Source organism: Salmo salar, chromosome 10, assembly GCF_965601325.2.
Source record: "Salmo salar chromosome 10, fSalSal1, whole genome shotgun sequence".
Taxonomy (NCBI): Eukaryota; Metazoa; Chordata; class Actinopteri; order Salmoniformes; family Salmonidae; genus Salmo; species Salmo salar.
The window spans coordinates 70,636,808-71,213,523 of NC_138300.1; the positions used below are offsets into that span (position 1 = coordinate 70,636,808).

At 41.2% G+C, this 576,716-nt stretch overlaps 1 protein-coding gene and 1 non-coding gene across 3 annotated transcripts; one reads left to right on the forward strand and one right to left on the reverse strand.

The window, feature by feature from the left end:
* Positions 1-56,000: 56,000 nt before the first annotated feature.
* lingo1a (leucine rich repeat and Ig domain containing 1a) lies at positions 56,001-379,927 on the reverse strand. 2 transcript variants are annotated; one of them, XM_014124063.3, is made up of 3 exons: positions 379,604-379,927; positions 195,246-195,384; positions 56,001-61,282 (listed from the first exon to the last, which is right to left on the reverse strand). In XM_014124063.3, exon 3 carries the CDS (start codon positions 61,268-61,270, stop codon positions 59,423-59,425), a length of 1,848 nt encoding a protein of 615 aa, XP_013979538.1. In that variant the 5' UTR covers positions 61,271-61,282; positions 195,246-195,384; positions 379,604-379,927; the 3' UTR covers positions 56,001-59,422. The 2 variants fall into 2 exon arrangements, with proteins under 2 accessions (XP_013979538.1, XP_013979537.1); XM_014124062.3 differs by lacking the exons at positions 195,246-195,384; positions 379,604-379,927 and adding an exon at positions 117,849-118,326.
* A 178,890-nt stretch (positions 379,928-558,817) lies between these two features.
* trnat-ugu (transfer RNA threonine (anticodon UGU)) lies at positions 558,818-558,895 on the forward strand. The gene has a single exon. It is a non-coding gene; the product is annotated as a tRNA-Thr (tRNA).
* Positions 558,896-576,716: the final 17,821 nt, after the last annotated feature.

Sequence of the window (576,716 nt, forward strand, 5' to 3'; positions counted from 1 at the left end):
GTGTTGGTTTTGCGCCAGACATAGCGTTTTCCCTGATGGCCAAAAAGCTCAATTTTAGTCTCATCTGACCAAAGTACCTTCTTCCATATGTTTGGGGAGTCTCCCACATGCCATTTGGCAAGCACCAAACATGTTTACTTATTTTTTTTCTGGCCACTCTTCCATAATGCCCAGCTCTGTGGAGTGTACAGCTTAAAGTGGTCCTACGGACAGATACTCCAATCTCCGCTGTGGAGCTTTGCAGTTTATCTTTGGTCTCTTTGTTGCCTCTCTGATTAATGCCCTCCTTGCCTGGGCCATGTGTTTTGGTGGGTGGCCCTCTCTTGGCAGGTTTGTTGTGGTGCCATATTCTTACCATTTTTTAATAATGGATTTATTGGTGCTCCGTGGGATGTTCAAAGTTTCTGATATTTTTTATAACCCAACCCTGATCTGTACTTCTCTACAACTTTGTCACTGACCTGTTTAGAGAGCTCCTTGGTCTTCATGGTGCTGCTTGCTTGGTGGTGCCCCTTGCTTAGTGGTGTTGCAGATTCTGGGACCTTTCAGAACATGTGACAGATCATGTGACACTTAAATAAAGTCCACCTGTATGCAATCTAACTAATTATGTGACTTCAGAAGGTAATTGGTTGTACCAGATCTTATTTATGGGCTTCATAGCAAAGGTACATATGCACACACCACTTTTCCACTTTTTATTTTTAATAATTTTACGAAAACAAGTAATTTTTTTCATTTCACTTCACCAATTTGGACTATTTTGTGTATGTCCATTACATGAAATCCAAATAAAAATAAATTTAAATTACAGGTTGTAATGTAACAAAATAGGATTAACGCCAAGGGGGGTGAATACTTTTGCAAGGCACTGTATCTAAAGTTTTTATGTTTAAGGAAAACAACAAGGAAGGTAAAGCCATCGCCAGCAAGAAAATGTTTAAATTCTTGCGCAAATATATGCTTACTTGATCTGGGCAAACATGAGGGATGTTCAATGGGTTCTCCTGGACGAGAGAAGTTTATTTGGCTCAGTAAAGTCTCAAGCATAAATTGTCCGCAACACTGAAATTGACTACTTCCATGTGAATTAATGAGGAGGCGGAACACACCTCAATTCAAACTATTGTTAGAAAATACAACTTGTTAGAAAATAATTTGAAATTGACAAGTTGAAACATAGCCTATAGATAATTAGCAGGCAGCGCGTGTTAACTGTCCTGTTGCGTAATAATCACATTTTGGAACAGTGAGTGCATTCTGACATCACGTGCATAAAACAACTCACGCTGGGGTGACCGTTAGAGATATTTGGAACTCACATGTGAAAAGGTTAAGAAGGCACACCTGTTAATTGAAATGCATTCCAGTTGACTACCTCATGAAGCTGGTTGAGAGATTGCCAAGAGGGTGCAAAGCTGTCATCAAGGCAAAGGGTGATTCCAAAAGATTGGAAAGCAGCTGCTGTCATCCCCCTCTTCAAAGGAGGGGACACTCTTGACCCAAACTGCTACAGACCTATATCTATCCTACACTGCCTTTCTAAGGTCTTCGAAAGCGAAGTCGGCAAACAAATCACCGACCATTTCGAATCCCACCGCACCTTCTCCGCTATGCAGTCTGGTTTCGGAGCTCGTCATGGGTGCACCTCAGCCACGCTCAAGGTCATAAACGATATGGTAACCGCCATCGATAAGAAATAATACTGTGCTGCTGTATTCATTGACATGGCCAAGGCTTTCGACTCTGTCAATCACCACATCCTCATCGGCAGACTCAATAGCCTTGGTTTCTCAAATGATTGCCTCGCCTGGTTCACCAACTACTTCTCTGATAGAGTTCAATGTGTCAAATCAGATGGCCTGTTGTCCGGGCCTCTGGTAGTCTCTATGGAGGTGCCACAGGGTTCAATTCTTGGGCCAACTCTTTTCTCTGTATACATCAATGATGTCGCTCTTGCTGCTGGTGAGTCTCTGATCCACCTCTACGCAGACGACACCATTCTGTATACTTCTGGCCCTTCTTTGGACACTGTGTTAACAACCCTCCAGACGAGCTTCAATGCCATACAACTCTCCTTCGTGGCCTCCAACTGCTCTTAAATACAAGTAAAACTAAATAGAAGCTCTTCAACCGATCGCTGCCCGCACCTGCCCGCCCGTCCAGCATCACTACTCTGGACGGTTCTTACTTAGAATATGTGGACAACAACAAATACCTAGGTGTCTGGTTAGACTGTAAGCTCTCCTTCCAGACTCACATCAAACATCTCCAATCCAAAGTTAAATCTAGAATTGGCTTCCTATTTTGCAAAAAAAGCATCCTTCACTCATGCTGCCAAACATACCCTCATAAAACTGACCATCCTACCGATCCTCGACTTCGGCGATGTCATTTACAAAATAGCCTCCAAAACCCTACTCAATAAACTGGATGCAGTCTATCACAGTGCCATCCGTTTTGTCACCAAAGCCCCATATACTACCCACCACTGCGACCTGTACACTCTCGTTGGCTGGCCCTCGCTTCATACTCGTCGCCAAACCCACTGGCTCCAGGTCATCTACAAGACCCTGCTAGGGAAAGTCCCCCCTTATCTCAGCTCACTGGTCACCGTAGCAGCACCCACCTGTAGCACGCGCTCCATCAGGTATATCTCTCTAGTCACCCCCAAAGCCAAATCCTCCTTTGGCCGTCTCTCCTTCCAGTTCTCTGCTGCCAATGACTGGAACAAATTACAAAAATCTCTGAAACTGGAAACACTTATCTCCCTCACTAGATTTAAGCACCAACTGTCAGAGCAGCTCACAGATCACTGCACCTGTACATAGCCCATCTATAATTTAGCCCAAACAACTACCTCTTCCCCTACTGTATTTATTTATTTCTTTATTTTGCTCCTTGGCACCCCATTATTTATATTTCTACTTTGTACTTTCTTCCACTACAAATCTACCATTCCAGTGTTTTACTTGCTATATTGTATTTACTTTGCCACCCTTATCTCACCTCATTTGCTCACATTGTATATAGACTTATTTTTCTATTGTATTATTGACTGTATGTTTGTTTTACTCCATGTGTAACTCTGTGTTGTTGTATGTGTCGAACTGCTTTGCTTTATCTTGGCCAGGTTGCAATTGTAAATGAGAACTTGTTCTCAACTTGCCTACCTGGTTAAATAAAGGTGAAATACATTTTTTTTAAATTGAAGAATCTCAAATATAAAATATATTTTGATTTGTTTAACACTTTTTTGTTAGTACATGATTCCATATGTGTTATGTCATAGTTTTGATGTCTTCACTACTTTTCTACAATGTAGAAAACAGTCAAAATAAATAAAAACCTTTGAATGAGTAGGTTTTCCAAAACTTTTGACCAGTAGTGTATTTACATTTTCCAAATGTAGCAAAGAAAACAATTGCTTAGGACAGAGCCGAAGAATCCTACCGTTGACATGTTATCGGTTAGACTTTTCTTGAATAGATTTAACAAAGATTAATATTCAAAGCCTTCAAATTCAACTCCCCATTTCAGTCTCATAGCAATAACTACAGTGGGGGGAAAAAGTATTTGATCCCCTGCTGATTTTGTATGTTTATCCACTGACAAAGAAAGGATCAGTCTATAATTTTAATGGTAGGTTTAATTGAACACTGAGAGACAGAATAACAACACAAATATCCAGAAAAATGCATGTCAAAAATGTTATAAATTGATTTGCATTTTAATGAGGGAAATAAGTATTTGACCCCCTCTCAATCAGAAAGATTTCTGGCTCCCAGGTGTCTTTTATACAGGTAATGATCTGAGATTAGGAGCACACTCTTAAAGGGAGTGCTCCTAACCGCAGCTTGTTACCTGTAAAAAAGACACCTGTCCACAGAAGCAATCAGATTCCAAACTCTCCACCATGGCCAAGACCAAAGAGCTCTCCAAGGATGTCAGGGACAAGATTGTAGACCTACACAAGGCTGGAATGGGCTACAAGACCATCACCAAGCAGCTTGGTGAGAAGGTGACAACATTTGGCGCGATTATTCGCAAATGGAAGAAACACAAAAGAACTGTCAATATCCCTCGGCCTGGGGCTCCATGCAAGATCTCACCTCGTGGAGTTGGAATGATCATGAGAACGGTGAGGAATCAGCCCAGAACTACACGGGAGGACCTTGTCAATGATCTCAAGGAAGCTGGGACCATAGTCACCAAGAAAACAATTGGTAACACATTACGCCGTGAAGGACTGAAATCCTGCAGCGCCCGCAAGGTCCCCCTGCTCAAGAATACATATACATGCACATCTGAAGTTTGCCAATGATGAACATCTGAATGACTCAGAGGACAACTGGTGAAAGTGTTGTGGTCAGATGAGACAAAATGGAGCTCTTTGACATCAACTCAACTCGCCGTGTTTGGAGGAGGAGGAATGCTGCCCATGACCCCAAGAACACCATCTCCACCGTCAAACATGGAGGTGGAAACATTATGCTTTGGGGGTGTTTTTCTGCTAAAGGGACAGGACAACTTCACCGCATCAATGGGACGATGGACGGGGCCATGTACCGTCAAATCTTGGGTGAGAACCTCCTTCCCTCAGCCAGGGCATTGAAAATGGGTCGTGGATGGGTATTCCAGCATGACAATGACCCAAAACACACAGCCAAGGCAACAAAGGAGTGTCTCAAGAAGAAGCACGATAAGGTCCTGGAGTGGCCTAGCCAGTCTCCAGACCTTAATCCCATAGAAAATCTGTGGAGTGAGCTGAAGGTTCGAGTTGCCAAACGTCAGCCTCAAAACCTTAATGACTTGGAGAAGATCTGCAAAGAGGAGTGGGACAAAATCCGTCCTGAGATATGTGCAAACATGGTGGCCAACTACAAAAAACGTCTGACCTCTGTGATTGCCAACATGGGTTTTGCCACCAAGTACTAAGTCATGTTTTGCAGAGGGGTCAAATACTTATTTCCCTCATTAAAATGCAAATCATTTTATAACATTTTTGATATGCGTTTTTCTGGATTTTTTTGTTGTTATTCTGTCTCTCACTGTTCAAATAAACCTACTATTAAAATTATAGACTGATCATTTCTTTGTAAGTGGGCAAACGTACAAAATCAGTAGGGGATCAAATACTTTTTTCCCCCACTGTATTTAAGTGAGTTAAAGGTACTAACACAGGGTGGCAAAGCTAGCTATCATTTCCCCCTTATTCACCAATGTAGCTAGCTACCTAGCTAAGCCCCTGTCAATGTCAACACTTTTTCCAACACAATCAGTAAATGTCACATAATCATCCTAAATAACATTTAGTTATAATAGTGAGGTAACGATAGCTAAGACCTACTTTTGCACATTATAATACTTTTTCTTCTTTGAGGTTTATTGGCAGACTACAACCTATTACGTGTTTTGCCACCACAGTGGCAATACAGTGTAGTGAACGACAGAAAAGAAATCCATTGCAGGAAAGGGGGGGAAAAAACAACATCATACAAAATAGATAGATAAAAAAACATCCCACTCCTTCCGTCACAGTCCAATTCAAATCACATCCCTACACACTTAGGGGCCTGTGATGCTGAACATTCTTCAACAGGATTTCTTGTAAGGCCTTGACTGTAAAATCCCAAACAGCGTTCAGCTGCACTCACAATGATGCCAATTTTCTCAAATTTCTTCTCTGTTTGTGCTGTGCAGTTGATGACCATATAAATAAATGACAGAGTCCACCTTTTTCACATGCATTATATGAAGACGTTATTTAATCATATTACAACCAACTAGTCTCTGATGTTACTACCAGGTAAATAAGTATTTTCATGACAAAATCAAAATGTCATAGGAAAGACATGTTTTAATTATCTGGTCAGATACAACCAGGTAAAAATACATATTATTCTGGTTGCTAAGGATACATAAAATGTTTTTAGAAAAACCTGTATACAACATGATGATGTCATAAAAGATGTCATAACATCATTTCAAACATTTTTGCATTTTGGGATGGGGCTTGTTGATATTGTATCTTGAAAAGCTTAGAAATGTTGCACATAAGAAAAGTTGGCAACTGATCTCCAAAGTCCTGTCTGTTTCAGACAGATTTTCTACTGATGAAATCTGGTCATTACTACTGGGGCTATGCTGGCTAGCTTTCAAATGTGCCCCCACTCTTTCCGTTGATTAAGTTTCCTTCCGCAAAAAGCTCTTGGAATATATTAATTTCATTGTTATTGTGATGGCAATCATCCAGCTCAGCAGCAAACTATTTTCACTTTAAAATTACTTTTCTGTTCTCTGCTTCATTTGGTATGACTATATTAGTGACAGGGCAGGGTTTCTCAAAGTGAGTTTATATGATTGACTGAACAGGCATATTGTCAAGGCTTTCACTCCAAGGTGAGGGACTATGTTTCCTTTTCAAATGCCTTAAAATGGTAACAAAGACCCTGTGGAAGTGAATATTGACAAATTGATTTAACGTATTTGTGAGGGAAATGTAATCAGTGGCTTCCATCGATGTCAGGTATAAATTATATGCTCTGGGATGAGCTGGAAATGCATTGATGGTCCAGATCTGTAAAAAAAAATGCATCATGTACCATTCTCTCCCCTTTCTCTTAGAGACAGTAACACATTATATGTGCTAGGAACTGATTTAGAATTCAGCTGAAGTGACATTTTGTCAGTCATCTTACCCATAACATGGTTCTTTGGAACAAATGAAAATGTATGCTGAAAAGCTGAAATACTGTTCATAACAAAAACAACAACAACAAAAAATACATTGATTTATTCGAGGCCCACATCCACCAACATCAGAATTGGTACTGCCAATTCCTGTATTTCTTAATAAAACCCATCTTTTTGAATGTGTGCATTGGAAGCACTTTCAACCAATTCCATCCCATATTTTAATATCAGGCTGAATGGGTTGAAAATGTCCTTTTGTCCTTACAGGTCAATACATTTCCTGGCAGGCCATGAGGAATTTCATCACATTTACACAGTGATGGCTTCCAAAGATTTTCAACTAGGATCCACTACACTAATCCCACATGGATGTTCTGTCTAATGGACTCAATAAGTCCAATGGAGTGAGAATAGAGTTTCCTACGAGGTGTAAGGTATTTTACTATTATTTGACTAGTATTTTAAAATGATCTGTTAATGGAAAGCAGTATGTTAATAATGTTGAAGAAAGACCACTTGACAAGGAGCCTCTGGAGAGTTTTCTGGGGAGAGCGCAACACTGGTAGGGCAGTCGAGGCGCTCCCACCTATGCTCCTTGCTCTAGCTGCTGTTATTGAAGGAACCATCAAGTCTGGAACCAACAGAACCCTGAACAGCTTCTTTACCCCTACCTATAAAGTATGTACATATCTACCTCAATTACCTCGTACCCCTGCACATCGACTCAGTAGCGTACCCCATGTATACTGTACAGCCAAGTTACTCATTACTCGTTACTCATTGTGTATTTATTTCTCGTGTTATTACTTTTCTATTATTTCACTCCTTTCTTTCTCTCTTCATTGTTGGGAAGGGCCCCTAAGTAAGCATTTCACTGTTAATCTACACGTTGTTTATGAAGCGTTTGATAAACAACATTAGATTTGATTAATTGATACAATAATACTCTCCAGTGCACAAATGAATAAAGCCATTCAACTGAACTATATTCTGTAAGACATACAGTATACACTAATCACTTGGCTAGACTGTAAGTACAGTGGCTAGACTGTAATTACTATAAACATGAAAGTACAAACCTACTATAAAGACGAAAGTACACTGTTTTTCACGTTGGCTTGTGACATCATTTTGTGATATTTATACAAATATTTCACTGTTAGCAGTGGACAAGTGAATATATGTGTTCAAATCAAAATGTATTAGGGTTAGGGTTAGGGTGCGCCGAATACAGGTGTAGACCTTACGGTGAAATGCTTACTTACGAGCCCATAACCAACAATGCAGTTTCCAAAAAATATGAGTAAGAATAAAAGTAACAAGTAATTAAAGAGAAGCAGTAAAATAAAAATAGCGAGACTATACACAGGGGTGGTACCGGTACAGAGTCAATGTGCATGGGCACCGGTTAGTTGAGGTAATATGTACATGTAGGTAGAGTTATTAAAGTGACTATGCATAGATTACAACAAATTAAATTAATTGAAATTGTATGTCACATGCGCCGAATACAACAGATGTAGACCTTACAGTGAAATGCTTAATTACAAGCCCTTAACCAACGATGCAGTTTTTTAAGAAAATACCCAAAAAATTAAAATTAAGAAAAAAGAGATAACAAAAGCAAATAATTAAAGACCAGCAGTGAATAACAATAGCGGGGCTATATACAGGGGGTACTGGTACAGAGTAAAGGTGTCAATGTGCGGGGGAACCGGTGTCAAGGTAATTGAGATAATTATGTACATGCAGGTAGGGTTGTTAAAGTGGCTATGCATAGATAATAACAGAGAGCAGTGTAGTAGCAGGTAGCAGTGTGTGTGTGTGTGTGGGGGGGGGGGGGGGGGGGGGGTTCAAATGGTCTGGGTATTTTGATTAGCTGTTCAGGAGTCTTATGGCTTGGGGGTAGAAGCAGTTTAGAAGCCTCTTGGACCTAGACTTGGTGCTCCGGTACTGCTTGCCGTGCGGTAGCAGAGAGAACAGTCTGTGACTAGGGTGGCTGAAGTCTTTGACAATTTTTAGGGCCTTCCTCTGACACCGCCTGGTGTAGAGGTCCTGGATGGCAGGAAGCTTGGCCCCGGTGATGTACTGGGCCGTACGCACTACCCTCTGTAGTGCTTTGTGGTTGGAGGCCGAGCAGTTGCCTACCAGGCAGTGATGCAACCAGTCAGGATGCTCTCGATGGTGCAGCTGTAGAAACTTTTGAGGATCTGAGGAACCATTCCAAATATTTTCAGTCTCCTGAGGGGGAATAGGATTTGTCGTGCTCTCTTCATGACTGTCTTGGTGTGCTTGGACCATGTTAGTTTGTTGGTGATGTGGACACCAAGGAACTTGAAGCTCTCAACCTGCTCCCCTACAGCCCCGTCAATGAGAATGAGGGCGTGCTCGGTCCTCCTTTTCCTGTAGGCCACAATCATCTTCTTTGTCTTGATCACGTTGAGGGAGACGTTGTTGTCCTGGCACCACACGGCAAGGTCTCTGACCTCCTCCCTACACGCTGTCTCATCGTTGTTGGTGATCAGGCCTACCACTGTTGTGTCATCGGCAAACTAAATGATGGTGTTAGTCGTGCCTGGCCGTGCAGTCATGAGTGAACAGGGAGTACAGGAGGGGACTGAGCATGCACCCCTGAGGGGCCCCTGTGTTGAGGATCAGCGTGGTGGATGTGTTGTTACCTAACCTTACGACCTCGGTGCGGCCCGTCAGGAACTCCAGGATCCAGTTGCAGAGGGAGGTGTTTAGTCCCAGGGTCCTCAGCTTATTGATGAGCTTTGAGGGCACTCTGGTGTTGAATGTTGAGCTATAGTCAATGAATAGCATTCTCCCTTAGGTGTTGCTTTGTCCAGGTGGGAAAGGGCAGTGTGGAGTGTAATAGAGATTGCATCATTTGTGGATCTGTTAGGGTGGTATGCAAATTGGAGTGGGTCTAGGGTTTCTGGGATAATGCATTCTGTAAGATGTACCATCTGTAAAGTACTTTTACAGTGGCTAGACAAACTAGAAACATGAAACATGCTTTTATATTTTCAGGTGGGTTTGTCTAGCATTTTGGGAAAACATTTTACTGTTAGCTCAGGCACCAAAGCATAATCAGCTTTCTCTCATGTTTGCAATGACATCATTGCAGTGTAATGTGACCAGCATTTAGAGTGGATCTGCAACCCTTGTTCAGTAATGCGATTAGTGTTGCAATGTTTTAATGTAACACTAAGCCTTTATTGGGGAGCCTTTATTGCTTTCTAAAACAATTTATTGCATATCATTGTGACGTTCGTCCTCTCCATGGTTTAAGGGCGACGAAGTTCATCTGAGAGCTCATTCAATCCCGTGCAGACTCAGAGGATGGGAGACATTGGTATTCAGCTGACTGTGTCTGCCATATCTGGGCCTCACTTCCAAGAGCCTTTGCAGCATTAAGTTAACTTTTAGATCCTACTGCAGGTGCATTGCTAGCATTCAAGTTGTTTCCCCAAAAATATTGTTGCACTGAACTGAAACGTACTCACTTTACTAACTCGCTCTCTCTCTCTGTGAATGCTGATGTGCCTGAAGCAAAATATGCATTATAATTATGCCTACTTTGTCAAGGGTTTTATAACTCTGCAATAAGTCATGAATTAACTCAATACTGAAATATGCAGTATTGTCCTTCCCTTATACACCCACTAGCTTAATGTATTGTTTTCCCTGTAACAGTGACATGGAAGTACAGTATTGTACCTGATGCCTGCATTTCCAGTACATTTTCACTCTCAGACCTGAGAGTGGCACAAGATCAAGGGATCAAGTGTCATTCTGTAAAAATGTGACCTGCATGGCCATAATCCCAGCAGGCTTGCAATTTGAGCATTGACAGATCTGGGATACCTTTGAAAGGTGGTTTACCAAATACAGCATGTGGTCCTCAGCTGAAGCGAGGCTGCGTAAGCACTGAGCCGGAACCATGGGTATGGAGGTGGGAGCCCCAGGACCTGAGGCCCCCTCCCTGGACGAAAGTAGGCCACAGGAAAAGAGGCCAACACCTGACTTGCCTGTGGCTACCTGCCAAGCCGACTGCATAGGACTTCACTCTACACGGGGAAAGGAGTGGTGAAACACATACACACGCTGTACACACACACCGTACAAACACAAACACTAAATCAAGTGTTATTCCCATGTGGATATAGGCAGATAAGAACGCAGGCACACACAAACATGCTTGTGTTTAATAGCGGGAACCGGGCTACCGAGATTTACAGAGATTTCCCGACCACACCCACTCCCGTTTCCCGGGATAAATAACTGCGAGAAAATGGTAAATTATAATGAATTATTGCTATGAACAGCATAACGTGAAATTAAACTGTTAAATGATATGCAACGTCTAAATCTGGCTCCTTTACGACCTTCTCTGCTCTGCTATCTGCATGATAGCAGATAGACCGCTGCACCACTCGGGAGCTAAGGCACTTAATCTCAGTGCAAGAGGCATCATTACAGTCTCTGGATTGGATCCAGGCTGTATCACATCCGGCCGTGATTGGGAGTCCCATAGGGCGGCACACAATTGGCCCAGCGTCATCTGGGTTTGGCCAGGGTAATCCGCCATTGTAAATAAGAATTTGTTCTTAACTGACTTAACTGACTAGTTAAATAAAGGTTAAATAAAATAAATATAAAAAATAAAAGATCAATCATCAATCAAAGCGCTCCATTTTAGTATGGAGCACAGTATCATATCATTAATAGGTAACTTTTTTTCTTGTGACAGGTACATTTGCTGCAGTGTATGTCTAATTTACACATCTCCATATTGGCTTTCGGGGGCCATCATAACTTTTTTCGTAAAGAAGATTTGCTGCCTCAGTTCTAAAACAGCCTATCACACGAAAATGTATGCTTTAATTGAGTGAGCACTGTCTCTTTCTATCTTCATAAATTCCATTCAAATTGCATCCAAAGTAGATCATCCTGTTTTGAAGATTGATATACTCATTGGCCAGTTTATTAGGTATACCACCCCATTCACAAAAATGGATCACTACTACCAACAGTGAGTCACGTGGCCGTGGCTTGTTATATAAAGCAGGCAGACATGTATGGGCAAAACGAGTGTCCTTAGAGACTTAGTGCATTATATGATAAGAGAGGTCGAAGGAGAATGGCAAGAATCGTGCAAGCTAACAGTCAGGCCACAAACAGACAAATAACGGCACACATTGGCATCTCAGAATGACCAACGTATCTACTCTTGGTACGGATGGGCTATTGCAGCAGACAACAGCATCGGGTTTCACTCCTATCAGCTAAAAACAAGAAAAAGCGGCTCCAGTGAGCACGCGCTCACCAACACTGGACAATTAAGGAGTGGAAAAATATTGCCTGGAACTTGACAGCCATTTCAGTTTAATTGAGTGGCCTGCGCATTCCCCAGAACTCAACCCAATAGAGAATCTTTGGGATGAGATGATACGGGCTGTTAGCGGCAACTGTGTGATGCCATCGCTACAGCATGGACCAACATCCCTGTGGAATATTTCCAACACCTTGTAGAATGCCATGAAGAATACAGGCTGTTCTGGAGTCAAAGGGAGTCTGACCAGTATGAGATGGGTGTACCTAATAAACTGACAGGTGTGTGTATGTATGTATGTATGTATGTATGTATGTATGTATGTATGTATGTATGTATGTATGTACAGTCGTGGCCAAAAGTTTTGAGAATGACACAAATATTAATTTCCACAAAGTTTGCTGCTTCAGTGTCTTTAGATATTTTTGTCAGATGTTACTATGGAATACTGAAGTATAATTACAAGGATTTCATAAGTGTCAAAGGCTTTTATTGACAAATACATGACAATAATGCAAAGAGTCAAAATATGCAGTGTTGACTCTTCTTTTTCAAGACCTGCAATCCGCCCTGGCATGCTGTCAATTAACTTCTGGGCCACATCCTGACTGAGGGCAGCCCATTCTTGCATAATCAATGCTTGGAGTTTGTCAGAATGTGTGGGTTTTTGTTTGTCCACCCACCTCTTGAGGATTGACCACAAGTTCTCAATGGGATTAAGGTCTGGGGAGTTTCCTGGCCATGGACCCAAAATATCGATGTTTTGTTCTCAGAGCCACTTAGTTATCACTTTTGCATTATGGCAAGGTGCTCCATCATGCTGGAAAAGGCATTGTTTGTCACCAAACTGTTCCTGGATGGTTGGGAGAAGTTGCTTTCGGAGGATGTGTTGGTACCATTCTTTATTCATGTCTGTGTTCTTAGGCAAAATTATGAGTGAGCCCACTCCCTTGGCTGAGAAGCAACCCCACATATGAATGGTCTCAGGATGATTTACTGTTGGCAGGACACAGGACTGATGGTAGCGCTCACGTTGTCTTCTCCGGACAAGCTTTTTACCGGATGCCCCAAACAATCGGAAAGGGGATTCATCAGAGAAAATGACTTTACCCCAGTCCTCAGCAGTCCTATCCCTGTACCTTTTGCAGAATATCAGTCTGTCCCTGATGTTTTTCCTGGAGAGAAGTGACTTCTTTGCTGCCCTTCTTGACACCAGGCCATCCTCCAAAAGTCTTCGCCTCACTGTGCGTGCAGATGCAGTCACACCTGCCTGCGGCCATTCCTGAGCAAGCTCTGTACTGGTGGTGCCCCGATCGCACAGCTGAATCAACTTTAGGAGACAGTCCTGGCACTTGCTGGACTTTCTTGAGCGCCCTGAAACCTTCTTCACAACAATTGAACCGCTCTCCTTGAAGTTCTTGATGATCCGATAAATGGTTGATTTATGTGCAATCTTACTGGCAGCAATATCCTTGCCTGTGAAGCCCTTTTTGTGCAAAGAAATTATGACGGCACATGTTTCCTTGCAGGTAACCATGGTTGACAGAGGAAGAACAATGATTCCAAGCACCACCGTCCTTTTGAAGGTTCCAGTTTGTTATTCGAACTCAATCAGCATGACAGAGTGATCTCCAGCTTTGTCCTCGTCAACACTCTCACCTGTGTTAACGAGAGAATCACTGACGTCAGCTGGTGCTTTTGTGGCAGGGCTGAAATGCAGTGGAAATGTTTTTGGGGGATTCAGTTCATTTGCCTGGCAAAGAGGGACTTTGCAAATATTTGCAATTCATCTGATCACTCTTCATAACATTCTGGAGTATATGCAAATTGCCATCATACAAACTGAGGCAGCGGACTTTGTGAAAATTAATATTTGTGTCATTCTCAAAACCTTTGGCCACGACTGTACATCAATGATGTCGCTCTTGCTGATGGTGATTCTCTGATACACCTCTACGCAGACGACACCATTCTGTACACTTCTGGCCCTTCCTTGGACACTGTGTTAACCTCTCTAGGGTCGGCGGGACGAAATCGTCCCACCAACATAACAGCCAGTGGAATCCTGTGGCGCGTTATTCAAATACCTTAGAAATGCTATTACTTCAATTTCTCAAACATATGACTAGTTTACACCATTTTAAAGACAAGACTCTCGTTAATCTAACCACACTGTCCGATTTCAAAAAGGCTTTACAACGAAAGCAAAACATTAGATTATGTCAGCAGAGTACCCAGCCAGAAATAATCAGACACCCATTATCAAGCTAGCATATAATGTCACAAAAACCCAGAAGACAGCTAAATGCAGCACTAACCTTTGATGATCTTCATCAGATGACACACCTAGGACATTATGTTATACAATACATGCATGTTTTGTTCAATCAAGTTCATATTTATATCAAAAACCAGCTTTTTCATTAGCATGTGACGTTCAGAACTAGCATACCCCTGCAAACTTCCGGTGAATTTACGAAAAATTTACTAAATTACTCACGATAAACTTTCACAAAAAGCATAACAATTATTTTAAGAATTATAGATACAGAACTCCTCTATGCACTCGATATGTCGGATTTTAAAATAGCTTTTCGGTGAAAGCACATTTTGCAATATTCTCAGTAGATAGCCCGGCATCACAGGGCTAGCTATTTAGACACCCAGCAAGTTTAGCACTCACCAAAGTCAGATTTACTATAAGAAAAATGTTATTACCTTTGGTGTTCTTCGTCAGAATGCACTCCCAGGACTTCTACTTCAATAACAAATGTTGGTTTGGTCCCAAATAATCCATTGTTATATCCAAATAGCGGCGTTTTGTTTGTGCGTTCAAGACACTATCCGAATGGTAAAGAAGGGTGACGAGCACGGCGCATTTCGTGACAAAACATTTCTAAATATTCCATTACCGTACTTCGAAGCATGTCAACCGCTGTTTAAAATAAATTTTTATGCCATTTTTCTCGTAAAAAAGCGATAATATTCCGACCGGGAATCTGCGTTTAGGTAAAAAGACGAAAGAAAATAAAGCACGGGGTCAACTCGTGCACGCGCCTAAGCCCATTGTCCTCTGATCGGCCACTTGCCAAACGCGCAAATGTGTTTCAGCCTGGGGCTGCCTCGATATCATTTAGCTTTTTCCCGGGCTCTGAGAGCCTATGGGAGCCGTAGGAAGTGTCACGTTACTGCAAAGATCCTCAGTCTTCAATAAACAGAGACAAGAAGAACAAGATCTTGTCAGAGAGGGCACTTCCTGTAAGGAATCTTCTCAGGTTTTTGCCTGCCATATGAGTTCTGTTATAGTCACAGACACCATTCAAACAGTTTTAGAAACTTTAGGGTGTTTTCTATCCAAAGCCAATAATTATATGCATATTCTAGTTACTGGGCAGGAGTAGTAACCAGATTAAATTGGGTACGTTTTTTATCCGGCCGCGTCAATACTGCCCCCTACCCCCAACAGGTTAACTAACCTCCAGATGAGCTTCAATGCCATACAACTCTCCTTCCGTGGCCTCCAACTGGTCTTAAATGCATGTAAAACTAAATGCATGCTCTTCAACCGATCGCTGCCCGCACCTGCCCGTTCCCCATACTGCATTTATTTATTTATCTTGCTCCTTTGCACCCCAGTATCTCTACTTGCACATTCATCTTTTGCACATCTATCACTCCAGTGTTAAGGCTAGGGGGCAGTATTTTGACATCCGGATGAAAAGCATGCCCAAAATAAACTGCCTGTTCGTCAGGCCCAGAAGCTAGGATATGCATATAATTGGTCGATTTGGATAGAAAACACTGAAAAGTTTCTAAAACTGTTAACCTGTTATGGATAGGGGGCAGTATTTTCACGGCCGGATAAAAAAACGTACCGATTTAATCTGTTTATTACTCCTGCCCAGAAACTAGAATATGCATATAATTGTTTGATTTGGATAGATAACACCCCAAAGTTTCTAAAAATGTTTGAATGCTGTCTGTGAGTATAACAGAACTCATATGTCAGGCCAAAACCTGAGAAGATTCCAAACAGGAAGTGCCCCCTCTGACCATTTCTTGGCCTTCTTTAGCCTCTTTATTGAAAACAGAGAATCTCTGCTGTAACGTGACACTTTCTAAGGCTCCCATAGGCTCTCAGAAGGCGCCAGAACGTTGAATGATGACTCTGCAGGCCCTGGCTGAAAAACAGTAGCGCATTTGGATAGTGGTCGATCTGAGAACAATGAGACGGGTGTGCGCATGCACGTGAAGAGTCCATTTTACATTTTCAGTCTTTGAACGAAAACGATGTCTCCCGGTCGGAATATTATCGCTATTTTACGAGACGAATCGCATAAAAATGTATTTTAAACAGCGTTTGACATGCTTCGAAGTACGGTAATGGAATATTTAGAATTTTTTTGTCACGATATGCGCCGGAGCGTCACCCTTCGTTACCCTTCGGATAGTGTCTTGAACGCACGAACAAAACGCCGCTGTTTGGATATAACTATTGATTATTTGGAACCAAACCAACATTTGTTGTTGAAGTAGAAGTCCTGGGAGTGCATTCTGATGAAGAACAGCAAAGGTAATCCAATTTTTCTTATAGTAAATCTGAGTTTGGTGAGTACCAAACTTGGTGGGTGTCAAAATAGCTAGCCTGTGATGGCCGGGCTATCTACTCAGAATATTGCAAAATGTGCTTTCACCGAAAAGCTATTTTAAAATCGGACACCGCGATTGCATAAAGGAGTTCTGTATCTATAATTCTTAAAATAATTGTTGTGTTTTTTGTGAATGTTTATCATGAGTAATTTAGAAAATTCCCCTGGAAGTGTTCGGTGGGAATGCTAGTTCTGAACTTCACATGCTAATGTAAAAAGCTGGTTTTTGATATAAATATGAACTTGATTGAACAAAACATGCATGTATTGTATAACATAATGTCCTAGGAGTCTCATCTGATGAAGATCATCAAAGGTTAGTGCTGCATTTAGCCGTGGTTTTGGTTTTTGTGACATTATATGCTAGCTTGAAAAATGGGTGTCTGATTATTTCTGGCTGGGTACTCTCCTGACATAATCTAATGTTTTGCTTTCGTTGTAAAGCCTTTTTGAAATCGGACAGTGTGGTTAGATAAAGGAGAGTCTTGTCTTTAAAATGGTGTAAAATAGTCATGTTTGAAAAATGGAAGTTTGGGGATTTTCGAGGAGTTTGTATTTCGCGCCACGCCCTATCGTTGGATATTGGAGCGGTGTTCCGCTAGCGGAACGTCACGCACCAATCCCTTTAGCGGGATCAATTTGACAACATCCAGTGAAATTGCAGAGTGACATATTCAAACTACAGAAATATCAATATTCAACATTCAAGAAAATATAAGTCTAATACATCAAAATAAAGCTTATCTTCTTGTTAATCCAGCCGCTGTGTCAGATTTCAAAAAGGCTGTACGGTGAAAGCAGACCATGCGATAATCTGAGGACAGCGCCCCACATACAAACACATGAAAATTAATTTTCAACCAGGCAGGTGCAACACAAAATGCCTTACCTTTGAAGATCTTCTTCGTTTTGCAATCCCCAATTTCTCCGTGACACAATGAATTGTAGTTTTGTTTAATAAATTCCTTCTTTATATCCCCAAAATGTCAATTTATTTGTCATGTTTGATTCAGAAATACACCGGTTCCAAGTCGCCCAACATGACTATAAAGTATCTAATAAGTTACCTGTAAACCTGGTCCAAACATTTCAAACAACGTTCCTAATCCAACCTCAGGTATCCTAAAATGTAATTAATCGATAAAATTTAAGATGGGATAAACTGTTTCTAATACCGAATAAAAACAACGTGAAGCGCGCTCCAGTTCTCGTGCACCGTGCTCCAGTTCACGTGCACCAAAATAGTAGGAACCTTCAGAGTGACACATGGAATGAATAGCACTACTTCTTCATGTCTCAAAAGAAAAATATCGACCAACTTCTAAAGACTGTTGACATCTAGTGGAAGACATAGGAATTGCAACCAGGTTCCTAATAATAATAAGGGTATCCCACAGAAAACGATTGGGAAATCCAAGACCTCAATTTTTTTCCCCTGGATGGATTGTCCTCGGGGTTTCGCCTTCCAAATCAGTTCTGTTATACTCACAGACATTCTTTTAATTGCTAAATTGTAATTACTTCGCCACCATGGCCTATTTATTGCCTTACCTCCCTTATCTTACCTCATTTGCACACACTGTATAGACTTTTTCTACTGTATTATTGACTGTACATTTGTTTATCCCATGTGTAACTCTGTTTTGTAGTTTTTTGTCGCACTGCTTTGCTTTATCTTTGCCAGGTCACAGTTGTAAATGAGAACTTGTTCTCAGCTGGCCTACCTGGTTAAATAAAGGTGAAATAAAAAAAATACAAACATGCTGAGCACTTGTTTTCTGCTTTTCTTTCACTCTGTCATCCAACTCACCCCAAACCATCTCAATTGGGCTGAGGTCAGGTTATTGTGGAAGCCAGGTCATCTGATGCAGCACTCCATCATTCTCCTCCTTGGTCAAATACCCCTTACACAGCCTGGAGGTGTGTTGGTTCATTGTCCTGTCCCACTAAGTGCAAAACAGATGGGATGGCGTATCACTGCAGAATGCTGTGGTAGCCATGCTGGTTAAGTGTCATAGACAGTGCACCATTTAAGCACCCCACACCATCACACATCCTCCTCCATGCTTCACGGTGGGAACCACACATACAGAAATCATCCATTCACGTACTCTCACAAAGACACAGCGGTTGGAATCAGAAATCTCCAATTTGGACTCATCAGACCAAAGGACAAATTTCCACCCGTCTAATGTCCATTCCTCATGTTTCTTGGACCAAGCAAGTCTCTTATTTTTATTGGTGTCCTTTACTAGTGGTTTCTTTGCAGCAATTCAACCATGAAGGCCTGATTCACTCAGTCTCCTCTGAACAGTTCATGTTGAGATGTGTCTGTTACTTGAACTCTGTGAAGCACTTATTTGGGCTGCAATTTCTGAGGCTCGTCAATCTTATGACCTTATCCTCTGCAGCAGAGGTATCTCTGGGTCTTCCTTTTCTGTGGCAGTGCTCATGAGGGCCAGTTTCATCATAGCGCTTGATGGTTTTCGCGACTGCACTTGATTAAACTTTCAAAGTTATTGACATTTTCTGGATTGACTTATCTTCATGCCTTAAAGTGATGATGGACTGTCGTTTCTCTTTGCTTATTTGAGTTGTTCTTGCCAAATAGGGTTATCTTCTGTATACCACCCCTACCTTGTCACAACACAACTGATTGGCTCAAATGAATTAAGAAGGAAATTCCACAAATTAACCTGTTAGGGCTAGGGGGCAGTATTTACACCCGATTTAATCTGGTTACCACTCCAACCCAGTAACTAGAATATGCATATACTTATTACATATGGATAGAAAACACCCTAAAGTTTCTAAAACTGTTTGAATGGTGTCTGTGAGTATAACAGAACTCATTTGGCAGGCAAAAAACTGAGAAGGTTTCATGCAGGAAGTGGCCTGTCTGACAAGGTGTCGTTCTTCTTGTCTCTGTTTATTGAAGAGTGAGGATCTTAGCTGTCCCGTGACACTTCCTATGGCTGCCATAGGGTCTCAGAAGGCGGTAAAAAGCTGAATCGTGGCTTTGCAGGCTCTGGCTGAAAAAAAGTAGCGCGTTTGGGTAGTGGCTGGTTACAGTACTGTGAGACTGAGGCTCGTGCCCGCGTCGACCGAAAGCTTTGTTTACTTTCCTCTGTTTAGCTAAATGGACATTCCCGGTCGGAATATTATCGCTTTTTTACGAGAAAAATGGCATAAAAATGGATTTTAAACAGCGGTTGACATGCTTCGAAGTACGGTAATGGAATATTTAGATTTTTTTTGTCACGAATTGCGCCATTTACCCTGATTTACCATTTCAGATAGTGTCTGGGACGCACGAACAAAACGCCGCTATTCGGATATAACGATGGATTATTTTGGACCAAACCAACATTTGTTATTGAAGTAGCAGTCCTGGGAGTGCATTCTGTCGAAGACAACAAAAGGTAATCAAACTTTTATAATAGTAAATGTGATATTGGTGAGTGCTAAACTTGTCGGGTGTCTAAATAGCTAGCCCGTGATGCCTGGGCTATGTACTTAGAATATTGCAAAATGTGCTTTCACCAAAAAGCTATTTTAAAATCGGACATATCGAGTGCATAGAGGAGTTCTGTATCTATAATTCTTAAAATAATTGTTATGCTTTTTGTGAACGTTTATCGTGAGTAATTTAGTAAATTGTTAGCGAATTCCCCGGAAGTTTGCGGGGAATTTGCTAGTTCTGAACGTCACATGCTAATGTAAAAAGCTGTTTTTTGATATAAATATGAACTTGATTGAACAAAACATGCATGTATTGTATAACATAATGTCCTAGGGTTGTCATCTGATGAAGATCATCAAAGGTTAGTGCTGCATTTAGCTGTCTTCTGGGTTTTTGTGACATTATATGCTAGCTTGAAAAATGGGTGTCTGATTATTTCTGGCTTGGTACTCTGCTGACATAATCTAATGTTTTGCTTTCGTTGTAAAGCCTTTTTGAAATCGGACAGTGTGGTTAGATTAACGAGAGTCTTGTCTTTAACCTGTTAGGGCTAGGGGGCAGTATTTGCACGGCTGGATAAAAAAAATGTACCCGATTTAATCTGGTTACTAATCCTACCCAGTAACTAGAATATGCATATACTTATTATATATGGATAGAAAACACTCTAAAGTTTCTAAAACTGTTTGAATGGTGTCTGTGAGTATAACAGAACTCATTTGGCAGGCAAAACCCTGAGACATTTTCTGACAGGAAGTGGATACCTGATGTGTTGTATTACCTTTAAACCTATGCCATTGAAAAACACAGGGGCTGAGGAATATTTTGGCACTTCCTATTGCTTCCACTAGATGTCACCAGCCTTTACAAAGTGTTTTGAGTCTTCTGGAGGGAGATCTGACCGAACAAGAGCCATGGAACGATGATGGCCCATTAGACACCTGGCGCGCGAGTTCATGTTGGGTACCCTCGTTCCAATACGTTATAAAAGAGAAAGCATTCGTCCACCTTGAATATTATTCATGTTCTGGTTAAAAAAGGCCCCATTGGGTGAATAAACTTGGTTTGAGTTTTGACTATTTGTCAGGTAGGTTCTGACAAACAGAGTGGTAAACTATCAGTGCTTAGGGTCATTGTCCTGTCTGAGGTCCTGAGCGCTCTGGAGCAGGTTTTCTTCAAGGATCTCTCTGTACTTTGCTCTGTTCATCTTTGCCTTGATCCTGACTAGTCTCCCAGTCCCCAATGCTGCCAGCACCATGCTTCACCGTAGGGATGATGCCAGGTTTCCTCCAGACGTGATGCTTGGCATTCAGGCCAAAGAGTTCAATCTTGGTTTCATCAGACCAGAGAATCTTGTTGTTTAACAACGTTCAAATGATAAACTGATAAACTTGGAGAATTCTAAACTTGGATAAGTTAACCTCTATGGGCTAGGTGGGACGCTAGCGTGCCACCCGTGGTGCACTCCATCAACAGCAGGTGCATTTCAAGAGCGGCAAATTTGAATCCAAATAAATGTCAAAATTCAAATTTTTCAAACATACAACTATTTTACACCCTTTGAAAGATAAACATCTCCTTAATCTAACCACGTTTTACGATTTCAAAAAGGTTTTACGGCGAAAGCATAAATTTAGAGTATGTTAGGACAGTACATTTACAAGAGTTTTGTGTATGTTTTGTCAATTCAAAGACAGGGTCACCAAAACCATAAAACCAGCTAAAATGATGCACTAACCTTTTACAATCTCCATCAGATGACACTCCTAGGACATTATGTTAGACAATGCATGCATTTTTTGTTCTATCAAGTTCATATTTATATCCAAAAACAGCGTTTTACTATGGCATTGATGTTGAGGAAATCGTTTCCCTCCAATAACCGGCAGTCAAGTCAGCGTCACAAATTAAATAATTAAAATTAGAAAACATTGGTAAAATATTATATTGTCATTTAAAGAATTATAGATTTACATCTCTTGAACGCAATCAACTTGCCAGATTTAAAAATAACCTTACTGGGAAATCACACTTTGCAATAATCTGAGCACTGCGCCCAGAAAAATACGCGTTGCGATACAGACTAGACGTCATGTTGGGGAGATCTAAAATCGAAAATACTATGTAAATAATCCATTACCTTTGATTCTCTTCATCAGATGTCACTTCCAGGTATCACAGGTCCATAACGAATGTAGTTTTGTTCAAAAAAGCTCATCATTTATGTCCAAAAATCTCCGTCTTGTTAGCACATGATCTAAGCCAGCCGGACTTCTCGTCATGAACGAGGGGAAAAAATATATTTCCGTTCGTTCAAACATGTCAAACGTTGTATAGCATAAATCATTAGGGCCTTTTTTAACCAGAACATGAATAATATTCAAGGTGGACGAATGCATACTCTTTTATAACGTATTGGAACGAGGGTACCCAACATGAACTCGCGCGCCAGGTGTCTAATGGGCCATCATCGTTCCATGGCTCTTGTTCGGTCAGATCTCCCTCCAGAAGACTCAAAACACTTTGTAAAGGCTGGTGACATCTAGTGGAAGCAATAGGAAGTGCCAAAATATTCCTCAGCCCCTGTGTTTTTCAATGGGATAGGTTTAAAGGTAATACAACACATCAGGTATCCACTTCCTGTCAGAAAATGTCTCAGGGTTTTGCTTGCCAAATGAGTTCTGTTATACTCACAGACACCATTCAAACAGTTTTAGAAAATGTAGGGTGTTTTCTATCCATATGTAATAAGTATATGCATATTCTAGTTACTGGGTAGGAGTGGTAACCAGATTAAATCGGGTATGTTTTTTTATCCAGCCGTGTCAATACTGCCCCCTAGCCCTAACAGGTTAACACAACGTGTCATTGGAAAACAGGAGTGATGGTTGCTGATAATGGGCCTCTGTACGCCTATGTAGATTTTCCATTTAAAAATCAGCAGTTTCCAGCTAAAATAGTCATTTACAACATTAACAATGTCTACACTGTATTTCTGATCAATTTGATGTTATCTTAATGGACAAAAAAAGTGATTTTCTTTCAAAAACAAGGTCATTTCTAAGTGACCCTAAACTTTTGAACGGTAGTGTAGTTATCACTGAAACCTACTGCTTCATATAGTTAAAGACAACCAGTTATAAATAGCCTAGCCAGTTAGCCAGCTAGCTAGACACTGGTAGCTACAAACAGTAACATTTTCCACCATTCTAGCCAGTCAACAAGAGATTCTATGCAGCTACAAAAATACACAACATAGAGTGATTTCATGTTTTGAAACGTGTTTTAGTTGGCTAGACAGACCGTATGAGGTTCTTTAATATGCATTTTTCATGATAGCTAGCTAGCTTCATTAGTTTGGAAAGCATGCTATGACACAGAAAAACTGTTGGCTAGCCTAGCAAACGGAGACACAGACCCAATCCACTTTCAAAATAGGCTTCTCACTCTAGACAATATCAACATTGTCTCTTACCTTTCGACAGAAGATTACTTTTATGGATGTCCAACACTGGATGAGGCAACACTGTTTTGATATCTCAATCTAGTTTTCTCTGACATCATAACTATTATTAGCATCCTAGTTACATTTATGGCACTATTATGGCTAGAGTAACCTTCCTCAATGGCTGGCTAGCTTGAGTGAGTGAGTGAGTGAGTGATTGAGTGAGTGAGTGAGAGCGAGCTACAATCATGTGATCATTAATGTCAACTTGTTTTTACATTACATTGTTGTTTTTAGCTGTTTAGATTAGCCAATGTATTTTGGATGATATCAGTGTATTTGTAACGAGTTCAGACAATGCGATAAAATAAAAAAAGAGCACTACAATTACAAAAGGTTTGCTGATTTACTCTGACAGTCCTACTTTGGAGTGAAGGGATATGAACATGATGCAAATTCAATAGATGGATTCCTGATGCTCATACCACTAGATAATGCATTGCATTTATGATAGAGTTACTGTATATGCCTCCTATATAATATGCATCAGAAGTAGAGTCATTACTGACCACCATTCAAATGCATTTTTGTTGAAGTGGTTATCCCTCCTTATCATGTACCCTGTATCAAGGAACAATCAGCAGCGAATGTTATTTTATTTATTTATCCTTTATTTAACAAGCTGAGTCCCATTGAGATATTAAAGGTGCTATTCATAGAACTTCTTGGAATTGTTCCCCTATGTGGAAGCTAGGTTGCATTCAACGTTAGGTTGCATTCAAAACAAATCTCCCCTCCCCCTCCCCCACATCCCATTTCCCCGTAACATGGTGGTGACTGGTGCTTGAGCCTTTTACTTTCGGTTGTGGTTAAAACAGCTTTGGAACCGCTTTAAAAATATGATTTTTTGTTATTGAAAAGATATTTCACAGCAATTTAGATGGTATGATGATTCCCTACACGATTCGGTGCTTGTTTTCTTACATAAACTGAAATTGAGCAACAGTGTAGAATTTTAGCAACCAGGAAATGACAGAGTGATTTCTACATTGGCCTTTTGCCCCAGTTTCCACTACATAACACAGCCACATAGTCAAAACAGCTTTCCCATTTTGACAACAGAAGCCAGCCCGGCAGGAGAAATCAATAGGAAAATATTACAGAAAATCACAACAAGTAATGCTATAAAACAATATAATTCCTCTATTACCGCAATATATTATGGACATTTTCTGAAATTACATTGCAAAAATTATATGTGTAGCACCTTTAATCTCTTTTTCAAGGGAGCCCTAATCATGACAGCAGTAGCAGTAGCAGTAGACCATACAAACGTATTACTTGTTCCATTAATAAATATTGTCACAGGGAATAATAATATTGTCAGGTGATGACAGTGGGGGATGTTACGGTAATGAATGCTTATTCGTCTAGTAGGAATTCATTAGCTGGTTTCCTGAAAATAATAATAATAAAAATGGAAAGAGACTTTTCAAATATTCCATGTAATTGTGAAGTGAAATTAAATGTAGTTCTATGCATGGGGACCTGCTGTACTAGTGACTTGGTAATGATTCTATCTAAAATCATCATCACTCATTCACACTGCCAATGAGTCCATGAGACACATTTCAGTGGTTTATTTGTGTATTACTGTGTGAGAGACAACTGAGGCATCTCAAGTGCCTTCTCTCTGCAGATAGTAATTTGAATAGAACTAGGATTTTCTCACCCCAGTCTCTCTTTTCAACTCCTTTTTAAATAATTGAAAGCCTTGCAAAGCTGGGCAATTCCGCTCTATTAAATAAGAGGGAATTCTTCGCACTGAGTTCCTACAGAGCAATTGTTGGAAAAGCCAAAACAGCTTAGAGTTGTAATAACTGTATAAGGGTGGTGTCGTACTATTGTATTGTTCATTTCTGGGGGTTTGCAGAAAGAGTCTTCTTAGAGGCATTGAACTAGTTTGATTTGCACACTGCACACTATTTAACAGCAAGGGATTTGGGCTCAAAGTATAAGGCCTCTGATCACAGTCCCTTTTGCGATGTTAAGACTTGCCTTGCTGCTTCCATTTCATCATCCACATTTTAAAGCATGATTAGATTTTTAGAAGTGCTATGAAATTATTTATTCTTCAGAAAATGACTGACAGCTTCTGGTCCTTTTTTCATGTTTCCTTAGGTGAGCGAAGAAAACACATATGATGATTGTGGCGTGTCTGGTCATAAGGGGTTTACATGTTCATGAATATTTTAGGTAGCAAGCTAGTAATTAACTCAATATTTTCAGTCGATCTATTGCTTTTTCTTCTTCGACAAAAGGGCCAAATACAGATTAACCGAGGTGCTTGGGGGAGCAGGATTTAACAAGTTTTAAATGAAATGGTGGAACATACTGAACATGTGTTCAATGCTGCTGATTCATAAGAATGTGTGAAGAAAGCTGATTCACAAAACATGCTGTTGATGTAGCTGGGCTGTGTGTAGCATCCATTGAGGAGATAACAGTTAAGGGTGCATGGTAATTCATTTAAATTACTGTGATTCATCTGTTCCACTCAGCAGTTGGCTTCTTGGCCTTGTGGTTTTAGTCAGGGCTTGTAAAGCTTACAGGAACTCTAAAAAGCCTGGACTGGGGGTGAGCTACACTGCACAGAGTTTTGTACAACTTCTCCTTTGAAAACAGCCTATGTGGCATCAAACATTGCATACAAAGTGTAAAGATGCTCATTTTGTTCATAAAGCCTTGTCCAAAACTGAGATTTGCAAGATGATATGAAAAAGGATATGTCACGAATGAAAGGTATGTCAGAGGCTTGGATTACGGATTACTTACATGCCCACTTTTGCCAAATGATGCCCAATTACCCAGAAACAACACGTTGTGGTCCGCCCCCACCTGCCATGTGGACAATGTTGTCATGTCTGCATAAGGGTGCAACGCCCTGGCCATAGAGAGGGTTTTTTGTTCTCTATTTTTGGTTAGACCAGGGTGTGACATGGGTGGGCGTAATAGGTTTCTTTTTCTATGTTGGTAGTTTTCTTTGTTTCAGCTGTGTATGGCTCTCAATCAGGAACAGGTGTAGATCGTTGTTGCTGATTGAGAGTCATACATAGGCAGCCTGTTTTTCCTTTGGGGTTTGTGGGTGAATGTTTTCTGTCTAGGTTTATTAATCCTGACAGGACTGTTTGGCTGTCATTCCTTGTCGTGGTTTCTTTTTGTATAGTGTTCATTCTTTTATTAAAATCCTTAATATGAACACATCCTCCGCTGCACCTTGGTCTCAATCTGACGACGGCCATTACAGCATGCACATTTTACTTTGGAAATAGGAGTGAAAATGTGTTTCCAAAAAGTTGGTGCAAACTTCCAATCTTTTCAACAATATTGCCAGATGTCCAGGAATGGATTACATCTGTCACGTTCACTTCTATGACTGGTGTTGGTGAGTACGTTAGCTAAGTAGATAGGTTAACCTGTTAGGGCTAGGGGGCAGTATTGACACGGCTGGATAAAAAACATACCCGATTTAATCTGGTTACCACTCCTACCCAGTAACTAGAATATGCATATACTTATTACATATGGATAGAAAACACCCTAAAGTTTCTAAAACTGTTTGAATGGTGTCTGTGAGTATAACAGAACTCAAATGGCAGGTCAAAACCTGAGAGATTCCTTTACAGGAAGTGGCCTGTCTGACCATTTCTTGAACTTCTTTTCCATCTCTATCTTTTACTAAGGATCTCTGCTCTAACGTGACACTTCCCACGTCTTCCATAGGCTCTCAGAGCCCGGGAAAAAACAGAATGTCGTCATTCCAGCCCCAGGCTGAAACACATTATCGCCTTTCTCAAGTGGCCGATCAAGGGACTGTGGGCTTATGCGCGTGACCCGACCGCCCCCGCCTTTGTGATTTTTTTCCTCTGTTTGCCGAAAAGGAGATTCCCTGTCGGAATATTATCGCTTTTCTACAAGAAAAATGGTGTAAAAATTGATTTTAAACAGCGGTTGACATGCTTCGAAGTACGGTAATGGAATATTTAGAATTTTATTGTCACGAATTGCGCCATGCGCGCGACACTTCTTTACCATTTCGGATAGTGTCTGGAACGCACGAACAAAACGCCGCTATTCGGATATAACGATGGATTATTTTGGACCAAACCAACATTTGTTATTGAAGTAGCAGTCCTGGGAGTGCATTCTGACGAAGACAACAAAAGGTAATCAAACTTTTATAATAGTAAATGTGATATTGGTGAGTGCTAAACTTGCCGGGTGTCTAAATAGCGAGCCCGTGATGCCTGGGCTATGTACTTAGAATATTGCAAAATGTGCTTTCACCAAAAAGCTATTTTAAAATCGGACATATCGAGTGCATAGAGGAGGTCTGTATCTATAATTCTTAAAATAATTGTTCTGCTTTTTGTGAACGTTTATCGTGAGTAATTTAGTAAAATGTTAGCGAATTCCCCGGAAGTTTGCTAGTTCTAGTATGCTAGTTCTGAACGTCACATGCTAATGTAAAAAGCTGGTTTTTTATATAAATATGAACTTGATTGAACAAAACATGCATGTATTGTATAACATAATGTCCTAGGGTTGTCATCTGATGAAGATCATCAAAGGTGAGTGCTGCATTTAGCTGTCTTCTGGGTTTTGGTGACATTATATGCTGGCTTGAAAAATGGGTGTCTGATTATTTCTGGCTTGGTACTCTGCTGACATAATCTAATGTTTTGCTTTCGTTGTAAAGCCTTTTTGAAATTCGGACAGTGTGGTTAGATTAACGAGAGTCTTGTCTTTAAATAGCTGTAAAATAGTCATATGTTTGAGAAATTGAAGTAATAGGATTTTTAAGGTTTTGAAAATCGCGCCACAGGCTTCAAGTGGCTGTTACGTAGGTGGGACGAATTCATCCCGCCTAGCCCATAGAGGTTAAAGCATTTCATGGCTATAGATTTGAGTGCTATGGGGTGATAGTCATTTAGGCAGATTACCTTGGCACGGGGGACTATGGATTACAGGCCACATCTGCACTGAGCTAAACACCCACATTCAACCTCTCCCCTAAAACAACTCTCGTTTGGCTACAGTCATGGCCGCCAGAATTTCATAATGAGCAATATGAAGAACGAGGCCAAATCAGAAAGTTCAGCCCTACTTTAACTACACTGAGTAAGATATAATCATAAAATATGTATTTAGTTATGCACTGTCATCTTGATCATCAAACCATACTGACAATAAGATACCTTGAACTTTACCAACAAAAGACAGTCCTCTGGAAAGTTGCCCAGACAGGCAAACAGAAAATATTGGGTAGAAGCCGGACAAAACAATGAAAAATGAAACGCACACTCACATGCAGAAAGAAATGTTGGAACAATGCTGACAAATGAAGTGGCCTTGCAGTGCTGTTTTCATCCAATCACATAATATCTCTCCCATCGTCTCTGCCTCAGCTGCACCATCTAATTTCCCCAGCCTGGTGTCCTTGAGGCAAGTAGACTGAAGCCAAATAATTTTAAGGGTGGTTCTACTTCAAGGTGAAACAATCGAGCACTCAATTATTTTGGCATGACATATCCAGGCCTTAGATAAAGCAACGAGAAATAGAACAGAATGGTGGGAGGGGTGAGCCTCTATGTGCCCAATAGACAGCCTCGTATTTACCTTGATAATAACTGTCCCAATCACAACAGTAATGCATCTTGTGAGGTTAAAACAAACATAGGGGCTAGTAATATGCCCATGAGCAAGGCCTCCATTTTAGCGAGTCGCAAATAAGGAGGTTTTAATGACAGACAGATGCATACTTTTGGCTGTCACATTTTTCGAATTTCTTTTCATTGGGAGTTTTAAATAAATGAACAGGCTAGATTGCATTGCCCAGAGAGAGACAGAGGCTATGGCATGTCCCAGCCAAAATGGGCCTTGGCAGATAGACTTTTTGGACCGAAACCCAGAGCTAGCCTTGATCATCTTTGACTCGGCCAAAAGAAAGAACAAAAGCAGACAAAAGCAGGCAGACAAAAGCAGGCAGTCAAAAGTGAAAAGCGAGAGGAGAGGATGCTCTGTTATGAGTTTTCTGTTTTTGTTTATGGACTATACAGAGCTTAACCTCTTGGGGCTAGGTGGGACGCTAGCGTGCCACCCGTGGTGCACTCCATCAACAGCAGGTGCATTTCAAGAGCGGCAAATTTGAATCCAAATAAATGTCAAAATTCAAATTTTTCAAAAATACAACTATTTTACACCATTTGAAAGATAAACATCTCCTTAATCTAACCACGTTTTACGATTTCAAAAAGGTTTTACGGCGAAAGCATAAATTTAGAGTATGTTAGGACAGTACATTTACAAGAGTTGTGTGTAATGTTTTGTCAAGTCAAAGACAGGGTCACCAAAACCATAAAACCAGCTAAAATGATGCACTAACCTTTTACAATCTCCATCAGATGACACTCCTAGGACATTATGTTAGACAATGCATGCATTTTTAGTTCTATCAAGTTCATATTTATATCCAAAAACAGCGTTTTACTATGGCATTGATGTTGAGGAAATCGTTTCCCTCCAATAACCGGCAGTCAAGTCAGCGTAACAAATTAAATAATTAAAATTAGAAAACATTGGTAAAATATTATATTGTCATTTAAAGAATTATAGATTTACATCTCTTGAACGCAATCAACTTGCCAGATTTAAAAATAACCTTACTGGGAAATCACACTTTGCAATAATCTGAGCACTGCGCCCAGAAAAATACGCGTTGCGATACAGACTAGACGTCATGTTGGGGAGATCTAAAATCGAAAATACTATGTAAATAATCCATTACCTTTGATTCTCTTCATCAGATGTCACTTCCAGGTATCACAGGTCCATAACGAATGTAGTTTTGTTCAAAAAAGCTCATCATTTATGTCCAAAAATCTCCGTCTCGTTAGCACATGATGTAAGCCAGCCGGACTTCTCGTCATGAACGAGGGGAAAAAATATATTTCCGTTCGTTCAAACATGTCAAACGTTGTATAGCATAAATCATTAGGGCCTTTTTTAACCAGAACATGAATAATATTCAAGGTGGACGAATGCATACTCTTTTATAACGTATTGGAACGAGGGTACCCAACATGAACTAGCGCGCCAGGTGTCTAATGGGACATCATCGTTCCATGGCTCTTGTTCGGTCAGATCTCCCTCCAGAAGACTCAAAACACTTTGTAAAGGCTGGTGCCATCTAGTGGAAGCAATAGGAAGTGCCAAAATATTCCTAAACCCCTGTGTTTTTCAATGGGATAGGTTTAAAGTCAATACAACACATCAGGTATCCACTTCCTGTCAGAAAATGTCTCAGGGTTTTGCCTGCCAAATGAGTTCTGTTATACTCACAGACACCATTCAAACAGTTTTGGAAACTTTAGAGTGTTTTCTATCCATATATAATAAGTATATGCATATTCTAGTTACTGGGTAGGATTAGTAACCAGATTAACCTGTTGGGTCTAGGGGGCAGCATTTGCACGTCTGGATAAAAAAAATGTACCCGATTTAATCTGGTTACTAATCCTACCCAGTAACTAGAATATGCATATACTTATTATATATGGATAGAAAACACTCTAAAGTTTCCAAAACTGTTTGAATGGTGTCTGTGAGTATAACAGAACTCATTTGGCAGGCAAAACCCTGAGACATTTTCTGACAGGAAGTGGATACCTGATGTGTTGTATTGACTTTAAACCTATGCCATTGAAAAACACAGGGGTTTAGGAATATTTTGGCACTTCCTATTGCTTCCACTAGATGTCACCAGCCTTTACAAAGTGTTTTGAGTCTTCTGGAGGGAGATCTGACCGAACAAGAGCCATGGAACGGTGATGTCCCATTAGACACCTGGTGCGCTAGTTCATGTTGGGTACCCTCGTTCCAATACGTTATAAAAGAGTATGCATTCGTCCACCTTGAATATTATTCATGTTCTGGTTAAAAAAGGCCCTAATGATTTATGCTATACAACGTTTGACATGTTTGAACGAACGGAAATATATTTTTTCCCCTCGTTCATGACGAGAAGTCCGGCTGGCTTACATCATGTGCTAACGAGACGGAGATTTTTGGACATAAATGATGAGCTTTTTTGAACAAAACTACATTCGTTATGGACCTGTGATACCTGGAAGTGACATCTGATGAAGAGAATCAAAGGTAATGGATTATTTACATAGTATTTTCGATTTTAGATCTCCCCAACATGACGTCTAGTCTGTATCGCAACGCGTATTTTTCTGGGCGCAGTGCTCAGATTATTGCAAAGTGTGATTTCCCAGTAAGGTTATTTTTAAATCTGGCAAGTTGATTGCGTTCAAGAGATGTAAATCTATAATTCTTTAAATGACAATATAATATTTTACCAATGTTTTCTAATTTTAATTATTTAATTTGTGACGCTGACTTGACTGCCGGTTATTGGAGGGAAACGATTTCCTCAACATCAATGCCATAGTAAAACGCTGTTTTTGGATGTAAATATGAACTTGATAGAACTAAAAATGCATGCATTGTCTAACATAATGTCCTAGGAGTGTCATCTGATGGAGATTGTAAAAGGTTAGTGCATCATTTTAGCTGGTTTTATGGTTTTGGTGACCCTGTCTTTGACTTGACAAAACATTACACACAACTCTTGTAAATGTACTGTCCTAACATACTCTAAATTTATGCTTTCGCCGTAAAACCTTTTTGAAATCGTAAAACGTGGTTAGATTAAGGAGATGTTTATCTTTCAAATGGTGTAACATAGTTGTATTTTTGAAAAATTTGAATTTTGACATTTATTTGGATTCAAATTTGCCGCTCTTGAAATGCACCTGCTGTTGATGGAGTGCACCACGGGTGGCACGCTAGCGTCCCACCTAGCCCCAAGAGGTTAAATCGGGTACATTTTTTTTATCCAGACGTGCAAATGCTGCCCCCTAGACCCAACAGGTTAAGGTCATTTCAAATCCGGAGTGTGAGTCTCCCTAGGGAGCTGCACCAGACATAAACCCCTGGACCCAGAAAGATGAAAAGTTTCGTAAAGACAGGAGTGCGAACGTTCACCTCTCTGCTAAACTGATTCAAAATACATTAGAATATTTAGTTGTAGATATAAATAGGGCACCCACCATGGAGTGACTCCCTCCACTGATCACATGATGATTAGATTTGGAGAGGGGATATTTAAAGGCAATGCATAGGGGAATGATGCTATTTGGAGTCTCTCTGGGAGCCTAATTTAGCCATATTTACTTAATAGAAAAATGGCTGCTTAGCTTTCTATTTACAGTGCCTTAATTAAAATAAGTTGATAATTAATTTGAGCATATACTATAGTATCCAGTGTCGAACCATGGCTATTGGACCTAGGCCTAGGCCAAGAAAATCCATCCACCTGACAGGCGTGGCATATCAAGAAGCTGATTAACCTCTTACATCTAGACGTTCCGCTAGCGGAACACCTGCTCCAATATCCAATGATAGGCGTGGCGCGAATGACAAATTCCTCAAAAATACAAAAACTTCAATTTTTCAAACATATGACTATTTCACAGCATTTTAAAGACAAGACTCTCCTTTATCTAACCACACTGTCCGATTTCAAAAAGGCTTTACAGCGAAAGCAAAACATTAGATTATGTCAGCAGAGTACCAAGCCAGCAATAATCAGACACCCATTTTTCAAGCTAGCATATAACGTCACAAAAACCCAGAAGACAGCTAAATGCAGCACTAACCTTTGATCTTCATCAGATGACACACCTAGGACATTATGTTATACAATACATGCATGTTTTGTTCAATCAAGTTCATATTTATATCAAAAAACAGCTTTTTACATTAGCATGTGACGTTCAGAACTAGCATACCCCCCGCAAACTTCCGGAGGAATTTGCTAACAATTTACTAAATTACTCACGATAAACGTTCACAAAAAGCATAACAATTATTTTAAGAATTATAGATACAGAACTCCTCTATGCACTCGATATGTCCGATTTTAAAATAGCTTTTTGGTGAAAGCACATTTTGCAATATTCTAAGTACATAGCCCAGGCATCACGGGCTAGCTATTTAGACACCCGGCAAGTTTAGCACTCACCAATATCAGATTTACTATTATAAAAGTTTGATTACCTTTTGTTGTCTTCGTCAGAATGCACTCCCAGGACTGCCACTTCAATAACAAATGTTGGGTTGGTCCAAAATAATCCATCGTTATATCCGAATAGCGACGTTTTGTTCGTGCGTCCCAGACACTATCCGAATGGTAAAGAAGGGTCGCGCGCATGGCGCAATTCGTGGCAAAAAAATCTAAATATTCCATTACCGTACTTCGAAGCATGTCAACCGCTGTTTAAAATCCATTTTTATGCCATTTTTCTCGTAGAAAAGCGATAATATTCCGACCGGGAATCTCCTTTTCGGCAAACAGAGGAAAAAATCACAAAGACGGGGGCGGCCAGGTCACGCGCCTAAGCCCACAGTCCCTTGATCGGCCACTTGAGAAAGGCGATAATGTGTTTCAGCCTGGGGCTGGGATGACGACATTCTGTTTTTTCCCGGGCTCTGAGCGCCCATGGAAGACGTAGGAAGTGTCACGTTAGAGCAGAGATCCTTTGTAAAAGATAGAGATGGCAAAGAAGTTCCAGAAATGGTCAGACAGGCTACTTCCTGTAAAGGAATCTCTCAGGTTTTGACCTGCCATTTGAGTTCTGTTATACTCACAGACACCATTCAAACAGTTTTAGAAACTTTAGGGTGTTTTCTATCCATATATAATAAGTATATGCATATTCTAGTTACTGGGTAGGATTAGTAACCAGATTAAATCGGGTACGTTTTTTATCCAGCCGTGAAAATACTGCCCCCTAGCCATAAGAGGTTAAACAGCATGATCATTACACAGGCCACTCTCTAAAATGTGCAGTTTTGTCACACAACACAATGCCACAGATGTCTCAAGTTTTGAGGGAGTGTGCAACCTGCATGCAGACTGCGGGAATGTCCAACAGAGCTGTTGCCATAGATTTGAAGGTTCATTTCTCTAACATAAGTTGCCTACAATGTCGTTTTAGAGAATTTGGCAGTATATCCAACTGGCCTCACAACCGCAGGCCACGTTTCACCACGCCAGCCCAGGACCTCCACATCTGGCTTCTTCACCTGCAGGATCGTCTGAGGCGGAGAGGCGGGTGCTGAGGAGTATATATATCTGTAATAAAGCACTTTGTTTGGAAAAACTCATTCTGATTGGCTGGATCTGTCTCCCTAGTGGATGAGCCTGGCTCCCAAGTGGGTGGGCCTATGCCCTCTGACACCCACTCATGGCTGCGTCCCCACTCAGTCATGTGAAATCCATAGATTGGGGCCTAATGAATTTACTTACATTTACATTTAAGTCATTTAGCAGACGCACTTATCCAGAACGACTTACAAATTGGATCGACTGATTTACTTCTATGAGCTGTATTTTTTAAATTGTTGCATGTTGCATTTATTTTTGTTCAGAATAGATAGCACCTTCTAAGAGTGTAGGCTAAGTGTTTCCAAATTGAAATGTACAACTATTACTTCCCATTGCAAACATCGTTATCACGTTCTGCACACAAAGTAACCAGTGATCTAAAGATTAAATGCAACAATGTTTCACATGCATAACGCATTATTTTATTATAGATAGTGTGGCAAAGAAGGGGGTCGAGTGATAAATGACAGATATGTGAGGGCAGAACTAATAAACGGGCTCTGCCCGATCACTAAAATGGCCACCCCGATCAGAACTACAGATCACAAAATTCCCAGAAGCAAGGGGAACCCTCAGAAGGTGGAGCCGACCCACAGATAAAAGGTCAAGAAAAACCAGGAAGAGAGAGAGGGCGGGAAGGATCTATGAACCATAGAGAAAGAGACAATCTACATTGGCTGGATTTACCGTGTACGAGCTGGACTGTTTTGGACTTACCTGTTGGCGTTTAGACCTGGACCTACCGAGAACCAGATTTGTGTACCGAACCCTGCTATCCTTGACCTTACCTGCGGCCTGGGTGGACCAGGACAGCGAAACAAACACACAGGTACTGTCATGTTCGAAATAACTTTCATTCTGGGCTGACTGGTGACAGTTTCCCACTTAATTTGTGACAAACGCTCCTAACTTTGAAGAGGTTTGCCACACGTGGTGGAGAGTGTGTGCACTGGATTAACCATACCGCAGGTTAGGTAGAAAAAATAAGATTTTTTTTTAAAAAAAGTTTAGTTAGCACTCCAAAGGGGAGTCAGGTTTTTTTTTTTTTTTTTGGCTTTGTTTGGTTAGGACAGTTTTTTTCAGGAAAATTAGTATGGAGGGAGCCATACAGGCCCTGTTACAAGCGGCGGCCGCCCAACAAGAGGCAACTAGAGCTCAACAAATAGCTCATCAGGATGCAATGCGAATGTATCAGGACACGTTACAGGTCCAGCACCGCACCAACCAGCTGCTCAGAGAAGAGCAAGAGAGAAACACCCGGGAGTTAACCTGTTAGGGCTAGGGGGCAGCATTTGCACGTCTGGATAAAAAAATGTACCCGATTTAATCTGGTTACTAATCCTACCCAGTAACTAGAATATGCATATACTTATTATATATGGATAGAAAACACTCTAAAGTTTCTAAAACTGTTTGAATGGTGTCTGTGAGTATAACAGAACTCATTTGGCAGGCAAAACCCTGAGACATTTTCTGACAGGAAGTGGATACCTGATGTGTTGTATTGACTTTAAACCTATCCCATTGAAAAACACAGGGGCTGAGGAATATTTTGGCACTTCCTATTGCTTCCACTAGATGTCACCAGCCTTTACAAAGTGTTTTGAGTCTTCTGGAGGGAGATCTGACCGAACAAGAGCCATGGAACGATGATGTCCCATTAGACACCTGGCGCGCGAGTTCATGTTGGGTACCCTCGTTCCAATACGTTATAAAAGAGTATGCATTCGTCCACCTTGAATATTATTCATGTTCTGGTTAAAAAAGGCCCTAATGATTTATGCTATACAACGTTTGACATGTTTGAACGAACGGAAATATATTTTTTCCCCTCGTTCATGACGAGAAGTCCGGCTGGCTTAGATCATGTGCTAACAAGACGGAGATTTTTGGACATAAATGATGAGCTTTTTTGAACAAAACTACATTCGTTATGGACCTGTGATACCTGGAAGTGACATCTGATGAAGAGAATCAAAGGTAATGGATTATTTACATAGTATTTTCGATTTTAGATCTCCCCAATATGACGTCTAGTCTGTATCGCAACGCGTATTTTTCTGGGCGCAGTGCTCAGATTATTGCAAAGTGTGATTTCCCAGTAAGGTTATTTTTAAATCTGGCAAGTTGATTGCGTTCAAGAGATGTAAATCTATAATTCTTTAAATGACAATATAATATTTTACCAATGTTTTCTAATTTTTATTATTTAATTTGTGACGCTGACTTGACTGCCGGTTATTGGAGGGAAACGATTTCCTCAACATCAATGCCATAGTAAAACGCTGTTTTTGGATATAAATATGAACTTGATAGAACTAAAAATGCATGCATTGTCTAACATAATGTCCTAGGAGTGTCATCTGATGGAGATTGTAAAAGGTTAGTGCATCATTTTAGCTGGTTTTATGGTTTTGGTGACCCTGTCTTTGACTTGACAAAACATTACACACAACTCTTGTAAATGTACTGTCCTAACATACTCTAAATTTATGCTTTCGCCGTAAAACCTTTTTGAAATCGTAAAACGTGGTTAGATTAAGGAGATGTTTATCTTTCAAATGGTGTAAAATAGTTGTATTTTTGAAAAATTTGAATTTTGACATTTATTTGGATTCAAATTTGCCGCTCTTGAAATGCACCTGCTGTTGATGGAGTGCACCACGGGTGGCACGCTAGCGTCCCACCTAGCCCATAGAGGTTAAGAGAAGGCCTAAAGGGGCTAGCGGACCAAATTGGGGCTCAGTTACCAGCTGCAAATACCCAAAGGTGGGCCAATCATTTTCTTCAAAAAATGACAGCGCAGGATGATGTGGAAGCATATCTTACCACCTTCGAAAGGATGGCAGAGAGGGAGAAGTGGCCGAAAGAAGAATGGGCAGGGCTTCTGGCACCATACCTGGCAGGGGACGCTCAAAAAGCTTATTTTGACCTGGAGTTGAAGGATGCACAGGATTACGATAAACTCAAGGGAGAGATGCTGACTAGACTGGGAGTGACCGATACCGTGAGGGCACACCGCTTCCACCAGTGGTCCTACAGACCGGGACAACCCCCCCGAACACAGATGTTCGACTTGATTCACCTGGCACGGAAATGGTTGCGACCGGAGACCCGTTCGTCCGCCGAGGTCGTCGAGACCATCGTACTCAACCAGTTTCAGCGAGGTCTACCCCAAGAAGTGCGACGATGGGTTGGCCAGAACGAGGTACTTTCCGCCGACCATCTCGTGGGCCTGGTTGAACGGTATTGTACGGCAGGAACAGCTGAGCAGGCGCAGGAGGAAAGATTCCCATTCCCCAGGCCTGGGCGAACCAGCGGACAGGGTAAGACTGTCCCAACAGGTGGAGGGGGAGGAGAGCAGCGTGGGGCCATGAGGAAAGAATCAGAATCGGGCCGAGACACTAAGGGAAAAAACGGAAACAGGGACTGGGGGTCGAGGAGGTCTCCCCCCCGGAACCCTATTATCTGTTACAATTGTAATCGCCCGGGACATATTGCAGCCTACTGCCCTATTAAAGAAGAGCCAATGCAATGTTACCTCGGTGAAAAAGAAGATGAGATATGGTATGCATGTCCCGTGGTAACCACTGTACTTGAAAGATCAAGAAACAAACATATGTGCAGGGTGAAGGTTGAAGGGAAGGAGGTTGAAGCACTATTGGATTCTGGCAGTATGCTAACCCTGGTCGTTGCAAACCTAGTGCCGACGCATAAACTGGATACAAGTCAGGATATCAGTATTACGTGCATTCATGGGGATACCCGTCTGTACCCCACAGCATTAGTGAGCATACAAACAGAGGACGGTCTGCTGGATTATGAGGTCGGCGTGGTCCCAAAGATGCCATATGATGTAATATTGGGTAGATACTTTGCAAAGTTAGGTCAAAAGAACGGCATATTTGAGAAGCCAACAACCCTGACCAAGCAGGAAGAAGCATGGGGCCTTCAACCAAGGCCAAGAAAAGAGGTCTCCCAGGGGCCAACCTCACAGGTACTAGTAGATGAGGATGAAGTGGCAAACCTCGTTGATAATGAACAGCCCAGTACTAGTGGGGCTGGGGTCGATCTGAATCCAGAGGACGACTATCTAGAACCAGCAGACCTGGCAGGGTCCATGACTAATTTTGGGATGGCCCAACACCAGGATCCAACCCTGCAGCAAGCCAGAGCAGACGTGCAGGTCATAGATGGTACTCCCATAAATGATAGGATGATGCCTAATAGTTTTCCCCACTTCATCATGAAAAATGGTTTGGTGTACAGAGTCTCAAAAATAGGGGTTGATGTGGTGGAACAGTTGTTGGTCCCCACCCGGTACAGGAAGACAGTACTGGATCTAACTCATGGGCACATTCTGGGTGGACACCTTGGTATCGATAAAACCCGAGACCGGATTGTAAGGAGGTTTTACTGGCCAGGAATTCAGGCTGAAGTGGCTCGGCATTGTGGAGAGTGCCCGGAGTGCCAGGTAGCAGCTCCCCGACCAGCGTTTAGAAGCCTGTTAGTGCCACTCCCCATAATCGAAACGCCATTTGAGAGGATAGCGATGGACATAGTGGGCCCACTACCCAAATCTGCCAGAGGGCACCAATACATTCTGGTCATTCTAGATTATGCCACTCGCTACCCAGAAGCCATTCTTTGGCTTCCAAAAATATCGCCAAGGAACTAGTGCTATTGTTCACCAGGGTTGGGGTCCCAAAGGAGATCCTTACTGACCAGGGGACCCCCTTTATGTCCCGCCTTATGGCGGACCTTTGTAAATTGTGGCAGGTGAAACAGTTGAGGACATCGGTTTACCATCCACAGACAGACGGGCTGGTTGAGAGATTCAACCGGACCCTGAAGTCAATGCTCAGGAAGGTAATCGACAAGGATGGGAAAAACTGGGATTGCATGTTGCCATATCTGATGTTTGCCATTAGAGAGGTTCCTCAAGCCTCGCTGGAGTTTTCTCCCTTCGAGCTGGTATATGGGAGGCACCCCCGGGGAATCTTAGACATCGCCCGGGAAACCTGGGAACACCAATCCACCCCGTATACTAGTGTCATAGAGCACGTCACGGCAATGCAAAACAGGATAGCCACAGTCATGCCCATCGTCAGAGAGCACATGCGACAAGCACAAGAGCACCAGCGGCACACTTATAACCGGCAGGCTACCCTGAGGGAATTTCAACCGGGAGATAAGGTGTTAGTGCTGATCCCCACGGTAGAGTGCAAACTACTAGCCACATGGAAAGGACCATATGAAGTACTGGAGAGAATAGGATAAGTTAATTATCGGATCCGACAGCCAGGTCGACGGCCCCAGGAACAGATCTATCACATAAACCTGTTAAAAGCATGGAGAGAGAGAGAAACACTAATGGTCACGTACCCCACACACACTCAGGAGACAGCTGAAGTAAATATTTCACCTACTTTGTCCCCAGCACAAGTACAGGAAGTAAAGACCCTGATCCAGAAAAACGGAGATGTGTTTTCAGAAGTACCCGTCCGAACTGAGGTTACAGGTCATGATATCGTTTCCCTACCAAGGAGAAAAGTGAGCATGAGGCCATATCGGGTACCCTAGGCTCGACAGGCAGCGATTAGAGCAGAGACGGAGAAAATGTTGACAGCTGGAGTGATCGAAGAGTCACATAATGAGTGGTCTAGCCCAATTGTGATGGTCTCCAAGCCCGATGGGTCTTTGCGGTTCTGTAACGACTTTCGGAAGGTAAATGAAATCTCCAAGTTTGATGCCTACACCATGCCCAGAGTAGACGAACTACTGGAGAAAATTGGTAAAGCTCGGTACATTACGACCCTGGACCTGACAAAAGGGTACTGGCAAATTCCTCTGACCCCCAGGGCCAAAGAAAAGACAGCCTTTGCAACCCCTGACGGTTTGTTTCAATACACCGTCATGCCATTCGGCCTACACGGGGCCCCAGCCACCTTTCAACGGCTCATGGACAAGGTCCTAAAACCGCACCAAACATACGCCGCAGCTTATTTGGATGACGTGGGGATCTACAGCCCAGATTGGGAATCCCACTTACCCTGGGTACAGGCGGTGTTAGACACCCTTAGAAAGGCAGGGCTCACGGCGAACCCTGCCAAGTGTTATGTGGGGTTAGAGGAAACGGAGTATCTGGGATACACAGTGGGAAGAGGATTAATCAAACCCCAACGTAAGAAGGTGGAAGCAATTAGAGAATGGCCGAAACCAGTAAATAAGAAGCAGGTTCGAGCCTTCCTAGGGCTGACCGGGTACTACCGGAAGTTCATCCCAAGTTATGCCACAGTGGCCGCCCCACTCACCGACATGACTAGAGCCAGAGGGCCAAACATGGTCAAGTGGGATGAAAGGGCCACCAAAGCATTTAGGACATTACAGGAGGCCCTCTGCTGTAATCCAGTGCTGGTGGTACCAGACTTTGAGAGAGAGTTTGTGGTTCAGACGGATGCTTCAGACGTCAGCTTGGGAGAAGTGCTGTCCCAAGAGGTAGAAGGGGTGGAACACCCCATCCTGTTTTTAAGCAGGAAGCTGGAACCACGGGAAACCAACTACTCAGTTGTTGAGAAAGAGGCGCTGGCAGTAAAGTGGGCTCTGGAAAGCCTGAAATACTATCTGCTGGGGCGCCACTTCACCCTCATCAGTGACCATGCACCACTCACCTGGATGCATAGGGCTAAAGAGAAGAACGCTCGGGTGATGTGGTGGTTTTTGAGTCTCCAACCGTTTCACTTTGACTTGAAACACAGAGCAGGAAAGGAAATGGGAAATGTGGATGGGTTATCCCGCATGCACGCATATTTTGCTGCGGTAGCCCGACCTAGGGGGTCGGATCTAGGGGGGGAGATGTGTGGCAAAGAAGGGGGTCGAGTGATAAATGGCAGATGTGAGGGCAGAACTAATAAACGGGCTCTGCCCGATCACTAAAATGGCCACCCCGATCAGAACTACAGATCACAAAATGGCCAACTGCCAAAACTACAATTCCCAGAAGCAAGGGGAACCCTCAGAAGGTGGAGCCGACCCACAGATAAAAGGTCAAGAAAAACCAGGAAGAGAGAGAGAGGGCGGGAAGGATCTATGAACCATAGAGAAAGAGACAATCTACATTGGCTGGATTTACCGTGTACGAGCTGGACTGTTTTGGACTTACCTGTTGGCGTTTAGACCTGGACCTACCGAGAACCAGATTTGTGTACCGAACCCTGCTATCCTTGACCTTACCTGCGGCCTGGGTGGACCAGGACAGCGAAACAAACACACAGGTACTGTCATGTTCGAAATAACTTTCATTCTGGGCTGACTTTGGTGACAGTTTCCCACTTAATTTGTGACAAAAGCTCCTAACTTTGAAGAGGTTTGCCACAATAGCTAACAACAGCAAGCGAGCTGCCATAAAAAAACTGTTCCACTCACCAGATGATCGTTTGAAACTTAACTTGAAAGTTAATCTTGAATAGTGCGAAGCTAAGAAATTACCATCAACATCCTCTTCAATAACACCTGCTACTGCAGCCACTGCCGCAACCTAGCCTACAACAAAAATGAGCTAGTATAAACTGTTGGAAAACTACTGCTCGCTATTGCCCAGTGACCTGTCGTCTTTTGAGAAGGTGGAAGTTTCCATACATTTTTGTAAAAATGTGATTGGTTGACTCCACCGTCACTCCAAAATTCTGCTCTAATACAGTTGAATGTAAGATGCCTTCTACCAGAGAGGAAGAAGCGAAGCGACATGGATAACTGTTTTTTTTTTCCACTCACCAGGCGAGGAGGTTTTGTATGGAGGTCAATGAGAGTGTGAATTTGTCTAACAATGAATTTAATGGCTTATTTGCTTGTGTTCTTTTTTAATCAAATATAAGATTCATAATGATTAGGTTGTTATACGAGTGTACATTCCAACACAAACTGAAGAGACTGAATCAGAATGACATTGAAAAGAAGAATATAATCCAAAATATAATTTAAATATTATTGAAAAGATAAATTATATATTTTTAAACTGAACAATGATTTTATAAATCATTGGGCCTTCTCTGAAGGGATAGAAAGCCTTGACGGTTCTCCACTGATAGTATCCACACTTTAACAACCAAAATAATAATGGTCACTTTTGTAAAGACTATAAAAAAAGAGAATGCTTTACATTTTTAACATTACTTTTCTTGGCATGCACATAGTAATTGGGGGTGAAAAAAACAGAAGAAGCAATTTCCATCTGGAAAGTGTCCAAAGAACATACCATTGGGGTTGGGTCAGGGAGTTAATTGGGGTCCAGGATATACATTGAGCTCCACAAGTATTGGGACAGTGACACATTTATCAGTGACACATTTATCATACCCCAAAGACATGCTAACCTCTCACCACTACAATAACACAGGAGGTTAGCATTTTGTGAGGGTATGATATTTATGCCTCTGTATCTTTCTCACTCATCATTATTCACGATTCATTCAGGATTATCCGTAATCATGGCAGCATCCACATTAATGTAATAGTGTGTTCATTATATTCTTATTTACATTAAAATAGACTCCAAAATGACATAAAACATTATTTATCATAAACTATTGGGCACAAAATAATCTATGAATATGGGACCAAATACTTAATTTGACTACTTTAATACACATAAGTTAATTTGGTCCCCTATAATAGGGGGCTATGTACAAAATTGCTGTAATTTCAAATTAAAGCTGACAGTCTGCACTTTAACTTCATAGTCATTGTATAATTTCAAATCCAGTGCTGGAGTACAGAACCAAAACAACAAAAAATGTGTCCCTGTCCAAATACTTTTGGACCTCACTTTATATCAGTAAAACAATGCCCCTGCAACATTATTTAACAGGTACTTACCACACAGCTCTTGCCATGCCTGTATGGCAGATAGCCAGCTCTAACCTCTCCACAGTAAGGGTCATAGATTTCAGTGGGTACAGCCAATCGTCTATAGTTTTCCAGTTTCCATGATCTTGTCATTAATGTATTTCAGCTACTACAACAGTAAAGTACTTCAGGCCTATTATGTGTACTCACTGTGTTAGTCATAGTTTATTTGATTAATGGGAGTCCTCTGCTCTATGTTTTTAAATGTAAAAGCAATTACATTCGCTGCAAGTCTAAAATAAGTGATATCAAACCCTAAACTGTTTGAGCCCATAAGATTCCTATAATCATCTTATTCCCTCTTGCTCTCATTTTGTCGAGTGCTGCTCATGTGTAGTGAATGTGATATCTCAGGGCATTGAGATGCAATTATCATATTTTCACATGATATAATTGACTATTGGAATCTGTGGTAAATATGTAGTGATAATGTAGAACTTGGATTATATTGTGGTATGCTAAATGGCACTGAAATGCTAAAAAGCAACTATTACTTAGAATTACATAAATGACTATGACTTACATGCATCTCAAATCTCATAATGTCCTTGAGATGGAGGTGATTATTTATATAGATCTAAAGTAAACATTTCAGATCTACAGTAAACATACTCAATGCATTCTCAAGCTGGAGTATCCCATACTCATTTTGGATGAAGAGGAACTGCACCTCCCAACCTTCAGGCTATTCTCAAACCCTACAACCCAAGTACTCTGTTCTGCCACCTCTGGTCTCTTGGCCCTGCTCAGCCCAGTCCAAGCTCTTCTCTGTCCTGGCACCCCAATCTTCCAAAAACATCTTAAAACCTACCTCTTCAAAGAGTATCTTAAATAATCTGAAAGCTACTTTATTGAGGAAAAATGAACTTACTATGGCTGTGATACAGTTTGTAGTTTACCCACCTAGCTATCTTAAGATGAATGCAATAACTGTAAGCCACTCTGGATAAGAGCTGCTAAATTACTAAAATGAAATGTAAATGTAAGAGCCCGACAGTACCGTCTATTTGACATGTTAGTTATTTTTTTTTAAATCTGGGTCAAAACAATGGGACTCAATAGGTAGGATCAATAGCTAGTTTAGTTGAATAAACTGATTTAATGTAAAGTAACAGTATTTTGAAGCACTGTTTTCAAAACTGGCTGTAAATACAGTAAATTACAGAATGTTATGATGACAGTAGCCTCTACCATGCCTTTACCTCACATTTTGTATGAAAGCCTGTGGAAGTTCTTGTCAGAAAAAGACTAAAAGAAGGTGGAGGGTATCCAAGCTGTCCTCCCCTTCCAACAATTGGAAAAGGCACATTCAAATAGAGGTAGAAATTTGAAACCAAAAGCCAATAATTTTCAATGGTCCCCACATGGGATAGTGTCATTACAACCAAATTATATAAAACATTTAATAAAAACAGTTTCTGAAATATCAATTAAAAAAATTATAGAATGTTAGAAATGCAAGCACCATAAATGAGGTTACTCTGAATAATTTGCGCTTTTGAAGATGGATGGAAGGGGTGGTTGTTTCTTAACTGTCTACTTACAGCCAATCATCCAGCAGCCTCTGGAAATCAGCACTCCACTCATACCTACTTTTCCAATATAAACTTCCAAAGGCTCTTGAGAACAACTTGAGGGAGGCCTGGAAGCCGAGGCTATGATGACAGCAATGTGAGGTAACATGTAAGTGGTTCAAAGGTGAGTGATATACACTGCTCAAAAAAATAAAGGGAACACTAAAATAACACATCCTAGATCTGAATGAATGAAATAATCTTATTAACCTGTTAGGGCTAGGGGGCAGTATTTGCACGGCTGGATAAAAAAATGTACCCGATTTAATCTGGTTACTAATCCTACCCAGTAACTAGAATATGCATATACTTATTATATATGGATAGAAAACACTCTAAAGTTTCTAAAACTGTTTGAATGGTGTCTGTGAGTATAACAGAACTCATTTGGCAGGCAAAACCCTGAGACATTTTCTGACAGGAAGTGGATACCTGATGTGTTGTATTACCTTTAAACCTATGCCATTGAAAAACACAGGGGCTGAGGAATATTTTGGCACTTCCTATTGCTTCCACTAGATGTCACCAGCCTTTACAAAGTGTTTTGAGTCTTCTGGAGGGAGATCTGACCGAACAAGAGCCATGGAACGATGATGGCCCATTAGACACCTGGCGCGCGAGTTCATGTTGGGTACCCTCGTTCCAATACGTTATAAAAGAGAATGCATTCGTCCACCTTGAATATTATTCATGTTCTGGTTAAAAAAGGCCCTAATGATTTATGCTATACAACGTTTGACATGTTTGAACGAACGTAAATATATTTTTTCCCCTCGTTCATGACGAGAAGTCCGGCTGGCTTAGATCATGTGCTAACAAGACAGAGATTTTTGGACATAAATGATGAGCTTTTTTGAACAAAACTACATTCGTTATGGACCTGTGATACCTGGAAGTGACATCTGATGAAGAGAATCAAAGGTAATGGATTATTTACATAGTATTTTCGATTTTAGATCTCCCCAACATGACGTCTAGTCTGTATCGCAACGCGTATTTTTCTGGGCGCAGTGCTCAGATTATTGCAAAGTGTGATTTTCCCAGGAAGGTTATTTTTAAATCTGGCAAGTTGATTGCGTTCAAGAGATGTAAATCTATAATTCTTTAAATGACAATATAATATTTTACCAATGTTTTCTAATTTTAATTATTTAATTTGTGGTGCTGACTTGACTGCCGGTTATTGGAGGGAAACGATTTCCTCAACATCAATGCCATAGTAAAACGCTGTTTTTGGATATAAATATGAACTTGATAGAACTAAAAATGCATGCATTGTCTAACATAATGTCCTAGGAGTGTCATCTGATGGAGATTGTAAAAGGTTAGTGCATCATTTTAGCTGGTTTTATGGTTTTGGTGACCCTGTCTTTGAATTGACAAAACATTACACACAACTCTTGTAAATGTACTGTCCTAACATACTCTAAATTTATGCTTTCGCCGTAAAACCTTTTTGAAATCGTAAAACGTGGTTGGATTAAGGAGATGTTTATCTTTCAAAGGGTGTAAAATAGTTGTATGTTTGAAAAATTTGAATTTTGACATTTATTTGGATTCAAATTTGCAGCTCTTGAAATGCACCTGCTGTTGATGGAGTGCCGCTTGCGTCCCACCTAGCCCATAGAGGTTAAATACTTTTTTCTTTACATAGTTGAATGTGCTGACAACAAAATCACACAAAAATAATCAATGGAAATCCAATTTATCAACCCATGGAGGTCTGGATTTGGAGTCACACTCAAAATTAAAGTGGAAAGCCACACTACAGGCTGATCCAACTTTGATGTAATGTCCTTAAAACAAGTCAAAATGAGGCTCCACGTGCCTGTATGACCTCCCTACAACGCCTGGGCATGCTCCTGATGAGGTGGTGGATGGTCTCCTGAGGGATCTCCTCCCAGACCTGGACTAAAGCATCCGCCAACTCCTGGACAGTCTGTGGTGCAACATGGCGTTGGTGGATGGAGCGAGACATGATGTCCCAGATGTGCTCAATTGGATTCAGGTCTGGGGAACGGGCGGGCCAGTCCATAGCATCAATGCCTTCCTCTTGCAGGAACTGCTGACACACTCCAGCCACATGAGGTCTAGCATTGTCTTGCATTAGGAGGAACCCAGGGCCAACCGCACAAGCATATGGTCTCACAAGGGGTCTGAGGATCTCATCTCGGTACCTAATGGCAGTCAGGCTACCTCTGGCGAGCACATGGAGGGCTGTGCGGCCCCCCAAAGAAATGCCACCCCACACCATGACTGACCCACCGCCAAACCGGTCATGCTGGAGGATGTTGCAGGCAGCAGAATGTTCTCCACGGCGTCTCCAGACTGTCACATCTGTCACATGTGCTCAGTGTGAACCTGCTTCCATCTGTGAAGAGCACAGGGCGCCAGTGGCGAATTTGCCAATCTTGGTGTTCTCTGGCAAATGCCAAACGTCCTGCACGGTGTTGGGCTGTAAGCCCAACCCCCACCTGTAGACGTCGGGCCCTCATACCACCCTCATGGAGTCTGTTTCTGACCGTTTGAGCAGACACATGCACATTTGTGGCCTGCTGGAGGTCATTTTGCAGGGCTCTGGCAGTGCTCCTCCTGCTCCTCCTTGCACAAAGGCGGAGGTAGCGGACCTGCTGCTAGGTTGTTGCCCTCTTACGGCCTCCTCCACGTCTCCTGATGTACTGGCCTGTCTCCTGGTAGCGCCTCCATGCTCTGGACACTACGCTGACAGACACAGCAAACCTTCTTGCCACAGCTCGCATTGATGTGCCATCCTGGATGAGCTGCACTACCTGAGCCACTTGTGTGGGTTGTAGACTCCGTCTCATGCTACCACTAGAGTGAAAGCACCGCCAGCATTCAAAAGTGACCAAAACATCAGCCAGGAAGCATAGGAACTGAGAAGTGGTCTGTGGTTACCACCTGCAGAACCACTCCTTTATTGGGGGTGTCTTGCTAATTGCCTATAATTTCCACCTGTTGTCTATTCCATTTGCACAACAGCATGTGAAATTTATTGTCAATCAGTGTTGCTTCCTAAGTGGACAGTTTGATTTCACAGAAGTGTGATTGACTTGGAGTTACATTGTGTTGTTTAAGTGTTCCCTTTATTTTTTGGAGCAGTATATAATGGAGAAACTTCATGGCTGTGGATGCAGATTTGTATGTGTGGCACCGTGAGAGGCATGGGCATAGGTGTTGTGGAAAGACTCCCAGTGCAGCACCATGGACAGAGCCAACACCTCAACACAGTAGACAGGTGCGCTCATTTCAGCATCATGGACAGCGGAACTCAGTTCAGCCCTGTGGAAGGCTGCGCAACCTTCAGACCCAGGACAGCCGAAGACAGTGCCACAGCTCTGCTCACCCAACACACATGTGCAGGATTACTAATCAGCACACCTGCAAGGCATTCCCTGATCAATTGACTGGCACAAAAGGGCAGGCTGGAGCTCACTCAAGTGCAGCAGTTAGGACGGCACAATGTGCTTACCCTCCCGCTTACACTGTTTCGTGCGCCTTCCACAGAATCCTCAAAAGGAGTTACAGACTCTTTAACCACCCTCGTGCGTGAATGACTTGTGGACTAGAACGCCAGAGACACTAGACGCTAAAGTAAAAGCATCTGAAACTACAACGTTTACTCATTGCCACTTGTGTAGTAGGGCACAACCCACTGTTCCTGACAGTATGAAAAATAAAGCTATAAATGTCAGCCATGTGAAATTGAATCTTCACAGATACATATGGCCACATGGGATTGTTGATATGGTAATGCTATGTGGAGCCACGGCAAACCTGCCGTGAGTTGAAGATTCTACATATACAGTTGAAGTCGGAAGTTTACATACACATTAGTCAAATACATTTCAACTCAGTTTATCACAAATCCTGATATTTAATCCTAGTAAAAATTCTGTCTTAAGTCATTTAGGATCACCACTTTATTTTAAGAATGTGAAATGTCAGAATAATAGTTGAGAGTGATTTATTTCAGCTTTTATTTATTTCATCACATTCCCAGTGGGTCAGAAGTTTACATACACTCAATTAGTATTTGGTAGCATTACCTTTACATTGTTTAACTTGGGTCAAACGTTTCGGGTAGCCTTCCACAAGCTTCCCACAATAAGTTGGGTGAATTTTGGCCCATTCCTCCTGACAGAGCTGGTGTAACTGAGTCAGGTTTATAGGCCTCCTTGCTCGCACAAGCTTTTTCAGTTCTGCCCACAAATTTCTATAGGATTGAGGTCAGGGCTTTGTGATGGCCACTCCAATACCTTGACTTTGTTGTCCTTAAGCCATTTTGCCACAACTTTGGAAGTATGCTTGGGGTCATTGTCCATTTGGAAGACCCATTTGCTTACCAAGCTTTAACTTCCTGACTGATGTCTTGAGATGTTGCTTCAATATATCCACATCATTTTCCTTCCTCACGATGCACTTCTATTTTTTGATGTGCACCAGTCCCTCCTGCAGCAAAGCACCCCCGCAACATGATGCTGCCACCCCCGTGCTTCATGGTTGGGATGGTGTTCTTCGGCTTGCAAGCGTCCCCCTTTTTCCTCCAAACATAACGATGGTCATTATGGCCAAACAGTTCTATTTTTGTTTCATCAAACCAGAGGACATTTCTACAAAAAGTATGATTTTTGTCCCCATGTGCAGTTGCAAACCATAGTCTGGCTTTTTTATGGTGGTTTTGGAGCAGTGGCTTCTTCCTTGTTGAGCGACCTTTCAGGTTATTTCAATATAGGACTCGTTTTACTGTGGATATAGATACTTTTGTACCATCTTCACAAGGTCAGTTGCTGTTGTTCTGGGATTGATTTGCACTTTTCGCACCAAAGTACGTTCATCTCTAGGAGACAGAATGCGTCTCCTTCCTGAGCAGTATGACAGCTGCGTGGTCCCATGGTGTTTATACTTGCGTACTCTTGTTTGTACAGATGAATGTGGTACCTTCAGGCGTTTGGAAATTGCTGGACCAGACTTGTGGAGGTCTAACATTATTTTTCTGAGATCTTGGCTGATTTCTTTTGTTTTTCCCATGATGTCAAGCAAAGAGGCGCTGAGTTTGAAGGTAGGCCTTGAAATACATCCACAGGTACACCTCCAATTGACTCATTATGTCAATTAGCCTATCAGAAGCTTCTAAAGCCATGACATCATTATCTGGAATTTTCCAAGCTGTTTAAAGGCATAGTCTACTTACTGTATGTTAACTTCTGAGCCACTGGAATTGTGATACAATGAATTATAAGTGAAATAATCTGTCTGTAAACAATTGTTGGAAAAATTACTTGTGTCATGCACGAAGTAGATGTCCTAACCGACTTGCCAAAACTATTGTTTGTTAACAAGAAATTTGTGGAGTGGTTGAAAAACAAGTTTTAATGACTCCAACCTAAGTGTATGTAAACTTCCGACTTCAACTGTACATATGAATCTGATGACATGCTTTTATCTATCTAAACATTGTGTTACTCTGGGATACTGTAACCAGAGGTAAATTCCTATTTTCTGCTCTGTTTTTACTGTATATCACTAGTTGGTCTAGTTCATTGAGACAATTGTAGGAAAATCACAAATATATTTTATCGCTTACAAGTTTGTGTTTCAGAGTTATCCTTTGGTTCAAAAGGGTAATCCGGATTGTGTGCTTTCATCAAGAAAAACAAGTGTAGAAGGGTAGCAATATAATAGCCATTTCTAACATTAAAACGGTACAATCTGCAATATTTACTGCCATTCAATAGTAATTTAAATTAATGCATTGATTCTTGAACATTACCCTGAAAATATGCCTCACACACTTAGTATAACTCTTCATTTTGAAAATTTCTCCAGCCTTATCCTGCATAGACCTCATAGCAAACAAGGTCCAGGGCTGCCATTTGATGTAAAACAAATGCAGGATTGTGGCTTTAATGTCTAATTTTCTTAATATTCCATGGTCCTTGATCTATTAGTGATGGAGGATGATTAACATTGAAGGGGGCAGGAAGCATAGCAAGGATTATGCTTCCCTCTAAACAGGAAATTAGCTAGCTTTAAAGCATCTGAATATCCCTGCTACAGTATAGCTAATTGGCTATAATGAGGAGTAGAAAGCAAACCAATGATAACCCCCTTGGTAATCTACATCTGCCAGATCTGAATGTCCTTTTCTTACATTTTTAGTGGTAGTTGGCGTTATGCCGTGTTTAGTTAGAAATAAATAAATTCTTTAAATTTTAAATCATGATAGGACTATTATCTGTTTAAAAACTCCATAGATTGTTTAATACAACATACCATATTTTCAACAATTTAACATCAAGAAAAAAACTTACATAAAAAAAAAATCTGCATATTACCTTTATTGCACAGAACAATTTTAATAGATTTTTTTTTCATTGATTTTTAAATATATTTTCATAAAAAGTTGGCTGGGACTACATGTTCAACATAGTCCTGGGTCAAAATAAAAAAAGGAACAAGAAAAAGAAATGAGGTTTCCATGAATCTCTGACTCGACCGGGACCAAAAGGCTAAGTACAGTTGCCACACTTTGAACAAAGCGAGCATTCATAATCAGCCAGGGAGGGAACCATGGTTTTCAGCAAAACGGATTACTCCAAAGCTGCTTGCTTTCAGACCACTCCATGGGTGAAACCATCTGTGTCGATGCACCATCTGCATATTCAGTCCATACTTCCAACCCATTACTGTGTGTCGTTGTCTGGAATGTCATCCATCATCAATACCATAGCCTTTACCCTGAACATATCCGCAAAGCCCAGCTGTCCACAGTGCGTAGTTGAAAAGATAGGGGCATTCATTACACATATTGTATATCCAGGAGGATCAGCAGGAACTTACTTTTTTTTCTTTCTTTACATCCTTTTTTGGGATATCATATAGTAAAATAAACCTGCAAAGGAATTTTTGTATGGGGGTGTGGTTGCGGAGGGTAGAGAAATTCAAACAATGATATTTCTGACAACCAAAGCTCCCAAACATGGGATTAAGTGTTATACAGGTTGCTGAGCACATTAGTCACAAAGTAGAGCATCCCAATTTTTATTCTCCATAAAAATGTTAAGCACAACATAAGCCCATTATGTAAGACTCTTTAGAGTGCACTGTAACATAATTCAAAAGACAACAGATAAACAGATACCAAGGTATTCATGCAATAATATGCAATGGAATATACCATCAGTTGCTGTCATATAGAGTGTAATCAACAGTAGCATCCAAACATTTTTACCTGGATTATCTTCTGAACAGAGAGAAGTGTGTGTGTGTATAATGTGTCATTTCTGTTATTTATGTCATTGTTCATTGTTTGCGTAAAGACTGTTTATATAACACTACATTTTCGATTAGGTTGATTTTAGCTAATGTCATCTTGGTGAGCAACTCATATAGATTTGGTCTTGTGTTTTAGGTTTATTGTCCTGCTGAAAGGTGAACTAGTTTCTAAGTGTCTGTTAGAAAGCAGACGGAACCAGGTTTGTGCCTGTGCTTAGCTACATTCCTTTTCTTTTTATCCTGGAAAAACTTTGCAGTCTTTTCTGATGACAAGCATACCCATATTATGATGCAGCCACCCCCATGCTTGGAAATATTGTGAATGGTACGCAGTGATTCAGGACAAAAATTGAATTCCTGTGCCACATTTGTTGCAGTATTTTGCAGTAGTGCCTTGTTGCAAACAGGATGGATGTTTTGGAATATTGTTTTATTCTGTACAGACGTTGTTCTTTTCACTCTGTCATTTAGGTTAGTATTTTGAAGTAACCACAATGTTGTTGATCCATCCTCAGGTTTGTCATATCACAGCCATTAAACTCTGTTACTGTTTTAAAATCACCATTGGCCTCGGTGAAATCCCTGAGCGGTTTTCTTTCTCTCTGGCAACTCAGTTCGGAAGGAATTCTGTATCTTTGTAGTGCCTAGGTGTATTCATACACCATCCAAAACCTAATTAACAGCTTCACCATGCTCAAACGGATATTCAGTGTCTGCTTCTTTATTTTTACCAATCGGTTCCGTTCCTTTGTCAGGCATTGGAAAACTTCCCTGGTCTTTGTGGTTAAATCTATGCTTGAAATTCACTGCTCGACTAAGGGACCTTACAGATAATTGTATGTGTGGGGTACAGAGATGGGATAGTTATTAACAAATCATGTTAACCACTATTATTGCACACAGAGTGAGTGCATGCAATTTATTATGTGATTTGTTAAGCAAATGTTTACTCCTGAACTTATTTAGACTCGCCATAAAAGGGGTTGAATACCTTTTTCAATTTTAAATAATTTGTATTTGACATTGTGGTATGTGTAGATCAGTGACCATTTTATATTCAGGCTGTCACAACAAAATGTGGAAAAAGTCAAGGGGTGTGAATGCACTGTATATTATCATTATATTTGACAAAATATGATAAAATAATTCAATGTTTATGACCAATAAACATTGTGCCACAGTGTCTAGCACAAGAAATGGATTAATTAATTAATACATTCAGAGGGGTTTTGAGAAGAATCATGTTCGAACCAAAAGCCGCTACAGAGCAATGACTCAGCTAACCTTATATACAATAAAACGACCTATTTGAAACTCCCTTGTTAAATTAAGTTGCTATTTTACATGTGTAGTAATGCTTTAATTACTCTACTAACAACATCAGTAACATGTTAAAGTAATTGTAAGAAGTTGTCTTTGCTTTGTAAATGCATAGTAATGGAATTGTGCATTGTTTGTTATGACACAAATAGTAGACTAAGAAACAGTAACTCAAATACTATACCATTACAATGCAATTACTAAATAATTATGTAACATTGTTACTCCACTAAAAACAATGTTTACTAGAGGAATTACATTGCGCTCAACAGGTATAAAAACAACTTAATGTAAAGAATACAGTCGTAGTCAAAAGTTGAGAATGACACAAATATTAATTTTCACAAAGTCTGCTGCCTCAGTTTGTATGATGGAAATTTGCATATACTCAAGAATGTTATGAAGAGTGATCAGATGAATTGCAATTATTTGCAAAGTCCCTCTTTGCCATGCAAATGAACTGAATCCCCAAACATTTCCACTGTATTTCAGCGCTGCCACAAAAGGACCAGCTGACATCATGTCAGTGATTCTCTCATTAACACAGGTGTGAGTGTTGACGAGGACAAGGCTGGAGATCACTCTGTCATGCTGATTGAGTTTGAATAACAGACTGGAAGCTTCAAAAGGAGGGTGGTGCTTGGAATCATTGGTCTTCCTCTGTCAACCATGGTTACCTGCAAGGAAACACGTTCCGTCATCATTGCTTTGCACAAAAAGGGCTTCACAGGCAAGAATATTGCTGCCAGTAAGATTGCGCCTAAATCAACCATTTATCGGATCATCAAGAACTTCAAGGAGAGCGGTTCAATTGTTGCGAAGGAGGCTTCATTCAGGGTGCCCAAGAAAGTCCAGCAAGCGCCAGGACTGTCTCCTAAAGTTGATTCAGCTGCGGGATAGGGGCACCACCAGTACAGAGCTTGCTCAGGAATGGCAGCAGGCAGGTGTGAGTGCATCTGCACGCACAGTGAGGCAAAGACTTTTGGAGGATGGCCTGGTGTCCAGAAGGGCAGCAAAGAAGCCACTTCTCTCCAGGAAAAACATCAGGGACAGACTGATATTCTGCAAAAGGAACAGGACTGCTGAGGACTGGGGAAAAGTCATTTTCTCTGATGAATCCCCTTTCCGATTGTTTGGGGCATCCGGAAAAAAGCTTGTCCGAAGAAGACAAGGTGAGCGCTACCCTCAGTCCTGTGTCCTGCCAACAGTAAAGCATTCTGAGACCATTCCTGTGTGGGGTTGCTTCTCGCCATAATGCAAAAGTGATAGCTAAGTGGCTTGGGGAACAAAACATCGATATTTTGTGTCCATGGCCAGGAAACTCCCCAGACCTTAATCCCATTGAGAACTTGTGGTCAATCCTCAATAGGTGGGTGGACAAACAAAAACCCAAACATTCTGACAAACTCCAAGCATTGATTATGCAAGAATGGGCTGCCATCAGTCAGGATGGGGCCCAGAAGTTGATTGACAGCATCCCAGGGCAGATTGCAGAGGTCTTGAAAAAGAAGGGTCAACACTGCAAATACTGACTCTGCATCAACTTCATGTATTTGTCAATAAAAGCCTTTGACACTTATGAAATGCTTGTAACTATACTTCAGTATTCCATAGTAACATCTGACAAAAATATCTGAAGACACTGAAGAAGCAAACTTTGTGGAAATTAATATTTGTGTCATTCTCAACTTTTGGCCACGACTGTAGTGAATGATATGGATGAGATACAGAACACACACATACATGTATGTATGTATGTATGTATGTATGTATGTATGTATACATACATACACATAATTATATATGTATGTATGTATATGTATGCATGTATGTATATATGTATATGTTCTGTGTGTTTGTAATATATATATATATATATATATATATATATATATATATATATATATATATATATATATATATATATATATATATATATATATATATATATATATATATATATATATATATATATATACACACACACACACACACACACACACACACACACACACACACACACACACATCAAAGGTTTGGACACACCTACTCATTCAAGGGTTTTCTTGATTTTACTATTTTCTACATTGTAGAATATTAGTGAAGACAAACTATGAAATAACACATATGGAATCACGTAGTAACCAGAAAAAGTGTTAAACAAATTAAAATGTATTTTATATTTGAGATTCTTCAAAGTAGCCACCCTTTGCCTTGAAGACACCTTTGCACACTCTTGGCATTCTCTCAACCAGCTTCATGAGGTAGTCACCTGGAATGCATTTCAATTAACAGGTGTGCCTTGTTAACCTGTTATGGCTTGGGGGCAGTATTTTCACGGCCGGATAAAAAACGTACCCGATATAATCTGATTTATTACTCCTGCCCAGAAACTAGAATATGCATATAATTATTAGCTTTGGATAGAAAACACTCCAAAGTTTCTAAAACTGTTTGAATGGTGTCTGTGAGTATAACAGAACTCATTTGGCAGGCCAAAACCTGAGAAGATTCTGTACAGGAAGTACCCTGTCTGACAATTTCTTGGCCTTCTTGATTATCTCTATCCATTACAGGGGATCTCTGCTGTTACGTGACATTTCCTACGGCTCCCATGGGCTCTCAGAAGGCGGCAAAAAGCTGAATCGTGGCTTTGCAGGCTCTGGGTGAAAAAAAGTAGCGCGTTTGGATAGTGGCTGGTCACAGTACTGTGAGACTCAGGCTCGTGCACGAGTGGACTCCATGTTTTATCTTTGAACGAAAACCACCGCTCCCGGTCGGAATTTTATCGCTTTTTTTACGAGAAAAATGGCATAAAAATTGATTTTAAACAGCGGTTGACATGCTTCGAAGTACGGTAATGGAATATTTCTTGATGGAATATTTCTTAATGGATAGTGTCTTGAACGCACGAATAAAACGCCGCTATTTGGATATAACAATGGATTATTTTGAACCAAACCAACATTTGTTATTGAAGTAGCAGTCCTGGGAGTGCATTCTGACGAAGAACACCAAAGGTAATCAAACTTTTATAATAGTAAATCTGACTTTGGTGAAGGCTAAACTTGCTGGGTGTCTAAATAGCTAGCCCGTGATGCCGGGCTATGTACTCAGAATATTGCAAAATGTGCTTTCACCGAAAAGCTATTTTAAAATCGGACACCTCGATTGCACAATGGAGTTATGTATCTATAATTCTTAAAATAATTATGTTTTTTGTGAACGTTTATCGTGAGTAATTTAGTAAATTCACCGGAAGTGTTCGGTGGGAATGCTAGTATAACATGCTAATGTAAAAAGCTGGTTTTTGATATAAATATGAACTTGATTGAACATAACATGCATGTATTGTATAACATAATGTCCTAGGGTTGTCATCTGATGAAGATCATCAAAGGTTAGTGCTGCATTTAGCTGTGGTTTTGTTTTTTGTGACATTATATGCTAGCTTGAAAAATGGGTGTCTGATTATTTCTGGCTGGGTACTCTGCTGACATAATCTAATGTTTTGCTTTCGCTGTAAAGCCTTTTTGAAATCGGACAGTGTGGTTAGATAAAGAGAGTCTTGTCTTTAAAATGCTGTGAAATAGTTATATGTTTGAAAAATGGAAGTTTTTGTATTTTTGAGGAATTTGTCATTCGCGCCACGTCTATCATTGGATATTGGAGCAGGTGTTCCGCTAGCGGAACGTCTAGATGTAAGAGGTTAATTTGTGGAATTTCTTTCCTTCTTAATGCGTTTGAGCCAAACTGTTTTGTTGTGAAAAGGTAGGGGTGGTATACAGAATATAGCCCTATTAGGTAAAAGACCAAGTCTATATTATGATAAGAACAGCTCAAATAAGAAAAGAGACACAACAGTCCATCATTACTTTAAAACATGAAGGTCAGTCAACCTGGAAAAGGTCAAGAACTTTGGCTCTCATGAGGACCGCCACAGGAAAGGAAGACCCAGAGTTACCTCTGCTGCAGAGGATAACTTCATTAGAGTTACCAGCCTCAGAAATTGCAGCCCAAATAAATGCTTCAGAGTTCAAGTAACAGACACATCTCAACATCAACTGTTCAGAAGAGATGGCGAGAATCAGGCCTTCATGGTCGAATTGCTGCAAAGAAACCACTACTAAAGGACACCAATAATAAGAAGAGACACGCTTGAGCCAAGAAACACGAGCAATGGACATTAGACCTGTGGAAATCTGTCCTTTGATCCGATGAGTCCAAATTGGACATTTTTGGTTCCAACCGCCGCGTCTTTGTGAGACGCAGAGTAGGTGAACGGATGATCTCTGCATGTGTGGTTACCAACGTGAAGCATGGAGGAGGTGTGATGGTATGGGGGTGCTTTGCTGGTGACACTGTCAGTGATTTATTTAGAATTCAAGGCACACTTACCCAGCATGGCTACCACAGCATTCTGCAGTGATGTGCCATCCCGTCCGGTTTGTGCTTTGTGGGACTATCATTTGTTTTTTAACAGGACAATGACCCAAAACACTTCCAGGCTGTGTAAGGACTATTTGACCAAGAAGGAGAGTGATGGAATGCTGCATCAAGATGACCTGGTCTCCACAATCACCCAACCTTAACCCAATTGAGATGGTTTGGGATGAGTTGTACAGCAGAGTGAAGGAAAAGCAGCCAACAAGTGCTCAGCATATGTGGGAACTCTTCAAGACTGTTGGAAAAGTATTCCAGGTGACGCTGGTTGAGAGAATGCCAAGAGTGTGGTATGCTGTCAATAAGGCAAAGGGTGGCTACTTTGAAGAATCTAAAATATATTTTGATTTGTTTAACACTTTTTTGGTTACTACATGATTCCATATATGTTATTTAATAGTTTATGTCTTCACTGTTATTCTACAATGTAGAAAATAGTAAGAATAAAGAAAGACCCTTGAATGAGTAGGCGTGTCCAAACTTTTGACTGGTACTGTATATTCTGACTGACAAAGTACCAGAAGAGATTGTTTAAATGTGCTCATCAACCCATACAATCTACTCTTATCATTTTGGTAAACAAATATTTCAATTTCTGTAAAAAATCTATAAACTAAGAACACAGGCAAAGGGACAGTGAAGGCAGGTTATTACGAACATAGAGAAGGGTTCATCTCTTTTTTTCTATAATTTCTTTCCAATATAAATCCACAAGAATATGAATCGCACACAACAAAATTTGCTTTCGAACAAACGTACCTAAAGGCCTTGCAGAAATTGCCAATGCTGTGGAGCGTCTGCTTTGCTATCATCCCCCTCATATACTCAACATATTACGAAAGCAAGGATCTTCTCTCTCCATCTCCAACAGTTAAGTCAGGGAAAACAGATTACTTTATGATTACATCCCAGGATCCACAGATTTGTAAGGGAGGATTTGACGTTTTTTCTTTTTTTTACAATTTCAAGTTAAGAGTCTGTTTGCTCCCTGGGTCCCGTTAAATCATTTTCATGTTAAACTTGCGAGGGGCGTCTGCATTGCTGCTGCTCATCCCAGCGTCTGACTTGCGTGGCACATACTCAATCTCTATGTTGTGCTTTGTGGCCCCTTTACCTCTACTCCACAGAAAGAGTAGCACCAGACAAAACAGGACGACACCAAGGAAAGATATGAAACCCATGGTGGTGGCGATGATTAAGGTCTTTATGTCAAAGGGGAAAGGGACGTTGGTTCGCGTCCCATTGGCACCATTCTCATTGGGCTGGTTGGAGATGAAGGCAAAGGTCTTGTTGGGTTGGTGAGGCCAGTCTGGTGAGTAGCTATGGACATGCAGGTGGGCGAGAGATGTGTCGTTGCCACCGGCGTTGCTGGCTATACACACATACGTGCCATTATCCTGAATCTGTGCGTAGCGCACCTCAAGGGTGCCATCGGGGAATACTGTGAGCCGCCCGATGGTTTTGGTCGTGATGAACTGCTTCTGGGGTGAGAGCCACATGATGACTGGGGCGGGATCACCGTCCGCCTGGCATACAAAATGAACAGTAGTTCCCTCGTCCACAAATTTCTGCTGCGCCTTGCGGTCCCGGATCCTGGACTTGCGACACGTGAAGTAGTTGGGCTGCAGGACGTCCGGGAAATCTTTAAACTCTTTTCCCTGTACGAACTCGGGTGAAGCGCAGGTGGGTTGCTGCCGGTTGAAGTTGAGCCTCCAGCGTCTCCGGAACACCCACAGCAGCCGGCAGTCACATGCCAAGGGGTTATCGTAAAGCGCCAGAGTCTCCAGGTTGCCTACCGAGTGGAACGCAGACTCCTCCAAGGTGCTCAAGGCATTGCCAGACACATTGAATATCTTCAGATAGTTTAGGCCTCGGAACGAGTAGGGTTCGATCATAGCCAGCCTGCCCCCAACCAGGTGAAACTCCTGGAGCCTCAGAAGGTCATGGAGCTTATTCCCCTCAATGGTGTGGATGGGGTTATAGGACAGATTCAGAAACCGTAGGTAGACCAAGTGCCGGAGAGCCACGTATGGGATAGAGGTCAGGTTGCCATTGGTGATGGTCAGCGAGGTGAGGTTCAGTCCATAGAGGCAATTGGAGGTCATGGTGTCCAGGTAGGGCCAGTTGGCTATCTCCAGCACTTTCAGCCGGTACAGTCTTTTGAAGGAGTAATCCTTAATAACGTAGATGTTGAGGTGGCGCAGCCTGAGAAAGATCAAACTGTGGAGGTGGGTGAAGGCCTCGGTGGGCACCGAGGTCAGGTTGCACTTCTCCAAAGTCAGCTGCTCCAGGCTGCTGAGACCATGGAAGGCCCGGTGGGAGATGAACACCAAGTCATTGTCGCCCACCTCCATGGAGCGCAGGTTGTACAGGTCTTGGAACATATAGTCCAGCAGGATGACTATCTTGTTCTCACTGATGTCCAACTGGGTGAGGTTGCTGAGGCCCGTGAACACACCCAGCTGGATGAGTTTGAGCTTGTTGCTGCGCAGCCCCAATGTCCGGAGGCCGTACAGGTTGTTGAAGGCGCCGGGCTCGATGGCCGAGATAGTGTTTTCGTTGAGCTCCAGCTCCTCCAGGTTGGGGTAGGCTGCGAACTCGTCCATGTTGATGGTCTTGATGCGGTTCTTGCTGAGGTCCAGTAGCCGCGTTTCTGTGGGGATGCCCTCAGGGACGGACATAAGCTTCTTGCGGTGGCATATGACCGAGCGCTCCTGGGCATTGCACTCGCAGCGGGACGGGCAGCCTGTGGTGGAACCGGACAGTACGGTGCCCAGCATCAGAATCAGAATGGGCTGCCAGCAAGCCACCAGGTAGCTGTGCCCACTCGCTTCCCTGGCCCCCATCCTATCGGTTACCTATGGAGACACAAGAGAGACAGAGAGGACATGTCAGAAAAACTATCGCTGATTAGATACACTAAATAAAACAGGGCTATTTCCTTATCATTAAAATCGTTGAAAAGTGAGATCACTTTTGTATTGTATTTTGAAGCCACATTCTGCAGTTTTGCTGCATATAAAATGGTTTGAAGTGTGGGAAAAGGAGTGTCCTATGAAAACAACATATTATACTGTTTGTTCTCTTTTGAAAAATAGTAACTACTATTCTCTGCCAGGCATTTTGACGCCAACAATAAAAAGCAATAAAACGTAAAGCGATGCCATCCTCATGTGACACAATTTGAAATTGAGTGTAAAAGATTTGCTGCAATATTAATGGCACAAAGGAAATAGGAATGGGGGTGAGGGGTTACTAGGAATAAGTTATGTATTTGCATAATGGAGAAAACTGACATATTTGAATTCTGCAATGCTCACTACTCTACACAGAGCTTCAAAGGCATTTCAGATGCAGGAGGCTCCTGTGAACTGATGGAACAGTGTTCGCTGAAGGATTCACATGCAATGGTTACATCAGCACCATATTAGACTCATGTATGATCCATAAGAGGAAATGTTGAGCTCGGACAGATAGATGTATCACAAAGAATTTGAATCAATTCCTGGCATTCGGGTGTGACGCTGCCTGGTTATGTATTGTGTGTACGCCGTATACCCACTTATTTTTCAGTGGGCATTGCGTATACTCACTACTTAAATCTCCACTGCCGTTTCAATTAATAAGACTGATGGAACAGATCAGAATGTTTAGCTTAAAATGTTGATAAACTATTCATTCTTCACATTTTAGGTGGGGCAATGTACCTTTGCGTGAATGTTCTAAAATGAAATTTGCAGGAAAAAGCGTTCTAAAATGTGCATGGACAGAGATGGAAATATCCATTGGAAATGTATTAAGGGCGGGTTTAAATATGCAACAATTATCATGGGTTGCTAATATGACCAAGATAATGCCTTTGCCTAATAGACAATGAAAGAAAATCAATAGAACAGGATAAAGCATATGCGTAAGTCTTCATAAAAAATAATTGCCTTCACATTTCTGTTGTGGGATTTTGGCTATAGGCTACTTTCAAGTAAGTTGAGACATGCCTCATAATATGAAGTAAAATGTCCTGGTTTCAAACAATTATTTTATTTATTTTTATTTGAACCTTTATTTAACTAGGGCAAGTCAGTTAAGAACAAATTCTTTCTTACAATGACGGCCTAGGAACAGTGGGTTAACTGCCTTGTTCAGGGGCAGAATGACAGATTTTTACCTTGTCTGCTCGGGGATTCGTTTTAGCATCCTTTCGGTTACTGGCCCAACGCTTTAACTACTAGGCTACCTGCTGCCCCCTGCCACCCTAATTAAGGAATAGATAAAATATTTCAACGCTAATGAAAGGCCTAACCATCTTCTGGTGGATGGAAAGGCTTTCCCAAAAACATTCTCTATTAAATGTTAACTAGAGTAGCCACAAAGTAGGCTATGCCTACCTGTCAGAATGATATCATGATAATTTGCATCAATCCAGTAGCCATTTCCTTTGCAAAATCCAACTTATGTGCTACAGAAACACTGCTAAGCAAACAGTGCTAGGTGCCTGCACACTTGAATTAAAGGGTAACTACACTCAAATCAACATTTCTTAGATGTCCCAGACATCAAAACAAATGTTTTTTCTGTATGACTTTGAGAGTGAAAACCTGAAACAATTGGGAAAAATATGAAACCTGTGAATTTTGTACATTTATCTGTTTCAATGGTAGGTCTACTATTAGCCTACTTTCACAGTACAGCTTGGGTTGACCTGACTGTGAAAGACCAATACGGGATTTATAATTTTAGGTCGTTCAGAGTGTATGTCACTGTTTCTCATATAATTTTTCACACAGGGCGTCTTTCCTTCGTCGGGCGGGGCGTTTGGATTTTTTTGGGGGGGGAAATTCTTCAGGCACCATTACACCACTGTGTGTGTGTGTGTGTGTCGATGTTGGTGTGTGTGGCTTGCATGCATGCATAGCACCTTGCTCAAGATCAATCAGTCATTGCGAGCTCCCTAATATTAAGTTATGGCATTTCAAAAGGGGCCAGGTGCAGCTTGAATTAACCAATTTTGAGAAGGTAATCTAATACATGCTGTTTCAGAGACACGTATGCTGAGCACATCTTTAGAGTGTAACATTAGCATAAAATATAAAAAAAATTCTTCTTCACCCTGTATTTCCAGCGTGAATGTGCTGTGTGAGTTAAAACAGAGTGGGGAGTGGGTCAGCAGTAGCAGGTAGCAATCAAAGACAAATGGTGTCAAGTCTGATGTAGGTGCTATGGCTAACATTCAGCTGGAGCAAACTTTTACAATACAATATAGACCATGCAGAGCCAGGGCGGTGGCTTCAGAAAGATGGATACTGGTCTTAACCTGTTAGGGCTAGGGGGCAGTATTGACACAGCCGGATAAAAAACGTACCCGATTTAATCTGGTTACTACTCCTGCCCAGTAACTAGAATATGCATATAATTATTGGCTTTGGATAGAAAACACCCTAAAGTTTCTAAAACTGTTTGAATGGTGTCTGTGAGTATAACAGAACTCAAATGGCAGGCCAAAACCTGAGAAGATTCCATGCAGGAAGTGGCCTGTCTGACAAGGTGTGTTTTATCTTGGCTCTTTTTATTGAAGACTGAGGATCTTTGCAATAACGTGACACTTCCTACGGCTCCCATAGGCTCTCAGAGCCCGGGAAAAAGCTGAAGGATATCGAGGCAGGCTCTGGCTGAAACGCTTTATCGCTTTTGGCAAGTGGCCGCTCAGAGTACTATGGGCTTAGGCGTGTGCCCGAGTCGACCGAATGCTTTCTTTTCTTTTGTCTGTTTACCTAAACGCAGATTCCCGGTCGGAATATTATTGCTTTTTTATGAAAAAAATGGCATAAAAATTGATTTTAAACAGCGGTTGACATGCTTCGAAGTACGGTAATGGAATATTTAGAAATCTTTTGTCACGAATTGCGCCATGCTCGTAACCCTTATTTACCCTTTCGGATAGTGTCTTGAACGCACGAACAAAACGCCGCTGTTTGGATATAACGATGAATTATTTTGGACCAAACCAACATTTGTTATTGAAGTAGAAGTCCTGGGAGTGCATTCTGACGAAGACAGCAAAGGTAATAAAAATGTTCTTATAGTAAATCTGACTTTGATGAGTGCTAAACTTGCTGGGTGTCTAAATAGCTAGCCCTGTGATGCCGGGCTATCTACTGAGAATATTGCAAAATGTGCTTTCACCGAAAAGCTATTTTAAAATCGGACATATCGAGTGCATAGAGGAGTTCTGTATCTATAATTCTTAAAATTATTGTTATGCTTTTTGTGAACGTTTATCGTGAGTAATTTAGTAAATTCACCTGCAGTGTTCGGTCGGAATGCTAGTCACATGCTAATGTAAAAAGCTGTTTTTTGATATAAATATGAACTTGATTGAACAAAACATGCATGTATTGTATAACATAATGTCCTAGGGTTGTCATCTGATGAAGATCATCAAAGTTTAGTGCTACATTTAGCTGTGGTTTGGGTTTATGTGACATTATATGTTAGCTTGAAAAATGGGTGTCTGATTATTTCTGGCTGGGTACTCTGCTGACATAATCTAATGTTTTGCTTTCGTTGTAAAGCCTTTTTGAAATCGGACAGTGTGGTTAGATTAACGAGAGTCTTATCTTTAAAATGGTGTAAAATAGTCATATGTTTGAAAAATTGAAGGTTTTGCATTTCTAAGATATTTGAATAACGCGCCACGGGATTACACTGGCTGTTGAGTAGGTGGGACGCAAGCGTCCCACCTAGCCCATAGAGGTTAAAATCGTAAAAACAAACAATATTTAATTTCCATCTAAACCGTCAGTGTTTTCCCCCTCCACTAACCCCGATCCCACCCCTAAATTGGGTTCATATCCAAATCCCAACCCTAACCTCTCCATACACTGATACGTTATACTCTTTCCCTTCCTTGAGCCCCCTCTCTCTTTACTCATGGTTTTGTTTAGTGTGATTTTTTTATTTATTTGGGTCCTTGAAAAGCACAATATAAGTCCCTTTTATTTATATTATTATTACTAACAATGTAATTAATAATTGATTCTATAATTATATTTTCGATTTTTATATAAAGAGCCATAGTGGCATTGCAATTACTTGTGTATTTATTGAAAAAGTTGGATTAAAGGCCCAGTGCAGTCATAAAATGGGATTTTTCTGTGTTTTGTATGTATTTCCACACTATGAGGTTGGATTAATACTGTGAAATTGTGAAAATGACAATAATACCCTTTTAGCGTAAGAGCTGTTTGAAAAGACCGCCTGAAATTTTTCCTGTTGTTTTGGTGAGATGGAGTTTTGGCCTGCCTGGTGACATCACCAGATGGTACATTAGTTAATAAACCAATAAGAAAGAGTTCCAAACCTATCTGCCAATAACAGCTAGTTTTCAGTTTCCCCCTCCCAATTTAGACCACTCTCAGCTTGCTTGAGAAATTGGCCTTTGGTAAGAATCTATTTGACCATTTTAATTGAAAACAATCACAGTAAGGTACTTAATTGTTGCCCAGAAATGATTTGATATTGATACAAATAGCTGCTTTAGATCTTTAAACAAAAGGGGACATAATTCATGATAGTCTCTCAGAAATTCTTCCCAAAACCATAAGTTTCAGCCTTATAGTCTAACAATATACAGTATAATTCTGTATAACAAATATTTTTCAATTGTAAGTATGCAGAGACCTGTAACACTATTTGGCGTATTGTTTGGTTTGTACACCCTATTTTTCAGGATGTGGAGCAGAACCCTCAAATGTCCTTAATAATCTTGTAATCTGGCCTTGCACACAAGTCAAGCAATACACAACAATCGATCTTAAATAAAATGTCACAAATTAAGACCCTAAAAATCTACTTTCACCTCCATTCTCTGTGTTTTGTGTCTCAATAGCAGCCATTAGCAACTATCAGTTAACCTTATAATTGGTTCTGGGTGGCACATATCAAACTTGCATGAACACTGATGACAAAAACATTTCTCATGTCTAACCTGTTAGGGCCTACGGGGCAGTATTTGCACGGCTGGATAAAAAAATGTACCCGATTTTAATCTGGTTACTAATCCTACCCAGTAACTAGAATATGCATATACTTATTATATATGGATAGAAAACCCCCTAAAGTTTCTAAAACTGTTTGAATGGTGTCTGTGAGTATAACAGAACTCATTTGGCAGGCAAAACCCTGAGACATTTTCTGACAGGAAGTGGATACCTGATGTGTTGTATTACCTTTAAACCTATGCCATTGAAAAACACAGGGGCTGAGGAATATTTTGGCACTTCCTATTGCTTCCACTAGATGTCACCAGCCTTTACAAAGTGTTTTGAGTCTTCTGGAGGGAGATCTGACCGAACAAGAGCCATGGAACAATGATGGCCCATTAGACACCTGGCGTGCGAGTTCATGTTGGGTACCCTCGTTCCAATACGTTATAAAAGAGAATGCATTCGTCCACCTTGAATATTATTCATGTTCTGGTTAAAAAAGGCCCTAATGATTTATGCTATACAACGTTTGACATGTTTGAACGAACGTAAATATATTTTTTCCCCTCGTTCATGAAGTGAAGTCCGGCGGGCTTAGATCATGTGCTAACAAGACGGAGATTTTTGGACATAAATGATGAGCTTTTTTGAACAAAACTACATTCGTTATGGACCTGTGATACCTGGAAGTGACATCTGATGAAGAGAATCAAAGGTAATGGATTATTTACATAGTATTTTCGATTTTAGATCTCCCCAACATGACGGCTAGTCTGTATCGCACCGCGTATTTTTCTGGGCGCAGTGCTCAGATTAATGCAAAGTGTGATTTCCCAGTAAGGTTATTTTTAAATCTGGCAAGTTGATTGCGTTCAAGAGATGTAAATCTATAATTCTTTAAATGACAATATATTTTACCAATGTTTTCTAATTTTAATTATTTAATTTGTGGTGCTGACTTGACTGCCGGTTATTGGAGGGAAACGATTTCCTCAACATCAATGCCATAGTAAAACGCTGTTTTTGGATATAAATATGAACTTGATAGAACTAAAAATGCATGCATTGTCTAACATAATGTCCTAGGAGTGTCATCTGATGGAGATTGTAAAAGGTTAGTGCATCATTTTAGCTGGTTTTATGGTTTTGGTGACCCTGTCTTTGAATTGACAAAACATTACACACAACTCTTGTAAATGTACTGTCCTAACATACTCTAAATTTATGCTTTCGCCGTAAAACCTTTTTGAAATCGTAAAACGTGGTTAGATTAAGGAGATGTTTATCTTTCAAAGGGTGTAAAATAGTTGTATGTTTGAAAAATTTGAATTTTGACATTTATTTGGATTCAAATTTGCCACTCTTGAAATGCACCTGCTGTTGATGGAGTGCACCACGGGTGGCACGCTTGCGTCCCACCTAGCCCATAGAGGCTAAGTCATTGTTAGAAAAAAATGTGGTCCAATTTGGATGTTAAGGGTACTATATTTATTGTATTTTATGAGTCCTATAAATTAAAATGGCAAATTTGGGTGCAATCAATTAGCTTAATTTCTCAGATCAAGTTATATTTCAACAAAATAATGTTGCAGGAATGGTTCTGTTTCTAACAGAAATTATTTCAAAACAATCAGATGATGGGTGTCAATCCTCTTTCTTGTGCTTTTTTAGTACAGGAAAAGATAACAATTCAGAGAGGAATGGGGGAAGATTGTAAGAGTTCATGTCTGTGACAGAGATGCCTATGTAGTTGATTGTGCATAGCCCTATCAAATTTGTGACTGTCTGAAGAGCCACAATGACAGCTGAAAGAGGCACACGTTCTTCTATAGGCTATACTGTAGGGGTTTCCTGTAGAGTTTATTAACTGAAATTGGGTCGCGTGTTCAGTGTCAATATTGCGTGTGCTTTGAATTATGGAGACTTTGTGTGAAGTAAATACACTAAGCTAAAGGCTTTCATGCGACAACCTGATGGATAATGTCTTATTTCAATTTTTTTATATTGTTATGGTAGACAATTAAATTGTGACATAACTACCATTGTCAATAATTATTTCTTGCAAAGCCCCAAACTGACATTAGAGGGGTTTATGTTGTTTTTCCTCACTCTCAATTTAATTTGATTCTTCTCGGGGGTCAAGGGTCAGACGGATATTTTTTAAATATTTGAACCTTTATTTAACTCCACAAGTCAGTTAAGAACAATTCTTATTTATCATGATGGCCTAGGAACAGTGGGTTAACTGCCTTGTTCAAAAAAAGTTTATAGGGACCATCTCTGCGGGATAGTGAATTGGGGTCAACGAGTCTGAGTTGAAGAACTGCCCATATGTCCCAGAGCAGACATTACGGCCTCCGAAGTAACTGCATCATTTTCCTGTTTGTATTACTTAAAAGGTGCACTATGCAGAAATCGCTCCGACATTGCCTGGTTGCTAAAATTCTAATAGTTTGCCTAATTTCAGTTTGTAACATAACAAGCAAGTATAGTATAGAGAATCATTGTACCATCTAAACCGCTGTGGTATATATTTTCCATAACCAAAAATATGGTATTTTCATCTCTTTGAAAATGGTGTACAAAACCCGAAAGTATAAGACTCAAAACCAAAACTTAACAGGAAGCATAGATATAGCGCGCATAGAAAATGTCTACCACTTCTTAGACTTGCTTTCAATGAGAATGACATGTCTATATCTCACATTTCTTGAATTTGGTCAGGTCGCCCAAAAATATATATATTGCAGCTTTAACCTAAATTGATCCAAGTTAAAGCTGTTTGATGAGGGAGCCATACAGGATGGATGTACATGAGGCTTAAGCAGCTGGTGGAACACCTGACAGGGGAGAGGAAGTGCAGCTGCCAATCCTTATTTTCCACTCCACCTTTTTGCCTTTGCTGTGTGTGCCTATTACACATTGGATATCGCTCTCTGAGATGCTATTATGTCCCACTCCTTCCTCATTGACACCAAAACCTAATCAAGGAAGTGCTCAACTGTAATCCCTTGCTGGTAAAGCTACATGACTGCAACATTCGGAGTCTAGGACCACAGTAGGGTATTAGGATGGTAATGACTAATGGTAATGAGTACAGGCAGTCCTTCAACACAAAACTGGGGTCAAAATCCTGATGAAATAATACCAGTCTGATTATTTCATTCTAGCACCTGATTTTCCGAGGCTCATATGAAACAGACAAAAAGCTCCATTGTATCGATGCAGCAAAAAACATTCCCTATTTCATTTCGTTCAAATGAAATGAAAGCAGTTTCACATCTTTTTCAAGACTGTTTTAACCTCTATGGGCTAGGTGGGACGCTAGCGTGCCACCCGTGGTGCACTCCATCAACAGCAGGTGCATTTCAAGAGCGGCAAATTTGAATCCAAATAAATGTCAAAATTCAAATTTTTCAAACATACAACTATTTTACACCCTTTGAAAGATAAACATCTCCTTAATCTAACCACGTTTTACGATTTCAAAAAGGTTTTACGGCGAAAGCATAAATTTAGAGTATGTTAGGACAGTACATTTACAAGAGTTGTGTGTAATGTTTTGTGAAGTCAAAGACAGGGTCACCAAAACCATAAAACCAGCTAAAATGATGCACTAACCTTTTACAATCTCCATCAGATGACACTCCTAGGACATTATGTTAGACAATGCATGCATTTTTAGTTCTATCAAGTTCATATTTATATCCAAAAACAGCGTTTTACTATGGCATTGATGTTGAGGAAATCGTTTCCCTCCAATAACCGGCAGTCAAGTCAGCGTCACAAATTAAATAATTAAAATTAGAAAACATTGGTAAAATATTATATTGTCATTTAAAGAATTATAGATTTACATCTCTTGAACGCAATCAACTTGCCAGATTTAAAAATAACCTTACTGGGAAATCACACTTTGCAATAATCTGAGCACTGCGCCCAGAAAAATACGCGTTGCGATACAGACTAGACGTCATGTTGGGGAGATCTAAAATCGAAAATACTATGTAAATAATCCATTACCTTTGATTCTCTTCATCAGATGTCACTTCCAGGTATCACAGGTCCATAACGAATGTAGTTTTGTTCAAAAAAGCTCATCATTTATGTCCAAAAATCTCCGTCTTGTTAGCACATGATCTAAGCCAGCCGGACTTCTCGTCATGAACGAGGGGAAAAAATATATTTACGTTCGTTCAAACATGTCAAACGTTGTATAGCATAAATCATTAGGGCCTTTTTTAACCAGAACATGAATAATATTCAAGGTGGACGAATGCATACTCTTTTATAACGTATTGGAACGAGGGTACCCAACATGAACTTGCGCGCCAGGTGTCTAATGGGACATCATCGTTCCATGGCTCTTGTTCGGTCAGATCTCCCTCCAGAAGACTCAAAACACTTTGTAAAGGCTGGTGACATCTAGTGGAAGCAATAGGAAGTGCCAAAATATTCCTCAGCCCCTGTGTTTTTCAATGGGATAGGTGTAAAGGTAATACAACACATCAGGTATCCACTTCCTGTCAGAAAATGTCTCAGGGTTTTGCCTGCCAAATGAGTTCTGTTATACTCACAGACACCATTCAAACAGTTTTAGAAACTTTAGAGTGTTTTCTATCCATATATAATAAGTATATGCATATTCTAGTTACTGGGTAGGATTAGTAACCAGATTAAATCGGGTACATTTTTTTTATCCAGACGTGCAAATGCTGCCCCCTAGCCCTAACAGGTTAAATAAGGACATGTAGGCAGCTGATGCTCCATTGCAATTATATAAGAAGACAGATAAAGGGAAAGATGCAGAGGACATGGCTATATGAAATGCTAGCCATGTTTGAACATTTATGGCTCCATTTTGTTAACAATCCTGTGTTATCTGTCCCTTGCAGGCATGGCAATCCGAATGCAATTCCTCACTCCAATCAACTCGCCATTGAAGAAATACATTAATTTCAGCAGTAGTGAGAAGAGACCTTATTGGACCAAGACCAATGATAATATCAATGAACGGCTAGATGAACGTGTCAGTGACAGCAAACTGGAGAGCTGTGGAAATGCTGCATGAGATCATGCACAGAGGGTGTGGCTCATGCTATGTGCAAATGACAAGTTCTAGACAAGTGTCACTTGTCGTGATTATATTCCCTGTTTGCAAGATAATTATAGAGGACTGAGATTCTTATTCCAAAACACCAGGAATGGGTGATTGGCAGCTTCATAATTATGATCACAATACATTATTGGCATAAGCAAAAAAAAGACTAATGATGCTGTGCTGTCGCACAGACATATCACAGGTAAACAATGAATGTACATTCCATACAATTACAGAACTTATTCACCTTTAGTGACCATAGCCTGAAATTATGTCAATATCATGTAAAAGCTAACAGAAAATAAAGGTTCTCATTAAATGTTCTCATTTTTGGGGAAATGAAAGTCTCGGATTTACCATCTACAAATTGACCCAAAGAATTCTCTGCTTGTTGATTCTTAGAACAATCAGAAAAATATATAGAAATGCTCATATTTGAAGACAGTGTGGTAATATACTCTATACACACAGAGTTGAAGTCAGAAGTTTACATACACTTAGGTTGGAGTCATTAAAACTAGTTTTTCAACCACTCCACACATTTCTTGTTAACAAACTATAGTTTTGGCAAGTCGGTTAGGACATCTACTTTGTGCATGACACAAGTAATTTTTCCAACAATTGTTTACAGACAGATTATTTCACTTATTCACTGTATCACAATTCAGTGGGTCAGAAGTTTACATACAAAGTTGACTGTGCCTTAAACAGCTTGAAAAATTCCCGAAAATTATGTCAGGGCTTTAGAAGCTTCTGATAGGCTAATTGACATAATTTGAGTCAATTGGAGGTGTACTTGTGGATGTATTTCAAGGCCTACCTTCAAACTCAGTGCCTCTTTGCTTGATATCATGGGAAAATCAAAAGAAATCAGCCGAGACCTCAGAAAAAAAAGTGTAGACCTCCACAAGTCTGGTTCATCCTTGGGAGCAATTTCCAAACACCTGAAGGTACCACGTTCATCTGTACAAACAAGAGTACGCAAATATGACCACTGAGCCGTCATACCGCTCAGGAATAAGATGCATTCTGTCTCCTAGAGATGAACGTACTTTGGTGCAAAAGTGCAAATCAATCCCAGAACAACAGCAAAGGACCTTGTGAAGTTGCTGGAGGAAACAGGTAAAAATGTATTTATTTATTTAACCAGGAAGGGCTCATTGAGATTTAAAATCTATTTTTCAAGAGCGTCCTGGCCAAGATAGGCAGCACCAAGTCATTACAAAAATTACAGACAAACAACATGAAAAACTACAAGTAATCTAGTAAAAACCATAGAATTCACAAGAGTATAACAAAATCAAAAACAGCAAATTAAAAACATTGACAGGTCAGGGAATCAGTCTCAAGATCATTCATCAGTGATTTAAAAATACCAATCGGGACAAGTTCTTCCAGTTTAAAAGTATTTTGTAAAGCGTTCCAAGACGATGGCGCAGAGTACATAAAAGCCCTTTTACCAAATTTAGTTCGGACATTTGGAACAGTTAGCAGGATAAAGTCCAGCGAACGAAGAGAGTACCCACCACATTTCTGAACAATAAAAATGCCCAAATAAAAAAGGTAGTAAACCCAAAATGGCTTTGTAAATAAAAGTATACCAGAGACTGAGCCTACGATTGACTAGAGAAGGCCAGCCAACCCTGGTATACAAAGTGCAGTGGTGCGTAAGGGTTTTGCAGTTTAAAATAAATCTCAAAGTATCTATATCCACAGTAAAACGAGTCCTATATCAACATAACCTGAAAGGCCGCTCAGCAAGGAAGAAGCCACTGCTCCAAAACCACCATAAAAAAGCCAGACTACGGTTTGCTACTGCGCATTTGGACAAAGATCGTACTTTTTGGAGAAATGTCCTCTGGTCTGATGAAACAAAAATAGAACTGTTTGGCCATAATGACCATCGTTATGTTTGGAGGAAAAAGGGGGAGGCTTGCAAGCCGAAGAACACCATCCCAACCGTGAAGCACAGGGGTGGCAGCATCATGTTGTGGGGGTGCTTTGCTGCAGGAGGGACAAGTGCACTTCACAAAATAGATGGCATCATGAAGCAGGAAAATTATGTGGATATATTGAAGTAACATCTCAAGATATCAGTCAGGAAGGTAAAGCTTGGTAAGCAAATGGGTCTTCCAAATGGACAATGACCCCAAGCAGACTTTCAAAGTTGTGGCAAAATGGTGTAAGTCAAGGTATTGGAGTGGCCATCACAAAGCCCTTATCTCAATCCTATAGAAAATGTGTGGGCAGAACTGAAAAAGCGTGTGCGAGCAAGGAGGCCTACAAACCTGACTCAGTTACACCAGCTCTGTCAGGAGGAATGGGCCAAAATTCACCCAACTTATTGTGGGAAGCTTGTGGAAGGCTACCCGAAACGTTTGACCCAAGTTAAACAATTTAAAGGTAATGCTACCAAATACTAATTGAGTGTATGTAAACTTCTGACCCACTGGGAATGTGATGAAAGAAATAAAAGCTGAAATAAATCATTCTCTCTACTATTATTCTGACATTTCACATTCTTAAAATAAAGTGGTGATCCTAACTGACCTAAGACAGGGAATTTTTACTAGGATTAAATGTCAGGAATTGTGAAAAACTGAGTTGAAATGTATTTGGCTAAGGTGTATGTAAACTTCCAACTTCAACTGTATATATGATAAGTGTCAAAACAAGATGGACAATTATTATCACAGTAGCACCATTGTACAGTACAAATGATCCACCACAACCAGCACATCCACAAAGACGAGCAGAGGGGCTGCTGGGTGTTTAGCTGGTATTCTACCTGTCACATTATATCAGTGCCAAACCAATCCCTCTTAACTACTCTGGTTAAATACCCGTGAGCCTGAGGAAAATCCTTCTGATGCTGCTGACAGTGTCTGTCCCACAAAGTGTTAAAAGAAAGCTCTAAGCCAACGCCAAGACAAACTTCTCACTCAGCTCCCAGTCTAATCCTGAGAGCCCCCCTCCACTCCTCTCCTGTTTATTAGTATTCTATTTTCATGACTTTGCTAGTCTACAACCATCTGCAATATGTAGAGTGGGATCCGAAATTGACACCCTTTGGATAGTCTGTAGCGCATCTACAGATGGACTATCAGTACAATTTCAATTATCTATCTACTAACCTTAGCCCTAGCAAAAACCTTAACCCTTAACCATAAAATTAACCCTTTTTTTTAAACCTAACCCTAGCAAGCAGTTGCTTATCAACAGATGGTCATAATATCAACAAATCTGTAGAGCATCTAGAATTTAAGTCCGGAGACAGATGGCCATTGCAAAATTTTTTATTTTTGTGGCCATTTAACCATTTCTTTGTGGATTTTGATGTGTGCTTGGGTTATTGCCTTGCTGGAAGATACACTTGCAGCCAAGTTTCAGCCTCCTGGCAGACGCAACAAGGTTTTTGGCTAAAATGTCCTGGTAGTGGGTAAAGTTCATGATGCCGTTGACCTTAACAAGGGCCCCTGGACCAGTGGAAGTAAAATAGCTCCATAACATCAAAGATCCACCACCGTATTTTATAGTAGGTATGTGGTTATTTTCTGCTCATGCATTCTCATGTCATCTGTCCAAAGCACTGGTTCCAATCATATCTGTTTAGCAAATGAATGTTTTGTATTTGCTCCCTAAATAGGATTGATACAGTTACATATCGGGATATTATTTTTGGTGATATATCATATATCATTGACAATATTATCGCAATTTTGTTGCGCTAGTTGGCTGAACCTGCACCAAAGCTCCAGTATTTTTCCTTCATAGCTTGTTCTCCATTAAATAGGGAGTCAATTTGTTTTAAGCACTTATATTTCCATGACTGATCAAAACTTGTTCTCATGGCTTTCTCTTGTCCCTCTGCAGCAGACATATGGTGAGCAATATGTTTGGAAAATCAGATTCAGTACTGAATCGCAATACATATCGAATCGTGAGAATTGCACAACATATTGTATCGCCACCTAAGTATCGTGATAATATCGTATCGTGAGGTCCCTGGCAATTACCAGCCCTAGCATGTTTCTCTCTTTCTGTCTTTCTCTCGGAGGACCTGAGCCCTAGGACCATGCCTCAGGACTACCTGGTATGATGACTCCTTGCTGTCCCCAGTCCACCTGGCCGTGCTGCTGCTCCAGTTTCAACTGTTCTGCCTGCGGCTATGGAACCCTGACCTGTTCACCGGACGTGCTTGTTGCACCCTCGACAACTACTATGATTATTATTATTTGACCATGCTGGTCATTTATGAACATTTTAACATCTTGACCATGTTCTGTTATAATATCCACCCTGCACAGCCAGAAGAGGCCTGGCCACCCCTCATAGCCTGGTTCCTCTCTAGGTTTCTTCCTAGGTTTTTGGCCTTTCTAGGGAGTTTTTCCTAGGGAGTTTTTCCTAGCCACCGTGCTTCTTTCACATGCATTGCTTGCTGTTTGGGGTTTTAGGCTGGGTTTCTGTACAGCACTTTGAGATATCAGCTGATGTACGAAGGGCTATATAAATACATTTGATTTGATTTTGATTTGATTTGATCATGTAAAAACAATTGGGCAATGTTTATATGATGCCTTTTCAAAACAGTCCCATCTTTACCTCATTTCGGCCTTCTATATTGCCATTGATTTGGCGGCAACTGAGCAAGAGACATTCAACTTTGACCCTGTTGTTGCGGCCGTTGTCATGGTTACCTGCAGCAAGCCGCGTTGATCAAGTTCTAAGTTACTCCGAAAGGACAGAATGCAATGCACTGCTTTAATTTCTTCACATTCCTACCAGTAAGTTAGCAGTTTGCCATACTTAACTACCTTGTAATGTGTCTACAGTTAATCTCAAAACACTGTCAGATGTTTTGGTAATTTATATGAGATGGCTATAGCCAAGTTAGCTAACAAGCTAGCACTAAATTGTCTTGGGTGGTAAACCGTATTCTGGGCTTGGAAATAGCCATGGGATGGTTTTTTAATACTGTCAAAACTATTTCTTCAAAGTTTTTTGATAAAAAGTAGAAACAAATATTCAAAAATGTTAAGTAAATACCTGCACTGAAATTGTGCAATATGTTAGGAGATAAATAAGATTGCGTTCTTTATTAAACCTGTCACATAATTGTTTGTTTACAAGCACACGATGATGAGCCTTGTAAGTCACTCACTGTTGTGCAGCACGCGGCAGGTGACCTAGCTAGAGTACGGAATTCACAACTAAAATGTTCGCCAACTAGATATCTTATCACTATTAAGTTAACGGTCTAAATGCTCTGCAGTTGTGCATTTGGTTAGCTATCTAGCTATGGTTAGCTTCTTCCAAAATTAAGTTTTGCTTGCCGGTAAAAGCAGAGAATCCCCTACTGGATCAATAACCTTGCTTTGTAGTATTTGTTTTGTGCGTGCAGCAAACTGAGTAGCATTTTTTAGTTACCTGTATAACTTCATGAGCTGGGATGTCTGTCCTGAAAATAGTTTAGGTCACAGACTGTATAAAATGTGCTCATTAGCTCATTCTCTATGGGATTTTCATGTACATGTACTTGTTAGCATTGCTAACCTTTGGGCAACAAAGTCTCAGTGGGGTTTGAAAATAGCGCCCCTTGTGTTCAGTGCCAGTATTAAGGTATGACTATCTGGATAACGCCCAAGCCTAGCACTAAACCAAAACGTTCTCTAGAAAGTTGCTTTTAATTGCCTGGTTTGCTAGGCTTGGGCGTTATCCTAAATACGTTTTTTTAAACAGATGTTTTATTTGTTGCAAAAAATAGAGCAGATAACGTTATTATTTGGACCAGGTTTCGGCATGCAGACAGATGTTTTAAAAAAATACTTTTTCATATAGACAACGTTTGATGTCGGAGAACAATAGAATGTTCATGATGTAATGTGTGACAAAAGATGAAAGGGGACAATTGTACTGAGGGGTTGGCAGGACATTTAAACATAATACCGCATGACCGTGTCGGCTGGTGGGAAAAAAAAGTTAAAGCTTTGTTGCCGGCAATACCTTTCAGACAAAGAAAAGTCTGCAAAAAGTTGCCGGCATGTAAAAGCTGACGGCAAAACCTTTTGGTTTGAAAGGTGTATAAGTCCCACATTTCCTCACCTATCCTCACTTCTCTGACAGAATCTGAAGGCAAAGGTGACCCCCTCTGTCATTGTGATGCTCAGCCAAGTGGTAGGACACCTCTGGCTGCCCTTGATATGGCAAGGTTTAGATTTGAGTTGACGCCAGACAGATGGGTCGCAAAGCTTTAATCCTGCAGAAAGAAGCCATCCCATGCAACAAGGTGCAGAATTCCAACAGCGGCCAGCTGTTCTCCACCGACTCAGACTGTCGACACACACGTACTGAACCCAAACTCCAGCAGGGTCGGAGACTCACCACCTCCACCTTACTGAGGCCCAACAATGCTGAAAACTTTCTGTTTTTATGCATAGACATGCAAGTATTTTGAATTGAGTGAACAGATGTTTCGCAGAAGACCGGCAAAATGTTTCACTTCTTTGCTAGAAGCTTTTGGAGCTTTGAGAATAACAAGTGTATCCCAATTGCTTAGTAGGATAAAAATGTATAAAAACACACTGTGGCTCTGTGTTTTTGCCATGATGCATCTCACTAAGCACAGAGTTCGGATGCTGACCTGAAATGCCTTAGTATACAGTGCAATCGGAAAGTATTCAGACCCCTTGACTTTTTCCACATTTTGTTACGTTACAGCCTTATTCTAAAATTGATTAAATTGTTTTTTCCCCTCAATCTACACACAATATCCTATAATGACAAAGAAAAACTAATTTCATATTTAAAAAAAAAATGAAATATCACATTTACATAAGTATTCAGACTCTTTACAAAGTACTTTGTTGAAGCACCTGTGGCAGCGATTACAGCCGCAAGTCTTCTTGGCTTTGACACTACAAGCTTAACACACCTGTATTTGGGGAGTTTCTCCCATTCTTCTCTGCAGATCCTCTCAGGCTCTGTCAGGTTGGATGGACAGCTATTTTGAGGTCCCTCCAGAGATGTTTGATCAGATTCCGGGCCACTAAAGGACATTCAGAAACTTGTCCCGAAGCCACACCTATTTTGTCTTGGCTGTGTGCTTAGGGTCATTGTCCTGTTGGAAGGTGAACATTCGCCGCAGTCTGAGGTCCTGAGCGCTCTAGAGGAGGTTTTCATCAAGGATCTCGTTCTACTTTGCTCTGTTCATCTGTCATGTGCCTTTTACTGAGGAGTGGCTTCCATCTGGCCACCTCTACCATAAAGATTCAGAATTTTCCCGGAAATTTTCCATGGGAAGTTAAGCCCGGGAATCTGGGTAATTATGCTTAAATTCATAAAAAAAAGTTAGCTTATAACAGTGAACATATTTTGTGGGATACAATTAAGGCAATTCTAGGTCTTGTGGCATATTTTGGTTAAACTAGCTGAGTCTCAAGATCTTGCACACTAATGAGATGCTATTGAGCCCACACTACTACACTGTCTGTCTGAGCCAAGGACTACATGCTTTCTGGTAAGTTTTGATTACAATACTGGGTGGGGTGAATATATTTTATATGACATACATGTTTTTTTGGTTAACTAGTAAATAGTAGCCTACAGCAAAATGTGTTTAAATAATTTCTAACTTGTTCACAATTTCTGTTAGTTAGTTTTTGCTACCATGTGGGTTTTAGCTCGCTTGAGCCTGCTAACTGAGGAGTGTTACAGTAAGGGAAAAAAGTATTTGATCCCCTGCTGATTTTGTATGTTTGCCTACTGACAAAGAAATGGTCAGTCTATAATTTTAATGGTAGGTTTATTTGAACAGTGAGAGACAGAATAACAACAAAAAATCCAGAAAAACGCATGTCAAAAATGTTAGAAAATGATTTGCATTTTAATGAGGGAAATAAGTATTTGACCCCTCTGCAAAACATGACTTAGTACTTGGTGGCAAAACCCTTGTTGGCAATCACAGAGGTCAGACGTTTCTTGTAGTTGGCCACCAGGTTTGCACACATATCCGGAGGGATTTTGTCCCACTCCTCTTTGCAGATCTTTTCCAAGTCATGAAGGTTTCGAGGCTGACGTTTGGCAACTCGAACCTTCAGCTCCCTCCACAGATTTTCTATGGGATTAAGGTCTGGAGACTGGCTAGGCCACTCCAGGACCTTAATGTGCTTCTTCTTGAGCCACTCCTTTGGGTCATTGTCATGCTGGAATACCCATCCACGACCCATTTTCAATGCCCTGGCTGAGGGAAGGAGGTTCTCACCCAAGATTTGACGGTACATGGCCCCGTCCATCGTCCCTTTGATGCGGTGAAGTTGTCCTGTCCCCTTAGCAGAAAAACACCCCCAGAGCATAATGTTTCCACCTCCATGTTTGACGGTGGGGATGGTGTTCTTGGGGTCATAGGCAGCGTTCCTCCTCCTCCAAACACGGCGAGTTGAGTTGATGCCAAAGAGCTCCATTTTGGTCTCATCTGACCACAACACTTTCACCCAGTTGTCCTCTGAATCATTTAGATGTTTATTGGCAAACTTCAGACGGGCATGTATATGTGCATTCTTGAGCAGGGGGACCTTGCGGGCGCTGCCAGATTTCAGTCCTTCACGGCGTAGTGTGTTACCAATTGTTTTCTTGGTGACTATGGTCCCAGCTGCCTTGAGATCATTGACAAGATCCTCCCATGTAGTTCTGGGCTGATTCCTCACCTTTCTCATGATCATTGCAACTCCACGAGGTGAGATCTTGCATGGAGCCCCAGGCCGCTGGAGATTGACAGTTCTTTTGTGTTTCTTCCATTTGCGAATAATCGCACCAACTGTTGTCACCTTTTCACCAAGCTGCTTGGCGATGGTCTTGTAGCCCATTCCAGCCTTGTGTAGGTCTACAATCTTGTCCCTGACATCCTTGGAGAGCTCTTTGGTCTTGGCCATGGTGGAGAGTTTGGAAGCTGATTGATTGATTGATTGCTTCTGTGGACAGGTGTCTTTTATACAGGTAACAAGCTGAGATTAGGAGCACTCCCTTTAAGAGTGTGCTCCTAATCTCAGCTCGTTACCTGAATAAAAGACACCTGGGAGCCAGAAATCTTTCTGAATGAGAGGGGGTCAAATACTTATTCCTTCATTAAAATGCAAATCAATTTATAACATTTTTGACATGCGTTTTTCTGGATTTTTTTCTTGTTATTCTGTCTCTCACAGTTCAAATAAACCTACCATTAAAAATATAGACTGATCATTTCTTTGTCAGTGGGCAAACGTACAAAATCAGCAGGGGATCAAATACTTTTTTCCCCTCACTGTAATTTACCTGATTCCATACATGTTTCATTTAAAACATTTATCTTACAAAGGAGTTGTTTAATCTAACTGCTTAACTATTTATCTGTACATGGAATTGTATTTCAAAATGTAGTTTTTTACTCATTTGTTTCTAATCTTTACAGGAAAATGCACACATCAGATAGTGCCCGTTATCTCAGCTCACTGGTCACCATAGCAGCACCCACTTGTAGCATGCGCTCCAGCTGGTATATTTCACTGGTCATCCCCAAATCCTCCTTTGGCTGCCTTTCCTTTCATTTCTCTGCTACCAATGACTGGAACGAATTGCAAAAATCACTGAAGCTGGAGTCTTATATCTCCCTCTCTAACTTTAAGCATCAGCTGTCAGAGCAGCTTACCGATCATTGCAGCTGTACACAACCCATCTGTAAATAGCCCACCCAACTACCTCATCCCCATATTGTTATTTATTTTTTGCTCCTTTGCACCCCAATCTCTCTACTTGCACATTCATCTTCTGCACATCTATCACTACAGTGATTAATTGCTAAATTGTAATTATTTTGCCACTATGGCCTATTTATTGCCTTACCTCCCTAATCTTGCTACATTTGCACACACTGTATATAGACTTCTCTATTGTGTTATTGACTGTACATTTGTTTATCCCATGTGTAACTGTGTTGTTGTACTGATTTGCTTTATCTTGGCCAGGTTGCAGTTGTAAATGAGAACTTGTTCTCAACTGGTCTACCTGGTTAAATAAAGGTGAAATAAAAATATAAAAATCCTGTCTGATGTTCAGACTCTGCTTGCAGATGTAAGAGAAGAAATATGTACTGCCCTGCCCACTTCACTGTTGCTCCGAGCAGAGGAAACCGCAGTTCTGAAATACATCAAAAAGCGTGAAGTCTTCTGCCTGAAGCCCATAGACGCCACAGCGTACATGTTGGACCCCAAGTATGCTGGCAAGAGCATCCTGTCTGGTGCAGAGATCAACAAGGCCTATGGTGTTATCACTACTGTGTCTCGCCACCTAGGCCTGGATGAGCGCAAGGTTCTTGACAGTCTGGCGAAGTACACTTCCAAGCAAGGGCTTTGGGATGGAGATGCAATATGGCAGTCGTGCCAACATATCTCATCATCCACCTGGTAGAAGGGACATTGTGGATCTGAGGCTCTTTCCCGTTGCCTCCATCATCCTCCAAATCCCACCAACATCAGCCGCCTCAGAGCACAACTGGTCCTTGTTTGGGAACACACACACCAAAGCACGCAACATGCTGACCAATAAAAGGGTTGAAAGATTTGAGGCTTTTTGAGCCTGACAACGAACCATCCTCAACAAGGTTGGAAAGTGACATTGAAGATAAGACCTCAGAGACTGATGTTCAAGAGATGGACATTGAGGAGGTCCAGGGAGAAGACATGGAAGCCTGACAAGAAGACAACCAAAGCTTTAGTTTCTAGACTATCATTTTACAGATGCATGTTAAAAACAATTTTTGGGGGGGAGATATGATGGATCACTGGGGATCATTCAATATTCCCTTTATTTTGTTGTTCAGTGAAATCATCCCATGTGAAGAGTCAAATAATTATATTAAAGTTCAATTCATAACTAAATTGTTTTTTAAATTTATTTTGGAAGGATTTAATCATTTGCAAGTATGTCTACTTATGTTTCTGACTAAATTTGATATGGTAAATAAACTCAGCAAAAAAAGAAAAGTCCTCTCACTGTCAACTGCGTTTATTTTCAGCAAACTTAACATGTGTTAATATTTGTATGAACATAACAAGATTAAACAACTGAGACACAAACTGAACAAGTTCCACAGATGTGATGAACAGAAATAGAATAATGTGTCCCTGAACAAAGGGGGGGGGGGTCAAAATCTAAAGTAACAGTCAGTATCTGGTGTGGCCACCAGCTGCATTAACCTCTTTGGGCTGGGGGGCAGTATTTTCACTTTCGGATGAAAATCGTGCCCAGAGTAAACTGCCTGCTACTCAGGCCCAGAAGCTAGAATATGCATATAATTAGATTCGGATTCGGATAGAAAACACTATAAAGTTTCCAAAACTGTTAAAATAATGTCTATGAGTATAACAGAACTCATATGGCAGGCAAAAACCTGAGAAAAATACAACCAGGAAGTGGGAAATCTGAGGTGTGTAGTTTTTCAAGTGATTGCCTATCCAATATACAGTGTCTGTGGGGTCAGATTGCACTTCCTAAGGCTTCCACTAGATGTCAACAGTCTTTAGAACGTTGTTTCAGGCTTCTATTGTGGGGAGCGAATAAGAGCTGTTTGAACCAGTGGTCTGGCTGAAAGCCTTTAGTTTAGTCACACGCGCCGCTGTGAGCACGAGCTCCGTTCCCTTTCATTTCTAAAGACAAAGGAATTGTCCGGTTGGAATATTATTGAAGATTTATGCAAAAAACATCCGAAAGATTGATTCTATACATTGTTTGACAAGTTTCTACAAACTGTAACGGAACTTTTTTTTACTTTTCGTCCCGTGCCTTGTGCATTTGGAATAGTGAACTAAACGTGTGAACAAAAAGGAGGTATTTGGACATAAAGATTAACTTTATCGAACAAAACAAACATTTATTGTGGAACTGGGATTCCTGGGAGTGCATTCCGATGAAGATCATCAAATGTAAGTGAATATTTATAATGCTATTTCTGACTTTTACTGACTCCGCATCATGATGGGGATCTGTATGGCTTGTTTTGGTGGCTGAGCGCTGTACTCAGATTATTGCATGGTGTGCTTTCACCGTAAAGCTTTTTGAAATCTGACACAGCGGTTGCATTAAGGAGAAGTTTATTTTTAATTCTATGCATAACACTTGTATCTTTCATCAACGTTTATGATGACTATTTCTGTAAATTGACATGGCTCTCTGCAAAAATCACCGGATGTTTTGGAAGCAAAACATTACTGAACATAACGCGCCAATGTAAACTGAGATATTTGGATATAAATATGAACTTTATCGAACAAAACATACATGTATTGTGTAACAGGAAGTCCTATGAGTGCCATCTGATGAAGATCATCAAAGGTTAGTGATTCATTTTATCTCTATTTCTGCTTTTTGTGACTCCTCTCTTTGGCTGGAAAATGGCTGTATGTTTTTTTGGTGACTAGGCGCTGACCTAACATAATCGCATGGTATGCTTTCACCTAAAAGCCTTTTTGAAATCGGACACTGTGGTTGGATTAAAAAGAAGTTTCTTTAAAATGGTGTATAATACTTGTATGTTTGAGGAATTTTAATTACGAGATTTCTGTTGTTTGAATTTGGCAAACGGGATTTGATCCCTAAAAATTAAGTACTGCAGTGCATCTCCTCCTCATGGACTGCACCAGATTTGCCAGTTCTTGCTGTGAGATGTTACCCCACTCTTCCATCAAGGCACCTGCAAGTTCCCGGACATTTCTGGGGGGAATGGCCCTAGGCCTAGCCCTCACCCATCCAACAGGTCCCAGACGTGCTCAATGGGTTTGAGATCCGGGCTCTTCGCTGGCCATGGCAGAATACTGACATTCCTCTCTTGCAGGAAATCACGCACAGAACGAGCAGTATGGCTGGTGGCATTGTCATGCTGGACTGTCATGTCAGGGTGAGCCTGCAGGAAGGGTACCACATGAGGGAGGAGGATGTCTTCCCTGTAACACACAGAGTAGAGATTGCCTGCAATGACAACAAACTCAGTCCGATGATGCTGTGACACACCGCCCAAGACCATGACAGACCCTCCACCTCCAAATCGATCCCGCTCCAGAATACAGGCCACGGTGTAAAGCTCATTCCTTCGACGATAAACGTGAATCGTACCATCACCCCTGGTGACACAAAACCATGACTCGTCAGTGAAGAGCACATTTTGCCTGTCCTGTCTGGTCCAGCGATGGTGGGTTTGTGCCCATAGGCGACTTTGTTGCCAGTGATGTCTGATGAGGACCTGCCTTACAACAGGTCTACAAGCCCTCAGTCCAGCCTCTCTCAGCCTATTGCGGACAGTCTGAGCACTGATGGAGGGATTGTGTGTTCCTGGTGTAACTCGGGCAGATGTTGTTGCCATCCTGTACCTGTCCCACAGGTGTGATGTTTGGATGTACCGATCCTGTGCAGGTGATGTTACACGTGGTCTGCCACTTCGAGGACGATCAGCTGTCCATCCTGTCTCCCTGTAGTGCTGTCAATAGGCGTCTCACATTGCAATTTATTGCCCTGGCCACATCTGCAGTCCTCATGCCGCCTTGCAGCATGCCTAAGCCATGTTATGCAGATGAGTAGGGACCCTGGGCATCTTTCCTTTGGTGTTTTTCAGAGTCAGTAGAAAGGCCTCTTTAGTGTCCTATGTTTTCATAACTGTGACCTTAATTGCCTACCGTCTGTAAGCTGTTAGTGTCTTAACAACCGTTCCACAGGTGCATGTTCATTCATTGTTTATGGTTCATTGAACAAGCATGGGAAACAGTGTTTAAACCCTTTACAATGAACCCTTTGGATTTTTACGAATTATCTTTGAAAGACAGGGTCCTGAAAAAGTGACGCTTCTTTTTTTGCTGAGTTTATATCCAATGCAAAAAACATCTACATTTAAATGGTATTAATATTAATTTGCATATATTTCCATTAATTCCCATATATTCCCATTAATTCCCACGGAAAGTACCCACCTCTGAATATTCCCCAAAAATTGCAACCCTAGTGGTTCCAAACTTATTCCATTTAAGAATGATGGAGGACACTTGGGGAACTTCAAAGCTGCAGAAATGTTTTGGTTTCCATTAGGCTTGGTTTTTCCAATACCGTCAAAACCTTTGAAACTATTTCTTTGAAGTTTTTAATAAAATGTTAATATTGGTAGCTACCTTATAAGTAAACATCTGCAGTCAACTTGTGCAATTCGTTAGGAGATAAAGCAGATCACAGCCACGTGTTTGTTTGTAAATAGCACAACGGTGTATTGACAGGGGTTGCGTTTTATATTGAAAGTCAAGAGTGTTTTTTGCTTCAATGAAGTTATCTGGGGTGTGCAACAACAGATTTCCTTCACAAAAAATATATTAGTTCAACACATGTGGCAGGAAAATACAGTAGCTTCATTTTCATAAGATGACTACAGAAGTACAATGCTATTTGTTTGGGAACCACACAAGTTAATGAGCTTACAATGAAAAAGCAAGGTATTTTTTGCAAAAACGATGCATGGTCATTATATTTCTAATGTTTTTCATAGAAAGAATGTAGCCAGCTACATTTGCTAATGTTTTGCTTAAAGTTAATCTTGCATTTTACCAGAGAAAAGTAAGCTACACCAGAAAGTACCAGAGAAAAGTAACAACATATCAGGCAAGAGCAATGTCTGCTGATAGAATGACCGTGTGAATTCACATCCAGGTGGAGAAGTGTAACTGAAGCAGAAAATTAGTCTGATGCCGAGCAGATACTACAAAATAAGCATTTGAGATCTGCGTTTTAAACGCAGCAAGATATATCTTACGTGCTGTATTATTTTTTTCTCCTTGAAAAATGCAGAATTCTGCGTTAACGCGACCCATAAGTTTAACTTGCTAGTTATTTACTAAATAACCGGCTGAATTAATAAGGAGATGAGGCATCATATAGTGTTATCTTTCTGCCGTGTTTGAGAAATCTGTACAGCACCCCCTGCTATCTTGATTTCCTTGTTTTTTCTCTCCTCTCCGTTCTCGGCCCATCTGATCCTCTCTCCATCTTCAATGAGCAGACAAGGCAGGCCTGTTGCCCTAGCGACTCCAGACTCAAAACAGACACAAGTGTACACATGCTGCTCCAGAGCCAACACTGTTCTTCCTTCAGACAAGCATGCCTCAAAACTTTGTTCATTTGCACAATGTCTCTCGTTCACATTCGCTTGCAAAGGTCCAAAATAACAAAAAATTACATTCAGTAGCTCCTTCAATACATACAGTGACTTCGGAAAGTATTCAAACCCATTGACTTTATCCACATTTTGTTACGTTACATTGTTATTCTAAAAATGATTTTTTTTAAATGATCCTCAGCAATCTACACACAATTCCTCATAATGACAAAGGAAAAACAGGTTTGTAGAAATGTTTACAAAGCTATAAAAAGAACTGCAATACATTATTTACATAAGTATTCAGACCCTTTGCTATAAGACTCAAAATTGAGCTCAGGTACATTCTGTTTCCATTTATGATCCTTGAGATGTTTCTACAACTTGGAGTCCACCTGTGGTAAATTAAATTGATAGGACATAATTTGGAAAGGCACACACCTGTCTATATAAAGGTCCCAATGTTGACAGCGCATGTCAGAGCAAAAACAAAGCCATGAGGTTGAAGGAATTGTCCATAGAGCTCTGAGACAGGATTGTGTCGAGGTACAGATGTGGGGAAGGGTACTAAAACATTTCTGCAGTATTGAATGTCCCCAAGAACACAGTGGCCTTGATCATTCTTAAAATGGAAGAAGTTTGGAACCACCTAGACTCTTCGTAGACCTGGCTGCCCGGCCAAACGGAGCAATCGGGGGAGAAGGGCCTTGGTCAGGGAGGTGACCAAGAACACAATGGTCACTCTGACAAAGCTCTAGAGTTCCTCTGTGGAGATGGGAGAATCTTCCAGAAGAACAACCATTTCTGCAGCACTCCACCAATCAGGCCTTTATGGTAGAGTGGCTAGATGGAAGCCACTCCTCAGTAAAAGGCACATGACAGCCCACTTGGAGTTTGCCAAAAGGGACTCACACCATGAGAAACAAGATGATCTGGTCTGATGAAACCAAGATTGAACTATTTGGCCTGAATGCCAAGCGTCATTTCTACAATGAAGCATGGTGTTGGCTGCATCATGCTGTGGGGATGTTTTTCAGCGGCAGGGACTAGGAGACTAGTCAGGATCGAGGCAAAGATAAACAGAGCAAAGTACAGAGAGATCCTTGATGAAAACCTGCTCAAGAGCGCTCAAGACCTCAGACTGGGCCGAAGGTTCACATTCCAACAGAACAACGACCCTAAGCACACAGCCAAGACAACACAGGAGTGGCTTCGGGACAAGGCGCTGAATGTCGAGTGGCCCAGCCAGAGCCCGGACTTGAACCCGATCAAACATCTGTGAAAAGACTTGAAAATAGCTGTGCAGCGACGATCCCCATTCAACCAGACAGAGCTTGAGAGGATCTGCAGAGAAGAATGGGAGAAACTCCCCAAACACACGTATGCCAAGCTTGTAGCGTTATACCAAAGAAGACTTGAGGCTGTAATCGCTGCCAAAAGGTGCTTCAACTAAGTACTGTGAAGGGTCTGAATACTTTCGTAAATATAATATTTCCTTTTTTTTATGGGATATTGTGTGTAGATTGAGGGGAAAAAAACAATTTAATCAACTTTAGAATAAGGCTGTAACATAACACAATATGGAAAAGTCAAGGGGTCTCAACACTTTCCGAAGGCACTGTATGTATAACTTCATGAACTGGATTACCTGTCTTTGCAATTTGTTTATATTCGTTTGCGCTTGTTAGCATATTCAGCTTGCAGTTTACATTGAAATTCGCTATTATTTGTGCAATTCTTTTTTTGCATTCTGATAGTAGACGGCCAATGGGCTTTTTACAATTTTGGGGTGCCTCCTTGTGTACTAAACTGTTAATACTGTAAATCCCGGGATGAGAGAAAGACGATATGGAAGTCTGGATACCGCCCAACCCTAATTTACATCACAGAGTAGTCCACAAAGTAGTCTAACTAGACCCGTCACCTCAAAGGACTTTGTCTGCTGTCTCCCCAGTAGAGCAACATTAGCACTCCAAATGGGTGATGAAGCCAGTGCACAGTTAGGATCTGTTTACGTTTTATGATCATACCTTTTCTAGATTATAGCAGAAAGTTATATTATATTACTCCCAAGCCCTCAAGTCCTAATTAACACATCATTTCTCAGATAGTGGAGGGTTTGTTCCTACTGAAGAGGTAGGGTCTCTATGCTCACGATTCCCTCATTAGGTCTGAAGTAGCTCATTATCCTCCTTCCCAAACTCTTTGAATGAATCAGAATTAGCCACGAATTGTTATGGTGCATCGTTTTCAAAGGCGAAGCAGCAGAGTATGTCGAGGCATTAAGGGCTATCACCCCAAAAAACGTGTGCTCCTCTTTTGATATCACACTCCAGTGTTCCAATCAAAACATTAATTGACCAAAAAACGGGGGTGAACGCAAATCAATTAAATGTGGCATCTGCCCTACATTGAAGTTTCAATGTTGATAGGGAATGAGGAAACGCGATGACCAGAATAACTTGATTACAGATGAAAGATTGAAGTCCTGCTGAGCCACTGAGCTGTGGGGACTGACTATTCCAGTTACTTTAGTCTCATAAAATGTTTTCCAGGCGGGAGGTCTGGTTTTCACACAAAAACACACAACCTTGGAAATACAACTCAGCTCAGTTCAGTGTTTGTACAATAAGGACAGGCCACATTCCCCACCGAGAACCAACTTATTTTAGGGTGGAACAATCTCCCTAGACTTATAGTCGCAAACCTCCCCACACTCTGTCAGTTCTCCTGCCTCCCCAGGAGCAGGTGACCTTCATAGCTCCTTAGTGCCACTTGCTTCTAAACTGGCGAAAATGAAAACTGCGCAGCCATGGATAAAGAAAATAGGTAATTGATTCAAAGGTCACCTTGTCTCATATTTCACACACCAACGCCACTGCTTATTTAACAGGGAGGATTCAGAGTGGTAACAAGGCCCCCAAGGTGCTCAACAGAATTCTGTTTTAAAACGTGGGGGCCACAAAGTCTTGGCCATGTGGTTAGTCATTCCATTCACACTTGCAGTAAGCAGGCATAGTATGACCTTTTTCTCAGTGACTACCCACACAACAAAGTCCAGGCATTGGGCGCATTACAGAACCAACCAAGCAAAATGACAGTTAGTTATGGCACTCCTGTTACAACAGGGCTTGAACAACAACAGTTTTTTGTCTTACAGGAATGACATACACTACATGACCAAAAGTATCTGGACACCTGCTCGTCGAACATATCATGTCAAAATCATGGACATTAATATGGAGTTGGTCCCCCCTTTTCTGCTATAACAGCCTCCACTCTTCAGGGAAGGCTTTCCAATAGAGGTTGGAACATTGCTGCGGGGACATGCTTCCATTCAGCCACAAGAGCATTAGTGAGGTCGGGTACTGATTTTGGGCAATTAGGCCTGACTCTCAGCGTTCCAATTCATCCCAAAGGTGTTCAATGGGATTGAGGTCAGGGCTCTGTGCAGGCCAGACAATTTCTTCCACACTGATCTCAACAAACTATTTCTGTATGGACCACGCTTTGTGCACGGGGGCATTGTCATGCTGAAAAGGGCATTCCCCAAACTGTCAAAATGTCATTGTATGCTGTAACTTTAAGATTTCCCTTCACTGGAACTAAGGGGCCTAGCCCGTACCATGAAAAACAGCCCCAGACCATTATTCCTCCTCCGCCAAACTTTATAGTTATACACCACTCCAGCACTGACCGGGGCAATGCTAGAACGGCAGAAATAAATACAGTTGAAGTCGGAAGTTTACATACACTTAGGTTGGAGTCATTAAAACTTGTTTTTCAACCACTCCACAAATTTCTTGTTAACAAACTATAGTTTTGGCAAGTCGGTTAGGACATCTACTTTGTGCATGACACAAGTAATTTTTCCAAACATTTTTTACAGACAGATTATTTCACTTATAATTCACTGTATCACAATTCTAGTTGGTCAGAAGTTTACATGCACTAAGTTGACTGTGCCTTTAAACAGCTTGGAAAATTCCAGAAAACTATGTCATGGCTTTAGAAGCTTCCGAAAGGCTAATTGACATTATTTGAGTCAATTGGAGGTGTACCTGTGGATGTATTTCAAGGCCTACCTTCAAACTCAGTGCCTCTTTGCTTGATATCATGGAAAAATCTAAAGAAATCAGCCGAGACCTCAGAAAAATAATTGTAGACCTCCACAAGTCTGGTTCATCCTTGGGAGCAATTTCCAAACACCTGAAGGTACCACGTTCATCTATACAAACAATAGTACGCAAGTAAAAACACCATGGGACCACGCAGCCATCACACCGCTCAGGAAGGAGACACGTTCTGTCTCCTAGAGATGAATGTACTTTGTGGCTAAAAGTGCAAATCAATCCCAGAACAGCAGCAAATGACCTTGTGAAGATGTTGGAGGAAATAGGTACAAAAGTATCTATATCCACAGTAAAATGAGTCCTATATCGACATAACCTGAAAGGCCGCTCAGCAAGGAAGAAGCCACTGCTCCAAAACTGACATAAAAAAGCCAGACTACGGTTTGCAACTGCACATGGGGACAAAGATTGTACTTTTTGGAGAAATGTCCTCTGGTCTGATGAAACAAAAATAGAACTGTTTGGCAATAATGACCATTGTTATGTTTGGAGGAAAAAGGGGGAAGATTGCAAGCCAAAGAACACCATCCCAACCGTGAAGCACGGGTCTTCCAAATGGACAATGACCCCAAGCAGACTTCCAAAGTTGTGGCAAAATGGCTTAAGGACAACAAAGTCAAGGTATTGGAGTGGCCATCACAAAGCCCTGACCTCAACCCTATAGAAAATGTGTGGGCAGAACTGAAAAAGTGTGTGCGAGCAAGGAGACCTTCAAACCTGACTCAGTTACACCAGCTCTGTCAGTAGGAATGGGCCAAAATTCACCCAACTTATTGTGGGAAGCTACCCAAAACGTTTGACCCAAGTGAAACAATTTAAAGGCAATGCTACCAAATACTAATTGAGTGTATGTCAACTTCTGACCCACTGGGAATGCGATGAAAGAAATAAAAGCTGAAATAAATCATTCTCTCTACTATTATTCTGACATTTCACATTCTTAAAATAAAGTGGTGATCCTAACTGACCTAAGACAGATCATTTTTACTAGGATTAAATCTGCAGGAGCCATGAAGTTACGCTGCCATTACGGCGCAATGCTGACCAAAGCATACAGTGAGGTCCTAAATTATTCACACCCTTGATAAAGATGAGCAAAAATGACTGTATAAAATAAATAATTCAAATACTGAGCTTTATTGTATGCTAAAAAATTTGCTAAGAGACAAATATTTTGTTTTACAAGTAATAGATTGTTTTCTCAAAAAGGTAAATTGTCAAAATGATTGACATCCCTTTTTTCAATAACTCACGATAAAAGAACTGAGCCTTTTTCCTAAAAATGTTTTATGAGTGGGGAGGGATCTTATACCATTCCTCCATGCAGAATCCTTCCATATCCTTAATATCCTTCGTCTGTGCTTATGGACTACCCTTTTCAATTCAACCACAGGTTTTGGGCAATATTGACTTTAATCACGGCTGGAATTTAAAGTCTTCCTCCCACTGCAGCAGAAAAATGTCCCAATCGCTTTGCTGGCCTGCAGCTCACAAAGACACATTTAGGAAATTAGCTGTAATTCGTGGGGGGGAGGAGTGACCCTGTGCTAGAATATGGCACTGTACCTCCAGGCTCCTAGTAGAGGCTATATCCCCACTGGATATAGCCTAATGAATTTATTTCAATTGAGTGATTTCCTTATATGAACTGTAACTCAGTAAAATCTTTGAAATTGTTGCATGTTGCGTTTATATTTTTGTTCAGTATAGTTGATTTGATTAAAACACATATGATGTGTCTATATATGGAAAAAAACACATAAAACAATTTGACCAATCAATTGGTCGATAGAACAGATTACTGTTTTTAGTCTGGGAAAGCCCTAGTGACTAATAAACTGGATATACACATTTTATGGTCTAGAGTCCTAAAATTCAAATCTGGACATTGAAGCCAGTTTTTTTCATTATTTCCCTCTAATCAGGGACTGACTTAGACCTGGGACACCAGGTGGGTACAATTATATATCAGGTAGAACCAGCAGTAGTCTAGATCTCGTAGGGTAAGATTAGAATACCCCTGGGCTAAAGAATTCAGATTACAGGCCAGTCTTTGTGGAACAGTTAACGGCCTTGCAATAATTTGATCAGCATTTAAGGCCTTCCTCCCACGGCCATAATACTACTTTATCAAACTCTGCCATTGGCTATCAATAGTTCTGGGGTACAACTCACAGGAAATGCACTCAAAAGAGAGCTAGGCTTTATATTTGAAGAGGCAAGTTATTTACCAACAGTAATACTTTTTAAAAGGAAATACTTTCAGAAGGTTTACCCCAACTTTGTGAGATATTAATCTTAAATGAAGAGTTTCCAAGGGACTCCAACTTCGTCCTCACCTTCAAACAAGTCTACAAACAGTGAAAGATTCAAGAGATGCAATTTCATCTCAGCGCGATCCATAAAGGAGGAAGGAGGAAAAATGCAGTTCTTTTTCAAAAACAGTTCTTGATTTAGGGCCCTTAAATGCCCACACTCTTGAATGATATATAAATAAATAAAACTGCCTCAGCAGTCACTTCTGTTTACTCATTAATAATTTATCTTCGCAAATGCCAATGCAGTGACTTGAGAAAATAATTTATCATAAGTGCTTTACCAAAAAACGGCAGCAAATTTTTTTTTAAACGCACATGAACCAACACATTAACACACGGTGGGGGAAAAAAAGCGTTGTTGAGCCACAACCCAGAATTAGCTTACCTCCCCGCAGTACTAGCAAAGTCAAAGGGCTTCATAAACCACCCACATAATCATAAACAGGTTGCCAGAATATAATATCGAGCTAGGGAAAGGTCTGCCTCTTAAGTCTCCATTTAAAAGGCTTTGCTATGCTAGGTTTTAACGGGTGTCGAGCCCATCCTGTTGACTTTGGCCCACTACAAAGAGAGAGAACTCAGGACAACAGGCTGTTTAAAATTCAGGGACTGATGTCTCTGCCTAGCCGGTGAGTCAGTGTCCACACAGCAACTACATTCTTAGAAAAACAGTGCTACGTATCTAGAACCTAAAAGGGTTCTTCGGCCATCCCCATAGGAGAACCCTTTGAAGAACCCTTTTGGGTTACATGTAGAACCCCTTTCACAGAGGGTTCCTAATGAAACCAAAAAGGGTTCTACCTGAAACCAAAAAGGGTTCTACCTGAAACCAAAAAGGGTTATGCTATGAGGACAGCCGAAGAACCCTTTTGAGTGTAGAATGAATCACCTGATTAAAAATGCTTCAAAACATGGCCATTTGGCAAGGCATCTGAAAAACAGGCTACGGTCTAGTGGGTTATGGATTATATGGGTTAAAAGGTGAATTCAGACCTACCGGGGGTGTGATGTGAATGGTGAGATATTATGGAGTGAAATTCTTGACATTATCAGTTCACTGGTTGAAAATAACATTGGAAATTCTTAACTTAAAAACAGTTTGCCTATAAAACAAATACCAGTACTTTCAAATGCATGCCTAAAACATCTCAAACCCACATTTTGGGTTGTTGACTACCTAGACTGCTTTGAAGGGTTCAAAACACACATCATCAATAGTATCACCTTCCTAGTACACACACAGGGTTTGACTATCTACAAAACACACTAAACTTCAACTTCCATATAAGCCATGCATTGACATTCATGGAATATATGCACAAATACCAAGGTACACAAGCCTATATCTCAAGGATTTGGCCGGACTGCAGGAGGTCCATATTTCTCAATTTCCCGATCAGGTCTTTTCTCATTGCAAAAAAGAACAAACAAGGCCAGCAGGCCAGAGAGACTCCATCTTGGAGATAGCAGAGCCTAATCCCAGTCCTTGGAGAGAACGCATAGAAAGATGAAGCCTTAATTAGTCAGATAAAAACCACCTCAATGGCGATATTGATACTGACTTGGAAATGGAAACTAAGCAGAATGAAGACTGGGCTGAGGCTTGGCTGAGGGGTGGATGGTGGATAAAAAAGTAGTGATTGCAAAAGAAGCTGTCTACCCTTGACTCTGGTGTAGGCCCCCCCTCGAGCAATCCCCACCTTCTCCAGTTCTACCTAAGAGGCTTATGGGAACGAATTCAGACCTTCACATAATCAAAGATTATATGGGAAGAAACCAACAAACAATTTCAAAGCGTTTAAAAGTGGGGAGCTCATGGGAATTATGTGTAATTAAAATACTAAATTACTTGTCTAAGCTGTCCTCCCATCCTTGTTTTCACTGCCTTTGTTTTCCTGCTATTGTGTGGGCTTAGGTCGTGAAGAAGATGCCGAATGGAAGAAACCAAATCTTGGCAGCTTCTGCTAATCCTAGGAGTTCATGAGGAGACAGAATACTCCTGGCAGGGAAATCTATTTCAAACGTTATGGCTAGATCAATGACAAGGTGACCCTGTGTGAATACACAATGACAACGCCTTGTCTTTTAACGCCGCAAACCCTTTGTCAACACTTGTGAGCCTCAACAAGGAAATAAAAAATAAAAAAAACAATCACATGAGGCCTCTTCTCAGCTCTCACTCACCCCAAAAAAAACATCTCCATGGCAATTTCAAAGCAATGAAAGATCTGACACTGTATTTCAGGTGGCTCATACACATGTGTATTTACAGATCTCTTTGTGTTGGGAAATCTAATTAGGTCCCAAAAATATTTCATATCAAAACAAATTAAAAACCTATCTGCGTGTTGAGATCTGTGATGCATTCTGCCACTCAGCCACTAATTTATGAGAATGACTTGTCTCTTGCTTTTGTTTCCTGTGAAATGAAAGTGTCTTCTATGAGAGGATTCCTTTATAAGCCAAGCACACACTCGCTGTTTGAGATGTGCTATCAAATACACCCTTTGGAAGGGCATCTTGTCTCCTTGTCAGAATCGTATCAATATGAAGCACTGTATTTGAACTGTGAGCTATAGCCAAGCTAGGCCCTGAGTGTGGTCTTTCTCCTATACCATTACATAGGTGGAGCACCTTTTCTCCATTCCTAGATATTGAACCGTAATATACCATGGAAATACATCATCTGTTGATATCAAACCATTTTGGAGACACCTTTAGAGATGCTTATCTCCATTGTGTAGTGTTAGTTTCCACATTGGTAGCGAATATGACATGGGACTTTTATACAGTAGTTCCTTACTTAAATTAGTTTCAATTGACTATCCAACATGTAAAAATATTAAACTCGGGAAAATACTAAAATAGCAGGTTTCTTGACAAGGCAGATTCCTGAACGCATGCCTAGGATTGCCCCAAGGCATGAGACTTCAATTTGTCCACAGAGCCAATACTCGAGGCTGGCCGAGCAGCCAAGGTGAATGGCACTGACTGCCGGCACTCCTTATTAAAAACATATCAGGAGACAGCTCCATGAACTGCAAAGAATCTGAATTATTTATTTTACATTTGCATATCTACCAAATGCTCAGGCTGGGGGAAACTGCATAGTGGAGGGAAATTAATTCCAAGGCTCCTTTTTAGGCATAGCCTAACACCGGCATCACCAATTTACCAAGCCCATTACTTGTCATCTTAAGTAAAAATTGAATGCATATAGGGAGTCCTATTACAGTTCAGTACAAGGCACACCGGAGAAAAGTAATTTCTGCACTTTAGACTATTAATGTCTTCCTGAATTTATTTCCCTTTCTTTCATTCCAGCTTCCCTTCCGTGATCAGTCACACCTGCCGGTCATCCCTAATGAGATAGAGTTGAGTTCACTTTGGCCCCCCTTCTTGCACCTTGGGGCCGCCAAAACCTGTTCTTTCCCCCTCCCAGTCCCACAGGTACCCAACTACTTTGCACTTCTGTTGGGGCATGCTGAGCTTTACAGACCGACAAGGTCAAATGGCATTTCATTTTCTCGTCTTTGATCATCCCTTTTACTCTTTCATCAATCTTGCCACTCTCCTCTATCTCTCCCGTTAAACTCGGTGTGCTCATCCTATTAACATTACATAATGCGATGGGCAGCAGGCGAGGGAAAATCCATCACTAAAGCCAATGCATAGAACATCTGCATGGACGGGTACAGTTGAAGTCAGAAGTTTACATACACTTAGGTTGGAGTCATTAAAACTCGGTTTTCAACCACTACACACATTTCTTGTTAACTTCACTGGGGTAGGGGTCAGCATTCAGAATTTTGGATGAAAAGCGTGCCCAAATTAAACTGCCTGCTACTCAGACCCAGATGCTAGTATATGCATATAAATTGGTAGATTTGGATAGAAAACACTCTAAAGCTTCCAAAACTGTTAAACTAATGTCTGTGAGTATAACAGAACTGATAGTGCAGGCGAAAACCTGAGGAAAATCCATCCAGGAAGTACTATTATTTTGAAAGGCTGTTTTTCCATTGAAAGCCTATCCACCATACAAAGACTTAGGACCCAGTTCACGATCTCTATGGCTTCTTCTACATGTGGCCAGTCTTTAGGCATTGTTTCAGGCTTTTACTATGAAAAATTAGGGCGATACAGCACTTTCAATGAGTGGACAGTGGACATTTCCAGACACGAGTCCAGAGCGTGATCGGGAACGCGCCTTTCTTGTTTCTCCATTTCTATTGACGACGCTTTTGTCCGGTTGAAATATTATTGATTATTTATGACAAAAACAACCTGAGGATTGATTTTAAACATCGTTTGACATGTTTCTACGAACTTTTACTGTACTTTTTGACTTTTCGTCTGGATGTTGAGAGTGCGCTTTGTGCCTTTGGATTACTGAACTAAACGCACCAACAAAACTGAGGTTTTTGGACATAAAGAGGGACATTATCGAACAAAACAAACATTTATTGTGTAACATGGAGTCCTGGGAGTGCCACCAAATGAAGATCATCAAAGGTAAGTGATTAATTTTAACGCTATTTCTGACTTTTGTGACACCTCTCCTTGGTTGGAAAATGGCGGTATGGTTTTCTGTGGCTAGGCACTGACCTAACATAATAGCATGGGGTGCTTTCGCCGTAAAGCTTTTTTGAAATCTGACACAGCGGCTGGATTAACAAGACGTTTATCTTTAATCCTGTGTATAAAACTTGTATCTTTCATCAATGTTTATGATGAGTATTTCTGTAATTTGATGTGGCTCTCTGAAATTTCACCAGATGTTTGTTTGAGACAATGATTACTGAACATAACGTGCTAATTTCAACTGAGGTTTTTGGACATAAAGAGGGACTTTATCGAACAAAACAAACATTTATTGTGTAACATGAAGTCCTGTGAGTGCCATCTGATGAAGATCAAAGGTTAGTGATTAATTTAATCGCTATTTCTGACTTTTGTGAGCCCTCTCCTTGGCTTGAAAATGGCTGTATGGTTTTCTGTGACTAGGCCGCCATTGAAAATAAGAATTTGTTCTTATAAAAAACAGCTTGGAAAATTCCAGAAAAATATGTCATGGCTTTAGAAGCTTTTTTGATAGGCCAATTGATATCATCTGAGTCAATTTGAGGTATTTAAAGGCCTACCTTCAAACTCAGTACCTCTGCTTAACATCATGGAAAATCAAAAGAAATCAGCCAAGACCACAGAAAAGTTTTAGACCTCCACAAGTCTGGTTCATCCTTGGGAGCAATTTCCAAATGTCTGAAGGTATCACGTTCATCTATACAAACAATAGCACGCAAGTATAAACACCATGGGACCACGCAGCTGTCATACAGCTCAGGAATGTGCAAATCAAGTGCAAATCAATCCCAGAACAACAGCAAAGGACTTTGTGAAGATGCTGGAGGAAACAGGTACAAAAGTATCTATATCCACAGTAAAAACAAGTCCTATATCGACCTAACCTGAAAGGCCGCTCAGTAAAGAAGCCACTGCTCCAAAACCGCCATCAAAAAGCCAGACTACGATTTCCAACTGCACATGGGGACAAAGATCGTACTTTTCATGAGGGATTGGTGCACTTCACAAAATAAATGGCATCACGAGGAAGGAAAATAATGTGGATATATTGAAACAACATCTCAAGACATCCGTCAGGAAGTTATAGCTTGGTCGCAAATGGGTCTTCCAAGCATACTTCCAAAGTTGTGGCAAAATGCGTTAAGGACAACAAAGTCAAGGTATTGGAGTGGCCATCACAAAGCCCTGACCTCAATCCCATAGAAAATTTGCGGGAAGAACTGAAAAAGGTTTTTTTTTTTATTAGGATAAAATGTCAGGATTTCTGAAAAACTGATTTTAAATGTATTTGGCTAAGGTGTATTTACACTTCCAACTTCAACTGTATATGGGCAGCTACAAAGTCAGTGTCTCTATGTTTTTAACCTCGAGGTTTAACAGTTCTCAATGTATATACACTACCATTCAAAAGTTTGGGGTCACAAAGAAAATTACTTTTTTTGCCCATTAAAATAACATAAAATTTATCAGAAATACAGTGTAGACATTGTTAATCTTGTAAATGACTATTGTAACTGGAAACAGCTGATTTGTAAATGAAATATCTACATAGGCGTACAGAGGCCCATTATCAGCAACCATCACTCCTGTGTTCCAATGGCACGTTGTGCTAGCTACTCCAAGTTTATCATTTTAAAAGGCTAATTGATCATTAGAAAACCCTTTTGCAATTATCTTAGCACAGCTGAAAACTAGTGCTGATTAAAGAAGCAATAAAGCTGGCCTTTAGACTAGTTGAGAATCTGGAGCATCAGCATTTGTGGGTTCGATTACAGGCTCAAAATGGCCAGAAACAAAGGAACTTTCTTCTGAAACTCGTCAGTCCATTCTTGTTCTGAGAAATGAAGGCTATTCCATACGAGAAATTGCCAAGAAACTGAAGATCTCGTACAACGCTGTGTACTACTCCCTTCATAGAACAGCGCAAACAGGCTCTAACCAGAATAGAAAGAGGAGTGGGAGGCCCCGGTGCACAACTGAGCAAGAGGACAAGTACATTAGAGTGTCTAGTTTGAGAAACAAACGCCTCACAATTCCTCAACTGGCAGCTTCATTAAATAATACCTGCAAAACACCAGTCTCAACGTCAACAGTGAAGAGGCGACTCCGGGATGCTGGCCTTCTAGGCAGAGTTGAAAAGAAAAAGCCATATCTCAGACTGGTCAATAAAAATAAAAGATTAAGATGGGCAAACACTGGACAGAGGAAGATTGTAAAAAAGTGTTATGGACAGATTAATCTTAGATTGAGGTGTTGATCACAAAGAACAACAGAGAAGCAGAAAAAATGAAAAGATGCAAGAGGAGTGCTTGACGCCATCTGTCAAGCATGGTGGAGGCAATGTGATGGTCTGGGGGTGCTTTGGTGGTGGTAAAGTGGGAGATTTGTACAGGGTAAAAGGGATCTTGAAGAAGGAAGGCTATCACTCAATTTTACAACGCAATGCCATATCCTGTGAATGGCGCTTAATTGGAGCCAATTTCCTGCTACAACAGGACAATGATCCAAAGCACAGCTCCAAACTATGCAAGAACTATTTAGGGAAGAAGCAGTCAGCTGTCTACAATGGAGTGGCCAGCACAGTCACCGGATCTCAACCCTATTGAGCTGTTGTGGGAGCAGCTTGACCGTATGGTTCGTAAGAAGTGCCCATCAAGCCAATCCAACTTGTAGGAGGTGCTTCAGGAAGCATGGGGTGAAATCTCTTCAGATTACCTCAACAAATTGACAACTATTTTGGAACATGGCAAAAGCCCTATTCAGACGGGATTCGTTTTTACTGAGGTCAGGTAATGTAATTAAATGTATGAGCACAAAACAGCACATCTGTAATTTGTATCCCGTCAAATCTGCTAGGTCAGTAATTTTCACATTGTGGTAGTGTAATAATTCCAGCCCGAATAACCTACTTTTTTTGTCAACCTCCCAGGTCTTGTGATAATTCTTATGCCGTGTGAATCGACATCCCTGTGTTTTGAGGGATATTACTGTTTAAAAGGTGCTAAACGCAGTTTTTGTTAGAACATGGGAACAAATGGATGCTTAAAACATAACCGACGCTCTATAGTAATACAAGTCCCATACGAATAGGTCTTTAGACGACACATTATGGGCTATTACTCATTTGCTGGAAAACAGAGATTAGCAGTCAGTTTCAATTACCTAAAAGAAGATGGAAACAATTATGATATCCCTCATGCTCTTTAGGAATATTGGATGTTGGCGTATCAAATGTATCATTACTCAATGAATTAAATTATTTCCTCAAATGTTATTACATTCATACAATTAGCTATTAAGAGAATTTGGGTGGAGAGTGGCAGAGAATTTTTCTTCTATGGTGCATTCAAGAGTTGAATTGCAGGAGGTCTTATAGTTTAGAAACTCAGAGAGCAATAACACTTGACTGCAGTAAGTCAAATTAAAACAAGCATGAACCAACCATCTGCCCATCTCCTCTCTGCCGACTGGCATTACACCAACCTCTCCAAAAATCAAATATTGAACGCTCTTTTCTTTTTTGACATAAAAATTGTTCTGCAAGGGCTCTTAATTTCGAAGGAAGAACTGTTGTTTTCATGATTTCCTTCATCGAAAATGGTAGATACCCCTATAGACTTCAGGCTCTGGACACTCTTGCATCCTACCTGGCTAGGCCGTTCCTACCAGGTGACGTGGAGAAGATCTGTGGACTGCACCATGTACTCTCACTACTGGTGTCCCCCAGGGCTCGGTTCTATGCCCTCTCCTCTTCTCTCTACACACCAAGTCACTTGGCTCTGTCATATCCTCACATGGTCTCTCCTATCACTGCTATGCATCTGACACGCAACTACTTTTCTCCTTCCCCCTTTATGACACACAGGTGGTGACACGCATCTCTGTATGCCTGGCAGATATCTCAACTTGGATGTCAGCCCACCACCTCAAGCTCAACAAGACGGAGCTGCTCTTCCTCCCAGGGAAGGCCTGCTCGCTCAAAGACCTCTCCATCACAGTTGACAACTCCGCAGTCGCCCTCCCAGAGTGCAAAGAACCTTGGACAACACCTTGTTGTTCTTTGCAAACATCACAGCAGTGAGTCGCTCCTGCAGGTTCATGCTCTACAACATCCGTAGAGTATGACCCTACCTCACACAGGAAGCGGCGCAGGTTCTAATCCAGTCACTTGTCCACTCCCGTCTGAAAAAAAACAGCACTCTGACGCTACTTTGAGGAAAAATGTACTATCATGCCTGTGATATGTGATTGTCCCACCTAGCTATCTTAAGATGAATGCACTAAGTCGCTCTGGATAAGAGCGTCTGCAAAATGACTAAAATATATGTAAAACTTATTTCCACTTTACTGACTGTCTCCCCTCTTGGCTTCTCACCATTAAATAACATGAAACCCAACAATCTCAACACCATGATGCACTGGCATTTAGTCCCATAGGGGCATGCCTCTCTGTTCTGTGAGTTGTCACAGATTATACAGTGCATTCGGAAAGTATTCAGACCCCTTGACTTTTTCAACATGTTGTTACGTTACAGCCTTATTCTAAACTGGTTTAAATTGATTCTTTAAACACACAATACCCTATAATGACGAAGTAAAAACAGGTTTGTTGAAATTTTAGCAAATTAATACTGAAATATCACATTTACGCAAGTATTCAAACCATTTACTCAGTACTTTGTTGAAGCACCTTTGGTAGCGATTACAGCCTCGAGTCTTCTTGGGTATGGCACACCTGCACTTGGGGAGTTTCTCCCATTCCTTTCTGCAGATCCTCTCAAGCTCTGTCAGGTTGGATGGACAACTATTTTCAGGTCTCTCCAGAGATGTTCAAGCGGGCTCAAGTCTGGGTCACTCAAGGACATTCAGAGACTTGTCCCGAAGCAACTCCTGCATTGTCTTGTCTGTGTGCTTAGTGTCGTTGTCATGTTGGAAGGTGAACCTTCACCCCAGTCTGAGGTCTTGAGTGCTCTGGAGCAGGTTTTCATCAAGGATCTCTCTGTACTTTTCTCTGTTCATCTTGGCCTCAACCCTGACTAGTCTCCCAGTCCCTGCTGCTGAAAAACATGCCCACAGCATGATGCTGCTACCACCATGCTTCACCATAGGAATGGTGCCAGGTTTCCTCCAGACGTGACGCTTGGCATTCAGGCCAAATAGTTCAATCTTGGTTTCATCAGACCAGAGAATGTTGTTTCTTATGGTCTTTAGGTGCCTTTTGACAAACTCCAAGCGGGCTGTCATGTGTCTTTTACTGAGGAGCGGCTTCCGTCTGGCAACTCTACCAAGGCCCTTCTCCCCTGATTGCTCCGTTTGGCTGAGCAGCCAGCTCTAGGAAGAGTCTTGGTGGTTTCAAACTTCTTCCATTTAAGAATATGGAGGCCACTGTGTTCTTAGGGACCTTCAATGCTGCAGACACTTTTTGGTACCCTTCCCCAGATTTGTTTCTCAACACAATCCTGTCTCGGAGCTCTACGTACAATTCCTTCAACATCATAGCTTGGTTTTTGCTCTGACATGCACTGTCAACTGTGGGACCTTATATAGACAGGTGTGTGCCTTTCCAAATCATGTCCAATCAATTTAATGTATCACAGGTGGACTCCAATCAAGTTTTAGAAACATATCAAGGTTGCACAATGGAAACAGGATGCACCTGAGCTCAATTTCAAGTCTCATTGCAAAGAGTCTGAATATTTCAAAACCTGTTTTCGCTTTGTCATTATGGGGTATTGTGAGCAGATAAAATAACATGCACCTTTATTTAACTAGACAAGTCAGTTAAGAACACATTCTTATTTAAAATGACGGACTACCCCGGCCAAACCCGGACGACGCTGGGCCAATTGTACCCCGCCCTATGGGACTCGCCATCACAGCTGGATGTGACACAGCCTGGATTCGAACCAGGGACTGTAGTGACGCCTCTTGCACTGAGAAGCAGTGCCTTAAACCGCTGTGCCGCACGGGAGCTCAGATTAAATTAAACAATCTATTTCCTCATCAATTTTAGAATAAGTCTGTAACGTAACAAAATGTGGAAAAAGGGAAGGGGTCTGAATACTTTCCGAATGCACTGTACATGCCCACTAGATATCTCCTCATGGGAGCATGCCTCCCGACTGGTCGATAAACTGAAATCTGACCTCTTGTTTCCTCCTGCACTTTCCCCTCCATCGATAGCTTTATCACTCTGTTTTGAAACCCTCTCCATCTCTTCCACCATCTACCTTCCTCTCAATCCCTTCCTCTCTCCTTCCTTCTCTTTCTGACTGACCCTTATTAGAAGCCTGGTAAGAAAGCACAGGTTGTTTCTCTTGTTTAAGACATTTGCAAAAACAGATGTTTCTTAGAGAACACACACAACTGCTTTTCTTGACTTGCTCATTCCACAAAGCCACAGACTCATGAAAGGCTATGAACACTATTCTAATTCAGCTCTTTTAGAGTACTAAAATCAAGATATTCCTTTGTTCCACTGGAAAAGGCCACATTATTGCAGACCATGAATACACTGGCTGTGCCTGTTGACAGACCGATTAAAAGCAACCACATTGATCCAGTGAATTGAAGAGACAATGGGCTTGAAACACATTAAAATATTAGAATTATCTGAGAAGCTGTAATTCGAGCATCAGGGAGGGCCCATTTCCATGCAGCGGCGGTGGTTGAATGCAGAGAGCACGTCTTTAATGAATTCTAATGTGATTAACTGACATTAATGTCTCTCTGAGTCGGGGCAACAAAAAAAGGGGCCTCTGTTAGACGTCTGGATCTTATTGAAAATGTGTTCACTTTAAAAAGATAGGCACACATTAAAACGTTAGATCTGGTTAAAAATGTATTGGCTTTGAGAGTATGCATTAAGAGCCTGTGGATCTTTTTTTATATCCAGCAAAAGCTTTTCCATCAATCCAAAGCTGGTAACCAAAAGGCCTGCATCAATGTCGCTTTTGTAGGATAAAAAAAAATCTTTGCTTTGACAATACTGTGAAATGTTCTTAGTGACTGAATAAAAAATAAAAAATATTTTCACAGCCATTATTTCTGGGATTCAGTACACAACTCTAGCCCTTATCCCCTACTTATTATCATTGAAAAATGCATGTCACACTGGAGTGTTGTTCTAGTAGTAACCATTGAAAACTCACTTATGCCTATGATCCAGGTGTAAAACAGATGCAAAGTACAGTTTATCTCAAACAGAAATGGGCCACTAAAACCCTAAACTGTCGAAACTTAATGAATAATGAACCCTGTCACAGCTCCATAATATATACTGCTGAGTATACAAAACATTAAGAACACCTGTTCTTTCCATGACAAACTGACCAGGTGAATCACATTTTATTTGTCAAATGCGCCGAATACAACAGGTGTAGACCTTACTGTGAAATGCTTACTTACAAGCCCTTACCAAACATTGCAGTTCAAGAAATAGAGTTAAGAAAATATTAACTAAATAAACTAAGATAAAAAATGTAAAGTAACACAATTACGAGGTTAATATACAGGGGGTACCGGTACTGAGTCAACGTGTGGGGGTACAGGTTAGTCGATATAATTTGCACATGTAGGTAGGGGTAAAGTGAAAATGCATAGATAATAAACTGTGAGTAACAGCAGTGTAAAAACAAAGGGGTGGAGGAGTGGGGGTCAATGTAAATAGTCCGGGTGACCATTTGATAAATTGCTCAGCAGTCTTATGGTTTGGGAATCCAAGTGATAGCTCCTTACTGATGTCACTTGTTAAATCCACTTCAAATCATTGTATATGAAAGGGAGGATACAGGTTAAATAATACATTTTAAGCCTTGAAACAATTGAGACAAGGATTGCGTATGTGTGCCATTCAGAGAGTGAATGGTCAAGACAAGTGCCTTTGAAAGGGGTATGGTAGTAGGTGCCAGGCACACTGGTTTGTAATGCAATGCTGCTGGGTCTTTCACGCACATTTCAAGAATGGTCCACCACAGAAAGGTCATCCAGCCAACTTGACCCAACTGTGGGAAGCATTGGAGTCAACATGGACCATCATCCCTGTGGAACACTTTCAACACCTTCCATGACCCCTAATGAATTGAGGCTGTTCTGAGGGAAAAAGGGGAGGGTACTACTACATATTAGAACGGTGTTCCTAATGTTTGGTAAACTCAGTGTATATCAACATGGCCGCCATAGAAAATAAACAAACCCAAATTACAGAACTGCATTTGGGTGCTGCTTACCTCAGCTACTTCTATTCTTTTACCCAGGTGGTGCTAGCTGATGCTGGTTGTCTCTGCTCTCACAGCGAGGCAGGAAACCCTACGGCGACCCCACGCTGGGCTGTTAACCGCCCATCTTAATGTAATTTACAGCTCCCCCCATTTGGCGAGTGACACGCATGTCCATCATCACATCCTTCCAATGATGGGTGTCGCAGTTTAATTTGTTCCCGGCAACGCCGGCGCCGGCCGAGGCACTGATTGCCCCCTGTGCACTGAATACTGATTTCCCCCCACGGAGGGCCACAGTAAGCGCAATCACACCTCCAAAACCCTTGACCCAAGACCTCGCCCAACACCACCACAACAGCCTTTTACAATAATGCATCCTCCTGTGTGCTACAAGTGCTGTATGACAGGCTGTTATTCCTACCACCGACCGAGATGACAGAGTGAACGTCAATGATGCATTTTACATGGCACAGGACGTGGAGGATGTTGGGTGTGCACAGGCAGCTGCTTCCCACAGTTGTGTCAAGTTGGCTGGATGTCCTTTGTGTGGTGGACCATTCTTGAAATGTGTGTGAAAGACCCAGCAGCAATGCAGTTCTTGACACACACAAACCGATGCGCCTGGCATCCATACCCCGCTCAAAGGCACTTAAATATTTTGTCTAGCCCATTCACCCTCTGAACGGCACACATACACAAAAAAAGCATGAAAATGTATGCACTCACTACTGTAAATCGCTCTGGATAAGAGTGTCTGCTAAATGACTAAAATGTCAAATGTAAATGTCATGGAAAGAGCGTAATGTTTTGTACACTCAGTGTATATCAAGTATTTTCTAATCCAATGTGAGTGAACGCTCTCTACAGCTCCCTATTTACGCAACAGGGAGAAAAAAGTTGAGCTTGGAAAGAAGTTGCTTGCTTTAATCCTAATGGCAGAATAAATGAGGCAAGGAACAGCTTCTGGAAATATCACTGTTGAAGTGAACGTCAGGCATCCAATTCTGGTGCCATTTTAAGACACGCAGCTATTGTTTTCTGTTACCTCAGGGTTCACAATGTGTATGGGCAGTAACTCTGAACTTCACAAATGCCCACTGGCATTTCTCAAGGATCCAATCAGTCAGTGCATGGTCCATTTCAATTATCATTTGGTTCTTACAGACCTGCTTCTCTCCTTTGGTCCTTATGGACAACTCTCAGGGTTTAACACAGATGATTAAACTGGGTATGTCATTTCCAATTCATCACATAATACATGGGGATTGTACCACATGGGGATTGAGCGGTGAACTGCAGTTGTGATCGATTACAACACTGACATATAAACTGCATTACTATGTTGTTAAAGTAGAAGTCCAAGGTTTGGTTTATTTTTTCAATTCACCAACATAATGTGCCTCCGGTTTAATAAAATGGAGAGTAATGGTAAATATCATAAGTGTAAGACATTTGGAGTGTACAAATGGTATGTCCATGAATAGATAACAGTTAGTGGCCAACAAAGCCTCAGATTGCAACCTACCACCATTGTCTTGTAATACCCTCATGATCACCCATAAAGTATGTCCTGTCCTTTATGCAAGATGTAACCCTTTTCTCCGGTCTTAAAACTGTCCTTTCATTTTAAGGCACCTAGGCAAATCAAATAGAGATAATAGTGATTCAACATGGCTCTTACCACTGAAGTGGAACATTTTATTTAAAGATTAGTACTTGTTCTATTTAGCGGCTGTTCTATTTTTGCCAGTCTCAATGACAATATAACTGATTTGTTCTGAAAGTGGTTATGTACGAGCCATACGGGAGTAACCTTCTGAAAAGCTGCAACACACACAGTCATTATGCCAGAGCTTTTAGATCCACAATATGGTCTCCAAATGTGAATATGGCAACATGTACTCCATATGACCAACTGTGACAGCAGAGATATGTAGTGTAGGCCTTTGTTTAGTGGATCTGGGTCTTGTTTCCTCGATCTCGGACGAACCCCCAAAATCTGTTACGGGTCTCAGGCTAAGGTTCCATATACAGATTTAGAAACTATTATCCCATATGCAGATATAGAAACTATTATCCCATCCCATTTACAGATTTTAAAACAATTATCTGTAAATGGGGCCTCAGCCCAAGGCCCGTAAAACCTCCATAGCGTTAAGTAAAAACCTGATTTACAAAAAAGTGCAATAAATCCCATTTCAACTGCATTGTTTGCATCCGAGTTGTTTCCCAAAAAAACACTGTTGCAACTAGTGCTGAGCGATTAACTGAAATGTCAGCTATTTTCGGTTGTTAAATAACTAATTGACCAATGTCGGTTCAAGTATTTGAATTCCATTTTGTTCTGTTTTTTTTCTGTTAGCACGATGTGCAGTTTCTGTAGAGATAAATCAGATCAAGCCTAAACTGTGCAATTTAGTTGGGACTTGTAGTTTCCAACAAGCCAATATTCTACATAGTTTAGCGCAGAACCTTTGGGGTAATTTGGTAATTAACTACAATGACCGTAATCTAATGCGCAACATGGAGACTGAGAGAACACTCAATCGAGAGGGATAAAAAGCAGTTGCATCCAGGAGCGAAAATCTGATATCAACTTTGGGGGGGAAAATTACATTACATTTTCTCAAGAGCAATTCCTGAGGGGGACACCAAAAGTAGTGCTGTAACACATAGCCTACATTGTAATATGGTAAATGTATATTGAGGAACCAAAGAAATAAGGTGTTTGCCGTACTCCTAACTACCGGTACCCAAAACTACACAACTACTCACAACAGCAATACCATTGCCTTTAACAAATCTTAGTTCAGTCACCAGTTTAAGTTGAGAGTGGGGGTATCCATGGCATTTTCCAATTATGTTCCTATTTTACAAGTAAAAAAAATTGAGAACCTTTCATAATGTTGCCAAACAAAGACTCAACAAACTTACCTGAGACTCCGTCTCTGCCAGTCTGTCCCTGCATATCTGTCCCTGCATATCTGTCCCCAACTCTGCTGTCTGTGTGCCATCTGTTGCCTGCTCTGCCTAATGACATCATTGTGAAACATTACCATTAGAATTTCATTTATTTCTTATGAACATTTTATCAACTAGTCTTTGAGATATTAGGCTACTAGGGTTCTTACTTTGCGTTTTGGTGTACTGAAAAATACTCTGATGTCCGTCTTTTATTTTTCTGCCATTTTTCTACCTGGCTGGCTGGCTACACACACACACAGTGTGTAGGTTATTTACAGTAGGAGATGGGCTTCTATCATCTTATCTTTTATCATTCTATTTGGGCTTCGATCTAAAAGGTAGCTAGCAAATGTGAAACGGATTAAAATGACAAGAGTTGACAGCTGTATGAGTTCACCATTTACACAACATATGCTGCAACCTTTTGTAATTTTAATAGTTTGTTTCATATTGGCTGGCTTCCAACAATAGCTGAATTTGCAAAGCAAGCGAGCACCAATTCCGTTTCAGTGGTGTTTGCTATAATCTTTGCTACCCGGGTTAAATAAAATAAATAAATAAAAGTTCCCTTGCGACAATTTAGCTTTTGCAACGAGACCATTAAATATATTTAAGACAATGGTAGAAGAGAGTGTAGTTCTGTTCAGTTTGGACTTCAGTTTATCGCTAACCTTATCACAGGGACTTTGAAGCACTAACTTCCATCATCTGCATGCTGATCTCGGAATAAATTGATGATAGCAAAGATTCCATCTTTGACGAGGCCACATAAATGGAATAGGTGCTAGCTAGCTTAATAGTTAATATTTGCGCGCTAGCTCTGCATATTCAGCTAGTGTGTGTGCGCGATTGACTGGATTAACCTCACGTCAGTTACGTTCATTGAGTGCCTTTCAGACAGTAGACACGACCCCTCTGTTACCTTGCCAGTGGATCAAACCATTGTGAGGAAAAGGGTGGGGGGGGGGTCGCAATCTTTTGAAACTTAAAAACGCGCTATTAAGTGTCTATAATCAGCACAATTGCTTTCATTGCGTATTATTAATATTATTTAAATTACATAGTTATGTTTCAGTGATATATTGGGGGGGACAAATCATATTTTTCCCAGGATGGGGGGGTCGTGTCCCCCCCGTCCCCCCCGGGATTTCCGCCCCTGGTTGCATCGCAAGTCTAAAAATATATTCTCTAAGTGACTGATAGTTTGAAATAAAGTCATCAAATAAAACTAATATTTTATTTAAGTAAAGCCATGTGAATAAATGGTTAATAACAGATAAAGAACTTTACCTGGGTATGGGGTAAATTGAGCATACACTCTGATGAATTCTGGCTAAACTTGGAATATTGTTAATTATCAGGTATCCTATTGAAATATTGAGCGCTATAGTCTATGGTATACACCAGAGGTTAATGGTTATCTGTAGGAGGAATATATATGGTGGAGGCAATTAAGCTGGGAATGTATTGAGTAAAGGAAGGGCAAGTAAAGGAAGGGCAAGGATGTTTGACCCTAGTTAAACAATTTAAAGGCAATGCTACCAAATACTAATTGAGTGTATGTAAACTTATACATTTCACATTCTTAAAATAAAGTGGTGATACTAACTGACCTAAGACAGGGCATTTTGACTAGGATTAAATGTCAGGTATTGTCCCTCCTGCAGCAAAGCACCCCCACAACATGATGCTGCTACCTTCGTAATTCCCGGTTGGGCTGGTGTTCTTCGGCTTGAAAGCCTCCCCCTTTTTCCTCCAAACATAACGATGGTCATGATGGCCAAACAGTTCAGTTTTTGTTTCATCAGACCAGAGCACATTTCTCCAAAAAGTATGATCTTTGTCCCCTCCATTTGACTCAAATGATGTCAATTAGCCTATCAGAAGCTTCTAAAGCCATGACATCATTTTATGGAATTTTCCATGCTGTTTAAAGGCACAGTCAACTTAGTGTATATAAACTTCTGGCCCACTGGAATTGTGATACAGTGAATTATAAGTGAAATAATCTGTCTGTAAACAACTTGCCAAAACTTTAGTTTGTTAACAAGAAATTTGTGGAGTGGTTGAAAAACGAGTTTTAATGACTCCAACCTAAGTGTATGTAAACTTCCGACTTCAACTGTACATGTCTAAACAAAAGACTCCACTATGCAACTAACCATTTCACTGTACCGTTTACACCTTCTGTATCCTGTGCATGTGACAAATAAATGTTGCTTTGATATAGTATGTGTTTACCAGAGATGGTAATGTGAAAAACAACATGACCTGCATGCACCAAAGTCAAATTAGGATATAACGTTATGCCAACGAGACAGTGTCCAAGTTCTAACATTCTCCGGTAGAATGCCCTGCTTTTATTTCATCACACTCACAACCGTAAGCTATTTTCTGTAATCTTGCAAATAAGGATCTTGTTGTGAGTTTATTTTCCTGGAATAATGAATACAAACTAAGACCTTGTCAGCTATATGATATGGTCATTACTTTGTCAGAACGACAGCGACTAGTTGTCACAGTGAAATCATGAACATTCTATCTACAGACATGTCGATAGTCATAGTATAAACTAGCTTTAAGTCTTAATCTTTGGTTGTTTAGTACACTACCATACTCACTCTGTTTAGCACATGCCTCATATGTGAATCCTAAAATAGATGGGTGGGGCTAAGGCTTAAGATGGTGTGAACAATGCTGAGCTCTCCAGTAGGTGAAGCAAAACATTAAAGGGACATTTTCTCAAAAGTGGGTTTACAAGATGATGAAAGCAGAATTACTTTCCCATTGTTCCTCAACTGTAGTATATTATATACCATTTTCTACCACTGAGTCTCTACTTTTATCCTATGTAACAAAGACCATTTCAAATCTTGCTACATAAGATCGAATCGAGCCGGTCGGTCACAAATTGCAATACTACTATGCATATTGGGCCCAATTCCGACTTAGGAAAAGTGTGATTTCCTACGCACTTCTGAGTAGGTGGTATTCAGACTTACCTTAAGAAGGTGCGTAACGGGCTTTGCAGGTGTGGTTCCCTTGAACATGCTGAATAGATTAAATTAAACCGCTGAAAACCATACCACTTGCTGGCCAACAGATTTTCTTGTGGAGTTTTCATTAAATAGGCTTTTCAGTACATTTATCTTAAGCCATCCCTTTAAATATAGTGGACCTTTAATTAGAATGTTGGCGACAGACTAGATTACATCGAGAGAACGGATTCATGTATTAGGCATCAATGAAAGAAAGCCTTCTAAATATATGCATATTCGTCTCCGTTTAAACACCAAGTGGTAGCTTTAAAAATACTCAGATCTTGTAGATTATTCAGGCAGATTTTAGTGTTAGGAAAGTATGTATGAATAAAAAATAACAGGTTTGGAGAGCCTTTATGCACTAAATATATTGATGAATAAAAATGGTGGTTTGATTCATTCTGAAAATTGCCACATTCAGTTCTTTAACCCATGGTAGTGTTGGAAGATTAGTGTACACAGAATTATGATAGGGATAATAGTGTACAATAGTAGGCTATACCCTGATCTATTGCCTGCACTAACCATGGAACTGTGTGATGACGAAGGGTTCAAACTCTTAATGTTTGGTCTGCGTTCCATAATGTTTTAATTAGCCTACATGTCTTTTTTATATTATCACTTGTTACTAATAATCCTTAGCAACAACCACATGGCTGTGATGCCGTTTACAGAGGAAGTGAATGAAGGTAAACAAAACAACGGAATGATAATGTAGGCTATACCAACTGAAGGGAACTAACAGTAAATTGGCAGTTGAATATGTTATTATGCTTACTGACGGTCGACACTGATAGTGGCTAATATTTAACATGATAGAAATAGGAAACAGACAAAGGTAGCCCATACTGAAGACATTAGAGAGTGCCCATCCCTGCAAGTTAAAAGGCAGTACAAATTAAATTCTGCATAATGGAATAGCATTTCATAAACTTTTCTGTGGGAAGGTTGATATACTTCAGTTTGCTGCCGTATGACTGTTTTACATTTGTCGGCAGCGATTATAAGGTAAAATGTATCTAAAACAAGTGTAATTTATATTTACAATTCCCTTATCCAAACAGATGACTAATTTACCTAGCTCTTATCAATAGCTCTTATCACGTTGACTAGTAAATTACAGTGCAAGGAGACTGGTGTGACTTCTATCTAAAAAAAATTAAGTAGATGCTTTTCCCAGTAGGTTCGCTAGACCTTATTCATGGTTTCCTTGCGCGTAAAGGTGGTGGAATTAAGTCAAGGTCAGAATAGTATCTGTAGACACACCTCCACCACACTTTAATTTATTAGATCTCCACCCAAAACGGAATCAGGGCCATTATGCATAAAACTGACCAAATGTAATCATTATTGTTATGGGGTATGGTGGCAACTTACCCCATTGCCATTGGCTCAACTTACCACAAGGCAAACATTTTCACTATATTAGCCCACACTGCTATAAGGACGCAATTTCATGCTAGGTTTACGACCGTATATTGTAGCTTACACCAACTGATGTCCAAAGCAATCTCCTTTTTGTTTAGATACAAGAATCATGAAACCTATAACACAAATTCACTTGACTTTGTGAAAATCTGTTTTTTGGACCTAAATATTTAGTCAAGATACATTTTGTGTATGGTTTCCTATACACACTGGGTGGCTCAACAAAGCAATTTGGCTCAACTTACCCCATTCTCCCCTACATGAAGCACACAGTATTAACATTGTACGTTAGTTACGACGCCTCATAAACACCATCAAATGTGAAGGGGGAGAACTAGGCTTTGGCTGTTTTACATGTCACTGAGTTTTATCTCAGGGCCATGGAAGGAAACAATAAATGTCATCATACAGAGGTTCAACCCTGACTGAGCAGAGAGAAGAGGAGAGAGGGATAAGGCAAAGTAAAACAACTGTTCCCCAAGTGACACATTTGAAGACAAACCATCCACATCAAGCTGCTCGGGAGGATTTCACACCAGAAGGAGAAATGCAGCTCACTGCTGGAGTCCACAACTGAGGCAACATGAAACACTGCAACACAGCATCTTAACAAACACTGCCACCACCACTCCAGCAGACCTTGAAAAATTGCATATGGCTGTCCTGAAATGAATCACACGGAGGAGACTGCTGCTGCTAAGATTCAAAGGAGGACTACCAAGGACAAACACGGAGGAACAGAGGAGTTTGGAAACCAAATAAAAAAGACACCTCCCACTAACAAACTCAGTGCCAGCCTCGAACTGTCCTTTTAACAATGCATTTGCCTTGAGGCATTACACTGACAACATTGAGGTAGCATCGGGTGAAAAGGGCCAAGTAAACAACTTAATTGGTCTCCCCTATGTCAACTGAAAATAATGTGCTATGTCATCACAGAAATTACCAAATGACAGCCTCACAACAGGGACTAATAAACACCTTGTCAACACAGCAGGTGTCAGCGTTACACCAAGGATGAGTGTCTCTCAGCGACACTGGAACACATCATAAGCCAATATTAGACTCACTGGCACTGCTGGTCATTAGGTGGAACTAAGTACTGCACTGTAGGTTGTCAAGCCTTCAGTCATGTTGTCTTATTTACACGCTACACTTATTTCCCAACCTTGAGGTTATGTGGCGTAGGTAAGTACTTCAGGTTGTACTGTCTGGTTTTTCGTTTTTTCCAAACCTCAAAACGTGGCTCTGTACTAGACACAGGTTACATATTGAATTGCAACCAGTCAAAATGCGAAATCTGATGAAGGTGATTATAATGCAGCAATAATCCCCTCTTGATGTTGGGATTATGTATGGTTTACTGCATGTATGACATGGGAATATCGGACTGTATTTGATCAAATAAAGACATTAATGTAACCATCAAATATGTCAAAACCTAATGGTATTAAGTGTAAGCTTTGCATTTGTCACAACAAATATACTATAAGGAAAATTCCTTTATTGCCGGTTGCTAAGTGCCTACCCATGTATATCTCAATATACTGTACAGTATATATGGGTAGGCATTAAGCAACCAGTAATATATTATAACATCTGCTTTGGGGTTGGGTTGCCCCAGTATCTGTACATTAGAGATGTCGACAATGAGTATGACGTGTCTCCTCTCTAACGCCCAGGAAGCTCTGATTCAAACTCCCATTAGACAGCTCTGCAAGCATTATGTTGTCAAAATAAGTTTGTTACTCACCAAAGATGGAGTTTCACTGAGCAACTACCTTCATTTACTCCCATTACGTCCGGTGTGTACTTCCTTATGATATAAAAATATTTCTACCTTTTTTGGAAGTACATACCGGCCATAACGGGAGTAAAAGAAGATAGTTGGGTGCTCAGCGAAACTACGCATGGTGAGTAACAAACATATTTTGACATTATAATGCTTGCAGAGCTGTTTAATGGGAGTTTGAATCGGAGCTTCCTGGGCATTAAGGCTTGCACACTTCGCACCTAATGTGAATCTAGAGTTGGTCTGCCAATCGTTCAGCGGCCTGTGTTTTACGTACCACCCGCTGTTGATCGTTGCGCACTCGGTTCTCAAATTACGTTCAAACGTGCTAAGTACTCTCCGACAGCAAATGCTATCGGTGTGTCTGAGCCCTTATTGAGGAGAAATGTCATACTCATCGTCGACATCTAACGCACAGACACTGGGGCATTTAATCTGCATCTGTCTATCCTTCATCAGGGGTGAAAAGGTGAACGCCATTGACAGGCAGTGCAACAGCGAGGTTGCCAAGCTTTAATTTGTTTAATGAAGGCGGGGTGATTGGATAAAGCGGATAACACTTAGCCTACTATCAGCTGCGGTTAGCAGCAGCCCCCTTGATTTAATGCCCAGATAGGCATACAACCAAAAGCTCTTACGGAACAAACAACAACAATATTGGTGAAAACAATGAGAATATACACTGCCACACCCTTGCAGATGTTAAACTGTCTCCAACATCTCCAGAGTTCAAGCATCCATCATCTACATGGCTTGTGTTTCACAGATAGCAGGGATGCTGCTTTATTATCCGAGATGACATCTACAGTGAAGCTGCTATCCCCGTTTCTCTCCTCCCTTAGGCTATTTATAACCCAAAATACATCAGTTTATGAATGTCAGAAGGGCACCAGCATCGCACAGTCTTATGATATAATATTTATATGATGTATAGTTATGACAATAGGAAACTGGTATTTGTTTAAAAAAAAGGGGACCAGACATTGGAATCCAGGTAGGCTACAACAAAGGAACAATGTAGCATTATGCTCAAGTTAAATATGCAAGATATGGTCTTGGATAAAAACACATTTTAGTTGCATACTTGATCAACTAACATTATGGCAACCAGCATTGAGACAAATTTTGGATGCACATGTCATTATTCCAACCAAATCAACAACATAAGAACAATGAGTGGTTGTTATGCTGCTCATGTAGTGAGAGCCATCTGCCTCTTTTCAAATACTCTTTTCCCTATAAATAAAATATGACTGATCACAAAGCTCACTCCTGCGTCACAGTGTGACTAAGTTGTATCCATACATTTTCACGGGCATAGGCGAGAAACCTTTTATGATACTGAATATACTCATCCTTCACCATCCTCACTGATAACACATACGCCACACAGAAAGATCACACACACACATACACTATCATGGCACACACAAGAACACACACACAGAGAGAGAAGAGAAAGAGAGATGGAGGGAGGGAGAGAGAAATACATGTCCTGAATCACCAACTGGTACCCCTTTTTCAGTAGTCTATCTAGAGAGTATAGTCTTAATGATCTCAATCATACCTACAAGTACACCAGATTAATTAGAAAAGGTTACTACACTCGAATTAGCACATTAATGGTTTGGTAATTCACCTGAAGAGGATGTGAATATCTCTATTATTTATAGCCTACTGCCTACTCAAATTCCTTATTATTGTCAGGGAAACTTACAACATTCAGCTTTCAGTCTCTATAAATCAGGTACATAATAAATATTGTATTGGAACATTATTAAAGGCAATTTAATTAATCATAGTCAGGTGTACGTTTTCACAATGACCACACATTTTAATGCATTGTGGTAATAAGAAAACGGAGGCATTTACGCATCTAAATTGTTTGAAATACATTCTGTATTTGGATACCGATTTGGATAGGCTACAATACATATTTCGAAACCCACGCACCAGTCTAGCAAACGGGAGCCCGCCCTGCTCTGTCTCCCCTTGCACCGTCTGAAACACGACTTTTGGCCGCCACTGAGTAATGGTTACATGCACGCAATAATAGGATAATTGTGAATAGTAATTTAACAGTTCGATTTAAACATGTACATGCTTTGCAAGAATAACGATTTCTCGAAAAAAACAGTTTACATGCACACATCTGAAATCAGACTACCTGATGGGACTTTGATACATGCAGAAAATCGCCAATCAAAATAAACGTTCTACCACAGCGACCATGTTATTTTTGTGAAAAATAATTGTTCGGACGTATAAAGTTTGTATGTGAAAACTATTTCTAAGATGCATACTTTCCATTTTTTCCGAACTCACTTCACTGGGGCAAAAGAAAGAGGCTCGCGCTGCTCTTGCTAGCACATGCGCAAATCAAATACAGCACTGAAACGTAACGTTACAGGTCTTAATAATTCGAAAGATTGCTCAGAAACCAAGGTGTTTTAATTGGTATATGCTTGCTTCAAATATGACTTTACGCTGATTAAGATAAACAGAGTAGGTGTTTACATGACTAATGCCATACTCGGCCTACTGCAATAATCTCTTTAATATCGAGTTATTTAATATGCATGTAAACGTACTCATTATTGACATCAATTGAACATTAATACAAATGTTATCCATTTCGAGTGTCCTTTCCAAATTGATCAGGTTGGTACCACCGCAATAGCAGCGGGCGAGTCTAAAGGGATACTCACCTACTACTGCTGTTTCCAAACATCCTTACGCATATCTCCCAACGGCAACTCCCTGTCAAGAAAAAGGCAAATTGAGACCCACTATCTCGAGTCCATTGCTTTGAAAGACACGATTTTTAAAAAACACGGTTCCCCAAGATTCCGATACCGCCTGTGACTTAATAGAAATGGATAGTCCGGAGGAACTGCCCTGTTCTTCTGTCTACGGACGACGCACTGGTTCCTCTCTCCGCCAGCTCGCTATCCCTCGGTCGGAAAGGGGCTCCCAATGCGCCTTCTATCGTCCACTAGGAAAAGGAGGCGAGTGAAGTGAGCAACTCCCACGCATTCGTTCCTAAGAACACCGTTCTCTCTCCCTGAGGCAGTCTGCACGGCCAGACTCGAGATGGATATTGTGTGACTGTCGTCTGTAGCTGCAGTTCGCTTTCTTGTCCTCAGAGTTGAGGGAGGGACAATGCTGATGCATGCACCTTGTTCGGACCACAGTATATGTAGATCTAGGGTTCTCACGCATGTTTGACGCATATTAATTTGCACGTGATTTAGCCTATTCATCCCACACACACACTTATTTTAGAGCGACCAGAGTGATGCATCGATTTGATGATTAAACACAAAACTCCCCACTTAGTAATGCAGTTTTCATTAAATGGGATTATAAAGACATAGCCTATAGGGCCATTCATTCATCTCAGTGGGTATGCACTCCAAGTAAACCCAATGGTCTTTAATAAACCTTCATCACTTGAAGACTGAGGGATGATACTAGTCCATGAACCTGAATGTAGTGTATCTGATTTAAATAATGTTAAGATAATTAAGTCTTTAACATATAGGTTTCAAAAAAATAGCACCATAGCCTGTGCCTTTTCTGTGAAGAAAGCAGTACTTATTTTGAAGACCTGGTGGCACTGTCTGCCTCAAATAATCCACACACTGACTCCTCAACATTTACAGGGATTTTGGAAATGCCATGACACATGCTCTCAGATAATGTTGAGGACGACGATATAATGGCTCATTGGTCTCTGCAATTGAAATAAATGTTATGTATCTATATATTGATCAACGTATACCTTACCATTCCACTTAATGCAATTAAGTACCTTTGCTTTTTCAGATAATACTGAAAAAGCCTAACAACATTGCCTCACCCACACTTTGTGACTTATATTCATGTTGAGAGTGCGCTACCATTTTGGATGTATCTAATGTACTTGTCTCATGGTGTTAAAATACTTTTCCTCCCCTCCGTGTGTCCCCCAGCCTCTTGCGTGCAGCTTTTGCCACCAAGGCATCCCAGCTACATGTGATTGTCATCAGCATCAGTTCACGCATGGGCAAGAGGCCCTGGCTTTGAGGACAAGGTGTTTTTTGAGGCATTGGCCTGAGTGTTTAACCACTCTGTGGGGAAACATGCCTCAGCTTTCCAGAGCAATACATTGACTGGACTTAATTGCAACTTCAAATCGCCAGCTCTCCCAGCTATATGGGAATTGAAAATCAGTGAGGGGGACAGAAACAGTCAACTTTAGCATGAGGGAAGAGAGTTTGTGAATGGTTCAAGTGAAATGTAAAGCCAGTTCTATGATTTCTTTCCTGTCTTCCTCAATATAATGTATTTTCTTTCTTTCTTTCTTCGCAGACACATAGGGCAGAACCAAAGCAGGCTAAATGTTTTTTAGTTTTTTCTAAACTTTGACCCCTTTTTTTTCTCCCTAATTTCAAATCAAATATTATTAGTCACATGCGCCGAATACCATAGGTGTAGACCTTACAGTGAAATGCTTACTTACGAGCCCCTAACCAACAATGCAGTTTAAAAAAATACAGATAAAAGTAACAAGTAATTAAAGAGCAGTAGCAAAACAACAATAGCGAGACTATATACAGGGGTGTACCAGTACAGAGTCAATGTGTGGGGGCACCGGTTAGTTGAGGTAATATGTACGTGTAGGTAGAGTTATTAAAGTGACTATGCATAGATGACAACAACATACAGTAGCAGCAGAATAAAAGAGGGGGAGGGGGGCAATGCAAGCAGTCTGGGTAGCCATTTGACTAGTGTCACGACTTCCGCCGAAGTTGGTACCTCTCCTTGTTCGGGCAGCGTTCGGCGGTCGACGTCACTGACCTTCTAGCCATCGCCGATCCAATTTTCATTGGTTTTGTCTTGTCTTCCATCATACCTGGTTCCAATTCCATCAATTACATGTTGTGTATTTAACCCTCTGTTCCCCCCCATGTCCTTGTCCATAATTGTTTGTTGTAGTGCTTGTGCACGGTATGCTGGTATATACCGGGTTTTGTTTGACCCATTTATTTTATTGTTCTGTTGACGGTGGTTTATGGTTATTAAACACAACCGTTGTAAATCAGTTTCCGCTCTCCTGCGCCTGACTTCTCTGCCGCCAGTAGCATCGCATTATATCTAGATGTTCAGGAGTCTTATGGCTTGGGGGTAGAAGCTATTTAGAAGACTCTTGGACCTAGACTTGGTGCTCCGGTATCACTTGCCGTGTGGTAGCAGAGAGAACAGTCTATGACTAGGGTGGCTGGAGTCTTTGACAATTTTTAGAGCCTTCCTAACTCCACCTGATATAGAGGTCCTGGATGGCAGTACGCTTGGCCCCAGTGATGTACTGGGCCGTTCGCACTACCCTCTGTAGTGTCTTGCAGTCAGAGGCCGAGCAGTTGCTATACCAGGCAATGATGCAACCAGTCAGGATGCTCTCGATGGTGCAGCTGTAGAACCTTGTGAGGACCCATGCCAAATCTTTTCAGTCTCCTGAGGGTTAATAGGTTTTGAAGTGCCCTCTTCACAACTGTCTTGGTGTGCTTGGACCATGCTAGTTTGTTGGTGATGTGGACACCAAGGAACGTGAAGCTCTCAAACTGCTCCACTGCAGCCCCGTCGATGAGAATGTGGGCTTGCTCAGGTGGGAAAGGGCAGTGTGGAGTGCAATAGAGATTGCATCATCTGTGGATCTTTTAGGGCGGTATGCAAATTGGAGTGGGTCTAGGGTTTCTGTGATAATGGTGTTGATGTGAGCCATGACCAGCCTTTCAAAGCACTTCATGGCTTCAGTCGTGAGTGCTACGGTTCGGTAGTCATTTAGGCAGCTTACCTTAGTGTTCTTGGGCACAGGCACTATGGTGGTCTGCTTAAAACATGTTGGTATTACAGACTCGGACAGGGAGAGGTTGAAAATGTCAGTGAAGACACTTGCCAGTTGGTCAGCGCATGCTCACAGTACACGTCCTAGTAATCCATCTGGCCCTGCTGCCTTGTGAATGTTGACCTGTTTAAAGGTCTTACGTCGGCTGCGGAGAACGTGATCACAAAGTCTTCCGGAACAGCTGATGCTCTCATGCATGTTTCAGTGTTATTTGCCTCAAAGCGAGCATAGAAGTAGTTTAGCTCGTCTGGCGTAGGCTCGTGTCACATGGCAGCTCTTGGCTGTGCTTCCCTTTGTAGTCTGTAATGGTTTACAAGCCCTGCCACATCCGACGAACGTCAGAGCCGGTGTAGTACGATTCGATCTTAGTCCTGAATTGATGCTTTGCCTGTTTGATGGTTTGTCGGAGGGCATGGTGTAATTTCTTATAAGCTTCTGGGTTAGAGTCCCGCTCCTTGAAAGCGGCAGCTCTAGCCTTTAGCTCAGTGCAGCTGTTGCCTGTAATCCATGGCTTCTGGTTGGGGTATGGACGTACAGTCAATGTGGGGATGACATTAATGCAGTTATTGATGAAGCCAATGATTGATGTGGCGTACTCATCAATGCCATCGGAGGAATCCCAGAACATATTCCAGTCTGTGCTAGCAAAACAGTCCTGTAGCTTAGCATCTGCTTCATCTGACCACTTTTTTATTGATCTAGTCACTGGTGCTTCCTGCTTTAATTTTAGCTTGTAAGCAGGAATCAGGAGGATAGAATTATGGTCAGATTTGCCAAATGGAGGGCAAGGGAGAGCTTTGTATACGTCTTTGTGTGTGGAGTAAAGGTGGTCCAGAGTTTTTATGCTGATAGAAATTTGGTAAAACGGATTTAAGTTTCCCTGCATTAAAGTCCCCGGCAACTAGGAGCGCCGCCTCTGGGTGAGCGTTTTCTTGTTTGCTTATGGCAGAATACTCATTAGCTCATTCATTGCTGTCTTAGTGCCAGCCTCTGACTGTGGTGGTATGTAAACAGCTACGAAAAATACAGATGAAAACTCTCTAGGTAGATAGTGTGGTCTACAGCTTATCATGATATGCTCTACCCCAGGCGAGCAATAGCTCGAGACTTCCTTAGATATCGTGCACCAGTTGTTATTTACAAAAATACATAGTCCGCCGCCCCTTGTCTTACCAGACGCTGCTGTTCTATCCTGCCGGTGCAGCGTATAACCAGTAAGCTGTTACGTCCTGACCAATATATGTTGTTATTTTCTATGGTAGAGTGGTCAGGGCGTGACAGGGGGTGTTTTTTGTGTTTGTTCTACATTTACATTTACATTTAAGTCATTTAGCAGACGCTCTTATCCAGAGCGACTTACAAATTGGTGCATTCACCTTATGATATCCAGTGGAAAAACCACTTTACAATCGTGCATCTAAATCTTTTAAAGGGGGGGGGGGGTTAGAAGGATTACTTTATCCTATCCTAGGTATTCCTTAAAGAAGTGGGGTTTCAGGTGTCTCCGGAAGGTGGTGATTGACTCCGCTGTCCTGGCGTCGTGAGGGAGCTTGTTCCACCATTGGGTGCCAGAGCAGCGAACAGTTTTGACTGGGCTGAGCGGGAACTGTGCTTCCTCAGAGGTAGGGGGGCCAGCAGGCCAGAGGTGGATGAACGCAGTGCCCTTGTTTGGGTGTAGGGCCTGATCAGAGCCTGAAGGTATGGAGGTGCCGTTCCCTTCACAGCTCCGTAGGCAATCACCATGGTCTTGTAGCGGATGCGAGCTTCAACTGGAAGCCAGTGGAGAGAGCGGAGGAGCGGGGTGACGTGAGAGAACTTGGGAAGGTTGAACACCAGACGGGCTGCGGCGTTCTGGATGAGTTGTAGGGGTTTAATGGCACAGGCAGGGAGCCCAGCCAACAGCGAGTTGCAGTAATCCAGACGGGAGATGACAAGTGCCTGGATTAGGACCTGCGCCGCTTCCTGTGTGAGGCAGGGTCGTACTCTGCGAATGTTGTAGAGCATGAACCTACAGGATCGGGTCACCGCCTTGATGTTAGTGGAGAACGACAGGGTGTTGTCCAGGATCACGCCAAGGTTCTTAGCACTCTGGGAGGAGGACACAAGGGAGTTGTCAACCGTGATGGTGAGATCATGGAACGGGCAGTCCTTCCCCGGGAGGAAGAGCAGCTCCGTCTTGCCGAGGTTCAGGTTCTATGTTCTCTATTTCTATGTTAGATTTGTAGTTTGGGGTTTATTTGGTTGAACTTCAATTGGAGGCAGCTGTTCCTCATTGCCTCTATTTGGAGGTCATATTTAGTAGGGGTGTTTCTCATGTTGTTTTGTGGGTAGTTGTTTCCTGTTTAGTGTATGTTCACCTGGCGGAACTGTTATCGGTCATTTTGTTGTTTTTGGTTCTAAGTGTCTTCATAATAATAAAAGGGAATATGAGCACTTTACACGCCGCGCCTTGGTCCCCTTTAGACGACCCACGTTACACAAGCTGTATATTGATAGTGTCGTCGTTCAGCCACGACTCCGTGAAGCATAGGATATTACAGTTTTGAATGTGAGATTTTTACTCGAGGTCATTGCAACTTGTTTGACATTTTGAAAAGCACTGCATGTGCCACAGTATGTCACCAATCAACACAATAGCACACTCAATTCATGCAAATATGTACAAAAAAATATTTCAGCAGATTGTGTGCGTTTTTGTGAGTTTTTTTGTGTGGCTTAATTTGTGTAAAAAGACACATATTTTTGTGCGTCTTAATTCATAGGAAAAGAGACTGTCATAGGCGTCGTAAGGATTGGACCAAGACGCAGCAGGTAAAGTGCTCATCTTCTTAATTTATTAGAAATAACACTTAAACAAAAGAAACAAACGACGAAACAGTCCCATAAGGTGCACAGACTATACAGGAAATAACCACCCACAAAACACAAGTGAAACAAACCTCAACTAAATATGGCCTCCAATTAGAGGAAACGACAACCAGCTGCCTCTAATTGGAGGTCCTACCAAAAACCCAACATAGAAATAGAAAACTAGATTTAAACATAGAAATAGAAAACATAGAACCTAAACCAAAAACACCGAAACACACAAAACAAACACCCCCTGCCATGCCCTGACCAAACTACAATGACAAATTACCCCTTTTACTGGTCAGGACGTGACAGAGACATTTTTGTGAGACTTTATTCATAGGAAAATACATTTTTGGGGGGCAAACTTCGGAACAATCTTTTGAAATGTATTAGAGCAATATATGATGGGCCTTTCTTTTGTGTCCCACGTTTATTTATATATATAAAAAAAACGTGTTAACCAACACAATGTTGTTAATCAACCTTGTTGTCAGCGAAATAATTATAATATAATAGCCTTATGTTTATTTATTTTTTTATTAATGCCAATACTATTTTCTATGCTTGTTTTCACTTAAACAACTTCTTATGGGCAGGTGGGACGGTAGCGTCCCACCTGGCCAACATCCGGTGAAATTGCAGAGCGCGAAATTCAGAAATACCAAATTCAAATATTTAACATTCTTGAAAATATATGTGTTATACATCAAAATAAAGCTTAACTTCTTGTTAATGACCTCAAATGTATTTTCCGCTGTGTCAGATTTCAAAAAGGCTTTACGGCGAAAGCAAACCATGCGATTATCTGAGGACAGCGCCCCGCATACAAACACATGAAAATCATATTTCAACCAGGCAGGTGCGCCACAAAAGTCAGAAATAGCGATATAATTAATGCCTTACCTTTGAAGATCTTCTTCTGTTGGCACTCCAAAATGTCCCAGAAACATCACAAATGGTCCTTTTGTTCGATAATGTCCTTCTTTATGTCCCAAAAATGTCAATTTATTTGGCGCGTTTGATTCAGAAATACACCGATTTCAACTCGCCCAACATGCCTACAAAGTATCTAATATCACCCAGCCGGCCCGCGGTCCGGAGCCTTCGGCGATGATCCGCGGTCCGGTGACACAATAGTGGAGGGATCAGCTGGCGAAGCAGGGGCTACGCCCCGAACCGAAGCCGCCTCCTATGCTGGCGGATAAGCAGGATGTGAGGGTTCTTCGTCCCGCACCAGAACCGCCTCAGATGCAGGAGGATCCGCGGGATGTGAAGGTTCTTCGTCCTGCACCAGAGCCGCCACCGACATTAGACACCCACCTTAACCCTCCCTGATTTTTTTGTTTGTTTAAGGTTGTGCGTTCGGAGTCCGCACCTTTGGGGGAGGCTACTGTCACGTCCTGACAATAGAAAGCTTTTATTTTCTATGGTAGACTAGGTCAGGGCATGACATTGGGTTTTGTCTAGTTTATTTATTTCTATGTTGGTTCTAGTTTCTTTTTTCTATGTTGGGGGTTTTGTCTAGTTTCTGTATTTCTACGTGGGGTTCTAGTTTCTGTATTTCTTTGTTGGGTTTTTTGGGTGGGGGATGATCTCCAATTAGAGTCATCGTTGTCTCTAATTCGGGATCATATTTCAGTTGTTGTTTTTCCCACTAGGTGTTGTGGGAGATTATTTTGAGTTCTTAAATGTTGCACCTCTTCGTCACGGTTTGTTGTTTTGTTTATTAGTTTATTTGTATGTCTTGCATAGTTTCACAGTTTAAATAAAATGTGGAACGATACACACGCTGCGCTTTGGTCCCATTCTTCAGACAGTCGTGACACACACACAAACACACACACAAACAGCCAAATCTTGACTTTTGTGTTAATTATTTTTTATAAATATTTGTATCTAGTTGTCATGTGTTCATTATCTTTAACTTGTTAAATGTTTGTAGTATGCATTTTTCAGTAATGATTGACATGGTTAAATAGTCATAAATCTCTGCTTGATTTAGGTATTGGTATATTTGGCATTTTTACACATATTCTGTTTTTCCACTGAAGAAAGCAATAATTAATCAGGACATTACCTGTTATAAAACAAAAATTGTTCTCCGTAAATAAATGGTGAGAAATGCTCAGTCTGAAGCCAAGAATAGTGGTATTGCAGAGTTTGAAATGAATTTAATATCTTAATTAACCCTAAGTTATGTTCAATGTCAGCAGCAATTTCCAGTGAGAAATGCTCAGTCTGAAGCCAATAGACTATGGGTTTCACATCCCTATAATAATGATACAAGTTATATCAGCATAAAAATTGTTTATTTACAACCTATGGGGTATAATATGTAGGGAATAGTGGTATAGGAGACTCTGAAATTAATTAAATACCCTAAACCTAAGCTATGTTCAATGTCAGCAGCAGTAGGAGAGTGACATATACGGTGCCTTCGGAAAGTATTCAGACCCCTTGACTTTTTCCACATTTTGTTAGGTTACAGCCTTATTCTAAAATGCATTAATATTAGTTTTTTTCCCACATCAATCTACACACCGTACCCCATAATGACCAAGCAAAAACATGTTTGTAGAAAATGTTGCTAATTTATTTAAAGAAATAATACATATATATATATATATATATATATATAACATATACATCACATTTACATAAGTATTTAGACCCTTTACTCATTCTTCTCTGCAGATCCTCTCAACTCTGTCAGGTTGGATGGAGAGCGTTGCTGCACAGCTATTTTCAGGTCTCTCCAAAGATGTTCAATCGGGTTCAAGTCCGGGCTCTGGCTGGGCCACTCATGGTCATTCAGAGACTTGTCCCGAAGTCATGAGGAAACATAATGCACATCACTTGCCAAACTCCAAGCGGGCTGTCATGTGCCTTTTACTGAGGAGTAGCTGAGTTTGGCAGGGCAGCCAGCTCTAGGAAGAGTCTTGGTGGTTCCAAACTTGTTCCATTTAAGAATGATGGAAGCCACTGTGTTCTTAGGGACCTTCAATGCTGCAGAAATGTTTTCGTACCCTTCCCCAGATCTGTGCCTCGACACAATCCTGTCTCAGAGCTCTACCGACAATTCCTTTGACCTCATGGCTTGGTTTTGTCTCTGACATGCACTGCCAACTGTGGGACCTTATTTAGACAGGTGTGTGCCTTTCCAAATCATGTCCAAACAATTTAATTTACCACAGGTGGACTCCAATCAAGTTGTAGAAACATCTCACGGATGATCAATGGAAAAATGATGACCCTGAGCTAAATGTGTAGTCTCATAGCAAGGCGTCTGAATACTTATTTAAATAAGGTATTTCTGTTTTTTATGTTTAATACATTTGAAAAAATTGTTTTGTCATTATGGGGTATTATGTGTAGATTGCTGAGGAAATTGTTTTATTTAATACATTTTAGAATAAGGCTGTAACATAACAAAAAAAAGGAAAAAGTCAACGGGTCTGAATACTTTGCAAAGGCACTGTAACCCCTAACTTCAGTTCAGTCTTCGGCAATAAGAACCAAGAGGGGCCTAGCTTCGTCCTTCATGACTGGGAAAGGCCTCGATTCTTGGCCGTAGAAAATCCTACATCCATCTCATTAGATCATAACAGGATGGATCAACAGTGATTCATATTACTAGTGTGCCTCCTAAAAAAGGCTAGTTGTGTTTTGCTGCATAACACACTTACATTATTTGTCTACCCATATGATTTGGATCATTGTCAGGTTATTTGATATATACGCTTCAGGAACAGAAGAACACCATGGTTGTCTAACACTTTAAATGTGTAGAATGTGTTTGCTTTGGGTCCACAATGGTAAGTTAACTAATGTAAATTAGACAGTCATAGAGGATTTTCTTCTGAATAACTGGTCAGAGCATAGCACTTTCCATTGGGCTTCAGGTAACTTGATCACACCAGTTGAGACTACTTCTTTCCTTCACGCCCATTGTTGCTTATATCACTAGATATATCAATGTAATTACACCCAACACATTGTTGAAAAACAGAATGCTTCCCACCACTAGATCACATAACTAAACGTGAGCTGGATGTGATCCCAACGCTGCCACCAGTGTAGCGGAAGAAAGTGAAAGCTGCAACAGGGACTCTAACCAGGGCTCATACGTGGCAAAGTGAGCTCTAATGGCCATTACCATGAAAGCCTAATAGTCCTCTGGGCAGTGGCAGTAGGTCCTACAATGCTGGCATATGTCTTGTTACAATAGCCTAAGTATATAACATGATATACCCGACCATAATAATCATCATGAAACGGCCTTGGAAGTGCCATAATTGTAAGCCAACATAATTCATTATTTTATATTAACCTGTTTAACTGCATTGATATGGCTTAATTTATCAAATCAAATCAAATTGTATTGGTGACACCCATATTTAGCAGATGTTATTGCGGGTGTAGGGAAATGCTTGTGTTCCTAGCTCCAACAGTGCAGTAGTATCTAACAACGTACAACAATACACACAAATATAGAAGTAAAAGAATGGAATTAAGAAATATATAAATATTAGGATGAGCAATGTCAGAATGGCATTGACTAAAATACAGTAGAATACAGTACATACATATCAAATTAGTAAAGCAGTATGTAAACATTATTAAAGTGACCCGTGATTCCATTTTTATGTACATAGGTCAGCAGCCTCTAAAGTGCAGGGTTGAGTAACCGGGTGGTAGCCAGCTAGTGATGGCTATTTAACAGTCTGATGGCTTTGAGATAGAAGCTGAGATAGAAGCTCAGTCTCTCGGTCCCACCTTCGATGCACCTGTACTGACCTCACCTTCTGGATGACAGCGTGATAAACAGGCCGTGTTTCAGGTGGTTGATGTCCTTGATGATCATAATCCAGACTCGTTAAAGCTACAAATACCATGCAGTTGCACCTGGGATTTTTTTTGCAGGTATTCTGTTTTCCCACATTTATTGATTAATTAATTTCCCATCATGAAAATGTATCCCCATTCCCCAATTAAATACCTTCATCAATACCACAAAAAAACAGACAAATACACCTTTTTACTGCAATCTGGCAACCCTCATGAAATCCGACCAGTATCCCAAAGTATTAAGCGAAAACAAGCATAGAAAACAACATTGGCATTAATCAAAAATGTTAAATAAACATAACCTGGTTGATTAACGATATTGGGCTGTTAACATGTTTTTTTTTTATATAAATAAATGTTGGACAAAAAAAAAGGCACTGCAGAACACAACGTAAAATAAAATGCACAAGTTTGCCCCACAATCATATTTTCCTATGAATGAAGTTGCACACAAATGTGTGCCATTTCCTATGAATTAAGTTGCACAAATGTGTGTATTTTCACATGAATTAAGCTACCCAAAAACGCACTAAATCTGCTGAAAAACTTTTGTACATATTTGCACGAATTGAGTGTGAGATTGTGTTGCACCCATTGTCAGTGCAAAAGAGATCATACTTTTCAGTGTATCCCATAACCACTTGAGCCTCAGTAAAGTGTTTGAGGCCACCATATCAAACTGTAATTTCTGATATATACTGTATGTCTATGGCATGAACCCTGCTGTAGCACGAAGAGTGCCAAGAGCACAGATCGTGTCCGAATTTACAGTATGTGAAATTTCAAAAATGGAGTTTGCTTTAATAATACTGTATTAATAATAATAATAAAAACAATCCAACACATAGAACAGAGACAATAAACAAATCTATATCCAGAGGAAATTAGAACAGAATTAACAGAGGTCCTTGAAAGCTTTTCTGAACAGCACGGTCTTGAGCTGTTCCTTAAACATGGAAAGAAACTCTTTAGCCCTAATAGTGTCTGAAAGTGTGTTCCACAGCCACGGATGTTATACTCATTTCGGCTTTTCATGTAGTAGAATTCGCAGCACACTTTCGGGGAAGATAATCGTCTTTCCAGGCTCATGTGTGTTTGACAGCAGCTGAAAGAGAAACTCAGCTGATAATGAGATATGTCCTGTACCCAAATAACAAATGGCGGGAATCAACACAATTGCAAATTAGATTAGCAATTCTCAGGATGGGTGAGCCTAGTACGATGATATTTGTTGCTTAATGAATTTGTTTTTACTAAAGAGTACATTCTAAGTAGTACACAGTATGTCGTTTTATTAAGTAGTAGGCAAGACAGATTTTATGCAGGTCAGAACTTCAGGTTTGACCTAATAGTATACAAGAGAGGGCACCCTATCTTACAAGCCTTTTTTTGCTGTCCCAAAAATAGCTTCCTGGTCCCCACTCGAGTAGGTGATTGTGACCCACACAATTTAGCCTTGTCTGAGACTGTTGGTGACTCTGGGTGAAAATTCAAGGTATCTGGGGAGATCATGGTATCGCTAGATGTAGAGTGTGGATCTCCCTATGACAGCTCCCTATCCACCAACAATGTTTTAATTGTAGGTGCTGCTTGATCACCTCTGTAACAAATAAAGGCATCCCACTAAGCTTGTGGCATAGCAGAAAGTCCCACAAGCCTAAAAACATTGCATCTACCATATTGAATGTCTTGGAGATAATGTTGTATTTACAAGCTGTATCTAATATACACTGCTCAAAAAAATAAAGGGAACACTTAAACAACACAATGTAATTCCAAGTCAATCACACTTCTGTGAAATCAAACTGTCCACTTAGGAAGCAACACTCATTGACAATAAATGTCATATGCTGTTGTGCAAATGGAATAGACAACAGGTGGAAATTATAGGCAATTAGCAAGACACCCCCAATAAAGGAGTGGTTCTGCAGGTGGTGACCACAGACCACTTCTCAGTTCCTATGCTTCCTGGCTGATATTTTGGTCATTTTTGAATGTTGGCGGTGCTTTCACTCTAGTGGTAGCATGAGACGGAGTCTACAACCTACACAAGTGGCTCAGGTAGTGCAGCTCATCCAGGATGGCACATCAATGCGAGCTGTGGCAAGAAGGTTTGCTGTGTCTGTCAGCGTAGTGTCCAGAGCATGGAGGCGCTACCAGGAGACAGGCCAGCACATCAGGAGATGTGGAGGAGGCCGTAGAAGGGCAACAACCCAGCAGCAGGACCGCTACCTCCGCCTTTGTGCAAGGAGGAGCAGGAGGAGCACTGCCAGAGCCCTGCAAAATGACCTCCAGCAGGCCACAAATGTGCATGTGTCTGCTCAAACGGTCAGAAACAGACTCCATGAGGGTGGTATAAGGGCCCGACATCCACAGGTTGGGGTTGTGCTTACAGCCCAACACCGTGCAGGACGTTTGGCATTTGCCAGAGAACACCAAGATTGGCAAATTCGCCACTGGCGCACTGTGCTCTTCACAGATGAAAGCAGGTTCACACCTGCAACATCCTCCAGCATGACCGGTTTGGCGGTGGGTCAGTCATGGTGTGGGGTGGCATTTCTTTGGGGGGCCGCACAGCCCTCCATGTGCTCGCCAGGGGTAGCCTGACTGCCATTAGGTACCGAGATGAGATCCTCAGACCCCTTGTGAGACCATATGCTGGTGCGGTTGGCCCTGGGTTCCTCCTAATACAAGACAATGCTAGACCTCAGGTGGCTGGAGTGTGTCAGCAGTTCCTGCAAGAGGAAGGCATTGATGCAATGGACTGGCCTGCCCGTTTCCCAGACCTGAATCCAATTGAGCACATCTGGGATATCATGTCTCGCTCCATCCACCAACGCCACGTTGCACCACAGACTGTCCAGGAGTTGGCAGATGCTTTAGTCCAGGTCTGGGAGGAGATCCCTCAGGAGACCATCCGCCACCTCATCAGGAGCATGCCCAGGCATTGTAAGGAGGTCATACAGGCACGTGGAGGCCACACACACTACTGAGCCTCATTTTGACTTGTTTTAAGGACATTCCATCAAAGTTGGATCAGCCTGTAGTGTGGATTTCCACTTTAATTTTGAGTGTGACTCCAAATCCAGACCTCCATGGGTTGATAAATTGGATTTCCATTGATTATTTTTGTGTGATTTTGTTGTCAGCACATTCAACTATGTAAAGAAAAAAGTATTTAATAAGATTATTTCATTCATTCAGATCTAGGATGTGTTATTTTAGTGTTCCCTTTATTTTTTGAGCTTTGTATATATATATATATATATATATATATATATATATATATACTGTATATGCAGTATCAGTGAAAAGTTTGGACACACCTACTCATTCAAGAGTTTTTCTTTACTTTGTAACGTCTGCTTCCAACTCACTCTCAAATTCGTAGATCCCCTGAACGCAGCTCACTTTCCAGTCCACTTTCCCGCTCACACTCTCAAACACATAGATACCCTGAACGCAGCTCACGCTCCAGATCCCAATCACCCAAATTCTGATCACCTGTTCACACACACCTGTATGTCATTATCAAACACTATTTAGTTCAGTTCTTTGCACCCCATCATTGTGAGGTATTGTTTGTTTTGTGACACACTTTTAGTCAGAATGCTGGGTTTCCCGTAATTTTAATCCTCCTGTGTATAATAGTTTTTGCTTGCCTCACTAACGATGCTTTTTGCCTATTCCCTGCCTGTACTTTAGCCTATCGGATTTCCTGTTATCAACTTATTGCCTGATCTCCCGGACAACGTTAATAGCCTTTTCCCTGCCTGTACTGTTGCCTTTTTGGACCCCCTGTAAATGACCTTCTGCCTGCCCCTGGACCATTCTACCTAGTTCCTCCTTTGGTCCTTTACAATTAAACATCTCTTGTGTCCTGAACTTGAAACCAGCTCTCTGTCTCCCATCGTGTTCATTACATTTATGTACTGTTTTCGACATTGTAGAATAATAGTGAAGACATCAAAACTATGAAATAACACATATGGAATCATTTAGTAACCAAAAAAGTGTTAACCTCTCTAGGGAAGGTGGGACGATTTCGTCCCACCTACGTAACAGCCAGTGGAATCCTGTGGCGCATTATTCAAATACCTTAGAAATGCTATTACTTCAATTTCTCAAACATATAACTATTTTACACCATTTTAAAGACAAGACTCTCGTTAATCTAACCACACTGTCCGATTTCAAAAAGGCTTTACAACGAAAGCAAAACATTAGATTATGTCAGCAGAGTACCCAGCCAGAAATAATCAGACACCCATTTTTCAGGCTAGCATATAATGTCACATAAACCCAAACCACAGCTAAATGCAGCACTAACCTTTGATGATCTTCATCAGATGACACACCTAGGACATTATGTTACACAATACATGCATGTTTTGTTCAATCAAGTTCATATTTATATCAAAAACCAGCTTTTTACATTAGCATGTGACGTTCAGAACTAGCATACCCCCCGCAAACTTCCGGGGAATTTACTAACAATTTACTAAATTACTCACGATAAACGTTCACAATAAGCATAACAATTATTTTAAGAATTATAGATACAGAACTCCTCTATGCACTCGATATGTCCGATTTTAAAATAGTTTTTTGGTGAAAGCACATTTTGCAATATTCTAAGTACATAGCCCAGCCATCACAGGCTAGCTATTTAGACACCCGGCAAGTTTAGCCTTCACCAAAATCAGATTTACTATTATAAAAGTTAGATTACCTTTTGTTGTCTTCGTCAGAATGCACTCCCAGGACTGCTACTTCAATAACAAATGTTGGTTTGGTCCCAAATAATCCATCGTTATATCCGAATAGCGGCGTTTTGTTTGTGCGTTCCAGAAACTATCCGAAATGGTAAATCAGGGTCGTGCGCATGGCGCAATTCGTGACAAAAATGTCAAAATATTCCATTACCGTACTTCGAAGCATGTCAACCGCTGTTTAAAATAATTTTTTATGCAATTTATCTCGTAAAAAAGCGATAATATTACGACCGGGAATCTCCTTTTCGGCAAACAGAGGAAAAATCACAAAGACGGGGGCGGCCAGGGCACGCGCCTAAGCCCACAGTCCCTTGATCGGCCACTTGAGAAAGGCGATAATGTGTTTCAGCCTGGGGCTGGGATGACAACATTCAGGTTTTTCCCGGGCTCTGAGCGCCCATGGAAGACGTAGGAAGTGTCACGTTAGAGCAGAGATCCTTTGTAAAAGATAGAGATGGCAAAGAAGTTCAAGAAATGGTCAGACAGGCCACTTCCTGTAAAGGAATCTCTCAGGTTTTGACCTGCCATTTGAGTTCTGTTATACTCACAGTCACCATTCAAATAGTTTTAGAAACTTTAGAGTGTTTTCTATCCAAAGCCAATAATTATATGCATATTCTAGTTACTGGGCAGGAGTAGTAACCAGATTAAATCGGGTACGTTTTTTATCCAGCCGTGAAAATACTGCCCCCTAGCCATAACAGGATTAGATCATACACATAATGTTAGCTAGCTAACAGTACACTTGAAATGAAACCACTTTCTGTCAAAATTAGAAATGTGTAATAGAGAAAATGTAGATAGCTAGAATATCTTACCAGTATACATCATGGTTATATGCATCTCCTGTCTGGTTGCCCTTAGTTTGACCATGTAATCCAGACTGGAGTTTTCTCCATCGCCTTAGCTATTATACTCAAACTCCACTGATATCAAAACTCAGTCCTCCAGAAAGTGGAGAGCAAACACATAACGTTAGCTAGCGAGCCAGCCAGCTAACGTTAGCTCGCTAACAATACACTTTAACTTGACATTAGGTTTATGCAGTTTTACTACACGATAAATAAAATAAAAAGCTGCATTTGACACGATTACCTAGACATATTGACAGGCTCCAATAGACAGACACGTGCTATATGGCAGACCAATCCAAACTCATCTTTCGGCATGTCCAGCCCACTCATTATCTCAGCCAATCATGGCTAGTGAGAAGGTTGCTCACGTTTTCTGTGGCTAAACCAACTAGGCTTGTAATTTAACAATTGTATCGTATTTACAGATGGCATACATGTTTGATATTAAGGAACATTAATGTTCGAGAAGGCATTTCTTCCAAAATACACATTTTGATAAACTATTTATTTATGTTCAAACAGCTCTCCTGTGAAGTTGTGACTTGCGACATACGCCTAGTTTCCTGAATCGGGTCACATATTAACAAGTCACACCTGTTAATTGAAATGCATTATATGAGACTATCTCATGAAGCTGGTTTAGAGAATGCCAAGAGTGTCAAGGTGCATTATGATCATGCAACGTTTACAGATGCAGGCCAGTAGCATTATTTTCTTTATTAGAGAGGGTCAGATGCAGCATTTCCTGTTCATTGGAGAGCTAGTCATTTGTTCTTCCTTTCCATCCACCACCAATCTTGACAGATGTGTTACTGGAAAAAGGGTCTATTATGATACGAGGCCAGACCCCCAGACCCCTAAAGGAATCTAGCTCATGGCCTCTGAAACAATGTCCTCTTTTATTTATTTTTTCCACCGGTGAGGCACAATTCATTGCTGGGCGGCCAAAGGCTGTCATCTCATCGCACAGACAATAGCCCTGTGACATGAGGGCTCCTCGTAAAATATGTTGTAGGCTCCTGCGCTCTGCAGCACACATCTAATCTGGCCCAAAATCAAATCTCATCCCTTTATTTTTTCAGGTGGTAGTGATCATGAGGGCTGGGCTAGGCTGCAGTAGGGTGCAGCAACGCCCGAAGTATAATCACTATTTCAGAAGGCTTTGGAGGTTGGGAAAAACAAACCTGTATAAAAAGCCCTGAAGGGCATAGGGATTTCAATCACTTTAAAGCCTCCTGCGGCACCGTTGCTTTAGTAAATTGTGGACGGTCAAATCCCAGCTATATCCTTTGAGTGATTGCACACAATGAGTGGTCGATGCTGTTTTGCACTGGTTTCCTATTCATTACAAATACAGTGAGCTCCAAAAGTATGGGGACAGTGACACTTTTTTGTTGTTGTTTTGGCTCTGTACTCCTACACTTTGGATTTGAAATTATACAATGATTATGTTAAAGTGCAGACTGTCATCTTTAATTTGAAGGTATTTTCATCCATATCGGGTTAACCGTTTAGAAATTACAGCACTTTTTTGTACATAATCCCCCCATTTTAGGGGAACAAAAGTATTGCAACAAATTCACTTATATGTGTATTAAAGTAGTCAAAAGTTAAGTATTTGGTCCCAAGCTAGTGACTCTACAAATTTGTTGGAAGCATTCACTGTTTGTTTTGGTTCTGTTTCAGATTATTTCTTGAATAATGAATTAGGAGAAAATTACAGAATAAATATCATACCACCCCCCAAAAAATCATAACCTCCCCTGTTATTGTAATAGTGAGAGGTTAGCATGTCTTGGGGGTATGATACTTGTGGGTTTGTTACTTTCTCACTCATCATTATTCATGATTCATTCAGGACTATCTGTAATCATGTTAACATCCACATTAATGTAGAAGTGGTTAAAACATATTCAAAACAGTTGCTTAACAAGTCATATAATACGTTACATGGACTCACTGTGTGCAATATTAGTGTTTAACATGATTTTTGAATGACTACCTCATCTCTGTACCCCACACCAGTGGCGGCTGGTCGGAGGAGCTATAGGAGGATGGCCTTATTTTAATGGCTCGAATGGAATACATGGAAAATTATCAAACATATGGACACCGCTTTTGACTCTGTTTCAATATTAAATTCCAGCCATTACAATGAGCCCGTCCCCCTATAGCTCCTCCCACCAGCATCCACTGCCCCACACATACAGTTATCTGTAAGGTCCTTCGGTCGAGCAGTGAATTTCAAACACAGATTCAACCACAAAGACCTGGGAGGTTTTCCAAAGCCTCGCAAAGAAGCGTACCTATTGGTACATGGGTAAAAAACTAAAAACAGTCTTTGAATATCCCTTTGAACATGAAGTTATTAATTACACTTTGGATAATGTATCAATACACCCAGACATAGGTGTACGTCCTAACTCAGTTGCCGGAGAGGAAGGAAAACGCTCAGGGATTTCACCATGAGGCCAATGGTGATTTTAAAACAGTTACAGAGTTTAATGGCTGTGATAGGATAAAACTGAGGATGGTTGATCAACATTGCAGTTACTCCACAATACTAACCTAAATGACAGAGTGAAAAGAAGGAAGCCTATACAGAATACAAATATTTAAAATCCTGCATTCTGTCTGCAACAAGGCACTAAAGTAAAACTGCAAAAAATGTGGCAAAGAAATTAACTTTATGTCCTGAATACAAAGCATTAGGTTTGGGACAAATCCAACACAACACAACACATCACTGAGTCTGACTCTTCATATTTTCAAGCATGGTGGTGGCTGCATCATATTATGGGTATTATTGTCATCGGCAAGGACTAGGGAGTTTTATTGGATAAAAATAAACAGAATAGAGCTAAGCACAGGCAAAATCCTAGAGGAAAACCTGATTCAGTCTGCTTTCCAACAGACATTGGGAGACAAATTTACCTTTCAGCAGGACAATAACCTAAAACACAAGGCCGAATATAGACTGGAGTTGCTTACCAAGACGGCATTGACTGTTCTTGAGTGGCCTAGTTACAGTTTTGACTTAAATCGGCTTGAGAATCTATGGAAAGGCTTGAAAATGGCTGTCTAGAAATGATCAACAACCAATAATGCTGAGTGATAAGTACTTTTATTGGTCGATACGGTTTCGGTTTGATTATAAAACAAATTATCACTGTTTTCGATTTTGGTTTCAGTAATTTTTTAAAACATTAAAAGCATTATGAAATAATGACATGAAAAATATTTTTGCTTTTTAATAGTCAAAACATTGAAAATATTCCATTGTCTCTGTCAGGTCCACATTGCGTAGACATCAATAGAAAAATAGGAGATTACATTTTTTGCATTTGTCTATATTACTTTGTTTTTATTTGATGACTTTATTATTTTAAAGTCATCATCTCATCTCTGCTCAGGCATTAGCAGCCAAAAAGCCAGACAACATTATCTCTGTAGTCCCCATACTGTTCTGTCATTAGTCATCCTATTTAGCTAAGCTAGCTGCAGAGCTGTCTGACAAAATTATTTTACTAGTTCATCAAAGAAGATAAGGCATACTTTCACAAACTCTATTCCTCTCTCTTGTTGTTGTGTTGTGTACATTCCTCTCTCATGCAGTCTATGCGGTCTGTGTGTATCTAACCTAATGTAGCAGGCTTGAAAGTCAATCCATCTCTGCCTGAGATGGAAAAAACAGGCGCAATGGATTATGGTCATTGTAGTAATTGTTTGTTTCTGCGCTGAACTAGGTTGAATATTTGTTGAATGAAAACTTCATTCAGACCAGCATCCCACATAGTTACTGAGTTAATTTTACTCGTGACTAATTTGATTTCTCACTAGAGAAACGGGACATTGGGAACACAAAAAAACAAACTAAATGGAATTCAAGTAATTTAACCGACGAAAGTGTTTCATCTTGGCTCTTTTTATTGAAGACTCAGGATCTGTGCAATAACGTGACACTTCCTACGTCTTCCATAGTGTCTCAGAGCCCGGGAAAACGTTGAACGATATCGAGGGCAGGCTCTGGCTGAAACACTTTATCGCTTTTGGCAAGTGGCCACTCAGAGTACTATGGGCTTAGGCGCGTTCCCGCTTCGACCGAATGCTTTGTTTTCTTTTGTCTGTTTACCTAAACGCAGATTCCCGGTCGGAATATTATCGCTTTTTTACGAGAAAAATGGCATAAAAATGGATTTTAAACAGCGGTTGACATGCTTCGAAGTACGGTAATGGAATATTTAGACATTTTTTGTCACGAATTGCGCCATGCTCGTGACCCTTATTTACACTTCGGATAGTGTCTTGAACGCACGAACAAAACGCCGCTATTTGGATATAACGATGGATTATTTTGGACCAAACCAACATTTGTTATTGAAGTAGCAGTCCTGGGAGTGCATTCTGATGAAGAACATCAAAGGTAATCAAACTTTCGTAATAGTAAATCGGAGTTTGGTCAGGGCTAAACTTGGTAGGTGTCTAAATAGCTAGCCGTGATGGCTGGGCTATGTACTCAGAATATTGCAAAATGTGCTTTCACCGAAAGGCTATTTTAAAATCGGACACCTCGATTGCACAAAGGAGTTCTGTATCTATAATTCTTAAAATAATTGTTATGTTTTTTGTGAACGTTTATCGTGAGTAATTTAGTAAATTCACCGGAGGTTTGCGGGGGGTATGCTAGTTCTGAACGTCACATGCTAATGTAAAAAGCTGGTTTTTGATATAAATATGAACTTGATTGAACAAAACATGCATGTATTGTATAACATAATGTCCTAGGTGTGTCATCTGATGAAGATCATCAAAGGTTAGTGCTGCATTTAGCTGTCTTCTGGGTTTTTGTGACATTATATGCTAGCTTGAAAAATGGGTGTCTGATTATTTCTGGCTGGGTACTCTGCTGACATAATCTAATGTTTTGCTTTCGTTGTAAAGCCTTTTTGAAATCGGACAGTGTGGTTAGATTAACGAGAGTCTTGTCTTTAAATAGCTGTAAAATAGTCATATGTTTGAGAAATTGAAGTAATAGCATTTCAAAGGTTTTGAAAATCGCGCCACAGGATTCAACTGGCTGTTACGTAGGTGGGACGAATTCGTCCCGCCTAGCACAGAGAGGTTAAATCGGGTACGTTTTTTATCCAGCCGTGTCAATACTGCCCCCTAGCCCTAACAGGTTAATATTAACAATTGATATGCTAATCCTTTGCACATGAACGCTCACTCATTTGGGAACAATTGCAATCAATATATATTTACGTTCAGTGTGTCGTCGGGATCCTTGTTGCAGCGTCGTTCTGTTGGAGAGTTTTGTCCGCGTTCTCTCTCTCTCTCGGTTAGAATGGATCTTTCAAAGCAAAATTCATTAATGTCGTTATAGAATGGATGTTTCGTCGGTCTTCGCGTTCAATGATATAATTTCTAGCTGCAGACTATTAATTAATATCAAAGACTTGTTCTTATTCTGTCGGTATCAAAAGTCTAAAAGTTAACCACGTGGTATAGTTCACTTTCAGTAGAGTACTTGGATGGTCAAACCTATTGGCCAACTCGCAATGGAGTGGAGGCCTGGTCTGTTAGACTAGTAAGTCAGGGTGGGTTTTATAGTGAACATAGAACAGGCTTGTCAAATGAAGCCTTGTCCTGTCTGTGTCCCTTGGGGCGTGCCGATGACTGAGTTAAGCTTGGTACAGAAATACAATTCTATCACATTAACATCAGTACATAGCATCTAAATGTATTACAAATAGCTTTATCCTTATTAACCTGTTAGGGGTAGGGGGCAGTATTGACACGGCTGGATAAAAAACATACCCGATTTAATCTGGTTACTACTCCTGCCCAGTAACTAGAATATGCATATAATTATTGGCTTTGGATAGAAAACACCCTAAAGTTTCTAAAACTGTTTGAATGGTGTCTGTGAGTATAACAGAACTCATATGGCAGGCCAAAACCTGAGAAGATTCCATGCAGGAAGTGGCCTGTCTGACAATTTCTTGCCCTTCTTGATTATCTCTATCCATTACAGAGGATCTCTGCTGTTACTTGACACTTCCTACAGCTCCCATGGGCTCTCAGAAGGCGGCGAAAAGCTGAATCGTGGCTTTGCAGGCTCTGGTTGAAAAAAAGTAGCGCGTTTGGGTAGTGGCTGGTTACAGTACTGTGAGACTCAGGCTCGTGCCCGCGTCGACAGAATGCTTTGTTTTCTTTTGTCTGTTTACCTAAACGCAGATTCCCGGTCGGAATATTATCGCTTTTTTACGAGAAAAATGGCATAAAAATGGATTTTAAACAGCGGTTGACATGCTTCGAAGTACGGTAATGGAATATTTAGACATTTTTTGTCACGAATTGCGCCATGCTCGTGACCCTTATTTACACTTCGGATAGTGTCTTGAACGCACGAACAAAACGCCGCTATTTGGATATAACGATGGATTATTTTGGACCAAACCAACATTTGTTATTGAAGTAGCAGTCCTGGGAGTGCATTCTGATGAAGAACATCAAAGGTAATCAAACTTTCGTAATAGTAAATCGGAGTTTGGTCAGGGCTAAACTTGGTAGGTGTCTAAATAGCTAGCCGTGATGGCTGGGCTATGTACTCAGAATATTGCAAAATGTGCTTTCACCGAAAAGCTATTTTAAAATCGGACACCTCGATTGCACAAAGGAGTTCTGTATCTATAATTCTTAAAATAATTGTTATGTTTTTTGTGAACGTTTATCGTGAGTAATTTAGTAAATTCACCGGAGGTTTGCGGGGGGTATGCTAGTTCTGAACGTCACATGCTAATGTAAAAAGCTGGTTTTTGATATAAATATGAACTTGATTGAACAAAACATGCATGTATTGTATAACATAATGTCCTAGGTGTGTCATCTGATGAAGATCATCAAAGGTTAGTGCTGCATTTAGCTGTCTTCTGGGTTTTTGTGACATTATATGCTAGCTTGAAAAATGGGTGTCTGATTATTTCTGGCTGGGTACTCTGCTGACATAATCTCATGTTTTGCTTTCGTTGTAAAGCCTTTTTGAAATCGGACAGTGTGGTTAGTTTAACGAGAGTCTTGTCTTTAAAATGGTGTAAAATAGTCATATGTTTGAGAAATTGAAGTAATAGCACTTCTAAGGTATTTGAAAATCGCGCCACGGGATTACACTGGCTGTTGCGTAGGTGGGACGATTTCGTCCCGCCTAGCCCAGAGAGGTTAATACATTCTATACAACCATGTGGATGCAAGTCCCATCGCTGAGGCTATTATATAAACAGTTTTATTGTAATATGGCTATATTGTCTCTTCTGAGTATCACAAAATTGTACCAAGCGGACCAGTTCGTAGCTGGATTCTTCACCAGTCTTCCATACCTTCTCCAGAACACAAATGTCGCTTGGCTCCCCAATTCTGTGAGTTGGAAGAATTTCCTGTGTCTCTCTATGGGCCATGTGGCAAGAGATTCTCCTCTTAGAGTTTTACAACCCTTTCACACAGGGCCTGGGTGGGGGGAGGTAGGTTGGGGGATGGTGCAAGGGGGGAGGGGGTCAACTGTCCTCCCTGTACTCAAAGAGGCCAACGTCATGACAATGTACTGTACTGAACTCTACTGTGCTGTGCTTTGCTGTGCTCTACTGTGTTGTACTGTGATGTCTAAACTTGTGAAACTTAGATGTCTACGATTGTTTCAGATTTGGTCTGGTCCAGACGAACCAAATGTGGTATTTTTTGGGGGCGGAGCTCATTACAATAATAGCCAGTTTATAGAATAGTACCGAAATATGCAAAAGAAGGATATTGCATATTTTGACCTTTGTGTACCTATTCAGGACATATCACCATGAAGATAATTATATTCATATCCATAATTATGTATTTCTGTATAGTACAGATAAGGGATCCATAATGTAATTCTGTTCACGTAATTCCGTTACCTGATGTAAATCCACTTCACGTACTGTAGTTAGATAACCAAAATAAATGTTTTCAAACTCAAGGTGCTATGTCATAGCTGACACTTCATTGTTTCTGCAGACATCTTTGAATCTTCATTCGGTGCAGATTTAGAAAATCTGAGGGAGATTTTACCGCAATTCTGTTACCAAACTTTGCATCTGCACAGTTCTTTCAGTAAATGTGTTTTGGTGAAATTTTCTGTGTAAATTGTTCAAAGTAGTCCTTGTGCATAGAGAGTTGTATAGTTTGTTAAACTTTTTAATCAATGGTTTTTGTTTGGCATACATTTTAAACAAAAAAATCTGAGTCAAAGCGTAATTCAGCTACCATGGAATTGCCCAGAATGAACATCAAATAGCAGATATTGTACTTACATATTGCACTTGAGGTTACAGGAGATATTGCACTTACATGAGGTTATAGAAAAAGAGTGATAGCTATCAAAATATTGAGGCATACACCTTCAAATTACTACCACTAAGAGACATTCTCCCCCCAGATGGTACCAATCGACCCCCTGGCTCATAGACTGTTAGGACAAATATCCACAATTGAAAGAGATAGGCATCACAAAAGTATTATCTATTATACATACAATTTCCAGCATTAAAGGCAGTTGTACCAAAAAGCTGGCTTGCATGGCATCCCCCAGGGCACTATACTATCCCACCCTGTTTGGGAAACGCTGCCCAAACCTAGAAAGTGAGCCTTGGCCCTTTAACAAAAACCAAACAAAAGCCTGCCCTTGACCGGTGAACTTTCCATGCCCTCTCTAAAACACTAACATGGAAGCAAAAAATATGATATAAAAATATGAGCCAAGGGAGTGGAATAACTGTGTTTATGTAACAGCTATAACAAGGAGCCATATAATGTCATTCGGATGAGGAGATTATACCGGGCTGTATCCCTAACATGGCTGGGGTCAGACGGGGTCAGGGTTAAGATGATGCCATGCAAAAGGCTGAGAAAACAAATAAGAAGAGAAGGGGAGAGAAGTGAATCAAAACTAGCTGGGAGGTGAATAACAATGACATGGACTAGATTGGTGGGACACAGTCACAGGCGCAGTCTCTGCAAGAACAAAAGATAGGACAAATTGCAAGTATGCTTCTAAATACACTAAACAAACATACACAAGACACATAAACCAATAAACAATTGCTAGCGTGGTTATCTCATCTGCCAAATTTAGACACTGGTGAGGTCATTGGTTGTACAGGAGAGCCTTGACTTGTGTATTATATGGTGTATCGGCAAATCCGTGACTGAAAAGACTTAAAAAGAAGAAATACCAATGGAGTGCAGTATCATTTCCAAATCTGAAATAAAAAGAAGATGGGGGGCCATCTCAAATTTATAAAAATAGAGAGAGGATGGTCTTACCCTGCACCAAGTCTCCTTGAGGTTTGAGGCCATTGCACACAAACTTAAAACTTAACTGTGTCTTTCAAACTATTTCACACCTTATAAAGGAACCGTTTTGGCCCATTATGTCAGCACATACACTTAAACATAAACCAAACTATACTGACAAGACCTGCATGTTATAAAGTTGAATGACTCAATCAATATGTTTCACCTCAGAAACCCACAGAAAGCTTAGAGGGTGCATACATTGCACTGGTAACTGATAGTATTTGTTATCGGAGAGAAGATGAATGCGGCATCCATTCCACAGGATTAGGTGTCTGAAGGTAAACAAAGTACAGGCCTAGCGCACAGAATATCATTTAACCTCCACACCCCATTACCCCACCATTCCCCCAACATCACCCCCACCCTCCCTCCCATAGACCGGATAACACCAGGGAGGCTAAGACATAAATAACACTGACTCTGGCTACACAACACTGTCTCCACGGAATCTCGTTATTTCAGTGCAGTTGTCGGGCAGATTATTGGCCAGAGAAATGTTATGTCAGATCTCAATTGCAAAGCTTTATTTGTTCCCGGGTAATGACAATTTCTCAACATGTGGCTTCCAGCGAAACAAGGGACCCTCTTGGGAGGGGGGAGTGCGATCATTACCCACAATTACCCCCTGTAGAACAACATCAAAATCCAATGTGAAATGGTTGTCATGTCTGCTAGCGATTGACAGAAAGGTCAAAGGGGATTTTCTGCTTCTCTAATCCGTTAATTAGCCCATGCCGAAATGAACGGAGATAAGAGGCTGAATGTAGCATATCCTTGAACAATGGCTGAAGGTTTTACTTCCATCTTCTATCCATTTCCAGCTTCCTAATTTCCTCCTTTTCAATAGACCCATCTTAATACGCTTCCGAAAAAGCCTGTGAAAGCTTTACAGGGAGATCCAAATGGATGAGCATGACACAAGGGGAAGGTGCATCAATAAAGCATTAATGCTGGGCTATAACTGTGTGCTACCTAAACCTCCCTGACTAGTCATTACACTCTTAGAAAAAAGGTGCCATCTAGAACGTAAAGGGTTTTTTCGGCTGACCCCATAGGAGAACCCTTTGAAGAATCCTTTCTGGTTCCAGGTAGAACCCTTTCTACAGAAGGTTTTACAAGGAACCCAAAAAGGATTCTACCTGGAACCAAAAATGATTCTACCTGGAACCAAAAAGGGTTCTCCTATGGCAACAGCCGAAGAACCCTTTTGGAACCCTTTTTCCTAAGAGTGTATAGGACCTGCCAATGGGTAGTTAAACACTAAACTGTCACGCCCTGACCTGAGAGAGACATGTTATTTCTCTATTTTGTTAGGTTAGGGTGTGGGGTGGGCATTCTATGTGTTGTATTTTTTTGTTTTGGCTGAGTATGGTTTCCAATCAGAGGCAGCTGTCTATCATTGTCTCTGATTGGGAATCATACTTAGGCAGCCCTTTTTCCCTCCTTCTGTGTGGGATCTTGTTTTTGTACAGCTCAGTTAGCCTGCAGAACATGACATTCGTTTTCCGTTGTTTATTGTTTTGTTTTAGTGTTCTGAGTTAAACAAAGAAATATCATGAGCACTTCCCACGCTGCGCTTTAGTCTACTCCTTTCAACGAAGTTCGCCACAGAAGATCCCACCACAATATGACCAAGCGGCGTGGTATGGACCAGTGGACTTTTGAGGAGATTAGGAGGAGTATATCCTGGACTTTGGAAATAGTGGCAGGAGACAAGAACCTGCCAGGGAAGCAGGCGGAAGCAGCGAAGGAGGGACAGCTACGAAGTCAGGAAGGAAGGCCACAGAAACCCCAATCATTTTTTTGGGGGGGGGGCACATGGAGCAGTCGGCGGAGCCGAGGAGGGAACCAGAGCCAATCCAGGAGAAGAGAGATAAGGGAGAGTTGTTGAGTTGGTGGAGGATGCACGGATTCTTCCCAAAGGAATGTGTTATCAGTTTGGTGCCACCTGAGTCAGCTCCCCGTACTCGCCCTGAGGTGCGTGTTACCAGTCTGGCGCCACCTGTACCTGCTCCACGCACCCGGCCTCCAGTGAGTCTCTCCAGTCCGGTGTGTCCTGTTCCTGCTCTCTGTACTCGCCCTGAGGTGCATGTTACCAGTCTGGCGCCACCTGTGCCAGCCCCACGCATCAGGCCTCCGGCGACAGTTCCCAGTCCAGAGCTTCCGGTGACAGTTCCTAGTCCAGAGCTTCCGGCGACAGTTCCCAGTCCAGAGCTTCTGGCGACAGTCCCCAGTTCGGTGAGACCTGTTCCGGCTCCACGTAAGAAGCCTCCAGTGATGATCCATGGTCCGAAGCCTCCAATGATGATCCATGGCACGAAGCCTCCAGTGATGATCCATGGCCCGGAGCCTGTAGTGATGATCCATGGCACGAAGCCTGTAGGGATGATCCAAGGCCCGGAGCCTGTAAGGATAATCCATGGCACGAAGCCTCCAGTGATAATCCATGGCCCGGAGCCTCCAGTGATGATCCATGGCACAAAGCCTCCAGTGGTGATCCATGGCGCGGAGCCTGCAGTGATGACCCATGGCATGGAGCCTGCAACGACGGCCTACAGTCCGGAATCTCATGAGACGGCCTACAGTCCGGAACCTCCTGAGACGGCCTACAGTCCGGAACCTCCTAAGAGGGCCCACAGTCCGGAGCCTGCGGTCCGGAGTCTCCGGCGGCGGCCTGCAGTCGGGAGCCTCCGGCGGCGGTGGCCTGCGGTCCGGAGCCTCCAGCGGCGGCGGCCTGCTGTCCGGAGCCTCCGGCGATGATCTACGATCCGGTTCCTCCGACGACGATCCACGGTCCGGTGGCACAAAAGCAGAGGGATCAGTGGGCGGAGCTGTCACCATGTGTAGATGCCCACCCGGACCCTCCCTTATAGGTTCAGGTTTGCGGCTGGGAGTCCGCACCTTTGGGGGGGAGGGGGGTACTGTCACGCCCTGACCTGAGAGAGACGTTTTATTTCTCTATTTTTTTGGGGTCAGGGTGTTGGGTGGGCATTCTATGTGTTGTATTTCTTTGTTTCGGCTGAGTATGGTTTCCAATCAGAGGCAGCTGTCTATTGTTCTGCAGCCCTTTTCCCTCCTGTGTGGGATCTTGTTTTGTACAGCTCAGTTAGCCTTCAGAACGTGACGTTCGTTTTCCGTTGTTTATTGTTTTGTTTTAGTGTTCTGAGTTAACCTCTCTGGGCTAGGCGGGACGAATTCGTCGCACCTACGCAACAGCCAGTTGAATCCTGTGGCGCGATTTTCAAATACCTTAGAAATCCTATTACTTCAATTTCTCAAACATATGACTATTTTACAGCTATTTAAAGACAAGACTCTCTTTAATCTAACCACACTGTCCGATTTCAAAAAGGCTTTACAACGAAAGCAAAACATTAGATTATGTCAGCAGAGTACCAAGCCAGAAATAATCAGACACCCATTTTTCAAGCTAGCATATAATGTCACAAAAACCCAGAAGACAGCTAAATGCAGCACTCACCTTTGATGATCTTCATCAGATGACAACCCTAGGACATTATGTTATACAATACATGCATGTTTTGTTCAATCAAGTTCATATTATATCAAAAACCAGCTTTTTACATTAGCATGTGACGTTCAGAACTAGCATACCCCCCGCAAACTTCCGGGGAATTCGCTAATATTTTACTAAATTACTCACGATAAACGTTCACAAAAAGCATAACAATTATTTTAAGAATTATAGATATAGACCTCCTCTATGCACTCGATATGTCCGATTTTAACCTGTTAGGGCTAGGGGGCAGCATTTGCACGTCTGGATAAAAAAATTTTACCCGATTTAATCTGGTCACTAATCCTACCCAGTAACTAGAATATGCATATACTTATTATATATGGATAGAAAACACTCTAAAGTTTCTAAAACTGTTTGAATGGTGTCTGTGAGTATAACAGAACTCATTTGGCAGGCAAAACCCTGAGACATTTTCTGACAGGAAGTGGATACCTGATGTGTTGTATTGACTTTAAACCTATCCCATTGAAAAACACAGGGGCTGAGGAATATTTTGGCACTTCCTATTGCTTCCACTAGATGTCACCAGCCTTTACAAAGTGTTTTGAGTCTTCTGGAGGGAGATCTGACCGAACAAGAGCCATGGAACGATGATGTCCCATTAGACACCTGGCGCGCAAGTTCATGTTGGGTACCCTCGTTCCAATACGTTATAAAAGAGTATGCATTCGTCCACCTTGAATATTATTCATGTTCTGGTTAAAAAAGGCCCTAATGATTTATGCTATACAACGTTTCACATGTTTGAACGAACGGAAATATATTTTTTCCCCTCGTTCATGACGAGAAGTCCGGCTGGCTTAGATCATGTGCTAACAAGACGGAGATTTTTGGACATAAATGATGAGCTTTTTTGAACAAAACTACATTCGTTATGGACCTGTGATACCTGGAAGTGACATCTGATGAAGAGAATCAAAGGTAATGGATTATTTACATAGTATTTTCGATTTTAGATCTCCCCAACATGACGTCTAGTCTGTATCGCAACGCGTATTTTTCTGGGCGCAGTGCTCAGATTATTGCAAAGTGTGATTTCCCAGTAAGGTTATTTTTAAATCTGGCAAGTTGATTGCGTTCAAGAGATGTAAATCTATAATTCTTTAAATGACAATATAATATTTTACCAATGTTTTCTAATTTTAATTATTTAATTTGTGACGCTGACTTGACTGCCGGTTATTGGAGGGAAACGATTTCCTCAACATCAATGCTATAGTAAAACGCTGTTTTTGGATATAAATATGAACTTGATAGAACTAAAAATGCATGCATTGTCTAACATAATGTCCTAGGAGTGTCATCTGATGGAGATTGTAAAAGGTTAGTGCATCATTTTAGCTGGTTTTATGGTTTTGGTGACCCTGTCTTTGACTTGACAAAACATTACACACAACTCTTGTAAATGTACTGTCCTAACATACTCTAAATTTATGCTTTCGCCGTAAAACCTTTTTGAAATCGTAAAACGTGGTTAGATTAAGGAGATGTTTATCTTTCAAAGGGTGTAAAATAGTTGTATGTTTGAAAAATTTGAATTTTGACATTTATTTGGATTCAAATTTGCCGCTCTTGAAATGCACCTGCTGTTGATGGAGTGCACCACGGGTGGCACGCTAGCGTCCCACCTAGCCCATAGAGGTTAAAATAGCTTTTTGGTGAAAGCACATTTTGCAATATTCTAAGTACATAGCCCAGGCATCACGGGCTAGCTATTTAGACACCCGGCAAGTTTAGCACTCACCATCATCATATTTACTATTATAAAAGTTTGATTACCTTTTGTTGTCTTCGTCAGAATGCACTCCCAGGACTGCTACTTCAATAACAAATGTTGGTTTGGTCCAAAATAATCCATCGTTATATCCGAATAGCGGCGTTTTGTTCGTGCGTTCCAGACACTATCCGAAATGGTAAAGAAGGGTCGTGCGCATGGCGCAATTCGTGACAAAAAAAATCTAAATATTCCATTAACGTAGCATGTCACCGCTGTTTAAAATCAATTTTTACGCCATTTTTCTCGTAGAAAAGCGATAATATTCCGACAGGGAATCTCCTTTTCGGCAAACAGAGGAAAAAATCACAAAGGCGGGGGCGGTCGGGTCACGCGCCTAAGCCCAGAGTCCCTTGATCGGCCACTTGAGAAAGGCGATAATGTGTTTCAGCCTGGGGCTGGGATGACGACATTCTGTTTTTTCCCGGGCTCTGAGCGCCTATGGACGACGTAGGAAGTGTCACGTTAGAGCAGAGATCCTTAGTAAAAGATAGAGATGGAAAAGAAGTTCAAGAAATGGTCAGACAGGCCACTTCCTGTAAAGGAATCTCTCAGGTTTTGACCTGCCATTTGAGTTCTGTTATACTCACAGACACCATTCAAACAGTTTTAGAAACTTTAGGGTGTTTTCTATCCATATGTAATAAGTATATGCATATTCTAGTTACTGGGTAGGAGTGGTAACCAGATTTAATCGGGTATGTTTTTTTATCCAGCCGTGTCAATACTGCCCCCTAGCCCTAACAGGTTAAAATAGCTTTTCGGTGAAAGCCCATTTTGCAATATTCTCAGTAGATAACACAGCCATCACGGCTAGCCATTTAGACACCCACCAAGTTTAGCCCTGACCAAAGTCAGATTTACTATTACAAAAGTTTGATTACCTTTGTTGTCTTCGTCAGAATGCACTCCCAGGACTTCTACTTCAATAACAAATGTTGGTTTGGTTCAAAATAATCCATCGTTATATCCAAATAGCGGCGTTTTGTTCGTGCGTTCCAGACACTATCCGAAATGGTAAATCAGGGTTACGAGCATGGCGCAATTCGTGACAAAAAATGTCTAAATATTCCATTACCGTACTTCGAAGCATGTCAACCGTTGTTTAAAATCCATTTTTATGCCATTTTTCTCATAAAAAAGCGATAATATTCCGACCGAGAATCTCCGTTTAGGTAAACAGAGGAAAGAAAACAAAGCATTCGGTCGATGCGGGCACGAGCGTGAGTCTCACAGTACTGTAACCAGCCACTACCCAAACGCGCTACTTTTTTTCAGCCAGAGCCTGCAAAGCCACGATTCAGCTTTTTGCCGCCTTCTGAGAGCCTATGGCAGCCGTAGGAAGTGTCACGTAACAGCAGAGATCCTTTGTAATGGATAGAGATGGCAAGCAGGCCAAGAAATGGTCAGACAGGGTACTTCCTGTACAGAATCTTCTCAGGTTTTGACCTGCCATTTGAGTTCTGTTATACTCACAGACACCATTCAAACAGTTTTAGAAACTTTGGAGTGTTTTCTATCCAAAGCCAATAATTATATGCATATTCTAGTTACTGGGCAGGAGTAGTAACCAGATTAAATCGGGTACGTTTTTTATCCAGCCGTGTCAATACTGCCCCCTAGCCCTAACAGGTTAAATAAAGAAATATCATGAGCACTTACCACGCTGCGCTTTCGTCTACTCCTTTCGACGACGGTCGTCACGTAAACAAACCCACTGGTAATCCTGAAAACCTCCCTGGGAGTAAAGTACCATCATGGAAAACAGCATCTTCTCTAAGTCTGTACACAGTTGTGTGATTCAGAAATAAACCCTAGCCTCTGTACCCAAATGCATTTAATTTCATGTAGATCTGAAATAATTAGATACAAGCATATTATAGTTGCTCCATCTTGCCTTCTGATAAGTATATTCAGCCATATGTCTTATCGTATTTAATCCTTTTAAATCTACATAAGTAACCGCAAACGTGTAGAAAATTATGTAATTAACAGCCAATATTTACTTTTTTATTTGGGGGTATGGGAGTAAATTGAAAAACATTCTAACAGTATTTCTGATTGACTTTTCAACTCACCATCACATACTTTTAATAGGGAGCTATGACAGTCAATTGCAAATGATCTCACATCCACTAATGAGATGGGTGTGCTTGATGCATGTAGTGTCGGAGCTTCTCAAAGTCAGGGGACGTGGTCAACAGTGCGCCCCTCATCTCTGCTGGATCGATATTTAGTTTTAATGCAGACGAAAGCACTGAATTCAGCTTCACACAGATATGAGCTGGCAAAGGGTAGACTACCATGAGTTTTATGGTACTTTCAAGACAACTGGTAACAAATTCTGACTTTTGTAATGAATACTCAGGGAGAAAAACGTGTAGATTCACGCGCAGAGCGCGGCAGGTGTTAATTTCACCTTCGCAGAAGGCAGGAATCATGGTCACAGGTAGGCAATGGTCATAGAGGTAAAATCTATGAAGAAAAATGAAAGACAGGGCTACGTTCAAAAACACAACGAAACGGAACACAAGGTTGACTAAGAAAATAAATACAGAACCTTACAACTTTAGTGATCTTTAGGTCGGAAAGTCGGAGCTCTAGAAAGAGGACTCTGCATTAATGCTCAGAGGGAGATGGCAGGGTATTCCCTTATCCAGGAACCAAAGCTCCTTAGTGACCCGTGAATGCGTTGTCTGCAGCATTCGTTCACATGATAGCTTGACCAGCTATTCGATTTCACTTACTGGCATGTCAACTGATCCAGGATCACAGTCAAATGGATTGGGAAGTAGATCCCAAAGTGCTCTTCCAAGCATTGGAGGTGAGCAGTCATCACTCGTGTGAGATACTTACTGATGCTGTTCTCTGTTATTTTCTTTTCATTACACAGAAAGTCAACCAAGTCTGTTTTGGAGTGAAATAGAACATTGTCATGCAATGATTCTATATCTCCAAATATTTTTGAGAACAGGCGTGTGCACAGTGGATGTGGTTTGATGTAGTTTACAATTGAATTTACCTGCTGCGGTATAAGGTATCGCCGAGTTCTGTGCTCAGCTCTTTTGCCGCCAGTTGTTCTTGTGTATCATACAATGCATACATAAGGCAGAGGGAGACACATTCATAACTAGAGTGCAGAGGCCTGCCCGTCGCCCTGCCATAGATGGAGCCCCATCTGTGAAAAGCCCCCCATTCGATCACATATGGAATCTGTTTTTCGTCAATATAGCCACGCAACACACTGAACATCCCCTATGCCGTTTCATGTGGGGTCGTGACCCTTAGTTTGGGAACCGCTGGCTTAGGGGGTGCCTAGGGGTTGTTTCTGTAGAGGGCCGAAGGTCTTCATAAAAGAGGAAGGGTGTCAACACTAAGCCTACTCTGTTGATTGTTTTATGGCTTCATACGGTATGAAATCATTACTGATCCGTGACATACAGTAAGAATCAAAAGTTTGGACACACCTACTCATTCAAGGGTTTTTATTTATTTTTTACAATTTTCTACATTGTAGAATAATAGTGAAGACATAAACTATGAAATAACACATATGGAATCATGTAGTAACCAAATAATTGTTAAACATATCAAAACATATTCAGATCAAATTGGATTGGTCACATACATGTGTTAGCAGACGTTACTGCAGGTGTAGCGAAATATTTGTACATATTATAGATTCTTCAAAGTAGCCACCCTTTGCCTTGATGACAGCTTTGCACACTCTTGGCATTCTCTCAACAAGCTTCATGAAGAATGCTTTTCCAACAGTCTTGAAGGAATTCCCATATATGCTGAGCACTTTTTGGCTGCTTTTCCTTCACTCTGGACGGTTCTGACTTAGAATATGTGGACAACTACAAATACCTAGGTGTCTGGTTAGACTGTAAACTCTCCTTCCAGACTCACATTAATTACATCTAGACGTTCCGCTAGCGGAACACCGCTCCAATACCCAATGATGGGCGTGGTGCGAAATACAAACTCCTCTAAAATCCGAAAACTTCAATTTTTCAAACATATGACTATTTTACAGCATTTTAAAGACAAGACTCTCGTTAATCTAACCACACTGTCCGATTTCAAAAAGGCTTTACAACGAAAGCAAAACATTAGATTATGTCAGCAGAGTACCCAGCCAGAAATAATCAGACACCCATTTTACAAGCTAGCATATAATGTCACATAAACCCAAACCACAGCTAAATGCAGCACTAACCTTTGATGATCTTCATCAGATGACAACCCTAGGACATTATGTTATACAATACATGCATGTTTTGTTCAATCAAGTTCATATTTATATCAAAAACCAGCTTTTTTACATTAGCATGTGACGTTCAGAACTAGCAAACCTCCGGTGAATTTACTAAATTACTCACGATAAACGTTCACAAAAAACATAACAATTATTTTAAGAATTATAGATACAGAACTCCTCTATGCACTCGATATGTCCGATTTTAAAATAGCTTTTCGGTGAAAGCACATTTTGCAATATTCTCAGTAGATAGCCCAGCCATCACGGCTAGCCGTTTAGACACCGACCAAGTTTAGCCCTGACCAAACTCCGATTTACTATTACAAAAGTTTGATTACCTTTGTTGTCTTCGTCAGAATGCACTCCCAGGACTGCTACTTCAATAACAAATGTTGGTTTGGTCCAAAATAATCCATCGTTATATCCAAATAGCGGCGTTTTGTTCGTGCGTTCAAGACACTATCCGAAGTGTTAATAAGGGTCACGAGCATGGTGCAATTCGTGACAAAAGATTTCTAAATATTCCATTACCGTACTTCGAAGCATGTCAACCGCTGTTTAAAATCCATTTTTATGCCATTTTTCTCGTAAAAAAGCGTTAATATTCCGACCGGGAATCTGCGTTTAGGTAAACAGAGGAAAGAAAACAAAGCATTTGGTCGACGCGGGCACGCGCCTGAGTCTCACAGTACTGTAACCAGCCACTACCCAAACGCGCTACTTTTTTTTCAACCAGAGCCTGCAAAGCCACGATTCAGCTTTTTGCCGCCTTCTGAGAGCCTATGGCAGCCGTAGGAAGTGTCACGTTATAGCAGAGCTCCTCAGTCTTCAATAAACAGAGGCAAGAAGAACGACACCTTGTCAGACAGGCCACTTCCTGCATGAAATCTTCTCAGGTTTTGGCCTGCCAAATGAGTTCTGTTATACTCACAGACACCATTCAAACAGTTTTAGAAACTTTGGAGTGTTTTCTATCCAAAGCTAATAATTATATGCATATTCTAGTTTCTGGGCAGGAGTAATAATCAGATTAAATCGGGTACGTTTTTTATCCGGCTGTGAAAATACTGCCCCCTAGCCATAACAGGTTAAGCATCTCCAATTCAAAATTAAAACTAGAATCAGCTTCCTATTTCACAAAAAAGAATCCTTCACTCATGCTGCCAACATACCCTCGTAAAGCTGACCATCCTACCGATCCTCGATTTCGGCGATGTCATTTACAAAATACCCTCCAACACTCTACTCAACAAATTGGATGAAATCTATCACAGTGCCATCCGTTTTGTCACCAAAGCCCCGTATACTACTACACACAATGGCGACCTGTACGCTCTCGTTGGCTGGCCCTCGCTTCATACTCGTCGCCAAACCCACTGGCTCCAGGTCATCTACAAGTCTTTGCAAGGTAAAGCCCCGCCTTATCTCAGCTCACTGGTCACCATAGCAGCACCCATCCGTAGCACGCGCTCCAGCAGGTATAGTTCACTGGTCACCCCAAAGCCAATTCCTCCTTTGGCTGCCTTTCCTTCCAGTTCTCTGCTGCCAATGACTGGAATGAACTGCAAAAATCACTGAAGCTGGAGACTCATATCTCCCTCACTAACTTTAAGCACCAGCTGCCAGAGCAGCTCACAGATCACTGCACCTGTACATAGCCAATCTGTAAATAGCCCATCCAACTACCCCATCCCCATACTGTATTTATCTTGCTCCTTTGCACCCCAGCATCTCTACTTGCACATTCATCTTCTGCACATCTATCACTCCAGTGTTTAATTGCTATATTGTAATTACTTCACCACCATGGCCTATTTATTGCCTTTACCTCCCTTATCTTACCTCATTTGCACACAATGTATATAGACTTTTTTCTACTGTATTATTGACTGCATGTTTGTTTTTTCAATGTGTAACTCTGTGTTGTTGTATGTGTCGAACTGCTTTGCTTTATCTTGGCCAGGTCGCAGTTGTAAATGAGAACTTGTTCTCAACTAGCCTACCTGGTTAAATAAAGGTGAAATAAAAAAAACTCTGCAGTCCAACTCATCCCAAACCATCTCAATTGGGTTGAGGTTCGGGTGATTGTGGAGGCCAGCTCTTCCGATGCAGCACTCCAACACTCTCCTTGGTCAAAAAGCCCTTACACAGCCTGGAGGTGTGTTTTGGGTCATTGTCCTGTTGAAACAAATGATAGTCCCACTAAGTGCAAACCAGATGGGATGGCGTATCGTTGCAGAATGCTGTGGTAGCCATGCTGGTTAAGTGTGCCTTGAATTCTAAATAAATCACAGACAGTGTCAACAGCAAAGCACCCCTACACCATCACACCTCCTCCATGCTTCAAGGTAGGAACCACACATGCAGAGATCATCCGTTCACCTCCTCTGGATCTCACAAAGACATGGCGTTTGGAACCAAACATCTCAAATTTAGACGAATCAGATCAAAGGACAGATTTCCACTGTTCTAATGTCCATTGCTCATGTTTCTTGGCCCAAGCAAGTCTCTTATTATTATTGGTGTCCTTTAGTAATGGTTTCTTTGCAACAATTCAACCATGAATCCCTGATTCACACAGTATCCTCTGAACAGTTGATGTTGAGATGTGTCTGTTACTTGAACTCTGTGAAGCATTTATTTGGGCTGCAGTCTGAGGTGTAGTTAACTCTAATCAACGTATCCTCTGCAGCAGAGGTAACTCTTCCTTTCCTGTGGCGGTCCTCATGAGAGTTAGTTTCATCATAGCGCTTGATGGTTTTTGCGACTGCACTTGAACAAAACTTTCAAAGATCTTGAAATGTTCCTGATTGACTGACCGTCATGTCTTAAAGTAATGATGAACTGTCGTTTCTCTTTGCTTATTTGAGCAGTTCTTGACATAATTTGGACTTGGTCTTTTACAAAATTGGGCTATCTTTTGTATACCACCCCTACCTGTCACGACAGAACTGATTGGCTCAAATGCATTAAAAAGGAAAGAAATTACACAAATTAACAAGGCACACCTGATCATTGAAATGCATTGCAGGTGACTTGCTCATGAAGCTGGGTGAGAGAATGCCAAGAGTGCGCAAAGCTGTCATCAAGGAAAAGGGTGGCTACTTTGAAGAATCTCAAATATAAAATATATTTGATTTGGTTAACACTTTTTTAGTTAAAACATGTTTCCATAAGTGTTCTTGATGTCTTCACTATTATTCTACAATGTAGAAAATATTAAAACATAAAGAAAAACCATGGAATGAGTAGGTGTGTCCAACCTTTCGACTGCTACTGTATATCATTCTCAAAGTGTGATTTTTCAAAGAATGTAAGCTACATTATGGGTATAGCTTTGTGGGATGTGGTGAAGGATTCCTTGCTATTAAGGAAAGGTTTGACAGCACAGATTGTCAAATATTAAAGCATGTCACCAGGAATTAAAAGTACTTGAGGTATTTTAAGAGAAGTTCTCGCTTCCAAAGGCCAATATTAAAATGCATATGACTTTTTTCCTTTGTTGCACAGACTGGTGTACTGAAATTCTTGTTGAGAATTGGACTTGACGCACAAGGGGGAAATTGTGATTGGCTTATGCTCATAGACGTACATTCAGAGAGGAAGTTGAGGAAATAGAAAGTGAGAAATTGGTGCCTCTTAAGAATGTCATAGCACCAGTACCATGACTACCGTGTTATGTACAGTGAAGTATTCTCTCTTGAAAAGATACAATAATAAGACATTAGATTAGCTCAGCCCTCCTCAAGGCAAAGCCTTTGGCGTGTTACAATGTCAAAGTAGGTTCAACCAGAACCCAACCAACCAAAACAAATCCTGCTGGATCATTGGAATGATATGAAAACCATGTTATCCATACATTTCTATATTCAACTACATATTACTGCACTGTGTAAAATCATGTCTTCCAGCAAACATAATCCATTAATTACATTATTGATTATGTTTTCACCTTGTCCTTCCACAGCTTTCTCCTCAAAACATCCTTTTTATATCCCTTACTCTTTCATATCTCTGACTCAGGGCCTCCCGGCAAAGATATTCTTTTTTGTTTAATTCTGTTGAAAGGACAGAGGCATTGAGACATTTTTCCATTTCATGACCACACTCTGTATACAGGCCTTTCTTTCTACACCAGTCAACGAGAGAGGGATGAATCCGAGCATGGGCCTTGCATCAGAGAAGAGGGTGTCGACGCCAGTGAGAGGCTCTGTGTGACTGTGGAAGACAGAGTGAGACTTGTACAGTGGGCATCGCTGGATTCGCCCAACACGGAGCTCAGGGCTTTCAAAGGGCAGCCGGTTGGCTGACTCAGCCACTGCCGGTGTCCGCCCGACACCAAAGCCAATAATCTCTTGCTGCTCATAGCTGTACACAAATGCTGGGAGAGCAAAGGAAAGGGAGGGGTGTCTCTAGTTGATTTTTAATATGTGCCAGGTGGGAACTGACGACAGACTGCCGATAAATGCGATAACACCCATAGGATAAGGAGTATCTCCACACGAAACAGGTTGGAATTGTATATTTTTTACCACCCCAATTATAATCGATTTCATCCCAATCACACGTAATTGCATATAAACCTCACTAAACGTAATCAATCAGCCTTTTACAGTTGGTTTTCCAGCATAAAAACACAATTTACTGTAGCCACGCTGTCCCCCTAGAATGTCCTTCTGTTTCCAAGCACACACATCCTGTAATGGCAGTTTGGTAACACTTTACATTCCTCTTAAGGCTAGGGGGCTGTGCTTGGAAGTTCGGATGAATGACGTGCCCAAAGCAAACTTCCTGTTACTCAGACCCAGAAACTAGGATATGCATATAATTAGCATTGGATAGAAAACACTCTGAAGTTTCTAAAACTGTTAAAATAATGTCTGTGAGTATAACAGAACTGATATGGCAGGCAAAAACCAGAGGTAAATCCATCCGGAAAATTTGTTTTTGAGGTCACAGGCCATTTCAATGCTAGCCTATTAGAAAAACAAATAGATAGGACCCCGATTGCACTTCCTATGGCTTCCACTTGATGGCAACAGTCTTTAGAAAGGGTTTCAGGCTTGTTTTTTGAAAAACGAACAAGTAGTTTATCCAAGGTGTCCCTCATTAGAAAAGTAGTCTTGTTGCGTGTGAATGAGGTGCGCGCTCTTCGTTATTTATCTTCCCTATTGAACATACTATTCTCGTCTTATATTGTATAATTTATTTAGATATTAGAGTACCTAAGGATTAATTAGAAACATCATTTGACTTGTTTGGACAAATTTTACCGGTAACTTTTTGGATTCGTTTGTATGCATGTTGAACGAGTAGATTACTGAAATCAATGGCGCCAACTAAACTGACTTTTTTGGATATAAAGGAGGACTTTATTTGAACAAAACGACCATTCATTGTGTAGCTGGGACCATTGGGATTGCAAACAGAGGAAGATCTTCAAATTTAAGTGATTTATTTTATCACTATTTGGGATTTTGTGACACCTGTGATGTTATGAAAAAATATTTTAATGTGGGGCGCTGTCCTCAGATAATCGCATGGCATGCTTTCGCCGTAAAGCCTTTTTGAAATCTGACAACACGGTTGGATTAACAAGAAGTTAAGCTTTTAAACGATGTATTTTCATGAATGTTTAATAATACGATTTTTGTATTTTGAATTTTGCGCTCTGCAATTTCACCGGATGTTGTCGTAGTGGCACGCTAGCGGGACACCGATCCCAAAGAGGTTTTAAGGGTTAGGGTACCTTAAAGGCCCAACATAGCTGTTTTTAAATCAATATCAAATAATTTCTGAGGAACAATTAAGTACCTTACTGTAATAGATTTCCATTCAAATGGGCAAAAATTGCTTTTTAGCATCAGAAAATGTATCTAGCAAGAATTTAGCTAGGACTGTCTGAGAGTGGTCTGAGTGGGGAGGGGGAAACTGAAAATTAGCTTTCTTATTGGTTTATTAACCGTAACTTACGCCCACGCAAACCTGCTGATTAGAAGGTCCTGTGTAGATTGTATTTTCAACAAGCAACCTTCAGGAAATAACACTGATCAAACCATTATTATTATTATTTTCATCAGCTGTTGTACAATATGATACAAAACGGGCCTTTAATGTAAGGTGATTGACAATTCTGTTTGTGTATCTCGAAGCAAAATCTAAATGGAGGTATAGTGGATCACAGTGTGCTATACTTCATGGCATATTTGACTTCCAGTGAATCCCTCTGGCTGTCACAAGCAGGTACCGACAGTAAATCAAGGACGAGATGGGGTGGTTGTGAGCTGCTGGAAATAATATTATAGCCTGTTAGATTGGGTGTAGGTGGTAACTGTTCTTAAGCACAGATCCAGGAGCTGATTTAAGTGTATAGCTCCTGTTGGGTAAGGTTAAGGGTGAGGGTATGAAGATCCTAGATCTAAAGTCTACCTGGAGCCCTCTGTTGATGTAAATGGGATTTCCCAGCATGTTTTTAGAATGATGCCTGAACCTACAGTTAACTGCCAAAATAATGGAAACACTTGAGTAAATGAGGGATACAAAGTATATTGAAAGCAGATGCTTCCACATAGGTGTGGTTCCTGAGTTAATTAAGTAATTAACATCCCAATGGTACAGGCAGTTATTTGTCCATTATTTTGGCTACCATGGCTATGCCCCCATGGGATGGCAATGCCCCAATCCACAGGGCACGAGTGGTCACTGAATGGTTTGATGAGCATGACAATTATTTAAACCATATGCCATGGCCATCTCAGTCACCAGATCTCAAACCAATTGAACACTTATGGGAGATTCTGGAGAGGTGCCTGACAGTGTTTTGCACCACCATCAACAAAACACCAAATTATGGAATTTATTGTGGAAGAATATTTTGTACAGTGCTGATATGTGACTGTGCTTGAAAGATTCTGGTGTCGCATGCCTCCAATAGTTCCAGACACTTGTAAAATCTTCATTGTGTATGTCTTCACACCCCAGAGCTAGTACTTGGTGGAAGTACCTTTGGCAACCAATACAGCTGTGAATCAATTAGAATAAGAGTATACCAACTTTGCACATATATCCATTGTTGCACATATATCCATTGTTTTGCCAAAATTGCTCAAGCTCAGTAAATTTGACAGGGAGTCATTGATGGACAGCAATATTCAAACCTTGTCTCAGATTTTCAAGCAGAATTAAATCAGGACTGAGACTGGACCTTTCAGGAAAACTCAACACCTATTGGAAAGTAATTCTAGTGTGTCTTTAGCACTAAAATGTGTGTAATTGTCCCACTGAAAAATACAACTCTATCCCAGGTTTAAGTATTCAGAAGACTGAGGCAGGGTTTCCTCTAACATTTTATCTGGGCAATGATCTTTTTCTTATTTTTTTGAAAATGTAGAGTAGGTTGTGTAGATCGGTAGAGAAAAGAATCTGCAAGGGGCGTGTAGACTTTTACTACGCCTGTATAGCCATTGATTCTTGAAGAATATAACTTAGAAATGCCTCATGAGCTTAGTTCAACTGTCTAACCCCATCAGAACCCCAAATATAAGCTTGTTTAACTGCTTTGTTTGTAAATAATGGAATTGTAAACAAACACTGTATAGCTTCAAAACATTGTTAAAACTATCATTTTGATCTCATGGATGGTCAGTCCTTGCATCCATAGCACCGTCTATGAATTTGAGAGTGGTTACATTTCTCCAGCCCCTTCCCTAAGCTGTTTACCCAAAAAGCTGGCGGGGTGACCACTTTGTTGTTGTTTGAACTGCAGATTGCAGGTTGGAATGATAATGTAGGCTATACCAACTGAAGGGATAGAAGTTTAGTTGGTAATTGTTTACTTCCAATTTTGAGTGTTTACTGTATGATTCATATGCCATAATACTAATCATTCCCTTTCTCATTAAAAGCATTTCAGTAAAAGAAAAACATCAGCCCCACTACTTGGAGACAATTAAAATGAGTTGCTAAAGAACACACCTGTCTGGTGTTTCTCAGCCAAGACACAGACAAGCACAGGTACATACTGTACAGGAAAGATGTAGCTTGCAATAGCTAATAAAGTTGGTAAGGTATACAAAGCTATGTTTCTGTCATTATAACTTGCTAGCTAGCTACCCCAGTCAGCCAGTTGAAACTACCTAGCATCAGTATTAGTTTCTCTTTATGTGTCTGTTTAAGTTGTGGATAGAACATCTGTTGTTGCATTTCACAAAATAGCTGCAGCATGTGTCATTATGGTGGATTGCAACTTAAACCAGGTACACTGTCAAATTGTGTTTTCCTTTTACCAACCGCTGGATTATATTTTTCCTCCATTTAGAGCTAAATACATTTGATGAAATGGTGACACAGCCACTTCTTTGCTTTCCAAACCAGACAAGTCTTTGTGGAATATGTCCCAGGGTGTGTCTGTGAAAATACAAACACCAAAGCAAACAGACCATGTCTAACCTGTTATGTAACGCTTGACTGGCATTGAGGCAGTACAGGAACATTGGAAAGAGTAGAAATGGAGGGGTAATAGAATAGTGGAAGTAGAAATAGTGTTGTTTTCTTCGCTTCCATGTCATGTTATTATGCTTTAGCCAGTGGTAGAAAAAGTACTCAATTGTCATACTTGATTATTAAAAGCAAAGATACACTACATGACCAAAAGTATGTGGACATCTGCACGTCGAACATCTCAATCCAAAATCATGGGCATTGATAGGGAGTTGGTCTCCCCTTTGCTGCTATAACAGTCTCCACTCTTGTTGGAGAAAGTCTTCCACGAGATGTTGATGCGGGGACTTACTTCCATTCAGCCACAAGCGTTAGTGAGGTCGGGCACTGATGTTGGGCAATTAGGCCTGGCAGTCGCAGTCGTTGTTCCAATTGATCCCAAAGGTAGTCGATGGGGTTGAGGTCAGGGCTCTGTGCAGACCAGTCAAATTTTTCGACACCGATCTTGACAAACCATTTCTGTATGGACCTCTCTTTGTGCACGGGGACATTGTCATGCTGAAACAGGAAAGGGCCTTACCCAAACTGTTACTGCAAAATTGGAAGCACAGAATTGTCTAGAATGTCATTGTCTGCTGTAGTGTTAAGATCTTCCACTGGAACTAAGGGGCCTAGCTTGAACCATGAAAAACAGCCCTGGGCCCTTAAACCTTACAGTTGGCACTATGCATTGAGGCAGGTAGCCTTCTCCTGGCATCTGCCAAACCCAGATTTGTCCGTCGGACTGCCAGATGGTGAAGTGTGATTCATCACTCCAGAAAATGTGTTTCCACTGCTCCAGAGTCCAATGGTGGCGAGCTTAACACCACTCCAGCCGATGCTTGGCATTGCGCATGGTGATCTTAGGCTTGTGTGCGGCTGCTTAGTCATGAAAACCCATTTTATGAAGCTCCCGAAGAACAGCTATTTTGCTGATGCTGCTTCTAGAGGCAGTTTGGAACTCGGTAGTGAGTGTTGCAACCGAGGATAGACCATTTTTACAAGCGACGCGCTTCATCACTCGGCGGTCCCGTTCTGTGAGCTTGTGTGGCCCTACCACTTAGTGGCTGACCCATTGTTGGTCCTAGACGTTTCCACTTCACAATAACAGCACTTACAGTTGACTGGGGCAGCTTTAGTAGGACAGACATTTGAAAAACTGAATTGTTGGTGGTGCCACATTGAAAGTCACTGAGCTCTTCAGTAAGGCCATTCTACTGCCAATGTTTGTCTATGGAGATTGCATGGCTGTGTGCTCAATTTTATACACCTTTCAGCAACGGGTGTGGCTGAAATAGCCGAACCTACTAATTTGAAGGGGTGTCCATACTTTCCTATATATATTGTACCTTAATAGAAAATGACTCAAGTAAAAATCACCCAGTAAAATACTACTTGAGTAAAAGTACATTGTTTACATTTAGCAGACACTCTTATCCATAGCGTCACAGGAGCAATTAGGGTTAAGTGCTTTGCTCAAGGGCACATCAACAGATTTTTCACATACTCGGCTCGGAAATTTGAATCAGCAACCTTTTAAATTACTGGCCTATCGCTCTTAACCACTATGCTAGCCGCCTTAAGTATCTGATTTAAAATGTACTTAAGTGAAGTGGTGGGAAATGTACCCACTTGTCATACTTGACTAAAAGTAAATTCTATACATCAATTTCCTTATATTAAGCTCAGAGATAATTTACAAATGCAGTATTTGTGTTTAGTAAATTCGCCAGATCAGAGGCTGTATGGATGACAACGTGTTATATTGATAGGTGAGTGTATTGGACCATATTGCTGTCCTGCCTGACTGAACATTCAAAATGTAATGAATACTTTTGGGTGTCAAGGAAAAAGTAAAAAGTACATATTTTCTTTAGGAATTTGTTGGAGTAAAAGTCAAAGTAAAAGTCCAAAATAAAAATAGTAAAGTATAGATACCCCTAAAAATACTTCAGTAGTTCTTCAACTTACTTTACACAACTGGCTTTGTGTTAAAGTTTTTGTCGTTGCAAACAGTGTATATCATCGAAAGTTGAAACTAGAACATTATGTGTGCAAAGTGGTGCTTTGACATAAAGGAGCCAAATAGCTCAATTGAATCCAACATGGAGATAAACACTACATTATTCTAAGTCAATAAATGTTGTGTTTTTTTCAGGCACTTGGAAAAGCAATGTATAATTGATGTCGAAGGTGTCCCAATGTTCACTGCACATATTTTTCAAGAAATGGTGACAGTTTGTATTGTCTAAAGTTTTGGAATGCTCTATAGGGTATGTCAATAGTACTACAATCCAATTGTTATTTGCCTTCTATTACAGGGTTGTATGCTCACAAAGGAAATATTTTTTGGGGGTCGAAAACTTGTGCAGTTGAAAACTTTTTCTTCGTGAGGTAGTTGTCACAGGATCTGACTTTACACCCCAAATGGAGTTCCAATTAACGCTTCAAATTTAAGGTCAAGGATCGTCCCTATAATCTATAGCATTAATATCGTCACCCTAGAACATTTTGTGGCAGGCTCCTTGGTCTCTGTGCTCCGAGAACCTGTATGCAATGTAATCACATTGATGCCTCTCGTTCTGGAAATCATTCATTCCCCCTTGCGCCTCCTCAATGATCCTTTTTACAGATCATTAAAGCGCCCTTGCCGAAACCTCAGTCTGGGACACATCATCTCCAGCCTTCTCCCAACATCAGAAAGCAATCCTTCACATGCCAAGACAAACAACACCCAACAAATCGTGTCTCAATGCGCAGTAAAATGATTCACTCTCAATCAATGCTATTTTCTTTGGATGCTACACATTTGTTTTTGTCACCAGGCATGTTCGCAGGTAATTTGTCAAATACCTTCTTTATGCATACTTTGGGCTGGGTTATTAGATTGGTTTTCTCTCTATGAAAATCGGAATGGAGCAGTATAGGGCTATCGACAAAGGATTGGAGCATGATGGAAAATCACCCATTAGTATTTGGTTGAAAACCTATTGAAGCCTACCCTATTTAGAGTTGTCATGTGAAGAGCACAACCTGCCTACCCCACCTTCTCGACAAGTCAGTCCTAGCTCCATTGTACACCCGTTGCTCGTGAATTATTCCAGAGACCATCGTCTCGTGGCTTGACAGGCAGCAGGCATTGTTCTTGGTGGTGGATGGTCCGCCCACTGAGCCATGTGAAGCCATTACTGGGACCCCCCCTCCCCTTGTCCCATCAGGCCCGGCTCTGCTGCTCTCTCCGCCTCTCCATGCCTCTCTGCGGCTCAGCTCACTGTAACCTATCACGCTCCATCAACACAAAAGCCAGGGTAATTGGCGGGATCCATTAAAGGTCTGCTTACCGTCACACTTGCACACTCCATCTCTGGCCCTTTTTTTACACTGTGTGGTTGCCAACATGATGAAGGGCCTCACCTGCACTCCAGCAATCCAACCACCGCTCTGGCTACTGATAATGGATGGCCTACGTATGAAGTTCCATTTCATAAAGAGGGATTTATTTCAAAGATGAAACTCTAAATTGCTTCAGTTGCCACAATGAGGGGCATGGGGGTTGGAGGGTTTGGGGGGTTTAGGACGTTTGAGTGATGGGTATTAATTTGGGTGTTATGCACGTGGAGCTGCAGGCTATTGTTTGATGTCAATCTAATTCAGTCAAATCGTCTGTCAACTTGTCACACAAGCATATTGCGGTTGCTTTCGGCTAAACTTTTAAGTAGCTTTCCACTGCACAGACAATCAAGTATGTGGCAGGTGTATAGAACAGTTTAAAGTACAATGTGGTAAGACTATAATTAAAACGTTATGCACATACTAGTTTGAGGTTCAGGTTAGCTAACCTGATATCTAATAGTTATGTTTAGTGTGGTGACAATTGGGTGTAATCATTGTTTTTTTCATCAGTTACATTTTTGTTTTTCGCATTTATGTGTAAGGGTGGGTTTCCCTCTCTCTGGGGAAAATGTGATCTGCAATCTCTCTCCCCCCCCCCTCTCCCTGGCTATCTTTTTCATGACCTTGCAGTAATATCACAGAGATCAGTGTCCCGTCTCTCTCCTCTTCCTCCTCCTGACCAACCTCTGCCACCCTGCCAACCTGACCTGTCAAGAGCTGCTAAGCAGAGGGAATAACCAATAGTTGGGAGTGGCCTAAGTCTCCCCCTTTATAAATTATTAAATGTCACTGTGAGTGTGTGCTCATGTGTTTGTGTATTCGTTTGTGCGTGTGTAGGTGTCAGTATGGATGACTTGTCTGTGTGTGGGAGGTTCATTTACATTTACTCCAGCCTTACCTTTCCAAAGGCATAGTATTGAAGAATAACTCAAAAGAGCAACACAAAACAACAGAAGATATTACATTTTTCTAAAAATAAACTTTGTAAATGCAAAATCTTTTCCACGCATTACGATTGTCTGAGAAATGAGCAAATGTATTTTCCGTAAAAACTTCGGCGTCCCGACAACAGGACAGTTGTAAGTCATGCAGCACGTTATGTCAGGATCGCAGATTTTAGATAAACAACAAATGTAGGTACATGTAAGTGTCTTATATTGGCTGAAAGCTTAAATTCTTGTTAACCTCTATGGGCTAGGTGGGACGCAAGCCTCCCACCCGTGGTGCACTCAATCCACAGCAGGTGCATTTCAAGAGCCGCAAATTTGAATCCAAATAAATGTCAAAATTCAAATTTTTCAAACATACAACTATTTTACACCCTTTGAAAGATAAACATCTCCTTAATCTAACCACGTTTTACGATTTCAAAAAGGTTTTACGGCGAAAGCATAAATTTAGAGTATGTTAGGACAGTACATTTACAAGAGTTGTGTGTAATGTTGTGCCAATTCAAAGACAGGCGTCACCAAAACCATAAAATCAGTTAAAATTATGCACTAACCTTTTACAATCTCCAACAGATGACACTCCTAGGACATTGTGTTAGACAATGCATGCATTTTTAGTTCTATCAAGTTCATATTTATATCCAAAAACAGCGTTTTACTGTGGCGTTGATGTTCAGGAAATCGTTTCCCTCCAATAACCGGCATTCAAGTCAGCACCACAAATTAAATAATTAAAATTAGAAAACATTGGTAAAATATTATATTGTCATTTAAAGAATTATATATTTACATCTCTTGAACGCAATCAACTTGCCAGATTTAAAAATAACCTTACTGGGAAATCACACTTTGCAATAATCTGAGCACTGCGCCCAGAAAAATACGCGTTGCGATACAGACTAGCCGCCATGTTGGGGAGATCTAAAATCGAAAATACTATGTAAATAATCCATTACCTTTGATTCTCTTCATCAGATGTCACTTCCAGGTATCACAGGTCCATAACGAATGTATTTTTGTTCAAAAAAGCTCATCATTTATGTCCAAAAATCTCCGTCTTGTTAGCACATGATCTAAGCCCGCCGGACTTCACTTCATGAACGAGGGGAAAAAATATATTTACGTTCGTTCAAACATGTCAAACGTTGTATAGCATAAATCATTAGGGCCTTTTTTAACCAGAACATGAATAATATTCAAGGTGGACGAATGCATTCTCTTTTATAACGTATTGGAACGAGGGTACCCAACATGAACTCGCGCGCCAGGTGTCTAATGGGCCATCATCGTTCCATGGCTCTTGTTTGGTCAGATCTCCCTCCAGAAGACTCAAAACACTTTGTAAAGGCTGGTGACATCTAGTGGAAGCAATAGGAAGTGCCAAAATATTCCTCAGCCCCTGTGTTTTTCAATGGCATAGGTTTAAAGGTAATACAACACATCAGGTATCCACTTCCTGTCAGAATCTGTCTCAGGGTTTTGCCTGCCAAATGAGTTCTGTTATACTCAGACACCATTCAAACAGTTTTAGAAACTTTAGGGTGTTTTCTATCCATATATAATAAGTATATGCATATTCTAGTTACTGGGTAGGATTAGTAATCAGATTAAATCGGGTACATTTTTTTATCCAGCCGTGCAAATACTGCCCCCTAGCCCTAACAGGTTAACCTGTTAGGGCTAGGGGGCAGTATTTACACGGCCGGATAAAAAACGTACCCGATTTAATCTGGTTATTACTACTGCCCAGAAACTAGAATATGCATATAATTATTGGCTTTGGATAGAAAACACCCTAAAGTTTCTAAAAGTGTTTGAATGGTGTCTGTGAGTATAACAGAACTCATATGGCAGGCAAAAACCTGAGAAGATTCTGTACAGGAAGTGCCCTCTCTGACCATTCCTTGGGCTTCTTGACTCTTTTTATTGAAAATTTGGGATCTTTGCTGTAACGTGACACTTCCTACGGCTCCCATAGGCTCTCAGAACCCGGGAAAAAGCTGAATGATGACGAGGCAGCCCCTGGCTGAAAAACATTAGTGCCTTTGGTAAGTGGTCTATCAGAGGACAATGAGACTGAGGCGCGTGCACGAGGCGTTTTTATTGTTTTTATTTTCTCTCTCTTTGTACTAAAACACAGATTCCCGGTCGGAATATTATCGCTTTTTTACGAGAAAAATGGCATAAAAATTGATTTTAAACAGCGGTTGACATGCTTCGAAGTACGGGAATGGAATATTTAGATTTTTTTTGTCACGAAACACGTCGGGCGCGTCACCCTTCTTTACACTTCGGATAGTGTCTTGAACGCACGAACAAAACAGAGGATATTTGAACATAACTATGGATTATTTTGAACCAAACCAACATTTGTTATTGAAGTAGAAGTCCTGGGAATGCATTCTGACGAAGAACAACAAAGGTAATAACATTTTTCTTATAGTAAATCTGACTTTGGTGAGGGCTAAACTTGGTGGGTGTCTAAATAGCTAGCCCTGTGATGCCGGGCTATCTGCTTAGAATATTGCAAAATGTGCTTTCGCCGAAAAGCTATTTTAAAATTGGACATAGCGAGTGCATAGAGGAGGTCTGTATCTATAATTCTTAAAATAATTGTTATGTTTTTTGTGAACGTTTATCATGAGTAATTTAGTAAATTCACCGGAAGTTTGCGGGGGGTATGCTAGTTCTGAACGTCACATGCTAATGTAGAAAGCTGTTTTTTGATATAAATATGAACTTGATTGAACAAAACATGCATGTATTGTATAACATAATGTCCTAGGCGTGTCATCTGATGAAGATCATCAAAGGTTAGTGCTGCATTTAGCTGTGGTTTGGGTTTATGTGACATTATATGCTAGCTTGAAAAATGGGTGTCTGATTATTTCTGGCTGAGTACTCTGCTGACATAATCTAATGTTTTGCTTTCGTTGTAAAGCCTTTTTGAAATCGGACAGTGTGGTTAGATTAACGAGAGTCTTGTCTTTAAAATGGTGTAAAATAGTCATATGTTTGAGAAATTGAAGTAATAGCATTTCTAAGGTATTTGAATAACGCGCCACAGGATTCCACTGGCTGTTACGTAGGTGGGACGATTTCGTCCCACCTTCCCTAGAGAGGTTAATATAACTGCACTGTCCAATTTACAGTAGGTATTACTGCAAAAAAATGCCATGCTATTGTTTGAGGAGAGCTCCTAACAACAAAACTGTTTTTTCACCGCGATTGGTTTGATAAATTCACCTCTGAAGGTGAAATGTGTACTTACATTCTGAAATCTTACTCTGATTTATCATCCAAAGGGTCCCAGAGATAACATGAAGTGTTGTTTTGTTAGATAAAATCCTTTTTCATATCCTAAAAGCATGCATGATCGATTTTGTATTTCCACTCGTTCAATTTGCAAAGAAAGGAATCTGTGAAAATCTCACCCTAAATGTTGTTTCAAATGAGTCAAATCACATTTGTATCTATTCCTCAGAGATCCTAGAAGGTAACAAGACTTCACTATTTTGTTAGGGGTGTAGTATATCCTATAGTACACCGTATTTGGTCAGAGAGCAACGCCTTCATGGCACGCCGATGACGCCATCACTTGAACGACTGTATCTTTATCAAATAAGCACCAATCGGGGTCAAACAAAGCTAGCTAGATAGCCTATGAGCTGGGCTTGTATATGTCGTAAAATGTAGCTTCTAACCTTGTACGACAGCATGTCTTTTCATTTTGGACAAATATTATAAGGATATTCAGAGTTATGATGTTATGAAAACTGGTTGTTTTGCAAATGTTGAACTTATAATATGGCTATTAATACTTGGAAAGCTAAATCAAAGTCCAAGTATACAGATTTGACGATATTCTTGCAGAAAAACGGAATATGAATGCGAATGTCTCCTTCACGTTTTGCCCAAATGTACCTGGGGACTTCACACTAAAGTCATACTTGAAGTTATCCATCTGAAACTTTGTACATAGACTGCTGCCATCTTGTGGACACTATTGGAATTACAACCAGAGTGATGCTATAACAGTGACCTTTCTCTGGCAATTCAGAAATGGTTGTAAAAAACACGGGTGGGTTTTTTTTTTTTCTACCAAAATAACTGTGTTATATTCTCCTACATTCAATTCACATTTCCACAAACTTTAAAGTGTTTCCTTTCAAACGGTACCAAGAATATGCATATCCTTGCTTCAGGGCCTTAGCTACAGGCAGTTAGATTTTGGCATGTCATTTAGGCGAATATTGAATATCCCCTAAGAATAAACTTAAATACATATTTTTTTTAAATTGTCACATCAGATGTAAACCATTATCATGAAATATAGAACACACTGAGCATTTTGTGTTCTTTTTAAATCTGAAATGGATTATTAATCTACAGGGAATGGTAACAAAGGTTACTGACTAAAAGTGCTGGATTATGCATGAATTGTCATAATGTGTCCCTGCATTTTTGGAATATTCACAGATTTACAGAATTTATGTGTAAAAAAAAAAAGGACACCAGTGTTGCATTCAATTTACAGAATTAACCTCCACCAAGGTAAATTCCGAATTTCATGTTAGGCTCTGCCATACTTTTCATTACAGAAGCCCCCCAAAGGTGATATAATTAAGCAAAGTGGAGGCCTGTTCAACCATTAATCCCTCTGTAAATCTTATCCAATTCCAAGGGATGATTAAAATGCCTAGGTAATCCTTTCTAAATATATTGACTTGTGGCAAAATATACTATTTAAAGGTCTGATTGTAAATTCATACAATCACCTTATAAGTGAATAAGACTCCCAAGAGAAACAAGTAGCTGGAGTGGAGAGAAGATTTAGAACATAGGAATTCAGCTTCTGAATTTCAGGCTATTTTTTACATTACTGCTTAAATCTTCAGATCTATCATCAAGCCAGTTACCATAGCATCAGACTTCTGTTTGGAATGTAGGGTCTCTATTATTTAAACCATTACATTGATCAGGAAAGATACATGCCTCATTTTCAGCTATAGCATACCGAACTAATGAATTTAAATGAGATCAATATGGCATGAACAAACAGTTTAACAAATGGAGCATTCATCTCATTACTTCTCAGTCGAAGGGCTCGGGCAGTACGAAGGCAGTTTACGAAATGCATTTAGATGTTAAAAGAAAAAGGGGTGTGATAAAAAAGACGACAGAGTAATGTGTTGGAGGGTTCTTTCGACAGGCTAAAGAAAAACAATATCCTATTACTTATTACTGACAGAGAGTGGGGTGGAGAACACTTAAATCAATGTAAATAGATTTAGCTTGTGTAATAAAAGCCTGAATTTACTGCATATTCGGAGCCACCTGTGTCTTCTCAACAGCCACATTAGAACATATGCGGCAGTGGCGTAAAGGTACTCAAGATATTTGTCTTCTAAGCAGCTACATTTCTTATTTCAGGTCAAGTCTAGGGATAGAGCCAGTGGTAAATAGGTTCTCAGTGATGGTATAATTTCAATTCGGTGCACCTGTATCAAAATAAGTGTCAAGGGAAAGCAGCTGTTTTATGGGCTCTGACCAACTTTGCTATTTTGTGTGTTGTTTTGCGCTGATCTAAACTTTTTTGTACACAATGTTTCCACCATGACCCAAAAGAGCTTCTGGACATTGTTAGGATGAAGATTTCTACTTCAACGTGTCAGAGACGCAGGACATGCCGCTCACCCCTGGAACAGGCCGAAAAATAAAAAGGCAGCGTAAGAGAGGGCGAAGTGTGGGCACCCTGACAAAACTAGGTCGGTGAGTACATAAACCACCTCTACCCTCCATCTCAATGGAGAACAAACTGGACGAGCTACGTTTGAGACTATCCAATCAACAGGACCTGAAGAACTGTAATATACTATGTTTCTCGGAGTTGTGGTTGAACAAGGACATGGGTAATAATATACATACATCTAGCAGATTTTTCTATGCACCGGCAGACAGAACGGCAGCGTCAGGTCAGCTCGGCGGGGGTGTGTCTCTTTGTTAACAACAGCTGGTGCTAGAAAATTAAGGAAGTCTTGAGGTTCTGCTCGCCTGAGCTAGAATACCTCATGATAAGCTGTAGACCATACTATTTACCAAGATATTTTTCATTTATATTTTTTGTAGCTGTCTATTTATCACCACAAACTGATGTTGGCATGAAGACCTCATTCAATGAGCTGAACAGGGCCATAAGCAAACAAGAAAATGCTCATCCAGAAACAGCGCTCCTAGTGGCCGGTGATTTCAATGTAAATTTATACACGTTAACATCAGCGCAGGCTCTGAGTACGCGTCCTGGTAATCCGTCTGAACGTTAATATGTATAAATTTAAATTTAAATCACCGGCCACTAGGAGCGCTGTTTCTGGATGAGCATTTTCTTGTTTGCTTATGACCCTGTTCAGCTCGTTGAGTGAGGTCTGCCGATGCATACAAAAATCTGCTAGATGTACATATATTATCCATGTCCTTGTTCAGCCACAACTCCGAGAAACATAGTATTTTACAGTTCTTCAGGTCCTGTTGATTGGATAGTCTCGAAGGTAGCTCGTCCAGCTGGCAAGTGTCTTCACTTACATTTTCAAACTCTCCCTGACCCAGTCTGTCATACCTACATGTTTTAAGCAGACCATCATAGTCCCTGTGCCCAAGAATGGCAAGGTACCCTGTTAAAATGACTATCGCCCCGTGGCACTCACATATGTTGCAATGAAATGCTTCAAAAGGCTGGTCATGGCTCACAGCAACACCATCATCCCAAACACCCTGGACCCACTCCGATTCGCATACCATCCCAACAGATCCACAGATGACACTCTCTATTGCACTCCACACTGACCTTTCCGACTTTGACAAGAGGAACACCTATGTGAGAATACTGTTCAATGACTACAGCTCAGCGTTCAACACCATAGTGTTCTCCAAGCTCATCACTAAGCTAAGGACCCTAGGACTGAAAATGTCCCTCTGCAACTAGATCCTGGACTTCCTGATGGGCCCCCCCAGGTGGTGAGGGTAGGCAACAACACAACCGCCACACTGACCCTCAACACGGGGGCCCCTCAGTGGTAAGTGCTTAGTCCCCTCCTGTACTCTCTCTTCCCCCACGACTGTGTGGCCACGCACAACGGTGGTAGGTCTGTTCACCGATGATGAGACAGCCTATAGGGAGTAGGTCAGAGACCTAGCAGTGTGTTGCCAGGGCAACAACCTCTCCCTCAACATCAGCAATACAAAGGAGCTGATCGTGGACTACAGGAAACAGAGGGCAGAGCACACCCCCCATTCACATCGATGGGGCTGTAGTGAGAGCTTCAAGTTCCTTTGTGTCCACATCACAAAATATCTATTATGGTCCAGACGCACCAACACAGTCATGAAGAGGGCATGACACCCCCAAAAGATTTGGCATGGGCCAAACTCAGATTCAACCACAAAGACCAGGGAGGTTTTCCAAAACCTTGCAAAAAAGGGCACCTATGGTAGATGGGTAAAAAAATAAATAAGCAGACATTGGATATCCCTTTGAGCATGATGAAGTTATTAATTACACTTTGGATGGTGTATCAATACACCCAGTCACCACAAAGAGAGGCGTCCTTCCTAACTCAGTTGACAGAGAGAAAGGAAACTGCTCAGGGATTTAACCACGACCCTAAAACAGTTACAGAGTTTAATGGCTATGATAGGAGAAAACTGAGGATGAATCAACAACAACGTAGTTACTCCACAATACAAACCTAAATTACAGAGTGTAAAGAAGGTAGCTTGTACAGAACACAAATATTCAATACATGCATCCTGTTCACAATAAGGCATTAAAGTAAAACTGCCAAAAATGTGGCAAAGAAATAAACTTTAGGTCCTGAATACATTTGGGGAAAATGTTTGGGGCAAATTCAACACAACACATCACTGACTACCACTTTTCATATTGTCAAGCATGGTGGTGACTGAATCATGTTATGGGTATGCTCATCATCGGCGAGGACTAGGGAGTTTTTTAGGATGAACAAAAACTGAATACAGCTAAGCACAGGCAAAATTCTACAGGAAAATCTGGTTCAGTCTGCTTTCCAACCGACACTGGGAGACAAATTCACCTTTCAGCAAGAAAATAACCTAAAACACAAGGTCAAATATACACAGGAGTTGCTTACTAAGATTACATTGACTTTTCCTGAGTGGCCTAAGTTACAGTTTTGACATAAATCATCCGGAAAATCTATGGCAAGACTTGAAAATGGCTGTCTAGCAATGACCAACACAACAAAGAGCTTAAAGAATTTTAAAAAGAATACTGTGCAAACATTGTACAATCCGGGAGTGCAAAGCTCTTAGAACTATCCGAGAAAGACTCACAGCTGTAATCGCTGTCAAACGTGATTCTAACATGTATTAACCCAGGGGGTTAAATACTTACGTATGTAATGAAGATATATTAGTGATATACACTGCTCAAAAAAATAAAGGGAACACTAAAATAACACATCCTAGATCTGAATGAATTAAATAATCTTATTAAATACTTTTTTCTTTACATAGTTGAATGTGCTGACAACAAAATCACACAAAAAATAATCAATGGAAATCCAATTTATCAACCCATGGAGGTCTGGATTTGGAGTCACACTCAAAATTAAAGTGGAAAACCACACTACAGTCTGATCCAACTTTGATGTAATGTCCTTAAAACAAGTCAAAATGAGGCTCAGTAGTGTGTGTGGCCTCCACGTGCCTGTATGACCTCCCTACAACGCCTGGGCATGCTCCTGATGAGGTGGCGTATGGTCTCCTGAGGGATCTCCTCCCAAACCTGGACTAAAGCATCCGCCAACTCCTGGACAGTCTGTGGTGCAACGTGGCGTTGGTGGATGGAGCGAGACATGATGTCCCAGATGTGCTCAATTGGATTCAGGTCTGGGGAACGGGCGGGCCAATCCATAGCATCAATGCCTTCCTCTTGCAGGAACTGCTGACACACTCCAGCCACATGAGGTCTAGCATTGTCTTGCATTAGGAGGAACCCAGGGCCAACCGCACCAGCATATGGTCTCACAAGGGGTCTGAGGATCTCATCTCGGTACCTAATGGCAGTCAGGCTACCTCTGGCGAGCACATGGAGGGCTGTGCGGCCACCCAAAGAAATGCCACCCCACACCATGACTGACCCACCGCCTAACCGGTCATGCTGGAGGATGTTGCAGGTGTGAACCTGCTTTCATCTGTGAAGAGCAAAGGGCTCCAGTGGCGAATTTGCCAATCCCTCATACCACCCTCATGGAGTCTGTTTCTGACCGTTTGAGCAGACACATGCACATTTGTGGCCTGCTGGAGGTCATTTTGCAGGGCTCTGGCAGTGCTCCTCCTGCTCTTCCTTGCACAAAGGCGGAGGTAGCGGTCCTGCTGCTGGGTTGTTGCCCTCCTACGGCCTCCTCCACGTCTCCTGATGTACTGGCCTGTCTCCTGGTAGCGCCTCCATGCTCTGGACACTACGCTGACAGACACAGCAAACCTTCTTGCCACAGCTCGCATTGATGTGCCATCCTGGGTGAGCTGCACTACCTGAGCCACTTGTGTGGGTTGTAGACTCCGTCTCATGCTACCACTAGAGTGAAAGCACCGCCAGCATTCAAAAGTGACCAAAACATCAGCCAGGAAGCATAGGAACTGAGAAGTGGTCTGTGGTCACCACCTGCAGAACCACTCCTTTATTGGGGGTGTCTTGCTAATTGCCTATAATTTCGACATGTTGTCTATTCCATTTGCACAACAGCATGTGAAATTTATTGTCAATCAGTGTTGCTTCCTAAGTGGACAGTTTGATTTCACAGAAGTGTGATTGACTTGGAGTTACATTGTGTTGTTTAAGTGTTCCCTTTATAATTTTGATTATAAAGGGAACACTTAACCTGTTATGGCTAAGGGGCAGTATTTTCACGGCTGGATAAAAAACGTACCCGATTTAATCTGGTTACTACTCCTGCCCAGTAACTAGAATATGCATATAATTATTGGCTTTGGATAGAAAACACTCCAAAGTTTCTAAAACTGTTTGAATGGTGTCTGTGAGTATAACAGAACTCAAATGGCAGGTCAAAACCTGAGAGATTCCTTTACAGGAAGTGGCCTGTCTGACCATTTATTGTCTTTCTTTGACATCTCATTCTATTACAAAGGATCTCTGCGGTAACGTGACACTTCCCACGGCTCCAATAGGCTCTCAGAGCCCGGGAAAAACCTGAATGTCGTCATTCCAGCCCCAGGCTGAAACACATTATCGCCTTTGTCAAGTGGCCGATCAAGGGACTGTGGGCTTAGGCGCATGCACTGGCCGCCCCCGTCTTTGTGTTTTTTCCTCTGTTTGCCGAAAAGGAGATTCCCGGTCGGAATATTATCGCTTTTTTACGAGAAAAATGGCATAAAAATGGATTTTAAACAGCGGTTGACATGCTTCGAAGTACGGTAATGGAATATTTAGATTTTTTTTGTCATGAATTGCGCCATGCGCACGACCCTGATTTACCATTTCGGATAGTGTCTGGGACGCACGAACAAAACGCCGCTATTCGGATATAACGATGGATTATTTTGGACCAAACCAACATTTGTTATTGAAGTAGCAGTCCTGGGAGTGCATTCTGACGAAGACAACAAAAGGTAATCAAACTTTTATAATAGTAAACCTGATATTGGTGAGTGCTAAACTTGCCGGGTGTCTAAATAGCTAGCCCGTGATGCCTGGGCTATGTACTTAGAATATTGCAAAATGTGCTTTCACCAAAAAGCTATTTTAAAATCGGACATATCGAGTGCATAGAGGAGTTCTGTATCTATAATTCTTAAAATAATTGTTATGCTTTTTGTGAACGTTTATCGTGAGTAATTTAGTAAATTCTTAGTGAATTCGCCAGAAGTTTGCGGGGGGTATGCTAGTTCTGAACGTCACATGCTAATGTAAAAAGCTGTTTTTTGATATAAATATGAACTTGATTGAATAAAAACATGCATGTATTGTATAACATAATGTCCTAGGGTTGTCATCTGATGAAGATCATCAAAGGTTAGTGCTGCATTTAGCTGTCTTCTGGGTTTTTGTGACATTATATGCTAGCTTGAAAAATGGGTGTCTGATTATTTCTGGCTTGGTACTCTGCTGACATAATCTAATGTTTTGCTTTCGTTGTAAAGCCTTTTTGAAATCGGACAGTGTGGTTAGATAAAGGAGAGTCTTATCTTTAAAATGCTGTGAAAGTCATATGTTTGAAAAATAGAAGTTTTTGTATTTTTGAGGAATTTGTAATTCGCGCCACGCCTATCATTGGATATTGGAGCAGGTGTTCCGCTAGCGGAACGTCTAGATCTAAGAGGATATATATATATATATATATATATATATATATATATATATATATATATATTTTTTGCAAATGTTGAAATGTTTTTTCCACTTTCACATTAGAGTATTTTGTGTAGATCGTTGACAAATCAGGGGTGTGTATACTTTCTGAAAACACTGTAAATGTACATGTCTACCTCAATTACCTCGTGCCCCTGCACATTGACTCGGTTCTGGTACCCTGTGTATATAGCCAAGTTATTATTACTCATTGTGTATTCATTATTACTTTTATTATTATGTATTTTATCTTTCTATTTTATTTACAGTATCAGTCAAAAATGTGGACACACCTACTCATTCCAGGGGTTTTCTTTATTTTTACTGTTTTCTACATTGTAGAATAATAGTGAAGACATCAACTATTAAATCTCACATATCAACATATACTGTATATTTGAGATTCTTCAACGTAGCCACCCTTTGCCTTGATGACAGCTCTGCACACTCTTGGCATTCTCTCAACCAGCTTCAACTGGAAAGCTTTTCTAACAGTCTTGAAGGAGTTCCCACATATATGCTTAGCACTTGTTGGCTGCTTTTCCTTCACTCTGCAGTCCAACTCATCCCAAACCATCTCAATTGGAGGCCAGGTCATCTCTGCAGAATGCTGTGGTAGCCATGCTGGTGAAGTGTGCCTTGAATTTTAAATAAATCACAGACAGTGTCACCAGCAAAGCACCCCACACCATCAGACCTCCTCCTCCATGCTTCACGGTGGGAACAACACAGGCTGGAGATCATCCATTCACCTACTCTGCATCTCACAAAGACATTGTAGTTGGAACCAAAAATCTCAAATGTGGACTCATCGGACCAAAGGACATTGCTCATGTTTCTTGGCCCAAACAAGTCTCTTTCTTATTGGTATCCTTTAGTAGTGTTTTTTTTTTGCAGCAATTCGACCATGACGGCCTGATTCACGCTGTCTCCTATGAACAGTTGATGTTGAGATGTGTCTGTATCTTGAACTCTGTGAAGCATTTATTTGGGCTGCAATTTATGAGGTGCAGTTAACCCTAATGAACGTATCCTCTGCAGCAGGAGTAACTCTGGGTCTTCCCTTCCTGTGGCGGTCCTCATGAGAGCAACTTTCAACATAGTGCTTGATGGTTTTTGCGACTGCACTTGAAGAAACGTTCAGTTCTTGAAATTTTCCGTATTGACTGACCTTCATGTCTTCAAGTAATGATAGACTGTCATATCGCAGTGCCTATTTCAGCTTTTCTTGCCATAATGTGGACTTGGTCTTTTACCAAATAGGGTTATCTTCCGTTAATCAACGTTACCTTGTCACAACACAACTGGTTGGCTCAAACGCATTAAGAAGGAAAGACATTCCACAAAGGAACATTTAACAAGGCACACCTGTTAATTGAAATGCATTCCAGGTGACTACCTCATGAAGCTGGTTGAGAGAATGCCAAGAGTGTGCAAAGCTGTCAAGGCAAATGGTGGCTACTTTGAGGAATCTCAAATAAAAAATATATTTTGATTGGTTACTACATGATTCCATATGTGTTATTTCATAGTTTTGATGTCTTCACTATTATTCCGCAATGTAGAAAATAGTAAAAATAAAGAAAAACCTTTGAATGAGTAGGTATGTCCAAACTTTTGACTGCTACTGTATATATATTTTTTCTCTGCATTGTTAGGATTGGCCCATTAGTAAACATTTCACTGCTAGTCTATACCTGTTGTTTACGAAGCATGTGACAAATAACAATTTATTGTATTTGAGATCAGCAGCCAAGTTAAAGCCACTACTTTCCCAATGCAGGGTCCTGACTCCTGTGTTAAAATTGCCTAAATGTCATTTCGAAAGGTTTGGTGCTGTGGTGACCTTCACACTGCCACAACGGCCTGACCACACCATAGAGATAACACTAAAAACCTTACAGGGGGGGATTTATTGGTCTCTAAGTGCAGTGTAGTTTCTCGTGTAATACACAATCTCAAAAAAATATCATCAGACATTGTTTGAATAGAAAAGCTTTGAGAACTCTATTTGACCCATGTAGCGTATTGAGGGCTCCCTGAACCAACAAATTGATCACTTTTTGACCCCCAATTATACCTGCCATCATTCTATTTTCATTTGTTTTCATAGAAATTGCATGTCAGCTGATTTAATCTAATATTTTATGGTACCTAATTATCCCATTATGACATACCTTCCCCACACAATGTAGGCTCATTTGTGTTGTTTCAAACTGAATCACATTAGTTTCATTAGCGGCATTATGGAATATACTTGGTTCTTGGACTGCTCAGTATGCTGGTTCTCATTCCAGCCAATAATAAAGGTGTTCAATTAACTGAACACTGAACTTCGTAGGTGTGACTCTCAGTAAATTAGTGTCAATGGGAGGTCTCTATACTACCTGTGCTAGATTAGGGGGGTCCTTCGAAAATGAAATTAGATATCGGCCCTAGACCTGGACTTCTCTGCTGTATGGTGGTTGGGTTGTGTGGGCTACAGCACTGGGCTCAAACTAGCATACTTCAAACTCCAGAAAAACCCTGGACATCTGCACTAGCTAGCACACCTCCTGCTGAGTGTCACTGTCTGACAGTGGCAGAATAGAGAGCTCACATTCATTTCCTGCTCTGACAGTGCACACTAGAGGGCCCACAAAGAAACAATAGTCTTCCTATAGCTAGCTAGCGCAGCAGCGCCCATGGACCAGACTGCCAAGTTCCAAATGTCACTCAAGGTTAAAGGCATGCCACCTTACACAAGACACACATGCCACCGCTGCCTTCGTCTGCCGTGTCGAGAAGATCCTCAGGTGCCATTTGTGCACGCTTGTTCTCTGTGTGTGCGGAGGCTTATCGCAAAGCCCTGCCCTCCAAATCCCCTCATCTTCAGCATGGAAATATGCCCCCATCCAAGGCAAAGCTGACCTTGGATTCTCGCTTTGCGCCGTGAAGCGAAGATTAGAGGAAATCTTCCTCAGACACACATTTAGCTCCAAGAGATGTGTGCCTATTTAGCCCTAGATTTGTTTTAATATAGCAGAAACAAGTAATTTAGACACGTGAGTGGAGAAGTGGAGGCTGCTCAGAAGAGTAAAACATTAAAAGTGAAACTTTTTCGATAAGTCTATACTAAATATATTCACGTCAGCAAATAACTGATTAAAACATACTGTTTCGCAAAGAAGGTTTACAGTAGCCTCAACAGCACCCTCTAGGGTAGCACCATGGTGTAGCTGGATGACAGCTATTTTCCATCCTCCTCCGGGTACATTGACTTCAACACAAAACCTAGGAGGCTCATGGTTTCACCCCCTTCCATAAACGTACACAGTTATTATGATGACTCCCGGAGGACATCCTCCAACCTATCAGAGCTGTTGCAGTATGAACTGACATGTTGTACATCCAATAAAATGATCAGAGAATGAATCTAGTACTGAAATCATAAGCTAAATCTACCTACAGTAGCAATGCAGTGCATAAAGTGGGGTGAGTAGGTGACAAAGGGAGAGAAAGACAATAGTCATTTTTGAAAAAAATTAAGGAGAAGCGGCAGAGCGAGAAAGAAGGATATTCTGTTTCACTTACTTAGCTAATGCAGCTAATTTAGCCTACTCAACTACTTGACTCAATCCGAGAATAATTATATGTATGTTAGCTAGCTAAGGCTATCCAACACCACAACTCTTCCAAGTCAAGGTAAGCTTTCGGTTGTATTAATTTATTGCCACTGGGGCAATCTGGTGTAATTGCTAAACTGCTTGCTGTACACTGTACTGTGTGATTGTACACATGAATTAGATTGTGTGGTGTAATAACAAATTAGTTCTACTATGTTGACTATAACGTTAACATGGTGACATTGATGTAGGCAGTGTAGCGGTTAGCATTAGCAGTTATGGAGAGGTTTTTGTGCCTGGTAACAGACAGCTGTTGTGTTGTGCACCACAAGCGAAAGGAAAAGATGAGGAGGAGAGTGCGTAGATGCGAGAAGGAATTATACAATGAGCAAAGTGACAATTATGTATGTGGTGCTATGGAATTGAACTGTGTGTGCGGGTGATCAGGGGTGTATTCATTCCGACGATTCTGTTGCAAAGCGTTTCTTAAACAGAAGCAAACGAAACGGGAGGGACCTACCTCAATTTGTCCAATAGAAACTTGTTTGAGTTGCAAAACAAAACCTTTTGCAACTGTTAGGACTAATGATTACACCCTAGATCAGCTAGATGCAGGTAAGAGTGTGCAAGGTGGTATTGAATGTGTCACTGACTGTCACCTTGATTAGTAAAGAATTCTCCACCTGTTGGTTGTAGCAACCTCATGATGGGTATAGGGCAAGTTGGAGTATCATGATGTAGCCTAAACCTTTTCACTGTTACACTGAGCTGGGTGAATGGAATATGAATGACAGTCAACCAATATGCTGTAATAGAAATAAGTCCACGCTCATGAAAAAAAAACATCCTTCCTAATCTTAAACAGCACCGACCGCCACTGGAGTGGAGATACATGTGTCCTCTAACACATGGCCATTGACACCAGCTTCATCATCTTTTACTTGTTGTGCTAAAAACAGGTCAAGAACAAGTTGGTAATGTAAAAGTTGGGGAAAGTTTTTGTTTTGGGAAAAAATACTTTCCAAAGTCAAACTAAACCCCCAGACCCTTTGATCCCAGCCACTGTTCACAATGCTATGATCAATTAAACAGAAACTTTATGCAGTCATTCAGAAATAGGATGGTTAACAGCCTGTGAGGTTAGAAATGAAAATCATACACCATGAACAGTAACATAATGTCACAGAGAATGTTTCCAAAACGAGTGGAGATATCATTGCTAGACCTGTAGGATCATTAACATTAAACGATCCGAGTCATACAAATATGAAAACAAATTTTGGAAAACAAGAGTGCTTCTTTTGATCGACACTTCTTTATTGAAATAGCACTCTTTTTTTATCTTCCTAGCTCTCAAGCTTTTAACACTTTTTCAACATTAAATAATGGGTAACAATAACAGCCCTACAACCTCCAACTGGAGTACAAAACACATACTGTAATTTGGCACTGTAGTATATTACAGTTTACCCATAGAGACGTGTTGAGAGTGCCGTGGATATACCACACGGGAAAGCAAAGGAGGGCTTTTTTCATAGTTACAATAGTGTGAATTGACAATGACATCACCATGGTAAGCAGTAGAGTGTACACAAAGAAAGTTATATTTTATATAACTTGTGTGCTCAATTATCTCAAATGCTATATACTTTGCTAACATTCAAAAGCATCCCACTGGGCACACAGAAAAATTTCAATGTGGATAATTAGGCAATATCAATGAGATTACAACCAATATTCACCCACTCAAAAAGACAGCCAAAAGTTAGTTTAATTTTCAATGTGTTATCACTATGCTTTCAACCATATAAAAGTACAATCAAATTCCAATGGAAAAACAAAGTCTGATTTTGGGTTTTGGTCACCCAAATTTCTCTCACTGCGTTTTTAACCATTTAAAAGTACAAAAAGTCCAAATGGGAGTACAATGTCAGGTATCTTGTATTTATACAACAATTGAATGTGATATCACTGATTAATCTAATAGCACAACCAAATGACCTGGATTGCCGTTGAGATTACACTAAAAGTACATAGTGCAATTGAGCAATGCTGTTCAAGATTCTGAGCAGATTATTACAGAAATGGTGAAGATCTCCAAAGATCCACAAACTTTTCTTGCTATCTTGAACATGCATGCTTTCTATGATTACATAAGAAGACATTTATTGTTACAGTAGGCTAACCTCAAAATGTTGCCATGGATGCGTTACTCATTTAAGCTTGAATAAATGCTGTTACATTAGTTTGTAAGATAGCTTTAACTTTAGGCTATTTACTGTATTAGAAAAATAATATTGAATTGTGTTTGGTTGACAACACAGGATAGTTTCATCTGAGCCACTGGCTTAATCCTATTTAACTTTTATTTTTGGTTTAGTTGGAGACGTGAATCCAACATGTTAATGTCACTCTCCCGCTCTCCCTCTCTGGTCCTTGAGGTTGCCAGGCTGTCCTTCATTACGCACACCTGTCACCATCATTACACGCAGCAGTGCTCATTGGACTCACCTGGACTCCTTCCCTTTGTTGATTGCCCCGTCTAACTGTCTGCTCCCCGTTTGTTCCCTGTGTCTGCATTAATGTCGTTATATGTTCATGTTCAGACGCTGTCTTATACGAACATTCCATTCCTGCTAAACAATGGATATGTAGCATTTTGCAAAAAATATGTACATTTTAACACACATCTAAAATCTATTAATAAAAAAAACCTGAAAACAGTAATATTTTACACACACATGGAGGTACCCATTAGAACTTATTTCTAGTGAAAAACACTAATGTAAAACATTTGTGGATACAGCGTTTTGGAAATAAACTCTTCATGTACAGTGCCGTGAAAAAGTATTTGCCACCTTTCAGATTTTCTCTATTTATGAATATTTTTTACACTGAATCTTATCAGATCTTCAACCAAAACCTAAAATTAGACAAAGGGAACTTGAGTTCACAAATAACCAAAAAATATATATACTTATTTAATTAACAAAGTTATGCAACATTGTTCCCTAACACTCAGTAACTGGTTCTGCCACCTTTAGCTGCAATGACTGCAACCAAATACTTCCTGTAGTTGTTAATCAGTCTCTCACATCGCTGTGGAGGAATTTTGGCCGACTCTTGCATGCAGAACTGCTTTAACTCAGCGACATTTGTGGGTTTTCAAGCATGAACTGCTTATTTCAAGTCCTGTCACTACATCTCAATTGGGATTAGGTACTGACTTTGACTAGGCCAATTGCAAAAATTCTAATTTGTTGCTTTTTGACCATTTTCATGTAGACTTGATTGTGTGTTTTGGATCATTGTCTTACTGCATTAGCCAGCTGCGCTTCAGCTTCAGCTTCAGCTCACAGAGGAATGGCCTGACATTCTCCTGTAGAATTCTCGATGCGCCTGGCACCTACTACCATACCCTGTTCAAAGGCATTTCAATCTTTTGTCTTGCACTTTCTCACTGAAGTGCATTACCCCTCAGTAGGAGTCAATGTTCAGGCAGGAATCATTGGACTGTGGCTTCACATTATATTTCAATTTACACTACTGTTAAAAAGTTTGGGGTCACTTAGAATTGTTCTTGTTTTTGTTTTTGTCCATTAAAATAACATCAAATTGATCAGAAATACAATGTAGACATTGTTAATGTAAATAACTATTGTAGCCGGAAACGGCTGATTTTTAATGGAACATCTACATAGGCGTACAGAGGCCCATTATCAGCAACCATCACACCTGTGTTCCAATGGCAAGTTGTGTTAGGTAATCCAATTTTATCATTTTAAAAGGCTAATTGATCATTAGAACACCCTTTTGCAATTATGTTAGCACAGCTGATACTGGCCTTCTTTAGACTAGTTGAGTATCTGGAGCATCAGCATTTGTGGATTCGATTACAGGTTCAAAATGTCCAGAAACAAAGACCTTTCTTCTGAAACTTGTCAGTCTATTATTGTTCTGAGAAATGAAGGCTATTCCATGCGAGAAATTGCCAAGAAACTGAAGATCTCATACAACGCTGTGTACTACTCCCTTCACAGAACAGCGCAAACTGGCTCTAACCAGAATAGAAAGAGGTGTGAGAGGCCCCGGTGCACATCTGAGCAAGAGGACAAGTACATTAGAGTGTCTAGTTTGAGAAACAGACGCACCACAGGTCCTCAACTGGCAGCTTCATTAAATAGTACCCACAAAACACCAGTCTCAACGTCAACAGCGACTCCAGGATGCTGGCCTTCTAGGCAGAGTTCCTCTGTCCAGTGTCTGTGTTCTTTTGCCCATCTTAATCTTTTCTTTTTATTGGCCAGTCCTGGCTTTTTCTTTGCAACTCTGCCTAGAAGGCCAGCATCCCGGAGTCGCCTCTTCACTGTTGACGTTTTCTAGCCATTTTGAGCCTGTAATTGAACCCACAAATGCTGATGCTCCAGATACTCAGCTACTTTAAAAAAGGCCAGTTTTATTTCTTCTTTAATCAGGACAACAGTTTTCAGCTGTGCTAACATAATTGCAAAAGGGTTTTCTAACGATCAATTAGCCTTTTAAAATGATAAACTTGGATTAGCTAACACAACGTGCCATTGGAACACAGGAGTGATGGCTGCTGATAATGGGCCTCTGTACAGCTATGTAGATATTCCATTTAAAAAATCAACCATTTTCAGCTACAATAGTAATTTACAACATTAGCAATGTCTACACTGTATTTCTGATCAATTTGATTATATTTTAATAACACATTTTTCTAAATTTTCTTTCAAAAACAAGGACATTTCTAAGTGACCCCAAACTTTTGCACTGTAGTGTACCTCTTTATTTTGGTTGATGGCTTGACATTGAAGCAATGATGTTGATTGAAAAATACCCTTTTACTATCAACATTGGAATAAAGTCTAATCAAACATAACATTTTACTTAATTTCAACCACAAAACACTAGTAACAACTTCATAATATTGAGTATCCCCCCATCCACAGGGATGATGGCCCATGTTGGCTCCAATGCTTCCCACAGTTGTGTCAAGTTGGCTGGATGTCCTTTGGGTGGTAGACCATTCTTGATACAAACGGGAAACTGTTGAGCATGAACAATCCAGGAGCGTTGCAGTTCTTGACACAAACCGGTGCGCCTGGCACCTACTACCATACCTCATTCAAAGGCACTTAAATAGTTGGTCTTGCCCATTCACCCTCTGAATGGCACACATACACAATCCTTGTCTCAATTGTCTCAAGGCTTTCTTTAACCTGTCTCTTCCCCTTTATCTACACTGATTGAAGTGGATTTAACAAGTTACGTCAATAAAGGATCATAGCTTTGACCTGGATTCACCTAGGCAGTCTAGGTCATGGAAAGAGCAGGTGTTCTTAATGCTTTGTATATTCAGTATAGGAAGAAGGTTGAAAATTACACATGAAAACAACACAATTTCAATGTATACATAGTTCTGATGACTATGTTGAAATTAGATTGATGTAACAGCCTGTTAATCAGGTTAAGTCAGGTATTTAAGTTAAAGTTTTACCCTAATTTGAATGTTTACAACGCTGGTTAAAATTAGATGAAAGTTTGATTCATTTTTTCAAATCCATTGTATTTTCCACGTTGATTCAACATCACAATTACGTTGATTCAACCAGTGTGTGCCAGTGGGTCGTTAGGGTAGATAGGTTTTCTCTTCTCAAACAATCGGGGTATTATGCTGGCTTTTTCATTCAAGGCTTTTTGGTATCTTGGTTCTTTGGCCTAATTACGTCTATAGAAATTAGAGTGGGTTTGAAAAAAACTGCAGTGATAAGGTTATAAAGGAAGAATACTTCAGCAATAAGCCCAATGGACCATTACTATCTTGCAACAGACACCACTTTGAACCGTTAAGCTTGTGTCATTTCTAAAAACCCTCTCCGCGCCGGCTTTCGTGTCAATTGCATCCAAAACGGCCAATTTCCTGTGTAACTTGGTGTTTTCACATTTTCATCATCCCTGCCAGAGCTATCCGGAGGCACTTTGGCCATCACTCATCACTGTTGCGTTGAGAGGCAGCCAATGTGCAGTAAAACTGATGGACGGCATTCCGCATGACTAAAGACAAATGACACTCCCAATCTTCTATGCAGGTTTTTTTACATTACATTTCTTTCTCTTACCACAAGAGGGTAGGGAAATAGAGAAATGTCCATGTTTGTATCACTTCCAATTCAATCGACCACTTTGAACATAACATTTCAGTCAGTGGCAGATGCAGTGAGAAAAAACTCTCTGTCTGCTCCGTTGTTACAATACAGTTCATAGTCTATATTCCGTTTCATATTGGACCTTCTCCTAGAATCAGTTATTGAGTCCATATATTTGCATAATTACAGTATTGCTATATTATAGGCTCTACTGGGAGGAGAAAACACTGTGTTCTGAAGCCTCTGCAGTCTGTCTTATGGCTTGACCTTTGCACTATGGACATTTTGCCTTGTATAAAACTGCACATTCAGTACAGTCTCAAAGAGATGAATGCTAAGTAGCAGGTATGTAATAGAGTGAAATGCCTCAATGTGAACATATAGCTAATGACCATTGTAGATGCTCAGTTATAGCTTCTAAAATCCCCGTTCAGACCACAGAGAGCTAAACATGTAGTTACATTTGATTTGTAAAACCTAGAAGTACTACTTATTTCTCTGAGAGTGAGGCGGATATACTGTACAGTACATTCGGAAAGTATTCAGAGCCCTTGACTTTTTCCACATTTTGTTGCCTTCTTCTAAAACTGATTAAATGTTTTTTTTTCCCTCAATCTACACACAATATCCAAAAATGAAAAAGCTAAATGATGTTTTTAGAAATGTTAGCAAATGTTTGCAAAAAACTGAAATATCACATTAACATGCTGTAAGTATTTAGACCATTTACTACCATTTAGTACTTTGTTGAAGCACTTTTGGCAGCGATTACTGCATCGATTCTTCTTGGGTATGACGCTACATGGTTGGCACCCCTGTACTTGGGGAGTTTCTCCCATTCTTCTCTGCAGATCCTTTCAAGCTCTGTCAGGTTGGATGGGGAGCATCACAGTACAGCTATTTTCAGGTCTCTCCAGAGATGTTAGATCGGGTTCAGGGCTCTGGCTGGGCCACTCAAGGACACTCAGAGACTTGTCCCTAAGCTACTCCTGCGTTTTCTTGGCTGAGTGCTTAGAGTCATTGTCCTGTTGGAAGGTAAACCTTCACCCCAGTCTGAGTTCCCGAGCGCTCTAGAGAAGATTTTCATCTTACTGTTCATCGTCCCTTGTTCCTGACCAGTCTCCCAGTGGCTGCCGCTGACAAACATCCCCACAGCATAATGTTGCCACCACCATGCATCACCGTAGGGATGGTACGAGGTTTCCTCCAGATGTGACACTTGGCATTCAGGCCAAATAGTTCAATCTTTGTCTCATCAGACCAGAAAATCTTGTGTTCTCATGATCTGAGTCCTTTAGGTGCCTTTTGGCAAACTCCAAGCGTGCTGTCATGTGCATTTTACTAAGGAGTAGCTTCTGTCTGGCCATTCTACCATAAAGACCTGATTGGTGGAGTGCTGCAGAGATGGCTGCCTTCTGGAAGGTTCTCACATCTCCACAGTGGAACTCTGGAGCTCTGTCCGAGTGACAATCGGGTTCTTGGTCACCTCCCTGACCAAGGCCCTTCTTTCACATCTGGACCGGCAGCCATCTCTAGGAAGAGTCTAGGTGGTTACAAAATTCTTCAAACTAAGAATGATGGAGGCCATTGTGTTCTTGGGGACTTTCAATGCTGCAGAAATGTTTTGGTACTTTACCCCAGATCTGTTCCTCGACGTAATCCAGAGCACTACGGACAATTCCTTCAACCTCATGGCTTGGTTATTGCACTGACTGTCATGGTCGTCGCTAGAAATGGAGGACCAAAACGCAGCAGGTATGTGTATACTCATCTTCTTTATTTACCAGAAAAGAAGGAAAAACCAAACAAACACGTATACAAAAATAAACAAAACGATGAACGACAAAATGACAGCCTTGAAGGCACCACAGCAATCCAAGAACAATCTCCCACAACAGACAAAACACAAACACACCCTCATATATGGGACTCTCAATCAAAGGCAAATAGACAACACCTGCCTTCAATTGAGAGTCCCAACCCCAATGAACCCAAACATAGAAGCAGACACACTAGACTCAACATAGAATTACATAAACATAGATCATAAACCAAAACCCGGAAATACTAAATCAAACGCCCTCTTACCAACACACCACCCTGAACCACATAAAACAAATACCCTCTGCCACGTCCTGACCAAACTACAATAACAATTAACCCTTATACTGGCCAGGACGTGACAGTACCCCCCCCTTAAAGGTGCTAACCCCGGAAGCACCTTAAAAAACCAAAACCAACAACAACAAAAAACACAACCCCAAACAACAAAACAAAAATTTCCCCTCTACTAAAAGGGAGGGAAGGGAGGGTGGCTGCCGTCAACGACGGCACTGTGCTACACCCCCCCTCCCCAACCCACCTATATCAGGAGGTGGCTCCGGTTCTGGCCGTTCCAGGCTGTCGGGGCGGTTTGGCAGCTCGGGGCAGTCTGGGCAGTCTGGCAGCTCGGGGCAGTCTGGGCAGTCTGGCAGCTCGGGGCAGTCTGGGCAGTCTGGCAGCTCGGGGCAGTCTGGGCAGTCTGGCAGCTCGGGACAGTCTGGGTAGTCTGGCATCTCGGGACAGTCTGGGCAGTCTGGCAGCTCGAGACAGTCTGGGCAGACTGGCCACTCTGGCAGTTCAGGGCAGACTGGCCACTCCGGCAGTTCAGGGCAGTCTGGCCACTCCGGCAGTTCAGGGCAGTCTGGCCACTCCGGCAGTTCCGGGCAGTCTGGCCACTCCGGCAGTTCAGGGCAGTCTGGCCACTCCGGCAGTTCAGGGCAGTCTGGCCACTCCGGCAGTTCAGGGCAGTCTGGCCACTCCGGCAGTTCAGGGCAGTCTGACCACTCCAGCAGTTCAGGGCAGTCTGGCCACTCCGGCAGTTCAGGCGACTGTTGACTGGCGGGCAGCTCTGGTGACTGTTGACTGGCGGGCAGCTCTGGTGACTGTTGACTGGCGGGCAGCTCTGGTGACTGTTGACTGGCGAGGCTGGGTTTACGCACTTGAAGCCTGGTACGTGGTGCTGGTACTGGGAGTACCAGATTGTGAACACGCACCTCCAGGCTAGTGCGGGGAGCGGGAACAGGACGAGTCGGACTGGGTTGACGCACTTCCGGGTCCGCATGAGAGACAGGAGTTGGAAACCCAGGGCTATGGAGGCGCACAGTCGGTCTTGATCTTACCTCCTGCACAACCCGTCTTGGCTGGATGGAACTAGTAGCCCTGTACGAGCGGGGTGCTTGTACAGGGCAGACTGGGCTGTGCAGGGGCCTGATGGTAGCCGTGCGTAGAGTGGGAGTTGGGTAGCCTGGTCCTCGGAGGCGTACCGGCGACCAGATGCGCTGCGCAGGCATCCTCCTACCAGGCTGGATGCCCGCTCTAGCACGGCACCTGCGAGGGGCTGGAATAACGCGCACCGGACTGTGCGTGCGTATGGGTGAGATAGTGCGCTCCTCAGCGAAACATGGTGCTCTCCACCTCATACGCTCCTCCATATAACCACGGGTAGCTGGCTTCCGGCTCTTCCTAGGCCTAGCCAAACTACCCGTGTGCCCCCCCAAAAACATTTATTGGGGGTGCCTCTCGTGCTTCTCCCTCAGCGCGTCCAAGGCCTCGTACCTCCGCCTCTCTGCCTTGGCTGCCTCAATTTCCCACTGCGGGCGGCGATAATCCCCAGCCTGGTGCCAAGGTCCAGCCCCATCTAGAACTTCCTCCCAGGTCCATCTCTCCCGCCAGTCCAACTCGAAGTCCCCTTTCTTCTTCTGCTTGGTCCTTAGTTGGTGGGAGATTCTGTCACGGTCGTCGCTAGAAATGGAGGACCAAAACGCAGCAGGTATGTGTATACTCATCTTCTTTATTTACCGGAAAAGAAGGAAAAACCAAACAAACACGTATACAAAAATAAACAAAACGATGAACGACAAAATGACAGCCTTGAAGGCACCACAGCAATCCAAGAACAATCTCCCACAACAGACAAAACACAAACACACCCTCATATATGGGACTCTCAATCAAAGGCAAATAGACAACACCTGCCTTCAATTGAGAATCCCAACCCCAATGAACCCAAACATAGAAACAGACACACTAGACTCAACATAGAATTACATAAACATAGATCATAAACCAAAACCCGGAAATACTAAATCAAACGCCCTCTTACCAACACACCACCCTGAACCACATAAAACAAATACCCTCTGCCACGTCCTGACCAAACTACAATAACAATTAACCCTTATACTGGCCAGGACGTGACACTGACATGCACTGTCAACTGTGGGACCTTATCCTGTTGGGGCTAGGGGGCAGTATTTTCACGGCCGGATAAAAAAACGCACCCGATTTAAACTGGTTACTACTCTTGCCCAGAAACGAGAATATGCATATAATTAGTAGATGTGGATAGAAAACACTCTAACGTTTCTAAAACTGTTTGAATGGTGTCTGTGAGTATAACAGAACTCATATGGCAGGCCAAAACCTGAGAAGATTCCATACAGGAAGCAACCTCTCTGACAATTTGTTGTCCTTCTGTTGTATCTCTATCAAAAATACAGCATCTGTGCTGTAACATGACACTTTCTAAGGCTTCCATTGGCTCTCTAACGCCGCCAGAAAGTGGAATGGGGTGTCTGCTGTCTCTGGGCAAAGTATAGCAGCTCTGTTTGTGAGTGGTCAGCCTGGGGATAGTGAGACTGAGATTCGCATTCACGAGACTTCTCAATTTTTTTTCCTTCAGCCTTTGAATGAATACAACGTTATCCGGTTGGAATATTATCGCTATTTTACGAGAAAAATAGCATAAAAATGGATTTTAAACAGCGTTTGACATGCTTCTAAGTACGGTAATGGAATATTTTGAATTTTTTTGTCACGAAATGCGCTCACGCGTTACCCTTCGGATAGTGACCTGAACGCACGAACAAAACGGAGGTATTTGGATATAACTATGGATTATTTGGAACCAAAACAACATTTGTTGTTGAAGTAGAAGTCCTGGGAGTGCATTCTGATGAAGAACACCAAAGGTAATCCAATTTTTCTAATAGTAATTCTGATTTTAGTGAGCCCCAAACTTGGTGGGTGTCAAATTAGCTAGCCTGAAATGGCCGAGCTATGTACTCAGAATATTGCAAAATGGGCTTTCGCCGAAAAGCTATTTTAAAATCTGACATAGCGTTTGCATAAAGGAGTTCTGTATCTATAATTCTTAAAATAATTGTTATGTATTTTGTCAACGTTTATCATGAGTAATTTAGTAAATTCACCGGAAGTTTTCGGTGGGTATGCTAGTTCTGAACATCACATGCTAATGTAAAAAACAGTTTTTTGATATAAATATGAACTTGATTGAACAAAACATGCATGTATTGTATAACATAATGTCCTAGGAGTGCCACCTGATGAAGATCATCAAAGGTTAGTGCTGCATTTAGCTGTGGTTTTGGTTTTTGTGACATATATGCTTGCTTTGAAAATGGCTGTGTGATTATTTTTGGCAGGGTACTCTCCTGACATAATCTAATGTTTTGCTTTCGCTGTAAAGCCTTTTTGAAATCGGACAATGTGGTTAGATTAACGAGAGTCTTGTCTTTAAAATGGTGTAAAATAGTCATATGTTTGAGAACGCAAACATCCCACCTAGCCCATAGAAGTTATATAGACAGGTGTGTGCCTTTCCAAATTATATCCAATCAATTTAATTTACCACAGGTGGACTCCAATCAAGTTGTAGATGCTCAATGGAATCAGGATGCACCTGAGCTCAATTGCATGTCTCATTGCAAAGGGTCCGAATATGTAAATAAGGTATATCAGTTTTTAATTTTGAATACATTTGCACAAAATTAAAAAAAACAGTTTTTGTATTGTCGTTATGGGTTATTGTATGTAGATTGTGGAAAAAATATAATGTAATCAATTTTAGAATAACGTAACGAAATGTGGAAAAAGGGAATTGTTCTGAATACTTTCCGAATGTACTGTATAGCATTTCGCAAAAAAACACTGAAATGAGACCGTCAAGTAATAGAATTAAAAAAAATACATGTCTGTCATTGAACAACACCATGCCATGATTAGACACCAATCTTTTTCATAAGTTCTTACATAAATAAAAGCTAATTGACCAACATTTCTGAAAAGGCATATATTGTGTTTTGAAATTACACTCTTCACATTGTTCTGAAGATTATGCTAAAATTAGATTGATGTAACAACCTGTTAATCGGGTTAAGTCAATGTATTTAAGTTGAAGTTTTACCCTAATTTCAATTTTTACAATGCTGGTTGAAATTATATGAAATCAGAACTGGTTGATGACTTTTTTTCAAATCAAATGTATTTTCCATGTTGATTCCACGTCACAATAAGTTGACAAATTCACATTAAAACAGTGTTAATTCAACTAGTGTGTGCCCAGTGGGAAGATAAATAGCAATGACGTCTAAGAAATTGTCAAATATGAGCGTATACAGATGCGGTCCACCACAGCTTGTACAAACAGAGAGAATGTGTTCATTACCTTCTAATAAGGTGTGTGAAAACAATGGATCAGAATGTGTATTAGAAATGTTTTTATCACACAGACAAGATGCAATGGATCACCAGGTAATGATGCTCACATGTTATCAAGTGGGCTCCCAGACAGATGAGTGTGTGTAGTGGAATGATAGAGCTGGCAGTGGTGATGATGAGGCCTCCACCATGGGTGAGTGGGCTTGGACACATTACTGAGGTCAGCAGTAACATCTGTCCCCGCTATTGACAACCATTTAAATTACAACCTCATACAGTTCTCACACACAGAGTGAGAAATGAGTCTGAACGGATGTGTTTTGTACAGATGTTTTAATTGCTATTCTGTATCTTTACCTAGGTGACATCCCAGGAGCACAAATACTTCCTGCAGTTTAACTTCATAAACAAAGGCAGTGTGCGCACAAGCATGTGTAAAATAACTGAATTAATATTAAATTCATGCACTGTTGAAAAGCTTTGTTGGGTCTAATGCTTTTCAAATTGCCAATTTGCCATTATGCTTAAAAGGAGTGAATTGTGGTGCTGGAAATTATTTCCTTATTGACAAGCCATTAATCAAGCTCTGTGCTGGATATCAGCCAGAAAACCCTTAAAGACAGATGTGCCAAGACACAGCATTGTTGTGTATACATGTACACAGGTTTGTAGAGCATCATCACCACACCAACACATATTGACCCATTTTGAAATGAGATATGACGCATCAGAACTTGTCTATGAGAGGAAAAAACTATGTTTTAAGATTAAAAACAGCAACTACCCAGGGGGTTTGCAGTGGAGTGTTGAATTAGTCCATCTGAAGCAGGGCTGGGTCAGGAATTCAGCCAATAATATCTCTGCTCATGGGACAAGTGCCAAATAATCTTTAATGTCCACAGTTAGTCAAGACCTTCTAGCTTGTCCGCCAAGAGACAAAACCCTTAGCGGGACAATGAGTAGCCCCTACTGGCCCTCCAATACCAATGCTACACACCTATAAGCCAACTCCATGCAGCCCTGCTTAGCTTTCATGGGCCAGTTAGCAGATGGGTACAGGGTGGTATTCCTGCATACAGCCATATGGTGACACTATAATCTAGTTATATCTATTTTGATTGAGGAAGGGTAATATATTCACCCCAGACGTATCATCCATTTCATAACGTTTGACAAAAGAGATCTATCAGGTAAGAAGAATAAACTTCTCTGAAACGTAATCCATTTGGCTTTCAAACATATAGGATTGATACACATGCAGGTGAAAACAATCTGCAGTTTTAAATCACAAAACATAGCTTTATCATAACAGATGTATTGGTATAGGTAAACAGGCATATACTTACAGGGTTTACCATAAGATAAAGCTTTATAATCTTAAGCTTTATCATATCAACTGTATATGTATAGGTAAAATTCCATATACTTACAGGCAGTAAATGTTGGCCTGTTGATTCCAACTGGGACCTTATCACTGCGAGGAGGGCAGAAGGCTGCTGGTGTGAGGTTGGCTCTGTCTCCCCTTAAACCACATTCCCTCGCTGCATCCCTGCTCAACAGACCATCCACCTGCAACAGAAAACAACCCATTACAAAAACCTCAGTACAGGCTGGTGTATTGATGGCAAGACAGAAAGTGAAATACGAGTTATCGAAAGAACACATACTCTGATACCCAGGAAAGGTGTATAAGTGGATATTACACATTTTAAGGTTGTCCATCATGAAAGATGTATACATAATTCAACAGATAATTAAATATACAGTATTTGCATCCACTGGTCCATAGTACACAAACTGGTTATTGCCAGTCTAGTTACAACTCATATCTTTGTTGGTTATCATTGTGTTATATTTCATGAATATTTAATCATATTGTTAACACAATGATACATTGGGAGACTGTCAGAATACCTTCACTGAGCCATTACAACAGAGTTGTTCGTGAGACAATTCCTCAACACTTGAAATTCCTGTTCTTTATTGTCAAATTTTACCCTGAAAAAAACAGCAGACAACATTTGCGTAGATAATCAACTATTCCCTATGAAACATCAGGCAATGTTGTTATGCCAACAGAGGTAGCAACACACGAGCGGTAATGGCTCCGTGGTTGCCAATGCTGATCAGTAAAATTTCAATACACAAACATCTTTTCAAATACAAGAAAAAAAGTCTACCATGTCACACAAATCCACCGATTATCATACATTCTCATGATTAAGTCAGTTTTTGTGAAGGCACACATTCATAATTTCAGCTCTGCCCCTATACCTCACAGTTGTACATCATGCCAATAATGACTACCTTCTGTTTTATTTTCCTCTATGTAGGAGGGAGGTGATCAGATTCGGGAAATGTCAGAGATATGTCGAAGTTTTGGAGATCAGAGAAACCACAGTTAATTTGTCCTTTCAGACGGAAAAGGGAAATGAAGAAATGCTCACCAAAACCCCTGATGAACCCTATTGTAATGACTTAGTCATTGATGTTTTATTAAAGTATTTCATACTTCATACTGCGGAGTAAAATTTTTGCACCGGGAGAGTTCAACCAATGATGTCATTGGATGATTGAGCCTGCTGTCTGATAAAACAATGAATGAGGTTGTGTTTTCTAGCAATTGTTGTGGGCTTTGTGTTTTGCCGATTGTACAATCATGCTAGCAGCGAGAAGATATGGTTGTCTCAACGATGTTCCTATCTGCCAGGACATTGCTTTTTATAGTGGAGATCAAGTTCATAAATTGCCTGGCTGGGCTGATGACACAGTGGATTGCGCAGTTAGATGGAACAAAGTAAATACGCATTTTAACATCATAGATTTAGCCGGTGGTAATTTGTGGAATAGAGACCGGCTGAAATGTGATTTTAACCAATAAGCATTCAGGGTTAGACCCAACCGTTGTATAATTAAGCAATAAGGCACGAGGCGGTGTGGTATATGGCCAACATACCACGGCTAAGGGCGGTTCTTAAGCATGACTCAACGTGGCGCACCGGATGCAGACCTTAGCTGTGGTATATTGGCCATATACCACACCGCCTCTTGCCTTATTGCTTAATTATACAATGAATACTCTGGGAGAAAAAGGTGTAGATTCACGCGCAGTGCGTGGCAGATGTTTATTAAGCTTTTGCAGAAGGCAGGAATCGTGGTCACAGGCAGGCAGGCAGGCAGGCAGGCAGGCAATCAAAACCAAAACCTCACAACCATCCGAACAGAAATAACTCAACTAAATAGGGAGCTGATAAGACCAGGTGAGAAATGAACACAGGTGAAATCAATGAACAATAATAAAAGACAGGGCTACGTTCCAGAAAACAAAGAAACAGGGCTACGTTCAAGAACATATGACAATAATCATGGCCTCTAAACCGTCAAGCTGCATACTGGACCCTATTCCAACTAAACTACTGAAAGAGCTGCTTCCTGTGCTTGGCCCTCCTATGTTGAACACAATAAACAGCTCTCTATCAAGCAGATGTGTACCAAACTCACTAAAAGTGGCAGCAATAAAGCCTCTCTTGAAAAAGCCAAATCTTGACCCAGAAAATATAAAAAACTATCGGTCTATATCGAATCTTCCATTCCTCTCAAAAAAAGCTGTTGCGCAGAAACTCACTGCCTTCCTGAAGACAATGTGTACGAAACACTTCAGTCTGGTTTTAGACCCCATCATAGCACTGAGACTGCACTTGTGAAGGTGGTAAATTAACTTTTAATGGTGTCAGACCGAGGCTCTGCATCTGTCCTCGTGCTCCTAGATCTTAGTGCTGCTTTTGATACCATCAATCACCACATTCTTTTGGAGAGATTGGAAACCCAAATTGGTCTACACGGACAAGTTCTGGCCTGGTTTAGATCTTATCTGTTGGAAAGATATCAGTTTGTCTCTGTGAATGGTTTGTCTTCTGACAAATCAACTGTAAATGTCGGTGTTCCTCAAGGTTCCATTTTAGGACCACTATTGTTTTCACTATATATTTTACCTCTTGTGGATGTCATTCGAAAACATAATTTTACATTTCAATGCTATGCGGATGACACACAGCTGTACATTTCAATGAAACATGGTGAAGCCCCAAAATTGCCCTAGCTAGAAGCCTGTGTTTCAGACATAAGGAAGTGGATGGCTGCAAACTTTCTACTTTTAAACTCAGACAAAACAGAGATGCTTGTTCTAGGTCCCAAGAAACAAAGAGATCTTCTGTTGAATCTGACAATTAATCTTGATGGTTGTACAGTCGTCTCAAATAAAACTGTGAAGGACCTCGGCGTTACTCTGGACCCTGATCTCTCTTTTGAAGAACATATCAAGACTGTTTCAAGGACAGCTTTTTTCAATCTACGTAACATTGCAAAAATCAGAAACTTTCTGTCCAAAAATGATGCAGAAAAATTAATCCATACTTTTGTTACTTCTAGGTTGGAGTACTGCAATGCTCTACTTTCCGGCTACCCGGATAAAGTACTAAATAAACTTCAGTTAGTACTAAATACGGCTGCTAGAATCCTGACGAGAACCAAATGATTTGATCATATTACTCCAGTGCTAGCCTCCCTATACTGGCTTCCTGTTAAGGCAAGGGCTGATTTCAAGGTCTTACTGCTAACCTACAAAGCATTACATGGGCTTGCTCCTACCTATCTTTCCGATTTGGTCCTGCCGTCCATACCTACACGTACGCTACGGTCACAAGACGCAGGCCTCCTAATTGTCCCTAGAATTTCTAAGCAAACAGCTGGTGGCAGGGCTTTCTCCTATAGAGCTCCATTTTTATGGAATGGTCTGCCTACCCATGTGAGAGATGCAGACTCGGTCTCAACCTTTAAGTCTTTACTGAAGACTCATCTCTTCAGTAGGTCCTATGATTGAGTGTAGTCTGGCCCAGGAGTGTGAAGGTGAACGGAAAGGCTCTGGAGCAACGAACCGCCCTTGCTGTCTCTGCCTGGCTGGTTCCCCTCTCTCCACTGGGATTCTCTGCCTCAAACCCTATTACAGGGGCTGAGTGTCACGGTTGTCGTATGGATTGGACCAAAACGCAGCGGGAATATGTATATTCATCTTCTTTTTATTTTGAAAAGGAGAAACAACTAAATACGTATACGAAAAAGAACAAAACGAAACAGTCCTGTCAGGTGCAACAAACACTAAAAAAGGAACAACTACCCACAAAATCCCACAGAAAAACACCCTTCTTAAATAGGACCTTCAATTAGAAGCAATTAGGAGCAGCTGCTTCCAATTGAAGGTCAACCCAACAAACACCACGTAGAAATAGACATACTAGAACTAACAGTACTAAACTAACAAGAACATAGCCCAACAAACCCCAAAACACTCTAAACAAACACACCCCTGCAACGTCCTGACCAAACTACAATAACAAATAACCCCGTATACTGGTCAGGATGTGACAGTACCCCCCCCAAAGGTGCACCTTAAACAAAAAATAAACACAAAACAAATATTTAAAAAATGAAATTAAAATAAACCCCAAAACAAAAATAATCATAAATAAAGGGAGGGAACGGAGGGTGGCCACCGTCACCGACGGTTCTTGTGCTACACCCCCCCCCCCCCCAACCTCCTACTACGGAGGAGGCTCAGACTCCGGCCTTACTCCCCAACCTAACCTGTCCACCCCCGCTAACTGTTTATTATATTTTACCCTTCCCGAAGTCTCTGGACTAAGGCACATCGCTGAAGACCTCGGGCTGATGCGTGCCGCTGGAGACCTCGGGCTGATGCGCGTCGCTGGAGACCTCGGGCTGATGCGCGTCGCTGGAGACCTCGGGCTGATGCTCGTCGCTAGAGACCTCGGGCTGGAGGGCGACTCTGGGAGCTCCGGACTGGAGGGCGACTCTGGGAGCTCTGGACTGGAGGGCGACTCTGTCGGTTCTGGACTGGAGGGCGTCTCTGTCGGTTCCGGACTGTGGGCTGTCTCTGTCGGTTCCGGACTGTGGGCCGTCTCTGTCGGTTCCGGACTGTGGGCCGTCTCTGTCGGTTCCGGACTGTGGGCCGTCTCTGTTGGTTCCGGACTGTGGGCCGTCTCTGCTGGCTCCGGACTGTGGGCCATCTCTAGACGGGGTACTGTCGCCGGAAGCTCTGGACGGGGCACTGTTGCCGGACACTATGTACGGGGCACTGTCGCCGGACACTCTGGATGAGGCACTGTTGCCGGACACTCCGGACGAGGCACTGTTGCCGGACACTCTGGATGAGGCACTGTTGCCGGACACTCTGAACAGGGCACTGTTGCCAGAAGCTCTGGATGGGGACTGCGCACTGAAGGCCTGATGCGTGGGGCTGGCTTAGGAAGCGCCAGACTAGGGACACGCACCACAGGGCTAGTGCGAGGAGCAGGAGCAGGACGAGCTGGACTGGGCTGACACACTGGAGGCCTGGTGCGTGGGGCTGGTACTGGAGGTACCAGACTGGAGACACGCACCCCAAGGCTAGTGCGAGGAGTGGGAACAGGACGTACTAGACTGGGCTGATGCACTGGAGGCCTGGTGCGTGGTGCTGGCTTTGGAGGCGCCAGACTAGAGACACGCACCTCAGGGCTAGTGCGAGGAGCAGGAACTGGATACACCGGACCATGAGTAGGCACTGGAGGTCTGGAGCGCACCTTCTGCACAACCCGTCCTGGCTGGATGGTAATAGTAGCCCTGCATGAGTGGAGTGCTGGCACAGGGCGAACTGGGCTGTGCAGAGGCCTGATGGCTGCGTAGAGCAGGCGTAGGGTAGCCTGGGCCTAGGAGGCGCACTGGTGGCCAGATGTGCTGCGCAGGCATCCTCCTCCCAGGCTGGATGCCCACTCTAGCACAGCACTTGCGAGGGGCTGGGATCGCTCGCACTGGACTGAGAGTGCACATGGGCGAGATCGTGCGCACTTCCGCATATACCGGCGCTCTCCACTCCACACGCTCCCCATAATAAGCACGGGGAGTTGGCTTAGGGCTCACCCTTGGCCCAGCCAAACTACCCGTGTGCCCCCCAAAAACAACTCTTGGGGGTGCCTCTCAGACTTCCTCCATGGTCCTTCTCCCGCTAGTATTTGCTCCCAAGTCCAAAACTCCTTATAGCTCTTCTCCTGGTGCTGCTCCTTCCTCCGCTGCTTGGTCCGTTTGTGGTGGGTAGTTCTGTCATGGTTGTCGTATGGATTGGACCAAAACGCAGCGGGAATATGTATACTCATCTTCTTTTTATTTTGAAGGAGAAACAAGTAAATACGTATACAAAAAATAACAATATGAAACAGTCCTGTCAGGTGCAACAAACACTAAAAAAGGAACAACTACCCACAAAATCCCACAGAAAACCCCCCCTTTTAAATAGGACCTTCAATTAGAAGCAACTAGGAGCAGCTGCTTCCAATTGAAGGTCAACCCAACAAACACCACATAGAAACAGACATACTAGAACTAACATAGAACTAAACTAACAAGAACATAGCCAAACAAACCCCAAAACACTCTAAACAACCACACCCCTGCCACGTCCTGACCAAACTACAATAACAAAAAACCCCTTATACTGGTCAGGACGTGACACTGAGTCACTGGCTTATTGGTGTTCTTCCATGCCGTCCCTAGAAGGGGTGTGTCACTTGAGTGGGTTGAGTCACTGACGTGGTCTTGGCACCCCCCCTTGGGTTGTGCCGTGGCGGAGATCTTTGTGGGCTATACTCGGCCTTGTCTCAGGATGGTAAGTTGGTGGTTGAAGGTATCCCTCTAGTGGTGTGGGGGCTGTGCTTTGGCAAAGTGGGTGGGGTTATATCCTTCCTGTTTGGCCCTGTCCGGGGGTATCATCGGATGGGGCCACAGTATCTCCTGATCCCTCCTGTCTCAGCCTACAGTATTTATGCTGCAGTAGTTTATGTGTCAGGGGGCTAGGGTCAGTCTGTTATATCTAGAGTATTTCTCCTGTCTTATCCGGTGTCCTGTGTGAATTTAAGTATGCTCTCTCTAATTCTCTCTTTCTCTCGTTCTCTCTTTCTTTCCTTCTTTCTCTCTCTCTGAGGACCTGAGCCCTAGGACCATGCCTCAGGACTACCTGGCATGATGACTCCTTGCTGTCCCCAGTCCACCTGGCCGTGCTGCTGCTCCAGTTTCAACTGTTCCGCCTGTGGCTATGGAACCCTGACCTGTTCACCGGACGTGCTACCTATCCCAGACCTGCTGTTTTCAACTCTCTAGAGACAGCAGGAGCGGTAGAGATACTCTCAATGATCGGCTATGAAAAGCCAACTTACATTTACTCTTGAGGTGCTGACTTGTTGCACCCTCGACAACTACTGTGATTATTATTATTTGACCATGCTGGTCATTTATGAACATTTGAACATCTTGGTCATGTTCTGTTATAATCTCCACCCGGCACAGCCAGAAGAGGACTGGCCACCCTTCATAGCCTGGTTCCTCTCTAGGTTTCTTCCTAGGTTTTGGCCTTTCTAGGGAGTTTTTCCTAGCCACCGTGCTGTACAGAAACCCAGCCTAAAACCCCAACCAGCACCTGCATTGCTTGCTGTTTGGGGTTTTAGGCTGGGTTTCTGTACAGCACTTTGAGATATCAGCTGATGTAAGAAGGGCTATATAAATACATTTGATTTGATTTGATTTTATATACCACGGCTGTCAGCCAATCAGCATTCAGCGCTCGAATCACCCAATTTGTAACGGCAAATGAACACATTTCTAGCAGCAAATATAGCCTTGGTATTAGTGGGATAATCAACCCTGGGTTCTATGCATTCTTTGAAAATAATGCAACTCCATTGAATGCATTGCCCCCTCGATGATTATCCCTTACTTAATCTGATCCTCTTGAACATGTTTAGATTCTAATGGTAAGTGGGTAATTACACATATGTAGTTTAGTTACATAAATTTGATGTGCCTTAAGAAAGTATTCACAACCCTTTACTGAATTTAAAATTGATAAAATATAGATTTTCTTTAGTCACTGGCTTACACACAATACCCCATAAGGTCAAAGTGGACTTATATTCAGATTTTTTTGTACAAATTCAGAAAAAATGAAAAGCTGAAATGTCTTTAGTCAATTAGTATTCAAGGCCTTTGTTATGGCAAGCCTAAACAGGTTCAGGAGTAAGATTTTGCTTATCAAGTCTCATAATAAGTTGAAATAATAGTGTTTAATATAATTTTTGAATGACTACCTCATCTCCGTACCCCACACATACAATTATCTGTTAATAAGGTCCCATGAGGCCAATGGTGACTTTAAAACAGTTACAGAGTTTAATGGCTCTGATAGGAGAAAACTGAGGATGGAACATGTAGTTACACCATAATGTTAACCTAATTGACAGAGTGAACAGAAGGAAGCATGTACAGAATAAAAATATTCCAAAACATGCATCTTGTTTGCAAGGCACTAAAGTAATGATGCAAAAAATGTGGCAAAGCAATTCACTTTTTGTCCTGAATACAAAGCGTTATTTTAAGGGCAAATCCAATACAACACATTACTGAGTACCACTCTCCATCGCCAACACTCAAACCTCCATCAAGGGTGGGCCTCGTAAGTTGGTAGACGCATCTGAGGTGGGCGTGGGGGCAGTTTGTCACAAAGACAGGGTAACCCATTGACATTGTTTCCTTGTGCTTTTTTTCTCTAAGAAACTGTCCTCCGCAGAGAGGAATTAACGAGAGAGGAATTTCAAGCATACTGGTGGCTCCATCATGGTTCAGTCTGCTTTCCATCAGACACTGGGAGACAAATTTACATTTTAACAGGACAATAACCTAAAACACAAGGTCACATCCACACTGGAGTTTTTTACCAAAAAGACGGTGAATGTTCCTGATTGGCCGAGTTACAGTTTTCACTCAACCCTGCTGAACACAAGTACTCAGACAGCAAAAAAGTGCTGCTGTCGACAGTCTGGGCGGTCAAGGACTTCACCAGTTATGTCGGCGGACAAAAGGTGATCATAGAAACATGTCACCAATTGGTGACTTTCCTGAAAAGCCAACGAATCCGTGAGGGTGCTGTACACAACAGCAAGATAGCGGCTTGGCTAATGACGCTGCAGAACCATGATGTGGTAGTCAACTACGCAAAAGCAGAAAACCTGCCTTTGGGCGGGGCTTTAGTGGTGTGTTGACACTGACTTCGCACCACCCCATGTAACATAGCTCCACTGTTGCCTTTGAACCATCACAACTTTGAAGAGAACGTGTGTCTTGGCATGACGATGGCATTTGTGGATGGCTGTTCTTACTGTCATCTAGACCACTTGCAAGCTGGTGTGGGATTGGTAAGGCACAACGATATTCCGTGCAAACCGCTTCAATTTCAGCTAGGCAACAAGACCAGCCAGTTGCTGATCACACAACAAATGACAGTGAAACACAACTTGTCAGAACTGGCAATCTGCATCGACTCAAACTATGCCAGACTCACCTTCTTATGCCACTTTCCGTTTTTGGAAACAAAAGCACATGACTACTTCGAGTGGCAAAGTGAAAAACAAAGAGCTCATTCAAGCCTGCGATGACCTCATAACCAAACACGACATACAGGTGTATTAGAAGAAAGTCAAGGGACATTCCAAATCACCTGGTCGTGACAAACTTGTCAACGACCATGCCAACAGCATGGTGAAATCTGATGCAATTCACAGCACCGAGGCGCCCATGGTATCTGCGGTAGCCATGTAGCACTGTGGAAAACATCTTCGCAAGAACATAATGTGTGTAACGTTCGTCGCCTGGTGACGAGGAAGCGGACCAAAACGCAGCTGGGAGCGAACACATGTTTATTCAACACACTGGAATTAAACATGTACACAAAAATCAAGAAAAATGCAGATACGTTACGTGCTCAAACAAAGAGACAACACCCCACCAACAGCGTGGGGAAGACAGCAACTTAAATGTGATCCCAATCAGAGACAATTAGCGACAGCTGTCTCTGATTGGGAATCGACAGAACCCAACATAGAAATAACCCACCTAGAGCCTACACAAGGCTAAAACGTAAACCAAACACAAACCAATGAAAAATACCTAACATGACACACCCTGACCCAATATACCCGAGTTCACCTGGTCAGGGCGTGACAGAACCCCCCCCCCAACGGTGCGTACTCCCGGCGCACCAAACTTAAGTCTATTAGGGGGGGGGGGACCCGGGTGGGCGCCTCACCCTCGGTGGAGGCTCTGGCCCCGGGCGTGTTCTCTCCCCCGCCTTCACCTTCACCCTACCCCTCTGGCCCGGACTGGACCACTGTGGAGCGGCATGCTCAGGCTCCGGAGCGGAGCCGTCGACCGGAACAGGATTGGGGACACGCACCACTAACCTGGTGCGGGGAGCAGGGACGGGCCGGACAGGACTGGGGACACGCACCACTGACTTGGTGCGGGGAGCAGGGACGGGCCGGACAGGACTGGGGACACGCACCACTGACTTGGTGCGGGGAGCAGGGACGGGCCGGACAGGACTGGGGACACGCACCACTGACTTGGTGCGGGGAGCAGGAACGGGCCGGGCCGGACTGGGGACACGCACCACCAACCTGGTGCGGGGAACAGGGACGGGCCGGACAGGACTGGGGACACGCACCACTAACCAGGTGCGGGGAGCAGGGACGGGCCGGACAGGACTGGGGACACGCACCACTAACCTGGTGCGGGGAGCAGGAACGGGCCGGACAGGACTGGGGACACGCACCACTAACCTGGTGCGGGGAGCAGGAACGGGCCGGACAGGACTGGGGACACGCACCACTGACTTGGTGCGGGGAGCAGGGACGGGCCGGACAGGACTGGGGACACGCACCACTGACTTGGTGCGGGGAGCAGGGACGGGCCGGACAGGACTGGGGACACGCACCACTGACTTGGTGCGGGGAGCAGGAACGGGCCGGGCCAGACTGGGGACACTTACCACCAACCTGGTGCGGGGAACAGGGACGGGCCGGACAGGACTGGGGACACGCACCACTAACCTGGTGCGGGGAGCAGGGACGGGCCGGACAGGACTGGGGACACGCACCACTAACCTGGTGCGGGGAGCAGGAACGGGCCGGACAGGACTGGGGACACGCACCACTAACCTGGTGCGGGGAGCAGGAACGGGCCGGACAGGACTGGGGACACGCACCACTGACTTGGTGCGGGGAGCAGGGACGGGCCGGACAGGACTGGGGACACGCACCACTAACCTGGTGCGGGGAGCAGGGACGGGCCGGACAGGACTGGGGACACGCACCACTAACCTGGTGCGGGGAGCAGGAACGGGCCGGACAGGACTGGGGACACGCACCACTGACTTGGTGCGGGGAGCAGGGACGGGCCGGACAGGACTGGGGACACGCACCACCAACCTGGTGCGGGGAGCAGGGACGGGCCAGACAGGACTGTGAACACGTACTGGTGACCTGAAGCGTGGAGCCGGTTTAGCCACTCGTCCTGGCTGGATGCCCATCCTAGCACGGCATGTGCTGGGCATGTCCACCGGACGCACCGGGCTGTGCGGGCGCACTGGCGACACAGCGCGCAACTCCGCATACCATGGCTTGGTGTGGGAAGCAGGGACGGGCCGGGCAGGACTGTGGACACGCACCACTAGCCTGGTGCGGGGAGCAGGGACGGGCCAGACAGGACTGTGAACACGTACTGGTGACCTGAAGCGTGGAGCCGGTTTAGCCACTCGTCCTGGCTGGATGCCCATCCTAGCACGGCATGTGCTGGGCATGTCCACCGGACGCACCGGGCTGTGCGGGCGCACTGGCGACACAGCGCGCAACTCCGCATACCATGGTTCCTCCTCCAGATCTTCCCTCTGCAGGTCCTCAATCAACTGCCTCATCATCTTCGTCTCTTCCTCCGCCGTCATCCCCCACGAGAGCAGTGGTCTGGGCTCTTCCTCTGCCCTTCCGGACCACCCCATTAGCCCCCCCAAAACATTTTCTTGGGGGTGTTTTCCGGGCCTCCTCGACCGCCGCCTGCGACTCCGTCTACCGGCTGGCTTTACCTCCTCGACCTGGGAATCCTTCCGCCAGGGTCCTTTCCCCGACATTATCTCCTCCCAGGTCCAGAACTCCTTCCCCTCGCGAGCCCATCTCTCGCGCTCCTTTTCCTCCCGCTGCTTGGTCCTGGTTTGGTGGGGTGTTCTGTAACGTTCGTCGCCTGGTGACGAGGAAGCGGACCAAAACGCAGCTGGGAGTGAACACATGTTTATTCAACACACTGGAATTAAACATGTACACAAAAATCAAGAAAAATGCAGATACGTTACGTGCTCAAACAAAGAGACAACACCCCACCAACAGCGTGGGGAAAACAGCAAATTAAATGTGATCCCAATCAGAGACAATTAGCGACAGCTGTCTCTGATTGGGAATCGACAGAACCCAACATAGAAATAACCCACCTAGAGCCTACACAAGGCTAAAACGTAAACCAAACACAAACCAATGAAAAATACCTAACATGACACACCCTGACCCGATATACCCGAGTTCACCTGGTCAGGGCGTGACAATGTGTTGATAACTCATTCATTCCTGAGTGGTGACCTAGTAGCAATGCAACACCAAGATGTGTCCCTCGCCATTTTGATGGCTTTCTTGTCTGATCCTGTCAATCACCCAGTGTCTGATCTGGCTTTAGTAGGCTCACACGACGCGTTCTCTGTATGCAACTAAACAGCAGCTCCCACTTGTAGATGACCTACTAGTTTACGCTTCAGAAACCAACGCAACACAAAGGTAGGTGGTTCCTAAAACACAGTTCCTCAAACTCCCACTGGTACTGATGGCAGTCAGAGCCACACGCAATAGGTCTATGGGAATAACACCATTTGAGATGATGACGGGCCGGCAAATGACACTTCCCCTGCATCTCCTGTACCAACCAAGAGAAGTCACCGCAGCCACCGATACGTGACAGACTTGCAAACCCACCTCCAGACTACCTTTGCGTTCGCTCAAGGAAAGTTGGAAAGAAGTGCAGAAGGTGACAAGACCCATTACGACAAAAACAAAAAGATCTCATACCAGGTGTTCGAGGTCAGGGATAAGGTCTGGTACTACATATATGCCAAACCCATGGGCTTCGCGACAAAGTTCCTGCCCCACTGGACGGGGCCACACGAGATTGTGGTGAAGCTGTCAGCTGTACTTTATCAAATCAGAATCAGCAAAGGTCGACAAAACATCATATTCAAGTGGGTCCAGAGGAACAAATCAAGTTGTACACTACCCCCATGGGAATAGAAGGGGTGCAAGAAAGCACCGAATAGATGGAAACCTAGCTAAGTTAGAGGTACTAATAAAATTCTTAAGTATCCTCAGCTGATCCCTTCCAGGAGATCAATATGTCGCAGATCAATACGTTTCTTCTCTTCCCAGCCACAAGATATACGTTCATTATCAATGTTGATATTTGTCACATCTTCTCCTGCTCCTCCCCTCCGGCATACTAACCACCGGTCCTGGGATTCATCATTACGCACACCTGGCACTCATCATATCGCGCACCTGTTATCTCATTACGATTCACACCTGGACTTCATTACCTTCATCATTTCCTCCACTTTCTATGAGAGGAGAGGAGGAGCTAGATTCTTATGAGGGGTTCATGGCTCTGTTTAACCTCTCTGGGCTAGGTGGGACGTTAGCGTCCCACTCTATTCAACAGCCAGTGGAATCACATGCCGCGAAATACAAATACCTCAAAAATGCTATAACTTCAATTTCTCAAACATATGACTATTTTACACCATTTGAAAGATAAGACTCTCGTTAATCCAACCACGTTGTCCGATTTCAAAAAGGCTTTACAGCAAAAGGAGAGGAGAGTACCCTGTCAAAAATAATCACAGCCATTTTCAAAGCAAGCATGTATGTCACAAAATCCCAAACCACAGCTAAATGCAGCACTAACCTTTGATGATCTTCATCAGATAACACTCCTAGGACATTGTGTTATACAATACATGCATGTTTTGTTCAATTAAGTTCATATTTATATCAAAAACCAGCTTTTTACATTAGCATGTGATGTTCAGAACTAGCATACCCACCAAAAACTTCCAGTGAATTTACTAAATTACTCATGATAAACGTTGACAAAATACATAACAATTATTTTAAGAATTATAGATATAGAACTCCTTTATGTAAATGCTATGTCAGATTTTAAAATAGCTTTTCGGCGAAAGCACATTTTGCAATATTCTGAGTACATAGCGCAGCCATCACAGGCTAGCTATTCAGACACCCACCAATGTCGGGGCAACCTAAACTCAGAATTACTATTAGAAAAATTGGATTACCTTTGCTGTTCTTCGTCAGAATGCACTCCCAGGACTTCTACTTCAATAACAAATGTTTTGGTTCCAAATAATCCATAGTTATATCCAAATACCTCCGTTTTGTTTGTGCGTTCAGGTCACTATCTGAAGGGTAACGCGCGAGCGCATTTCGTGACAAAAAAATTCTAAATATTCCATTACCGTGCTTAGAAGCATATCAAATGTTGTTTAAAATACATTTTTATGCTATTTTTCTCGTAAAATAGCCATAATATTCCAACCGGATAACGTTGTATTCATTCAAAGAGTGAAAGAAAAACATGGCGAGTTCTCGTGAACGCGCAGCTCCAGTCACACTGTCCCCAGGCTGACCACTTACAAACTCTGCTCCTATACTTTGCCCAGAGACAGCAGACACCCCATTCTACTTTCTGGCGGCTTTAGAGAGACAATGGAAGCCTTTTAAAGTGTCGCATTACAGCACAGATGCTGTAATGTTGATAGAGATGCAACAGAAGGACAACAAATTGTCAGACAGGGCACTTCCTGTATGGAATCTTCTCAGGTTTTTGCCTGCCATATGAGTTCTGTTATACTCACAGACACCATTCAAACAGTTTTAGAAACTTTAGGGTGTTTTCTATCCAAAGCTAATTATATGCCTATTTTAGTTTCTGGGCAGTAGTAATAACCAGATTAAATCGGGTACGTTTTTTATCCGGCCGTGCAAATACTGCCCCCTACCCCCAACAGTTTAACGTGCAAATACTGCCCCCTACCCCCAACAGGTTAACCCCCAACAGGTTAACAGCTTCTACCCCCAAGCCATAAGACTACTGAACAGCTAATGAAAGGCCTACCCAGACTATTTGCATTTTTACGCTGCTGCTACTCTCCGTTTATTATCTATGCAGAGTCACTTTACCTCTACCTACAGTACTTGTACATATTAATCAATTACCTCAACTAATCTGTTCCACCGCACATTGATTCTTTACCAGTACCCCCTGCATATAAACTCACTACTGTTATTTTATTATTGCTCTTTAACTTGTTTAGGATAGGGGGCAGCATTCGGAATTTTGGATGAAAAGCGTGCCCAAAGTAAACTGCCTGGTACTCAGGCCCAGAATCTAGGATATGCATATAATTGGTAGATTTGGATAGAACACTCTAAATGTTCTAAAACTGTTAAAATAATGTCTGTGAGTATAACAGAACTTATTTGGCAAGCGAAAACCCGAGGACAAACCATCCAGGATTTTTTATTTTGGGGTGACAGTGTTTTCAATGGGTATTCTATGTGGATCTACATTTCTAAGGCACTTGCTTGCAGTTCCTATCGCTTCCACTGGATGTCAACAGTCTTTAGAAATTGGTTGATGTTTTTCTTTTGAGTAATGAAGAAGTATGGCTGTTCAGATCGTGGGTCGAGTCTAGTGTACTGTTGTGGTTGGGGCGCGAGACCTGAAAGCTCGCTCCACTTTGTTTTCGTCCGGTATTGAACACAGTTGATCCCGTCTTAAATTGTATTGATTATTTACGTAAAAAAATACCTAAAGTTGTATTAGGAAAGTTGTTTGAAATGTTTGGATCAAGATTTTAGGTAACTTATTCGATATTTTGTAGTCATGTTGCGCGAGTTGGAACCGGTGTTTTTCTGAATAAAACGCGCCAAATAAATGGACATTTTGGAGATATAACGAGGGAATTTATCGAACAAAAGGACCATTTATAATGGTTATGGGACATATTGAAGTGCCAACAAAAGAATTTCTTCAAAGGTAAGGCATGAATTATATCGTTATTTCTGAGTTTGTGTCGTGCCTGGCGGGTTGAATTATGATTGTCATGTGTTTGTTTGATGGGGTGCTGTCCTCAGATAATAGCATGGTTTGCTTTCGCCGTAAAGCCTTTTTGAAATCTGACATAGCGGCTGGATTAACAAGAAGTTAAGCTTTCTTTTGATGTTACACATATTTTTGTGAATGTTGAATATTGATATTTCTGTAGTTTGAATTTGGCGCCCTGCAATTTCACTGGATGTTGTCAAATCTATTGGCGTGTTAAGGGATCACTAAGAGGTTAAAACTTTTTTTCAACCACTCCACAAATTTTACAGATAAATTGTTTCACTTATAATTAATTGTATCACAAATCCAGTGGTTAAAAATTTTACATACTGCAAACTAAATTGACTGTGCCTTTAAATAGCTTGGAAAATTGTAGAAAATGATGTCATGCCTTTAGAAGCTTCTGATAGGCTAATTGACATCATTTGAGTAATTGGAGGTGTACCTGTGGATGTATTTCAAGGCCTACCTTCAAACTCAGTGCCTCTTTGCTTGACATCATAGGAACATCAAAAGAAATCAGCCAAGACCACAGAAAAAAATTGTAGACCTCCACAAGTAGTGTTCATCCCTGGGAGCAATTTCCAAATGCCTGAAAGTACCACGTTCATCTGTACAAACAATAGTATGCAAGTATAAACACCATGGGACCACGCAGCCGTCATACTGCTCAGGAAGGAGACACGTTCTGTCTCCTAGTGATGAACGTACTTTGGTGCGAAAAGTCTTTATCAATCCCAGAACAACAGCAAAGGACCTTGTGATATATATATATCGACATAACCTGAAAGGGCGCTCAACAAGGAAGAAGCCACTGCTCCAAAATTGCCATAAAAAAGCCAGACTAAGGTTTGCAACTGCACATGGTGACAAAGATCATACTTTTTGGAGAAATGTCCTGTGGTCTGATGAAACAAAAATAGAACTGTTTGGCCATAATGACCATCGTTATGTTTGGATGAAAAAGGGGGAGGCTTGCAAGCCGAAGAACACCATCCCAACCGTGAAGCACGGGGGTGGCAGCATCATGTTGTGCGGGTGCTTTGCAGCAGGAGGGACAGGTGCACTTCACAAAATAGATGGCATCATGACGAAGGACAATTATGTGGATATATTGAAGGAACATCTCAAGACATCAGTCAGGAAGTTAAAGCTTGGTAAGCAAATGGGTCTTCCAAATATACAATGACCCCAAGCATACTTCCATATTTGTGGCAAAATGGCTTAAGGACAACAAAGTCAAGGTATTGGAGTGGCCATCACAAAGCCCTGACCTCATTCCTATAGAAAATGTGTGGGCAGAGCTGAAAAAGCGTGTGCGAGCAAGGAGGCCTTCAAACCTGACTCAGTTACACCAGCTCTGTTAGGAGGAATGGGTCAAAATTCACCCAACTTATTGTGGGAGGCTTGTGGAAGGCTACCTGAAACATTTGACCCAAGTGAAATACTTTAAAGGCAATGCTACCAAATACTAGTTGAGTGTATGTAAACTTCTGACCCGCTGGGAATGTGATGAAAGAAATAAAAGCTGAAATAAATAATTCTCTCTAGTTTTATTCTGACATTTCACATTCTTAAAATAAAGTGGTGATCCTAACTGACCTCAGACAGGGAATTTTTACTGGGATTAAATGTCAGCAATTGTGAAAAACTGAGTTAAATGTATTGGCCAAGGTGTATGTAAACTTCCGACTTCAATTGCAAGTGTGATATTTCATTAAAAAAATATATTTGTCTTCATGTGGTATTGTGTGTAGATTAATGAGGATAAAAAACTATTGAATACATTTTTGAATAAGGCTTTAACGTAACAAAATGTGGAGAAAGTCAAGGGATCTGAATACTTTCCGAATGCATTGTATGTAAATTAGATATTTCTGTATTTCATTTTAAATACATTTTTCCAAAAAATGAAAAACATGTTTTCACTTTGTCATCTTGAGGTATTGTGTGTAGATGGGTAAAATCAACCTAATCCATGTTGAATTCAGGCTGTTGCACAACAAGATGTGTGTCACACCCTGACCTGAGAGAGACGGTTTATTTCTCTATTTTGTTAGGTCAGGGTGTGGGGTGGGCATTCTATGTTTTCTATTTCTTGGTTTTGGGCAGAGTATGGTTCTAATCAGAGGCAGCTGTCTATCGTTGTCTCTGGTTAGGAATCATACTTAGGCAGCCTTTTCCCACCTGTGTTGGTGGGTAGTTGTTTTCTGTTTAGTTTTCTGTACCTGACAGAACTGTTGGCTTGTTTTCGTTTTGTTATTTTGTTCGAGTGTTTCATAGTGAAATAAAATCATGAACACTCACCACGCTGCGCTTTGGTCCCCTCTCTACGACAGCCGTTACAATGTGTAATAAGTCAAGAATACTTTTTGAAGGCACTGTATGTCTTGTTGAATTAAGTGTGTTCCTTTGATAAACATGACTGCATCCCTGAATGAACCACCATCTCATAATAAGCTGAAATCCGTTTTGGCAGCAGATGGTTGGGATGTCAATATTTGGAGAGTTTGACCCATAAGAACTAAAGCAAGAGCCCTACAAAAGTTTCCTACTATAGAATTTGCAGCTGGGACTAATTGGCTATGATGTCACATCTTATTTCAGTCAACACAAAATCAGCAAAGCCAAGCTGACAAACCCACAGTTTGGAAAGGACTGTAGGAATGCCTTAGCAAATAGCAAATGCCCTCAATCTGAATGCTACATACATACATACATACACGCTGCATTGCTGAGTGGGTGACTACATGGAAATCAAAAGGGGAATATTTTTGCTTTGATTTTGTTGCAGGAGAAAAGGAAGCCTTTCAAATGGATCCAAAGCAAAATATTCACATCTGCGGTGTGCTTTATGTGGTTGAGGTACTGGCAGAAATGGGGAGATTATGTTCTGCCCAAACAAGACATCTCACCTTTCATCTCCCTCATTACTGGCAAAATCAATTTGAATACATATTTATGTATTTATGTTGCAGATTGTTTGCAAGCAGCTGTGATGTGTTAATGTTGGGTTTATTGATGATAAACTATCTTGGCCAGAGTTGGATCAGGAACAAAAAGACTGAAAAGCCCAATCATATGTGTAAAATGTGTGTTCACACAAATCTTGGACTGTGACCTGAACACACAAACATGTTAACTGAGATGCTATGAAGTTATCAATTAATTTAAACATATTCAGTCGGCCGTAGAGCATTACAAACTGTAAATAATACAACAATAAGGCAAGAGAGGAGCTGCGAGATGCTGTAACCAAACGAGATGAGGCTGTACACACCAAAAACAGGCCTTTTTAGCTTTCATACATATATTGACATATCAACATCACCTCCTCCAAAACCATCCCCCATCCTCCAAAATAACGAAATCCTCTCATAGTGGCTGTTGAGACTGTGTGCATGACTGGAGTAATTAATAAACGAGTCAATGCTAAGAGTGATGAATTATATATTGATTGAGAGATCCTTGATGTGGATTTATGAAGCATTAGAGCTGGTAATTGTCCGATGCACTCAGTCACTGTGTGTAATTACACACTAGCTTACACTTTTCCTTTTGACTGACTGACTCCTATTAGCAGCTCTCTTGATGCTGCCTCTCCAGAGCTGGCTGTTGCTTGGACTGAATTGTCTTTTTTATATATCTGATTGACTTACACGCCCCTCCATATAGCCTACAAGAATACAAAAATAGTTCCTGAAAGCCCACCCTTGAGATAAATCACTATATCGTCAGTATATGGAATTATAGGTATGGCTACAAATGCCAGGAAACATTAGTAGCAATACATTCATTTGACATACATGGCCTTTCATGTATGTAAAATTCCTGATATTTTGGAGCTTTTCAATATAATTTTTGTCATTGCTTTACTGATGAAAGCTTTAATTACTTACAGTTTCAAATAATTCTAAGGCTTGTCATAAAGTTCAAGTAATAACAGTAATCTTGGTGTGCACCTTTCCTATTATCATCTATTGATAATGATCTATTACCATGATCAAGTATCATTATCATGGTCTATTATCATTTATCAGTCTGTCTGTAATTATTCCTGCACCACTGTCACATTGACAGGACCACTGAGGATTCTCTCTCCAGTCACGTGTAGAAATGTGTCTAATCCTGACCACTTCGGAGGGTAGAATTGATGGAGGATTGGTGGCACATTTAGGATTATTCTGACAATGTAAGGAAAAGATGAGTAAACAACTGGGATGGAGTGGGGTGGGTTGGGTGGACAGTTCTTCAGACACCCACCCTCAGGAGAGGTGTCAGTGGAGAGAAGTGGAGGAGAGACAATGCCATATCTGGTCATTGTGAAAAGTGACAGCACCAAGGAAGTGCAAAGGAGAGGAATTGTGGTGAGGGAGGGGGGATAATGGGAGGGTGATATATGCCCAAAGTCCTCGCAAGGGGAAAAAATAAACAAAATGGAAAGCCAAATTCGATTGACGATAGGGGTCCAGTGCAAAGACACTACCAGCATGCCTGGGAACAGAAAGCAATTTCAAGGGCAAGAAGAGACGATAAGAAACAAACTATAACTGTATGCATAAGTGAATTACAGAATAAACAGAAACGACCCCCAAAACGTTTTTCTTCTTGGTCGCTCGTGTTCGCGTGCATGTTACAAATTGTTTCCCTTAGCATGAGTCTTTGACACCAATAGCTGAGGACTTTTTCTCCAGCGCCTGTTGCAAGATTAGGCTATCTCCTTGTGCACATGGATGACTGACTCCTTAGGGCCAGTTGCATCCTTGTTGCCCCTCTCTCGATCCCAAGGCCAAAAACATTTATATTTTCAACAGGATTAGCTACCCCATAAGCCACCTGACAGGCAACCGAATTAGCCACACCGTTCATGCCCCTGGCACCCCACCGAACATATCATCTCCTCAATGACTAACAGGGAAAATTGTAAGTCGACCTTATGCCAGTCTTTGTCAGTGGCACGTGGCATGTTTATTTCACTTTTATACACAGTAGCCAACTCTATTATCCTGGACCCACCCACCATTTGTCAATTTAACAATCAAGAATGTCTTCAAAAAACGACCCTGGGATACTCACAGGTGCTATATCTGATCTATGATAACCAGAAAATTGATTATGGTGTAAATGTCAGTCAAATCAGTTGCCAAGCCTTTCAGGATTTCAGATAGAAATCCATTACTGACCCTTACAGCATCCAATAAGTCATGTCCCAAAGTTGGTAGCCCAACATAATGATTTATTCAATATGCATGCTAAGGTTTGACCAATATATTCCAAAAACGCTTACTCACTCCAGCTTATGTCTCTGCTATATGTTTACTCTGAAAACATTGTTATTGTGTTGGTTAACGATTTCAAATTCCATTGCTATAGCAGTTCTCTCTTATCTCTTACCTCATGCCGCCATATTACACCACTACTTTCCCTAAATCTAACCCTAGTAATCCTTCGCCAAGAATTCTTCAAACCAAGAATTTGAAGCAATAACTGAAACATTGACAGCCGTTTTTATACAGGAATACTCTCAAATAAGTACAGCATGATTTTCAGGCTTTTAGTTTTAACCACTGATTTTCTGCCATTCATATTGATGTATTTAGGTATGCTGGAATCTTTGTCCATTAGGTCAAATCAATCATGTAAAAGGACTGGGGGGTATTTAATTATCCTATGTGATAACGCAATGACTTCGTATGCACTGGTTGTTAATTTAATGTGTAGCGTTAAAATTGACATCATCTGTCAGATGACAGTGGTGAATACTGAGGCCGTGTCACCTGTGGGAAGACAGTGAGGGATATCTCCCATGTAGTCATTCTCACACTTTTGCTAAATACAACTTTAATAGAAGATTACATTTATTTTGCTAAAAAGTAGTAAGTAACCCTTCCGAGTAAGCCTTGGACAAGTATGCCTTGTCTGAGCCAGAACGATAGTAAGTGCTTCATCTTAGTGAATATATGCTTTTATTTATCCTTTAAGGCTACAGTCATGTAGCTATACATCCTTACCTTTTATCTAGGGACTGTTAACTTCCTGAGAAACCAGGTATGTGCACTCTGCATCAAATCAGTAACAATGATCAATGTTGGTGCACTGAATGTTCTAAACCTGGTCCTCCAGGTATACTGTATACGAGAGTCTTCTGCATTAACTACCTTAGGGCTCATTTTGTATTGATGCCATTCTAGTCCGGACAATAACACTTGTGGCTTTGATGGCCTTCCCCCTTGACATCCCCATTAATTAATAAATAGCATGGAGGAGTGGCTGCAGCTGGCAAAAACACCATCCCAGCCCTACACCACAGCTCAGTCAACCCCAGTGAGCTCCTCAATGCAACTCTCAATCCCTGATGCCCTCTGTTGACGTGCAAAGCAATTAAGTGGTCCCCCAAACCTCAATTTTCTGTGGTTTAAGAGACTTATTTACCACACTCTTCCTCAAAGAAGACAGTTCAAAACTAACTCTAATGACTTCATTTGAGGCTACAAAACAATCTTGGTAATTAAGGGGGCCTCATCAGGCCTGGGAGACAGACAGGCATAAATATGTGGCTTAGCAGCGACGCTCAAAGCCCTGCCACTGAATTAGTTACATTTCTAATCAGAGACGAGCAGTTTTAATGGAACTAGAGGAAGACGGCTGGGGACCCAGGCAGATCCACTTTAATTAAAGGAGCAACAATTAATCAATTACTCATTTGTTAGGTGCAAAGGCAGTTAATCAGAATTTGCCAAATGTATTCTAAATTGTTGTGTGTTATTTGTTTGAAATATACACTTTCTGTTTTGGGGGCCTTTTCAAGCTGTCACAGCTACAGCACAGGGCTCATATGAAACCACATAAATAAGCAAATAAATAAATAAACAACTTTTTCGTATTTGAAATAGCGGATGGTTAATCACAAGTCAAAGCGCATGCTCTTCTGGCAGACTTGCCTTTTTAATGTACTGTACAATTTGCATGGGTAGTGATCCACAGAACAGTTTACATTATTCCATGCCAATTTCCAGATCATCCATCATGCATTTGCTTCACACTGTCATATTAATCTTCAACCTGTAATTATAATACCATTAAGATGCTACGTATCCCGGAAAATAGGGCCTAAATGATTCCATGAATCAATTTCCAATCAAAGTTCCGCAAATAGCACCAGGTTGTAGTCGGTGAGAGAAGTGTCAGACATAGACAAAGCCTGCATGACTTCTTACAGGCTGAAACTGGCAAAAAGTATCAAGGATCCTTTCCAAGGGTATATTCGTTTTACACAGCGTAAATGTGCTGAGTGAACCCACAGAGATGATATATATAAATGCTTAAACTATAAAACTGCAACTATGTTGACATGCAAAATTATTTGGACCATCAACAGGGGTCTCCCAAATGTGACTTGCAAATTCAATCAGCCAGTGTTCAGTCAAACTGAACATCTCAATGATTTATTAATTCAACTAGGCCCCAAATGCTAAAGCAGATAACATTTTCTCAAATGTTACAAGAAGCTTTTAAAGTTTATCAGATAATTTGGTCTGCCTCCAAGAAGTGGGTTTTGCATTGACTGTGTCTAATTCCATGGAATCCTCCAATTTAAACAATGTAATGTCAAATTGAGATTGTTTATGAATGTATAATGAATGTAAAAGTTAATGACTCAGTATTTCAGACAACTTTATAATGACGTGCTGTTGCTGACATAATACAGACAGTGATAAGAGTATGTGGGCCAGAAGCAGAAACCACTTTATTTCAGTAATATCTAAATATATATCTGTCTCTTATTTAAAAAGGGATAATTTAGCCCTCACTTATGGTAATTGCAGTTTGTCTGGTGTATTCCCTTAATATCTACTAAATAAATCCAATGAATGGATTTTAGAGTAAGGATATGGAAGCGTCAGACTAAAATGACTATCAACATTTTGGGACAGTTTCCCAGACAGAGATTTGAGATTCTCCATTTTAAGCTTGCTTTTTAGGGCATGACAAGACTTAATCTGTGTCCGAGAAACTGCTCCTATATGACCAAAGTTGACCGCAGGACTAAAGTGCAACATGGTAGAATTACAAATATATTCACAAGAACTCAGCAATGGGTGAACAAACAGTGTTGTATATGATTTCGTATTTCATAAATACATGTAATTTATGTATGAGTCAAGGAGATACTGGGTTACATTTATTGTTTTCTAATGGTAAATAACATATTAACTTAAAGTTGGACGTCTGTTTGCAATATTACAGCAACAAAGACTCCAACAACAAACTTTTCCCCCCCTTGAACATCATTGCATGCGCGATAGTACAGCAGAGTATGTACTATAAAAAAAATACCACGATGCTGAATGCATCTCTGCTCCATTTCATAAACAGAACAATAGCAAATGCACCTGGTGGCGCTGTTTCACCTTATGTGGATCACATCTTTAAACTGAAAATTATCACAATTCAGCAGGAATTATTTACTATCTGTCTATTTTCCCTGCCAATTTGCAGAAGTCCTCACAAGGATAGCAAAAAAAAGGAACATTTGGACAAGTGGGGACAATTCGCCAGTCCGCACAAGGAAAAAGGCTGTTTTAGGCTAAAGGGTTAGGTTTAGGGTTAGGATTAGAATTAGAGTTAGGGTTAGGGGTTAAGGTTAAGTTTAAGGTTAGGGAACATAGGATTTTGAATGGGAATCAATTGTTTGGTTTGGTTTGGTCCACAAGGATTGTGTGAGAATGCCTCTGAGTTCGTGTTTCATGACTCATGCTAACTGTCAAAGCCTGCAAGATGTGCATCCATTTCCATGCATCTGCTTGACGCAGGTTTACTGCCTTGCTTGCTCTCCTTCTCAGAACGCCTGTTAATCATGCTCAATGCTGCACTGCTCAATGGGAAAACAGAGGTAGGGCAGAAGGCCCAATTGCACCTTGCTATTTTGACTTTATGGAGAGGCCAAACCACTGAATCCACAGAGGTTTTCACCTTGACTCCTACCCATTTAAGGCCAAAACAGGCCAGTTTCTGCTGACTGGGTCTTATAACGGCTAACCCTCCATCACTGACACAATCTTCCTCCCAGCATCTATTATTTTTCTCCACCAATGAAAACCAAGTCATTTATGGAAGGAGAAAGAACACTGCTCTGTCTCTGTAAACAAAAAATAACATGGCAGTGCCGTTTCGGGCAGTGCCGTTTCGGGCCACCCCATGATACATTCATTTTCATTTTCCCACATTGACTAGTATGAAAGTATTTATGCTAGCTGGCATTGGCCAGGGCCATATTCACTGTAAGGTGCTAGAGGCATAATAGTTAGTCAAAATTATATCCCAGGGATGTTAAATGCACAAATGGAATGAAAATCAGTCCAAGAATAATAGGAAAACAGGCAAGTTCTTCTAGAGCGCCAGATGGTGTGAAATGACAAGATTTACTGCATGACTAAGAAAAAAAATTGCTGGCAAAAGGAATGAAGCTTATTTCTTAAGCATAAACAAAATAAAGTGCAATGGAATGACATTTTTAAGTCCTGAGATTAATGGGCAATGCAAATTGTGATACAGCAAGACTTACTGTGCCTGGCTTGATCTCAGAAATATAGATGAGTCTGAATAATTTTTATGGTGAGGCACATACTTCTGTACAGACTTTCGGTGCTTTCTCCAAACATTTCACAATGGCTAGCAGAATCTGCTGATACTCTGATCACAGGCCTTGAGAGCTAATTTATGCCTATTAATAACTGTCACAATTTATCCAACTTACAAAATATGTCTGGTGATGAATACATGTTATTATCTTGTTCATGCATACGATACAGATGTTTGCTGACATAACAACATTGCACATGATCAGCAGGAAGTCTTTGATCATAAATCATACTTAGTTCCCTGCCTTAAGGACAAACTGTTTGGTCTTGTTCTCTAAACTGTTCTGTTCAGTCTTGATATTGTACCCTATGCCACCTCACATTACCAGATGCCCAATTTTCTGAACACTTACTATGCATAAAACAGTTGCAACCGTAACAAAATCACGGACAATGTACACAGTTTCCGTCATCCCTGTACCTATATGAGAACAACCGTGGAGAATACTCTGTAGTCTCAATTGCTTTATCTGTGATTTGCAACTGATGAACTACCAGGAGGATCTTCGGCTTCTCACGTATGGATCAACTGACAGAGAGAAAGGCCCTGATCCATTTCTCTCCCAGAGAGATAAGCACTGTCCATCAGCTTGACTGACATACTGTATCTAAGAGAGCAGGTATAATTTAGCAGTCATTGTAGTGGGCTGGACTTGATAGGACTAGATAAACTTTCTCATCCATCCGTTGGACAGATTTCAAATGTAAACTATACACATGGGAGGGAAAAGCTGCGCTGATATACTCATCAGATATCTACAACATAGATCAAAATGCCATATTCTTGCAATGTGTTCTTACTGAACCCTCTTTTCTACCCAAACTTTCAAGCTACATAAGGAGAAGCCTGGAAATTGAGGCTAGTATAAAACCAAACTAAATCCCATAAGCAGTCTCTATTTGTATGAGTAAGGTATAAGGAAACTAAATACGACAGTATTCCACTGCTCTTGAGCGCCCTCAATCAGCATTCCACACTTCCCACTTGGCTCCCTCAACTTCACTCAGACAAAGGAAAATTTCATCCTGGGGGAATCAGGGTCTGGGCTTTGCGCGCTGAACAATACACCCTATGACGACAACTGGTGTATTGGGTCGGGGGGGGGGGGCATATGCTGTGTGGCATATTGTGAAGCCTTTGTTATATTGATCGCACTATACGTTTGTGTGCATGTAGATATGGTTATCCTTGTTCGATAGAGCCATTGGACGTCTTTCAGCATTGTTCCTATCGGCAGATTTATTGATAAATGTACAAAGTGACACATTTTTTCAGACTCTTAAAGACTACAACTCGGTGTGGGGCAGTGCCTCCTGCTCTTGTGACTCGATTGTAAAATGTTTTCTCTTTTTAGTCATAGATATGGCGAACTAAACAGAAAGCAACTAACTAGCCACCTAAACCAGCAACCTAAAGCTAGGTTTACCAGTAAATGTTAGAACATGACTGGAGTTGGCTAGTTAGCCTGGTTCCTGCAACCTTGCTATGCGCCAAACCTCACGTTTGTAACTTTTAGTAAATGTGTAACATTAGCTCTCAAAAACTAGGAAGCTTTCTGCCTTTTTTCTTACAGTATTCAGTGGTAAGCTTCGCCCACGACTGGCTCATGTGAACTACAATCCCGAGGCTGTGTTTTAATGTTTAGAAACCTCAATAATTATCACTTGCAATACAGCTTTCAAATCATATGGCCCTTATCTTTCATCATCGAGAAATAATCCTTCAAATATAAAAGATGCATTTACTGTTGAATTTTTGCACTGTTCCATACAGCTATGGTTGCCTCCATCCAACGAAACTACACTTCCGCTAACCTTCCAGTGTTATGCTGTAACAACGATATATTACTGTGTGGGAACACTAAACCTAACATGTGAAGGTGTGTATCAATTTAACCCTCAGTTTTTTAAAGAAGTATTTTTCATTGATATGAAAGATAAGGTCGGGCCTCCCGAGTGGCGCAGCAGTCTAAGGCACTGCATCGCAGTACTTGAGGCGTCACTACAGACCCGGGTTCGATCCTAGGCTTTGTCACAGCCAGCCGTGACTGGGAGACCCATGAGGCAGTGCACAATTGGCCCAGAGTCGTCCGGGTTAGGGAAGGTTTGGCCGGCCAGGATTTATTTGTCCCATCAGTCTCTAGCGACTCCTTGTGGCGGGCAAGGTACCTGCAAGCTGAATTCGGGCGCCAGCTGGACGGTGTTTCCTCCGCCACGTTGGTGCAGCTGGCTTTCTGATTAAGCGAGCAGTGTGTCAAGAAGCAGTGGGGCTTGGCAGGATCATGTTTCGGAGGACGCATGGCTCTCGACCTTCACCTCTACCGAGTCCTTAGGGGAGTTGCAGCAATTGAATATCACAAAAATTGGGGAGAAAATAAACAATAAAATAAAAAAAGATAAGGTCCTTATGCTTCCAAAAACGTATCACAACCGATGCGAGTTAATGTTCAGACTGAGCGTCGAGGCTATTGACAACCCCCCCCCCCCCCAGGTACAAAAGACGCCTTCGTCCAATGACTCTTATGTGTAATGTAATGAAATGGATAGTCATGATCAAGGCCTAGCGTAACATCAACCAATGTAAACCTAAATAATTTTACTAGCTAGCTATGTAACATAATTAACGAAGGTTGACATATTGCTTGTGATTATGACAGTAGAAGCATTTAAATATCACAAAATTATAGGCAAGATAAAGTTAAGATTCCAAACAGATGTAAATAAAAATGACTCTATCCAGCAAGCTAGCTAGCTAGCTACATAACAGTGAGGAGAAGCAATGATGCAAACATTTACTGCTGTAAATCTCTGACAAATATGCATGATAGACATGCATGATAGACATGGCTGTAGTTAGGTACTGTCTGCCTACCTAGGTACATTTGTACTGCCTGGTCACTGTGCAAAAGTTGAGGGCTAATTTATTTATTTTCAGGCTAGATATTGTTCTAAATAATCTCTGTGCCTGTGCACATGTATATATGTTCAACTAGCCTACCCTAATGTTGTTATAATGGCACAGTTCCACTGTAGTTCAAACTGTAGAATAAAGTATAATTTATTATATTTTTTGTCTTACAGACAATACTGTGTCGTGTAGTGCCTGGGATTCTTCATGGAGTGGATTCTAGATGTGGAGGACATAATTCCTTTGTCTGGGTGTTTAATTGGAGCAGAACTGTATCCCGTGAACTGTATCCCTCTAGATGGATTTTACATTATGCTAGATTTCAAGCAGTAGATGACTCGAGGAGCTGAATGGCAGTTTGATCATGACAACATCCCTCCCATAAATTTCTGATCAACAGATATCTTCACTTTACACCTCAGCCACACACACACACACACACACACACACACACACACACACACACACACACACACACACACACACACACACACACACACACACACACACACACACACACACACACACAACAGAGCAGCTAAATCACACTGCTGTGCAGGTATTCCCTGAACTTTACTACATTGTATTTTCTTACTGTATGTGTCTTTTTGAACGGCAATTTCACCATGACCACCTCTCCCATAAACTGCTGATCACCAGTTCTCTTCACTTTACAGCACATGAAACACACTCAGACACTCTGAACTGTACTTCACTGTACATACTGTATTTTTGTCTGTGTTACTTTTACAGGATAACATTAAAATTCAATCAAATGTTATTGGTCGCATACACATATTTTAGCAGATGTTATTGTGGATGTAGCGAAATGCTTGTGCTCCTAGCTCAGTTAAGTAATATCTAATAATACACAGCAATACCTGCACATCTAAAAAGTAAAAGAATGGAATTAAGAAAAATATACACAGTAACACTCAAACGTTTGGACACACCTACTCATTCAATGGATTTTCTTTATTTTTACTATTTTCTACATTGTAGAATAATAGTGAAGGCATCAGAACTATGAAATAACACATATAGAATCATGTAGCAACTAAAAAAGTTTTAAACAAATCAAAACATATTGTATATTTTTGATTCTTCAAAGTAGCCACCATTTGCCTTGATGACAGCTTTGCACACTCTTGGCATTCTCTTAACCAGCTTCATGAGGTAGTCACCTGAAATTAATTTCAATTAACAGGTGTGCCTGTTGAAAGTTAATTTGTGTTTGAGCCAATCAGTTGTGTTGTGACAAGGTAGGGGTGGAATACAGAAGATAGTCTTATTTAGTAAAAGACCAAGTCCATATTATGGCAAGAACAGCTCAAATAAGCAAAGAGAAATGACAGAATAGTACAAATAAAGAAAAACCCTGGAATGAGTAGGTGTGTCCAAACTTTGACAGGCACTATATTTACACTCCGGACTCTGACATTGCTGGTCCTAATATTTCTATTACATTGATCATCCTAATATTTCTATATTTAAAATAAATATTAGGATGAGCAATGTCGGGATCCAGATTATAACTATAAATGTATCTACAGTGTCCTCCCTGCATTGTTGCAACCCTATGTAAATATGAACAAAAAAGGGTTTAATAAAATGTCATTGTTGTTCATCAGCTTGATTTTACACTCAAAATATAATGTGAATCTAACCTTTAACCATTTGTATCACGGTTATAGGCACCTCTACAAATGTGTATGAACAAAATGTAATTGATGTATATTCCGATTTAAGATTTTACTTTTGAAAGTACATTTGAGTCTTTTCGGAACTCTTAAACAGTCATCCATGACTTCCTGTTTCACTGAGGTATAAATATGAGGTGACATACAGGCTAAACGCCCTTAGTCATCAATCAACATGGAAAAGGCTATAGAATACACAAATGAAATGAGACAAAATGTTGTTGACCTTCACAAATCAGACAATGGCTATAAAAAGATAGCTACACGCCTGAAAATACCCATCTCCACTATTAATGCAAAAATTAAGAAATGTAAAACAACTGGAGCTGTGATGAACCTGCCTGGAAGAGGACACACGTTTATTTTGCCCCCACGCACAGTGGGAAGGATGGTTCAGGTGGAAAAAAATCTCCAAGGATCACAGTTGGAGAATTGCAGATGATGGTTACATCTTGGGGTCACCAAGTCTCCAAAACTAGAAGGGTTGCCAGAAGAAAGCCCCTGCTGTCACGAAACCACAAACATAAGCACCTGGAGTTTGCTTAAAATGTCATTGGAACTTTGATTGCAACTAGGTTCTATGGTCTGATGAAACTAAAATATAGCTTTTGGCAACAAAAACCCAAGGTGGTTTTGGTGTAAAAAGAGCCGTAACCTAATCCCCACTGTGAAGTATGGTGGTGGATCTGTGATGTTGTGGGGCTGTTTTACTTCCAAAGGCCCTGTAAAACTTGTTAGGATACATGGCATCATGGACTCCATCAAGTACCAGGAGATTTTAGGCCAAAACCTGTCTGCCTCTGCCAGGTGGCTAACACTGGGTCATCGTTGGATCTTCCAACAGGACATCGATCCAAAGCATACCTCCAAATCCATAAGAAAATGGTTCACTGACCATAGAATCAAGCTTTTGCAATGGCCATCCCAGTCCCCTGACCCATCCCATTGAAAACCTGTGGGGTGAGATGAAAAGGATAGTCCACATGCGAGGACCAAGGACTCTGAAGGATCTGGAGAGTTTCTGTATAAAGGAATGGTCTCAAATCCCTTCCTATGTGTTCTCCCACCTCATCGAACATTATTGGCAAAGGGAGGGTGCACAAAGTACTAAATTCAGGGGTGCCAATAATTGTGAAATATTGACTTCTTGATGACAATATATATTTGTTTTACAATTTGAACTAAATTAAAGCTTAGATTCATATGATATTTTGAGAGTAAGATCAAGCTAATAGTCACAATTACTTTTTTCACAGCCTTTTTTGTTCATATTTACCTAGGGTGCCGATAATTCAGGAGGGCACTGTATATATGATGGATGTATATACATTATGGACAGTGTATGGATAGTATAGTAGTAGTAATAGTAGTAGTATATCTGAAGAATACATAGGATAGAATAGTATATGTAGAGCAATAGTTCAATAGGATAGGCCTTGACTACAATACAGTATACAGTGCATTCAAAAAGTATTCAGACCCCTTGACTTTTTTCTAATTTTGTTACGCTACAGCCTTCTTCTAAAATGTAGTAAATTGTTATTTTTCCTCATCAATCTACACACAATACCCCATAATGACAAAGCAAAACAGAGTTTTAGATTTTTATGCCAAAAAAAGGAATATTTTAAATATGACATTTACATAACTATTCAGACCTTTTACTCAGTAATTTGTTGAACCACCTTTGACAGCGATTACAGCCTTGAGTTTTATTGAGTATGACACTACAAGCTTGGCACACCTGTATTCGGGGAGTTATTCCCATTCTTCTCTGCAGATCCTATTGAAAACTGTTAGGTTGGATGGGGAACGTCGCTGCACAGCTATTTTCAGGTCTCTCCAGAGATGTTTGATCAGGTTCAAGTTCAGGCTCTGACTGGGACACTCAAAGACATTCAGAGACTGGTAGTGAAGCCACTCCTGCTTTGTCTTGGCTGTATGCTTAGGGTCGTTGTCCTGTTGGATGGTGAACCTTCATCCAGAGCGCTCTGGAGCAGGTTTTCATCAAGGATTTCTCTGTACTTTGCTCTGTTCATATTTTGCTTGATCCTGACTAGTCTTACAGTCCCTGCTGCGGAAAAACATCCCCACATCATGATGCTGTCACCACCATGCTTCACCCTAGGGATTGTGGCAGGTTTCCTTCACACGTGACACTTGGAATTCAGGCCAAAGAGTTCAATCTTGTTTTCATCAGACCAGGTGATACAGCCGATATGATGCTCTCAATGGTGCATCTGCAAAAGTTTGTGAGGGTCTTAGGGACCAAGCTGAATTTCTTCAGCCTCCTGAGGTTGAAGAGGTGCTTGTCTTCACCAAGCTTTTCACCTTCACCACTGCGGCCCCATCAATGTGGATGGGGGCGTGCTACCTCTGCTGTCTCCTGAAGTCCACGATCAGCTCAATATTTTTGTTGACATTGAGGGAGATGTTATTTTCCTGGTACCACTCTGCCAGGGTCCTCACCTCCTCCCTGTAGGCTGTCTCATTGTTATTGGTAATCAGGCCTACCACTGTTGTATCATCTGCAAACTTGATGGTTGATTGGATACATGTGTGGCCACGCAGTCATAGGTGAACAGGGAGTACAGGAGGGGGCTGAGCACGCACCCTTGTGGGGCCCCTATGTTGAGGATCAGCGTAGTGGAGGTGTTGTTGCCTTCCTTCACCACCAGTGGGCGGCCCGTCAGAAAGTCCAGGACCCAGTTGCACAGGACGGGGTTCAGACCCAGGGCCCAAGCTTAATGATGAGGTTGGAGGGTACTATGGTGTTGAAGGCTGAGCTGTAGTCAATGAACAGCATTCTTACATAGGTATTCCTCTTGTCCAGATGGGATAAGGCAGTGTGCAGTGCGATGGCGATTGCGTTATCCGTGGATCTATTGGGGCGGTATTCAAATTGCAGTGGGTCTAGGTTGTCGGTAAGGTGGAGGTGATATGATCCTTAGCTAGCCTCTCAAAGCACTTCATGATGAATGAATTGAGTGCTATGAGGCGATAGCCATTTAGTTCAGTTACCTTCAATTCCTTGGGTACAGGAACAATGGTGTTAATATTGAAGGAAGAGGGGACAGCGGACTGGGATAGGGAGAGATTGAATATATCCTTAAACACCCCAGCCAGCTGGTCTGCGCATGCTCTTAGGATGCGGCTAGGGATGCCATCTGGGCCGGCATCCTTGCGAGGGTTAACACGCTTAAATGTCTGACTCACTTCGTCCATGGAAAATCGGACAGTGTGGTTAGATTAACGAGAGTCTTGTCTTTAAAATGGTATAAAATAGTCATATGTTTGAGAAATTTAAGTAATAGCATTTCTAAGGTATTTGAAAATCGCGCCACGGGATTACACTGGCTGTTGCGTAGTTCGGACGATTTCGTCCCGCCTAGCCCAGAGAGGTTAAAGACAAGACTCTCGTTAATCTAACCACACTGTCCGATTTCAAAAAGGCTTTACAACGAAAGCAAAACATTAGATTATGTCAGCAGAGTACCCAGCCAGAAATAATCAGACACCCATTTTTCAAGCTAGCATATAATGTCACATAAACCCAAACCACAGCTAAATGCAGCACTAACCTTTGATGATCTTCATCAGATGACAATCTTAGGACATTATGTTATACAATACATGCATGTTTTGTTCAATCAAGTTCATATTTATATCAAAAAACTGCTTTTTACATTAGCATGCGACGTTCAGAACTAGCATACCCCCCGCAAACTTCCGGTGAATTTACTAAATTACTCACGATAAACGTTCACAAAAAACATAACAATTATTTTAAGAATTATAGATACAGAACTCCTCTATGCACTCGCTATGTCCGATTTTAAAATAGCTTTTTGGTGAAAGCACATTTTGCAATATTCTAAGTAGATAGCCCGGCATCACAGGGCTAGCTATTTAGACACCCACCAAGTTTAGCCCTCACCATAGTCAGATTTACTATAAGAAAATTGTTATTACCTTTGCTGTTCTTCGTCAGAATGCACTCCCAGGACTTCTACTTCAATAACAAATGTTGGTTTGATTCAAAATAATCCATAGTTATATCCAAATAGCGGCGTTTTGTTCGTGCGTTCAAGACACTATCCAAAAGGGTAAAGAAGGGTGACGCCCCCTAGCCCTAACAGGATAATATCTTACCTATCATACGAGTATCCTTTTCTGACTCCAATAGGATTCCCTCAAGATTGCTCTAATGTACAAAACATTTCAAATCGAAATTTCATGATGTGCATGATGTGCAACTTTTAAATTGCATGTATTTGAAAATATCTACATTGGTTAGTTCAAAAATGCGTTTTAATTCTGTCATGAAATACATTATTTTATTTCATAGTATATGGCAGTATTTTCACGGCTGGATAAAAAACGTACCCGATTTAATCTGGTTACTACTCCTGCCCAGTAACTAGAATATGCATATAATTATTGGCTTTGGATAGAAAACACCCTAAAGTTTCTAAAACTGTTTGAATGGTGTCTGTGAGTATAACAGAACTCATATTGCAGGCAAAAACCTGAGAAGATTTCATGCAGGAAGTGGCCTGTCTGACAAGGTGTCGTTCTTCTTGTCTCTGTTTATTGAAGAGTGAGGATCTTAGCTGTCCCGTGACACTTCCTACGGCTGCCATAGGGTCTCAGAAGGCGGTAAAAAGCTGAATCGTGGCTTTGCAGGCTCTGGCTGAAAAAAAGTAGCGCGTTTGGGTAGTGGCTGGTTACAGTACTGTGAGACTCAGGCTCGTGCCCGCGTCGACCGAAAGCTTTGTTTACTTTCCTCTGTTTAGCTAAATGGACATTCCCGGTCAGAATATTATCGCTTTTTTACGAGAAAAATTGCATAAAAATGGATTTTAAACAGCGGTTGACATACTTCGAAGTACGGTAATGGAATATTTAGATTTTTTTTGTCACGAATTGCGCCATGCACACGACCCTTATTTACCATTTCAGATAGTGTCTGGAACGCACGAACAAAATGCCGCAATTTGGATATAACGATGGATTATTTTGGACCAAACCAACATTTGTTATTGAAGTAGCAGTCATGGGAGTGCATTCTGACGAAGACAACAAAAGGTAATCAAACTTTTATAATAGTAAATCTGATTATGGTGAGTGCTAAACTTGCCGGGTGTCTAAATAGCTAGCCCTGTGATGCAGGCCATGTACTTAGAATATTGCAAAATGTGCTTTCACCAAAAAGCTATTTTAAAATCGGACATATCAAGTGCATAGAGGAGTTCTGTATCTATAATTCTTAAAATAATTGTTATGCTTTTTGTGAACGTTTATCGTGAGTAATTTAGTAAATTGTTAGCAAATTCCTCCGGAAGTTTGCGGGGGGTATGCTAGTTCTGAACGTCACATGCTAATGTAAAAAGCTGTTTTTTGATATAAATATGAACTTGATTGAACAAAACATGCATGTATTGTATAACATAATGTCCTAGGTGTGTCATCTGATGAAGATCAAAGGTTTGTGCTGCATTTAGCTGTCTTCTGGGTTTTTGTGACATTATATGCTAGCTTGAAAAATGGGTGTCTGATTATTTCTGGCTTGGTACTCTGCTGACATAATCTAATGTTTTGCTTTCGCTGTAAAGCCTTTTTGAAATCGGACAGTGTGGTTAGATATAGGAGAGTCTTGTCTTTAAAATGCTGTGAAATAGTCATATGTCTGAAAAAATGAAGTTTTTGTATTTTTGAGGAATTTGTAATTCGCGCCACGCCTATCATTGGATATTGGAGCAGGTGTTCCGCTAGCGGAACGTCTAGATGTAAGAGTTAATGTACTTCTTGTTCAGCCACTCCTTTGTTGGCTTGGCTGTGTGTTTTGGGTCATTGTCATGCTGGAATTCCCATTCACAACCCATTTTCAATGCCCTGGCTGAGGGAAAGAGGTTCTCACCCAAGATTTGATGGTACATGGCCCTGTCCATCGTCCCTTTGATGCGGTGAAGTTGTCCTGTCCCCTTAGCAGAAAAACATCCCCAAAGCATAATGTTTCCACCTCCATGTTTGACGGTGGGGATGGTGTTCTTGGGGTTATAGGCAGCATTCCTCCTCGTCCAAAAACGGCGAGTTGAGTTGTCTTCTGAATCATTCAGATGTTCATTGGCAAACTTCAGACGGGCATGTATATGTGCTTTCTTGAGCAGGGGGACCTTGCGGGCGCTGCAAAAGTTCAGTCCTTCACGGCGTAGTGTGTTACCAATTGTTTTCTTGATGACTATGGTCCTAGCTGCCTTGAGATCATTGACAAGATCCTCCCGTGTAGTTCTGGCCTGATTCCTCACCGTTCTCCTGATCATTGCAACTCCACGAGGTGAGATCTTGCATGGAGCCCCAGGCCGAGGGAGATTGACAGTTCTTTTGTGTTTCTTCCATTTGCGAATAATCGCACCAACTGTTGTCACCTTCTCACCAAGCTGCTTGGCGATGGTCTTGTAGCCCATTCCAGCCTTGTGTAGGTCTACAATCTTGTCCCTGACATCCTTGGAGAGCTCTTTGGTCTTGGCCATGGTGGAGAGCTTGGAATCTGATTGCTTCTGTGGACAGGTGTCTTTTATACAGGTAACAAGCTGAGATTAGGAGCACTCCCTTTAAACACTCTTGGCTTTAGGGGGCAGTATTTCACTGCTGGATGAAAAACGTACCCAATTTAAACAGGTTACTACTCTTGCCCAGAAAATAGAATATGCATATTGTTAGTAGATTTGGATGGAAAACACTCTGAAGTTTCTAATACTGTTTGAATGGTGTCTGTGAGTATAACAGAACTCATATGGCAGGCAAAAACCTGAGAAAAATGTAACCAGGAAGTGTGAGAAATGAGAAATGTAGTTCTTCTTTTGAATCCCTTGAGAAACTGTAGTTTCTCAAGGGATTTTTTTTTGGCTTCCCTGTGGCTCAGTTGGTAGAGCATGGTGTTTGCAACGCCAGCATGGTGTTTGCAACGCCAGGGTTGTGGGTTCGGTTCCCACGAGGAGCCAGTACCAAAAAAAAATGCATGAAATGAAATGTATGCCATCACTACTGTAAGTCACTCTGGATAAGAGCATCTGCTAATTGACTAAAATGTAAAAATCTAAAATGTACAGTGACATAGGGTTTACGTTGCACCTCTTAACCCTTTCACGCGTGAGTTCCAAATATCTCTAACGTTCGCCCCAGCGTGAGTTTTTTTATGCACGTGATGTTCGAACGTTCTCTCCATTCCAGGATGTGATTGTTACATAAACAACAACACTGAATGGCTCAGAGTGGGAGTGAGAGGTTACCGTGATTGACTGCCTAAACGCGCAATTTGTATCAATAAATCACTATCAGAAAATGTTTTGTGTGGTATTATTGATATATTTACTATTTTATTTATGTTTTTCAATTACCCGTGATAAATCATGCGTTCCGATTTTTGCATAAATTGTAAAGGGCGCATAGTATGTGTGTAAAATAATGTTTTGAAGGCTGTACTGATTATGATGAGCTAAGCTAATTCCAGCTGTTTGTTGACATACAATGCATTCTGGATTTCACTTGATCGTCTGTCGGACCAAAGATGCTATAACAAAATGAGGTGAGTAAGGGTTCACTCATTTTTTGAGAACTTCAGGAAGTGAATGTGGGAAGTGAATGATGGTAGACCACACCCCTTCAACAACTCATCTTGTCTTCTCTTATTATCTTCGGTTTCTGTGAGGTAAAAAAGCATGCCTGCGTGCTGAAACTAATCGTCGGATTACTTTCGATTTCTAGAAAGTGTTTTACTCAATTATTTTGATCAACGGTGAGCTCACCCGTGATGTGATTAATTGTACATAGTAATTGCTATTAGCTAATTCATAGTGTAGTTTATGTCAGCCGAGAGTTAGAAAATATGACCGCTTGTGTTGCGTCAATCTTTCCTCAGCGCTAGGACAAATGTAGCCTATATTTTTCCGGTTAGGATGATTGTGTTATGCTATAGATACTTCTGTGAATATCTGAACATTGCATCCAAAAATAAACTGCTCACATTCTGGACATAACTTTGTAAGGACTGTGTTTGTGTAAAGTTTCTGAAAAAAGTGTGGCCAGCTCAAATGTTGTTTGTTGTGTCATTCGAAACTGGCCGTTCTAAATGAGAGTTCTAAATGAGTGTTCTAATCACACGGGGTGTGATCGTACGCTTCAGGGACCAGTGAAGAACGATCACACCCCGTGTGGTGGTACGTGTGAAAGGGTTAAGGCTTCCATTGGCTGTCAACAATCTTTAGAAACTGGTTTCATCCGTCTCCTGTTACCGGGCAGAAAATTGTGACTCAGTCAATCAGTGGCCAGTCTGAGGACAGGTGTCTCGTGACGCGCATGTACGCGAGTTCGCTGTTCGTTATTTTTCTTCTGGGATGATTACCTATTGTCCGGTTGGAAAATTATCGCAATTTTACGTTAAAAAATACCCTAAAGATTGATTGTAAACATCGTTTGACATGTTTCTACAAACGGTAATGGAACTTTCGAACTTTTCGTCTATGGATTTGCGCCCATGCCTCATGGCATTGTAATAGTGTTCTGATGGGCCAACAAAACGGAGATATTTGGACATAAATGATGGACTTTGCAGAACAGATGAACATTTCTTGTGGAAGTGGGAGCCCTTCCGAGTGCATTCCGCCGAAGATCAGCAAAGGTAAGAAAATATTTTGAACATATTTTAGAGATTTGTCGACGCAGTGGTTGTAGGCTAACTGTATAGCTTAGCATTGAAGGCTAAGTTCTGTACTCAGAAAATTGAACAATGCGCTTTCTCCGTAAAGTTATTTTGAAATCTGACAAAGTGGTTGCATAAAGGAGTAGATTATATATAATTGTTTAAATAATTGTTATAAATTTTGTCAACGTTTATGATGAGTATTTCTGTAAATTGATATGCCCATTCACCGAGAGTTATGGGGAGAAAACATTTTCTGAACGTCACGTGCCAATGTAAAATGGGGTTTTTGGATATAAATATGAACTTGATCGAACAAAAAATGCATGTATTGTCTAACATGATGTCCTACGAGTGTCATCTGATGAAGATTGTCAAAGGTTAGTGCTTAATTTTAGCTGTATATCTGGTTTTGTGACGGCTATCCGTGCTAGGAAAATGACTGTTTTTTTTGTTTGTTGCTAAGGTGCTATCCTAAAATAATCTAATGTTTTGCTTTCACCGTAAAGCCTTTTTGAAATCGGACAATGTGGTTGGATTAACGAGAAGATTATCTTTAAAATGCCGTATAATACTTGAATTTTAATTTTTAGATTTTTGTGTTTTGAATTTTGCGCCGTGCTATCTCACTGGTTGTTGTCCAACCAATCCCGTTAACGGGATTTTATCTCGAAGGGGTCCTCAAGAGGTTTTAAGAGTGTGCTCCTAATCTCAGGTCGTTACCTGTATAAAAGACACCTGGGAGCCAGAAATCTTTCTGATTGAGAGGGGGTCAAATACTTATTTCCCCCATTAAAATGCAAATGAATTTATAACATTTTTTTTCTGGATTTTTTGGTTGTTATTCTGTCTCTCACTGTTCAAATAAACCTACCATTAAAATTATAGACTGATCATTAATTTGGCAGTGGGCAAACGTACAAAATCAGCAGGGGATCAAACACTTTTTTCCCTCTCTGTATGGAGGGGGTCCAAATGTTGACTGAACGCCATGGCCGGGCATTGGACAGTTTGCTGGAACAATTCCATGGGTTGTCTTGGAGGCAGCCTACCACAGTGGTAACCCCACAGCCCCTCAGTAAACCAATTGTTAGCAGTGCCCTCTCATCGGCCACTCCACCTTCGCGGGAGCCCCGTTTACCCCCTCAGAACACTTCAATAGAGAGTCGAGCATCTGTCAGGCGTTTCTAGCTCAGTGTGCCCTCAGCTTCAGCCCTCCTCCTTCCCCTCAGAATGCTCCAAGATAGCCTACCTCATCACGCCGATGTCTGGGATGGCTCTTACCTGGGCTACTGCTGTATGGGAACAGCAGCCTGGCCATATGTGTTAGTCTGGAGGGGTTTGTGGGAGAGGTGAAAGTTTTTTTACGCCCCGTTCTCCGGGAGAGAAGCTGCCCGGTAGCTAATCCAGTTTTTGCAGGACTCCTGCAGTGTGGCTGACTATCTGGTAGATTTCCACATGTTGGCTGCGGAGAGAGACTTTGTGGCAACTGTTTGGGGAAAGCCCTTTCCTGTTTCAGCATGCCCCATACACAAAGTGAGGTCTATACAGAAATGGTTTGTCGAGATCGGTGTGGAAGAACTTGACTGGCCTGCACAGAGCCCTGACCTCAACCCCATTGAACACCTTTGGGATGAAATGGAACGCCGACTGCGAGCCATGCCTAAGCCTTCCCAGCAGAGTGGAGGCTTTTATACCAGCAAAGGGGGGACCAACTCCATATTAATGCCCATGATTTTGAAATGAGATGTTCAACGATACTGTTGGTCATGTAGTGTATATTTAAGTGATAAGGAGTTCGAAGCCGGTGTTTGGAGGATATACAAGATATAGTACCAACACAAATCTAGGGTTGCTGTCCAAGCCAGCTGGTCGTTTGTTCTATCGGTTCATTTGCTAGAGACGCAAACCAGTCATTCAGTCTTTTTGTTCTGTATCTATCGATGCGACCCAGTCGTTTGTTCTAAATGTTCCATTGCCATATGGGCTGGTAACATTCTTATCCCTTACTTGCTAGCTAGTCAACTACAGGTAAATTACAGTCACATCAAAAATAACAAAGTAGCTGCATTTCCATTTGTTTAAGCTATTTCCTATTTGGACACAACCATAACAATGAGCTAATGAGGCGTGATTTCGCCTGGCATAGAAAATGTGCTCATATGTCACGACACTGTTGTTCAAAGGAGCTAGCCAACAACAAAGCTAACACATATGCAAGCTGATTCATGATTTCTGGAGCATCAGCATTTGTGGGTTCGATTACAGGCTCAAAATGGCTTAGATGGCTAGCATCTTCACTGTTGACGTTGAGACTGGTGTTTCGCAGTTACTATTTAATGAAGCTGCCAGTTGAGGACTTATGAGGCGTTTGTTTCTCAAACTAGACACTCCAATGTACTTGTCCTCTTGCTCAGTTGTGCACCGGGGCCTCCCACTCCTCTTTCTATCATGGTTAGAGCTTGTTTGCACTGTTCTGTGAAGGGAGTAGTATGCAGCTTTCTACGAGATCTTCAGTTTCTTGGCATTTTCTCGCATGGAATAGCCTTCATTTCTCAGAACAAGAATAGACTGATGAGTTTCAGAAGAAAGTTCTTTGTTTCTTGCCATTTTTAGCCTGTAATCGAACCCACAGCTGCTGATGCTCCAGTTAATCAACTAGTCTAAAGAAGGCCAGTCTTTAATCAGCACAACAGTTTTCAGCTGTGCTAACATAATTGCAAAAGGGTTTTCTCATGATCAATTAGCCTTTTAAAATTATAAACTTGGATTAACTAACACAATGTGCTATTGGAACACAGGAGTGATGGGCCTATGTAGATATTTTATAAAAAAAATCTGATGTTTCCAGCTACAATAGTAATTTACAACATTAGCAATGTCTACACTGTATTTCTGAACAAATCTACACCCCCTTTTCTTTCAAAAACAAGGACATTTCTACAACTTTTTAATGGTAGTGTAGGTAGGGGTAAAGTGACTATGCGTAGATAATAAACAACGAGTAGCAGCAGTGTAAAAACAAAGTGTGTGTGTGTGGGGGGGGGGGGGGTGTCAATGTAAATAGTCCATGTGGTCATTTAATTAATTGTTTAGCAGTCTTATGGCTTGAGGGTAGAAGCCTCTTTGAGCTAGGGGCAGTATTTTCACGTCCGGATGAAAAGCGTGCCCAAAGTAAATTGCTTGTTACTCAGGCCCAGAAGCTAGGATATGCATATGCATGGTAGTATTGGATAGAAAACACACTAAAGTTTTAAAACTGTTAAAATAATGTCTGTGAGTATAACAGAACTGATTTGGCAGGCGAAATCCCGAGCACAATCCATCCAGGGAAATTGAATTTGAGGTCATTGTGTTTTCTAATGGTTTTCTATGGGAAACCTAATTTATTAGGGCCCAGATTGCAGATCCGATGGCTTCCACTAGACATCAATAGTCTTTAGAAATTGTTCGATGTTTTTCTTTTAAGAAATGAAGAAGAAGTCCTATTCTTTCCATGTGTCACTCAGATAGATTCAAGTCTTTTGGTGAGCGTGAACAGGAGCGCGCTCCTCGTTATTTTTCTCCGGTTTTGGAAACAGCTTATCCTGTCTTAAATTTTTGCGATTCTTTACATTTTAGGGTATCTGAGGTTGGATAAGAGACGTTGTTTGAAATGTTTGGACCAAGTTTACAGGTAACTTATTAGATACTTTGTAGTCATGTTGGGTGAGTTGGAACCGGTGTATTTCTAAATCAAACGCGCCAAATAAATTGACATTTTGGGGATATAACAAAGGAATTTATCGAACAAAACGATCATTCATTGTGTCACTGAGACATTTGGGATTGCAAAAAGATGAAGATCTTCAAAGGTAAGGCATGTATTATATCGTTATTTCTGACTTTTGTGTCGCACCTGCCTTTTTGAAATCTGACACAGCGGCTGGATTAAAAAGAAGTTAAGCTTTATTGTGATGTATTACACTTGTATTTATATGAATGTTAAATATTTATATTTCTGTAGTTTGAATTTGGTGCGCTGCAATTTCCCAGGATGTTGTCAAATCTATTGGGATTCAAGTGGGATTCGAGCTTAAGGGATCCTTAAGAGTTTAATTAAGGAGCCTTTTGGACCTAGACTTGGCGCTCCGATACCGCTTGCTGTGCGGTAGCAGATAGAACAGTCTATGACTTGGGTGACTGGAGTCTTTGACAATTTTTGGGGCCTTCCTGAGACACCTCCTAGTTATATTGGTCATGGATGGCAGTGATGCAACCGGTCAGCTGTAGAACGTTTTGAGGGTCTGGGGAACCATGCCAAATCCTTTCAGTCTCCTGAGGGTGAAAAGGTGTCGTGCCCTCTTCACGACTCTCTTGGTGTATTTCGACCATGATAGTTTGTTGGGGATGTGGACACCAAGGAACTTGAAACTCTTCGACCCGCTCCACTACAGCCCCGTCGATGTTAATGGGGGCATGTCTGCAGCATGATCTATTTTTCTCCATGTACATGTGACAGACAATTTGTTGAGGCGCGTATCAATGTTGCTGTAGAGTTAACTGTGGCCTGCAAGTAAATCAAACAACTTAAATTAACGAGTCACTCAGAAAAACAAATGAATCTTGAGTCAGTAAAAAGGGTTGTTCAAAAAGAATAAATCGTTCTGGAACTGCACATCACTAATACAGACCTGAGGGCCAATCTGGAAACAAGGTGGAAAGAGCACTAGAGAGAAATGGGCGGATGGATAGTTTATCTGTCCCTAGAGCCACCTGAGCTTAATCACTATCATTATTTGGGGAGAAAAAAAGTGGCCTATGGACTTTTTCAGTTCAATACATCACAAGTAAATAAACTAGAATGCAAAAAGAGAGAGATGTGGAGAGAGAGATGTGGTGAGAAAGAAAGAGATGTTTAGAGACATAGGAAGAGAGAGACAGAGAGAGAGAGGGAAACAAAAGAGCAGCTTCACACTTTTCCTTGATACAGCATTGGGCATTTTGCCAAAACATCCACTGTCTGATTTTCCACTGCTCAAAGAGTCTGTATTTATTTTGCCCAAGACCAGCAAGGAATCATAAGGTGGCTTGTACACCTGAGTAATAACAGACCTCGTCTCATTGTTTTGTTGATCGGTAAGTAAGTAAGCGTGAGGCACTTCTCAGAACTGCCAAGCCCCCGCAGGTGGCCTTTTGCCTTTTGGTAGGCTGTCATTGTAAATAAGAATTTGTTCTTAACTGACTTGCCTAGTTAAATAAACGTTAAATAAAACAAATTGTTGAACAAAAGCCTAGCACATTGCAATGGGGAGAAACCAGGCAGCTTGACTGACAAAATCTTGACAATAAGTGTTTTCAAAAAGGAAGATTCCAGGTCCAGTATTTTTTCAGTGGTAAATCAAAAGTGATTGCACAGGGTCGAACCAGAAAGAAAATGCTTGAAGAAAGGATACTCACAATGATTCACACCTCAAAGACTGGGAGAAAATCGAGGCTACAGAAGCTTTTGCATTCACCTTTATGTCCTTCAAAAAAGCTTGTGCGCTAGCCCAAGCCGAGATGCCACTGGGAAGTAATTGCAAATTCTGCACAGAACCCAAGCTTCCATTCATCAGAAGCTGAGAGGTAGAGACACTCACTGCTTTTTTGTGGAGATAGAGGATTAATAGTTTGTACGGTGCTAAGTAATGATGAATTCTTGCATCTGTACAAGCTAGCCATTTTCCTATGGTATGACTCATACAGAATATTCCACCTTGGCACACCACGCCATTTCAACATTGAAATGTGGGTAATATTTGGTTGAAACGTTGGTCAATGAGGTTTCAACCTTGATTCACCCACTCAAAAAGACGGCCAGAAGTTTGCTGAATTCACAATGTGTTATCACTATGCTTTCATCCATCTTTTAGATGCATAACCAAATTTGATATGATTTGAATGGAAAAACAATGTCAGCACTGTGTTTCATCTAATACCACAACCAAATGACCTGGATTGACCTACTTAAGCAATAAGGCCCGAGGGGGTGTGGTATATGGCCAATATTCCACAGTTAAGGGCTGTTCTTGGGCACGACGCAAAGCAGAGCTGCCTTATTGCTATTATTAACTGGTTACCACTTTTGTATAAAGAAAAAAACTGAAATATTTTATTAAAATTTGGCAAATTAAGTGATATATCAATAAGTATGCACATATCAAGTCCCAAAAAAATCTGGAGACTGGATGTCAGCCTAAATATTTTGGTTAAATTTTGTTAAGACACTCCAGGACCGGACTTACACATAGAAAATGAAAAAAATATACATCCAAAATTGGCTATCTGTAAAATACTAAAAGGTACGTAAAATGCATTTTGAGGGAATTTTTCGAAAGAAAATGTGATCTAAAATAAAAATTGGACAACATATCAACATTTTCCTATGTATAAGTCTGGAGAATATATATAAGGATAATCACACATTTTGTGAATGCAGATGCTTCTGAGGCTGAGAAAAATGAGTTGGTGTGTGGTAAGAGTCTGACTTTCAGGAAATGGCAGTTAGACAAGGAAACTGAATTTAGACTACTTGACGACAAACACCTACAGTGCCTTCAGAAAGTACCCTTTTAAGGAGCTACAAATTTGTATTCTGAGAATGTTGTGGTAATATTTGACAAACTTAAATACTGTCTAACATTTTCTAAATGTTCTTGAAATGTTCTGAGGACCTCCAAGACAAGGTAACATGTATATTGCATGAACATCAATGGAATATTATGTTAAACCAAAAATGTTATGAATGTCATAAAAACTGACTTATTTGGAAATTGTGGAACATTGTGGGAATGTTCTATACAACCTATGTGAATATCACAATAACATTTTTGCAACATCCCAGACAACTCTCATAACTTCATTAAATGAAACTAGAAACTAGACCCTCTGGGATAGGGTCTAGTTTCCAGAATTTCCGCCTGACTGACGTGCCCAAAGTAAACTGCCTGTTACTCAGGCCCAGAAGCCAGAATATGCATATAATTGGATAGCATTGGATAGAAAACACTTTGACATTTATAAAACTGTTAAAATAATGTCTGAGACTATAACAGAAATGATATGGCAGGCGAAAATCAGAAGAAAATCCAACCTGAATTTTCTTTTGTTGAGTTCCAAGGCTCTTATGATGGGAACCTATTATTTCTACGTAAATCTGTCTTCCAGATTGCAATTCCTATGGCTTCCACTAGATATCAACAGTCTTTATTCAAGGTTTCAGGCTTGTTGTGACGATCGTCGTCAAAAGGAGTAGACCAAAGCGCAGTGTGGTAAGTGATCATGATATTTCTTTATTTAACTCAGAACACTAAAACAAAACAATAAACAACGGAAAACGAACGTCATGTTCTGCAGGCTAACTGAGCTGTACAAAAACAAGATCCCACAACTGAAAGTGGGGAAAAAGGGCTGCCTAAGTATGATTCCAAATCAGAGACAATGACAGACAGTGGCCTCTGATTGGAAACCATAATAGGCCAATAAAGAAAAAGACAACATAGAAATATAACACAGACTGCCCACCCCACACCCTGACCTAACAAAATAGAGAAATAAAACTTCTCTCTCAGGTCAGGGCGTGCCACTTTTTTTTGGAAAAACGAACAAGTATTTGGAGTTTTGGTGAGAAGAGCACCGGAACGATATCAGTCTTTCGGCTCACGAGGGAGAGGGCGCGTGCTTACTAATTTTCCTTTCCTATTGACATACTACTGTCCATATGAAATATTATAGTTTATTTACATTTTAGAGTACCTGAGGATTAAGTAGAAATGTCATTTGACTTGTTTGGACAAAGTTTAGAGGTAGCTTTTTGGACTCCTTTGTGTGCATGTTGAATGAGTGGATTACGGAAATCGATGGCGCCAACTAAACTGACTTTTTGGGATATAATGAACGACCCTTGGGATTGCAAACAGAGGAAGATCTTCAAAAGTAAGTGATATATTTAATCGCCATTTGTGATTTTATGAAACCTGTGCTGGTTGAAAAATATGTTGATGTGGGGCGCCGTCCTCAGACAATCACATGGCATGCTTTCGCCGTAAAGCCTTTTTGAAATCGGACAACGCAGTTAGATTAACAAGAATTTAAGCTTTTAAATGATATAAGATACTTGTATGTTCATGAATGTTTAATATTACGATTATTTTTTGAATTGGTCTCCCTCAAATTTCATTGGATTTTGTTGGCTGGTGTCCCGGTAGCCAATAAGGGATGCCTATCCCTAAGGAACAAAGACCAGGTGTTCTGTCAATATTCTTGCAAAACCAAAGGAATGTTTTGTGCACCCTGATAGAAACATTATCTGAATTTCAGCACGTCCCCACAATGTTCCCACAACCGAAATAAACATTATGCAAACCTTTAAAGAACAGACAAAATGTGTTCTGTGAACATTCTTGTAACATCAGGTGAATGTTTTTTACACCCTAAAAGAAACATTGTACAATCATCCGCACAACTGGACAGTTTTAGTGTTTTGTTCTCACCAGACTGTTCCCACAACCTATTGAAACATTCTGGGACAGATTAAATGTGTTCTAGGAATATTCTTGCAACATCAGGCAAACGTTTTACACAAACATTTTATAATCATCAGCACGACAGGACTGTTCTTGTGTTATGAGAACATATGCCATGTCACGTCCTGACCAGCAGATGGAGCTGTTGTTGTAGTTTTGGGGTCAGGACGTGGCAGTCTTGTGTGTGTGATTGTTCTGTGTTGGTCTTGTGACTCCTGATCAGGAACAGCTGGGGATCGTTGTTCCTGATTGGGAGTCATATATGTAGGAGTATGTTTGTCACTTGGTTTTGTGGGTAGTTGTTTTTGCACTGCGTGTTGTGTGCCTGCAAAACTGTTCCTGTCTTATATATTGTTTGAATTGTTAAGTGGATGCTCTACTCCTTTATTTTAATTAAAGATGAGTATTCACATACCTGCTGCGCCTTGGTCCATTTTTACAGAAGACAGCCGATACAGAACTACCCACCACCAAAGGACCAAGCAGCGGAGAAGAGGACAGAGGCAAGTGAGGGAGGAATGTTGGAGGCAGCCCCAAGAATTTTTTAGGGGGGGGCACAAGGGCTATTTGGCGGGGCGAGATTACAGCCCCAGGCCAGCTCCCCGTACCCTTGTAGGGCAGACTGGACAGGTCCCGTGCTTTGGGGTTGGGGCTGTGGTGAGGCCTGGAATTTTCAGGCCGGTAGGCAAGGTACCAGCGCCCCGCATGTGCCAGGGCGAAGTAGGCATCGAGCCGGAAGGGGTGATGCCAACCCTGCGCTCAAGACCGCCAGTGCGCCCTTTCGGTCCGGTGTTTCCCGCCAGACGCACTAGCATGGAGGTGCGTGTCTCCAGGCTGGCACGTCCTATACCAGCCCCACGCATCAGGAGTCTAGTGTGTCAACCCAGCCTCGCCAGTCAACAGTCACCAGAGCTGCCCGCCAGTCAACAGTCGTCAGTGCTGCCCGCCAGTCAACCATCACCAGAGCTGCCCGCCAGTCAACAGTCGTCAGAGCTGCCCGCCAGTCAACAGTCGTCAGAGCTGCCCGCCAGTCAACAGTCGTCAGAGCTGCCCGCCAGTCAACAGTCGTCAGAGCTGCCCGCCAGTCAACAGTCGTCAGAGCTGCCCGCCAGTCAACAGTCGTCAGAGCTGCCCGCCAGTCAACAGTCGTCAGAGCTGCCCGCCAGTCAACAGTCGCCAGAGAGGTCAGACTGCCCTGAACTGCCGGAGTGGCCGGACTGCGCTGAACTGCCGGAGTGGCCGGACTGCGCTGAACTGCCGGAGTGGCCGGACTGCGCTGAACTGCCGGAGTGGCCGGACTGCGCTGAACTGCCGGAGTGGCCGGACTGCCCTGAACTGCCGGAGTGGCCGGACTGCCCTGAACTGCCGGAGTGGCCGGACTGCCCTGAACTGCCGGAGTGGCCGGACTGCCCTGAACTGCCGGAGTGGCCGGACTGCCCTGAACTGCCGGAGTGGCCGGACTGCCCTGAACTGCCGGAGTGGCCGGACTGCCCTGATCTGCCAGAGTGGCCCGCATGCCTTCCGGCCCAGCCCGAGTGGCCCGCATGCCTTCCGGCCCAGCCCGAGTGGCCCGCATGCCTTCCGGCCCAGCCCGAGTGGCCCGCATGCCTTCCGGCCCAGCCCGAGTGGCCCGCATGCCTTCCGGCCCAGCCCGAGTGGCCCGCATGCCTTCCGGCCCAGCCCGAGTGGCCCGCATGCCTTCCGGCCCAGCCCGAGTGGCCCGCATGCCTTCCGGCCCAGCCCGAGTGGCCCGCATGCCTTCCGGCCCAGCCCGAGGGGCCCTCCTGCTCTCCGGCCCAGCCCGAGGGGCCCTCCTGCTCTCCGGCCCGGCCCGAGGGGCCCTCCTGCTCCCCGGCCCGGCCCGAGGGGCCCTCCTGCTCCCCGGCCCGGCCCGAGGGGCCCTCCTGCTCCCCGGCCCGGCCCGAGGGGCCCTCCTGCCCCCCGGCCCAGCCCGAGGGGCCCTCCTGCCCCCCGGCCCAGCCCGAGGGGCCCTCCTGTCCTCCGGCCCGGCTCGAGGGGTCCGTCTGCCTGGCGCAGCTATCGGCTCCACCGAAGTGGGCGACGCCGAGGGTGGAGCAGGGTCCACGTCCTGCACCGGAGCCACCTCCAGGATAGGTGGGTTGGGGAGGGAGGGTGTAGCACAGTGCCGTCGTTGACGGCAGCCACCCTCCCTTCCCTCCCTTATTGTTTAGGGGTTATTGTTTATGGGTTTTGTTGGGGATTTTGTTTGTTGGTGTTTTTTCGTTGTTAGGTGCATTCCGGGGTCTGCACCTTGAGGGGGGGGGTACTGTCACGTCCTGACCAGCAGATGGAGCTGTTGTTGTAGTTTTGGGGTCAGGACGTGGCAGTCTTGTGTGTGTGATTGTTCTGTGTTGGTCTTGTGACTCCTGATCAGGAACAGCTGGGGATCGTTGTTCCTGATTGGGAGTCATATATGTAGGAGTATGTTTGTCACTTGGTTTTGTGGGTAGTTGTTTTTGCACTGCGTGTTGTGTGCCTGCAAAACTGTTCCTGTCTTATATATTGTTTGAATTGTTAAGTGGATGCTCTACTCCTTTATTTTAATTAAAGATGAGTATTCACATACCTGCTGCGCCTTGGTCCATTTTTACAGAAGACAGCCGATACATGCCACGACCTAACAAATGTTCTGTGAACTTTCACAGAATCAATTTTGGTTTTCTGGGTACAATTTTATAAAAAAGGTGCTATCTAGAACCTAAAAGGGTTCCTTGGCTGTCACCATTGGAGAACCTATTGAAAAAAACATTTTTTGTTCCAGGTAGAACCCTTTCAGTTCCAGGTAGAACCTTTTTGGGTTCCACGTTGGACCCTTTTCACAGAGGGTTCTACATGGAATCCAAATGCTTCTCCCTGGAACCAAAAAGTGTTCTCCTATGGGGACAGCCGAAGAATCCTTTTGGAACCTTTTTTTCTAAAAGTGCAGTGGTTGAGTGAGGAAGGAGCGTGCGGCTTCCGATTGAGTCATATATGAAGGTGACATTATAGTGTACAAAGTTTGATTAATTGATTTTCAATCCAATATGGAGGCCATTAACATACAGCTGAGTCAACAACATATCAATAGTGTTGTTTTCTCTAATAGTGTGATGTAATAAATCAATCTCATATATTGACTAATAAATAAAATATTATAATAGGGGGCTCCCGAATGGCGCAGTGTTCTAAGGCACTGCATCTCAGTGGTAGAGGCTTTTGTGATAATGTACTGTGTGTATCAGATCCAGAGAGTCAACAAAATCAGTGGAGGAAGCAACTTTCTCCTTTGATCTATAATAACAATAGTCTTGAACTAAGACAAGGTAAAAATCTGCTCATTATCACACACTCCCTTCTCAGTAAACCCAGAATTGCCTTTCTATAAGAACACGGAAGGAACCATCATAAAACTGCAATGGATACCCTGTCAGCTACGTAAAGAAAAACTACAGATCCTAAAACTATAAATCCCCTTCAAATGAATGGTAGGTAGAGTACCATTTAATTGTAATGATAACATGACTTATGCACTTCAACCAGCAGACGACCACCAGACCTATCAGACATGTCACAGACCAAACATGACAGGTACTAGACTGCACACACTTCAATTAGCCACAGGCAAATTGCAGACGTCAACTAGACAGAGCTCAAAATAGCATAGTGGGAACCTGGACACAGATGACTCCATCAATATTTTGTGTGATTTAGTTTACTGGGGAGCGATGAATAAATAACTATTGCATGGCCCAGTTCTTTTTCCATTGATCAAGTTCCCACTCTCAGTTTGAGTCAAAACAATTAATTTGCAATTAATTTGCACAATACAGAAGCCTTATAATGTTCGCCCCTCCTGTAGCCCATATGTTCTACAGTCACAAACCTTTACTTTTATCAGGAGTTGACATAGAACTCCTTCTATAGTACTTAGCACACACATGACACTCAAAAGCAACCATATAAATATTATATTTACATAGAAATAGAAGACACAGAAGTACCAGAATTAAAAATTATGTGCAAAGACATTTTAATTCCAGATACACGTCAAGAGAATGGAGTGTTAGAGGAAACCTACTGTCTTAATGACTTAGCCACTTAGCTGTCATTACAGGTTACAACCTGCTTATTGTGTGAAGACTGTTTGTTTTCCTTGCTTATGCCAAAGGCAGATTATATTTTGTTTTGACAAGTTTGTCTTTTCCATTAGCTTGTTCTGAATAATAACAGTCTCTTAGAGCTATATGCTAAACATTAATATAAAGCTACCCTTTCCCACAATAGTACATTTTTGGACATATTCAATGTTCTTAGCTCTGTCTGTTGTTGTTGTTTTCAACTGTCATCTGCTGAAATGAAAAGAATGTCAGCAGAAGAAAAAGTGAGAGAGAGGGAGAGAGAGCGAGGGGAAAGTAAAAAGTGAGAGAGAAAGTAAGAGAGAGAGAAAGAGATTGCATCCCTATACCCCTCTCTTCCTCTCCCATTCTCAAACCACCAGGGAGACCTTGTAGGGAGGGAAAAGGGATATTTTTAGCAGATCTCACAATTCCTCCTGTAAATAATTACCCTAGTTGTTGCAAAGCTGCCTGCTCATAGGATTGGCCGTGTAATGCGGTGCTACATCACACTTCAAAAGCAGAAGCAGGGAAAAGAGAGGACTTACGTCATAGTGAGATCTGCAGTAGGCCCCTTGGTGATACGAGGTTTTGTATCCTTACACCACATCATCATGAAGCAAAGGCTTTTGACACTCAAGAAGGCAGGGATGGAGGGGATGTAATAAGAAACGTGACTGGGCCCATTTTATGTATAGTGTGTCAGAATTCCATTTATCCTTGAAGACTATGTCCTCCTGGTGTGAATAATGGAAACCTAGAGTAGGTTGTTAGAGCACTCAGTAATCACAGTTGTGCCGGTTGGATTGTGGCCCGGAAGTGTCTTTCCTTTCTTCATTCAAATTCCTTGAAAAACTGGCCTATAATACATATATACTGTTGAAGTCGGAAGTTGACATACACCTTAGCCAAATACAGTAATCTTAGCTTTTCACAATTCCTGACATTAAATCATAGTAAAAGTTCCCTGTCTTAGGCCAATTAGGATCACCACTTTATTTTAAGAATGTGAAATGTCAGAATAATAGTAGAGAGAATGATTTATTTCAGCTTTTATTTCTTTCACCACATTCCCAGTGGGTCAGAAGTTTATATATGTAATATTCATATGTGTAAACATACTGAGTTATAATTGGATGCATTTTACCGCCGTATCATACTGTGCTATGATTGGTTAAGACCACCCAGAGGGTAAGGTCATGGTCAGTTGATCATGGTTGGTGATAAGTGAACATGCCAGTTGTAGCTAGCTAATAAAGAGCTACGTTAAGAAATATCCTGTAGTACTGCATTTTATCATTTTGTACAAAGCTTGCAAAACAAGACAACATACACTCAATTAGTATTTGGTAGCATTGCCTTTAAATTGTTTCACTTGGGTCAAACAAGCTTCTCACAATAAGTTGGATGAATTTTGGCCCATTCCTCCTAACAGAGCTGTTGTAACTGAGTCAGGTTGGTAGGCCTCCTTGCTCACACACGCTTTTCAGTTCTGCCCACAAATGTCCTATAGGATTGTAGTCAGGGCTTTGTGATGGCCACTCCAATACCTTGACTTTGTTGTCCTTAAGCCATTTTGCCACAACTTTGGAAGTATGCTTGGGGTCATTGTCCATTTGGAAGACCCATTTGCGACCAAGCTTTAACTTCCTGGCTGATGTCTTGAGATGTTGCTTCAATATATCCACACAACTATCCTGCCTCATGATGCAATCTATTTTGTGAAGTGCACCGGTCCCTCCTGCAGCAAAGCACCCCCACAACATGATGCTGCCACCCCCGTGCTTCACGGTTGGGATGGTGTTCTTCGGCTTGCAAGCCTCCCCCTTTTTCCTCCAAACATAATGATGGTCATTATGGCCAAACAGTTCTATTTTTGTTTCATCAGACCAGAGGACATTTCTCCAAAAAGTACAATCTTTGTCCCCATGTGCAGTTGCAAACCGTAGTCTGGCTTTTGGATGGCAGTTTTGGAGAAGTGGCTTCTTCCTTGCTGAGCGGCCTTTCAGTTTATGTCAATATAGGACTCCTTTAACTGTGGATATATATACTTTTGTACCTGTTTCCTCCAGCATCTTCACAAGGTCCTTTGCTGTTGTTCTGGGATTGACTTGCCCTTTTTGCACCAAAGTATGTTCATCTCTAGGAGACAGAACACGTCTTCTTCCTGAGCGGTATCACAGCTGCATGGTCCCATGGTGTTTATACTTGCATACTATTGTTTGTACAGATGTATCTGGTACCTTCAGGCATTAAGAAATTGCTCCCAAGGATGAACCAGGCATGGAGGTCTACAATTTTTTTTATGAGGTCTTGGTTGATTTCTTTTGATTTTCCCATGATGTCAAGCAAAGAGGCACTGAGTTTGAAGGTAGGCCTTGAAATACATCCACAAGTACACCTCCAATTGACTCAAATGATGTCAACTAGCCTATCAGATGCTTCTAAATGCCTGACATAATTATCTGGAATTTTCCAAGCTTTTTAAGCACAGGGAAATTAGTGTATGTAAACTTCTGACCTAATGGAATTGTGAAACAGTTAATTATAAGTGAAATAATCTGTTTGTAAACAATTGTTGGAAATATTACTTGTTTCATGCACAAAGTAGATGTCTTAACCGACTTGCCAAAACTATAGTTTGTTAACAAGAAATTTGTGGAGTGGTTGAAAAACTAGTTTTAATGACTCCAACCTAAATGTATGTAAACTTCCGACTTCAACTGTACATATATAATACATAACTGCTATACGGGCGTTAATACATTTCTATTTCAATTGAAACTGGATCAAGCATCAAGAGCACATTAATTAAAAAATCTGACCTTACAGAGTTTGGGCCACAATGATACCATGTTAGATTTTAGACAGCTACTGGGGCTGCGAATTACAAGGGACCTCACAATACAATATTATCATTATATTTAGGTGCCGATATTATATGCATTACGATTCAATACTGTGATTTTATTGTGATGTAATGTTCCAAACATATTGCTCACTATATGTCTGATGCAGAGGGACAAGAGAGAGCCATGAGAACAAGTTTTGATCAGTCATGGAAGTAAAAATGCTTAAAATAAATTGACTCCTTATTTAAAATAGAATATGGGGAACGAGCTATGAAGGAAAATACTTATTGGTGCAGGTACAGCCAATTAGAACAAAAGCAATGTTGCGTTACTGTCAAAAATATACAATATATCGTGAAAAATAATATCTCTATGTAACTGTAGCAATTTTTCCCCATTACTAACAGCTACCCTAACCATAAGAAAAATAAGGTCCCAGATTGCAATTTTCTAAGCGCAACCAACCTTGAGTCTTATAGACATTTTTTGAACATGCCTTGTCTTATCACCAGGTGAATGCTAATGGCAAGGAGAAGTAACCTAATCAACATTTTAAAATGAATACATTTGGCAGATAGTTCTCATTATTTTGACCTCATTATAATTGGAAGAGGAAGTGTAATTAGCCACCACTAATTATGGTCAGTTTTAAATCAGTTTTGTCCAAAACAGATTTGCGAGAAAGGGTATGAAGGGTACCGTAACAGTTTAAATTCGGTTGGGTTTATTTCAATCCTGCCCACATCTGGTAGCACCCAAGTAATCATCCATTTGGTGAGCAACTGCAAGTAACCTGATCATAATAATCATGGTCAATTTTGTTTCACATTCGCTATCCCTATGGGGCTCGTTAGGGACCATCAGTAAATTACACAGTGTGCTGTACATGGGACAATATTTTAAAATGTTAATAGCTCCAAATCTCAATGACTTAAAAACCTCAAACCAACTACTAATTGTACTAATTCACATACAAATACTGAAAGCATTTAATGAGACAAATAAAAAATGTGCAACATTACATTTATTCCTAATTTATATTGTGTAATTTATTGACGGTCCCTAACTAGTCCCAGAGCTGGGCTATCCAGTGTCAAACCAACTTTGCCACGGTCCCACTCCAGTCAAGGCTGAAGCTAATTGGTGAAAGAAGTTGGCTGGCACTAGCTCGCCTGGGTGACTTCAAGACACAAGACCTGGTTAGACTGTTTCAAGTTATCTAGAAGGGCGAATGACTGTGACTGTGTATTCTTTTGGCAGAGTAAATGTACAAAAGCTTGCCACCTGTGAACACAGACACAAGAGACACCCTCATTAACAAACTCTCGATTGGCTTCAGTCATGGCCGCTGCCTTTCTTAATGACCAAGCCGAAAAACTAGGCCAAATCAGGAAGTTAAGTCCCCCTTCAATGTATGTTAATGACTAAAGAAAAGTATGCTTCCTGAGAGAAACCTAAGCTGTGTTGGAAAACCCATAGTAACATACTGCATACTACATACTTAATGAGAATATTCTACATATATATACTAATAGTTAATTTTAGTATACCATAAACGGAACAGTATCCTTTCAGTTGAGCAAACTAGCTCTTTGCCGCTCTACCGGAAGTTGATGCTGTTGCTATGCAACCTCATGCTAGCTAGTTAGCATAACAAATTACAAGTTAGACATTTTACTACTTCGGGTTTGTTCTTAAATTCACAGTGTTGTCAGATTGTTCATTTGTAAATTCAGAGCGTTTCGCTCTCGGAGCGCACACTGGACGCTCAGGCTGAGGAGTAGGGTTGATTTGAGCGCTCTAACCTTACAACCGCAGTCAAGAACCCAAGCTAACATTGGCTAGCTTGCTAGCTACTTCCAGACAGAAATGAGAGTGACCACTCTGACCATTTTACTCGCCCTAGCAGAGCTGGTTAGGCAGTTTTCATGTTATCCAGAGCGTTGGTGTCTAACTGTTTTGCTGGCAACAATTGAATTACGCTTTTTTGAACATTTAACTGACACCGGCCATATTCAACCAGTGTTGAGCGCTTGTAAATTCATTATTCTACGCTCTGGCACACTCAGATGACAGTGCTTTGAAATTGGAGTAGATAGCCAGAGCGAATTTACGAAAACACCCGAATGTCCATTGAGAACACACAACGACTATAGCATTTAGCTAAGCTAAGAATGACAGAAATAATTGTCACACCTGCTCCCGCTCTTCCCCCCTGGCGCTCGAGGGCGCCAGGCTGCCCTGCATCACGCACTCCTGCCTTCATCTATTACGCACACACGTTCATATTTTGGCGAATTTAGTATGACATCCGGGAACTTTTGGCATAGTAACTATATCCATACTATGACCAATAAGCATACTATATACTCAATTCACATCACAAATATTACAGTTAGTGTGGGTAGTATGAGTATTCAAACACAGCTCTACTCTCACAGGCAATTCTGACTTTGAAAGTCGTCGAATTAAAGGGTTGGCGATGGAGGGAGTTTGTTGTCTATGAACTCTGTCAACAGGATTCCAATAGTACATTCAAACAGGCCTGCCAGTCATGGGGCAGACTATTAGGAGTTTAGGAAGCAGAAGACTTAGACAATGATGGTTCATAACATTCAATGGGATGCTGCCATTGCACATTATATTACTGTGACTAAATGATTGTAAGAAATCAATATAAAACAAAAACATGAGGGTTATTCAGCTGTCCCCATAGGATAACCCTTTTTGGTTCCAGGTAGAACCCTTTTTGGTTCCAGGTAGAACTATTTTGGGTTCCATGTAGAACCCTCTGTGGAAATGGTTCTACATGGAACCAAAAATGGGTTTTCAAAGGATTCTCCTATGGGGACAGCCGAAGAACCCTTATTGGTTCTAGATAACACTCAATAACACACACTCACACTGACACTCCAACACACACACATGCCATTTGGTCACACATTACACACACACATATTCACACGGACTCTATACACACATACAAACTAAGATACAATCATCATATACCCTGCTGCTACTCTGTTAATCATATATCCTGATGCCTAGTCACCTTACTTACAGTGCCTTCGGAAAGTGTTCAAACCCCTTGACTTTTTCCACATTTTGTTACGTTACAGCCTTATTCAACAATGTATTAGATAGTTTTTTCCCCTCATCAATCTACACACAATACCTCATAATGACAAAGCCAAAACAGATTTTTATGAATTTTTGCTAATTTATGAATAAAAACTGAATTATCAAATTTACATAAGTATTTAGACCCTTTACTCAGTACTTTGTTGAAGCACCTTTGGCAGTGATTACAGTCTTCTTGGTTATTTTTATTTATTATTTTTTATTTTTTATGACGCTATAAGCTTGGAACACCTGTATTTGGGGAGTTTCTCCTATTCTTCTCTGCAGATCCTCTCACGTTCTGTCAGGTTGGATGGGGAGCGTGGCTGCACAGCTATTTTCAGGTCTCTCCAGAGATGTTCGATCAGGTTCAAGTCCGGGCTCTGGCTGGCCCACTCACGGACATTCAACGACTCGTTCCGAAGCCACTCCTGCGTTGTCTTGGCTGTGTGCTTAGGGTCGTTGTCCTGTTGAAAGGTGAATGTTCGTGCCAGTCTGAGGTCCTGGGCACTATGGAGTACGTTTTCATCAAGGATCTCTTTGTACTTTGCTCCGTTAATCTTTGCCTCGATCCTAACTAGTCTCACAGTCCCTTACATTGAAAAACATTCCCACATTCCCATGATGCTGCCACCACCATGCTTCACTGTAGGGATAGTGCTAGGTTTCCTCCAGACTTCACACTTGGCATTCAGGCCAAAGGGTTCAATTTTGGTTTCATCACACCAGAGAATCTTGTTTCTCATGGTCTGAGAGTCTTTAGTTGCCTTTGGGCAAACTCCAAGCGGGCTGTCATGTGCCTTTTACTGTGGAGTGGCTTCTGTCTGGCCACTCTACCATAAAGGCCTAATTGGTGGAGTGCTGCAGAGATGGTTGTCCTTCTGGAAGGTTCTCCCATCTCCACAGAGGAACTCTAGAGCTCTGTCAGCGTGACCATCGGCTTCTTGGTCACCTCCCTGACCAAGGCCCTTCTCCCCGATTGTTCAGTTTGGCCGGGTGGCCAGCACTAGGAAGAGCCTTGGTGGTTCCAAACTTCTTTAAGTAAAACATGATGGAGGCCACTGTGTTCGTGGGGACTTCAGTGTTGCAGAAATGTTTTGGTACCCTTCCTCAATCTGTGCCTCGACACAATCGTGTCTCGGAGGTCTACGGACAATTCCTTCAACCTCATGGCTTGGTTTTTGCTCTGACATGCATTGTCAACTGTGTGACCTTATATAGACTGGTGTGTGCCTTTCCAAATCATGTCCAATCAAGTGAATTTACCACAGGTGGACCAATCAAGTTGTAGAAACGTCACAAGGATTATCAATGGAAACAGGATGCACCTGAGCTCAATTTCGAGTCTCATAGCAAAGGGTCTGAATACTTATGTAAATAAGGTATTTCCGTATTTTTATTTCTAAAAACGTGTTTTCGCTTTCTCATTATGGGGTATTGTGTGTATATTGTTGAGGGAATTGATTTATTTAATCCATTATAGAATAACGCAACAAAATGTGAAAAAAGTCAAGGGGTGTGAATACTTTCCCAAGGCACTCTATCTAATCCTACCATCTAATCCTATCTCTGCACATTGTAAATATGGTATTGGCACAGACGCTGGATTTAGCTAACTTACTTTCTAGTGTTCTTCTTGTCTGTATTTTTCGTGTGTTTTTGTTTTACTTGAATTTTTTAATTGTTTTATATTACTACTGATATTGATTGCTGCATTGTTGGGAAAGAGCAAGAAAGGCATTTCACTGTACTTGTGCATGTGCCATTAAAATTATGAAATTTAAACGTTTCATTTCACACTCTTGAGAATTAAAACTCTGAATAGAACATCAGACTCCAACTATTGTAATTCACCAGTAGCGATCGGGATTTTTTGGGTAAATTACCATACAAGCTTAGTCCGTAGCTTTTGACCATTTCAAAGCACTGACATATACACTAAATTTCAAAACACACTTCATAATATATGTCAGAGATTTTACTGTACGTCATGCATAACATATCGGTAATAAATTATGTCATGATTATGTAGGCTTTGCTGTATGCACTTACATTTAAATTCAGATTGGTCTATAAATAACTTACAACCATGAACTGAAGGACACTGTTTCAATGTCTGACGAAAAGCATCCTTCAATGAGCCTGCTTCTATTCACTGCCAACTACTTGTCCAGTAGAATTTGCTTCGCTGTCTATCGTAACGGCCTGCCAATCAACATGTGCCCTGTCACTAACCATCTTGGGTGATTCATTTATGTTTGAAGTTACATAATATGTTATGCTTCTATCACTTCCATGATGACAGCACTCAGTTACAGTACAGTAGCAGAACAGCAACTGGAGAAGTATGTGATCCAACAACTCAATGTCTACAGAAATATTGCCTGACCTCCAACTAACAATCTCTATTTTTAGATTGAAAGAAAAATGCTTTCCAGACAGTTTGTCAGCTGTAGGCCTAGATAGAATATCACACTGATGCGTTCTTGTAAAAACATACGTTTCATGTTTGTATGGTAGTTAATGTACATGCGATAGGTACTATATTTGTAGAAGTATGTTATCTGTGATTACAGTATCAAGGCAAAGAGTGCAATGTCTAATTAAAACTTCGTCAGGCTAGGGTCTATTTTTCTCCACTTCCTGTCTGACTGATGTGCCCAAAGTAAACTGCCTGTTACTCAGGTCCATAAGCCAGGATATGCATATAATTGGTACCATTGGAGGGAAAACACTTTGAAGTTTGTAGAAATGTTAAAATAATGTATGGGACTATAACGCAATTGATATGGAAGGAGAAAATCCAAAGAAAAACCAACCAGAAGCTTTTTTTTTGAGAGCCAATGCTCTTACAATGGAAAGCTATGGGGCATACGCAATTCCAGCTCCCAGATTGCAATTCCTATGGCTTCCACTAGATGTCAAAAGTCTTTGTTCAAGGTTTCAGGCTTGTTTCTTCCCAAACGAGGAAGAATTTTGAGTTTTTGTACTGGGAGTCCGAGTTGGAAATCAGTCTGTGCACGTGCGATGAAGAGGACGCGCGATGAAGAGGATGCGCACATGCTTATTTTGCTTTTCTATTGAACATACCCCTTTTCCAAATAAAATATTATAGTTTAATTACATTTTAGGATTAAATAGAATAGAGGATTAACCTGTTATGGCAGGGGGCAGTATTTTCACGGCCGGATAAAAAACGTACCCGATTTAATCTGATTATTACTCCTGCCCAGAAACTAGAATATGCATATAATTATTGGCTTTGGATAGAAAACACCCTAAAGTTTCTAAAACTGTTTGAATGGTGTCTGTGAGTATAACAGAACTCATATGGCAGGCAAAAACCTGAGAAGATTCCATACAGGAAGTGACCTGTCTGACAAGTTCTTGTTCATCTTGGCTCTTTTTATTGAAGACTGAGGATCTTTGCTGTAACGTGACACTTCCTACGGCTCCCATAGGCTCTCAGAACCCGGGAAAAAGCTGAATGATATCGAGGCAGCCTCTGGCTGAAACACATTATCGCCTTTGGTAAGTGGCCGATCAGAGGACAATGGGCACGAGTCGACCCCATGCTTTATTTTCTTTCGTCTTTTTACCTAAACGCAGATTCCCGGTCGGAATATTATCGCTTTTTTACGAGAAAAATTGCATAAAAATAGATTTTAAACAGCGGTTGACATGCTTCGAAGTACGGGAATGGAATATTTAGATTTTTTTTGTCACGAAATACGTCGTGCTCGTCACCCTTCTTTACCATTCGGATAGTGTCTTGAACGCACGAACAAAACGCCGCTATTTGGATATAACAATGGATTATTTGGGACCAAACCAACATTTGTTATTGAAGTAGAAGTCCTGGGAGTGCATTCTGACGAAGAACAGCAAAGGTAATAACATTTTTCTTATAGTAAATCTGACTTTGGTGAGTGCTAAACTTGCTGGGTGTCTAAATAGCTAGCCCTGTGATGCCGGGCTATCTACTGAGAATATTGCAAAATGTGCTTTCACCGAAAAGCTATTTTAAAATCGGACATAGCGAGTGCATAGAGGAGTTCTGTATCTATAATTCTTAAAATAATTGTTATGTTTTTTGTGAACGTTTATCGTGAGTAATTTAGTAAATTCACCGGAGGTTTGCGGGGGGTATGCTAGTTCTGAACGTCACATGCTAATGTAAAAAGCTGGTTTTTGATATAAATATGAACTTGATTGAACAAAACATGCATGTATTGTATAACATAATGTCCTAGGGTTGTCATCTGATGAAGATCATCAAAGGTGAGTGCTGCATTTAGCTGTCTTCTGGGTTTTGGTGACATTATATGCTGGCTTGAAAAATGGGTGTCTGATTATTTCTGGCTTGGTACTCTGCTGACATAATCTAATGTTTTGCTTTCGTTGTAAAGCCTTTTTGAAATCGGACAGTGTGGTTAGATTAACGAGAGTCTTGTCTTTAAATGGCTGTAAAATAGTCATATGTTTGAGAAATTGAAGTAGGCTGGCAGTGGCTGTTACGTAGGTGGGACGCAAGCGTCCCACCTAGCCCATAGAGGTTAAATAGCTGTAAAATAGTAATATGTTTGAGAAATTGAAGTAATAGCATTTCAAAGGTTTTGAAAATCGCGCCACAGGATTCAACTGGCTGTTACGTAGGTGGGACGAATTCGTCCCGCCTAGCCCAGAGAGGTTAACACTTTTTTGGTTACAACATGATTCCATATGTGCTATTTCACAGTTTTTATGTCTTCACTAGTATTATACAATGTAGAAAATAGTAAAATAAAGAAAAACCCTTGAATGAGTATGTGAGTTAAAGTGAATATGCATAGATAATAAACAGAGAGTAGCAGTAGTGTAAAAGAGAGAGGTTGGTGGGGTTGCCATTTCATTAGCTGTTCAGGAGTCTTATGGCTTGGGGGTAGAAGCCTTTTGGACCTAGACTTGGCGCTCCGGTACCGCTTGCCATGTGGTAGCAGAGAAAACAGTCTATGAAGAGAGTGGCTGGAGTCTTTGACAATTTTTAGGGCCTTCCTCTGACACCGCCTGTTATAGAGGCCCTGGATGGCAGGAAGCTTGGCCCCAGTGATGTACTGGGCCGTAACCATTACCCTTGCGCAATGCACTACCCCAACTTGGTGGAATGGTTCATTATTTTCAAGGGATAAATTGTTTGTATGACAGGGTTTAACTTAAAATGAAGGACAGACATAAATGCATCAATAATCACATGAATATAAATAATTATCTTCAGAAATGACTTTGTCAAAGGAGCAAAAAAGTTAGGCCTTTTCAATTGTGTTGAAACTAGGATTTTTTTATAGATTAATTGGGTTTAAATCTTTCTAGAAGTGACATTAGCAATCCTTCACTCATATCAAAAATCAGATTTATTGAAATCTGCATGTGGTTTATATTAAAGTGCACTTCATTTAATATAACAACCATTTAAAATTCAATATTGGTGCAGAATTTCTTCATAAAATATCAAAATACCATTTAGTGGGACGACCCAGCCTTATGCTGACAGCCACAAATGAACAAGGACCATTATAGTTAAGGTGCTTTCAGCAGGGCAGCAAAATAGGAATGCAAATGTCTATCTTTATTACTTCAAAATCTACCTGTCTGCTTCTAAACCAAATGTACTTAGTGATCTTGATTTTCAGTGTGAATTCAGACCGTGAAAGCGGGGCCTCACGATCCTTCTGACTTTTTGGGGTTTAAGCAGGAGGTGTCAGAAAAGTTACCACAGGGATAACTGGCTTGTGGCGGCCAAGCGTTCATAGCAACGTCGCTTTTTGATCCTTCGATGTCAGCTCTTCCTATCATTGTGAAGCAGAATTGTGAAGCAGAATTCACCAAGCGTTGGATTGTTCACCCACTAATAGGGAACGTGAGCTGTGTTTAGACCGTTGTGAGACAGGTTAGTTTTACCCCACTGATGATGTGTTGTCATGCTGGCATACTGGCATACAGCTCAGGGTAGGGTAAACACACAACCCTTGGCATAATTTGAGCAGTTTCATACGACTTCAACAGTGAATCAAAAGATGAACTAGAGGGGAGGTGTTTTATCGTCTTAGTCTGCCTTGTACAGTATAGGGGATGAGTCATTCTGAGATGTTTTTGGATGTATTTTGAACTTTGAGTTGAGTAACATCCCTGAAAAGAGAGGACTGACATATTACTGTATATACTATCCATAGGTGGTATACTATAGGCCTATGCTCCTCATCTTACCAATATTAATTTGGGGTGGCAGGTAGCCTAGTGGTTAGAGCATTTGGCTACTAACTGAAAGGTTGCTGGCTCAACTCCCGGACCTGACATGGTAAGAATTGGTTGTTCTGCCCCTGAACAAGGCTGTTAACCCACTGTTTCCTGGTAGGCTGTCATTGTAAATAAGAATTTGTTCTTAACTGACTGAAAGGTAAAAATAATGTAGATATATTCAAAGCCCTAGATAACACACAATCCTGACATAGTGGTACATTGAACAGTTCTGTATTACATCTACAAGACAAAAAAGTAGTGCAGACTAGAAGCTGGTGCACACTCCTTTTTTTTACATTTGGATCACTAAGCCTTTGAATGAATACCTCTGAGGCTCAACTCTATTGTAGCAAGATGAATGGATGAAGCCTGGGGCGAGGAGGGTACCCGCACAACCACACCACTGGACATAATGTGGCATCCCTTTAGTGAACTCTGACAATCCCCACAAAACCGTCCTATTTTCATTAAGCTAAACTACATGTGACCCAGTGGCACTGCTTGGCATCGTTGCCGGCGCTTTCTATTTTCAGTCTCTGTGTTCAGCTGGAGAAGACAAGGGAGGCATTGGCTGTCATTCCTACAGGAAGTGCCCCAGTGCTCCATGTGCAAGAAAATGGGCCTGTTGTGAGTTATATCACCAGCATGCTCTACCTACCCTGAGGCCCAATTTACCCAGTTCTTACCCAACTTCCGCCCAGTTTCCCTCTCATTCACAAAGCCAAGTGGATTGAAGATTAGCGATTGATGTCAGCCTATATCGGGCAGTTTACTCCAAATGTAGGACCATTTCTCCCTCAAAGAGAGAAATACTATCTTCTTGTTTTTTTTGTGTCCGAGACAGATGTCACCAGATAGGCAGTATGAGAGTGAGCAATCAGCATGTTGCCTGTCTGATGCTTTAAAAGCAAAAATGACCTGAGCACAACACATCATCTCAATCATTACATTCTACTATACATAGTGGCAGGCTTTAAATACTGAATTGTTACAAAAGGCCATAGTCAATGTCTAACAACTTGAGCTTTTTAGCCTCTAAATATTATGCTACGGCTAAAATGAGGTGCTCTAGCCTTATCAGACTCCAGCCTTATGGAAGAATGCAGACTCCATAAGAGCTATAATCTTCACTTCAATGGAAAGGATCAGTGTCCCATGTGTGCTTTCCTTCTAGTCATGTCAAGTGGAGAAACTTGGACAACGCAAAGTACCAGTTTTCATCAGCAACAAATTCACAAGATGTGTAGGTCTAAAACAAAATGACAGATGTGGGTTGGCAAAACTAAACATAAAAGTAGCTGGTGTCCTACATTCTAAATCTGGTAAAGGTACTAGTACCCTACATCTACACTAACATTCTCTTTGCCAAAGATGGCATCAAAAATTGATGTTGCCTTTACTATTTAAGAATTTCTCCTCAATGGAGTACTATAATGTCTGATACAGCTAGTTACATTATACACAGGGCATAGCTATACCTCATCAAGTCCATCCACTTAGGAGTAGAGAGAAGTGGCCTAACTAACTAATTGGATGTTTGTCGGGATTACTCATTTTCTTTTAAACAGGTTTCTGTGGAATGGGTAAATGTCACTATAGTGTGCAGGGTATTCCTGTAATCAGATTCTAGGCATGCCATGCTTGGCTGTACACATAAATTGTGTGAGTCCAAGTGCTTTAATTCAATTAAAGATCCATATTAACCTCCAACCTGCAAGAACAAACTTCATCAAGGCTGAATTAGTTTCAAATTATCGGGGGAATTGAAAGTGAAAAAATATAATATAAAGTGAGGTGTCTTGACTCTTTTTCTGCCTTCTTTGCAGTTTGGAAGGGATTGGTGTTCAATTGAGGCACTGCAATCTAATCTTGATTAGTGTGTTCTCTTTCAATACGGTATTTGCTGTGAGTCATGCATCCAAACTGATATTATATTAATTAATTGAAATGTGTTCCAGGTGACTACCTCATGAAGCTGGTTGAAAGAATGCCAAGATTGTGCAAAGCTGTCATCAAAGCAAAGGGTGGCTTTTTGAAGAATCTGAAAGAAAAAATATAGTGTGATATGTTTGACACTTTTTTGGTTACTTCATGATTCCATATGTGTTATTTCATAGTTTTGATGTCTTCACTGTTATTCTACAATGTAGAAAATAGTAAAAATAAAGAAAAACCTTTGAATGAGTAGGTGTTCTAAAACATTTGACCGGTAGTGTACATATTACCTTAATTACTTCAACTAACCGGTGCCCCCGCACATTGATTGACTCTGTACTGGTACTGGTACATAGCGTCACTACTGCTATTTTACTGCTGCTATATAATTATTTGTACTTTTATTTCTTATTCTTTACTTATCAATTTGTTACTAACACTTATTTTTCTTACAACTGCATTGTTGGTTAAGGGCTTGTAAGTAAGCATTTCCCTGTAAGATGACTACCTCATACCTGTTGTATTCGGTGCATGTGACAAATAAAATTTGATTGGATTTATCTCAAACATGGGTTTAAACAATTAATAGGAAGCTGCATAAGTGTCCATACAGGGTTGACAGACAGTCGTAAAAGTGCGGATAAAATTATCTTAATTCATAGCATTGTAATGCCTGAGATGGGAAAGTGTTAAACATATCCTCCATGCAATTGAATGTTGAATGAAGAAATTAACTTTAAAATATATCTTCTAAGTTTGCATGTCCAAAAGACACCCATTTCGTGGAACGACACAGCTAGCATTAGTCACGAGGACTGTCAGATATATCCCTCTGTTTGTGTACCTCTATTTGAGGCTTTAGTCACACTGGCATTGTACCTGCCACAGCACTTTGCACAGCATACATATGACATGTCTCCTCCCAGACAGATCGAGCTCAGATCAGATGACTTAGAGATCGCAAGGTGTCTCGATGCCAGATGATTCAGGGCGATTCAACTAGGGAGACTATAATCCACAGTGATAGAAAGAGAGAGAGCTTTTCTTTTCACAACATCGTCTCACTGTAAGAACATGCAAATCATGAGAGAGGGAGGCAGAGGGAGAGATGGCAAAACATCTGAAGCTATGTGAAATCCTTACTGTGCCTCCTCCCCCTCACTCTCATTATCACCATGTTCTACCCAGCCACTTTCAAAGTGTAAGTTGCAGACAAGAAGGCATTGTTATTGTCAGGTTGTTTCCCTTTTTGTAAGCCTCAATTGACAGAGAATATATGGGGAGCCTTGCAAAACACTTAATAAGTGACCTAGAATAAAAATGTGCATCAATTTGACATATTTACAATGTGACATATTTCATTCAACTTTGAATTCTTCCCTAATAAGGTAAATAAGCTTAACAAGTACATGGAAAAAGTTAAACTCTGCATGATTTTGATCAAATGGCGTCCATAATGACTTTGTCAGACATACGCCACTAGACTGACAAATACAATGTGATATGTCTGATGCTATGAGAATGCTGAAGCAGAATATTAATAAGGCATAGAATATTCACAGCTTGTTGTTTCCTGGGAGAAGACAAAGGGCTGTTTACAGTTATGAAACAAGTAATTTCCATAAAATCAATTAAGGTAGGCCAGTTAAATCTTCGGAATATGTTAGTGTGCATGTGGCTGATCAGTCTTATGGCCTTGTGGATCAAATAATATTCCTCTAAAACCACAAGGTGTCAAAAATGTATTGTGCTCTCGGTTAAACCTCATTTGCCTCTAAATCGACTGCTTTGTTGTCCTCTGAAAAATGGATGTAAGTGTTTAAGGGCTAAGTCACATCTAATTGATATTATTTCCACATGAAGCTCTTTCTCAGCTCAATGACAATGATGACTAATAATAATTCCATAGAAGAAGTGCCTTCTGAAATCTTATTAATTCATAAAACAAGGAGCACAAGTCCTCCGCTCAAGTAAATCCATTGTCTATCTACAACATTTTTCAATTAGGTTGATAAAAAGGTAACAGAAAAAATCCATTAAAAGCAAGTTGGGAGTTAATCCTAAATCCTAGATGATATCACTTAATTTCCATGCCTATTAAACATGTATGCTTTTAAATCTGTCTGTGACATTGCTGCGAGGAATCTTTACTCAAACCTACATGGGTATCATATTATCTTTGATGGGTTTGTGGTGACCCTTGTTAATTTCCCCTTCGGTCACAAGATAGTGAATTTGTTGACGGTGGAATTCAAATAGTGTGTGTGTGTGTGTGTGTGTGTGTGTGGTGTGTGTGTGTGTGTGTGTGTGTGTGTGTGTGTGTGTGTGTGTGTGTGTGCATGCATGCTTATACTCAGATGCACTTGTTTTAGTGTTGAATAACTGATGTCTAAGGAATCTTGTAGTCCCAACTTCATTTTTCTGACTGAAGGAAATTGATGTACGCAATCTAGCCTGACCTTTGCTTGCTACACAGGAATGACTGTGTCAACAGCATGATATACAGGACTGCATCCAATTTGCTCGTCATAAGGATGCCTGCAGGACACTCAGACACACTCATTATACTGCATGCTATTGATTTTCGACACATCTCAGAACGCATCAGGCATTCATGATTCAGTGGAGTAACGAGTGCTGCATCAACATATTCTCTCTCCCCGACTCGCACAATTAGTTAATGTCCTTGAGGTTAAGGTAGGCACATCACCAACAGCTCAAAGCTGTCACTGACCTAGATTTACAGTAAACAATGTCAGCTATAGGAACAGGCAGTTCCGATCGGTTCCAATCCAAGTGCCAATGCCGTTTAGTAAACTCCAGGCGGAGCTTTGGCCATATGACACGGAAATAGAGCTCTTCGGCCACACACACTATTTGAAATTGTGTTTTTTACATTGGATAAAAGTACTCAGAGCTATAAAAAAATTGATATCATACTGTACAGTTGATGAACAATGGGAAAGTAATTCTGCTTTGAAAGTTGATAAACTTTTAACCCCACTTTTTAGAAATTGGCCCTTGAATGTTTTGGTACACGTATTGGTCCAAAATAGCATAACTGATGTGTTTTAACACCAATAAACCCATCTGTATGTATTTAGTATATGTCAATACAGCAAAACAGGCAACTTAAAGCAACTTTTAAACAATGTTTTGGTTTGTTTATATCTTGTTAGCTAGCTAGTTAAGTTAGTTGTCTAGCTAGCCAGTTCAAATAAAGACCACATCATATTGCTGACAACGTCTTAACTTTAGCTCATTTGTAGTCATTATTACAGGAAAATAAACTCACAACAAGATCATTATTTACAAGTTCATGTCAAGCTAATTACAGAAAATAGCTTACGGTTGTGAGTGTGACAAAATAAAAGCATGGCATTCTACCAGATAATTTTTTTACTTGGACACTGTCTCGTTGACCTAACGTTATACTTTGGTGCAGGTCATGTTGTTCTTCTCATTAGTGTCTCGACAGCTAGCTAAACATGAACCATAATCCCAACTCATAACATTACTACCCTTCATGAATCTGCAGGTAGCTAACCAACTAGATGCAATGTTAGGTAGCTAGCTAACATTAGCCTATAACTAGCTATGGCTCTGAATGTCTCTGAGATACGATTATTCCTACACAGATCATACACGTAACGTTAGCTCGCGAGCCAGCCAGCTAATGTTAGCTAGTTAGCGATCAGTACGCTTTAACATTCTGACAAAATTATAAATATATAATATCTGAAAATGTAGCTAGCTAGACTCTCTCACACGTATACATGGATGAACACTTCTCCCTCTCTGTCACAGATGCCATGGTTGCCCTTAGATTAAAGATGACTCCCATCACATATTTGCAATCAAACTCCAGAATCTTCTCCATCTACATAGCTATCATACTCTGCTTCCACCAGGCATTCCACTGATTTCAAATCTCTGTCGTCCAGAAAGTAGAGAGCAACACTTTTGCCATTATTCATGATGTCTTTCAAAAAAGCCTCATTAGATAAGATTACACATACTGAGCAGCCCTTTGTTACAGACAGAAGTGTGCTACATGGCAGACCAATCTGAACTTATCGCTCGGCATGTCCAGCCCATCCATTATATCAGCCAATCATGGCTAGTGGGAAGGTTCCTGACTTTTTCCATGGCTAAACCAACTTGGCGGGTAATTTAACAATTGTATTCATATTTACAGATGGCACATGAAAGTTCACATGATCCAGAATGCATTTCTGCCAAAAAACGCATTTTGATAAAAAAAAAATGTTTACGTTCAAATGCCTCTCCTGTGAAGTAGTGAAGTGCGACATATATCTAGTTTCTTGAAAAAAGTCACATATGCAGAAAATACATCATCCCTACTGTAAAATATGGTGGTGGATCTTTGATGTTATGGGACCATTTTGCTTCCACTGGTCTTGGGGAAGTTAAGGTCAACGTTATCATGAACTTTAACATGTACCAGGACATTTTATCCAAAAACCTGGTTGCCTGCCTGGAGGCTGATACTTGGCCACAAGTGGATCTTCCAGAAAGACCAAGCACATATCAACATTTTCCGCAAAGATAGAACTGCCAAAGGGGGTGGAGTTAGCCTGCAGAGTTCTGTCATGCTATCCAGGTCTGTGCCCAAACAGTTCGAGCTTCTACTTTTAAAAATCCACCTTTCCAGAAATAAGTCTCTCACTGTTGCCGCTTGTTATAGACCCCCTCAGCCCCCAGCTGTGCCCTGGACACCATATGTGAATTAATTACCCCCCATTTATCTTCAGAGTTTATACTGTTAGGTGACCTAAAAAGGGATATGCTTAACACCCCGGCCGTTCTACAATCTAAGATAGATGCCCTCAATCTCACACAAATTATCAAGGAACCTACCAGGTACAACCTTAAATCCGTAAACACGGGGTCCCTCATAGATATAATCCTGACCAACCTGCCCTCTAAATACACCTCTGCTGTCTTCAACCAGGATCTCAGCGATCACTGCCTCATTGTCTGCGTCCGTAATGGGTCTGCGGTCAAACGATCACCCCACATCACTGTCAAACGCTCCCTAAAACACTTCAGCGAGCAGGCCTTTCTAATCGACCTGGCCTGGGTATCCTGGAAGGATATTGACCTCATTCCGTCAGTAGAGGATGCCTGGTTATTCTTTAAAAGTGCTTTCCTCACCATCTTAAATAAGCATGCCCCATTCAAATAATGTAGAACTAAGAACAGGTATAGCCCCCTGGTTCACTCCAGACTTGACTGCCCTTGACCAGCACAAAAACATCCTGTGGCGTACTGCATTAGCATCGAATAGCCCACACGATATGCAACCTTTCATGGAAGTTAGGAACCAATATACACAGGCAGTTAGGAAAGCAAAGGCTAGATTTTTCAAACAGAAATTTGCATCCTGTAGCAGAAACTCCAAAAAGTTATTGGACACTGTAAAGTCCATGGAGAATAAGAGCACCTCCTCCCAGCTGCCCACTGCACTGAGGCTAGGAAACACTGTCACCACCGATACATATACGATAATCGAGAATTTCAATAAGCATTTTTCTATGGCTGGCCATGCTTTCCACCTGGCTACCCCTACCCCGGTCAACAGCTCTGTACCCCCCACAGCAACTTGCCCAAGCCTCCCCCATTTCTCCTTTACCCAAACCCAGATAGCTGATGTTCTGTAAGAGCTGCAAAATCTGGACCCCTACAAATCAGCTGGGCTAGACAATCTGGCCCCTCACTTTCTAAAATTATCCACCGAAATTGTTGCAACCCCAATTACTAGCCTGTTCAACCTCTCTTTCGTATCGTTTGAGATCCCTAAAGATTGGTAAGCTGCCGCGGTTCATCCCCCTCTTCAAAGGGAGAGACACTAGACCCAAACTGTTACAGACCTATATCTATCCTACCCTGCCTTTCTAAAGTCTTCGAAAGCCAAGTTAACAAACAGAACACCGACCATTTCGAATCCCACCATACCTTTTCCGCTATGCAATCTGGTTTCTGAGCAGGTCATGGGTGCACCTCAGCCACGCTCAAGGTCCTAAACAATATCATAACCGCCATCGATAAAAGACAGTACTGTACAGCCGTCGTCATCGACCTGGCCAAGGCTTTCGAATCTGTCAATCAACGCATTCTTATCGGCAGACTCAACAGCCTTGGTTTCTCAAATGACTGCCTCGCCTGGTTCACCAACTACTTCTCAGACAGAGTTCAGTGTGTCAAATCAGAGGGCCTGTTGTCCGGATCTCTGGCAGTCTCTATGGGGGTGCCACAGGGTTCAATTCTCTGGCCGACTCTTTTCTCTGGATACATCAATGATGTCGCTCTTGCTAATGGTGATCCTCTGATCCACATCTATGCAGACGACACTTTTTGTATTTTTTTGTATTCTTTGGACACTGTGTCAGCAAACCTCCAGACGAGCTTCAACACCATACAATACTCCTTCCGTGGCCTCCAACTGCTCTTAAATGCAAGTAAAACTAAATGCATGCTTTTCAAATGATCACTGCCCGCACCTGCGGATGTAGTCAATCACAGTGGATGTAGTCTATCACAGTGCCATACGTTTTGTCACCAAAGCCCCGTATACTACCCACCACTGCAACCTGTATGCTCTCATTGGCTGGCCCTCACTTCATATTTGTCACCAAACCCACTGGCTCCAGGTCATCTATAAGTCTTTGCTAGGTAAAGCACCTCCTTATCTCAGCTCACTGGTCACCATAGCAGCACCCACCCATAGCACGTGCTCCAGCACGTATATTTCACTGGTCAACCCCAAAGCCAACTCATCCTTTGGCTGCCTTTCCATCCAGTTCTCTGCTGCCAATGACTGGAACGAATTGCAAAAATCACTGAAGCTGGATTCTTATATCTCCCTCACAAACTTTAAGCATCAGCTGTCAGAGCAGCTTACCGATCATTGCAGCTGTACACAGCCCATCTGTAAATAGCCCACCGATCTACCTCATCCCCATATTGTTATTTATTTTTTGCTCCTTTGCACCCCAGCATCTCTACTTGCACATTCATCTTCTGCACATCTATCACTCCAGTGTATAATTGCTAAATTGTAATTATTTCGCAACTATGGCCTATTTATTGCCTTACCTCCCTAATGTTACTACATTTGCACACACTGTATACAGATTTTTTTATTGTGTTATTGACTGTATGTTTGTTTATCCCATGTGTAAATCTGTGTTGTTGTGTCGTACCTCTTTGCTTTATCTTGGCCAGGTTGCAGTTGTAAATGAGAACTTGTTCTCAACTGGCCTACCTGGTCAAATAAAGGTGAAATAAAAAAAGAATTTAAAAAATCAACAAAGAAATTGTAAATTCACCATAAAATCAACATTTTGCAATGGCCATATCAGTCCAGAAGAAGGATATCAAAGATCTGGAAAGATTCTGTATGGAGGAATGGTCTAAGATCCCTCCCAATGTGTTCTCCAATCTCATAAAACATTTTACAAAATGGCTCAGTGTCATTATCCTCAAAAGGGGAGGGTGCTGGAGTATTGCAAACAGGGGCTCCAATAATTTTGACCCCTACCTTTTTTAGATGACTTTAATAAACAAAATGCATTTTTCTGAGAAATTGTATTAGTATTAAAAAATATATTTAATCAATGTTGAATTCAGGCTGTAACACAACAAAATGTGGAATAACTCAAAGGGTATGAATACTTTATGAAGGCACTGTATATATACAGTACCTAGTCAACACACAGATGTTGCTGCCTTATAATTACATCTAAAAAGGGATTGAATTGGATTTTATCCCTAAAGATCTACACAACCTACTCCACATTTTCAAAGTAAAAGAAAGTTAAAGAACATTTTCCAAATTAAGAAAAAAATATATATAAGATGTCTTGGTTGCGTATGTCTTCACACCCCAGAGTTAATACTATGTGGAAGCACCATAATTTTCAATAAGATTCCACCAACTTTGCAAAACTCTTAGGGCAACACATATCCATTATTTTTGTCAAAATTGCTCAAGCTCAGTAAATTTATGGTAAATAAATGGCAGACAAAGGTGCTTCCAACAAGTATTAACTCTCGGGGTGTGAAGACATCCGCAATCAAGACATCATCATTTTTTTTTTTTTTTATCAGTTTGGAAAATGTTCTATTGCTCTTTCACTTTGAAAATGTGGAGTAGGGTTGTGTAGGGCTGTAGGGATAAAATCTAATTGAATACTTTCACTAGGTCTAAACTGGCACCCTATTATTGTCCACTACTCTTGACCATGGCCCATACTGTAGTAGTGTACCATATAATGAATAGTGTACTATTTGGGACATAACAAATATTAAAATACAATACTGACCTGATGCTACAGCCTATATGGAAAATATTGCACAAATCATTTTATCAAGGATGGGAATGCGGAGAAAAGATTTACGTTTTTTTTGTCATGGTTTCCTCTTTCTTCCACATGAAGTAATTACCACTTGCTGTGCAAAAATACAGCTTCAGAACTTTGGTGGTGTTAGCCTCTATTTGCACGTGTGATTCACGGAGACTTTTCAGATAATTTGTAGACAGAAAAAAATCACAAAGTGTGTGGGTAGAAAATCGTGCTAGACTGTGCAAGCTTCATTATTAACTTGTTAATAAACTCATCCAATGATGTGTGAACATCTATAATTTTAACTAAGTCTAAACTCTGTAAGTCAAAGCAAAAATTATTTAGAGTTCAAAAGGTCATTTAGATGTTCTTGAAGTTTGACCACTAAGACATCACAAGTCCCAGAGCCACTAAGGGTAGCATCTGAAATGCTGAAGATACAAGAGAGTGTACTCTCCTCAGCAGACTCTCAGTACATCATTGTGTAATGACAAAAACACATGCCCCAGTTCCAAAACAAGAACCCTGTTGTATGTTTAGTGGTGTAACCCTTTGGAACAGAATCACATTTTGGGAGGAAGGTGCTATTGGCGAAAGGGTCTACTTCAGAGTTCAACTTTGAGTATCTTCTTTCTAGAGCATTTTCATTAGCGCAGTTAGAGACTTCACAGCCAAAAGTATGTCCTTCTTCCCTGTCAAGTTGCCATGGAAACAAGAGGTGCAAAGGGGAACATGGGAAGTTACATTATATTTTCCCAATGTACGAGGCAGGAGGGATACTCAAGGTATCAGGTTGAGTGATTGCAAAAATTCAGAAAACTGAATGAACAATTCATGACAGTTTATCTGTGCTGAAAATAACTGTAGAGTACGTCACTTTAACAATCATAATATGCTGCAATTCTGATCATTTGTTATGCAGCTGATGATCATCAGTAAGTACTGCCCATTATGTTTAACAATACTACTCCATGTAAACATGCATGGGATTGATTGATAAACATGATTACTCCAAAGTCAAATAAGAGTGAGATAATATTTGTACAGTAGGCACACAATATTATCTCACTCTTATTTGACTTTGGAGTAATGCTGTTTATCAGTCAATGTTTAAGTGGAGTAGTATTGCATGTTTAAGTGGAGTAGTATTGTTAAACATGCCATGTAGAGGCTGTCATTTTGTCTTCATACTTTTTCATAACGACGTCGACGACAATAGAATGTGCACAATGTCACTACGACAATTGTCTACAGACTGTTAACCAGCCTTTACGGTCAACCCCGTTACAGTCAACCCTGTTACTTTATTTGATGCTTAAAACCTGTTGGGGCTAGGGGGCAGTATTTTCACGGCCGGATAAAAAACGTACCCGATTTAAACTGGTTACTACTCTTGCCCAGAAACGAGAATATGCATATAATTAGTAGATTTGGATAGAAAATACTCTAAAGTTTCTAAAACCTTTTGAATGGTGTCTGTGAGTATAACAGAACTCATATGGCAGGCCAAAACCTGAGAAGATTCCATACAGGAAGTGCCCTGTCAGACAATTTGTTGTCCTTCTGTTGCATCTCTATCGAAAATACGGCATCTGTGCTGTAACGTGACATTTTCTAAGGCTTCCATTGGCTCTCTAAAGCCGCCAGAGAGTGGAATGGGGTGTCTGCTGTCTCTGGGCAAAGAACAGCAGCAGAGTTTGTGAGTGGTCAGCCTGGGGACAGTGAGACTGAGATGCGCGTTCACGAGACTACTTCATTTTTTTCTTTCAGCCTTTGAATGAATACAACGTTGCCCGGTTGGAATATTATCGCTATTTTACGAGAAAAATAACATAAAAATTGATTTTAAACAGCATTTGACATGATTCTAATTATGGTAATGGAATATTTTGAATTTTTTTGTCACGAAAAACGCTCGCGCGTCACCCTTCGGATAGTGACCTGAACGCATGAACAAAACGGAGCTATTTGAATATAACTATGGATTATTTGGAACCAAAACAACATTTGTTGTTGAAGTAGAAGTCCTGGGAGTGCATTCTGACAAAGAACAGCAAAGGTAATCCAATTTTTCGAATAGTCATTCTGAGTTTAGTGAGCCCCAAACTTGGTGGGTGTCAAATTAGCTAGCCGTGATGGCCGAGCTATGTACTCAGGATATTGCAAAATGTGCTTTCGCCGAAAAGCTATTTTAGAATCTTACACCGCGATTGCATAAAGGAGTTCTGTATCTATAATTCTTAAAATAATTATTTTTTATTTTGTCAATGTTTATCATGAGTAATTTAGTAAATTCACCGGAAGTTTTTGGTGGGTATGCTAGTTCTGAACATCACATGCTAATGTAAAAAGCTGGTTTTTGATATAAATATGAACTTGATTGAACAAAACATGCATGTATTGTATAACATAATATCCTAGGAGTGTCATGTGATGAAGATCATCAAAGGTTAGTGCTGCATTTAGCTGTGGTTTTGGTTTTTGTGACATATATACTTGCTTTGAAAATGGCTGTGTGATTATTTTTGGCAGGGTACTCTCCTGACATAATCTAATGTTTTGCTTTCGCTGTAAAGCCTTTTTGAAATCAGACAATGTGGTTAGATTAACGAGAGTCTTGTCTTTAAAATGGTGTAAAATAGTCATATGTTTGAGAAATTGATGTTACAGCATTTTTTAGGTATTTTTATTTAGCGCCACACGATTCCACTGGCTGTTGACTAGGGTGGGATGCAAACGTCCCACCTAGCCCATAGAAGTTAATAGGCCTGATCACTGACAACGATGAGACAGCCTATAGGGAGGATGTCAGAGACCTGGCAGTGCGGTGCCAGGACAACAACCTCTCCCTCAACGTTAACAAGACAAAGGCGATGATCGTGGACTACAGGAAAAAGAGGACCGAGCACACCCCCCATTCACATCTACAGGGCTGTAGTGGAGTAGGTGGAGAGTTTCAAGTTCTTTGGTGTACACATCACCAACAAACTATCATGGTCCAAACACACCAAGACAGTCGTTAAGAGGGCACGACAACACCTTTTCCCCCTCAGGAGACTGAAAAGATTAGGCATGGTTTTACATACAGCTGCACTATCGAGAGCATCCTGACTGGTTGCCATGCATCTGACCATAAGGTGCTACAGAGGGTAGTGCATATGGCCCAGTACATCCCTGGGGCCAAGTTTCCTGCCATCCAGGACCTATATACTAGGGGGTGTCAGAGGAAAGCCCAAAAAATTGTCAGAGACTCCAGTCACCCAAGTCATAGACTGTTTTTTCCGCTACCGCACAACACGTGCTTCCAGAGCGCCAAGTCTAGGACCAAAAGGCTCCTTAACAGCTTCTACCCCTAAGCCATAAAACTGGTGTATTATGGCTTGGGGGTAGAAGCTGTTAAGACTGGTGTGTTGTTATCTCTGCTATTGATTAAATAAGGTACATAGTTTAAAGAGATTTACCGGAATGATGATTGTGGAATACCACTGAAAATACTTGTCATTTGATGAAAAAAACACTTAAAAGCCCAGGTCTGTGCATATCCCTATAGATGAGGAAACAAATAGAAGAGCTTCACTTTGCCATGAGTGGCGGGCAAGGAGCTTGTGTAGGTCTCTGGTGAGAACAATTTTCACTCTCACTTAATAGAAACTCAAACACCACAACCCACTCATATCACAACAACATTTATCCATCTTCTATGGAAACATCTTTCATGCAGGATCTCACCAAGGGTCAATTTGACAGAAAATGAGGAGTGTTTTTTCCCTTCTAAAGAAGACCAACGTTTGGCGAATCTGTCAGTGCCTTCGCTTTAACAAAGACATCAGCCCACATGATGTGCAGTATTTCTTTGCTCAAACCTTGCACAACTCAGTATCCCCACCTGTCACGCTGGAGATCAAGGTTCAATTTCCCAATGGGGAGGAAAATCTTCAGGGGCGGGGAGACTGTGTGCATTCAACCCCACTTTGCTAGCAAGAAACACACATTTCCATTCCACATGAGGCACTTGCCTTCCTTCTTTTGAAATTGTTAAGTGAGGCAGCAATTCTAAATAATAATTTTGGTGCATCAGGAAACACTTTTATTCTGAGTGAAGAAAGCTGTAATAGTAAGTCTTCCCATTCAAGAGACAATAAGATCCAACATGCCTAGGGATAGATTCAATCACTGATAATGTTAACCCGTGAATACCGACAACTGCATAGCAGTTTTATTGATGTACCCCACGATGAAATCTCATACAGCACGGTGCCGATTTTTAGGAAATATGGGTGAATAATGCGTCTTGCCATAGAGATTTAGAAAATTACATTAATTGGTCTAAGGCGGGAGCTATAGTAATGAACTTACATTTGTTAGTCACATGCGTTTCCTCAATTGTCCTAAGGGGGGATGGGGTGCTGCATCATTCATGGAGAACGACATTGCCTTGTTTTTATTTAGGTGATGTCAAGGTGTAACCGCGTTGGAACTGTCAAATCAGCAAGCGGCTATCTGCATTATACCTATCGTGGACATTGTCATTGGAAGCATTAGTAATAATCCTATGCAGCCTCGTTACAAATTTGAACACTGGAACGTGTGTTGTAATCTATACCTTGATTATGCTGATATACACTGAGTATACAAAACATTAAGAACACTTGCTTTCTCTATGACAAAGACTGACTAGGTGAATCCAGGTGAAAGCTATGATCCCTTATTTATGTCACTTTATAAATCCACTTCAATCAGTGTATATGAAGGGGAGGAGACAGTTTAAAGATGGATTTTAAGTCTTGAGACAACTAAGACATGGATTGCATATGTGTACCATTCAGAGGGTGAATGGGCAAGACAAAAGATTAAAGTGCCTTTGAACGGGGTATAGTAGTAGATGCGAGGCTCACCGGTTTGTGTCAGAAACTGCAACACTGCTGGGTTTTTCATGTTCAACTGTTCCCCATGTGTATCATTAATGGTCCACCACCATAAGGACATCCAGCCAACTTGACACAACTGTGGGAAGCATTGGAGTCAACATGGCCAGCATCCCTGTGGAATGCTTTTGACACGTTGTAGAGTCCATGCCCCAATGAATTGAGGCTTTCCTGAGTGCAAAAGGGGGTGGGGGGGGGGGTGCAACTCAATATTAGGAAGGTGTTCCTAATGTTTGATATACTCAGTGTAATTCTTTATTATTTTGTTTAATTATTTTCAATTTGAGTGTCACTATTTCTATATGGCCTACACTTTCTCGCTCTGAACTTCCAACAAGAGCAGCCGCTCACTGATTTGACAGCTCCAAAGCAGTTACACCTCCGGCATCGCCTTAACAAACACAATTAAACTGCTATGCAGTTGTCAATTATCACTGGTTAGTGCTGAAATAGATTGAATCTAGACCTTAGTCTTCAATATTGCAGATAGTTGTCTCTACAGTAATGCAATGTCTCTTTCATGATCATGTCAAACGTCAATTACTATGGAAACGCTGGGATGTGTTTTTCAATGATGTTCAAGGTATAAATTGATGCAACTATGATGGTGATACAAAATGGATTACAATTATCATACTGAATTTTAAGACTATAGGCACTACATGTTACACACACACAGACACTCAACCATGCAAATTGGAGGGGTTATTATTAATTTGGACATCACACATTATAGTCTTATTCTCATACAGATATCGTACACACTCTCACTAAATCACATCCAATATCATACACATCAACTTACTCAGATTTACTACACACATAATATCTTGTCTCAATTTTCTAACATCTGTGGCATTGGCTCACAGGCAAACAGGCAAAGGAATAAAACAAATATTGCTAGAACCCATTTCTTGAATTCTAAATATCAGACATTTAAAAGCTCTAGTTTTGACCGTCATAATACCTCTGATGGCAGTAACTTTACATGCACTAATTATGGTCAATTTAGACTGAGAATAGTATATAGTTATGATGAGGGGTGAAATAAGTGTAGTCAGTTATAATTAACGGTTTAGCAGATTATAAAAAAGAAGATCAGTCTTTACATGGCTAAAAGAGAAGAAATATAATATATACTGTTTACAGGAACCTCACTCTACATACTTAGATGAAGTTGCGTGGAAAAAGGAATGGGGTGGTGAAAAAACTTTCTGTCATGGACAAAGGAACTCAAAGGGTGTGATTGTGCATATAGTCTGAATGTGCAAATAGTCAGGAATGATTCGCAAGGAAGGTGGATCCTTTTGATTATGAAAGTAGACGAAAAGAGATTTAGCTCATTAATCTATATGGTCCAAATCAGGATGATCCATTCCTCTTCGAAAACATTTATGCAAATTTATTGAACTTACAGTCAACAAATGATCTAATCATTATGGTAGGAGACTATAACACACTGTTAAGCACCTCAATGGACCGTAAAGGGAATCACTCTACCAACTATCATCACCGTGCGCTTAAGGAAATCACAAATATTATGGACACATTAGAAATAGTGGATATTTGGAGACTTAAAAACCCTGACCTAGTGAGATATACATGGAGGAGACTTAATCATGCCAGTCATCTTGACTACTTTCTTGTCTCTTTCTCTCTTGCATCAAAGGTTAAAAATGTTTTAATAGGAGACAGAATGCGATCAGATCATCATCTAATTGGCATTCACATAACTCTTATAGATTTTCCACGTGGAAGATCATCGAAGGTTAGTGCTGCATTTAGCTGTGGTTTTGGTTTTTGTGACATATATGCTTGCTTTGAAAATGGCTGTGTGATTATTTTTGGCAGGGTACTCTCCTGACATAATCTAATGTTTTGCTTTCGCTGTAAAGCTTTTTTGAAATCAGACAATGTGGTTAGATTAAAATGGTGTAAAATAGTCATATGTTTGAGAAATTGAAGTTATAGCATTTTTAAGGTATTTGTATTTTGCGCCACGCGATTCCACTGGCTGTTGACTAGGGTGGGACGCAAACGTCCCACCTAGCCCATAGAAGTTAAACAAGGGTGTCCGCTGTCACCATATCTATTCGTTATGGCCATCGAAATGCTAGCTATTAAAAGCAGATCCAATAACATTAGAGGATTAGAAATCCAAGTCATAAAAACAGAGGTGTCCATGTATGCCGATGACTCAAGTTTTATATTACGTCTGCAAGCTAGATCCTTGCAATGTCTCATTGAAGAGCTGGATAACTTTTCTGTACTCTCTGGACTAAAACCTAATTATGATAAGTGTACAATATTACGTACTGGATCTTTAAAAATTAAACTTTTACATTATCCTGCAGTTTACCTATAAAATGGGCTGAAGGTGAAGTAGACATACTCGGTATTCATATCACGAAATATATAAATAAGCTCTCCACATTGAATTTCAATAGAAAACTTGTAAAAATAGACAAGATCCTGCAACCATGGAGAGGTAAATACCTGTCTATTTATGGAAAAATTGCACTGATTAACTCCTTAGTCATATCTCAGTTTACTCACTTACTTATGGCGCTGCCTACTCCTGATGATTCGTTTTTCAAATCATATGAGCAATTTCTTTTCGCTTTATCTGGGACACTAAACCAGACAAAATAAATCGTGCCTATTTATATAATGAATATGAATTGGGTGGGTTGAGATTGTTAAATATAAAAGCACTAAACCTCTCTCTAAAAGCTTCACTCATTCAAAAGTTTAATTTGAACCCTAAATGGTTCTCAAGTAGATCACTCATCTATTATTTAAAAATTGCCTTTTTGCCTTTGTGCAGATTGCCATGTCTCATTTTCGATTAATTGAAAATGATTGTTTTTTCAATGTATCTCTCTTTTTCAAACAAGCATTGCAGAGCTGGTTACAATTTCAATTTCATCTCCCTGAAAAGATAGAACAAATATTACAACAAATATTATGGCTGAACTCAAATGTGCTGGTTGATAAAATACCTGTATTAATGGGAAAGATGTTTGAAAAGGGTATTTTGTTCTTAACCTGTTATGGCTAGGGGGCAGTATTTTCACGGCTGGATAAAAAACGTACCCGATTTAATCTGGTTACTACTCCTGCCCAGTAACTAGAATATGCATATAATTATTGGCTTTGGATAGAAAACACTCCAAAGTTTCTAAAACTGTTTGAATGGTGTCTGTGAGTATAACAGAACTCAAATGGCAGGTCAAAACCTGAGAGATTCCTTTACAGGAAGTGGCCTGTCTGACCATTTCTTGAACTTCTTTGCCACCTCTATCTTTTACAAAGGATCTCTGCTCTAACGTGACACTTCCTACGTCTTCCATGGGCGCTCAGAGCCCGGGAAAAACCTGAACATCGTCATCCCAGCCCCAGGCTGAAACACATTATCGCCTTTCTCAAGTGGCCGATCAAGGGACTGTGGGCTTAGGCACGCCCCCGTCTTTGTGATTTTTCCTCTGTTTGCTGAAAAGGAGATTCCCAGTCGGAATATTATCGCTTTTTTACGAGATAAATTGCATAAAAATTGATTTTAAACAGCGGTTGACATGCTTCGAAGTACGGTAATGGAATATTTAGAAATTGTTTGTCACGAATTGCGCCATGCGCGCGACCCTGATTTACCATTTCGGATAGTGTCTGGGACGCACGAACAAAACGCCGCTATTCGGATATAACGATGGATTATTTTGGACCAAACCAACATTTGTTATTGAAGTAGCAGTCCTGGGAGTGCATTCTGACGAAGACAACAAAAGGTAATCAAACTTTTATAATAGTAAATCTGATTTTGGTGAAGACTAAACTTGCCGGGTGTCTAAATAGCTAGCCCGTGATGGCTGGGCTATGTACTTAGAATATTGCAAAATGTGCTTTCACCAAAAAGCTATTTTAAAATCGGACATATCGAGTGCATAGAGGAGTTCTGTATCTATAATTCTTAAAATAATTGTTATGCTTTTTGTGAATGTTTATCGTGAGTAATTTAGTAAATTGTTAGCAAATTCCCCGGAAGTTTGCGGGGGGTATGCTAGTTCTGAACGTCACATGCTAATGTAAAAAGCTTTTTTTTATATAAATATGAACTTGATTGAACAAAACATGCATGTATTGTATAACATAATGTCCTAGTTGTGTCATCTGATGAAGATCATCAAAGGTTAGTGCTGCATTTAGCTGTCTTCTGGGTTTTTGTGACATTATATGCTAGCTTGAAAAATGGGTGTCTGATTATTTCTGGCTTGGTACTCTGCTGACATAATCTAATGTTTTGCTTTTGCTGTAAAGCCTTTTTGAAATTGGACAGTGTGGTTAGATAAAGGAGAGTCTTGTCTTTAAAATGCTGTGAAATAGTCATATGTTTGAAAAATTGAAGTTTTTGTATTTTTGAGGAATTTGTAATTCGCGCCACGCCTATCATTGGATATTGGAGCAGGTGTTCCGCTAGCGGAACGTCTAGATGTAAGAGGTTCAATTATATTGTAAATTGGAATGGTAGTTATGTCCTTGCTCAATCCAAGAGTACAACCAATTTATTACAGCATTACCCCAATAATGGAGGAGGCAGGTGGCAGCGGGAGGAGGTAAACTAGTCTGTCTGCCCAATATAAAGGATCAAAACTGGCAGAGGAATAAATATCGCATAAATAGGAAAGTATACCGGTTTCATTTAAGGACCAGGATGTTAACAACTGTGCCATACAGATTGCAAAATAGCTGGGAAAATATTTTTGATGTACCTATTCCATGGTACAGAGTTGATATATAAAACAACGCAAGATTCAAGATTTTGTGCTCAGCTAAAGTTATTTTATAGATTTCTTGCCACCAACAATATGTTGAATATTTGGGGCATAAAATCATCAAAGCTCTGCAGATTTTGTTGTGAGGATACAGAATCAATAGACCATTTATTTTGGTATTGCCCTCAGGTAGCCTGTTTCTGGTCTCAGGTTCAGGAATGGCTGAAAATGCATAGCATTGATCTAAAATTGACCCTAAAAATAATACTGTTAGGAGATCTGGAGAGACCAGGTCAGTCAATGACTAATATACTAATACTCTTAGTAAAAGTATTTATCTTCAACTCGCAATCTGTGGATTCTATTTGATTAGATCGATTGAAATTGTTCGTTAAACATCACAGCATAGTTGAAAGATGTGTTGCATAGAAACCCGAAGTTGGTGGCCAGCAGAGATAGATTGGATGGGCTGAGGGAAGCTGAGGATTGGTATCTGGAATTGGAGACAAGTGGGAGTGGAGTTGCTTTGTGTAGATAGAATGATTGTCAAAGATAAAAGTAAAAAAAATAAATAAAGAAGTCTAAATAAAACATAAGAAAAAATACATTTGAATGACACTGAGGGGCAGTGTTTTTATAGCTAATGCCGGTTTGCCTGAGGCTAACACCGTGCAGGTGTTTGTACACATGCATATACACACACTCTCATTCAAATACACACATACACAGACACAAACATATGTAAATAGTGCCAGACATGCACTCAAACATATACAGTTGGCCTTGATGTTATGATTTTAGTTGTCCTTGATGTCCTTAGTTTTTTTTTGCATTGTTGTTTTCTGTTTTCTTTTGTCTTTTTCTTTTTGCTCATGATTTCATTTTCTTGGTTGTGGGGGTGAGGAATGGAATTAATTCGATTTTTTATTATTTTCTTTTCTTTTTTCGTTTTTTTCTTGGGGGGGTGACTGTGGGAGGGGTCTCCGATGGTTGAGGGACAGCTATGGGGAACTGTGGGGGAAATCTTGGAGGGTTGGCGTCCCTGTTTCTTTTGGCTTTGTGGGAGATCTGTCGACATGCCCTTGAGCAGGGCGTTGACCTTGGATGCTTCTGTGTGTCACTCTGAATGGGAGTCTGTTGGATGACTGGTGTGGTGTAGTAGTTGAGCGGCTTCACTGCAAGTATATTGTATGTTTTGGATATTTAATTAAAAAAAATAAGAAAATAAACAATAAACCTGCCATGCAGTTGTCAATTTCACTGGTTAGCACTGAAATTGATTGAATCTAGACCTTAGTCTTCAATATTGAAGATAGTCGATTTCCGCACTGAAAGAGTTCAAACTATATTGGCACTTTGTTTTATGACCTGTTTGTGACCATAGCCTTAACATGTTTTTGGGAAACCAGGCTAAGTTTTTCATTAGAACCTTTGTTGGAGCATCGTTTCCTAAAACCATTGTTACTAAAGTTCCACTTGAAAAGGCTTGTTATTTAACAACTGCCTCAGACTAATGGTAGAACAGCTAAGTGCGTCGTTAGATACTTTTTTTGCCCACTTTATACACATTAGATCTCCGATAGACACAATATCATGATGTTTATCTGTATTTTTTTGCCATATTTGTAGACATGATAATATCTCATAGGAGCTGATCCGTCGTCAGTAATGTGGAATAATGTTAAGGTAAGATTTGAAAGGGAGAATGTTGATCCGAGAGCAGCGCTGTCTTTCTTTCGATTCTATCATTATCGACAATTGCCTCATCGACCTACTTAGTGAACGTTTTATCTGCGTGGTGTTTTGGTAAATGCATGTTTCATCTTCGGCCGTTGTAGGAAAGATGCACCATTCGAACACTCGTAAGCTTAAGTTCCATCGCTATTGGAAAACTGGGCCCTGTTTCGTACTAACAGCAACTGAGATGTCATCCTAGTTGTTGGGTTCATAATGGAATTAGTCAGTCATGACGTCTATGGGATTTATTCTTCTGACAACCCTGACTACTATCAGAGTTGTTTGTAAAATAGAAATAACACATTGCTCTCTCCAGCCAAATTAAGCTATGCACTCTGTAAATGCCCCTCAGTGGTAAATAATTGATAACCTGTTCTTGTTCGACACGTCTCCCTGCGCCTGCTCTTGTTCGACACTTCTCCCTCTGCCTGCCTTTGTCTTTAGTTAATAGGCTGTAGACCCAGTAATCCAGAGGGGAGTGTCAATGATGGCTGGATGGCCACCGTTTTTCAAGCTCCGACCCAACTTTGCAATTTTTTGATTATTTTGTTGTTTATTTTTATTATATTTTCACAAAATGTATCCGCTATTATTTCTTATAACCGATAAGAACTCTTGATCAGATCAGCAGTTACTTACCCCAATTCCGGCTTCTACTTTGACTCATCTGCCCTGGGCTAGCCAAGAGGAAACGCTAGCACTACAGAGGCAAGAAAGGGGGGATCCTGGTGAGATTAAGGCAAAGGGAAAACCGGCCAGCTCTTCTCTCCATTCTACTGGCTAATGTACAGTCACTTGATAATAAGATGACCTACGATCGCGGATTTGCTACCAATGGGGACTCTCGGAACTGCAATATCTTTGCTTTCAGAAACATGGATACCCCGCACGGCTATCCAACTCAATGGATTCTCCATTTACCGCGCAGACAGGACAGTGGAGTCGGGGGAAATCGGGGGGGGGGGGGGGGTTGCTGCTTCATCAACTCCAACTGGTGTGCTAATTTGGCATCACCAAAACACGTGATGCCCAACTTCCATCAACATGTCCCCAATGCCACTAGGGGCGATAAAGTCCTAGACCACTGCTATTGTACGCACAAGCAAGCCTACAAGGCACTCCCTAATCCACCATTTGGCAAATAAGATCATAACTCCGTACTCTTGCTTCCTGTTTACAAGCAGAAGCTGAAATAGGAAGTACCCACGATTTGCTCCATTGAGAAATGGTCACCAGAATCAGAGGTAAAGCTACAGAACTGCTTTGCTAGCGCTGATTGGAACTTTTTGAGACTCCGCCTATAACATTGACGAGCTATCCACCTCAGTCACAAGCTTCATTAGAAAATGCAATGGTGACATTGTACCCACGGTGAGGTTCGCTTCTTCCCCAATCAAAAGCCCTGGATTAACACAGAGGTTGGCGCAAAACTAAAGAACAGGGCTACTGCACAGAGAGCTATTGTAGACAACCCTAACACTATGGCCAAAGACAGAAATAAGTACAAGATGACCCGCTATGACCTCTGCAGAGTCATCAAACGAGCAGAAGGACAATATAGGAATAAAGTGGAATCATAATATACAGGCTCTGACGCCCACCACGTGCTACAATCCATTATCGATTACAAAGGAAGACCCAAACGTGACCTGCCCATCAATGCCTCTTTACCAGACAAACTCAATACATTTTTGCACGCTTTGATCTCACTCTCCGAGGCCGACGTGAGAAGGGTCTTTAATCAGGTCAACATCCGCAAGGCCCTGGCGGTATTCCAGTATTCCATTCTCAAAACATGAGCAGAACAGCTGGCAGGCATATTCACAGTCATTTTCAACCTCTCCTTGTCCCAGTCTGTAATCCCCACATGTTTTAACCTCTTGACGTTACCCTACGATAGGGGGCGCCACAGCGCATTTTGGAAAAAATTCGTGCCCATTTTCAACGGCCTACTAATCAGACTCAGAAGCTAGGATATGCATATAATTAATACTTGTGGATAGAAAACACCCTAAAGTTTCTAAAACTGTTTGAATGGTGTCTGTGAGTATAACACAACTCATATGGCAGTCAAAACCCCGAGACCGATTGAAGCAGGAAGTGGAATTCTGAATTGTGGACTCAACTTCACGTCGTTGCCTATTATTCACACCGTGAGATATCATTCATTGAGCACTTCCTTTTGCTTCCACAAGATGTCGCCAGTCTTTACAAAGTGTTTTGAGCCTTCTACTGTCGAAACTCAGTGAATGAAACGCGTTGGAAATTGGTCACAGGGGGAGGGCCATCACCATTATGACGCCGGCGGCCCTGTCTACCCCCACCTTTGGAAACGGTTTGAAACACAATGCAATCATCCCCCTCGAATCTTATTGGCTCTCTTGTTGAAACAGGCCCTGAAGATTTATGTTATACAACGTTTGACATGTTTGAACGAACCTAAATGGGAAAAAAATGTTTTATTTAGAAATGGCTGTGGCGCGCCCGGGAGAGTATTTGGATACACCATTCAGACGCGCTAACAACAGCAAGCTAATGGAACATAAAGGATGGACTTTTTAGACCGAAAATACATCTGTTGTGGACCTAGGATTCATGGAAGTGCTTTCTGATGAAGACAACTAAAGGTAAGGGATTATTGACAATATTATACAACATTAGATGTGATATGCGATTGTTCCAAGATGGCGCCGAGCTGTATTTACTAGCTCATTTTCTGAGTATCGCATCCCCTTTTATCGCTAAGTGTGATTACCCAGTAAAGTTATTTTTAAATCTGGTATGACAGGTGCTTTCAAGAGATATTCATCTATAAATCTTAGAATGACAATATTACATTTTAAACATGTTTTCGAATAGTAATTCAGTAAATTGTAGCTCTGTTTCCCCGGATTGCATTTGACGGGAAAATAGTTAGTCAACGTCAGACGCCGATGTAAAATGCTGTTTTCATATATAAATATGAACTTTATTGAACAAAAGAATGCATGCATTGTGTAACATGATGTCCTAGGTGTGTCATCTGATGAAGTTTGTAAAAGGTTAGTGCTGCATTTAGCTGTTTTTTGGTTATTTGTGATGCATGTGGTTGGTCGGAAAATGGCTATGTTGCTGCTTTTACGATGGACTCCTCTAACATAATCTAATGATTTGCTTTTCCTGTAAAACCTTTTTGAAATCGGACGACGTGGGTCGATTCAGGAGAGGTGTATCTATAAAACGATATGAGACAGTCCTATATTTGAAAAAATATATATATTAAATTTCGTTATGCTAATGTCGCTAGGAGTTTTCCCTGGATTTTGATCCCGCTGACGTGACGAGACGCTGAAGAGGTTTTAAGATGACCACAATCATTCCTTTTCCTGAAAACTCTTAAGGCATCATGCCACAATGACTACCACCCTGTAGCACTCACTTCTGTAATCATGAAGTGCTTTGAGAGACTAGTTATGGCACATATTAACTCCACCATCCCAGCCACCCGAGACCCACTCCAATTTGCATACTGTCCCAACAGATTCATAGACGACGCAATCTCAATTGCTCTCCACACTGCCCTCACCCACCTATATGAGAGGAATACCTATGTGAGAATGCTGTTCATTGACCACAGCTCAGCGTTCAACACCATTGTCCCCTCCAAACTCATCACCAAACTTAGGACTCTGGGTCTGAACACCTCCCTCTGCAACTGGATCCTGGACTTACTGACGGGCCGACCCCAGTTGGTGAGGGTAGGCAACATCCCCTCTGCCATGCTGACCCTTAACAAAGGTGCCCCACAAGGGTGTGTGCTTAGTCCCCTCCTGTACTCCCTGTTCACCCACGACTGTGTGGCCATGCACAACTCTAACACCATTATCAAGTTTTCTGATGACATGACGGTGGTAGGCCTGATCCCAGGCGACGATGAGCCAGCCTACAGGGAGGAGGTCAGTGACCTGGCAGTGTGGTGCGGGAGCAACAACCTCTCCCTCAATGTCAGCAAGAACAAGGAGCTGATTGTGGACTACAGGAAATGGGGGCGAGCACTTAGACGGGCAGCAGTGGAGCAGATAGACAGCCAAATCACTAAAGACTTAAAATGGCCCAAACACACGCATAGTCTTAAAGAAGGCGCGACAGTGCCTCTTCCCCGCCAGGAGGTAGAAAAAGTTTGGCATGGGCAGTCAAATCATGAAAAGATTCTTCAGCTGTATCACTGAGAGCATTGACTGTCTACATCACTGCTTAGTATGGTAATAGAACTGCCCTGGATCACATGGTACTACAGAGGGTACATCACTGGGGCTGAGCTCCCTGCCATCCAGGACCTCTATATCATGCGGTGTGAAAAGATAGCCTGGAAATCATCAAAGACTCCAAACCACCCAAGCCATAAACTATTGTCTCTAATGCCGCACGGCAAGAGGTACAGGTGCATCAAGTCTGACACCAACGGGCTCTTGAAAGCCTTATATGCCCAAGCAAAATGACTGATAATAGCTAACAAAATAGCTACACGGGCTATCTGAGTTTACCCTGTATCTTTATTGACCTTTTATTTCAATATTTGCACTGTATCCATGCTCACTCAAAGGGCCCAACACACTCACACACAACACAAACAAACACTCACTCCATAATTTGCTCACTCACACATAATATGAACATACATTTACTACACACCCGCACACCCACTCACATACAATCTTACTGTTGCAAGAAAAAGTTTGTGAACCCTTTGGAATTACCTGGATTTCTGCATTGATTACTCATAAAATCTGGTCTGATCTTCATCTAAGTCACAATAATAGACAAACACAATCTGACTAAACTAATAACACACAAACAGTTGTACTTTTCACATTTCTGTTCAAGACATTGAGTAATGATTCACAGTGCAGGCTGGAAAAAGTAAGTGAACCTCTGTTAACGACTTCTCCAAAAGCTATTTGGAGTCAGGTGTTTCAATTAATGAGATGAGATTGGAGGTGTGCGTTGCACAGGTGCCCTGCCCTATAAAGGGAAACAAAGCCTGGTTACTGACAAATACTGTATGTTCTTCTCCAGAAAGTTTGGTTAGTGTGAACCATGCCTCAATCCCAACAAATTTCACAGGACCTTAGAAGACACATTATAGAGATGCACGTAGCTGTAAAAGGTTACAAAAGAATTGCAAAGACCTTGGTGTTCATCAATCCATGGTAAGACAAATGGTCTACAAATGGTGACGATTCAGGACTGTTGCTACTCTCCCTAGGAGTGGGCGTCTTGTGAATATCACTCCAAGAGCACAAACTGCAATCCTGAAAGAGGTGAGAAAGAACCCAAAGGTAACAGCAAAAGACCTCCAGAAAATTCAAAAGTGTATCAAGACAATTTACAGGAGAATGTCAGGGCAGTGGTCCATGACTTCAAGCTTAATAGAGGTTCAGTCCATGACTTCAAGCTTAAGAGAGGTTGGGTGATGCAACAAGACAATGACCCAAAGCACACAAGTAAATCAGATGGCTGAAAAGGAAGAAGATTTGTGTTTTGGAATTGCCAAGTCAGATTCCTGACATTAAACCAATTGAGATACTGTGGCATGACCTGAAGAGGGCTGTGCAATCAAGACAACCCAGAAATATTGATGAACTGAAACAGAGTTGTAGGGAGGAATGGTTCAAAATTCCTCCTCAACATTGTGCAAGTCTTATAAGCAGCTACAGGAAATGTTTGGTGGAGGTTGTTGCTGCTAAAGGAGGATTCTACAAGTTAATTAATTGTATACTTTTTTCAGCCTGCACTGAGCTATTACTCAATGTCTTCAAAAAAATAATCGAAAAGTACAACTGTTTGTGTTATTAGTCTAGTCAGATTGTGTTTGTCTATTATTGTGACTTAGACGAAGATCAGACCACATTTTTTGAGTAATCAAGTGCAGAAATCCAGGTAATTCCAAAAGGTTCACAAACTTTTTCTTGCAACTGTATATCCTGTTGCGTAGTCCCCATTACCCCTATACATGTAACTATGGTATTACATCTGACTTTTTAAATATTTCCTGTATATAGTATGCTTACTTAGTTTGTGTATTTCATATTTCCTATTCTTATTTCTTGTGTGTTTTTTTCTAGTAATAAATTGTTATTGATTATTGCATTGTTAGGTTTTGAGTTTGCAAGAAAGACATTTCACTGTACTTGTCCATGTGACATTAAAACTTGGAACTTGGATCCCATTAAGCACCTTACATAATACCTTTTTTCAGCTAAAAACAGAAATGTGACTTACAATTTTTATGCTAACCTCGGTACCCATAATATTGAATGCACAATCTAGCTGGCTTGATCCTAGCTGGCTTGATTTACTTTTAGGGGAAGAAGTGGCTTGGTCTGAACCACTGGAAACACACATGATTCAGCCCCTCCCTGAACCACTAGCAGTGCTGGGGGGGGGGGGCAATTTTGGACCCCCTTGTGGCCCCCCTAAATGTGGAGTATGAAAGAATCTTTACATAACACATTTTTGCTATCGTTCTTTTTTTACATCTTCTTAGACAGTGGCAACTCGGAACACTAATTTAACCCACACATTTTCTAGAGGGACGGCTTTAGGCGGAACACAACAGTATCTTACCACAGGCAAAACGATATGATAACAATAACGTCTAATGTAACTGGCCCCTCTAACAGTACAACTGCCCCAGCTTGGCCCCCCAGTTGAAATGGTCTAGTACTACTGCCCTGAACAGAACCACTACGATCTTTAAAACGAATGCCTCTACTTTAAAGCACCACCAACAGAAAATTATGATTTGACAAATCCACTAAATAGATATGCTACTTCCTAACCAGATCCTGGTAAAGATTGTGCACAGGATATGGTTAATGGGGATGATCTTTGAAGGGATCTGTCATGTCCTGACCATAGAAAGCTTTTATTTTCTATGGTAGAGTAGGTCAGGGCGTGACAGGGGGTTTTGTCTAGTTTAAATTTTCTATGTTGTGTGGTTCTAGTTTCTGTATTTCTATGTTGTTGTTTTTTGGGATGATCTCCAATTAGAGGCAGCTGGTCATCGTTGTCTCTAATTGGGGATTATACACTGCTCAAAAAAATAAAGGGAACACTTAAACAACACAACCTAGATCTGAATGAAAGAAATAATCTTATTAAATACTTTTTTCTTTACATAGTTGAATGTGCTGACAACAAAATCACACAAAATTAATCAATGGAAATCCAATTTATCAACCCATGGAGGTCTGGATTTGGAGTCACACTCAAAATTTAAGTGGAAAACCACACTACAGGCTGATCCAACTTTGATGTAATGTCCTTAAAACAAGTCAAAATGAGGCTCAGTAGTGTGTGTGGCCTCCACGTGCCTGTATGACCTCCCTACAACACCTGGGTGTGCTCCTGATGAGGTGGTGGATGGTCTCCTGAGGGATCTCCTCCCAGACCTGGACTAAAGCATCCGCCAACTCCTGGACAGTCTGTGGTGCAACGTGACGTTGGTGGATGGAGCGAGACATGATGTCCCAGATGTGCTCAATTGGATTCAGGTCTGGGGAATGGGCGGGCCAGTCCATAGCATCAATGCCTTCCTCTTGCAGGAACTGCTGACACACTCCAGCCACATGAGGTCTAGCATGGTCTTGCATTAGGAGGAACCCAGGGCCAACCGCACCAGCATATGGTCTCACAAGGGGTCTGAGGATCTCATCTCGGTACCTAATGGCAGTCAGGCTACCTCTGGTGAGCATATGGAGGGCTGTGCGGCCCCCCCAAAGAAATGCCACCCCACACCATGACTGACCCACAGCCAAACCGGTCATGCTGGAGGATGTTGCAGGCAGCAGAACATTCTCCACGGCGTCTCCAGACTCTGTCACGTCTGTCACATGTGCTCAGTGTGAACTTGCTTTATCTGTGAAGAGCACAGGGTGCCAGTGGCGAATTTGCCAATCTTGGTGTTCTCTGGCAAATGCCAAACGTCCTGCACGGTGTTGGGCTGTAAGCACAACCCCCACCTGTGGACGTCGGGCCCTCATACCACCCTCATGGAGTCTGTTTCTGACCGTTTGAGCAGACACATGCACATTTGTGGCCTGCTGGAGGTCATTTTGCAGGGCTCTGGCAGTGCTTCTCCTGCTCCTCCTTGCACAAAGGCGGAGGTAGCGGTCCTGCTGCTGGGTTGTTGCCCTCCTACGGCCTCCTCCACGTCTCCTGATGTACTGGCCTGTCTCCTGGTAGCGCCTCCATGCTCTGGACACTACGCTGACAGACACAGCAAACCTTCTTGCCACAGCTCGCATTGATGTGCCATCCTGGATGAGCTGCACTACCTGAGCCACTTGTGTGGGTTGTAGACTCCGTCTCATGCTACCACTAGAGTGAAAGCACCGCCAGCATTCAAAAGTGACCAAAACATCAGCCAGGAAGCATAGGAACTGAGAAGTGGTCTGTGGTCACCACCTGCACAACCACTCCTTTATTGGGGGTGTCTTGCTAATTGCCTATAATTTCCACCTGTTGTCTATTCCATTTGCACAACAGCATGTGACATGTATTGTCAATCAGTGTTGCTTCCTAAGTGGACAGTTTGATTTCACAGAAGTGTGATTGACTTGGAGTTACATTGTGTTGTTTAAGTGTTCCCTTTATTTTTTTGAGCAGTGTATTTAAATTGTTGTTTTTCCCACTAGGGTTTGTGGGAGATTATTTTGAGGAAGTGTATGTTTCACCTCTTCGTCACGGTTTGTTATTTTGTTTAGTAGTTTATTTGTATGTCTTGCATAGTTTCACAGTTATAATAAAATGTGGAACGATACACACGCTGCGCCTTGGTCTCCTTTGTACGACAACCGTGACAGGATCCTTCATGTTGGTAAGGTTCGATTTGATTCCTTATTATGATAAGAATATTGCAAGAAAGGCATTTCACTCTACTGGTGCACGTGACAATACAACTTGAATACTGGGGAAAGGATTCTGAATTTTGTTCATAATCCTTCAGGATTACATGCTCCATTGGCAACCTTTTTAAAAGGGTATACACTGACTTTAGATGAGGGCGTGGGTATTTTCAAACTAAGGGGAATAGCTTGATAATACAACAGCACTAGTATGTTGTAAACATGTTTATTTCCAAGATTAGCATGTTCAAATTGTTTGCCTTGATTAAGATGGCACTGCAATGATATTGCTAGACCCACTCAATCCCTCACCTTGGTGTACCTCTGGTCACATCAGTATGGCTTCAATCAGCTTCACAAAATGCTCTTCTCTCTCCTGCTCTGTGGACATTAAAGGCCACTGTGGTTTAGCATTAAAACCGTTCATTTGCACCCATTTGTCTTAAGTCTACTTGAATACAATGTTGGCTTTGATAAACATTACCCTTCACATTCAGGAGAACCATTTAAGACAGTTAAATGAATTGCAACTACTCTTTGGTTTGATCCCTGGCAATTTTGCTGTGTGAACATTGGTTAACAATTAATTCTCTGTAAATGTCACCTGTACTTCTGTGTCATTGAATTTTTTCAGAGCAATGAACCCAGGTTCAAAGTCACTATTAAGTCACACATCCAACTTGGCACTAGAGCTGGAAAAGGGAACAGAAAAAGGTAATATCCCTTTCAGGGATGGTTATTTGTTCATACTAAATAGTAGCCCGTTTATAGGCATTTATAATGCTAATTTCCTACAAAGAGATAATATTGCAGTTTTATAGCTAATCTCAAGCTATTCTACGCATGTTGCCATGATGGTAAGAGAAAATGTTGCTGTTTTAAAGCTAATTTCCTGCAATTCTACACATACTTCTATGGGGCAGAGAGGAAAATGTGTAGTTTTACAGCTAACCTCAAGCTTTTCTACACATTTTGCAGTGAGGCTGTCACGCCCTGACCATAGAGAGCCCTTGTTTCTCTATGGTGTAGTAGGTCAGGGTGTGACTAGGGGGTAGTCTAGATTAATATTTCTATATTGTGTTCTAGTTTATATTTTCTATGTTGGTGTTTTGTATGATTCCCAATTAGAGGCTTGTAATCGTTGTCTCTAATTGGGGATCATATTTAAGTAGCTAATTTTCCCACCTGTGTTTGTGGGATATTGTTTTGTGTTTGTGCACCACGTAGTTGTGTTTAGTTGTTCGTTTATTTGATTTATTTGTTTATGCTTGAAGTTTCACTTTGGAATAAAGATGTGGAACTCTACACACGCTGCGCCTTGGTCCCGTTCTTACGACAACCGTGACAGAGGCTGAGAAAATTGAGTTAAGGAAAATGTCCTGCTGTTCTACACATTTTGCCATGAGGCTGAGAAAACATTTAGCAGTTTTACAGCTAATTTCCTGTAATTCTAAACATTTTTGCCAATGCTATTGGGGAGGGGGAGCCGACCTCCAGGCAACCTCGAATGGGCCCCCTCGCCTTGTGGGGCTGCAGGGGGTATGCTAGTGCTTCTAGCACTGCACCAAATACCCTAGATTCAGACTCTTAATTATACTTACACCCCTGAATATTTTAGCCACTTCCATGCCAGTCAAAAGAACTTCAGCCTTTTATCCTTTCTCCACCAACTTTTGGATAATGGGTACTTGGGGTGTTAACAACACTCAGTGGAAACTAAAAATCCTGACTGGCAAAGCTCCACCTCCCTTTATTGTCACCCCCCCCCCCCCCCCCCCCCCACTTGCTGATGATATGAATAACATGTGATTATGTCTCTAGAGATACCTACCTTAAAATAAAGGTCATATGTGTCAAATTACTATTGGTGGAATTAGGTGTTTTTGGTTGGGATCAAAATTATCCCAAAGGACTTCAATTCTAAAAGTCAATATTGATAAAGAAACACTAAACAACTATTTAGATTTGTTAAGAAGTTAATTGACTGAGTCATGAACATTTTGAAGAATTGAATAAACCAACTTAAAAAATGACCCCAGTCGGTAGTATGAGGGTTAGCCCCAAAATGTTTCCACCATCAAAGTAAAGCCCTAGTTACTTTGTTGAACTCTCTTATTAACATGGTGACACTATTGCATTTTAAATAATTTTTAAATAGTAGTAAAATCATAGTGTAATGGCAGATGAGCTGGTTCTACTCTTTTTGGCGATTTTGTGGTGGAAAGCTGAGTGGGTCGAACAAACACGTCAACCCTGTTACCCATAGATAGTCAGACTAGAAATGTTTTAACAATATATTTATTTTTGGTGAAGCTTGCATTCAATCAAGCTTCCATTCCCCGTCACAAAGGGATTTATGGCTGATTTAAGATGAAATCGTCAACACTTATGGTCAACCCTGTTTATTTATTTTACACGTAATAGGCACTTACTATAGACACTTACCCACTTTGGTAACGCCATACAAAAAAAGTTAAATTTGTAACGGGTTTATAATGGGGTTATAACTGTTATTTACTAATTTGTAAATGCATTATAAATGATTATCGCATCAGTCTAAATAGTCCAATAACTGGTCAGTGTTTGCCAAATAATGAGCCAAGTTTTACCTCCAGTTATTAACCATTTATAAATTCACTTACAAATTCCCTTACAAATGGTAATAAGATGAACCCCTATGAAGATTGGCGCCAGAGGGGATGCTGCCGTTTTATGGGCTCCTAACCAATTCTTCTATTTTGTGTTTTTTTTCGCATTGTTTGTAACTTCTTTTGTACATAATGTTGATGCTACCATCTCTTATGACCGAATCGAGCTTCTGGATATCAGAACAGCGATTACTCAACTCGAACTGGACAAAGTTTTTTTCTTTAACCTCTTACATCTAGACGTTCCGCTAGCGGAACACCTGCTCCAATACTCAATGATAGGCGTGGCGCGAATTACAAATTCCTCAAAAATACAAAAACTTCAATTTTTCAAACACATGACTATTTCACAGCATTTTAAAGACAAGACTCTCCTTTATCTAACCACACTGTCCGATTTCAAAAAGGCTTTACAGCGAAAGCAAAACATTAGATTATGTCAGCAGAGTACCAAGCCAGAAATAATCAGACACCCATTTTTCAAGCTAGCATATAATGTCACAAAAACCCAGAAGACAGCTAAATGCAGCACTAACCTTTGATGATCTTCATCAGATGACACACCTAGGACATTATGTTATACAATACATGCATGTTTTGTTCAATCAAGTTCATATTTATATCAAAAAACAGCTCTTTACATTAGCATGTGACGTTCAGAACTAGCATACCCCCCGCAAACTTCCGGGGAATTTGCTAACAATTTACTAAATTACTCACGATAAACGTTCACAAAAAGCATAACAATTATTTTAAGAATTATAGATACAGAACTCCTCTATGCACTCGATATGTCCGATTTTAAAATAGCTTTTTGGTGAAAGCACATTTTGCAATATTCTAAGTACATAGCCCAGCCATCACGGGCTAGCTATTTAGACACCCGGCAAGTTTAGCACTCACCAAAATCAGATTTACTATTACAAAAGTTTGATTACCTTTTGTTGTCTTCGTCAGAATGCACTCCCAGGACTGCTACTTCAATAACAAATGTTGGTTTGGTCCAAAATAATCCATCGTTATATCCGAATAGCGGCGTTTTGTTCGTGCGTCCCAGACACTATCCAAAATGGTAAATCAGGGTCGCGCACATGGCGCAATTCGTGACAGAAAAAAATCAAAATATTCCATTACCGTACTTAAAAGCATGTCAACCGCTGTTTAAAATCCATTTTTTAAGCCATTTTTCTCGTAAAAAAGCGATAATATTCCGACCGGGAATGTCCATGTAGCTAAACAGAGGAAAGAAAACAAAGCTTTCGGTCGACGCGGGCACGAGCCTGAGTCTCACAGTACTGTAACCAGCCACTACCCAAACGCGCTACTTTTTTTCAGCCAGAGCCTGCAAAGCCACGATTCAGCGTTTTTCTGCCTTCTGAGAGCCTATGGCAGCCGTAGGAAGTGTCACGGGACAGCTAAGATCCTCACTCTTCAATAAACAGAGACAAGAAGAACGACACCTTGTCAGACAGGCCACTTCCTGCATGAAATCTTCTCAGGTTTTTGCCTGCCATATGAGTTCTGTTATACTCACAGACACCATTCAAACAGTTTTAGAAACTTTAGGGTGTTTTCTATCCAAAGCCACATCCCTACTCCTGATTTCTGCTTACAAGCAAAAACTAAAGTAGCTACGCTACAGGACTGTTTTGCTAGCACAGACTGGAATATGCTCTGGTATTCATCCAATGGCATTGAGGAGTATACCACTTCAGTTTACGGCTTCATCAGTAAGTGCATTGACGACATTGTCGCCAGAGTGACCGTATGTACATATCCAAACCAGAAGCCATGAATTACAGGCAACATCCGCACCAAGCTAAAGGCTAGAGCTGCCACTTTTAAGGAGCAGGAAACTAATCTGGACGCTTATAAGAAATCCCACTAGGCCCTCAGACGAACCATCAAACAGGCAAAGCGTCGGACATGGTAGGGCTTGCAAACTATTACGGACTACAAAGGGAAACCCAGCTGTGAGCTGCCCAGTGACGCGAGCCTACGAGATGAGTTAAATGCTTTTTATGCTCGATTCGAGGCAAGCAACACTGAAGCATGCATGAGAGCACCAGCTGTTCCAGACGACTGTGTGATCATGGTCTCCGTAGCCGATGTCAGCAAGCCCTTTAAACAGGTCAACATTCACAAGGCCGCGGGCCAGATGGATAACCAGGACGTGTACTCAGAGCATACACGGACCAACTGGCAAGTGTCTTCACTGACATTTCCAACCTCTCCCTGACCAAGTCTGCAATACCGACATGTTTCAAGCAGACCACCATAGTCCTTGTGCCCAAGAAAGCAAAGGTAACCTGCCTAAATGACTACCGCCCCATAGCACTCACGTCAGTAGCCATGAAGTGCATTGAAAAGCTGGTCATGGCTCACATCAACACCATTCCGGAAACCCTCGACCTACTCCAATTTGCATACCGTCCCAACAGATCCACAGATGATGCAATCTCAATCGCACTCCACACTGCCCTGTCCCACCTGAACAAAAGGAACACCTATGTGAGATTGTTGTTCATTGACTACAGCTCTGCATTCAACACCATAGTGCCCTCAAAGCTCATCAATAAGCTAAGGACCCTGGGACTAAACACCTCCCTCTACAACTGGATCCTGGACTTCCTGACAGGCCGCCCCCAGGTAGTAAGGGTAGGCAACAACACATCTGCCATGCTGATCCTCAACACGGGGGCCCATCAGGGGTGCGTTCTTAGACCCCTCCTGTACTCCCTGTTCACCCACAACTGCGTGGCCAAGGTCAACTCTAACACCATCATTAAGTTTGCTGATGAAACAACGGTGGTAGGCGTGATCACCGACAACAATGAGACAGCCTATAGGGAGGAGGTCAGAGACCTGTCAGTGTGGTGCAAGGACAACAACCTCTGCCTCAACATGAGCAAGACAAAAGAGATAATCGTGGACTACAGGAAAAGGAGGGCCGAACACGCCCCATTCACATCGATGGGGATGTAATGGAGCAGGTCGAGACTTTCAAGTTCCTTGGTGTCCACATCACCAACAAACTATCATGCTCCAAACACACCAAGAAAGTTGAAAAGGGCACGACAATTAATTTTCCCCCTCAGGAAACTGAAAAGATTTGGTATGGGTCCCCAGATCCTCAAAAGGTTCTACAGCTGTACCAGCGAGAGCATACTGACCTGTTGCATCTCTGCCTGGTATGGCAACTGCTCGGCATCCGACCGTAGGGCATTCCAGAGGGTAGTGCGTACGGCCCAGTACATCAATGGAGCCAAGCTTCCTGCCATCCAGGACCTATATACTAGGCGGTGTCAGAGGAAGGCCCAAAAAATTGTCAGACTCCAGTCACGCAGGTCAAAGACTGTTCTCTCTGCTACCGCATGGCAAGCGGTACTGGAGCGCCAAGTCTAGGTCTAAAAGGCTAACATCTTCTATCCGAAGCCATGCTGAAAAATTCATCAAATGGCCACCCAGACTATTTGCATTGACCCCCCACCCTTTGTTTTTACACTGCTGCTACTCACTGTTTATTATCTGTGTATAGTCACTTTACCCCTACCTACATCTGCAAATTACCTCAACTACCCTGTGCCCCTGCACATTGACTCGGTACCGGTACCCCCTGTATATACCATCATTATTGTTATTTTGTGTTATTTTTTTATTTCCTTTTTACTTTAGTTTATTTAGTAAATATTTACTTAACTCTATCTTTTAACACCATTGTTGCTTAACCTGTTGGGTCTAGGGGGCAGCATTTGCACGTCTGGATAAAAAAAATTTACCCGATTTAATCTGGTTACTAATCCTACCCAGTAACTAGAATATGCATATACTTATTATATATGGATAGAAAACACTCTAAAGTTTCCAAAACTGTTTGAATGGTGTCTGTGAGTATAACAGAACTCATTTGGCAGGCAAAACCCTGAGACATTTTCTGACAGGAAGTGGATACCTGATGTGTTGTATTGACTTTAAACCTATCCCATTGAAAAACACAGGGGTTTAGGAATATTTTGGCACTTCCTATTGCTTCCACTAGATGTCACCAGCCTTTACAAAGTGTTTTGAGTCTTCTGGAGGGAGATCTGACCGAACAAGAGCCATGGAATGGTGATGTCCCATTAGACACCTGGCGCGCTAGTTCATGTTGGGTACCCTCGTTCCAATACGTTATAAAAGAGTATGCATTCGTCCACCTTGAATATTATTCATGTTCTGGTTAAAAAAGGCCCTAATGATTTATGCTATACAACGTTTGACATGTTTGAACGAACGGAAATATATTTTTTCCCCTCGTTCATGACGAGAAGTCCGGCTGGCTTACATCATGTGCTAACGAGACGGAGATTTTTGGACATAAATGATGAGCTTTTTTGAACAAAACTACATTCGTTATGGACCTGTGATACCTGGAAGTGACATCTGATGAAGAGAATCAAAGGTAATGGATTATTTACATAGTATTTTCGATTTTAGATCTCCCCAACATGACGTCTAGTCTGTATCGCAACGCGTATTTTTCTGGGCGCAGTGCTCAGATTATTGCAAAGTGTGATTTCCCAGTAAGGTTATTTTTAAATCTGGCAAGTTGATTGCGTTCAAGAGATGTAAATCTATAATTCTTTAAATGACAATATAATATTTTACCAATGTTTTCTAATTTTAATTATTTAATTTCTGACGCTGACTTGACTGCCGGTTATTGGAGGGAAACGATTTCCTCAACATCAATGCCATAGTAAAACGCTGTTTTTGGATATAAATATGAACTTGATAGAACTAAAAATGCATGCATTGTCTAACATAATGTCCTAGGAGTGTCATCTGATGGAGATTGTAAAAGGTTAGTGCATCATTTTAGCTGGTTTTATGATTTTGGTGACCCTGTCTTTGACTTGACAAAACATTACACACAACTCTTGTAAATGTACTGTCCTAACATACTCTAAATTGATGCTTTCGCCGTAAAACCTTTTTGAAATCGTAAAACGTGGTTAGATTAAGGAGATGTTTATCTTTCAAATGGTGTAACATAGTTGTATTTTTGAAAAATTTGAATTTTGACATTTATTTGGATTCAAATTTGCCGCTCTTGAAATGCACCTGCTGTTGATGGAGTGCACCACGGGTGGCACGCTAGCATCCCACCTAGCCCCAAGAGGTTAAGGGCTTGAAAAGAAACATTTCTCGGTAAGGTTGTTGTATTGGGCACATGTGAGAAATACAATTTGATTTATTTTCAATAGTTACACAGTTGAACAATAGTTAATTTCTCACTTTTGGGTGTGATGCATTGTTGCGCTGTCCCAGGAACAGAGGAGTTTTGTTTTTGTTTTCATGATGTCTCTTGAACGACCTTTGAAACCCTTATGCCCTGGCCAAATTTACATCCAGGACATTAGTCAATCATCATTGCCCCTTACCTGGTTAGCACACTTAACACTTCTCTGTGAGAATCCAAGTATGGTGATTGCTCTGGTGTGAAATGGTAACCTTAATACCTTTGGTTGGTAAAACAGTGGAGGACGTATCCTCTCGCAACATTGAATGTTTTGGTCCATTCATTGACTTAACATGTTAAAAAAGTTTTGAATGTTCTCTCATGTATATAGTGATGAGTACCCAATTAGGCTTGGGTGGTAGACTGGTGTATACCCTATAACGGGGTATTTAGAAATAGCCAGGGGTTGGTTTTTCAATACAATCAATACTGTTTGTCACGACTTCCGCCGAAGTCTACTCCTCTCCTTGTTCGGGCGGCGTTCGATGTCATCGGCTTTCTAGCAATCGCTGCTCCATTTTTCATTTATCCATTTGTATTGTCTTGTTTTACATTTCCCAATCACACTGCATGTATTTATTTCTCTGTTCCACCTCATGTTGTCATGGCTGTTCAAAGGATCGGACCAAAATGCAGCGTGTTCGTAGTTCCACATATTTTATTGCCGTGAAACAAAATGCAAACACTAAATACTTGAATACACAAAACAACAAACCGTGACGCAGAGAGAACACACTACTTAAGAATTAATCACCCACAAAAACAGGTGGGTCAAACATCAACTTAAATATGACCTCCAATTAGAGACAACGACAACCGGCTGCCTCTAATTGGAGATCATACCAAACAAAACCAACATAGAAATACCAAACTAGAAACTGAACATAGAAATACAAAACATAGACAAACACCCCCTGTCACACCCTGTCCTACTCTACCATAGATAATAACAACTTACTATGGTCAGGACGTGACACATGTCTTTGTGATATTGTTTGTGTGTTTTGCAATGCGCCAGGCTGGCATTTGTTATTTTCACGAAGCTTGTTTGAATTGTTAAATATTTATGTTTTGTGACTGTTTTTGCATGCTTTACACTTTGCCTTGTTGGCTGGAGGTTTTTGACGCAGCTGCGTCCGTCTGTTATCTTTCTCCTGCCGAAATAAAGTGTGCGCCTGTTCAAAATTCTCTGCTCTCCTGCACCTGACTTCACCACAACGTTTTTCTATACATTTTAATATTTGTATCTACTTTTTATGTAAATAACTGCAGTCAACTGGTGCAATATGTTAGAAGATAAAGCAGATTACATTCTTCATTTAACCTGTCACATTATTTTACATTATGAAGCTTACCGTAGTTACCCAGAACAGGTGCACCAGTCATGTGTTTGTTTGTAAATAGCACAACTGGAGATAGCAGGAGCATGTGAGTCCAGCTGTGTATTGACAGTTTTATATTGAAAGTAAACCATTTTTTTTTTTGCTTCAATGGAGAGATCACGGATGTGCAACTATAGTTTTCCTTCACAGAAAATACATTCCTGCAACAATTTCATCAGAAAATAGCTTCATTTTCATCAGATGACAAGAGAAATGCAACACTATTTGGCTGGAAGCCACACAAATAGGCTAAATGAGCTTACAATGAAAACGCAAGGTCTTTTTGCTAAAACTATGCGTAGCCATCATATTTCTGTTTATAATATAAAGAATGTAGAAGGCTACATAATGAGGGCTACATAATGTTTTTCTTAAAGTTAAACTTGCATTTTACTGGAGAAAAGTAGGCTGGCTACACTGAAAAAGTACTGGAGAAAAGTAGCTTCATATCAGTCAGAGCATTGTCTGCTAATAGAATGTCCATTAGTGAATTCTAAGTTTAACTAGATAGTGATCTAAGTACGTGACTGAATTAGTAAGGTGACGGGGTATCATATTGTGTTGGCTTTCTGCCGTGTTTGAGAAGTCAAAGCCCTTTGGATGAGTTATCTGTACAGCTGCCACTTCTATCTAGATTTCCTTGAGTGTTTTCTGCTCTCTGTTCTTGGCCTGTCTGTTCCTCCCCCATCTTCGCAGAGCAGGCAGGCCCATTGCCTTATCAACTCCAGACTCCACACTGACACAGTGTGCTGTTCCAGAGCCAGTTTTGTTCATTTGCACAATGTCTCTCATTCACAGTTGCTTGTAAATGTCCAAACTCACCAGAAATGACATTCGGTATCTCCTACCTATATATGTATAACTTTATGAGCTGGGCTACCGCTTTGCAAAAAAAAATATATGTTTTGTTTGCGCTCGTTAACTAAATATGCTAACAGCTTCCATGAAAATTCGCTATTACTTGTGCTAATTTTGTTAGCATTCTGGTAATAGACGCACTTTGGCCATTTTTGCTGTTTTTTTGGGCACTCCCATGTGTACTAAGCCAGAAATACCTTAAATCCCAGGATAAGAGAAGGACAGTATGACGATTTGAAAATCTGGATACCGCCAAACCCAATACTGCCTATCAGTATGTCTAAGCTCAGAGTGAACTCTCAAATCACCTATAAACAATTTACCTACATATATAACTGCTAAAAGTATACCTTATTTTAAAGTGACAAACATATAAACATTTATAACTGAGTCATTAACATTTACAACTGCAATAAAAACAACTTCTTTTAAAGTGACAGACCGGTAAACATTTATAACTGAGTTATCAACATTTATAACTGCTAAAATTATACTTTATTTTAGTGACAATCCACTGACCATTAAACATGCAGAAATTGTTCAATTATTTCCTGGTTGCAGAAATTTTTATAATTCCCCTCACTTCAGTTTATTTGACAAAACAAGCAGTCAATGTGTAGAGAATCATTGTACTATCTAAAAACATTGCATTTTCATCTGTTTGAAGCAGGTGTACAAAACTGAAGGTAAAAGACACAAAAAATGAAACTTATGAATGGGAAGCATAGAAATAGCACACGTAAAACTGATCTACCACTTCTTAGAGTTGCTTTCAATGAGAGTAACATATGTATTACCTTAACTAAAAGTAAGTGGAAACCTTCTGGAAATGTATTCATGTTAAATTACAAACATAACAGTATATAATCTCCTCAAACATGTAATACATAATAAGAAAACATTTGTATTTAATAGAATAATACATTAGAAAAACTATTTTAATTGCAGCGACTCAAATCTGTAGCCTGTCATTGGTATAGTGAATAGACTAGCTAATTCAGAGAAAGTATTTTTAACATTACAAGTTAGAATAGAAATTAATAACAGATTAACTATTTAAAATACAACATAGGGTCTCATGATCCCCTTCTGTGGCTTCATCAATTTCTTTCTTGTTATGCATTTTCCCATCCTGGAGTCTGAGATGTTATGGGAATGTGTGGGAGAGAAGAGGAATTTATGACAATTTAACATAGACAATAGCTACATTACTCTACTGTCATCATTATTTCTACCATTTAGGCATAGCTAGTTATGTTATCCACTGCTAGCTAACAATAAGAATAATAGCTAGAGTTTAACATTACAAACTAGCTACCACAGATTAAATGGGTTAGCTAGTTATCAACATTTTTGCTAATAAACTAGCTAGCTAGTAAGTTAGTCTCAAAATTGGAACCACTCATGCTAGTGGGCTGACAAAAGATGTTAGCTAACTAGCTAACTTACCAGATACCTAGCTAGAGACTGTACCAGAATTAAAAGGTTAGATAACTAGCTAGCGTGCTAATCCAAAAAGATAGCTAAACAAATTGTATGTCGATGTTAGCTAGCTAGCGTTTGCTAGCTAGCGAAGCTATCTCGCTAGCCAGCCAGCAAACGTGATCTACTTAGCTAGTTACCTATATCATGCCAAAGATTATCTTGTGTACAAAATTGACTAGATTGTCTATATTGAGGTGTTGAGGTGTTTCCTGTTTCCGGTCACAACTTGCAGACTTGTTTACGCTGCTGTGCGTTTTTGTTGCCGATCTTACTTTGATACCTGACGGTTTTTTACTTTTTCATTACCGTATATTTTTACTTTTTCCCTCACTCAACTTTTTTCATTCAACTTTTTCACCCCGGAGGTTTTATCTGGACATGGTTCGTCAGGACTTCAAACAGCCGAAGCTAAGTAACATTAACATGATGCCTTCTAATTGCAGTCGTTGTACTTATAATATACAGGAGAACGATCGCCTTACGGCAAGGATAGCTGTGCTGCAAGCCCAGCTTCAGACGCGATCGTTAGGCAAGGGTAATTTCAGTGTAGGAAAGGATGAAACAGCGTCTGTGCCACCAGTAAGTACAGATAGTAACGTTAGTATAAACCCCCTCGCACGGTCCCCGCAGCCGGACATCTTTCTCATGGCTTCTGGAGGGAAACGCTGTAGGAATGCTCAACCGGTGTCGCTTATTCAGCCGACAGAAACTTTCAACCGGTTCTCCCCATTAAGCGAGTCGGAGTCGGAGGCCGAGACTTCTCTGGTCTCTACTCCTCCCGTTGTGGGGTCTGAGACGCTGACGGCTCCCACCATTAGCTCTGACAAATTGAAAACCCTAGTCATTGGCGACTCCATTACCCGCAGTATTAGACTTAAAACTAATCATACAGCGATCATACACTGTTTACCAGGGGGCAGGGCTACCGACGTTAAGGCTAATCTAAAGACGGTGCTGGCTAAAGCTAAAACTGGCGAGTGTAGAGAGTATAGAGATATTGTTATCCACGTCGGCACCAACGATGTTAGGATGAAACAGTCAGAGGTCACCAAGCGCAACATAGCTTCAGCGTGTAAATCAGCTAGAAAGATGTGTCGGCATCGATAAATTGTCTCTGGCCCCCGCCCAGTTAGGGGGAGTGATGAGCTCTACAGCAGAGTCTCACAACTCAATCGCTGGTTGAAAACTGTTTTCTGCCCCTCCCAAAAGATAGAATTTGTAGATAATTGGCCCTCTTTCTGGGACTCACCCACAAACAGGACCAAGCCTGGCCTGTTGAGGAGTGACGGACTCCATCCTAGCTGGAGGGGTGCTCTCATCTTATCTACGAACATAGACAGGGCTCTAACTCCTCTAGCTCCACAATGAAATAGGGTGCAGGCCAGGCAGCAGGCTGTTAGCCAGCCTGCCAGCTTAGTGGAGTCTGCCACTAGCACAGTCAGCATAGTCAGCTCAGCTTTCCCCATTGAGACCGTGTCTGTGCCTCGATCTAGGTTGGGCAAAATTAAAAATGGCGGTGTTCGCTTTAGCAATCTCACTAGTATAAAGACCTCCTCCATTCCTGCCATTATTGAAAGAGATTGTGATACCTCACATCTCAAAATTGGGTTACTTAATGTTAGATCCCTCACTTCCAAGGCAGTTATAGTCAATGAACTAATCACTGATAATAATCTTGATGTGATTGGCCTGACTGAAACATGGCTTAAGCCTTATGAATTTACTGTGTTAAATGAGGCCTCACCCCCTGGTTACATTAGTGACCATACCCCCCGTGCATCCGGCAAAGGCGGAGGTGTTGCTAACATTTACGATAGCAAATTTCAATTTACAAAAAAAAAAACAACAATGACGTTTTCGTCTTTTGAGCTTCTAGTCATGAAATCTATGCAGCCTACTCACTCACTTTTTATAGCTACTGTTTATAGGCCTCCTGGGCCATATGCAGTGTTCCTCACTGAGTTCCCTGAATTCCTATCGGATCTTGTAGTCATAGCAGATAATATTCAAATTTTTGGTGACTTTAACATTCACATGGAAATGTCCACAGACCCACTCCAAAAGGCTTTCGGAGCCATCATCGACTCAGTGGGTTTTGTCCAACATGTTTCTGGACCTACTCACTGCCACAGTCATACTCTGGACCTAGTTTTGTCCCATGGAATAAATGTTGTGGATCTAAATTTTTTCCTCATAATCCTGGAATATCGGACCACCATTTTATTACGTTTGCAATTGCAACAAATAATCTGCTCAGACCCCAACCAAGGAGCATTAAAAGTCGTGCTATAAATTCTCAGACAACCCAAAGATTCCTTGATGCCCTTCCAGACTGCCTCTGCCTACCCAAGGACGTCAGAGGACAAAAATCAGTTAACCACCTAACCGAGGAACTCAATTTAACCTTGCGCAATACCCTAGATGCAGTTGCACCCCTAAAAACTAAAAACATCTGTCATAAGAAACTAGCTCCCTGGTATACAGAAAATACACGAGCTCTGAAGCAAGCTTCCAGAAAATTGGAACGGAAATGGCGCCACACCAAACTGGAAGTCTTCCGACTAGCTTGGAAAGACAGTACCGTGCAGTATCGAAGAGCCCTTACTGCTGCTCGATCATCCTATTTTTCCAACTTAATTGAGGAAAATAAGAACAATCCGAAATTTCTTTTTGATACTGTCGCAAAGCTAACTAAAAAGCAGCCTTCGCAAATGGAGGATGGCTTTCACTTCAGCAATAATAAATTTATGAACTTCTTTGAGGAAAAGATCATGATCATTAGAAAGCAAATTACAGACTCCTCTTTAAATCTGGGTATTCCTCCAAAGCTCCATTGTCCTGAGTCTGCACAACTCTGCCAGGACCTAGGATCAAGGGAGATACTAAAGTGTTTTAGTACTTTATCTCTTGACACAATGATGAAAATAATCATGGCCTCCAAACCCTCAAGCTGCATACTGGACCCTATTCCAACTAAACTACTGAAAGAGCTGCTTCCTGTGCTTGGCCCTCCTATGTTGAACATAATAAACGGCTCTCTATCCACCGGATGTGTACCAAGCTCACTAAAAGTGGCAGTAATAAAGCCTCTCTTGAAAAAGCCGAATCTTGATCCAGAAATTATAAAAAACTATCGGCCTATATCGAATCTTCCATTCCTCTCAAAAATTTTAGAAAAAGCTGTTGCACAGCAACTCACTGCCTTCCTGAAGACAAACAATGTATACGAAACGCTTCAGTCTGGTTTTAGACCCCATCATAGCACTGAGACTGCACTTGTGAAGGTGGTAAATTACCTTTTAATGACGTCAGACCGAGGCTCTGCATCTGTCCTCGTGCTCCTAGATCTTAGTGCCGCTTTTGATACCATCGATCACCACATTCTTTTGGAGAGATTGGAAACCCAAATTGGTCTACATGGACAAGTTCTGGCCTGGTTTAGATCTTATCTGTCGGAAAGATATCAGTTTGTCTCTGTGAATGGTTTGTCCTCTGACAAATCAATTGTAAATTTCGGTGTTCCTCAAGGTTCCGTTTTAGGACCACTATTGTTTTCACTATATATTTTACCTCTTGGGGATGTCATTCGAAAACATAATGTTAAATTTCACTGCTATGCGGACGACACACATCTGTACATTTCAATGAAACATGGTGAAGCCCCAAAATTGCCCTCGCTAGAAGCCTGTGTTTCAGACATAAAGAAGTGGATGGCTGCAAACTTTCTACTTTTAAACTCGGACAAAACAGAGATGCTTGTTCTAGGTCCCAAGAAACAAAGAGATCTTCTGTTGAATCTGACAATTAATCTGGATGGTTGTACAGTCGTCTCAAATAAAACTGTGAAGGACCTCGGCGTTACTCTGGACCCTGATCTCTCTTTTGAAGAACATATCAAGACTGTTTCAAGAACAGCTTTTTTACATCTACGTAACATTGCAAAAATCAGAAATTTTCTGTCCAAAAATGACGCAGAAAAATGAATCCATGCTTTTGTTACTTCTAGGCTGGACTACTGCAATGCTCTACTTTCCGGCTACCCGGATAAAGCACTAAATAAACTTCAGTTAGTGCTAAATACGGCTGCTAGAATCCTGACTAGAACCAAAAAATTTGATCATATTACTCCAGTGCTAGCCTCCCTTTACTGGCTTTCTCTTAAGGCAAGGGCTGATTTCAAGGTTTTACTGCTAAACCTATGCCATTGAAAAACACAGGGGCTGAGTAATATTTTGGCACTTCCTATTGCTTCCACTAGATGTCACCAGCCTTTACAAAGTGTTTTGAGTCTTTTACTGTGAGATCTGACCGAACAAGAGCCATGGAACGGTGATGGCCGATTAGACTCTGGCGCGCGAGTTCATGTTGGGTACCCTCGTTCCAATACGTTATAAAAGAGAATGCATTCGTCCACCTTGAATATTATTCATGTTCTGGTTAAAAAAGGCCCTAATGATTTATGCTATACAACGTTTGACATGTTTGAACGAACGTAAATATATTTTTTCCCCTCGTTCATGAAGTGAAGTCCGGCGGGCTTAGATCATGTGCTAACAAGACGGAGATTTTTGGACATAAATGATGAGCTTTTTTGAACAAAACTACATTCGTTATGGACCTGTGATACCTGGAAGTGACATCTGATGAAGAGAATCAAAGGTAATGGATTATTTACATAGTATTTTCGATTTTAGATCTCCCCAACATGGCGGCTAGTCTGTATCGCAACGCGTATTTTTCTGGGCGCAGTGCTCAGATTATTGCAAAGTGTGATTTCCCAGTAAGGTTATTTTTAAATCTGGCAAGTTGATTGCGTTCAAGAGATGTAAATCTATAATTCTTTAAATGACAATATCATATTTTACCAATGTTTTCTAATTTTAATTATTTAATTTGTGGTGCTGACTTGACTGCCGGTTATTGGAGGGAAACGATTTCCTCAACATCAATGCCATAGTAAAACGCTGTTTTTGGATATAAATATGAACTTGATAGAACTAAAAATGCATGCATTGTCTAACATAATGTCCTAGGAGTGTCATCTGATGGAGATTGTAAAAGGTTAGTGCATCATTTTAGCTGGTTTTATGGTTTTGGTGACCCTGTCTTTGACTTGACAAAACATTACACACAACTCTTGTAAATGTACTGTCCTAACATACTCTAAATTGATGCTTTCGCCGTAAAACCTTTTTGAAATCGTAAAACGTGGTTAGATTAAGGAGATGTTTATCTTTCAAAGGGTGTAAAATAGTTGTATGTTTGAAAAATTTGAATTTTGACATTTATTTGGATTCAAATTTGCCGCTCTTGAAATGCACCTGCTGTTGATGGAGTGCACCACGGGTGGCACGCTAGCGTCCCACCTAGCCCATAGAGGTTAATGACGTCAGACCGAGGCTCTGCGTCTGTCCTTGTGCTCCTAGATCTTAGTGCTGCTTTTGATACCATCGATCACCACATTCTTTTGGAGAGATTGGAAACCCAAATTGGTCTACATGGACAAGTTCTGGCCTGGTTTAGGTCTTATCTCTCGGAAAGATATCAGTTTGTCTCTGTGAATGGTTTGTCCTCTGACAAATCAACTGTAAATTTTGGTGTTCCTCAAGGTTCCGTTTTAGGACCACTATTGTTTTCACTATATATTTTATCTCTTGGGGATGTCATTCGAAAACATAATGTTAAATTTCACTGCTATGCGGATGACACACAGCTGTACATTTCAATGAAACATGGTGAAGCCCCAAAATTGCCCTCGCTAGAAGCCTGTGTCTCAGACAAGGATGTGGATGGCTGCAAACTTTCTACTCTTAAACTCGGACAAAACAGAGATGCTTGTTCTAGGTCCCAAGAAACAAAGAGATCTTCTGTTGAATCTGACAATTAATCTGGATGGTTGTACAGTCGTCTCAAATTAAACTGTGAAGGACCTCGGCGTTACTCTGGACTCTGATCTTTCTTTTGAAGAACATATCAAGACTGTTTCAAGGACAGCTTTTTTCCAAAGGCATGGATTAATTTTTCTGCGTCATTTTTGGACAGAAAGTTTCTGATTTTTGCAATGTTACGCAAGCGTCCCACCTAGACCATAGAGGCTAACCTACAAAGCATTACATGGGCTTGCTCCTACCTATCTTTCCGATTTGGTCCTGCCGTACATACCTACACGTACGCTACGGTCACAAGACGCAGGCCTCCTAATTGTCCCTAGAATTTCTAAGCAAACGGCTGGAGGTAGGGCTTTCTCCTATAGAGCTCCATTTTTATGGAATGGTCTGCCTACCAATGTGAGAGACGCAGACTCAGTCTCAACCTTTAAGTCTTTACTGAAGACTTATCTCTTCAGTAGGTCCTATGATTAAGTATAGTCTGGCCCAGGAGTGTGAAGGTGAACGGAAAGGCTGGAGCAACGAACCGCCCTTGCTGTCTCTGCCTTGCCGGTTCCCCTCTTTCCACTGGGATTCTCTGCCTCTAACCCTTTTACAGGGGCTGAGTCACTGGCCTACTGGTGTTCTTCCATGCCGTCCATGGGAGGGGTGCGTCACTTGAGTGGGTTGAGTCACTGACGTGGTCTTCCTGTCTGGGTTGGCGCCCCCCCTTGGGCTGTGCTGTGGCGGAGATCGTTGTGGGCTATACTCGGCCTTGTCTTAGGACGGTAAGTTGGTGGTTGGAGACATCCCTCTAGTGGTGTGGGGGCTGTGCTTTGGCAAAGTGGGTGGGGTTATATCCTGCCTGTTTGGCCCTGTCCGGGGGTATCATCGGATGGGGCCACAGTGTCTTCTGATCCCTCCTGTCTCAGCCTCCAGTATTTATGCTGCAGTAGTTTATGTGTCGGGGGGCTAGGGTCAGTCTGTTACATCTGGAGTATTTCTCTTGTCTTATCCGGTGTCCTGTGTGTATTTAAATATGCTCTCTCTAATTCTCTCTTTCTGTCTTTCTCTCGGAGGACCTGAGCCCTAGGACCATGCCTCAGGACTACCTGGTATGATGACTCCTTGCTGTCCCCAGTCCACCTGGCCGTGCTGCTGCTCCAGTTTCAACTGTTCTGCCTGCGGCTATGGAACCCTGACCTGTTCACCGGACGTGCTTGTTGCACCCTCGACAACTACTATGATTATTATTATTTGACCATGCTGGTCATTTCTGAACATTTTAACATTTTAACATTTTGACCATGTTCTGTTATAATATCCACCCTGCACAGCCAGAAGAGGACTGGCCACCCCTCATAGCCTGGTTCCTCTCTAGGTTTCTTCCTAGGTTTTTGGCCTTTCTAGGGAGTTTTTCCTAGGGAGTTTTTCCTAGCCACCGTGCTTCTTTCACATGCTTTGCTTGCTGTTTGGGGTTTTAGGCTGGGTTTCTGTACAGCACTTTGAGAATATCAGCTGATGTACGAAGGGCTATATAAAAATAAATTTGATTTGATTTGATATTCAAAAATATGTTTTTGGTTTACCTAATGCTAGCTAGCTAGGTAGGACAGAGGTGTTAGCTATCTACTTAGCTAGCAGAGCATCATGCAACATTTTCCAGCAGAAATTCTGTATTCAAAGTTCAAAAGAATTGCATAGAAAATTGACCCTTTCTCCTCTGTCAACATTTTTATCTTGTGAACAATGTATCGTTTGCACAATTTATTCTGTATGGCCTTTGCACACTTCTCATAGCCACGTACATCATGATTATTCATGATGCACTGTCACATGTCATTGTCAACAGAACATGCTGTGCATGTTCCAGTTCGTCTTTATTTCAAATGCTTTTCACAGATCGGCAGATCTCACAAATTTGGGGGAATTTTTCAGAAACCAGCTAACCTCACCAATAATATGGCTTAAGATCTTGATAACTTAATTCCTGAAATAAATGTACCAATGCGTCATCAGGGTTTCAAACGTGGGGCAAGACACATCATGGGAGTTGACCATTGGCTGAAAATCAAACATTTCTGTTCCTGGGACAGAGCAACTGTGCATCACACCCAGAAGTTAGAAATAGCTATTGTTTAACTGTGCAACTATTCAAAATAAGGTTGCATGATGATGCATAAGGGTTCAATATTATACACATTTGTAAGTGCATTAATTAAAGGTTAATAGGTGGAGGTAAATAGTGTCTCACTATTTGGCAAGCACTGACTGGCAATCACACTATTTTGATCAATTTGTTATAACCCATTTTTTCATGGTTAATACATTTACAAATTATTAAATAACCATTAATAACGTAATACGAAACCATTTATAAACCCTTTAGAAATGGAACCTTAATGTAAAGTGTTACCAACCTGTTTTCATTTAAAATCTCTTGATGGGAAAACATGTTTTTATTAGGTTGAACAAGTGCTCTTCTTGACAGATTGTTAAAATCAAAATTGTTTCACTACCCAAAAGGGACTCATTTCGTGGAATGACCCATCTAGTATAATTCGCTGCACACTACTGAGGAAGAGAATAGTATTTTCACAACCATATGTGTTTGACATCAGCTGATAATCAGAATAGGGGCGCACTCTACAAAAATCAACAAATGGGGGGGCTTGTACAAAAGTGTCACGTCCTGACCATAGAAAGCTTTTCTTTTTCTATGGTAGAGTAGGTCAGGGCGTGACAGAGTTTTGTCTAGTTTATTTATGTCTGTTGGTTCTATTTTTTTTTTCTATGTTGGTCTTTGTCTAGTTTATGTATTTCTATGTGGGGTTCTAGTTTTTGTATTTCTATGTTGTTTTCGTAGTGTATGTCGTATGTAGATGTATGTACTCTGTATGTACTCTGACCTACACTACATAGATGTATGTACCCTGACCTACACTATGATGACCAGCTGCCTCTAATTGGAGATCATCCCTAAATGGGGATCGTATTTAAGTTGTTGTTTTTCCCACTAGGTTTTGTGGGAGATTATTTTGAGTAAGCGTATGTTGCACCTCTTCGTAACGGTTTGTTGTTTTGTTCATTAGTTTATTTGTATGTCTTGCATAGTTTCACAGTTATAATAAAATGTGGAACGATACACACGCTGCGCTTTGGTCCCATTCTTCAGACAGCCGTGACAACAAGCCTGATTGTATAATAGATGATGCTTTCTCAGAATGGATTAGTAGTAATTTGATATTAGTTGCTTACTGTATACATTTGTATTAATCAGTACGTTCTAAATAATATTTAGTACGATTTGTACACAGTGTGTAGTTAAATAAGTAATAGGACTTTCGATGGGCTTTCAGATTCCTCATTTCTAGGGCTGTGGCGGTCACACAATTTTGTCAGCCGGTGATTGTCAAGCAAATAACTGTCGGTCTCACGGTAATTGACGATAAATAAAATAAACACATTTGGCATCTCCTGGCTTCCACACATCAGTGGCCTACAAGCCACTGAAGTAGACCATTGGAACGTCTACATTTTAAAACATCTAATAAATACATGTAATATAGCCTTCACCTTCACAATAAGTCCATTACTTATTTTAGACAGGTCTAAAAAGCATGATATGAAGGAACTGTAATCTATTTCAGAAGAACAGAATAGCATACTCTGAGTTGTCCTTATGTTAACCTGTTAGGGCTAGGGGGCAGCATTGACACGGCTGGATAAAAAACATACCCGATTTAATCTGGTTACCACTCCTACTCAGTAACTAGAATATGCATATACTTATTACATATGGATAGAAAACACCCTAAATTTTCTAAAACTGTTTGAATGGTGTCTGTGAGTATAACAGAACTCAAATGGCAGGTCAAAACCTGAGAGATTCCTTTACAGGAAGTGGCCTGTCTGACCATTTCTGGAACTTCTTTGCCATCTCTATCATTTACTAAGGATCTCTGCTCTAACGTGACACTTCCCACGTCGTCCATAGGCTCTCATAGCCCGGGAAAAAAGAGAATGTCGTCATTCCAGCCCCAGGCTGAAACACATTATCGCCTTTCTCAAGTGGCCCATCAAGAGACACTAGCTTATGCGCGTGACCCCGACCGCCCCCGCCTTTGGGATTTTTTCCTCTGTTTGCCGAAAAGGAGATTCCCTGTCGGAATTTTACCGCTTTTCTACGAGAAAAATGACGTAAAAATTGATTTTAAACAGCGGTTGACATGCTTCGACGTACGGCAATTGAATACTTTGAATTTTATTGTCAGGAATTGCGCCAAGCGCGAGACACTTCTTTACTATTTCGGATAGTGTCTGGAACGCACGAACAAAACGCCGCTATTCGGATATAACGATGGATTATTTTGGACCAAACCAACATTTGTTATTGAAGTAGACGTCCTGGGTGTGCATTCTGACGAAGACAACAAAAGGTAATGACATTTTTATAATAGTAAATATGATTATGGTGAGTGCTAAACTTGCCGGATGTCTAAATAGCGAGCCCGTGATGCCTGGGCTATATACTTAGAATATTGCAAAATGTGCTTTCACCAAAAAGCTATTTTAAAATCGGACATATCGAGTGCATAGAGGAGGTCTGTATCTATAATTCTTAAAATAATTGTTATGCTTTTTGTGAACGTTTATCGTGAGTAATTTAGTAAAATGTTAGCGAATTCCCCGTAAGTTTGCGGGGGGTATGCTAGTTCTGAACGTCACATGCTAATGTAAAAAGCTGGTTTTTGATATAAATATGAACTTGATTGAACAAAACATGCATGTATTGTATAACATAATGTCCTAGGGTTGTCATCTGATGAAGATCATCAAAGGTGAGTGCTGCATTTAGCTGTCTTCTGGGTTTTGGTGACATTATATGCTGGCTTGAAAAATGGGTGTCTGATTATTTCTGGCTTGGTACTCTGCTGACATAATCTAATGTTTTGCTTTCGTTGTAAAGCCTTTTTGAAATCGGACAGTGTGGTTAGATTAACGAGAGTCTTATCTTTAAATGGCTGTAAAATAGTCATATGTTTGAGAAATTGAAGTAATAGGATTTTGAAGATTTTGAAAATCGCGCCACAGGCTGGCAGTGGATGTTACGTAGGTGGGACGAATTCGTCCCGCCGGTCCCATAGAGGTTAACAGTCGTTTGGCATACCTGATCGGGCTATGCCAAACGGCTGTGGGCTAAATTAGTTAATTTAGCAGGCAAGATTTGCTTGTTTTATAGTATGAAGAATACAATTAAACAAAGCTGAATAAATTATAAATATTTTCTACAAACAAATGCGTCTATTCTGTGTTGAGCGGTTATCAAAGAAATAGGTACTCCTATTTGCTTAATTTAGAAATATTAATGTAACTTTAGTTGTTATACAAACACGGCAATATGTTGAGATTTTTAATAGATTGTAAGGCTCCATGAAACGACGCTAATGATGATTTGAAAAAAGTCGCTTGAAAGGCATGAGCTCTGCTGTGCTTTGTTCAGCCTGTACACACTTATCAGTCTCTCATTCACAATTTGACAAGCACTTGATAATGCCTCAAAATTTTCCGGCGGCATCCCCTTTGTGTGGCCGTAATACACCTTAAAGTTCATGCCTTTTGCGGCCAGTGGCCGTTGTGCACTTGGCCCGGAGTGCTACGTTGTGCCCTTCTCCCTAAGTACTGCGCTCTGAAGCACTTCTCACTCTCATGGCAGACACATCGGGGATGCAACTGCGCAGGTCTTATCCAATTCTGAGGTGAATATCGAAGATATTGGAAGAACAGTCCACATTTCCTTTTCATCAGCCAACAAGATGAGTAAGGCTAGTGCTTTTTCTGTTAGTTAGGCCATGTCAATCTACTATCCCCATAGTAAAAAAGTTGACCTATTCTGTGCAAGAAATACATTTTCCAAACATAGTCTGGGACAGTTGTGGGATGCGATAGATCCCAAATTAATACAACCAATAGCATCCATTAACAACAAAAAATGTACTCGGTGTGGCTGACGCAACAGATCAGAACGTTTAGCTTTAAATGTTGATAAACTATTAGGCTATTTCTTCACATTATAATTGTAGAAATGCACACATGGCAGTAGGCTATAAGCACGAATGTTCCATTAGTGGGGAAATACCATGATCAAAAGCATTGGTGGAAAAAGTACTCAATTGTCATACTTGAGTAAAAGTAAAGATAACTTAATAGAAAATGACTCAAGTGAAAGTCACCCAGTAAAATACTATTTGATTAAAAGTCTAAAGTATTTGTTTTTTAATATACTTAAGTATCAAAAGTAAATGGAATTGCTAAAATGTACTTAAGTATCAAAAGTAAAAATTAAAGTATAAATAATGTCAAATTCCTTATTTTAAGCAAACCAGACGGCACAATTATTTTTATTGACGGATAGCCAGGGGCACACTCCAACACTCAGACATAATTTACAAGCAAAGCATTTGTGTTTAGTTAGTCTGCCAGATCAGAGGCAGTAGGGATAACCAGGGATGTTCTCTTGATAGGTGTGTGAATTGGACCATTTTCCTGTCAAAACGTAACAAGTACTTTTGGGTGTCAGGGAGAATGTATGGAGTGAAAAGTACATTATTTTCTTTAAGAATGTAGTGAAGTAAAAGTTGGCAAAAATATAAATAGTAAAGTACAGATACCTAAAAAAACTTCTTAAGTAGTACTTTAAAGTATTTTAACTTAAGTACTTTACACCACTGATCAAAAGTGACCGAACATGCGATAATGCATGTATTTCTTTTATAATAAAAGTGCATTTTTATGGTGAAAAATATCTTACACAAACTTGAAACTCTCGTTCTGGTTATGTAGTTAGGCTCTACACCCCCCTCAACACAATTTTTTAAGTTATTTGGCCACAAACCTTATTAAAACATATAGACCTATGGGCTAGGCTACATGAGGTGCGCGACTATGATTCGAAAAAATTCAGAAGTTATAGGCTAATACGATCAACCATCAGACTATTCTTGATTTAATCTTGTCTGTATATATACTAAATAACGTGTTAAATTTGATTTACAATTTACCATTATCATGCAGCTGTCTCAGAACAGGGGCAGTGGGGAAAAATACATGTAATCTATGCATTTGAATAGCAAATGGAGGACGCTTTTCCCGTGGTTCGTTTTCATGCCAGCCAGGTAGGCTATACTCCTGTTGTAAAGATAAGCAATGTACTTAATTTTAGGAAATTTGATAAATAAATATAGTAAGCCTAGCCTATAGAAAGCTGATGGGATTCACCTCTTTTTAATAGAGGGCATCACTCTGTTTTCTCTCACAAATGCATAGCCTGTCTTCCCTGTGGCTCAGTTGGTAGAGCATGGCGTTTGCAACGCCAGCATGGTGTGTGCAATGCCAGGGTTGTGGGATCGATTCCCACGGGGGGCCAGTACAAAAAGAAAATGCATGAAATTAAATGTATGCATTCACTACTGTAAGTTGCCCTGGATAAGAGTGTCTGCTAAATGACTAAAATGTAAATGTCTATAGAAATGTTGCACAAGATGAGCTCATGGGCTATCATGAAGTGTTTGATTAGATTTTCGATAACATTTGCATTGATGTCAGAGTGATTAGAGGGACAATAGCGTGCTGAGTACCAAGCAGTTAGCAAGTTTGTTAGGCTACTAATGACCATCAGCAGCATCAGAGCTTGGAGAAACATACTTTCCATGACTAAATAGTCATGTGGAATTTGAAAGCCTTCTGACTCGTCACTGCAGATGTGGCGGTAATACGGTCACCGCAACAGCCCTACCATTTACCATGTTTTTTTACCTTTTCACATGTACCAACAAACGGGTGTGATCATTCTACAGTGGTCCTTGGAGCGTACGCAACAGTCAGCATTTGAGCTAGCCTGTGTTTTTTCACAGAAACATTTTGCACAAACACAGTCCTTGCAAAGTTATGTCCTGAATGTGACAAGTTTATTTCTGGATGCAATGTTCAGACATTCACAGAAGTATGAACAGCATACACAATCATCCAAACCGGAAAATGTAAGCTACGTTACTCCTAGCGGTAACTGAGGAAATATTGACGTAACACAAGCGGTCATTAGATAACTCCCGGCTGACAGAAACCACAACATGAATTAGCTAATACCAATTACTATTTATAATTAATCATATTACGGGTGAACTCAATATTGATCAAAATAATTGAGGAGAACACTTTCTGGAAATAATCCAATGATGGGTAGTTTGTTTGCGCCACCATGTTTGTTATTCACATCCAAAGATAATAAGAGGAGACAAGGTGAGTTTGTTCTGTTTGCAGTATGCGTGTTGAAGGGGGTGTGTCATCTAAGATCATTAATTTCCAGAAGTTTACCTGAAATCTGAACCATTCTTTCACCTCATTATAACATCTTTGGTGTGACAGACAACAAACATGGCGCCAAACATAGCTGGCAAATAGCTTAGCATTAGCTCATTACAATCAGTACAACCTTCAAAAAAGTATTTTACACACATCATAGGTCTCCATTACAATCTTTGTGTAGCCATTTGGTGAAAGTGCATAGCTGTATTCATTTATATCCACTAGATGGCACTGTCCCATTAAGAGATGCATAAATGAGGTGCACAAGCGGTTATGGGATTGCGCATGTGCAGCGTGTGAGAGTGAGAACGAGAGCAAGCAATTACACTGGCGAGCTGTTGAAATCCATCATGGGTCCAAAGTTACTTCACGTGAGTAAATAATACTTTTTTTTTATCTTACTCTTGTACTGGAATATCATATTTTGCACATTCTGCAATGTATAAAAGTTTGTTTTGTAATATTTATGCCTTTTGATGCTTTCAGATTGACATGAGGATGTTAGCTTCTTGCTAGCTGAATATCAGTGCTCTCAGAACCACGTTATGGAGTTGATGTAAAAAATTATTTGAAGCGTGAGTAATTGTCAGATTTACATTTTGTTTCGCATAACGCTTCAGTGTGTTGTATTTTGTTTCATTTTTGAATTGTAACTTATCTGTTGATATGACATTTCTCCCAGTGATGTATGGGTGAGATGAGGATCTGCTGTTCCATGTGGGGTTAGGGTATCACATGGACAGTGTTTGTAAATATTGATGTTGTTTTATGAAAAACTGTATTTTAGTTTTTCATGCAGTGTAATTTTGTTTACAGACATCTTGTACCCAGATATTTGAAATTTTAGAAAGTCCATTCTAACTGTGAACATTGTGGTCTCTGTATTTTCTTGTGTTTTTCTATGGAAAGCAGAGCCACTAACCATTTATGTATTTCACTTTATGTATTGTACTCAGATTGTTTTTATGCACTTCACTAACATATTTATTTCACTTGATTGTGATTTAGACTTAACTTTACTTTATGGGGACTTTATCCTATTTTAAATGTAAGCTTTGACAGAATAAACAACCCCAAATAAGTTTGTTCTGTGCTGGGTTTACTTTTGCCAGGCTACATATGCAATAATCGGAATGCATTATTTGTCACCAGTACTTGAAAACATGTGAATAAAACTGTAAATACATACATACATGCATACATATACACATGCTACAGTAGAAACAACAACACAATATACAGAAAGTAAGGCACTTACTTTGATAGGAACGCACACATGTCCAAAGTTATTATTTGTAAGGAAAACAAGAAGGCAATGCGAGCACTATCCAGAGAATTTGCCAATTCGTGCAAGATATGTCTGCATTCTTGAGCTGAGGAAACATTGAAGTGTGTGGGCTCTCCTCTAAGAGAGAAGTTTGTCCGGCTCAGTAAAGCCTCAAACATAAATTGTTTGCAACGCTGAAAGGGGATACTTCTATGTGAATTAATGAGGTGGAACACACCTCAATTTAAACTGTTGTTAGAAAATACAACTTGTTAGAAAATAATTTGAAATTGACAAGTTCAAACATAGCCTATAGATAATTAACAGGCAGCACGTGTTATCTGTCCTGTTGCGTAACAATCACATTTTGGAACAGTGAATGCATTCTGACATCACGTGCATAAAACTCACGCTGTGGTGTCCGTTAGAGATATTTGGAACTCACATATGAAAAAGGTTAAATACAGAACTAGGCTTAATCTGGATGCAGGAAACCAGCCCTGAGTTATACACAGATGTTTTGACCAAATGGTCTTCCTCAGGTCATGACGTAAGCAGACATTACCGTTTATCTATAGTTATACTGATGTCTGAGCATTTTCCATCACTCTCATGGTGTGAAGATTACATTTTTTGTCAGGTGGCGAGAACTCTCTTAGCCTTGACGTTAATTCTGTTATGGATACCACTTGCAATTTAATGAGATATGTGGGTGTTGGAAGGTAGACTAATTTGAATAATTGGGAACTGGTAGATTTGATTCTCCCAAATTACTGTAGTAGACATTGAAATGAAATATATGTTATGACAATAAGGTTATAAAGACCCACAAGCATTGCACCCTGCAATATAACTGTTGATTAAATCACAGAATACGAGTTTCCAACATTAAGTTCCAAGGAGGAAGTGACTTAAAAGTTAGGGAACATAAACGTAACCACATGTAATTGGATTTGCATTAGTATACACATCAAAAGTCCCAATGCAGTTACACCTCACTTTTCTATTTTTCTAGTTATTACATAAAACTAATCAGAATTCCGAAGATTGCTAAAGTCATGTCTTAAAATGTTTTTCTGAGATGTGATTTAATATGGAGGACACAGCAAGCCACCCTATTCCCTACATAAGGGACGATGGCATTTCCCGTATGATTGATGAGGATCTCCATATTGCAAATGTACGGTCCCTTACTAGACGTCTGCGAATGTTTTTAAAATAGGCCGATGGCCTCAGGCCGTGCCCCAGGGCCAGATCTTCCGGGAAGTTATCAAATGAATTCTCTCGGACATTTGGTTTCCATTTTATAAAATGTTAACATTTTGGTAATTTTTCCACTGTTGCGGAATATTCCACCAGATGGCGGCTGGCTGCTTATTGCAAATGGACAAAACATCACCAAAGTGACATGGCCATTTGTCCTAAACGGAAAATATTTCGACAACAAAACTCAGTGAGCACAGGTTTGGCCAAGTGGGCTTTTTGCCCAGAAATAAGATGGCGTCGATGCCTCAATGCTTTTTGAGTTAACCTGTTAGGGCTAGGGGGCAGTATTTGCACGGCTGGATAAAAAAAATGTACTCGATTTAATCTGGTTACTAATCGTACCCAGTAACTAGAATATGCATATACTTATTATATATGGATAGAAAACACTCTAAAGTTTCTAAAACTGTTTGAATGGTGTCTGTGAGTATAACAGAACTCATTTGGCAGGCAAAACCCTGAGACATTTTCTGACAGGAAGTGGATACCTGATGTGTTGTATTACCTTTAAACCTATGCCATTGAAAAACACAGGGGCTGAGGAATATTTTGGCACTTCCTATTGCTTCCACTAGATGTCACCAGCCTTTACAAAGTGTTTTGAGTCTTCTGGAGGGAGATCTGACCGAACAAGAGCCATGGAACGATGATGGCCCATTAGACACCTGGCGCGCGAGTTCATGTTGGGTACCCTCGTTCCAATACGTTATAAAAGAGAATGCATTCGTCCACCTTGAATATTATTCATGTTCTGGTTAAAAAAGGCCCTAATGATTTATGCTATACAACGTTTGACATGTTTGAACGAACGTAAATATATTTTTTCCCCTCGTTCATGAAGTGAAGTCCGGCGGGCTTAGATCATGTGCTAACAAGACGGAGATTTTTGGACATAAATGATGAGCTTTTTTGAACAAAACTACATTCGTTATGGACCTGTGATACCTGGAAGTGACATCTGATGAAGAGAAACAAAGGTAATGGATTATTTACATAGTATTTTCGATTTTAGATCTCCCCAACATGGCGGCTAGTCTGTATCGCAACGCGTATTTTTCTGGGCGCAGTGCTCAGATTATTGCAAAGTGTGATTTCCCAGTAAGGTTATTTTTAAATCTGGCAAGTTGATTGCGTTCAAGAGATGTAAATCTATAATTCTTTAAATGACAATATAATATTTTACCAATGTTTTCTAATTTTAATTATTTAATTTGTGGTGCTGACTTGACTGCCGGTTATTGGAGGGAAACGATTTCCTCAACATCAATGCCATAGTAAAACGCTGTTTTTGGATATAAATATGAACTTGATAGAACTAAAAATGCATGCATTGTCTAACATAATGTCCTAGGAGTGTCATCTGATGGAGACTGTAAAAGGTTAGTGCATCATTTTAGCTGGTTTTATGGTTTTTGTGACCCTGTCTTTGAATTGACAAAACATTACACACAGCTATTGTCAATGTACTCTCCTAACATAATCTAACTTTATGCTTTCGCCGTAAAACCTTTTTGAAATCGGACAACGTGGTTAGATTAAGAAGATGTTTATCTTTCAAAGGGTGTAAGATAGTTGTATGTTTGAAAAATTTGAATTTTGACATTTATTTGGTTTCAAATTTGCCGCTCTTGAAATGCACCTGCTGTTGATGGAGTGCACCACGGGGGGGACGCTAGCGTCCCACCTAGCCCATAGAGGTTAATATATATTCTTTTCAAAATTGTTTTCAAATTATATCGTTTTATAGATACACCTCTCCTGAATCGAACCACGTTGTTCAATTTCAAAAAGGCTTTACAGCAAAAGCAAAACATTAGATTATGTTAGAGGAGTATATCGTAAAAGTAGCCACATAGCCATTTTCCGACCAACTACATGCATCACAAATAACCAAAAAACAGCTAAATGCAGCACTAACCTTTGACAATCTTCATCAGATGACACACCTAGGACATCATGTTACACAATACATGCATTCTTTTGTTCGATAAAGTTAATATTTATATATAAAAACAGCATTTTACATCGGCGCGTAACGTTGACTATTTTCCCTCAAATGCATCTGGTGAAACAGCGCTACAATTTACTAAATTACTATTTGAAAACATTTTTAAAATGTAATATTGTCATTCTAAGATTTATAGATGAATATCTCTTGAAAGCACCTGTAATGCCAGATTAAAAAATAACTTTACTGGGTAATCACACTTTGCGATAAAAGGAGATGCGATACTCAGAACAATAGGCTAGCAATACAGGTCAGCGCCATCTTGGAACAATCGCATATCAAATCTAGTCTTGTATACTATTGTCAATAATCCCTTACCTTTGTTTATCTTCATCCTTAGGCACTTCCAGGAATCCCAGGTCCACAACAAATGTATTTTCGTTTGAAAAAGTTCATCCTTTATGTTCCAATAGCTTGTTCTTGTTAGCGCGTTCTGAAAGCTGCACCAAAAGTTCCGACGTGCGCGGGGCTACTCTTTCAAAAAAATGCATTTTTTTCTTATTTAGGTTCGTTCAAACATGTCAATCGTTGTATAACATAAATCTTTAGGGCCTTTTTCAACCAGAGCTCCAATAAGATTCAAGGGGGACGATTGCATTGTCTTTATAAACGTTTCGAAAGGGGAGGGTAGCCAGGGGCGCCGGCGTCATAATGGTGATGGCCCTCCTCATGTGACCACGTTCCACAGCATCTCATTCAGTCAGTTTTCACAGTAGGAGACTCAAATCACTTTGTAAAGACTGGGGACATCTAGTGGAAGCAATAGGAAGTGCCCAATGAACCATTGCTCACGGTGTGATTTATAGGCAACGAGATGAAGTTGAGTCCGCAATTCAGAATTCCACTTCCTGTTTCGATCTGTCTCGGGGTTTTGACTGCCATATGAGTTCTGTTATACTCACAGACACCATTCAAACAGTTTTGGAAACTTTAGGGTGTTTTCTATTCACAAGTATTAATTCTATGCATATCCTAGCTTCTGAGTTTGAGTAGTAGGCCGTTTAAAATGTGCACAAATTTTTTTCAAAAAGCGCTGTAGCGCCTCCTATCCTAGGTGACCGTCAAGAGGTTAAGTCAATAGTGCACGGTGAGTTATGTGGCTGTGGAAGGTTCTCAGGCCGAGAAACAGCCTCACACATTTGAAATGACTTCAATTAATTTTGACCATCGTGAAAATGACAACATTTAGTCCCAGAGTCATAAGACTAGGTGCATTGAAACCGCCTCGGCCCATAGAGATGGACCCTAAAGTTTCTGTCCGATTGCTCTTTCAGGGACCCCGTAGCAACGGCCGGAAAAATATAATTTTCAGCACTAATTAAGGTTGCTGCTCGGGGTCCGAATGACCTATCGAGCCAAAACTCGGGATTTGGGGTCGCCTCAGCTAGACCAACACATAATGTCCGAACTGGACCCGCAGCTAGAATGTAACTACGTGTTTTACATTTTTATTATTGTTTAACTTCTCTAGGGCCAGTGGGACGAAATCGTCCCACCTTAGTAACAGCCAGTGGAATCCTGTGGCGCGTTATTCAAATACCTTAGAAATGCTATTACTTCAATTTCTCAAACATATGACTATTTTACACCATTTTAAAGAAAAGACTTTCGTTAATCTAACCACACTGTCCGATTTCAAAAAGGCTTTACAACGAAAGCAAAACATTAGATTATGTCAGCAGAGTAACCAGCCAGAAATAATCAGACACCCATTTTTCAAGCTAGCATATAATGTCACATAAACCCAAACCACAGCTAAATGCAGCACTAACCTTTGATGATCTTCATCAGATGACAACCCTAGGACATTATGTTATACAATACATGCATGTTTTGTTCAATGAAGTTCATATTTATATCAAAAACCAGCTTTTTACATTAGCATGTGACGTTCAGAACTAGCATACCCCCCGCAAACTTCCGGTGAATTTACTAAATTACTCACGATAAACGTTCACAAAAAACATAACAATTATTTTAAGAATTATAGATACAGAACTCCTCTATGCACTCGCTATGTCCGATTTTAAAATAGCTTTTCGGTGAAAGCACATTTTGCAATTTTCTAAGTAGATAGCCCGGCATCACAGGGCTAGCTATTTACACACCCACCAAGTTTAGCACTCACCAGAGTCAGATTTACTATAAGAAAAATGTTATTACCTTTGCTGTTCTTTGTCAGAATGCACTCCCAGGACTTCTACTTCAATAACAAATGTTGGTTTGGTCCCAAATAATCCATTGTTATATCCAAATAGCGGCGTTTTGTTCGTGCGTTCAAGACACTATCCGAATGGTAAAGAAGGGTGACGAGCATGACGCATTTCGTGACAAAAAAATTCTAAATATTCCATTACCGTACTTCGAAGCATGTCAACCGCTGTTTAAAATCAATTTTTATGCAATTTTTCTCGTAAAAAAGCGATAATATTCCGACCGGGAATCTGCGTTTAGGTAAAAAGACGAAAGAAAATAAAGCATGGGGTCGACTCGTGCACGCGCCTAAGCCCATTGTCCTCTGATCGGCCACTTACCAAAGGCGATAATGTGTTTCAGCCAGATGCTGCCTCGATATCATTCAGCTTTTTCCCGGGTTCTGAGAGCCTATGGGAGCCGTAGGAAGTGTCACGTTACAGCAAAGATCCTCAGTCTTCAATAAAAGAGCCAAGATGAACAAGAACTTGTCAGACAGGTCACTTCCTGTATGGAATCATCTCAGGTTTTTGCCTGCCATATGAGTTCTGTTATACTCACAGACACCATTCAAACAGTTTTAGAAACTTTAGTGTGTTTTCTATCCAAAGCCAATAATTATATGCATATTCTAGTTTCTGGGCAGGAGTAATAATCAGATTAAATCGGGTACGTTTTTTATCCGGCCGTGAAAATACTGCCCCCTAGCCATAACAGGTTAAACAGAGCCAAGAAGCCCAAGGAATGGTCAGAGAGGGTACTTCCTGTTTGGAATGTTCTCAGGTTTTTGCCTGCCATATGAGTTCTGTTATACTCACAGACACCATTCAAACAGTTTTAGAAACTTTAGGGTGTTTTCTATCCAAAGCCAATAATGATATGCATATTCTAGTTTCTGGGCAGTAGTAATAACCAGATTAAATCGGGTACGTTTTTTATCCGGCCGTGTAAATACTGCCCCCTAGCCCTAACAGGTTAACCTCTATGGGCTAGGTGGGACGCTAGCGTGCCACCCGTGGTGCACTCCATCAACAGCAGGTGCATTTCAAGAGCGGCAAATTTGAATCCAAATAAATGTCAAAATTCAAATTTTTCAAACATACAACTAGTTTACACCCTTTGAAAGATAAACATCTCCTTAATCTAACCACGTTTTACGATTTCAAAAAGGTTTTACGGCGAAAGCATAAATTTAGAGTATGTTAGGACAGTACATTTACAAGAGTTGTGTGTAATGTTTTGTCAAGTCAAAGACAGGGTCACCAAAACCATAAAACCAGCTAAAATGATGCACTAACCTTTTACAATCTCCATCAGATGACACTCCTAGGACATTATGTTAGACAATGCATGCATTTTTAGTTCTATCAAGTTCATATTTATATCCAAAAACAGCGTTTTACTATGGCATTGATGTTGAGGAAATCGTTTCCCTCCAATAACCGGCAGTCAAGTCAGCGTCACAAATTAAATAATTAAAATTAGAAAACATTGGTAAAATATTATATTGTCATTTAAAGAATTATAGATTTACATCTCTTGAACGCAATCAACTTGCCAGATTTAAAAATAACCTTACTGGGAAATCACACTTTGCAATAATCTGAGCACTGCGCCCAGAAAAATACGCGTTGCGATACAGACTAGACGTCATGTTGGGGAGATCTAAAATCGAAAATACTATGTAAATAATCCATTACCTTTGATTCTCTTCATCAGATGTCACTTCCAGGTATCACAGGTCCATAACGAATGTAGTTTTGTTCAAAAAAGCTCATCATTTATGTCCAAAAATCTCCGTCTTGTTAGCACATGATCTAAGCCAGCCGGACTTCTCGTCATGAACGAGGGGAAAAAATATATTTACGTTCGTTCAAACATGTCAAACGTTGTATAGCATAAATCATTAGGGCCTTTTTTAACCAGAACATGAATAATATTCAAGGTGGACGAATGCATACTCTTTTATAACGTATTGGAACGAGGGTACCCAACATGAACTCGCGCGCCAGGTGTCTAATGGGACATCATCGTTCCATGGCTCTTGTTCGGTCAGATCTCCCTCCAGAAGACTCAAAACACTTTGTAAAGGCTGGTGACATCTAGTGGAAGCAATAGGAAGTGCCAAAATATTCCTCAGCCCCTGTCTTTTTCAATGGGATAGGTTTAAAGGTAATACAACACATGAGGTATCCACTTCCTGTCAGAAAATGTCTCAGGGTTTTGCCTGCCAAATGAGTTCTGTTATACTCACAGACACCATTCAAACAGTTTTAGAAACTTTAGAGTGTTTTCTATCCATATATAATAAGTATATGCATATTCTAGTTACTGGGTAGGATTAGTAACCAGATTAAATCGGGTACATTTTTTTATCCAGACGTGCAAATGCTGCCCCCTAGCCCTAACAGGTTAAACAGAAAGCGCTATCAATTTTGGGCCTGCTCTGAAAAATGTGATAGTGGCTTCTAAACGAGTTGGACAAACTGGGTTTGGTGTCAGTTTGGTGTCAGAATGATATCTTATTGACTGATGGACGTTGACTTGCTGGCTGACTTTTGTCCATTTCCAATAAGTTTAAACAATGATGAACCATCACCAAAATGACAGACTGAAATCAACACTAAAAGTGTTGGAAAATGGCGTCATGGTAATCATCGTTTCTCCCAACAGATGTCCAAGAAAAAACTCACACACACACACAACTAGGATGGAGTGACACAGTGTAGGCCTTAAAGACACACAGAGCCTGAAATGGCATCACCATAATCTCTAGGCCGTGCCGAGTTCAACACGACACCCCGCTTGACCGTAGCTCACTTGGTCTGACCGCAGCGACCGTGTAAAAAAGTAGTCCCAAAATGAATCCTGTCCTAAATTTCAGGTGCTTTTGGGTGACAGCGGCAGAACAGTTAGGCTTTGAAGCACAATTCAACCAGAGGAACGTTCCTAAGGTCCTCCCGATCTGTGCAAACCTAATCATGACCGTGTGGCATTAACCCAGTGAAAACAGGTTGTTTTCATCTAACAGTTTGCAATGACATCTCTCCCCATAGGAATACATTGCCTGCTGCCCTAACTTCAACCTGAAGCCTATGTGGGTTGTGAATGCCATATCAAACTGTCTTTGATGACAATCCATCAGCCTACTATGAGGACTACCTCTGCTGATTCTGAGCAACCGGAAGTGGTTAAATTCACGCTAAAAGTTGTTTTGATATACCCATCCTGCAGTTTGTAAAAAACACTGCATTCAACCCTCGGTAATCAGTCAGTTCTTAACGTAAAGACTCAAAACTCAGGATTCTGTAAAAGCCTACCCCAAGGAGGATATGTGTTCACTTTCAGCTTCCTGTGCCAACCGGAAGTGCCTTAAATTGGGGTCATAGGGGCTGTTTTGAAGGCTTAACCTGTTGGGGATAGGGGGCAGTATTTGCACGGCCGGATAAAAAACATACCCGATTTAATCTGGTTATTACTACTGCCCAGAAACTAGAATATGCATATAATTGTTTGATTTGGATAGAAAACACCCTAAGGTTTCTAAAACTGTTTGAATGGTGTCTGTGAGTATAACAGAACTCATATGGCAGGCAAAAACCTGAGAAGATTCTGTACAGGAAGTGCCCTCTCTGACCATTTCTTGGCCTTCTACACTCTCTTTATTGAAAACAAAGGATCTCTGCTGTAACGTGACACTTTAGGCTCTCAGAAGGCGCCAGAACATTGAATGATGACTCTGCTGTCCCAGGCTGAAAAACAGTAGCGCATTTGGTAAGTGGTCGATCTGAGAACAATGAGACAGGGGCGCGCTTGCACGTGAAGAGTCCACTTTAGATTTTGAGTCTTTGAACGGAAAGGACGTCTCCCGGTCGGAATATTATCGCTTTTTTACGAGAAAAATCGCATAAAAATTGATTTTAAACAGCGTTTGACATGCTTCGAAGTAGGGTAATGGAATATTTCGATTTTTTTTGTCACGATATGCGTCCGCGCGTCACCGTTCGGATAGTGTCTTGAACGCAAGAACAAAACAGAGGATATTTGATCATAACTATGGATTATTTTGAACCAAAGCAACATTTGTGGATGAAGTAGAAGTCCTGGGAGTGCATTTACATTTACATTAACATTTAAGTCATTTAGCAGACGCTCTTATCCAGAGCGATTTACAAATTGGTGCATTCACCTTATGATATCCAGTGGAACAACCACTTTACAATAGTGCATCTAAATCTTTTAAGGGGGGGGGGGGGTTAGAAGGATTACTTTATCCTATCCTAGGTATTCCTTAAAGAGGTGGGGTTTCAGATGTCTCCGGAAGGTGGTGATTGACTCCGCTGTCCTGGCGTCGTGAGGGAGCTTGTTCCACCATTGGGGTGCCAGAGCAGCGAACAGTTTTGACTGGGCTGAGCGGGAACTGTGCTTCTTCAGAGGTAGGGGGGCCAGCAGGCCAGAGGTGGATGAACGCAGTGCCCTTGTTTGGGTGTAGGGCCTGATCAGAGCCTGAAGGTATGGAGGTGCCGTTCCCTTCACAGCTCCATAGGCAATCACCATGGTCTTGTAGCGGATGCGAGCTTCAACTGGAAGCCAGTGGAGAGAGCGGAGGAGCGGGGTGACGTGAGAGAACTTGGGAAGGTTGAACACCAGACGGGCTGCGGCGTTCTGGATGAGTTGTAGGGGTTTAATGGCACAGGCAGGGAGCCCAGCCAACAGCGAGTTGCAGTAATCCAGACAGGAGATGACAAGTGCCTGGATTAGGACCTGTGCCGCTTCCTGTGTGAGGCAGGGTCGTACTCTGCGAATGTTGTAGAGCATGAACCTACAGGATCGGGTCACCGCCTTGATGTTAGTGGAGAACGACAGGGTGTTGTCCAGGATCACGCCAAGGTTCTGAGCACTCTGGGAGGAGGACACAAGGGAGTTGTCAACCGTGATGGCGAGATCATGGAACGGGCAGTCCTTCCCCGGGAGGAAGAGCAGCTCCGTCTTGCCGAGGTTCAGCTTGAGGTGGTGATCCATCATCCACACTGATATGTCTGACAGACATGCAGAGATGCGATTCGCCGCCTGGTTATCAGAAGGGGAAAGGAGAAGATTAATTGTGTGTCGTCTGCATAGCAATGATAGGAGAGACCATGTGAGGATATGACAGAGCCAAGTGACTTGGTGTATAGCGAGAATAGGAGAGGGCCTAGAACAGAGCCCTGGGGGACACCAGTGGTGAGAGCGCATGGTGCGGAGACAGATTCTCGCCACGCCACCTGGTAGGAGCGACCTGTCAGGTAGGACGCAATCCAAGCGTGGGCCGCGCCGGAGATGCCCAACTCGGAGAGGGTGGAGAGGAGGATCTGATGGTTCACAGTATCAAAGGCAGCAGATAGGTCTAGAAGGATGAGAGCAGAGGAGAGAGAGTTAGCTTTAGCAGTGCGGAGAGCCTCCGTGACACAGAGAAGAGCAGTCTCAGTTGAATGCCCAGTCTTGAAACCTGACTGATTAGGATCAAGAAGGTCATTCTGAGAGAGATAGCAGGAGAGCTGGCCAAGGACGGCACGTTCAAGAGTTTTGGAGAGAAAAGAAAGAAGGGATACTGGTCTGTAGTTGTTGACATGGGAGGGATCGAGTGTAGGTTTTTTCAGAAGGGGTGCAACTCTCGCTCTCTTGAAGACGGAAGGGACGTAGCCAGCGGTCAAGGATGAGTTGATGAACGAGGTGAGGAAGGGGAGAAGGTCTCCGGAAATGGTCTGGAGAAGAGAGGAGGGGATAGGGTCAAGTGGGCAGGTTGTTGGGCGGCCGGCCGTCACAAGACGCAAGATTTCATCTGGAGAGAGAGGGGAGAAAGAGGTCAAAGCACAGGGTAGGGCAGTGTGAGCAGGACCAGCGGTGTCGTTTGACTTAGCAAACGAGGATCGGATATCGTCAACCTTCTTTTCAAAATGGTTGACGAAGTCATCCGCAGAGAGGGAGGAGGGGGGGGAGGGGGAGGAGGATTCAGGAGGGAGGAGAAGGTAGCAAAGAGCTTCCTAGGGTTAGAGGCAGATGCTTGGAATTTAGAGTGGTAGAAAGTGGCTTTAGCAGCAGAGACACTAGAGGAGAATGTAGAGAGGAGGGAGTGAAAGGATGCCAGGTCCGCAGGGAGGCGAGTTTTCCTCCATTTCCGCTCGGCTGCCCGGAGCCCTGTTCTGTGAGCTCGTAGTGAGTCGTCGAGCCACGGAGCAGGAGGGGAGGACCGAGCCGGCCTGGAGGATAGGGGACAGAGAAAATCAAAGGATGCAGAAAGGGAGGAGAGGAGGGTTGAGGAGGCAGAATCAGGAGATAGGTTGGAGAAGGTTTGAGCAGAGGGAAGAGATGATAGGATGGAAGAGGAGAGAGTAGCGGGAGAGAGAGAGCGAAGGTTGGGACGGCGCAATACCATCCGAGTAGGGGCAGAGTGAGAAGTGTTGGATGAGAGCAAGAGGGAAAAGGATACAAGGTAGTGGTCGGAGATTTGGAGGGGAGTTGCAATGAGATTAGTGGAAGAACAGCATCTAGTAAAGATGAGGTCAAGCATATTGCCTGCCTTGTGAGTAGGGGGGGAGGTGAGAGGGTGAGGTCAAAAGAGGAGAGGAGTGGAAAGAAGGAGGCAGAGAGGAATGAGTCAAAGGTAGACGTGGGGAGGTTAAAGTCACCCAGAACTGTGAGAGGTGAGCCATCCTCAGGAAAGGAACTTATCGAGGCGTCAAGCTCATTGATGAACTCTCCAAGGGAACCTGGAGGGCGATAAATGATAAGGATGTTAAGCTTGAAAGGGCTGGTAACTGTGACAGCATGGAATTCAAATGAGGAGATAGACAGATGGGTCAGGGGAGAAAGAGAGAATGTCCACTTGGGAGAGATGAGGATTCCAGTGCCACCACCCCGCTGGCTCGAGGCTCTAGGGTTATGCGAGAACACGTGGGCAGACGAAGAGAGAGCAGTAGGAGTAGCAGTGTTATCTGTGGTAATCCATGTTTCCGTCAGTGCCAGGAAGTCTAGGGACTGGAGGGTTGCATAGGCTGAGATGAACTCAGCCTTGTTGGCTGCAGACCGGCAGTTCCAGAGGCTGCCGGAGACCTGGAACTCCACGTGGGTCGTGCGCGCTGGGACCACCAGGTTAGAGTGGCAGCGGCCATGCGGTGTGAAGCGTTTGTATGGCCTGTGCCGAGAGGAGAGAACAGGGATAGACAGACACATAGTTGACAAGCTACAGAAGTGTTGTTTCTTGTATTATTGTCTCTTGTGTCTTTAGAGAACTATTTCAGGCAATAATGTGTTTCAGCCTGGGGCTGGGATGACGACATTCTGTTTTTTCCCGGGCTCTGAGCGCCCATGGAAGACGTAGGAAGTGTCACGTTAGAGCAGAGATCCTTTGTAAAAGATAGAGATGGCAAAGAAGTTCAAGAAATGGTCAGACAGGCCACTTCCTGTAAAGGAATCTCTCAGGTTTTGACCTGCCATTTGAGTTCTGTTATACTCACAGACACCATTCAAACAGTTTTAGAAACTTTGGAGTGTTTTCTATCCAAAGCCAATAATTATATGCATATTCTAGTTACTGGGCAGGAGTAGTAACCAGATTAAATCGGGTACGTTTCTTATTCAGCCGTGAAAATACTCCCACCTAGCCCATAGAGGTTAAAGACAAGACTCTCGTTAATCTAACCACACTGTCCGATTTCAAAAAGGCTTTACAACGAAAGCAAAACATTAGATTATGTCAGCAGAGTACCCAGCCAGAAATAATCAAACACCCATTTTTCAAGCTAGCATATAATGTCAGAAAAACCAAAACCACAGCTAAATGCAGCACTAACCTTTGATGATCTTCATCAGATGACACTCCTAGGACATTATGTTATACAACACATGCATGTTTTGTTCAATCAAGTTCATATTTATATCAAAAAACTGCTTTTTACATTAGCATGTGACGTTCAGAACTAGCATACCCCCCGCAAACTTCCGGCGAATTCACTAACAATTTACTAAATTACTCACGATAAACGTTCACAAAAAGCATAACAATTATTTTAAGAATTATAGATACAGAACTCCTCTATGCACTCGATATGTCCGATTTTAAAATAGCTTTTTGGTGAAAGCACATTTTGCAATATTCTAAGTACATTGCCCAGCCATCACGGGCTAGCTATTTAGACACCCGGCAAGTTTAGCACTCACCAATATCAGATTTACTATTATAAAAGTTTGATTACCTTTTGTTGTCTTCGTCAGAATGCACTCCCAGGACTGCTACTTCAATAACAAATGTTGGTTTGGTCCAAAATAATCCATCGTTATATCCGAATAGCGGCGTTTTGTTCGTGCGTCCCAGACACTATCCGAAATGGTAAAGAAGGGTCGTGCGCATGGCGCAATTCGTGACAAAAAAATTCTAAATATTCCATTACCATACTTCGAAGCATGTCAACCGCTGTTTAAAATCAAATTTTACGCCATTTTTCTCGTAGAAAAGCGATAATATTCCGACAGGGAATCTCCTTTTTGGCAAACAGAGGAAAAAATCACAAAGGCGGGGGCGGTCGGGTCATGCGCCTAAGCCCAGAGTCCCTTGATCGGCCACTTGAGAAAGGCGATAATGTGTTTCAGCCTGGGGCTGGGATGACGACATTCTGTTTTTTCCCGGGCTCTGAGCGCCTATGGACGACGTAGGAAGTGTCACGTTAGAGCAGAGATCCTTAGTAAAAGATAGAGATGGAAAAGAAGTTCAAGAAATGGTCAGACAGGCCACTTCCTGTAAAGGAATCTCTCAGGTTTTGACCTGCCATTTGAGTTCTGTTATACTCACAGACACCATTCAAACAGTTTTAGAAACTTTAGGGTGTTTTCTATCCATATGTAATAAGTATATGCATATTCTAGTTACTGGGTAGGAGTGGTAACCAGATTAAATCGGGTATGTTTTTTATCCAGCCGTGTCAATACTGCCCCCTAGCCCTAACAGGTTAAGGTGATGTTTATCTTTCAAAGGGTGTAAGATAGTTGTATGTTTGAAAATTTTGAATTTTGACATTTATTTGGTTTCAGATTTGCCGCTCTTGAAATGCACCTGCTGTTGATGGAGTGCACCACGGGTGGCACGCTAGCGTCCCACATAGCCCCAAGAGTTTAAGAGATCGTTTTTTAAATTTCTTTCGAATTATTTTTCAATAATACATTTATAACCATATCTTTGTCTTATTTTATTGAACTTGTCCATAAGGCCTACGTTTTGTCCATTTGCAATATAGGAAGTCAAAAGTCAGTGAACGATGGCCAAATGGCATAAGAAATGTCCAAACGCCATACATAAGTATCGAAAGAGCCAAATCAGAATGTTGTGTCAATTTGCCATATATGATCATAGGAAGTCGGTTTATGAACCCAAAAGTCAGTGAACTATGGCCAAATAGCATAAGAAATGTCCAAATGCCATACATAAGTATTGAAAGTGCCAAATCAGGATGTTATGTCCATTTGCCATATATGATAATAGGAAATCGGTTTCCAAAACCAAAAGTCAGTGAACCATGTCCAAATGGCATAAGAAATGTCCAAATGGCATTTATACTGACCAAATGATATATATAATTATGTTAAGCACTGAATCAACCTAGAAGGTCTATTTGTCATGTTTGATGAGAGAGAAGTGGGACTCTGTGTTACTGGGACTCTGTGTTACCGGGATTTTTTTGAAAAACGTCCAAAAAATCCCGGTAACACAGAGTCCCGGGAAACCAATCTGTACAATATTCATTAACCCCTGGTCCAGCGAAAAATCCTATCGCCATAAGCATAACGAAATGTAATATATATTTTTTTTTCAAAAATAGGACTATGTTATATAGTTATATAGATACACCTCTCCTGAATCGAACCACGTTGTCCAATTTCAAAAAGGCTTTACAGCAAAAGCAAAACATTAGATTATGTTAGAGGAGTATATCGTAAAAGTAGCCACATAGCCATTTTCCGACCAACCACATGCATCACAAATAACCAAAAAACAGCTAAATGCAGCACTAACCTTTGACAACCTTCATCAGATGACACTCCTAGGACATCATGTTACACAATACATGCATTCTTTTGTTCGATAAAGTTCATATTTATATATAAAAACAGCATTTTACATCGGCGCGTAACGTTGACTATTTTCCCTCAAATGCATCCGGTGAAACAGCGCTACAATTTACTAAATTACTATTCGAAAACATTTTTAAAATGTAATATTGTCATTCTAAGATTTATAGATGAATATCTCTTGAAAGCACCTGTAATGCCAGATTTAAAAATAACTTTCCTGGGTAATCACACTTTGCGATAAAAGGGGATGCGATACTCAGAAAAATAGGCTACCGTTACAGGTCAGCGCCATCTTGGAACAATCACATATCAAATCTACTCTTGTATACTATTGTCAATAATCCCTTACCTTTGATTATCTTCCTCAGAAAGCACTTCCAGGAATCCCAGGTCCACAACAAATTTATTTTCGTTAATCCTTTACGTACCAATAGCTTCTTCTTGTTAGCGCGTTTTGAAGGCTGCTCCAAAACTTCCGTCGGCTGCGGGACTACTCTTTCAATAAAATGCATTTTCTTTTAAATTTAGGTTCGTTCAAACATGTCAAACATTGTATAACATAAATCTTTAGGGCCTTTTTCAACCAGAGCTCCAATAAGATTCAAGGGGGACGTTTGCATTGTCTTTCAAAACGTTTCGAAAGGGGAGGGTAGCCAGGGGTGCCGGCATCATAATGGTGATGGCCCTCCTCATGTGACCACTTTCCACAGCGTCTCATTCAGTCAGTTTTCACAGTAGGAGACTCAAACCACTTTATAAAGACTGGGGTCATCTAGTGGAAGCAATAGGAAGTGCTCAATGAACCATTGCTGATGGTGTGATTAATAGGCAAAGTGATGAAGTTGAGTCCGCAATTCAGAATTCCACATCCTGTTACGATCGGTTCTCGGGTTTTTGACTGCCATATGAGTTCTGTTATACTCACAGACACCATTCAAACAGTTTTAGAAACTTTAACCTCTCTGGGCTAGGCGGGACGAATACGTCCCACCTACGCAACAGCCAGTGTAATCCAGTGGCGCGATTTTCAAATACCTTAAAAATCCTATTACTTCAATTTCTCAAACATATGACTATTTTACAGCTATTTAAAGACAAGACTCTCGTTAATCTAACCACACTGTCCGATTTCAAAAAGGCTTTACAACGAAAGCAAAACATTAGATTATGTCAGCAGAGTACCCAGCCAGAAATAATCAGACACCCATTTTTCAAGCTAGCATATAATGTCACAAAAACCCAGAAGACAGCTAAATGCAGCACTAACCTTTGATGATCTTCATCAGATGACAACCCTAGGACATTATGTTATACAATACATGCATGTTTTGTTCAATCAAGTTCATATTTATATAAAAAAACAGCTTTTTACATTAGCATGTGACATTCAGAACTAGCATACCCCACGCAAACTTCCGGGGAATTTACGAACAATTTACTAAATTACTCACGATAAACGTTCACAAAAAGCATAACAATTATTTTAAGAATTATAGATACAGAACTCCTCTATGCACTCGATATGTCCGATTTTAAAATAGCTTTTTGGTGAAAGCACATTTTGCAATATTCTAAGTACATTGCCCAGCCATCACGGGCTAGCTATTTAGACACCCGGCAAGTTTAGCCTTCACCAAAATCAGATTTACTATAACAAAAATGTTATTACCTTTGTTGTCTTCGTCAGAATGCACTCCCAGGACTGCTACTTCAATAACAAATGTTGGTTTGGTCCCAAATAATCCATCGTTATATCCAAATAGCGGCGTTTTGTTCGTGCGTTCCAGAAACTATCCGAAATGGTAAATCAGGGTCGCGCGCATGGCGCATTTCGTGACAAAAAATGTCTAAATATTCCATTACCGTACTTCGAAGCATGTCAACCACTGTTTAAAATCCATTTTTATGCAATTTATCTCGTAAAAAAGCGATAATATTCCGACCGGGAATCTCCTTTTCGGCAAACAGAGGAAAAATCACAAAGACGGGGGCGGCCAGGGCACGCGCCTAAGCCCACAGTCCCTTGATCGGCCACTTGAGAAAGGCGATAATGTGTTTCAGCCTGGGGCTGGGATGACGACATTCAGGTTTTTCCCGGGCTCTGAGCGCCCATGGAAGACGTAGGAAGTGTCACGTTAGAGCAGAGATCCTTTGTAAAAGATAGAGATGGCAAAGAAGTTCAAGAAATGGTCAGACAGGCCACTTCCTGTAAAGGAATCTCTCAGGTTTTGACCTGCCATTTGAGTTCTGTTATACTCACAGACACCATTCAAACAGTTTTAGAAACTTTGGAGTGTTTTCTATCCAAAGCCAATAATTATATGCATATTCTAGTTACTGGGCAGGAGTAGTAACCAGATTAAATCGGGTACGTTTTTTATCCAGCCGTGAAAATACAGGTTAAAGGTGTTTTCTATCCATAAGTATTAATTATATGCATATCCTAGCTTCTGAGTTTGAGTAGGAGGCCGTTTAAAATGGGAATGAATTTTTTTCAAAAATCGCTGTATCGCCCCCTATCCTAGGCGACCGTCAAGAGGTTAAATACTTTATGAGAAGTAGCCATTATTTACTATTTTACACCTAGGATTACTATACATTACTCTAACCCATTGTATAAGAGATTCTCCAAAATTGAAATATTCCAAGTATTTATTTATAAATTCCAGTCGTACTTTATCTAAAGCCTTTTCAAAGTCAGCTATGAATACCAGGCCTGATTTCCCAGATTTTTTATAGTGTTCTATTGTTTCTAGTACCTGTCTTATATCGTCTCCAATGTATCGTCCATGTAAAAAACCTGTCTGATTAGGATGAATAATATCCACCAACACCTTTTTTTAATTCTATGCGCTATGCAAAAATTCTAGCAAAATTCATCACATGTCCTTGTTCGGGCGGCGTTCGGAGGCCGACGTCACCAACCTTCTAGCCATCGCCGATCCACTTTTCATTTTCCATTGGTTTTGTCTTGACTTCCATCACACCTGGTTCCAATTCCATCAATTACATGTTGTGTATTTAACCCTCTGTTCCCCCCATGTCCTTGTCCGTAATTGTTTGTTGTAGTGCTTGTGCACGGTATGCTGGTATTTACCGGGTTTTGTTTGACCCATTTATTGTATTGTTCCGTTGACGGTGGTTTATGGTTATTAAACACAACCATTGTAAATCAGTTTCCGCTCTCCTGCGCCTGACTTCTCTGCCGCCAGTAGCATCGCATTACATCACAAGACTGAAATGTAAGGGGCCTCCAATTTTTTCATGGACTGGATCTTTATATTTACCACTTGGGTCCTGTTTCAGTAATATTGAAATCAGACCTTTTTGTTGAGTATCTGATAATCTACCATTTTTATAGGAGAGATTAAAACATGCCAATAACGGTCTTCTGAGTACATCCAAAAAGCTTCGGTATACCTCAACTGGTATGCCATACAGCCCTGGAGTTTTCCCGGATTTAAAGTATTGCATCATGAAGTTCATCCTCTGTAATTTGGCTTTCACATTAGTCTTTCTGTCAAGCTGTACATTTTACATTATTAACAGAAAAGAAATCCATACAAATAACTCTGGTTAATGGAAGTGGAGGAGATTGAAATGAAAACATATGCTTAATAAAGTACTTTCCTTCCTCTTATGAAATATAATTTGGTGAAAATGGGTGACTCTGTCATTTATAACAAGTTTCAGTAAATTATTTTTGGTAGCATTTCTATGTTGAATAAATATTTCATCCAGTTCGCTTTATTTTTCAAATAATATATTACACTTGATCTTTCTTGAATAAGTTCTTCCATTTTTAGTTTTTCTTCAACTTATTCTGTGCCTCTATGGTACAGTTTTTATTGCCATCTATCTGTACTGTTAGTCCTATTTCCTTTGTTAATATGGACTCTTTTGACCTAAATTGCTTTTGTTTTAGAGATGAGTATTAAATTGCATGGCCTCTAAAGGCACATTTAAAAGTTTCCTGTATAATAAGGGGATCTGCTTTATCTATTATATTATTTGATAATTGGTTACATGGTGTTATAAAAGAATGTTAGCTATTTGAGGTTATCTTAGCCAGCAAGCTAACGTTAGCTATTTAACCAACTAGCTATTAGCCTACCCAGAATATCCAACAACAGGAGACCAGCTAGAACACAACTAAACACAACCTCGGATCAAAAGCAAAGAGAGAGCAGAGACTTACATGTTGATGGTTGGGGCCCATCCAATGATACAACTTTAAATGAGGGAAATCCAATGGCTAAAGCTATAGTGAGAAAAATCCAAAATACATATATTCCAGATGTCAGTCAAATAGCACGCTAGTACTAAGTCAAGGTGGAAAACATTACAAAACTCCAATAGCCTACTTTACAAAAAAGGAGAACAGACAAGGTACTACACAATGAGTGCAAGATATGATTTTATATTTTGTTTTGCGCACATGCCAAGAAGGCACTAGATCCTGCCATACTAACGGGTTCCCACTAGCCACAAAGTCAGTGAAGAGCATGAGGATGCTAACGTTAGCCAGCTTGAGCTAGCTAACAAGCATACAAACTCGGTAACACAGAGTAGATTTTCCATATGACGTCGAGAAACAGTGCATTGTGGGTAAGTTAATAAGTATGTAATAAACCAAAAACATAACTATGTTTGTAGTTACAGGTAAACAGAACGTGACAGCAACTAAGTTACTAAGTCTGACCACATTGTGTTACATTGGTGAGTAAAATGAATGTTTCCTACCCTTTCATGAAGCAATCTGCAGTTGCTACATACATTTTTGGACTGATATATCAATGATATATCCCCATTTGATTTCATTTATGAATGCCTCATGAGCTTAGTTCCACTGTCGTACCCCATTCGAACCCAAAACATAAGCATGTTTTACTCCAATGTTTGTAAAACATTGTGCATGTAATCAAGCATTAAAAAATGCTTAAAACTACGATTTGAATATATTGGATTGTCAGTTATTGCGTTCATAGCGCTGTCTATGAATTTTACAGTGGTTATATTACTCCTGGCCCATTCCTCAGCTTTTTACCAAAACAGGAAGGGTGATGCTTTATCATTGCTTCAACTGCAGATTGCCACTTTAATGTAACAGTCTTACCCTTTTCTCTATTGGGCATAGTTGGGCTGCTGTTCACCTTCAACCCGTCAGTGTGATTTACCAACCTTCCAACCTGCACTGACATTGACCTTTGTATTCTAAACAAGATATTGGGAATATACATTTTGGCGCTGTCGGGCATAATATATTTGTACAGCATTTACCTTCAGTGATGTCTGGTGAAAGGTCTTCATGTGAAAACGAGAAACAATGTGCAGTTTTGAAAAACCACCATTCATGTAAACCTATTTGCATAAATATCCACACTTCCAGATAATTAGTCAAATAACCTTGAATCTGCCAGCAGAATGAGGTGTCACTAATTATCTGTGTGCAGTAAATGCTTAAACCTTCAGACCGAGTCCGGAGAACTGCCACAGGCAAAGAAATATGTCTCTGGATTTTACACAAGCACAGTATTTTTCGGGTAACAGCCATATGTGAATGGCTGGGAGTAGCTTGACCAAATGGTGGCGAGAGCGCTACAATTACAGGTCTGATCCGGACACATACTGTATGCTGTTCCTTACAGCAAGGCATTTAATAAATTCCTTAAGAGTATTGAGAGAGATGTTTTTTTGCATAGTCTGCGTCTCAATCCACCACATCAGCATCAGCCTTCTGCATCTGGGGTGGAAAGTGGCAGAGCTTCAGCGCTGTTTGTCAGACCAGGAGGCATATAAAAAATCTCACAAAAACATCTGTTGTGTCCGAACTATGGTGTTCTCTGTTTTGCTGTATGTCCCCCACAGGCCCCACTGGACTCATCTGAAGCCGGTACCGCTGATGTGCCAACTTCTGTCTGTAGCGTCCAATACGTTTGGGCTATAAACTACTATGACCCTAATATGGAAAGGGGAGATTATCACGAACACGATAGCGTTCTCCATTTTGCCTCCAAGTGTCACAGGACTCGTCTGAAGGTCATCTGGTACCAGTTAAAACATTTTTCTGGAAGTATGGAGGTAGTTTTGAGCAAACAAAAAAAGGGGTTCAATTTGTTTCCAAAAAAAACAGAATTATTTCCTGACCTTATATCTCCTAGATATGGGACAGAAACTTAAAAACCTTAGTCCTTATGGTGTATTTTTTGACTGTCTTATTTGCCAAGGCTTAGACTATGCTTGAGTTTGCCTCCACTCCACAACGCCAATATATTGAGCATCTGTGAAAATACTAGAACTTGACCAAGTGGCTTGGTCTGAGAACCATCAAAAGTGTTCTTGATGTTGATGTAAACAAGTTATAAATGAGGCAAGTCTTCTGAAACACAGAGGAAGTGCATGCATTCCCTGCAGTGAGCACACCAAGATTAAATAACGTTCAAAAGAAAATCACAATGAATATTTCAACATGAATTAACTTATTTACACGGATATGACTACCCTTTCGGTGAAATGAAAAAACATCCTGCCCTGTGGATGACATGGGGTGTTAGAAACTAACCTTGACTTTTCTCATTCATGAGTTCCAGCCTATTTCTGAAGGCATGGTTCATCTTGCCATGCTGTGATGTTTGTCTACCTTTGGTCTTGTCTTCTACTTAGCTGGATCTCGAGCTTGACATTTACAGTAAAATGAGATGTTGCATGTCTGTATTGGTGAAACTTCTTTGGATCAAGGAAATTGGTACATTTTGCATGAACATATTTTTCGGTATGATTTGATATGCTTAGTGTTATATCACTTTTCATTTAATTGTATAGATTTTTTTATTAACTATTTATTTATTCATCCCTCCCATAACTGAAAACCATTTAAAATGTGCAATCTCATGTTTCTTCCCAAAAGGCAAAATCCCAAGATCATTGAAAGACCTTTAGTTTGCTCTTGCTACTCCAGGCAAATACCTCTGACTCTGAAATTTGAAGTGTAACTACTCATGTAAGTTCATGACATGTAACTAAGGCAGAACCGAGGGAGTACTGTTGTGTTTGTCTATGACTGATTAGTTAGCTACAACAAGTTTTGTTGTTCTGTTGGTGGACACCTCAACCCCCGGGGCTAGCTAACCTGTTAGGTAACTAAATCTTGGCTCTGGACCTTCCGAGCAAGTTACTGTATACCAGTCTCTCTCTCCCTTCTTCGGACACTGCTAGCGAGCTACGCTGCTCTGCGCCACATTGGTAGAAGACAGAAGTAGATATTGAGAATGATTTTAACCTGCATTTATGTTGTTGGTTTAGTTATTTTAACCTGCAACTGATATTGTCAGGAGTTTAATTTTCACTCACTGGTTTCCGGATCCAATTAAATAATCCAAGTAAAAAATGAAAGGTGTATTCTATGGTTTTTTGGATCTCAGTCTTTGTGATTAATTACTCTGGCATTTAATTAATATTAAACGGTGATACAAATTAGAAAACTGCTCTTGAACTGTGGGCTTTAGTTGATTAATATCCACCGATCCAGCAGGTTTTCCTCTTCTAAAGGTGAGGGTTTTGTCAAGGCAAAGTATCTGAAAGGTGCTCCCTGTATAATCTCAAATGCTTCACAGTCAGCAAAAGTGGCCACTTCCTGAACAGTGGACCCCCTGTATAAACAATAGTGTGGTCATGATTTCCAATTGTCACGACTTCCGCTGAAGTCGGCTCCTCTCCTTGTTCGGGCGGCGTTCGGTGATCGACGTCACCAGCTTTCTAGCCATCACCGCTCCATTTTTCATATGTCCATTTGTTTTGTCTTGTTCCATACACACCTGGTTTTCATTCCCTAATCACACTGCATGTATTTAGTCCTCTATTCCCCTCCATGTCTTTGTGTGAAATTGTATTTATGCTATGTGGGTATTGTTACGCGCCATACTTTTTGTCTATTGTTCCGTGTTTGGGCACATTTATGTTCTTTTGTGCTTTCTTTGGGCCGGAATACAAGTGTGCATGTTCACTACACTCTGCTCTCCTGCACCTGACTTCACCTCCAATACACACCCTTAACACCAATGAGGTCGTCTTGGATGCACATACAATTTCTTGTTGAAACAAATTATGAAAGCAGACTGCAGAGTGTGGGGAGTAAGGCTAATACTCTCCCATTAAGACAGACTACACAGCTACTACTCCCAAAGGGCATACTGTAGGTGTTATATACTGTTTATCATAAAATCATGCAGACTTGGGTTCAAATACTATATATTGTATTTTAATTACTATAAAATACATTTGAAGTTAGTATGTTTTCTTTGAAAATACAAGTCATTGATTATTGGAATGTATTTGGAAATACACTTGGAAAGCATTGTCAAATACACGTGTAATACTGAAATGCATTTAGAAACAGATTTTAGAAAAGAGTTTAAAATAATGTTTATCAAAAAATATATAAAACATTTTCAAATACTTGGAATAGCCACATTATTTTAAAATACTCAAATACACAGAAAATAAGTATTTAAATATGTACAGTATATGAACCTAAGTCTGTAGCCATGATTAGTATAACCAGTGTTGCCAACTTGGTGACTTTGTCACAATTTAGGGAATTTATGGAACCCGTGCTGCACAGGAAAAGGCTTCTCTAGACGATGTAGTCTTGTAAGTATAGGTATACAGTGCATTTGGAAAGTATTCAGACCATTTTACTTTTTCCACATTCTGTTAGGTTACAGCCTTACTCTAAAATTGATTAAATCGTTTTTTCCCTCATCAATCTACACACAATACCCCATAATGACAAAGCAAAAACAGTTTTTTTGAAATGTTTGCAAACGTATACTTTTTTTGTTGTTGTTGTTCAAGCACCTTTGGAAGCGATTACAGCCTCAAATCTTCTTGGGTATGACGCTACAAGCTTGGCACACCAGTGTTTGTGGAGTTTCTACCATTCTTCTCTGCAGATCCTTTCAAGCTCTGTCAGGTTGGATGGGGAGAGTCGCTGCACAGCTATTTTCAGGATTCTCCAGAGATGTTCAATCAGGTTCAAGTCCGGGCTCTGGCTGGGCCGCTCAAGGACATTTAGAGACTTGTCCCAAAGCCACACAGCATTGTCTTAGCTGTGTGCTTAGGGTCATTGTCCTGTTGTAAGTTGAACATTCACTCCAGTCTGAGGTCCTGAGCGCTCTAGAGCAGGTTTTCATCAAGGATCTCTCTTTAATTTGCTCCATCTTTCCCTCGATCCTGACTAGTCTACCAGTACCTGCCGCTGAAAAACATCCCCATAGCATGATGCTGCCACCACCATGCTTCACCGTAGGGATGGTGCCAGGTTTCCTCCAGACGTGATGCTGGGTTTCATAAGACCAGAGAACGTTGTTTCTCATGGTCAGAGTCCTTTAGGTGTCTTTTGGCAAACTCCAAGTGGGCTGTCATGTGCCTTTTACTGAGGAGTGGCTTCCGTCTGGCCACTCTACCATAAAGGCCTGATTGGTGAAGTGCTGCATAGATGGTTGTCCTTCTGGAAGGTTCTCCCATCTCCACAGAAGAGCTCTGTCCGAGTGACCACCGGGTTCTTGGTCACCTCCCTGACCAAGGCCCTTCTCCACCGATTGCTCAGTTTGGCCGAGGATGCCAGTTTGAGGAAGAGTCTTGGTGGTTCCAAACTTCTTCCATTTAAGAATTAGAGAGGCCACTGTGTTCTTGGGAACCTTCAATGCTGCAGATTTTTTTTGGTACCCTTCGACCTCATGGCTTGGTTTTTGCTCTGACAATTGTGGGACCTTACAGTGGGGGAAAAAAGTATTTGATCTCCTGCTGATTTTGTACGTTTGCCCACTGATAAAGAAAGGATCAGTCTATAATTTTAATGGTAGGTTTATTTGAACAGTGAGAGACAGAATAACAAAAAAATATATCCTGAAAAACGCATGTCAAAAATGTTATAAATTGATTCATAATAATTTAATTCACCACAGGTGGACTCCAATCAAGTTTTAGAAACATCTCAAGGATGATCAATGGAAACAGGATGCACCTGAGCTCAATTTCGAGTCTCATAGCAAAAGGTCTGAATACTTATGTAAATAAGGTATTTCTGTTTTGCAAAAATTTCTAAAAAACATGTTTTCACTTTGTCATTATGGGGTATTATGTGTAGAATGGTGAGGGAAAACAATTAATTTAATCCATTTGAGATTAAGTCTGTAACATAACAAAATGTACAAAAAGCCAAGGGGTTTGAATACTTTCCAAATGCACTGTAAATAGCTAAACATTGTTTAGACTGGTACAATGCCATCAGGTTAGTAGAATAAACAAATATTTGTTACAGGACAGTTTAAGAAAGTGTCTTATATCTGGAAAGCTTATAAGTACTTCAATATACAACCCAAAATTGGATTTAACCAAATATTTAAAGACTTCTCTTACTGGTTTCTTACTCTCCTCTCAATTATAATAAGCTTTCAAAGTAGATGAAAAACATCCTGTTTTGTCAAAGTGGTAAGTGGAAAATGTAACTGCCATAAATAATTCACTTGGAAATAGAAGGACAACAGCCATTGCGTTTATGGGAATGCCATGTATTGAAGTAAACCCTACTAATGCATCACTTGGCATGAACGCGATAGTATTTTCAAGACATTGATTTGTATTAGGGGAATTCCACGATAACAGACATTGAGCTGAGACTCAGATTTGTTTTTGTATGCCAAACAAAACCCATTGTTTCCATTGTTTAACAAACCGGCCTCTACATGCAACAGCGAGCGCTGTTACCTTCAAGTAGGTTCTGGTTTTACTAGGGTTTTTTGGACAAGGATAGAGAAAGGGCATAAGCATCTGCCTCTGATTCCAAAAGTTACAAGTTCGACTCTAGTGATAAAAAGTTGTTTTTGCGATTTTTGTTTTAAGCCTATGGGAGAACCTTCCAGAAGGACAACTTTTTTTTAAGCCTATCCCAAACCTTACCTTACCTTAACCATTCGGAGTTGCCTAAACATAAGATTTTGGAGTTAATACGTAAAATTAACCCTAACCTCTTGGGATATAAAAAAGGACTTTATCGAACAAAACGACCATTCATTGTGTAGCTGGGACCCTTGGGATTGCAAACAGAGGAAGATCTTCAAAAGTATGTGATTTATTTTATCACTATTTGTTATTTTGTGATGCCTGTGCTGTTTTGGAAAATATGCTAATGTGAGGCGCTGTCCTCAGACAATCAAATGCTATGCTTTCGCCGTAAAGCCTTTTTGGAATCTGACAACGCAGTTTGATTACCAAGATTCTAAGCTAAAGAATCATGTATGACACTTGTATTTTCATGAACGTTTAATTTTACGATTTTGTATTTTGAATTTGGCGCGCTCCGATTTCACCGGATGTTGTCGAATTTGATCCCGCTAGTGGGATCTCCGCACTAAGTGTATGTTGTGTAGTAAGGTGTTAGCTGTTGTCATTGTCAAATATTGTAAGAGCTTTCATTGTCTGCTTACACTACCATTCCGTTCAAAAGTTTGGGGTCACTTAGGAATGTCCATGTTTTTGAAAGAAAAGTCAATTTTTTGTCCATTAAAATAACATAAAATTAATAAGAAATACAGTGTAGACATTGTTAATGTTGTAAATGACTATTGTAGCTGGAAACGGCAGATAAAAAAAAAAATAGAATATCTACATAGGCGTACAGAGGCCCATTATCAGCAACCATCACTCCTGTGTTCCAATGGCACGTTGTGTTAGCTAATCCAAGTTTATCATTTAAAAGGCTAATTTATCATTAGAAAACCCTTTCGCATTTTTTGTTAGCACAGCTGAAAACTGTTGTTCTGATTAAATAAAACTGGCCTTCTTTAGACTAGTTGAGTATCTGGAGCAACAGCATTTGTGGGTTTGATTACAGGCTCAAAATGGCCAGAAGCAAAGACTTTCTTCTGAAACTCGTCAGTCTATTCTTTTTCTGAGAAATGAAGGTTATTACATGCGAGAAATTGCCAAGAAACTGAAAATCTCGTACAACGCCGTGTACTACTCCCTTCACAGAACAGCTCAAACTGCCTCTAACCAGAATAGAAAGAGGAGTGGGAGGCCCCGGTGCACAACTGAGCAAGAGCACAAGTACATTAGTGTCTAGTTTGAGAAACAGACCCCTCACAAGTCCTCAACTGGCAGCTTCATTAAATAGTACCTGCAAAACACCAGTCTCATCAACAGTGAAGAGGTGACTCCGGGATGCTGGGCTTCTAGCAGAGTTGCAAAGAAAAAGCCATATCTCAGACTTAAAAGATTAAGATGGGAAAAAGTACACAGACACTTGACAGAGGAACTCAGCTTAGAAGGTCAGCATCCTGGAGTCACCTCTTCACAAGCTTAAATTCTTGTTAATCTAACTGCACTGTCCAAATTACAGTAGCTATTACAGTGAAAGTATATCATTCTATTGTTTGAGGAGAGTGCACAGTTATGAACTTGAAAATGTATTAATTAACAAATTAGGCACCTTTGGGCAGTCTTCATACAACATTTTGAACAGAAATTCAATGGCTCATTGGATCAGTGTAAAACTTTGCACATGCACTGCCGTCATCTAGTGGCCAAAATCTAAATTGCACCTGGGCTGGAATAATACATTATGGCCTTTCTCTTACATTTGAAAGATGATAGTACAAAAAAATACAAAAGAACGCATGTTTTTTTCTATTTATTATCTTTTACCAGATCTAATGTTATATTCTCCTACTGTCACGTCCTGACCAGCAGAGGGAGTAGTTGTTTAGTATTTTGGTCAGGACGTGGCAGAGGGATGTTTGTTTTGTATGGTGGGGGTTTTGTGTGTGTTGTAGAGGGGTGTTTGATTTATGTGTTCCTGGGTTTTGGGTGTATGTTCTAGGTTAGTATGTTCTAGGTTGTATTTCTGCATTCTGTCTAGTTTAGGTTTTCTATGTTTAGGTTTGGGTGCTGGACTCTCAATTGAAGGCAGGTGTTTCTCGTTGCCTCTGATTGAGAGTCCTATATATGGGTAATTGTTTGGTGTAGTGTTTGTGGGAGATTGTTTCTTGTTTTGCATGTGTGAGCCTGACAAGACTGTTTTGTTGTTTGTGAGTTCTTCGTTTTTTTGTTATTTTGGTGTTCACTTTATTTTGAAATAAATATCAAGATGAGCATCCACATTCCTGCTGCGTTTTGGTCCTCTATCCCCGACGACAACCGTTACACCTACATTCATTTCATATTTCCACAAACTTCAAAGTGGTTCCATTCAAATGGAATCAAGAATATGCATATCCTTGCTTCAGGTCCTGAGCTACAGGCAGTTCGATTTGGGTATGTAATTTTAGGCGAAAATTGAAAAAAAGGGGCGGACCCTTAAGAGTTAAGCAACTCAGCCATACCAGCTATGTTTTTTTAAAAGGTAGTAAATGATGCTGAATGGACTGTTTCACTGCCATTCAAGGCTCTGTCGATAGCCAGGTGTAGCAGTGGTAAGGATTCACTCCATTGTGCTGAAAATACATTTCTTCTGTTGGAACAGCTTTATCTAGGCCCTAAAATTTGTGGGCACCGTTTGTCACCGCAATTAATGTATTGTTTCGTGTTGTTTTGTGTTTTGTACTGGTTTTGCTGGTATGCATCTAAAACTGTTTTTTTTGAGTTTGCCCCACTAAGATAGAATTTTTTTGAATTTCATTATGGGTTCTTGATCGGTACCAGTTGTGTAGAGTAATAAGTACAAATACTTTGTTACTGTACTGAACCTTTTCACGTGTGAGTTCGAAATATCTCTAACAGAGTTTTTTTATGCTTGTGATGTCAGAATGCAATCAATGTTCTAAAATTTGATTGTTACACAGCAGGACAGTTAATCTGAGCTGCCCTCAAACCAAGACACCTGCTGCCAGCTAATTATCTATAGGCTATATTTCATCTTGTCAATTTGAAATAATTTTTCTAACAACATTTTGAATTGAGAGGTGTTCCACCTCATTAATTCACATAGAAGTAGCTCATTTCGATGTTGCAGACAATGTACAGTACCAGTCAAAGGTTTGGACACGCCTACTCATATTTAAAAAATGTTCTACATCGTAGAATAATAGTGAAGACATCAAAACTATGAAAAAACACATATGGAATCATGTGGTAACCAAAAAAGTGTTAAACAAATCTAAATATATTTTATATTTGAGATTCTTCAAAGTAGCCACCCTTTGCCTTGATGACAGCTTTGCAAACACTTGACATTCTCTCAATCAGCTACATGAGGTAGTCACCTGGAATGCATTTCAGTTAACTTTTTATGGATGGGGGCAGTATTTTCACGGCCGGATAAAAAACGTACCCGATTTAATCTGATTATTACTCCTGCCCAGAAACTAGAATATGCTAGTGGTCGATCTGAGAACAATGAGATTGGGGGAGCGTGCACGAGACCACTCCATGTTTTTATTTTTTTCGTCTTTGAACAAAAACAGGGTTTCCCAGTCGGAATATTATCGCTTTTTTTACGAGAAAAATCGCATAAAATGTATTTTAAACAGTGTTTGACATGCTTCGAAGTACGGTAATGGAATATTTTCTTTACCCTTCGGATAGTGTCTTGAACACACGAACAAAACACCGCTATTTGGAGATAACTATGGATTATTTGGAACCAAACCAACATTTGTTATTGAAGTAGAAGTCCTAGGAGCGCATTCTGACGAAGAACAGCAAAGGTAATCCAATTTTTCTTATAGTAAATCTGAGTTTGGTGAGTACCAAACTTGGTGGGTGTCAAAATAGCTAGCCATGATGGCCAGGCTATCTACTCAGAATTTTGCAAAATGTGCTTTCACCGAAAAGCTATTTTAAAATCGGACATAGCGATTGCATAAAGGAGTTCTGTATCTATAATTCTTAAAATAATTGTTATGTTTTTTGTGAACGTTTATCGTGAGTAATTTAGTAAATTCACCGGAAGTGTTCGGTGGGAATGCTAGTTCTGAACGTCACATGCTAATGTAAAAAGCTGGTTTTTGATATAAATATGAACTTGATTGAACAAAACATGCATGTATTGTATAACATAATGTCCTAGGAGTGTCATCTGATGAAGATCATCAAATGTTAGTGCTGCATTTAGCTGTGGTTTTGCTTTTTGTGACATTATATGCTAGCTTGAAAAATGGGTGTCTGATTATTTCTGGCTGGGTACTCTGCTGACATAATCTAATGTTTTGCTTTCGCTGTAAAGCCTTTTTGAAATCGGACAGTCTGGTTAGATAAAGGAGAGTCTTGTCTTTAAAATGGTGTAAAATAGTCATATGTTTGAAAAATTGAAGTTTTGGGATTTTTGAGGAATTTGTAATTCGCGCCACGCCTATCATTGGATATTGGAGCAGGTGTTCTGCTAGCGGAATGTCTAGATGTAAGAGGTTAAAAGGTGTGCCTTGTTAAACGTTCATTTGTGGAATCTCCTTCTTAATGCATTTGAGTCAATCAGTTGTTGTGTCAAGGTAGGGGTGGTATAGAGAATATAGTCCTATTTGGTTAAAGACCAAGCCTATAATATGGCAAGAACAGCTCAAATAAGCAAAGAAAAACAACAGTCCATCATTACTTTAAAACATGAACGTCAGTCAATCAGGAAAACTTCAAGAACTTTTAAAGTTTCTTCAAGTGCAGTCACAAAAACCCTCAAGCGCTGTGATGAAACTGGCTCTCATGAGGACCGCCGCAGGAAAGGAAGACCCAGAGTTACCTCTGCTGCAAAGGATCAGTTCATTAGAGTTACCAGCCTCAGAAATTGCAGCCCAAATAAATGCTTCACAGAGTTCAAGTAACAGACAGCTCTCAACATCAACTGTTCAGAAGAGATGGCGTGAATCAGGCCTTCATGGTCGAGTTGCTGCAAAGAAACCACTACTAAAGGACACCAATAATAAGAAGAGACACGCTTGAGCCAAGAAACACGAGCAATGGACATTAGACCGGTGGAAATCTGTCCTTTGATCCGATGAATCCAAATTAGAGATTTTTGGTTGCAACCGCCATGTCTTTGTGAGACGCAGAGTAGGTGAACGGATGATCTCCACATGTGTGGTTCCCACTGTGAAGCATGGAGGAGGTGTGATGGTATGGGGGTGCTTTGCTGGTGACACTGTCAGTGATTTATTTAGAATTCAAGGCACACTTAATCAGCATGGCTACCACAGCATTCTGCAGTGATACGCCATCCCATCTGTTCTGTGCTTTGTGGGACTATCATTTGTTTTTCAACAGGACAATGATCCAAAACAATTCCAGGCTGTGTAAGGGCTATTTGACCAAGAAGGAGAGTGAATGAATGCTGCATCAGATGACCTGGTCGCCACAATCACCTAACTAAAACCCACTTAAGATGGTTTGGGATGAGTTGTACCTCAGAGTGAAGGAAAAGCAGTCAACAAATGCTCAGCATATGTGGGAACTCCTTCAAGACTGTTGGAAAAGTATTCCAGGTGACGCAGGTTGAGAGAATGCAAAGATTGTGATACACTGTCATTATGGAAAAGGGTGGCTACTTTGAAGAATCTAAAGTCTAAAATAGATTTTAATTTAAACTTTTAAATTGGTCATTAACCACATTGTTGTTTCTGATTATCGCTTTTGTATCTGTATCTTTATCTAAATTATAACTGGTTTAGTATGTATTCGTTTTTTTAGAGCTGCAAGATATTTGCCAGGTTTATTTGCCATGAATTAGTATGCTTTATTTGAGTTTAACCTGTAGTTGTTGTCTCTTTTCAGAAGTAAAAGATCAAATTCCTGCTTCAGAAAAGTTCAGAAGCATTATTTTCTTCTTTACCTTGTAAAGATTTTTTATGGGCTTTTTCTAAAATAATCGTACATTTTTCTTTAATTGTAATTTCTACATCAGATTTAACTTTTGCCGAGCATGAGATTATCATTTCCCTAAAGTATGCCTTAAAGGCATCCCAAATTATGTCTACATTGGTAAAAAAAAAATACAAATAATAATTGAACCTTTATTTAACTAAGCAAGTCAGTTAAGGACAAATTCTTATTTACAATGACGGCCTACCAGGGAACAGTGGGTTAACTGCCTTGGTCAGGAGTAGAATGACAGGGGATTCGATCCAGCAACCTTTCAGTTACTGGCCCAACGCTCTAACCACGAGGCTACCTGCTGCCCCAAAATGGTAATTGTTTGCGCATTTAATACATTTCAGGTACAGAAGATGCACTCTGTTCATTCTCCAAATGATGTCGCTAAATGTATTTTCTTTTGGTGTAATTAACCTCTAGACTGTGTGACGACATACAGATCTACATAAAAACAACCCTGGACTGCCTCTCTTCCATAAACACCCTCACCAGCTGTCTGGATGACATCAAGGTGTGGATGTCAAATGACTTCTCTAGGGCCAGTGGGACGATTGCGTCCCACCTACTCAACAGCCAGTTGAATCCTGTGGCGCGTTATTCAAATACCTTAGAAATGCTATTACTTCAATTTTTCAAAAATATGACTATTTTACACCATTTTAAAGATAAGACTCTCGTTAATCTAACCACACTGTCCGATTTCAAAAAGGCTTTACAACGAAAGCAAAACATTAGATTATGTCAGCAGAGTACCCAGCCAGAAATAATCAGACAGCCATTTTTCAAGCTAGCATATAATGTCACATAAACCCAAACCACAGCTAAATGTAGCACTAACCTTTGATGATCTTCATCAGATGACAACCCTAGGACATTATGTTATACAATACATGCATGTTTTGTTCAATTAAGTTCATATTTATATCAAAAACCAGCTTTTTACATTAGCATGTGACTAGCATTCCCACCGAACTCTGCCGGTGAATTTACTAAATTACTCACGATAAACGTTCACAAAAAGCATAACAATTATTTTAAGAATTATAGATACAGAACTCCTCTATGCACTCGATATGTCCGATTTTAAAATAGCTTTTCGGTGAAAGCACATTTTGCAATATTCTCAGTAGATAGCCCGGCATCACAGGGCTAGCTATTTAGACACCCAGCAAGTTTAGCACTCATCAAAGTCAGATTTACTATAAGAAAAATGTTATTACCTTTGTTGTCTTCGTCAGAATGCACTCCCAGGACTTCTACTTCAATAACAAATGTTGGTTTGGTCCAAAATAATCCATCGTTATATCCAAATAGAGGCGTTTTGTTCGTGCGTTCAAGACACTATCCTAAAGGGTAAATAAGGGTGGCGAGCATGGCGCAATTCGTGACAAAAAAAATCTAAATATTCCATTACCGTACTTCGAAGCATGTCAACCGCTGTTTAAAATCAATTTTTATGCAATTTTTCTCATAAAAAAGCGATAATATTCCGACCGGGAATCTGCGTTTAGGTAAACAGACAAAGGAAAAGAAAGCATTCGATCGACGCGGGCACGCGCCTAAGCCCATAGTACTCTGAGTGGCCACTTGCCAAAAGCGATAAAGTGTTTCAGCCAGAGCCTGCCCCGATATCGTTCAGCTTTTTCCCGGGCTCTGAGAGCCTATGGAAGCCGTAGGAAGTGTCACGTTATTGCACAGATCCTGAGTCTTCAATAAAAAGAGCCAAGATGAAACACTACTTCTCAGACAGGCCACTTCCTGCATGAAATCTTCTCAGGTTTTTGCCTGCCATATGAGTTCTGTTATACTCACAGACACCATTCAAACAGTTTTAGAAACTTTAGGGTGTTTTCTATCCAAAGCCAATAATTATATGCATATTCTAGTTACTGGGCAGGAGTAGTAACCAGATTAAATCGGGTACGTTTTTTATCCGGCTGTGTCAATACTGCCCCCTAGCCCTAACAGGTTAAACATGATACCGAAGACTGATCCGACATCCCTATATCATACATTTTTGAATCCAGTAAATTGTTGAGTGCATTTTAGGAAAAGAAATGTCATCAATTATTGAATAGCTTTTCTTACTTTGAGAAAAAAAGGGATAGTCTTTTGTATTTGGGAATAGTAATCTCCAGCTGTCCTGTAAATTATTTGTAGAGATTACATTTTTCAGCCTCCTTGGAGGCTCACTAAATTGTCCTTTGTTATTACTACGTCTGTCAGTATGATTTAAGCTAAAATGATAGTTCTATCTGGACTTGATCTAATAAATCTTGAATTCTATCTAAAAACACACCTCGGTAAACACACTTTTTCCCGCCCCCACCCACCCGCCCTCCCACACACATTCACATTCACCCTCCTCACTCTCCTATTCATATGCACAGACACATCCACCCACTCACAACCTCTCGCCCCTCCACACACACACCCCTAGAACAATTATTGACATTTATTGACTGAGTACATTATATACTTCCTCTTTTCAAATCAAATCGAAATCAAATACATTTTTATTAGTCAGATGCACCGAATACAATAGGTGTAGACCTTACTCTGAAATGCTTACTTACGAGCACCTAACCAACAATGCAGTTTAAAAAAAATACGGATAAGAATAAGAGAACTGAAACAAGTAATTAAAGAGCAGCAGTAAAATTACAATAGGGAGACTATATACAGGGGGGTACCGATGCAGAGTCAATGTGTTGGGGTACCGGTTAGTTGAGGTAGTATGTACATGTAGGTAGTTATTAAAGTGACTATGCATAGATGACAACAGAGATTAGCAGTGGTGTAAGGGGGGGGGGGGGGCACTGCAAATTGTCTGGGTAGCCATTTGAATAGATGTTCAGGAGACTTATGGCTTGTGGGTGGAAGCTGTTAAGAAGCCTCTTGGACCTAGACTTGGCATTCCGGTACCGCTTGCCATGTGGTAGCAGAGAGAACAGTCTATGACTAGGGTGGCTGGAGTCTTTGAACATTTTTAGTGCCTTCCTCTGACACCGCCTGGTATAGAGGTCCTGGATGGCAGGAAGCTTGGGCCCAGTGATGTACTGGGCCATTCGCACTACCGTCTGTAGTGCCTTGTGGTCAGAGGCCGAGCAATTGCCATACCAGGAAATGATGCAACCAGTCAGGATGCTGTCGATGGTGCAGCTGTAGAACCTTTTGAGGATCTGAGGACCCATGCCAAATCTTTTCAGTCTCCTGAGGGTGAATAGGTTTTGTCGTGCCCTCTTCACGACTGTCTTTGTGTGCTTGGACCATGTTAGTTTGAAAATTATCCTTTCAAACATTAATACACGTCACATATCGGTTTGCAAACAATGTCAAATATATATTGTAGCCTGAAATGGCTTGGTAGCTAGTTATGGGGTTGGGAGATTGGGAACTTTTCTAGCTGCCTAGCTAAAGCAAGTTAATAAAATTGCTAGGTGGTTAGTATTACAGAGACACAACACAACTGTTTTATTTATTCATCATGATCAAATTCATTTACAATCATACCATCTGCAAGTCCTGCCCCTCATCGGCAGCTGAAATCAAATCTGTGTGTGTCACTCAACATTCTCTCTCCTTTGAGTTAATAAAGCCGCAAACAGTCTCTTTTTTGTTTTCTTGAGTAAGGGAGCTCCAAAATGCAGGTGTTTCAGTCTAGCTCAGTGCTATCTGTGGTGGTGGGGAAAGCCAGCAGAAAATACAGAGCTTTGCGCCGTGATTGGCTCAGACGTCGAAAATTGTAGCCCCTTGGGTGGTGCCATAGAGTTACATTAGAAGTGCCCATCCAAGAAGGCTTAAGGTCATTGGCCACAGATAAAATGTCAAATCACATATTTAAAGTAGCTTTGATTGGAATTATCAGGTCAACATCGTACTTTCAAAATCTTAGCTAGCAGTCGTCATTATGAATCAAGTTGACAATCTATTGGCAAATCCTTTTCAATTCTTGTCATATGAAGAGAAATAATGAATAGAAATTATATATAAAACGTTTCGGTGCTCATCGGCCATTGGACATAAACATTACAAGTTGGAAATCGCAAATTCAACAATGAGTGGTTTGGAAGGAGTCATTGTCTAACTGTGAGTTCAAGACAACTGGGAACTGGGAAAATACGTTTTGAACTTTCATCCAACCCGGAATTGTAAATCGGGAACTCGAGCCTCTTTCCAGAGCTATGACTTGAAGATCACTGACATCAAAATTATTCAAGCTTTTTTTCTTGAAAGCACCATAAATCCAGAGAATGACAGAAGTTTAATGACAAAATTTTCCCACAAAGGACCACCACGCTGCCTTCCTGTTCAACTGAGCACAGCACTACAAGGTGAGTCCAAATGACAGAGAATGACAAAAGTTTAATGACAAAATTTGCCCACGAAGGACCACCACTCTACCTTCCTTTTCAACTGAGCACAGCACTACAAGGTGAGTCCAAAAATGTATTGTATGCTGCTGCATAAATGACGTAATATGCCTGGGAGATATTTATACTGTAGCTAAAAAAGTTATACTAAGTGTATGTTGTGTAGTAAGCTCTTTGTAGCCCATGTGCCTCACCGTAATAATTTGGTCTATTTTCACCTCTTAATTTCACCTACTGTTCTAACCTGGTGGTGCACATGTAGCCTATAACCTGTTTTTGAGAAATGTAATCATCTAATATTGTAAGAGCTTTCATTGTCTGCTTATTTGCCCCCTTTATTTATACTATGGTTCTGACTTGGTGTACAGGGAGAACACTGTAAGAATGGCCTATGTTCTGAATAATGTTGCTGTACATTACAAAGTGCTGAGCAAATAGTTATATTGACTACGTCCATCCTATTTCACTCATTGTCTTAATCGAAATTACGGAATTCCTCTTATCAGCTTGTCGTCCCCTTATGCCATAGTTTGTAAATCTCGATTGTCAGTAGAAACTGCATTTGTTTAAGCATATCAGCTGTTTTTTTAAAAGGCAGTAAATGAGGTTGATTGAACTGTTTCACTTCCAGACAAGGCTCTGCTGATAGCCAGGTGTAGCAGTGGTAAGGGACTATGCTGTTGGGACGGCTTTATGTAGGCCCTAACAGTTTGTGGTCACTGTTTGTCACCGTTATAGTGCAATTAATATATTGTTTAGTGTTCTGTTGTGTAGTGGCTTTGCTGGCATGCATCCCTCATATAATTTGTTTTTGCCCCACCACGATTTACATGCTAAAATCGCCACTGCCTACATTTATACTTTTATGATCCTATAGGGAGGAGAACCTAGTGGAGAACATCAAATGAGGGTTCCTTGTCTCCTTGCGTTCCTTGTATTTTTCTGAAAACCCATTGGATTAAAGGTCGGAGAGGAGGGACCTCTCAACAGCTCATCTAATGGGTTTAGAGAAGGAGGCAAGAAGAAACAATGAGTCAAGTAAATACAACTGATATTCTTCCAAGAAGTTGATTTGGGATTCAGAGGATAGACAATATTTCTTTGCTTTGTAATAACCTGTTCTTTGTCAATAGCAGAATCTCAATTGCATTTCCTTGATATCTTGTGTCCTCCCGCCTCGCCAAATCCTCAAAACCTATTGGAGGATGCAAGGAATCAAGGAAATGCAATTGAGATTCTCCCAGTGAACATTAGCTATGTTCATATTGCACAGATTCAATAGGAGAAGCGTGTCACCATGATATTTTATTCTGCACATATAGGCCAACCACTGCCAAGTTGATTTTGTGGCTTATACTGTATATGGGGCAATGTAACAGTGCAGGTCAGGGTTGGAGTCAATTCCATTTCGATTCAGTCAATTCAGGAAGTAAACTGAAAGTCCAATTCCAATTAAACAAATTCTCATGTGACAATGAGGAAAATGTACTTTCTTTATTGACTGAATTTAAAAGGAATTGACCCCAAACCAGTTGGCGTTGCTACAGTAAACTGTACTCTTTATAAGTGTGAACCTTTGCACGGTGTGTTTTTTAAATGTGAATTTTTGCACTCGACACTTGTTAAAGAAACACTGTTTACATCTTTGATATGTTCTTATTGTTACTGAAACAATACATTGATGTTATTCATGCATAGAAGCATGTCTTTGAAGTCATGACATTTAAAAAATATATATTGTTTCCTAAAACAGTTTTAAGACCATGTTGTGCCTTCTCTCCATTATGCATGTGTTTATGTCATTTTTTATGAAATTACTGTATATTGAGTTGCATCAACTTAATTTTTTAAAGTGTGTTGAGTTGTTGCAACGTAATAGGATTAGTGCATTCGGTTTCATAAAATCATTTGAGTAGCACATTTTTGTTTTTAAGTCAGCTTAACTCTTTTGTCTGTAAGTCAACTTCACTCAAAAGGGTTGTGTAACAGTAACATTGTACTGTATATTTAAGTAAAATCGACAAGGTAATTTAAGTATGCTTCACTCAATTATTCAAGTAAAGTCAACATTATTTAAGTTCGCTTCACTCAATAGCATTGTTACATTTATGTTGTTTAAAAAAGTGTGGTTAAAACCTGTTGTGGCTAGGGGGCAGTATTTGCACAGCTGGATAAAAAACGTACTCGATTTAAATTGGTTACTACTCTTGCCAAGAAATGAGACTATGCATATAATTAGTAGATTTGGATATAAAACACTCTAAAGTTTCTAAAACTGTTTGAATGGTGTCTGTGAGTATAACAGAACTCATATGGCAGGCCAAAAACTGGGAAGATTCCATACAGGAAGTGCCCTGTCTGACAATTTGTTGCCCTTCAGTTGCATCTCTATCAAAAATACAGCATCTCTGCTGTAACCTGACATTTTCTAAGGCTTCCATTGGCTCTCAAAAGGCGCCAGAAAGTTTAATGGGGTGTCTGCTGTCTCTGGGCGAAGGACAGCAGGAGAATTTGTGAGTGGTCAGCCTGGAAACAGTGACACTGGAGATGCGCATTCATGAGAATTCAAATTTTTTTTCTTTCAGCCTTTGAATGAATACAACGTCGCCCGGTTGGAATATTATCGCTATTTTACGAGAAAAATTGCATAAAAATTGATTTTAAACAGCGTTTGACATGCTTCGAAGTACGGTAATGGAATATTTTGAATTTTTTTGTCACGAAATGTGCTCGCGAGTCACCCTTCGGATAGTGACCTGAACACACGAACAAAACGGAGGTATTTGGATATAACTATGGATTATTTGGAACCAAAACAACATTTGTTGTTTAAGTAGAAGTCCTGGCAGTGCATTCTGACGAAGAACAGGAAAGGTAATCCAATTTTTCTAATAGTAATTCTGAGTTTGGTGAGGGCCAAACTTGGTGGGTGTCAAAATAGCTAGCCGTGATGGCCGGGCTATGTACTCAGAATATTGCAAAATGTGCTTTCGCCGAAAGCTATTTTAAAATCTGACACCGCGATTGCATAAAGGAGTTCTGTATCTATAATTCTTTAAATAATTGTTATGTATTTTGTGAATGTTAATCGTGAGTAATTTAGTAAATTCACCGGATGTTTGCGGTGGGTATGCTAGTTCTGAACATCACATGCTAATGTAAAAAGCTGTTTTTTTATATGAATATGAACTTGATTGAACAAAACATGCATGTATTGAATAACATAATGTCCTAGGAGTGTCATCTGATGAAGATCATCAAAGGTTAGTGCTGCATTTAGCTGTGGTTTTGGTTTTTGTGACATATATGCTTGCTTTGAAAATTGCTGTGTGATTATTTTTGGCAGGGTACTCTCCTGACATAATCTAATGTTTTGCTTTCGCTGTAAAGCCTTTTTGAAATCGGACATTGTGGTTAGATTATCGAGAGTCTTGTCTTTTAATATGGTGTAAAATAGTCATATGTTTGAGAAATTGAAGTAATAGCATTTCTAAGGTATTTGAATAACGCGCCACGGGATTCCACTGGCTGTTACGTAGGTGGGACGAAATCGTCCCACTGGCCCTAGAGAAGTCATTTGACATCCACACCTTGATGTCATCCAGACAGCTGGTGAGGGTGTTTATGGAAGAGAGGCAGTCCGGTGTTGTTTTTATGTAGATCTGTGTGTCGTCAATGTAGCAGTGGAATTTATGTCAGGTTTCCTGATTAGACCAATGGGGAGCATGTAGATAATGAATAGGATGGGGTCTAACAGGGATGGCAGAGGTGATCATGGTGGGTTCTGACTTGGCATTTCCTATGGCAACCTATTTTGTGCGGTTGGAAAGGAATAATGGTGAACCATCTGTCGAGACCTATGTATTCCTTCAATCGACCCAGGAGGATGCTGTGGTCAACCGTGTCGAAGGTGACACTGAGGTCAAGGAGGATGTTCAAAGTCCACTGTCAGCTGATGTGAGGAGGTCATTTACCACTCTGCCGAGGGCTGTTTCTGTACTGGGGTGTAGGGCACAGCTTGTGGCCTTCAGTTTTGAGATAGTGGCAACATCTCAGCAGGTGAGGTCAGAGTGAAGCAGCTCATGGAAGGTCCAGATAGGTGTGGGGGGTAGCTGGCGAGGGGTGAGGGGGGCAGATATGTCACACAGTGTTTTGTTCCATGTGACAGAAATGGAAGTAGGTACATTCCGTTTGATTTCAATAACTTTTTGGCCGCACCCCTTTTGATTTGAATAATCATGTAACATAAACATGTCATACATATTTCCCATGGTGGAACTGGTCAGAAAGTGACTTTTTGGACCTGAAATATTGACCCATTTTGCATACCCCACCCTACAATGAGACATCCCAGTTTTTCTCATTGGAAAAGATAAACGGTTGAGCTTGATATCATTGAAAAGCTTTCAAACAGTGTTGTCAAACTATTTTATAATTTCTTGATTTTTAGATTTTTTTACCTTTAATGTCAAAATATCTTAATGTGTAAACTTATTTTTCACATTTGTTATAGCGTAGACCCTATTTTACATAATCTGAGCTGTTTGTGTTGTGCCCGCCATCGGTTGAGACAAAGCATACTCTTGAATGCAGGGTGGGTGTAATTTCAATCATATAATTAGAATTCATAGAATGGACATATCCCTTCAGATCATAGTAATTTAGCTGGCACATCATTGACATTTTTATCAAATTTACATTTTTACTTTCAATATCTACCACAAAGATGGCCACCGGTCCACCCACAGTCAAATGTCAACTTAAATGGGACTTTATATTCCATTATACAGTGTCTTGCAAAAGTATTGGCATTTTTCCTATTTTGCTGCATTACAACCTGTAATTGAAATGAATTTCTATTTGGATTTCATGTATTGGACTTAAACAAAATAGTCCAAATTGGTGAAATGAAAAAGAACGGAAAAGTGGTGTGTGCATATGTATTAACCCCCTTTGCTATGAAGCCCCAAAATAGATCTGGTGCAACCAATTACCTTCAGAAGTCACATAATTAGTTAAATAAAGTCCACCTGTGTGCAATTTAAGTGTCAAACAATCTGTCACATGATCTCAGTACATATAAACCTGTTCTGAAAGGCCCTAGAGTCTGCAACACCGCTAAGCAAGGTCCATCACCAAGCAAGCGGCACCATGAAAAACAAGGAGCTCTCCAAACAGGTCAGGGACAAAGTTGTGGAGAAGTACATATCAGGGTTGGGTTATAAAAAAATATCCGAAACTTTGAACATCCCACGGAGCAAAATTAAATCCATTATTAAAAAATGGAAAGAATAAGGTATCACAACAAACCTGCCAAGAGAGGGCCTCCCACCAAAACTCATGGACTAGGCAAGGAGGGCATTAATCAGAGAGGCAACAAAGAGACCAAAGATAACCCTGAAGGAGTTGCAAAGCTCCACAGCGGAGATTGAAGTATCTGTCCATAGGACCACTTTAAGCCATACACTCCACAGAGCAGGGCTTTATGGAAGAGTGGCCAGAAAAAAGCCATTGCTTAAAGAAAAAAATAAGCAATCACGTTTGGTGTTTGACAAGAGGCGTGTGGAAGACTCCCCAAACATATGGAAGAAGGTACTCTGGTCAGATGAGAGTAAAATTGAGCTTTTTGGCCATCAAGGTAAATGCTATGTCTGGCGCAAACCAAGCACCTCTCATCACCCCGAGAACACCATCCCATGAGAACACCATCCTATGAACACCATCCCCCGAGAACACCAGGGACTGGGAAACTGCTCAGAATTGAAGGAATGATGGATGGACAATGACCCTAAACATACTTATAAAGCAACACTTGAGTGGTTAAAGGGGACACATTTAAATTTCTTGGAATGGCCTAGTCAAAGCCCAGACCTCAATCCAATTGAGAATCTGTGATATGACTTAAAGATTGCTGTACACCAGCGGAACCCATCCAATTTGAAGGAGCTGGAGCAGTTTTGTCTTGAAGAATGAGCAAAAATCCCAGTGGCTAGATGTGCCATACTTATAGAGACATACACATACCCCAAGAGACTTGCAGCTGTAATTCTTTAAAAAAGATGGCTCTAACAACTTCGACATTGAGAGGGTAAATAGTTATGCACGCTCAGGTTTTCAGTTTTTTAATGTTATTTCTTGTTTGTTTCACAAGAAAAATATTTTGCATCTTCCAAGTGTTAGGCATGTTGTGTAAATCAAATGATAAAACCCCCCCCAAAATAAATTTTAATTCCAGGTTGTAAGGCAACAAATAGGAAAAATGCCAAGGCGGTGAATACTTTCCCAAGCCACTGTATACGATATAAAACTCAACTGTTTATCTTTTCCAGTGATGAAGACATGGATGTCTCATGGTAGGGTGGGGTATGCAAAATGTGAAATTTTTGAGCACCTTTATATGCTAAATGTTATGGTATTCAGGTCGAAAAAGTTACTTTCTGACCACTTCTATCATAGGAGAATATGCATAGAAAGTTTCGTTCAAATCAAAAGGGGTACGTTCAAAAAATGATTGAAATCAAACAGAACGACTCAGTAAGCTAATACTTTCTGTTGTCCTGCATAGCCCTTAATGAGGCCAAACACAACCCAGCTCCTTTGCCTAGTTCCATGGCTTATCTGGAAGTGAATATGGCAACTGATGCCCCTTTAGCAACAAGCCAATCCATGCTTGCTGGGTTGTGTGCACTTTCACTCTACCTTATTCATAACCTGAGTCGAGTCAGCCTGATAACATATCTCTAGTCATGTTGTCCTGATTAGAATACCAAGTGACCTAGAGTCATGTCATAATGAAGGCTATTTTCAAGGTTGAAACACCTTTGCATATGCGCTAAGAATCCAATAACATGAATATATTCATAGCAAATGACTAAATCTAAGTGCTAGATTTGATGTGCCATACATACAATGATAATAAACATTCTAATTTAATGACAATTGGAACATTTCCAGCTATTTTGAAGTCAGAACATCCTCAGACACAATGTTGATGACTCGCAATACTGTATGACAGACAGCGCAGACAATACTGTATGACACCTTGGGCTATTTTGACAACATGTTAAGCACAGTGTGCCTAAAGAGAATGTCAAAAGAGACTGCATTACTCACAATCGTTATATTCCACAATTTTTCATTATATATAATTTATGCAGAGATAAGTTACGTATTGAATAAACCCAAATATTTTTCTCAATAATCATGGCACTGGGTAGTACTTGGAAACTATATGAAATTGTGTGGTATGTTTGGTCCTCAAGTACCCTCAACAGTACAAATTTGTATTGTAACCCTGGACAAGAACAGTTGATTAAACTTGTCAGCTAATCATCAAGCTCTCAATGAGTTGAATGAGGTGTGTTTGTCAAGGGCTACAACGAAACTGTGTACTGTTGGGGGTACTCGAGGACCAAGGTTGGGAAATACTTATGAGATGGTTCTATCTTTTTTTGCTTGTAGAATCTTCTCTAGGCTAGCTCGCCAAAATGTTACACATACTGTATAGTGTGGTGGAGTTGAAGAAAAGGGGCCAAGACCTTCAAAAGAAACATAAGAAATGTATTTATGTTGGTGCCTAGGATCAACATTAGAGAAAGCATCAGAACAACATCATCAATACAAAAAGAGCTAAAAATGGACAACATACATGATGAAGTGAGTGCCACCCAGTGGAGGCTGCTGAGGGGAGGACGGCTAACAATAATGTCTGGAACGGAGCAAATGGAATGGCATCAAACACATGGAAACCATGTGTTTGATGTATTTGATACCATTCCACTGATTCTGCTCCAGCCATTACCAACATTACATTTACATGTATTTTTTTTTTTTACATTTTTGTCATTTAGCAGACGCTCTTATCCAGAGCGACTTACAGTAGTGAATGCATACATTTCATACATCTTTTTTCATACTGGTCCCCCGTGGGAATTGAACCCACAACCCTGGCATTGCAAACACCATGCTCTACCAACTGAGCCAAATGGGACCAACATCAATTAACCTGTCTGGGATAGGGGGCAGTATTTTCACGGCCGGATAAAAAACGTACCCGATGTAATCTGGTTATTACTCTTGCCCAGAAACTAGAATATGCATATAATTCGTAGATTTGGTTAGAAAACACTCTAAAGTTTCTAAAACAGTTTGAATGGTGTCTGTGAGTATAGTAGAACTCATATGGCAGGCAAAAACCTGAGAAGATTCCAAGCAGGAAGTGGCCTGTCTGGCAATTTGTAGTCCTTCTGTTGCATCTCTATCAAAATTACAGAATCTGAGCAGTTACGTGAAACTTTCTAAGGCTTCCATTGTCTCTCTAAAGCCTTCAGAAACCGGATTGAGGCATCTCTTGTCTCTGGGCAGATAATAGCAGCACAGTTTGTCAGTGGTCTGCCTGGTGACAGAGAGACTGGAGATGCGCATTCACGAGACCTCGCCATTTTTTTCTTTCCCTCTTTGAATGAATACAACATTGTCCGGTTTGAATATTATCGCTATTTTACGAGAAAAATAGCATAAAAATTTATTTTAAACAGCGTTTGACATGCTTCTAAGTACGGTAATGGAACTTTTTGAATTTTTTTGTCACGTAATGCGCTCGCGCATTACCCTTTGGATAGTGACCTGATGCATGAACAAAATGGAGGTATTTGGATATAACCATGGATTATTTGGAACCAAAACAACATTTGTTGTTGAAGTAGAAGTCCTGAGAGTGCATTCTGACGAAGAACAGCAAAGGTAATCCAATTTTTCTAATAGTAATTCTGAGTTTAGTGAGCCCCGAAGTTGGCGGGTGTCAAAATAGCTAGCCTGTGATGGCCGAGCTATATACTCAGAATATTCGAAAATGTGCTTTCGCCGAAAAGCTATTTTAAAATCTGACATAGCGATTGCATAAAGGAGTGCTGTATCTATAATTCTTAAAATAATTGTTATGTATTTTGTCAACGTGTATGATGAGTAATTTAGTAAATTCACTGGAAGTTTTCGGTGGGTATGCTAGTTTTGAACATCACATGCTAATGTAAAAAGCTGTTTTTTGATATAAATATGAACTTGATTGAAAAAAACATGCATGTATTGTATAACATAATGTCCTAGGAGTGTCATCTGATGAAGATCATCAAAGATTAGTGCTGCATTTAGCTGTGGTTTGGGTTTTTGTGACATATATGCTTGCTTTGAAAATGGCTGTGTGATTATTTTTGGCTGTGTACTCTCCTAACATAATCTAATGTTTTGCTTTCGCTGTAAAGCCTTTTTGAAATCGGACAATGTGGTTGGATTAACGAGATTATTTTAAGATTAACATTTTATCTTTCAAATGGTGTAAAATAGTCGTATGGTTGAAAACTTGAAATTATTGCATTTCTGAGGTATTTGTATTTCGCGCCACGTTCTTCCATTGGATATTTGGCGAGGCGTTCCGCTAACGGAACGTCTAGATGCGAGAGGTTTTAAGGTACCACCAACCTCCTGTGGTGCCATCCTACACCAACTGGAACAGCATCAACTCATTGACGTGTACAACTATTTCTAATGTGTTGCTCTTGCTGGGGGGGGGGGGGGTTGTCAAATAAAACCAGACACAGTCTTATCCGGGTAATTGAAAGGACAATAAATGACATTGAGGACAAGGAGAAGGAGGACAGGACATGTGAGTACCTGAGACATGTCCTCTCATTCATGCAAGAAATCAGAGGAGTAGAGAAACAGAACAGATAGTCCCTGATCACAGCCGCCTTGCTGACCTCGAGACACAGTCTGTCCTATAACAGAGAGTCCAGGAGGAAAAGCGCAGAGCATTGGAGGAAGAGATCAGACGCCTCGGTGAGACGGCCACACCCCCCAGGCATGGAACAGAGGTACGTACAGACCACACCACATCCTACCCCAGCACCTCAGGTCACAGCACGTCATACTCTGAGCTCAGAATCAAGGACACATAGGAGAAGAGGGACAGCGAGACAGGCTGACATACACCAATCTCCTCCATCAGATTGAGGCCAGGCTCCGGAAGTGACACTCCGAGACTGAGGTAATTGAGGCCATGATTAGAGCAGTGAGCCCTGGAATTCAGCTCCATGACATGCTGGAAATAAAAAGTGGGTTGACTCTGTCTATACTAAAAACCATCCTAAAGGGTCATTGTAAAGAAGACCGCTCATCTGACCTATATCACAAACTAATGAATGTGTCACAGGAGCCCAGAGAGTAAGCCAAGACCTTCCTCTTCTGAGCCATTGAGCTGAAGGAGAAGCTACTGTGGAAGTCCACAGACAGGGATGATGAGGACTACAGCCATAACCTGATCCAGCGAAAGTTCGCCGTTCATTGAAACTGGACTGGTAAGTTATGTCATAAAGTTCCAGGTGAAGCCCTATCTCCATGACATCACTGTTTCAGACGAAGAAGAGGATGAAATCTGCCACAGGGATGGGTCCACGCGTTTGAGCTCCAGACTGACATTAGCAGCCAACCCCAAGGTCCTGCAGAGGGGAAGGGATACAGACCAGTGATGCTGAGGACAAGTGAGCCACCACCACAGTCAAAGAGAGGTTAATCCCAGGGTCCACAGATCACATCCGAAACCCACCAGCTCATAGAAGACCTGAGGTTCGACGTCTGGGAGATGCGGTTCGACGTCTGGGAGATGCGGTTCGACGTCTGGGAGATGCGGTTCGACGTCTGGGAGATGCGGTTCGACGTCTGGGAGATGCGGTTCGACGTCTGGGAGATGAAGTCCGACGTCTGGGAGATGAGGTCCAACGTCTGGGAGATGAGGAAGGTGTTCCTGATAGCGATGGAGACCATCACTCAGCCATCACAGGGACTAAGGTACACTACACACCTCCTATTCAGCCCACAGGGGAAGACCTATAACACAGACAAGCCATAGACCACGGGGATGTGTGGAGTGTCAAGAGGCACACACAATTGAGCAGTGCTACCACTGTTTCTGCTGCAGTGAGACGGGCCACATGTCAAGTGGTTGCAGAAAGCCAAGGCAGATGACGGCAAATGGGAATGGGCTGCTGAAACGGGATCAACAGTAGCTCCAACCCCGTGTCTCACCTAGAGTCAGACTCTCCAACCACAAGAGAACACAGCACCAGCACAAAAAACAGCAACTACAAGAGCAAACAGGTAGAGTAAACACACCACTCAAGCAACAACAACTGCTCCCAGCCCATCTATATGTGAAAACAAGCATTTCGCTACACTCGCAATAACATCTGCTAACCATGTGTATGTGACCAATATAATTTGATTTGAACTATGTGAGGCCACTGCACAACACAGCTCATCAATCTGATTGGAAGGCAATGTTTAGTCTGCTGCAAGCTTGATGACTTCACAGTAGAGGGCCTGTGGGACACTGGAGCTCAAGCCAGCATCATCAACGATGCCTGGAGGAAGAAACACCTCCCACACACCACCCTCCGAGCCATTGAAGAGCTGTTGGGGCCCGGAACACTGACGGAACTGGCAGCCAATCAAGTTCAAAGGTCAAGAGATATTATTCACACCCAGTGAACCATACCCTCTCCCCCATGGCTTGGAAGAGACTGAGGGGCTGGTTAAGACAGCCATTGGGAAGAAAGCCTTTGTCACTATTACCATCGCGAACACCACCAACCACCCCATCGTACTCAACCAGTGCATCATCCTAGGCCACCTCCAGACAGTGAATGCTTTGTATCCTGCCGCCACTGACTCCCAAGCCTCCCAAGCCAGTGTTCTACAAGTGTTCTACAGTCAACCTAGCCCCAGTGAGTCCAGCACAGCAAAGAGAAAGAGAACAGCAACAAAGTGAAAAACAACAGACCAAAGTGGGACCCTCCAGTCAATGTGGACCACCTGACAGAGGAACAGAGAGAGAAAGTGAGAGAGAAGTTGCATGAAGAATGTGAGGGCTTGACATATGATGATGACAACATCTGTTGTATCCCATCTCTGAACATTCCAAAGTTTCTAAAACTGTTTGAATGGTGTCTGTGAGTATAACAGAACTCAAATGGCAGGTCAAAACCTGAGAAGATTCTGTACAGGAAGTACCCTGTCTGACCATGTCTTGGCTTTCTTTGCCATCTCTATCCATTACAAAGGATCTCTGCTGTTACGTGACACTTCCTACAGCTGCCATAGGCTCTCAGAAGGCGGCAAAAAGCTGAATTGTGGCATTGCAGGCTTTGGCTGAAAAAAAGTAGCGCGTTTGGGTAGTGGCTGGTTACAGTACTGTGAGACTCAGGCGCGTGTCCGCGTCGACCGAATGCTTTGTTTTCTTTCCTCTGTTTACCTAAACGGAGATTCCCGGTCGGAATATTATCGCTTTTTACGAGAAAAATGCCATAAAAAAATTATTTTAAACAGCGGTTGACATGCTTCGAAGTACGGTAATGGAATATTTAGACATTTGTTTTGCTTTCATTGTAAAGCCTTTTTGAAATCGGACAGTGTGGTTAGACTAACGAGAGTCTTGTCTTTAAAATGCTGTAAAATAGTCATATGTTTGAGAAATTGAAGTAATAGCATTTCTAAGGTATTTGAAAATTGCGCCACGGGATTCAATTCGTCCCGCCTAGCCCAGAGAGGTTAAATTTCTCAAACATATGACTATTTTACACCATTTTAAAGACAAGACTCTCGTTAACCTGTTAGGGCTAGGGGGCAGCATTGACACGGCTGGATAAAAAACATACCCGATTTAATCTGGTTACCACTCCTACTCAGTAACTAGAATATGCATATACTTATTACATATGGATAGAAAACACCCTAAATTTTCTAAAACTGTTTGAATGGTGTCTGTGAGTATAACAGAACTCAAATGGCAGGTCAAAACCTGAGAGATTCCTTTACAGGAAGTGGCCTGTCTGACCATTTCTGGAACTTCTTTGCCATCTCTATCATTTACTAAGGATCTCTGCTCTAACGTGACACTTCCCACGTCTTCCATAGGCTCTCAGAGCCCGGGAAAAAACAGAATGTCGTCATTCCAGCCCCAGGCTGAAACACATTATCGCCTTTCTCAAGTGGCCCATCAAGAGACACTAGCTTATGCGCGTGACCCCGACCGCCCCCGCCTTTGGGATTTTTTCCTCTGTTTGCCGAAAAGGAGATTCCCTGTCGGAATATTATCGCTTTTCTACGAGAAAAATGACGTAAAAATTGATTTTAAACAGCGGTTGACATGCTTCGACGTACGGCAATGGAATACTTTGAATTTTATTGTCAGGAATTGCGCCAAGCGCGTGACACTTCTTTACTATTTCGGATAGTGTCTGGAACGCACGAACAAAACGCCGCTATTCGGATATAACGATGGATTATTTTGGACCAAACCAACATTTGTTATTTAAGTAGCTGTCCTGGGTGTGCATTCTGACGAAGACAACAAAAGGTAATGACATTTTTATAATAGTAAATATGATTATGGTGAGTGCTAAACTTGCCGGGTGTCTAAATAGCGAGCCCGTGATGCCTGGGCTATGTATTTAGAATATTGCAAAATGTGCTTTCACCAAAAAGCTATTTTAAAATCGGACATATCGAGTGCATAGAGGAGGTCTGTATCTATAATTCTTAAAATAATTGTTATGCTTTTTGTGAACGTTTATCGTGAGTAATTTAGTAAAATGTTAGCGAATTCCACGGAAGTTTGCGGGGGGTATGCTAGTTCTGAACGTCACATGCTAATGTAAAAAGCTGGTTTTTGATATAAATATGAACTTGATTGAACAAAACATGCATGTATTGTATAACATAATGTCCTAGGGTTGTCATCTGATGAAGATCATCAAAGGTGAGTGCTGCATTTAGCTGTCTTCTGGGTTTTGGTGACATTATATGCTGGCTTGAAAAATGGGTGTCTGATTATTTCTGGCTTGGTACTCTGCTGACATAATCTAATGTTTTGCTTTCGTTGTAAAGCCTTTTTGAAATCGGACAGTGTGGTTAGATTAACGAGAGTCTTATCTTTAAATGGCTGTAAAATAGTCATATGTTTGAGAAATTGAAGTAATAGGATTTTTAAGATTTTGAAAATCGCGCCACAGGCTGCAAGTGGCTGTTACGTAGGTGGGACGAATTCGTCCCGCCTAGCCTAGAGAGGTTAATCTAACCACATTGTCCGATTTCAAAAAGGCTTTACAACGAAAGCAAAACATTAGATTATGTCAGGAGAGTACCCAGCCAGAAATAATCAGACACCCATTTTTCAAGCTAGCATATAATGTCACAAAAACCAAAACCACAGCTAAATGCAGCACTAACCTTTGATGATCTTCATCAGATGACACTCCTAGGACATTATGTTAAACAATACATGCATGTTTTGTTCAATCAAGTTCATATTTATATCAAAAACCAGCTTTTTACATTAGCATGTGACGTTCAGAACTAGCAAACATACCGAAAACTTCCGGTGAATTTACTAAATTATTCACGATAAACGTTCACAAAAAACATAACAATTATTTTAAGAATTATAGATACAGAACTCCTTTATGCAATCGCGGTGTCCGATTTTAAAATAGCTTTTCGGTGAAAGCACATTTTGCAATGTTCTGAGTAGATAGCCCGGCCATCACAGGCTCTCTAGATACCCACCAAGTTTGGCGCTCACCAAACTCAGATTTACTATAAGAAAAATTGGATTACCTTTGTTGTTCTTCGTCAGAATGCACTCCCAGGACTTCTACTTCATCCACAAATGTTGTTTTGGTTCAAAATAATCCATAATTATGTTCAAATATCCTCTGTTTTGTTCTTGTGTTCAAGACACTATCTGAACGGTGACGCGCGGACGCGTATCGTGACAAAAAAAATCTAAATATTCCATTACCGTACTTCGAAGCATGTCAAATGCTGTTTACAATAAATTGTTATGCGATTTTTCTCGTAAAATAGCGATAATATTCTGACCGGGAGACATCTTTTTCGTTCAAGACTGAAAATCTAAAATGGCCTCTTCACGTGCACGCGTGCGCCCGTCTCATTGTTCTCAGATCGACCACTATCCAAATGCGCTACTGTTTTTCAGCCAGGGACAGCAAAGTCATCATTCAACGTTCTGGCGCCTTCTGAGAGCCTATGGGAGCCTTAGAAAGTGTCACGTTACAGCAGAGATCCTCTGTTTTCAATAAAGAGGGTATAGAAGGCCAAAAAATGGTCAGAGAGGGCACTTCCTGTACAGAATCTTCTCAGGTTTTGGCCTGCCATATGAGTTCTGTTATACTCACAGACACCATTCAAACAGTTTTAGAAACTTTAGGGTCTTTTCTATCCAAATCAAACAATTTTATGCATATTCTAGTTTCTGGGCAGTAGTAATAAATAACCAGGTTAAATCGGGTACGTTTTTTATCCGGATGTGAAAATACTGCCCCCTACCCTAGAGAGGTTAAACTAATAACACACAAATTATTGTATTTTCTTGTCTATATTGAATACATAATTTAAACATTCACAGTGTAGGTTGTAAAAGGTATGTGAACCCCTCGGCTAATGACTTCTCTATAAGCTAATTGGAGTCAGGAGTCAGCTAACCTGGAGTCCAATCAATGAGACAAAAACAAGGCAGCAAAAACAGCCACTGAGAAGATCTTCAACAACTTGTCCCTGAAATTCGTTTTCTCCAGCAAAATCCCTCACACCATGGGAAAATAATTTGAGAACCAGCTGCTGACAAGGTTAAAAGAACTGGGTGGAGTACATGGATTCCACACCACCCGTATCACCCTGAAGGGAATGGTCAAGTTGACAGGTTCAATAGGACACTGCTCAGAATGTTGAGGACCCTGACGGAAGAAGAAAATGCAGGCTGGAAAACCTCATTTCCCAAGGTAGTGCATGCCTACAATTGCACACGCTCAGAGGCAACAGGATACTTTCCTTTGTATCTTCTGTTCAGAAAGTCCCCAAGGCTTCCCATTGACCTGCTATTCATCCTGGAAGTAAATGGCGTAAAAGGCAGCAATGAGCACTACGTCAGAAACTGGCAGGAGATAATGAAAGAGGCATACAACATCGCTGCAAATGAAGCCACAAAAGGGGATGAAATAGGGAAAAGTCATTAACCACGACAGGAAGGTCCCTGGTCAAGAGCTACAACCTGGAGACAGAGTCCTTGTGAAAAACCTGTTTGAAAGAGGAGGGCCAGACAAACTTAGTTTGAACTGAGAGGATAAAGTCCACATAATCCCTCAAAGAAAACACCCTGAGAGTCCGGTGTATGACGTGAAACGAGAGAATGGACAAGGAGGAAAAAGAGTGCTCCACAGAAGCCTTCTATTGCCTTGTGATCACTTTACTTTGGAGAAAACAGAAGTGACCTGTGTACAAATAAATCAGACGGCCAAATAAATAATTCCCTACTTGTTCTCAAATAAATTGAAATTGAAAAACTGTGTCTGCGTTTATCATTGATAAAGGCTGTGCATCCAAGTATTAATTCTGGGGTGCCAATAATTGTGACCGACTGGATCGAATCTTACGTAGTCTTATGTAGCAAGAAAATATATACACTGCTCAAAAAATAAAGGGAACACTAAAATAACACATCCTAGATCTGAATGAATGAAATAATCTTATTAAATACTTTTTTCTTTACATAGTTGAATGTGCTGACAACAAAATCACACAAAAATAATCAATGGAAATCCAGTTTATCAACCCATGGAGGTCTGGATTTGGAGGCACACTCAAAATTAAAGTGGAAAACCACACTACAGGCTGATCCAACTTTGATGTAATGTCCTTAACCTGTTAGGGCTAGGGGGCAGTATTTGCACGGCTGGATAAAAAAAATGTACCCGATTTAATCTGGTTACTAATCCTACCCAGTAACTAGAATATGCATATACTTATTATATATGGATAGAAAACACTCTAAAGTTTCTAAAACTGTTTGAATGGTGTCTGTGAGTATAACAGAACACATTTGGCAGGCAAAACCCTGAGACATTTTCTGACAGGAAGTGGATACCTGATGTGTTGTATTACCTTTAAACCTATGCCATTGAAAAACACAGGGGCTGAGGAATATTTTGGCACTTTCTATTGCTTCCACTAGATGTCACCAGCCTTTACAAAGTGTTTTGAGTCTTCTGGAGGGAGATCTGACCGAACAAGAGCCATGGAACGATGATGGCCCATTAGACACCTGGCGCGCGAGTTCATGTTGGGTACCCTCGTTCCAATACGTTATAAAAGAGTATGCATTCGTCCACCTTGAATATTATTCATGTTCTGGTTAAAAAAGGCCCTAATGATTTATGCTATACAACGTTTGACATGTTTGAACGAACGTAAATATATTTTTTCCCCTCGTTCATGAAGTGAAGTCCGGCGGGCTTAGATCATGTGCTAACAAGACAGAGATTTTTGGACATAAATGATGAGCTTTTTTGAACAAAACTACATTCGTTATGGACCTGTGATACCTGGAAGTGACATCTGATGAAGAGAATCAAAGGTAATGGATTATTTACATAGTATTTTCGATTTTAGATCTCCCCAACATGACGACTAGTCTGTATCGCAACGCGTATTTTTCTGGGCGCAGTGCTCAGATTATTGCAAAGTGTGATTTCCCAGTAAGGTTATTTTTAAATCTGGCAAGTTGATTGCGTTCAAGAGATGTAAATCTATAATTCTTTAAATGACAATATAATATTTTACCAATGTTTTCTAATTTTAATTATTTAATTTGTGATGCTGACTTGACTGCCGGTTATTGGAGGGAAACGATTTCCTCTACATCAATGCCATAGTAAAACGCTGTTTTTGGATATAAATATGAACTTGATAGAACTAAAAATGCATGCATTGTCTAACATAATGTCCTAGGAGTGTCATCTGATGGAGATTGTAAAAGGTTAGTGCATCATTTTAGCTGGTTTTATGGTTTTGGTGACCCTGTCTTTGAATTTACAAAACATTACACACAACTCTTGTAAATGTACTGTCCTAACATACTCTAAATTTATGCTTTCGCCGTAAAACCTTTTTGAAATCGTAAAACGTGGTTAGATTAAGGAGATGTTTATCTTTCAAAGGGTGTAAAATAGTTGTATGTTTGAAAAATTTGAATTTTGACATTTATTTGTATTCAAATTTGCCGCTCTTGAAATGCACCTGCTGTTGATGGAGTGCACCACGGGGGGGACGCCTGCGTCCCACCTAGCCCATAGAGGTTAAAACAAGTCAAAATGAGGCTCAGTAGTGTGTGTGGCCTCCACGTGCCTGTATGACCTCCCTACAACGCCTGGGCATGCTCCTGATGAGGTGGCAGATGGTCTCCTGAGGGATCTCCTCCCAGACCTGGACTAAAGCATCCGCCAACTCCTGGACAGTCTGTGGTGCAACGTGGCGTTGGTGGATGGAGCGAGACATGATGTCCCAGATGTGCTCAATTGGATTCAGGTCTGGGGAACGGGCGGGCCAGTCCATAGCATCAATGCCTTCCTCTTGCAGGAACTGCTGACACACTCCAGCCACATGAGGTCTAGCATTGTCTTGCATTAGGAGGAACCCAGGGCCAACCGCACCAGCAAATGATCTCACAAGGGGTCTGAGGATCTCATCTCGGTACCTAATGGCAGTCAGGCTACCTCTGGCGAGCACATGAAGGGCTGTGCGGCCCCCCAAAGAAATGCCACCCCACACCATGACTGACCCACCGCCAAACCGGTCATGCTGGAGGATGTTGCAGGCAGCAGAACGTTCTCCACGGCATCTCCAAACTCTGTCTCGTCTGTCACATGCTCAGTGTGAACCTGCTTTCATCTGTGAAGAGCACAGGGCGCCAGTGGCGAATTTGCCAATCTTGGTGTTCTTTGGCAAATGCCAAACGTCCTGCACGGTGTTGGGCTGTAAGCACAACCCCGACCTGTGGACGTCGGGCCCTCATACCACCCTCATGGAGTCTGTTTCTGACCGTTGGAGCAGACACATGCACATTTGTGGCCTGCTGGAGGTCATTTTGCAGGGCTCTGGCAGTGCTCCACCTGCTCCTCCTTGCACATAGGTGGAGGTAGCGGTCCTGCTGCTGGGTTGTTGCCCTCCTACGGTCTCCTCCACGTCTCCTGATGTACTGGCCTGTCTCACGGTAGCGCCTCCATGCTCTGGACACTACGCTGACAGACACAGCAAACCTTCTTGCCACAGCTCGCATTGATGTGCCATCCTGGATGAGCTGCACTACCTGATCCACCTGTGTGGGTTGTAGACTCCGTCTCATGCTACCACTAGAGTGAAAGCACCGCCAGCATTCAAAAGTGACCAAAACATCAGCCAGGAAGCATAGGAACTGAGAAGTGGTCCGTGGTCACCACCTGCAGAACCACTCCTTTATTGGGGGTGTCTTGCTAATTGCCTATAATTTCCACCTGTTGTCTATTCCATTTGCACAACAGCATGTGAAATGTATTGTCAATCAGTGTTGTCAATCAATTTATTGTCAATCAGTTTGATTTCACAGAAGTGTGATTGACTTGGAGTTACATTGTTTTTAAGTGTTCCTTTTATTTTTTTGAGCAGTATATTTGAAATTGTGTATTTTAGATTGGATAAAAGTAGAGACTCAGAGCTACAAAATGGTGTACCATACATTACATTTACATTTAAGTCATTTAGCAGACGCTCTTATCCAGAGCGACTTACAATACGCTACAGTTGTGGAACAATGGGAAAGTAATTCTACTTTGAAAGTTGATAAATTTGTAACCTCACTTTTGAGATAATGGCCATTGAATGTTTTGGTAAACCTACTGGAGAGCTCTTCTTTACACCCAGTCAACATTGTTCACACCTTCTTAAGCCTTAGCCCGACCCATCTCTTTAAGGATTCACATATGAGGCCATGTACTAAACAACCAAATATTTCAAGATTAAAGCCTGGTTTATACTACTTCTATCGACAGTTGTCTCAGTGACATCATGAACATTCTATTGTCGTCCAACATCAAACTTGTCGTTGTCGTTATGAAAAAGTATAAACACAAAAACTACAGGCTGCATGACATCAGCAGTCTCGTGATCCAAAATAACATAACTAGTGTATTTTAACCCCAATAAATACACCCTTTTAAAAATGAATATAGTATATGTCAATCTAGCAAACCACACAACTAAAAGGAACTTTCTAAACAATGTTTTGGTTAGTTTCCAGCTTGTTAGCCAGCTAGGTAATGTTAACCTCTATGGGCTAGGTGGGACGCTAGCGTGCCACCCGTGGTGCACTGCATCAACAGCAGGTGCATTTCAAGAGCGGCAAATTTGAATCCAAATAAATGTCAAAATTCAAATTTTTCAAACATACAACTATTTTACACCCTTTGAAAGATAAACATCTCCTTAATCTAACCACGTTTTACGATTTCAAAAAGGTTTTACGGCGAAAGCATAAATTTAGAGTATGTTAGGACAGTACATTTACAAGAGTTGTGTGTAATGTTTTGTCAAGTCAAAGACAGGGTCACCAAAACCATAAAACCAGCTAAAATGATGCACTAACCTTTTACAATCTCCATCAGATGACACTCCTAGGACATTATGTTAGACAATGCATGCATTTTTAGTTCTATCAAGTTCATATTTATATCCAAAAACAGCGTTTTACTATGGCATTGATGTTGAGGAAATCGTTTCCCTCCAATAACCGGCAGTCAAGTCAGCATCACAAATTAAATAATTAAAATTAGAAAACATTGGTAAAATATTATATTGTCATTTAAAGAATTATAGATTTACATCTCTTGAACGCAATCAACTTGCCAGATTTAAAAATAACCTTACTGGGAAATCACACTTTGCAATAATCTGAGCACTGCGCCCAGAAAAATACGCGTTGCGATACAGACTAGACGTCATGTTGGGGAGATCTAAAATCGAAAATACTATGTAAATAATCCATTACCTTTGATTCTCTTCATCAGATGTCACTTCCAGGTATCACAGGTCCATAACGAATGTAGTTTTGTTCAAAAAAGCTCATCATTTATGTCCAAAAATCTCCGTCTTGTTAGCACATGATCTAAGCCAGCCGGACTTCTCGTCATGAACGAGGGGAAAAAATATATTTACGTTCGTTCAAACATGTCAAACGTTGTATAGCATAAATCATTAGGGCCTTTTTTAACCTGTTAGGGCTAGGGGGCAGCATTGACACGGCTGGATAAAAAACATACCGATTTAATCTGGTTACCACTCCTACTCAGTAACTAGAATATGCATATACTTATTACATATGGATAGAAAACACCCTAAATTTTCTAAAACTGTTTGAATGGTGTCTGTGAGTATAACAGTACTCAAATGGCAGGTCAAAACCTGAGAGATTCCTTTACAGGAAGTGGCCTGTCTGACCATTTGTTGAACTTCTTTTCCATCTCTATCATTTACTAAGGATCTCTGCTCTAACGTGACACTTCCCACGTCGTCCATAGGCGCTCAGAGCCCGGGAAAAAACAGAATGTCGTCATTCCAGCCCCAGGCTGAAACACATTATCGCCTTTCTCAAGTGGCCCATCAAGAGACACTAGCTTATGCGCGTGACCCCGACCGCCCCCGCCTTTGGGATTTTTTCCTCTGTTTGCCGAAAAGGAGATTCCCTGTCGGAATATTATCGCTTTTCTACGAGAAAAATGTCGTAAAAATTGATTTTAAACAGTGGTTGACCTGCTTCGAAGTACGGTAATGGAATACTTAGAATTTTATTGTCACGAATTGCGCCAAGCGCGTGACACTTCTTTACTATTTCGGATAGTGTCTGGAACGCACGAACAAAACGCCGCTATTCGGATATAACGATGGATTATTTTGGACCAAACCAACATTTGTTATTGAAGTAGCTGTCCTGGGTGTGTATTCTGACGAAGACAACAAAAGGTAATGAAATTTTTATAATAGTAAATATGATTATGGTGAGTGCTAAACTTGCCGGGTGTCTAAATAGCGAGCCCGTGATGCCTGGGCTATGTACTTAGAATATTGCAAAATGTGCTTTCACCAAAAAGCTATTTTAAAATCGGACATATCGAGTGCATAGAGGAGGTCTGTATCTATAATTCTTAAAATAATTGTTATGCTTTTTGTGAACGTTTATCGTGAGTAATTTAGTAAAATGTTAGCGAATTCCCCGGAAGTTTGCGGGGGGTATGCTAGTTCTGAACGTCACATGCTAATGTAAAAAGCTGGTTTTTGATATAAATATGAACTTGATTGAACAAAACATGCATGTATTGTATAACATAATGTCCTAGGGTTGTCATCTGATGAAGATCATCAAAGGTGAGTGCTGCATTTAGCTGTCTTCTGGGTTTTGGTGACATTATATGCTGGCTTGAAAAATGGGTGTCTGATTATTTCTGGCTTGGTACTCTGCTGACATAATCTAATGTTTTGCTTTCGTTGTAAAGCCTTTTTGAAATCGGACAGTGTGGTTAGATTAACGAGAGTCTTATCTTTAAATGGCTGTAAAATAGTCATATGTTTGAGAAATTGAAGTAATAGGATTTTTAAGGTTTTGAAAATCGCGCCACAGGACAGCCGTGGCTGTTACGTAGGTGGGACGAATTCGTCCCGCCTAGCCTAGAGAGGTTAACCAGAACATGAATAATATTCAAGGTGGACGAATGCATACTCTTTTATAACGTATTGGAACGAGGGTACCCAACATGAACTCGCGCGCCAGGTGTCTAATGGGACATCATCGTTCCATGGCTCTTGTTCGGTCAGATCTCCCTCCAGAAGACTCAAAACACTTTGTAAAGGCTGGTGACATCTAGTGGAAGCAATAGGAAGTGCCAAAATATTCCTCAGCCCCTGTGTTTTTCAATGGGATTGGTTTAAAGTCAATACAACACATCAGGTATCCACTTCCTGTCAGAAAATGTCTCAGGGTTTTGCCTGCCAAATGAGTTCTGTTATACTCACAGACACCATTCAAACAGTTTTAGAAACTTTAGAGTGTTTTCTATCCATATATAATAAGTATATGCATATTCTAGTTACTGGGTAGGATTAGTAACCAGATTAAATCGGGTAAATTTTTTTTATCCAGACGTGCAAATGCTGCCCCCTAGCCCTAACAGGTTAAGTTTGCTGGCTATTCAATTCAAATAATAACCATATTAAGTGGCTGACAATGTCTTCGCATTAACTCATTTATCTTCATTATTACAGGAAAATAAACTCACAACAATATCATTTTTTACAAGTTAATGGCGAGCCAATTACAGAAAATAGCTTACAGTTGTGATTGTCTAAATAAATGCAGGGCATTCTACCGGAGAATCGTTGTCCTAACATTATATCCTAATTTGACTTTGGTGCAGGTAGTATTCACATTAACATCTCTGGTAAACACATACTATATCAAATAAAATCAAAGTTGATCTATCACATGCACAGGATACAGAAGGTGTAGTGAAATGGCTACTTGCAGTCTTTTGTTTAGACATGTTGCAAGCTAGCTAGCTAAACAATAAACCATAATCTCAACTCACACGTTACTACCCTGCATGAATCTGCAGATAGCTAACCATCCAGGTTCAGTGTTAAGTAGCTAGCTAACGTTAGGCCATAACTTGCAATGCAAATGGCTCTGAGATATGTATATGATCTGTGTAGTAATATTATTCATAACGTTAGCTAGCCAACCAGCCAGCTAACATTAGCTCGCTAGCTAAAAGTACGCTTTAACTTGCAATGAAAATGATTTTCTGACACAATTTGAATTGCATAATATCTGAAAATATAGCTAGTTAGACTCTCTTACCCGTATACATGGTTGGACGCATCTCCCTCTGTCATGGATGCCATGGTTGCCCTTAGTTTGAAGATGTAATCCGGAGGCGGGTGTTTTATACAACAGCCTTCTCTGTGTACTCTTTTTGACTCCCTCTGCATATTTGCAATCAAAAGCCTGCATTGTTGCCATCTCCTTAGCTATCAGACTCTAATTCCACCAGGCATTCCACTGATTTCAAAACTCGGTCCTCCAGAAAGTGGAGAACACTTTTGCAGATATACTATGTGATATCTTTCAAAAAAGGTACATTAGAAATGATTACCTACACATATTGAACAGCTCATGTTATAGACAGAAGCGTGCTACATGGCTAAACCAGCTAGCCTTGTAATTTTACAATTGTATTCGTAGATAGCTTATAAGTTTGTTATTAAGGCACATGAAAGTTCACGTTCCAGAAAGTATTTCTGCCTAAAGAAAACACATTTAGATTTTATTTTTAAAGTTCACGTTCGAATGCCTTTCCTGTGAAGTAGTGACATGAGCCTAGTTTCCTGAAACGAGTCACAATTTTGTACATACCATTTGTCTTTATTTTTTAAAATAAAAATTGTAAACTTAAATTTACTAAATAAAAGTGGTTCTGCAATGTTCAATATCCAATAGCAAGGTGTGGAGACAAAAAGTATTTTAAAATGTGCAACTGTAATCGCACAGGTGACATTTCTATGCCCATAGATGTGGGTGTGAAAGCTCAAAGTACTGCTTGGGAATATCAATCACTACTATATAATTAGTTGGATTTATAAGGCAGGGATGTTACCTATGTCAGCATAGGTCACATATACTGTAACTACCATTGTACTTAATCGGTAACATACAGTAACTAAGCTGGTTAAATGTCATTATTTTTACACATTCTAATGAGACCATATTGGTGCTATACCATGCATTGGCCTGAACATCTTCACTTCCTCCAACGAAAGAGTTGAAAGTAACAAGATATTTAAGGATGTGAATGACATTCTGCTTTTTACGAAGAATAGCTAAGGGATTCAGTCGTATGTCTGAAGAGAAAATACAGGGCATGTGGCCATTTGTACTTTCAATATGCAACCCAACCAACCTCGCCTGAGTGCAGATAAAATATCTGAAATAAAATAGGGATGGAAACTAACTCTGCCCAGGGCAAGGTAATATGATTGATCTTTTATTGTTTTTCCAGCCTACAGTGTGTTATTGTGGTTTCTCCCCTGAAATGGGAAATGTGATAAATATTGATGTTCTTTACAGGAAAACCAGTCAGGTTTTCACTATATGCAAGGCCTCCTCTATCAATCTCTAACTTGTTTTTTTTTTGACGGCAGGGATGTATGTGTACTGTAAGGTGACCCCCAACAAAATCTATGCCACCAAAGATGTAGGTCTGCCTAAAAGCCATTCAATCAGCATGTTTTCACTCTTTTTGCAACAATAGCATCAGTAAAATGTGCTGTTCTATACCTTCGATCTCATTCTCTCTAGCTGAACAGAATGTATTCCCTGGCAAGAAATATTCAATTTCCCAATACCATTAACCTAAAAACTACATTTCATTGTGAGTCATCTGCAGAATCAGTGGCTTAATAGGTCTATATTTTGAATCAGATTTTCAATAAACAACATAATACCATTAAAAAATGCATAATTACTACAGTATCTGCTGTGGTATGCTAACACGGACAGACAATAGCCTATAGCCTATGGTAGCCCAAGATGCTGGCCATGCTAATCTTTTGTGAGGTCAAAGCACCTGTCAAGCATCACCGTCTGGAGAGCAGACAAATCAAAGATAGACGACAGCTGGTATATCTGCCACCTCAGCAGGGGTCCATAGGAAGAAGGATAACTTTGTTACAAGCCAAATGTCTAGGCAATAAATATCACTACCACACCTTGAGAGAGAAACCAAACACGCAAACACATGCACACGTCCAAGTGTGCTTGTGCAAACACATATGCACACGTACGCATAAACACACTATAAACATAATGCATATTTTTACAGCAACCACTGATGCTACCTAAATGAGAATTAATTTAACAACATTGCAAAACAGCTACCTGCTACTTATCGCACAACTAATGCTGCCCTTGACAGGCAGAGCATGTAAAGTTCTCTCGGAGGGACTGGGGCTGAAAATAACACAAGATCGATATCAGATAGCAACTCTCGGGGTAGCATTTTTTTACCCAGCCCTAACAGAATGAATCACACCACTGTAGCAACACAGATTTTCCCTAGTCCTCTCCCCCTCTTTAGCCCTACCTCTTTTTCTCCTTCTCCATCTTCCTCTCTCTCCCTGTCCTAAATTGAGATATTGTTTCGGTACATTTATCAGCCCTGTATCCCATGATATGCTCTGCTTGCATCTGTCAATATGTTATGAAAAGTAAGCTCTTACCAGAACTGTGAAGATAATTCCAAAAATGGCTGGTTCATTCCACAGGGCCACTTATTAAATCCAAGATGCCGGGGAAAGGATTGAGGATGCCATTGAAGGAAATGCCGACGGGAAAAAATCTGATTCTTAAAAACGTGGGAAATATGCAGAAGGAGATGGCTGAGAGAAGCAGAGGAAGCTGGGAGGTTTCAGATATCCAAATCTGGAGCACTTTATAAAGGTGCCAGCGTTGTATACACAGGCACATGCAATTCACACAACAACCCACACGAACACACACACTCACATACACAGGGTGTACCTACAATCGCTTTCAGAGAGGCTGGAAGATAGAGGGTGAGAGAGGAAGATAGAGGGAGAGCGAAAGAGATGGAGCGGGAGATGGAGAGGGAGGGGGGGCTGGAACAGAGCAAGGTAGAAATAGGAGCTGCAGTGTGGGGAGAGATGGTGAGGAGGGATGGAGAGGAGAGGACCGAAGGGAGGGAGGGAGAGAGAAATACGAGGGTGCAACTAATGAAATTCTTTAGCCATATTTCCATCTAAAACACAGATGCGGCTATGAGTCAGTGAAATGCAGGGAAGACAAAGAGACTCAGGCTACAGAAACCATTTAGACATTTAGATCCCCGTTGCATCTAACAAATGAGTGATTCCCCTTGTTACTGCAAAGCAAATTGGATAAGAAACAATTATATAAAAAACATATAAACGCAACATGCAACCATTTCTAAGATTTGACTGACTTACAGTTCATATAAAGAAATCAGTAAATTGAAATAAATTAATTATGCCCTAATTTATGGTTTTCACATGACTGGGAAAATGTGGAGGGTTTTTAGAAGGTGGAATAGTGGGGACCAAATGGTGCTTTACTTAGTAGCATTGCAAATATCATGGTACAGCTATGCAGACACTCAATTGTCATGTTACTTTTTAATTGTACGTTTACAAACATATATTATGATAAATAGAATTGAAACTTGTGTCTCATTATGGTAATTGGTGAAATACGTATAGCCAGTTATAATTGTAATGGCTTAGCAGATAATTACAAAAGATGATCAGTATTTACCTGGCTAAAAGAGAAGGAATATAATATCTACTGTTCACTGGAAACTCATTAAACAATTTTAGATGAAGTTTTGTGGAAAAAGGACTGAGGGGCAAAATATATTTCTCCCATGGGCAAAGTAAGTCAGAAGGGGTGATGATATTAATTAACAGTGATTTTGATTCAAATGTGCAAATTGTCCAAACAGATCCTCAAGGTAGATGGATGATTTTAAATATGTTATTGGACCGTAAACACACACTAACGTTCAAAAGATTGGGGTCACTTAGAAATGTCCTTGTTTTTTTTGTCCTTTAAAATAACATCAAATTGATCAGAAATACAGTGTAGACATTAATGTTGTAAATGACTATTGTAGCTGGAAATGACAGATTTTTTTTGTGGAATATCTACATAGGCGTACAGAGGCCCATTATCAGCAACCATCACTCCTGTGTTCCAATGGCACGTTGTGTTAGCTAATCCAAGTTTATAATTTAAAAAGGCTAATTGATCATTAAAAAACCTTTGCAATTATGTTAGCACAGCTGAAAACTGTTGTGCTGGTTAACCTGTTAGGGCTAGGGGGCAGTATTGACACGGCCGGATAAAAAACGTACCCGATTTAATCTGGTTACTACTCCTGCCCAGTAACTAGAATATGCATATAATTATTGGCTTTTGATAGAAAACACCGTAACGTTTCTAAAACTGTTTGAATGGTGTCTGTGAGTATAACAGAACTCATATGGCAGGCAAAAACCTGAGAGGATTCTATATGGGAAGTGGCCTGTCTGACAAGTTGTTGTTCATCTGGGCTCTTTTTATTGAAGACTGAGGATCTTTGCTCTAACGTGACACTTCCTACGGCTCCCATAGGCTCTCAGAGCCCGGGAAAAAGCTGAACGATATCGAGGCAGCCTCTGGCTGAAACACATTATCGCTTTTGGCAAGTGGCCGATCAGAGTACTATGGGCTTAGGCGCGTGCACGAGTCGACCCCATGCTTTATTTTCTTTCGTCTGTTTACCTAAATGCAGATTCCCGGTCGGAATATTATCACTTTTTTACGACAAAAATGGCATAAAAATGGATTTTAACCTGTTAGGGCTAGGGGGCAGCATTGACACGGCTGGATAAAAAACATACCCGATTTAATCTGGTTACCACTCCTACTCAGTAACTAGAATATGCATATACTTATTACATATGGATAGAAAACACCCAAAATTTTCTAAAACTGTTTGAATGGTGTCTGTGAGTATAACAGAACTCAAATGGCAGGTCAAAACCTGAGAGATTCCTTTACAGGAAGTGGCCTGTCTGACCATTTCTTGAACTTCTTTTCCATCTCTATCATTTACTAAGGATCTCTGCTCTAACGTGACACTTCCCACGTCTTCCATAGGCTCTCAGAGCCCGGGAAAAAACAGAATGTCGTCATTCCAGCCCCAGGCTGAAACACATTATCGCCTTTCTCAAGTGGCCCATCAAGAGACACTAGCTTATGCGCGTGACCCCGACCGCCCCCGCCTTTGGGATTTTTTCCTCTGTTTGCCGAAAAGGAGATTCCCTGTCGGAATATTATCGCTTTTCTATGAGAAAAATGACGTAAAAATTGATTTTAAACAGCGGTTGACATGCTTCGACGTACGGTAATGGAATACTTTGAATTTTATTGTCAGGAATTGCGCCAAGCGCGTGACACTTCTTTACTATTTCGGATAGTGTCTGGAACGCACGAACAAAACGCCGCTATTCGGATATAACGATGGATTATTTTGGACCAAACCAACATTTGTTATTGAAGTAGCTGTCCTGGGTGTGCATTCTGACGAAGACAACAAAAGGTAATGACATTTTTATAATAGTAAATATGATTATGGTGAGTGCTAAACTTGCCGGGTGTCTAAATAGCGAGCCCGTGATGCCTGGGCTATGTACTTAGAATATTGCAAAATGTGCTTTCACCAAAAAGCTATTTTAAAATCGGACATATCGAGTGCATAGAGGAGGTCTGTATCTATAATTCTTAAAATAATTGTTATGCTTTTTGTGAACGTTTATCGTGAGTAATTTAGTAAAATGTTAGCGAATTCCCCGGAAGTTTGCGGGGGGTATGCTAGTTCTGAACGTCACATGCTAATGTAAAAAGCTGGTTTTTGATATAAATATGAACTTGATTGAACAAAACATGCATGTATTGTATAACATAATGTCCTAGGGTTGTCATCTGATGAAGATCATCAAAGGTGAGTGCTGCATTTAGCTGTCTTCTGGGTTTTGGTGACATTATATGCTGGCTTGAAAAATGGGTGTCTGATTATTTCTGGCTTGGTACTCTGCTGACATAATCTAATGTTTTGCTTTCGTTGTAAAGCCTTTTTGAAATCGGACAGTGTGGTTAGATAAAGGAGAGTCTTATCTTTAAAATGCTGTGAAATAGTCATATGTTTGAAAAATTGAAGTTTTTGTATTTTAGAGGAGTTTGTATTTCGCGCCACGCCCATCATTGGATAATGGAGCAGGTGTTCCGCTAGCGGAACGTCTAGATGTAAGAGGTTTTAACATCCTTATCATTTATCGCCCTCCAGGTTCCCTTGGAGAGTTCATCAATGAGCTTGACGCCTTGATAAGTTCCTTTCCTGAGGATGGCTCACCTCTCACAGTTCTGGGTGACTTTAACCTCCCCACGTCTACCTTTGACTCATTCCTCTCTGCCTCCTTCTTTCCACTCCTCTCCTCTTTTGACCTCACTCTCTCACCTCCCCCCCCACTCACAAGGCAGGCAATACGCTTGACCTCATCTTTACTAGATGCTGTTCTTCCACTAATCTCATTGCAACTCCCCTCCAAATCTCCGACCACTACCTTGTATCCTTTTCCCTCTTGCTCTCATCCAACACTTCTCACTCTGCCCCTACTCGGATGGTATTGCGCCGTCCCAACCTTCGCTCTCTCTCTCCCGCTACTCTCTCCTCTTCCATCCTATCATCTCTTCCCTCTGCTCAAACCTTCTCCAACCTATCTCCTGATTCTGCCTCCTCAACCCTCCTCTCCTCCCTTTCTGCATCCTTTGATTTTCTCTGTCCCCTATCCTCCAGGCCGGCTCGGTCCTCCCCTCCTGCTCCGTGGCTCGACGACTCACTACGAGCTCACAGAACAGGGCTCCGGGCAGCCAAGCGGAAATGGAGGAAAACTCGCCTCCCTGCGGACCTGGCATCCTTTCACTCCCTCCTCTCTACATTCTCCTCTTCTGTCTCTGCTGCTAAAGCCACTTTCTACCACTCTAAATTCCAAGCATCTGCCTCTAACCCTAGGAAGCTCTTTGCTACCTTCTCCTCCCTCCTGAATCCTCCTCCCCCTCCCCCCCCCCCCTCCTCCCTCTCTGCGGATGACTTCGTCAAGCATTTTGAAAAGAAGGTTGACGATATCCGATCCTCATTTGCTAAGTCAAACGACGCCGCTGGTCCTGCTCACACTGCCCTACCCTGTGCTTTAACCTCTTTCTCCCCTCTCTCTCCAGATGAAATCTCGCGTCTTGTGACGGCCGGCCGCCCAACAACCTGCCCACTTGACCCTATCCCCTCCTCTCTTCTCCAGACCATTTCCGGAGACCTTCTCCCCTACCTCACCTCGCTCATCAACTCATCCTTGACCGCTGGCTACCTCCCTTCCGTCTTCAAGAGAGCGAGAGTTGCACCCCTTCTGAAAAAACCTACACTCGATCCCTCCGATGTCAACAACTACAGACCAGTATCCCTTCTTTCTTTTCTCTCCAAAACACTTGAACGTGCCGTCCTTGGCCAGCTCTCCTGCTATATCTCTCAGAATGACCTTCTTGATCCTAATCAGTCAGGTTTCAAGACTGGGCATTCAACTGAGACTGCTCTTCTCTGTGTCACGGAGGCTCTCCGCACTGCTAAAGCTAACTCTCTCTCCTCTGCTCTCATCCTTCTAGACCTATCTGCTGCCTTTGATACTGTGAACCATCAGATCCTCCTCTCCACCCTCTCCGAGTTGGGCATCTCCGGCGCGGCCCACGCTTGGATTGCGTCCTACCTGACAGGTCGCTCCTACCAGGTGGCGTGGCGAGAATCTGTCTCCGCACCATGCGCTCTCACCACTGGTGTCCCCCAGGGCTCTGTTCTAGGCCCTCTCCTATTCTCGCTATACACCAAGTCACTTGGCTCTGTCATATCCTCACATGGTCTCTCCTATCATTGCTATGCAGACGACACACAATTCATCTTCTCCTTTCCCCCTTCTGATAACCAGGCGGCGAATCGCATCTCTGCATGTCTGTCAGACATATCAGTGTGGATGATGGATCACCACCTCAAGCTGAACCTCGGCAAGACGGAGCTGCTCTTCCTCCCAGGGAAGGCCTGCCCGTTCCATGATCTCGCCATCACGGTTGACAACTCCCTTTGTCCTCCTCCCAGAGTGCTAAGAACCTTGGCGTGAACCTGGACAACACCCTGTCGTTCTCCACTAACATCAAGGCGGTGACCCGATCCTGTAGGTTCATGCTCTACAACATTCGCAGAGTACGACCCTGCCTCACACAGGAAGCGGTGCAGGTCCTAATCCAGGCACTTGTCATCTCCCGTCTAGATTACTGCAACTCGCTGTTGGCTGGGCTCCCTGCCTGTGCCATTAAACCCCTACAACTCATCCAGAACGCCGCAGCCCGTCTGGTGTTCAACCTTCCCAAGTTCTCTCACGTCACCCCGCTCCTCCGCTCTCTCCACTGGCTTCCAGTTGAAGCTCGCATCCGCTACAAGACCATGGTGATTGCTTACGGAGCTGTGAAGGGAACGGCACCTCCATACCTTCAGGCTCTGATCAGGCCCTACACCCAAACAAGGGCACTGCGTTCATCCACCTCTGGCCTGCTGGCCCCCCTACCTCTGAGGAAGCACAGTTCCCGCTCAGCCCAGTCAAAACTGTTCGCTGCTCTGGCACCCCAATGGTGGAACAAGCTCCCTCACGACGCCAGGACAGCGGAGTCAATCACCACCTTCCGGAGACACATGAAACCCCACCTCTTTAAGGAATACCTAGGATAGGATAAAGTAATCCTTCTAACCTCCCCCCCCCTTAAAAGATTTAGATGCACTATTGTAAAGTGGTTGTTCCACTGGATATCATAAGGTGAATGCACCAATTTGTAAGTCGCTCTGGATAAGAGCGTCTGCTAAATGACTTAAATGTAAATGTAAATGTAGTAGAAAAATAAGTCTATATACAAAGTGAGCAAATGAGGTGAGATGGGTGATAACAGGAGAACTTTAATATACACCTTGGACCAAAGGCACAGGCGAGGCAGCACAAAACACAACCACGGTAACATGAACCGGATAAAAAAAAAAAAAAAAACCTAGGTTTGAAACAAACCTAGCGCAAGCCAGCCTGTAGCACCCTATACAAAGAACAATTCCACAGACAGACATGGGGGAAACAGAGGGTAATATACATTTAGTCTGATAAGGGAATGTGAACCAGGTGTGTGGGAAAACAAGACAAAACAAATGGAAAAGGAAAGGTGGAGTGGTGATGGCTAGAAGACATGTGACATCGAACACCGCCCGAACAAGGAGAGGGACCGACTTCGGCGGAAGTCGTGACAGTACCCCCCTTGACGCGCGGCTCCAGCAGCGCGCCGACACCGGCCTCGGGGACGACCCGGAGGGTGAGGTGCAGGGCAATCCGGACGAAGACGGTGGAACTCCCGCAGCATAGAAGGGTCCAAAACATCCTCCACCAGGACTCAGGATCTCTCCTCCGGACCGTACCCCTCCCAGTCCACGAGGTACTCAAGGCCCCTCGCTCAACGCCTCAAATCCAGTATGGAGCGAACGGAGTACGCCGGGGCCCTCTCGATGTCCAAAGGGGGCGGAGGAACCTCCCACACCTCAGACTCCTGGAGCGGGTCAGCCACCATCGGCCTGAGGAGAGACACATGGAATGAGGGGTTAATACGGTAATCGGGGGGAGCTGTAACCGGTAACTAACCTCATTCAGTCTCTCCAGGACTTTAAATGGCCCGACAAACCGCGGCCCCAGCTTCCGGCAGGGCAGGTGGAAGGACAGGTTTCGGGTCGAGAGCCAGACCCGGTCCCCCGGTGCGAACACCGAGGCCTCACTGCGGTGACAGTCTGCGCTGGCCTTCTGGCGCAGCACGGCCCGCTGGAGGTGAACATGGGTGGCGTCGCAGGTCTCCTCTGCGCACCTGCACCAGTCGTCCACCGCAGGAACCTCGGTCTGACTCTGATGCCAAGGCACCAGAACTGGCTGGTACCCCAGTACGTACTGGAAGGGCGAGAGGTTAGTGGAGGAGTGGCGGAGTGAGTTCTGAGCCATTTTGGCCCAGGGCACGAACGCCGCCCACTCCCCCGGCCGGTCCTGACAATAAGATCGCAGAAACCTACCCACATCCTGGTTCACTCTCTCCACCTGCCCATTACTCTTGGGGTGAAAACCCGAGGTAAGGCTGATCGAGAGCCCCAGACGTTCTGGGGACCCCGATCAGACACTATATCCTCAGGTTACCCGTAGTGCCAGAAGACGTGTGTAAACAAGGCCTCCGCAGTCTGTAGGGAGACCGGGCAGAGGGAGGAGATGGCAAGACTTGGAAAAAAGGTTGACAACAACCAGGATCGTGGTGTTAGCCTTTGAGGGAGGGAGATCGGTAAGGAAATCGACCGACAGATGTGACCAAGGCCGTTGTGGAATGGGTAAGGGTTGTAGCTTACCTCTGGGCAGGTGCCTAGGAGCCTTACACTGGGCGTACACCGAGCTGGAGGAAACATAAACCCTAACGTCCTTTGCCAAGGTGGGCCACCAGTACTTCCCACTCAGACAGCGCACCGTCCGACCGATGCCTGGATGACCAGAGGAATGTGACGTGTGGGCCCAATAGATCAACCGGTCATGGACAGCAAACGGAACATACAGATGCCCAGCGGGAGACTGGAGAGGAGCGGGCTCTGCACGTAATGCCCGCTCAATGTCCGCGTCCAGCTCCCATACTTCTGGCGCCACCAGGCAGGAGGCCGGGAGTATGGGTGTAGAATCCATGGGCCGCTCCTCTGTGTCATACAGCCGGGACAGTGCATCTGCCTTAACATTCTGGGAACCTGGTCTGAAAGTAAGGGTGAAAACAAAATGGGTAAAAAACATGGCCCACCTTGCCTGACGAGGATTCAGTATCTTCGCTGCCCAGATGTACTCCAGGTTGCGGTGGTCAGTCCAGATGAGGTCAGTCTCCTAGAGATGAAGTACTTGGGTGCGAAAAGTGAAAATCAATCCCAGAACAACAGCAAAGGACCTTGGGAAGATGCTGGAGGAAACAGGTACAAAAGTATCTATATTCACAGTAAAACGAGTCCTATATCGACATAACCTGAAAGGCAGCTCAGCAAGGAGGAAGCCACTGTTCCCTAAACTGCCATAAAAAAGTTAGAATTTTTTTTTGAATTGTCCTCTGGTCTGATGAAACAAAAATAGAACTAATTGGTCATAATGACCATCGTTATGTTTGGAGGAAAAAGGGGGAGGCTTGCAAGTCGAAGAACACCATTCCAACCGTGAAGCACGGGGTGGCAGCATCCTGTTGTGGGGGTGCTTTGCTGCAGGAGGGACTGGTGCACTTCACAAAATAGATGGCATCATGAGGAGGAAATTATGTGGATATATTGAATCAACATCTCATGACATCAGTCAGGAAGTTAACCTCTATGGGCAAGGCGGGACGAATTCGTCCCACCTACGTAACAGCCACCTGAATTCAGTGGCGCGATTTTTGAATCGTTTGAAATACTATTACTTCAATTTCTCAAACATATGACTATTTTACAGCTATTTAAAGACAAGACTCTCCTTAACCTCTTACATCTAGACGTTCCGCTAGCGGAACACCTGCTCCAACATCCAATGATGGGCGTGGCGCGAAATACAAACTCCTCAAAAATACAAAAACTTCAATTTTTCAAACATATGACTATTTAACAGCATTTTAAAGATAAGACTCTCCTTTATCTAACCACACTGTCCGATTTCAAAAAGGCTTTACAACGAAAGCAAAACATTAGATTATGTCAGGAGAGTGCCCAGCCAGAAATAATCAGACACCCATTTTTCAAGCTAGCATATAATGTCACAAAAACCCAAACCACAGCTAAATGCAGCACTAACCTTTTATGATCTTCATCAGATGACACACCTAGGACATTATGTTATACAATACATGCATGTCTGTTCAATCAAGTTCATATTTATATAAAAAAACAGCTTTTTACATTAGCATGTGACGTTCAGAAAAAGAATACCCCCCGCAAACTTCCGGGGAATTTACTAACAGTTTGCTAAATTACTCACGATAAACGTTCACAAAAAGCATAACAATTATTTTAAGAATTATAGATACATTACTCCTCTATGCACTCGATATGTCCGATTTTAAAATAGCTTTTCGGATGAAGCACATTTTGCAATATTCTAAGTACATAGCCCAGCCATCACGGCTAGCTATTTAGACACCCGGCAAGATTAGCCTTCACCAAAATCCTATTTCCTATAAGAAAAATGTTCTTACCTTTCCTGTTCTGCGTCAGAATGCACTCCCAGGACTTCTACTTCAATAACAAATGTAGGTTTGGTCCCAAATAATCCATCGTTATATCTAAATATCCTTTGTTTTGTTCGTGCGTTCTAGACACTATACGAATGGTAAATAACGGTCGTGCGCATGGCGTGACAAAAAATGTCTAAATATTCCATTACCGTACTTCGAAGCATGTCAACCGCTGTTTAACCTCTATGGGCTAGGTGGGACGCAGGCGTCCCCCCCGTGGTGCACTCCATCAACAGCAGGTGCATTTCAAGAGCGGCAAATTTGAATCCAAATAAATGTCAAAATTCAAATTTTTCAAACATACAACTATTTTACACCCTTTGAAAGATAAACATCTCTTTAATCTAACCACGTTTTATGATTTCAAAAAGGTTTTACGGCGAAAGCATAAATTTAGAGTATGTTAGGACAGTACATTTACAAGAGTTGTGTGTAATGTTTTGTCAATTCAAAGACAGGGTCACCAAAACCATAAAACCAGCTAAAATGATGCACTAACCTTTTACAATCTCCATCAGATGACACTCCTAGGACATTATGTTAGACAATGCATGCATTTTTAGTTCTATCAAGTTCATATTTATATCCAAAAACAGCGTTTTACTATGGCATTGATGTTGAGGAAATCGTTTCCCTCCAATAACCGGCAGTCAAGTCAGCATCACAAATTAAATAATTAAAATTAGAAAACATTGGTAAAATATTATATTGTCATTTAAAGAATTATAGATTTACATCTCTTGAACGCAATCAACTTGCCAGATTTAAAAATAACCTTACTGGGAAATCACACTTTGCAATAATCTGAGCACTGCGCCCAGAAAAATACGCGTTGCGATACAGACTAGTCGTCATGTTGGGGAGATCTAAAATCGAAAATACTATGTAAATATTCCATTACCTTTGATTCTCTTCATCAGATGTCACTTCCAGGTATCACAGGTCCATAACGAATGTAGTTTTGTTCAAAAAAGCTCATCATTTATGTCCAAAAATCTCCGTCTTGTTAGCACATGATCTAAGCCCGCCGGACTTCACTTCATGAACGAGGGGAAAAAATATATTTACGTTCGTTCAAACATGTCAAACGTTGTATAGCATAAATCATTAGGGCCTTTTTTAACCAGAACATGAATAATATTCAAGGTGGACGAATGCATACTCTTTTATAACGTATTGGAACGAGGGTACCCAACATGAACTCGCGCGCCAGGTGTCTAATGGGCCATCATCGTTCCATGGCTCTTGTTCGGTCAGATCTCCCTCCAGAAGACTCAAAACACTTTGTAAAGGCTGGTGACATCTAGTGGAAGCAATAGAAAGTGCCAAAATATTCCTCAGCCCCTGTGTTTTTCAATGGCATAGGTTTAAAGGTAATACAACACATCAGGTATCCACTTCCTGTCAGAAAATGTCTCAGGGTTTTGCCTGCCAAATGAGTTCTGTTATACTCACAGACACCATTCAAACAGTTTTAGAAACTTTAGAGTGTTTTCTATCCATATATAATAAGTATATGCATATTCTCGTTACTGGGTAGGATTAGTAACCAGATTAAATCGGGTACATTTTTTTTATCCAGCCGTGCAAATACTGCCCCCTAGCCCTAACAGGTTAAGCCAGTGAAGGGGGCTATACTATTCTTAGGTAGCAGAATGTAGGTCTGTTGTAAGGCAGGTCCTCACCAGACATCCGCGGCAACCACGTCGCCTATGGGCACAAACCCACCATCGCTGGACCAGACAGGACTGGCAAAAAGTGCTCTTGAGGTTTTGTTTGACATGGGATGATGGTCGGATTCGCGTTTATCATCAAAGGAATGAGGGTTACACCGAGGCCTGTACTCTGGAGCGGGATCGATTTGGAGGTGGAGGGTTCGTCATGGCCTGGGCGGTTTGTCACAGCATCATTGGACTGAGCTTGTTGTCATTGCAGGCATTCTCAACGCTATGCATTACAGGGTTGACAACCTCTTCCCTCATGTGTTACCTTTCCTGCAGGCTCATCCTGACATGACCCTCCAGCATGACAATGCCACCAGCCATACTGCTTGTTCTGTGCAAGATTTCCTGCAAGACAGGAATGTCAGTGTTCTGCCATGGCCAGAGAAAAGGCCAAATCTCAATCCCATTGAGCACGTATGGGACCTGTTGGATCGGAGGGTGAGGGCTAGGGCCATTCCCCCCAGAAATGTCTGGGAACTTGCAGGTGCCTTGGTGGAAGAGTGGGGTAACATCTCACAGCAAGAACTGGCAAGTCTGGCTTAGTCCATGAGGAGGAGATGCACTGCAGTAATTAATAACCTCTTGAAACGCTCGTCCCGCATGCGGGATCAACATCCAGTGCAAAATCATATCGCCATATTCATAACCGAACCATAGCAAAATGTAACATTTTTTTTCTTCTCAAATATAGGACAATTTTATATCGTTTTATAGATACACCTCTCCTGAATCTAACCACATTGTCCGATTTCAAAAAGGCTTTACAGCAAAAGCCAAACATTAGATTATGTTAGAGGAGTATATCGTCAAAGTAGCCACATAGCCATTTTCCGACCAACCACATGCATCACAAATAACCAAAAAACAGCTAAATGCAGCACTAACCTTTGACAATCTTCATCAGATGACACTCCTAGGACATCTTGTTACACAATACATGCATTCTTTTGTTCGATAAAGTTCATATTTATATATAAAAACAGCATTTTACATCGGCGCGTGACGTTGAAAAAATATTTGCCCTCAAATGCATCCGGTGAAACAGCGCTACAATTTACTAAATTACTATTCGAAAACATTTTTTAAATGTAATATTGTCATTCAAAGAATCATAGATTAACATCTCGTGAAAGCACCCGCATTGCCACATTTTAAAATAACTTTACTGGGAAATCACACTTTGCAATAAAAGGGGATAACTATACTCAGAAAAATAGGCTAGGCGATACAGGTCAGCACCATCTTGGAACAATCGAGTATCAAATCTACTCTTGTATACTATTGTAAATATTCCGTTACCTTTGATTATCTTCATCAGAAGGCCCTTCCAGGAATCCCAGGTCCACAACAAATGTAGTTTTGTTCGAAAACGTAAATCATTTATGTCCCAATAGCTTCTTCTTGTTAGCACGTTCCGAAGGCTACTCAAAATGTACCGTCGTGCGCGGGACTTCTCCTCACGAAAGTGCAAAAAAATAAATATTTAAGTTCGTTCAAACATGTCAAACGTTGTATAATGTAAGTCTTTAGGGCCTTTTTCAACCAGAGCTTCAATAATATTCAAGGGGGACGGTTGCATTGTCTTTCTAAACGTTTCGAAAGGGGAGGGTAGCCAGGGGCGCCCGCGTCATAATGGTAATGGCCCTCCCCCTATGACCACGTTCCACAGACTCTGATTCGGTCAGTTTGTACTGTAGAAGACTCAAACCACTTTGTAAAGATTGGGGACATCTAGTGGAAGCCATAGGAAGTGCTCAATGAATCCTAACTCACGGTGTGATTTATAGGCAAAGTGCTGAAGTTGAGTCCGCAAATCAGATTTCCACATCCTGTTAGGATCTGTCTCGAGGTTTTAACTGCCATATGAGTTCTGTTATACTCACAGACACCATTCAAACAGTTTTAGAAACTTTAGGGTGTTTTCTATCCATATGTAATAACTATATGCATATTCTAATTATATGCATGTCCTAGCTTCTGAGTTTGAGTAGGAGGCCGTTTAAAATGGGCACGTATTTTTTTCCAAAATCTCTGTAGCGCCCCCTATCCTTGGCGTGCGTCTTAATGCAGCTGGTTGCTACACCAGATACTGGCTGTTACTTTTGATTTTGCCCCCCCCATTGTTCAGGGACACATTATTCAATTTCTGTCAGTCACATGTCTGTGGAACTTGTTCAGTTTATGCCTCAATTGTTGAATCTTATGTTCATACAAATATTTACACATGGTAAGTTGGCTGAAAATAAACTCAGCTGACAGTGAGAGGACGTTTCTTCTTTGGCTGTTTTTACATTTGCTGAAGCATTATGACAACTCAGTGTCACAGTGGTAGGGATTAACCCTTGTGTTGTCTTAAGGGTAAAGAAATGACCCGCCACTATGTTCAAAAGCAGAGAAAAACCCCTAAATTATATTTTTTCAACTTGAAGTTTGATGACTTTTCCTAGAGTGACCCCAACATTAGAAAAAGTGAAACATCGCCCTTGTTCATATTTCCATGAAAGCTGTACACCACCAGGGTACAAAGATTGTCTGAGGTTCATTTTTGACCCAGCAGTTATAAAATCATTTACACACCACAACGACACACACACACACACACACACACACACACACACACACACACACACACACACACACACACACACACACACACACACACACACTGAGAAATGTTGATTATGAGTGCTACTGATTGAACTCAGCCAGCAGCTCCTGAAGGGGAAGATCACCATGGTTGTAACAGTTAGAAAAAACAAGCCTGAGCTCCCCCTGCACTCCTCGCAACAAGGGGGAGAGAGGCCTTCTCATCAAAGTTTGCCTTCACCCCCACCCCGATTTCTTACCTACAAAAGAAGAACAAGAATGTGGTCCTCCTGAGCACACTACACAAAAGGTCTGAGATCAATGATCATGAGGACAAGAAGCCAGCCATCATGCTGGACTACAACCACAACAACTTACAGCTGCAGGGGGATGACTGCCCGCTGGCCCTGGTCATCTTCCATAACATAATTTATGTTTTCTCATACAATGCCTTTGTGGTATGGAACCATATCAACCCTACCTGGATGCTTGATAAGCGGAACAAGAGGAGGGTGTTTCTGGCGCAGCTGGGAAAGGCACTTGTAACCCCACACATTCAAAGAAGGGAGCACCTCCCCCACACAGAAGGCTCTGCAACAAGCCTGAGCTCCCCCCTGCACTCCTCGCAACAAGGGGGAGAGAGGCCTTCTCATCAAAGTTTGCCTTCACCCCCACCCCCACTCTGATTTCTTACCTACAAAAGAAGAACAAGAATGTGGTCCTCCTGAGCACACTACACAAAATGTCTGAGATCAATGATCATGAGGACAAGAAGCCAGCCATCATGCTGGACTACAACCACAACAACTTACAGCTGCAGGGGGATGACTGCCCACTGGCCCCTGGTCATCTTCCATAACATAATTTATGTTTTCTCATACAATGCCTTTGTGGTATGGAACCATATCAACCCTACCTGGATGCTTGATAAGCGGAACAAGAGGAGGGTGTTTCTGGCGCAGCTGGGAAAGGCACTTGTAACTCCACACATTCAAAGAAGGGGGCACCTCTCCCACACAGGAGGCTCTGCAGCGCTTGTGAAAGCTGTTCAGGGGGCTGACTCTTGTCCTGATCCACCTGAGGCTGCAGCTGGGGCAGGGAAGAGGAGGAGATGCCAATTCTGTCCCCAAAGAAGGACTGTAAAACAAATACTATGTGCTGCACATGTGAGAAATACATCTGCAAAGTCCATGCGCACACACTTGCATACTTTCCTACCTGTTGGGGCTACAGGTTAGCAATGAACCCCGAGCCGGGATTGCTAACAAGGCTGGAAATTCAAAACATCAAAAATCTAATAATTTCAATTTCTCAAACAATCAACTATTTTACACAATTTAAATGATAAACATCTCCTTAATCTAACCACATTGTTCGATTTTCAAAGAGGCTTTACGGCAAAAGCATAAAGTTAGATTATGTTAGGACAGTACATAGCCACAAAAGTACAAACATCCATTTTCAATTCAAGGTCAGGCGTCACCAAAAGCAGAAACCAGCTTGAATTATGCACTAACTTTTGTCAATCTCCATCAGATGACACTCCTAGGACATTATGTTATACAATACATGCATTTTTTGTTCCATCAAGTTCATATTTATATCCAAAAACAGCATTTTACAGTAGCGTGAAATTCAGATTTTTTTCTTCTCTGAAATGCTTCCGGTGAACATAACAAAATTACTGTTCGAAAACATTGGTAAATTATAATATTGTCATTCAAAGAATAATATATTATCATCTCGTAATTGCTACCGAATGGCCAGATCTCAAAATAACTTTACTGGGAAATCACATTTTGCAATAAACGGGGTGCTATGCTAAGAACAACAGGCTATGCTATACAGTTAGCATCATCTAAAATCGATAATAACATTGTAAATACCCCCTTACCTTTGATTATCTCCATCAGAAGGCAGGATCCCAGGTCCGGAAGGCATTCCAGGTCCGGAACAAATGTGGTTTCTTTTGACAAAGTTCATAATTTATGTCCAAATAACACCAAGTACTTAGCGTTCATTATGCTCCCACAAAACGTGGTTGGGGGGCTGGTAAAATCACGCCGAAAAGCTAAAAAAACATAGTAAATAATCTATTTATGTTCGTTCAAACATGTCAAATGTTGTTTAGCATTAATCTTTTGGTCCATTTTTAACGTTAAACATCAGTAATATTTTCACACAACCTATCCTATGTCTAGATAAAAAATGATGACAAACTCACGTTTCTCAGATTTATGCGCAGGCGCAAAAAAATGAAGTGATGACATGTCAACTTCCTTGGATTCTAATTTGCTCTCTGTTTATCATAGACGCTTCAAACAACTTTATAAAGATCGTTGACATCTAGTGGAAGCCGTAGGTGTTGCGAAATGAATCCTTTCTCACTATGGTATCTATAAAACAATGACACTAAATAGTACAGTCACAAAATTCACCTTTTTTTGGGATCTATTTTTCACAGGTTTTTGCCTGCGATATGAGTTTTGTTATACTTACAGACACCATTCAAACTGTTTTAGAAAATTCAGAGTGTTTTCTATCCGAATGTGTTAATAATATGCATATCCTAGCTTCTGAGTTGGTGTAGGAGGCAGTTAAAAATGGGCACATATTTTTTTCAAAATGTCTCAATACTGCCCCCAAGCCCCAACAGGTTAATTGATTTATGTTCTTCACATTTTTGTTTTTTATCTTATTTTATTAGTATTTATTGTTGTTGTTTATACACCTTGTGGGTGGGGGCAATGGTTAAAAAAATGGGAGAAGACTAGTATTTTGTAGTTGAATTCCTTATTGTACAGTATTTAAGAATATATCAATATGTCACCAAAAAAGATCAAGATTGTTTTTGTTTCCCTTCAATAAAATGCATTCAAAACTACTTTCTGCACATTTCTGCAACTTTCTTAGGCAAAAAAATTATGTTTACACCTATGCATTACTTTTAGCAATAATAATAATAACAATCCACCTCTACTTTAGTAAAGAAAACAATGATGACAGGTGTGTTGTAATAAAAGTCTTTCTGCATTGTGTTTAAAGAAAACCCAGATATTCAAAAAGATTGTGATAAACATCAGGTTGTTTCTTCATGCAAAGATTTGGGGTTTAAAATTAAATTAAGCTGCTTTATTTTAGGGGTTTAGTGAAGGCAGGTCATTTTTTACCATTAGGAAAAGGGGAGTATACACAGGCTTAACTGAGCTGGGCTTGGTTATTGTCTCACGCAGCCTTATAATGCTGTGAAAGGATCCAGGAACCAAAATGATTTGGGTGGATCCTATCCTCCTTATAAAACATGTTTTTATTTCCAAAAGGTTTTGAAATTGTCAACAAAAGTTACACCCATTGAGCTGCAATAATCACGTAGCATTTGTGAAGAGAAATAATCTTGCTAAAGCATTCAATGCCATGATTCAGAGAGGGCACGGGGCCAGATATGATGTGTCCTTTATTAGTGTCTAGCAGAGAGTCAATCAGCTCTTTAAAATCCAGTTTTTACTGTTCAGAGCTACCCTTCAAAATGTTATTAAAACCCACATGGACTATGATAGAATCGATTTCCATTTCCAGACGTAACACATTCTGGAGCAGCTCTGGGATAGGTCAAATTTCTTACCATGGAGCTGCCCAAAATCATCAGCAGCCTGGAGGTCTAAAACAGCATAACTGGTGAATTTTAACACCAATAAATCCATCTGTTTAAAAATGAATTTACTATATGTCAATCTTGCAAACCAGGCAACAAAAGGCAACTTTTTAAACAATGTTTTTGGTTTGTATATAGCTTGTTAGAAGGTGTAAACAGCACAGTAAAATGGTTACTTGCATGGTGGAGTCTTTTGTTTAGACATGTAGCTAAATAATGAACCATAATCCCAACTCATAACGTTACTACCCTGCATGAATCTACAAGTAGCTAAAGCTAACCAACTAGTTAGCTAGCTAGCTAACATTAGGCTAAAACTAGCAATGCAAATGGCTCTGAGATACGAATACCATTACTACACAGATCATACATGTAACGTTAGCTAGCGAGCCAGCTTGCCAGCCAGCTAATGTTAGCTAGCTAGCTGACAGTATGCATTAACTTGCAATGAAAATGACTTTATGACATAATTAGAAATGTATAATATCAAAAGATTTAGCTAGCTAGACTCTCTTACCCATATACATGGATGAATGCTTCTCCCTCTGTCACAGATGCCATGGTTGCCCTTAGTTTGAAGATGTAATCCTGACAGGTGTTTTACACAACAGCGTGTTCTCTTTTCGACTCCCTCCACATTAGCCTTAGCAACTCTTGTGCAGTTCTTTGTGATCTTTCAAAAAAGTCGCTTTAGAAAGGTTTACCTACACATGCTAAGCAGCTCATGTTGTAGACAGAAGCGTGCTACAGAGCAGAACAATCCAAACTCATCTCTCAGCATGTCTAGCCCATTCATTATTTCAGCCAATCATGGCTAGCAGGAAGGTTCCTAACTTTTTACGTGACTAAACCAACTGGGCTCAATTTTATTCATATTTACAGATGGCATACAAGCTTGTTTTTAAGGCACATGAAAGTTCACAAGTTCCAGAACGCATTTCTGTCACGGTTGTCGTAGGATGAAGCAGACCAAAGTGCAGCGTGATTATCGTTCCACATATTTTATTGAACTCTGAAACTATGCAATACAAACAAAATAAACTGAATGAACAAAAACAAACCGTCACGAAGAGTTAACATACACTTACTCAAAATCAATCTCCCACAAACCTAGGTGGAAAAAACACCTACTTAAGTATGATCTCCAATTAGAGACAACGATGACCAGCTGCCTCTAATTGGAGATCATCCCAAACAAATCTCAACATAGAAATACAAAACTAGAAAATCGAAACTAGAAAAAAAACCCTGTCACACCCTGACCTACTCTACCATAGAAAATAACAGCTTCTATGGTCAGGACGTGACAATTTCTGACAAAAACATTACCTTCAAATGCTTCTCCTGTGAAGTAGTGATGCACGGCATACCCTTGTTTCCTGAAACAAGTCACATATATTCATTGGCCCTGTCAGCAATTTTTTGGGATAAATATTAAAGTATTGCTAGCTCAAACACTTAATCTGCAAAAATGACAAGATAATTAGTGGGTGATGGTGATTTCAGAACCAAAGTGGAGGGACAAAAAACACAGGCTACATTGCCTCCCCAATCTAATTGTGGTAGTGGGATGGTACAGTGGTTCTTCCTGTAAACGTTGTGTCATACTGCAGCACACCTTGCGGGCTGCCGCAGAATTCTATGGCACGTTATTTAAAGCCTTTAAGGCTGGGAAAACTCCAGGGCTGGATGGCATACCAGTGCAAGTGTACAAAACTTTTTTGGATATACTCAGAGGACCATTATTAGCATGTTTTAACCACTCCTATATAAATGGTAGATTATCGGACACGCAACAAGAAGGTCTGATATCATTATTACTGAAACTGGACCTAAGTGGTATATATAAAGATCCAGTCCATAAAAAAAATTGAGACCTCTTACACTTCAGTGTTGTGATGCAAAAATCCTAGCAAAATGCTTGGCGCATAGAATTATAAAAGTATTGTCAGATATTGTTCATCCTAATCAGACAGGTTTTTTACATGGACGATACATTGGAGATAATATAAGACCAGTACTGGAAACAATAGAATACTATGAAATATCGGGGACACCAGGCCTGGTTTTCATAGCTGATTTTGAAAAGGCTTTTGATAAAGTATGACTGGAGTTTATATATAAATGCCTAGAATATTTCAATTTTGAGGAATCTCTTATAAAATGGGTTAAAGTTATGTATAGTAACCCTAGGTGTAAAATAATAAATAATGGCTACATCTCAAAGTTTTAAACTATCTAGAGGAGTAAAAAAAAGGTTGTCCACTATCGGCATATCTATTTTTTTATTGCCATCGAAATGTTAGCTGTTAAAATTAGATCAAACAATAACATTAAGGGATTAGAAAGCCGCTGCATAAAAACATAGGTGTCATTGTACGCTGATGATTCATGTTTTCTTTTATAACCACAATTAGAATCTCTCCACGGCCTCATAGAAGATCTAAATACTTTTGCTATCCTCTCTGGATTAAAACAAATTTATGATAAGTGTAATATTTTACGTATTGGATCATTAAAAAAAACTATTTTTACATTATTGTGCAGTTTACCAATGAAATGGTCTGACGGAAATGTGGACATACTCGGTATCCAAATACCAAAAGAAAGAAATGATCTCAATCCAATACATTTTTAGAGAAAGTTAGCAAAAATAGATAAGATCTTGCTACCATGGAAAGGAAAATATCTGTCTATTTGTGGAAAAATCACCCTGATTAACTCTTTAGTTATATCACAGTTTACCTATTTGCTTATGGTTTTGCCTACACCTAGTGACCTGCTTTTATATTATATGAACAAAAAATATTCAATTTGTGGGGGAATGGCAAGCCAGACAAAATTAAAAGGGCCTATTTATATAACAAATATGAATTCGGAGGGCAGAATGTATTAAATGTTAAAGCATTAGACCTCTCACTACAGGCATCAGGCATGTGTATAAGATGTATATACTGAAGGTAGCAGCCTAAGTCGTACTGTTTATTAGTTTACTCCAGTTGGGCGAAGGGTGGTAGGGTTTGCGGGGAATAATAAAGATATATTCAAAAAAAAAAGTATGTATGTCTATATAGGTATGTGTATGTATATATGTGTATGTGTATGTATATGGATATAGATATTTACAAAAAAATATATATGGGGATTGGAAATGATGCAGACAATTATATTGATGGAAGCAACAATCTTAGCGCAATGGTAAGCTGATCCACCCCTTAAAAAAAAAACAGATCACCGACCATTTCGAATCCTTCCGTACCTTCTCCACTATGCAATCTGGTTTCCGAGCTGATCATGGGTGCACCTTAGCCACGCTCAAGGTCCTAAATGATATCATAACCGGCATCGATAAAAGACAGTACTGTGCAGCCATCTTCATCAACCTGGCCAAGGCTTTCGACTCTGTCAATCACCGGATTCTTATCGGCAGACTCAATAGCCTTGGTTTCTCAAATGACTGCCTCGCCTGGTTCACCAACTATTTCTCAGATAGAGTTCAATGTGTAAAATCGGAGGGCCTGTTGTCCAGACCTCTGGCAGTCTCTATGGGGCTGCCACAGAGTTCATTCTCGGGCCGACTCTTTTTTCTGTATATATCAATGATGTCGCTCTTGCTGCTGGTGATTCTCTGATCCACCTCTACGCAGACGACACCATTCTGTATACATCTGGCCCTTCTTTGGACACTGTGTTAACAAACCTCCAAAAGAGCTTCAATGCCATACAACTCTCCTTCTGTGGCCTCCAACTGCTATTAAATGCTAGTAAAACTAAATGCATGCTCTTCAACTAGCCTCACTACTCTGGACGGTTCAGACTTAGAATATGTGGACAACTACAAATACCTAGGTGTCTGGTTAGACTGTAAACTCTCCTTCCAGACTCAGATTAAGCATCTCCATTCCAAAATTAAATCTAGAACCGGCTTCCTATTTCGCCACAAAGCCTCCTTCACTCATGCTGCCAAACATACCCTCGTAAAACTGACTATCCTACCAATCCTTGACTTCGGTGATGTAATTTACAAAATAGCCTCCAACACTACTCAGCAAACTGGATACAGTCTATCACAGTGCCATGCGTTTTGTCACCAAAGCCCCATATACTACCCACCACTGTGACCTGTATGCAGTCGTTGGCTGGCCCTCGCTACATATTCGTTGCCAAACCCACTGGCTCCAGGTCATCTATCAGTCTTTGCTAGGTAAAGCCCCACGTTATCTCAGCTCACTGGTCACCATAGCAACACCCACCCGTAGCACGCGCTCCAGCAGGTATATTTCACTGGTCATCCCCAAAACCAACACATCCTTTGGTCGCCTTTCCTTCAAGTTTTCTGCTGCCAATGACTGGAACGAATTGCAAAAATCACTGAAGCTGCAGACTTATATCTCCCTCTAACTTTAAGCATCAGCTGTCAGAGCAGCTTACTGATCACTGTACCTGTACACAGCCAATCTGTAAATAGCACGCCCTTCTTCCCCGATTGCTCAGTTTGGCCAGGCGGCTAGCTATAGGAAGAGTCATGGTTGTTCCAAACTTGATTTAGGCCACTATGTTCTTGGGGACCTTCATTGCTGCAGAAATGTTTTGGTGTCCTTCCTCAGATCTGTGCCTCGACACAATCCTGTCTCGGTGCTCTACGGACAATTCCTTCGACCTCATGGCTTGGTTTTTGCTCTGACATGCGCTGTCAACTGTGGGACCTTATATAGACAGGTGTGTGCCTTTCCAATGAAGTTGTAGACACATCTCAAAGATGATCAATAGAAACAGGATGCACTTGAGCCCAATTTCGAGTCTCATAGAAAAGGGTCTGAATACTAATGTAAATAAGGTATTTCTGTTTTATTTTTAATAATTTTGCAAAAATGTATTAAAACCTGTTTTCGCTTTGTCATTATGGGGTGTTGCGTGTAGATTGAGGGAAACAAGTAATTTAATCAATTTTAGAATAATGCTGTAACTTAACAAAATGTGTATAAAACAAGGGGTCTGAATACTTTCCGAATTCATTGTATATCCAAAGAATGTTTATTTGTACAATTCTATAATACAGGAGAGTTAACACAAATACTGACTAAAAAACAGAACTGGGTCAGTAAACGTATAAATGAAGAATTTTACAAACATGATAAAAGCAACATATGATAAAAATAAAGGATACAGCAGGTGTAAACAGTACAGTGAGATGCTTACTTGCAAGCGTTTCCTCAACAATGCAGTAACACTCAGAAGTCAGCTGAAAATACACACGAGAATATATATATATATACACTGCTCCAAAAAATAAAGGGAACACTTAAACAACACAATGTAACTCCAAGTCAATCACACTTCTGTGAAATCAAACTGTCCACTTAGGAAGCAACACTGATTGACAATAAATTTCACATGCTGTTGTGCAAATGGAATAGACAACAGGTGGAAATTATAGGCAATTAGCAAGACACCCCCAATAAAGGAGTGGTTCTGCAGGTGGTGACCACAGACCACTTCTCAGTTTCTATGCTTCCTGGCTGATGTTTTGGTCACTTTTGAATGCTGGCGGTGCTTTCACTCTAGTGGTAGCATGAGACGGAGTCTACAACCCACACAAGTGGCTCAGGTAGTGCAGATCATCCAGGATGGCACATCAATGCGAGCTGTGGCAAGAAGGTTTGCTGTGTCTGTCAGCGTAGTGTCCAGAGCATGGAGGCGCTACCAGGAGACAGGCCAGTACATCAGGAGACGTGGAGGAGGCCGTAGGAGGGCAACAACCCAGCAGCAGGACCGCTACCTCTGCCTTTGTGCAAGGAGGAGCAGGAGGAGCACTGCCAGAGCCCTGCAAAATGACCTCCAGCAGGCCACAAATGTGCATGTGTCTGCTCGAACAGTCAGAAAAAGACTCCATGAGGGTGGTATGAGGGCCCGACGTCCACAGGTGGGGGTTGTGCTTACAGCCCAACACGGTGCAGGACGTTTGGCATTTGCCAGAGAACACCAAGATTGGCAAATTCGCCACTGGCGCCCTGTGCTCTTCACAGATGAAAGCAGGTTCACACTGAGCACGTGACAGAGTCTGGAGATGCCGTGGAGAACGTTCTGCTGCCTGCAACATCCTCCAGCATGACCGGTTTGGCGGTGGGTCAGTCATGGTGTGGGGTGGCATTTCTTTGGGGGGCCGCACAGCCCTCCATTTGCTCGCCAGAGGTAGCCTGACTGCCATTAGGAACCGAGATGAGATCCTCAGACCCCTTGTGAGACCATATACTGGTGCGCTTCCTCCTAATGCAAGACAATGCTAGACCTCATGTGGCTGGAGTGTGTCAGAAGTTCCTGCAAGAGGAAGGCATTGATGCTATGGACTGGGCCGCCCGTTCCCCAGACCTGAATCCAATTGAGCACATCTGGGACATCATGTCTCGCTCCATCCACCAACACCACGTTGCACCACAGACTGTCCAGGAGTTGGCGGATGCTTTAGTCCAGGTCTGGGAGGAGATCCCTCAGGAGACCATCTGCCACCTCATCAGGAGCATGCCCAGGCGTTTGAGCAGTGTATATATATATATATATATTGTGGCAAAGAAGGGGGTCGAGTGATAAATGGCAGATATATGAGGGCAGAACTAATAAACGGGCTCTGCCCGATCACTAAAATGGCCACCCCGATCAGAACTACAGATCACAAAATGGCCGACTACCAAAACTACAATTCCCAGAAGCAAGGGGAACCCTCAGAAGGTGGAGCCGACCCACAGATAAAAGGTCAAGAAAAACCAGGAAGAGAGAGAGGGCGGGAAGGATCTATGAACCATAGAGAAAGAGACCGTGTACGAGCTGGACTGTTTTGGACTTACCTGTTGGCGTTTAGACCTGGACCTACCGAGAACCAGATTTGTGTACCGAACCCTGCTATCCTTGACCTTACCTGCGGCCTGGGTGGACCAGGACAGCGAAACAAACACATAGGTACTGTCATGTTCGAAAGAACTTTCATTCTGGGCTGACTTTGGTGACAGTTTCCCACATAATTTGTGACAAACGCTCCTAACTTTGAAGAGGTTTGCCATATATATATATATATGAATAATTTAACATAAAGGCTTGGAACAGGGCTGCAACAACCAAAAACTTGCTCTTTCTAGGCCTATCTGTGTGACGATACTGATGAATTGTTGTCACAGATGGTTTGTTTACATAGGAGGTTAGGATAATTAACATGGCAGATTAGGTGAATTAACATAGCAGGTTACGAGAATTAGGTTGAGGTTACGAAAAGGGTTATGGTTCGGCTATGCAACAATTCTGTAGTTGTCGACAACTGTTGTCCCCAACGCGACCACTAGATTAGAGCTGTAGGTCTACTAAATCTAGCCACAGCGCTAGAAATGTAAACAAACCATCTGTGGCAACAAATCATCAGTATCATGATTTGTGCTCACTTGCACTGTCTAGACTGCCTCATTAATTACTGTTGTTATCAAATTCTGTTTTATAATTCAACAAGTTTGTCAATAGCGGGATATACTTGGATAAAAAATCTACACGCTTGGATCCAGATTACGCCTATCTATACATACCTTGCATTGTTTGCGGGAACTGACATAATATCGCTATAATCGAAGTGTTCATTTTCGGAAGTTGCTTTCATTTCCACACATCTAATTTGCAAACATTTAAACTGTATTAAACGTTTACTTTTTTCAATTCTACAAAAAATTTGCACCAATCAAAATAAAGTTCTCTTCTCTTTGTTGTGATGTAAGTGTCAGGACGAAGCTTTAGCATTCTTATAGATGCAATGGAAAGACAAAGTATTCCATTGAGCCCATTTCAGCCAAAACCAGGGCGTGTCTGACAAGTCATAAACATTTCCTCGGTCGTAACGTCAATGGGGAAAAATGACAGGCACAAGCAACAGTATGAAATAATCACAGGAGTAAAATTAAAGCAATCCATCCAGTGAGATTTAAGTGACAAGTGGATTTTGCACCCCTCAAAGACAGGAAATAGATGGCTGAAAAAGACAGATCCTCAAGTGGGCAGGGCTTGTGTATTGCTATTGTGTGTGGATAGGGCAATGACTGTATATATCAATGGACAAAGCCATCGATCACATGACACCATTCATTCCTATGCGAAGATTCAATAACGAATTGAAGCCAAATTAAGTCAGTTAAGATGACGTCTCATGGAGACAGAGCATGCGCAGTTTGAGTTATTCCAGAAAGTGGAGGTTCAGGCAGGGCTGTAGTCAGGGTCTGCGTTTTAGTGAGGTCTGGATGGGAAATTGTAAGTAAGTTAACTTCTTATGGGCAGGTAGCGTCCCACCTGGCCAACATCCGGGGAAATTGCAGAGCGCGAAATTCAAACTAGAGAATTATACATATTTAACTGTCATAAAATCACAAGTGTAATACATCAAAATAAAGCCTAACCTCTTGTTAATCCAGCCGCTGTGTCAGATTTCAAAAAGGCTTTACGGCGAAAGCACACCATGCAATTATCTGAGGACAGCTCCCCGCATACAAAACCATGTTAAACATATTTCAACCAGGCAGGTGTGACACAAAAGTCAGAAATAGAAATATAATAAATGCCTTACCTTTGATGATCTTCTTCTGTTGGCACTCCAAAAGGTCCCAGTTACATGACAAATGGTCCTTTTGTTCGATAATGTCCTTCTTTATATCCATAAAAACTCAGTTTAGCTGGCGCGCTTCAGTCAATAAGCCACCCAATTTCCCTCCATCAAAATGCATACAAAATGAATCCCAAACGTTACTAATAAACTTTTCCAAACAAGTCAAACAACGTTTATAATCAAACCTTAGGTACCCTAATACGTAAATAAACGATAAAATTTAAGACGGATTATCGTTATTGTCTTTACCGGAGAAAAATACCAAAGAACGAGCTCTCACTCACGTGCTTGGAAACACTACAGCCAAAACGGGAGCCACCTAGAAAAACTACAATTCCTGGCTCATTTTTCCAAAAACCAGCCTGAAACTCTTTCTAAAGACTGTTGACATCTAGTGGAAGCCATAGGAACTGCAATCTGGGAGGACATCGCCTTATAATAAAAGTGACCGCCATTGAAAATAGTGGTAGGCTGAATTATTGTTTTTTGGGATGGTTTGTCCTCGGGGTTTTGCCTGCCATATCAGTTCTGTTATACTCACATACATTATTTTAACAGTTTTAGAAACTTTAGAGTGTTTTCAATCCAAATCTTCTACCAATTATATGCATATCCTAGCTTCTGGGCCTAAGTAACAGGCAGTTTACTTTGGGCACGCTTTTGGAAGTGTACATAATGGGGGGTGCTAGGCATATTGTAGACAGGGCTTCAGCACCATCTTGCTCCTACCTGGAGCTCCAATGTCTAATTTCCTGCAATTCTACACATTTTTCCATGACTTATGCCATCTTAATATGATATCTTAGTGAGAATGACTAACAAAATGATTGGGGACCCCCTGGAGGTAAGGGCCCCTGGGCACATGACCTGCGTGCCCGGTTGGTAATTCGGTCATGTTTAAGACAAAATTAGATAGCTGGCTAGACTAACTTGACTTATTTACAAATCTAAAAATGTTTTAACTGACATGGACAAACTGAATTGCTTTCAGTGAGGACTGGCTCAAATTGTGAGAATGACAACACAATTTTTTTTCATCATGAGCAAAATCTTTTGGTTTTCTACCCAAAGTTGCAAAGGAAATGTTGTGATTCAGTGGTGAAAGTAAGCCGGTCCTGTACGTCGTCCCGGTAAAACATAAGCCTATAACAATAATTAAAACAAAATGTCCAGAAAACTGTAAGCTATTATACCATTATTTATCATCAGGCTACCAGATGTCAGAGGCATGAAAAATGAGCAAATGATAGACTGACACTGAGACACGCACAGACAGCAGTGGATGCATACATTCTGGCGTAATGACAACCAACACTTTTTAGTGTTTTGTGTAACAGTCTCTTTCCATTCACCACTGTTTGAGGCTGAAAATATGTTGCGACTGGAGGAACGTGCGTGAGTAGCCTAGTAAAGGCGCCCTTTAGAAGTAATTGTTTGACAATAATTTGAAAAAATCTTGACTGGTTGTGTTTATGCCACAATAAAAGGTCATACATTTTAAAAGTTAAATGACAAATATTTAAGTCTAGCTCCACAGACATCCTCTTGAATTAACAGGGATTATGTATGCAATTCTATGATTAAGCGCATGCACACATAGGTCCCGGGAATAAGTCTACTTTCACCCCTGTTGTGATCTATTTAATAAACACAAGAGACCAAAGTACATTGAAAGAAAGGCCGGATATACGCCATCAGATACGTCATCAGAGCGCGCAACATAACATTGTACTGTCTACACTCGGTTTGTTGTTTACATTAACCTGTTGGGTCTAGGGGGCAGCATTTGCACGTCTGGATAAAAAAAATGTACCCGATTTAATCTGGTTACTAATCCTACCCAGTAACTAGAATATGCATATACTTATTATATATGGATAGAAAACACTCTAAAGTTTCCAAAACTGTTTGAATGGTGTCTGTGAGTATAACAGAACTCATTTGGCAGGCAAAACCCTGAGACATTTTCTGACAGGAAGTGGATACCTGATGTGTTGTATTGACTTTAAACCTATCCCATTGAAAAACACAGGGGTTTAGGAATATTTTGGCACTTCCTATTGCTTCCACTAGATGTCACCAGCCTTTACAAAGTGTTTTGAGTCTTCTGGAGGGAGATCTGACCGAACAAGAGCCATGGAACGATGATGGCCCATTAGACACCTTGCGCGCGAGTTCATCTTGGGTACCCTCGTTCCAATACGTTATAAAAGAGTATGCATTCGTCCACCTTGAATATTATTCATGTTCTGGTTAAAAAAGGCCCTAATGATTCATGCTATACAACGTTTGACATGTTTGAACGAACGGAAATATATTTTTTCCCCTCGTTCATGACGAGAAGTCCGGCTGGCTTACATCATGTGCTAACGAGACGGAGATTTTTGGACATAAATGATGAGCTTTTTTGAACAAAACTACATTCGTTATGGACCTGTGATACCTGGAAGTGACATCTGATGAAGAGAATCAAAGGTAATGGATTATTTACATAGTATTTTCGATTTTAGATCTCCCCAACATGACGTCTAGTCTGTATCGCAACGCGTATTTTTCTGGGCGCAGTGCTCAGATTATTGCAAAGTGTGATTTCCCAGTAAGGTTATTTTTAAATCTGGCAAGTTGATTGCGTTCAAGAGATGTAAATCTATAATTCTTTAAATGACAATATAATATTTTACCAATGTTTTCTAATTTTAATTATTTAATTTCTGACGCTGACTTGACTGCCGGTTATTGGAGGGAAACGATTTCCTCAACATCAATGCCATAGTAAAACGCTGTTTTTGGATATAAATATGAACTTGATAGAACTAAAAATGCATGCATTGTCTAACATAATGTCCTAGGAGTGTCATCTGATGGAGATTGTAAAAGGTTAGTGCATCATTTTAGCTGGTTTTATGGTTTTGGTGACCCTGTCTTTGACTTGACAAAACATTACACACAACTCTTGTAAATGTACTGTCCTAACATACTCTAAATTTATGCTTTCGCCGTAAAACCTTTTTGAAATCGTAAAACGTGGTTAGATTAAGGAGATGTTTATCTTTCAAATGGTGTAACATAGTTGTATTTTTGAAAAATTTGAATTTTGACATTTATTTGGATTCAAATTTGCCGCTCTTGAAATGCACCTGCTGTTGATGGAGTGCACCACGGGTGGCACGCTAGCGTCCCACCTAGCCCCAAGAGGTTAAAACATTTTCATTAAATTGATTTTAATCAGAACTAAAGTTTTGTTGCTAAGGATTCCACGTCACGGTTAGCCTTTACAGCTGGGACTGCAAGTTTGTGTTCCTTTTTTTGAGTGGATTCCGCGAGTGCTAGCTGGCTGTACTACAGACACCTATCGTCATCATGGGAAAGACTCATTGTTATCTTTCGTAAAACAACTGGTTGCAGTAAAGAGCCAACCTGGATACTAAGGAGATCCTGAGGGAAATCGACAAGTACCAACAGCTTTACACTATGGAGGAACAACATACTCCATCATGGAAAGATCCGACTACCTCACAAAATAACTTTAACCTGACAAAAAAAGAAAAACAGATTAATCTACAAACACGGACGATTTACTTACCATTGAAGTAGAGGCTAGTGCTCTGGCTGGAATCCATGCAACACTGGAAAAGCTGTGTGAGGAGGTAGAAGGGTTGAGGGGGAGTTTGGAGTTCAGCCAGAGTGAAATTCTCACTCTCCAAAGAGAAAACAAGACACTCACAGCCAAGGTAATAATACACGATTCCCACATGGATTTTCTACTCAGGGAAAACAGGGTGATGAAGGAGTCGCTACTAGACATACAAAGTCGTAGCATGTGTGAAAATAAAAAAACTTCTGTGATTCCTGAGGACGCATTAAAAAATCCAGAGGGCGCGATCAGAGAATTCATGCAATCCGCCTTCAAACTTCCTATAGAGACTGTAAACAAGGTGGCTTTCCACCGAGAACACAGACTTGGAGCTCGGAGCGACAAGACCATCATCGCAAAATTTAAACACTACCAGCAAAAGGAGCTGTTCAAAAGCAAGGGAAGGGAGCTTAAAGGGACCAAATTAGGTCGCAATGACCAATTTCCCAGGGAGATAAACGAACGTCGTAAGAGACTGTATCCGGTACAAAGACAACAAAAGGAGAAGGGTAAGCGTGCCTTTATCATTGTGGACAAACTCTTTATAGATGGACAGCTATTCCGAGACAGCTCCATAACACCGTGGCTGTACTAAATTCTACAGGGACTTCAGGTTACAAAAAAAGAAGGTATGGGAACTGTAAAAATATCTGAACATTATGAAGTGAATATGAACACACACGTACTCAATTACATGCTTGCTTTCACATACGGACTTATACATACACACACACCTGATCTCGCTCTCGTCTCTCACTCTCTCTTTCTCTCTTTTGTCTTCTCTTCTCTCCCTCTCTATTGTCGAACTGTTTTATAATTTAATGTGTTAGACAAACAATTATCTTTTTTATGTATTTGTCTACAAGTTTATATATGTTTACAACAACCAGGGGAAAGTTATCAGAATAGTGACTTTGGGGAATAATAGCGTATTGTACGGAATACATTTGTACTGTAGTGAAGCCATCTCTAGAGTAATGCAAGGTCTCTTTCACGATCATGTGAAACGTCAATTGCTATGGAAATGCTGGGATGTGTTTTTCAATTATGTTAAAGGTAATTGTGATACAATATGGATTACAATTACCATCATGAATATTAAAGCTATACACATTACATGTTACACAACCATGCAAATTGGCAGAGTTATTATTTATTTCGACATCACACATTATAGTCTTAGTCTTATACAGATATCGTACACACTCTCACTAAATCACATCCAATATCATACAAATCAACCTACTAAGATTTACAACACACATAATATCTTGTCTCAATTTTCTAACATATGTGCCATTGGCTCACAGGCAAGGGAATACAAATATTGCTAGAACCTATTTCTTGAATTCTAAATATCAGACATTTAAAAGCTCTCGTTTTGACCGTCACAATGCCTCTGATGGCAGTAACTTTACAAGCACTAATTTTGGTCAATTTAGACTGAGAATAGTATCTAGTTATGATAATGGGTGAAATAAGTGTAGCATTTATAATGAACAGTTTAGCAGATTATAAAAAAATAAGAAGATCAGTCTTTACATGGCTAAAGGAGAAGGAATATAACATACTGTTTACAGGAAACTCACTCTACATCCTTAGATGAAGTTGCGTGGAAAAAGGAATGGGGTGGTGAAATAATTTTTTGTCTTGGACAAAGGAACTCAAAGGGTGTGATTGTGCAAACAGTCAGGAATGATTCGCAAGGAAAGTGGATCCTTTTGAATATGAAAGTGGACGAAAAGAGATTTGGCTCATTAATCTAAATGGTCCAAATCAGGATGATACATACTTCTTCGAAAATATTTATACAAATGTATTGAACTTACAGTCAACAAATGATCTAATCATTATGGTAGGAGACTATAACACACTGTTAAGCACCTCAATGGACCGTAAAGGGAATCACTCTACAAACTATCATCACCGTGCCCTTAAGGAAATCACAAATATTATGGACACTTTAGAAATAGTGGATATTTGGAGACTAAGAAACCCTGACCTAGTGAGAAATACATGGAGGAGACGTAATCACGCTAGTCATCTTGACTACTTTCTTGTCTCTTTCTCTCTTGCATCAAAGGTTAAAAAAGTTTTAATAGGAGAAAGAATATGATCGGATCATCATCTAATTGGCATTCACATAACTCTCACAGATTTTCCACGTGGACGGGGCTATTGGAAATGTAAACAAAGTTTACTGTAGGACAACTTATTTTTAACTAAGACAAAATAATTTATAACTGAATTTGTCCAGTATAATATAGGTTCAGAAAATCCCCTTATTGTTTGTGATACCTTTAAATGTACCTTCGGGGGTCATTCAATTCAATATTCATCAATAATAAAATAGCAGTTTCTGGCTAAAGAGACAACACTAACAAGGGATATACATGAACTAATAGTACAGGTAGACAGCAATAAAATTGATACTACACAGATACAAAATAAGTTAGAGGAAAAACAAAAAGAACTTGAGGAACTTATTAAAAAATGATCTAATGTTATCTATAATAAAAATAAAGCAAACTGGATGGAATATGGAGAGCAATGCACAAAAGTCTTCCTGAATCTCCAATACCGGAACGCTAACAAAAATAATTTGCAGAAATTCGTTACTGAAGACGGTCATCTATGATTCTCTGAATTATATTTAAAAAAAGGAAGTTAATTATTTTAGGCAGATGTTATTTTCTGTCTCATCCTCTCACTGAATGAAGATTATGGTAAGGAATTCTATCAAAAAAATATAAAAATTGAAAATTAACAAATCTGTGTGAAGGCCAAATTACAGAGGAAGAACTTTTTGAGGCTATTAAATCCTTTCAGCCTGGAACAACCCCAGGACTTGATGGCATACCGGTAAAGGTATATGAAGTATTTTTTGATATACTAAAAGCTCCATTGTTAGATTGTTTTAACTACTCCTATAGAAATGGTAGCCTGTCAGGTACTCAGCAGGAAGGTCTGATTTATCTTTTATTAAAACAAGACCCAGATGGCAAATATAAAGACCCAGTCTATCTAAAAAACCAGAGGCCCCTTACACTTCAATGTTGTGACGCAAAAATACTAGCGAAATGCATAGCACTCAGAATTAAATGGGTTTTACCAGGTATTGTTCATCCTGATCAGACAGGTTCTTTACATGGACGATACGTTGGAGATAATATACGACAGCTACTAGAAATAATAGATCATCATGAAACATATAAGAAGCCAGGAATGGTATTTATTGTGGATTCTGATAAGATATTTGATAAAGTAAGACTGGATTTTATTTATAAATGCCTGGATTTTTCAATTTCATTAATTCTCTTATATAATGGGTAAAAATAATGTATAGCAACCCCATTTGTAAAATAGTAAATAACGGCTACTTCTCAAAGAGTTTTGAATTGTCAAGAAGAGTTCAACAAGGGTGTCCGCTGTCACCACATTTATTCGCTATGGACATCAAAATGCCAGCTATTAAAATCAGATCCAATAACATTAGAGGATTAGAAATCCAAGGCTTAAAAACAAAGGTGTCCATGTATGCCGATGACTCAAGATTTATATTACGTCTGCAAGCTAGATCCCTGCAATGTCTCATTGATGATCTAGATAACTTTTCTGTACTCTCTGGACTAAAACCTAATTATGATAAGCGTACAATATTACGCATTGGATCTTTAAAAAATACAACTTTACATAACCCTGCAATTTACCTATAAAATGGGCTGATGGTGAAGTAGACATACTCGGTATTGCACTGATTAACTACTTAGTCATATCTCAGTTTACTCACTTACTTATGTTGCTGCCTATTTCTGATGATTCGTTTTTCAAATCATATGAGCAAAATATATTTCACTTTATCTGGGATGCTAAACCAGACAAAATAAAACGTGCTTATCTATATAATGAATATGAATTGGGTGGGTTGAGATTGTTAAATATAAAAGCACTAAACCTCTCTCTAAAAGCTTCACTCATTCAAAAGTTTTATTTGAACCCTAAATGGTTCTCAAGTAGATTACTAAGAAAAGCTCATCTATTGTTTAAAAATTGCCTTTTTGCCTTTGTGCAGATTGCCATGTCTCATTTTCGATTAATTGAAAGTGATTCGTTTTTCAAAGTATCTCTCTTTTTCAAACAAGCATTGCCGAGATGGCTACAATTTCAATTTCATCCCCCTGAAAAGATACAACAAATATTATGGCTGAACTCAAATGTGCTGGTTGATAAAACACCTGTATTTATGGGAAAGATGTTTAAAAAGGGTATTTTGTTCTTAAATTATATTGTAAATTGGAATGGTAGAGTTATGTCCTTCACGGAATCAGAATTGTGCAGGAAGGTCTGCTCAATCCAAGAGTACAACCAATTGATTACAGCATTACCCCAAAAATGGAGGAGGCAGGTGGCAGCAGGAGGAGGTAGGGAACTGGTCTGTCTGCCCATTAAAAAGGATCAAAACTAGCAGAGGAATAAAAATAGCATAAATAGGAAAGTATACCAGTTTAATTTAAGGACCAGGATGTTGACATGCTGACAACTGTGCCATACAGATTGCAAAATAGTTGGGAAGATATTTTTTATATACACCCTGTACCATGAGTTGATATATAAAACAACGCAAGATTCAAGACTTTGTGCTTTTCAGCTAAAATTATTATATAGATTTCTTGCCAACAACATGTTGAATATTTGGGGCATAAAATCATCGAAGCTCTGCTGATTTTGTTGTGAGGAAACAGAATCAATAGACCATTTATTTTGGTATTGCCCTCAGGTAGCCTGTTTCTGGTCTCCGGTTCAGGAATGGCTGAAAATGCATAGCATTGATCTAAAATTGACCCTAGAAATAATACTGTTAGAAGATCTGGAGAGACCAGGTCAGTCAATGACTAATATACTAATACTCTTAGTAAACGTATTTATCTTCAACTCACAATCTGTGGATTCTATTTGATTAGATAGATTGCAATTGTATGTTAAACATCACAGCATAGTTGAAAGATATGTGTTGCGTAGAAACCTGAAGTTGGTGGCCAGCAGAGATAGATGGGATGGGCTGAGGGAAGCTGAGGGTTAGTATGTGGAATTGGAGACAAGTGGGAGTGGAGTTGCTGTGTGTAGATAGAATGATTGTCAAAGATAAAAGTTTAAAAAAAGTCTAAATAAAACATAATAAAAAGTACATTTGAATGACACTGAGGGGCAGTGTTTTTATATCTAATGCCTGTTTGCCTGAGGCTGATGCCGTGCAGGTGTTTGTACACATGCATATACACACACTCTCATTCAAATAAACACATACAAGAACACACACATACATGTAATAGTGCCAGACATGAATACAAACATATACAGTTGGCATTGCTGTTATGATTTTAGTTGTCCTTGATGTCCTTTGTTATTAATGTATTCTTTTGTGTTATTCTTTTTTTGAAATGTTGTTTACTGTTTTCTTCTGTCTTTTCCTTTTTTCTCTTTAGTTCATTCTCTTGGTTGTTGGTGCATCGGGGGGTTTTGGGGGTGGAGAGCTATATCCACAGTAAAACAAGTCCTATATCGACATATCCTGAAAGGCTGCTCAGCAAGGAAGAAGCCACTGCTCCAAAACTGCCATAAAAAAAGCCAGACTACGGTTTGCAACTGCACATGGGGACAAAGATCATACTTTTTTGAGAAATGTCCTCTGGTCTGATGAAACAAAAACAGAACTGTTTGGAGGAAAAAGGGGGAGACTTGTAAGCCGAAGAACACCATCCCAACCTTGAACAAGTGGGGTGGCAGCATCATGTTGTGGGGGTGCTTTGCTGCAGGAGGGACTGGTGCACTTCACCAAATTGATTGCATCATGAGGGAGGAAAATTATGTGGATATATTTAAGCAACATCTCAAGACATCAGACAGGAAGTTAAAGCTTGGTCGCAAATGGGTCTTCCAAATGAACAACGACCCCAAGCATACTTCCAAAGTTGTGGCAAAATGGCTTAATAAGGACAACAAAGTCAAGGTATTGGAGTGGCCATCACAAAGCCCTGACTTCAATCCTATAGAACATTTGTGGGCAGAACTGAAAAAGCATGTGCGAGCAACAATCCTACAAACCTGACTCAGTTACACCAGCTCTGTCAGGGGGGATGGGCCAGAATTCACCCAACTTATTGTGGGAAGCTTGTGGAAGGCTACCCGACACGTTTGACCCAAGTTAAACAATTTAAAGGCAATGCTACCAAATACTAATTGAGTGTATGTAAACTTCTGACCCACTGGGAATGTGATGAAAGAAATTCAAGCTGAAATAAATCTTTGTCTCTACTATTATTCTGACATTTCACATTCTTAAAATAAAGTGGTGATCCTAACTGACCTAACACGACAGGGAATTTTTTACGAGGATTAAATGTCAGGAATTGTGAAAAAAATGATTAAATGTAAACTTCTGACTTCAGCTATACATTACAGAAGAAGCAATACTCCAAACCGCATATTCACACTTCTTGTCAGACATAGAGAACTGTATATTGGTTGTTGTGGTGGGATTGGCCTTGGATGTGGAGGGTCCGTGGGTGGCTTTAATTGGATTCCTCATGTCTTATTTTGAGTACTATATTTATTGAATATTATCTGATTCTCTGAGATCAAATTACATTTTAACAAAATGTTTCAGAAATACCAATATCACCTGTTTTCTAATTACAAAAATTATTTCAGAAAAATCTGAGATGATGGGCATCATGACTTGTGGAAATGACATAGAATGACTTGAATGTTACATAGCTAATGTTAGCTAGGGAAATGATTCAGGTTTACAGTTGCTGATGCTTGGCATAGAAAGTTAGCAGGCGGGCTAGCTAACTAGCCAACTCCAGTCATGTGCTAATGTAGGCAGGTAAGCCTATCTTTAGGTTGCTGGTTGTAGGGCACCGGATGCCACTATAGGGTGTTTCGTTAGATGTGCACTGACCTAGAAATGCCTCAGACATGATAAAGAAAAACATATTCCCCCAGAGTGAAATGTTCCTTTAAACTCATCAACGAAAAATGAAAACTAAGGGGAAAGCTCATTCAAACAAGATCACCTCACCTTAAACAGAAGTTCACACGCTTCAGAAACACTTCATACACCAGCTCATTTTGCACAAGCAGAGGAAATGGTCCACATTCTACCACTAACTGAACAAAGACTGCAACACCTGCACTATCGGGCAAAAATAAAAAGACTCATTGGAAATGAGGTCAACAAAGCAACATCAGCCATAGTCCGAAACAGCAAGCTCCTGGAGAACAACCAACAAAAAGCACAAACCTTCTACAACCACCTACAACAAGTACATTTATGCCCAGAAGACCCAAAATTTGACAAAGAATGGAAAACATCAGTAGACTAAGACCTTGCCAAAACCACACCCATACCAATACTCCGTAACAACCTAACTCTTCCCCTTACAGAACCAGTAACATCTAAAGAACTACAGACCCATATCAAAAGGTACGAAGGTAAAAGCCCAAGGAGAGGATGAGGTTGACACAGGCTCCTCAAAGAAGCTCCACAGCATTACTTGAACTTGCTGGGTCAGCTCTTCTCTGCCTGCCTCCGAACCGGCCACTTCCCTACTCACTGGAAGTCAGCACTGGTGACAATATTTAAGAAACTTGGAAAAAACTCACAAAATGTCACCAGCCCATCAGAAATATTTCCTATTTTCACAGCCAGAATTATGACCGCAATAGCTGGTGGTGGCACGAAAGGGCTGGGCTTTGATGAATAAACAAGTTGTAGTTGTGATGAGGGCTTGGCCACTCACTGGCCAATCAAGGCAATCCATGGCTTAATACTACATACGTTTGTCTCAAGTTCTGTAGGTCAACGACAGTCTTTGCATTGTCATCAACTCCAATTCAAGGAATACAGTGCCTTGCAAAAGTATTCATCCCCCTTGACATTTTTCCTATTATGTTGCATTACAACCTGTAATTTGAATGGATTTTTATTTGGATTTCATGTAATGGGCATGCACAAAATAGTCCAAATTGGTGAAGTGAAATTAAAAAAATAAATACTTAAAAAATATTTTTTTACGGAAAGTGGTGCGTGCATATGTATTTGCTATGAAGCCCCTAAATAAGATCTGGTGCAACCAATTACCTTCAGAAGTCATGTAATTAGTTAAATAAAGTCCTCTTGTGTGCAATCTAAGTGTAACATGATCTCAGTATATATATATATATATGGGCTTTGACTATGTATACACATACCCGTTCTGAAAGGCCTCAGAGTCTACAACACCACTAAGCAAGGGGCATCACCAAGCAAGCAGCACCATGAAGACCATGGAGCTCTCCAAACAGGTCAGAGACAAAGTTGTGGAGTAGTACAGATCAGGGTTGTGTAATAAAATAATATCTGAAACTTTGAACATCCCACAGAGCACCATTAAATCTATTATTAAAAAATGGAAAGAATATGGCACCAGAACAAACCTGCCAAGAGAGGTCCACCAAGCAAAACTCACGGACCAGGCAAGGAGGGCATTAATCAGAGAGGCAACAAAGAGACCAAAGATAAACCTGAAGAAGCTGCAAAGCTCCACAGCGGAGATTTGAGTATCTGTCCATAGGACCACTTTAAGCCGTACACTCCACAGAGCTGGGCTTTACGGAAGAGTGGCCAGAAAAAAAGCCATTGCTAAAAAGAAAAAAATAGGCATGTGGGAGACTCCCCAAACATATGGAAGAAGGTACTCTTGTCAGATGAGACAAAAATGTAGCTTTTTGGCCATCAAGGAAAACACTATGTCTGGCACAAATCCAACACCTCTCATCACTTCCAAGAACACCATCCCCACAGTGAAGCATGGTGGTGCAACATCATGCTGTGGGGATGTTTTTCATCAGCAGGGAATGGGAAACTGGTCAGAATTGAAGGAATGATGGATGGCGCTAAATACAGGGATTTTCTTGAGGGAAACCTGTTTCAGTCTTCCAGAGACTTGAGACTGCGACGGAGGTTCACCTTCCAGGAGGACAATGACCCTAAGCATATTGTTAAAGCAACACTCGAGTGGTTGAAGTGGAAACATTTAAATGTATTGGAATGGCCTAGTCAAAGCCCAGACCTCAATCCAATTGAGAATCTGTGGTATGACTTAAAGATTGCGGTACACCAGCAGAACCCATCCAACTTGAAGGAGCTGGAGCAGTTTTGTCTTGAAGAATGGGCAAAAATCCCAGTGGCTAGGTGTTCCAAGCTTATAGAAACATACCCCAATAGACTGGCAGTTGTAGTTGCTGCAAAAGGTGGCTCAAAAAAGAATTGTCTTTGGGGTGGGGTGAATAGTTGTGCACGCTCAAGTTCTGTTTTTTTGTCTAATTTCTATATCTATAATATATTTTGCATCTTCAAAGTGTTAGGCATGTTGTGTAAATCAAATTATACAATCCCCCGCAAGAAAATTATTTTAAATCCAGGTTGTAAGGCAACAAAATAGGAAAAATGCCAAAGGGGTGAATACTTTCGCAAGCTGTATTCTTGTCCTAGTGCACTGTGGAATAATATTTTATTAAATAGCATGGGGCAGGCTACAGTAATGAGTAATAGCAACAGTAGAAAAAAATATCCAGTTTGCTCAATAACTTTGGAGTGTTGACAGTCAACATTGTTTTAATTGGCTTTCATGAGTATAGGCGGGGATGTATAGGCGCATCGCACTTCTTCTCAAATAAAAAATACTAGACTCCTGTGAATTGTATTGTATGTGTGAGGCCTGTTCTCAATAAGCAAGATTTAGCCTAGGTTCTACCGTTGATATGGCGTTATAGGACTGAACATTTTGAATATGTTTGGAGGAGCGCGTTTGTCTTTGGTGACCGGACAATCGGCACTCTTTGGAAATGGGGATGGATATAAACCAAATGGAGTATGCACTGCAGGTAGGCCTATGTGAATGTGAATAATGCAAAAGCATGACGGCAAAAGCCTCACCAGTAAACTATTTAGAAACATTTTATGGATAATGCATGGCCAGGAAAAGAAAGACACCATACGCATTACTGTTGAACCAGCTTTCGTTACAGTAGGGTAAGGGTAGTCTATTAAGGGCGTGTTTTAATCAAACAAAATGGAAAACAAGCAATTGTTAGAGGAAAATAACTTCAATATTTGTAAATACGAGTGTCACCAGATTCTCATCTCTTGTTCCATGATGGGCATAATACCCTACATGGAGTTTTTTTACGCACATACAAAATAATAACAGGAGATTGCTTTAAATAATGTACAACAGCCTACATAGATAAAGAGGATGTCCGCTTACTGTTGTGCTGCTCCCAAACTTGATCTTTTAATGAAGCTTTGGTGATTAAGATTTATTTCAAAGCAGTCTCACGAGCCAACCCTTTTATCAATGGTCTTTACTACTTGGTGAATGCATTGTGCAGGACGGAAAAAAAATGCCTTTGTTGAAAGGAGAGGAGGCTATGCTTGGTTTTTAATCAATTGAAACAAAATGGGGAAAAACAATTCATTTTTGTTTTGTTTCTAAATACGAGGTTTACAATGACAAAAAGCAGATCTCTCTTGTTCCATGTGCATATGGGCACTGTTCGTTACGGCTGGATAGGCTTCACTTCCATTATCAAAACCCATGCCATAATCAAAAGCTTTTGGTTGGTCTTAAAGCTGCAATATTTCACTTTTTGGGCAAGCAGACCAAATTCACATAGAAATACAAGTTATAGATCTGTCATTCTCATTGAAAGCAAGTCTAATTATCGTCAATTTCAATGCTTCTTGTTCTTAATTTTTGTTTTTACGTCTTTTATTTTTGGTTTTGTAGACCAGCTTAAAATACAATATATTTGCTAATGGAAAATATATTTCACAGTTTAGATGGTACAATGATTCTCTACATTATTACTTGCTTGTTTTGTCACAAACTGAAATTAAGTGAACTATACTGAAAAAAATATAAACGCTACATGCAATAATTGAAAACATTTGACTGAGTTACAGTTCATATAAATAAATCAGTCAATTGGAATAAATTCATTAGGCCCAATTCTAGGGATTTCACATGACAGGGAATACAGATACCTTAAAAGAAAGGTAGAAGCATGGATCAGAAAACAATGAGTCAGCATCTGGGTTGACCACCATTTGCCTCATGCAGCGTGACACATCTCCTTTGCATAGAGTTGATCAGGCTGTTGATTGTGGCCTGTGGAATGTTGCCCAACTCCTCTTCAATGGCTGTGCGAAGTTGCTGGATATTGGTGGGAACTGAAACGCGCTGTTGTACACATTGATCCAGAGCATCCCAAGCAAGCTCAATGGGTGATATGTCTGTTGAGTATCCAGGACATGGAAGAACTAGGTCATTTCCAGCTTCCAGAAATTGTCTAAAGACCCTTGCAAAATGGAGCTTGCATTATCATGAGGTGATGGAGGCAGATGAATGGCACAACCATGGGCCTCAGGATCTAGTCACAGTATCTCTGTGCATTCAAATTGCCATCGATAAATTGCAATTGTGTCCGTTGTCTGTAGGTTATGCCTGCCCATACCCTAACTGCACCATGGGGCACTCTGTTCACAACGTTGATATAAGCAAACCGCTCGCCCAGACGACATCATACATGTGGTTTGCGGTTGTGAGGACAGTTGGACTTACTGCCAAATTCTCTAAAACAACCTTGTAGAGAAATTAAAATTAATTTTTCTGGCAACATCTCTGGTGGACATTCCTGCAGTCAGCATGCCAATGACATGCTCCCAAAACTTGAGACATCTGTGGCATTGTCCTGTGTGACAAAACTGCACATTTTAGAGTGGTCTTTTATTGTCCCCAAACACAAGGTGCACCTGTGTAATGATCATGCTGTTAAATCAACTTCTTGATATGCCACACCTGGATTATCTTGGCAAAGGAGAAATGATCACTAACAGGAATGTAAACATATTTGTGCACACAATTGGATAGAAATAAACGTTGTCTGTTTATGGAACATTTCCAGGATCTTTTATTTCAGCTCATGAAAAATAGGAGCAACACTTTACATGTTGCATTTATATTTTTGTTCAGTATTAGAATTTTAGCAACCAGGAGATGGCGGAGCACTTTCTGCACAGTGCACATTTAAATCTCTACATCAGCGCATACTGAAATTGGCACTTTGGTTAAAAAAATGTAAGGACACACCTTAAATGTTGCCACCCCTCCCACCTCAGTGCAAGCGAGCTCATATAAAACAGGTAATTTACCAATCCTGGCGCTAGGGTTTTGAAATAGGAAGTGGACAACCCACCTTGCAAACATTGAAGTAGAGGGGGGGAAAAATAATCAACCACTTGAAAGCCCTGTGTGGGAGGAGTACCGTAGCAGCACCAACAACTGTGATGAAAGTACACCAAAGCTACATCAGGCCTGTCTTCAAGTACTCCTCCCCAATTTAGATAATCACATCAACAGAAAGAAAAGCAACAAATAATCCAGAACACAGCAATAAGATCCTCCCTAAAAGCATTCCTGTCACCTACCTTCACAAAATCTCATTAAAAAAAGAATAAACAAGCACCTGGACCTGCTGGGACAGAAATACATTTACAGGGGCCTCCCGTGTGGCGCAGCGGTCTAAGGCACTGCATCACAGCACTTTAGGCGTCACAACAGACCCGGGTTTGATCCCAGGCTGTGTCACAACCGGCTGTGACTGGGAGTCCCATAGGGTGGCGCACAATTGTCCCAGTGTCGTCCGGGTTAGGGGGAAGGTTTGGCCTTGGCTCATCGTGCTCTGGCAAGTCCTTGTAGCGGGCCAGGCGCCCACAGGCTCACTTTGGTCATCTTTTGAACTGTGTTTTCTCCGACACATTGGTGTGGTTGGCTTCCGGGGTAGGAAGCACGGTTTGGCGGGTCATGCTTAGGAGACAAAGCGCAGTTTGGCGGGTCATGTTTCGGAGGACACATGACTTGACCTTTGCCTCTCCAGAGCCAGTTGCAGCCATGAGACAAGAATGAAATTGGGGAGAAAATAAGTTAAAAATATTAAAATAAGAAATACATTTACATAGCAAAAGACAACCAATCAGTGAAGAAAATAATAGAAGAATACACTACCAAAACACTCCTTTCTCCACCACACTGAGCACTACCTATCCCAAACCTTTTCCCTAAACCGGGTTCAAATCCAAACCCCAACCCAGACCTCTACCGGGTCTGTATCCTAACCCTCTATGCAGCCACAAGACAAGCCACTGAACAACTGCAATAAAGTGTAATATATTACAGTGCAATATATTATAAAAAATTAAACGAAGTGGATGGAATATGTGGAAAAATGCACCAAATAATTTTTTTATCTTCAAAATAGAAACGATACCTAAAATAATTACTGAAAACTGTTAGAAATGACGGAGTCACCCATAATTCATCAAACTATATTTTGAAAAAGGAAGGAAGCAGAGTACTTTAAGCATATGTTTTCATCTCAGTCTCCTCAATCTCCACTAACCAAAGTTAATTGTGTGGATTTTCCCTATTAATAATGTAAAATTAACAGCTGTACAGAAAGGCTCATGTGAAGGCTAAATTAAAGAGGAGGAACTTCTTGATGTAGTTAAAGCCTTTAAGTCTGGGAAAAACTCCAGGGCTGGATGGCATACCAGTTGAGGTATACCAGTCCTTTTTTGATGTACTCAGAGGACCGTTATTAGCATGTTTTAACCCCTCCTATAAAACCCCTCCTATTTTTATCATCAAATACTCAACAAGAAGGTCTGATTTCATTATTACTGAAACAGGACCCAAGTCATATATATATATATATATATATATATATATATATATATAAAGACACAGTCCATTTAAAAAATTGTATGCCCCTTACTCTTCAGTCTTGTGATGCAAATATTCAAGCAAAAATGCCTAGCGCATAGAATTAAAAAGGTATTTGAGAATGTCGAATCTGAGAATAGAAAGGTTCAGAACTTTTGTGAAACATCACAGCACAGTTGAAAAACATATGGTAAATAGAAATCAAAACTGGATGGTTCAGAGATAGATGGGAGGGGTATAGAGGAGCTGAAGGATGGGGCTAAAAACAAACAAAAGATAACTATTGTAAAATATACGATATGCAAAAATGTAGGTACTATGTATAAACTGGAAATAGAAGCCTATGTGTGGTTGTCCACTAGTTTACTCCAATTAGGGGAGGGGTGGTAGGGTTAGGGGAAAATAATAGAAGAAAATATAAAAAAGATATACTGTACCAGTCAAACATTTGGACACACCCACTCATTCCAGGGTTTTTCTTAATGTTTTACTATTTTCTACATTGTAGAATAGACATCATAACTATGAAGTAACAGATGGAATCATGTAGTAACCAAAAAGTATTGAACAAATCAAAATACATTTTATATTTGAGATTCTTCAAAGTAGCCACCCTTGATGACAGCTTTGCACACTCTTGACATTCTCTCAACCAGCTTCATGAGGTAGTCACCTGGAATGCATTTCAATTAACCTCTCTAGGGTAGGGGGCAGTATTTTCTGTTGACTAGGTGGGATGATTTCGTCCCACATACCCTAGAGAGGTTAACAGGTGTGCCAAGTTCATTTGTGTAATTTCTTTTCTTCTTAATGCATTTGAGCCAATCTGTTGTGTTGTGACAAGTTAGGGGTGGTATACAGAAGATAGCCCTATTTGGAAAAAGACCAAGTCCATATTATGGCAAGAACTGCTCAAACAAGCAAAGAGAAACGACAGTCCATCCTTACCTTAAGACATGAAGGTCTGTCAATCTGGAAAATGTCAAGAACTTTGAAAAATTCTTTAAGTGCAGTCACAAAAACCCTCTAGCGCAATGATGAAACTGGCTCTCATGAGGACCGCCACAGAAAAGGAAGACGCAGAGTTACTTCTGCTGCAGAAGATAAGTGCATTAGAGTTACCAGCCTCAGAAATTGCAGCCCAACACATCACAACATCAACTGTTCAGAGGCGACTGCGTGAATCAGGCCAAAAAAACCACTACTAAAGGACACCAATAATAATAAAAGATTTGCCTGTGCCAAGAAACACGAGCAATGAACATTAGACCAGTGGAAATCTGTCCATTGGTCTGATGTGTCCAAATTTGAAACGTTTGGTTCCAGCCACCGTGTCTGTTTGAAATGCAGAGTAGGTGAACAAATGATCTCCGCATGTTTGGTTCCCACTGTGAAGCATGGAGGAGGAGGTGTGATGCTGTGGGGGTGCTTTGCTGGTGACACTGTCAGTGATTTATTTAGAATTCAAGGCACACTTAACCAGCATGACTACCACAGTATTCTGCAGCTATACGCCATCCCATCTGGTTTATCGTTTAGTGGGACTATCATTTGTTTTTCAACAGGACAATGACCCAACACACCTCCAGGCTGTGTAAGGGCTATTTGACCAAGAAGGAGAGTGATGGAGTACTGCATCAGATGACCTGGACTCCACAATCACCCGACCTCAACCCAATTGAGATGGTTTGCGATGAGTTGGACCACAAAGTTAGAGAAAAGCAGCCAACAAGTGCTCAGCATATGTAGGAACTCCTTCAAGACTGATGGAAAAGAATTCCAGTTGAAGCTGGTTGAGAGAATGCCAAGAGTGTACAAATCTGTCATCAAGGCAAAGGGTGGCTACTTTGAAGAATCTAAAATCTATTTATTTTAACACTTTATTGGTTACTACTTGATTCCATATGTGTTATTGCATAGTTTTGATCCCTTCACTATTACTCTACAATGCAGAGTAGGTGTGTCCAAACTTTTGACTGGTAGTCATTGGAAATGATGAAGACAATTACATTGATGGAAGCCTCAATCTATCTGCAATATTAAAGCAGATCTACCCACATAAATTATATATAATAATAAAAAAATATATAAAATCCACTGAACTCCTAACATTCAACTGAACCCACGAATATTACAAAAACATTAATTTGTTTATACTTATTTCATATTTTATCATACTTTACGCTATGCTACTCAAATCATTTTATGTATCCCTCGTACTACCTTTTTGCTATTACCCTACCTATGAGCTTATGCTCCTGAGTGGCACATCGGTCTAAGGCACTGCATCTCAGTGCTAGAGGGGTCAATACAGACCCTGCTTCGATTCCAGGCTGTATCACAACTGGTCGTGATTGGGAGTCCCATAGTGCAGCGCACATTTGGCCCAGCACCGGGGTAGGCCGTTATTGTAAATAAGAATTTGTTCCTAACTGACTTGCCTAGTTAAAATAAAAATAAAAAATGCTTTCCTTACCTCTTCAAATGCTCTGCCCACTTCACTTGTCTTCCTCCAGAACGGTAACCAATCAAGCCAGAAGCAATGGATGGAAAAGAGTTCTGAGCAATCCATCCAAGACTACTAGTATTACTTATGTTCAGTATGAATATTTGATCAAAAATACAATTAGTAGTGCATTAGTTTATACAAAAGGTTGACTTAAGTCTGTGGATTAACCCATCCTTCTAAATTGAAACACTTAAAAAAAGGAAAAATGTATTTTCAGACAGAGGAGTGGTGTGCACAATATGACATTTTCTAGTCTATTGTACTGGTTCAAGTAACATTTTCATCCCTTTATGGCAGCATGCCGTATGTATGAAGTAGCGGACCATTCGGTGTAGTGTTAATTGAACAGTAAAGTGGTAGAGGTAGTTTGAGCAACAAATGAGGCATTGTGTCATCTTATGTATCAAGGTCACTAGACACAAGACATTATTAACGAGATAGTGATGAGCAGTGGTGCAATGCTGAAGGAAGGATGGGCTTGTTAGCAGATCTCTATTTCAGTCTGATGAAAGCTATACACCCAAAACTTTTTCTCTTCAATCTTCAATTTGCATCCCTGTTCATGAACATTGATTGGAAAGCGAGGTAGCAACCTTCTAGCAGAATTCTTTTCCCAATACAATATAGACAAACAATGGAACCAAAGCCAACAACAAGTGAACTTGTGCCTTCGGAAAGTATTCAGACCCTTGACTTTTTCCATATTTTTCTACGTTACAGTCTTATTCTAAAATGTATGAAATCTTTAAAACAAATCAGTAATCTACACACAATACTCCATACTGACATAGCTAAAACAGGTTTTTAGAAATAGAAATACCTTATTTACATAATAATTATTCAGACCCTTTGCTATGAGAAAACGATTTAATACATTTTAGAATATGGCTGTAACGTAAAATATCCTGTTGGGGGTAGGGGGCAGTATTTGCACGGCCGGATAAAAAACGTACCCGATTTAATCGGGTTATTACTACTGCCCAGAAACTAGAATATGCATATAATTATTGGCTTTGGATAGAAAACACCCTAAAGTTTCTAAAACTGTTTGAATGGTGTCTGTGAGTATAACAGAACTCATATGGCAGGCAAAAACCTGAGAAGATTCCTTACAGGAAGTGACCTGTCTGACAAGTTCTTGTTCTTCTTGGCTCTGTTTATTGAAAACTGAGGATCTTTGCTGTAACGTGACACTTCCTACGGCTCCCATAGGCTCTCAGAAGGCGGGAAAAAGCTGAAAAACAGCGCTTTTGTTAAGTGCTCTATCAGAGGACAATGGGACGGAGGCGCGTGCACAAGTCAACCCCATGTTTTTATTTTCTCTCTTTTTGAACCTAAACACGCTTTACCGGTCGGGAATATTATCGCTTTTTTACGAGAAAAATGTCATAAAAATTGATTTTAAACAGCGGTTGACATGCTTCGAAGTACGGTAATGGAATATTTAGAATTTTTTTGTCACGAAATGCGTCGTGCGCGTCACCCTTCTTTACCATTCGGATAGTGTCTTGAACGCACGAACAAAACAGAGGATATTTGAACATAACTATGGATTATTTTGAACCAAACCATCATTTGTTATTGAAGTAGAAGTCCTGGGAATGCATTCTGACGAAGAACAGCAAAGGTAATAACATTTTTCTTATAGTAAATCTGACTTTGGTCAGGGCTAAACTTGGTGGGTGTCTAAATAGCTAGCCCTGTGATGCCGGGCTATCTACTTAGAATATTGCAAAATGTGCTTTCACCGAAAAGCTATTTTAAAATCGCACATAGCGAGTGCATAGAGGAGTTCTGTATCTATAATTCTTAAAATAATTGTTATGCTTTTTGTGAACGTTTATCGTGAGTAATTTAGTAAATTCACCGGAAGTTTGCGGGGGGTATGCTAGTTCTGAATGTCACATGCTAATGTAAAAAGCTGTTTGATATAAATATGAACTTGATTGAACAAAACATGCATGTATTGTATAACATAATGTCCTAGGGTTGTCATCTGATGAAGATCATCAAAGGTTAGTGCTGCATTTAGCTGTGGTTTGGGTTTATGTGACATTATATGCTAGCTTGAAAAATGGGTGTCTGATTATTTCTGGCTGGGTACTCTGCTGACATAATCTAATGTTTTGCTTTCGTTGTAAAGCCTTTTTGAAATCGGACAGTGTGGTTAGATTAACGAGAGTCTTGTCTTTAAAATGGTGTAAAATAGTCATATATTTGAGAAATTGAAGTAATAGCATTTCTAAGGTATTTGAATAACGAGCCACGGGATTCAACTGGCTGTTGAGTAGGTGGGACGATTTCGGATATTTTGGATATTTTGGAAAAAGTCAAAGAGTCTGAATACAACCTACTGACTCATAACTTGAGATGTGCTTCTTGTGTGTGCCCCTAGGTGTGAAAACAGACAGTCTATTGCTACAGACAGCTGGCTTCAGTATTCCCACAGCAGAGGCCGCAACCACCCTTGACTCCTTCTCATTAGCCTGACCTCCGACCCTCTATTTTTTATAATCCAAAATATTGCTACCTTCATTGACCTATGAATATTTATAAAGCCCTCATTATGCCATCACTCAAAGTAATCATTATCCTGGGGCCTATTATAGTTGAGTTTTGGCATTGTATGTGCTCTTTTTCGATGGACACAGCACAAATGAAAATGCCAGGCAGAGTTGTACACAGTGGGAAATCACAGGCAATACTTTCAAACCCTCAGTTGTAATGACTACTTTGTCTTAGACAACATAATATGTATTCCCAGTTTTTTTTGCAGTCGTAGGACTGTCACTCCTGAATAAAAATATAGGGCCACTTCTAAAGTTTCAAGTTTCAGTTTCAATTTTGGAGTATACACAGCTTTTGGAGTTCTAAGACACATAACATGGGAGACTTCATTAATTCCTGACTACGGTGCAACTATGCCATTGAAGTCAAATCGTTTTTTGGGTGGGGGGAGTATAAATGTACACGTGACAACATGTATTCCCATCTGAAACTGAAATTAAATTAAAAGCAAACAATATGACACTACTACGATAAATAACAATAGAGTCGTGATTTGATTTTCTATTCATTCAATGAAAAGTATGAAGCCTTTGTCTGAAATGCTCTTGAGAACAATACCTACTTCACATTGAGAGTTTGCTGATGAAAAGAGTGGACCACACAATTGTAAATTGCATTCAGCAATGTGAAGATGTAACCTTGTTGAATCAATGGAACCAGGGCCATTTTTCTCCTCTTGTTCAATGTGAGAAGTGGACAAAACGTATTTCAAACCACTGAATATAACATAGTCCAATCCCAATAAAGACAGGAAGTAATATTTTTATACATAAGATTCAAGGTTACATTTTGTTTGCCATATGTAATTGATACATTGGACATGTTACTCACCAGGGCCCTCATTTATCAAAGGTGCATGCACGCAAAAAAATACTCTAAATCTTGCGAACGCCGGCTTTCCTGCAAAGGTTGGTTTTTATAAATGTTGAACTTGACCTGAAAGTGTGCACATCTCTACGCAAATCTCAAACCGTGCGTACGCACGTCTAGAAGGTTGATCAACTGTATTGGAAGCAAACAGATTTGTTCATTTTGTGGAAATGGGAGGTGTTTGATGCATGGGAATTATAATAATGAAAGAAAAACATAATAATATAGGCCTAATAATAAAACAGATGCGTTTACCACTGGTAAGGAGATCGCATTGTTTAATATGTTTATTTTACTTTTATTATATAGGCCAAAATCATAATCATATTGCAGGACATGTCTTTCTTATTCTGATTTCAATTATTCCTGCAACACAACACATAGTAGGCTACCAACTATCATGGCCCAACATAGTTTCAACATCTCCAAATGAGGACATTTTTGTTAGCATAAAAGGTGAATGTAGGACGTTTTTCAGGCGGTGTTGTAGCACTCGTTCATGACCACACAAATACAATATGGCTGATTTGACTTTCCAACTGTGTAAAATACTTTATATGGGAATGTTGTCATATACAGTACCCGTCAAAACTTTGAACACACCTATCCATTCAAGGGTTTTTCTTTATTTTTACTATTTTCTACATTGTAGAATAATAGTGAAGACAGCAACACTATGAAATAACACATAGGGAATTATGTAGTAACCAAAAAAGTGTTAATTAAATATATTCGATTTTAGATTATTCAAAGTAGCCACCCTTTGCCTTGATGACAGCTTTGCACACTCTTGGCATTCTCTCAACCAGCTTCATGAGGAATGATTTTCCAACAGTCTTGAAGGAGTTCCCACATATGCTGAGCACTTGTTGGCTGCTTTTCCCTCACTCTGTGGTCCAACTTATCCCAAACCATCTCAACTGGGTTGAGGTCGGGTGATTGTGGAGGCCAGGTCATCTGATCCAGCTCTCCATCAATCTCCTTCTTGGTCAAATAGCCCTCAAAAGAGTTGCAAAACCTGGACCCGTACGAATCAGCTGGGCTAGACAATCTGGATCCTCTCTTTCTAAAATTATCCGCCGCTATTGTTGTGACCCCTATTACTAGTCTGTTCAACATCTCTTTTGTATCGTCTGAGATTCCTAAAGATTGGAAAGCTGCCGTGGTCATCCCCCTCTTCAAAGGGGGTGACACTCTAGACCCAAACTGTTACAGACCTATATCCATCCTGCCCTGCCTTTCTAAAGTCTTCAAAAGCCAAGATAACCTCATTGGGGATAGGGGGCAGTATTTGCATGGCCAGATAAAAAACGTACCCAATTTAATCTGGTTACTACTCCTGGCCAGTAACGAGAATATGCATATAATTGTTTGATTTGGATAGAAAATACCCTAAAGTTTCTAAAACTGTTTGAAATGTGTCTGTGTATAACAGAACTCATATGGCAGGCCTCTATGTGTGAATACCAGGAGATACTAAATGTGTTTATTTTAATTAACAGTCAATTACTGTGAGATCGGCAGTTATTTGCTTGACAATCAACGGTTGACAAAATGTCATTGCTGCCACAGCCCTAACACACGGGGGCTGCCCCTCAGAATGGGAAAACATGTTCCCGTGCTTCAACTACTCAGCCCCACGTCTGGGCAGTGCTTTCTGATGGCCTCATTACATGTTAGTCATTTAGCAGACACTCTTATCCAGAGCAATTTACAGTTTTGAGTCCATACTTTTTTGTACTGGTACCCTGTGGGAATCAAACCCAATGTAGAGAATCAAAACCAATGTAGAGAACGACAGGGCAGGGTAGAGATCCCGGGTCGCAGGCGAGAAAGACTAACACCCTACGCATCGCTCATTTAGCAAAGGAGATTTGGCACAGACAGAGACGGACGCCTCGCTTCGCGTCCTTAGGAAACTATGCCGTATTTTGTTTTTTTTATGTATTATTTCTTACACTGTTACCACAGGAAATCTTAAGTCTTATTACATACAGCCGGGAGGAACTATTGGATATAAGAGCAACGTCAATTTACCAACATTACGACCAGGAATATGACTTTCCCGAAGCGGATCCTTTGATTGGACCACCACCCGGGACAATGGATCAGATAGCAGTAGGCGACCCAAAACAACGGCGCCGCAGAACGGGCAGACGGAGCGGTCTTCTGGTCAGGCTGCGTAGACAGGCACATCGCTCACCGCTCCCGAGTATACTACTCGCCAATGTCCAGTCTCTTGACAACAAGGTAGATGAAATTCGAGCAAGGGTTGCCTTCCAGAGAGACATCAGAGATTGTAACATTCTTTGTTTCACGGAAAAATGGCTTACGTTATCAGAGTCGGTACAGCCACCCGTTTTCTTCACCAATCACGCCGACAGAAACAAACATCTCTCTGGTAAGAAGAAGCGCGGGGTTTATGCCTTATGATTAATGAGTTGTGGTGTGATCATAACAACATATGGGAACAAAAGTCCTTTTGTTCACCTGACCTAGAATTCCTTACAATCAAATGCCGATCGCATTATCTACCAAGAGAATTCTCTTCGATTATAATCACAACCGTGTATATCCCCCCCCAAGCAGAAACCTCGATGGCCCTGAAAGAACTTTATTGGACTCTATGTAAACTGGAAACCACATATCCTGATGCTGCATTTATTGTAGCTGGGGATTTTAACAAGGCTAATCTGAAAACAAGGCTCCCTAAATTTTATCAGCATATCGAATGCGCAACCCGGGCTGGCAAAATTCTGGATCATTGCTACTCTAATTTCCGCAACGCCTACAAAACCTTCCCTCGCCTTCCTTTCGGCAAATCTGACCACGACTCCATTTTATTGCTCCCAGCCTATAGACAGAAACTTAAACAGACCTGAGCACGGGCATTTCCTGGTTAACGCTGGTCCGACCAATCTGATTCGACGCTCAAGATTGCTTCGATCACGTAGACTGGGATATGTTCTGGATAGCATTGGACAAAAACATTGTTGTATACGCTGATTTGGTGAGCGAGTTTATTAGCAATTGCATCGGTGATGTTGTACCTACGGTGACTATTAAAACCTTCCCCAACCAGAAACCGTGAATTGATGGCAGCATTCGCGCAAAACTGAAAGCATAAACCACTGATTTTAATCATGGCAAGGCGACCGGAAACATGACCGAATACAAACAGTGCAGGTATTCCATCCGCAAGGCAATCAAACAACCTAAGCGTCAGTATAGAGACAAAGTAGAGTCGCTATTTAACAGCTCAGACACGAGACGTACGTGGCAGGGATACAGTCAATCAAAGATTACAAAAAGAAAACCAGCCCTGTCGCGGACACCGATGTCTTGCTCCAAAACATGCTAAACAACATCTTTGCTCGCTTTGAGGACAATACAGTGCCACTGACACAGCCCGCGACCAAAATCTGCGGGGTCTTCTTCAACGCAGCCAACGTGAGTAAAACATTTAAATGTGTTAACCTCTCTAGGCTAGGCGGGACGAATTCGTCCCACCTACGTAACAGCCACTGCTATCCTGTGGCGCGATTTTCAAAACCTTAAAAATCCTATTACTTCAATTTCTCAAACATATGACTATTTTACAGCCATTTAAAGACAAGACTCTCGTTAATCTAACCACACTGTCCGATTTCAAAAAGGCTTTACAACGAAAGCAAAACATTAGATTATGTCAGCAGAGTACCAAGCCAGAAATAATCAGACACCCATTTTTCAAGCCAGCATATAATGTCACCAAAACCCAGAAGACAGCTAAATGCAGCACTCACCTTTGATGATCTTCATCAGATGACAACCCTAGGACATTATGTTATACAATACATGCATGTTTTGTTAAATCAAGTTCATATTTATATCAAAAACCAGCTTTTTACATTAGCATGTGACGTTCAGAACTAGCATACCCCCCGCAAACTTCCGGGGAATTCGCTAACATTTTACTAAATTACTCACGATAAACGTTCACAAAAAGCATAACAATTATTTTAAGAATTATAGATACAGACCTCCTCTATGCACTCGATATGTCCGATTTTAAAATAGCTTTTTGGTGAAAGCACATTTTGCAATATTCTAAGTACATAGCCCAGGCATCACGGGCTCGCTATTTAGACACCCGGCAAGTTTAGCACTCACCATAATCATATTTACTATTATAAAAGTTTCATTACCTTTTGTTGTCTTCGTCAGAATACACACCCAGGACTGCTACTTCAATAACAAATGTTGGTTTGGTCCAAAATAATCCATCGTTATATCCGAATAGCGGCGTTTTGTTCGTGCGTTCCAGACACTATCCGAAATAGTAAAGAAGTGTCACGCGCATGGCGCAATTCGTGACAATAAAATTCTAAGTATTCCATTACCGTACTTCGAAGCATGTCAACCGCTGTTTAAAATCAATTTTTACGACATTTTTCTCGTAGAAAAGCGATAATATTCCGACAGGGAATCTCCTTTTCGGCAAACAGAGGAAAAAATCCCAAAGGCGGGGGCGGTCGGGGTCACGCGCATAAGCTAGTGTCTCTTGATCGGCCACTTGAGAAAGGCGATAATGTGTTTCAGCCTGGGGCTGGAATGACGACATTCTGTTTTTTCCCGGGCTCTGAGCGCCTATGGACAACGTGGGAAGTGTCACGTTAGAGCAGAGATCCTTAGTAAATGATAGAGATGGAAAAGAAGTTCAAGAAATGGTCAGACAGGCCACTTCCTGTAAAGGAATCTCTCAGGTTTTGACCTGCCATTTGAGTTCTGTTATACTCACAGACACCATTCAAACAGTTTTAGAAAATGTAGGGTGTTTTCTATCCATATGTAATAAGTATATGCATATTCTAGTTACTGGGTAGGAGTGGTAACCAGATTAAATCGGGTATGTTTTTTATCCAGCCGTGTCAATGCTGCCCCCTAGCCCTAACAGGTTAACCCTCGCAAGGCTGCCGGCCCAGACAGCATCCCTAGCCATGTCCTCAGAGCACGCGACATCAACCCAATTGAGATGGTTTGAGATGAGTTGGACCGCAGAGTGAATAAAAAGTAGCCAACAAGTGTTCAGCATATGTGGAAACTCCTTCAAGACTGTTGGAAAAGCATTCCAGGTGAAGCTGGTTGAGAGAATGCCAAGAGTCTGCAAAGCTGTCATCAAGGCAAAGGGTTGCTACTTTGAACACTCTAAAATCTAAAATAGATTTAGATTTGTTTAACACTTTTTTGGTTGCTACATGATTATATTTGTGTTATTTCTGTCACACCCTGATCTATTTCACCTGTCTTTCTGCTAGTTTCCACCCCCACCAGGTGCCACCCAATTGCCCCATTATCCCCTGTGTATTTATACCTCTGTCCTCTGTTTGTCTATTGCCAGTTTGCCTTGTCTCGTCAAGCCTACCAGCTGTTTTCCCATGCTCCCGTTTTCTCTCTAGTCATTTGTTTTCTTGTTTTCCCAGTTTTGATCATTCTGCCTGCCCTGACCCTGAGCCTGGAGCCAGGAAAATTGCGGTTTTCCTGGCTCCAGCGCCACAATCCCCTTATCAACTGGACTGCTGGTACTATTGTGGGCTGTAGCCCGTTTTGCCACGCCCATTTCCTGAAGTTGGAAGAAGCCTCGGACCTCTCCACAGTTCCCGCGGAGTACCAGGATCTCCGGGAGGTATTCAGCAAGGCCCGGGCCGCTTCGCTTTATCAGCATTGACCCATTGACTGCAGGATCAACATTCTCCCGGGCACTTCACCACCCCCAGGGACGGCTGCATTCACTGTCAGGTCCGGAGACCAAGGCTATGTAGACGTTCATCAAGGACTCCCTGGCTGCCGGCGGTATCCGTCCTTCTGCCTCCCCGCCGGGTATCTGCACCCCTGCATAGACTACCGGGGCCTCAATGACATCACGGTGAAGAACCGCAACACGCTACCACTCATTGCCTCGGCTTTCGAGCCGCTTTCGAGCCATTATCTTCTCTAAGTTAGACCTGTGGAACGCCTACCACCTGGTACGGATACAGGAAGGTGACTAGTGGAAGACAGCCTTCAACACTACTAGCGGACACTATGAATACCTGGTGATGCGCTTTGGTTTGACCAATGTTCCTGCTGTGTTCCAGGCCCTGGTTAGTGACGTTCTCCGGGGAATATGTTGAACCGGTTCAGGTTCGTCTACCTCGATGACATCCTTGTCTTTTCCCGCTCGGCTCAAGAACATGTTCTCCACATCCGACAAGTCCTCCAGCGTCTCCTGGAGAACCAGCTGTTTGTCAAAGCCAAAAAATGCAAGTTCCATCGCTCCACCATCTCCTTCCTTTGAATCTCCTTCCTTGGATGCGTCATCGCTGCTGGGAATGTGCAGATGGATCCGGGAAAGGTGAGAGCAGTGGTGGATTGGCCCCAACCCACATCCAGAGTGCAGCTGCAACGTTTCTTAAGATTTTCCCATTTCTATCGCTGTTTTATCCGGAATTACAGCACCTTGGCTTCCCCCCTGTCAGCACTCACCTATCCCAAGGTCCCCTTCATGTTGCTCCCAGCTGCTGACCGGGCATTCTTGGACCTTAACTTGTTATAGATAGGGGGCAGTATTTTCACGGCCAGATAAAAAACGTACCCGATTTAATCTGGTTATTACTCCTAGAATATGCATATAATTAGTAGCTTTGGATGGAAAACATTCCAAAGTTTCTAAAACTGTTTGAATGGTGTCTGTGAGTATAACAGAACTCAAATGGCAGGCCAAAACCTGAGAAGATTCTGTACAGGAAGTACCCTGTCTGACCATTTCTTGGCCTTCTTTGTCATCTCTATCCAAAACAGAGGATCTCTGCTGTAACGTGACACTTTTTAAGGCTCCCATAGGCTCTCAGAAGGCGCCAGAACGTTGAATGATGACTCTGCAGTCTCTGGCTGAAAAACAGTAGCGCATTTGGATAGTGGTCAATCTGAGAACAATGAGACTGGGGCGCGCGCATGCCCGTGAAGAGTCCATTTTGCATTTTCAGTCTTTGAACGAAAACAACGACTCCCGGTCGGAATATTATCGCTATATTACGAGAAATGGAATAGTTCGGTAATGGAATATTTTAGAATTTTTTTGTCACGATACGCGTCCGCGCGTCTCCCTTCGTTACCCTTCGGATAGTGTCTTGAACGCACGAACAAAACGCCGCTATTTGGATATAACTATGGATTATTTGGAACCAAACCAACATTTGTTGTTGAAGTAGAAGTCCTGGGAGTGCATTCTGACGAAGAACAGCAATTGTAATCCAATTTTTCTTATAGTAAATCTGAGTTTGGTGAGTACCAAACTTGGTGGGTGTCAAAATAGCTAGCCTGTGATGGCCGGGCTATCTACTTAGAATATTGCAAAATGTGCTTTCACCGAAAAGCTATTTTAAAATCGGACACCACAATTGCATAAAGGAGTTCTGTATCTATAATTCTTAAAATAATTGTTCTGTGTTTTTTGTCAACGTTTATCGTGAGTAATTTAGTAAATTCACCGGAAGTATTCGGTGGGAATGCTAGTTCTGAACGTCACATGCTAATGTAAAAAGCTGGTTTTTGATATAAATATGAACTTGATTGAACAAAACATGAATGTATTGTATAACAATGTCCTAGGAGTGTCATCTGATGAAGATCATCAAAGGTTAGTGCTGCATTTAGCTGTGGTTTTGTTTTTTGTGACATTATATGCTAGCTTGAAAAATGGGTGTCTGATTATTTCTGGCTGGGTACTTTCCTGACATAATCTAATGTTTTGCTTTCGTTGTAAAGCCTTTTTGAAATCGGACAGTGTAGTTAGATAAAGGAGAGTCTTGTCTTTAAAATGGTGTAAAATAGTCATACGTTTGAAAAATGGAAGTTTTCGGATTTTCGAGGAGTTTGTATTTCGCGCCACGCCCTATCAATTTATATTGGAGCGGTGTTCCGCTAGTGGAACGTCTAGATGTATTAAGCACCTCTTCACCACAGCTCCAAAATGTATCCATCTGGACCTGTCCCGTCAGTTCATGGTGCCCTGGACCTTAATCGGCATCCCTGTGCCTTCTTCTCCCATCGACTTAATGCCACAGAGAGGAATTATGATGTGTGGAACCGAGAACTACTCACAGTGAAGATAGCCTTAGAGGAGTGGGGACTGGTTAGAGAGGGTAGAACTTCTATTAATAGTGTGGATGGATGACAAGAACCTTTAAAATCTCTGCACCGCCAAGCATCTCAACTCCAGGCAAGCTCGATGGGCCCTGTTCACCCTGTTCAACTTCACCATCTCCTACTGTCCAGGGTCTAATAATGTTAATCCGGACGCACTTTCACACCGCTATTGCCCAGCTTCTACACCCTTGGACCCCGAGACCATTCTTCCTACCTCGTGGCTACCCTAGTCTGGGTAATAGAGAACCAGGTCTGTGAGGCACAGTGTTCCCCGGGGGGGGGCGCGCTAACTGGATGTTTGTCCCAGACGCTGCCCGCTCCCCGATCTTGAAATGGGCTCAATCCTCCAGGCTTTCCTGCCACCCTGGTTCCCGTCGAACCCTGGCCTTTGTGCGACATCACTTTTGGTGGCCACCATGGTTCCGGACGTCACTGAGTTCGTTGCAGCCTGCACCGTCTGTGCTCAGAACAAGACTCCTCGGCAAGCTCCTGCTGGCCTCTTCAACCTCTTTCTGTCCCTCACCGTCCCTGGTCAGATATATCCCTGGACTTCTTCACTGGTCTCCCTCCATCTGATGGCAACACCACTATCCTCACGGTGGTGGACAGGTGTTATAAAAAGCGCATTTCATTCCCCTCCCCAAGCTACCTTCTGCCAAGAAGACGGCCCAGCTCATGGTGCAGCAGGTCTTCCGGATCCATGGACTTCCGGTGGACATGGTTTCCGACCGTGGTCCTCAGTTCTTGTCCCGGTTCTGGAAGGCGTTCTGCAAACTCATTGAGTCATCGGCCAGCCTGTCTTCCGGGTTTCATCCCCAATTCACGGCCAGTCAGAACGTGCCAATCAGGACCTGGAGACAACTCTTTGGTGCCTCGTCTCGGCCAACCCCACCACCTGGAGCCAGCAACTCGTGAGGGTGGAGTACACCCGGAACACCCTTCGCTGCTCGGCTACTGGGCTCTCGCCCTTCTACTACTCCGTGGGTTATCAGCCCCCGCTTTTCAAAGAGCAAGAGGAAGAAGTCAACATACCCTCTGCCTAGATGTTTGTCCGCCACTGTCGGCTTACCTGGAAGAGAGCTCGGTCCGCTCTTCTCAAGACCACCTCCAGGTATCGTCGACAGGCGGACCACCACCGGACCCTGGCTCCCCTCTAACATCTTGGGTAGAGGGTATGGTTGTCCACTCGGGATCTACCCCTCCATTTTATTGTCCCTTTCACCATCTCCAAGATGCTGCTCATCTTCTGTTTTCCCTGTCGTGTCTTTACTATGGATTAAATTATATATGACATGCTATTTTACCAAATCAATTCTCTGTAATTAATATTACCTGATTAAACTAATCATGTTAATGTAATTAACTAGGAAGTCGGAGCACCACGGAATAATGTTTATAGAGCAGTTGTCTTCCGAATAAACTCTTAAAGATCTGGTAATAGTTTCTATCAATAGCAGTAAATTATTAATTGTCACCTTATTCAGTCTCATCTGAACATCGTAAAATTATTTGGTTTTCACGAACCCTAGCTAACAAGTTCAATCAGCTATATAAAATTTGGTTTCATTACTTATTTACTAAATACCTAAATAATCACACAGAATTAAATATACACAGGATGGAACATACATTGATTACTCATTATGTCATAAAAGAAAACGTCCCTAGCGGACAAAACCAATATGATGGCTGGTTACACAAAGAAAGGGGGTTGGGTTTGAATGAAAGAGCGGGAAGACTGAGGAACAAAAGGATTGGGTCTCTATTGGACCTTATGAAACTATGCTATCGTAAATACAGAATCTTATGCATTCTAAATAACTGCCTATTTGGAAATGGAAAAAGCAAGAAGTATATTTACTCTGAGCTATGCTTCGATAGATTGGTCGAAGATGGAAGGCTGGGTTGCCCAGCAGAGATCTCCGTTGTCCTTTGAAGAATATTTATGGGTGGATACGTTGTAGTCTGTTGTCGTGTAGTGGAACGCATATGTTGTAGTAACCTGTCGTTCTGAAGAGATTGTCCGTCCTTTCCTAGGCCACGTACGTTTATAGCTGCTGCTGATAAACGACATCTAGGATGTATCACTTCTTTAGTGAATAAGAGTTCAAAGTTCACACCAAGTTGCCATACTAATCTCATGCTCTATTCTGGCTGGTATAGTCATCCTTCCAGCGTGGAGATCGTCATCTCCACATTGAAATTAGCCCTTTTAAACGTTTGGACATCAGTCCTCACTTCATCGGGAACACAATGTTAATTTTGTTAGGTTGGTTGTAGTCGTTCAAACATTAACAGCTCACGCTGGGGTTGGCTTAGTCTGTGTGAATTGGGTAACGGGGGCTCTTATAGAAATGTAGAAAAGTGGTTGGTTCATCATTTCCAACCAATGCCTATTCACGTGGGCATGGCCACTGACTGAGCATATTTTACTTATGAAGGTATTTATGGGGGTCATAAACCTCACCAACTGGAAAACGTCATGACACCCCGTACCCTTCGTATACATCCCACTTTTCATGTGTCTGGGATTAAACCTATGTCTCACAGCACTTTGTCTCCTGTTTTGACCAATAATACTCTTAGTAAAAATGTTGATCTTTAATTACAATCTGTAGAAACTATGAGAATAAAATAGTTCTGAACTTTTGTAAAACATATATGTCCAGTAGAAATCAAACCTGCATGGTTTTCAGAGATAGATGGGAGGGGTTGAGGGTATCTGAAGGCTGGGACAAAAAAATATAACTAGTGTAAAATGTACTGTGTCTATAAAATGTATATAGTATGTATAAACTGGAAGTAAAAAGTATTGTTGTCCGTTAGTTTAATCCAATTAGGTGAGGGGTGGTAGGGTTAGGGGAAAATAATAAAGAAGGAAAATATATTTTAAAAATAATAATATATATAGTATTTATGGGGGTGTCACGGTTGTCGTAGGATGAAGGAGCGGACCAAAGCGCAGCGTGTGTATCATTCCACATTTTCTTTATTAAACTGTGAAACTATGCAATACATACAAATAAACTGAATGAACAAAACAACAAACCGTGAAGAAGAGTTACAACATACGCGTACTCAAAAACAATCTCCAACAAATCCAGGTGGGAAAAACTACTACTTAAGTACGATCTCCAATTAGAGACAACGATGACCAGCTGCCTGTAATTGGAGATCATCCCAAAAAAGCCCAACATAGAAATACAAAAACTAGAACATAACATAGAAAATCTAAATTAGAAAAAAAAACTGTTACGCCCTGACCTAGTCTACCATAGAAAATAACAGCTTTCTATGGTCGGGACGTGACAGTACCCCCCCCCCCCCCCCCCCCCAAAGGTGTGGACTCCGAACGCCACCTAAAACAACAACAACAAAACATTTTAAAAGGGAGGGTTAGGGTGGGTGACTAATGTCGGTGATGGCTCTGGTGCAGGACGAAGAACCTTCTCATCCTGTGAATCCTCCAGCAGAGGAGGCGGCACCGGTTCGGGGCGTAACCCCCGCTCTGCACGCTGATCCCTCTGCTTTTGTGTCACCGGACTCTGGATTGTCGCCGAAGGACCCGGACCGTGGATCATCACCGGAGATTCTGGACTGTAGAGTGCCACTGAAGACTACGGACTGGGGGCCGTCTCAGGAGGCTCCGGACTGGGGGCCGTCTCAGGAGGCTCCGGACTGGGGGCCGTCTCAGGAGGCTCCGGACTGGGGGCCGTCTCAGGAGGCTCTGGACTGGGAACTGTCACCGGAAGCTCAGGACTGGGAATGTGCACTCCTGCTGTTTTTCGCCCAGAGACTGCAGAGCTCTCATTCCACTTTCTGGCGCCTTCTGAAATCCAATGAAAGCCTTAGAAAATGTCACGTTACAGCAGAGATGCTGTATTTTTGATAGAGATGCCCTAGAAGGACAACAAATTGTCAGACAGGGCACTTCCTGCATGGAATCTTCTCAGGTTTTGGCCTGCCATATGAGTTCTGTTATACTCACAGACACCACTCAAACAGTTTTAGAAACTTTAGAGTATTTTCTATCCAAATCTACTAATTATATGCATATTCTCGTTTCTGGGCAAGAGTAGTAACCAGATTAAATCGGGTCCGTTTTTTATCTGGCCGTGCAAATACTGCCCGCTAGCCCCAACAGGTTAAGGTGGCTACATTACATCAGGATGGCAAGATGCAGTAGATGGTATAGAGTACAGTATATACATATGAGATTAATAATGTAGGTTATGTAAACATTATCTAATATAAATAAGATAAAGTGGCAAGTGATAAATTGATTTCATTTCATCCTCTGCATTGGCCCCTTTTGGGTTCACAGAGTGGAACAAATCCTGATCAGAGGAGGAGGGGGGTGGGGTTCTTCTTGGGGAACAAGGTGAAGACTTGCTAACTGATATGTCTCACGTTGAAGTAATGAGGCCTGACATTTAACACTTCTATTTCAGCCCCTGTGATTGCTCTGCCAGCTTTATTAGCCATGACCCATGTTTCAGGGAGAACGGAGTGGCATTGACCCCTTGTTGCGACTGGTAATGAGTATCGCACGTTTTGGTGTGACAGCTGACTGTGAGGGTCAGCTTGGAGACAACCCAAAGGTTCAACGAGGATGAGCAGTGGTCTACAACAGGCCTCCACTGCCACAGATGCTGAATCTTGTTAGAATGTTAGTTTATCACCTTTTCATGTTCTGTTTTTACACTTTCCTATTCTGCTCTTTTCACTTCAAAGGTATTGGGACAATAACACATTTTTAGTTGTTTTGGCTCTGTATTCCTGCACTTGAAATGATACAATGACTATGAGTTAAGGTGCAGGTTGTCAGCTTTAATTTGAGGTTATTTTCATCCATATCGGGTGAACCGTTTAGACATTACTGCACTTTTTGGATATAGTCCCGCCATTTTAGGGGACCAAAAGTATTGGGACAAATTCACTTATACTTTATGTGTATTAAAGCAGTCAAAAGTTTACTATTTAGTCCCATATTCCTTACACGCAATGATTACATCAAGCTTGTGACTCTACAAACTTGTTGAATGCATTTGTTGTTAATTTTGGTTGTGTTTATTTTGTGCCCAATAGAAATTAATGGTAAATAATGTATTGTGTCATTTTGGAGTCTGAAGTGCTGGAGTACAGAGCCAAAACATAAAAAAATACAAATTATTTTGAAACTCACTAAGCATTGCATTAGGCATAAGGTTCATATTAAGGTAAAGGTAACCTGACTTTGCTGGCTTGACATGGTTTTAGCTTTCCTAACAGGGTTATCAAACAGCAAGCTCTAGTATAGTATTCTTGTCACTTACAACTTCAAACTCCAAAATCAGAAAACTACTGACACAGCATGTGTTGCTTCATTTTGTGGTTGACAAATCGGCCTACAGGAAACAGCCTGAACAATTCATCTAATTATTTTGTATTTGCTGTATGCTCTGAAATCATGTCAAAGGCAATGGTATATGGTCATACGGATGAGAAAAATTGGAAGCGACTACTGGAGGATTATACCAATTTGTGACATTTCTGACATTAGCCAGTTGTCAAAACTGACACACTTGGTATTACTACATGAAGGTTGGCCCATCATGTCAAGAAATTGCTTCAAAATAATTCTGGTCCTCTGGTCATAGTCTGTGAACAACAGAATTTTCAACTTGTTCTTTCATGCAACATATTCAAATCAGACAGGGGTAACCCGGTAAATAAATTGTTGGTACTAATGTGGCCTGCAATTGCTCCTTGGAATTTCTTGTGAAGTCGTTAATATAACATGATTGTGTTGAAGTGCTTTGAAGTCCGAACAACTCTTTAACCAGTAAGCTGGTTTCAGCTAGCTGGATGAGCTAGCTAATGATGATAACAAGATAGTTTGCTTGCTTGCTAATGTTGACAATATGGTCAAAAACAGCTTTGTTCTATCATATTTTTATGATTTGAACAGTTGAAAGGTCAGTGATGAAACTTCACACCTGGTAAACTTACAGTGAGGGAAAAAAGTATTTTATCCCCTGCTGATTTTGTACTTTTGCCCACTGACAAAGAAATTATCAGTCTATAATTTTAATGGTAGGTTTATTTGAACAGTGAGAGACAGAATAACAACAAAAAAACGCATGTCAAAAATGTTATGAATTGATTTGCATTTTAATGAGGAAAATAAGTATTTGACCCCCTCTCAATCAGAAAGATTTCTGGCTCCCAGGTGTCTTTTATACAGGTAACGAGGTGAGATTAGGAGCACACTCTTAAAGAGTGCTCCTAAACTCAGTTTGTTACCTGTATAAAAGGCACCTGTCCACAGAAGCAATCAATCAATCAGATTCCAAACTCTCCACCATGGCCAAGACCAAAGAGGTCTCTAAGGATGTCAGGGACAAGATTGTAGACCTACACAAGGCTGGAATGGGCTACAAGACCATCGCCAAGCAGCTTGGTGAGAAAGTGACAACATTTGATGCGATTATTCGCAAATGGAAGAAACACAAAAGAACTGTAAATCTCCCTCGGCCTGGGGCTCCATGTAAGATCTCACCTCGTGGAGTTGCAATGATCATGAGAATGGTGAGGAATCAGCCCAGAACTACACGGGACCATAGTCACCAAGAAAACAATTGGTAACACAGTACGCCGTGAAGGACTGAAATCCTGCAGTGCCCGCAAGGTCCCCCTGCTCAAGAAAGCACATATACATGCCCGTCTGAAGTTTGCCAATGAACATCTGAATGATTCAGAGGACAACTGGGTGAAAGTGTTGTGGTCAGATGAGACGAAAATGGAGCTCTTTGGCATCAACTCAACTCGCCGTGTTTGGAGGAGGAGGAATGCTGCCTATGACCCCAAGAACACCATCTCCACCGTCAAACATGGAGGTGGAAACATTATGCTTTGGGGGTGTTTTCCTGCTAAGGGGACAGGACAACTTCATCGCATCATAGGGACGATGGACGGGGCCATGTACCGTCAAATCTTGGGTGAGAACCTCCTTCCCTCAGCCAGGGCATTGAAAATGGGTCATGGATGGATATTCCAGCATGACAATGACCCAAAACACACAGCCAAGGCAACAAAGGAGTGGCTCAAGAAGAAGCACATTAACCTGTTGGGTCTAGGGGGCAGCATTTGCACGTCTGGATAAAAAAAATGTACCCGATTTAATCTGGTTACTAATCCTACCCAGTAACTAGAATATGCATATACTTATTATATATGGATAGAAAACACTCTAAAGTTTCCAAAACTGTTTGAATGGTGTCTGTGAGTATAACAGAACTCATTTGGCAGGCAAAACCCTGAGACATTTTCTGACAGGAAGTGGATACCTGATGTGTTGTATTGACTTTAAACCTCTCCCATTGAAAAACACAGGGGTTTAGGAATATTTTGGCACTTCCTATTGCTTCCACTAGATGTCACCAGCCTTTACAAAGTGTTTTGAGTCTTCTGGAGGGAGATCTGACCGAACAAGAGCCATGGAACGGTGATGTCCCATTAGACACCTGGCGCGCTACTTCATGTTGGGTACCCTCGTTCCAATACGTTATAAAAGGCTATGCATTCGTCCACCTTGAATATTATTCATGTTCTGGTTAAAAAAGGCCCTAATGATTTATGCTATACAACGTTTGACATGTTTGAACGAACGGAAATATATTTTTTCCCCTCGTTCATGACGAGAAGTCCGGCTGGCTTACATCATGTGCTAACGAGACGGAGATTTTTGGACATAAATGATGAGCTTTTTTGAACAAAACTACATTCGTTATGGACCTGTGATACCTGGAAGTGACATCTGATGAAGAGAATCAAAGGTAATGGATTATTTACATAGTATTTTCGATTTTAGATCTCCCCAACATGACGTCTAGTCTGTATCGCAACGCGTATTTTTCTGGGCACAGTGCTCAGATTATTGCAAAGTGTGATTTCCCAGTAAGGTTATTTTTAAATCTGGCAAGTTGATTGCGTTCAAAAGATGTAAATCTATAATTCTTTAAATGACAATATAATATTTTACCAATGTTTTCTAATTTTAATTATTTAATTTGTGACGCTGACTTGACTGCCGGTTATTGGAGGGAAACGATTTCCTCAACATCAATGCCATAGTAAAACGCTGTTTTTGTATATAAATATGAACTTGATAGAACTAAAAATGCATGCATTGTCTAACATAATGTCCTAGGAGTGTCATCTGATGGAGATTGTAAAAGGTTAGTGTATCATTTTAGCTGGTTTTATGGTTTTGGTGACCCTGTCTTTGACTTGACAAAACATTACACACAACTCTTGTAAATGTACTGTCCTAACATACTCTAAATTTATGCTTTCGCCGTAAAACCTTTTTGAAATCGTAAAACGTGGTTAGATTAAGGAGATGTTTATCTTTCAAATGGTGTAACATAGTTGTATTTTTGAAAAATTTGAATTTTGACATTTATTTGGATTCAAATTTGCCGCTCTTGAAATGCACCTGCTGTTGATGGAGTGCACCACAGGTGGCACGCTAGCGTCCCACCTAGCCCCAAGAGGTTAAGGTCCTGGAGTGGCCTAGCCAGTCTCCAGACCTTAATCCCATAGAAAATCTGTAGAGGAAGCTGAAGGTTCGAGTTGCCAAACATCAGCCTCGAAACCTTAATGACTTGGAGAAGATCTGCAAAGAGGAGTGGGGCAAAATCCCTCCTGAGATGTGTGCAAACCTGGTGGCCAACTACAAGAAACGTCTGACCTCTGTGATTGTCAACAAGGGTTCTGCCACCAAGTACTAAGTCATGTTTTGCAGAGGGGTCAAATAATTATTTCCCTCATTAAAATGCAAATCATTTTATAACATTTTTGACATGTGTTTTTCTGGATTTTTTTTATGTTATTCTGTCTCTCACTGTTCAAATAAACCTACCATTAAAATTATAGACTGATCATTTCTTTGTCAGTGGGCAAATGTACAAAATCAGCAGGGGATCAAATGCTTTTTTCCCTCACTGTAGGTATTCAAATGATCCCTGACTTTCCCACTTGTTGGCCTAATTCCGACTTGGAGGGTAGTGTATTTTTCCAGTCGGAACCTCATATATCCAAAGTGCCGAAAGCATTTGAAGGCAGTATAAGGCTCTAAAAGGGGATTTAATCCCGTCACTGATGAAAATCAAAATTTTACCTGAAAATAATTTTCATATGTTTATGTAAACTGATTTATTTTCTTGAGAGCATAGCTTTCCATTGCCACCCGAAGCCAAGAAAGGTTTACGAGCAAATAAGATTTGAATTTTAGCCACACTATAATCTGAAAATGTGGATATAATACTCTGAAATGGGATTAATCTAATATTTATCTCTTGGAACAGATAACAAAGCTTCAAAAGGCATTTGTACTTGTTGACAAGATAATGGAATATATTCAGTGAAATGATAATGGTAAGGCCTACATCTAGTTTAAACTATTTTGTCAGAAAGAATGAAATATTTACATGTTTCCCGGCAAAAAGGATTTTGATGTTGCCAAAAATTGACCACTTCGGTAGAGTATGGTACGGATTCCCTCTTTGAAGAGGTGAGCAAAATTCCCCATAATAGTGAATGAAAATGTGGCCTTCTTCCTTTTGTGTCAATTTGGTGAAGTGTGGAAAGAGATTCTAATCCTATTAAAATGTTGTAAGCGCCCTCTCTCTCAACCCCAGGCCTTGTTAGCAATATTTTCACCTTTTTTATAAGTATTGTGTTCCCCCTCTAAATGTAGCTGAGTAGTCCACCATGTGTGCGTCTGATGTGTTTCCTCTCGGCTAGTCTTTCTGTCTAGCTTGTATTTTGTGCCTGTCTGCTTCGCTGACTGACATGGAGGCCAGGAATGAGTGAAAGAGAGCTCTTTAGCCTGTGTGCCCAGCCATTTTCCATTTCCTCAAGTCTAATATAGTGGCATCCTGGAGCCAAATGCTAGAAAAAGTTGCAAATCCAGAGAGAGAAGCCACACACACAGTCATGTACACACAAACGCACACACACAGGCATACAGTGCCTTGGGAAAGTGTTCAGACCCCTTGAATTTTTCCACATTTTGTTACGTTACAGCCTTATCTTCATCAATCTGCACACACTACCCAATGATAACAAAGTGAAAACAGATTTTTTTGAAATTTTTGCTAATTTCTTCAACAAAAAACAGAAATATCTTATTTACATAAATATTCAGACTCTTTGCGATGAGCCTCGAAATTGAGCTCAGATACATCCTGTTTCCACTGATCATCCTTGAGATGTTTCTACAACTTGATTGGACATGTTTGGAAACGCACACACCAGTCTATATAAGGTCCCATAGTTGACAGTGCACGTCAAATCAAATCTAATTTTATTTGTCACTTACACATGGTTAGCAGATGTTAATGCGAGTGTAGCGAAATGATTGTGCTTCTAGTTCCGACAATGCAGTAATATCCAACGAGTAATCTAACCTAACAATTTCACAACAATTACCTTATACACACAAGTGTAAAGGAATGAATTAGAATATGTACATTGAAAAAATATGAATTAGTGATGGTATAGGCAAGATGCAGTGGATGGTATAGAGTACAGTATATGCATATGAGATGAGTAATGTAGGATATGTAAACTCATAAAAGTGGCATTGTTTAAAGTGGCTAGTGATACATTACATCAAGATGGCAAGATGCAGTAGATGGTATAGAGTACAGTATATACATATGAATGAGTAATGTAGGGTATGTAAACATTATATGAAGTGGCATTGTTTAAAGTGGCTAGTGATACATTTATTACATCCATTTTTCCATTATTAAAGTGGCTGGAGTTGATTCAGTATGTTGGCAGCAGCCACTCAATGTTAGTGATGGCTGTTTAACAGTCTGATGGCCTTGAGATAGAAGCTGTTTTTCAGTCTCTCGGTCCCTGCTTTGATGCACCTGTACTGACCTTGCCTTCTGGATGATAGCGGGGTGAACAGGCAGTGGCTCGGGTGGTTGTTGTCCTTGATGTTCTTTTTGGCCTTCCTGTGACATCGGGTGGTGTAGGTGTCCTGGAGGGCAGGTAGTTTGCCCCCGGTGATGCGTTGTGCAGACCTCACTACCCTCTGGAGAGCCTTACGGTTGTGGGCGGAGCAGTTGCCGTACCAGGCGGTCATACAGCCCGACAGGATGCTCTCGATTGTGCATCTGTAAAAGTTTGTGTGTTTTTGGTGACAAGCCAAATTTCTTCAGCCTCCTGAGGTTGAAGATGCGCTGCTGCGCCTTCATCACCACACTGTCTGTGTGGGTGGACCATTTCAGTTTGTCCGTGATGTGTACGCCAAGGAACTTTCTACCTTCTCCACTACTGTCCCATCGATATGGATAGGGGGGTGCTCCCACTGCTGTTTCCTGAAGTCCACGATCATCTCCTTTGTTTTGTTGACGTTGAGTGTGAGGTTATTTTCCTGACACCACACTCCGAGGGCCCTCACCTCCTCCCTGTAGGCCGTCTCGTCGTTGTTGGTAATCAAGCCTACCACTGTAGTGTCGTCTGCAAAGTTGATGATTGAGTTGGAGGCGTGCATGGCCACGCAGTCGTGGTTGAACAGGGATTTCAGGAGAGGGCTGAGAACGCACACTTGTGGGGCCCCAGTGTTGAGGATCAGCGGGATGGAGATGTTGTTACCTACCCTCACCACCTGGAGGCGGACTGTCAGCAAGTTCAGGACCCAGTTGCACAGGGCGGGGTCGAGACCCATGGTCTCAAGCTTGATGACGAGTTTGGAGGGTACTATGGTGTTAACCTGTTGGGTCTAGGGGGCAGCATTTGCACGTCTGGATAAAAAAAATGTACCCGATTTAATCTGGTTACTAATCCTACCCAGTAACTAGAATATGCATATACTTATTATATATGGATAGAAAACACTCTAAAGTTTCCAAAACTGTTTGAATGGTGTCTGTGAGTATAACAGAACTCATTTGGCAGGCAAAACCCTGAGACATTTTCTGACAGGAAGTGGATACCTGATGTGTTGTATTGACTTTAAACCTATCCCATTGAAAAACACAGGGGTTTAGGAATATTTTGGCACTTCCTATTGCTTCCACTAGATGTCACCAGCCTTTACAAAGTGTTTTGAGTCTTCTGGAGGGAGATCTGACCGAACAAGAGCCATGGAACGGTGATGTCCCATTAGACACCTGGCGCGCTACTTCATGTTGGGTACCCTCGTTCCAATACGTTATAAAAGACTATGCATTCGTCCACCTTGAATATTATTCATGTTCTGGTTAAAAAAGGCCCTAATGATTTATGCTATACAACGTTTGACATGTTTGAACGAACGGAAATATATTTTTTCCCCTCGTTCATGACGAGAAGTCCGGCTGGCTTACATCATGTGCTAACGAGACGGAGATTTTTGGACATAAATGATGAGCTTTTTTGAACAAAACTACATTCGTTATGGACCTGTGATACCTGGAAGTGACATCTGATGAAGAGAATCAAAGGTAATGGATTATTTACATAGTATTTTCGATTTTAGATCTCCCCAACATGACGTCTAGTCTGTATCGCAACGCGTATTTTTCTGGGCACAGTGCTCAGATTATTGCAAAGTGTGATTTCCCAGTAAGGTTATTTTTAAATCTGGCAAGTTGATTGCGTTCAAAAGATGTAAATCTATAATTCTTTAAATGACAATATAATATTTTACCAATGTTTTCTAATTTTAATTATTTAATTTGTGACGCTGACTTGACTGCCGGTTATTGGAGGGAAACGATTTCCTCAACATCAATGCCATAGTAAAACGCTGTTTTTGGATATAAATATCAACTTGATAGAACTAAAAATGCATGCATTGTCTAACATAATGTCCTAGGAGTGTCATCTGATGGAGATTGTAAAAGGTTAGTGTATCATTTTAGCTGGTTTTATGGTTTTGGTGACCCTGTCTTTGACTTGACAAAACATTACACACAACTCTTGTAAATGTACTGTCCTAACATACTCTAAATTTATGCTTTCGCCGTAAAACCTTTTTGAAATCGTAAAACGTGGTTAGATTAAGGAGATGTTTATCTTTCAAATGGTGTAACATAGTTGTATTTTTGAAAAATTTGAATTTTGACATTTATTTGGATTCAAATTTGCCGCTCTTGAAATGCACCTGCTGTTGATGGAGTGCACCACGGGTGGCACGCTAGCGTCCCACCTAGCCCCAAGAGGTTAAATGCTGAGCTGTAGTCGATGAACAGAATTCTCACATAGGAATTCCTCTTGTCCAGATGGGTTAGGGCAGTGTGCAGTATGATTGCGATTGCGTCGTCTGTGGACCTAAAGAAAATTGGAGTGGGTCTAGGGTGTCAGGTAGGGTGGAGGTGATATGGTCTTTGACTAGTCTCTCAAAGCACTTCATGATGACGGAAGTGAGTGCTACGGGGCGGTAGTCATTTAGCTCAGTTACCTTAGCTTTCTTGGGAACAGGAACAATTGTGGCCCTCTTGAAGCATGACTGCAGACTGGGATAAGGATTGATTGAATATGTCCGTAAACACACCAGCCAGCTGGTCTGCGCATGCTCTGACGACGCGGCTGGGGATGCCGTCTGGGCCTGCAGCCCATGTCAGAGCATGAGGTCGAAGGAATTGTCCGTAGAGCTCCAAGACAGGATTGTGTTGAGGCACAGATCTGGGGAAGGGTACCAAAACATTTCTGCAGCATTGCAGGTCCCCAGGAAGACAGTGGCCTCCATCATTCTTAAATGGAAAAGTTTGGAACCACCAAGACTCTTCCTAGAGCTGAGCAATCGGGGGGTAAGGGCCTTGGTCAGGGAGGTGACCAACAACCCGATGGTCACTCTGACAGAGCTCTAAAGTTCCTCTGTGGTGATGGGAGAACCTTCCAGAAGGACAACCTCTCTGCAGCGCTCCACCAATCAGGCCTTTATGGTAGAGTTGCTAGACGGAAGCCACTCTTCAGTAAGCGGCACATGACGTCCCGCTTGGAGTTTGCCAAAAGGCACCTAAAGACTCTCAGACCATGAGAAACAAGATGATCTAGTCTGAGAGAAACCAAGATTGAACTTTTTGTCTATATGCCAAGCATCACGTCTGGAGGAAAACTGGCACCATCCCTACGGTGAAGCATGATGGTAGCAGCATCATGCTGTGGGATGTTTTTCAGCGGCAGGGACTGGGAGACTAGTCAGGATCGAGGCAAAGATGAACAGAGCAAAGTGTAGAGAGAGCTTGATGAAAATTTCCTCCAGAGCACTCAGGACCTTAGACTGGGCAAAGGTTCAACGTCCAACAGGACAACGACCCTAAGCAGACCGCCAAGACAACTCAGGTGTGGCTTCTGAATGTCTGAAGTTTCTGAATGTCCTTGAGTGGCCCAGCCAGAGCCCGGACTTGAACTTTGAGAGGATCTGCAGAGAAGAACAGGAGAGAATCCCCAAATACAGGTTTCAAATCAAATGAAATTGTATTTATCACATGCGCCGAAATCAACAGGTGAAGACCTTGCAGTGAAATGCTTACTTACAAGCCCTTAACCAACAACGCAGTTAAGAAAAAAAGTGTAAAGAAAGTATTTACTAAAATAAACTGAAGTAAATAAGACAGTAGCGAGGCAATGTGCGGGGCCACCGGTTAGTCGAGGTAACTGAGGTAACATGTACATGTAGGTAGAGATAAGGTGACTATGCATGGACAATAAAAAAAGAGTAACAGCAGCATCAAAATGGGTGTGAGCTGGGGACAATGCAAATAGTCTGGGTAGCCATTTCATTAGCTGTTCAGGAGTCTTATGGCTTGGGGGTAGAAGCTGTTAAGAAGCCTTTTGGACCTAGACTTGGTGCTGTGGTACCACTTGCCATGCAGTAGCAGAGAGAACAGTCTATGACTTTGGTAATTTTTTGGGCCTTCCTCTGACGCCACCTGGTACAGAGGTCCTGGATGCCAGGAAGCTTGAACCCAGTGATGTACTGGGCCATACGCACCATCCTCTGTAGTGCCTTACGGTCAGAGGCCGAGCAGTTGCCATACCAGGCGGTGATGCAACCAGTCAGGATGCTCTCGATGGTGCAGCTGTAGAACATTTTGAGGATCTGAGGACCCATGCCAAATCTTTTCGGTCTCCTGAGGGGGAATAGGCATTTTTGTGCCCTTTTCACGACTGTCTTGGTGTTTTTAGACCATGACAGTTTGTTGTGGTGTAGACACCAAGGAACTTGAAGCTCTCAACCTGTTACACCACCGTCCCGTTGATGAGAACGGGGGCGTGCTCGGTCCTCCTTTTTCTGTAGTCCACTGTCATCTCCTTTGTCTTGATCACGTTGAGGGAGAGATTGTTATCCTGGCACCACACTGCCAAGTTTCTTACCTCCCCCTATAGGCTGTTTCATCGTTATCAGAGATCTTCCTACCACTGTTGTGTCATCGTCAAACTTAATGATGGTGTCGGAGTCGTGCTTAACCATGAAGTCATGGGTGAACAGGGAGTACAGAAGGGAACTGAGCACGCACCCCTGAGGGGCCCCTGTGTTGAGGATCAGCGTGGCAGATGTGTTGTTACCTATCCTCACCACCTGGGGGCGGCCCATCAGGAAGTCCAGGATCCAGTTGCAGAGGGAGGTGTTTAGTCCTTCGCTTATTGATGAGCATTGAGTGCACTATGGTGTTGAACGCTGAGCTGTAGTCAATGAATAGCATTTTCATGTAGGTGTTCATTTTGTCCAGGTGGGAAAGGGCAGTGTGGAGTGCAATAGAGATCGCTTCATCTGTGGATCTGTTGGGGTGGTATGCAAATTGGAGTGGGTCTAGGGTTTCTGGGATAATGGTGTTGATGTGAGCCATGACCAGACTTTCAAAGCACTTCATGGCTACAGACGTGAGTGCTACTGGTCGGTAGTCATTCAGGCAGGTTACCTTGGTGTTCTTGGGCACAGGGACTATGGTGGTATGCTTGAAACATGTTGGTATTACAGACTCAGTCAGGGACAGGTTGAAAATGTGAAGACACTTGCCATTTGGTCAGTATATGCTCGGAGTACACATCATGGTAATCTGCGGCCTTGTGAATGTTGACCTGCTTAAAGGTCTTACTCACATCGGCTACGGGGAGAGCATGACCAAAGTCCTCTGCAACAGCTGATGCTCCCATTCATGCTTCAGTGTTGCTTGGCTCGAAGCGAGCATAGAAGTTATTTAGCTAGTCTGGTAGGCTCGTCTGGCAGCTCACAGCTGTGCTTCCCTTTGTGGTCCGTAATAGTTTGCAAGCCCTGACACATCCGATGAGCGCCGGAGCCAGTGTAGTGTGATTCAGTCGTATTCCTGCATTGACGCTTTGCCTGTTTAATGGTTCGTCGGTGATGATGATTGTAAGAAATCTTCAGGTTTGAGTCCCCCTCCTTGAAAGAGGCAGCTGTGGTCAGATTTGCCAAATGAAATGCAAGGAAGAGCTTTGCGTGTGGAGTAAAGGTGGTCTAGAGTTTTTTTTTTTCTCCTCTGGTTGCACATTTAACCTCCCTGGGTAAGGTGGGACGTTTGCTATATAATGTCACAAAAACCAAAACCAAAGCTAAATGCAGCACTAACCTTTGATGATCTTCATCAGATGACACTCCTAGGACATTATGTTATACAATACATGCATGTTTTGTTCAATCAAGTTCATATTTATATAAAAACCAGCTTTTTACATTAGCATGTGATGTTCAGAACTAGCATACCCACCGCAAACTTCCAGTGAATTTACTTAATTACTCACGATTAACGTTCACAAAATACATAACAATTATTTAAAGAATTATAGATACAGAACTCCTTTATGCAATCACGGTGTCAGATTTTAAAATAGCATTTCGGCGAAAGCACATTTTGCAATATTCTGAGTACATAGCCCAGCCATCACGGCTAGCTAATTTGACAACCACCAAGTTTGGCCCTCACCAAACTCAGATTTACTATAAGAAAAATTGGATTACCTTTGCTGTTCTTCGTCAGAATGCACTCCCAGGACTTCTACTTCAACAACAAATGTTGGTTTGGTTCGAAATAATCCATAGTTATATTGAAATAGCTCCGTTTTGTTCGTGTGTTGAGGTCAGTATCCGAAGGGTGACGGGCGAGCGCATTTCGTGACAACAAATGTCAAAATATTCCATTACCGTACTTCGAAGCATGTCAAACGCTGTTTAAAATCTATTTTTATGCGATGTTTCTCATAAAATAGCGATAATATTCCAACCGGCGATGTTGTATTCGTTCAAAGAGAGAAAGAAAAACATGGAGTCCTCTTGTGCAGGCGCGCTCCAGTGTCAGTGTTACCTGCCTGACCACTCACAAACACTCCTGCTGTTTTTCGCCCAGAGACTGCAGAGCTCTCATTCCACTTTCTGGCGCCTTCTGAGAGCTAATGGAAGCCTTAGAAAATGTCACGTTACAGCAGAGATGCTGTATTTTTTATAGAGATGCCGTAGAAGGACAACAAATTGTCAGACAGGGCACTTCCTGCATGGAATCTTCTCAGGTTTTGGCCTGCCATATGAGTTCTGTTATACTCACAGACAACATTCAAACAGTTTTATAAACTTTAGAGTGTTTTCTATCCAAATCTACTAATTATATGCATATTCTCGTTTCTGGGTAAGAGTAGTAACCAGTTTAAATCGGGTACGTTTTTTATCCGGCCGTGAAAATACTGCCCCCTAACCTCAACAGGTTAACATGCTGGTAGAAATGAGGTAAAACAGTTTTAAGTTTCCCTGGCTACTTCGAGCACCGTCACTGGATTAGCATTTTCTTGTTTGCTTATGGTGTGCCAAGCTTGTGCCGCCATACCCAAGAAGACTTGAGGCTGTATTCGGTACCAAAGGTGCTTCAAAAAAATACTGAGTAAAGGGTCTGAATACTTATGTAAATTTGATATTTCATTTTTATAATAATAATACATGATAAAAAAATTATAATAATACATTTTAGCTTTGTCATTATGTTGTTTTGTGTGTAGGTTGATGAGGAGAAAATAACAATTTAATCATTTTTATAATAAGGCTGTTACCTAAAAATATTTTGGAAAAGGTCAAGGGGTCTGAATACTTTGTGAAGGCACTGTGTGTATATAGACACACACACACACACACACACAAGCATGTACAGTATGCACACATACTGTGCGTGTTGTGCAATGACCTGGCCTGACTTGTCATTCAGTATCAAGTCCCATTTTTTCCTTAGGTCTTTCAACTCCCACTGGTGCTGTGCAAGGTGTGCTGATAGAATAAGTGCCAAGTGCTTCATGCCAAACCAAAAATCTTTACTGAAAATTACACTTAACAGAAATATAAACACAACATGCTTCAATTTCAAAGATTTTACTGAGTTACAGTTCATATAAGGAAATCAGTCAATTGAAATAAATTAATTAGGCCCTAATCTATGGATTTCACATGACTGGGAATACAGATATGCATCTGTTAGTCACAGATACACTACATGACCAAAAGTATGTGGACACCTGCTTGTCGAAAATCTCATTCAAAAAGCATGGGCATCAAATATGGAGTTGGTCCCCCCTTTGCTGCTATAACAGCCTCCACTCTTCTGGGAAGGGTTTCCACTAAATGTTGTAACATTGCTGTGGGGACTTGCTTCTATTCAGTCACAAAAGCATTAGTGAGATCAGGCACTGATGTTGGGCGATTAGGCCAGGCTCGCAGTCGGCGTTTCAGTACATCCAAAAAGTGTTTGTTGGGGTTAAGGTCAGGGCTCTGTACAGGCCAGTCAAGTTCTTCCATACCAATCTCAACAAACCATTTGTGTGGACCTCTCTTTGTGCAAAAGGGCATTGTCATGCTGAAACAGGAAAGGGACTTCCCTAAACTGTTGCCGCAAAGTTGGAAGCACAGAATCTTCTAAAATGTCATTGTATGCTGTAGCGTTGAGATTTCTCTTCACTGGAACTAAGGGGCCTAGCCCGAACCATAAAAACAGCCCCATACCATTATTCCTACTCCTCCAAACTTTACAGTTGGCACTATGCATTGGGGGAGGCAGCGTTGTTGCCACCGGGGCAGCTTTAGCAGGGCAGAAATTTGACGAACTGACTTGTTGGAAAGGTGGCATCCTATGACAAGTGCCAAGTTGACAATCACTGTGGTCTTCGGTAAGGCCATTCCACTGACAATGTTTGTCTATGGAGATTGTATGGCTGTGTGCTCGATAGTATACACCTGTCTGCAACGGTTGTGGCTGAAATAGCCAAATCCATTCATTTGAAGGGGTGTCCACATACTTTGTATATATAGTGTACCTTAAAAAAAGGTAGGGGCGTGGATTAGAAAACCAGTCATTGTCTGGTGTGATCACCATTTGCTTCATGAAGCGCACCACATCTCCTTCGCATAGTTGTTGGCTGTTGAGTGTGGCCTGTGGAATGTTGTCCCACTTCTCTTCAGAGGTTGTGCGAAGTTGCTGAATATTGGTGGGAACTGGAACATGCTGTCGTACACGTTGATCCAGAGCATCCCAAACATGCTCAATGTGTGACATGTCTGGTGAATATACAGGCCATGGAGGAACTGAGATATTTTCAGCTTCCAGGAATTATGTACAGATCCTTGCAACATGGGGCTGTGCATTATCATGCTGAAACATGAGGTGATGGTGCGTCAATGGGCCTAAGGATCTTGTCACGGTATTGCTGTGCATTCAATTTGCCATCAATAAAATGCAATTGTGTTCGTTGTCCGTAGCTTATGCCTGCCCATACCATAACTCCACCGCCACCATGGGACACTCTGTCCACAATGTTGACATCAGCAAACCGCTCGCCCACACACTGCCATACAGGCTGTCTGCCATCTGCCCGTTGGATTAATCCGTGAAGAGCACACTTCTACAAAAAAAGTGGCCATCGAAGTTGAGCACTTGCCCACTGAAGTCAGTTACGATGCCGCACTGCAGTCAGATTAAGACCCAGGTGAGAATGACGAGCACACAGATGAGCTTCCCTGAGGTGGTTTTTGACAGTTTGTGCAGAAATTATTCGGTTGTGCAAACCCACAGTTTCATCAGCTGTCCAGGTGGCTGGTCTCAGATGATCCGCAGGTGAAGAGGCCAGATGTGGAGGTCCTGGGCTGGCATGGTTACACGTGGTCTGCAGTTGTGAGGCCAGTTGGATGTCCTCCCAAATTCTTGCAAATGAGTTGGAGGCGGTTTATGGAATGGAAATTAACATTCAATTCTCTGGCAACAGCCTTGGTGGAGATTTATGCAATCATCATGTCAATTTCACGCTCCCTCAAAACTTGAGAACTCTTTGGCATTGCTTTGTTTGACAAAACTGCACATTTTTGTCAAAAGAGATGATAGTACATTTTTAGTGAAAATTTGTTTTAGATATGATGTTGCTACTCCCATGCTTTAAGTCTCATATACTTGTCAAGACAGTCAATTCCATCAACTGTGTTTTTCTACATCTAAGACAAGTGGTACTTGTTTACGGTAATTTTGTTACTGTCTAAATCACAGCCTAAAAGCCAGCCAAATGTCAAGATTAGCTGAGTTTAGCACTCCTACCCACTCACTTTCAAAAGAATGAGGCGCAAATCCATCTCATTGTAGAAAAATACACATGTATTGATTTCTCAGAATTAAGAATATTGCCCTTTTGGGCCATCTTGGCAATAACACATATTGGTTGATGCACTGTCCACTCACCTTAATTTAATGATTTGAAATGTATAATTTTGGATGATTTGGAGATATCTACTTATCTGTGATTGAAGATATTAAATCATTAAACATATCTGTAATTAAACAGAGTAGTTTTGCTTATGTTGTAAACGTTTGGAAAACCTTTCGAATTTGGACATTGGAATAGTTATTTCTACTCCAGCGCAATACCATATCTACCAATTACAACACCCCTTCCTAAATGTACTTTATTCCACATGAGAAAAACGGGCTAGCCTTTCGCTAAGTTGAACATAGCAAAAAAGTATTCTCGACTGCTTAGTTTCACACTCACTAACATGGCTGACCTCTATCTGCCTTGCCCCTGTTCTCACTTTAATCCCTCAGTTACCATAGTGTCTGTCCTGTTTTGGTCTGCACCATGAATAATGCATATGACAAGCATTAGGCAGAGTCACACAGCGCCAAGCCACTGTGAAACGCCTGCCAGGGCCACACATTTTTTCGGATACTTAATTTTCTTGACTGAGTTGCAATGTTTTACAAAGACTTCATGCTTCACAGGTGGTAGAAAAAAGGCCCGTCACATGGCAAGGTAAATAAGAGGTTTATCCTTGACTCCACTGGCTGCAGCAGAACTACGGTAGAACTCATTTTTCGTACAGTCATAGTCACTTTTTTCTCAATTTGTAAAAATTACTATCATCATAGACTGCTGCCCACTGCTGTTTGTAGGTAGCCAGCAAGGGATAGCCAGAGGTACTTGGCAGATATCCTTCCAACATTCCAATGTAAAACTGACATTTAGATCACAGCCGATGACGCTATTGACACTTTGGATAGGCAGTAATTAGTTCTCGGTTTAGCATTCAGCGTGTGAGTCATTTCATCGCTAAATGTCAATTATCATGGCAGTTCCATTCAGCAGCTAACCTTCAGTCATCACTGTAAGGACTAAAGTGAGGGTTGCCTTTAAGAATAAGCCTGTTTTATCTTTTCTCAGACAGTTCTCTTGACAGGACTAAGTGTTATGGTAAAATGTAACATTCAAACAATGAGGAGGATTTGCAGGCTATTTACAAATATTGCCTGTTGGGTGTAAGGATAGGTTAATTGCTTATTGGTCATATTTGGAGTCTTCTGTAGTTCATATCATGTTAAGAAGATGGCTATCAAACCATTTGATAGTGCTAACTTGGTGGTCAGTTATCAAAGAAGGAAAAGAGGGTGATATACATAACCTAAACAAATACAGATTTTTCTCATCCTAAACAAATACTGGCGGTGTTCTAAAAAATGATATTGTGATAAAGGAATGACTCATTGCGTGAGGTTCCCATGACACACCACATTTGTACTTCGACAGGAATGTAAACAGCTTGCCTCAAACAAAGGGCTATATAATGAGGTTTGTGCATAAAACAAAATGCACAATAATTTATCTGAAAGGTCCTAAACTGGGATACTGTCATACAATGCACAGAAATACATTATCTGTCACAGTCCAGTGGTTGGCAAAGTGTTTTATATAAAATAGTGTACATCAACACTGCCTAAGCTTCAATATGCTGACAGGGATGGCCTATGCTCAAATGCTTATGTTACACCTTCATGTATTTTTTAGTGAGGTGATGCAAAACTTTTAGCTTAGCTAACACATTTTCCTACTGAGTAGCAGGGGCTTATGGAACCGGACAAGGAAACTATTAATTTGGATACATAGCTATTGGGAGGCTGTGGGGATGAATTGTGTGGCGTGACTCAAAAGAGATGCACTGAGCCGCAACCTGGAGCCCATCCAGATTGTCCCTCTGTGGGCATCACCCGACATACACGTAAAGGACGTCACGCTGCTTGATTATCGAGTACCACTTCTTCCCGATTTGACCCATACCTGCCGCAAACTTAGGACCTCTGCCTCACAAACACACTTGACCGTCCTCCCTCAAGCATTTTAGCCAATCGTGACACCTCAAAAGCTAGTTAATGAGGCGACGCAAGCGGGATACTTAAGGCTGAGGAGTAAGTTTCATTCATCCTATGTCCTACACACACAAACACGTTTGTTTTACTATCCTTGTGGGGACAAAACAATTGATACCATTCAAAATCCTGTTTTCCCTAACACCTAACCCTAACCTTATCCCAAAACCCCTAAACCTAACCATAACTGCTAAACCTAACCCATAACCCTAAAATAGCCTTTTTCCTTCTGGTGACCGGCAAAGTGTTCCCACTTGTCCGAATTGGCCTTGTTTGTGCTAAAGATACAGTACATACCCACTTTCTTTCATTCACATAAATACATAAACACAGACACACACACACACACACCCCGCTCTAAGCCCTCAGAGGCAAACCCCCTTTGGCATGGTGCATTAGCTGTCCCTTTTTAAAAGCCACTTTCGATAACCCAGCCGCTCCAATGACACAATGACAAGTTCAAATACGGCTCCCGTCAGTGTTACTCCATTAGTGTGCCACCACGTGGCTCTGACTCAGTGTACAGCAGAGCAACCAAGGTGGGATGCAGTTGCACTCTGATGGCTATCCTCCCAGGCAAGACACTGTTGACGTGCTTCCCTACTCTCGTGGTTGGTCAAGCAATACTGTCCATACTGGATTAAGCATCTTGTCTTTCTTCAGTGTAGTCTGGTTTTTGTACAATATGTCTCTTTCCATCATGAAAGGTTTTAAATCCCTATCAGCGAATTAACATCCAAAGTTTTAGAGATGCATTTGTAACACTTACATTTAACCGAATTCAACACTCAACCCAACTCAGGGGGAATTCACAAGTATGTGTCTAATGTTAATATCAGTGCAGGGGCTGTAACAGAACAGACATTATTGCTGTTGAGTTTATAATTGACAGTGAAAAGTTAGTTAAGTGCACATGCACACACATTTGTGCTCATCACATTAAGGGAGCCTGCTATTTATGCTGGTTAGCATTGTAAACAGTAAACAAAGACCAAGGTTATTGTATTCTCTGTACAGTTCACAATACATTGGACCTTTGAGAGCTTAAACAGTGCAGCAGGCATCTTCCCTTTTTCCTAATGCACGATGACAGTTTTCAACTTTTATATAGTGGTGTACAAAATGTTAATGAAAGAGGCAGGAGGTCACATATGCCATCCTTCCTTGCAGTAAAGCTGAATAGCTGTTGAAGTTGGCCGTGGGCGAACCTGAGTCATACAAACAGCAGCAAACAAATTGTGGGTCGATAATAGCTGGTTGACAGGGCGCAAATTACTTTTGAAGCTGTATGACACTTTGATTTCTGAATTTTCTCTATGGACCAATTTATCTACCTCCTGAGAAGCTGACTACTTTAATGGATGTGGGCATAGCATCTTTGTTTGTTTTTTTCACCCACCACATTGAATGAATCCCTCAGGAAACCTAATGGAATCTATGACAGATCTGTTACGCATAGAATATTGAAATTACTTCAAATAAAGCTGACGTACATTTTCTAGACCAGTGTTTCCCAACTCCAGTCCTCAAGTACTCCCAACAGTACTCATTTTTGGTGGTTTCATGTGTGTGTATGTGAAATGTCTAGCAGTGATGTCCCCCACTCTGAGACCTATAAGTAGTTGTTTCCCTTTCTCTTCAAGAGCTGTGGTTTTTGTGGCATGACGGGTAATACTACTTTTTGGGTGACACGTGACGATGTGTTCAGAGAGTCACTGGTTGGGCCAACAAGAGGCATGGAAAAAAAACACATTTCAAACCACCTTCGTAGGTGGTTTGAAATCTGATACAAATCTGATTCCTGGCTATCCGACTTATGTCTGAAAGGTCAAATCTGATATATTTTCCCTCAAGGCGTTTTTAGACTGTTATTTGGTATATCTTGTTGCTTGCTAGCTACTCTGTTGACAAGAACATGTAGTAGCTAAGTAGCTTGTTAATTGTTTACAAACAAATTAGTGAATGTGCTAGAAAGCTAAACAGCTACCTAGCTAGCTAGTTGACTGCTGTGGCTAGCCAAAAAGGACTCGTTTTGAAAGTTGGATCCTCTTATCCATTGAGGCTTTAAAAGTCTTCTTACACTATGATTTTGAACATTCAAAGCAACTGGGAAACATCTGTCACCTTAGCTTGCTACATAACTTCTGAGTGATAGGAAGCACCATCACCAATCAGCCTACACCATTGCGTACACACCCATCGTTACTATGACAACTAGCATAGACATGTCAGCAAATGACTTCTGTGTGAACACACACACACACACACACAAGTCCGATTTGTAACTTGCTGTTTGTATAGTCAGTACTCTAAAACGGAACTGATTTGAGCATTAAGATTTGAGCAAAACAAAACTGATTTGAGCATTAAGGCTTTAAGTCCTGCAGTGTGGACAAAGCTTTACTGCTATTTCCATCGGCTAACATTTACACAGCTAGCCAGTTAGTTAAGCAGCTTTACGTCTGACAATGGGTTTCCACTAGATAACACAGCCACAAAGTCAAAATTGACTATCGTAAAAACTAATGAAAACAAAAATATGCTTTTTGGTCTTCATTTAAGATTAGGATTATGCATAAGGTTAGTAGTGTGGTTAAGGTTAAGGTTAGGCTTAAAATCTGATTTTAAGACAGCAGAAGAACCCTTTAAGGTTCTAGATAACACCTTTTTTCTAAGAGTGTCCAGTGACATTTTTAAATAGGCTTGGTTTATGTATTTGAGGCTGAGTTAACTATTGAAGACTCTGACGTTAGTCTCCTCGGACAATATCAGTATCTTTGATAGTACACACTTTCGCCACAGGAGAACCATTTTTGGTTCCAGGTAGAACCATTTTGGATTCCACGTAGAACCCTCTGTAGAAAGAGGTACTACATGGAACCCAAAAGGGATTCTTCAAAGGCTTCTTCCATGGGGACAACCAAAGAACCCTAAGCTATTAAACGATGTAAGACACTTGTATTTTCATGAATGTTTAATATTACGATTTTTGGTATTTTGAATTTCGCGCTCTGCAATTTCACCGGATGTTGTCGAGGTGGGGTGCGAGGTGAGGTTTTAACCAACAGTGCAGTTCAAGAGGAAGAGAATATTTACCAAGTAGACTAAAATAAAAAGTTATAATAAAAAGTAACACAGTAAGAATAACAATAGCGAGGCTTTATACGGGGGGCACCTCAACTACAGGCTAGTTGAGGTAATCTGTACATGTAGGTGGGGGCGAAGTGACTATGCATAGGTAACAAACAAACAGCGAGTGTTAGCAGTGTACAAAAGGGAGGGGTGGGAGGGTGTAAATTGTCTGGTGGCGATTTTAGGAATTGTTCAGCAGTCTTATGGCTTGGGGGTAGAAGCTGTTGAGGAGCCTTTTGGTCCAAGACTTGGCGCTCCGGTACCACTTGCCGTGCGGTAGCAGAGAAAACAGTAACTTGGGTGACTGGAGTCTCTGACAATTTGGGCATATAATATGGACTTGTTCTTTTACCATATAGGGCTATCTTCTGTATACCACCACTACCTTGTCACAACACAACTGATTGGCTCAAATGCATTAAGAAGGAAATAAATTCCACAAATTAACTTTTAACAAGGCGCACCTGTTAATTGAAATGCATTCCAGGTGACTACCTCATGAAGCTGGTTGAGAGAATGTCAAGAGTGTGCAAAGCTGTCATCAAGGAAAAGGGTGGCTTGAAAAATATATTTTGATTGGCTTAACACTTTTTTGTTTACTACATGATTCCATATGTGTTATGTCATAGTTTTGATGTCTTCGATATTATTCTACAATTAAGAATATAGTCAAATAAAGAAAAACCCTTGAATGAGTAGCTGTGTCCAAACTTTTGACTGGCTCTGTATTTTCAAAGAAGCATGGACCATTTCGATTAATTAAACAAAGCTATTTATGGTCCAATAGCATATTTAAAGGGGTCCATCTTCCTTGTGGATCTGTTTGGACAGTTTGCACATTCGGATCGAAATTATTGTTAATTAATATCAAACGTTTTGAGTTTCTTTTTTTTTGCCCTATCGTGGAAAATTACATAATTAGTCATGCTATCCTTTGTTTTACTGTTTAAATATTTGTCTCTTGTTATATGCTAGTGTTTTTTTTTAACCTGATACAAACTTGTCTTTATGGGACTTAGTCATAAGACTGGGCGTATAGCTAAGGTCCGCTTGGGTGCGGCCGCAGCATGTGACATCGCTATTTCTGACTTTTATAATTCCTTTACTTGGTTGTAAAATGTTTGTATGCTTTTGTAAGCTGGGCGCTGTCCTCAGATAATCGCATGGTATGCTGTCGCCATAAAGCCTTTTTGAAATCTGACAAAGCGTCTGGATTAACAAGAAGTTAATCTTTAAACCGATGTATGACACTTGTATTTTTTTATGAATGTTTATTATGACTATTTCTGTATTTTGAATTTGGCGATCTGCAATTTCACTGGATGTTGTCGAGGTGGGTCGCTAGCGGAAGGCCTGCGCCAGAAAGTTTAAACTGATTTTTATTTGGATTTCATGTAATGGACATACACAAAATAGTCCAAATTGGTGAAGTGAAAAAAGAAAAATACATTTTTTTGAAGTTTAAAACTGAAAAGTGGGGCATGCATATGTATTCATCCTCTTTACATTGAGGCCCGTAAATAAGATCTGGTGCAACCAATTACCTTCAGAAGTCACATAATTAGTTAAATAAAGTCCTCCTGTGTGCAATCAAAGTGTCACATGATCTGTCACATGATCTCAGAATATATACACACCTGTTCTGAAAGGCCACAGAGTCTGCAACACCACTAAGCAAGGGGCACCACCAAGCAAGAGTCACCATGAAGACCAAGGAGCTCTCCAAATAGGTCAGGGACAAAGTTGTGGAGAAGTATAAATCAGGGTTGGGTTATAAAAAAATATCCGAAACTTTGAAAATTCCACGGAGCACCATTAACCTCTATGGGCTAGTGGGATACAAGCGTCCCACCCCTGGTACACCCTATCAACAGCAGGTGAAATATCAAGGGCGCCAAATTTGAAAACAATTAAATGTCATAATTCAAATTTCTCAAACATACAACTATCTTACACCCTTTGAAAGATAAACATCTCCTTAATCTAACCACGTTGTCCGATTTCAAAAAGGCTTTACGGCGAAAGCATAAAGTTAGATTATGTTAGGACAGTACATTGAAAATAGCTGTGTGTAATGTTTTGTCAATGCAAAGACAGGCGTCACCAAAAGCAGAAAACCAGCTAAAATTATACACTAACCTTTGACAATCTTCATCAGATGACACTCCTAGGACATTATGTTAGACAATAGATGCATTTTTTGTTCTATCAAGTTCATATTTATATCCAAAAACAGCGTTTTACTATGGCGTTGATGTTGAGGAAATATTTTCCCTCCAATACCGCCAGTCAATCAGCACAACAAATTAAATAATTACTATTCCAAAAAATTGGTCAAATATTATATTGTCATTCAAATAATTATAGATTAACATCTCGTGAACGCAACCGCATTGTCAGGTTTAAAAAAAACTTTACTGGGAAATCACATTTTGCAATAATCTGAGTACTGCGCTCAGAAAAATAGGCTTTGCGATACAGACTAGGCGCCATCTTGGAGTCATCTAAAATCAAAAATACTATGTAAATAATCCCTTACCTTTGATTATCTTCATCAGAAGGCACTTCCAGGAATCCCAGGTCCATAACAAATGTAGTTTTGTTCGAAAAAGCTCATCATTTATGTCCAAAAAGCTCCGTGTTGTTAGCGCGTCCTGTAGGCTACTCAAAAACATGAACGTCGCCCGCCGGACTTGTCTTCATCAAAGAGTGGAAAAAAAACGATTTACGTTCGTTCAAACATGTCAAACGTTGTATAGCATAAATCATTAGGGCCTTTTTCAATCAGAACTTCAATAATATTCAAGGCGGACGATTGCATTCTCTTTTAAAACGTATTGGAACAAGAGTACCCAAACATGCACTTCGCACGCCAGAGTAGTATTGACCATCCGCTTATGACCAACGTTCCAAGTCTCTTGTTCGGTCAGTTTCCACAGTAGAAGACTCAAACCACTTTGTAAAGACTGGTGACATCTAGTGGATGGCGTAGGAAGTGCTCAATGATTAATACGTCCCTGTGTGTTTCAATGGCATAGGCTTAAAAGTAATTCAACACATCAGATATCCACATCCTGTCAGAATTTTTCTCAGGGTTTTGACTGCCATATGAGTTCTGTTATACTTACAGAGACCATTCAAACAGTTTTAGAAAATTCAGAGGCAGTTAAATATGGGCACATATTTTTTTCCAAATTCTCAATACTGCCCCCTAGCCCCAACAGGATAAATCCATTATAAATTGTTTTTGAAAGAATATGGCACGACAACAAACCTGACATGGGAGGGCCACCCACCAAAACTCACGGACCAGGCAAGGATGGCATTAATCAGAGAGGCAAAAAAGAGACCAAAGATAACCCTGAAGGAGCTGCAAAGATCCGCAGTGGAGATTGGAGTATCTGTCCATAGGACCACTTTAAGCCATACTCTCCACAGAGCTGAGCTTTACCGAAGAGTGCCCAGAAAAAAAGCCATTGCCTAAAGAAAAAATAAGCAAACTCAAGACCTCTCATCACCCCGAGCACACCATGTTTTTCATTGGCAGGGACTGGGAAACTGGTCAGAATTGAAGGAATGGTGGATGATGCTAAATACATAGAAATTCTTGAGGGAATCCTATTTCAGTCTTCCAGAGATTTGAGACTGGGACAGATGTTCACCTTCCAGCAGGACAATGACCCTAGGTATACTGCTAAAGCAACACTCGAGTGGTTTAAAACATCTTATGGATCAAATCCCTTTAGCGGGATCGATTTGACAACATCCGGTGAAATGGCAGGGCGCCAAATTCAAATTAAATTAATATAAATATTAAACCTTCATGAAATCACACATGCAATACACCAAATTAAAGCTACACTTGTTGTTAATCCAGCCGCAGTGTCAGATTTCAAAAAGGCTTTACGGCGAAAGCAAACCATGCTATTATCTGAGGACAGCACCCCATCAAACAAAGACAGACAATCATAACCTGTTGGGGCTAGGGGGCAGTATTGAGAATTTTGAAAAAAATATGTGCCCATTTTTAACTGCCTCCTACACCAACTCAGAAGCTAGAATATGCATATTATTGTTCAGGTTTGGATAGAAAACACTCTGAATTTTCTAAAACTGTTTGAATGGTGTCTGTAAGTATAACAGAACTCATATGGCAGTCAAAACCCTGAGACAAATTCTGACAGGAAGTGGATACCTGATGTGTTGAATTACCTTTAAGCCTATGCCATTGAAACACACAGGGGCTTATTAATTGTTGAGCACTTCCTATGGCTTCCACTAGATGTCACCAGTCTTTAGAAAGTGTTTTGAGTCTTATACTGTGAGAACTGAACGAACAAGAGCCTTGGAACGGTGGTGGCCGATTAGACTCTGGCGCGCGAGTTCATATTGGGTACTCTCGTTCCAAAACGTTTTAAAAGAGAATGCAAACGTCCGCCTTGAATATTATTCATGTTCTGGTTAAAAAAGGCCCTAATGATTTATGCTATACAACGTTTGACATGTTTGAACGAACGTAAATATTTTTTTTCCCCTCGTTCATGACGCGAAGTCCGGCTGGCATAGATCATGTGCTAACAACACGGAGCTTTTTGGACATAAATTATGAGCTTTTTCTAACAAAACTGCATTTGTTATGGACCTGGGATTCCTGGAAGTGACATCTGATGAAGAGAATCAAAGGTAATGGATTATTTACATAGTATTTTCGATTTTAGATCTCTCCAACATGGCGGTTAGTCTGTATCGCATAGCGTATTTTTCTGGGCGCAGTGCTCAGATTATTGCAAAGTGTGATTTCCCAGTAAGGTTATTTTTAAATCTGGCAATCCGGTTGCGTTCAAGAGATGTAAATCTATAATTCTTTGAATGACAATATAATATTTTACCAATGTTTTCGAATAGTAATTATTTAATTTGTTGTGCTGCTTGACTGGCGGTTATTGGAGGGAAACGATTTCCTCAATATCAACGCCATAGTAAAACGCTGTTTTTGGATATAAATATGAACTTGATAGAACAAAAAATGCATGCATTGTCTAACATAATGTCCTAGGAGTGTCATCTGATGGAGATTGTCAAAGGTTAGTGCATCATTTTAGCTGGTTTTCTGCTTTTGGTGACGCCTGTCTTTGAATTGACAAAACATTACACACAGCTATTGTCAATGTGCTCTCCTAACATAATCTAAGTTTATGCTTTTGCCGTAAAGCCTTTTTGAAATCAGACAACGTGGTTAGATTAAGGAGATGCTTATCTTTCAAAGGGTGTAAGATAGTTGTATGTTTGAGAAATTTGAATTATGACATTTAATTGTTTTCAAATTTGGCGCTCTTGATATTTCACCTGTTGTTGATTGGGTGTACCAGGGGTGGGACGCTTGCGTCCCATATAGCACATAGAGGATAATTCAACCCGCCAGGCACGACACAAAACTCAGAAATAAAGATATAATTCATGCCTTACCTTTGAAGAACTTCTTCTGTTGGCACTCCAATATGTCCCATAAACATCACAAATTGTCCTTTTGTTCGATTAATTCCGTCGTTATATCTCCAAAATGTCCATTTATTTGGCACGTCTGATCCAGAAAAACACCTGTTCCAACTCGCGCTACATGACTACAAAATATCTCATGAGTTACCTGTAATCTTTGTCCAAACATTTAAACAACTTTCCTAATACAACTTTAGGTATTTTTTAACGTAAATAATCGATACAATTTAAGACGGGATAAACTGTGTTCAACACCGGACGAAAACAAAGAAGGCACATTCCAGGTCGTGCGCACCAAAACAGAGTGCACCTTGAGTGACACAGGAGAATAACAGGGCTACTTCTTCATTTCTCTAAAGAAAAACATCAACCAATTTCTAAAGATTGTTGACATCTAGTGGAAGCTTCTAAAGACTTGACATCTAGTGGAAGCATATTTCTATTAAAACGGCCTTGCCATAGAAAACCAAAGGAAAACAGATTGACCTAAAAAAAAATGTCCCTGGATGGATTGTGCTCGGGGTTTCGCCTGCCAAATCAGTTCTGTTATAGTCACAGACTTCATTCAAACAGTTTTAGAAACTTTAGAGTGTTTCCTATCCAAAATAGCACCCCCAAGCCATAAGAAGTTAAGGGGAAACATTTCAATGTCTTGGAATGGCCTAGTCAAAGCCCAGACCTCAATCCAATTGAGAATCTGCAGTATGACTTAAATATTGTTATGCCGAAAGGAAAAACTGCTCCAGCTCCATCAACTTGATAGAACTGGAGCAGTTGTTCCTTGAAGAATGGGCAAACGTTTCAGTAGCTAGATGTGCCAAGCTTATAGAGTCATACCCCAAGAGACTTTCAGCTGTAATTGCTGCGAAAGGTGGCTCTACAAAGTATTGACTTTGGGGGGGTGAATAGTAATGCATGCTCAAGATTTCAGTTTGTCTTATTTCTTGTTTTTCACAATAAAAAATATTTTGCATCTTCAAAGTGGTAGGCATGTTGTGTAAATCAAATGATACAACCCCCAAAAAAATATATTTTAATTGGTTGTTGCCTACCCTTACCACCTGGGGGCAGCCCGTCAGGAAGTCCAGGATCCAGTTGCGGAGGGAGGTGTTTAGTCCCAGGGTCCTGATGAGCTTTGTGGGCACTATGGTATTGAACTCTGGGCTGTAGTCAATCAACAGCATTCTCACATAGGTGTTTTGTCCAGGTGGGAAAGGGCAGTGTGGAGTGCGATTGAGATTGCGTCATCTGTGGATCTGTTGAGGCAGTATGCGAATTTGAGTGGGTCTAGTGTTTCCGGCATGATTACATTTACATTACATTACATTTAAGTCATTTAGCAGACGCTCTTATCCAGAGCGACTTACAAAATGGTGCATTCACCTTATGATATCCAGTGGAACAACCACTTTACAATAGTGCATCTAAATCTTTTAAGGGGGGGTTAGAAGGATTACTTTATCCTATCCTAGGTATTCCTTAACCTCTTGGGGCTAGGTGGGACGCTAGCGTGCCACCCGTGGTGCACTCCATCAACAGCAGGTGCATTTCAAGAGCGGCAAATTTGAATCCAAATAAATGTCAAAATTCAAATTTTTCAAAAATACAACTATTTTACACCATTTGAAAGATAAACATCTCCTTAATCTAACCACGTTTTACGATTTCAAAAAGGTTTTACGGCGAAAGCATAAATTTAGAGTATGTTAGCACAGTACATTTACAAGAGTTGTGTGTAATGTTTTGTCAAGTCAAAGACAGGGTCACCAAAACCATAAAACCAGCTAAAATGATGCACTAACCTTTTACAATCTCCATCAGATGACACTCCTAGGACATTATGTTAGACAATGCATGCATTTTTAGTTCTATCAAGTTCATATTTATATCCAAAAACAGCGTTTTACTATGGCATTGATGTTGAGGAAATCGTTTCCCTCCAATAACCGGCAGTCAAGTCAGCATCACAAATTAAATAATTAAAATTAGAAAACATTGGTAAAATATTATATTGTCATTTAAAGAATTATAGATTTACATCTCTTGAACGCAATCAACTTGCCAGATTTAAAAATAACCTTACTGGGAAATCACACTTTGCAATAATCTGAGCACTGCGCCCAGAAAAATACGCGTTGCGATACAGACTAGACGTCATGTTGGGGAGATCTAAAATCGAAAATACTATGTAAATAATCCATTACCTTTGATTCTCTTCATCAGATGTCACTTCCAGGTATCACAGGTCCATAACGAATGTAGTTTTGTTCAAAAAAGCTCATCATTTATGTCCAAAAATCTCCGTCTCGTTAGCACATGATGTAAGCCAGCCGGACTTCTCGTCATGAACGAGGGGAAAAAATATATTTCCGTTCGTTCAAACATGTCAAACGTTGTATAGCATAAATCATTAGGGCCTTTTTTAACCAGAACATGAATAATATTCAAGGTGGACGAATGCATACTCTTTTATAACGTATTGGAACGAGGGTACCCAACATGAACTCGCGCGCCAGGTGTCTAATGGGACATCATCGTTCCATGGCTCTTGTTCGGTCAGATCTCCCTCCAGAAGACTCAAAACACTTTGTAAAGGCTGGTGACATCTAGTGGAAGCAATAGGAAGTGCCAAAATATTCCTAAGCCCCTGTGTTTTTCAATGGGATAGGTTTAAAGTCAATACAACACATCAGGTATCCACTTCCTGTCAGAAAATGTCTCAGGGTTTTGCCTGCCAAATGAGTTCTGTTATACTCACAGACACCATTCAAACAGTTTTAGAAACTTTAGAGTGTTTTTTATCCATATATAATAAGTATATGCATATTCTAGTTACTGGGTAGGATTAGTAACCAGATTAAATCGGGTACATTTTTTTTATCCAGACGTGCAAATGCTGCCCCCTAGACCCAACAGGTTAAAGAGGTGGGGTTTCAGGTGTCTCCGGAAGGTGGTGATTGACTCCGCTGTCCTGGCGTCGTGAGGGAGCTTGTTCCACCATTGGGGTGCCAGAGCAGCGAACAGTTTTGACTGGGCTGAGCGGGAACTGTGCTTCCTCAGAGGTAGGGGGGCCAGCAGGCCAGTGGTGGATGAACGCAGTGCCCTTGTTTGGGTGTAGGGCCTGATCAGAGCCTGAAGGTATGGAGGTGCCGTTCCCTTCACAGCTCCGTAGGCAATCACCATGGTCTTGTAGCTGATGCGAGCTTCAACTGGAAGCCAGTGGAGAGAGCGGAGGAGCGGGGTGACGTGAGAGAACTTGGGAAGGTTGAACACCAGACGGGCTGCGGCGTTCTGGATGAGTTGTAGGGGTTTAATGGCACAGGCAGGGAGCCCAGCCAACAGCGAGTTGCAGTAATCCAGACGGGAGATGACAAGTGCCTGGATTAGGACCTGCGCCGCTTCCTGTGTGAGGCAGGGTCGTACTCTGCGAATGTTGTAGAGCATGAACCTACAGGATCGGGTCACCGCCTTGATGTTAGTGGAGAACGACAGGGTGTTGTCCAGGATCACGCCAAGGTTCTTAGCACTCTGGGAGGAGGACACAAGGGAGTTGTCAACCGTGATGGCGAGATCATGGAACGGGCAGTCCTTCCCCGGGAGGAAGAGCAGCTCCGTCTTGCCGAGGTTCAGCTTGAGCTGGTGATCCGACATCCACACTGATATGTCTGACAGACATGCAGAGATGCGATTCGCCGCCTGGTTATCAGAAGGGGGAAAGGAGAAGATGATGGTGTTGATGTGAGTCATAACCAGACGTTTGAATCACTTCATGGCTACCGACATGAGTGCTACGGAGCGGTAATCATTTAGGCAGGTTACATGATGTGTGAATGCGTATACACACACATCAAGTATAGTATTAAGATGTGCACACACTAACATTAGCTAGCTAGCTAACAGTAAGCTTTAACTTGCAATGAAGATGGCTTTCTGACAAAATTAAAAATGTATAATATCTGAAAATGTAGCTAGCTGGACTTTCTTACCCATATATCTGGATGAACACTTCTCCCTCTCTGTCACAGATACCATGTTTGCCCTTAGTTTGAAGATGTAATCCGGAGACAGATGTTTTATACAACTGCCTGTGTTTCCTTTTCGACCCCAACCACATTTACAATCAAACGGCAGATTTTTCGCCATCTTCTTAGCTATCACACTCTGCTTCCACCGGGCATTCCACGGATTTCAAAATTCAGTCCTCCAGAAAGTGGAGAGCCTTAGCAACACTTTTGAAGTTCTTTTTGATATCTTAAAAAAGGCAGTGTTAGAAAGGATTGCCTACACATACTGATCAGCTCATGTTATAGACAGAAGCGTGTTACATTGCAGACCAACTCTTGGCATGTGCAGCCCATGCATTATCTCAGCCAATCACGGCTAGCGGGAAGATTCCTGCCTTTTTCCGTGGCTAAACTTACTAGGCTCATAATGTAACAATTGTATTCTTATTTACAGATTGCACACACATTTGTTTTAAGGCACATAAAAGTTCTCATGTTCCAGAAGGCATTTATGCCAAAAAATGCATTTTGATAAAATAATAATAATGAACTTCCCATCACCAATGAATTGACAGCATGCTGATAGATTAAACAGTGTGAAGAACTGTGTGCTGCCTTACCTACCGTAGACACCCACCTGAGCAACCCACACACTAAGGAGACGTCCATACCTGTTATGTAAACCTACAGCAAGTAGCCTATGCAGCCAATGCAGAAAGACAAACGCAGTCAGAGACCCACTAAAGCAGTACCACCCCCTCAAAAATCTGAGCCTGCCTGACAGGGTTGGTCCAACAAAGCCAAAGCCCCTGGATGGAAGTGCATAATATACAAGGATTTTATCAAAGCTGCTAACGAGAACCTTGATAACCTCGTACCTACCCGGTGGGAATTCCGGTGGAGTACCCCACCATGCTAGTGGCAGTGCTGGCAAAACTGGATGCAGTAACCCATTGGGGGAAGGGTCAGACTTGAACAATCAGAGAGGAGGCAAATTATTGTGGCCCTGGCGGCACAAAATGAAAAATTATTTGACTGCACAGAGGTACCTGGGAAGAATGGGGATGGAACAATTGCGGAACAACTGTGGGTGTGTAATTTCCTTGACATAGACTGACCAGGTGAATGCAGGTGAAAGCTATAATCCCTTATTGATGTCACTTGTTAAATACACTTTAATCAGTGTTGATAAAGAGGAGACAGGTTAACCTCTCTGGCGCAGGCGTTCCGCTGGCAACCCACCTCGACAACATCCGGTGAAATTGCAGAGCGCCAAGTTCAAAATACAGAAATACTCATAACAAACATTCATAAAAAATACAAGTGTCATTTCATCGACATTGCTGTGGTGAATTCATTCATCCTCCAGAAGGAAATGGCTAAGAGCTGTGGACATACCCCCATCTCACAGCTAGCCTTCAGAGAGCTGCTCATCCAGGAGCTTGCTAGCTACAGCAAGTCCACTGCATCACCTTCTGTCCCATCTACCTCTGTCCCTTCTGCTCCTTCAACCAGTGGTGTTCACATGCCCAAATTCATCTCTGCAGACATGAATGTGCCTCAGGGCAAAAAGGGCACAGTAGGGAGGCGTTGTTGTGCTCTTTGCCACAGGAAATCCCCTGTCACCTGCACCACTTGTTCGGTGACCCTGTGCTTTACACCAGAAAGAGACTGCTATGGCATCAGCAGCACAATATTGTGTAGAGGACTGAGCGTCTTGACAATATTGTGTGTAAATAGTTACCCTTGTTATTTTGTATTTTTGAGAAAAAAAATGTAATTTTTTGGGGGTGTGTGTTAGAATAGCATTTTAGTATTTTGTATATAGTTATTTGCATCAAAATGTATCACTGTACAAATTCGACCACTTGGGTACATTTGGGCAACTTGTGTGGGACACCTGGGTGACTTCATGCTCAATGTCATGTAGCTCACTCATTACTGAAGTTATGTCTGAAACTTTGCTCAACTACTGTTGCCCTCTTATGTTCTTCATTGAAATTATCCCTAGCATCCTATCTGAGTGTTTGGCTGTTCTTGTTCATTTGAAAGATGATGCAACAACAATAAAAAACAAAAAACGCATGTTTTTTCCTTGTATTTTCTTCTACCAGATCTATTGTGTTATATTCTCCTACATTCAACTCACATTTCTACAAACTTCAGAGTGTTCCTTTCAAATGATACCAAGAATATGCATATCCTTGCTTCTGGGCCTGAGCTACAGGCAGTAAGATTAGGGTAGGTCTTCAGGCGGAAATTGAGAAGAAGGGAGGCAAGCCCAAAGAGGTTAAATTACAGATTGTAATGCAACAAAATAGGAAAAACGCCAAGGGGGATGAATACTTTTGCAAGGCACTGTACTAAACAACCAAAGATTTCAAGACCAAAGGTTGGTTTATAGTACAGGTGTGTTCGTAAATGTAATCTGAAGTGCGAGAGTGTGCTCTGGGCATTCGTAAACTGAGAGCTTTGTCAGATTGTCTGTTCATAAATCAGAGCGTTTTGCTCTCGGAGCATTCAGAGCGCACACTGGACTACCTGGTGGAGGAGTAGGGTTGATCCGAGCCTTCTGAACTAACAACAGCAGTCAAGCACCCAAGCTAACTGGCTAACGTTGGCTAGCTTGCTAGCTACTTCCAGACACAAATGAGAAAACAGTTCACTCTGACCATTTTACTCACCCTAGCAGAGCTGGTTAGGCTGTTTTTTTATGTTATCCAGAGCATTGTTGACTGCAACTGTGCTGCTGGCAACAATTTAATTATGCTTTTTTGCCATAATTTACTGACACTGTCCATATTCAACGGGTGTTGAGCCTTCGTAAATTAGTCAGTTATTCTGCACTGGCACACAGATGAGAGTGCTCTGAAATCTGAGTAGATAGCCAGAATGAATTTACCAGCTACGTCTATCGACAGTTGTCTCAGTGACATCATGAACATTCTATTGAAATGTTTACTTTTGTTTAGACATGTAGCTAGCTAAACAATTAACCATAATCCCTACTCATAACTTTACTACCCTGCATGAATCTGCAGGTGGCTAACCAATCAGGTTCAATGTTACCTAGCTAACAGGGAGAGGTTGAAAATATCAGTGAAGACACTTGCCAGTTGGTCAGCGTATGCTCAGAGTAAACATCCTGGTAACCTGTCACTGGGCAGCTCTCGTTTTTGCTTCCCTTTGTAGTCTGTAATAGTTTGTAACACCGAGCATCGGAGCCGGTGTAGTACGATTTGATCTTAGTCCTGTATTGATGCTTTGCCTGTTTGATGGTTCGTCGGATGACATAGCGGGATTTCTTATAAGCTTCCAGGTTAGAGTTCCGCACCTTGAAAGTGGCAGCTCTACCCTTTAGCTCAGTGTGAATGTTGCCCATAATCCATGGCTTCTGGTTGGGGCATGGGGACGACGTCCTCAATGCACCAGTGACTGATGTGGTGCACTCCTCAATTATAATTTTTTTATTTGACCTTTAAATTCTTATTTACAATGATGGCCTAGGAACAGTGGGTTACCTGCCTTGTTCAGGGGCAGAACAACAGATTTTTACCTTGTCAGCTCGGGGATTCGATCTCGCAACCTTTCAGTTACTGGCCCAACGCTCTAACCTGCCGCCCCGGAAGTGCCATCGGAAGAATCCTGGAACATATTCCAGTCTCTGCTAGCAAAGCAGTCCTGTAATTTATGGTCAGATTTGTCAACTGGAGGTGCGAGGGAGAGCTTTGTATGTGTCTCTGTGTGTGGAGTAAAGGTGGTCGAGAATTATTTTTCCTCTGGTTGCACATTTAACCTGTTAGGGCTAGGGGGCAGTATTGACACAGCTGGATAAAAAACGTACCCGATTTAATCTGGTTACTACTCCTGCCCAGTAACTAGAATATGCATATAATTAGTAGCTTTGCATAGAAAACACTCCAAAGTTTCTAAAACTGTTTGAATGGTGTCTGTGAGTATAACATAACTCAAATGGCAGACCAAAACCTGAGAAGATTCTGTACAGGAAGTACCCTGTCTGACCATTTCTTGGCCTTCTTTGTCATCTCTATCCAAAACAAAGGATCTCTGCTGTAACGTGACACTTTCTAAGGCTCCCATAGGCTCTCAGAAGGCGCCAGAACGTTGAATGATGACTCTGCAGTTACTGGCTGAAAAACAGTAGCGCATTTGGAAAGTGGTCCTGTTTCCATTCATTATCCTTGAGATGCTTCAACAAGTTGATTGGAGTCCACCTGTGGTAAACTCAATTGATTGTACATGATTTGGAAAATCACATACCTGTCTATATAAGGTCCCACATTTGACAGTGCATGTCAGAGCAAAATCCAAGCCATGAGGTCAAAGGAATTGTCCGTAGTGCTCCGAGACAGGATTGTGCCGTGTTACAGATTTGGGGAAGGGTAGCAAAAAAATTATTCAGCATTGAAGGTTCCCAAAAACACTGTGGCCTCCATCATTCTTTAAACTTCTTACGGATCAAATCCCTTTAGTGGGATCGATTTGACAACAGCCAGTGAAAGTGCAGGGCGCCAAATTCAAAAAAGCAAAAATCTCATAATTAGAATTCCTCAAATATAAAAGTATTATACACCATTTTAAAGATAAGATTCTCAATAATCCAACCACAGTGTCCGATTTCAAAAAGGTTTTATGGCAAAAGCATAGCATTAGATTATGTTAGGACAGCACCTAAACAAGAAAAACCATAGCCATTTTCCAAGCAACGAGAGGCGTCACAAAAACCAGAAATACAGCTAAAATGAATCACTAACTTTTGATGATCTTCATCAGATGGCACTCATAGGACTTCATGTTCCACAATACATGTATGTTTTGTTCGATAAAGTTCATATTTATATCCAAAAATCTCAGTTTACATTGGGGCGTAATGTTCGGTAATGTTCTTGCCTCCAAAACGGCCGGTGATTTTGCAGAGAGCCACATCAATTTACAGAAATACTTATCATAAACTTTGACAAAATATACAGGTGTTATGCACAGAATTATAGATACACTTCTCCTTAACTTCTTTGGGATAGAGGTACAGTATTTTCCCGGCTGGATAAAAAACGTACGCGATTTAATCTGGTTACTACTCCTGCCCAGATTTTGATATAAAACACTCTAACGTTTCTAAAACTGTTTCAATGGTGTCTGTGAGTATGACAGAACTCATATGGCAGGCCAAAACCTGAGAAGATTCTATATGGGAAGTGCCCTGTCTGACCATTTCTTAGCCTTCTGTAGCCTCTTTATCGAAAATAGAGGATCTCTGCTGTAACGTGACATTTTCTAAGGCTCCCATAGGCTCTCAGAAGGCGCCAGAACGGGGAATGATAACTCTGCAGTCCCTGGGTGAAAAACAGTAGGGTTTTTGAAAGTGGTCATTCTGAGAACAATGACACAGGCGCGCGCGTGCATTCGAAGACTCCATTTTCTATTTTCAGTGTTTGAACGAAAACAAGGTCTCCCGGTTGGAATATTATCGCTATTTTACGAGAAAAATAGCATAAAAATTGATTTTAAACTGCGTTTGACATGCTTCGAAGTACGGTAATAGACTATTTAGAATTTTTTTGTCACGATATGCGCCGGCGCGTGACCCTTCGGATAGTCTCTTGAATGCAAGAACAAAACGCAGCTATTTGGATATAACTATGGATTATTTGGAACCAAAACAACATTGGGTGTTGAAGTAGAAGTCCTGGGAGTGCATTCTGACGAAGAACAGCAAAAGTAATCCAATTTTTCTTATAGTAAATCTGAGTTTGATGAGTGCCAAGCTTGGTGGGTGTCAAAATAGCTAGCCATGATTGCCGGGCTATCTACTCAGAATATTACAAAATGTGCTTTCACCGAAAAGCTATTTTAAAATCGGACACCGCGATTGCATAAGGAGTTCTGTATCTATAATTCTTAAAATAATAATGTTTTTTGTGAACGTTTATCGTGAGTAATTTAGTAAATTCACCGGAAGTTTTCGGTGGGTATGCTAGTTCTGAACGTCACATGCTAATGTAAAAAGCTGTTTTTTGATATAAATATGAACTTGATTGAACAAAACATGCATGTATTGTATAGCATAATGTCCTAGGAGTGTCATCTGATGAAGATCATCAAAAGGTTAGTGCTGCATTTAGCTGTGGTTTTGTTTTTTGTGACATTATATGCTAGCTTGAAAAATGGGTGTGTGATTATTTCTGGCTGGGTACTCTCCTGATATAATCTAATGTTTTGCTTTCGTTGTAAAGCCTTTTTGAAATCGGACAATGTGGTTAGATAAAGGAGAGTCTTGTCTTTAAAATGGTGTAAAATAGTCATATGTTTGAAAAATTGAAGTTTTAGGATTTTTGAGGTGTTTGAAATTTGCCAATTTTCCCAGTGGCTAGATGTGCCAAGCTTATATAGACATACCCCAAGAGACTTGCAGCTGTAATTGCTGTAAAAGGTGGCTCTAACAAAGTATTGACTTTGGGGGGTGAATAGTTATGCACGCTCAAGTTCTGTCTTATTTCTTGTTTGTTTCACAATAAAATGTATTTTGGATCTTCATAGTGGTAGGCATGTTGTGTAAATCAAATGATTCAAACCTCCAAAAAAATCAATATTGTTTAAGGCAACAAAATAGGAAAAATGCCAAGGGGGTGAATACTTTCACATGCCACTGTACCTGTCCAAAATTGTAATCAGTAATGTCATTTTTGGATTACACAAACTCAGTAACGTAATCTGATTACATTCAGTTACTTTTAGATTACTTTCCCATTAAGAGGCAGTAGAAGAAGACAAAAATGTATTTTACCAATTGAATGACATCTACTCCTGAGTGGCACAGTGGTCTAAGGCACTGCATCTCAGTGCTAGACTCGACACTACAGACCCTGGTTCGATTCCAGGCTTTGTCACAACCAGCTGTGATTGAGAGTCCCATTGGGTGGCGCACAATTGGCCCAGTGTCATCCGGGTCGGGCCCGTGTAGGCCGTCATTGTAAATAGAATTTGTTCTTAACTGACTTGCCTATTTAAACAAAAGTTAAAATATGTTAAAGTTTACATAGCTGGCCATATATTGATGTTAAATGTTACTTTATGGATTGGTTACAATCATGTCTAGTTCTTACTATATAATTTTTTGTATACTGTAGAACATAGTCGATACTACAGTAATGTCCTCAAAAAAACTACAGTTTGCTAAAACACCACTTTTTTAACTATGGTAAATACTACCGTATTGAATTTGTGTATATACCCTGCCCATTTCCCTCCTCCATATCGCAATTTGTGCCACCCGTAAGTGAGAAACCTATATGCCAAGTATAGACCATATATTTTGTTACCTACAGGTTATAGAAAAGAGCAGAAGTTCCGAACTATCTGTTCAGACCCCAGTGCTACCTACCTATAGCCTGAGTGCAAGTCTCTTTAGCTAACATTCCACTCCTTGTCATTGCAAAAGAGACAGGCCTTTCAGCAATCTTCAATTAGGAGCATTCTATCATTAATGATATGATGACCCTCACAGCTATCCTCCAATCACAATGTTTATGCAAATTAGACTGATGGGAAAACGTCCTAACTTAATTCATAAATTTGACTGTAAGCATTTTTACTACCAGCCAATGTGATCATATCACATCATAGAAGCTCTCGCCATTCAAACTTCCCCGCCAGTTCATTGTGAATGCTGTTGCCTATTTTAAATCCAGCAAACAAAAGCAAGGTGCTTCTTTCCAAAAAATATATCTTTTAATTTCTCTAAATAAGTGACCAAACTATATTGCTACTTCTGGGAGATGCTTGAAATGCACAAGAGGGGATTAGTGATGACAGAGATGTATAAATTATAAGTTAATTCATAGGCTGGGCTATTAATCCACCATTCATATGCTAGCCTATATTATGCCTTGCTTACTACAGTGAATTTAGGTGACCACCACTTGTGCTATGCAAGCCAGAGACATCTACAAACGAATTGGGATCTGATGCAGGTTTTGTGCCAATGATTTGAAATTGAACTGCAACATCGACAAATGCGTCAGTTTAACTAAATGTGCAATGTTTTTTTGTTTTGCAAAGGCCTATTTAATGAAACCCAGGCTGTAGAGGTATCTCCGATTCCCCACTGAGCTAATTTTTGTTAATGCCAATTCACGAGTGATCAGTGAAGCCTTTCATAGTAGACATTTAGGGTTTGTTTGTTAGTTCGCTAATCCTATCTATATCCCTTCTGAAAGTTTCCTAAAGAAGCCTGTCTGTCTATAACAGAAATGAGTACAAATGTAAGCAGGTCATGATGATCAACATTCAGTACTACAGTTCTTTTACTACACTATTTATGCTATAGCGACCTATAAATACTGCAGTATACTACAGTAAATACTACAGTAAATTCAGCCAAAATACTACAGTAATTACTATCATATTTATACCATAGTATGCTATAGTATTTGTTTCATGTGGGTTAAAACATAGAATAAAACACAATAATAATCTCAAAGTGCATAAAATGAAACATAAAAAATGTAAACAACAAAACAAATATATCTAACCATGAAAGCAACAATCAAAGTCTAGGAGGTAGGGTAGGCCAGCCGATAGAGATGAGTCTTAAGGCCTGCTTTTAAAGCTCCAACAGTCTGAACATAGGCGTGGTGCATGGAGGAAAAGGTAAGGCCCCCACATTATGCAGAGCCTGGTCTTGGGGGCATGGAGCAGTTTGTTGTGGCTTGAACATAGGTTGCATGGAGGTTCATAGGGGGAGAGTAAATCTGACAGGTAGGCAGGTCCTATGGCATTTATGGCTTTGAAGAGAAATGTTATAGTCAATTCTTAGAGGATCAGGTAGCAAGGATGAGGGTTATGTAGGCAGACTTTTTGTTTGTGTCAGAATCCTTGTGGCACTGTAGTTTATTAATTGAATTTGCAGGCAGGCCACCAAGGTCTGCGTTCCCATAATCATTTCTGGAGAAAATACATGCATGGATTATCTTGTGACCGAAATTAAAGCTGAAACATTCTATAGTCTACAACAAATGTCTAATTCTATAAAAAAACGTATTAAAATCATATCTGTTTGTCTCAATGTAAACATTTCAATAGTATTGCATCAAACACCCTGCCAGTTCAAAAACTGTGTGGGTTATCTGTGATACCTTGACTCAAACTCAGCAAAAAAATAAACGTCCTCTCACTGTTAACTGTGATTATTTTCAGCAAACTTAACATGTGTAAACATTTGTATGAACATAACAAGATTCAACAACAGACACAAACTGAACAAGTTCCACAGACATGTGACTAACAGAAATGGAATAATGTGTCCCTGAACAAAGGGGGGGGGCAAAATTAGAAGTAAAAGTCAGTACCTGGTGTGGCCACCAGCTGCAATAAGAACTGCAGTGCATCTCCTCCTCATGGACTGCACAAGATTTGCCAGTTCTTGCTGTGAAATGTTACCCCACTCTTCAAAAAAGGCACCGGTAAGTTCCCGGACATTTCTGGCGGGAATGGCCCTAGCCCTCACCCTCCAATCCAACAGGTCCCAGGCGTGCTCAATGGGATTGAGATCTGGGCCCTTCGCTGGCCATGGCAGAACACTGACATTCCTGTCTAGCAGGAAATCACACACAGAATGAGCAGTATGGCTGGTTGCATTGTCATGCTGGAGGGTCATGTCAGGATGAGCCTGCAGGAAGGGTACCACGTGAGGGAGGAGGATGCATTCCCTGTAACGCACAGCATTGAGATTGCCTGCAATGACAACAAGCTCAGTCCGATGATACTGTGACATACCGCCCCAGACCATGACGGACCCTCCACCTCCAAGTCGATCCCGCTCCAGAGTACAGGCCTATGTGTAACGCTCATGCCTTTAACGATAAACGTGAATCCGACCATCCTCCCTGGTGAGACAAAACCACGACTCGTCAGTGAAGAGCACTTTTTGCCAGTCCTGTCTGGTCCAGCGATGGTGGGTTTGTGCCCATAGGAGACATTGTTGCCGGTGATGTCTGGTGAGGACCTGCCTTTCAACAGGCCTACAAGCCCTCAGTCCAGCCTCTCTCGGCCTATTGCGGACAGTCTGAGCACTGATGGAGGGATTGTGCATTCTTGGTGTAACTTGGGCAGTTGTTGTTGCCATCCTGTACCTGTCCCGCAGGTGTGATGTTCGGAAGTACCGATCCTATGCAAATGGTGTTACACGTGGTCCGCCACTGCGAGGACGATCAGCTGTCCGTCCTGTCTCCCTGTAGCACTGTCTTAGGCGTCTAACAGTACGGACATTGCAATGGCCACATCTGCAGTCCTCATGCCTCCTTGCAGCATGCCTAAGGCACGTTCACGCAGATGAGCAGGGACCCTGGGCATCTTTCTTTTGGTGTTTTTCAGAGTCAGTAGAAAGGCCTCTTTAGTGTCCTAAGTGTTCATAACTGTGACCTTAATTGCCTACCATCTGTAAGCTATTAGTGTCTTAACGACCGTTCCACAGGTACATGTTCATGAATTGTTTATGGTTCATTGAACAAGCATGGGAAACAGTGTTTAAACTCTTTACAATGAAGATCTGTGAAGTTATTTGGATTTTTATGAATTATCTTAGAAAGACAAGGTGATGAAAAAGGAACGTTTTGGTTCATAAAATTATTTATTCACATCACTCATGTGAAACAATAATACACAATGAAAGTGCTATGTCTGTTTACTTGTTGGGGGCATAGCAGCTCAATAATAAATGTGTCAGTCAAAACCCATCTCAATTATATCCTGCATCACATACATCAGTATCCTTCTGGGGGCTCTCTTCACCTTTTAAGTGGCTATGGCATCACTCCATTGTCAAAAATAGACAGGAAAAATCCCATTATAACTCCCAAGATAAATCAGGAAAGGAAATAGTCCTCTGGTGAAAGTTCAATATAAGACATTTGAGGTAATGTGACATACGCTAGAAAACAGCCTACTAATATCCCTCCAACATTTTATAAGCGGAATCCCATGGGGACTACTTCTCTACGACTGCTTCAGAGTGGGTAAAAATGGCAGAAACTCTTGATGCGGTCCAAATGTTTGCATATTAATATCAATTAGTAATGGCTTTAGAAACCATGAGTGGTACAGAATGCGACTGAAAGAGGCTAAGTGGGTTGTGGGTCACATTTGTACTTCAACAAATGCATCCAAACTAATGAAGCAGATTTTTGAACCTCATTGATGTACAGTAGTTGTTGTGGTGTAATAACATCATATATGTTTGGAGGAACAGTTCTTTCATATTACTGTGCATTGCAGGCCCCGGCATATATTGGGGCCTATGGGGGACTCAGGGGGCCAAGCTCGACCTCCAGACCCTTTCAAAATGTTCTGGATTATTGTTTGGTATTTATAGTGATTTATATATTTTCTAAATCCTGGGAAAAAATGTCAAATGATTGCTGAAATGTCTGGAAGTGAAAAAAATTATCACGCAAGAGATTATGCTGATGAAATGTGAAAGTGTTAGCTAAAAATAATATTTCAACAAAAAAAGATTTCAGTGCATCTGACTGCTGGTAAACTGACCCTTTACTCATATTCCAGACCAAACTTCCATCATGTGTCTTTTTTCTGACAGCCTATAAGTGCTGTGACAATAAGTGCTACACACATTTAGCATTTCATCATCTCTTTGGAGACCTGCCTGCTTGACACTTTCATCTACCCAAGGAATCTTGCCTACGTCACTATTTTATCCGCTTGAATAAAACACAAAATAGTCGCTAGCAGCAAGATAGCAATCATGGAGTTTAGGTTGAGGTTTTCGAGACTAATTCTCAAAGGGGAAGCAGGGCTATAGCTCCCGTATCCTTAGTTTTAGACATTCACATTGTACTTTTGTTTCAAACCTCAGTGGGCAATGAACATAATAATTGCTTCCTAAATTGTGAGTCAGAAGCCATTGATGGGTTTTGGTTGATTTATTTTGTGTTTTGGAGTGAACCTGGATTTTGGGTGGATTTAGAAACCTTCATTTTGTTTACTTGTTGTGTGGGTCATACACATAGGAGGAATCATCAACAATCGCCGGGATCCAATCAAAGGCGCATTGTCATCAAGTGCACTGCCCTTGACTCATACTGTATGTCAGGGAAATTGCCTTTAAAGGACAAATCCATAGTTGAAACAATAACACAGCGGGCACCCAAACACTGTTTTGGTAAAAAGCTGAGGGATGGGGCTGGAGAAATGTTACCATTTTCAAAGACTTTAATGGATACAAGAACTTATCATCCATTATAACAAAGTTATAGTTTTACCATGTTTTGAGGCTATTGGAGTAAAACAAGCTTATATTTTGGGTTCTGATGGGATACGAAAGTAAAACTCAGTTCATGAGACATTTATAAGTTATATTTTTCAAGAATTAGTCGGTATATCTAATTAATTTATACATCCAAAAACAAATGTAGCAACTGCGGATTGCCCCTAGGTCAACATACTGCACAATGCACCTTTGAATGAATCCCGGCCTAGATAATAAAAAGATGTAGAATATCTTATGGAACCATCTTACATGTTGTCTGTAATGAGACTGCTCAGGAGAGCACAGTTGATGGATGTGTTGATAGAGGCAAGGTATAGAACCATTCCTACCCATGTCAGGCTAACATTTAAAAATGAAATTCTTCAACATTGGAAAAACAAATAGCAGATATAAAGTACCAGTCAAAAGTTTGGACACACCCAAAAATTTAAGTGTTTTTCTTTATTTTTACTATTTTCTACATTGTAGAATAATAGTGAAGACAAACTATGAAATCATGCAGTAACCAAAAAAGTGTTAAACAAATCAAAATCATTTTTTGATTTTAGATTCTTCAAAAAGCCACCCTTTGCCTTGATGACAGCGTTATACACTATTGGCATTCTCTCAACCAGCTTCACCTGGAATGTTTTTCCAACAGTCTTGAAGGAGTTTCCACATATGCTGAGCACTTGTTGGCTGCTTTTCCTTCACCCTGCGGTCCAAATCATCCCAAACCATCTCAATTGGGTTGATGTCGGGGAATTGTAGAGGCAAGGTCATCTGATGCAGCTCTCCATCACTCTCCTTCTTGGTCAAATAGCCATTACACAGCCTGCATGTGTGTTGGTTTCATTGTCCTGTTGAAAAACAATTTATAATCCCACTAAGCGCAAACCAGATGGGATGGTGTATCACTGCAGAATCCTGTGGTAGCCATGCTGGTTAAGTGTGCCTTGAATTCTAAATAAATCACAAACAGTGTCACCTGCAAAGTAGCCCACACCATCACACCTCCTCCTCCCTGCTTAATGGTAGGAACCCCACATGCGGAGATCATCCGTTCACTTACTATGCATCTCACAAAGACACGACTGTTGGAAGCTCAAATTTGGACTCTTGAGACAAAATGACAGATTTCCACCGGTCTAATGTCCATTGCTCGTGTTTCTTGGCCCAAGCAAGTCTCTTCTTTTTTGTCTCCTTTAGTAGTGGTTTCTTTGCAGCAATTTGACCATGAAGGGCTGATTCAAGCAGTCTCTTCTGAAAGGTTGATGTTGAGATGTGTCTGTTACTTGAACTTTGTGAAGCATTTATTGTGGCTGCAATCTGAGGTGATGTTAACTCTAATGAATTAATCCTCTGAAGCAGAAGTACATCTGGGTGTTCCTTTCCTGTGGTGGTCCTCATGAGAGCCAGTTTCAACATAACGCTTAATGGTTTTTGCGACTACACTTGAAGAAACTTTCCAAGTTCTTGAACTGTTCCGCATTGACTGACCGTCATGTCTTCAAGTAATGATGGACTGTCGTTTCTCTTATCTTATTTGAGCTGTACTTACCATAATATGGACCTAGGTTTTTTTCCCCAAATAGGGCTATCTCTTGTATACCACCACTACCTTGTCACAACACAACTGTGTGACTCAAACGCATTAAGAAGGAAAGAAATTCCACACATTGACTTTTAATAAGGCACACCTGTTCATTGAAATGCATTCCAGGTGACTACCTCATGAAGCTGGTTGAGGGAATGCCAAGAGTGTGCAATGCTGTCATCAAGGCAAAGGGTGGCTACTTTGAGAATCTCAAATATAAAAAATATTTTAATTTGTTTAACACTTTTTTGGTTTCTACAAAATTCCATATTTGTTATTTCATAGTTTTAACTTAACTCTATATTAGGTTTGTATAATGAGGCACAACAGAGGCAAAGTCATCATTCTAAAATAACATTATCACCCTTTACCGGGTTTCCTCTGAAACCAAACAGACTCCAAAGATTCTGTCTCCCACCCACCTATTTAAGGGGTAGTAAGACTGCCATTGGAATTAAACGCCAATGAATTAGCCCCAATGACGCCTTTTAATTAAGTGTCAGATAATCAGCAGATTGGAAAGGTAGTGATTATTATTTACAACTTTGTTCTTCGAATGAACTCATCTGTCCTGGCACAAATTAAAGGGGAGGAGAGAAATGTCAAATTTACAAAGTGAGCGTGGTGGCCATGGTAATACCTACTTCATTATGAATTCCTTTTATTTCCACAATCGATGTGAGCTGAGGCTCTGGGAGTAAAATGGACTAAAGATGACCTTTGAGGGATCTCATAACGACCCAACAATAATATCATTGATAAGCATTAATCTGGTACGATTTTGCAAAAAGATAGGCATCAAGAAACATGACCCTTATGTGAATACATTGAATTCAATGGGGGGGAGATTTCAATCACACTATTGTAGCCTAGGGATAGGCTCATGGACATTCAATAGGGTGACGATTAGTGTCAAAATATTGATGCCAAGAGATGGGCATTAGAGACATGCTGCCTAAATTGGGGTGGGGGGGGGGGATTAGTGTAACAATATTGACACCTAGAGATAGGCATCAGAGACATGAGGACGAAGTCAGTACATTGCATTCAATGAGATTGACTCAGATATGCTTCAAGAAGTTTACACAAATCAATGCATTCATGTCTGTCTGATTTCTCACTCTTCCTCCCTCTTTACAGTGGGGGAAAAAGTATTTGATCCCCTGGTGATTTTGTACGTTTGCCCACTGATAAAGAAAGGATCAGTCTATAATTTTAATGGTAGATTTATTTGAACAGTGAGAGACAGAATAACAACAAAAAAATCCAGAAAAACACATGTCAAAAATGTTATGAATTGATTTGCATTTTAATGAGGGAAATAAGTATTTGACCCCTCTCAATCAGAAAGATTTCTGGCTCCCAGGTGTCTTCTATACACACTCTTAAAGGGAGTGCTCCTAATCTCAGTTTGTTACCTGTAAAAAAGGCACCTGTCCACAGAAGCAATCAGATTCCAAACTCTCCACCATGGCCAAGACCAAAGAGCTCTCCAAGGATGTCAGGGACAAGATTGTAGACCTACACAAGGCTGGAATGGGCTACAAGACCATCGACAAGCAGCTTGGTGAGAAGGTGACAACATTTGGTGCGATTATTCGCAAATGGAAGAAACACAAAAGAACTGTCAATATCCCTCGGCCTGGGGCTCCATGCAAGATCTCACCTCGTGGGGTTGCAATAATCATGAGAATGGTGAGGAATCAGCCCAGAACTACACGGGAGGATCTTGTCAATGATCTCAAGGCAGCTGGGACCATAGTCACCAAGAAAACAATTGGTAACACACTACGCCGTGAAGGTCTGAAATCCTGCAGCGCCCGCAAGGTCCCCCTGCTCAAGAATACATATACATGCCCGTCTGAAGTTTGCCAATGAACATCTGAATGATTCAGAGGACAACTGGTGAAAGTATTGTGGTCAGATGAGACGAAAATTGAGCTATTTGGCATCAACTCAACTCGCTGTGTTTGGAGGAGGAGGAATGCTGCCTATGACCCCACGAACACCATCTCCACCGTCAAACATGGAGGTGGAAACATTATGCTTTGGGGGTGTTTTTCTGCTAAGGGGACAGGACAACTTCACCGCATCAAAGGGACGATGGACAGGGCCATGTACCGTCAAATCTTGGGTGAGAACATCCTTCACTCAGCCAGGCTCATTGAAAATGGGTCGTGGATGGGTATTCCAGCATGACAATGACCCAAAACACACGGCCAAGGCAACAAAGGAGTGGCTCATGAAGAAGCACATTAATGTAACGTCACTGTAGCAGCAGCCACATTCTACAGGCTAAACCATCCTCCCCTTGTGAGAGGAATGTGTCCGTCAGGAATATAGAGAGGAGGAATGAAGCAGGATGTTCTATCTTTGAATTATTGTCGAATTGATCCTTTTTTGAAAGTTAAGCAAACAAGTTTCCTCAAATATCTCTGGCACTTCCCCTCAGAAAAATATTCCAAAACTGAAATTTGTGAAAAACCAAGAGATTTTTTGGGGGGGATAGATGTACTCTAAGAATTCCTCCTGTTTATTTTCAATGTTCAGAAGATTTAAAGATTTTGACAAGCTGCCTTAAGTTTTCTTAAATGTCAGGCCATAGATTATGATCATCACGGTTTGCTGCACTGTTGCTACACAGTTTGACAACTTAGGATAATAGTATACATTCCATGGACAATGTGTGCCATAAAATGACAAGGCATGTTATGGCAGTAAGAGCAGTAGGTCAAACTTAGGTCAATCTAACTGTCCTATCATCCTAAACTCACCATACCAAAGGGCTGAAGGTGGGTTTTTCCAATTTAATGACCAAGAAAATACCAAATATGTCTCCCAGACTTATTTTCATCAGTCACTGACATAATTCCAACTATTGAGTGCACATAATTTTCAAAAGCTGCACTCTTCTTGAAGTGTCACCAGAGACAGTATTTATGACTTTTTTGTCAAATGACAGAAGCTGTGCCAAATATTATGTGTTAATTATAAAGCTGCTTTTAGTTTGAGTGAAAGCAACAGCAGACCCTACCCTACTTCAAAACAAAGGGGATAAAAGTATTACCCTGCAATAAAATTTAATTCAGTCACACAAAAGCTCTAAGAACTACAGCTCTTTTGTTTAGTGATTCAATTAAGTTTGCATATGAAACAATCCAATAGCGATGGAAAGCCAAGCTCACAACAGGGGAAGACAAAAGAGAATGCAGGGACGATTAAAAACTGCATTGATGATGAAGTTGTGGGTCCTCAATCCTCTCGTCTCTGTATTGTTGACTCTTTTGGCACATCGCAGCGCAGTCTGCAGTCTGAACTCTTTCAGCATCCTGAAATGGAAGACAGTGTTTGGAAATGTGTGTGCTCAGAGTATGTTTCATCTACTTCCCTGTTATGATGCTACCCTTTCTCTAGATGGTTTATTCTGCTCAGAGAGGTACTGTTGCGTTGTGTTAAAGACAGTTACAATATCTTGGCATTGGACTGGCTGTGATTGTAGGTTTAAGAGAATTTAATTGGAAAAAAGTGACGCCAGAGGGTGACTTACTTGGCCAATCCTAACTTGGTCCTCTTGTTCCCACTTAAAAGAAGCATTCTACTCCATTTCCAGAGAGTCTTGTAACATCAGTGAATTAATCAGTCCTTTGACTCCTTTCTACAATACCACCAGCATATGCATATGCTTTTTCTGTCACCCATACAAGGGTTTTGGGGAGTATCCTGACCGGGAATTGAACCCACATAGGTTCTTTGTTAGTCCAAGCTTTGGACTGACACATTGTTGCCCATTGTTGTGAACCGTTCAGATATAAATATACAGTATTGTGTAGAACAGACATGTTTCTCTGACATGTAGAGTATGGAATCATGTCTCTATTAACCTCTTACATCTAGACGTTCCGCTAGCGGAACACCTGCTCCAATATCCAATGATAGGCGTGGCACGAATTACAAATTCCTCAAAAATACAAAAACTTCAATTTTTCAAACATATGACTATTTCACAGCATTTTAAAGACAAGACTCTCCTTTATCTAACCACACTGTCCGATTTCAAAAAGGCTTTACAGCGAAAGCAAAACATTAGATTGTCAGCAGAGTACCCAGCCAGAAATAATCAGACACCCTAAATGCAGCACTAACCTTTGATCTTCATCAGATGACACTCCTAGGACATTATGTTATACAACACATGCATGTTTTGTTCAATCAAGTTCATATTTATATCAAAAACCAGCTTTTTACATGTGATGTGATGTTCAGAACTAGCATACCCACCGCAAACTTCCGGTGAATTTACTAAATTACTTATGATAAACGTTGACAAAAAACATAATTATTTTAAGAATTATAGATACAGAACTCCTTTATGCAAACGCTATGTTAGATTTTAAAATAGCTTTTCGGCGAAAGCACATTTTGCAATATTCTGAGTACATAGCTCGGCCATCACGGCTAGCTATTTTGACACCCACCAAGTTTGGGGCTCACTAAACTCAGAATTACTATTAGAAAAATTGGATTACCTTTGCTGTTCTCGTGAATGCAACCGCATTGCCAGATTTAAAAATAACTTTATTGGGAAATCACACTTTGCAATAAACGACGTGGTATGCTCAGAAAAATAGGCTAGGCGATACATGTTAGCGCCATCTTGGAACCATCTAAAATCAAAAATACTATTGTAAATATTCCCTTACCTTTGATTATCTTCATCAGAAGGCACTTCCAGGAATCCCAGGTCCACAAAAAAATGTAGTTTTTATTCGAAAATGTTAATAATTTATGTCCCAATAGTTCCTTCTTTTTAGCGCATTCCGAAGGTTACTCATAATGTACTGGAGCACGCGGGACTTGTCGTCACGAATGTGCAAATGAAATATATTTACGTTCGTTCAAACATGTCAAACGTTGTATAACATAAATCTTTAGGTCCTTTTTCAACCAGAGCTTAAATAATATTCAAGGCGGACGATTGCATTGTCTTACTAAACGTTTCGGAACAAAAGGGTTCCCATGGGCGCCCGCGTCATAGTAGTAATGGCCCTCCCCCTGTGACCAACTTCCCAAGCCTCTCTTTGGGACAGTTTCTACCATAGAAGACTCAAACCACTTAGTAAAGACTGTTGACATGTAGTGGAAGCCTTAGGAAGTGCAAAATGATTAATAACTCACTGTGTGTTTCAATGGCAAAGGTTTGAAGTGATTCCACACATCAAATTTCCACTTCCTGTTTGGATTTGTCTCAGGGTTTTGACTGCCATATGAGTTCTGTTATACTGACAGACACCATTCAAACAGTTTTAGAAACTTTAGAGTGTTTTCTATCCAAATCTACTAATTATATGCATATTCTAGTTACTGGGCAGGAGTAGTAACCAGATTAAATCGGGTACGTTTTTTTATCCGGCCGTGCAAATACTGATACCTGATGTGTTGTATTACCTTTAAACCTATGCCATTGAAAAACACAGGGGCTGAGGAATATTTTGGCACTTCCTATTGCTTCCACTAGATGTCACCAGCCTTTACAAAGTGTTTTGAGTCTTCTGGAGGGAGATCTGACCGAACAAGAGCCATGGAACGATGATGGCCCATTAGACACCTGGCGCGCTAGGTCATGCTGGGTACCCTCGTTCCAATACGTTTTAAAAGATTTTGCATTCGTCCGCCTTGAATTTTATTCATGTTCTGGTTAAAAAAGGCCCTAATGATTTATGCTATACAACGTTTGACATGTTTGAACGAACGTAAATATATTTTTTCCCCTCGTTCATGAAGTGAAGTCCGGCGGGCTTAGATCATGTGCTAACAAGACGGAGATTTTTGGACATAAATGATGAGCTTTTTTGAACAAAACTACATTCGTTATGGACCTGTGATACCTGGAAGTGACATCTGATGAAGAGAATCAAAGGTAATGGATTATTTACATAGTATTTTCGATTTTAGATCTCCCCAACATGGCGGCTAGTCTGTATCGCAACGCGTATTTTTCTGGGCGCAGTGCTCAGATTATTGCAAAGTGTGATTTCCCAGTAAGGTTATTTTTAAATCTGGCAAGTTGATTGCGTTCAAGAGATGTAAATCTATAATTCTTTAAATGACAATATAATATTTTACCAATGTTTTCTAATTTTAATTATTTAATTTGTGGTGCTGACTTGAATGCCTGTTATTGGAGGGAAACGATTTCCTGAACATCAACGCCACAGTAAAACGCTGTTTTTGGATATAAATATGAACTTGATAGAACTAAAAATGCATGCATTGTCTAACATAATGTCCTAGGAGTGTCATCTGTTGGAGATTGTAAAAGGTTAGTGCATAATTTTAGCTGATTTTATGGTTTTGGTGACGCCTGTCTTTGAATTGGCACAACATTACACACAACTCTTGTAAATGTATTGTCCTAACATACTCTAAATTTATGCTTTCGCCGTAAAACCTTTTTGAAATCGGAAAACGTGGTTAGATTAAGGAGATGTTTATCTTTCAAAGGGTGTAAAATAGTTGTATGTTTGAAAAATTTGAATTTTGACATTTATTTGGATTCAAATTTGCCGCTCTTGAAATGCACCTGCTGTTGATGGAGTGCACCACGGGTGGGACGCTTGCGTCCCACCTAGCCCATAGAGGATAACATAAATCTTTAGGGCCTTTTTTCAACCAGAGCTTCAATAATATTCCATGGGGACGTTTGCATTGTCTTTCAAAACGTTTCGAAAGGGGAGGGTAGCCATGAGCGGCCGCGTCATAATGGTAAATGGCCCTCCACCTGTGACCACATTCCACAGCCTCTCTTTCAGTCAGTTTATATAGTAGGAGACTCAAACCACTTTGTAAAGAATGGGGATATCTAGTGGAAGCCTTAGCCTCTCTAGGCTAGGCGGGACGAATTCGTCCCACCTACGTAACAGCCACTGCTATCCTGTGGCGCGATTTTCAAAACCTTAAAAATCCTATTACTTCAATTTCTCAAACATATGACTATTTTACAGCCATTTAAAGACAAGACTCTCGTTAATCTAACCACACTGTCCGATTTCAAAAAGGCTTTACAACGAAAGCAAAACATTAGATTATGTCAGCAGAGTACCAAGCCAGAAATAATCAGACACCCATTTTTCAAGCCAGCATATAATGTCACCAAAACCCAGAAGACAGCTAAATGCAGCACTCACCTTTGATGATCTTCATCAGATGACAACCCTAGGACATTATGTTATACAATACATGCATGTTTTGTTCAATCAAGTTCATATTTATATCAAAAACCAGCTTTTTACATTAGCATGTGACGTTCAGAACTAGCATACCCCCCGCAAACTTCCGGGGAATTCGCTAACATTTTACTAAATTACTCACGATAAACGTTCACAAAAAGCATAACAATTATTTTAAGAATTATAGATACAGACCTCCTCTATGCACTCGATATGTCCGATTTTAAAATAGCTTTTTGGTGAAAGCACATTTTGCAATATTCTAAGTACATAGCCCAGGCATCACGGGCTCGCTATTTAGACACCCGGCAAGTTTAGCACTCACCATAATCATATTTACTATTATAAAAGTTTGATTACCTTTTGTTGTCTTCGTCAGAATACACACCCAGGACTGCTACTTCAATAACAAATGTTGGTTTGGTCCAAAATAATCCATCGTTATATCCGAATAGCGGCGTTTTGTTCGTGCGTTCCAGACACTATCCGAAATAGTAAAGAAGTGTCGTACGCATGGCGCAATTCGTGACAATAAAATTCTAAGTATTCCATTACCGTACTTCGAAGTATGTCAACCGCTGTTTAAAATCAATTTTTACGACATTTTTCTCATAGAAAAGCGATAATATTCCGACAGGGAATCTCCTTTTCGGCAAACAGAGGAAAAAATCCCAAAGGCGGGGGCGGTCGGGGTCACGCGCATAAGCTAGTGTCTCTTGATCGGCCACTTGAGAAAGGCGATAATGTGTTTCAGCCTGGGGCTGGAATGACGACATTCTGTTTTTTCCCGGGCTCTGAGCGCCTATGGACGACGTGGGAAGTGTCACGTTAGAGCAGAGATCCTTAGTAAATGATAGAGATGGAAAACAAGTTCAACAAATGGTCAGACAGGCCACTTCCTGTAAAGGAATCTCTCAGGTTTTGACCTGCCATTTGAGTTCTGTTATACTCACAGACACCATTCAAACAGTTTTAGAAAATTTAGGGTGTTTTCTATCCATATGTAATAAGTATATCCATATTCTAGTTACTGGGTAGGAGTGGTAACCAGATTAAATCGGGTATGTTTTTTATCCAGCCGTGTCAATACTGCCCCCTATCCTAAACAGGTTAATTACATAAATACACTTTAACAATACTGGTAATGTTGGTTGAAAAGGTTGGACATAGAGTTGGTTTATTTGCAATACCATAATAATAACAGTACCAACCTCTTGAATCAAAGGGAAAAATGTAGATTTCTGCCTAAATAGACATACCGAAATTTAATTATTTTTCATGAGATGGCCAAAAACAATAAATGATGTTGCATAGTTATATAAAGGTCTGGAACTCACCTTTCTGGTAAAACATTTTTATAAACTGCTGCGGTGTACTCACTTTCGACAACACAAGTTCAGATACGTAGTACAAATATTAAGAAAAATCATAGAGTAACTGCCAACAGAGAATTTTCTCCTAAATGTTTTTTTTATTTTACCAGGCAAGTCAGTTAAGAACAAATTCTTATTTTCAATGATTGCCTAGGAACAGTGGGTTAACTGCCTTGTTCAGGGGAAGAACGACAGATTTTTACCTTGTCAACTCGGGGATTCGATCTTGCAACCTTTCGGTTACTAGTCCAACACTCTAACCACTAGGCTACCTGCCGCCACTGAGCGCCTTGCGGACACCATTCAAACTTGTGTAGACTCGTTACAACTTCAGCAAAGTGATTTTTACCATCTGTGACCAAGAGAAAGTGGTATTGTTTCAATTCTATATATTTTTTTCTTCATGTTGAGAGCTCTAAATCCGGCTGAGAAATCAAGGTGAGATGAAACCACAATGACTGGATACGTTAGACCACAGGTGTCAACTCATTCAATGGAGGGCCAAGGTTTTCGGTCCTACCATGTCTATGATTGATGAATTAAGGTCACTGCACTAATTAGTAAGAAACTCCCCACACCTGGTTGTCTTGGACTTAATTGATAGGATAAACCCAAACCTTGAAGACACTCCATGTAATGAGTTTGACACCACTGCACTAGACTATCACTGTTTATTTGCCATCTCGCAGGCTGAGCTCACTCATTCAAAAGAAGAGAAAGTCAATTATTTGTCTGGATAGGCCAGAACATGTCACTCCCTATTCAAATGTGGGGTGTGAAACCTAAAACTTCAAGTCAGCTCCACTGAGAGTGTGAAGCGGAGAGTAGACAGATGGGGGTTTCTAGCATTATAAGGCACAGGACCCTATGTTCACAGAGCACTTTGTACACCGAATGTCAGTCAGAACCGGTCCAGAACCGCTCAAAGTCTCCCATATTGGGGAGTTAACTTTTTAGGAGTCTAAACATAATGGTACCAATGTATAGAAAAACATTCTGCAGTGAAGTTGTATTATTGGATAACAAAAGTTCTAAAAGGAAGAAACATACATATAGGTAGACAGTCAATTGAACATCATAGGCCATATCTACACTTGACACTAACAGACTTTGGCTATCAGAATATGAAGGTTACAATGAAAAGACAGGTTGCATTGTGGTCTGATTGTGTTCAGATCTGGCGGACCACCTCAGGAGAAGGTCATGGATGCAATGTGTGCGGATTTCCCCTCAGCCTTGATGCAATCAAGCTATTGAAAGTGTGATGTGGTGAGGTTGGACCCAGGTGCAGAAAAGAGACCAGACAAGGAATCAGTGGTTAACTTCCCTAGTCAACAGCCAGTGGAATCGCATGGCGCGAAATACAAATGCCTCAAAAATGCTATAACTTCAATTTCTCAAACATATGACTATTTTACACCATTTTAAAAAGACAAGACTCTCCTTTATCTAACCACATTGTCCGATTTCAAAAAGGCTTTACAGCGAAAGCAAAACATTAGATTATGTCAGGAGAGTACCGTGCCAAAAATAATCACACAGCCATTTTCAAAGCAAGCATATAAGTCACAAAAACCAAAACCACAGCTAAATGCAGTACTAACCTTTGATGATCTTCATCAGATGACACTCCTAGGACATTATGTTATACAATACATGCATGTTTTGTTCAATCAAGTTCATATTTATATCAAAAACCAGCTTTTTACATTAGCATGTGATGTTCAGAACTAGCATACCCACCGCAAACTTCCGGTGAATTTACTAAATTACTCACGATAAACGTTCACAAAATACATAACAATTATTTTAAGAATTATAGATACAGAACTCCTTTATGCAATCGCGGTGTCAGATTTTAAAATAGCTTTTCGGCAAAAGCACATTTTGCAATATTCTGAGTACATAGCTCGGCCATCACGGCTAGCTATTTTGACAACCACCAAGTCTGGGAAAACCTAAACTCACAATTATTATTAGAAAAATTGGATTACCTTTGCTGTTCTTCGTCAGAATTCACTCCCAGGACTTCTACTTCAACAACAAATGTTGTTTTGGTTCCAAATAATCCATAGTTATATTCAGATAGCTCCGTTTTCTTTGTGCGTTCAGGTCACTTTCCAAAGGGTGACGCGCGAGCGCATTTCGTGACAAAAAAAATCAAAATATTCCCTTACTGTACTTCGAAGCATGTCAAACGCTGTTTAAAATCAATTTTTATGCTTTTTGTCTCGTAAAATAGCGATACTATTCCAACCGGGCGACGTTGTATTCATTCAAAGGCTGAAAGAAAAATATTGAGTATTCTCATGAACGTGCATCTCCAGTGTCACAGTCCCCAGGCTGACCACTCACAAATTCTCCTGCTGTTCTTCGCCCAGAGACAGCAGACACCCCATTACACTTTCTGGTGCCTTCTGAGAGCCAATGGAAGCCTTAGAAAATGTCACGTTACAGCAGAGATGCTGTATTTTCGATAGAGATGCAACAGAAGGACAACAAATTGTCAGACAGGGCACTTCTGTATGGAATCTTCTCAGGTTTTGGCCTGCCATATGAGTTCTGTTATACTCACAGACACCATTCAAACAGTTTTAGTAACTTTAGAGTGTTTTCTATTCAAATCTACTAATTATATGCATATTCTCATTTCTGGGCAAGAGTAGTAACCAGTTTAAATCGGGTACGTTTTTTATCCGGCCGTGCAAATACTGCCCCCTAGCCCCAACAGGTTAAGGATAAACATAATACTTTACTAAGAAACGGTAGCCGCAGGATCACAGTACACTTGAAAAAACAACAATACTCAAACTCACTCAGGAAACGACCGCACATGGTAAACAATTCAAGCTTCTGCAAAGCACAACAGAAAACACACCTTAACGGGGAAATCATGACAAATAGAACACACCTGAGTGTCATAATTGTCTCTAGGATGGTCTCTGCCGCCCTCTGGTGACAGGTGGAACAATGACAGAAAGCACGTACAGTGGGTGACGTCATCAGCACAATGTTTTGGGACAGAGAGGCACCTTTTCAAATGCATGCCAGCTAGCTAATGTTTAGCAAAAGTACTTTTTGTTTGGCTAGAGTTATGCTAACTCATTTTTAATCTCTTTAGCTTCGCTTGCTAGCTACAGAGGCTAGCTGGCTAGTTAGCTACAGTAGTTAGCCACTGCCATCAAGGTGTTGTTGTGTTATTAACATATCAAGTTTTTAGCGATGACTGGAGAATTCTGGGGGAGACCTGGTTTGGGCACGTATTGAACAGGAGTTGACATAACGAGTGACATACATCCTGCACCAAGGTGGGCCACCAGTACTTCTCAGCAATGGAGTGGATGGTGCGAGAAATACCTGGATGTCCAGCAATGACAGCTGTGTGTGCCCAGGTCAGCAGCCAGGGTGCGCCAGGGAGGACAGTTCAGGGGTGCGGGCTCCCTCTCTAGAGCCTGGCAGATCTCCACATCTACGTCACAGTCCACAGGAGCTATGACATGGGAGGATGTGGATTATAGGCTCACTCAGGACAGGCCCCTCTCCCGAATCGTAGAGGCGGGACAAGGCATCGGCCTCGGTGTTCTTTGAGCGTGGGCGATATGTTAGCATGAAGTTAAAACTTGTGAAGAAAAGGGCCCACCTTGCTTGGCGTGGATTCAGCCTCCTCGCTGTCCGCATGTACTCCAGGTTCCTGTGGTCAGTGAGGATGACGAATGGTTCCTTGGCGCCCTCCAGCCATTGTCTCCAATCCTCTAATGCCAACTTCACTGCCAAGAGCTCCCAATCGCCGACATCGTAGTTCCTCTCTGCAGAGGACGGTTTCTTATAATAAAACGCAAATGGGTACAACTTCAGTGGGTTCCCCTGTCGTTGAGACAAAACTGCCACTACACCTACCTCGGAAGCATCCACCTCCACCACAAAGGATATCGTGGGATTTGGATGTTTCAGCACTGGGGCGGAGGTGAAATGTCCCTTGAGAAGATGGAAGGCCTCGTCGGCTGCTGGACCCCACACAAACCTAAGGGGCCCTCCCTTATGGAGAGAGGTGAAAGGAGCGGGCTACAGAGCTGAAATTCCAGTTGAAACTAAGGTAGATGTTGGCAAAACCCCAAAACTGTTGTAACCCTTTAATGGTGGTTGGGACTGGCCATGACCTGACTGCATTTATTTTCTTGTCATTCATCATCACTCCTTGCGGGCTAATTTGGTAACCCGAGAAGTAGACTGCCCGCTGATGGCATTGACACTTCTCAGCCTTGACGAACAGGTGATGGCCAGGAGGCGTTCAAATCAAAAGTTTGTCACGTGCGCCGAATACAACAAGTGTAGTAGACCTTACAGTTAAATGCTTACTTACTGACTCAAACCAATAGTGCAAGAAGGGTATTGTGTGAACAATAGGTAAGTAAAGAACAGTAAAAAGACAGTGAAAAACAGTAGCGAGGCTGTATACAGTAGCGAGGCTATAAAAGTAGCGAGGCTACATACAGTCAGGCTGATTGAGGTAGTATGTACATGTAGATATGGTTAAAGTGACTATGCATATATGATGAACAGAGAGTAGCAGTAGCGTAAAGAGGGGTTGGCGGATGGTGGGTGGCGGGACACAATGCAGATAGCCCGGTTAGCCAATGTGCGGGAGCACTGGTTGGTCGGGCCAATTGAGGTAGTATGTACATATGTACATGAATGTGTAGTTAAAGTGACTGTGCATATATGATAAACAGAGAGTAGCAGCAGCGTAAAAGAGGGGTTGGGGGGCACACAGTGCAAATAGTCCGGGTAGCCATTTGATTACCTGTTCAGGAGTCTTATGGCTTGGCGGTAAAACCTGTTGAGAAGCTTTCTTGTCTGAGACTTGGAACTCCGGTACCGCTTGCCATGCAATAGTAGAGAGAACAGTCTATGACTGAGGTGGCTGGGGTCTTTGACAATTTGTAGGGCCTTCCTCTGACACCGCCTGGTGTAGAGATCCTGGATGGCAGGCAGCTTAGCCCCAGTGATGTACTGGGCCGTACGCACTACCCTCTGTAGTGCCTTGCGGTCGGAGGCCGAGCAATTGCCGTATCAGGCAGTGAAGCAACCAGTTAGGATGATCTCGATGTTGCAGCTGTAGAACCTTTTGAGGATCTCAGGACCCATGACAAGTCTTTTTAGTTTCCTGAGGGGGAATAGGCTTTGTTGTGCCCTCTTCACGACTGTCTTGGTGTGTTTGGCACATTCTAGTTTGTTGGTGATGTGGACACACTTGAACTTGAAGCTCTCAACCTTCTCCACTACAACCCCGTCGATGAGAATGGGGCGTGCTCGGTCCTCCTTTTCCTGTAGTCCACAGTCATCTCCTTAGCCTTGGTTACATTGAGGGATAGGTTGTTATTCTGGCACCACCTGGCCAGGTCTCTGACCTCCTCCCTATAGGCTGTCTCGTCGTTGTCAGTGATCAGGGCTAACACTGTTGAGTCATCTGCAAACTTAATGATGGTGTTGGAGTCGTGCCTGACCATGCAGTCGTGGGTGAACAGGGAGTACAGGATGGGACTGAGCACACACCCCAGTGGGGCTCCAGTGTTGAGGATCAGCGTGTTGCTACCTACCCTCACCACCTGGGGGCGGCCCGTCACGAATTCCAGGATCCATTTATTTTTAGTCATTTAGTAGATGCTCTTTTCCAGAGCGACTTACAGTAGTGAATGCATACATTTCATACTTGTTTTTTCTCCGTACTGGTCCCCCGTGGGAATCAAACCCACAACCCTGGCGTTGCAAACACCATGCTCTACCAACTGAGCCACACAGGACAGTTGCAGAGGGAGGTGTTTAGTCCCAGGATCCTTAGCTTATTGATGAGCTTTGAGGGTAAAATGGTGTTGAATGCTGAGCTGTAGTCAATGAATTGCATTCTCACATAAATGTTCCTTTTAACCAGGTGGGAAAGGGCAGTGTGGAGTGCAATAGAGAGTGCATCATCTGTAGATCTGTTTGGGCGGTATGCAAATTTGTGTGGGTCTAGGGTTTCTGGGATAATGGTGTTGATGTGAACGATTACCAGCCTTTCAAAGCACTTTATGGCTACAGACGTGAGTGCTACGGGGCTGTAGTCATTTAGGCATGTTGCCTTTGTGTTCTTGGGCACAAGGACTATGGTGGTCTGCTTGAAACATGTTGGTATTATAGACTTAATCAGGGACATGTTGAAAATGTCAGTGAAGACACCTGCCAGTTGGTCAGCACATGCCCGGAGCACACGTCCTGGTAATCTGTCTTGCCCCTCAGCCTTGTGTATGTTGACCTGTTTAACCTGTTGGGTCTAGGGGGCAGCATTTGCACGTCTGGATAAAAAAAATTTACCCGATTTAATCTGGTTACTAATCCTACCCAGTAACTAGAATATGCATATACTTATTATATATGGATAGAAAACACTCTAAAGTTTCCAAAACTGTTTGAATGGTGTCTGTGAGTATAACAGAACTCATTTGGCAGGCAAAACCCTGAGACATTTTCTGACAGGAAGTGGATACCTGATGTGTTGTATTGACTTTAAACCTATCCCATTGAAAAACACAGGGGTTTAGGAATATTTTGGCACTTCCTATTGCTTCCACTAGATGTCACCAGCCTTTACAAAGTGTTTTGAGTCTTCTGGAGGGAGATCTGACCGAACAAGAGCCATGGAACGATGATGTCCCATTAGACACCTGGCGCGCGAGTTCATGTTGGGTACCCTCGTTCCAATACGTTATAAAAGAGTATGCATTCGTCCACCTTGAATATTATTCATGTTCTGGTTAAAAAAGGCCCTAATGATTTATGCTATACAACGTTTGACATGTTTGAACGAACGGAAATATATTTTTTCCCCTCGTTCATGACGAGAAGTCCGGCTGGCTTACATCATGTGCTAACGAGACGGAGATTTTTGGACATAAATGATGAGCTTTTTTGAACAAAACTACATTCGTTATGGACCTGTGATACCTGGAAGTGACATCTGATGAAGAGAATCAAAGGTAATGGATTATTTACATAGTATTTTCGATTTTAGATCTCCCCAACATGACGTCTAGTCTGTATCGCAACGCGTATTTTTCTGGGCGCAGTGCTCAGATTATTGCAAAGTGTGATTTCCCAGTAAGGTTATTTTTAAATCTGGCAAGTTGATTGCGTTCAAGAGATGTAAATCTATAATTCTTTAAATGACAATATAATATTTTACCAATGTTTTCTAATTTTTATTATTTAATTTGTGACGCTGACTTGACTGCCGGTTATTGGAGGGAAACGATTTCCTCAACATCAATGCCATAGTAAAACGCTGTTTTTGGATATAAATATGAACTTGATAGAACTAAAAATGCATGCATTGTCTAACATAATGTCCTAGGAGTGTCATCTGATGGAGATTGTAAAAGGTTAGTGCATCATTTTAGCTGGTTTTATGGTTTTGGTGACCCTGTCTTTGACTTGACAAAACATTACACACAACTCTTGTAAATGTACTGTCCTAACATACTCTAAATGTATGCTTTCGCCGTAAAACCTTTTTGAAATCGTAAAACGTGGTTAGATTAAGGAGATGTTTATCTTTCAAATGGTGTAAAATAGTTGTATTTTTGAAAAATTTGAATTTTGACATTTATTTGGATTCAAATTTGCCGCTCTTGAAATGCACCTGCTGTTGATGGAGTGCACCACGGGTGGCACGCTAGTGTCCCACCTAGCCCCAAGAGGTTAAAGGTCTTACTCACGTTGGCTATGGAGAGCGTGATCACACAGTCGTCCGAAACAGCTGATGCTCTCATGCATGCCTCAGTGTTGCTTGCCTCGAAGCAAGCATAGAAGTGATTTAGCTCGTCTGGTAGGCTTGTGTCACTGGGCAGCTCGCGGATGTGCTTCCCTTTGTAGTCTGTAATAGTTTAAGCTCTGCCACATAAGACGAGGGTCGGAGCAGGTGTAGTATGATTCAATCTTAGCCCTGTATTGACGCTTTGCCTGTTTGATGGTTCATCGCAGGGCACAGCAGGATTTGTTGTAAGCTTCTGGGTTAGAGTCCCGCAAGTATGTCTTGATTTGGATAGAAAACACTCTAAAGTTTCTAAAACTGTTTGAATGGTGTCTGAGTATAACAGAACTCATTTGGCAGGCCAAAACCTGAGAAGAGTCCAAACAGGAAGTGCCCTCTCTGACCATTTCTTGGCCTTCTTTAGCCTCTTTATTGAAAACAGAGGATCTCTGCTGTAACGTGACACTTTCTAAGGCTCTCAGAAGGCGCCAGAACGTTGAATGATGACTCTGCAGTCCATGGCTGAAAAACAGTAGCACATTTGGATAGTGGTCGATGAGAGAACAATGACACGGGGGCGTGCGCGTGTGCACGTGAAGAGTCCATTTTACATTTTCAGTCTTTGAACGAAAACAACGACTCCTGGTCGGAATATTATTGCTATTTTACGAGAAAAATCGCATAAAAATGTATTTTAACCTGTTAGGGCTAGGGGGCAGTATTGACACGGCCGGATAAAAAACGTACCCGATTTAATCTGGTTACTACTCCTGCCCAGTAACTAGAATATGCATATAATTATTGGCTTTGGATAGAAAATACCCTAAAGTTTCTAAAACTGTTTGAATGGTGCCTGTGTATAACAGAACTCATATGGCAGGCCAAAACCTGAGAGATTCCATGCTGGAAGTGGCCTGTCTGACAAGTTGTTGTTCATCTTGGCTCTTTTTATTGAAGACTGAGGATCTTTGCTATAACGTGACACTTCCTACGGCTCCCATAGGCTCTCAGAGCCCGGGAAAAAGCGGAATGATATCGAGGCAGCCTCTGGCTGAAACACATTATCGCGTTTGGCAAGTGGCCGATCAGAGTACTATGGGCTTAGGCGCGTCCCCGAGTCGACCCCATGCTTTATTTTCTTTCGTCTGTTTACCTAAACGCAGATTCCCGGTCGGAATATTATCGCTTTTTTAACGAGAAAAATTGCATAAAAAATGATTTTAAACAGTGGTTGACATGCTTCGAAGTACGGTAATGGAATATTTAGAATTTTTTTGTCACGAATTGCGCCATGCTCGTCACCCTTATTTACCCTTTCGGCTGGTGTCTTGAACGCACGAACAAAACGCCGCTATTTGGATATAACAATGGATTATTTGGGATCAAACCAACATTTGTTATTGAAGTAGAAGTCCTGGGAGTGCATTCTGACGAAGAACACCAAAGGTAATAACATTTTTCTTATAGTAAATCTGACTTTGCTGAGTGCTAAACTTGCTGGGTGTCTAAATAGCTAGCCCTGTGATGCCGGGCTATCTACTCAGAATATTGCAAAATGTGCTTTCACCGAAAAGCTATTTTAAAATCGGACATATCGAGTGCATAGAGGAGTTCTGTATCTATAATTCTTAAAATAATTGTTATACTTTTTGTGAACGTTTATCACAGACACCGAAAAGGAGATTCCCTGTCGGAATATTATCGCTTTTCTACGAGAAAAATGGCGTAAAAATTGATTTTAAACAGCGGTTGACATGCTTCGAAGTACGGTAATGGAATATTTAGAATTTTATTGTCACGAATTGCGCCATGCGCGCGACACTTCTTTACTATTTCGGATAGTGTCTGGAACGCACGAACAAAACGCCGCTATTCGGATATAACGATGGATTATTTTGGACCAAACCAACATTTGTTATTGAAGTAGCTGTCCTGGGTGTGCATTCTGACGAAGACAACAAAAGGTAATCAAACTTTTATAATAGTAAATATGATTATGGTGAGTGCTAAACTTGCCGGGTGTCTAAATAGCGAGCCCGTGATGCCTGGGCTATGTACTTAGAATATTGCAAAATGTGCTTTCACCAAAAAGCTATTTTAAAATCGGACATATCGAGTGCATAGAGGAGGTCTGTATCTATAATTCTTAAAATAATTGTTATGCTTTTTGTGAACGTTTATCGTGAGTAATTTAGTAAAATGTTAGCGAATTCCCCGGAAGTTTGCGGGGGGTATGCTAGTTCTGAACGTCACATGCTAATGTAAAAAGCTGGTTTTTGATATAAATATGAACTTGATTGAACAAAACATGCATGTATTGTATAACATAATGTCCTAGGGTTGTCATCTGATGAAGATCATCAAAGGTGAGTGCTGCATTTAGCTGTCTTCTGGGTTTTGGTGACATTATATGCTGGCTTGAAAAATGGGTGTCTGATTATTTCTGGCTTGGTACTCTGCTGACATAATCTAATGTTTTGCTTTCGTTGTAAAGCCTTTTTGAAATCGGACAGTGTGGTTAGATTAACGAGAGTCTTGTCTTTAAATAGGTGTAAAATAGTCATATGTTTGAGAAATTGAAGTAATAGGATTTTTACGGTTTTGAAAATCGCGCCACAGGCTGCCAGTGGCTGTTACGCAAGCGTCCCACCTAGCCCATAGAGGTTAAATCCCTTTGGATTGCTAAACAAATTATGGTTGAGTATGGTTGAGAGGGATGACACAAAAGGTCTGGCAGCCCATCTGATTGGCAAACATACTGCAAATTAAGAAATCATGTGATTAAACTAAATAAAAATAAACCACACTATGAAACAAAGATATAAAGAATGGTAGTAAAAAGCTTTGGGGCACCTTAAATGACATTTTGGGAAAAAAAGCTAACTCGGCTCATTTATTGAATCAGATGGCTCACTCATCACTAAGCCCACTGATATTGCAAACTATTTTAGGCTAGGCGTGCCGCTAGCGGCACACCTCGACAACATCCGGTGAAATTGCAGAGCGCAAAATTCAAACTACAGTATTACAAATATTTAACTTTCATAAAATCACAAGTACAATACATCAAGATAAAGCTTAACTTCTTGTTAATCCAGCCAATGTGTCAGAATCAAAAAGGCTTTACAGCGAAAGCAAACCATGCGATTATCTGAGGACAGCGCCCCGCATACAAATGCATAGCAAATAATTTTCAACCAGGCAGGTGCGACACAAAAGTCAGAAATAGCGATATTATATATGCCTTACCTTTGAAGATCTTCTTCTGTTGGCACTCCAAAAGGTTCTAGTTACATTACAAATTGTCCTTTTGTTTGATAAAGTTCTTCTTTATATCCATAAAAACTCAGTCTAGCTGGCGCGCTTCAGTCAATAATCCACCGGTTTCCCTCCTTCAAAATGCATACAAAATGAATCCCAAACGTTACCAATAAACTTATCCAAACAAGTCAAACCACGTTTATAATCAAACCTTAGGTACCCTAATACGCAAATAAACAATAACATTTAAGACGGAGAATCATTATTGTCTTTACCGGAGATAAACAAAAAGAACGTGCTCTCTCATACATGCGCATGGAAACACTACAGCCAAAATGGGAGCCATTTAGAAAAACTACAACTTCTTCCTCATTCTTCAAAAAACCAGCTTGAAACTCTTTCTAAAGACTGTTGATATCTAGTGGAAGCCCTACTAACTGCAATCGGGGAGGAATTCTCGCCTTATAATAAAAGTGCCAGCCATTGAAATCAATGGAAGGCTGATTTGTTTTGGGGGGGGGGGGGGGTGGGGTTTGTCCTCTGGGTTTCGCCTGCCATTTCAGTTCTGTTATACACAGACATTGTTTTAACAGTTTTAGAAACTTTAGAGTGTTTTCTATCCATATCTACCAATTATATGCATATTTGGGCACGCTTTTCATCCGGATATCAAAATACTGCCCCCTAGCCCAAAGAGGTTTTAAAGTCACCACAGAGTGGACAGCCCAGTCACTGAAAACGGTCAAGGTCTAACTGGTGCCATTTTTTGTCTTGCCCTCCTTGTCACTTTCAAAAACTTAAAACACATTGGCTAGATCGCTAATTGTAAATATCACTGATTGGTTGTAATTGATTAATCTAACAGTAATTTGAATGTCATAAAACCTTTCCAATGGTAGGCTTACTAGCGCTCACCACAAATGGCCAAAGTGCACCTTGCGCGCTCTGCATCTCAAAGACATATGAGAAACTTCGGTTTTTAAATCGCTCATAATTGAGAGTTGAGAAAAAATATTTAGACCCCTATAAAGCTGATACCTTCCTCACTTCAACTAACAACATCATACCAGTTTTCAAAGTTTTACCCGTGATTACATTTTGAAAGAACACATTTTCCCTCTAAATAGAGTGCACAGCTGGAGTGAGAGAGAGTATGAGTGAGCCACAGCAGGCAGCCCGGCGAAACGGGCACAGTCAGGAGCAAGGCAGGCACTTTCACGGCAGAAATTAATGCACTTTTCCTTAGGCATTTTGTTTGATCAAATAATGGTTTTAGCCGCCCAAAAATAAGAAGTTTTGAGTGAGGAGACCAGCTAGAATATGTAAGTCGCAATGATGTGACCAATTAAAAATGTAAATCGCACAGCCAAGAGTGCTAACCTCTGGTGTTTTTGAAATAACTCATCATTAGTCATGATTCTTTCAGGATTATCCGTAATCAAAGTAGCATTCATGTTAATGTAGAAGTGTTTGAAATGTATTCTATTCTTATTTACAATAAAAGTGACTCCAACATGACACAATACATTATTTAGCATTACTTTCTATTGGGCACAAGATTATCTGATTCACAACCAAAACAGACAACAAATGCATCCAACAAATGTGTAGGGTCACAAGATTGATGTAGTCATTGCATGCTTTGAATATGGGACCAAATACTTAACATTTTTACTATTATAATACACATAAGTGAATTTACCCATATACTTTTGGTCGGCTAAAATCGGGGGACTACGTACAAAAAGTGCTGTAATTTCTTAACAGTTCACCCAATGTGGATGAAAATACATTTAAATTAAAGATGACAACCTGCACTTTAATCTCATTCATGGTATCATTTCAAATCCAAAGTAATGGAGCCAAAAATATATAATAATGTCACTGTCCCAATACTTTTGGAGCTCAATGTATGTTCAATCACAATGACCTTGACCTTTTGTCAGTATTCCAGCAGCCCAAATTGCATTTTCTGAGATAAAAAATACATCTCAGCATCTACTCAAGTAATTTTTATTATGATTGGCTCAAATATGTAAAATTATATGGGCTTTGACCCACTGAGGTATTGTATTATTGGTGACCGGAAGTTGAAAAATGTCTCTCCCTCTCATTGCCGACCCCTGGTTTAGAAGATATAACTGAAGGAGCAAAGGGCTGAAATCACCAGCTAAATCTTTGACATTTAAATTCCTATTTACTCTGTTCCATCTGACTGCGCAATCCACTGTCTCATCAGCCCAGCCAGGCAATTTATAAACTTGATATCCGCTACAAAAGCATCTAGACATGATCTCACATTTCTTTTAGACTAACATTTAGTTAGTGGAGATTTGTATAAACCTTGCTGTCTTTCTCTCTGACATTTGCAACATTGTTTCAATATTCAAATTCAATTCCAGCTGTCCCATAGTAATGAATGTGTTGGCAGTCGAGATGAGACAGACAGCCAGGCAGCTTTTCTCATTCAGTCGAAATTATGAATCATTATTATTTTTATGGATACATGCAAAGAACTATCAATAGAAAACCGGTAAAACAAAACGAAGTGCAGCTAGTTTGCATATTTCCAGCTTCAGTTTGAAGTGATTGTGTTATTCAGCTCCTCTGAATAACAGTGTCCTGACAAGAGAGCACATTGTTTTATGCCAGGTGAAATTGCGCATCATTAGCTCATTGTTATGAATGACCAAAATAAATGTCACTACAAAACAACTTATACAAATGGGAATTCAGCAGCTTGTTGTTTGACGTGACTGTAAGTTAGCCATAGTTGGCTAGCTAGCAAGCAAGGTGATAAGAACATTACCAGCCGGTATGACTGATGTCAAGGAAAATGAGACCTGGAGCAAGGTTGTGGGTCGAAATGCCCCAAAGTATACTGTTTTACCTATTTTTATCATGGAGAGAGAAATCTTGACAAAGGAGGAGGTCATAGCCAACCACATTAAGGAGGAGGAGCTCTACTACAGTCTCATACAGGAAATTCATCCAAACCACTTGAGGTCAGTATAGAGAGTACGTGCACTCTGGCTTATATATATTCTCAGTAAGGAAGCAAGGGCAAAGCTTCTGATCAGAGGAATAACAGTCAGAGGCAAACATGTTGTGCTCAAAGAAAATAATCCGTTGAGTTTGAATTCGCGCATGGCTGACCAGACCTCAATTCAAGAACTACCTGAATAGGCAGATGATAGTGTTGTGACTGAGTTTCTGGCTAAAGCTAGATGTAAGGTGGTGGGGAGAGTGATGAGGGGCATGATAAGATACGAGGGTCAATTTACAAACTGCTCCAATGGAGATCGTTTTGTATATGTTGAGGCAGCACCCATCATTCCTATAACATGGTTTGTAAAGATGGGCCCTCAATGGATCAAAGTATTTTATGATTGTTACGAATCCCTTTGGCCCTGCAGTCTAGGGGAGATGGAACTGAGACCCGTAACATAAATCATGCAAATTATAATAGTGAAAAGTAACAGTGAGAACAAAAACCATAGACAACTGAAATCTACCGTCAAACACTAAAGGTTTATTGTTTAAACACACGGTAAGGGGGGTGTGAGAAAAGGGGCTGAGCGGGACCCAAGCAAAGAAACAATAATCCAAAACCACCCCTAAGCTAGACTAGCCTATTTCAACAACAGCTAGCTAACTAACCAAAAATACAGTGGGTGGTCCGCCCAGTTCTAACTAGGGTACTTAGACACAGTATTCCTACGGTTAATGTATGCCCATGGGCGAATTGTCTTGGTACCTCCTTTTCCCACCAAACAAACAAACAAACAGTCAAACAACAAAACAATACTCACAGGATTACCGGACAAATGTGACATGTAGTTGCAAAAACAAAAGAGATCAATACAGAGATAGAGATTGGACACAAGAGCGATTGAGCGAATGAGCACAAAGATTGATCACAGAGTGAGAATGAGCTAGCGAGATAATGAGCTGGGGAGAAAACAACTGACTGGGTTTTTAAACCAAGGGAAAGGGGCTGTGATAGGTTGAGGGAAAAGGAACAGGTGTCTTCTGATTGGGGACTGATGGATGACTGATTGAGGAGTGATGATTGTCACCTGTGAGGGGAGAAGGAGAGACAAGAAACACACACATACAGGATACACACACAGGATACCTGTATCCGTAACAATGATGGACAAGGTCCTACGCGTAGACAGGACTGGCTGACAGAATCCCACGCTAGAGTGGGTCAGGAGATGGTAGAGCACATTCCTACTACACTGGACAACAAAAGGTGCATAGAGGAAACTTTTTCACACTATGTGCAGGCAGGTCAAAAATCCTGTTCCCATGAGTAGGGCAGAAGTATCACATATCTCAGCTGAAATGACTGAATGTTAGTCTGAGGTTGAATAGGATAATTCCTTAGCTCCCAAGGACGAAGACAGAGTGGATGAAACATTGGAGTTGGTACCTGGTGAGCCCGAATCTGCAACAGTGACCTCTCATTCCATGAAAAATAAGAAGAATAAGAGGAAAAATGCTAAAAATGAAGCTGGGAAAGTGGCTACTGAGACCAGTGACAATCATAACCCAACAGAAAACCTTCAGGTTTTTAAGGGACCCCGAAGGTGGTGCAACTCTCTGGGGAATACAAAAGATGGCAGCCAGACATCAATGCTGGCCTTCATTCAAAGCCTGCGCTACGTCTCTCCCTCCGCATCGACCCTATGACTGCGCTATTGACCTTCTTGCTGGCACTATACCATCCCGGGGGCGGCTTTACTCCCTGTCCGGTCCGGAGACCAAGGATATGGAGGAGTACATTGAAAACTTTCTCGCTGCAGGGAGAATTTGTCCATTGGCCTCTCCCACTGGTGCAGGGTTCTTCTTTGTGGAGAAGAAGGACAAAACCCTGCACCCGTGTATCGACTGCAGGGGTCTAAATAACATCATGTTAAAAACCGTTACCCTCTACCGCTCATCTCCTCGGCTTTCGAACCTCTTCAGGGAGCGACCATATTCTCTAAGTTGGACCTTCGGAACACCTACCTTCTGGTTCGGATATGGGAGGGAGACGAGTGCAAAACAGCCTTTAAAACTTCTTATGGGTAGGTGGGACGGTTGCGTCCTACCTGGCCAACATCTGGTGAAATTGCAGAGCGCGAAATTCAAACTACAGTATTATAAATATTTAACTTTCATAAAATCACAAGTATAATACATCAAAATAAAGCTTAACTTCTTGTTAATCCAGCCGCGGTGTCAGAAAGCACACCATGCGATTATCTGAGGACAGCGCCCCACATAGAAACACATGAAAAACATATTTCAACCAGGCAGGTGCGACATGAAAGTCAGAAATAGGATATATAAAATGCCTTACCTTTGATGATCTTCTTCTGTTGGCACTCCAAAAGGTTCTAGTTACATTACAAATGGTCCTTTTGTTCGATAATGTCCTTCTTTATATCAATAAAAACTCAGTTTAGTTGGCGCGCTTCAGTCTATAATCCACCTAGTTTCCCTCCATCAAAATGCATACAAAATGAATCCCAAACGTTACCAATAAACTTTTCCAAACAAGTCAAACAATGTTTATAATCAAACCTTAGGTACCCTAAAATGTAAATAAACAATAGAATTTAATCCATAACAAGTTAATCTAACCACATTGTCCGATTTCAAAAAGGCTTTACAACGAAAGCAAAACATTAGATTATGTCAGGAGTACCCAGCCAGAAATAATCAGACACCCATTTTTCAAGCTAGCATATAATGTCACAAAAACCAAAACCACAGCTAAATGCAGCACTAACCTTTGATGATCTTCATCAGATGACACTCCTAGGACATTATGTTATACAATACATGCATGTTTTGTTCAATCAAGTTCATATTTATATCAAAAACCAGCTTTTTACATTAGCATGTGACGTTCAGAACTAGCAAACATACCGAAAACTTCCGGTGAATTTACTAAATTACTCACGATAAACGTTCACAAAAAACAAAACAATTATTTTAAGAATTATAGATACAGAACTCCTTTATGCAATCGCGGTGTCAGATTTTAAAATAGCTTTTCGGCAAAAGCACATTTTGCAGTATTCTGATTAGATAGCTCGCCATCACGGGCTAGCTAATTTGACACCCACCAAGTTTGGTGTTCACTAAACTCAGAATTACTATAAGAAAAATTGGATTACCTTTGCTGTTCTTCATCAGAATGCACTCCCTGGACTTCTACCTGAACCACAAATGTTGTTTTGGTTCAAAATAATCCATAGTTATGTTCAAATATCCTCTGTTTTGTCCGTGCGTTCAGGTCCCTATCCGAACGGGTGACACGCGGACGCATGTCGTGACAAAAAAATTCTAATTATTCCATTACCGTACTTCGAAGCATGTCAAACGCTGTTTAAAATCAATTTTTATGCTATTTTTCTCGTAAAATAGCGATAATATTCCGACCGGGAGACGTCGTTTTCGTTCAACGACTCAAAGAAGAAAATACTCTTCATGTGCATGCACGCGCCTGTGTCATTGTTCTCAGATCGACCACTTTCCAAATGCGCTACTGTTTTTCAGCCAGGGACTGCAGAGTCATCATTCCCCGTTCTGGCGCCTTCTGAGAGCCTATGGGAGCCTTAGAAAATGTCACGTTACAGCAGAGATCCTCTGTTTTTGATAAAGAGGCTATAGAAGGCCAAGAAATGGTCAGAGAGGGCACTTCCTGTATGGAATCTTCTCAGGTTTTGTCCTGCCATATGAGTTCTGTTATACTCACAGACACCATTCAAACAGTTTTAGAAAATGTAGGGTGTTTTCTATCCAAATCAAACAATTATATGCATATTCAAGTTTCTGGACAGGAGTAATAACCAGATTAAATCGGGTACGTTTTTTTATCCGGATGTGAAAATACTGCCCCCTACCCTAGAGAGGTTAACAGTGTTAGAAACTTTACAGTTTAGCTTCTGGGCCTGAGTAACAGGCAGGTTACTTTGGGCATGCTTTTCATCCGGATGTGAAAATACTGCCCCCTAGCCCAAGACAGGTTAAATGTTTCCTCAGCCTACATGTTCACATGTTTTATATGCACCGAGTGCACAAAACATTAAGGACACATGCTCCTTTCATGACATGGACTGACCAGGTGAATCCAGGTGAAAGCTATGATCTCTTGTTAGTGTCACTTAAATCCACTTCAATCAGTGTATATGAAGGGGAGGTGACAGGATAAATAAGTATTTTTAAGCCTTGAGACAATTGAGACATGGAGAGTAAGATTTCGCCGACAGATATGCCAGCTCTGCTTCTAGCTCCTAAGCAACTTTGCAGTATTTCGTTTTTTTGTGTGTTATTTCTTACATTATTAGCCCAGAAAATCTTTGTTATTACATACAGCCGGAAAAAACTTTGGGATATTAGAGCGGCAGTAACTCACCAGCATTATGACCAGGAATATGACTTTCCTGAATTTGATCCTTTGTTCGTACCCCCCAGGGAAATTTAACTTATTCCAGAGGCTGCTTCAAAACATCACCTGCGGAGAAGAGGTATTCGGAGTGGACTTCTAGTCCGACTCAGGAGGCGTGCACACCATCCACTGCTTCTGCGTATATTACTCGCTAATGTTCAGTCTCTGGGTAATAAAGTAGATGAGCTCAGGGCAAGGATCTCCTTCCAGAGAGACATCAGGGATTGTAACATACTCTGTTTCACAGAAACATGGCTCTCTCAGGATATACTGTCCCCATCCATTCAGCCATCTGGGTTCTTAGTACATTGTGCATACAGGAATAAAGAATTCTCTGGGACAAAGAAAGGTGGGCGTGTATGTTTCATGATCAACCACTCATGGTGTGATTATGATGACATACAGAAAATCCAGTCCTTTTCTTCACCCAACCTAGAATACTTCACAATCAAATGCCGATCGTATTACTTCCCAAGAGAATTCTCTTCGTGTCACGTCTACTCCCGCTCCTGCCCTCCGGCGTTTGACATTGCCGGTTTACTAACTATCGGTCCTGGGAACAATCATTACGTGCACCTGGCATTCATCATTACGTGCACCTGGCATTCATCATTACGCGCACCTGCGCTTCATCATTAGGCACACCCGGACTCTATTACCTCACTCATTATCTCCACTTTCTAGTGAATTAAACATTCATGAAAATCCATGTGTCATACTTCATTTAAAAGCTTAACTTCTTGTTAATCCAGCCGCGGTGTCAGATTTCAAAAAGGCTTTACGGTGAAAGCACACCATGTGAAAAACATACACTGCTCAAAAAAATAAAGGGAACACTTAAACAACACAATGTAACTCCAAGTCAATCACACTTCTGTGAAATCAAACGGTCCACTTAGGAAGCAACACTGATTGACAATAAATTTCACATGCTGTTGTGCAAATGGAATAGACAACAGGTGGAAATTATAGCCAATTAGCAAGACACCCCCAATAAAGGAGTGGTTCTGCAGGTGGGGACCACAGACCACTTCTCAGTTCCTACGCTTCCTGGCTGATGTTTTGGTCACTTTTGAATGCTGGTGGTGCTTTCACTCTAGTGGTAGCATGAGACGGAGTCTACAACCCACACAAGTGGCTCAGGTAGTGCAGCTCATCCAGGATGGCACATCAATGCGAGCTGTGGCACAGAAGGTTTGCTGTGTCTGTCAGCGTAGTGTCCAGAGCATGGAGGCGCTACCAGGAGACAGGCCAGTACATCAGGAGACGTGGAGGAGGCTGTAGGAGGGCAACAACCCAGCAGCAGGACCGCTACCTCCACCTTTGTGCAAGGAGGAGCAGGAGAAGCACTGCCAGAGCCCTGCAAAATGACCTCCAGCAAGCCACGAATGTGCATGTATCTGCTCAAACGGTCAGAAACAGACTCCATGAGGGTGGTATGAGGGCCCGACGTCCACAGGTGGGGGTTGTGCTTACAGCCCAACACCGTGCAGGACGTTTGGCATTTGCCAGAGAACACCAAGTTTGGCAAATTCGCCACTGGCGCCCTGTGCTCTTCACAGATGAAAGCAGATTCACACTGAGCACGTGACAGACGTGACAGAGTCTGGAGACGCCGTGGAGAACCTTCTGCTGCCTGCAACATCCTCCAGCATGACCGGTTTGGCGGTGGGTCAGTCATGGTGTGGGGTGGCATTTCTTTGGGGGGCCGCACAGCCCTCCATGTGCTCGCCAGTGGTAGCCTGACTGCCATTAGGTACCGAGATGAGATCCTCAGACCCCTTGTGAGACCATATGCTGGTGCGGTTGGCCCTGGGTTCCTCCTAATTCAAGACAATGCTAGACCTCATGTGGCTGGAGTGTGTCAGCAGTTCCTGCAAGAGGAAGGCATTGATACTATGGACTGGCCCGCCAGTTCCCCAGAGCTGAATCCAATTGAGTACATCTGGGACATCATGTCTCGCTCCATCCACCAACGCCACGTTGCACCACAGACTGTCCAGGAGTTGGCGGATGCTTTAGTCCAGGTCTGGGAGGAGATCCCTCAGGAGACCATCCGCCACCTCATCAGGAGCATGCCCAGGCATGGTAGGGAGGTCATACAGGCACGTGGAGGCCACACACACTACTGAGCCTCATTTTGACTTGTTTTAAGGACATTACATCAAAGTTGGATCAGCCTGTAGTGTGGTTTTCCACTTTAATTTTGAGTGTGACTCCAAATCCAAACCTCTATGGGTTGATAAATTGGATTTCCATTGATTATGTTTGTGTGATTTTGTTGTCAGCACATTCAATTATGTAAAGAAAAAAGTATTTAAGAAGATTATTTATTTCATTCAGATCTAGGATGTGATGTTTAAGTGTTCCCTTTATTTTTTTGAGCAGTATATTTCAACCAGGCAGGTGCGACACGAAAGTCAGAAATAGGGATGTAAAAAATGCCTTACCTTTGATGATCTTCTTCTGTTGGCACTCCAAGATAATGGCACAATGCATCTGACCTGCCTGTTGATGACCAAATTTGTCAATGTTTTAACCCTTGTGTAGTCTTAACATTCTGTATACTCCCCTTGTCCTAAAGGTAAAACATGACCTGCCTTCACTAAACCCCTAAAATAAAGCAGCTTAATTGAATTTTAAACCCCAAATCTATTTTGCATTAAGAAACAACCTGTCATTCATCACAAACTTTGTGAACAAACTTTGTGAATATATGTATATATTCTTATGCACTGTACAATGAGGAAATAAACTACAAAATACTAGTCTTCTCCCATTTTTTTACCATTGCCCCCACCCTCAAGGTGACTAAACAACAACAATAAATAAGAATCAAATAAGATAACAGATACATAACAAAAATGTGAAGAACATAAATCAATCAACTCTAAATAGCACATGTAGGACAGTATGCAAGTGTGTGTGCATGGACTTTGCAGATGTATTTCTCACATTAGCAGCGCATAGTATGTTTTTTACAGTCCTTTTTTGGAGGCATGATTGTCATCTCCTCCTCTTGTCTGCCCCAGCTGCAGCCTCAGGTGGATCAGGACAAGATTCAGACCCCTGAACAGCTTTCACAAGCACTGCAGAGGCTGCTGTGCTTGGGAGGCAATCTCTTCTTTGAATGTGTGGGGTTACAAGTACCTTTCCCAGCTGCTCCAGGAACACCCTCGTTTTGTTCCACTTATCAGGCATCCAGGTAGGGTTGATCTTGTTCCATATCACGATGTCACGTCCTGACCAGTATAAGGGGTTATTTGTTCTTGTAGTTTGGTCAGGACATGGCAGGGGTGTGTTTGTTTAGAGTGTTTCGGGGTTTGTTGGGCTATGTTCTGTTTTAGGAGGGGTGTTTGTTTAGAGTGTTTCGGGGTTTGCTGGGTTATTTTCTTGTTAGTCTATTTCTATGTTAGTTCTAGTATGTCTATTTCTATGTGGTGTTTGTTGGGTTGACCTTCAATTGGAAGCAGCTGCTCCTAGATTGAAGGCCCTATTTAAGAATGGTGTTTTTCAATTGGATTTTGTGGGTAGTTGTTCCTTGTATAGCTGTAAGACTTACAGGACTGTTTATCGTCATTGCTTTTGTATACGTGTGTTTTGTTTTGGTTTTCCTTGTTTCTGCCTAATAAAAAGAAGATGAGTATACACATTCCCGCTGCATTTTGGTCTAATCAATACGACGCCCAAGACACACGATGGCATTGTATGAGGACACATCAATGATGTTATGGAAGATGACCAGGGGCCAGTGGGCAGTCATCCTCCTGCAGCAGTTACAGTCACCTTGTTCAGGTTGTCCACACCTCCTTTGTTGTGGTTGTAGTCCAGGATGATGGCTGGCTTCCTGTCCTCACGATCACTGATCTCAGTTGTTTTGTGCAGTGTGCTCAGGAGTACCACATTCTTGTTCCTCTTTGGGAGGTAAGAAACTAGAGTGGTGGTGGGGATGAAGGAAAACTTTGATGAGAAGGCCTCGCTCCCCCTTGTTGCGAGGAGTGCAGGGGGGAGATCAGGCGTGTTCTTTCTAACTGTGCCAACCATGGTGATCTTACTCTTCAGGAGCTGTTGGCTGAGTTTGTAAGAGGTGGAGAAATTGTCACACGTGACATTATGCCCCCTCAGTCCATCTGTCACATCAAGCACAACCTGGTTCTTCTCCAGGCCTCCACTGGTTGGCTTTGCTGTGTAGACTTGCATCTTCCAAGCGTAGCTGGATTGTGCGTCACAGGCCACCAATATCTTGATGCCATACTTTGCTGGGCATATACTGCCGGAAAGGATAGCGAGCTTTTGACAAATAGATTGCTATCAGTAATTAGTATCAGTGTCACAGAAAACAATCACATAAATCAATGATATTACAGCAATACATAATACAATTAACCTCTTACATCTAGACGTTCCGCTAGCGGAACACCTGCTCCAATATCCAATGATAGGCAGTGATAGGCGAATGATAGGCGAATTACAAATTCCTCAAAAATACAAAAACTTCAATTTTTCAAACATATGACTATTTCACAGCATTTTAAAGACAAGACTCTCCTTTATCTAACCACACTGTCCGATTTCAAAAAACCTTTACAGTGAAAGCAAAACATTAGATTATGTCAGCAGAGTACCAAGCCAGAAATAATCAGACACCCATTTTTCAAGCTAGCATATAATGTCACAAAAAATCAAAACCACAGCTAAATGCAGCACTAACCTTTGATGATCTTCATCAGACAACCCTAGGACATTATGTTATACAATGCATGCATGTTTTGTTCAATCAAGTTCATATTTATATCAAAAACCAGCTTTTTACATTAGCATGTGACGTTCAGAACTAGCATACCCCCCGCAAACATCCGGTGAATTTACTAAATTACTCACGATAAACGTTCACAAAAAACATAATTATTTTAAGAATTATAGATACAGAACTCCTCTATGCACTCGATATGTCCGATTTTAAAATAGCTTTTCGGTGAAAGCACATTTTGCAATATTCTCAGTAGATAGCCCAGCCATCACGGCTAGCCATTTAGACACCGACCAAGTTTAGCCCTGATCAAACTCCGATTTACTATTACAAAAGTTTCATTACCTTTGTTTTCTTCGTCAGAATGCACTCCCAGGACTGCTACTTCAATAACAAATGTTGGTTTGGTCCAAAATAATCCATCGTTATATCCGAATAGCGGCGTTTTGTTCGTGCGTTCCAGAAACTATCCGAAATGGTAAAGAAGGGTCGCGCGCATGGCGCAATTCGTGACAAAAAAAATCTAAATATTCCATTACCGTACTTCGAAGCATGTCAATCGCTGTTTAAAATCAATTTTTATGCAATTTTTCTCGTAGAAAAGCGATAATATTCTCCTTTTCGGCAAACAGAGGAAAAAAATCACAAAGACGGGGGCGGGCAGGTCACGCGCCTAAGCCCACAGTCCCTTGATCGGCCACTTGAGAAAGGCGATAATGTGTTTCAGCCTGGGGCTGGGATGACGACATTCAGGTTTTTCCCGGGCTCTGAGCGCCTGTGGACGACGTAGGAAGTGTCACGTGAGAGCAGAGATCCTTAGTAAAAGATAGAGATGGCAAATAAGTTCCAGAAATGGTCAGACAGGCCACTTCCTGTAAAGGAATCTCTCAGGTTTTGACCTGCCATTTGAGTTCTGTTATACTCACAGACACCATTCAAACAGTTTTAGAAACTTTAGGGTGTTTTCTATCCATATATAATAAGTATATGCATATTCTAGTTACTGGCTAGGATTAGTAACCAGATTAAATCGGGTACATTTTTTATCCAGCCGTGAAAATACTGCCCCCTAGCCATAAGAGGTTAACAGTGAAAATCACTTACATTACAAATATGAAAATAAAATTGTACTTCTGAATGGAACCAGTTGCTCATCCACCGTTTCTTCAGGCCCAGGGTTGTAGAGGTATGGCAGACATTCCACCCACTTCTCCCAGGCCTATCTTATGGCCGCCAGTTTGTCTCTCACATGTCTAGCAGGTCTTGACTGTCACGGTTATCAAATCGTAGCATTCCTGGGAAAATCGCCCTTCCACTCTCTGCATCCCAGAGACTACATGTAGCCTAGCCTCGGGACCATACACACCCACTAAGATTAGCAGCCCTATGTAGGCATGCAGGTCAATCTCATCCATCATTTTCCAGTTGTCTCCATATTTAAGGAAACCCTCCAAATTTGTCATCTCCAGGATGATTTGTTCGATGGCCGGTGTGATGAACATGTAGAATGTTGAGGCAATGTACTGGGCATGGGCAACGGCATGTCTTGTGGGCCCTGGGGTCATCCTTATGACATGTTGTGCTGCCATCCTGCCCTGGTTGTCATATGATGACAAGGACCATGTTATTTTGCTGTTCTTTGACAAAAATGTCTCTCTTTCAGCTTGGGGGATTTCTTCTTCATCTGAAGATGATGCATCGTGCTCTGGGTTGTATTCTTCCACATCTTCTTCTTCAGATACCCCCTCCTCTTCTAAATCATTGTTCTCTTGCTCCTCCCGGACATCTGAATGAATCTGATCTGCGACCTGTTGGGCATTGAATGGCGCACTCATAGCTTCAGCAAAGAGAGAACTGGAGGGACTGTCATCTGCAGCACCTTTTTAACTACAATTGGGTCTGATTCCATTGGCACCACCATTGGCACCACCAGTGCCCCCTGGTTTCCCAGAACGGTGAGCATGTTCCAGCTCAACCTGTTGGTACCAATTGTAGCGCCTCAGAAAACAGCTTTCAAACTTTGTCCTCTGATTCAGCCCATGTCTCATGTGGTAAACCGTGTGGGTTTGGGTTGAGCGTACAGAGATTGACACAGAGACAGGGAGTCTTTAGTCCACAAAACAACTTAACTAAGATGGAAAATAAATATATCAAAGAAATCACTTCGGTTTTGCTCGGTCTTTCTTCTCTCTCTTAACCTCTCTTGGGTAGGGGGCAGTATTTTCACATCCGGATAAAAAACGTACCCGATTTAATCTGGCTATTACTCCTGCCCAGAAACTAGAATATGCATATAATTGTTTGATTTGGATAGAAAACACCCTAAAGTTTCTAAAACGTTTTGAATGGTGTCTGTGAGTATAACAGAACTCATATGGCAGGCCAAAACCTGAGAAGATTCTATACAGGAAGTGCCCTCTCTGACCATTTCTTGGCCTTCTATAGCCCCTTTATCGAAAACAGAGGATCTCTGCTGTAACGTGACATTTTCTAAGGCTCCCATAGGCTCTCAGAAGGCGCCAGAATGGGGAATGATGACTCTATAGTCCCTGGCTGAAAAACAGTAGCGCATTTGGAAAGTGGTCAATCAGAGAACAATGACACGGGCACACGCGTGCACGTGAAGACACCATTTTCTTCTTTCAGTCTTTGAACGAAAAAGACGTCTCCCGGTCGGAATCTTATCGCTATTTTACAAGAAAAATCGCATAAAATTTGATTTTAACCTGTTTAGGATAGGGGGCAGTATTGACACGGCTGGATAAAAAACTTACCCGATTTAATCTGGTTACCACTCCTACCCAGTAACTAGAATATGCATATACTTATTACACATGGATAGAAAACACCCTAAAGTTTCTAAAACTGTTTGAATGGTGTCTGTGAGTATAACAGAACTCATTTGGCAGGCAAAAACCTGACAAGGTTTCAGGCAGGAAGTGGCCTGTCTGACAAGGTGTCGTTCTTCTTGTCTCTGTTTATTGAAGAGTGAGGATCTTAGCTGTCCCGTGACACTTCCTACGGCTGCCATAGGGTCTCAGAAGGCGGCAAAAAGCTGAATCATGGCTTTGCAGGCTCTGGCTGAAAAAAAGTTGCGCGTTTGGGTAGTGGCTGGTTACAGTACTGTGAGACTCAGGCTCGTGCCCGCGTCGACCAAAAGCGTTGTTTACTTTCCTCAGTTTAGCTAAATGGACATTCCCGGTCGGAATATTATCGCTTTTCTACGAGAAAAATGGCATAAAAATGGATTTTAAACAGCGGTTGACATGCTTCGAAGTACGGTAATGGAATATTTAGATTTTTTTTGTCACGAATTGCGCCATGCGCACGACCCTGATTTACCATTTCAGATAGTGTCTGGGACGCACGAACAAAACGCCGCTATTCGGATATAACGATGGATTATTTTGGACCAAACCAACATTTGTTATTGAAGTAGCAGTCCTGGGAGTGCATTCTGACGAAGACAACAAAAGGTAATCAAACTTTTATAATAGTAAAGCTGATATTGGTGAGTGCTAAACTTGCCGGGTGTCTAAATAGCTAGCCCGTGATGCCTGGGCTATGTACTTAGAATATTGCAAAATGTGCTTTCACCAAAAAGCTATTTTAAAATCGGACATATCGAGTGCATAGAGGAGTTCTGTATCTATAATTCTTAAAATAATTGTTATGCTTTTTGTGAACGTTTATCGTGAGTAATTTAGTAAAATGTTAGCGAATTCCCCGGAAGTTTGCGGGGGGTATGCTAGTTTTGAACGTCACATGCTAATGTAAAAAGCTGTTTTTTGATATAAATATGAACTTGATTGAACAAAACATGCATGTATTGTATAATATAATGTCCTAGGGTTGTCATCTGATGAAGATCATCAAAGGTTAGTGCTGCATTTAGCTGTCTTCTGGGTTTTTGTGACATTATATGCTAGCTTGAAAAATGGGTGTCTGATTATTTCTGGCTTGGTACTCTGCTGACATAATCTAATGTTTTGCTTTCGTTGTAAAGCCTTTTTGAAATCGGACAGTGTGGTTAGATTAACGAGAGTCTTGTCTTTAAATAGCTGTAAAATAGTCATATGTTTGAGAAATTGAAGTAATAGGATTTTTAAGGTTTTGAAAATCGCGCCACAGGCTTCAAGTGGCTGTTACGTAGGTGGGACGAATTCGTCCCGCCTAGCCCATAGAGGTTAAACAGCGTTTGACATGCTTCGAAGTACGGTAATGGAATATTTTAAAATTTTTTGTCACGATATGCATCCGCGCGCCACCGTTCGGATAGGGACCTGAACGCACGGACAAAACAGAGGATATTTGAACATAACTATGGATTATTTTGAACCAAAACAACATTTGTGGTTGAAGTAGAAGTCCTGGGAGTGCATTCTGACGAAGAACAGCAAAGGTAATCCAATTTTTATTATAGTAATTCTGAGTTTAGTGAACGCCAAACTTGGTGGGTGTCAAATTAGCTAGCCCGTGATCGCGAGCTATCTACTCAGAATATTGCAAAATGTGCTTTTGCCGAAAAGCTATTTTAAAATCTGACACCGCGATTGCATAAAGAGTTCTGTATCTATAATTCTTAAAATAATTGTTATGTTTTTTGTGACCGTTTATCGTGAGTAATTTAGTAAATTCAACGGAAGTTTTCGGTATGTTTGCTAGTTCTGAACATCATATGCTAATGTAAAAAGCTGGTTTTTGATATTAATATGAACTTGATTGAACAAAACATGCATGTATTGTATAACATAATGTCCTTGGAGTGTCATCTGATGAAGATCATCAAAGGTTAGTGCTGCATTTAGCTGTGGTTTGGGTTTTTGTGACATTATATGCTAGCTTGAAAAATGGGTGTGTGATTATTTCTGGCAGGGTACTCTCCTGACATAATCTAATGTTTTGCTTTTGTTTTAAACCCTTTTTGAAATCGGACAATGTGGTTAGATTAACGAGAGTCTTGTCTTTAAAATGATGTAAAATAGTCATATGTTTGAGAAATTGAAGTTATAGCATTTTTAAGGTTTTGAATATCGCACCACTCGATTCCACTGGCTGTTGTCCCACATACCCGAGAGAGGTTAACTGAGGTCCGTCTCTCCCCCTTTTTCTCCCGCGGTGTGCCATTTTACTCCTTTTATCTAGCCTCCACGGCTGGTTGGCTCTTTCCTCTAATTACCTCCACTTAGAGCTGTCCGTGTCAGGGTGCCCAGCTCCCATATTCCTAGCAGAGGGAGCCAACGTCGCCTCACGTACCTCCCCTCTATTACCATCTACCGGGGTAGACCTCCAGGGATAACACCCCCCCCCCCCTCCTTAGCCCTGACCGGGAGGGAGGGATGCTCAGGGCTAGGTTTGCATCCCTCCTGGATAGGGCGTCCGCATTGCCGTGCTGGGCCCCCGACCTGTGGATGACAGAGAAAGAGAATCGCTGTAAGGACAGGAACCAGCGGGTGACACGGTCATTCGTGTCCTTACCTCGTGCCATCCACACGAGAAGGGCATGGTCAGTAATCAGGGTGAACATCCTCCCGAGGAGGTAATACTTGAGGTAGTCGAGTGCCCACTTCACAGCGAGGCACTCCTTTTCGACAATTGAGTATTTCTTCTCCCTCGGGAGGAGCTTCCTGCTGACATACATGATGGGGTGCTCCTCCTCTTCCTGCTCTTGGGACAAAACAGCCCCTACCCCTGTGTCAGATGCGTCTGTCTGGACCAGGAGGTTTTTTGAGAAGTCCGGGGTGACGAGTACCGGGTGCGAACATAACGCATTCTTCAGAACCTGGAATGCCGCCTCTGTGTCCTCTGTCCATCGTACCGTCTGGGGTAGTCATGCCTTTGTTAAATCTGTGAGGGGAAAAGCTATTGTGGTAAAGTTAGGTACAAATCTACTGTAGTAGCCTGCTAACCCCAGGAATGACTTTACCTGCCTCTTGGTTCGGGGGACCGGCCATCCACTAATGGCAGCAAGTTTTTTTCTTGGGGTTTCACATTTCCCCTCACGATCTGATATCCCAGGTACTCCACTTCGGCATAGCTCAGCTTGCACTTGTGGGGGTTCGCGGTCAGACCTGCATCCCTTAGCGCATAAACCACGGCCTGTAACTTACACAGATGTGACTCCCAATTGTCACTGTGCACAGTTATGTCATCCAGATAAGCCGCTGCGTACTCACTGTGAGGCCGCAGGACTCGGTCCATGAGTTGCTGAAAGGTCGCTGGTGCCCCGTGGAGCCCGAACGGCAGAACCCGGTAGTGGTATAGCCCCTCCGGCGTGGAGAAGGCATTCTTCTCCCGGGAGGCCGCTGCCAGTGGCACCTGCCAGTACCCCTTCATTAGGTCCAAGGTGCTGACGTATCTCGCCATCCCCAAGCGTCGATCAGTTTGTCCACCCGGGGCATGGGGTAGGCATCAAACTTACTGACCTTGTTCAGGCCCCGGAAGTCATTACAGAAGCGGATGGTTCCATCTGGTTTCGGAACCAGCACTATGGGGCTAGACCACTCACTGTCTGACTCCTCCAGTACCCCCATTTCTAGCATTGTCGTCACTTCTCGCTGGACCGCCACCCTCCGGGCTTCTGGTATCTGGTATGGCCGTTGACGCACTTTTTCTCCCGGAAGGGTGTGGATCTGATGTTCCACGAGGTCCGTGCACCCCGGCACCTCGGAGAACACGGACGTATTCCGCTGTACCAACTCTCTGAGCTCCTGTCGTTGGGTCGGGCTGAGATCTTCCCCCATTGCCATTTCGACTGGGGATAGGCCCTGCTGTGGTCGGGTCCATGTTACGCACAGCACCTCGCGTGCGTGCCATTTCTTCAGTAAACTCACATGGTAAAGCTGGAGGGGTTTTCTCTGCCCCGGTTGGCGGACCATATAGTTGACATAGCCTACCCGCTCAATGATGTCGTAGGGCCCATGCCACGTAGCCAGGAATTTACTCTCCGTGGTAGGGATCAGCACCAAGACCTTCTCATCGGATTGGAACTCTCGTGGTTGGGCCCCCCAGTTGTAGACACGCTCCTGGGCACGTTGCGACCGGGCCGGGCCACCACTGGCCAAATCGCCATCATCCTCTCCCTCATCTCCTCCACATGTTCTACTACGCTGCGAAGGGGGTCGACTGCGCTTCCCAGACCTCCTTGACTAGGTCTAGCAGCCCGCGGGGCCGACGGCCATACAGGAGCTCAAAGGGGGAGAACCCCGTGGATGCTTGGGGTACCTCGCGCACTGAAAACATCAGGTGGGGCAGCAGCTGGTCCCAGTTCCTCCCGTCTCTCTCCATGACCTTCTTCAGCATCTGTTTCAGGGTTTTATTGAAGCGTTCCACCAGCCCGTCAGTTTGTGGATGGTACACACTGGTCCTCACCTGTTTGATTCGTAACAGATTGCAGACATCCTTCATCACAGGAGACATGAACGCGATGCCCTGGTCTGTCAGAATTTCCCGTGGAATACCCACCCGGCTAAATAAATTGAAGACCTCCCGTGCGATACCTTTTGCTGCCACCATGCGTAGCAGGATTGCCTCAGGATACCATGTGGCGTAATCCATGATTACCAGAATATATTGGTGTCCCCTCGCAGTCTTCACCAACGGACCCATCATATCCATTTTCCACCCGCTCAAATGGCACTCCTATAATGGGCAAGGGAACCAAAGGGTTTCGATACTGCACCCTCGGAGCTGTGATCTGGCACTCCGGGCAACTACAGCAGTAGTCCTCCACAGAGCGCTTGACTCCGGGTCAGTGGAACCGGTTCCCGATCCGCTCCCTGGTTTTCTCCATCCCCAGGTGTGCCCCAAGCAGGCGGGTGTGGGCAAGCTGCAACACAGTCCTAACATACATGAAGGGCACATTTTGTCATTTGCTGTATGATTGATGAGAAACTCCATATTGCAAATGTATGGTCCCTTACTAGACGTCCGCGAATGTTTGTACAATTCGTGGACAGCGGCGGGCCGTGCACCGGGGCCAGATCTTCCGGGAAGTCATCGAACGAAGTCTCTCGGACATTCAGTTTCCGTTTTATAAAATGTTCTAATATTTGTCATTTTTCCACTGTCCCGGAAAATACCACCAGAGGGCGAATGTAATCATATTGCAAATGTACAAAACATCACCAATCACGACGTGGGCTTTTCTCCTAAATGGAAAAGACTTCGAAGACGAAACTTGGTGAGCATAGGTTTGGCATAATGGGCCGTTGGCCCCAAACAAGATGGAGTCGAGGGCTCAACGCTTTTTGAGTTAAGGCCATTTTTCTGGGATTAAAGATCAAAAACGAAAATATAGCGCTAATTTGACCACTTCACGTCAAAGTACATCAACCTACTGTGTCAGGAAAAAAATAACCAGACATTTATCTATCGTAATTTAAGAGAAATTGTACAATGTACAATTGGTGATGTTCAAATAAATGATTTATTTTCCCAAAAAGTTACAGATCCAGTGGCAGCGTGTTCAGATGAATCCGTTAACCTGTTGGGGATCTTATCCCGATATCGGGATTCATTGTCAAGAGACCACGGCGGGAAATTCAAAAACTGCAAGAATCTAATAATTTCAATTTCTCAAACAATCAACTATTTCTCACAATTTGAAAGATAAACATCTCCTAAATCCAACCACATTGTCCGATTTCAAAGAGGCTTTACGGCGAAAGCATAAAGTTAGGTTATGTTAGGAGAGTACATTGAAAATAGCTGTGTGTAATGTTTTGTCAATTCAAACACAGGCGTCACCATAAGCGGATAACCAGCTAGAATTATACACCAACCTTTGACAATCTTCCTCAGATGACACTCCTAAGACATTATGTTACACAATACATGCATTTTTTGTTCCATCAAGTTGATATTTATATCCAAAAACAGCATTTTACCGAAGCGGTGAAAATCAGATTTTTTTTTCTCTCAAATGCTTCCGGTGAACAACGTTACAAATCACAAAATTACTATTCGATAACATTGGTAAATTATATTATTGTCATTCAAATATTCATAGTTTAACATTTCGTAAATGCTACTGCAATGCCAGATTTCAAAATAACTTTACTGGGAAATCACGATTTGCAATAAACCGGGTGCTGTGCTAAGAACAATAGGCTAGGCTATACAGGTTAGCACCATATGTAACCATGTAATATCAAAATTACTATTGTCAATATTCCCTTACCTTTGATTATCTTCATCCATTGGCACTTCTAGAAATCCCAGGTCCACTACAAATGTGGTTTCTTTTGACAAAGTTCATAATTGATGTCCAAATAACTCCAAGTTGTTCCATGTTGTTAGCGCTTCGGTAGGCTACTAAAAAGTAGCGCGGGGGGGGGGGGGGGGGAGTCACGGCGAAAAGTAAAAAAAATAATCTATTTACATTGTTCAAACATGTCAAACGTTGTTTAGCATCAATCTTTAGAGCCATTTTTAACGTGAAACATCAGTAATGTTTCAACCCGACCTCTCCTGTGTCTTGAAAAACGTCTTTGAAAAATGTATCGCATCACATGATTGCGCAGGTGCAGCCAATAATGAAGTGACGACATCCCAGGGAGGTCAACTTCTCTTCATTGCCATCCGGTCTCTGTTTATCATAGACGCTTCAAACAACTTTATAAAGATCGTTGACATCTAGTGGAAGCCGTAGGAGTTGCGAAATGAATCCTTTCTCACTATGGTATCTATAAAACAATGACACTAAATAGTACAGTCACAAAATTCAATTTTTTTTTTATCTATTTTTCACAGGTTTTTGCCTGCAATATGAGTTTTGTTATACTTACAGACACCATTCAAACTGTTTTAGAAAATTCAGAGTGTTTTCTATCCGAATGTGTTAATAATATGCATATCCTAGCTTCTGAGTTGGTGTAGGAGGCAGTTAAAAATGGGCACATATTTTTTTCAAAATTTCTCAATACTGCCCCCGAGCCTCAACAGGTTAAGGCGGGTTTCGAAACTAAGTCAGTTCTTAACGTAAAGACATAAAACACAATATTCTATAAGAGCCTAACCCAAGGAGGATATGTGTTCACTTTCAGCTTCCTGTGTCAACCAGAAATGCCTTAACAAAATGAGGTGAGTAAGGGTTCACTAATTTTTGGAGAACTTCAGGAAGTGAATGTGGGATGTGAATGATGGTAGACCACACCCCTTCAACAACTGATCTTGTCTTCTCTTATTATCTTCGGTTTCTGTGAGGTAAAAAAGCATGCCTGCGTGCTGAAACTAATCGTCGGATTACTTTTGATTTCTAGAAAGTGTTTTACTCAATTATTTTGATCAACGGTGAGCTCACCCATGAGCATTCTGACACCAAACTGATACAAACTGACACCAGACCCACTTTTTCCAACTCGATTATCAGTCAACTATCACATATTTTAGAGCAGGCCCATAATTCACAGCGCCTTCTGTTTAAAGCATAATAAAACATAAAACACATAGTTACGTTCTATGTTGTCATTTTCGTGATGTCAAAATGAATTGAAGTTATTGCAAATGTACGAGGCTGTTTCTCGGTCTGAGAACCTTCTAGATCCACATAACTCACAGTGCACCATCAACTTCAGCTCTAAGAACAGGTTTCTAAAGTTTCAGAGCTCTAGGTCTGACGGTTCTTTGACAGTTCGAACAAAGGTAACTATTGCAGGCTCTGTGTGTCTCTAAGCCCCACACTGTGTCACACCATTGTTGCTGTTTGTGTGAGTAAGTTGTCTTGGAAATCTGATGGGATAAATGACTGATTTACAGTTCATGAGGGTTGCCTAATCACACATATGAAGTTTTGGAAAGATGTGACTTTTTTAACCATTCGAAAAAACAGCCACTGTGACTCCAATTTAAGGCACTTCCGGTTGGCACAGGAAGCTAAACGTAAACACATGTCCTCAATGGGGAAGGCTTTTACAGAATCCTGATTTTTAAGTCTTTACGTTAAGAATTGACTGATTTACACAGGGTTTAATGCAGTGATTTTCGCAAACTGCAGGTTTGGTATATCAAAACACCTTTAGGGTGAATTTAACCACTTCCGGTTGCTCCAGGAAGCTTAGAATCAACACAGGTGGACGTCATAGTGGCCTGATGAATTGTCATCGAAGACAGGTTCATAAGGCATTCATAACCCACATAAGCTTCAGGTTGAATTTAGGAGAGCAGGCAATGTATTCCTTTGGGCAGAGAGGTCATTGCAAACTGTTTTAAATTTTTATTTTTTTTATTTTATGTTTATTTAACCAGGTAGTCAAGTTGAGAACCAGTTCTCATTTACAATTGCGACCTGGCCAAGATAAAGCAAAGCAGTTCGACACATACAACAACACATGGAGTAAAACAAACATACAGTCAATAATACAGAAAAAAATAAGTCTATATACAATGTGAGCAAATGAGGTGAGATAAGGGAGGTAAAGGCCAAAAAAGGCCATGGTGGCAAAGTAAATACAATATCGCAAGTAAAACACTGGAATGGTAGATTTGTAGTGGAAGAAAGTGCAAAGTAGAAATATAAATAATGGGGTGCAAAGGAGCAAAATAAATAAATAAATAAATACAGCAGGGGAAGAGGTAGTTGTTTGGGATAAATGATAGATGGGCTATGTACAGGTGCAGTGATCTGTGAGCTGCTATGACAGCTGGTGCTTAAAGCTAGTGAGGGAGATAAGTGTTTTCCAGTTACAGAGATTTTTGTAGGTCGTTCCAGTCATTGGCAGTAGAGAACTGGAAGGAGAGACGGCCAAAGGAGGAATTGGCTTTTGGGGGTGACCAGAGAGATATACCTGCTGGAGCGCGTGCAACTGGTGGGTGCTGCAATGGTGACCAGTGAGCTGAGATAAGGGGGGGACTTTACCTAGCAGGGTCTTGTAGATGACCTGGAGCCAGTGGGTTTTGCGATGAGTATTACGTGAGGGCCAGCCAACGAGAGCGTACAGGTCGCAGTGGTGGGTAGTATATGGGGCTTTGGTGACAAAACAGATGGCACTGTGATAGACTGCATCCAGTTTATTGAGTAGGGTATTGGAGGCTATTTTGTAAATGACATCGCCCGAAGTTGAGGATCGGTAGGATGGTCAGTTTTACGAGGGTATGTTTGGCAGCATGAGTGAAGGATGCTTTGTTGTGAAATAGGAAGCCAATTCTAGATTTAACTTTGGATTGGAGATGTTTGATGTGAGTCTGGAAGGAGAGCATACAGTCTAACCACACACCTAGGTATTTGTAGTTGTCAACATATTCTAAGTAAGAACCGTCCAGAGTAGTGATGCTGGACGGGTGGGCAGGTACGGGCAGCGATCGGTTGAAGAGCATGCATTTCGTTTTACTAGTATTTAAGAGCAGTTGGAGGCCACGGAAGGAGAGTTGTATAGCATTGAAGCTCGTCTGGAGGGTTGTTACACAATGTCCAAAGAAGGGCCAGAAGTATGCAGAATGGTGTCGTCTGAGTAGAGGTGGATCAGAGACTCACCAGCAGCAAGAGCGACATCATTGATGTATACAGAGAAAATAGTTGGCCCAAGATTTGAACCCTGTGGCACCCCCCTTGAGACTACCAGAGGCCCAGACAACAGGCCATCTGATTTGACACATTGAACTCTATCAGAGAAGTAGTTGGTGAACCAGGCGAGGCAGTCATTTGAGAAACCAAGGCTATTGAGTCTGCCGATTAGGATGTGGTGATTGACAGAGTCGAAAGCCTTGGCCAGGTCAACGAATACGGCAGCACAGTATTGTTTCTTATCGATGGCGGTACAATATCGTTTAGGACCTTGAGCATGGCTGAGGTGCACCCATGACCAGCTCTGAAACCAGATTGCATAGTGGAGAAGGTGCGGTGGGATTCGAAATGGTCGGTAATCTGTTTGTTGACTTGGCTTTTGTAGACCTTAGAAAGGCAGGGTAGGATAGATATAGGTCTGTAGCAGTTTGGGTCAAGAGTGTCCCCTCCTTTGAAGAGGGGGATGACAGCAGCTGCTTTCCAATCTTTTGGAATCTCAGATGACACGAAAGAGAGGTTGAACAGGCTAATAATAGCGGTTGCAACAATTTCGGCAGATCATTTTAGAAAGAAAGGGTCCAGATTGTCTAGCCCAGCTGATTTGTAGGGGTCCAGATTTTTCAGCTCTTTCAGAACATCAGCTGACTGGATTTGGGAGAAGGAGAAATGGGGAAGGCTTGGGCGAGTAGCTGTGGGGGGTGCAGTGCTGTTGACCGGGGTGGGGTAGCCAGGTGGAAAGCATGGCCAGCCATAGAAAAATGCTTATTGAAATTCTCAATTATAGTGGATTTATTGGAGGTGACAGAGTTTCCTATCCTCAGTGCAGTGGGTATCTGGGAGGAGGTGTTCTTATTCTCCATGGACTTTACAGTGTCCCAGAACTTTTTTGAGTTTGTGTTGCAGGAAGCAAATTTCTGCTTGAACAAGCAAGCCTTGGATTTTATAACATGCTGTGCATATTTGTTTCTAACATCCCTGAAAAGTTGTATATCAAGGGGGCTGTTTGATGCTAACGCAGAACGCCACAGGACGTTTTTGTGTTGGTTAACCTGTTAGGGCTAGGGGGCAGCATTGACACGGCTGGATAAAAAACATACCCGATTTAATCTGGTTACCACTCCTACTCAGTAACTAGAATATGCATATACTTATTACATATGGATAGAAAACACCCTAAATTTTCTAAAACTGTTTGAATGGTGTCTGTGAGTATAACAGAACTCAAATGGCAGGTCAAAACCTGAGAGATTCCTTTACAGGAAGTGGCCTGTCTGACCATTTCTGGAACTTCTTTGCCATCTCTATCATTTACTAAGGATCTCTGCTCTAACGTGACACTTCCCACGTCTTCCATAGGCTCTCAGAGCCCGGGAAAAAACAGAATGTCGTCATTCCAGCCCCAGGCTGAAACACATTATCGCCTTTCTCAAGTGGCCCATCAAGAGACACTAGCTTATGCGCGTGACCCCGACCGCCCCCGCCTTTGGGATTTTTTCCTCTGTTTGCCGAAAAGGAGATTCCCTGTCGGAATATTATCGCTTTTCTACGAGAAAAATGACGTAAAAAATGATTTTAAACAGCGGTTGACATGCTTCGACGTACGGCAATGGAATACTTTGAATTTTATTGTCAGGAATTGCGCCAAGCGCGTGACACTTCTTTACTATTTCGGATAGTGTCTGGAACGCACGAACAAAACGCCGCTATTCGGATATAACGATGGATTATTTTGGACCAAACCAACATTTGTTATTGAAGTAGCTGTCCTGGGTGTGCATTCTGACGAAGACAACAAAAGGTAATGACATTTTTATAATAGTAAATATGATTATGGTGAGTGCTAAACTTGCCGGGTGTCTAAATAGCGAGCCCGTGATGCCTGGGCTATGTACTTAGAATATTGCAAAATGTGCTTTCACCAAAAAGCTATTTTAAAATCGGACATATCGAGTGCATAGAGGAGGTCTGTATCTATAATTCTTAAAATAATTGTTATGCTTTTTGTGAACGTTTATCGTGAGTAATTTAGTAAAATGTTAGCGAATTCCCCGGAAGTTTGCGGGGGGTATGCTAGTTCTGAACGTCACATGCTAATGTAAAAAGCTGTTTTTTGATATAAATATGAACTTGATTGAACAAAACATGCATGTATTGTATAACATAATGTCCTAGGGTTGTCATCTGATGAAGATCATCAAAGGTGAGTGCTGCATTTAGCTGTCTTCTGGGTTTTGGTGACATTATATGCTGGCTTGAAAAATGGGTGTCTGATTATTTCTGGCTTGGTACTCTGCTGACATAATCTAATGTTTTGCTTTCGTTGTAAAGCCTTTTTGAAATCGGACAGTGTGGTTAGATTAACGAGAGTCTTATCTTTAAATGGCTGTAAAATAGTCATATGTTTGAGAAATTGAAGTAATAGGATTTTTAAGATTTTGAAAATCGCGCCACAGGCTGGCAGTGGCTGTTACGTAGGTGGGACGAATTCGTCCCGCCGGTCCCATAGAGGTTAAGGGCAGTCAGGTCTGGAGAGAACCAAGGGCTATATCTGTTCCTGGTTGTAAATTTCTTACATTTTACATTACATTTTAGTCATTTAGCAGACGCTCTTATCCAGAGCGACTTACAGTAGTGAATGCATACATTTCCTAAATTTTTTCTGTACTGGTCCCCCATGGGAATCGGACCCACTACCCTGGCGTTGCAAACACCCTGCTCTACCAAGTGAGCCACACGGGACCATTCTTGAATGGGGCATGCTTATTTAACCTCTTACATCTAGACGTTCCGCTAGCGGAACACCTGCTCCAATATCCAATGATGGGCGTGGCGCGATATACAAACTCCTCTAAAATCCGAAAACTTCCATTTTTCAAACATATGACTATTTTACAGCATTTTAAAGACAAGACTCTCGTTAATCTAACCACACTGTCCGATTTCAAAAAGGCTTTACAGCGAAAGCAAAACATTAGATTATGTCAGCAGAGTACCCAGCCAGAAATAATCAGACACCCATTTTTCAAGCTAGCATATAATGTCACAAAAAACAAAACCACAGCTAAATGCAGCACTAACCTTTGATGATCTTCATCAGATGACAACCCTAGGACATTATGTTATACAATGCATGCATGTTTTGTTCAATGAAGTTCATATTTATATCAAAAAAACAGCTTTTTTACATTAGCATGTGACGTTCAGAACTAGCATATCCCCCGCAAACATCCGGTGAATTTACTAAATTACTCACGATAAACGTTTACAAAAAACATAACAATTATTTTAAGAATTATAGATACAGAACTCCTCTATGCACTCGATATGTCCGATTTTAAAATAGCTTTTCGGTGAAAGCACATTTTGCAATATTCTCAGTAGATAGCCCAGCCATCATGGCTAGCCATTTAGACACCGACCAAGTTTAGCCCTGACCAAACTCCGATTTACTATAACAAAAGTTTGATTACCTTTGTTGTCTTCGTCAGAATGCACTCCCAGGACTGCTACTTCAATAACAAATGTTGGTTTGGTCCAAAATAATCCATCGTTATATCCAAATAGCGGCGTTTTGTTTGTGCGTTCAAGACACTATCCGAAGTGTAAATAAGGGTCACGAGCATGGCGCAATTCGTGACAAAAGATTTCTAAATATTCCATTACCGTACTTCGAAGCATGTCAACTGCTGTTTAAAATCTATTTTTATGCCATTTTTCTCGTAAAAAAGCGATAATATTCCGACAGGGAATCTACGTTTAGGTAAACAGACGAAAGAAAACATAGCATGGGGTCGACGCGGGCATGCGCCTGAGTCTCACAGTACTGTAACCAGCCACTACCCAAACGCGCTAGTTTTTTTCAGCCAGAGCCTGCAAAGCCACGATTCAGCTTTTTGCCGCCTTCTGAGAGCCTATGGGAGCCGTAGGAAGTGTCACGTTATAGCAGAGATCCTCAGTCTTCAATAAACAGAGGCAAGAAGAACGACACCTTGTCAGACAGGCCACTTCCTGCATGAAATCTTCTCAGGTTTTTGCCTGCCATATGAGTTCTGTTATACTCACAGACACCATTAAAACAGTTTTAGAAACTTTGGAGTGTTTTCTATCCAAAGCTAATAATTATATGCATATTCTAGTTTCTGGGCAGGAGTAATAATCAGATTAAATCAGGTAAGTTTTTTATCCGGCTGTGAAAATACTGCCCCCTAGCCATAACAGGTTAAGATGGTGAGGAAGGCACTTAAAAAAATAACCAGGGATCCTCTACTGACAGAATGAGGTCAATATCCTTCCACGATACCTGGGCCAGGTCGATTAGAAAGGCTTGCTTGCTGAAATGTTTCAAGGAGCATTTGACAGTGATGAGTGGAGGTCATTTGACCACTGAACCATTACGGATGCAGGCAATGAGGCAGTGATCACTGAGATCTTGGTTGAAAACAGCAGAGGTGTATTTAGAGGGCAAGTTGGTTAGGATGATATCTATGAGGGTGCCCGTGTTTAAGGCTTTGGGGTGGTACCTGGTAGGTTCATTGATCATTTGTGTGAGATTGAGGGCATCAAGCCTAGATTGTAGGATGGCTGGGGTGTTAACCTCTTGGGGCTAGGTGGGACGCTAGCGTGCCACCTGTGGTGCACTCCATCAACAGCAGGTGCATTTCAAGAGCGGCAAATTTGAATCCAAATAAATGTCAAAATTCAAATTTTTCAAAAATACAACTATGTTACACCATTTGAAAGATAAACATCTCCTTAATCTAACCACGTTTTACGATTTCAAAAAGGTTTTACGGCGAAAGCATAAATTTAGAGTATGTTAGGACAGTACATTTACAAGAGTTGTGTGTAATGTTTTGTCAAGTCAAAGACAGGGTCACCAAAACCATAAAACCAGCTAAAATGATACACTAACCTTTTACAATCTCCATCAGATGACACTCCTAGGACATTATGTTAGACAATGCATGCATTTTTAGTTCTATCAAGTTCATATTTATATACAAAAACAGCGTTTTACTATGGCATTGATGTTGAGGAAATCGTTTCCCTCCAATAACCGGCAGTCAAGTCAGCGTCACAAATTAAATAATTAAAATTAGAAAACATTGGTAAAATATTATATTGTCATTTAAAGAATTATAGATTTACATCTTTTGAACGCAATCAACTTGCCAGATTTAAAAATAACCTTACTGGGAAATCACACTTTGCAATAATCTGAGCACTGTGCCCAGAAAAATACGCGTTGCGATACAGACTAGACGTCATGTTGGGGAGATCTAAAATCGAAAATACTATGTAAATAATCCATTACCTTTGATTCTCTTCATCAGATGTCACTTCCAGGTATCACAGGTCCATAACGAATGTAGTTTTGTTCAAAAAAGCTCATCATTTATGTCCAAAAATCTCCGTCTCGTTAGCACATGATGTAAGCCAGCCGGACTTCTCGTCATGAACGAGGGGAAAAAATATATTTCCGTTCGTTCAAACATGTCAAACGTTGTATAGCATAAATCATTAGGGCCTTTTTTAACCAGAACATGAATAATATTCAAGGTGGACGAATGCATAGCCTTTTATAACGTATTGGAACGAGGGTACCCAACATGAAGTAGCGCGCCAGGTGTATAATGGGACATCAACGTTCCATGGCTCTTGTTCGGTCAGATCTCCCTCCAGAAGACTCAAAACACTTTGTAAAGGCTGGTGACATCTAGTGGAAGCAATAGGAAGTGCCAAAATATTCCTAAACCCCTGTGTTTTTCAATGGGAGAGGTTTAAAGTCAATACAACACATCAGGTATCCACTTCCTGTCAGAAAATGTCTCAGGGTTTTGCCTGCCAAATGAGTTCTGTTATACTCACAGACACCATTCAAACAGTTTTGGAAACTTTAGAGTGTTTTCTATCCATATATAATAAGTATATGCATATTCTAGTTACTGGGTAGGATTAGTAACCAGATTAAATCGGGTACATTTTTTTTATCCAGACGTGCAAATGCTGCCCCCTAGACCCAACAGGTTAACTTCTTTGGGATAGGTGGCAGTATTTTCACGGCCGGATAAAAAATGTACCCGATTTAACCTCTATGGGCTAGGTGGGACGCAGGCGTCCCCCCCGTGGTGCACTCCATCAACAGCAGGTGCATTTCAAGAGCGGCAAATTTGAATCCAAATAAATGTCAAAATTCAAATTTTTCAAACATACAACTATTTTACACCCTTTGAAAGATAAACATCTCCTTAATCTAACCACGTTTTACGATTTCAAAAAGGTTTTACGGCGAAAGCATAAATTTAGAGTATGTTAGGACAGTACATTTACAAGAGTTGTGTGTAATGTTTTGTCAATTCAAAGACAGGGTCACCAAAACCATAAAACCAGCTAAAATGATGCACTAACCTTTTACAATCTCCATCAGATGACACTCCTAGGACATTATGTTAGACAATGCATGCATTTTTAGTTCTATCAAGTTCATATTTATATCCAAAAACAGCGTTTTACTATGGCATTGATGTTGAGGAAATCGTTTCCCTCCAATAACCGGCAGTCAAGTCAGCATCACAAATTAAATAATTAAAATTAGAAAACATTGGTAAAATATTATATTGTCATTTAAAGAATTATAGATTTACATCTCTTGAACGCAATCAACTTGCCAGATTTAAAAATAACCTTACTGGGAAATCACACTTTGCAATAATCTGAGCACTGCGCCCAGAAAAATACGCGTTGCGATACAGACTAGTCGTCATGTTGGGGAGATCGAAAATACTATGTAAATAATCCATTACCTTTGATTCTCTTCATCAGATGTCACTTCCAGGTATCACAGGTCCATAACGAATGTAGTTTTATTCAAAAAAGCTCATCATTTATGTCCAAAAATCTCCGTCTTGTTAGCACATGATCTAAGCCCGCCGGACTTCACTTCATGAACGAGGGGAAAAAATATATTTACGTTCGTTCAAACATGTCAAACGTTGTATAGCATAAATCATTAGGGCCTTTTTTAACCAGAACATGAATAATATTCAAGGTGGACGAATGCATACTCTTTTATAACGTATTGGAACGAGGGTACCCAACATGAACTCGCGCACCAGGTGTCTAATGGGCCATCATCGTTCCATGGCTCTTGTTCGGTCAGATCTCCCTCCAGAAGACTCAAAACACTTTGTAAAGGCTGGTGACATCTAGTGGAAGCAATAGGAAGTGCCAAAATATTCCTCAGCCCCTGTGTTTTTCAATGGCATAGGTTTAAAGGTAATACAACACATCAGGTATCCACTTCCTGTCAGAAAATGTCTCAGGGTTTTGCCTGCCAAATGAGTTCTGTTATACTCACAGACACCATTCAAACAGTTTTAGAAACTTTAGAGTGTTTTCTATCCATATATAATAAGTATATGCATATTCTAGTTACTGGGTAGGATTAGTAACCAGATTAAATCGGGTACATTTTTTTTATCCAGACGTGCAAATGCTGCCCCCTAGCCCTAACAGGTTAACTGAACCAAGAACTGATTCGGGCCAGACTCCTGAACCCTCCCAACCTTCAACTTGGCTACCTCCGCTACCAGGCTGCAGTTTTATTGGTGCTGCTCCTCCAGCGCTTGCGCCTGGAGAGCCTGTTGCTTCTGATGGCTGAGGATGAACTGAGCCACCAGCTCCACCATGGTAATCTCCGCACATTCGACCCCACAGCACCCAAATCTACTGAGTTGCCCGCATTCTCCACCATATGTGGTAAACCGTGTGGTGTTGGGTTGAGCGTACAGAGATTGACACAGAGACAGGGAGGCTTTAGTCCACAAAACAACTTTACTAAGACGGAAAATAAATATATCAAAGAAATCACTTCGGTTTTGCTTGGTCTTTCTTCTCTATCTTAACTGAGGTCTGTCTCTCCCCCTTTTTCTCCCGGGGTGTGCCATCGTGCTCCTTTTATTTAGCTTCCACGGCTGGTTGGCACTTTCCTCTAATTACCTCCACTTAGAGCTGTCCGTGTCGGGGTGCCCAGCTCCCGTATTCCCAGCAGAGGGAGCCAACGTTGCCTCACGTACCTCCCCTCTATTACCACCCCCCGGGGTAGACCTCCTGGGATACCACACTTACTTTGGCTCTCCTGGATACCATCTATGACAAGATAATTTCTCTTCGATTGTCCATAATCAGCCTTCCCAGACATGTTCTGGAGGCCCTTCCTGACTGTGGTGATTTCATTCCGCATAGAGGAACAGTTTCTGGAAAGTGAATCCTGTGTGGTCTTCAATACATCCACATCCTTCTGTGTGAACTGAAGGCTTGTTTTAATGTCTTGTACATCTTTAGTCAGGTCGTCCAGCCGTTTACTTGATAGACTCCATGATCATTTGTATGAAGCTTTTAACCTCTTGACAGTCGCCTAGGATAGGCTACAGCGATTTGTGAAAAAAAATTGTGCCCATTTTAAACGGCCTCCTACTCAAACTCAGAAGCTAGGATATGCATATAACTAATACTTGTGGATAGAAAACACCCTAAAGTTTCTAAAACTGTTTGAATGGTGTCTGTGAGTATAACAGAACTCATATGGCAGTCAAAACCCCGAGACCGATCGTAACAGGATGTGGAATTCTGAATTGCGGACTCAACTTCATCACTTTGCCTATAAATCACACCGCGAGCAAAGGTTCATTAAGCACTTCCTATTGCTTCCACTAGATGTCCCCAGTCTTTACAAAGTGGTTTGAGTCTCCTACTGTGAAAACTGACTGAATGAGACGCTGTGGAAAGTGGTCACATGAGGAGGGCCATCACCATTATGACGCCGGCGCCCTGGCTACCCTCCCCTTTCGAAATGTTTAGAAAGACAATGCAATCGTCCCCCTTGAATCTTATTGGACCTCTGGTTGAAAAAGGCCCTAAAGATTTATGTTATACAATGTTTGACATGTTTGAACGAACCTAAATTTAAAAAAAAGCATTTTATTGAAAGAGGAGTCCCGCGGCCGACGGAACATTTGGTGCAGACTTCAGAACGCGCTAACAAGAACAACCTATTGGGACGTAAAGGATTAACTTTTTCGAACGAAAATACATTTGTTGTGGACCTGGGATTCCTGGAAGTGCTTTCTGATGAAGATAATCAAAGGTAAGGGATTATTGACAATAGTATACAAGAGTAGATTTGATATGCGATTGTTCCAAGATGGCGCTGACCTGTAACGGTAGCCTATTTTTCTGAGTATCGCATCCCCTTTTATCGCAAAGTGTGATTACCCAGTAAAGTTATTTTTAAATCTGGCATTGCAGGTGCTTTCAAGAGATGCTAATCTATAAATCTTAGAATGACAATATTACATTTTAAAAATGTTTTCGAATAGTAATTTAGTAAATTGTAGCGCTGGTTCACCGGACGCATTTGAGGGAAAATAGTTAGTCAACGTTACGCGCCGATGTAAAATGCTGTTTTTATATATAAATATGAACTTTATCGAACAAAAGAATGCATGTATTGTGTAACATGATGTCCTAGGAGTGTCATCTGATGAAGATTGTCAAAGGTTAGTGCTGCATTTAGCTGTTTTTTGGTTATTTGTGATGCATGTGGTTGGTCGGAAAATGGCTATGTGGCTACTTTTACGATATACTCCTCTAACATAATCTAATGTTTTGCTTTTGCTGTAAAGCCTTTTTGAAATCAGACAATGTGGTTCGATTCAGGAGAGGTGTATCTATAAAACGATATAACATAGTCCTATATTTGAAAAAAAAAAAAAAAACATTGTTATGCTAATGGCGATAGGATTTTTCGCTGGATGTCCGTCCCGCATAAGGGACGGAGCCCGACCAGGGGTTAAGGGTATTTTCCTGATGAAGTATAATTTCCTTATAGAATACTTTCTGCTTCTCCAAGAGTTCACGTACGTGCCCAGTAGAGATGTGATCCTCGTCTTTTTTCGGAGGTATGGTAGTACTAATAGTAGGGCAAGCCACTTTTCACTCCAGGAGAACACTCTAGAAATCGTTAGTCCTAAGCCCAAGACTAATAGAAGTGCGGCCCTAGCCACAAGGGCTAACCGCTTAGCGAGCTTGGTATCCGGCAGTAGTAGACCAGGTTCCCAAGCTTGATAGCTAGCAGCTAGGCTAGCTGCTTCGTCAGTGTAGTACCACCTTGTTTGAGCAAGGATCCCGGGACATATATCAGTGGTCCCAGCATTAACGCTAACTCCGTCACAGGATCCAGATATGAATAGGAAAACTATTATAAACTTTTATCAGCTAACTAGGTAGTTTGTTGTAAAAGTAAAACAAACCGAGTGTCTAAAACAAACCGAGTCTCTAGTCTTGAACTGCATCATGTGAGGAATCGTAGATGGTTAGTTTAAGCTAGTTTTATCTTGTTCTTGATACCATCCCACTGGGCACGTGGTGGTTAAATCAACGTTGTTTCCACATCATTTTAATGAAATTACATTGAACCAACGTGGCGTTGAATTGACATCTGTGCAGGGTGGGATGTCTTTGAGGTGTTTTGACCACGCTAATATGGCTAAAATTAGCTTGCTAACCAATAACTGCAATGATGTATTTGAGAGACAACAGGTGCTCATTGTGCAACTGTATTTGTTGTCAATAAACATTGAAAACAAAAAATGGTTTACATGTTGTCAACAATCTGTGCCAACCTTGTTTGTTTTAGCTGCCCACACTTCAGTTTTGTTGCTAAACAACCAATCTGTCTATGTAATATTGCCTATTGTAACGGGCGTCGTAAGGATTGGACCAAGGTGCAGCGGGAACGTGTATACTCATCTTCTTTATTAAATCAAAAGAAGGAAAAACAAACAAATCACGTATACAAAACAAAGAACGACACTAAACAGTCCTGTCAGGTGCACAGACACAGAACAGGAAACAACTACCCACAAACCTCCATAGCACAAACACCCTATACATAGGACCTTCAATCAGAGGCAATGAGGAACAGCTGCCTCCAATTGAAGGTCAATCAACAAACCCTAAACATAGAAGTAGAAAACTAGACTGAACATAGAAAACACTAACCTAGAACATAGACCAAAAACCCTGAGACACTCTAAGCAAACACCCCCTCTTACATAAGCACATAGACCAACAAACCCCGAGACACTCTAAACAAACACCCCCTGCCACGTCCTGACCAAACTACCCCTTTACTGATCAGGACGTGACACCTATATTTATTTTAATGACAAATATTTCTGTTTAAATAGCTAATGGACGGTGACCAAAAATAGGCTATTGTGTCCAAAACTTTCATTGATATACTCTAGGCCAGCTAATAACACGTCCATGCCAATGGAGGTAGCACTGTTGTTGATCTGAATGGTCTACAGTGGTTCTTCCTTTAAAAGTTGTGGCGTACTGCAGCTCAGCTTGCGGGGTTCCGCAGAATTCTATGGCACGTTATTTAAGTGTCAGTCATTGTTGACAGAATGATGCAATTTACCACAATCTGCCACCGTCTACCACAAACGGTCGCAGCATAATCTCAAAACTTTTAGGAAGAACCAATGTATATAGGCTAGGTCACTCCGTCAATAGCATGTGTTACAGAATTGACAGGAAAGTATGAAGCCAAGAGGAGACTAGGCTTCACCTTAGTGGATTCCTGGAGTAGATGCGCCCTCTACTGGACACTTGTGGAACCTAGCCAGACCAGTCAATTTACACGTTGTTACACGAGTGACAAGATAGGCTAGATAATGATTATAGAAACGCATATAACATTTTGTAGGCATAACCTACCTGTAGGCAAGTGTACATGCATCCTTACATGCTATGATATTATTAGGTCTTAGCAGTGTGTTTGTGAAGAAGGGCAAAGAAAGTCATAGGCCTAACTCCTTACAAAGTGAGGGGTAGGATTATTTAAGATATTGTTTGAAGAGGTAGGGTGTCGGATGATTTCAGATGATGGGCAGGGACTTTTCTGTCATAGCTTCAGGGGGAAGCTGGTTCCACCATTGGGGTGCCAGGACAGAGAAGAGCTTGAACTGGGGGTGGAGGTGGCAGAGGTGGCAGAGCCGAGTGCTTGGGTTGGGGTGTAGGGTTTGAGAATAGACTGAAGGTAGGGAGGGGCAGTTCCTCTTGCTGTTCTGTAGAAAAGTACCATGTTCTTGTAGTGGATGCGAGCTTCGACCTGAAGCCAGTGAAGTATGCGGAGGAGAGGGGTGACATGAGAAAACTTGAAAAGAAGGGGGGTTGCAGCATTCTGGATACATTTTACGGGTTTAATGGCACAAGCGGGGAGCCCAGTCAACAGCGAGTTGCAGTATTCCAGATAGGAGGCAAGTGCCTGGATTAGGACCTGCGCCAATTCCTGTGTGTGGTAGGGTCGTACTTTACGGATGTTGTAGAGCACGAACCTGCAGGAGCGGCCACTGCTTTGATGTTTAGAGAGAATGACAGGGTGTTGTCCAGGGTCACGCCAAGGTTCTTTGCACTCTGAGAGAGCGACACTGGAGTTGCCAACCATGATGGAGAGGTCTGTGAATGGGCAGGACTTCTCTGGGAGGAAGAGCAATTCTGTCTTGTCAAGGTTGAGCTTGAGGTGGTGGGCCCGAGATCCAAGTTGAGATACCTGCCAGGCATGTAGAGATGTGTGTCGCCACCTGGGTGTCAGAAGGGGGGAAGGAGAAAAATAGAACCGAGCCCTGGGGGAGAGGAGGATCTGATGGTTCACGGTATCGAAAGTAGAGGATAGATCTAGGAGGATGAGAACAGAGGAGAGAGAGTCAGCTTTGGCAGTGCGGAGAGCCTCCGTGACACAGAGAAGAGCAGTCTCGGTTGAGTGACCCGTCTTGAAGCCTGACTGGTTAGGGTCAAGAAGATCATTCTGAGAGAGAAATGAGAAAGTTGATCAGAGACAGCACGCTCAAGTGTTTTGGAAAGAAAATAAAGAATGGAGGTCTATAGTTTGTAAGATGATCAAAGTAATTTGATAACGTGTATTTAAGTGACTGTTCAAATAACTCACCGTGTAGAGAGCCGAGATTGTCAGATTGCGGCAATTGTTCTAAAGTTTTTCCCCTTTGAAATGTAGAATTACATGTATTGTGTTAGTGTATTGATAACAGAAGTGCAGCCAAAACCTTGAAAATGAAGATTAAAAATGAATTTAAAAAGGAGTTACCTCTTTCTTCAGCCTTGTATACAAACACACTTTTAGGGCCTAATAATCATAATATGCACCATATTATTGCATATATTATATGGACATGTACACATACATGTAGGCCTATAATGTTTTATATGCAATATTATAATCATTTACTTCGTTAACCTCTTACATCTAGACGTTCCGCTAGCGGAACACCTGCTCCAATATCCAATGATGGGCGTGGCGCGAAATACAAACTCCTCTAAAATCCGAAAACTTCCATTTTTCAAACATATTACTATTTTACAGCATTTTAAAGACAAGACTCTCGTTAATCTAACCACACTGTCCGATTTCAAAAAGGCTTTACAGCGAAAGCAAAACATTAGATTATGTCAGCAGAGTACCCAGCCAGAAATAATCAGACACCCATTTTTCAAGCTAGCAGATATGTCACAAAAAACAAAACCACAGCTAAATGCAGCACTAACCTTTGATGATCTTCATCAGATGACAACCCTAGGACATTATGTTATACAATGCATGCATGTTTTGTTCAATCAAGTTCATATTAATATCAAAAACCAGCTTTTTTACATTAGCATGTGACGTTCAGAACTAGCATACCCCCCGCAAACATCCGGTGAATTTACTAAATTACTCACGATAAACGTTCACAAAAAACATAATTATTTTAAGAATTATAGATACAGAACTCCTCTATGCACTCGATATGTCCGATTTTAAAATAGCTTTTTGGTGAAAGCACATTTTGCAATATTCTGAGTACATAGCCCAGGCATCACGGGCTCGCTATTTAGACACCCGGCAAGTTTAGCACTCACCATAATCATATTTACTATTATAAAAGTTTGATTACCTTTTGTGGTCTTCGTCAGAATGCACACCCAGGACTGCTACTTCAATAACAAATGTTGGTTTGGTCCAAAATAATCCATCGTTATATCTGAATAGCGGCGTTTTGTTCGTGCGTTCCAGACACTATCCGAAATAGTAAAGAAGTGTCGCGCGCATGGCGCAATTCGTGACAATAAAATTCGAAATATTCCATTACCGTACTTCGAAGCATGTCAACCGCTGTTTAAAATCAATTTTTACGACATTTTTCTCGTAGAAAAGCGATAATATTCTGACAGGGAATCTCCTTTTCGGCAAACAGAGGAAAAAATCCCAAAGGCGGGGGCGGTCAGGGTCACGCGCATAAGCCCAGTGTCCCTTGATCGGCCACTTGAGAAAGGCGATAATGTGTTTCAGCCTGGGGCTGGAATGACGACATTCTGTTTTTTCCCGGGCTCTGAGAGCCTATGGAAGACGTGGGAAGTGTCACGTTAGAGCAGAGATCCTTAGTAAATGATAGAGATGGAAAAGAAGTTCAAGAAATGGTCAGACAGGCCACTTCCTGTAAAGGAATCTCTCAGGTTTTGACCTGCCATTTGAGTTCTGTTATACTCACAGACACCATTCAAACAGTTTTAGAAAATTTAGGGTGTTTTCTATCCATATGTAATAAGTATATGCATATTCTAGTTACTGGGTAGGAGTGGTAACCAGATTAAATCGGGTATGTTTTTTATCCAGCCGTGTCAATACTGCCCCCTAGCCCTAACAGGCTAGGGTGTAATCAGTAGTTCAACAGTTGCAAACATACGTTTCTATTGGACAAATTCAGGTCTGTTTATCCCCATTTTGTTCCATTTGCTTCCATTTAAGAAATGTTTTTAAACAGAATCAGCGGAAAGAATACACCAATGATCACATGGGAAAATCTACATTGTTCTACACAACTGGTCATTGCACAACTGTGCTGAAATACCTCTAAACCGGCATTATGTATCTGTTACTGTGCCTGCTCTTTACTCAATGCCATCCTGGATTAAATAGGCTGAATGAACAATGGGTGAATGAATTATCTTCGCCTTATGCCCTACAATTAACAAACACTCCAACGAGACCTTCATGTCAATACCACCAGGAACTTGGCCTCTCTGCAATTGCATTTGTTCCACTCTCAAACTCAACTGGACCTACATTTGATGGCATACTTCTAAAATCTCAAACTATTGATTGACTTTTTTTCTGTGTCGAAAGACTCAGTTCGTTTTATTGTGCTGGCTCCACCAAGTCCTCACGCATTGGGCAACTGAGATATATTGTTATGCTTTTATTGTTGATCTCTGGTAATGTGCGACCAAACCCTGGGCCGGTAGATACCATGCAATCTCTACCAACTCCCTATGATTTTAAAAACAGAGCAGGTGTTGGCCTCTTGCATGTAAATGTCAGAAGTCTATTTCCAAAAATAGACATGATTAGAATATGGGCCAAAATGACAAATGCAGACATAATGGTTTTATCAGAAACGTGGCTAAATAAATCTGTGTCAAATAACTCGATTTCTATTGATGGGTACTCGGTTTTCAGAATGGATTGGATGAATAAAGGAGGAGGGGTTGCAATTTATGTTAAATCCGAGTTTAACACCTCTGAAATTCTCTCGATTACCTAAGCCAAACACTTTGAATCTCTTGTGGTTAAAGTGAATGTATTTAAGGACTCCCACATCACTGTAGTCGGCTGCTACAGACCGCCCTAGGCTTCGGGAGACGCACATAACTCTCTTTCTGATGTCCTGCACAAGTTAAATGACTCTGAATTCATTATTTTAGGAGATTTGATTTGGGACATGCTTACATCTGTATCGGACTCTTTTAAAGAACTGTGTGACTCTCTGCATCTCACTCAATTAATGAATGTGCCTACAAGACCGAATGCCAGAGCACCTATCAAATCAACGCTATTGGACATTATTCTAACGAATACCCCTCACAAATACACATCGACTGGGATATTCTGTAATGATGTCAGTGATCACTGTGCAATTGCTTGTGTTAGAAATACAAAAAATGACCAAAGCCAAACCCCGTTATATTTTTAAAAGACATTTTAGACAGTTTAATGAGCAAGCGTTCTTACATGATCTATACCATAGTATTGACAGAGTAAGTCTGATTCCCAATGCTGACACTGCCTGGGACTATTTTTATATGAAATGTGTGTCCATTTGTGATAAGCATAACCTTGTGAAGAAATGTTGAATCCATGGAAGGGACAATCCCTGGTTTTCAGATAACATGGCAGAATGAATTAGAAAGAGAAAAATATCTCTTGGGCTCAAGCTAGACATACAAATGCTGCTGTTGACTGGGCCTCCTTCAGAGCGCTAAGAAACAAATGCACAAGATTGATCAGGATGTCCAAATCAGATTACTATTTAAATGCAGTCACAGAGAACCTAAACGACCCTAAGAAGTTCTGGAAGCTAATCAAATCAGTGTCAGGTTCTAATGTATCCTCTGGCCTTCCTGACCATTTAATGATGGATTCTAATGAAGTGAAGGATAAAGCCAATATTGTAGGGTTTTTTAACAAGCACTTTATATCTGCTAGTTCTATTTTTGTTAATGGTGGGGCCCAAACCTCTAATGTAAGCTCTATTACAGTCAACTATGATATAGGCCCTCGTGAATCATTTTAACTTTGAGCCTGTTTCTTATAATGAGGTCTATAAAGCACTAAAGGCAATAGACACTAAAAAGTCTGCAGGTCCAGACAACCTGGGTCCCTACCTCTTAAAGATAGCAGCTGGTATTATTACTGAACCTGTGGCTCACATTTTCAACTTGAGTCTCTTGACCAATTCCTTACCCAGCATTTGGAAATCAGCTAATGTCCCCCCACTGCTAAAGGGTGGAGATCCCTCAGATGCTAATAACTATCATCCTATCTCCAAACTCCCTATCCTTGCCAAAGTCTATGAATCCCTAGTGAACTCACAGTTAAAAAAAAACGTCTTAATTGAAAAGAACATACTGAGCGGGGTTCGGTCTGGCTTTAGATCTGGCCACAGCACCACAGCTGCAGCTATGGCAGTGGCAAAATACATCATTAATGCAATAGATAAAAAGCAACATTGTGCTGCTCTGTTTGTGGATTTATCAAAGGCCTTTGATTCACTTGACCATGAATTGTTGCTAGCTAGACTCAGAAACATTGGTCTCAATGAAGGGGCAGTAAAATGGTTTAGGAACTATCTTTCTGACAGAACACAATGTGTATACACTGACAATCACAAGTCTACCTTTCTTGAGATTAATAGAGGTGTGCCCCAGGGTTCCATTTTAGCTCCTGTGTTGTTCTCAATTTTTATTAATGATTTGGGAAATGAGATGTAACTAGCAAAGTTAGATCTACAGTGAGGGAAAAAAGTATTTGATCCCCTGCTGATTTTGTACGTTTGCCCACTGACAAAGAAATGATCAGTCTATAATTTTAATGGTAGGTTTATTTGAACAGTGAGAGACAGAATAACAACAAAAAAATCCAGAAAAACGCATGTCAAAAATGTTATAAAATGATTTGCATTTGCAATCATTATGTCAAAAATAATCTCTGCTCAGAGGGCCTTAGAATTGTTTTTTGTTGCAGCGAGAGAAGCTAGTGTGCAAACAACAAAATGTCATAATTCAACTTTCTCAAACATACAACTATTTTACACTATTTTAAAGATACACTTCTCCTTGATGTAACCATATTGTCCGATTACAAAAGGCTTTACAGCGAAAACAAAACATTAGATTATGTTAGGAGAGTACATTGACAAAAATAATCACACAGCCATTTTCCAAGCAAGGACATGTGTCAATAAAACCCAAAACACAGCAAAATGAAGCATTAACCTTTGACGATCTTCATCAGATGACACTCCTAGGACATTATGTTACACAATACATGTATGTTTTGTTCAATTAAGTTCATATTCATATCCAAAAACAGCATTTTACATTGGCGCGTGATGTTCAGAAAATGTATTCCCACCAAAACGTCTGGTGAATGTGCACATCAATTTACAAAAATACTCATCATAAACGTTGACAAAATATATAACAATAATTGAAAGAATTATAGATAGACTACTCCTGGATGCAACCGCTGTGTCATATTTTAAAATAGCTTTACGGAGAAAGCACATTTTTCAATATTCTGAGTACATAGCTCAGCCATCACGGCGAGCTATACAGACACCCACCAAGCTCGGAGCAACCTAAACTCAGAATTAGTATTAGAAATATTCTCTTACCTTTGCTGATCTTCATCAGAATGCACTCCCAGGACTGCTACTTCCACAAGAAATGTTGTTTTTGTTCGAAATAATCCATATTTATGTACAAATACCTCCGTTTTGTTCGTGCGTACAGATCACTTATCCAAAGGCATAACGTGCGAACGCGGAATGAGAGACGAAAAGTCAAAATGTTCCTTTACCGTACTTAGAAGCATGTCAAACGCTGTTTAAAATCAATCTTTATGGTATTTTTAACATAAAATTGCGATAATATTCCAACCGGACAATAGCTAGATGGAAGTTCTTATCTTGGGGTTCTTATCCTTGCTGGTGGTTTCAGATCCAGTGCGGAATCCACAGAATCCCTGTGGGATACAGAAACTGGCAGATAACTTTTCCGTGGATCAATGTCTCTGGAAAACATCCACATTATTTTCAGGATTATCTCAGTTTGGCGGCAGAGAGCTGCAATCAGATATGTGTGGGACACGTGGGTGGACCGCCTTCCCCTGTTTTACAACCCTGGGCCCAACGTTACTGTTGATGAGCAGCTTATGCCATTTAGGGGCCGCTGCCTCTTCAGGCACTACATACCATCTAAACCTGCAAAATATGGAATCAAGATCTGGGCTGCCTGTGATGCTGCTTCATTAAATGTGTGGAACTTGCAAGTGTATACAGGGAAGCCAGATGGAGAAGCCCCTGATAAGAGCCAAGGGATCCGGGTTGTCCTGGACGTGACACAGGGACTATGTGGCCACAACATGCGATACTTTTTTTTAAATTCGCACAAGTGAGATAGGAAATCCTCACGAGGAAGCTGACGATGGTAGGATCAGTACAAAAAAACAAGCCAGAGCTCCCACCTCAACTGTTGATACACAGAACAGCCTATCAATTCTTCTAAGTTTGTGTTCACGGCTGACACGTCCCTAGTGTCCTACATGCCAAAGGAAGGCAAAAATCTGGGGATGGGATGGGAGAATCTGTGGCCAGCAAGTCGAAAACCAGAAATCATGATGGATTAAAATGCCATAAATGGAGGGGTGGACAATTTAGACAAGCTGGGGACTGGCTACAGCTGCAAAAGAACCCTACACTGGCCACTGTGATATTCTTCAACATCTTGGACATCTTGGCGTACAACGCATTTGTCATCTGGATGGCGTTGAACCCAGATTGAAACAGAGGGAAGCTCCAGAGGAGATGGCTCTTTCTCGAGCTGGGCAAGGTTTTGGTAAGACCTCAAATCCAGAGGCAAAATATCCCAACGACCCCAGCTTCTGCAGCCATCATGAGGAGTATTCAGGAGGAGGATGCTGGTGCCCCAGCCGCCCGACCCACAGAACCAACAACTCCAATACTGTAAATAAGTATGAGTGATATTTCTGCGTGTGTGTGTGTGTCTGACTCTCCAACCTTGGCCTGCTGTAACTATATATGTGAGTGAGTGTTTTCATCATTCTAGATTGCAGCCGGTAGCAATAAGCGCTGTGATGTGTGTGGACCCAAGAAGGACAGGAAGACAGTACAGAGGCATCAAGTGCAAGAAATACATTTGCAACACACGCACACAGTAAACTGTCCCTCAAGTGGTGTGTAGACCGGCCTTAATTTGTGTTCAATGGGGATCATTTAGCATTTCCAGAAAATACTGCAGGTAAAATGTGTCCTTCCAATTTGTTCAGTTCGAAGCAATACACATTAATAGTGATGAAAGCCTTGTTTCATTTATATTTGTTAAACATAAACATGATTTATTCCACCCATGTCTTGATTATAATTGATGTTTACAAAAATCACATTTTATTTTAAAAAAAACGAATAGCGCTTCTTTGATAAATGTGACCTAGCAGACGTAATTGGAAAATATGAACCATGTATGCTGTCTCTATTGCTTGTAATTGATATAAGTCAACATCTAAGTACCAAGTATTTTTTGGTAAAATGTTATGGCTGTGTTTTAAAAATCCAAAAATGTTGTGGGTCCATCAGACCTGCAAACATAAGGTGAATAACAAAAACATGAACACCACACAAGAGTTAAGCAAGGGTAAGCAAAGGTGTGTGCCAAGACACGCAGCGGCACTAACCTTTCATGGAGTAGTATTCTTTTCCAGAGAATGCATAAAGCCTGAGTTGACTATATCCAGCTTACACCAAGGCTATAATTTAACACATTTTCCACTATAAATGTGATCATTTGCTGGTAGTTCATCATCCACTGATGTAGCTAGCTATAAGGGCACAAGGCGAGACCCAGATGCAGACACGGGAGGAAGATGGTTTGAGTCTTTGATATTTATTAATAATCCAAAAAGGGGTAGGCGAGAATGGTCGTGGACAGACAGACAAAAGGTCAAAACCAGTTCAGAGTCCAGAAACTACAGTGTGGCAGGCAGGCTCGAGGTCAAGCCAGGCAGAATGGTCAGGCAGGCAGGTACAGAGTCCAGAAAACAGGCAAGGGTCAAAACCAAGAGGACTAGCAAAAGAGAATAGAAAAGGCAGGGGCACGGGAAAAACACGCTGGTTGCATGAAACATAAAGACGAACTGGCACAGACAGAAAACAGGTTTAAATACCCAGGGGATAATGGGGAAGATGGGTGACACTTGGAGGGGTGGAGACAAGCACAGGTGAAACGGATCAGGATGTGACAGTACCCCCTCACCCCCTCTAGGGGCGCCACCTGGCATCCTACCCGGGCACATACCTGGTTGACTGGGGTGCCGGCGGTGGATGTCGGCGTTTTAGGGCTGGGTCCAGGATGTGTCTAGCGGGGATCCAGCACCTCTCCTCCGGGCCATAACCCTCCCAGTCAACCAGGTACTGGAAACCCCTGCCCCGCGGTCGAACACTCAGGAGGCATCTCACAGTGTACGCCGGATGGCCATCAAGGACACAGGCGGAGGGGTGGGCCTGGAAACAGAAGACAAAGGGCTGTGAGACACGGGCTTAATCCTAAACACATGGAACGTAGGGTGAATAGGGAGAGTAAGGGGTAACAAAAGATGAACAGTAGTGGAACTAAGGACTCTAGAGATGGGGAAAGAGCCAATGAAATGGGGGAAAGTTTGCGGGACTCCACCTGAAGGGGCAGGTCCCGTGTGGAGAGCCATACACTCTGCGACAGCGAGGAGCTGGAGTCCGGCGGCGATCCGCTTGTCGACGATACCTGGACTTGGTCTTGAGAAGCTCCGCCTGGGCTCTTCTCCAGGTATGCCGACAGTGGTGGATGAACATCTGGGCCGAGGGTAAGTTGACTTCCTGTTCTGGGAAGAGAGGAGTCTGATACCCCATGGAGCACTCAAAAGGGGAGAGTCCCATGGCTGAACAGGGAAGAGTGTTCTGGGCATACTCCACCCAAACTAGTTGTCGGCTCCAGGTAGTGGGGTTGGTCGAGACAAGGCATCTTAAGGTTTTTTCCAGGTCTTGGTTTGCCTGCTCCGACTGGCTGTTGAATTGGGGATGGAATCCGAAGGACATGTTGGCCTATGACCAAATAAGGGTGCAGAATGCCTTTCCAGAACCCCGGTCGGAGACCATGTCCACCAGGAGTTCGTGGATCCTGAAGACGTGCTGCACCATGAGCTGGCCCGTCTCTTTGGCAGAGGGTAGTTTGGGGAGAGGGATGAAATGGACGGCCTTGGAAAACCGATCTGCTACCATCAGAATGATGGTGTTGCCATCAGAAGGAGGGAGACCAGTGACAAAGTCCAGGGGGATATGAGACCAGGGATGATGAGGGACAGGTTGTGGCTGAAGGAGGCCGGAAGGGGTCTTATTCTGAACACAAACTGTGATGAAGCTGTGACGAAGGCAAATGCATCAGGAACCATTGTGGGCCACCAGAAACGTTGTCGGAGAAAGGCCAGGGTTCGACGGGAACCCGGATGACAGGTAAGCCAGGAGGAATGAGCCCATTCCATGACCCGGGACCGGACTGAGTTAGGGACGAACAGCCGGTTAGCCGGGCCCACTCCAGGGGCAGGCTGGGAACGGTGTGCCATGGGGACCAGGGTCTCAATACCCTAGCTCACAGCAGCCGCAAGGCATGAGGTAGGGAGGATGGTCTCGGAGTCAGATGATGTGGCAGAGGGACTGTACATGTGAGAGAGGGTGTCAGGTCTTAACATTCTTGAACCCTGGGCAATAGGAAATGGTGAAGTTGAACCTGGTGAATAACAGAGCCCACCGGGCCTGCCTTGAGTTAACTTCTTTGGGATAGGGGGCTAGGATATGCATATACTTGGTATATTTGGATAGAAAACATTCTACAGTTTCTAAAACTGTTACAGTAATGTCTGTGAATATAACAGAACTGAAATGGCAGGCGAAACCCTGAGGACAAACCATCAACAAAAACCTAATAATACAGCATACCACTGATTTCAATGGCTACCACTTTTATAATAGGGTGAAATCGTCCCCGATTGCAGTTCCTAGGGCTTCCACTAGATGTCAACAGTCTTTAGAAAGAGTTTCAGGCTGGTTTTTGGAAAAATGAGGGAGAAGTTGTAGTTTTTCTAAGTGGCTCCCATTTTGGCTGTAGTGTTTCCAAGTGCATGGCCGAGAGAGCTCGTTCTTTTTGTTTATCTCCGGTAAAGACAATAACGACTCTCCGTCTTAAATTTTATAGTTTATTTGCGTATTAGGGTACCTAAATTACTCACGATAAACGTTCACAAAAAACATAACAATTATTTTAAGAATTATAGATACAGAACTCCTTTATGCAATCGCGGTGTCCGATTTTAAAATAGCTTTTCGGTGAAAGCACATTTTGCAATATTCTGAGTAGATAGCCCAGCCATCACAGGCTAGGTATTTTGACACCCACCAAGTTTGGTACTCACCAAATTCAGATTTACTATAAGAAAAATTGGATTACCTTTGCTCTTCTTCGTCAGAATGCACTCCCAGGACTTCTACTTAAACAACAAATGTTGGTTTGGTTCCAAATAATCCATAGTTATATCCAAATAGCGGCGTCTTGTTCGTGCGTTCAATACACTATCCAAAGGATAACGAAGGGTGACGCGCCCGGCGCGTTTCGTGACAAAAAAATTCAAAATATTCCATTACCGTACTTCGAAGCATGTCAAACGCTGTTTAACCTCTTGGGGCTAGGTGGGACGCTAGCGTGCCACCCGTGGTGCACTCCATCAACAGCAGGTGCATTTCAAGAGCGGCAAATTTGAATCCAAATAAATGTCAAAATTCAAATTTTTCAAAAATACAACTATGTTACACCATTTGAAAGATAAACATCTCCTTAATCTAACCACGTTTTACGATTTCAAAAAGGTTTTACGGCGAAAGCATAAATTTAGAGTATGTTAGGACAGTACATTTACAAGAGTTGTGTGTAATGTTTTGTCAAGTCAAAGACAGGGTCACCAAAACCATAAAACCAGCTAAAATGATGCACTAACCTTTTACAATCTCCATCAGATGACACTCCTAGGACATTATGTTAGACAATGCATGCATTTTTAGTTCTATCAAGTTCATATTTATATACAAAAACAGCGTTTTACTATGGCATTGATGTTGAGGAAATCGTTTCCCTCCAATAACCGGCAGTCAAGTCAGCGTCACAAATTAAATAATTAAAATTAGAAAACATTGGTAAAATATTATATTGTCATTTAAAGAATTATAGATTTACATCTCTTGAACGCAATCAACTTGCCAGATTTAAAAATAACCTTACTGGGAAATCACACTTTGCAATAATCTGAGCACTGCGCCCAGAAAAATACGCGTTGCGATACAGACTAGACGTCATGTTGGGGAGATCTAAAATCAAAAATACTATATAAATAATCCATTACCTTTGATTCTCTTCATCAGATGTCACTTCCAGGTATCACAGGTCCATAACGAATGTAGTTTTGTTCAAAAAAGCTCATCATTTATGTCCAAAAATCTCCGTCTCGTTAGCACATGATGTAAGCCAGCCGGACTTCTCGTCATGAACGAGGGGAAAAAATATATTTCCGTTCGTTCAAACATGTCAAACGTTGTATAGCATAAATCATTAGGGCCTTTTTTAACCAGAACATGAATAATATTCAAGGTGGACGAATGCATACTCTTTTATAACGTATTGGAACGAGGGTACCCAACATGAACTAGCGCGCCAGGTGTCTAATGGGACATCACCGTTCCATGGCTCTTGTTCGGTCAGATCTCCCTCCAGAAGACTCAAAACACTTTGTAAAGGCTGGTGACATCTAGTGGAAGCAATAGGAAGTGCCAAAATATTCCTAAACTCCTGTGTTTTTCAATGGGATAGGTTTAAAGTCAATACAACACATCAGGTATCCACTTCCTGTCAGAAAATGTCTCAGGGTTTTGCCTGCCAAATGAGTTCTGTTATACTCACAGACACCATTCAAACAGTTTTGGAAACTTTAGAGTGTTTTCTATCCATATATAATAAGTATATGCATATTCTAGTTACTGGGTAGGATTAGTAACCAGATTAAATCGGGTACATTTTTTTTATCCAGACGTGCAAATGCTGCCCCCTAGACCCAACAGGTTAAAATCAATTTTTATGCGATTTTTCTCGTAAAATAGTGATAATATTCCGACCGGGAGTCGTTGTTTTCATTCAAAGACTGAAAATGTAAACATGGAATCGTCTAGTGTAATGCGCGCACCCGTCTCATTGTTCTCAGATCAACCACTTACCAAATGCGCTACTGTTTTTCAGCCATGGCCTGCAAAGTCATCATTCAACGTTCTGGCGCCTTCTGAGAGCCTATGGGAGCGTTAGAAAATGTCACGTTACAGCAGAGATCCTTTGTTTTGGATAGAGATGACAAAGAGGCCAAGAAATGGTCAGAGAGGGCGCTTCCTGTTTGGAATCTTCTCAGGTTTTGGCCTGCCAAATAAGTTCTGTTATACTCACAGACACCATTCAAAGAGTTTTAGAAACTTTAGGGTTTTCTATCCAAATCAAACAATTATATGCATATTCTAGTTACTGGGCAGGAGTAGTAACCAGATTAAATCGGGTACGTTTTTTATCCGGCCGTGCAAATACTGCCCCCTATCCCCAACAGGTTATGGCCCTGGTAGTCAATGCACGGAAGCAGGGTCTTGTCCTTCTTTTCCACAAAGAAAAACCCTGCGCCGGCAGGGGATGCAGAAGGATAGATGCCTCCAGCAGCCAGAGAGGCCTCAATATACTCCTCAATGGCCTTGGCCTCTGGGTCGGTTAGGGAATATAGTCAACCACGAGGTGATGTGGTGCCTGGGAGAATGTCAATTGCACAATCGTAGGGACGATGTAGGGGAAGCGAATTAGCCCGTGCCTTGCTGAAGACCTCCTGTAGGTCATGGTACTCTGCGGGGACGGCAAAGAAATCCAAGGCTTGACTTAAGCCCCGAGGAGGCCATCTCGGGGAAGGCTATGCTGCTTTGAGCCAATGGGAATGGCAGAACAGACTTCAACCCAGGATTGAACTCATGGTCCAGTCAATAAAGGGGTTGTGTTTTGGAGCCAATAAAATCCCAACACAACAGGAACATGGGGGGACTCAATGAGGAGAAGCTGTTTAGCCTCACTCTGATTTCCTGAAACCCGCAGATTAATAGGAACAGTGCTGTGGGTAACTCTACCAATGGAGCGGCCATCCAGCGCTCATCCGCCCCAGTGTCAATGAGCACCCGGTGAGACTTAGACTGGTCTCCCCACAGCAGTATCACGCAAAAAAAGAGTGTGGTTGATTGGAATTAGAGGATTCCCAGTCTGGCTCACCAGAGTGCTTGTACCTACTAACGAAATAGATATTTTAACCGGGCAGGTGGCTATATAATGTCCCGCAGTACAGACAACTGTTGGAACTTAGTCTATGTGAACATTCCCTCGGCGACAATCTAGCTCTGCCCAGTTGCATAGGTTCCGGGTATATCTGACTCACCCGTCGCCGATGATTCGTGAGGGAACTCAGCTGGCTTCGGGTCTTCTTGGAAATATAGCCATCGGGGACTTCCGGATTCCTTTGGAGATGAATGAGTAGCAGTGGATGAACGAGTGTGCCCAAGACCAGACCTCCTCTCACTCTAGCGTTCCCATAGACGCCCATCAATCCTAAGAGTAAGGACAATAAGGGAATCGAGGGCCAGGGGTAACTCCCAAGCTGCTAGTTCTTATTTTATTTTCTCTGAGAGTCCATGAAGGAAGGTATCGATTAGGGACTCCGGATTCCAGGTACTCTCGGAGGCCAACGTGTGAAAATCTACTGCGTAGTCTGCCACACTACAGGAGTCTTGACGTACCTCAAGTAGTTGTTGGGTCGCCTCTCTCGCGGATACTGGAGAATCGAACACCTTCCTCACCTCTGCCATGAAATCGTCCAGATGACGACAAATGGCGGATTGTTGCTCCCTAACAGCCGTGACCCAGGAGAGCGCCATTCACGACATTTGCATAATAATTATATACGCTATAGTCGGCCGGTCCGAAGGGAACGAAGATGGCTGTAGCTCAAAAATAAGGGAGCATTGAGAAAGAAAACCATGGCAGGTTCCAGGATACCCAGAATATCGCTCTGGAGAAGGTAAGCGGGGTTCTCGGGGAGCCGGGGTAGGCTGTACAAACCCACCACTGGTAGTAGACAGGTTACTGGATGGTTGGGAGGTCTCAGAGGTGGCAGGATGCCTATGAGCTAACTCATTGATTCGGTCCATAATAACCTTGAACCCTTGGTCATGGTGTTCCGTCAGGGAACGAAGCCCTTCCAAAAGGTCCAGCAGTAGCTCCTCATGCCCCCCTGGAGGGAAACAGTGTGGTGGAGCTGGTCCAAGTCTGCTGGGTCTGTCATGATCAGTTCGTACTATAAGGGCACAAGGCGAGACCCAGATGCAGACACGGGAGGCAGATGGTTTGAGTCTTTGATATTTATTAATAATCCAAAAAGGGGTTAGGCAAGAGAATGGTTGTGGACAAGCAAAAGGTCAAAACCAGTTCAGAGTCCAGGAGGTACAGTATGTCAGGCAGGCTCGAGGTCAGGGCAGGCAGAATGGTCAGGCAGGCTGGTACAGAGTCCAGAAAACAGGCAAGGGTCAAAACCGGGAGGACTAGCAAAAGAATAATAGAAAAGGCACGAGCAAGGGAAAAACACGCTTGTTGACTTGGAACATACAAGACGAACTGGCACAGACAGACAGAAAACACAGGTTTAAATGCCCAGGTGATAATGGGGAAGATGGGTGACACCTGGAGGGGATGGGGACAAGCACAATGACAGGTGAAACAGATCAGGATGTGACACTAGCATGTACCGTAATTTCCGGACTATAAACCGCAACTTTTTTCCCACGCATTGAACCTCGCGGCTTAAACAATGACGCGGCTAATATATGGATTTTTCCCGCTTTCAATTTTTTTTGAAAGGAGATGACTTCAGTGGTTTCAGTGCACAGGAGGAGGAAGATAGTGACCAATGACTTTCTTGGTAGGCTACTGTTTACTGCAAATTTTTTAGTTTTTGTTACAAGCCGTGTTTCGTTAAAGCCTATTTATTTTTGTTACAAGCCGTGTTACAGGCCTTCCCTGTAGCTCAGTTGGTAGAGCATGGTGTTTGTAACGCCAGGGTTGTGGGTTTGATTCCCACAGGGGGCCAGCACAGAGAAAAAAAATAAGAAAAAAAGATGTTTAGAAATGAAATGTATGCATTCACTACTGTAAGTCGCTCTGGATAAGAGCATCTGCTAAATGACTAAAATGTGTTTCGTTTAAGCCTGTGTAAAGTTAATTTGTTTCAATGTACCGGTAGGCACCTGCGGCTTATTTATGTTCAAAATAATATTTTGTTTTTTTTAATTCAGTGGGTGCGGCTTATATTCAGGTGCGCTCAATAGTCCGGAAATGACGGTAGTTAACCTGTTAGGGCTAGGGGGCAGCATTGACACGGCTGGATAAAAAACATACCCGATTTAATCTGGTTACCACTCCTACCCAGTAACTAGAATATGCATATACTTATTACATATGGATAGAAAACAACCTACATTTTCTAAAACTGTTTGAATGGTGTCTGTGAGTATAACAGAACTCAAATGGCAGGTCAAAACCTGAGAGATTCCTTTACAGGAAGTGGCCTGTCTGACCATTTGTTGAACTTCTTTTCCATCTCTATCATTTACTAAGGATCTCTGCTCTAACGTGACACTTCCCACGTCGTCCATAGGCGCTCAGAGCCCGGGAAAAAACAGAATGTCGTCATTCCAGCCCCAGGCTGAAACACATTATCGCCTTTCTCAAGTGGCCGATCAAGGGACACTGGCTTATGCGCATGACCCCGACCGCCCCCGCCTTTGGGATTTTTTCCTCTGTTTGCCGAAAAGGAGATTCCCTGTCGGAATATTATCGCTTTTCTACGAGAAAAATGTCGTAAAAATTGATTTTAAACAGCGGTTGACATGCTTCGAAGTACGGTAATGGAATACTTAGAATTTTATTGTCAAGAATTGCGCCATGCGCGTGACACTTCTTTACTATTTCGGATAGTGTCTGGAACGCACGAACAAAACGCCGCTATTCGGATATAACGATGGATTATTTTGGACCAAACCAACATTTGTTATTGAAGTAGCAGTCCTGGGTGTGTATTCTGACGAAGACAACAAAAGGTAATGAAACTTTTATAATAGTAAATATGATTATGGTGAGTGCTAAACTTGCCGGGTGTCTAAATAGCGAGCCCGTGATGCCTGGGCTATGTACTTAGAATATTGCAAAATGTGCTTTCACCAAAAAGCTATTTTAAAATCGGACATATCGAGTGCATAGAGGAGGTCTGTATTTATAATTCTTAAAATAATTGTTATGCTTTTTGTGAACGTTTATCGTGAGTAATTTAGTAAAATGTTAGCGAATTCCACGGAAGTTTGCGGGGGGTATGCTAGTTCTGAACGTCACATGCTAATGTAAAAAGCTGGTTTTTGATATAAATATGAACTTGATTGAACAAAACATGCATGTATTGTATAACATAATGTCCTAGGGTTGTCATCTGATGAAGATCATCAAAGGTGAGTGCTGCATTTAGCTGTCTTCTGGGTTTTGGTGACATTATATGCTGGCTTGAAAAATGGGTGTCTGATTATTTCTGGCTTGGTACTCTGCTGACATAATCTAATGTTTTGCTTTCGTTGTAAAGCCTTTTTGAAATCGGACAGTGTGGTTAGATTAACGAGAGTCTTGTCTTTAAATAGCTGTAAAATAGTCATATGTTTGAGAAATTGAAGTAATAGCATTTCAAAGGTTTTGAAAATCGCGCCACAGGATTCAACTGGCTGTTACGTAGGTGGGACGAATTCGTCCCGCCTAGCCTAGAGAGGTTAACCTCTATGGGACCGGCGGGACGAATTCGTCCCACCTACGTAACAGCCAGTTGAATCCTGTGGCGCGATTTTCAAAACCTTTGAAATGCTATTACTTCAATTTCTCAAACATATGACTATTTTACAGCTATTTAAAGACAAGACTCTCGTTAATCTAACCACACTGTCCGATTTCAAAAAGGCTTTACAACGAAAGCAAAACATTAGATTATGTCAGCAGAGTACCAAGCCAGAAATAATCAGACACCCATTTTTCAAGCTAGCATATAATGTCACAAAAACCCAGAAGACAGCTAAATGCAGCACTAACCTTTGATGATCTTCATCAGATGACAACCCTAGGACATTATGTTATACAATACATGCATGTTTTGTTCAATCAAGTTCATATTTATATCAAAAACCAGCTTTTTACATTAGCATGTGACGTTCAGAACTAGCAAATTCCCCGCAAACTTCCGGGGAATTCGCTAAAAATTTACTAATTTACTCAAGATAAACGTTCACAAAAAGCATAACAATTATTTTAAGAATTATAGATACAGAACTCCTCTATGCACTCGATATGTCCGATTTTAAAATAGCTTTTTGGTGAAAGCACATTTTGCAATATTCTAAGTACATAGTCCAGGCATCACGGGCTAGCTATTTAGACACCCGGCAAGTTTAGCACTCACCAATATCAGGTTTACTATTATAAAAGTTTGATTAGCTTTTGTTGTCTTCGTCAGAATGCACTCCCAGGACTGCTACTTCAATAACAAATGTTGGTTTGGTCCAAAATAATCCATCGTTATATCCGAATAGCGGCGTTTTGTTTGTGCGTCCCAGACACTATCTGAAATGGTAAATCAGGGTCGCGCGCATGGCGCAATTCGTGACAAAAAAAATCTAAATATTCCATTACCGTACTTCGAAGCATGTCAACCACTGTTTAAAATCCATTTTTATGCCATTTTTCTCGTAAAAAAGCGATAATATTCCGACCGGGAATGTCCATTTAGCTAAACAGAGGAAAGTAAACAAAGCTTTCGGTCGACGCGGGCACGAGCCTGAGTCTCACAGTACTGTAACCAGCCACTACCCAAACGCGCTACTTTTTTTCAGCCAGAGCCTGCAAAGCCACGATTCAGCTTTTTACCGCCTTCTGAGACCCTATGGCAGCCGTAGGAAGTGTCACGGGACAGCTAAGATCCTCACTCTTCAATAAACAGAGACAAGAAGAACGACACCTTGTCAGACAGGCCACTTCCTGCATGAAACCTTCTCAGTTTTTTGCCTGCCAAATGAGTTCTGTTATACTCACAGACACCATTCAAACAGTTTTAGAAACTTTAGGGTGTTTTATATCCATATGTAATAAGTACATGCATATTCTAGTTACTGGGTAGGAGTGGTAACCAGATTAAATCGGGTACGTTTTTTATCCGGCGGTGTAAATACTGCCCCCGTGCCCTAACAGGTTTTAACTTGGTAAACAAACAAATACTTGCTAGTTTACAGTAGGTAACCAAACCATCAGTCATCCTAGCTTGCTATGAAAATCAAATTATTGGGATGCTGGGCTGAGATAAAGTGTGGAAATGTAGTTCAGAAGGCCAAGTATGTGCATTCTCAAGGCACCCTCAAAACAAGTGCCTTAATCTCTATGTGGATATATTTTGCTGCAATTCATAATCTTACCTGGGATTTGGAAAATACAAGACTTACATTCAGTATAGGAAAGGACAAGAGTTGGAGTCTTAGTGTAGCAGATGGTAGTGTATCTTGGCTGTTGTGTGTTGGAGATTACACATTTATTGGAAAAGTTAGACTGCAGATGGTGCATTTTGTGAGGTTGCAATATTTAGTGTTTGCCATTTTGTCAATTCCTTGCCTTTCTGTTGCCCCTCCTAGTTAGCCTGATTCACATGATTTCACACTTCATTTATTCAAATGGTGAAATACAAACTTCAATTATATCGGTGGCTCAGTGCTGCGTGGTTAAACTGGACTCAAGCATTGCATTGTCCGTTTCAAAAATAGCTTTACCTGTTTGGTTTGCTCATATTTCATGAGCCTTCATACTTTATGGGAAAACAATGTTTTGCAACATAATACAGCAGCAATATGGGTCCACACAAAGCAATGCTGCCACCTTGCATGGCAATTCTGACAGAAACAACACCTTGTGCGAGCACCTTGCTTTCTCCTGCTCCTATAGAAATGTGACCCCCATCTTAGTCTATAGAGTCTCCATTTCTTTGTTTATTCCTGCTTGAATTAATTGCTGTCATACTCTGCCAACACTTTTTTCCTCTCCGACTCAGCCTCCATATGACAGACTCTTTTCTCCCAGAGGCTCGCACGTGGCCATGATAAATTATCTTAATGCTGTGAAAATATTAATCACACTGTCACCACAGCTGAGCAGCGAAGCAGTTTAGTACTGCAACCAGCCACACAGCCTCATTTATCAAACCCTGGAGCTTTTTCAACGCTATAACCCATCTCCTAAACACAAGCTGTTCCCACCCAGTCCTAATGCCAGAGCCAGCCACACAACAGCATTCTGAATAGCACCAGCTGGCTTAGGACTCATGTTGTATGTATGCTAAGGGTGGCATGTAAGCATCACTGTCATCTACCTGACCTACGACCTACAAACAAACTGTAATTAGAATGCTATAACTGTGTTGAGGGAGTGATTACATTATTATCGATATTCAATTTTCTATTAGGGTTTTTTGCAGAGAAATGGGCTCCATTCAATTGAAACCAGTAAGTATGTTTCTGAGATAAGACTAAAACCAGATTTAGAAAGTCAGAAAATCTTGGTTGTCCCAATTGGTTGCAACAGCATAAAATCAGGTTAACCTCTTATGGCTAGGGGGCAGTATTTTCACGGCTGGATAAAAAACGTACCCGATTTAATCTGGTTACTAATCCTACCCAGTAACTAGAATATGCATATACTTATTATATATGGATAGAAAACACCCTAAAGTTTCTAAAACTGTTTGAATGGTGTCTGTGAGTATAACAGAACTCAAATGGCAGGTCAAAACCTGAGAGATTCCTTTACAGGAAGTGGCCTGTCTGACCATTTCTGGAACTTCTTTGCCATCTCTATCTTTTACTAAGGATCTCTGCTCTAACGTGACACTTCCTACGTCGTCCATAGGTGCTCAGAGCCCGGGAAAAACCTGAATGTCGTCATCCCAGCCCCAGGCTGAAACACATTATCGCCTTTCTCAAGTGGCCGATCAAGGGACTGTGGGCTTAGGCGCGTGACCTGGCCGCCCCCGTCTTTGTGATTTTTTCCTCTGTTTGCTGAAAAGGAGATTCCCGGTCGGAATATTATCGCTTTTCTACGAGAAAAATGGCATAAAAATGGATTTTAAACAGCGGTTGACATGCTTCGAAGTACGGTAATGGAATATTTAGAATTTTTTTGTCACGAATTGCGCCATGCGCGCGACCCTTCTTTACCATTTCGGATAGTGTCTGCAACGCACGAACAAAACGCCGCTATTCGGATATAACGATGGATTATTTTTCGACCAAACCAACATTTGTTATTGAAGTCGCAGTCCTGGGAGTGCATTCTGACGAAGACAACAAAGGTAATGAAACTTTTGTAATAGTAAATCGGAGTTTGATCAGGGCTAAACTTGGTCGGTGTCTAAATGGCTAGCCGTGATGGCTGGGCTATCTACTGAGAATATTGCAAAATGTGCTTTCACCGAAAAGCTATTTTAAAATCGGACATATCGAGTGCATAGAGGAGTTCTGTAGCTATAATTCTTAAAATAATTGTTGTGTTTTTTGTGAACGTTTATCGTGAGTAATTTAGTAAATTCACCGGATGTTTGTGGGGGGTATGCTAATTCTGAACGTCACATGCTAATGTAAAAAGCTGGTTTTTGATATAAATATGAACTTGATTGAACAAAACATGCCTGCATTGTATAACATAATGTCCTAGGGTTGTCATCTGATGAAGATCATCAAAGGTTAGTGCTGCATTTAGCTGTGGTTTTGTTTTTTGTGACATTATATGCTAGCTTGAAAAATGGGTGTCTGATTATTTCTGGCTTGGTACTCTGCTGACATAATCTAATGTTTTGCTTTCGCTGTAAAGCCTTTTTGAAATCGGACAGTGTGGTTAGATAAAGGAGAGTCTTGTCTTTAAAATGCTGTGAAATAGTCATATGTTTGAAAAATGGAAGTTTTTGTATTTTTGAGGAATTTGTAATTCGCGCCACGCCTATCATTGGATATTGGAGCAGGTGTTCCGCTAGCGGAACGTCTAGATGTAAGAGGTTAACAGAATAAAAAAAACAGCGCTAGTATATATATTGGTGCAATTGTGCTCTAGGCAAAAAACTTTCAAAGAAGGTTGGGCCACTGGAGTTCAGAGAAGTGACAGCCTTTGTGATAGTGGAAGACTCAGCCCTGGAAGTCTTGACCTTAAATTCCCACACCTGTGGAAATCAACTTTTTCGAGCTGAAAGACGATGGCCAGAGCTTACCCATAATGTTGCAAAACGATTTAAATCAATGTCTTCATTTTAGTCAAAGCAAGATATATCTGGGCTTAAAGTGACAAATCTGAACTGCCCACTTCGTGCAAATCCGTCTGAATGCGTTGTCTTTTCCAATGATATAACATACAAATTATTTTCAGACTTCGTTTCGTTTCAGAGCTGGGTTTTATTTGAGTGTTAAAACCTCCCTGGGCAAGGTGGGATGTTGGTCCCACCTAGTCAACAGCCAGTGGAATCACGTGACGCGAAATACAAATACCTCAAAAATGCTATAACTTAAATTTCTCAAACATATTACTATTTTACACCATTTTAAAGACAAGACTCTCGTTAATCTAACCACATTGTCCGATTTCAAAAAGGCTTTACAGCGAAAGCAAAACATTAGATTATGTCAGGAGAGTACCCTCCCAAAAATAATCACACAGCCATTTTCAAAGCAAGCATATATGTCACAAAAACCAAAACCATAGCTAAATGCAGTACTAACCTTTGATGATCTTCATCAGATGACACGCCTAGGACATTATGTTATACAATACATGCATGTTTTGTTCAATCAAGTTCATATTTATATCAAAAAACAGCTTTTTACATTAGCATGTGATGTTCAGAACTAGCATACCCACCGCAAACTTCCGGTGAATTTACTAAATTACTCAACATTGACATTCACAAAATACATAACAATTATTTTAAGAATTATAGATACAGAACTCCTTTATGCAATTGCGGTGTCAGATTTTAAAATAGCTTTTCGGCGAAAGCACATTTTGCAATATTCTGAGTACATAGCCCGGCCATCACGGCTAGCTAATTTGACACCCACCAAGTTTGGCCCTCACCAAACTCAGATTTACTATAAGAAAAATTGGATTACCTTTGCTGTTCTTCGTCAGAATGCACTCCCAGGACTTCTACTTCAACAACAAATGTTGTTTTGGTTCCAAATAATCCATAGCTATATTCAAATACCTCTGTTTTGTTCGTGCGTTCAGGTCAGTATCCGAAGGGTGACGCCCGGGTGCATTTCGTGGCAAAAAAATTCAAAATATTCCATTACCGTACTTCGAAGCATGTCAAACGCTGTTTAAAATACATTTTTATGCTATTTTTCTCGTAAAATAGCGATAATATTCCAACCGGACGACGTTGTATTCATTCAAAGGCTGAAAGAAAAAAATGGAGTCGTCTCGTGGACGCGCATCTCCAGTGTCACTGTTCCCTGCCTGACCACTCACAAATATTCCTGCTGTTTTTCGCCAGAGACTGCAGACACCCCATTACACTTCCTGGCGCCTTCTGAGAGCCAATGGAAGCCTTAGAAAATGTCACGTTACAGCAGAGATGCTGTATTTTTGATAGAGATGCCACAGAAGGAGAACAAATTGTCAGACAGGACACTTCCTGTATGGAATCTTCTCAGGTCTGCCATATGATTTCTGTTATACTCACAGACACCATTCAAACAGTTTTAGAAACTTTGGAGTGTTTTCTATCCAAATCTACAAATTATATGCATATTCTCGTTTCTGGGCAAGAGTAGTAACCAGTTTAAATCAGGTATGTTTTTTATCCGGCCGTGCAAATACTGCCCCCTAGCCCCAACATGTTATTAACACCAACCAGCATGGCACTGTTAATTAATCAGAATCAGCTGCAAAGTTATTCCTCTTCGCGACTGAGATGAGCCAAATCAGAGGCTGCTGCACTACATACGTAAATAGACTTGAAATCACTGCCCACTTTAATAATGGAACACGAGTCACTTTAATAATGTTTACAGTACATATTCTTCATTACTCATCTCATATATACACTACCGGTAAAAGGTTTTAGAACACCTGCTCATTCAAGGGTTTTTCTTTATTTTTACTATTTTCTACATTGTAGAATAATAGTGAAGACATTAAATCTATGAAATAACACATATGTAATCATGTCGTATCCAAACAAGTGTTAAACAAATCAAAATATATATTTTATATTTGAGATTCTTCAAAGTAGCCACCCTTTACACGCCCTTGGCTTTCTCTCAACCAGCTTCACCTGAAATGCTTGTCCAACAGTCTTGAAGGAGTTCCCACATATGCTGAGCACTTGTTGGCTGCTTTCCCTTCACTCTGCAGTCCGACTCATCCCAAACCATCTCAATTTGGTTGAGGTCGGGGAATTGTGGAGTCCAGGTCATCTGATTCAGCACTCCATCACTCTTCTTCTTGGTAAAATAGCCTATACACAGCCTGGAGGTGTGTTGGGTCATTGTCCTGTTGAAAAACAAATGATAGTCCCACTAAGCCCAACTCAGAAAGGATGGCGTGTCGCTGCAGAATGCTGTGGTTAAGTGCTGGTTAAGTATGCTTGAATTCTAAATAAATAAGACAGTGTCACCAGCAAAACACCCCCACACCATAACACCTCCTCCTCCATGCTTTTCCGTGGGAAATACACATGTTGAGATCATGCGTTCAACAACACCGTGTCTTACAAAGACAATTTGGACTCCAGACCAAAGGACAAATTTCCATTGCTGGTGATTCTTGGCCCAAGCAAGTCTCTTCCTAATATTGGTGTCCTGTAGTAGTGGTTTCTTTGCAGAAATTCGACCATGAAGGCCTGATTCAAAAAGTCACCTCTGAACAGGTGATGTTGAGATGTGTGTGTTACTTCAATTCTGTGAAGCATTTATTTGGGCTGCAATTTCTGAGGCTGGTTACTCTAATGAATGTATCCTCTCCAGCAGAGGTAACACTGGGTCTTCCTTTCCTCATGAGAGCCAGTTTCATAATAGTGCTTGATGGTTTTTGCGAAAGCACTTGAAGAAACTTTCAAAGTTCTTGAAATGTTCTGTATTGACTGACCTTAATGTCTTAATGTAATGATGGACTGTAATTTTTCTTTGCATATTTGAGCTGTTCTTGCCATAATATGGACTTGGTCTTTTACTAAATTGAGCTATCTTCTGTATACCTACCCTACCTTGTCACAACACATCTGATTGGCTCAAACGCATTAAGAGGAAAGGAATTACACAAATTAACTTTAAGAAGGCACCTCATGAGCTGGTTGAGAGAATGCCAAGCGTGTGCAAAACTGTCATCAAGGCAAAGGGTGGCTATTTGAAGAATCTCAAATATAAAATATATTTTGATTTGTTTAACACTTTTTTGGTTACTACATGATTCCATATGTGTTATTTCATAATTTTCATGTCTTCACTATTATTCTACAATGTATAAAATTGTAAAAATAAAGAAAAACCCTTGAATGAGCAGGTGTTCTAAAACTTTTGACCAGTAGTGTATATACTGTATTCTATTCTACTGTATCTTAGTCTATGCCACTCTGACATTGCTCGTCCAAATATTTATATATTCTTAATTCGATTCCTTTACTTTAGATTGGTGTATATTGTGTGTATTGTTGTGACATTGTTTGATATTACTTGTTCGATATTATTGCACTGTTGGAGCTAGAAACAAAAGCATTTCGCTACACCCGCAATAACATCTGCTAAACACGTGTATGTGACCAAGCATTTTTTTATTTGATTTGAAATTGCATTGTGTCTGCTTGGCCATCTGAGCATGGAGAAAATGTTTTTGCACCTCCACTTTTTTTTACAAGAAAATTATCATAATCCATTGGATAATTTGTGAGAATATGCACTTACTTTTTAGCTAGTCTGTATTAATAGATATATACAGTGCCTTCAAAAAGTATTCAGACCCCTTGACTTTTTCCACATTTTATAACATTACATTCTAAAATGGATTAAATACAAATAATCCTCAGCAATCTACACACAATACCCCATAATGACGAAGCAAAATGGGTTTTTAGAAATGTTCGCAAGTCTATTAAAAACAAAAAACAGAAATACCTTATCTACATAAGTATTCAGACCCTTTGCTATAAATCTCGAAATTGAACTCAGGTGCATCCTGTTTCAATTGATCGTCCTTGAGATGTTTCTGCAACTTAATTGGAGTCCACCTGTGGTTAATTCAATTCATTGGACATGATTTGGAAAGGCACACACCGGTCTATATAAGGTCTAACAGTTGACCATGCATGTCAGAGCAAAAACCAAGCCATGAGGTCGAAGGAATTGTCCATAGAGCTCAGAGACAGGATTGTGTCGAGGCACAGATCTGGGGAAGGGTACCAAAAATGGTCTGCAGCATTGAAGGTCCCCAAGAACACAATGACTTCCATCATTCTTAAATGGAATTAGTTTGGAACCACCAAGACTCTTCCTAGAGTGGCCGCCCGGCCAAACTGAGCAATCGGGGCAGAAGGGAGTTGACCAAGAACCCGAGGGTCACTCTGAAAGAGCTCTAGAGGAGATGGCCGAACCTTCCAGAAGGACAGCCATCTCTGCAGAACTCCACCAATAAGGTCTTTATGGTAGAGTTGCCAGATGAAAGCCACTCCTCTGTAAAATGCACATGACAGCCTGCTATGAGTTTGCCAAAGACCCCAAAAGACTCTCAGACCATGAGAAACAAGATTCTCTGGTCTGATGAAACCAATATTCAACTCTTTGGCCTGAATGCCAAGTGTCACTTCTGGAGGAAACCAGAAGACAACGCAGGAGTGGCTTTGGGACATGTCTCTGAATGTCCTTGAGTGTCCCAGCCAGAGCTCGGCCTGATCGAACATCTCTTGAGAGACCTGACAATAGCTGTACAGTGACGCTCCCCATCCAACCTGACTGAGCTTGAGAGGATCTACAGAGAAGAATGGGAGAAATTCCCCAAATACATGTGTGCCAAGCTTGTATCGTCATACTAAGAGAAGCCAAAGGTGCTTCAACAAAGTATTCAGTAAAGTGTATGAATACTTACAGTATGTAAATGTGATATTTCTGTTTTTCTATTTTATACATTTGTTAAAATAAAAATAAAAACAGTGTTTGCTTTGTCATTATAGGTTATTGTGTGTAGATTATTGTGTTATTGTGTGTAGACTCAGAGGACAACTGGTGAAAGTGTTGTGGTCAGATGAGACCAAAATGGAGCTCTTTGACATCAACTCAACTCGCCGTGTTTGGAGGAGGAGGAATGCTGCCCATGACCCCAAGAACACCATCTTGACCGTCAAACATGGAGGTGGAAACATTATGCTTTGGGGGTGTTTTTCTGCTAAGTGGACAGGACAACTTCACCGCATCATAGGGACGATGGACGGGGCCATGTACCGTCAAATCTTGGGTGAGAACCTCCTTCCCTCAGCCAGGGCATTGAAAATGGGTCGTGGATGGCTATTCCAGCATGACAATGACCCAAAACACACAGCCAAGACAACAAAGGAGTGGCTCAAGAAGAAGCATGTTAAGGTCCTGGAGTGGCCTAGCCAGTCTCCAGACCTTAATCCCATAGAAAATCTTTGGAGGGAGCTGAAGGTTCGAGTTGCCAAATGTCAGCCTCAAAACCTTAATGACTTGGAGAAGATCTGCAAAGAGGAGTGGGACAAAATCCCTCCTGAGATGTGTGCAAACCTGGTGGCCAACTACAAGAAACGTCTGACCTCTGTGATTGCCAACAAGGGTTTTGCCACCAAGTACTAAGTCATGTTTTGCAGAGGGGTCAAATACTTATTTCCCTCTTTAAAATGCAAATCATTTTATAACATTTTTGATATGCGTTTTTCTGGATTTGTTTGTTGTTATTCTGTTTCTCACTGTTCAAATAAACCTACTATTAAAATTATAGACTGATTATTTCTTTGTTAGTGGGCAAACGTACAAAATCAGTAGGGGATCAAATACTTTTTTCCCCCACTGTAACTGTGGGGAGAGCAGGGCTAACGACACCCACACATTATATTCCTGCCTAGTCCTCAATCAGTTCTAGACCAAAGTATACAAAGTTTTGGATAATATGTTTGAACGCTCAGTTTCTCTGAATCCAGAACACATAATCATGGGGAGAGCGCCTCATGCACTCGTCCTCGAATACCTCTTCAGAATTATGAGAATAACAGCATTTAACCAGATTACTATAAACTGGCTCAAACCGCTGGCACCACAAATAAGTAATTAATTAAATCTATAGTATGGAAATGATAGAATAAGTAACCAAATTACTATCTGATATAGGATAAATATTATAGTGTATATTTGTTTAAAATTACATTATTTTGTTAAATATTTATAGGCCCTAACAGGAGATAAATTGTACATGTTTTAAATGGACAGGTGTCGGTGGACATGTGTATGTCACTGCATGTATGCGAGTGTAGAAGTGCAAGTGTGTGTTTGCATGATCTCGTCAAGGTATTTCTGTGCATTCAAATTGCCATCGATAAAATGCAATTGCATTCATTGTCCATAGCCCCACAACCACCATGGGGCAATCTGTTCACAACGTTGACATCAGCAACCATTCACCCACATGACACCATACTGTCTACCATCTGCCCGGTACAGTTGAAACCAGGATTCATCCATGAAGAGCACACTTCTTCAGCGTGCCAGTGTCCATCGAAGGTGAGCATTTACCCACTGAAGTCGGTTACGACGCTGCCATGCAGTCAGGTTAAGCCATGTCAAAACTTTGGTGAGGACAACAAGCACGCAGATGAGCTTCCCTGAGATGGTTTCTGACAGTTTGCTCAGAAATTCTTTGGTTGTGCAAATCCACAGTTTCAGCTGTCCTGCTGGCTGGTCTCATAGACAATCCCGCAGGTGAAGAAGCCGGATGTGGAGGTCTTGGGCTGGCATGGTTACACGTGGTCTGTGGTTGTGAGGTCGGCTGAAAGTACTGCCAAATTATCTAAAATGACGTTTGGAGGCTGCTTATGGTAGAGAAATTAACATTATATTCTCTGGCAACAGCTCTGGTGGATATTCCTGCAGTCAGCATGCCAATTGCATGCTCCCTCAGAACTTGAGACATCTGTGACATTGTGTTGTGAGACAAAACTGCACATTTTAGAGTGGCCTTTTATTGGCCCAACCACAAGGTGCACTTGTGTAATGATCATGATGTTTAATCGGTTTCTTAACCTGTTATGGCTAGGGGGCAGTATTTTCACGGACGGATAAAAAACGTACCCGATTTAATCTGATTAGTACTCCTGCCCAGAAACTAGAATATGCATATAATTATTAGCTTTGGATAGAAAACACTCCAACGTTTCTAAAACTGTTTGAATGGTGTCTTTGAGTATAACAGAACTCATTTGGCAGGCCAAAACCTGAGAAGATTCTGTACAGGAAGTACCCTGTCTGACCATTTCTTGGCCTTGTTGATTATCTCTATCTATTACAGGGGATCTCTGCTCTTACGTGACACTTTCTACGGCTCACATGGACTCTCAGAAGGCGGCAAAATGCTGAATCGTGGCTTTGCAGGCTCTGGCTGAAACAAAGTAGCGCGTTTGGATAGTGGCTGGTTACAGTACTGTGAGACTCAGGCTCGTGCCCGCGTCGACCGAAAGCTTTGTTTTCTTTCCTCTGTTTAGCTAAACGGAGATTGCCGGTCGGAATATTATCTCTTTTTTACGAGAAAAATGGCATAAAAATGGATTTTAAACAGCGGTTGACATGCTTCGAAGTACGGTAATGGAATACTTAGAAATCTTTTGTCACGAATTGCACCATGCTCGCGACCCTGATTTACCATTTCGGATAGTGTCTTGGAACGCACGAACAATACGCCGCAATTTGGATATAACGATGGATTATTTTGGACCAAACCAACATTTGTTATTGAAGTAGCAGTCCTGGGAGTGCATTCTGACGAAGACAACAAAGGTAATGAAACTTTTGTAATAGTAAATCGGAGTTTGATCAGGGCTAAACTTGGTCGGTGTCTAAATGGCTAGCCGTGATGGCTGGGCTATCTACTGAGAATATTGCAAAATGTGCTTTTACCGAAAAGCTATTTTAAAATCGGACATATCGAGTGCATAGAGGAGTTCTGTATCTATAATTCTTTAAATAATTGTTATGTTTTTTGTGAACGTTTATCGTGAGTAATTTAGTAAATTCACCGGATGTTTGCGGGGGGTATGCTAGTTCTGAACATCACATGCTAATGTAAAAAAGCTGGTTTTTGATATAAATATGAACTTCATTGAACAAAACATGCATGCATTGTATAACATAATGTCCTAGGGTTGTCATCTGATGAAGATCATCAAAGGTTAGTGCTGCATTTAGCTGTGGTTTTGTTTTTTGTGACATTATATGCTAGCTTGAAAAATGGGTGTCTGATAATTTCTGGCTGGGTACTCTGCTGACATAATCTAATGTTTTGCTTTCGTTGTAAAGCCTTTTTGAAATCGGACAGTGTGGTTAGATTAACCTCTCTGGGCTAGGCGGGACGAATTCGTCCCACCTACGTAACAGCCAGTTGAATCCTGTGGCGCGATTTTCAAAACCTTTGAAATGCTATTACTTCAATTTCTCAAACATATGACTATTTTACAGCTATTTAAAGACAAGACTCTCGTTAATCTAACCACACTGTCCGATTTCAAAAAGGCTTTACAACGAAAGCAAAACATTAGATTATGTCAGCAGAGTACCAAGCCAGAAATAATCAGACACCCATTTTTCAAGCTAGCATATAATGTCACAAAAACCCAGAAGACAGCTAAATGCAGCACTAACCTTTGATGATCTTCATCAGATGACAACCCTAGGACATTATGTTATACAATACATGCATGTTTTGTTCAATCAAGTTCATATTTATATCAAAAAACAGCTTTTTACATTAGCATGTGACGTTCAGAACTAGCATACAATTTACTAAATTACTCACGATAAACGTTCACAAAAAGCATAACAATTATTTTAAGAATTATAGATACAGAACTCCTCTATGCACTCGATATGTCCGATTTTAAAATAGCTTTTTGGTGAAAGCACATTTTGCAATATTCTAAGTACATAGCCCAGGCATCACGGGCTAGCTATTTAGACACCCGGCAAGTTTAGCACTCACCAATATCAGATTTACTATTATAAAAGTTTGATTAGCTTTTGTTGTCTTCGTCAGAATGCACTCCCAGGACTGCTACTTCAATAACAAATGTTGGTTTGGTCCAAAATAATCCATCGTTATATCCGAATAGCGGCGTTTTGTTCGTGCGTCCCAGACACTATCTGAAATGGTAAATCAGGGTCGTGCGCATGGCGCAATTCGTGACAAAAAAAATCTAAATATTCCATTACCGTACTTCGAAGCATGTCAACCACTGTTTAAAATCCATTTTTATGCCATTTTTCTCGTAAAAAAGCGATAATATTCCGACCGGGAATGTCCATTTAGCTAAACAGAGGAAAGTAAACAAAGCTTTCGGTCGACGCGGGCACGAGCCTGAGTCTCACAGTACTGTAACCAGCCACTACCCAAACGCGCTACTTTTTTTCAGCCAGAGCCTGCAAAGCCACGATTCAGCTTTTTACCGCCTTCTGAGACCCTATGGCAGCCGTAGGAAGTGTCACGGGACAGCTAAGATCCTCACTCTTCAATAAACAGAGACAAGAAGAACGACACCTTGTCAGACAGGCCACTTCCTGCATGAAACCTTCTCAGTTTTTTGCCTGCCAAATGAGTTCTGTTATACTCACAGACACCATTCAAACAGTTTTAGAAACTTTAGGGTGTTTTCTATCCATATGTAATAAGTATATGCATATTCTAGTTACTGGGTAGGAGTGGTAACCAGATTAAATCGGGTACGTTTTTTATCCGGCGGTGTAAATACTGCCCCCTAGCCCTAACAGGTTAACGAGATTCTTGTCTTTAAAATGCTGTAAAATAGTCATATGTTTGAAAAATGGAAGTTTTCGGATTTTAGAGGAATTTGTATTTCGCGCCACGCCCATCATTGGATATTGGAGCAGGTGTTCCGCTAGCGGAATGTCTAGATGTAAGAGGTTAATATGCCATTTGTCAGGTCAATGGATTATCTTGGCAGAGGAGAAATAATCACGAACAGTAATTATGTAAAACAAATGTGTGCACAAAATTTGAGTGAAATAAGCTGTTTGTGTGAATGGTAAATTTCTGGGATCTTCTATTTCAGCTCATGAAACATGGGACCAACACTTTACATGTTGTGTTTATACGTTCTTTCAATGTATATACAGTACACTATATATACAAATGTTTGTGGACACCCCATCAAATTAGTGGATTTGGCTATTTCAGCCACACCCGTTGCTGACAGGTGTGTAAAATTGAGCACACAGTCATGCAATCTCTATAGACAAACACTGACAGTCGAATAGTCTTACTAACAGCTCAGTGACTTTCAACGTGACACCATCATAGGAGGCCGCCTTTCCAACAAGTCAATACGTCAAATTTCGGCCCTGCTAAAGCTGCTCCGGTCAACTGTAAGTACAGTTATTGTGAAGTGGAAACATGCAAGACCAATAATGGCTCAGCTGCGAAGTGATAGGCCAGAATGGGACAGCTGAAGGCTGAAGCACGTAGCGCGTAAAAATCGTCTGTCCTCAGTTGCAACATTCACTACTAAGTTCCAAAATGACTCTGGGAGCAATGTCAGCACAATAACTGTTCGTCGGAGCTTCATGAAATGGTTTTCCATGACCGAGTAGCCGCACACAAGCCTAAGATCAACATTTGCAATGCCAAGTGTCGGCTGGAGTGGTGTAAAGCTCACCACCATTGGACTCTGGAGCATTGGAAACGTGTTCTCTGGAGTGATGAATCACACCTCTCCATCTGGCAGTCCGAAGGATGCATCTGGGTTAGTGGCTGCCAGGAGAAACACCAATGCATATTGCCAACTGTAATGTTTGGCAGAGGAGAAATAGTGGTCCATCGAAGGTTGTTTTTCATGGTTTGGGCTAGGCCACTTAGTTCCATTGAAGGGAAATGTTAATGCTACAGCATACAATGACATTCTAGAAAATTCTGTGCTTTTAGACAATTCTGTGGGGAAGGCCCTTTCCTGTTTCAGCATGACACTGCCCCCATGCACTAAGCAAGGCCCATACAGAAATGGTTTTCTGTGATCGGTGTGGAAGAACTTGACTGGCCTATACAGAGCCTTGACCTTAACTCCGAACACCTAGGAACGCTGACTGCGAGCCAGGCCTAATCGCCAAACATCAGTGCCCGACCACACTAATGCTCTTGGGGCTGAATAGAAGCAAGTCCCTGCAGCAATGTTCCAATATCTAGTGGAAAGCCTTCTTAGAAGAGTGGAGGCTGTTATAGCAGCAAAGGGGGGACCAACTCAATATTAATGCGAATGATTTTGGAATGAGATGTTTGATGACCAGGTGTCCACATACTGTTGGTCATGTAGTGTATATTTTGTTGTGATTCTGTTGTGATCTAAAAGCAATAAGTATTAAAAAAAAGTATTAAGCCCAAAAGTCTTTTTATCCGAATTTGCAATTCATCGTGATTAATCACAGAAAATCCTGCGATTTACTTGATAAAAAAAAATACGTTTCACAGTCCTATTTTGAATTGAACAGTCCATTTTCTGAGATTGAGACAAACTGATAATAAATATGCATTCGAACAGAAACCCAATGTTGGCCCTCTTGGTCTATTGGTCAAGAAATTGG

Bases quoted from the DNA above. Each gene is read 5' to 3' on its own strand.
- lingo1a (XM_014124063.3), bottom strand. From the start codon at position 61,270: ATGGGGGCCAGGGAAGCGAGTGGGCACAGCTACCTGGTGGCTTGCTGG.